Source organism: Sturnira hondurensis, unplaced genomic scaffold, assembly GCF_014824575.4.
Source record: "Sturnira hondurensis isolate 20B ecotype Veracruz unplaced genomic scaffold, ASM1482457v3 Scaffold0009935, whole genome shotgun sequence".
Taxonomy (NCBI): Eukaryota; Metazoa; Chordata; class Mammalia; order Chiroptera; family Phyllostomidae; genus Sturnira; species Sturnira hondurensis.
In genome coordinates, this window is record NW_028082566.1 from 2024024 (window position 1) to 2433970 (window position 409947).

General features: G+C 36.6%; 2 protein-coding genes and 1 non-coding gene across 5 annotated transcripts; all 3 read right to left on the bottom strand.

The window, feature by feature from the left end:
- Positions 1-496: 496 nt before the first annotated feature.
- CNTN1 (contactin 1) lies at positions 497-309878 on the bottom strand. Of its 3 annotated transcripts, XM_037058154.1 has the most exons (26): positions 248458-248469; positions 239313-239316; positions 233375-233419; positions 137993-138126; positions 136630-136662; positions 131621-131753; positions 127832-128004; positions 125772-125867; positions 119017-119223; positions 113424-113523; positions 112754-112935; positions 109338-109462; positions 108556-108673; positions 105256-105406; positions 100043-100170; positions 99593-99768; positions 81316-81436; positions 63767-63925; positions 56340-56489; positions 47826-47896; positions 44029-44263; positions 41371-41474; positions 37941-38127; positions 35200-35312; positions 34302-34458; positions 497-2778 (listed from the first exon to the last, which is right to left on the bottom strand). In XM_037058154.1, the coding sequence occupies exons 4-26, from the start codon at positions 138051-138053 to the stop codon at positions 2702-2704; spliced, it is 3057 nt and encodes a 1018-aa protein (XP_036914049.1). In that variant the 5' UTR covers positions 138054-138126; positions 233375-233419; positions 239313-239316; positions 248458-248469; the 3' UTR covers positions 497-2701. The 3 variants fall into 3 exon arrangements, with proteins under 3 accessions (XP_036914049.1, XP_036914048.1, XP_036914050.1); XM_037058153.1 differs by lacking the exons at positions 239313-239316; positions 248458-248469 and adding an exon at positions 309722-309878; XM_037058155.1 differs by lacking the exons at positions 497-2778; positions 34302-34458; positions 35200-35312; ... (6 more) ...; positions 239313-239316; positions 248458-248469 and adding exons at positions 69738-71547; positions 309722-309878.
- On the bottom strand, positions 112441-112610 carry LOC118995226 (U1 spliceosomal RNA). The gene has a single exon (XR_005068230.1). It is a non-coding gene; the product is annotated as a U1 spliceosomal RNA (small nuclear RNA).
- Positions 309879-389203: 79325 nt separating the features above from the next.
- Positions 389204-409578, bottom strand: LOC118995218 (submaxillary mucin-like protein). Its single transcript, XM_037058178.1, has 22 exons — positions 409494-409578; positions 409324-409368; positions 404986-405039; positions 404793-404849; positions 403817-403867; positions 402925-402978; positions 402755-402799; positions 402436-402489; positions 402243-402299; positions 401303-401356; positions 401112-401165; positions 400942-400989; positions 400153-400206; positions 398508-398555; positions 396726-396755; positions 394921-394952; positions 394670-394832; positions 394277-394314; positions 392120-392230; positions 390648-390687; positions 390178-390286; positions 389204-389554 (listed from the first exon to the last, which is right to left on the bottom strand). The coding sequence occupies exons 1-22, from the start codon at positions 409576-409578 to the stop codon at positions 389365-389367; spliced, it is 1473 nt and encodes a 490-aa protein (XP_036914073.1). The 3' UTR covers positions 389204-389364.
- Between the last annotated feature and the right edge of the window lie 369 nt (positions 409579-409947).

Sequence of the window (409947 nt, forward strand, 5' to 3'; positions counted from 1 at the left end):
TGTAAGGCAAAACACAGGAAGCCCTGTGATTCAGAATTTGGGGTTCAGTCTGTTCAGGACTCAGAGAAGGCTTTACTTGTATCAGACTCCTGACTGCAGAGTCATGCTTTTATGCCGATTCCTCTATTAGAGTATCAGCTTAAGCTCCTGGGTGTCTTTGTGTCTTTTTTTTTTTTTTTTTGTAGAACCCTTCAAACATTAAACTATTCCTTAACAAGCAACATTTCTTCCATGCTATTAGACTCGAAATGGAACCTTTTAAAAATCAATTTTCAACCTCAGGTAAATTAAAAGAACAATTCTTATTTCTTGGATAACAGTAAGACATTTATTTCTTTATAATTTGTTTTCATTCATAAAAAGGACAAAGCACAGTCCTATACTACTCCATTGGAAAAATGATAAAAAATAACTAAAAAAATCAATTTGATATTTATCAGTATCAAATAAAACTACTATCACCTTTTCTGAAATACAAAGAAACAACAGATGTGTCTAGATCTATATAAACTTTAATTAAGAATCTTGCGCCTTAAAGCAGATGATATATTAGTTTGACAACAGTTTTAAAACTGATGGTCCCAGTCGGATTTGTACAGCTGTGTCAGGAAATGAAATGCATGAGTTGTCAGTGTATGAGAGATTGTAATCTACCTAATCTCGGTCACAAATTTAAAATCAAACAAATAACTTCCAAAGTTTGTTTTCTTCGTACCTTTCAGAACCATTTCATGCAAAATCTAATCAGTGTCGCTCTTTATTACCATACGTTAGAAAATAAAAGGCAAGCATGCATTTGGCAAAAGGTTTAGTTGTTGATTATATAAAAATGCCCAACATGGGTCATACTGCAAAAGAAAAACCCCAATGTAAAATAACAAAAACACCAACATTTGTACAGAGGCTTAGAGAGTATTCATTTCCCTAAAGTATGAAGAGATTTTGTTTCTTTTTCAAATAATTAAATATTTTATGAAATCTGGTGATGCTCTGAAGACTGTTGACATACTTCCACTGAGAAATCATCCATTGTAACTATTTTTAAAAAGTTTCACTTTATAACAAAGAGTTAAATGTAAACTAATGAAATAGTGATACCTTCATAATGAAAGCTCTAAACATTTACACATAGATATATGGTACAAAAATTATACAAATTAAAGAAAGGGGGATAAAGTAGTAATAGATCTGTTTTGCTTCCTGTAAATATTTTTTTATGAACCTATAAGGTATCCTTTCTAAAAAGATAAACTCTATCTCTCATTAGCTCACAAGGTTGTGCTAATAAAATAGGATTATACCTCTTGAAGCATCTGACACTGCACTATTTCATGAGCCAGCTAATGCTTGTTACCCAATTTCTTTCACGTCTACATTCAAACACATTTCCGTGCACACCATGAAGAATGAAGAAATGTGCATCTTCCTTTTCACGACATATAAAAACCTAAAGCAACAACACTTGGGAGACGTCATAGGATGAACACAGGATTTGTCTCCTCCTGGCCTTTCACTTTTGCATACTCGTCCAGGTACCACTAGCAACATATTGATTTGGTATTTTTAGCTAGTTTTCGGTATTGCATTGAAATGGGAAGGGAGCTGAAAACTCAATTTAAAGAAATAAGAAATACTGTAGTTTTTCCAACCTACAGGTGATTTCTTGATACCATACCTTCAATAAAGATAGGATTTTACTTAAAAATGAAGCACAAAAACCAAGATATTAGAATATCATTATGTAATTCTGATATTTACTTAACTGTCATTTATCCCTACCTGTACAAAGACAGTCATATTCTGATTAAAAAATGGAAGCACTCTACTTTTCAAAATTCATCATTCCATGTATGAATGAATACAGCAATATGATACCACTCTAGATAAGAGCTGTGATTTTTCAAAGTTTCAAACTGATGATAAGAAAAGCATAAAATAATTTCAGAGTACAATACAAAAGTAAAAAAAAACTTCATATGGTATGTTAACTCTACTATTAAAAAAACTAACTTAAAAGTATTGCTGATTCTGAAAATCAAATATTTATAAAATTACTTTCAAAATTAGAATACTGATAGTAAGTTCTAGAATTTGGTTTTTAACATTCACAATCTTTTAACTCATTCAGTAAAGTGATTTGGTAACGGAATTTATAGTAAGTTGTTTCAGTTACACACTACTGTTTTTGAAGGAAACTAAAAATGTCATGAATGATAGGGGCCATTCAAAAGATATGCAGGACCCAAAACAGAGGGGATAGTACAAGAGACTGTATTACTCTTACACTTACCACATACAATCAACATTTCAACCTCTATTAGATTTCACAACTTGTTATTAAATTTAAAGCACCTGTGTATGGTGATTTTACTTTCACTCTACAGCCTATGGAATCGAACACTGTAACTTGTCCCATTGGATTAATTCATGCAACTGTCACAGAATCAGGTTAAGTGGTTTATAAGGCATATTGGAACGAGTTAAAAATCACTTTATAGCCATTTAAAAGTTTATTCTTTTGGATGAAGGGGTTCCTGAATGCCTCAGTCGTAATATGTGTTGTAAATTACTTGGATAGTTTGTTAAAGAATCATTTATTTGGCTTAGGATGGAGCCGCAGGAATTGGAAGAAACTGTCGTCACTGCAGGGAGGAAGGGTGTCCTGTGAGCTGGGTCAGGGACAGCAGCTGTCACACCACATTCAGAATTCCAAGTGGACAAGGGTGCCCAAGGCAGGCAGCAGTAAGCCGAGAAGACTTGGTAATAGGGTGGATGAACCTGCAATGTAAACCAAAAATGGGTATAATAATTCATTGATAACAGTTATCATTGTTCGTTTTCCCAGCTTTGGGAAAGCCAGATTACATAGGCCTGAAAACCAAGTGGTTCCTTAAAAACAAAACAAACAAATAAAAAAGCCTCTCTATTCTTAGATCACTAAAGAAAAACAGAAATATTTGATGAAGGATTTTGGGTGAGCACATGTGATCTGTTTATACAATATGCCCATATAAAGATGATAAGATCACTAATGTTTATGTTTTTCCTATGACCTAGCAGTCCCAAATTCCTAACGGAAGGTGACAGATCAAGAAACAAATATAACTAAGTAAAAAAAACCCTATGTGACATGGTAAAAAATAAGATAAAGAGATGACAGCATAGATACTAATAATGTTATCTGGGATAGTTATAACTGTTACAAAGAGATCATGTCTAACTTCATATCCCAATGGTTTTTAAGATATTTAGATGCATATACTCAATGATTTCAGGAAAATATTTTGGATTATTATAAGTCATCTACTCAAATTTAAGGAGTAATTTACTTGAGATATTATGCTGTGAATTAAAAACAAAAATGATGTGCCCTGGTCAGTGTGGCTCAGGTGGTTGGAACATTGTCCCATAAACCAAAAGTTTGGGGGTTTGATTACTGGTCAGGGCACATACCTAGGTTGTGGGTTCAGTCCCCAGTCAGGGCTCATACAAGAGGCGACCAAACAATGGATGTTGCCCTCTCACATCTGAAATATCGAAGTTTTGCTTTCTCTCTCTTTCTCCCCCCCCTTCCCTTCTCTCCAAAGTCTATGAGCATGTCCTTGGGTGAAGGTAAAAAAAATAGAAATGATGTAATAGGCTCTGGACTTGTTACATCTTTGGCTAATAATTACATCGAGAAGGGTTCTTCCCGTGGTCAAGCAATGGGCACAGGACCTACCCACACTGGAATGCTCGAGAAAGGGATGAACAGTGGGGCCAAGCAGGCCTACTATTTCTTTCCACCCTCCATGCTCACTAGGCACCAACTTCAATGAACACACTGCTGGAATAGGGTTGGGCTAAAAACTATAGTCAATAGCTTGTAAATATAACCAATTTGTGCCAAACTTTGGAAGTTTAATAATAGGTTAAATCTTTATTATTTTCCATGTTCACAGTGGCCTAATGCACCTTTTGGGGGGAATATTCCTCTTATATTCAGAAGCTTAGGGGTATTTGTCTTTAATCTCTGGTCATTAGAAGCACATTCATGTTTCCCATATGGCAGAAGATGATTGTGTCTGTCTATCCACACTCATGGATTCCACTATTGCCCTCTTAGGAGTGTTTCGTGCTACATGGACATCAGCATCAGGCACAGACAAAGGGGTTCTTTAATGCAGATGCTGCACTAACAGGACCAATAACAATGACACTAGCTGGCTGGGTAGCTCAGTTGGTTAGAGCACCTTCCTGATACGCCAAGGTTGGGGGTTCAATCCCTGGTCAGGGCACATATAAGAATCAACCAATGAATTGCATAAATAAGTGGAACAGCACATTGATGCCTCTCTCTTACTCTCTCTCAAAAAAAAAATCAAATAAAACAATGACACTAGTAATGACTATGAGAGCCCATAATTACTGTTCTACAGCCACGAGGCAGACATTGCACTGGCCTTTATGTGTGTTTTGACAGTAATACCCCAGCCTAGAATGGTGGGTCTTATTGTCCCAATTTTATAGATCACGTAACTTGGAATTTAGGTAAAATGATTGGTTCATGGCCAAGGCCCATCAGAGGTAGGACTAGATCTCAGGTTGGCCAGGCTCCAACAGCCATACCCTTGTACCTCTCTGCCACTTGCTGCAGAGAGCTGTGGAAAGCACCAGTTCTAGAAAGGTGCAGAGATGCGACACCCTGTACTTAATGTGTCAGGGCAAAGGCATGGAAGGAAAATAAATGGCACCAGGGAAGGCGCAGCACCTACACTGTTTCAAAGAGGCTTTGTTTTGTGGTAGTATTTTCTATCCTACTATTTTTCTACATAGATACATTAAAAATTTGCCACACTCTACACAGTATTTTATTCTGATAGATAATGAATAATAAACCTCAATCACTTGCAAAAATAAAAGAAAAAAATCACTTTTTCAATTTTTGACCTAATACAAATGATCCGACCTGAAAACCTTCGTCTTAGAGTGACTGCAGGGTCTCGGCAATGCTCTGTCCTTTGACGACAAATGACATCGGCTATGCACACCCATTCTTGTACTTGCCTGAATGTACGGGCTGTCTCAGTACAAACAGAATGTGGCTGCCAAAAATGGTTCAGTGAATTGTGAATACCACTCTGAAGTTTTGGTGTCAGTATGAAAACCAAACACAATTTCGTAGTTTGTGGCTTCAACATCAGGGTATTTGATTTATTCTAAATAAACTCTTCATGTTTATGTGTGTTATATTTAATCTCTCTAATGGCTCAAGCTTATGTAATTGTGGTCTTCATCTTCAGTTCTCTTCCACATTCCAAATACAAATTAGAGACCTAACTGAATTACTATTTAAAGTCATTTTATATGTAAGATCCCTATTTTCTTGAGGGATTTTATATATATACATATATATGCTTTATATCTATAGTTTAAAATGCATATAAGAAAATGCATATCACAACACTATTAGAAACAATTTCTGTACTCACATGGTAGGTAGTAAATACATATTTTACTTTTCACATACTTACTGAATGTCAAACATGAAAAAAATCATCAATCCGGTGAATTGTTTTTCCCTGTAGGGACAACTGTAAAGCCAATTTAGAATATTATATTTCTTCCACTGGATTGTCTTGATTTTTTAAAACTGCCCAGGCTTATTTCCTTCAGGAAAGATGCCTCATACCGGGAGATACATATTGAGAAGCAAAACTTCAATTAAATTTTGGCAGTGTTTAACAATCTCTGTGTTTTATGATAAGTTGAAAACTGCTCTAGGTAGTTTTGTAAAATAAATATCTTTTTTGAGGCTTAAATTTGGACACCATGGTCCATCCCAAATTCCTAGTTTTTTGCTGTTGCTGATGATGCCATTACACTTCTAGTTTTATTCTTGTCGTGATACCTTTTGTGTTCATATGTATTAAAATCTCTAGACTGTGAACAACTTCAAGGAATACATCCAAATCGTAGTTTTAGCTGTGCTGACTAAATTCAGCATGTAGTGAGTGCTCAATTCATAATATTATAATATGAACAATTCTTCCAACTGTAAGCTCTGAACCTTTTCTAATCATAGAGCACAAGGTGGGAAGGAAAGCTAAGGGGTGGAACAAGAGGATTAGGAAGAAGGTGAAGGAAACCACTGTGACCTGCAGTGAAAACTTGATATTTTTTAAATATTTTATACTCTCTCCATCGCATAATCTAACTTTCAGGGACCTGGGGCAAGGGATGAGTTATCCATTCTCATTCATGTTCTCCCTCAGGAAATAGCAGTTGTCCCCTCACCCAGCAGAGAGATAATATTTAAAATCCATAACATCAGAAAGACATTTATTTTACTGTTCAGCTCAGGGATCTTCCACCTTGTCGTGCTAAGATGTTACTTTGGATTCTTTCAAAGTGTATAACTGGCCCTGGGTGGAGGGAAGACAGTGTCTCAGGGTAATGATTGAGTCCCTGCTGCCCAGAGGCATGCTTACTACATATTAGGTATAGCAGGTACGTATCAGGGGCTGGTTGTTGTTGAAAATGCTTGAGTACAATAAAACTCCTGATGGGAGAGCATCAAGTTCAGGGAAGTGAAAGAGTAAAATTCTGTCTGGAGCTGAAAGTAAAAGTCAGCTTAGATGGAAAAAGAACAGAGCTGCCTGTTTTTGGTCAGTTTAGTATGACAGACATGGATAAAGCCAACTTCACCAGAAACGCTTCCAGGGTACCATGGCAGGTGGACGATGCTCTACTGACCCCTTCACTGAGTGGCTAGTGCTGTTACCACCTGCGATGCCCTGGGCCTTCTCTACTCTTCCATCTATGGCCAGGAGTACTCAATCGTCAACTGCCCTAGCCTGCTCATGACCCCTAGCCCGAGTTAATCCCTGCTTCTCCTACCCCCACCTCCGAAACAGAACCGATCGCTTCTTCCCTTAGACACTCCTCTGAATTCTTCAGCAGGGCCTCAGGAAGATGCTTTCCCTTTCCACTTGAGCAGTGTTTCGTGAGTGCTCTGGAGTGTATTTCCTTCCTGCATCCAGTCAATTATAAGTTTTCTGAAGACCTGTCAGACTACAGGGGTGCCCTTGGACCTCGGCTGCTTAGATTTCAACTGAACAAATGGGAAAATACGAGGATCAGTAGGCAGGCCACTGTCATAGCAGGAGTGTAAGGGTTAACTGGGGATAATACCATGTGGCTCTGGGCCCAGACAAAGAAAATAAAGTTCAAGTCCTGCCTCTGCCTTCTATTGCTTAGGTAATCTTGAGCATACTTTTATGCTTTAGTTCCTTCAACTCTAAAATGGAGATAATGAGTATATCCCATAGCTTTACAGTGAGAATTGAGAAGCTGTCCATTGGTGGTTCTTATATATGTTTTGGCAGTAGAACATTTCCTCAGAAGCAACAGTACGTGGAAGCCAATGACTGAACTAGGAGGGAGAGGGAATGCTTTATTCAAATATGGGTCTGTGGCAGGAAGCCACCAGGCTTTTGCTTCATGGGGGTACCAGTACTTCCCCAAAGCCCATCATCCATGCAACATGTAGGGCTCTACTTGTCCAGTTTTAAAAAATAGATGTTTCATGTAGGTCACTTCAGTAAATGCATGACTAGGAGAAAACTCCCATAAGTGTAGAAATTCATAATGCATTTGAAGTTTATCTCCTGTTATAGACCTTGTTTTTTATCCAACGATTCTTTGAAAAGTAGTTGGATAAAAATCAAAGCAAAAACAATAACCAAATCAGATGTTCCCTGTACATATATTACATCAGAGACACATATCTATTTACTGTTTCCCAATCACACATTATGTCCTCTTAGATTACAAACATTCCCAAATGTCCTTTCACCTAGCAATGCTGGGCACAGGGAACTTTTCTGTAGTAGTTTAGCTCAAGTGTTACAATCTCCTCTGCGGCATCCTAGTTGAGATCTTTGCTTTCAGCGACAGGAATCCAACTGAAGCAAGAGCTGATGTTGTGCCACTTTGGGACAACCAGAGAAAGTTAATGAACACCTGTGTCTTCCATGTATCTGTCTTTCATCTCTTTTTCCTTTGCATATTGCTTCATACTCGCAGACTAACTTCTCCAGATACACAAGAGTACCAAGCTTACAATCATATATTCTCAAGATCAAAGAGATGGTATCTTTTAACCTAACTCTAGTGGGAAAATTATCAAGGAAAGATTCTGATTTGTAAATTCTGGGTCACAACCCACCCACAGGCCAATCACTATGGCTGAATTAATGAGTTTCTATGATGGAACCAGCTTGGAAAAGTTTCCTATAGCTCCACCAATTCCTGTGGCCAAGGAGGTGGGGTCACTTAAAGATATGTCAGTTTTCATTCTGATCTCAGGTACTTTCTACAGTATTATCCATAATCAAAGGTCTGTGTAGATTAAGGAGCAAAGAGGGATTCTGGGAAAAAAGAGAGAGTACATTTTAATTAAAAAGTCCAGATGCACACTGGGAGTCACAAAAAGCAAGATATTAATCCTAGTCTCCCAAATTTGTTGACCATAGCAAGCTTTCCGCCAAGAGGCATGTCATAAGAACACGCTGTTCCATCTACAACTTCGGAAAATGTTTTTTGTGATAATTAGAAAAGTGCTTCATGCAATTACTCACCTGCATTATTCACAACCTCTCTAACTTATTTTCCTCAGTTGCTTGAGGCTAATCAAGATAAGAAAAGCAATCGATCTATTTAGCTACTGAAGACTTGAAGAACATTTCTGCAAATTTCTCAAAGTACAGGATCCATTTTTATGAGTGATCACTGAGAACTACTCATGATAGATGCAGCATTAGAATGTGTAAGACTAGAAACTAACTTTTGGGGGGTAGAATATACAAATATGTAAGTTTGTATTTACTTTAAGATCTGGAATTTAAGCAGATATGATTATTACATAAAGAAAAACAAGCTAAGAAATGCAATCAAGTACTGTGGCTTGATCTTACAAGATTGGTATTTCTGACTGTAGTTGTAGAGGAAGGTCTATTTAGAATTTGTCATTTTACAAATTGATTCAGCCGTAAGAATTTAGACTGAAAAAATAATAAAGTAGAGGTTAAAAGCTTTGTTTTTGGACTTAGCCTAATCAATTGGGAATTCCGAGTAAATGTTATAAAAGTATACCTTCAGCAAATTATTTAATTGTATGTGTTTCCTGACTCAATTGTTGAGGATGAGGTGAGAAAATGGTACTTATTTTCATCCATTTGTGACAGAAATGCATGAAAACAAAGGTTAAAGGAGAGAGTACACTTTCTTCCTTTGACATACTGAAACAATGCATGGATGAATTTTCAGACAAAGATAGTTTAAAAAATTCATGCACTCCAATTTTCACACAGAAAACACTTGCTTGAAAACAGGAAGCCATTGAGACAAAACGAATATTAAAATTTTTACTGGTTAATTAATTTTGAGAATTTTCATCTTGTAGTGTTTCTTCTTACTTTAATATTTTTTCTTGTATGATTCCTCCCCAAATTCCACCTCATTTTTAATCTGTCCACACTTTATCCACTGATATTACAGAATAGAGTCAAGGTATAAAATATACAGACTTATAAAATAGAAAAGCTTTACTTTCTTGGAAATTGGCATAGAATATGTAATAAAACGCCTGCAATTCAGTATGGTTAATGTTAAACTTTCCTTTAGGTCATATAACCAAATTATTTTCATGAGTTGTCTAATGCTATGAAAAATTAAAAGAGATGTCTTTTCAGAAAGTTAGTTGGGTTTGCTTCAAATAGGTCTCTTGGGAAGAATTCTGAAACAGTTTCAACTTTATATCAGTTATTACAAGTATTAACTAACTACCTGCCTTTGACAAAATGAAGTCATGGTTATTTACTCCAACTGATTTTAAGAATTTCTGGGAAAGAAAACAAAGGAAAAATCAGAGGATAAAAATCAATTTGACCTTTGAGGTATAACAGCTTTTCATAAAGAAAAAATCTACCAAAAAAACCTATAGTGAAAACTGTTCAATTACAGGATTCATAGTATTCATAAAATAATCCCAAAGAAGTTGTTTAGAGAAGCGCATATATTTGAACACTGAGCACTGGGAAGGGGGTGGAGTGGTATGGAGTGGATAACTTCCTCAACAAGTTTATAAAGGATACAAAAGCAAATTCCTTCTAGGGGTCAGTTCAAGTATTCACCAAGGCATTTCAAAATTATAATCATGCCTAAGGGTAATTTGGTGAAAGCAGTTCAGGAGCCAGCAATATATCTTATATGAATCTGATGGTCTACCTTGACTTAAGAACAACCTAAGATAGAAACAGCGTATAATCAGCCTGGGATTAATGGCTGCTGGGGTTGGGTAATGTGTACAAGGAGGTACACTTTATTACTCTGTCTATTCTTGTCTACTCTTAAGTGTGTTTGAAATTCTCTATAATAAAATTTTAAACAAGTTAAAAACAGAAGTTCTTTATATATATAAAATCAATGGACCCTTAGAGACATTTCAGTGGTTTAATAACCCTCCTGAAATTATGTACAGAATACTGCATGTATGAATATATGTTCATTTTTTTTTCCTGTGGAGGAGGTCTAAGATTCTGACTAGATGCTTAGGACTCAATTTTGCTAAAATAAGAGCAATTGGAATAAGCAGCTTTCCTAACTTTTAGCCAACCCTTCATGAGGACTATTTCTTGCCTCTGATGTTTGTAACAGAAATTGGGAAATAGGGGTTTTAAGACTATGGTCTGTTACATAGACCCGGAAGTATGAATGAGAATTTCCAAACCATGAAGTTCTTGAAATCACTTCGATAGAAGAATTTGTGATTGAAGAACCTAAGTCTTATGAGAAAACAGTGTTGGGGGAATTAAACAGATGAATTAAACATTGAAAGCTGTTACACAGCAGCTTAAAATTTTTTCATTTTTGTTTTTGCTTTTGGATACCTATTTTATCATATTGTCTGTATATGTACCAGTTTATTTTGATTTTGATTTTTTTCTCCGTATGCCTCTTTGAGAGCAAAATGCTAAGTTATATCGAGAATTAAGAAGAAAAAAACAGCTGAAGTCCTACTTCCAATTCCAATAGCTAGTTGCATAACTTTGGGCAAAAGAGAATATTTGGACTCGAGATGTGACTCTGAAGCTGGTGTGATCTTTGGCCATTTCACTCGTCACGGATGTGGATTTTCCTTCTGTAAAATGATAGGGTTCAATGTCCTAAATCTTAGGTTCCTACTATGGACATGACTCTACTTCGAAGCAAACCATATGTATTTAAGAATATCAAGTGTTGAGCCATAAAAGTTGCAAACATTTGTTATATTCCCCTTATTTAGGATAATCAAAGTTGATATTACTTTATAAATACATATTGAAAGCTTGATCATGTAAGTGATAGTGGCTTTGATGGGCTTTTCAATCTAGTGAAACCCACTAATCTTGTTGCTCCTATTTGTTTGGCAATTGTGAGCCCATATGCCAAATAAAATAGATTTCTTTTTTGGCCAGGGGTTAATGGTTTGCTGGCAGCTTATCCCAGCAGTTGTATTCATTCCTGACTGTTGACTCTGGCCTTTTCCCTCTCACAAAATGCTAGATTGCAAGAATGCATTCCTCTTTGAAAACGGAGAAAGCATTTCCAATAGAGTAAAGACCAATTATTTGCAGGAAAATGTAAAAGTAACTTCTAACTGCCTATTGGCCAACAAGCACATGCTCACACATGCTCAAATAACATTATTTGGGGGCAAGATGAGGCTATAACTATAGGGACTTTTATAATTGGCTCACCTACTTCTTTGGAAATGCAAAGCAATGCTTCACAAGAGCATGAGATTTGAGGTTAGAAATAATTTTATTTGGATTCTATTGCCCTCACAGGAGTGTGTGACCTCTCGCAAGATACTTAACCTTTTAGAACCTTCATTGCTTTATCTGTAAAATGAAGAACATAATGCTTACATAGCAGGGTACATGTAAGAATTGAATTTAAATGCTTAAAATACATAGTTAAAAGCTATCGAATAATTGTGACTTTGAAATACAAAATTTAGTTTGTTCGTTTTAAAAATACCTTTTTAGTGAATATTTAGTAAGACTATACTGGGCCTGGGGGTTGGGGGCTGAGGGCAGGGAACAGAAGGAACCCAGGCCTCAGAATTTGGATCCTGTTCTATAAAATGGTCAGCATACATTTAGTGGGTTTCGTGGGCTTATTTTTTTTCTCTTTAACAAATAACATGCCAGTTCTTTACTTGTGATTAATTCACAAACAACCAGAGCCAACTAGTTCATCTTTGCATTGGCTTTGGATATAGCTGCTTGACAGACCATTCTTACATGGATAGCCTCAGCTTTGTGGAATACATCACATTGCCGCCAGAACCAGTTTCTTTCAACTCTGAGTGAAGTCACAGAGAGGGGACTTCAAATGCCCATTCTAAGTGGCCATACTAGAAAAACAAACAAACAAAAAACAAGTACAGTATTAAATTATTTCCCTCACTGCCCTCACTTTGCTTTCCCCCAGTTTTTGAGGCAAAAAGATGACAATTAGAGACAGAGAAAGTTTAAGAGTGTGTGTATGTCTCATGCTAAGGCAAATGGTCCTCTTTAGTCCCGGGCTTGAGGGACCAGTTGAGTACATCTGTGACTAAGACTTTCTGGACATTTTTAGGAGCTACAGATACATGGTTCCCTGGCTGTACTTAGAAATGAAAAAGGACTGTGACTGTCATCTTGCCCATCTCCCACGCAGACACACTCGCTTCTTTCATAGCCTTGCCTCTGTATGCTTGTGGGGAGACCAGCTGGTATTTTGGAATATTGCCAATAAAAGGTAAGAGTAAATCTAATTGGTTGTGACAGTCAGTTTTCCTTATACTTATTATATCTAATCAAAAGAAATTCAAATTAAGGGAAGCAAGCAGATATATCTTCTCACCAAGCCCACTGGGTTCTTCTCTGTTCTTTTACATACATTTGAATAATTAATCTTTTTCTGATTTTAATACCCATGTTCAAGGCTGTGGTGGGGCCAAATGTTTATTTCTAAGTAAAACATGAAATCTAAAAGACCTACCCTATCATGTGACTGGATGTCATAAACATTCATGGAGGGCCTTTCTGCATGGGCATCCGTAAAATTATAGAAAAGATGACATATTTTTAGAAGGTGTACATTTGCATGCCTCTTTTTAGTGCCAATATTTGTGAGAGAAATCATTTCCTAGTCCTAGGAAAGGATAGGTATATTGCTTTTTAATTTTCCTTAGAATGGCAGGCCCTTTAAGAAGATGGGAACGATGGGGATGACACCAAAAAACCTCTGTCAATTGGTACAATGAGCCCCAAATGGAAAGTTGTATTCAGTTCATGTGCCTCCTTGTGGGAATCTAGTTAGTGGCAGCCATTCAAGGGGCCGGCCTGACTGAGGATGCCTTCCACGTCAGATGCTGCTTTTATCAAAGTACACATGCAGAGCACTTGCAATTTAGAATTTATCTCTGATTCTCTTTTTTAATAAAATCTTCATCTTCACCTAACCATGAGGAAAATTGAAAAATTTAAATATAAATAGTGATGCTATTAGAATAATAAAAAGGAGATAGTTTTTAAGTACTTAATTCACTTCTAAGTTTTCTGTACAGTTTGGCCCATACCACGTCATCCACAAATATCTGTTTAAGGATTTTTTTAAAGTTTTATCATTTATCAGGTGCCCACTTTGTCCAGGAAAGTTTGCAACATATTAGTTTGCTTAATTCTTATCATATACAGTTGGAGCATGTATTGTTGTCCTCATTTATGGACGAGGGTCCTGCAGCTCAAATTTTCCCACCTAGTATGAAGCAAAATTGAGAATTAGATTCAAGCCTGATTATAAGCCCAGTGCTATTTTCTCTGCCCTGGTGCTTCATAAATATCTCTTAATATGGTTAGAGAACACAGTAATCCAATCTTCCTTAATATGACCAGTTGAGAGTTGGAAGTTACCACCAGTAGCTAAATACCTCCGGAACTACCAAAGCTAAGGATCCATCCTAGCCCCTCTCTGGTTTCACGTGGTAATTCAGAGACACAACTAACTCGGAAGATTTCCTGGGGTAAAAATGGGGGGAAACTTTTATTTGATCTTTCTTGATTCATCTTTGCTTCGGGGATATAACAAATGAGTGACTCACCTGTTTCAGGCAATGTTTTGGTATTTAAGATTTTTCTTCCTACTGTGTTCCTGAACTCATTTGTTCAGACCTCAGGGGCTTACTGCAGGGTTCAGTGTCACCCATCTGTCAACAAGGATTAATTGGTCCCTCACTGTGTTTCCACATGCACACAAAGTTCTTAAAAGACACTCTGAATTCCTGGAATCTCAGCAGCTATTAAGAAGACCATAACCCAATGAATCTCTTCTTTTTTACTTCCACAGGAGAAACTACTCCTCAGCTCTTTGAACAGTAGTTGGGAGTGTGTAAGGAGTGACTGACTGGAACACAACACTGATCTTTCTGAAGAACTTCTAAGAGTTTGTGCTTGTTCAGGTTCACATTCAGAAGATAGAAAAATGACTCCAACCACTTGGAAAGGGTTTGCATGAAATTTCCTTGGCTCTGTTTATATATTTTTCAGAATTTATTTTCTTACCTAAAGGCTCATTCCTAATCTTATTTTTATGGTGCTAAATCCTGAAATTTTAAGTTCCTTCCAAATTCTTCTTGGGCTCAAACAAGTGGAAAAAAATTGGCTTTCATCACTTCTGCAAGAAGTTTATTTTTAAAAAAATCAAGAGAGTAGTTACTGCTTGCTAACTACCAGGAATTCTGAGAAATTCTATAAAAAATCATTTTATTTATACTGAACAAGGCTAATTTCCAAAAAGTGAATGAAAACTAAACTTCTTCTTTCAACATCTGTATCTCTACCAGTACCATCAGACTTCTAGTCACTCCCTGATGAAATATTGGGAATCATGCCCTCTTCTTTTCTCAGAACTTGTGTCTTGTGCCTTTGTGTCTCTTGACAACATATTTTGTACAGAGGGACTTTTAGATGTTACTTGATAATGACATGCTAGTATGTTTGAAATAACATAAACATTGAGAGAAATATTATAAAATTTAGAAAGAAATTTAGAGCAATGCTTCATTTTCAACATATTATGCCTCACTTGGACCATATTATGCCTTACTGTGTCTACCTGTTGTTTACCTTACCTGGGTTTTCTAGGTTGGAGTCCTTCAGATTTTATCACAAGATGCTTTCTCTCTCCCTCTGCCGGCCAGGTTTCCATAACTGTTTTTAATAACATTTGCCCATGCTTCTACATTAGTTAACTCAGTTAATGATGTCACTTTGCACTTAATTATTCACAACAGAAAATCCAAAGTCAGACGAGCTCAGGCACGTTCAGGGTGGGAGAGGGGAGAGAATTTCAGGGGAAATAGGGGAGGGATTTAGAGGAACATATATAAAGGACACATGGACAACAACTGAGAAGGGTAGAAATGGGAGGGAGGGGGGAGTACGGGGGCGGGATAGGATGGGAGTAATAGGCAGAAAACTGTACTTGAAAAATAATTAAATATTTTTTTTTAAAAAAGAAAGAAAAAAAAGAAAATGCAAAGTCATTTTAAAAATGCATTTACTCTCTTCCACCAAGATGGAGGCATAGGTGGAAACACTGTGCCTTCTCCCACAACCAAGTTTGAACACAACAAAGGTTTGGAGAACTAGGACACACCCAAAGACCAGAAAACGGAATTATACGGAAGTCCGACAACTACGAACCGTTCAAGGGGGACGGTAAGAGAGGCGGAGCCAGCAGCGGAGCTGGGTCAGGCAGGACAGATCCCCTGACCTAGGTGCGAAGGCAGCCCGGAACCAGTCAAGGGTGTGGGACAGACTGACTGTGGTCGCACATTCGCGCACAGTGAGACGGACCACGCAGGCCCCAGGGGGCGAACCCAGTGGTGGAGGGCTGACAGCGGTGGCACACTCACGTGCAGTGGAACAACGTGGGCCTGGTGACGGTGGTGGCTGCGGTGAGGGTGGGGGTCGCGGCAGCAGGCGGCAGAGGGAAGCCATTGTCCCTCTTTGACCCCACCCCCTCATACAACATCACAACCCAGCGACTGAGTTGCCCTGCTCTAGTGAACACCTAGGGCTCCGATCCTGCTACAGAACAGGCATGAACAGCCCAAAAAATGGAGCAAGAATAACTCAAAGTCCCAGAGCCAATAACTCTAAGCGACCAACAGATTGCCAGCCTCTCAGAAGCACAATTCAAGACACTATTTATCAGGATGCTCACAGAACTGGTAGATTACAGTCACAAATTAGAGGAACATATGAAGGCTAAACTAATTGAAATGAAGGGAGATGTCCAGGAAACCAATAGCGATGGAAAGGAAACTGGGACTCAAATCAATAGAATGGACCAGAAGGAAGAACGAAACATCTGACCAGAAAGGAATGAAGAAATGACAATTCAAAAAATGAAGAGAGGCTTAGGAACCTCCAGGACATCTTTAAACGTTCCAACATCCAGATTATAGGGGTACCAGAAGTGGGAAAGAAACAGCCACCAGTGGAAAACTTATTTGAACAAATAATAAAGGAGAGCTTCCCCAGTCTGGCAAAGGAAATAGACTTCCAGGAAATCCAGGAAGCTCAGACAGTCCCAAAGAAGTTGGACCCAAGAAGGAACACACCAAGGCACATCATAATTACATTAGCCAAGACTAAAATGAAGGAGAGAATCCTAGAAGCAGCAAGAGATAAGGGGACAGTCACCTACAAAGGAGTACCCATCAGACTGTCAGCGGATTTCTCAAAAGAGACCTTACAGGCAAGAAGGGGCTGGAAAGAAGTATTCCAAGTCATGAAATCCAAAGACCTACAGCCAAGATTGCTTTATCCAGCAAAACTTTCATTTAGAATGGAAGGACAGATAAAGTGCTTCTCAGATAAGGTCAAGTTCAAGGAGTTCATCATCACCAAGCCCTTATTATATGAAATGCTAAAGGGACTTATATAAGAAAAAGAAGATGAAAAATATTAACAGTGAAAGGACAGCAAACACACAGTTATTAACAACCACACCTAAAACAAAAGCAAACCAAGAGGACAGCTAGATCAGGAGTGGAACCATAGAAATGAAGAACACATGGAGGGTTAGAAACAGGGGGTGGGAGGAGGAGAAGGGGGGAGAAAGTACAGAAAATAGCATAGACGGTAGGTAGAAAATAGATAGGGGGGAGGGCGAGAATAGTGGGGAAAATATAGAATCTAAAGAAATTGAGACACGTAGTCATAAACTAAGGGGGGGAGAATAGTGGGGGAGGGAGTGTGCGGGTGGAGGGGAATGAAGGGGGGGGAATAGAACAACTGTAATGGTATAATCAATAAAATATATTTTAAAAAGAGGGAAGAAAAAAATATACTATGATTTCACAGTTCACAATGATGGATAAAAGGATTATTCTTTTTATCGTAAACAGGTGTACCATAACTATGATTTATCATTAGTTAATAATGATAAATTATTTATCCTTATTTATTTAACAATGGTAAATAAAGGGATAGTCCTTTTATCCATTATAATTAGTGAAGTTATTAAAAAGTTGGTAATATTAACTGTATGAGGACAGTATTCTATTTCAAGAGTTTATTTCAAAATAAAAGAATTAAAGACAAAAAAATAAAAATGCATTTACTCTCTCGAATGCAATATACCAACTGGGTCACCAAGTACAATGGACTCGATCTCCAATATGAATCCAGAATCCCTCTGCTCCACTCTCATTACTACTGAATAGTAGATAGTTAAAAACATAACATAATTTCAAATAATCACTTAATGAAGAGCATCCATTATTTTCTATTTTCAATCTCTGTCTCTTAACATAATTTGCAGTATGTTGGTTTCTTCTTAGGTTATAAACTCTTTGGAATCAGAATTTCATATGCCAGCTCTCCATGTGCCATGAAAATTATTCTACTAAATATATAATCACTTTTTAATTGTGTCAATGTTAATTAATTTTAAACACTTTCTTTTTAGATGTTATTGGCTCTCACATTTTAGAATACATTTTAATGGCTTTACATATTTAAATTTTTCTTTTTAGTTTATATTTTAATCATAAAGCATATATTGGAAATCTGATATGTGTGTCTTATAGTTCTTAAGGGTCAATACAGGTTCTTAAGATATTTATGATCTAAGTCTTTGAGACATTTAATACATCAGTATTTTTTTAAATAATTTTTTTGCTAGTTTAAAAAATAAATATTGAGCCAGGATGCTTTGCTAGGTTCTTTGGAGAATAAACTCTAAATATTTATTTGTGTAAGTAAATAGTTATGTGCTACCTCATTCTAAAAAGGCTTTGAGACAGTTTGCGAAGATACATAAATTATAAGAGTAGAAAAAAAGAAGAAAATAAAGCAGAAGAAAAATAAGTTTAGGAAAATTGAGACAAAACTAAAAGATAATTATACTCAAACAGTAACATCATCAGCCAATGCTACAACCAATATCACTAATATTTATCAAGTGTCTATGATGTTCCAGGCACATTTAAAAAGCACTTTACCTATATAACATTATTCTTAATTAAATATATATAATGGTCTATACATTTGGTTAGAGGTATGTTGACATATAGCTCTGGCCAGGCAATGCAAATAGATCAGTCATTAAGTACACTATCCAAAAGATAACAACAAGTAATGTGCTTAAGGAAAGCCCATCTCCTTCTGTCCGGTCCTGAGACCATCCAGCTGGGCAGGTAGCTGAAATAGCAATCCCTAATGGATGCTAACACAGTACTGGACGTTCAACCAATCAGAAAAGCAAATTTACCAGAGGGGTTGTTTTTCTTCTCCCCTTCCTCCAACTCAGATTCTTTTAAAGGAAAGCACTCAATTAAAGGAAGATATTGATAACCTAGTTAGAGCGTGTATGTATGAAGAATAAAGTCCCTATTGAGGATGCTCCTGTAAGTAATATCTAAGCTGCGTACAGAGAGAATGCCTTGATGTAACTATATGTATTTGGTTTTCCTGAGTATGTGTGTGCGTGTGTGTTGGGTGGTGGTGGTGTTGAGATGAATGTTTCTAGAATTTAAACAGAGTGGTCCTCCTGCTTGTCCTTCCACTACCAAGATCTCCACTAAACAGTGTACAGGAATTTCAAGAATATAAATTTAATATAAATATTAAAATATTTTATTTAAATATTTATTCATTAATGTGGCTTAGGGGTCAGCCCTCCTTGAGAGGGTTTTCAGTCATCATTCTTTAAAGGGAGAGTGCTATGTAGTATAGTGAAACTCATCCTAAACAATCATGGAATAATGTGATGGTAGGTTTTGTATAATTGCTTTTTTTTTGTTTTTGTACTTAAAAAAAATAATGCTCCTCAGTACAAGCCAATATCATGACACCAAACTACAACTTCATAAACATTAATTCTATGAGGTGTAAAACAATGTCTTTTAAGAATACAGCTCACTGAAGTGTTAGATCAATCAATTCATGAAATTGATTGTATCTCCTGGAAACGGATGGAAGGGGGTATACCCATAGAGCACACACTCTTCACAGGGGCAATAGGACCCCCAAAGAGGTGAAAATTTGTTTTTATGGGGTAATATTATAATATTTTTGTATCTCCAAAAGGTTACATCTCCAACAGAACACGAACAGATATGCAGTATATACGTGGTATTAAAATTTCATGGGTGGCAGCAGGTGCTAGGGGAAAAATATGTAAAAAAGCTTTTTAGGGAGACAATAATGAAAAATATTAAAAAACACTGACAGAGAGTACTAGCTCTTGCAATCACACTTTCATTTGGAGTTGGGTGGCAACATTTAAGGTACAGGTTTTAATTTATGTGTGTATTACAGTAATGGTAAGAACTTACTCATTATTTACTACTCACAAAAATAGGTCATAATTTATTCATCATATATTACATAAAAGGTAAACACTATTATTCTGATTTTACATGTAAAGAATAGAATATACTTATGCTAAATATTCAGGCATGTAAATAATCAAATATATACAAATATATAGGAATATTATAGGCATCTTAATTAGAGAAATCCAATTTTGCAGGACACTGGAAAATCAATAGGATCAGATCAATGGTAGGTCTAGGTGGGAGAGGGTGGAAATAAAGTTTGAGTTAGGAGGAGATTTGAAGGAATAAATGGGAAAGGTAAGAGTTAGTGGTCTGAAAATAGAATCTTAAAATGAAAATTTTAATTTTTTCAATTTATTAGTGATATAAAGATTTGCAAGGATTCTTACTCTCTGTGTATTATAATGCCTTGGTTGTCTGTGAATCTCTGAGAATACTGAAAATAATGCTTTCACAGCATAAAATACAATGTATGGAATAAAAAGGAAATCAATTATATTGACACACATTTATATAAATAGCAACAAAGCAAAAATATGCTTATTAGTCCATAAAATTGTGTGCTTATTAGCAATTAAATAATTAAGTTTAGATTTAATAAATATCATATTTTTGAAGAAGTGATATTAAAACAGCTGACATTATATGAGAATATCTGATTATAATTAGTGATGGCAATTTGTTGCTTAAATTTACATTTGAGGAATATAATCTATTTCAGTTAAAAATTAGAAAAATTACAGTGTCTTTTTTTATCTCATTGAAATTTTAGGGATCTCTCAAGTTCCAGTTTACACTAAAGTCTGTGACCCTCTGTCTAGATTGTGATCACGGGTGGGTGGTGAGGCAGGGCAGGGGACAAGGTCATTAGGAAAGAGGAATTAAGAGGCCAGGGCAGCCCTGGTTGGTGTGGCTCAGTGGACTGAGTGAGGGTCTTCAAACCAAGGGGTCACCAGTTCGATTCCCAGTTGGGACACATACCTGGGTTGCGGACCAGGTCCGCAGTGAGGGATGCATAAGAGGCAACCACACATTCATGTCTCTCTCTCCCTCTCTTTCTCCTTCCCTTTCTCCCTCCCTTCCCTTCTCTCTAAAAATAAATAAATAAAATCTTTAAAAAAAGAGGCCAGGGCATTGGTAGGATCATCGACACAGATGTTGACATCCAAAGAATTCCAGCTTCCAGGTACATCTGTACTTTGAGGCATCTCCTATAGGCCAAGGGTCCTACTGAGCAGGTCCTCTGTGATTTATAACACCCTTCTTTCTTCCTGCTTAATGGCCATGTGACCAAGGCTGGTGATTTGCTTTACAGATGAAAGTCAATTGTAAATTGTACAAGACTTGAAGTGGTAGGTTATAGCAGACTACTGGCTAGAGAAAGTCATACTCTTGGCATATGTTGTAAATGATTTATTTTCTATTGGTCTGGCTCATTTTGCAGAAGGTGTCTGTAAAAAGTGCCTCTGGAATGTCCTTTGGTCCACTGCATTGCTTTCATACTGTGAATAACCTACCAAGGAGCCTGGCTTCCAGCCTTACCCAACTATGGGAAGTATTTTGAGACCTAAACATTCCTTCATAAATCACTAATGTTGGTCCCTAATGTAGTATCAAATGGACCATTTTAATATGTTGATATATCACTTTCCAGTTTAAGTGTTTTATATTCTCTCTTATTATAACATTAAAGGTTTCCAGATCTACTTGTGAGAAACTCCCAGGGTTTGATTTTTTAACAATAACAAAATCATTTTCTTTTCTAAATGGTTTCAAATTTATGTTACAGTGGGTAAGTGTCAAACCTCAGGAGGGAAAATTTAAAACCCAACTCTCTCAGCACAAACAACTGTCTGAGAGGGTTACAAATTTTAATATAGCCTGTATTATCTCAAAGGAAAATTAATTTTGAAGTGATGTTTTGATGGTTGATGCATATAATAATTCAAGATAATATAATTATTTTAATTCACTTATTTGTTGCTCTTATTTCAGGAGAGAATATAAAGTAATATCTTATAATTTGAAGGAAGGTACATCTATCTTAATATTCCTTCCTTAGGATCATAGAATATTTAAAATCCCTTTGAATATACAAATAGATGTCTTTATATAATTTTATGCCACTAATTTACTAACATTCATAAAAATGCACAATTGAACCTACTAATAATTAAAATTATGCAAATAAGTTATACCATTATACAAAATTATTCATTTTCTTATGACAAATTCATTAATGCAAAATATTATGAGCCCTCAAAATTTGTTCAAATTGTATGATGACATTCTACAAAGCTTGGTATTATACAAACAAGATAAAATAAACAGATTACTATCTAATAAAACTAGAATTTTGCTGTTACCCAAAATTCAGAAAAATGAAACCCATATTTGAATCAAGATATTTCTCTTAGGACCATTTTTTCATCTTCAGAAACTTCTTCAATATAATTACATTCTTTACAAATGATAAAGTCCTTTATTTACAACCTCCTTTTCCAAAGCACTTATTATATCTGGGAATTCTTTCTCATACTAGGTTCTAATTTCAGTTCTATCAGCAACATTCTCTCCATTTTCTACTCTGTTAGTACAACTTTCTAAATTTAAAAAAGACCACCAAATGTAGTCTTGGAGGGGACAGGAATATCTCATAAATTTGAATATTATGGAGTATCCAATCTTAAATATAAAACAAAGTAAAACACTTACAATTTTCTTACAGGAGTAATGACTTAAACTGTTCCTTAAACATTTCTATTTTCTACTTAAATATTCCTTCACAGCAGTAGTGTCAAATACATTGTTAAAGAGTGAACATGTGTTTAGTGACTTTGAATCTGAGTTCTCTCTATTTAATTTACTGACATAACCCTTGGTAACTTGTTCACTGTCATAAAACCCTGTTTTAATACCAGGATCCATATTGATAACCGTCTCTTGTTACTGCAATAAAATATAATCCTGCCTAAATTTTACACTTTGAAGCTGAATTTGTATCTCTCCTATAAATTTGCATCTTTCCTATAAATTTGCATCCCTCTCCTTACGCATTTTAATGCTGTTCCTTGACCTAGTTTCTTCTTATTCCCTTTCCTACATCCATGTTTATTTACCTCATCATTTAACTTTGAATATTAAGAAGAAACCTTTTTATTTCTGTTTCCTCGCCAATACATTCTTCACTTTTTGTTCAGATGTTCACTTCTCAACCAAGGCTTTCTCATCCCCGGACCAGCAGTAAATCATGATTACTGTGAGCAACCACGGAAATGCCATTTTAGTATTTCAAGGATAGACTTGTGACCTGATTCTGGGGAATATGGGAAAGCTTTTTTCAGAGGCTTCTGGGAAAAACTCCTCATTTTAAAATAGAACTTCAAAGTCACAGGCCCCTTCTTCCTTGGACAGTACTGGGGCTGCATGCAATAATTCCCAGCACTGCTGCAGCTGTCTTGCAACCACAGAAATGGGGAGCTTAAGAATGAAGCTAGGCATGAGCCCCCTCAAATGAATAAAGACAGGGGGAAACACTGGTCCTTGATTATATTTTGAGATGTTGATTTTATTAAGGCCTAAACCCACCTATCTCTCAAGCAATTTTGAACTGAGGGTTTGTTACTGACAGCTGAAAAATACTCTCATACATACCAACTCTCTGTGCACATATTTAAATTGTTCTATAACTAGAAGTAATGAATCCTTGCGTCCCTTGATCTCCTACTCTATTGGCCATGTAATTTGCCACTCTGGGCAACACCAACAACCACCTGCCATCTCTGTTTGTGCACTCAGGCCGGTATGTGCTGTTGATAGTTAAATAACTCTGCCCAACGGTTCTCTGACAAGTTTATCTCATCTCAGCTGGTTTCTCAGTTTTGCTAGATGATTAGAAAAAAATCTGTCTCCACCTGGCTGCCATTTGGACAGACATAGCATAAACCAGTATGTTAAAATTTTAACTCCTTACCTTTCTAATCATCTATTTTTTAGTAGATTATTCTCTTAAAGTAGATAATTCTACTGTTATCTAACAGAATTAAACATTTTAGTAAATGATTCTGTCAGTCAAACTGAATTCCTAGAGTTATGTCAAGTACTTTTCCACACCCCTTATCAAATTATCAGAAAATATTATTGGGCCATCTTCCAAATAAATCCTAACTATAACCACTTCTTACTTTTTTTTTTTACTGTGACCACCTTAGTCAAAGCTGCTGCTATGACTTTTCGACTTTTAACTACCCGCCCTGTTTCCAGAGATTCACAGAGGTTTTTCCCACCATTCATGAGATGGCTACTTCCTTTTAAAGAATAACTATGATAAGATTTGTAAAATATAAACCTGACCATGTCTCCTTTCTACTTTAAAGTGCTTCTCTGAATGGCGTCTCAACACAATTAAAGAAAACTTCAAAGTCCCTAGCCAGGACCTGAAAACCTTGTTGTGCAGGTCCCATCTGACCTCTCCAGTCTCCTGTGTCCACTCTCCCCATGGCTTGCTCAGCCTCAGGTGCACTGATCTCCTGCTGTTTCTTGAACCTTTAACTATATTCCTAGTGCAGGCCATGTGTTCTAGGAGGAGTATTTTTCAAGATAAACAACATGGATTATTCTCTCACTTCAGTGAATTCTGTTTCCCATGGTTCTCTCACTGGGGCAGGCTTTTCCTGCTGCTCTGATTGATAACGTAGGCTCTAGGTAGGCTTGTTCTCCACCCCACACACCTTCCTCTGCTTTTTCTTCAGTTATTCTCAGATGCCATTATCAGACACTATCACATATTGGTTAACAAACTTGACCTCTCCTTTTTAGAATTTAAGCTCTATGAGGTTTGCTTAAAGAAACAAGACTTTGACCTACACTGTTTTATGGAAGTTTTTGTCTTTAAATTACCAAGGACTTTGACATGGGCTGAATTTTCTCCCCTCAAAAATTTGTGTGTTGAAGCCCTAACCACCAATACATTAGAATGAGTGTATTTAGAGATTGTCTTTAGTCAAGATGAGCTCATTGAAGTGGGCTTAATCCAACATGACTGGTGGTCTAACAGGAGGTAAGTGTTAGCACATAGACAGAAATGGAAGAAAGACGATGTGAAGACACCTGGAGAAGGTGGCCAGCTACAAGACAAAGAGAGACAGGCCTCAGAAAAAGCCAAACCTGAGACGACTTGATACTCAGACTTCCAGTATTCAGAATTGTAAGAAAATAGATTTCAGTCACTCAAACCATCCAGGCTGCAGTCTTTTGTTATGGTGACCCGAGCAAACTAATACAGGCCCCTAAAATGCCAAATTCAATACCTTTCTTTAGTCCTTAACTTTTTCAACCCCATTTTAATTTTTACATTTTTGATATAAAGGATGCAAATTAGCATATTTAAAAGATATAATTAAACAACAACAACAACCCACCTGTACACTTACCAGTTGTTACCACCCTGTATGCTTCTTCCCAGTTGCCCTCTTCCCCCTCCCTGCACTAAGGAAACACTGTACTGAATTTTGTGTGGATCAGTTTTGGGGGGAGAAGTCCTACTTATGCCATATATGTACCTCTTTAAGCATTGCTCCATTTTTTTCTGCATCTGAGCTTCATATAAATGGATTTATGCTGTATCTATTATTCTGACTTCTTGCTTATGTGCACTATTTGGAAATTTTTATTATATGAACTCACTATGGTGTACAAGCATAAACCACATTGACCTAGCATCGATAACATCTAAATGCAAACTTGAAAAACTGTTTGCTATAAATGTGGCATGAAATTATTTAAATCTTATTTTATAAATTGATCATAAAGTTTTAAAGGAAGTTAATATTAAACAAAAAACATAAACAGAACTTCATAGAAATGGAACTATATGTAGCTTCAAACATATTAATACTGTCATTTGAATAGTAATAAGTAAAAGTTATCAGATAGTATTTTTGCTTAATTAAAAAAGATTTTATGAATAGCAAAATATTATATGAAAATCTGTTCAATGATAATACATGGGCATTGCTGTTTGGGTAGCAATTTGGCAATTGCTGAGTATTTGCCAAGTCTTTTAAATGTACTTTCTCTTTAATCCAGTAATTCTGCTTCTAGGGATCTTTACTTAAAAAAATTTGGTATCCAGAAAATAAGGTCTATGAAGGGTTACCCAAAACAACTCAGAATTTGTTTATAAAAAAGTGTGTATTTATTCTTACATGTTTAAACTTTTGTTACCTTAAAAGTACTCTGTATTTGATGCAATACATCTAATGAGACAGTTTTCCCACTATTTGAAAGAGTTTTTAAATTTGTTAATTTTGAAGCCTTTTAGTGCTTCTGTCATTTTTTGTTTCACTTCTTCCCCATCAGCAAAATGTTTCCTTTTGAGGACTTTTTTCATCCAAGGGAACCAAAAAGAAAAGTCACTTGGGGCAAGATCAGGTGAATAGGGAGGGTGGGGCATGGGGGTCATGCCATTTTGTGTCAAAAGCTGCTGAACACTCAGGATGCTGTGGGCAGGTGTGCTCATAAGTCATCCATCATGAAATGGGCAAATGTGTAGAAAGAATCTTCAAAAGATTTTCACTGAAGCTGAACACAGCCTCTCACAACAACACCCATAGGCACACTGCTACAGATGGGTTCCTAGAGCACTTATTTAGCAGGGAAGCCTGTATTACAAGGGGCTCACCCTCCAGAAGATAATTCTGTTTTTTCTGGATCTCCCCTTGTAATGATGTCTGTTTTGATGTTGTAACACTGAAAAAATAATATGGGGAGTAACTAAAAATAGTAGACGGGTTGTTATATGTGAGTCTTGGGGATCAGGTGATATTGATCATTATTTTCAATATGTCAGGTACATTTCCCTTTTAGATATTTTCATCACATATCTTCAATATAGGTTTCTTGTCCTATAATTAAACGATGTTTCTAATAATGTGAATTTCTATGTCATGAAATCAATTTAGAAATTAAGCCAATTAATTTTGTTTCTCTTATTTCATTTAGTGTCTCCTAAAGAATCCATGTTTGTCTGGGTCCTTCTTGTTAGTTTCAATGGTTGTCATGCAAATTTTTGGAGACGTGCTGCATTTTCTTTTGGAATTTCAGCATCATTCCTCCTAGTCTCTGTACTTTCCTATGTATCTCTGGGGTAAAAATGTGAATGCCACATTTCCTAGACTCTCTTGCCACTGAGAAGCACTAGGGGGAGATTGGAAGGTCATAGAAAAGCAGAAGCCACCACTGTCAACAGGTGTCAAAGGTAACGTGATGGCACTGCCCCTGGGGACCCCCCACCAGGACGAGGCAGGCAGATGGACCAGAACTGCATGTCCTTTCGACCACAATTGTTTTGTTTTTCTCAATACTAGCAGACATTCGCTCTCTTAGCTCTTGTGAAACATTTAGTTTTTTAAGACACTAATTCAATACTTGATTAAAATATCCAGAGATGTTTCATCTTTTCTAAAAGATGTATCATCTTTCACTGATAAGAGAAAGGAAGGGGTGTTGAGCAATCTACGGACTGGTCCTGTGATCTTGATTTCATTGAAAACTAGTTCAATCACTGCAGAATTGATTGAAGATTAATTTAATCAATTCTGTGATCTGCTGATTACAGCAATTGGCAAGCTGCTTGCAAGTGGTGCATTCCTCCTCATTACAGGCAGTATTGAAACTGTAGCTCAGAGAACGTAAGCCATGGACGTCCTGTGGGGGCATCAAGCCTTGCAAAGGCGTTGCATGTAATGATGGAGACAATGTTCTCCAGCAAGCTTATGAATCTTTTGTTTTCCAATATTTTTATCATGCACATTCATGGTTTTCACTTTTATAAGTAATATTCTAAAATGTTCATTTTTCCCCTGAAATGTACGTAATGCCTCCATATACATCTTTTAATAATTTATCATGGAAAAGGTCTTGCAATTTCCTTTGCATTTCAGAACAATAAAACCCTTAAATTATCCTATATATTGATGCTTTCTGAAAGAAGATCTACTTGTTCTGATCAGTCCTCAGACTTGCTCACTTCTCACCAGCTCCATGGACTCCCCCATTGTTCTACCTAATGTATTTTTTCCACTACAGCAAAAATGATCTTAAATCAGATTGTATCACTCGTCTTCTCCTGAAAGCACACCAGTGTTTTCCCACTGGACACAGGATAAAGTACAAACTTCTGACAAAAGCCTGCAAGGGAGGGGTGAGGGAGGGAGTTAGAAAGAGAGCAGAACGATGGGAATCTGAGATGTAATTGAGCCCAGGCCTTTGGCCCTGTTCATCTCTGTACCTCATCCTTCACCACTACTAAAAGCGCTGACCTCCTTTCAGCTTTGTGAACATGGCAAGCTCTTTCCTACCACTGCCTGTACGTGGGACTCTTATCTCCACTACTGTTGTATGACTAGCTCCTTTCCTTTAAATTTCAGGCTAATAATCACCTAAGTAGAGAAGCTTGACCCAATCACCCTATTCAAATTAGTTCTACCACTTTTATTTTGTATAGTAGCCAATTATTTATTCTTACAAGTCTTAATAAACCTATATATAAATAAATTTTATTATTTGGTGCTAGTCCTTTGTTTTCCTGATATCCACAAGAATGCAAGCTTCAGGGAGGGCTGGCCAATTATTGTAAACAATAGCCTAGCAGAATACCTGTCATCTTGTTAGTAGTCAGTTATTGTTTATTGTTTATTAATCAACTTCTTAGAGAACAAAAGTGTTATGCAAATATGTAATTTTTAAAAGTAAGTTTTATTCATCAGAGGAAAGTATTTACACATTATAATATTAAGGTATAATTCCAGAGACTAAGACTGTATTTCACAAACCAAAATTAAGTAAATCTAGGAAGATGATTTTAAATAATCCTTTCTATTCTTATAATCTACCCACTGAGAAATTTTCCAAACAAATTATTTCTTTTTATAAGTAAATGAACACAAAATAATATGCTAAGACTGTGGTGTTTCTTTCACTGGTAGCTAAAAGAAACTCTGAAGAAGACTCAGAAAAATCCAAGTTAGTTTAGATGCAGAGGTGGTGTATATGGCCTGACAAAGTAGTAAACTCCGCTTCCAGCGCGAGGGTGCAAAGCTACTAAAAGATAAGTAAGACTCTGGGAATTCTCTGTATGCTCAACTCTTGGAGCAAACCTGAGTCATTTAGAGTCACATTAACAATAATGAGGGCAATGATTCACTGCTCAAAGTCAAATTCAGAGATGCCCCAAATGCTACTTTGTTCATATGATGTTGGTCTGGAAAAAAAGTCCAACCATTATTAATATAATGAGAATGGTTTGCATGGCATCGATGTAATCTGGGAGCCAAGGAGAGTGGGCTGGAATGCACATGCATGAACAATGACGACTTCACTGTGCTTGTCAGTAGGGGCAGTAGATACTATTGAGTGAGTATGTGGACTGTGTGGCTGTCACATTCAAAATGACTGAGCAAGTAAGGCAACAAATCTGCATCAAATTTTGCATTACACTTGAAAATTCCCCTGTGGAAACTATTTGGATGATTCAGAAGATTGCAGCTATGGGCAACTGGTGATTGGCAGCTTAATAACAACAACAAGCTTACTCATGCATCACATCTCATAAAAAGTTTTTGGGCAAAATATAAAATCACCTGGGTGACTCAGTCCTCCTACATCCCAGATTTGGTGCCCTGTGACTTCTGGTTTTCCCCAAACTAAAATCACCTTTGAAAGGGAAGAGATTTCAGACCATTGATGAGATTCAGGAAAATACAACAGGGTAGCTGGTGGTGACTGGGAGAACTGTGTAAGGTCCCAAGGTGCCTACTTTGAAGAGGAGTGAGGTGTTATTTTCCTATGTACAACGTTTATTGTATCTTGTGTCTTCAATAAATATTTCCATTTTTCATTATTGCATGGCTGGATACCTTCTGGATAGATCTCATATTCTTTCACTAAATAAATATTTTAGCAAAGTTCCATGCAAAAGTGAAAGGGAAGAAGACTCAATATTGTCAAGATGTCAATTCTTTCCAACTTGATCAATTCAACAAAATACCAATCAAAATCCCAGCAAATGTTTTACATTATTTTGCACAATGATTCTAAAATTTGCATGGGGAGGCAAAAGACTCAGAATTGTCAACATAGCTTTGAAGGGGAATAACGAAGTCAGAGGACTGACACCACCTGACTTCAAGACTTACCATACGGAATAGTCGTCAAGGCGGTATGGTGTTGGTGAAAGAAGAGACAGATCAATGGAAGAGAATAGAGAGCTCAGAAATACACCCACATAAATATGGTCAACTGATCTTTGACAAAGGAACAAAGGCAATACATTGGAACAGAAATAATCTAAAAGGACATCCACATGAAAAAAGTGAATCTAAACAGAGACTCTATGTTCTTTATAAAAATATCTCAAAATGGATCACAGACCTAAATATGAAATGCAAAATTATAAATCTCCTGGAAGATAACATAGGAGAAAACCTAGGTGACATTGGATGAGGTGATGACTTCTTGGATACAACACCAAGGCACAGTACATGGAGGGAATATTGATAAGTTGGACTTCACTAAAATTTTAAAAACTCCTGACCCAGAAATGACAATCTCAGAGAAAGGGTTTTGAGTGAAAGTTACAATTAAGTGTTAACGAAAGGACTATGTATATAGGGCCATGCAAAAGTAGGTTTACAGCTGTTCATATAGAATATAATAATTAATAAAAATAATACAAGAAGAACTCTTATGTTTTGTGTTTTTACAACTGTAACCCTACTTTGCTCACCTTGTATGTTAGAGTTAACTTTAAATGTAAGCTACTTGTTGGCCTAGAAATACACAGGATGGATTAATCCACTTGAACCTAGAACTGATCTCACAGAAAATGTAGTAAAGGAAAATAAACTATTTGGTTATTTCAAAATGGTTAGAGAGACAGCATTTCTCTAGGGATATGTCATAATAACAAAGATAACATTTTAAATTTATGATGGTGGACTTATAAAATTGCCTTCATCTGTTATATAATATACCATTTCAAATATTTATGTTTAGTTAATTTATTCATGGTAATCAATTTCTTCACAAATGATAAAGGCCATTTACAAAGTTAGAGATGTCAGATCATTGAATTATACAGCATCCTATCATTAAAGAAGGCTAAGACTACCTACATAAAAATCATGAATGTTACCTAAGACTACACACGTATATATACACACACATACATACACATATATGAAGCTCCAAGCAATTTTGGTTTTTAAAAATGCTTACAGAGGAAATATTTGCAAAATTGATGGTACTAATATTGCAATTTAATCCAATAACACATGAATTAATTCTAAGCATCTCAACTATCTTCTTGTTCCTTTTTACTAGGCATCTTAGGCACCGGTAAGAGGACATGTGAGTAATGGAGTTAGACATCTAAAGGTTCCACCTAAAAAATGGTTTTCTTGCCCTTCCTCTTCAGCTAGTGGATTGAAGACGACAAAGTGGAAACACAAAATGTGTTTTTCATTAGTGTTTAAGTCAGTGGCTTTGGTTATATCATTTAACTTAATAGCTTGGAGTTACCAAAAATAGTAAGTTAAATGTTTAAATTGCATCATCTGTGGTAACATCAGGATAAATTACAGATTTATTAGAAGACATAAAGTCTACAAAATGAATACATAGGGACTTTACATCAAATGGAAAAGATGTCTTGTTCTTGTAGAACCTGCCCTAGACTTTACCGCTACCCCCTGTCCAAGCCAGACCATCCTCATTTTTAATCATTCTCTGATAATAACCCTGCAATTCATCTCCTTGCATCTTTCTCCCCTACATCGATATTTTCCACAGTCACTGAAGTGACCTTTGAGTGTAAATATCTGATCATGTTATTTTTACCTTGAAGGTTTCTAATGACTACTTCTTGTTCTTCAGAGGAAGTCCAGACTTTAAAATGTCCTTAAAATGCACTTACTTGACTAAAATATCTATACTCTGTTTAAAACTAAAAAGAAATATAAAAGCTCAAGAAATGCACATTCATACATAAATAATAAAATACATGCTTCTTTGTGGATATTTATTTATGACCAAGGACCACTGTCAATCTCTATTCTAAAATTTGTAGTGAACATGTGACAAGTCAAATTTGCTTAAAAATAATTTTCAAAAAACTGTAGCTATCTTTACATTATTCTTACTTTAGCTCACAATGATGTATAAGCACAAAAGATTCTTAAGAGAAAATATAGAATTTATTACAAATAGCATATATGTGATGAACCATTCGCAGTTGTACATTTGCCTTGATGTGAACCATAAACATTTGATAGGGAATAATTTACTAAGCCAGCAGATAGCAGTGCTCAGGCCAGAGAGTTGCAGTTACAGATTGTCATGTCTAGTACACTTTCTATAGTGTCTCCAACATGAAGTCTGAATCTTTGTAAGAATGACCTTGGGAATTAGCCTATGACATAATACACATCATGAGCCTACTGGGAAGTATATCCACATTCTAGACATCCAAACTATAATTTAAATTGCCCAAATTATTTTAACTAAATTTTACTCTATAAAAATCACGAATGTATTCAATAATTATTTGTCTCCTGTCCTGTGCCAGACATATACCCTAAATGCTGGGGATATGAAGGCTGAAAAAAGGAAAAAAACCAAACAAACAAAACCTTACTCTTATGTCTCACGGAACTTACTTTCAGGTAATAATGTTTTACATGCAAGACAATCACCAAAATAAAGTAATGAATACGACCAATTTAAATAGTTATAAATATTAAAAAGAAAATAAAGCGGCAATATGATATGACAAAAAAATGAGAGTAGGGGGCACTCTGACATGGAAGGCCACATAGTTCTTCCCTAAGGAGATGACATCTCAACACCAACAACAGTGACAAGAACGAACCTGCCATGCCAAGATGCGGAGATTCTAGACAGCAGCCAGAGCAAGTGCAGATGCTTCAAGATAGGAGTAATGTTGACGTGTTCGAGGAGGGAAAGTTAATGGAGCAAGGGAGAAATCACTTATTGAGGTGGGGGAGTATGACAGGGCCAGGACATAGGACACTCTAGGCCACAGTAAGAAAAGTAAATTTTGTTCTATAGGATGTCTTTCTAAGAGGAGAGTTATATGATTTGACTCCCTCTGGCTGCTGCATTGAGAATGGACTAAAGGAAGTCAAAATCGAAAGCCCAGAAATGTATTTGAATTGCAGTAGAGCCCGCAGAGATGATTGCCAGCTGGGCTCGAAGGGGTGTGGGAATATGTAACCGGCAGCACACGTAGGTGTGTGGACTGTGCCTGAGTTCTGTAGGCAACTAATGAATATTTCTTAAATGAATGAAGGAACAGCATAACTCAAAATGAACATTGACCTAGTAATATATTATATTCCTGGCTACACCATTTAGGCATGAAAACTGAAACAAGAAAAAATTAGAACTCTTTTAAATGTCCTAGAAAACGCAAATTTTCCATTTGTGTTTACTGCTTCTCTCACTATAAACAATTTGCAAATAAATTCAAATTTAAATTTCAAAAGTATAGAATGGTACTAATTCCCAAATAGCTGACATTTCCTACCATTAATTCCATAGTTTCTTTATGCAGTTATGGTCAGACTAAAAGTTATGGCATTCATTAAAAGATATTTTATTAATTTAATATACAAATATCCATTCTTTAGGTATAAATAGCTAACTTCTTTCTAAGGCAATTATTCCCATCTCTGATTTAGTATCTTCTAGTATTTCAGTCTATCATAAAATTTTCAAATTAACATCTATTTTAATTTTGTATAATTAAACTAACTATATTATCTATCCAGGCAGAGAAAAAAAAAACAAATAATAGAGTTCTATAAACCCCCCAAAAGGAAGAAATTTCTGCCTCAAACTATCCAAAGCTGTGAGAAAGAATTAGATTTTGCAGAGAAAGAACAGACACACTGAGATAGAGTGGGAGGTGGTAGAGGAATCATCATTTGCTGTCTTTATATTCCACTACTATAGTAATATGTGTAAGACAAAGAAAGGTGGGTTAGAAGAATATCAATAATAGTCCAGTGAATTTCCTTTTGATAAAGAAAAGTATGGATATTATTATCTAATGATCTGGTATTATGTCGCATTTTATTGCACTATGGTATTTTAATCATACTTTGACATCCAGAAAATAACCAGCAAGTGTATGGTACGTGGCCAGTTCTCATTTGTGACTCCTAGAGGAAGAAATGTCAAGCTCCGGGGCATTGATATCAGTGTGACCATCAGTCCTACCTTTAGTCTTAGGAATCCATAGGGCCTAGACCCTTACAAGTACCCAACTGGAATGTGTCTTAAATGACTGGCTTACCTGAAATTTTGACTTGAGATACCACTCCATCTCCTCCATCACTGTGCGCGCGAACTTCTACGACATACTCTCCATCCCTGGGGATCGGGACCTCTATGGAATGTTTGTGAGTTGAATACAGTTTGCCATCGTGCTGGCCGTCAGGTCTATAGAGCACCTTGAAAAATCCCAACAGGTGTATACTTAATACAGTGGTGAGAGTGAGCCAGTACCCGCCACTAAAATGGAAACATTCCTATACTTTCATTAATAATGTAAGCCCTAGGGTTGCTATGTGTCATAATTGCTGGAAAATTGTTATTCATCATTCATAAAAAATAAATTTCACCTATATTTTAAGATTGTGTGAGAGGATGTGCCTTAAGCATCTGAATTTTATCTTTTTGATATGACTTAAAATAGAGGGGAAAATGTATTTAAAAAAATAAATAGTAGAAGATGAGGGCTCTTTCAATATATTGAAGTAATCTAAAAATTGCCTCATCATTACAATTTTTCCACATTGTTCCTAAAATTTAGCACACATGGGAAAATGTGATAAGATGCATATTCATCAATACTTCAAAGAGTTTGCTGTGTGCTAGGCAACTCTTATGTCCATTATGGTCAAACAGAAATGGATTCTTTGTTTCTGTTCTTCAGGAAATGATTATCCTAACAACTCTGTGCTTTAAAGCAGTTATTCTATCTTGCTCACTTGACATAGAATTTTCTTAGACTTCACTGGAGGTCTTTCTCATTTCAAAATTTATCATGGCACGGCGTCATCTGATTTCGTTCTATGGCTAGAATAAGAACACCAAATGGGTTTTGCTAAAATAGCAAAAAGTCCAAACATCAATTACTCTTTGTAAGAGTGAAGCTTCTATATAAAACACTCCTAGAATCTTCTATCTACCTTATATCCCGTCACTGTCGATTCATTTGATAGTGCGACCACGTGATCCCAGGTAATGATGTACCGTGAACCAGACCTTATGGAACTGATGATCCTCGGCGGCTGGCTCGGAGCTGTGAAAAGTAATAACGTGTGACTGACCATCCCCACATCCAGCTTCAGGTCTGCAAGCTGCACTGAATCGGGAACCATAATGCTGGTGATAATGAGGTGGCCACAGCAGCTCATTCTGATGAGTACTTATATATGCCAGGCACTATGCTAAGCCCTTTACCTCCATGGGTGCATTTCATGCACCCCACAGTCCTGTGAGGTATGTAACACAACTTTTATTAACCTCTCATCATCCTTCACTTGGGTTTCTTTCTGAACAGGTCATGAAACTGCTGTTTCCAAGGTTCTCAATTACTTCTACTTGGCTCAATCAAAGTCCCATTTTTATTCTTTTTAAATTTAACATTTTTGAAGCCTTTCACAGAATTGACCTCTTAATTCCTTTTTGAATCCCATTCTTTTTTTTTTAATTTATTTAACTTTTGTTCAAGTACAGTTTTCTTTCGGGATCCCATTCTTTTTTTCAATTCATGATGTTTTAATACCTGTTTCTGCCTCTTAACCTCTCTGGCTGCTTGTTCTCATTACCGTGCTTTGCTGTCTCCATGTTTTCTGCTCAATTTTTACCTGTTGGAATGAATGGCTTAGGACTTGATCCTGAGCACCCTTCTCTCCTCTGTGAATCTTCCCTACATCTTACATCTGGGCCCACAGCTTTAAGTGCTGATAGTTGTATCTCAACCTCTAATCTTTTTCATAACCTCTAAACATACGTGTGTAACTGCCAATCTCTACTTGAATGTCTAAGAGCCTTTTCAAATGTAATAAAATCAAGATGGGACATTTGTAATGTCCCCCAAATGTGCCTATGAGACTTTCGCAATCAAACCTCCAGTGTCTCAAACAAAAATCTAGTACTCAGTTTTTCATTTTGTGCATTGCCAGCATCCAAATAGCAGCAGGTTGTCAATGCTGCCTGCAGAAAATCCTCCACTTCTCTCCACTAACGCCACCATTTCTTTCTCCAACCACTAAAACAGCCTCCTAATTCGCTATTCTGCTTACACTCTTATTCACTACTACCCACTGTCAATCTAGAATCCAGAATGTTTATTTTTAAACCTAAATTAGGCATTACTCTCTGCCTTAAAATCTTCCAAAGGCTTCTTACACTTAAGAAGAGCTCAAAGTCCTTATTATGACCTCCAAGGCCATTCATAGTTTGATGCCAGTACATTTCCCCTCCTCATCTCAGAACCTATATCCTGGCCCCCTGGCCTTTCCACACTTAAAACAGCAATGTCTTCCCACCTAAATGCTCCGCATTAGTTATTTTCTCTTCCTGAAACAACCTCTCCTTTCCCCCACCCTCAGTTGTCACATATGGGTCCTTCTTATTACTCATATTCTAGCATAAATAGCATCTTCTCACAGAAATCATTCCTGACCACCCAAATAGAATTTGGCTCTTGCCAAAGTCACTCTCAATTTTATTGTCTCTTTATTCATTTGCTGTCCTGTTATCTGATATATCCATATTTATTTGTCAGGGATTTAGTTATATTTTTTATTGCTTTGTTTCATTTATCTCTCCTTCCATTAGGTTGTAATCCATGACAATAGGATATCAGGCTAGTTTGATGTCTTTTGTATCCTCAACACCTTTAACAGTGCTGGGCACTTAGCATAGTTTTGATACATGAATAAATGGGTAAAGTACAAAGAAATAAATGCTTCTTTCACAAATGAGGGAACTGAGGTTTAAAGATGTGAAGCAATTTGTCTATTGTTACACAATTCTTCAAGTAGCAGAAATAGATCTGAAATTCATGTACAACATCAAAGTCTGGCTCTTACCACCGTGTTTTGTTAGAAGTTTCTTTTTTCCCAAGTAAATTGCATAATTTTTTAACCCTAATTCAACTTGGTTCAAGAAAGAGATATCAAAGTAAAGCCTGAGAGAAGAGAATGCACAGAAATTGGAGCAGGCGAGTGGTCTTCTTATTTGAACAATGAGAGCATGTGGTGATCAGGGAGTGATATAGTGCTATAACATTTGCACTGTGCAACGATGGATGTGTGTAAATCAAAGCACAGAAAAATTAAGCAGCCTTGGCTAGTTTGGCTCAGTTGATTGAGTGCCAACCTTCAAACCAAAGGGTCGCCAGTTCAATTCTCAGTCAGAGCAAATGGCTGCATTGCAGGCCAGGTCCCTAGTAGGGGGCACCTGAGAGGCAACCAAACATTGATTTTTCTCTCCTCATTCTCCCTCCCTCCCTTACTCTCTAAAAATAAATAAATAAAATGTTTAAAAGAAAAGAAAAATTAAGCAGAAGTTGAATTTTCTCGTGCTATCAATGTATTCTTATAAAAACAAAGTTTAAATAATAAGAGAGTGAATACAAATTGATTATAAAATGGTATAAAATTTTGAGGAGAGTCTTTACAAAGAGAGGTTCCATAGTTTTATTTTCATTGAGCACTATTATATAAAGGCATTCTCCACATTTTTCATTATCTACATTAACTAACAGTTTTTTAAAGTTTCCGTGTGATTGCAGTGGAAAACATTAAAAACCAAATGTGCTAAGATTGCTAGGTAGTACATGTCTCTCAAAGGCACCTTCATCATGACTGAATCAAGTACTTGTTTTTGACAATGTTAAAAGGTAAACGCTGAGACTCACGTGCTTTCCTGGTGAAGGTCTCAATCATCTCGCTGGGAGGTCCACACCCCGCACTGTTGCAGGCTCTGACTTCCACAAAGTACTGTGTGTCAGGCAGAAGGTTCTCCAGCCTGGCCGAGTACTCTTGGCTGTGGACTTGAACTCTGTGTGCAGCTGCTTCCTTGTCATGGGCAGACCAGTACCGAATCTGCAAACAGTCAAGTGGAGTAATATTTTGTCATGGTTCAGACACGTGAGTTGTGAAGTTATTTTCAGCTGTCTGTGTCACCACTGATGTTGACTGAGTATTATAGTCTCAAATATTTCTTAACATCACTAACATTTCTTTCAGTCTTAGACTATAGCAGGGCGAACAACACACATGTGATTAAAGTTGACCAGGACAAATCAAAGGCTCATGTGACTGCTGGAAAGAATACTTACACTGACAAAGGAAAAAAGAAATAAAAACAAAAACCCTCCATAAGATTTACTTTGAAAACATAAACTGTTCTCCAGAAGTATTTGCAGCAATAATTTTTAACACCTATTCCCTGCTTTATTTCTGTTTACATAATTTCAACTTTGTTATGAACCATTGATAAAGCAGCCTGACCAGAATACAACCTTGATTAACAAAAAAATAGTCATCGTATAGCCAGTGAAATAACTTTCTGTTGTCTCATTTCAGAAGAATGTATATATTATCTACCTTAAACCTATATAGGGGCCAGATATGAAAGAAATATTATACTTAATACCTTCATTAATTGTAGAAATTATACACCTTTTAAAATAATTTTAAAAAATTTATCCATGTTGTGATTTAAGATGATTACTTTTATCAACCAAAATATCAATGTCAACCTTTATTGTTTCTCAAAATTTAAGTAAAAGCTATGAACGATAATTTTCACTCTTCAAATAATGTTTCCTTGTTCAGAAATTTATCATTATATCTAAGTTTATAAGTAAAAGGAAGGAAGTATTTATAAGTATACTGGTATTTTATAGATTTTAAATGCCCTGTCTATAAAATAATGGGATTTTAATTTCACAATTAATCAAAATGACTTAAAAATAATATCTATTATTTATATTATCCTGAACTTTCATTTATATAAAATGCACATAAAGCCACTATAAAATGGAACTGGATGACTCAGATACACTTGGTAACAAAGTGAGATTTATAGGTTGAATGAGCACATTTCAGAACAAGGGTTAGTTACTAATTGCTTTTTGGTTTCCTTTGCAATGTTTTTATTTTGTTTACTTGCACTCATTTTTCTGATAACAGTATTTCCTTATGGTTTTGATAGAATCTTTTTGGAACACCTATCACCTGACCAGACGGATGGCCTCGGAGACGAGGAACTGAAATTCCACCCAGTGGCTCCAAAGGCTGAACTCAGCAGAGAAAAGACTTTCTAAGAACAGCACCCTCCTCAAGAAGGTGGGAGTTTCCTGGTGCCAGAAGTGATCAGGACGCAACTACAGTCATTTGAGAAGGAGAAAGATGGCCTATACTGCAGTGGGCATTTGAACTAGTTGATATAAAAGGCCTCTTCACAGCTTGACAAAGAGACATAAAATGAACATTTATATTTCTAAGAAAATGCCAGGCACCACAGAGGACCATTCACAGAAATCATCTCAACAAACCTGGAATTCACTCTGATTTCTAGCAAACAAAACTGAAATCCATGGGGTTCATGCATTCTTACATGCATGCTTGTTGACTGAATGTATACCACATTTTGAAATCTGTATTCTACTATAGCAACTTTTTTATCCAGTTTAAGAGGAGAAACTTTTAAACAAGGTTAATATAACAAAAGCTAGTTCTAAAAACTATGCACTAAAATGAGTAATAAAATTTTTCTGCTATCTCACCCAAAATTCCGCGAGGGATTTTGGCAATGCAAAAGGAAAGAGCAAAGCTTTCATTCATTTAGTCTTTGCACCTGTATCCTATGACTTCACTCATCTGACATTGACTAGGATCTGTCACAGAGCCTCCATGAAAATTCACAATAAATTAAAGCACTGACTTAGCTATGTTCGGCTATGTTACTAGGGAGCAGAAAGAGTTATTGACTGTGCCGATTGTCCCTGACTTCCCTATTTAAGAACATAAGAGTTGTATGACATTTTCATAGTCTGTGCAACCTTTGCAAATAGAAGTGTCTTATTCAAATTGACTTGACTGAATACTCAGTCTCTCCTTAATTTAGGACATATGTTTACACATAACTTACAATATTTTAGAGAATCCTAAAACAAATAGTAGAGGGATATATGTAAAATATAACAACATCTTTTTTATCTGAACTAGCTACTGGCCATACTCTCAGAGTTAATTTCCACGCAGTTGATAACTTTGCGCTATTGGTTGCCATTGAGTTTCTTATTGCGGTGAAGCAGCAACATTAATTTGTGAGAAAATTGCTTGGAGTGAATGTATACCTGCTACCTGTAGTCGTGTAGCAGAGTGAATGTATTGCTTTTGATTAATCAGTGGGGAGACCAAAAGGGGACCTGGATAAATTAGTGGAAATGGAGTACCACCACAAAAACAAACAAACAAACAAACAATTGAACGAATAAAAACAAAAGCCCACTTTATAGATAGTAAATCATAAACTAATTTTATATGTTAGAGCCCTATACAGTGTGTTTACTCCTATGTAATGCTGTGATATTTTATAACTTTAACTTTTACCCTACATGTTCCTGGCTAATTCTAATTGGTCCTTTAAGATCAGTTTAACTCTGGCTAGTGTGGCTCAGTGGATTGAGCGCAGGCCTGTGAACCACACAATCGCAGTTCAACTCCCAGTCAGGGCACATGCCTGGTTGCAGGCCAGTTCCCAGCGGGGGGCTCACGAGAGGCAATGGTACATTGATATTTTCTTCTTCTCCCCTTCCCTTCCTCTCTAAAGATAAACAAATGAAATCTTTTAAAAAAATCAGTTTAAGGGATGTTTTCTTTGGGACATTCTGAATGTCACCCATTTTCTGAATCCGAAGGTGACATTATGAAATACACAGTTGGTATTTTGTAATTGTTTCCTTTAGGAGTGGAACTACTGAGCCAAATAGTATGGACAATTTAAGGATGCTTTTGATAAATTATTAAAGTGTTTTCCAAAACACTTAAAATTTACTTTTCTGAGAATTTTTGTCTCAAAAGATCTTGCTTAACCATAAGCACTATTACCTGAGTTTTGATTTTGGCCTATAGTTCCTCAACCTGTAGGACTCTACATCTCTCCTGGGTAAGCCAGTCAGGGATCTCTGCTTTACTCTTAAAAAATGCTTATAAATGCCCCACAGGATGTATCGTGTTGGCTGCCATATACGTCAGAGGGAGACAAAACATGGAAGGATGCAACATGCTAATACATTTACCAACAGATAGATTTAACTTAATAAAAACTGAACTTACTTGATAGCTTTCCACTATTTTTTCCACAACGTGTTCCCAGTGAACAGATATCTCAGAAGATGATAACACTTTCACACCTACTCCTGTTGGGGCTTCACTGGGAGCTGAAATTCGATGAACACATAATATTCATATATAAGATGCCTAGAACATGAACTTCAAACACCACCATTTTTGGTATGGATGAATTGAAATTATATTTAAATATTCGAAATAATTTTGATATTTAAAAAATAAGTCCAATAATTTTAGTACCTTTTTCTCTATTTTTTAATATTTATTTTATGATGATTGGTGATATGTACACACATATTCATACATGTGAATCTTAATATACACATGCACACACGGAATAGAAAATGAAAAGCTTCATGGATCTCTCTGATACATGTGCGCAAGAACACTATTTGTTCATTTCTTCCAACCAATCTACCTAAGAAAGCCTGTGGATGCAAAAAAAATTTATTATATTAGCTTATCAACTCTACATGATCAAAAATAGGAAATTTGGTGTTTATAATAGAAAATTATTCATTAAATGTAATTTTCAATTTTCTCCTACTTTCTTTTTATGAGCTAAAGACACATAGCAACACTGCCCACTTTTTCGTTTACGTTCAGGCTAAAACTGTTTTATTTTATTTTTAAGAACCTTTGAAACAGGTTTGACAGCCACCACTTCTTGGACTCAGGAAAACTTTTATAAGTCTAATCTGTTATCTGGGCATCAAGTCAAATATGTATCAAAACGGCCTCTGTTCCATGGAAAAAAGTAATCTACATCACTTATGAAACTTACACAAAGAAACTAAGAAATTTAAGCAGGGGTGATCAATTTTTATTGTTTTTTATTAACAAACCATAATTCTCTTTCATGTTAAAAATGTCCTGCGGAGGAACACTGTTGCCTTTCCAAATGAGGGTAAACATGCAGCAGTATGATTGGTTTCTTGTAGTAAAAGAAAGGATGAACACACAGGCTTTGGCACATTTGGGTTTTATAAGACTCATGGAACATTTAGGAAATAAATATATTTTAATATAAAAGGCCATGACTGCAGGAATTAAAAGTTGGGTTGTTGCCTGATTAACAACAAATAAAGCAACAAAAAATTTGCTGTTCGGTGAGAAGATAACTTTAAATTATTAACACTGAGCCATTATAATTCTGCTGAATCAGAATAAGCATAGAGAAAGTTCAGTTATTATTTGGGACTAAAAAGTCCTGAATTGGCCCTGGCTGGTGTAGCTCAGTAGATTGAGTGTGGACCTGTGAACCACAGGGGTCAGTCATGGTTTTGATTCCCAGTCAGGGCACATGCCTGGGTGGCAGGTCTGGTCCCCAGTTGGGGGCATGCGAGTGCAACTACACATTGATATTTCTCTCCCTCTCTCCTTCCCTTCCCCTCACTCTAAAAATACATAAATAAAATCTTTTTAAAAAAATTCCTTAATTGATTATAAACTTAAATAATGTCTGCTTTTCTGTTTTTTTCTGTCTTTAGTTAACTAACTTATATACACATACATGCACATGGAAGGTTGCCTTTTATGTTTGTGTTGAAAGTAAAGATCATGAGATGATTTGAGTAGATATTAATTTTTAACAAACATGATAGCTCATAACTCTGACTGAAGAGCACATGTGAGTTCTAGGGATAGCAAAATGATTATTTTGGAGTAAAAATAATGCTCAGTAAACTAATAGATAAATATGTTTCCTCTAAGAGATCAGAAGCACAGATCCCCTCATTTTAAGTTTTCAAACTCTTCCATCTGTACCCCTCACAGATGAGCACAGAGAATCTTGGCCAAGGACAGTATTAGGTCAGAAGGCAATGACATCTCTGTTTGCTTTTCTAGCCATTAATTATTTACATGGTGCATGAGTGCAGAGATAAAATAAGAATGTACAGAGATAATAGAAAAACAAATAATATTTAAAAACATTGTAGCTTATATAAAAACCATAGGGATCAATGTAATTATATTTAATTTAAAACTATGTATTATTTATATAGAGGTATAAAGTCTTCTAAGGGCAAACTCAGTTCTAGTAAAGTTTCTAAAACACATTTAGAGCCAAAATTTGTATTTTTTTCCCTTCATAGCTTTCTAAATTTTTCCCTACTTAAGAAAAAATTTAATGGGGTCTCTGACTCTTTTAATATAGAATTACGCCTAGATTCGCTTTAATAAAACTCCAACACTGTGTTGTAATGACAAAAATTTACATAAATGTTACAATAATACAAATTAGGTTAAAAGGGGGAAGTTTTACCAAAAATCGTTAAGAAATTTCTCAGTAGGAAATTCATGGACACACAGACATACTGAAGTTCCAATCAAGTATGAAGAATTCCTGATTACGAAATTAGAATCAAGGGCCAGGAACAGAGGTCCAAACTGACTATCTCAGTAGAGACATCCCACATACCATGGATATGATTTTCAAAGGAAAAGTCCCTGGCATCATTCTTATCATTGAGGGAGAGATTGCTATTTTAATCTGCCTCAAAATAATACTAATTTATTAAATGCAAATTATTATGAAAAGATCTTAGTAAGTAAGGCCCCAAATTGACAGCAATGAAATGCCTACCAGAGAACTAGGTTTTTCCTCCCTCGTCATGACAGTAAGGTCTTCTTGTTACCTACCGTCTTCTGCGGAAGTAATGACCGCGACGAGGCTGTATGGCCCATCGCCTTTGTTGTTGAACGCCTTCACTTTGACTTGGAATGCAGTAGAAGGTCGCATGCTCTCATCTTTGTGGACATATCGACCAATATCTGGATTAGTGACTGTGACTTTTTTCCACTCGTCCCCATCAAATGGTTTAAATGCTACTATGTAACCAAAATTGTTGCCGTAGTGGTATTCTCTTGACAAAGGCTAAATAGAAATGAAATATAAAATAAGGTTTAAGCAATGCATTTAACAGGAGGAAAAATCTTGTGCCAATAATAATAATAATGACAATACGCATGGAAGCATGTTCTCTGTAAAAATATACAGTTAGTTGACACTGGTGTTGCCGGAAAATTGCAGGGAAAACATGCTCGGACATGTGATGACCTTTCTTATCCCATCTGCTCTTCAGGAAACATCACTTGGTCGGGATGGGGGAATCCCACTCTGGGCCTTTGTACTTCCAGTTCCTCCTGCTTTTACCTAGGACACTCTCACATGCATCAGAAGGCCCCCTCCCTCGCTTTCTGGAGGTGAAATCACCTCCTGGATGTTTCCCCTGGCCACAGCATCAGCCATTTCCACACTTTCTGAAATACTACATATCCTACCTATTGGCTCAATTTTTTTCTCTTTAACTCTATCATCATATACACTATCTATTTTACTTATTTCTTTGTTTTCTCTCTTAACTACTAGGGTATAAGGTTCTTTTTTTTTTTACAACTTATATAAACTTTGTAACTGTTGTTCAATTACAGTGGTCCTCATCCCCGCCACTCTACTCTCCCCTTCCCCCCCACTCCCACCTCCCACATTTGATCCTCCCTCCAGCCCCTCCCTATGCTGTCTTTGTCCCTGGGCCCTTGGTACAAGTTCCGTGACAACCCTTCCCCTTCTTTGCCCCATTATGCTCCTTCCCCCTGCCCTCTGGTTGCTGTCTGTTTCTTCTTTAGTTTCATGTCTCTGGTTCTATGTTGCTCACTTGTTAGTTTTATGGTTTAGGTTCCACTGATAGGTGAGATCACACAGTATTTGAAATATAAGTTTCAAGAGGGCAGAATTTTTGTCCATTTTGATTACCCCTTCTCTACTGTACCTAGAACAAGGCCTCAAGTAATATCTATTCAATGAATGAATAAATGAATTTTAGAGTTGAAAGATGATGATGAGTGTTATTCAGGAGTCTAGAATATCTTTCTTGTAATCAAATACTAGAAACTGGTCTGGGGAATGAAAGACGGAAGCAAAAGGAGGAAGGGCTAGCACTGTGGTCGTCTGTAGGAGGCTGGCTTTGGGGCTCTGTCTGACTCCAACACTGACACAAGTGTCCTGTTTTGCATTATTCTCTCAGAGTTTCCTATTATAACATATGTCAATTGCCCAATAAAGAAGTCAGTGGTAGCCCTGACAATTCATTTTTTAAAGATTTTATTTATTTTTAGATGAGGAAAGGAGGGAGAGAGTTAGAGAAACATCAATGTGTGGTTGCCTCTCACGTGGCCCCCACTGGGCACCTGGCCTGCAATCCAGGCATGTGCCCTGACTGGGAATCAAACTGGCCACCCTTTGGTTTGCAGCCTGGGCTCAATCCACTGAGCTACACCAGCTAGGGCTGGCAATTCATTATTTATACACTATGTGATGCTAGTTCTAGAGAATACTAATCACTTGGACATCTTTAACCAATCAAGTAAATGTGCACATTATATATTACACTTTTTCACCAGAAAATCCAACTTGATGCATCTCAAGGAAATATATTAAATACAACACAGTTGCTTCAATAGACATACAGGAATATATTAAATTGTATAAAGTTCAAAGGGTAGAAGGAGTTGTGCTTGGTTGTACAGTATACAGTTGACCCTTGAACAAATGGGGGTTTGGGGCGCTGAACTACTGGTTCAGTCAAAAACCTACATGTAACTTTTGATTTCCCCCAAACTTAACAATTAATAGTCTACTGTTGATGGGAAGTTTTACAAAGAAGAAACTTTTGATTAATACATATTTTATGTTTTTATTGTATTCTCATAATAAAGTAAGCTAGGGAAAATAAATGTTATTAAGATCATCATAGGAAGGAAAAAATAATTTACTGTATTTATTCAGAAGATGTGCGTGTAAACGGGCCTGAGCGTTCCAAGCCACGTTGTTCGTGTTAGCAGTAGAGATCCTGGAGTATGCTCACAAGCACGTACACAAATGTGATTTTAAGTTATTAGAGGGGATAGCCTAACCTTTCTGCAGTAGTTTAACAGGTTTTTTTTTTCTGATTGGTAGTTCTCCATTTACTTTTGCAATCAGAAGTACATCAGATCAGCTATGGAGCTTTAAAAAATTAATGATTCTTGGGCTCTATTCCCAGAGACTTTATTTCAAATTTTTAGAACAATTCAGAATTTAATTCTGAATTTTTTGGACAAACTTTCCATATTATCATGAAGCTAATATGCACAGAGTTTAAGAAAATCAAGCCTTGTCAAAAACAGTAAGGTGTTTTACTTTTCCTATTACCTTCATTTTGTATATTACATGGAAACTAAAATTTACATATAAATAAGTTGAGATTTGGACAAATGAAAGTCATTTTTTCCCTAAATCTTACTTAAAAACACGATTTAAGTGCCAAGTATAAAATATGATTACTCCACAGAGTGAAGTTAATTTTTGCTGAATATCTACTATTATATAAACCAATTTGATTTATGTAAAGAATAAAATCTGCCAATTTTTGTGCAATCTTGGAATTTCTTTAGAGCTTACATTGTGTTCTTTGACTATCTGTAGTGATTAAACACCGAAAATACTTAAAGAATACCTGGAGCTACATACAATGTGTTAGCTAGATAAACGTCACGTGTCTAAGTCTCTCAAGTTTGTGCTGTCACAGGCTTCCCATCCCCGGCACCTCTTTCCACTTCAAAATTCCAGTGAAGATGCATTTTTACCAGGCGTTGTAATCTCTGATGTGGAACTCCCCTTTGGACCATAAAAATGTAATGCAATGCTTTGTATTCCTCTGTAACAACACCCTTGGGTGACTGCTGTCTGACCTGTCAGGATTGATTACATTTAGTAATCAAAAGAAGTCTCAAGTGAGAAACAATCTCTAATTAAAAATACATGCTGATATAAAAGCTTTTTAACCAAATCTTTGGAGTTTGGAATGTCCAGTTAAAATGTTATGAATTACAGTTGGGTTACTAGGTCATGATGAATTAAAAAAAAATCTCTGTAGTTGAAAATTTATTTAATCTTTTTGGCCAACAGATCCCCCAGTATTAAGGAACTGGTTTTGCACACTGAGCCATAGTAAGCCAGTAAAATCTGACAGGCATTTGAGAGAAAAAAAATCTTTTAGTAATTTATTCTTGCTTGTGCTTTGGGAATTATCTTTTTTAAATTTAATTTTGTTATTGTTCAGTTGTATTTGCCCCCATTTTTCCCCACCACTGTCCCCCTGCCCCATCCGCCGCTACCTCCCACACCCAATCCTCTCCACTCCCCCTTTGTCCCTGTGTCCTTTACACATGTTCCTTGATGACCCTTCCCCTACTTTCCCCCATTATCCTCTTTCCCCCTCCCCTCTGGTTACTGTCAGTTTGTTCTTTATTTCAGTGTCTCTCGTTCTATTTTGCCTGCTTGTTTGTTTTATTGATTAGGTTACACTTTTATTTCAGTTTCTGTCAGGAAACAAAACAGCTTTGAGATTAAGTATAGGTAAAGCAGCCTGTTACAGATACAACTTGTCCAGACTCACCGCCCATGTTATGGTCAGCTCTCTGTTGCTTCCTCCTCCGCCTCCTACATCTGAAGGAGCCACATTAGGTGCTGAAACAAACAAACAAACAACAAAATATAGAGGCTATGTGATTTTTCTCCTGATGTTCAATTTCTTATTCATCACCGAAACAGTAATTTTTTTTCTTTCACTGAGGAAGACAAACTGCACAGGAGAGCCACTCAATTATAATAACAATGCCTCTCGGTGGCTATAATAATCCATTTGACTGTCAAGATAAAGACTGATTCGGAGCCATAGGAAATGTGCCAGCTTATTTCAGTAAAAGACAGCAAAGAAAATGTACCTTTTTACACATCTTAAAAAAATTTTGTGTCCTTTCATTTAATATGATTTTGAAGGATTAGATGTAGAATACTTTGTTGGAAATTATCTCAGACTTCTTACCTTTGAATGCTGGGACCATCTAACAACTAACCCTTGTGTTAGCTTTCTGCTTCAATCTACAAATACAGGTTGAGATACAGTGCATGTGCAGTAATAAAATGATGTACTCCCAGATATCTGGAAATATTAAAAATGTACTATTGTTCCTCATGCTCCCACTTCCAATCCCAAAATCTCTCCTGGGACCTGGTGCCCTCAGTGATGCCAACTCTCCTCAATTCCACCGTCTTCTTCAACAACCCCCCCCCCCCAGGTTTCAGTCCCCCTGCCGTAGACTCTTTGCAGTCTCTTCATCCACAGAAGGCATACTGTTCTCTCCTCAGTCTCTAAGCCCTCACACCCTCTCCCGTCACAGAACTGCAAAGAACAGATATATGACTGCTTTTTGTACTTCACTCCATAATCACTTTTTAACAACCCATGACCCCTTTTCCACTTCATATCACTGAAATCAGTCTCCCCCAAATCACAAAATTACTTTTAACTGCAAAATGGAATGGCCTCTCCTTTGTTTTTCCTCCAAGTTATTCTTTCTCCTTGAAAGTCCTCAGAGTAGGTGCTATAATATTGAGTTTGGGCATTGTATCTTACTGTACACTGTTTTATTGGATTTCCATCTAATCGGCGATATACAGATAATAAGCTCAGTCTGTCCCTGAATTTGAGGTATTGGGAGACTGCTACCCAGAGATATGGATGATGTCTGTGTTTTGACAGAAGACATACATCCCCCCTCCCCAAAATCATGTGGCTCCTGTCTGAGACATCATTCTCAGGTCCACTAACATTTTAAGAAGAAATGCAACGCAGTTCTCTTTTGAGTGTTCGAATCGCTCCCAAATTGTAAATAGTCACACCTTCCTTAAAGTGCTCGAACCAAGCCTTCTGTTTACTAAATTGCAGGTCCTAACAAATAATTGTGATTCAAAGATGACACTTTAAAACTTCTCCTAATATTAGCCATGCAAATTCTCTGGTGACAGATACACATTAATTGCACACAAATAAACAAAATGTGTCTTTTTCTTTATACTTATAAAACTCTAATCATGAGTTCCTTTTCTGATGGACAAATTCATCTAAAGTTGGAGAGAGTTTATTTTAACATGTAACGGTCACCACATGAATGGGAGAAATGAAATGAAATTCACAGAGATGTTAAAAGATAATTTACTTGTAGCACTTTAGATAAAATGCATATTGAAGTCTGGGATATTAAAATAACTCCTGGAAAACTCTTTGAACCCCATAATTCATATTCTGAAGTTAAAACTCCCCATGCTTTAGAGAAACAAAGAACATGCTGTGTTATATCATCAATGAATAAATCAAATTTTGTGTTTCACTGTGTTTACAAGTACGGTGGTCCTAGGCAAATTATCTCAAAAATAACTCTAGAAAAATTTATTATACTGTAATTTGTTGAATAAAATCTTTTTTACCAGGACAAGTTATTATTTTCCAATCATTTCACTACAATCTTTTTCATTATAACTAATAATAACCTTTTTATTTAGAGGAGAGCTAAACAAAGGAGTATAATGACATTAGACAAAATATATTTTCCATTTTAAAATGTCTACTTTGGGCTCTTTTAACATGCTTCAGATAAATAATTCAAGATTGATTTTTTTCTCTTCAAAAATTATCCATTGAGCTCATGATGCTTAAAGCAAGATAGGCAAAAGCACAGAAATACAGGTAACTCTATCCCCTAATAGAATGTTTTTATATCTTCCTTGGATTAATTGTTAATTCCCTGCATTTAGTTTTCAACGTTCAGTTGTAGTCATGGCAGCTAAGGGACATTGTCTCAAAGGTGGAACCGACACGTAATCTGCAAATCTGACGTGCATCGGAGAGAGCGCGGCTGGGTGCTCTGCATTTGCTTCCAGCCCTGCAGGAACTGGAGGTCTGGGCCCCAGAGCGACTCCTTCCAGGGAAGTAAATCACCCCAGGCACAAAGAGGCTTATTTAACTTTAGGCTCCAGGGCGTTTAGCGGTGAGCAAACTAGACTTTCTCTTAACAATAAATCATTAAGAAAGAATTTAAAATAATATTTAGGAAAAATACAGAATTACTGAATTAATCGTGAATAAACAATATTTATAACTTTACTGTGAAAGGTTAAAAATAGTGATGTTTTTTAACTTGTCCTTTGTTATGATTCCCTGATGTTGTTTCTAAGCTGGCTTCTATATTTCACTCATAGCTCTAAAGAATATTTTAAAAGAAAATCAAGCCTGCGCCCTGGCTTTTCTTTTCTATAAAAAGGAACTAATGTTGCCAATTTTACTTTTAGATTTGAATGCTTCAATAATTTGACTATAAGTACAATAATAGTCTCTCATTATCCATTCACTTTCCTCTTTTCAGTTACCCATGGCTCTCTGAGGTGTGCTAATATTACATGGATAATTCCAGAAATACACAATTTATGTTTTTTTTAATTATTGTTTGTGCTGTTACAGCTCTCCCAACTTTCCCCCTTCTCCCCCCTCCCCTCTCCCTACCCCCTGAGTTTCAGACTTCCTCCTGTTCTGAGTGGTGTGATGAAACCTCTTGCTGTCCTGCTTGGGTGTGAAGCATCCCTCTGTGCAGTGGAGCCACATGGCACACACTGCCCGCTGTCAGTCACTTAGTCCCCGTCTCGGTCATCAGATTGACTGTGGTGGTAGGGCCGAGCTTGCATTCCTGGAAGCCCTTATTTTTGTAGAGATTCAAAACTGTTGTGTAAATAATGCTCTAGAGTCTAGAAAACCAACAGCAAGAAAGTCTTACATCACTTTTTTTCCCCATTTTTCTTGTATGTTCTTTCTGAAGGGGTGTCAATAAATCAAATATATTATATAATATTTGTATATTCAAGTACAAATAATTATTTTTAACTCTTAAGTTCTCCTGGTCGGATGGTGAGCAGACTGCTAACACTCCAAAGTCATCTACCATATTCTTCTCCACAGTATGTAATGATATAGACAGAAAGAGAGGGCAAGATAGTTTGCAATAATATTATTGACTTAAGAACGTTTTAGGCTGAAATTGTAGGATGTTTATTTATCTAGGCTTTATTCTCAAGCAAGAAATTAAAAAAATAATAATTTCATATCTATTTTTCTTTCTTCTTAACATTTTATTTATTTTAATAGTTTTTCTTTTTAAATTACAGTTCACATTGCATATTATTCTGTATTGGTTTTAGGTGTGCAGCACAGTGGTCGGACACTCATGTGCTTTGCAGTGTTCCCCCCCGATAGTTCCAGTGCCCACCTGGCCCCACACGTAGCTATTACCATATGATTGACTATGTTCCCTAAACTGTTGTTTATGTGACTATTCTATAACCACCAACTTGTACTCCTAAACTCCTTCAAACAGGAACTTTAAATGTGTAGAGCAAGTTTATTCACTGCTCAATGAAATGGTCATCTAAAAATAGGTCATAGGGAGAAATGTTTGCATAGACAAGAAAGAATGTTACAATCTGAAATAATCATAATGCATAATAAAATCACTGTGAGGAACTCACACTAATTACAGATTGTTTAAATTAACTAAAAGGACAACTTCTACATTAATCCTCTCAGCGTATTAAAAACACAAACATCTAATGCAGATGTTAACCTTCTTTCAAACAAAGCAAACCATATTTGGTCATGAATTCTTCTAAAGCGTCACAAGCAAACAGCACTGTTGCTTCGGTTGCTGCTTCTCGTTTCACCTTCTGCTAACTTTCAACGGCCCGAATTGTCACCTCACCCTTCTTGTTCCTTTTTCCTTTTACAAATAATTTTCAGAACCAATTATGAACACTGTGCTGTGTTCAGCACTAACGATAATAATATGAATGAAATCTGATTCCAGTCCTGAAGATGTTCTCTTTAATTTAGTAGAAATTATGTAGGTAGGACAAACTTAAATTCAACATCAGATATTCCTAATTTGTGAAAGTCTGCTCACTGAATGAAGCTGAACTTAATAAGAGGCTCATTTAGAACTTGGAGATTATTTTTACATACCACACCTAATTGGATGCTTGTATCAACAGTTTCAGATACATATGGTTGACTCTTGAACAACATGGGTTTGAGCTGAGCAGGTACATTTAAATGCACAGTCTTTTTATCTTGTAAACAGACAACATGAGTTTATGGTATTGGTTGGTAACTACAGTGCAGTACTGTAATTGTATTTTCTCATATTTTTCTTAACAACATTTTGTTTTCTGTACCTTACTTTATTGTAAGGGTGCGGTATGCGATGCATACCATATACAAAATATGTGTTAATCAACTGTTTATGTTATCAGTAAAGTAAGGCTTCCAGTTGGTAAGAGGCTATTAGTAATAAATTTGTGGGAAGTCAAATTTCACATGCAGATTTTCACACAGCTGTGAGTTTACATCCAGTGTTGTTTAAGGGTCAATTGTATGAAGAGAAGTCGCATTGTCCCCTTTTAACAGGAAAGGCAAAACAAATGATTTCACCCGCCTAAGCCACAGTGCTTACATGTAGAGAAGCTGCACATTTAACTCAGCCTCCTCCTGGCCTAAAAAGGAGAAGGGGAAGAGTCATCAAGAAAGATGTGTAAAGGACCCAAAGACAAAGCCAAAGAGGTGAAGGGTCGAGGGTGGGAGGTAGGGGTGGGTCGGGCAGGGAAAGTGGTGGTGGGAAAATGGAGACAACTGTACTTGAACAACAATGTAAAAAAAAAGAAAATGTTACCCGCCCAAAATAAAATTATAAATAAAAATAAAAAGTCTATACTCTCCTTCTTTTAATCTACTTTTTACTAATAATAGTAACTAACATATATATAATATATATAATATATATACCTTACTAATTATAAAATGCTATCACTATTCCTCTCCTGTATCAAATATATATTAAAAATCAAAAATGAAATGAAATGAAGCCCTGGCTGGTGTAGCTCAGTGGATTGAGCGCGGGCCTGCGAACCAGAGGATCGCGGTTCGATTCCCAGCCAGGGCACATGCCTGGGTTACAGGCTGGTTCCCTGCAGGCCAACTCCCAGCAGGGGACACATGAAAGGCAACCATACATTGATATTTCTCTCCCTCTCTCCTTCCTCTCTGAAGATAAATAAATAAAATCTTTAATAAAAAAAATGAAATGAAATGAAATAGCAAGATAGCTTCACTAAACATGAAATTAAAGCTCTATCATTAGTATGAAAATGTCGATTCTGGTGTTGTATTATTTCGCTCGTTTCCTTCTTAGGTTGATTGGGTAAATAAACAACAAAGCTGTCAAATCACACATGGATGCATCGTTCTGGGATATCAATTCACCAACTATACCTGAGATCTGTTAGTTATGAAGGTATGACTTATGATGACACATTACTTTGAAGGAAGCTTCTGCTATCTCTTTCACACAGTCAAAATTAAATGGGTTTTAATGAATCACAAATGCATCTTTGAATTCTTCATTTGGGACCATCCATTTTATAATGCACTTGTCTGAATCCAAAGAATATACCCAACTATGCACTGTGGTCTTAACATTTAGTAATTGGATGGATAAGGGCATGTGCTGTGTTAGATAATGTCATGTCTTTCAATCAGCATAATGAGGCAGGAGCAACCTTTCCATCAAACAACAACCAGGTGACATATGCTGGCATCTCTTAGAGAGTTGTTACAATGGTACATGACAAGACAAACATCCCCTTGTCTTAGAAAGCATTTTTGTTTTCTTGCAAGGCTGAAAAATGCAAGGGTCTAATTTTATGCACATCCAATCTTTTGAAAGCAGGAAAAAAATAAAGAGAAAGTTAATTAAATTTTATTATATTAAATATATAAGATGATTTGAAATGACATGAAATTATATGATCCTCTGTAATGCTTATAAAAATAAAAGTATATTGCCAAATGTGTTGATTAATTACAGAGTACACAATATTTTATAAGGGTATTAAAGTATAGAATAAGCATTAACAGGAAAACAAATAATTTTTAAGAAAAATTATATACTAGGCAGTAATAACTGCTTTGCTTACAATGTTTTAATTATAAAATACACTTAAAGATAATTTCCATTTAGAGATGAGAAAGCTGAGACACAGAGAAGTTAAATAGTGTGCCTCTCTCTAATCGGAGCTTCTAAATAAAGGCACCAGGATTGTACCAAAGGACCAGTGTCCTGGAGCTTTGTTCGATACTGCACACTGCCTTCCCAGAACATGGTTCCACAGTAAAGTTTTTAGAATTAGAAAGCCGTGGGTGTGAATCCCAGCTCTGCTGGGTATACATTAGCTGGGTGTAATATAAACAGATTCTGTGAGCTGGGGAAAAAGAGCACGTGTGTTTATTTCTCCCCATGGTTGTGCTAAAACAACAACCACCACCAAATAGTATGTAAGTCATATTCAGTGTCACAGTTAAGGAGGGAATCTAAGCTCCTGCTAGAAGTTTAATAAAGGCTCATAAATGCAGGCATTTTTATGAGTTTTGCTTAAAGAACTGCCTTTAAAGGGAAAGCTCAGTGAATGAGAAGTGCCACACCTGCCAGAGTTGAATTCTGAATCTTGTATTAGTAATGTTAAGCCAGGTAAACCAGGTGGTGCATCTGAGTCTACTGTTCTTCGATGAGCATCAGAGAGTCATACCTTGTTCAAAACATTATGAGGATTAACTGAAATGTGTTTGAAAACACTCAGGGCAAATCAGTCTTTTTTTCCTTTATTACAGAGTCATCATTTTTAAAAATCTGGTAAAAATCATATGAAATTAGATAACATTTTAAGAGATAGTTTATTGATTGAAGTCTTGTGAATAATTTGGTTTTAAAAACAAAGACATTAGAGTAGTTTAGAAGTTAGGTGAAGGAATTGGGGTAGCAAGAAATGTGGGTAAGTGATAGTAAGATATCCGAAAAGAATTTTAATGGCAGTCTATCATTTATTTAAAACCATCTCCCCATATAAACACTGAAAATAAAACTTTGGCAAGGCATAGTAAAATAAACTCAGAGAACCTACAAAATATTCTATTTTTCATAGACATGAAATAATAAAAAAACTTATTATTAAGAATCAGAACAATATTTTTGCCTAAAAATGATGGGAAAAGAAAATAGAGTGAAGTTCTTGTACTGAAGGCCATTTAAATGGAGCTCATATTTAAAAAACACTTGAAAAAAAGTGAACCTAAATTGAAAGAATGGCCAAAGTAGAGCTGTGATATTTAGAGTGACTCCCAATACCACAGGAGCACAGTGGAGCTGTTTCTCATGTGTTCCTGTGTTCTCGCTCTGACTCCCTGTGTTCTTGCCATGACTCCCTGTGTTGTTGCTGTGACTCCCTATGTTCTTGCCGTGACTCCCTGTGCTCTTGCTGTGACTCCCTGATGGTGCAGATCTGAGACATCCTCGCCACATTCTCCTCACTCACCCTACCCTCCCAGTCCACACCGTCCATCCATGTGCCCATTTAATTATAAATGGGCCTGAGAGGTGCACAAAACTATAACACACAAAACTGTGAACCTTCTGCATCATTCTTAATCAAGAGTCTGCTGGGTTAAGATTCACAATGTACATTAAAGTTTATATTCTAAATACCAATTTCATTTAAGAGGTCACTAGTAGAATATGCAGTAGTTTCAATTTACCTCTTCCTCTACATTGATTACATAAAAATATTTTTAAACTTCATGTTTCCTTTTATTGTTTTTGACTGTCTTTACTTAAAATACACATACCATATTTTTTGGACAGTAAGATGCACTTCCCCCCATCAAATTTGGGAGGAATAATGGTTGTTAACACTGCTGTTGAGTTCTGTTTACATTGACATTGGTGAAATATTATGTTATTTATGTTATTAAATATTTGACCACATTTTTCCTTCAAAAACTTTTTTCCTATTTTTTCCTCTAAAACCTAGGGGTGTCTTATGGTCTGAAAAATACAGTACCTGTGCCAAAGACACACACAGTGTTGAGATGAATCACTTACCTCAGACCATTATTTATTTCCAAACATCTTCAGCTACATATTAAAGTAGCATTGTGTTTATAGGCCTTGTAAATTTTTAAAAAGTTCCTTCTACGTACCAGCACCATCTGTTCTAATTTTGTTTGATGGTATACTGGGCTCTCCTATACCCAACGTGTTGGTTGCTACCACACGAAACTCATATTCCATCCACGGGATTAAATCCACTGCTTTTGCCGCCTCCATATTTCCTTCAATAATTGGGGGATCTAGACAAAATGAACATTAAATAGAGATTATTTGAATGGCATCCCTTTTATAAAACCCCATTTTTAATGTACTATTTTGAGAAGATGGCACATAGTCCATTGGGTTGAAGTAAAAATAAAGAGTAGGAATGACAAACTGTTAAGTTCAAAGAAGAGGAGAGGTCACTAATACATAATAAACTAGACAGAGTAATAGACATATGAATCATTTGTTTACTAAGTCTCGAGTGGGAGATCCGACAAGCTCCCAGGTCATGCCTGTGCTCCTCGGGCTACACCTAGGACAGCAAGGAGCTCCACCATCAGAGCAGAATCCAGAGAAGTTTCTGAGACCAGGGTAAACTGAGGCAGCTACAGTTTGTGTGGACTACCACTGATGTAGTGGATAGGCAGTGAATGATGTATCACTAGGGCACCTATATGAGCATGTCGATTAGTTGTTTCTTTTTTAGATTTATACCCAGATCACTTGGGAAAGTGATAACATATGTTATAATAGTTCATTAAAATTTATCAAGTACTTCTTAGACTTCATGCTGCTAGATGTTAGATATCAATGGGAAGATTATAAATTATGAGTAGGATATAATCTGAGATTGCTCATTTAATTGAGATATGATAAACACATACAACCAGTGCCAGATTATTTTAAGCTCTTTTAAAATATCCCCACATGTGGTTTTAGTACTTTACTTACACATCCATAGGCATGTAAATACCTGTACACCATTTATGTGGAAGATTTGTTTCTTTAGACTTGCATATGACTCATTATCCTATTAGGGAATTTTTATCTGCAACACAGACCATGAATATGCAGCTTTTTAAAACATTTTACCCATCTCCACAATAAGTGCTAAGCAACTCAGTGTCCAATTTCTACTTTTGGACAAATTTCTGTGTGGCCCAGACTATCCCATGTCTCATCCTGCCACAGTTTTAACCCTCTTGGACACTAATTTTGTCATCTATTCTCTTCTGTTATGAACTCATCCTGTATATTTGACATATATTTTTGACTTCCTGGTGAAAAGTTTGGCTTTGCGTTGCCTTCTGTTTTGATTCTGCCTTTTTATCTCCTCCACCTTTCCTCATACCACCTCAGAATTTGCTTGTCTTCACTCTTACACATAGACACTCTTTTTGGGTAATTGGAAGAGGGAAGGTGAAGTTTTGATCTATGAAGGGCTTTTCATGGAGAAAAAGGAAAAATCGAGCTGGTTGTTATGACCCCGGGTATGGTAGCCTCCTTCCTTTCCAGATACCTTCCAATGACTTTGAACTTCCAGTAAATGGAGGCTCTAGTGAGTTGAATGGTAGCCACCAAAAAGACATGTCTACATTCCAATAATCAGAACCTATCACTGTGGTCTTATTTGAAAAAAAGTGTCTCCGTGGACTGTTTTAAGACTGGAATAAAGTAAGACTCTTGGGATAAGATCCTCTGGGAATATTTAGATGGGCTCTAACCCTGAAGACAAGTGTCTTTATAGGAGAAACACAGAGGAAGGAAACATGAAAGAGGAGGACACTCTGTGACGTGGTCGCAGGCCAAGGAGCCACCAGGAGCTGGAAGAGCCCAGGGGTAGCTTGTTCCTTAGGATGCTTGGAGAGGATACAGCCCTGCAAACACTCTGATTTTGGACTTCTGGCCTGCAGAACTGTGAGAGGGTAAAAATCTGTTGTTTTCAGTCACCAAGATTGTGGTTATTTGTTATGGCAGCCCTAGGAGACTAACACGGAGGTTGAGAGGTGGAAGCTGATGGAACTCTCTGAGATTTTGTGATTCCATGAGCTCGGGGAGTCCAAGTAAAGAAGTATGGTAGAAATCTCAAGGAGGCAGCCCGATCCTCTGCCCTGGCAGCTATGCTGCAAAACCCAAGCACCATTTAAATGCCCGGAGAATGGAAATGTTGGTACGATTCCAAAGGGTCTCTTTTGGCAAGGGCATGGTGTTCTCATTATAGGAAAGGCTACACTGGGACTTTTCCAAGCAACTGGCAGTCAACAAGTATGGGCAGGAGGAGGCTGGGTCCGAACGGGAAGAACCAGGTGGATGTGCAGTGGAGGGTGCAGCTGATAGACTGTAATGAGCACATGTGAAGATCCAATATGAAAATACGCCCAAACAATCGAAAGGTCGGGGGTACGTTCAAAGATTAGAAAGTCATACTTGACCACAGAAAATATTTAGAGGAATGGTGGGGGACAAAGTAGTAAAAGTCAACTGGAGTCATTTTGTGGTAGGCTTTGGATTCCATATGAGAAGTAGGGATTGTGACTTTAAAGACGAAGAGAGGAAGAAGAAGAAACAAAAAGCCTTGGAGTTACTACCATGAGAAGACAGACTCCAGTGGGAAACCCTCAACACAGTGATGCAGATAACTCTTTCAAGGGGGGAAACACGAGTGGCTGTTAGGAAGAATGTACCTGCTGAATGACTGAAAAAGAACAACATTCCTGCCCTGACTGGTGTGACTCAGTGGGTTGAGGGGTGCCCCACAAATCAAAAGACCACCAGTTTGATCCCCTGTGAAGACACATGTCTGGGGTGTGGACCATGTCCCCAGATGGGGCACACATGAGAGGCAACCCATCACTCTTTCTTTCCCACATTGATGCTTCTCTTTCTCCCTTCCTTCCCCTTTTTCTAAAAATAAATAAATAAAGTCTTTTAGAAAAAGAATAATATTCCCTACTAGGATGTCTAACAAGGCATGAAAACTGCTCTTTTTTAGAACAAAACCAATTACAGTAATTTTTTATTAATATACATTAACTTCAGTACTTATGAAAATATAAATAGTTGAAACAAACATGCTTTAGTACATATGTATAATAGTTTCCCAATAAAATGACCTATGAAAGAAATAGGGATAAGAGCAGAAAAATGACTAACATTCATCATCTAAAAAATGTGTCTAGACTTTAGAGTGTCTCTCTTCCACTGGCCTGCTTTCCATCCTCCAGACTGGGCCGGACTTCTGCCCCACACCACATTAAGGGAACCGGATTTTGAAGTTTGCTTTCTAACTCAGTGATTTTCAACCTTTCATCTCATGGCACACAAATTAATGACTGAAATTCTGCAGCACACAAAAAATGTATTTCTTGCCAATCTGACAAAAAAATAGATATAATTTTGATTCATTCACACAATAGAGCTGTTGTGTTGGCTGTTTTCATTTTTTTATTTGACAGTCTAAGAGAAAAGGGGTCAGTGCCCCTGACTGAATAGTCAGGTATTACAAGTTTTAAAAATTCTTGGGGCACACAGTAAGCTCTAGTCTTGAGGTAGGTGGCCCATATAATCAGTAAGGTTGTAATCTCAAAACTGGTGATATCTATAAAAGGCTTACACATAAAATATTTCTTCTGCTTCCTCCTCAATCATTTGAGGATATATACATGTTTTGCCTCTGGTATACATTTTCATTTGTATTATTCTGAGCCCTAAATATCCGTAAAAATGAATGTGTACCTAATTCACTCTTTTCCCACTCCTCCAGCCCTGGCAGGAGCAATTGGACACATTTTCTTTCCCCAGTGCCACCCACACAGACGGGATGGGAGCAGAGGTTAGGTTTGTATTGGAAGCAGATTCATGACTCAAACCAAATGCCGGAGAAAAACAGTCAGGAGCAGAGAAACTCTGTGTCCTCTCCCTTCAGCCAAATCCCTCCCAACCTGTTTGCTATTCCTGGAGTCAGGGAGAGAGGACGGTACTTTGCACAACAAAGGGAAGTACCAGGTATCAGAAATGGAGTCTTAATCTCCAGATTTGTTACAGTGTCAGGTCTGAGGGAGGCCACTTTTTATAGATAATTTCAGTATTTTAAAAAAATCAGACCTTAATGGTATAATGCCTCTCAGAGGCTTCTCTCCGTAAAAAAAAAAAAAAAAAATGTTTTTTATTAACTTGATAGCTATTTAAATCTTGGTCTTACTCCTGAATGTAAATTTCAAGCAGGAGATATAGAGCAGAAGACACACGCCTTATTTTAATACTCAGGTCAACACCCCCCCTTGAGTATGTGTTATTCTAGCAATTAGGCATGAGCAGAAATCCACAGATCTGTTTGCAAATACCTTGAGTCTATAACATTCAGAGTAAAAATTTCCTGACTATTCTTTGGAGGAAAAAAGAAGCAAGCTTCATGGGTATGTTAAAGCCAAAAATTCACAGTGTTTTGGTTGCCTGACAACCAAGCTGTGGTGTTCTGCCTTCAGGCCACACCAACTAGTTGACTGAGGAGCTTCTGAAATGTCAGAATGACTTCAGGTCTGAAAAGCGGCAATGTAATCCCACCTGTTCTAGGTTCTTGCAAGTGGCCAAGAATTTACAAAGTTCTTGTAAATTCTGGTTACTTCCTTAGGATGGCAAAACCTTCCAAACCTTTAGGATCTGCCATCTCAATTCAAAACTCAAGCACTTGAGACTGCAGAGAAAGAATTACCCTCTCAGATGTTCTAACTGAAAAAGCCAGTCCATGAGAACGGAAACAGGCTTTTCATTGGCTCTGACACAAGACCATGCTATTATGTTGCAGGCTGCAGACCCACCCCACAGACCAGCTGGCAGGACTCGAGAGGGAGTCGTGATGCAGCAAAGAACTCTGCAGTGACAGGAAAGCAAGGTGTGCTCTGGCTCCCCAGAAGGTATGATTCATTGATCCTCCTCCAAGAAAAATTTGAATACAGCCTCTTAAAAACCCATACATTTATATTTGAAATAACAACAAAAAGTGAAGCTACAGAAGGGAGAAAATGTAAATTCTAAAAAGTAAATATTCTACAATGAGCCTACTGCTTTTTGCATTTTTAACTTATCAATTTAGCAAAGATTTTAAAAGAAAACACTAAATACTAACTTAAGATACTGTGGAGCAGATATACTGGTGGTGGAAATAAGAACCGGTTCTACCTTTGCACAGAGCAATGTAGTAGTGTAGTTTATGGGCTTAAGCATGTTTATGCTCAGTAACTCAATTTATAAATGTCTATTATAAGAAGATAATCTAACCTAAAAAAAGAAAGTAATCTAAAATACAGAGATTATAATGTGTGCAGATGTTAATTGCACAAAATTTGGAACAACTCTGGTCTCCCACATGCAGGAATTTAAATATAAACACATAATTTTTCTCCTTTTTTAGAAAACATATCCCAGGCTCTCTCAATTGTTTCTGATAGTATGGTTTCAAGGCTTCTTTATGCTCTGGCTAACACAGCCCACCTTACACACACAGAGATTAAATGCTGAAAGTGACAGCAGAGAATCAAACAGCATTCTAAATGTGACCTAAGCGTCTTGCATCCAATTCTGGTTGTCCATCCCTTAAAAAGGATGAAAGAAGTAATACTTATAGTAGATTGCTTGAAAGATTTATGGTCTCTCTTTTTTTAAAATATTTTATTTATTTATTTATCTTTAGAGGGGAAGGGAAAGAGAGAGGGATAGAAATATCAATGTATGGTTGCCTCTCGTGAGTCCCCTCCTGGGAACTGGCCTGCAACCCAGGCATGTGTCCTGACTGGGAATCGAACCTCAATCGTGTGGTTCGCAGGCCTACGCTCAACCACTGAGCTACACCAGCCAGGGCAATGGTCTATCCTTTTATCTCATTATTCTAATTTCATCTTTGGACTGCTGAAAGGAGATGTCTTCAAAATATAGTTATTGAACACCTTTAATAATAACTTTCATAAAACTGAGTTTAATCTTATACCTCCTTTTTTAGTAGGTACCACTATAAATATAAGCCGCATGATTTTTATTTTTATTTTATTACAAGAAGTATTTTTCACTTCCACTCAGGATACAGTCACAAGAGAATTTTACTTACACAACTCAGAAAAGAACATACAAGATACTGTACAAAATAATCGTTTTTCGGAGCCCATCAAAAAGCCGAGTTTGTAAAGAAATCTAATGAACTAAAGTCATCATTGGCAGAGCATAGGGAGAAGCCACAGGTGTTCATAAGAAGAAAACAGTTCGACATTTCACATGTTTGAAAGCAGTGTGCTGGCATGGCTGTTTGGAATCCCTGGGAGCTCTGCATCGGGGAGAGTCTGCACCCACTGGCTAATTCTTTTTGTAGACCTTTGCCAAGTACGCTCCAGAGAACTTGGAAGCAAGACAACAGAGCCAAGAGAGGCCTCCTTCCGAGGCTCAGAAACCTCAGATCTGCTTAAGTCTAAGACCAGAGCAGGAAAACTGGAGACCCCACATGCACTCTGGACCTTACACTGAATGTGTAAGTGGCCATCTGTGGCTAGGTGAGTGGTGGGAGAGCTGAGAGAGATCTGTCTCTTCTGTGAGGGGCCAAGTGTTTGGTGTGCTAGGGTCTGAGAAGAGCGTGGGAGAACTGAGAACCCCACCCCGAGCCCCGTGCGCACTGGGCTTTAGCCTGATGATCACACGACAGCTGTCTGGGCAGATGCAGGGAAGCCGGAAGAACTGTCTCTGAGATCCAAGTTGGAAGAGCCAGCTAAAGGCCGAGGCTGAGGTTAAAAACCTCCAGACCCTCAGGAGGGAAGCTTCTGATCCTACACTCCAACTGCAAAAGCCTGCATTAACCTAAATTTAACAGCAAAGCCCAGATCGTGTCAAAAGAGATTAGACTGACTCAACCCCTGAAAAAATTATGTATATTTTCCTGGGCATAAATAATACATGCTGTGGCCTCTACTGTTACTTCACACCAATGCTTGGAAATCAGTAAAAAATTATCAGGCACATGAGAAAATAAAGAAATGTGATCCATTATGAAGAAAAGAACAAAAACCAAAAGAGGCAGACTTAATGATGGTCCAGATACTGAACGGTCAGGCAGGGACTTTAGAATAATTGTTATAAACATGTAAAAGCATAAAGTTGGAAAGATGGACAATGCATATAAAGAAATATGAAAGTTGCCCTGGCTGGTGGCTCAGCGGATTGAGTGCCAGCCTGCCAAGAACTATGAAACTTCCACTCAGCACTGTATGAACAATGTTAAAAAGAAGCCAACTGAAAACCAGGGGGCCTCTCTCTATTTTCCTACCATAGATTTAGACATACAGCTGCTTCTTCCCCAATAGCTTTCAAATGTTGAAGTGCCTTGTGCTTTGTTTCACTATCAGAGCACTGGGATACTTAAAATAAAAGTTTAAATATAAAAAAGGGTATTTCTGGGTAGATCATAAAATTCTTAAAGTGTCCAAGTTTTGTTTTTTTATATAAAAGAATTCATTTATAATATGCACAGATTAATTAGACAAATAAAACTCACCAGTCTTTGCATCCTTCCAGTCATCTGAAAGACTAGTCTTGGTCTGGATAGTGTATTTAGATATGGGACTGTGATTGTCGGAACCGCGGCTCCAAGTAAGTGCCACAGAAGTGGCTCTGATGTCCTCTATTCGTAGACCACCTGGAGGGCCTGGAGGGCCTGAAATAAAAACGTGGGTAATGACTCAATAAATATGAACTGCTGAGTTAAGCATGCACTCAAATATGAACATGTCCTTCTTGCAATTAATCTAAAAATATGTAAGTGATGTAATAAGGGCTGCCACATTCCTTTGAAACACAAACCAGAAGAACTGTTATTTATGGTTTTCACTAAAAAATTTCATTTTTTTCTTTTTAAGGAAAGAAAGAAATGCTGCCATTTAAAAGTGGCATTGAATATGGGAGATGGGGATGGGCAGGGCAGCCGAGAGCAATAGGGGAAAAATGAGGACAACCGCAATTGGACAATAGCAAAAATTTTTTTAAAAATGGCATTATTATTTAGGATACATATAATCCTGTTTGATCATAAAATGCAGTTGGCATCAATGACACCTAATGTACATAGTGAGAATGAGTGTGCACTCGCTCCGCGCATGAATCAGAGACAGTAGCGCGATTCGGTCCAGAAATGAGAACAGCTAATCAGATGTTTCATTTCGTTTCCCCAAAATGAAATGAATGCTTTTTTATAACCCTAAATATTATAGGTAGTTTATTTTATGTGGAGTAGAAATGTCTGGGAATGATGTTATGTATGAGCATAATATTTTGGGTAATATATTTCTTGGTAGTTTTAGTAATGGGAATAAAGAATATTAAAAGAAATATTGCTAATTTTAAAAAATATAGAAAACAATTGTAAACTCAGAACTATACCAGGATTGCTCTGAAAACATCAAGTTATATAATGAAGCATTTTAGGACAGAATTATTACTGCAGAACATAAGGCAACGTTTCAAAACAGATTTTTATAGATAATTCATAACTAAGTGCAAATATTATTCATTTATTTTCTAAACTGAGTCACTGCACGGGGTGATAGAAATGAAAAGATAAATAAGACGTAACTCGAAGGCTTCCAGTAACTCCTTAGCTTGAAAAGGCTGAAACAAATTGGCAAACAAGTAACTATAACAGAAAGTAGTAAATGCCATGATGATGCTATATATGCCAAATCCTTATACTTTGCCTCAGAATTCGTTTTTAAAATCGAGACCAGTGCCCCGTAAGGGGTACAGTGATGTCCATCACTTACAACGCCACGGGTGGCTCTCGGTTGGGAGAGAGCTCCCGGAATAGAAACCTCAGAAAAGGGCCTTGCTGGTGTTCTTTGCACCAGGAAGGAGGCCGTCACAGCAGAATTGGACATAGAATATAATAATCAACCATTTGGTCAAGTGACACCTTTAGTTTTTCATATTGAATAGATTACTAAATGAGACATGCTTTTATCTTTTAGCTAAAAGTAGATGCCTTGCTACTTCTATATCAGATTAGACGCTTAGCTCACATAGCTGGCTTTGATTTTCTCCCCATGTGGACTTTGGTCTTTGCAAAGGTGCAGACAATACGCCAAACCTCCACCCATCTCTGTGCGGCTGGTCTCAAGCAGAAGGGTGTGTGTTTAGATCCACACAAATGCATTTCTATCAATTTTAAAATAACACAAGACACACCCTGTTGATAGTAATAAATTTTATTATTTGGAAACAAATATAATAAAGGGGAACTTTTGTAAATAATGTCATTTTTAATAGTGGATTTATACTTCTTAACATTAACTAAAAGTAACAATAATACACCATCTAAAATAAAGGAAAATCAACACACAAATGGTATGGAACACATCTGGAATTTTGAAAGAACACAGTACATTTTTATGTGTAGAAGCTGCATGGACATACAATGCACATTCTTGATCAGAACCAAGAAATTCATTATTTTACATAAAGCCTATCCCAAGTCAATTGATGAATAGAATATTTTAGAGCATTAAAATTAAAAATTGAAAATAAAAGAGTGAATTTTTAAAGGAAGAGAAAGTCATGCATTCAGACACCTTTTCAGAGCATAAGGGTACGGCATTCAGAAAATGTTCAAAGGAGTTTAAGACAAAATTGTGGTGAGTCAGTGGACAACCATTAAAGTGCAAATCACTTCCCTGATGTTATTCTCTGAATCTTGGAGTGGCAAATAAATGATATTTTAAAAGTTTAGATTAAAGTCACATTTAGTGTATTTGTTGGGACACTATATGTATAACTTTATTCAGTCATCCATTCACTAAAGAGCAATGTTGTTAAGCAAATGCTGTAATTAAATTGGCCATTTGTTTTCTCTGATATATGCCTAGCCTACAGTGGGTTCTTAATAAATACTTGGTGAATATATGAATGAGTTTATCACAGTTGGTCTTCAGACAGTTCTATAAGCACAATGGTCATCTATAATATGATCTCCATTCTTCTGTTTGCCTTGAAATACTAATCATAAAAAGGTGAAAATGAGAGAAGAAATTGAAAGGTTCATATCCTTAAAACCTTGGTGTGGCACTAGTACTTGGTTTATCTGATGAAGTACACTTTTCCACCCAGTAATTGACAACAACTTTCAGAAAACATCTGAGAGGAAATATGTAATTAAAGAACAAGGATTTTAAGCTAAAATTGGCTTGAGTTTAAATTCTATGCCCTAAATTATCTAGAAATTTTTCTTAAATTTACCAAGGTGTCATTTTCTCATCTATAAAACAGGACTGATAAAAATTGACCATATAAAATTATTGTTAAGACTGAAATAATATCTTTAAAGAATGTAGTACTAGGCTTAATACATAGAAAGCCCTCTGTAAACTTTAGCTATTAATTATATTATCATTATTCCTACAAAGCTGTCCGGGCATCTGAGTTACCTGGCAGAAAAAAATTATTAGTATTTATTAATAATTGGCAGGGACCTGTCTAGCAGTGCTCATTCACCAACTGTCTTTACTTAAAAGTGAAGTACTGTGTGGTGAATTTGATGGAGGTGATGAAGGCCCCCATACATCCTAAGGAATCAATGCAGCAGAGGCAGAGGAGTGAGTGGTTCCATAGAGACAAGCTAGTTCATTGCGAGTTCAACCAGGGCCAGCCTTGCACTGTCTCCCAGAAGCGTTTTCAGATCAGTGTGGCTTATATTACTTGTTCTGTTTTTCTGTTCAGAATTAAGAGAAAAGTGTTGTGGTGAAAGAAAATAACAATAATGCAGTCACTTGTTGCTCAGTGCAAAGGAAAGTGTTTAGGAACTGGCCATTATCTGATTTCTTTATCAATGGAAATATATATATGATTCTAATAACTAGTCTCTCACTCTCTCCCCGCCTCTCTCTCTCTCTCTCTGTCTCTCTCTCATTTCCCATCACTGAGCAAGCACTCTCAAGACATCTTTAAGGAAAGAACCAAAGCCAGAAAACATGTAAGCAAGTGGACTGACCATTCCATGCAGATTATTTCATTATTATTCTACTAACACCTCTTTCCAGTTTCCTAGGTGGTCCTCACAGCTAATAATGTCTAAAAATGTGATCTATGCCAAATTTAAGTTATAGTGAAACAGAAAAATTGGTCAGATGGGAAGAAGCTTTAGAATCTGACCTGCATTTTAAATGCCTAAGTACTATAGGTGAAAGATGATTTTTATCTTTCATTTTGTTCTTTCTTTTGTTTTTATCACTATAAATTTTTTGTGGGAAAGAGACAGACCTTGGATATTTCTATGAATAGTTCTGGTGAAGGCGTTTCATCAATTCTTCTCCCTACCATAAAACAGTTAGGGAGTTAGAAGATAATGAGAAAAAGATAAAAAGAGATATGGGGGAAAGACTGAAGAGTTACTTAAAGCACACTTTTTGTTTTTAGTTTTTATGAATACAGTTTAATCTACCTCATTTCCTTGTCAACACCTCTCAGAGACTGTTGATTGAGAAATCTCCATAAAATCTTACCCATGAGAAACACTTAATGGTCTATCAAGGTCATGGTTAGTGCCGTGTTTCTATCTTACAGTTCTTCAAAGTCAGGCAACAGGAGTCTACCATTACGGAAACATGCTTTGGCTACTTTCTTATCTAGTGAAGGATTGTGGAAAAGCCAGAATGGTTCCATGTCATCTGAGGTTCAATGCAAAGTCTCACTTGCCATATCTATATTCTCTTTCCTTAAATTCCCTTCAGTCCTCAATGTTTTTATTATTAAATCATTGACTACAGGCAAATAATGAAAGTATTTCAATATGCAGTGTAGATCACACACACTTTTGAGTTCACTTAGGCCAATATATGTACGTTACAGAGAATACTGAAGACAAGAAGGGTATTGCCAGAATCAAACAGTAAGTCTGTGACAGCATGCAGTCAGAAGAGACTATGTTTCCTGGCAAGCTAATCCAAAATGAGAAAAAGCCTATTTGAAATTCAGATTTTGCAGCCAAATATACCTGTCTGCCAAAGATGTGCAAAGAACCTCCTGAATGCTGACATGTTTATACTGTTGTTCTCTTGGATTTGTCTGTATTTTTAAAATTAGTATGAATTTATAACATAAAATTTACATGATGCAAAATGTTAGTGAATCAAAAAAAGAAATTTATATTGTACATTTCAATAAAAGGATATATTTTATCATTATTATATTGGAGTCATTGCTGAATCTTGTATACTTCTTATCAATATCTCTATGATGTAAGCTCTATTCTTTTCCCTATTTTACAGATGAGTGAACAGAGACAGGGATAGATTAAGTAAAATGACCACAGTTGCTCAGCAAGTAAATGGAAAGGCTAGGATTTAAACCCAATTTACTATGAAACCAACTTTTCTTTTTTTAAAATACTTTTTAAAAAAGATTTTGTTTGTTTTTAGACAGAGGGGAAAGGAGGGAGAAAGAGAGTGAGAGAAACATCAGTGTGTGGTTGCCTCTCATACGCCCTGCACTAGGGAACCTGGCCTGCAACCCAGGCGTGTGCCCTGACTGGGAATCGAACTAGAGACCCTTTGGTTCTTGGGCTGGCACTCAGTCCACTGAGCCACACCAGCCAGGGCCCAAATTTTCAACAACTATACCCAAAATAATAATTTAAAAACAAAGAAGTAAAGATAACATCACCCATCTATAAATTCATATACAACACACCTGAGGTTTTCCTGATGACTGGAAGATATTTGTTAATCTTTCCTGAGTTTTACTAGTATTTTTAGTAATACCTACTTATGAACAAAATGCAAATGTGATTTCCACCCAGTTTTTATTCATATGTAGCTAGAAGTTAAAATAAGCAGAAATATAATTATTTATCAACTTGTTATTTCCTCTTTAAGGAACATAGGAACATTCAAAGAAGAAGAGTTTAGACACTTGAGGAAAAGCAGCCAGAAAAAAACATTGTTCAAAATGAGTATTCATACCATGTACACTAGCTGACCAGATGATTTCAATCAGTAATGGAGGCTCATTTTCTGATAAAGGGGATAGATTTGAAAAAGGGACCCTCTAGAATTAAATAGGGGGCATAGTAGTTGTGACCAGCCCCCCATCATTACCTGAGTTGGTACCAACACTTAGGCAGTGCTTACTCCCTCTTAAGCTCTGACTGGATTTCTAAACAACCAGAGTTGGAACTGGACACAAAAATGTACTGGTCTTATTCAGACTTCACTCCACATACCACACACTATTAAATTAAACTTTGATATTAAGCCTCAAGGACATGTTGGTGTTGCCATTTTTCCACATGCAATTCCTCAATATATAATTCAAAGCAAAGAACTACATACAAATATACTGTGGCTTATTTTTTTTATTTTTACTTTGGCAAATTTTAATGAAAAGTTTGAATGTTAAGGAAACAAAAAACTTTTCAGAACAAATTATCCTCCCTTTTAAAATAAAGTAATCTTAAAATAATAATATAAAAGAACATTAGTTATGTTAGGAAAGTGGACTTCTTCATTTCCAAAGTATGTCAATTAATGTCCCTGTATTATAGCAGGTTCATTCCTGCCTTAAAAATTATTATGGCAATGGTTGAATTATAAGGTTATGAAACACAAATCCAAGTGGTGTGGTCTCATCACTGTTCAAGGCTGTGCTAAGATAAAGTTGAATATTAAATATCTTTAACATTTAATAAGACCATGTTAATTTTTAAACCTCTAAGATTGATTAAAGTGAACTTTGATCCCAAATAGAAATAAGAAAGAGGTTAATCGAGATAAATGAATCTCTATGATTCCAGTTGATATTGGTGCAGTTTATCTAAACAAGAAGATTCATCCTTTTTTTGGAACCAGTCACACTTGTTATGTGGTTTTCTTCATAATATTTATTTATTTCCAAACTCTATCACCATCTGCTCTTGGTTGTATTCTTTCAATGCTAAGAAAATGTCCACAGTGGAGTTCATGCACCCCACCTCCATGACGATGTTTACAGACACAAGACCCTCAAATTAATTTTAAATAACATGAAAATGCAGTTGATCTGGATCTCTAGTCTAAAGTCTAAGATAATTCCTTCTGTGACAACAATTGAAACTGGAAAATAAAAAAAAACAAAAAAAGATGGAAGTAATATCTTGAGATATTTATTACTTTAAGATAACTAATACATTATTTTAAAATATTCACATCATATGGATATATATGTCGTATCCATATTCCTCAGAGCTTTCCTAAGAGCTCTTTCAACCACAGATGAGAATGTCAGAGTTAATACATGAAAAATCCATATAACACACCTAAACATAAACGCATTTAAAAACAGAAAAATTATTACTTGTGAAGAAGCAAGAATTTTAAGCATATCTTTTTGACCAAAGGGGAAAAATGAGAGTATTTTCAAACAATGATATTTAAGCAGAAAGAATTGTATCTACTTCCATTTTAATCCTTCACTTCTGCTCAAGCCCTGCTGAGTGTCAAACCTTACTCAACACTCAACATGAGAAGTTCTAAGGAGGCTGATGGGAGGAGTCAGTCAAGTTATATACGAATTCATGCTGTTAATGGCTTAGTCTTCACTTAAATCTTGCTTTTGAGATAATTTTCTCCACATGCTGTGTATTTTCACTTCCCAACCCCAAGAATTGCTCAAAAAAACCTTACAGAGCCACAAACAGTCTTCAGGTGTTCACGGCTATTTTTTATCCTTTCTTGCCAAAGAATATGTATGGTACCCAGATACCAAAGGCCACTGGAGTTAATACCCCTTATTGGATGTCCTAATTAAGATGACTCATTAGTCAATCTGACAACATTGCTCATTACCTGCTTAGGTAAATCAAACAGTCCATTCACTGGGAGTACTCCTGTATTATAATTCACCAGTTTCTTCATTTTTTTTCAAATAATGAACTAATTTCTGAGATATGTCATTTCAAAGAAAAACAGGACAGGAAAACACACAAATTTTACTTGGCTATTAGCTGATGCACTGGGTTAGTTCACTAGGAATGGTTCACTATTAGTGAAGCTGCATAACTGTGTTTTTCAATATCTTTTTGCATAAAGTATGTCCAGAAGTTTCAAAAGGAAAAATATCCTCTAAGAACTAGATCAGGGGGTGGGGAAACTGCAGAAGCTACAAGACTGAGTTATTAGTAAAATCTAGTATAATATGTTAAAAAAAAGATTTTCACACAAATGGTGAGTGTCAACGATCACCAGGTTGGAGGCAGGCTTGCACAGACGGGGAGAAAATGATCCATCATGTTTTTCTCTCCATCTTTTCTGTTTTTACCTGCAAGAGGAAAGACCAAGGCTGAAGGGCGAGTGTGGATGCCCAGTTGGGGCAGGAAGCCATGTACTTTGGGGATTTGTCATGTTTCCTTGATGGGTAAGTTGAAATAATCGAACAAGGAAAAATATCTCCCAGACACTGGAGATGCAAGTTCAAAAGGGAGAAGGCTGAATGTGACAAGCTTTGGCCTAATCAAACCTGTCTCCTTCAGAAACAGTGACTGACTTTCTAAAGAATAAGAGTCCCTCTCACCACCCCAAAACCCAAAACTCCTAGACCCTTTGTAATTTCACTCCACATAGTACAAGTCTACTTATTAAAACATTTCTGTATCACTTGAAGGGGCTGACTAGGCAAAAAATACTGAGGATGAACTTAATCAATGAATGTAAAAATTCATTGGTTGATAAACTCAACCAATGAATTTTTAGTGGTTGGGGCTGGATGCCAAGGAAACTTGTTTCTTAAATAGTATTATATTTATTTTTATATCTCTATATAAATATATTACTAGCTAAAAGGAAAGAAGTAAGGGAACATATTTATAAAAACATGCCATGGACAATGTGGGAACTGTAGTTATCATCATTCTCGTTCATAAACATGGAACGTAAAGCCTGCAGTCCACAGGTCTAAATTCACAGGTTAGTCAGTGGATGAAGGGGTTTCTAATCTATGTCTGTCTCTTGCTAAAAGCCATACCTGTTGCACTGCACCACGCAGATCTTTTTTGACTGCGTGAACGTACTCACGGGTGTTCAAATGCACTTTCACCTGAGGGGGTTGGGGCCTCTAGTGATGCTCTGGGAAAGTCAGGGGACCACAGTCTCCGCCCTTGCCTCCTGTGGTGTCCACAGAGTGACCATGGCTGATGGCCAGCACTGGGCAATTAGAAATTAAGATGAAGCTTTACTTTTTCAAAATAGAAGGTTTAGGAATTATGGCCAAATATGCATTCAGGTAAGCATTCTAATGTCAAAAAGCTGTGGCAGAGTAAAAGATTGAGAACTCTGCTGGGCTGATGTAATAAGATGTCCTCAGTCATATTTGGGTAACATATGGCCTGCTTTCTCACCATCACTGGTGAGAGCCCCGTATAGGATCCCAGTGCCACCTTCCGGGAGGAAGTGGGGAGGGCGCCAACCACGAAACTGCTGGCTTTGCAGGATACGAGGGGAGCGTCTACAGTCGGCTGTAGAATCCTTCCGCTATTTCTTTTTTCCTCTCTGAGTATGTCTTAATTCCAGGGAAGATGGTGGTTGGAGGAGCTGTATGACAAGAATTCAAAAGGACTAAAATTCCCTCTCTGTAACTCCTTATATAGACCATGGGTTTAGAGGGTAATCGTTTTTCTAAGTTTCTTTCATTTTTGTTTGCTTAGGGATAAAAAATGTTGTGACCTAATCAATTTCCCGGGGACTGAGTTCATGGGGTTGGCTGGTAGCAGGGAGGTGTGGTCACTGTACATTCCTGAGACTTCAAATGGCAAACACCACAAAAATCATGCCTAAGAAAAGTAGTTCACTTGAAAGCGATTTTACATTATTAAGTCTTTTCTTGGTAATCTTTTTGGTACTAAAGCTAAAGTGTTTTGCTTTCTTTTGTTCAATAAAATGAACCTAAATAAATTTTAAAAAATAAATCATATACCCATAGTGAAGCAAATATACAATAAAAACTATATAATCTGATTTTTATATTTGGGGTAATTAAATTTAAGGAGCAGAAGCAAGGAAAAGTAGCTTATATAGTGAATTTGGATCACTACTATCTAGTCATACTTGGCTTTATAATGTAAGTGATAAAAAGGATATATTTTTCCTTTTTGTTTTTAAAAATTCCTTTGCCTATGAGTAGGGATTACCAGTCCTTCCAGGACTACCTGTAAGGATGACATGATAAAATATATATAAATGGTTTGTAGACATATCTATTATAACTTGAGACATTTAACCATTCTGAATGGATTATTTTTAAGGCCAGAGAACACACTATAGAATCAAGCTTTAAAATAATCTATTATAATTTATTTACTGTTTTTGCTATTGTAATTATAATTGTATAATGTTGACTAGTATAAAAAATATTTTCAAAATTACTACAGCTTCCCCTTATTGTGAGACCAGCCATAAATATATCAAAGGCAAAAATAAGCTTGCAAAATCTCCATCAGTGACTCTATAGAATGAATATATCCTACCCCCCACAAAGGCCTACATTTTAATTTTTCCATATAGATTATTTTATCTAATTAAATATATCTGAATTAGTCTTTGGTTATACTACATTACAGCAATAAGCTGGGTGTGGTATCTGAAGTCAGGCCTCCTGAATGTAAGTCTTGCTTTTCTACTTGGTGGCTCTGTGACCTTGGGTAATAACTTAACTTCTTTGAGACTCAATTTCCTCAGGTGTAAAATAAAGATAATAATGGTAGCTATCTCTTCAAATAGTGCCTGATAATTAATAAGCCTCTAATCAATATTGCACATTCTTATATACAGAGCAGGGCAAAAGTAGGGTAACAATTGTATGTGAAACAGAGTTTATACTTGTATTATTATTTATTAATTATTGTATTATTTTATATAAGACAACCATAAACTTTTGCCATATCCTGTAATACAAGCATAATAAATATGATAAATAGTATAGTTTTTATATTAATATGAACTATATCATTATATTTTATTGCCATAGGTTATATATTGAATTACATAATTATATTTATTTTATAGTCATAACATCTTTTCACAGCATAAAGATTGGAGTTGCAAACATATTTTGCTGACATAAATTGAAATTATTTTAAAAATATGAACTAACTGCCATTTATTCAGGCTCCTAAAGGCTTTTGGAAATAAGGCTTTTTCGCTGGTTTTCTGTACTGCTCTTGTCATTTGATGTAATTAGCATAATTGTCAGCTCGATGGGGTACATTTGTCGGGTCAATGCACACTGGTGTGTGGGAAGCCTGTGAAATGGGGCTTCTGAAAGCAGGCCTGTCTACTGGGTCCTGAGAAGCTTGCGGGCTTTCTCTCCTGGAACTGGAGTGGGAAGGGCAAGTCTGCTGCTTAGTTTTTAAGTGAGCCATGGATACGGACCAAGTATGCAACGAGGAACAGATTCCGGTTTGTCAAGAGCTGGCCAGTTTGATTACTAGACCAAGACTCAGGAGCAATTCATGGACGAGGGCACGGAACCCTCTAAGGAAACTTCTCTCACTGTAATCCAGTGAGGAGAACAAAGAGGAATCTAAATGCATATTGCTGTATGTTTCCTAGTGTCCTCTACAGGTTTATAACCCTCAGGCTGTTGTTTTAATGTTTGAGTTTATTAAATGGAGTGTTAACCTAGGTTGTTTTCGAGACCCATCTTAAAGCTTAAATAAGCGTGATTCATTCTGAATGAATTACACACTTTGTTGATATAGTTGAAAATTTCCTCAAATTTATATCAATTTATATTGAACTTAGACTGAGAAAAAGAATTTCAAATTATTGGTGTACTTTTTAACCTCAGTAGAAATTGGGGAAGCTGTGATATCTACTAAAGCTTTCAAAAGTAAAACTATTAATAGATTTTAACTCTGAAATAATCAAGTTACCCTCTAACTTCTGCATTTATTATAAACACACACATTTCAGCTACTATTTCAGCTTTTGTGTGTAACAGTTATGGAGAAATGGCCTCTAGAAGTTTGAATTTGTTGATTTTCAATGGAAAGGAGAATGCTCAGTGTCTGGGCAGGCTTCGTTATTGACGGATGCACCGCTGGGGCTCAGTGCCAGCTGGGGCCTGATGGTGCCCGGCCGTCATTGTTCCAGCCAGTGTGGGCAGCAAGGGCCGTCTTCCCACAAGCCTGATGAGATGGAATCTTTCACTGTCTCTGTGGCAAACTTTCTTGGCCAAAGCAAGTGGAAAGCAGAGGCAATTATCCAAGTATCTGAGGTAAATGTGTGTTTTTCTGACCTAAATACTTGAAAAACTACCTCAACTATTCTTTTTGATTTGACTGTGATGATCTGGACACATCTTTCTGCCTGTACAGGGTCTCTTTTTCTGGACCTCTTTACATGAGTGTGAGTGTGAGTGTGAGTGTGTGTGTGTGTAGCAGGGGGTGGCTAAGTGTTTGTGTACTTGTATGTCTGCCTACCCAAAACCTTTTTGTCTGTTCTTCCAAATCTTATAATGATTAAACTAATTTAAAACTCATTTTGGATGAATTTATACATGCCATGCTTTAATAATAATTTTGGATATAGACACACATCTGATTGTTTAATAATAATTTCAATATACACAGAAATTCTTGAACACAGTGTGAATATTTAAGCCAGATGCCACAGAAATCTAAGTCCTGATTTAGTACCAAGAGTTTTGCAAACTTTTAACCTGATGGCAGACTCTGGGTCCTGTTGCTTTCACCTTGAATTACCCATACAAACAGAACATTAAATAGTCCAAAAGTTAGAAATTTAGGCCCTGGCTGGCGTAGCTCAGTGGATTGAGCGCAGGCCTGCGAACCACATGATCGCGGTTCGATTCCCAGTCAGGGCCCATGCCTGGGTTGCAGGCCAGTTCCCTGCAGGGGATGCATGAGAGGCAACCATACTTTGATGTTTCTCTCCTTCTCTCCTTCCTTTCCCCTCTGAAGATAAATAAATAAAATCTTTTAAAAAAGGAAAAACACAACTTTAAACCCAATACTCATTAAAAAAATATACAATTTTAATATACATTTTGCCTTATCATTTACCATAATGTTGTAATAAATTAAACTCTATTTATGAGCATGTGCCAGACAATGCAAAGGAGAAGGGAAAGAGCAGAAGTTACCACCAGTGACTTTTGCTACTCAGTAGCAATTCTAAGGTAGACTTGGTAATATTTCTGGACCATACCAAATTAACTATAGAAAGTTTTAAGTTTTAAAGTATTAGCTATAGAAGTTTTAGCTAATACTTAACTACAGATTTCACTTATTCATACTATCTGGAAGAAGCCTATCACAATGAGAAAACTATTATAGTTTCGGGTTCCAAGATAATTGTCACAAAGTAGATGGATACTACAAGGCAAGTCTCTTAAGTCTCCTAGAGTTCAAATTTTGTAAAATAAAAGGAAGAGAATTGTTTAGATGATTTCTAGGACCAATTTATATTTAAAATTACATATTCAAATTTGAATGTAACTGCAGAGATTTTTATATAGCCAGTCTAAGGAAGTTGGAAGGGAAAAGATGTAATTAATGCATGCTTTGCCAATAACAGAATCATTGGAACCTTTCTATCTTAGACAAATAATGTTTATTTTATGCTTTTTTAAAGAAAGAGTATTAATTAATCTGAAACATCTCCAAATAAGTGATTCAAAAATGTTTTTGCCTGGACAGTGCAGGGAGTTGACTGGGACATGAACTCTGCTAATATGGAACAGCTGGGGGTAATATGTCCTCAAGAGAATTTTCTGTATGAAAAACCATTAGCCAACCATTACGGTGATTAAAACAGCAATGTTATTTAGAGTAAAATATATATTGACAGCTTCCGTTAGGTTACTTATTTGGCTATGTTACCTTAATTTCTCCAATACAGGATTGAAAAGTGGGTTAGTCATCAACTAAAATGCCTCCTTGAGAAAGACTATGGTAACCATGTTATTAGGCCAAGTAATAAAAAGTTCAGTGGATTAGATCAAATAAAGATGATATCTAACTTATATTCATTTTCACTCTGTAACTGTATTTTGGCTTTCGAAATAAAGTGGAAAGTTTTACAGAAACACAATGTTCCCATTTAAGTAAAAATCTGCATAAAATAGTATAACTTTCTAATATAACAATATAAATATATAAACTTGATTTGGAGACATAACGATTCATACAATTTTTATATTATCCACTTTAACTCCAGTTATTTTAAAAACACTTCCCGATTTTATGTAGCATATATTAGCATATATATTGATGTAGCATATATTGAGACTGAGACCAAATGTTTTAGATAGTGCAAGTCTTTTCTTCTGTTTTTAAATTTCAGCCTTGCATTATACAGTGCTGTTTACTAGGATGTATATAGATATATATGAGATGTGAAAGTGGGATCTGAACATTATAATCATGATTGCATTTGCTGTTTTGGCAATTTCAATGGCAAACATTATGCTCAGCCACTATCAGGAAGATCTTCCTAAAAGCCGACAGCATTGCCAAGGATATTTATAATATAGCAGAGATGCCATGGGAAAATGTAAAATATGAAGGGCAATGCCTAATTTCTTGCTTTTGTGGCCTAATTTTATGGTCCATTTTTGAATGCTGTCCAAAAGTGCACTCATGAGAGAGAATTTAGATTTGGCACGTTGCATACATGTTCCCACAATGCTGCTGAATAAACCTTGAAAAACCTCTCCCACTAAAAGACACTTCTCTAGCTGAAGAGCTTTAAGTCTCCAGAAAGAGCTTTTGCTAAAGAACATTCATACAGAGCTGTTCACATGCATCAAATGGACTTAACAGTGTGAAATACACTTTTATGGGACCTAAGAAGTAAAACATTCGTTAAAATGCCAAGAAAATTTATATCAATCTTCTTAAGTTGGATTCTTACATAAGAAGTTCCAAATTATTTGAAGTCCTATAGCTGGTTCTTTTTTGAAAACTAAGAAGAGTTTTGAATCATGAAGGTTATTTAAATATTAAGCAATTAATAGTTGTTTGACTTATATATTCCTTTGACTATATTATATACACATATGTTATAAAAGCTTGATTCTGGAATTACCTCTTTCACTGATACAATATTATTTTAAATTGATGTCACAACATGGTTGTGACCAGTGCTATGAAAATCCAATGAAATTTATAATACTCTTCCTAAGAAAATGCACATACACTTGAGATTTTATATACAATTTCAGAAAGTCCATGAGCCCCTTGATGTTTGTCCACGGACTGTGAGTTATAATATCCTGGGTGAGATTAAAAGGCATGTAATTAAGTGGATAAATGGACCAATAATACTCTTACTTAAAGTGGTAGGTCTCCTGTATATTGCTCAGCACTATTACAAATAATAAACTAACTTTATATCCCATGATTTAAATATATAGAGCGTATTTGAAGGTATAGCTTATGAACATTTTAACACAAATTATGCAGAAATAAGTTTTATTATTTTAATTGCAAATGTCTCTTGATATGAAATGAACATGTTTTATATTACTAGAAATCAAGTTTTTAGAAAAATTATGACTCTGCTGCCTTTTCAAGTGCTGAGCATGGAGTACTCTTCTGGTTGCTACATGGAATGCCGCCCAATCCATGAATGCTTAATAAAGCCAATTAGATCTCAAAACATTAAAATTAAAATTAAATTAAATGCTAAGTAATTATTTTTCCTCTACTCATATAGTTTTATTGACATGATGCTATAGAACAAAGACTTAAAATGCTGTATCATATTCCTGTTGAATGCACTTGCCAGGTTCCACTACTTTCATGTATTTTTCCTGAGACTAAAGACTTTAGAGAAAGAGAAAAATTGATATTCTTGTTTAATACCAGCTATAGCTTCATCTTATTGAATTTATAATACACATTATGTTGCATCAAATATACATTATGATGATTATCTAATTGTAGATTATATCTGTACAAACCCTTCTGAGGATTGGGAATTTACTATTAATGTAATTACTGTGTGGAGACACTGAGGTACATGTATTCTAAAATAGCCACTATTGTAATATTATGCAAATTCATTTAATACAGGGAGAGGCAAGAGGTGGTTTTCAGTTTCTCATATAAAAATAATACAATAATTAATAAATAATAATACAAGAATAAACTATGTGTTTTGCATACTCACAACTATAAACCTACTATTGCCCCACGCTGTATGCAAGCAATTGCAATGAAATATACACATGAGCTATTGCTGGAAATAGCTAACAGTGAAGTGGTTTGACTAGAAAGAACAGTAAACTAGTTCCTCTCCTTAATAACTCTTGAAGACAACAGATGCCCCAGATAACAAAATGCTCTTGATAGAAATCTTAAACCTAAATAAACTTTCTTTGATTTAGTATTTTGTAGCCTTGGAGTTTTATTAGTATTCAAGTAAGTGGCACACGAAATGAATGTTTAAGTTTATTTGGATAAAGAAATTTCAGCCTGACTTCCTATCATTCTATTGGAGAACATATTTAACTAGAATAAAAGACTTTTCAGCATTTTCCCAGTTTGTGTCATGGGGATTCCATATTATCACTGCTCCAGAGCAGGGGTGTCAAACTCATTTTCACAGGGGCCACATCAGCTTTGCAGTTACCTTCAAAGGGCGGAAATAATTTTAGGACTGTACAAATGTAACTACTCCTTAACAGTTAAGTGAGAGCTTGGCGCTGCTGCCAGGTAGAAACAAGGTGCCGGACCAGAGAAAAACAAGGTGGAGGGCTGGATGCCGCCCTCAGGCCCTGTGTTTACCACCCGTGCTCTAGAGGGAAGTGCAGGAGGCACGTGAGATTGAGTGAAATTATATCGATCTATACTTGGAAGGGAAAATACAACAAAGAAACCAAAGTTGTCATTTTACTTGTTGGTGCAAAAAATGGATTGAAACATGCAGCTAAACAATGTCCAATAAATATTTCTATTAGGTGAAATGCAAAAAATAGAATTTTTTTTCTAATCGAAAAATAGGCAGAGAGCATAAAGGAGAGCTATGAAACAATGCAACGGATTCTGCAGCTCACTAAATATTAATGAAAATGCACATGTGAATTACACAACTTATTAGAGAAGATAACTTACACAGACTGATGAAAAACACTACAGAAGTACTCATTGCTGTGATGGTTTAGAAGGGAGGGGCTATATTTGGGACATTCAGAAAGAACTCATGAATTTGTTCATACTTGCATCGAACCTTGAAGGACAGATAAGATTTGAACAATGAGCAGTGGAAACAGGACCTGGAATGAATGCTGTGCGGCGGGGAACAGAGGCAGAAATGCTAGGCTATGTTCGTGGGGTATTTTCGTGGACTAGTTGGACAGGGGAGTTGGTTATGAGGAGTAGTGAGAGATTAAGGCTATGGCTGAGGTCAACCCATGGAACTTCTTGGGTGCTTAGTCAAAAGGCACAGTCTCCATTCTGCAGGTAGTGAGTGAAGAGCCACAGAATGATTTTTGAGAAGATAAAGTGTGTTGTGAGGTGACCCACATCCATACGGCAGTCAGTAGCAAAAGGGCTGTACGGGTTGTCTTGTCAACAAGCATGTGTCCAGCACATTCTCAATGATTTTTAAGAACAAAAGCACAAGCCTGAACACAAGGACAAAATAGAAACGTGACACATGTGTAAATTCACTTTTTGTTCTGTGACAGTAATTAGTATGTAATATTTGGCACCAGTATAGTTTTACCACAGAAAACAAAGAAAGAAGCAAGACTTACACTTAACACAGAAAAAGTGGTAGCAGGAACTGAGAAATTCCGGTAAGTACTAAGTTTACAAGCACAAACATTTAGTAGGAGGTTGTGGTATAAATGTCTAGAAGATACATAGTTAGAAAAATCAACAAAATCAGTGTTGTTTACTACTTGTCTGGCATAAATTATTCTTAGACGTGAGTGAAAAACTCTCCTCAAGGATCAAGACTCAAAATATGTGAGAATTGGGGCCAGAGTTACCAGAAGACTACACATATTTATGCAAGGGAAATAACTTTGGTTTTTAACCTTTCAGAATGCTGGAACTCTTACCTCGCACGACCAGGTCAGCCGAAGCTGAGGAATTGTCCACAATGGTCTGCGCGGTGCACGTGTACCTGCCGGCATGCTTCAGCTGGGCATTTCGGATGAGCAGCTCCCCATTGGCATCCAGCTGTGAACGGGAGCAGCAGCCATTCAAATCAACAGGGCTTCACCAATTACACGGCACCGAGGACCCAAGAAGCACATTTTCCCCCTAACGAAATGAACACCATGCTAAGGCGTCCGCTGTAGATATGCTCACCACATGTCTTTCCTTAGGTGACCTAAGCATGGGGCTTTCTCAAGTGAAAAACGAAGGGAGTGAACCTCTAAAGGTGCATTCTAGCCCTCCTATCTTTAACATGTTACTATTTTTACTAGCAGAGGGTCATACTGAACAATGGAAGGTGAAGGAGCTGGTTGTATATCACAAGGTAGAGCAAATCACACCAAGTATTATCATCCACACCACGGTTCTATTCCTAAAAATTCCTCCTGATTATATTTTCAGAGGGATTTCTCAGTGGCCTTTACCTCTCCCAGTGCTCTGCCTTCCTGCTGGTGCCCACTCCACGCTCACTCCCATCTCTTACTTCTCTGTTTTTCTCTTCTGCCCCCTGGACAAAGAATTATTCTTATTTCCTCGTGTTAAGCTGCTTGACTCTTCGATGATTGCCTAGATTCTGACATTACTTATTTCAAAACCTTGCTTTCTCCTTTTAGCTTTTTCCATTTCTTTACCTCTTATTCCTCAATCCGTTTTTGATCTGGTTCCCATTTCTTCAACTCATTTTACTTGACTTCTAATAACATTTGACCTTCCTTCCCCAAACAGTCAGCTTTTCTGGACACCTACGACAACTCACTTTCCACAAACTTTGAGGTCATTCTCCACCCTGTCTCTTCTTCAACTTCCTTAGATTCCTGCATAAATACTGGAATTTATCTATTTCTTTTCATCACTATTGCCTCAGCCCTTCACAAAGCTACCAACCTCTCTCCTTGAAGTACTATATCCTATTTTGTCGTGATTTCTACCCCTGTCCAATTCTCTTCTTTTTTCCACTTGTCACTCACAGTGACCTTTTAAAAAGGCCATAATGACCAGTCACCCTGCTCTGTAAAAAACAACCACCCCAAACCTCTAAAACATGTCCCCTTTCTAGAATAAGTGTTATAATGAGTAACCTGGCTCCATTCTGTATATTCTGTCCAATATTCAAGCTCACCTAATCCCACCATTTCACCGGCACTGTTTTCTAGAAGAACATTCCCTTATAGGATTTAAATGTGTCTGGGTCTCTTGATCTCTGGTTCTCCACGGTGTTTCCTCCTCTGAACTGCAATCCCCTGGCACCCCATTCTCTTACCACCACCTTCTAAATAACACCCTCTCCCCACAAATACAAGTAAAGTCATTTTTCAAGCAAGGCTTTCTATTTTCTCTTATTATATTTTATTATAACATCTTTTACCTTATGTCATATTATGTCTCAATTGCAATGAAATCTGTGTACAGTTACATGACTACATGACTTAGTCTGTCTCTGTGGAGGGCTGTAAATCTATTGGAGGGAGAAACATGCCTGTTTTGTGCAGCACTGTATTCCTGTGTTACATACGTGTACAGCTGTATACATTGTTTGAATGAAGTAGTCAATTTGCTTATCAAGTACTCTGATATCTGCTTTTTTTAAATAAATGTATTGGGGGTATTTTGGTTAATAAAATTATATAATGTTCAGGTGTACAATTCAATAATAATTCAATAATACACCATCTGTATATTGTATTGTGTGCTCACCACCCTAAGTCAAGTCTCCTTCCATCTCCATTTATCCCTCCTTTACCCTTCACCTCCCCTACCCCAGTTTCCCTCTTATAACCACCAAACTGTTAGCTGTGTCTAAGAGTCTTTTCTTATCCCTTCACTTTTTTCATCAGCTCTCAACACCCTTTCCCTCTGACAGCTGTCAGTCTGTCCTCTGAATCTATGAGTCTGTTTTTATTTTGTTTCTTAGTTTATTTTGTTCATTATATTCCACATAGGAGTGAAATCATATAGTGCTTGTCTTTCTCTGACTTGCTTATTCAATTAGCATAATAATCTCCAGATCCATTAATGCTGTCACAAAAGGGAAGATTTCCTTCTTTTTATAGGTGAGTAGTATTCCATTGTGTAAAGGTTCCATAGCTTTTTTATTCACCGACCTACTGAAGGGCACTTGGGCTGCTTCCAAATCCTGGCTATTGTAAATAATGCTGCAATGAACATAGAAGTGCATATATTCCCTCAAATTAGTATTTTGAAGGTTTCTTTGGATATATTCCCAGAAGTGGAATCACTAGGTCATAAGGCAGTTCCATTTTTAATTTTTTGAGGTAACTCCATATTTACCAATACATTTGATAAGATCTTACTATCCAAATTTATAAGGAATTTATAGAAATCAACACCATAAAAGCAAACAATTGAGTTAAGAAAAGGCAAAGGACCTGAATAGACATAGACACTTCTTCAAAAAGGACATACAGATGGCCAATAGCTATATGAAAAGAAGCTCAACATCACTAATCATCAGAGAGATATAAATTAAAATCACAATGAGGTACCACCACACACCTGGCAGAATCACCATCATCAATAAATCAACCAACAAGTGTTGGCATGGCTGACATCTGCTCTTAAGATAACATATGTTCACTCCATCTACAAGCAGAATTAACTTAGCAAGTTCATATAGCCTGTAACAATTACATTTCATAAGCACATAATGAGACTTATGTTGGTGTCAGCATGAGGTATACACTCTTGCTACCTCCTCTGATTATCTTTTCATCAAACTCCTATGCCTTAGCCTTTGTGGACAATTTAGACTTTATTTATTCTCTTTCCTGCAGACCTTTGCACATCTCACTTGCATTGCCTGGACTCCTGTGTCTTCCGCTTCTATCACTTAGCTAACTGCAAGTCACGGTGTAGATGCCCTTTTCTTCTCTGGAATCCAAAGTATGGGTTGGCCCTCTATACATTTTCATTGCAACTATACTTTGTACTATAATTGTTTAGTTGTTCATTTTTTTGATTAGACTGTAATTTATTGAGGGAGGGACTAGATCTTATTATTATATTCAAATAACTTATTAAAATATATAATATACAGGAGGAATTCAACAAATAAATATTGCATAAATTAATTAATAAGTACCTATTACTTAAAATTTTTTCATTAAGTTCTTTTAGTAATCTCATAAGATTTTTTCCAGGTAAGATGATAATGTTATTCATTAAAGTAGCCAAATTGAGAACAATTATTGCTATTCATATACATGAGATCAATGACCCATTAATACCATATTTCAAATTATTTATACACTAAATCTACAAAGAAATATAAATGCTTTAGGAATAATGTGCAAATTTATGGAGAGAAGAATGCAGTTAACATATTTAAAAAATGGAAACCCATTTGTCCGACCTGTATGTTTTATAAAGAAGTTAGCTTTTCCAAAAACAGGCCTGCTCTTCGTCCTCAGCTACCGAAAGGTACTCTATCTTTTTCTTTGCCTGAGTGTCTTGTGTCTAACAATGTGATTTAGGTTAGGATTTAGTCACAGCTGTATAGTTTTACACCGTAGGAGCTGCTATGCCAGAGAGACCAACATTGGAACTCCGAATAGGGGTTTTGGGTCATGGGATATCAGTCAACCTAGAGAATGAGATTAACCATTTAGGCAATCAATCAACTATGCTTATGTGATTAGCCCCCATAAAAATCTGTGGAAACCAAAGCTCAGGTAAGCTTTGGCAATACTCTGTGTTTATTGCTACATACCGAAGCTGAGAGAGTAATGCATCTTGACTCTATGAGGAGAGAACAATGAAAGTTCTGTGTCCGATACTTTTCCAGGACTCTGCCTTGGGCACTTCCTCTCTAGGCTGATTCCAATTTGTATGCCTTTCCTGGAGAATACTGTAACTATAAGTAATACTTTCAGGGAGTTCTGTGAGTTTCTTCCAGCAAATCAAACCTGAGACTGGTTTTGGCAACTCCCAGAGCTTGTAGTTGGTTTCAGAAGTAAAGATGATCTTGGGGACTGTGCCCAGTTTTGTACTTGGCCTGAGTCCTCATGCCATACTAAACAGAATTCTAATAGAATAGCCCGAAAATATATATATTTTATTATTTGTAATTCTTATTTTAAAATATTTGAGAAAAAGAGAAAAATTGTGAGGAAGACAATTTTTCTGAAGACTAGTTGGTACATTTCTGTGTAATTTTTGGTTGAAAAATATCATGATAAAATTAAATAGTTTAAACACTATATATTTGTACAGTAGACTGCTTTAATGTGCTTTGACATCCTTAATAGACTGTACTTTGACACTAAATATTCATTAAGAAAGAATACTAAATAAAAGCTTTTAAAATGATTATATTATATGATAATAGTTATATTTGGGAAAGCATGTTTGCATAAAAATAAAAGCACTTAGTTCTATTATATGCTTCCATTATGTGAACTTACTACTTTGTTTGCTTCATCTGAAAGAAAGATAATCCCACTGTTAAACTACTCTTTCAATGAGTCATGTGATTAGATTGGAATTTTAAAAATAAAACACTTTCAAAATTAAAAATATTTTTATTTAATTTTAAAATAAAGAAATTTAAGCCCTGGCTGGTGTAGCTCAGTGAATTGAGCACGGGCCTGTGAAGCAAAAGGTCTCCAGTTCGATTCCCAGTCAGGGCACATGCCTGGGTTGCAGGCCAGTTCCCCAGTTGAGGATGTGTGAGAGGCAGCCACACATTTGATGTTTCTCTCCCTCTTTCTCTTTCCCTTCCCCTCTCTCTAAAAATAAATAAATAAAATATTAAAAAATAAATAAATTTAGAGCAGAAAAATATAATTTTTTAAAAAAATTATGGCACTGTAAGTACCCTTTGTAAAATTTTGAGTACTGTATACCTAATATTCTTTTTTTAAATCATGAAATTGGTCTTTTTTTCCCTCAGACTCTCAGTTTGAAACATATTAGTCTTTAGTTATTTTATTCTGAGATAAATAATGGGGTCATTCTTTTCATACTTTTCACATGTAATTAAAAACACAGTTTTGCATCTGAATATTATATTGAATTTATACTTATTGAAGCTTCAGAATACATTTTCTAGAACTCTTAATTAAACTATTCTAAAAGTTTAATATTCAGATAATTTCAAAAGTCAGCTCTTTTTTTTTTAAACATTGAGACTTAGGTCTATGATTATATAAAGTGTTAATAAGCAACATTAACATTTATTCTGATTTGCTCTATATTTGGTGAAGGTGGCACTGAAATTCCTCAGAAGGAAAGCGAAGGACAAGCATACCGTATCACTTCCAATAGAGTAGTGTATATATAAAAGCTTTCCTGAAGTTTTTATAAATGGTACTAGCACTTTCATACCTCAGGAGAAGTTGAAGTTCTCAGTGGTCAACAGAAAGCTTACAAAGCAAGTAAAGAACATGGACCTCAGCACATTCTAGCCACAAATTAGATACGAATGCTCTCTATATTTTTCACTAAAAACCGCAGCTTGGCTGAATCACAAAATGTTTCCCTTCATGTGAGGATAGTTGAATCACATCCTGGAAATTGTGATAGCGCCGCTCAGGAATATTCCAAAGTGTATATGTGGCTTACCGCTTAGAAATTTCCCAAATTTAAATAAAAAGATTTCCAAAATATAAGTGCCCATGTCTTCCCTCCCTCCTCTGCCATGAACTACCTCTGCAAAATCATTCCTGCGGTATGAATGAATCTGAATTGCTAAACTGAATTAACAACTGAATTAATCACAATGAACAGAAGATGTGGTGCAGATGAGGTACACATGTGGGCTCGCAGAGCAGGAGCCCATGCTGGCTCCACGGCAACGAAAACATCTCCTTTGTTCTGTCAAAGTTTGGAAAGAAGGCGTAGATGCAGAAGGTTGGAGAAGAGCATGTCATTTCAAGAGAACAGTCTAGAAACTTATAAGCATATGCATTATATATGTGTAATCCATGCTGCATTCATGAAAAATAAATTTTTTTCTTTTTTACTTTTGGATTGGCAGGTTAAGAAAAAATAACTGTAGTGAATACATCATATGCAACTGCACACTTGAACACCACTATAACTAACATGACTGATACCAAATACTTAGTAAAGGATTTCTAGGTGCCAGGCACCATTATAAATGCTTTACATGTGCAACTGCACTTGCTCTTGACAGCCCTTTGTGATGCGTACTATGTTTCACCATATTTTAGAGACGAGGATGGAATGCTACTGTACCGGTAACCATTACGACCACTACTGCTGTTGCCGTCATAGGATAGCACTGCTGCTACTAATGTGTTTTATGAACCATTGAGCCGGCTGTGACTCCTGGGGACCCTGTGAATGAGTGATGTCCACAATGTGCCATCCTGCTCGAATCCTCTGGACTAATGCCTACGGTTTCTTTTACGAAGCCAAACCATCGCACACTTGGTTTTCCTCTTTCCCTGCTGCCTTCTATTTTCCCCAGCACCATTGTCTGTTCCAAAGAACCTGCCTCAAAGTACTGGGAAAAGAAGCTCACCAGGGATAGATGGGATACCAAGAGGATTATTTAGAGCCACAGACACTTAATCTATCAAAATCCTAACATGAATGTGTCAACAAGAATGGAAAACAAAACAACTGCTGCAGAGTGGAAGCACTGAATACGCATCCCAGTCTTCGAGAACAGGGATGCCAGGGAGTGCAGTAGCTGTGGGGCCATGGCTCTTATTTCCCATGCAAGGAAAGGGAGCTCAAGGGGGTGCAACAGGCCCCCACGTATAGGCAGCAAGAAATGACTGGCAGGTGTGCCAGCTGCTGCAGATACTGTTGTTAAAACTGCTGCTACTCCTTCTACGATTGCCACCCTCACAGCCACCAGTACTCCCAATTTATTAAGTAAGACACTGTCTTATTTAATTCATAATTATTGGGGAGAGACTCTCATCACTTCTATTTTAGAGAGAAGAAGTTTGAGGTTTTGAGTTAAGCTGCTGGTGGAAGGCTCAATCAGGAACATGTGTTCCTGGTTTCCACCAGGTCAAGCTGTTGCCAAGCTAGCTCTTTATGAATTGAATAATGGGATTTAAGTCCATAGCTTGGTAAGTAAGAGTGGATACTTTCTCATAGCAGGAAGAATACAATATGTGATTATTTCATTTATGGGATCAAACGTAAGAAAATACAATAGGACAATGGCTACTTGTATACCAACCGATTAGTTTCAATAATTGTAAACTTGCCATGTTTGCTTTATCTAACTAGCTAACTAGCTAGTTCTATCCTGGTTTTTCTCTATCTACTATCTACCTCTTGCTGAACCCTTTAAAGACAAATTACTGGTACCATCATACTTCACTCCTCAGAGCATTACAATGCGTGTCCAAAAAAAGTAAGGCCATTCTCTTACATAATCACAAAACCATTTTCAAACATTATTAACACTAATTTCCTAATATTATCTAACATTCAAGTTAGTGTTATTTTCAGTAATACATCAGCATTAAGATTAAAAGTAAACATTTTAAAAGTATATGACAAAAACTTATTAAAGTAAAGTAGTGTTACTGAAAATATAAAAATTTACATAAGTAAGGGAAGTGGTTGAGAAAAATTACTAAGAAGCTACCCAGTAATTACAGAACCAGGGCAAATGTTGAACATCTTTAAGTATGGCTGATTTGGTGGCTGAAGAGTCTAATTTTAATAAATTGGCTCATGTTAAAACTAACAATTTTTTTTTTCTTGAAGTCTCTGTGAAACATTTTGAATGATGGACAAAAACATCAAAGCTTTGGACTTAGAACCTATGTTTTTAGAGTTGAAAGAGAACTTGGATGTTATTTAATTCAAATGGTTTTCAGATTGGCTCCTGTTAGCCTCAGGGTCCTACAGATCTTCATGGGCTGCTGGTTGGAAGGGAGGGATGAGAGGAGTGAGGGGGGTTTTTGGTAGGAAAGACTACGAAGCCCTGCGATTAGTACTTTCGACGATGCAGTCTCCTACTTATCACACATACATGCACACAGCTTTCCTTAATCAGAGCATCCTTACATCCATCCTTCTTATTTATTGGGGTTCTGATTAAAGTTTTCTTTGCAGAAAGGATTCTGCTGCTAAAAACTCTCTGTTGCTGTTTTTCAAAACTTCTGAGGTAGCCCAGCTTCCTCATGTGACAGAAGAGAAGCTTGAGGCTCAGAGAACTGTTTTGCCCAAGATCACGTAACTCCTCAATGGCAAAACTAGAACAAAAACCCAGATGTTTAGATAGTGTTCTGCTCTTGAAAACAAACTGAAAAATTTTTCTGAATACAACAGCTAATGAGAAATAGTATAGTATACTATTGAGAAATAGTATATTTCTCATTACTAATCAAGGCCTACTTTATAAAAATTATGCCCTAGGTGGGCAATACTCCTTAGAAACAACTAATAAAATATATGATATATAAGCATACATTTAAAACTTGGGAAGATAACCAGTATCTCGAGGTACGAGAAGCCAAACTTCAGGAGACAGATATGGCCAACAGAACTAAAAGGAGCTAGACTGCCTAATGTGATAACAGAAATTTAAAAAATCAAAGCCCACTACATAAAATATTAAAATTACCAAAACACCAACATTTACATGCTTATTTCCAATATTTTTATTTTAAATACCTACTGTATTTTGCAAGCATAAAAGCCAGAATAATTACTGCAGCAATGCCTAAGTACGCAAGGAGTTCTATGTACAACAAATGGGTCTTCAATTTTTGATGCATTTTTGGAGATTCTGCCAAGCCAATATATGTCTGCAGAAAAAAGACCAGCTTCTGCATGTGCTTTATTCCATTCACTTTGCATTACCACCAACAAATGCTTACTCAAATCTAGACTATGCAATGCTATGCTAGAGTAACTTTAGCTCACATGGTCTCCCCACTAAAAGCAGAAGCTAAGCCAAGTAAAGACACATCCTGTGAACTTAGACACCTACCTTGTTTACCAATGGAGAGAGCAAATAAAAGACAATAGTTAGGTGTAAGTAAAGGTTATTATGGTAGTAAAAGGAAGATCAGAAACTATCTTCTGACACACATGCAAAAACAGAGAGGTATGCCAGAAATCTCTGCTTCTTTTCCAATTAATTAGTGATAAGAGCAGAGAGTAGATTTGGCCACAGGCAGAACGCCTTTGTGAGTTTTGTGTGGATCACAGAGCTGAGTCAGGGGACTACTCACATTTTACATCAATTCTTTTCTCTTCCTCTCCTCATCAAAACATATGATCTTAAATTCACAGAACACATGAACTCTATCCTCTACTTCATACTATTTTGGAAAATGTTTGATTTAGCCTCTTATAATTTTTTTTCATCCTCAGCACTCTCATCTGCTCAGGATAATAGAGCTTCTCTGTTTCTAATACATCAGGCTTACAGCCTTTCCGTGGCCAATCCATTTATTATTCCCAAGTCTCTCTTTTTTGTTGTTATTAAATCTTCCTGTTGAGCAGCGTTTCTCAGCCTTGGCACTTTGGACCATTTGGACCAGATAATTCTCTGTCTCGGGGACTGTCCTGGGCATTACAGGACGTTTTGCAGCACATGTGTGAAACAGATGTTTGTAACACACAGCCCTCCTCCAACCACCCTGCCAGTTGTGATGGCTGTGAGTGTCTCCACATATGGCCAACAGCGCCCTGGGAGAAAAATTGCTCCTGGTTTAAAAGTGTCACTTTGGGGCTTACGTCGTCTCACTGTGCCTGCTTGGCCTCCTGTTCTGCTTTCTTCGGCTCCAGTCTGCCCCTTGCCTGCTTTCAGGATTACTACCCCACCCTCCTTTTCTCTTCCAGCCTGTTACTCCACAAACTCTGGACAATCTTCACTTTGTTCAACAGAGCAGAGAAACTGTAAAATTGAAAAACATAAAATAACTTCTGTTGTATTGTTTCTCTCTGTCTTTCTCTTTTTGCTTGACTTGCAGAAGCAAAATGTTTGTTCAAGTTTGTAACATGCTCTAGTATGAAATACATATGTCTCACTTATTTAATGTAATTTTTTGTGAAAAGTTCAGCATAATTAATATTGTCTTGAAAAACATAGCTTAAGGATAAGAAATCTGTACTCTTTTGCAATGAACACTGTTGTCACTATAGTAAAAATGAACGCATGTCCACATACATGCCAACACACATATACACCTGCCTAAAAGAGATCATTAAGAATTGCCTAGAAGGTCATTGTTAGACCACTTGAGACTCTACAGAGTTGATTTACAATGTATTGCAAAGTTAGCTAATAGTATAGGCAAAATGAAGTAATTTGGGTAACCCTGAGTGAGCCTGAAAGGCTCACTAAACAGGATCATGGAATCAATTATGAGTTGCACATTGTCTTACAGTGTTTCACATGATGGGAGGGTTGTTACCTAAATGGACGTAGGTATGAACTTGAACCAGTGGATTAAAAACTGAAGTGACAGAGAGCACAGGGACTGCAGTCACACAGCCAGCCGTCAGATCCCCCCTCTGCTGCTAGCAAGGTGTATGATTACCTCGGGCAAGTTACTTACCCTCTCTAATCCTCAGTTTCCTCATCTTGAAAATTGAGAAATCACTCTGATATGTGTGTTCCGTAGAGGACTCTGGTGAAGATCAACTGAGAAATGCATGGAAGACATTTAACCCAATGCTGGCCAATAAGGAGCACTCCACAAATGTGGACTATTTATGATCTCTTTACTGCCCTCAGCAAAGAAATACAGAGAATTTTTGTCTTGGACCAAGTGTCCCATACAGCAAACAGTGCAAGAATCAAATGATGAAAAATGAGATCTATAATAAGAAAAACAACTGTCTGGCAAAAGCCTTCGAAATTTTCAATGAAGAACAATTGCTCTGTTATAGAGTACTCACAATAATCACTTACAAATGACTGGGTCTTATGCCAAGAACTTTATAGGCATTTTCTCATTGAAACCTCACAAAAATATTATGAAGTAACTGGTTTTGCAAACCCAATGAAGTAGCCTGAGTGAAGTGAATTATTAATAACCTTTACAGAGGAGGAAATCTGAGGCTTAGAGAGGCTTAATCACAGGCTTGGTCACAGAATAAGTGACAAACGGAGCCCGGAGCCCAGGGTCTACTGTGGCACAGCTTCCGAAGCATTCGTGTGGCATTTATGAACTTAAAGCAGCCATGCAATAACTTCTTACTGAAGTGCAATTTGATCACTCATTTGCAATGAAAGAATCAGAAAAAAGATACATATTGGCAATAGCCAGAACTGTAAAGCTTAAGAAGCTAATGGGGTTAATAAAGATTATTGTCAGATTGTTGAAAGAAAATGACACAAAGCTGATGTCTAAAGATAGACAGCTATTAAAAAAATAACTTCTGCAGTTTGGGCGTCACTATGGGAGAAGTGTAAGTGATAAATTTTTCTTATCACTTAGAATAAGAGAATGCCAGATAAACTGGTTTAATAGTGTATTGTATTACAGCCTCAAATTAATTCATTTATGATCCTGTATATTCTAAACATCCTTCTAAGCTGGGTTCAAGTTTAAAAGAAACATTTACTGACCCAGATCAAATAACAATTAAACATTCAGTGAACAATTACTGAACAAATAAAGAAATAAATGACATGACAAGTAAATTAGATATTTAATCTTCGTGTTACTCTATAATCAATATTAAATGTTTATTTATGTTAAAAATTAATTCCAAAGAGCTTTACAAAAGTAGGATTATTAAATGGAATGGCAATGTTATTTTTACTTTTTTGGTGCTCGCTATAAATTACTTAATATGTTTATTTATACATCTCATATAAAATACTATAATTTAGTGTCTGTATGCATTATAGTGTATTCACCATCAAAAATCTAGTTTTCTGCTCACTATATATTCTTTAAAAAATGCATATTTTCCAAAATGTATAGTTACTTTATTTATGATAATTATATAAATGCAATTAGAAAAGGTATAAAGAAGAAATTTTAAAATCACCTATAATCACAAATCTTAGACAAAACTATATGGGAGAATGTATTTGTTTAATTTCATAATTACTCCAGACTGAAATTTGAAACCTTATGTAAGGCTGCCACATGGTGGTCAAAATCAGGAACAGCAAGTTAAAATTAAAGCATGCTTGATTTCTGAATAAAATTTCTTATTAAAATTAAGTTGGAAAATAAAAACGTAGGTTCATGAAATAAAAAGCTTAAATTTTAAACTCTATACTCTATTAATCAGAGCTTCTAGTATTAATTTTCATAATTAAAATTATTAAAACAATATGATGATATTGTTTTGATAACCATGATAGCTACAAAAACATTTACATCTAAATTTTAAACTCACAGAGTAGCTCTGATTTATTTTGGATCAATGCCCGTGTTTGCACCTTTCAGTCTTGTTTGCTCTAGTGCCTATAAGTTCTCTGACCTGTGGTGTGTGCTCAATACAATATTTTTAACTGAACAAATACTTCTCAATTATTAAATGTTACCACAATTAAATGAAAATAAAAATAATATTTAAGAAATCCAAAAAATTATGTACTGATATTTTCAACTATGCAACTTGAATAATAGACATTGCAATCAGCAATATTCCTTGCTTTTCATTTGCTCTCCCCAAAACCTGCTACTCTATTATGTTTCATTCACTCAGCTTTAGATAGGAAGAGCTGCTCCTTAGGACAATGGTCTATTAAGGAGCCCAGAAGCAATTACTAGCCATTAGGACTGTCTCCAAAAGGATGAAACACATATGGTGTTTTCACTCGAATTTTGTGCTATGCATTTAGCAGTGAGGTCTGACTTTGAAGTTTGCATTAAAAGAGAAGGAAGACATGAGCGAAAGCTTTAGAAGTTTCTTAATTTCAAAAGACAGAATTAAGTAAAATAATTCATTTTAAAATAAAAAGTTGCAAATTAGAACCACAATGAGATAGCACTCACACCAGTCAGAATGGCTATCATTAGTAAGTCAACAAACAACAAGTGCTTTGTGAGGTTGTGGAGAAAAGGGAACCATAGTGCACTGTTATAGAAATGCAGACTGGTGCAGCCACTGTGGAAAACAGTACAACATTTCCTCAGACAACTAAAAATAGAACTGTCTTTTGACCCAGCAGCCCCATTGCTGGGATTATACCCTAAGAATCCTGAAACACCAATTCAAAAGAACCTATGCACTCCAATATTTATTGTAGCATTGTTTACAACAGCCAAGTGCTGGAAACAGCCTAAGTGCCCATCAGTAAATGAGTGGGTCAAAAAACAGTGGCACATTTACACAATGGATACTACACAGCAGAAAGAAAGAAGGAGCTCCTACCCTCTGTGACAGCATGGATGGAACTGGAGAGCATGGATGGAACTGGAGAGCATCATGCTAAGTGAAATAAGCCAGGTGGTGAGAGACAAATACCATACGATCTCACCTGTAAGTGAAACCTAATCAACAAAACAAGCAAGCGAGCAAAATGGAACCAGAGACATGGAAATAAAGAACAAACTGACAGCGACCAGAGGCAGAAGTGGGGGGTAACAGGTGAAAAGGGGGAAGAGGCAAGACAAGGAAAATGAGCCACAGAGCATTCATGGGCATGGACAATGGGGGGAATTGACTGTGAGAGTGGAGGGGAGGGGAAGGGGTGAACAATGGGGAAAAATGTGGGATGACTGTAAGAGAACAACAACTGTAAGAAAACAATGAAATACTCATCTTTTTTTCATTTTTGAGTGTTCAGAGAATTGAATCATGACTGTCCATCTACAAAGTGTTAATATGTGCCTGTGGTATTTTCACTCAATTAAGTTGCATATTTAGTCAGTGGGCATGTTTTCCACCACTCGCAGACTGCTATTTGGTGGACTGAGCTGAAACCAGAGTTAGCCAGTCCAGAGCATGCATGGACCTGCCGTGCAGTTTCTCCTCTGAACCAGCCCAGGGGCAACTACCTGAACCTCTGTGCTGCCTGCTGCAGAGGGAGGGACTATAGCTCCTGATGGTCAAAGTCTGTTACCTCTTTATGATCCCCTTTATTGTTTATTTCTTAACAAGTGTTCCAGTTCCTTCTTTATTTTCCACGGCAAGGGACTGATTTCTTCTTCTATCTCCCACTCTCTCTTTCTTAGTTCCTTTTTTTGAAATGTTTGTTGTACCGACTAACGCAATGTAACTATTACGTTAAAGAATAGCAAGAAGCTCCACCCCCACAAGTAGTTTCAGCTTAATTTAGGGCAATTTACATCCCAAAATCTGTTTATATAGATGTTGCAGCAGCCATTAACTACCTGTGTAAATTATGGCTGCTATACTTTTAGAAGTTTTCAATTTATAAAACCAAGGAATCGAGCAAATTCAAGAAGTCTATTTTTTTTAAATGAGATCTCTGTTTAGCTCACTTTATTTTTTCTTAAATTGAGAACAAGCCGAGTGGCATTGGCTTTTCTTGCAAAACAAAACCCAATTTGGGAAATTATTAAAGATATTGGTGTCCATTTTACTAATGTTGGGCGTGGTTATGATTAAGTATATCAACACAGTTTTAGACATGTAAGAAAAAATAATAAATCATGTGGTGTAATGTTAAAACAGTTCTCTGCTAATTCCTAGTTGTTACTTTTTAAAGTTTGTAAGTTCAGTTTAGCGACAAAGACAATTGGTGGATTTACTGTAGACTTACAGTTATAGCTTAATCTATTAGCTTAAAAAGAAAGAAAAGTGAATTACATTTAACATATGAAAGGCATTAACATCGATGGTACACCAATAGTTATTCTTTGAATTTATTTAATAAAATTTAAGAGGAAATGTATCCAACTAGTTAAAATCAATGTTAACCTGGTTGAAAACTTATTTGGGGTTTTTTAAATGGAAAGTTCTAGAGTAATTTTTTTAAAAAGCTACACTATTTGAAAGTGTAATATTTATATATATATATATATTTATTTCAATCTTCCAATCTTTGTGTATATATATATGTATATATATTCCAATCTGTAGATTTCATGAGATCTTAAATATTTGATAACAGAATTAACTCAAACTCAAATTTCATTTTTATATTCATAATTGACTTCTAAAACTAAAGTTTTCTTAACTAAGCCTGTGTCCTACACAGGCCTTTAGGCTCCTAAACAGTCACCTATCTAGAAAGCAAATTGGCAGGAGTGGTGCTCACTTTGCTTTTTAAATACATAGTAAACTAGACAGCCCTACCAATGCTCAAATGATGCTTTCAACCAGGTTGTTATTCCTACATCACTTCCCAGTCTTTTCCCTCTACCTATTTCCTTTATTTCTGTACAAAGACATACTCATGTTTAATTAGAGGACTTATATCATGTATACATCCTGCACATAAAATAAAATAGCCACTTAACCCTTTTCAAATCACACAGATTTGTTCCCCAAACATCGCAACATATGTATATGTATATATTTATATATGTGTGTATATATGCATGTATATATGTATACAAGGTCTGTTCAGAAGGTATTTAGCCATGTAATGTGCAAAAATAGGGGCCTTCATTGAAAAATATACAAGACAAAAGAAACATTGTACATAGGACAATGATGCCTCAGGTTCCTTCAAAATAGGCACCTTGGGACCTCACACAGATCTCCCAGTTGCCATCAGCTGCCCTGTTGTATTTTCCTGAATCTCATTGACAAATCTTAAATCTCTTCCCTTTCAAAGGTGATGTTAGTTCTGGGAAAAGCCAGAAGTCTCAGGACCCCAAATCTGGGCTGTAGGGGGGCTGAGTCACCTGGGTGATTTGATGTTTTGCCAAAAATATCTGCAGGAGAGGTGATACATCATTGGGTGCTTTGTCATGATGAAGCTCCAATCACCATTTGCACATAGCTGTGGCCTTCTGAATCATCTGAATAGTTTCCACAAGGAATGTTCAAGCTTAATGCAATGTTTGAGGCAGATTTGTTGCTCTACTCACTTGGTCATTTTGAATGTGGTAGCCACATAGTACACATGCTCACTCAACGGCATCTACTGCCCCCACTGACTAGTACAGTGAAGTCATCATTGTTCACACATGCAAATTCCAGTCCATTCTCCTTGGTTGCCAGGTTTCATCAATGTCATACAAACTGTTCTCATTATGTTAACAACCGCTGGGCTTTTAATGGACAGTCCTGTATATATCTCTATCTCTATCTCTATCTCTATCTCTATCTCTATCTCTATCTCTATCTCTATCTCATCTGACACAAATAACACCCCTTTTTATTACAAAATCATAAGCATGTAATTCTGGAACATAATGTCATATTCAAGCATACCATATGACATTTTAAGTGAAATGTTCAAATTAAAACTATAGATTATTATACCCATATTATTACCCTACCAATCACATGCAAGCAGGCCTTACTTCTGCCAGACACTATATATAATCTCTTTCTTACCCTCAAAGAATAAAGCAAATGCCTTAAAGTACTCATTTTAACAAAAGATAAGTTATATGCTCTTACCTAATTTAAAGTTAATTTTTAAAGTTACTGTGAGGGGTATAGTACCTCAGTAGAAAAATTATTCTAACTAAGGACAAAATGGACCTAAAGCACAAAGAATATTTATTGGTTAATATTCCTCCCACAATGCTCAGGGCTAGCCATTTTTCAGAAAGGTTCAGAGCTACTCTGATTAACCTAAGGAGACCCATGAAATGCTATTTTCACCTGTTTCTCAGTCTCATGTAAATGATTATAGCCCTGGCTGGTGTAGCTCAATGGATTGAGTGAGGGCCTGCGAACCGAAGGATTGTAGTTCAATTCCCAGTCAGGGCACATGCCTGGGTTGCAGGCCAGTTCCCAGCGGGGGATACACGAGAGGCAGGAATACATTGATATTTCTCTCCTTCTCTCTTTCCCTTCCCCTCTAAAAATAGGTAAATAAAATCTTTAAAAAATGATTATAGTAACAGAGTTGTAGTGCAGACACATGGGGTCACAGGGATATTAATAAGACAAAACTTAAAACATGTACCATAAAGTTCCGCTGGTAATGTATGTTCTCTTTGTTAAAATCGATCACATAGCCATTGAAGGACCAAACGAATGTGAGGTCCAGGGCAGGGTCAAAGGAAGCAGCGCACTGCATGGTGGCGTTTTCTCCTACAGTGACGTCAGCGTTGATGGGGGCCAATATAATCCGCGTGGGATCTGTGTGTTTTAAACAAAGGAAGTAAAGGGGTAAAGCGCAATTCAAGATAATATCATCGGCTACATGTAAAGAATAAAAATCAATATATTTTTATTTCTCCAGGCAAACAAATATGATGTTTTCAAATTCAAATTCCAGGCAGAGATTTTTTAAAAAATAGAAACATATCCATACGTTGACTGTCTTAGAAGCTTAGTGCTGAACCACAGCTTGTGGAGCATTAGAAATGCATCCACGCCAAACTAAACAAACTTAACTGAATGCTCCCTTACCTGTGATAACAAGAGTCCCAGTGCTGTTAGCCTTCCCTCTGTTATTTTCAGCAAAGCATGTATAGATGCCACCATCATTCCTCGTTATGTTGTTGATTTCCAAGCTTCCATCTTCCCAAATGAGTGTTCTGTACAAATGCAAAAAGAACCTAAGTCATAAAATGAATTTTATGAAATACTTCATTATTCTTCTTAGATGACAGACACTAATATCCTTTGATTAGTACATTCTACACAAATTAGTTGACAGTGAGATTTTTAAAGAGGAAACATCGTAGCCTTTGTTTAGAATATTCTGTCAGCATTGGCAGTTGTTTTAGAAGGCTGCCTTCACCTTTTTCTTGGGTTATTGCAGTGGCCTCTAATGGGCTTGCTGTTCTTACCCTCGTCTCCCCATATCTTTTCCCCAAGGTAGCCAGACATTAAGACATAAATGACATAAGTCATATCATGTCACATGTCTGCTCAAATGATGTTTGGTAGCTCAAAATGGTATGGTGACTTTGCCTCTCACACATGGTAAAAACCACAGTCTGCTGATTGCCCTTTTAGGCCCTGGACAATTTCACAATTTGTAGCCCCCCTCCTTCAGGNTACATTGATATTTCTCTCCTTCTCTCTTTCCCTTCCCCTCTAAAAATAGGTAAATAAAATCTTTAAAAAATGATTATAGTAACAGAGTTGTAGTGCAGACACATGGGGTCACAGGGATATTAATAAGACAAAACTTAAAACATGTACCATAAAGTTCCGCTGGTAATGTATGTTCTCTTTGTTAAAATCGATCACATAGCCATTGAAGGACCAAACGAATGTGAGGTCCAGGGCAGGGTCAAAGGAAGCAGCGCACTGCATGGTGGCGTTTTCTCCTACAGTGACGTCAGCGTTGATGGGGGCCAATATAATCCGCGTGGGATCTGTGTGTTTTAAACAAAGGAAGTAAAGGGGTAAAGCGCAATTCAAGATAATATCATCGGCTACATGTAAAGAATAAAAATCAATATATTTTTATTTCTCCAGGCAAACAAATATGATGTTTTCAAATTCAAATTCCAGGCAGAGATTTTTTTAAAAAATAGAAACATATCCATACGTTGACTGTCTTAGAAGCTTAGTGCTGAACCACAGCTTGTGGAGCATTAGAAATGCGTCCACGCCAAACTAAACAAACTTAACTGAATGCTCTCTTACCTGTGATAACAAGAGTCCCAGTGCTGTTAGCCTTCCCTCTGTTATTTTCGGCAAAGCATGTATAGATGCCACCGTCATTCCTCGTTATGTTGTTGATTTCCAAGCTTCCATCTTCCCAAATGAGTGTTCTGTACAAATGCAAAAAGAACTTAAGTCATAAAATGAATTTCATGAAATACTTCATTATTCTTCTTAGATGACAGACACTAATATCCTTTGATTAGTACATTCTACACAAATTGGTTGACAGTGAGATTTTTAAAGAGGAAACATCGTAGCTTTTGTTTAGAATATTCTGTCAGCATTGGCAGTTGTTTTAGAAGGCTGCCTTCACCTTTTTCTCGGGTTATTGCAGTCACCTCTAATGGGCTTGCTGTTCTTACCCTTGTCTCCCCATATCTTTTCCCCAAGGTAGCCAGACATTAAGACATAAGTCATATTGTGTCACATGTCTGCTCAAAAGATGTTTAGGTAGCTCAGAATGGTATGGTGACTTTGCCTCTCACACATGGTAAAAACCACAGTCCGCTGATTGCCCTTTTAGGCCCTGGACAATTTCACAATCTGTAGCTCCCCTCCTTCAGGATTTTGCACCTTCAGAAAGCCTGGCCTGATCAATGTAGTTAGGACTGCACATACGCACACGTGTACACACAAGGCACTGCTGCACACACGCATGAGCACACAAGGCACTGTTGTGCACATACAAGGCACAGTTGTACACACGTGCACACAAAGCACTGTTGTGCACACAAGGCATTGTTACTCACACACACGCACACAAGGCACTGTTGTACACACAAGGCACTGTTGTCTTGTCATTCCCCATTCTATCCCTCTTCCCAGATTTCTTTTCCTAATATATATTTCATCTGACATAATTTAGTTTTACTCATTAACCCCTCTTTCAATTAGGTGATAACAGCTTTATGTCCAGAATGTGCATTTGCTTTGTGTGGGGCAATGTCTCCAAAAGTAATATATCCACAAACAAAAACAAAAACAACTTCTGTGTGTGCCACGAATGCATTAAATAGTGAGACACTGACCACTGAGTACTCCTTCAATCAACCTTTCTTTTTGAGTAAATGAACTACATAAAATTTAATTAAAGCAAGAGGTTTTCCACATGCCACCAGAACATGACTTTTAAACCTCTGTGGGGCGGGATCAAACCAGTCATGGTCCGCAAAGAAATGAACCCAGGTCTTCCAGAAATGTAGCTCAAAACTTCAGTTCAGACTTTTATTCAGGACAGACTCACACTTGCATGGCTTTAGAGAACTACAAACATTTTATTTTTAGAATCTTTTAAAGAAAGATATTCTAAAACATGCCTTAGTAAATGGCTTCTACAACAGAAAAATATTTAGGAAATTCTTCTTTGAACAGAACCTAAATCTATTCCCCCTGCCTGTCTGTCTCTTTGTTAGGGGCTAGAGACTGAACACTCATTACATGTAACTTATATGTATGTATATATACATATATATAAACATAGTTATCATATAGTGCCTTGCACTTGGATTCAATATTGAATTAACAGTTACTGGATAATTAATTTTTTTCAGTCCTCCCCCTCCATTGTCCTTGTCCATGGGTCCTTTCCCCTTCTTTACCCCGTTAGACCCACCACCCCATTACTGTCAGTGTGTTCTTTATTTCCATCTTTGATTCTATTTTGCTCGCATGTGTGTTGAATATTTAATTTTTTAAATGTATAATTTGCAAAAACTTAATTCATTTATGAAGCTTTACAGAACACATGTCAACAATTCTTCATATATTTCATTTTAAGGGCCATGCCTGATAAAGGAAAAAATACTACATATCTACCTTACTAATAAAAGTCTCCATAAAAGATTTTCCAGCAATAATATACTCCAGGATTTTCTTTCTTTTCTGTAACTATCCAATTCCAACTTAAGTTCATGACACAGTACTTTCTGCTTCGTGAAGAAGAAATGTAGCAACAAACTCACGTAAATGTAACGTGATTATTTGATGCCGTGGAAGCTTTGACAATGCGCCTCTAAGGCTTTCCAACTGTGAAGAGCATCATTGACCCACTGCCCCAGACGCTGCCCTCAGGAACCCTCACTGTGTTTGAGCCAAGGCCACACTTTGCACAGGCGGCTCTCGGGCAATGACTGAACCCTGGAGGCGTGTTAAGGCCGGCCAGGCCTGTTGCTGAAAGGTACCAGATGCCTTGGATGGGCACGTTTAGCTACAGGACTCTCCAGTGGCCTTAACATACTCTCTTAGATCTGTACCGCAGCCCAAGCCATTTCCTTCCCGCTTTCCTTCCGTCTCTCTCTGCTTCATCTGGAGTAAGACCTGCACCTTGGTTGGATGGCTGTCCCGCCATCCACCTGCTGTCTTCTCTGTTTTCTCCCTATGCATTGCAGTTAATAAATCTCTTTCATGGCTAATCCTATATTGTCAATCTGGTTTTTGTATTTCCATATTAACACAGTATAAATATTAACATGAGACACTTCTTGTCTCACCATGCTCTAGTATAAGTCCTTAGTCAAATTTTTTACCCCAGTTCCATTTTATTATTTTGCAATTAAAGCAATGAAAATTATAGTCCAGTCACAGTGGAAATAACAGTAATGATTATTCTTTCTAGACTCCACACTAATTTCTTAGTTTTCTTACTTATATTAGCTCTCAATTGATCTTTATCATCTTTAAAAGGTATACTTCCTTGTATCACTGATTTCACCTATACCTTCAGAAAGCTATTTCATGGCATCAAAATTAATTTTTAGGAAGAATATCTAGGGAGCTTGATTTTTTTTGGTAATAATGGTTCTTATTCTTAATTTAATGTAGATTAAACTCCCAGTATCTTATTCTCGTTTTCAGATCCTATTACACAGATAATATGAATCAGACAAACAAGCGACTATCTGGTTTTTAATAAATCACTCATTTATTGTTGCCAAAATTACTACAGGATAATCTCCATCTTATTTAGGATTGGTAAAGCATATCAGCTCTGGAGTGAAAAGAAATCTTCGAGATTCTCTCCCATAATGGCTCAGATGAAGTTTACATTACAGCTAATAGCAGTCCATGAGCTATCAATGAACAACTACGAAGAAATTCTGTTGGAGAATGCGTGTAACTTTAGCCCAAAATAAAATTATACAACTGAGAACTTAATTATAAGTTATCCAGGTTTCTGTCTCCTCTCTACTGATTGCAAATATTGCATAAACCATTGCACAAACCACTAACCAGGAACAGAAATAACCTTGTAAAGTGAAACCACTTTCTTATAACTACATTGATCAGGATGGAATTATAGTTAAGCATAAGCTTAAAGACAATTATTCAGTTAGTCTTTGAATGTTATTTTTCCATAGAAATATTTTATTTCTCTAAAAATAATTTATTAGTTTAACTTTTCATGGTACATACTATTTTATAACAATTTAAGCTCATATTTACATGAAATACTATATCAATTATAAAGTGGTACTGAAATAACCTAGATCATTATAGATCCTTTCCTGAAAAAGTAATAAAATTCAATTTGAAGACTTTAACACTATTATGACAGGGCTAAAATAGTAAAATTTTAGGGAGTAGATTTTCTTTTCTTTTTTTTTTTAATGCGGTATTTAAGAAAACTGAGTCCATGAAACATGGCTCAGACAAATCCCTGGTTTGAGAGGCTAAAGATATTGGTCCTCATTAGAAATGAAGAATAATATTTATTAAGGGCTGAGAGCCAATGCGGGGTGGTGAGGGTCGAGCAATGGTCAATGCTATACCATAGGTTGTTTTCCGACTGAGTACCTGAAACTGGGACCGACTGCCCTTCCATCAGCCTCTGCACTGCTCACTGTCACACTATTCATGTTTCAGCAGCACATTGAAGAACTTGGCTCTTCCTTTAACATTGATTCTTCTAGCATTGTGTTATTAAATCCATAACTCTTGGTCAGACATATTAACTGTAAGTCGATGTGTTCGGGGAAGCAGCAACTGTTCCCGGACAATTGCTCCCTCCCACCCCGCCTCTGTCCCAAACGCTGCCATCCTTCTGATCATCCTGACAGAACGGTGTTAACATGTGTTCACTCATGTCAACGGGACACAGATTTCAGTTTTCCGATTTGGAGACTATCTATATATTTTCAGAAGGTCACTTTAACCTTTCCAGGCTTTCGATACATCAAAATAGAGATGATAATTCCCACGGTACCCACTTTACTGAATTATTGTGAAGTAGATCTATCTTATACAATTGGTCACAATACTCTTTTAAAAAGCAAAACCTTTCTTCCTTCCTTATTTAAGCCTTTAGGAAGATTTCCAGAACTCATAGGAAAGCCCAAGCCCCTTAGCATAGAAAACATTGTTATTGATGACCTGTCTTACTATCTCTCATCTCTTCAAATTCTTTTCCATGTTCCTCCAAAGACAAGCCATACTGACTTTAGTTTCTGCGTTCCTTGCACATCTGTCCTCTCTGCCTTGTGGCCTCTGCACATGCTATTCTCCCTGCCTGGATGCTTCCTGCTTCCCCAGCTTCACATCTCATTCTTCCTATTTCAGATCTCGACTGTCTCCTCTCTAAACTTTAGTACCAAAATAACCATAGCTTCTTCTAGGAAACTGACAGTCAGCATTTAGTGTGGCTTTTACATAAATAATCTATGTAGGTCACGTGCTTTTTGTTTTGTCCTCAGGCCACCAAAACATTGGTAGAGGACCTACTTGTTCAGAAGACAAGAAGTTCACATTCACTTAAGAAGATGGGAAGAGGTGAAATGTACTTTAATGTCATCTTTTTATTTTATTACTGAAATACTTAATAGACTAATTGTATTAAATTAAAGTAACTATGAATGAATATAGATGTCCTTATTTAGGCTAAAACTAAGCTAAAGAAATCTTATTTTGTTTCTTATTGTTCATTATTTCTGTGGCCTTGAGCAATTTACCAAGACTCTCTGAGTTTCAGTTTTCTAAAATCCTTATAAATTATAGAAACCTAAACAATAAAAATTCTGGTTGGCATAGATACTGAGAGTGTGGGGTAGGATTTTCTGTTCTTTTTAGAACTAGGGTATGTTCTGTGGAGAAAAGCTGGAACGAACAATATTTACATTATTGATATGAAAACAAGTCCTCTGTAAGGTAAACTCTCCCGAAGAGTGAATTCCAACTGGACCCCCAGTTTTTGAACTGACCTGCTGCCATTGACCAGCCACTCCGTCCCTTTGCTCCAGGAAAATTTTGGTTTCGGTGCAGCTTTAGGTTTGCACTCAATTATAACCCTCCCACCTTTCGCAGCCAGGATCTTTTTCTTCATAGGATTCATTTCAAAAGTTGGAGCCAAAGCTAAAAGAAAATAAATTATTATTTATATCTTTTGCTAAGATGAAAAAATTCTTCTATGCATCTTTTATTCCTTTTTGATTGCTGGTCAACCGAAAAGATTAATTTCACCAAATATTATCAGCTATGACCAAAAGATGCTTCATACCTAATACTAACACCTTTTTCTTTTATCAGTAACTTTATGGAGGTATATTTAATTTATTATAAAATCTACCAATTTTGAACGTATAATTCCTGGTGATATGGGATTATCATAAGATTTAGTCATAATCAAATACTGTATACATATTTATCTTGAGGGTAACATCTAATTTAATTGTTTTGACTGAACTGCACAAATAAGTGAAAGCCTGGAGGAAACAGAGCACCATCTTTGATGTTGACATATGGCCATAATCAACACTATCAACCACACTATAAATGAACTGTCTTTAGTTTACAAATGAGAGAAATTATATCTATTAAAATTATATAGTTTGTCAAAAGGCGGTAAGTATCAGGTAGGATTCTCGTTCTACTCCAGTTCCTTGTGATTAGCAAACATGCCTTTTTCATTAAGCAATATGACTCCTCCTTCATTTAACAAACATACACTGAACACCGACTGTGCGCAGATACTGCGAGATGCCAAAGTAACCAGAGAGAGCTCTGCCTTCTGGAGAATAATGGATCCGATTAATTGAGGAGGGCATGATTCACCTGTAGTTCATCCTTACCTCTATGTACAGAAAAGTAATTATGGAAACAGGATATAGAGTCTCACAAAAGATTACCCTATTGAGGGCATGCTCTAATTTTCTTTAGGGTCCCCACATCTAGCTCATTTCTCAATCTCTTTGTCTATTAGCAGATTCCAGGGTGCTTTCGTCCATTGATTTCTACACATTCTAATCCTCTGTAACTGTGTCCTTTCTGAAGCCTCTTTTAGGTCTAAGTATACCTTGATCCAGGTCTTGACTCTTCATCTTCTAGTCCTGCGATTCTCAAATTCTGTCTGTGCACCAAGATCATCTGAAGACCTTGACAAAATACAGACTCAGTAGGTAGGTGTGGGGTGGGCCTGAGATTCGGCACTTCTAACAAGCTCAGGGGTTGTTGCTGCTCGGGCTGCTTTTGTAGCAAGGATCTAGGATAATGTGTTTTACAGCAAGGGTTTAGGAAAACATTTTTACAGCAGGGACTTAGTGTACCCATTGTTTCTTTAGTCTAAGTTTTGATAGCTGAAAGGTAAAAAAGTAACCAACCAACATGTGTTGTACAGCTCAGTGTGTAGTATTCTGTATAGGTGGAATAAATATTGTGCAGCGACATAATGCTGGTAAAATATGAGACAAAATTTAATAGGAGTATATTTAACATCTGAAGTTATCTATCTAGAAAACGATAATTTTTCTTGAATAAGTTCAGTTTTAATGAAATAGTTTATTTGGTATGGTTATTTAAATAACTTCATACTCATTTAATATTTGAACTTCAAGGGACAGAATCTAGAGTATATTCCTATTTATTTATTTATTTATTTATATTCATTTAATCGACAGAGATGCATTTGTTGCATTATGCATTTATTGGTTGCTTCTTGTCTGTGTCCTGACTAGAGATCAAACCCACGACCTTGGCGTATTGTTATGACACTCGATTCAACTGAGCTAACTGGCCAGGGCCCATATATTTTAATAGTGGAAAAAATAAGGGAACATTTTTCACCCAACTGAGAACAAAACATGCATTTTTGTGGGGTTTTCATTTTTTACTGGGCCTATTAAAATAGTATCTGATATAGAGTAAATACTCAAAAAATATTTGGTAGATGAATAAATGAATTAACTGGACAACTAAGGGAAGGAGAGAGGGGTTCCCAAAGGCAATAAACAAATATAGATTGAGTCTAATAGAAAGATGCCCAGAAACACTGCTCAGAGCCTAGAAATGCTCAATTTGCCTAATTGTTATATTAGTAGTCATTAAATGATTTAAAGATTTCAGGCTTGAATATAGAGACATTTTCAGCCCAAGCTATTAAATATTCATATTCTTTTCTAAAGCATTATGATAAACAAGAAATTTCAACAAAAAATATAAAGCTTCTATTTTGAAAAGATTCAAATTCACCACATATCTTCTCTAAGAGTCCAAAGGTTTTTACTGCACTCCATACCCAAGTAATATGGTATAAAGCCTAAGCCTGAACTTTTGCTTAATACCCAAATATACTAGATTAAATATATTACCAAAAAATTTTGACTTTGGGAGGAAGAAATGGAGTATGATCCTCAGCACTATAAGAAGTGGCAGGAAATTTTAAAATTAAGAGTATCTTAATTCTTTTAAAGCTCGTTTTCTTTAATACTTTCTTACACTTACCTGTTTTCCATTTGTATTCTTTTAGTGCCACTAAATTTGTAGTGGTAGCAATGTTTTAACACATTTCCCTTTGGTGTCCCAGGAATAAAGTATCAGGATAAATACAAAGGAATGAATATAGGGCAAAGGAAAAGGAATTATTTTTGGAAAGGAGAAGACAGAATTATCTTCCTCTGGATGAAGAGATAAAAGGTCAAGTATAGTTTTGACCTTTGGACCAAAGATTTATATAGTTTTCAGTGAGGGATGGGAAGTTAAAATAATCTATTACCAAGGGTTTCGGTTTTCTCAGAGAAGTAAAAGGCAATACGAAAAGTAGAAGTCATCATGGGGTAAGGAGCTTGAAGGACATCCTGAAGGTTTTACATGCAACTGTAGGGCATCAGACTCTGGGACTAATACAGGTAGCAAGTTCAAAGACTCCTCCTCTGAGGCTGGGTCACATGCAATGTGAAAGCATTCACCTTCACTATGTGATTCAGTCAACTGTTTAGCTACCCAGATGTAAAAGGGAACAAGATTTGTCAAAATTAGCATATATGAAGTTTTTTACCATCTCAAATTTTTATAACTATTATATCCTGTGTTACCTTATATTTATTTATTGTTCCTCAGTGAAAGGAAGAAAAAAACAATATTCTAGTCCAAAACACATTTTAGAAGTTTTTCATTTTAATAATTCCAGAACATAACATGAATGAAATATGATCTATATATTCCCTATGATCATTTTTAATGTGCTTCTTTCTTGCTGAATGTTACCAGAAACCAGAAATGATACTGACCTAAGATTTTCAATTCCGCATTTGCATAAATAGCTCCATATGTGTTCTCAGCTATGCACTGGTACATGCCAGCATTTTCAAAAGTCACGTCGTAGAGTCTCAATTCTCCTTTATGATACTGAAAAGAACACAAAGGAAAATACACTTCCTCGATAAACCTCGACAGAAACGCTTTCATTTAGGTACGGGCTTGGTTGTCTTTTCATTTAAATACCGTACTCTTCCCCCACTGCTAACCAAGTGCAAGTCCAGTGAAGTGGGATGTTCGTGGCATGGGGAAGTAAAACCCACATACCATGCCCAGTGGCTCCTGTTCTACTCATGCTACAGAACTCAGAGTCCACCTTCCTCCCTCTTGGCCCAGCTGGGAGATTACAGTGGGAAGGTGGAGAAGGGCCCCACTGCTGCTACTTGTCCCCAGGGCTAAAGTAAGGTGACCTTCACTCTTACCTCTGTTTCTGTGGGGTCAGGAAAACAGTGGCAAGAAAGAGGACAATAGCAGGTAGGAGAGATGGGTGAGTAAGAAGAGGGGTAGAAATGAAACAAAGCGGGGAAATAAGAAGAGAGGGAAAGAGAAGGAGACATAAGATTGCAGAAAGTTGTTTAAGCTGAAAGAAGATAATTCATGTTCAATTTCTTCTTTGCTTTTTTAAGGAAACTTTTTAATTTCAGGACTCCGATCCTTTCACTCTATTGGCTCTCCTGCTATATTTATCCCAGGCCCACCCAGAAATGTTGCCCGAACGTGGACACAAGGACCAAGAGCACTTGAACATACATACCGCATATCCATTTTTCAGCCATCGGATGGTAGGGATGGGCTTCCCTGTGGCCACACAAGGCCAATAGAGATCACTGCCTATATCCACCTCTGTGTCATTGATATGTTCTACCCATTCAGGAAATGCTAAAAAGTAAAGAATATCGCAAATGTCAAGTGTAATTCTCAACATTCATCACAATCTTGAGTACGAATACTACCCTTAGCTGACCTTTATTACATCATCTATTGTGTGTGCCATAAAATCAGTGTGAGAGCCATGGACAGTGAGTTTCCACAGGTCTGCAGGTAAATTTTATCCTGTATGAGTAAACGTATAATTCAATTTATAATTATTTTTTATTTGTGAACCATGTTACGTTAGAAAGCTAATGCATGAATAGCAGTACAATAATAACATAACATAAATCTTTCAAAATGACGGAATTTTAAAGAATAATGTCTTAATTGATTATGACACTATCTCTTCCCTTTTGGGATAAAGACTCATTTTCCCTCCACTCCTTTAGGTAAATACGATTTGTCTTTTGATGTAACTTTGGTTAGTATCCACTGTAACATGACTTGGGCACTTAAATGCACTTTGGACATTAGAAACTGCATAATATATACAGTAGCTATAAGTGGTGAAATCTATGCTTGAGAGAAATTGATCACAGTCTTGCAGGCAGATCTGCCCTACTGAGAGCTTTAAAAAATGCTAGAAATTTCCCAAAAGAAAATAATATATATTTCTAGAGAGCAAACAAATAAACAACCTAATAATCTTTTTAGTACTTAAAAGTTATTTAAGTAGTCCAAACAGATGTAGGTAAAGAAATTAATGTAAAATAAAGGAGTAGACAGGAGACAATTGTAAGTAGAAAATAGTATTTAATTTCTTTGAAAATAACTTTATATTTATTGTATAACCAACCTGATAAACATATCTTGTATAAAGCATTTAATGTGTATAAATAACAAAGGACATAAAGCATTTTTATGATCTCCCTCACTGAACTCTCTCGTCATTATGTGTGCATGCATGTGTATGTGTACGTACTTTCTACAGATGTATTTTTATGGTACATATAATAGAAGTTACTATATTTTTCACCTATCATTCCGTTTTGTCTGTAACGTAAGAAGATACTTTTTAAAATGAATATTGATAATGTTATATCAATTGATAGACATTTTATTCTATATACATTATTGGCAATATATTAAACAGGAATATCAGCACCATGCCTGCCTTGGCCTCACACAGGTGACNTCACTGGACTCCCTCATCATTATGTGTGCGCGCATGTGTATGTGTATGTATTTTCTACAGATGTATTTTTATGGTACATATAATAGAAGTTACTATATTTTTCACTTATCATTCCGTTTTGTCTGTAACATAAGAAGATACTTTTTAAAATGAATATTGATAATGTTATATCAATTGATAGACATTTTATTCTATATACATTATTGGCAATATATTAAACAGGAATATCAGCACCATGCCTGCCTTGGCCTCACACAGGTGACATAGAGATGTCACAGTAAAAGTAAAAATAAGAAGAATTAATAACTGCATCAGTGTGACACATCCTATATGTGATTTGATTATGGAATGTTCTACTAGTCCGATTAGACCAAAAGATAAAACTTACCATGCCTCATTAGTAAAAGAGAAATGGTAGCTCCTTTATATTACCTCATATAAATATCTGCTCTGTCACCTTGGTTCTTCTAAGGAATTACATATTAGACAGTTACTGACTAAACTCTGCTTCGAACCTGGAGGGTAGATTTCTTAATGTGTTCAATTAAAACCAACCTCCAAGCTCGATAAACCAGAGAGTGACAGCTATATTTCTTTAAAAAGTAAGAATTCTAAGCAGAATTTTTCTCCCTTCAGGAGGCCACCCATGTACACTTGATACGTATCCAGTGAATTTTGTTAGGGAACTAGATATACATGTCTGGAGGGCAGAAAAAATGTCTGGGTCAGAGTTCAGTGACTGTAATAAAGAAAGAGGTTCAAAGACTAAACCCTGATTGCTCCAAGGTTAGAAGTTCATGAAGTTAGGAGGAGAATGAGAGTGGTGCAGGAGGGCATAACAAAGTGTGGATTCCATATGGGAAGCACAGAGGGAATCATGGGAAGGGGAGGAATCAACTGTGGGAACAGCTGTCGATGGATCAGGAAAAATACAACTGAGAATTGAGCAACAGCTTTAGCAAATGGACATAGTTAGTAACCATAAAAACAAAGGTTTCAGTGGAAAAGTGGGGATACGGATCAAAACAGATTGTATTTAAGAGAGAAAAAAATGGAGACACCATTTTTTAGAGCGTATAGACAAACTTATCAAGACTTTTATTACTTGTTTTAGGGGGGACAAAAAGAAGAAAATGGAGCAGTTGGCAAAGATTTTAAAGGGAGAAATAGGCACTATACACTGACAGAAATGACCTAGTGAAGAGAAAACATCGGTTACGGTGTAAGGAGCGGGCACTTCTGGGACAATAGCACTAAGTAAGGAAAAGGGCAGAATCTAGTACACAGATGGAGGAGTTGGCCTTGGGGAGCAACTGAACTTATAGTAACGAGATATGGGTAGAGATGCAGGTATCAGGTATAGGTGGGGTGGGAGAGGTGAAGGTTCTAATAATATTACTTCCATTTTTCCTGTAAAGTAGAAAACCAAGTTATCAGCTGAGAGCAAGGTTGGAGAAGGAGGTGTTACAGGTGGGAAGGAAGTCATGAAAGCGAGAAGTGTTCACCTGAAAGAGTGGGAGAGTAAGTAGACCTGGAAAAATGCTGGGTAACCCCCAAAATTCAGTAAAAGTCAATGGTGAATTACTTAAAATGAATTAATCAGCATGGCAGTGTTTATCTCAGATCATATTCAAGTTCCTGGGTTTGGGCAGTGAGAAGCAGAGAGCTAGGTTTTTCCAGGGTTAAAAGCAGTAAGACAAAGTGGGGAGACGAGTGAGCTGAGGGGCCTTAGAGGGGATGACGATAATGATTGGTCACAGATATACGGAACTCACTCATATGTGTGACTTAATCGAACATATGACAAATATTTCACGGTTTCCTTCTTTCTTTCTTTTTTATTTTTTGGTAGGGGAGAACATGAATGCAGCCCCCCACTACCACTAATCATGCAGCTGAGTGGTCCACTCAGTCATGCAGTTTGAGTGGAAATCTTGGGGTCAGCACAACTGGAGTGCAGTGGATAAGCCCAGGGGAAACCACCTTCATGATCATGGTATTGCCTGGCCAGGTAAGTATGCAATATTTCATGGTTTTCATAAGGTAATGTATCTATCACTGTTGTTAAATTATTCATTTCTATATCCTAGTTTTTCAAGTATGGAAATGGCTATAAATAGAATACTGATAAAATTTACTAAAAATGAAGGCAATATGTCTACCTTGAACATAAATTCTTGCCTGGTGTCTATCCTTCCCTCTGATGTTCTCAGCCTCACACTCGTATGTGCCTTCATCTTCTAGCTGGATGTTGAAGATCTTGAGCACGGCCCCAGAGGAGCTGACCTCGGCAGTGCTCGGCATCGGTTCCAGGACCTTCCTCCACCGGATATCAGGAACGGGACTTCAAATAGAAGACACAGAGGTAAGGGTCCACAGTGCTTAGGAGGCCATCTCATGTTTATGGCTAAACATTTACCGTATTTTTTCCATGTATAATGTGCTTCCATGTACAATGAGCACCCATGTTTTCGGCCCAAACTTTCAGGAAAAAAATCTTTCATTTTAATGCTTTAATTCAATAATTTATTCATTTATATTTAGAAACAAAGCCAGTTATCATGTTACAGGGTATTAGTTTGCATACAGTTATCATTTATTGCTTTCTATAGTTACAGTGTTAACACATGCACATAAATAAAAAGAATTCAAAACATTTACATGGGTATGGAATTAGTACTACCCATGGATAACGTGCATCCTTATTTTTCCCTAAAAAATTTGGGCAAGAAAGCCCTCATTATGCAAGGCAAGTATAGTACATCATTTATTTCCAAAAGCAGTAAAAAAAATTAATGCATTTCTACATACTTTAATGAAACAGGTACTTACCTGCCAAGAGCAAAACACTCTAAAGTAACATTTTGGCCCATCAATGCATATATGTCCTTGAACTGAACTACAATATCAGCAGGATATGGTTTCATTGTTCCTAATATTAATAAAAAGGAAAACATCAATGAATTAATAAGCAGAACCTTTTTAATACTGTGCTTTTTAAAATATGACTAGAATTCGTTCAATATACATGGCTTTTCCCTGCACAGGTCTTGAATGTATAGGTCACAATGTATAGGTTTACTTGTTTATGTATATTACATATAAAAAATATACATTTTATCAAGAATTTTTAATCACACTCCATTTTTAGAGCTGCATAAATAGATCTGATTCAACTCACTAAAAATTTTCAGTAACTCTTGAGGGAGCATCAATATATAAAACATTGTGCCAGATGCTATATGGGTCTTAGGAAGAAAAGGAAGGAGGAAAGAAAATGAAGAAGAAGAGAAAAGAAGAAGAAAAGAAAGAAGAAAGGAGAGAAAAAGAAGAAAAAAATGTCCATGGAGAATAAGGCAAGGGGGAAATAATTTGAAAATAGGGGAAGAAAGAGCAAAAAAAATGTTCTTATTTAGACGTAACTTGTGTTCATTGGTATAGTTACTTTACTTAATTTATATAACATCAAAGATGTTATTCTAGAAGATGTATTATTCCCTCACTAAGGAAGAAATAGGTGCAGAAAGGCTGAGTACACAGTTCAGCCTCACACGTAACTGTGTGCTTTACACTGCATGATGCCAAGGAGACAGAGATACACAACGACCTAAAATACAAGCCAAAATAAAAATAAATGATCTGGAAAAGGTAAAAGCCAAGAAAGACGATTGGAAGCATGGTAAGTGGCTATGGGAATTTCAGGTAAGAAAGGCATTTGAACTGGACTAGTCTGGATTGAGGAAATAACATATTATTTCAAAGTTTCAGACATATGTAGGAAGTTTTTTTAAAAAATATATTTTATTGATTATACCATTACAGTTGTTCTATTCCCCCCACTTCATTCCCCTCCACCCGCACACTCCCTCCCCAACCATTCTCCCCCTCTTAGTTTATAACCACATGTCTCAAGTTCTTTAGATTCTATATTTCCCCCACTATTCTTGCCCTCCCCCCATCTATTTTCTACCTACCATCTATGCTATTTTCTGTGCCTCCTCCCCCCTTCTCCTCCTCACACTCCCCTGTTGCTAACCCTCCATGTGTTCTTCATTTCTATGGTTCCACTCCTGATCTAGCTGTCCTCTTGGTTTGCTTTTGTTTTAGGTGTGGTTGTTAATAACTGTGAGTTTGCTGTCCTTTCACTGTTAATATTTTTCATCTTCTTTTTCTTATATAAGTCCCTTTAGCATTTCATATAATAAGGGCTTGGTGATGATGAACTCCTTGAAGTTGACCTTATCTGAGAAGCACTTTATCTGTCCTTCCATTCTAAATGAAAGTTTTGCTGGATAAAGCAATCTTGGCTGTAGGTCTTTGGATTTCATGACTTGGAATACTTCCTTCCAGCTCCTTCTTGCCTGTAAGGTCCCTTTTGAGAAATCCGCTGACAGTCTGATGGGTACTCCTTTGTAGGTGACTGTCCCCTTATGTCTTGCTGCCTCTAGGATTTTCTCCTGCATTTTAGTCTTGGCGAATGTAATGATGATGTGCCTTGTTGTATTCCTTCTTGGGTCCAACTTCTTTGGCACTCTCTGAGCTTCCTGGATTTCCTGGAAGTCTATTTCCTTTGCCAGACTGGGGAAGTTCTCCTTTATTATTTGTTCAAATACATTTTCCACTTGTGGCTGTTTCTTTCCCCCTTCTGGTACCCCTATAATCTGGATGTTGGAACGTTTAAAGATGTCTTGGACGTTCCTAAGCCTCTCCTCATTTTTTTAATTCTCATTTCTTCATTCCTTTCTGGTTGGATGTGTTGTTCTTCCTTCTGGTCCATTCCATTGATTTGAGTCCCAGTTTCCTTTCTATCACTATTGGTTTCCTGGACATCTCCCTTCATTTCAATTAGTTTAGCCTTCATATGTTCCTCTAATTTGTGACTATAATCTACCAGTTCTGTGAGCATCCTGATAAACAGTGTCTTGAATTGTGCTTCTGAGAGGCTGGCAATTTCTCGGTCGCTGAGAGTTATCGGCTCTGGAACTTTGAGTTCTTCCTGCTCCATCTTTTGGGCTGTTCATGCCTGTTATGTAGCAGGATTGGAGCCCTAGGTGTTCACTAGAGCAGGGCAACTAAGTCGCTGGGTTGTGACATTGTATGTGGGGGCAGGGTCAACGAGGAGCAATGGCGTCCCATCTGCCGCCTCCCGCCACAGCTGCCACCATCACCGGGGCCCACGTGTTTTGCCCCACTGCACGCGAGTGTGCCACTGCCATCAGCCCTCGCCTCCTGGGGCCTGCGTGGTCCGTCTCACTGTGCGTGAATGTGCGACCATGGTCAGTCTGCCCCACACCCTGACTGGGTCTGGGCCACTTGCACGCCTAGGTCAGGGGATCTGTACTGCCCGACCCTGTTCCACTGCTGGCTCCGCCCCTCTTACAGTCCCGTTGCACAGTTAGATGTAGTCAGACTTCCGTATAATTCAATTTTCTGGTCTTTGGCTGTGTCTTTGTTCTCCAAACCTTTGTTGTATTCAAACTTGGTTGTGGGAGAAGGCACAGTGTTTCCACCTATATCTCCATCTTGGCAGAAGTTCGGGGAAGGAAGTTTTTTTTTTTTAAGTCCAGCAATTCATATGATGTTGAAGTACACAGAGTTGAAGATAAGCTTCAATCTACAAACTCAAAGGCTTGTAACTGTGATATTAAATATTTTAAAAGTAATTTTCCCAGTGGTAACTACCAATGGGTTTTGGTAAGATTAGTGGTATGAATCTTACCTTTGGTTTAGGTAGAGACCTTGCTGGCAGTTTTAAAGGATGGATCATGGAGAAGAGAAACACAGAGGAGAGTCAGAGGTCTAGGGGAGGTTGTTTCATAAAGTCAGAAAAAAGCGGATGAGGGTCTGAGTCAGGGCAGTGACAAGGGGGGCGGAACGGGTAGAACAGATCCAAATGAAGTTTTGGAGGCAGAACCAAGAGGACTGCCCTTTGGATCAATGTTTTCTCAAGGTGTAGATCACATTTCCAGTTCATGAGAATCATCTTGGACGCTGGCAGACCCTGCAGATTCCTAGGTCACAGCCCAGGCCATGGGATCAGCATCTCTGGGTCCCACATTTCCTCAAAATTCCCAAGTGTTTATGTACTAATCGAGAACCACTGAGTTCACTGTCCTCCAGATGAGGGGAGAGAAGGAGTTGATTAAAAATGTTACTGTGAGGTAGTGGAAATACAGTGAGGTTGCTAAATGAGATAAGAACACCAGAAGAAGTTTCAAGGGAACAGAGGTGTGTTTGGAACATTTTTTGCTGATTGTCTTTGAGAAGCTTCTGTGTGAAAAATCCAGGACGATAGGAATTAAAGACTCTAAGCACAGGAGAAAGTTTTGGAGATGTGAATTGGGAGCCATCTGCACAGGGCTACTGTTGAAAGATGTAAATGAGAAAAAATGTCTAGAAAAAAAGATCAGGCTGAAACACACGAAAGAGGAAGATCTGGTGAGATACTGCATAGAATTTGTCAGGGAGGCACGTGAGAGGTGAAGAAAGAGAGGAAGGAGTCAGGGAAATTAGGCAAAGGGAGAGTTTGAGAGAGGCTGATGTGACTGACGGTGTCATAGTTCATACAGAATCAGACTGAAAAGCTGCCTTTGGATTTAGCAAATAAAGAGCTGTTTTGATTACTCAAGATTGTTTGCAATAAATACAAAAGAATACATAAGTGAGGGGAAAGAATGGAGGAAGGTTTGAAGATTCAGAGAATAAATTAAGTGATGTAGTGAAATCCCTAAAGTCAAATGGGATATGAATGAGGGCAACTGGAGGGATTAGTTTAAACAGGAGGAGAAATACTTCTCCCACCAAGTTAAAAAGTAAGAAGTAAATAGAAGCCAAATTTCTGAGGAAGAGTAGGAATGAAAATTAAAGGAGTTTGTAATTAATGGCCCTTTTTAACTCTGTGAAGCAGTGTGTGAGAATATCTAGTATGGAAGGGGAAAGGGGGTTCTATAGAATATAACTTCATAGGGTGATCTGACCACAGATTCCTAACTGGGCAGGTCATGGCGGATGGTCAAGCCTCAGGCCTAAAACTTCTTTAGTGAGGGGTTTTTAAGCCAGCCCCATCCATCATTCTTGGGTATCTACGTTAACAAATCTTTGAGACATCAGAATACCCCTGGAAGGCTTAACCACTCTTAAGAAAGCAGATAACCTCTTTATCCTGTAATCCAGTCTCTGTCTGGCTTCCTCCCATCTTCCTGTAATCTTCTTTATGGTCTCTCCTTAATCTCAAATGCAAAAAAGAAACTTCAAAACTGTTATTTTCTGGAGCATTTGAAATCTTGTCCTCAGCATATGTAGTCACTCTGGCTCAAATAAACTGTTAAAAATTCTCTAAAGGTTTGTATATTTCTTATATTAATACTACTATGATTAAATACCAACCACATGACCGCTATCTTGAGGAGAGTAATAAAAATGGAATCACAGAGACATGATGACAATTTCTCCACTATTGTACTCTATTTCAGGGTAGAGGCAGAAAACAAACCTAAATCTGTGAACAAAGAACCCAGTAACTCTTCAGAAACTTGAACTCTGTGATATGTGTATAGCAGCATGACAGATAAAAACAATGTGAAGTGAGTAAATACATCGCAATCTGATCTTCTCAAGAGGTGAGGAGATATTTAAACAAGGAAAGTAGTTTAATTGGAGCCTAGGAAAAAGTCAAGTATGCCAGTGGTTATTGTTTATGGTACCACAGCAGAAATTCATATGCTAATTATTTATATCAGGAGAGCAATCCATATATTGATTTGCTTCATGTAAATAGTTCCTTAAAAACATCAAATTGATCCAACTGCCTTTTCCCCTAATTCTGTAACATAGTTTTTAATCTAATTATTTGTTCTCTTTCATGAACTTAATAATAAGAAGAGGGAATGGCCATGAAAATAAGCAGATGCCAATGACTCCCTTTGTAATTAATTAATTCCCCTTGCAACTCGTTAATTCTTTCTGGGTCTCCTGATGAGTGGCAAAACTGATGAGTACTGAACAATGAAACATGTTCTCTTGAGGGGGCATCGTGACTCATACACATTCCAGCACATGCTACAAGTCCCAAGCAAGTGCTGAAACATTTTTTCTCCTCAAAATGGGATGAGCGCAGTGTTTGATGAGTTCCGAATCCAAGGAGTACCAAGGTATGACTGTGTTGGTATTTGACTAATAAACCAGTCTTTTGCATACCTTGAACTAGAGGCAACCAGTCCAAGCTCTGCCATCTAAGGGCACTTTTACGATGTAAATCACCTCCATTGAAAAAGCAAGGAAAGATGCGTACTGAAAAAGAGCGCATCCTCTGTTTGCCCTTACTGTGCAGAGAGTTCATCTCCCCACAGGGCATTCATTTCCATTACTGCAAGGATTCCATAAGCGGAAAACCTTGCAAAAACAATATAACAAATAAAATACTTACGTTCGGGTAGTGGAATGAGTGGGATAAATTTGCTGAATACACTCTTTGTAATAGAAGGACTGGATACAAAACAGGAATAATTGCCTCTGTCTGACGCTTCAACATTGGCAATGTAGAGATTGCCATTCGTCTGAGACACAAATCTCCGTTTATCCATTGTGATAAATACAGGGAATTCATTTAGAAGCCAGCGGTAGCTAAGATCATCTAGAAAGAAAAAAAAAACATTGTCTACTAAATATTAAGCTCCTCTCCAAAAACAAAGACTTTGTTTTTTAGTAATAAGCTAGACCATCATCTAATCTAGGCTACCATAGAGCCTATGTTGGAAGTAGGCCAAGACAAACAGTGCCAGTTTTCTAAAAGCTACTATTGTTTGAGTGAGTATAAGCATGATGCTAAGCGGTTATACCTCTCTCAAGTATTTCATGAAGTACTAATAGTCTTCTATTCCACTGATGAACTAAATGAAACTCAGAGACATTAAATGTCTTGCTTAGAATTGCACACCTATTAAAGAGAACTGGGATTTTGGAATCCAGGTCTGATCATTCAAAGCCCATGACCCATTTTTCTTACTGCATTTTAAAAATAAAATTAATATCACTGACCATACTGTCATTTTATATATATTTTTTGTACTCCTATTCTAAATTATAGATTTAGACATGAGTTTATATAACCTATTCTGGCCACATTAAAAGTAAAAAAAAAAAAAAAAACACAGAGAAATACATGCTACTGGTTTTCTTAAATATTAGGAACTCTGACATATGGTAACTGAACCACAGAAAATTCCGTTGGCTGAACATACTGGCNACTGGGATTTTGGAATCCAGGTCTGATCATTCAAAGCCCATGACCCATTTTTCTTACTGCATTTTAAAAATAAAATTAATATCACTGACCATACTGTCATTTTATATATATTTTTTGTACTCCTATTCTAAATTATAGATTTAGACATGAGTTTATATAACCTATTCTGGCCACATTAAAAGTAAAAAAAAAAAACACAGAGAAATACATGCTACTGGTTTTCTTAAATATTAGGAACTCTGACATATGGTAACTGAACCACAGAAAATTCCATTGGCTGAACATACTGGCTGGTGTGGCCAAAATTTGAATTTCCTCATTAATCTGCTGCTTTGCATACAGCTTTCTATTCCTATCGCCCTTTCCCACTTTTCGGATTACTCCCCAGGAGTCATGCACAGTTGTAATGCACAGGAGGGAACTATGGGCATTGCGCGCTTCTCAGTCACAAAACTTGGTTTCCTAAGACACCGTGACCATGTGAGGCCACCTGCCACTAGGAAGATTGTAAGAGGGGATCTCTTGTGTCAAGTTGGATAGGTCTTTGCATGTGAAATGGTGGAAGGTCAAGATCTTTAAAAAATAAAATAATTATGCCTCACTATCCCTTTGCTTTAGGGAGTTCAGGTGACAGGTAGAGCTGTCAAAGGAAAGAGCTATGAAATACTAGAATGATTTCTTGAGAATAATAATCCAGGGTAGTCTTTTTAGATTAGCTTTGTGATTTTCTCCAACTAATTTACAATATCAGGGAAGTAAATGAAGATGATTACATTATTCTTATTTTAATCTTAATTTTTAATGCTAAAAGCAGTATACTTGTATTATCAAAATAAAAAATACAGAGAAAGTTAAAAGAGAAAGAATATTAAATTCTCATAATTTTCTAATTTAGGGTTACTGTTAGCGTATATCTTTTTGGACATTTATATCTGTTAATGATTCTATTATTTTAATGGTTATCCTTATGCTGATTTATGTCAGTATCAACCTAAGTCTTAGACTGTAGAATAATTTGTCTGGCTGATTGAATGCTCTATATGGGCTCTCCACTTTACTTCTTTAATACACACTGAGGACCTTCTATGTGCTACTAAACAAGGCAGATGAGGTCTTTGTCCCTGTGGGGCTTGTACCATCAATACATGCAAATTCACCTCAGAAAACTTAGCCTGCTCACAAGCCATTCACCTGGACAAAATAATCACTGCAATACATTAGAAGCTATCATTCCTCATGAAAACAAAGGTAGGAATTGCTGTTGCCATTTTTAAACAGGGCCACTGGGGTTTAGCCAGGTTGACTGACTAGCCCAAGGCCACACAGCTATAGGGAGAGAGGCAGAAGTGATTTTGTAACCTCCCTCTCCAGCACACCACTCCCCAAACCACTGCAAGGTTGGTGTGATAGCTGCCCTGCCTCTCTCCAACCTAAGCACAAGGCTTATTTTTGGCAGTCAAGAGCTAGGTTCTGAATGAGTTCTCACAGGGACTCAATGGACTATCTTTTTATCCACCTTCCCCTGACCCATGCTGGTAAAATGAACCATCTCTGAAAAAGTCAACACATGTTTTATTCTTAGCGCTATTGAATGGCTTAAATAATAAATTACTATAAAATTATTTGTTTAGGAAGAGTAAGTGTGAGCATCTGTTTTAGAAATGTTGCTTTCTTTTTTTTAATCAATGTCTGAGATTCCTTTCCTTTGCTTCCAGAGAGTGAGGACTATATTACAGGAGAGATTTGTCTGGGTCAACTATAGGGCGCTTGGCTAGTGTGAGTGCATTATTTTTCAATATGTCACTTAACTAACCTTGCCAAATAATGCATGCTTCTCCTTGAAATACATCTGAAGTTTAGTAAATTATTCCTTGGAGGAATAATTTACAACCTTTCTGGAAGAAGTTTGTGCTTTCTTTTTTAATTAAACTCAATAGAACAGAATTTACCTATGCCAATAAAATCACTATAGCTTCCAATCAGTGCTTTGATACCAATAGTACACTATACATTAAACTCGTTTAGAAAGAAATGTATACCAACTTATACTGTGGCTTGTACAGTCTCTACTGTGCTCTCCCATTCCTGTCTGCTGAACTTTTTATTCTACTGGCTTCTTTTAATTAATGTTCAACATGCCAGAAATTATTTTTTCAAGGGTATTCTTTCTTATTCATTTAAAAATTCATACCTATGTCTATTATCAGGTATTCTGTATTTTGTCAATAGTATCCACCCTCTGAATGATGAACATTTTTCTGTACTCTCTCTCAATATACATATAAGTGATTTATACTTTGTGAGATGTGTTAACTCAATTTATGATGGTAATAGTGAAAGATAATCAGTCAGAAATAAAGCATTACATTTTCATTTTTCTAAGATTGAGGTTGAACACATTCATGAATTATTGATTGCTATAATAAAACACAATCTTAACAGGTAAATATACCTTCTAGTGAAATTATAAATACTATATACCCATCAATTAATGAACACATTTATTTATTTTTTCACTCCCTCATTTTTAAAATATTTGTTGAGCATTTACTCTCTTCTAGGTACAAGGTAATCAGTTGTATATCAAATGTTTTAAAATTAAATATATAACTGCAATGATATGCTTATGTATAATTATCCTTAATAAATGACTAAACTAGACCAAATCAGAGTTTTCCTCTTTGCAAGAAACAGTAAGTAGGACACCCAAATACATAGAAAAATATAATGGTTGTGAAAGTTAAGACTTTGCACCTGGATCTTTTTCCTATGTCTAAATGACAGAGACAACATTTATATATTGTGAATAAATAATCTTTAGTGTAGTAATAATATTTAATAATAAAAGATTCAAATATTAAATGTACTAAACACATTTTATTTACTTTAATATTAATCCAGTAGAAATTATATATGTACTTTACCACTTTAGAACACTTTATCAACATTGAAATTCATAACAAGCTCCATGAAATAGGTGGCGTGGGAATTATCACCAAATTTCAAATGAGGAAACTGAGATGTAGGTGTACCTATGTTGACTTGATATAGTGAGAATTAAAACCAGGTTAGCAGATTACCAACTAGAGCAACAGAACTTGACAACTATGAATAGTTGCATAATACATTCTTTGAAGTTCAGAACCAAAATTCAGGTTCCTTTCCACTTTCGATCCTGTCAAGTTCTAAATGACAAAGTGCAAGACCTTAATGTAACTGCATTTAGGAAGTTCTTATGCCATGGAGACAGTAAAATAGTACACACACACACACAATGGTTAAAATTGAGTATTTCTTATGTTTAAAAAGATCACAATCTCCTTATAACATAACCCCAGAGAAGAAGACAAAGAGCTATTTACATTCTAATCTGCCTAATTTTATTTCTTGGATTTATTTAAAAGACCAACTTAGTTCCTGGCCCCTTCACCCATTCACCCTCACCTGATACCTATGCATGTAAATAAATGTATGTATCTTTATCAGGATAAAGAGGTCATTAACTCATTTGGCTTAAGTATTTGAATCTCCTACAAACCTTGTTTTTGTCCAGGAAATTCTTTATTCAGTATGGTAGTTAAAAATGCCACAGAAACTGAAAGCAAGACTTATCTCAGGAAAATATCAAAGCCTGTTCCTTGGACCTTTTCTTCCCCTTTTCTATCTATACTACCATATTTTTAGGACTATAAGACACACTTATTCACCACATTTCTTGCTTCAAAATTTTTTTCCTACTTTCCTCCTCTAAAACCTAGGTGCGTCTATTTTTCAGACCAAGTTTTAAAAGAGGAAAATAGGGGGAAATTTTTGAAGCAAAACATGTGGTGAAAAGGTGCATCTTATGGTCTGAAAAATATGGTAATCCCTTAGGTAACCACAGGCAGTCCTGTGGTCTTGAAAACAATGCATATGATAGTGAATCAGAAAGTGATACTCCCAGCTCAAACAATGCCACTAGGCACCACACTCATAAAGAACTCCTAACTTTTGGCAGCTCCATTTGAAAGTTTACCAGGCATCTCACACTTAACATGTCCACACCCATTTCTCCATGTAATGGAGACTCCATTCTCTTTGGAGCTCATGACAAGAATTTTGGTGCCCACCTTGACTCCTGCGTTTCTCTTATATCCTACACAAAGTGTACCAGACAGTCCTCTTGGCTTTTCTTTCAAAGTCTACCTTTAATTTTAACCACTTCTTCCCACCTTCACTACTACTGCCATATGTTGCCCTCCAACACAAAAGTCAAAATAAAAGTCAAGGTAATTGCTATGAATTATAGGGTCCTATGTGAAATAGCTCTTGTATCTCTCTGATTTCATTTCTTACTACCCATTATCTTAATCACTCTATTTCAGCCATCCTGGCTTATTTGTTCTTCCTCCACAGTTCCATTTCAGGCTTTTGTCCTTGCTGTGGTATATGCCTGGCATGTTCATCCCCCAGATACCTGCAATGCTAACCTTACATTCAAAGTTACCTTCTCAGTGATAGCCTTTACATAAATTTGGTCATCCCCTCAATATGTTCTCTCCAACATTCCCTGCATAATTTTTCTCCCTAGAGATTATTTATTAATATCTAACATGCTATATCTTTTAACTATTTATCTTATCTATGTTTGTCTCTTCTTGTAGAAGCTCTCAGAGTGGGGAACTTTTCCTGTTTTGTCCACGGAGGTATTCCTGTTGCATAAACAGTGCCTAATACCAAACAAGTGCTCACAAGAGATTGTTGAGTGAATAATTGATTGAATGAAGCCCATTCTTCCAGTGCTGATTATGGTCATTGGCTATTTATGGTCATTTACTTTGTACAAAATACTATAAAGATGAGGAAACTTTTTTCATGGTTTCCACAGTTCTTCAAAGAAAAAAACTGTTTTCTCATTGAAAGTTGTTACATTTTGAACCTATATATTCCCCCTATATTTATTAATTAGTCTTTTCTTATAGTTATTAGAAAGACAATTACCAATATTTGATATAAATAAATAATTGAAATTTATGCATAATTGGAATAGAGCATATATACCAGTTTAAGATATTCCATACAAAATGATTTATAACAGCCTATTATGATTAATTCTCTATGAAAATATTTATGGCATAAATGAACATTTAAAAAGTTAAATTTATGGCATAATAATAGAACTATAAAAATACAAAACACACAAACAGTTTTCCAGTGTAAAAAAGTAGTATTTATATTTTATTTCAAGAGATATTTAATAAATATAAGAAGTGACAATTATTGAAAATACATGAAGTATTCATTCATTTTTTAATTAGCACTTTTACAGCTTTTATTTCAGCCATATCAAACTGCTGAAAATATGTATTCAAATATTGAATCTTATAACAGATGACACTTAATTTATCACCGTTCTAAATTGGATAGAGATTGGTGATTTTAATGAGATTAATTTTATCATGTATTTATCTCTTTCTTGTGTTTAATTATAGTTCACAGTATATTGTAGATGTTAAATTATTAATAAAATGATTGATTATATATCATTCATCAGTACCATTCTAATTCAGGAATAATGTGAAGAAAATATACCATATTTTCTCCAGTGTAACAGAAATACTAGTGGAAACATTATCCAAAATACCTATTGTTTATAAACTAAAATGATCATAGATACATACTGTGTGATATATCTATGCCAGTGTGATACTGCAGCCTGTCTGAAGGACTGACTCTGTTTCTTAGCTTTTCTAGCTGGACACCTATCCTCTTTGGAATTAGGGCCAAATGACTAAAGAGCCAAAGGAGAATGTACCTGTAACTACTAGTATGTGGTATATTAGGTTAAGCAAACATTGAGTCTAATTTAACTACAAGTGTACCATTATTGTTAAGAAAACAAAAATTTCCCGATGTCACCCTACAGAGGCTTATAGTCATAGAGGGACTATGGTTACCTGGAAAATGGTATGGAGGGTCACAGAGAAGCACCATTCCTTTCCCTTCTTTCACTCTGACCTCAGGACGTTCTTCAGGTGGGAAAGGGTCAAGATCTAATTATGAAACAAGAGGAAAACATTCACTATCTGGTCCAGAGAAAGAGATATTCATTAAAGCTTACCTTTCAGCTACTAATTCACTTAGAATATGATTCTTCTCAGGTAGTTTGATAGAACCTGTCAAAGTCAATTCCCAATTTTTATGTTCTGGATTTACATATGTGACACAAGAATTCTGTGGTGAACTTAAGCTTTTGGATATTGGTAGCAGCCCACATAACTCCTCTGACAACCCTGAAGATTACAGATATGGTAAACTTTTGCTTCACACTTAGGAATAATCTCAGTAAGGATATTTGAAATTACAAGGGGCACAGACAAAGCCAGGGATTGACCAAAGAAAGTAAGTAAAGAGAAATAATAAAGACATGGGCTCATTTGTATTTTCCTTCTTGAGGGAAGAATTGGGCAAAAGGTAGATCCTAGTTGAGGAACATGAAGGTCACTAATCTTGTGTTCCTTTACAAATTCTGCACTTTCCTCAATTCTCATTTCCTTTATTCCTTCCTCTGTATCTTGAACTTCCATTTTGCTTGGTTTTTCAACATTTTATTGGATTCTTCCTTTGTTTTACTGGGGCTCATCTTTTCTCTTCTGCCTCATCTCCTGTTTGTTACCTGTCATCAGTACCCAACTTATAAAATCTAATTGTTATTTCTCTCAATGTATTTATATCATGAAAGTCATCATCCAATCAGTCCTTTTTTTCCAGAGAACACTGAATGTCTACATTTCTAGACCTAATGCTTCACCTGAATGCCATTCCTGTCCTCGAATACTTGGCCGACATTTCAACATGGATAACTTATGTTACCTTAACCTCTGAATGTGAAGCAACCAACCTTAAATGCTTTAAGTGCTTCCAACCAACCTTGAAATTGATTTTATTTCCTCCCATCCCATTTTTCAGGAGCACAGAATATTTCTGCCCTTTAACTAGACTTTCAAAGAACATATATGTACACACCATGGGTACAGACCACAGTGTGGTGATGGCCAGAGGAAAGGGGGAGAGGAGGCTTGAAGGAGGAAGGCAAAGGGGGGAAGATGGGGATATCTGTAACAGAGTCAACAATAAATACAAAGAAAAATATATTTAGTTAAGGTCTTTTGTTCAGTGCAATGCAACCTGTCAATTAATGCTTCAAGGATTGTTCACTACTGATGGTGCTGCTATCACACTGGTTTAACCTGATTCTGCCTCCTGACCCTGTTCGCTGCCTCCTGGGAATCACTAACACCTGGGTCCTCTCAAATGTCATTGCCGCCCTATAACCAATTTTGCGAAAAGACTTACCTGCTGACTTATAAAATCACATACTGCAGAACATCTAGTCCAAGTCCTCTCCCAATGCACACTTCAGATCAACCTCTAAAAGTAAGACTTTTAGTTTGGCACAGTGTTTCTCAAAATATTTTTCATTACTGTCTCCGAAAGAAGGCATTGCATTTAATTTAAACTTTAAATTAAAAAAATAATTAAATTATATTTAATTTATTCCTAGTAAAAAAGTTAAATATTAAGGGATGAGATTTCTTTCAAGCAGGGTTGAGTTGGGGAGAGTCACCAACCATTATGCTGTAATATGGAGAATGGTTTCTCCCCTGGCCAAGAACCAGCTTTCATTCCGCTCAGAATGATATCACACCAATGAGAATGAATTTGCATCAGTGCTAATTTTTAAAAACTCATTCAAGATCTTTCAATATGTGGCCTTAGTTCATTTTCCAATATTATCTTTCCCTGTTTCAAGTTCATTTACAATGCCTCTCATGATGCTTTCCTGCCCTGACATTTTTTTCTTCTCTACACAATTAAGGCCCCACTAATCATGTAAGACCCAGCCCATCATGGAGGTTCCTTTCCTCCTTGTTTCTCTTCTTGCTGAACTCCTATGATAGATAACCTCTAAGTTTCAAAAAGCACACTTGTGCTTTTTAAAGTTACAGTTACTCACATCCAAAGCTCAGGGTTGCTTCAGTGCTTCTGACCATCCCATAGTTATTTGATGCTAAGCAGTAGTACACTCCAGCATCTTTCTGTTTGTCAGGGTTGTTGATAACTAGGTTTCCTCCTACCATACTGTACCGGTCACTTGTCAGATCAACATCCCCATTATTCATTCTCCACCTATGAGAAAAAGAAGTAAATGTCATTCAAAGGTCATCGTGACCTTCGTACTTGTCGAATGTCATTCTAAAATAATATGGAAGCAGCTCATTGCGAATTCAGACAATTAAATAGATGACTCGGTGTGGTATTTCTTCCCACCCTTTAATTGCATATTTGGGGCTCATGATTTATAATTCAGTTCAGGCACAGAAAGGTTCAAGTGCATGAAATATTTCTTTTTTGTTGTTTCAGGAAGTATCCCAAAGAACAAATATTTTCTTGAACTTTCTAGATAAATTTGTTTCTTAGCTTCTGTACATGGTTTATAAATGATACCCATCTATGCACTAGTTCAACACATATACGCACAGGCATGGTATTTAAAATATGAAAAGCATTACTCTGACAGAAATTAAATATAAAATAATAAATGTGCCAATATATGATTTTAATATCAAAATAAATTTCAATATAACAAAATAACTGAAATCAGGGTTTTCTCAGCAAATGGCATATCCCAACCGTAGAGGTCAACCACACAATTTGAAAATGATAACAGTCAATTGAGTTTTGGTGTCCAAGCCACAAATACAATACTGCAAATATAAGATGTGTTTCTAAGGATTGTGTTATAAATAAACTGACTGGAAACCAGAATCCAACTTTCTCAGTGAGATGATAGGAAGAATGCATGTGGAAAGTAGTTTTCAATTAAGCCGACCACCTACTTAATTTTATAATCACCTGCATCAGGGTATACCCTTAAGGTCCCAGGTCTTCACAGGTTATGAGACCATAGCCACGGTCAGATGATGGTGGGCTGTGGTGGCGGTGCCTGTTGCCCGGCACATTTCTGATTAGGGTCAGAGTCTTGCCAAAAAGGCCTAATGCTTTTAGAATATCTCTGAGTAAATCGAATGCTTGGAACATTTTTAGTTTTAATTTTTTCACTGTACGAGACGATTTCAAAGCAAACACACGGAACCTTGCTTTGTATTTTGAAACACTACCAATTGCAATCCAGTGAAAACCTCCCCCTCTACCTAGCCGGTGCCACTCCTGTCCCTGTTTAGACCACCCATTGTCAACCTGCTTAGCATTAGCCAAGGCAATGGGTTTCCCTGTTGGTAAGTTCCAGTTGTTATGTTTTCCCCCCACAAATATGTTGACTCTAAATTTTTGTTTGTTGCCTTAACTTCTTCCCAGTGGCTCTGACGCTGCCTTTAATGTCACATAATGATTAAATTTTGCTGTTTGGGTAAGCTCGTCGGTCTATCTCATTTTCAGAAACACCCACGATATTCCTTTCACAAGTGTTAAGTGCAATTTTCCTGGGGTCCTTGTTATTTTGGGGGGACAAGGAAAGATAACAAAAGCCTTAAGGCTGAGAAGTGGAAGGTAAAGTTCCTGTTGTTTCTTTTAGGATGTTGCCATGAATAACAAACTAGTATAGCACATGCCATAAATATAAAACTACTGTGTGAGTGACAAATTGCATGATTACCAAAGTGAGTGTGGCCTGCCCTGAATATTAAGTAAAATTTTCAAGCTTCAAGTTTCCATCAACAAACTGAATTCTTAGCTATTTTTTTCCTTATTTGCTGTCAGTGGCAGACAGCCTTCATGACAAAGTGAAACACCTGCTTCTCCCTTCCAGCTCTCTAGATGTGCGGGTGGGCCGCACTGGTCCCGGCAACTTCTCTGCTGCGCAACCCGTGAGAGGGAGCTGGAGATGCATTTGCCCATTGACGTTTGGCTTCTTATTTTTATGTTTTAAGTTTTGGTAAGAAAACTTCATAGGATTGGAGGGAGGAGGAAATAGGGAGCTGCTAAACAATGTGTAGAAAATTGTAGATGTGCAAACTTTTGCTTCTTGGTGCCTTTGTTGAGGGAGAGGGGAGGCAAAAGGGGGGTGGCAAGGGGAAGCGTGTTTTTCTAGAAACTGTCTGTGACAGTTCTTCTGCTTTGTTGCCTCCTCTCCAGCCTGGAGGCTGATTTGCTAAGGTTCCACATATGAATGTCAAGGACAGAATGTCACAGAACAAGCATCGTGGATATAGCTTTTGAGAGACTATCAACCTATCTAGAAAGATGCATACTAGAAAATCACATGTTTCTCTGAGAGCCCTAAGCCGTGTATTTCAGTCCTGGGTCAGTGATTCCCTCACTCTGAAGAAAATCTATTTACTTATTCAGAGCTCAGCTTCCTTTTCTGTAAAATTGCATGCTTAGATCAGATCTCCTCTAGAGCCCCTACTGGTTAGGATAAGCCATGCCCATAAACTCGCTGTGCATCGCTTAAGGGTAAAAATAAGTCTACCCCATCAAATACATTCAAACCAAATGTGTTATTTATAACTTATAAAATATCTATTTATATTGCACTCCCATGCATGAAATTGAAACAATAAAAATAATTTCAAAGGGGTAGTGATGTTTCTAAATTTGTATTTTAAGAATAATTTTTGTAATTATAGCCAGAGGCAAGATAAAATGAGTTCAATTAGAATGAAATGGGAGAAAATGGTATTCTCTTTGATAACAACTTTTTATAATAATAGAAAATCATTTTTATATCCAGAAAAAATCCACTATAAAACTCAGCCTTCTTTAATTACAACCTTCAGTTCAATCAGATGACATTAACCTATTAGACCCCCAATTTCTCCATCAGTCACTTGCTTTGTCTTCATGGAACCATTTTATAGGTGAAATTCAAATCTATTGGTAACTGGTTAATTTTTTAATCTTATTCTTTGCATCAGACTAGAAACGATTAACAAACTTTTCAGAACCATCTAAAGCAAAAAAAAAAAAAACACCCACTGTTACATTTAAAAAAATTATTTTGATATCATTAATAGTACTTCCCCCCAAGTAAAATAATGTTTATATAGGTTGTCCAGTAGGTATGACATTTAAGCAATTTGCTGTGTTGTTTGAAATACAGATTTGAGGTTATTGAAAACCATGTTGCTTTCTAGACATACTTACACAAGCACTTTATTTTTTTATAACTTTATTTTTTTAAAGATTTTATTTATTTATGTTTAGAGGGGAAAGGAAGGAGAGAGAGAGAAATATCAATGTATGGTTGCCTCTGGTGTGTCCCCTGCCGGGAAGTGGCCTGCAACCCAGGCATGTGCCCTGACTGGGAATCGAACCGCGATCGTGTGGTTCGCAGGCCCGCATTCAATCCACTGAGCTACACCAGCCAGGGCACACAAGCACTTTAAATGCACTTAATATGGAAATATTATCCATTGTCTGTAGGTATAAGTTATCTAGGCCAACACATGCAAGAACATTTTATCCTCAGATGTGCGGGATGTTCACATAGTGTTTTGCATGCTTAGCATGACCTCCATTACACAACTTCCAAATTGATAATGTCAAATGGCACTGGCATTGTCTTTGCAGGAAATAGTAAGTGATTTATTTTCATATATTTAAGAAAAGTACTGCTTATTTGTGCAACTTTAAAAATAACTTGTAAGCCAATGTTTCTGCTATGCTCCTGGACTTTGTAGAAAGCATTACATTATAGCTTTCGCTGCCAGTGCAGCGTCATAAATGCTGATCACTAGTCTTTAGTTCACCACTCCATTCTGAGAGAAGAAGTGAAGTACATTACTTGTAAACTGGGAAGGGGCTGGCTCGTGCCCTACAGTTCAGGGAAACTTTCCCTTCTGGCGATTCCTCTGGATAAATGGTATTAATTGGTTGCTCTTCAAAAATGGGTCCAAATCCTTTGTCTTCCTCAGAAACTATAAGAAAAATAAAAATATTTTACATTGTGCTAGTTTATAAGTAAAAAAAACACTCGAAACATTAAGAAGTTTTTTGAAAAAAATCTATGACACTGAATCACCATTATATTCAAAAGAAATATTATTTGCTTCCATAATCCTGAGGAAAACATTTTGTTTTTTATTCAAATTCTTCTCTACTCACCCCTCATTTTTCTCCCAAAGCACTCAGTGTTGCCATATTTAACTTAAACAAAGCATATTTTTATTCTCCTGAGCCTTTGCTCATGGTTTTTTTCTTTCTAGAACCACCATCTCACTTTCCTGCTCCTATCAACATTTATACAGCCCTTTGAGACTTAACTTCAGAGTTAGTTCCTTCAGGAAGCCACATCTCACCCATCCCAGATTCAGCTGGTCCCCACCTGTGTTCTATTAAGCTTATAGCACTTAACACACCCATTGTGTGATTCCTCATACAACTTTCTGTTCCACTATTGCAAATGCTTGAGGACTGGTGATGTTGTCCATAATCTCGGTATAATACTCTCCTTAGCCCTCTGTTTAGCAGTTTGCAACAAAATAGGTGCTTAACAATTTACGAAAAGCAGAATGACTGAATTTCTAGATGCTTCAGGGAAATGTTTCTTTCCTGGGTCAGTTCTTACTTCTTTGTTTGTTTGTTTTTTCTAAACATGTGACCAGCACTAGTACTTAGCAACATCTAGAACCATCAGTAAATTTACATGAATATGGGAACTAGCCAACTGGTTTAAAATCTGTCACAAAACTATACACAATGGAAAGCAGTTGTTCTTGACAGTATGTCCTTCTGGACAGGAAGAGGGCCACCTCACAGTCAGATGGGAAGAGAATCACTCCGTGTCTTTCAGGTGGCACCATTTACAGAGCCCTATGTCCCAAATGAATTAATCTGATGTGGATGGCTAGGGATGTTCTTGCACAGGATCCCTGTAGTGTCTTTGCTAGACCAAAGCTGTGGTTCACTTCTCCAATTTATTTTTAATAGAAAGTTTAAGGCAAATGTCGCAGAGACTTTTTATCTGCGCTAACATCAACCTTGAGGATGAGAGCTTTGCTCTAGTTTCCCTGAACAAGAAGTTTAATATGCCATTTAAATCTTGCTCAGTCGTGTTTAACAGTGCCTCTCCAACCTCAGCATTACTCCTCATAAAATGGGGATCATAACAAAATTTACTCATTAGATTACTGTGACAATTATTTTGAGACAATGTGTGTAAGACAGTAGTATACCTGCCTTATAGTTAGCAATTAATTCTATTTTTCTTTTCAATGACAAGTGCTTTTCACAAGTTCTATGTATATTTCTTAATATTCCACTTCCAACTGTACTTTGTAGGAACAGGGAATTAAACATTTAGGGGATAAAAATATAAAGCAAATTTCCAATACAATAGTAATTTTTCATGTTCGTAAAATATTACATTTAAGATATTTTCCTTTCTCCTTTTTCTACACCAAAAAGCAGAGCAGGATGTATTTTGTATTACATTAGTGGTTCTGGTGAGCATTATTTTATAAACATATGTCCCTTGTTTTTCTAAAATCTTCATGCCTGATAAAAATAAAATGTTCTATTAAGTGGTTTAGCAATTACTTTAAATACTTTACTTTGAGAACATGTCTAGGCCCTTGAAAGATAAATTTCTCATTCAAAAGAAGCTTTTGAGTCTCATTGGCATGCTCAGGGTAAACCTCTGAACATGAACTCCATAACTTCCCAAAGGGTGTCTGAGGTCACCACTTCGCTAGCTCAACGAGGGTGCCGAGATGAAGGGAAAAACTGTCTGGGAGAGCGCAACACAAGGCTCAGCGAAGGATCCATTAATGCGAGTGTGTCCTCCCCCAACAAAAAATGTGGTCACTTAATGATTTTTTCCAAGAGTCGTGAAAAAATTAGATGACAAACTATAATGCTTTGGAAGCATGAGGGGGTTCAGGGACCCATGAAATGAAAAAAACAAATATGTATCATATTTTAAACATGTGTTATCTTAAAAATAAAAGCCCTTTTTCTTCGTGGATAAATTCTTCTGAATAGAAAAAAGATTCTAAATGGCTTTTCTCAAGCTAATTGAAGATGACACCTAAAATCACACTTTCTTTTTAACTGCTCTTAATGTGGATTTATTTCTTTTCTTCAAAATGGCTGTAATCTACCGCAGAAGTAAGTCCATTTCTTACATCTGAACAAAAAGGTTCACAAGAAAGAAAGGAATCACATACGAATACCTGCTGTCAAACTTACAAATGGGAAGGGGCTGCAAAAGCTGTGGCTCTCCCCGGCCGTTTTCTGTTTCACAAGTATTATAATCACTCATTCGTAGGATCTAAAATGCGACTAGTGCACTTTACCTACGTAGAAATGGTTCGCTATCATCTTGTTATTTTGTATTTTTTCTTTGGAAAGTATAATTATGCTTGAGAGTTTTTTAATTCATTGTATATCCATTTTGAAAAGAAATTTATTTCTCATTCTGTAATGTTACCTCAATCTGTGAGTCATCAAACACAACTTTACATAAGTATATTACAAGCAGAGTCTCAATAACAGTCTCTTAGGGAAAAAAGCAATGGTGACTAAATTTGAACAGAGTCTAATATTGGAGTTTTTACAGTATTTATAATGCTTCAAAGTGGCCAGGCCTGGGCAGTGTTACAAGCTCTCTAGAAATGCAGTAAATATATAAACTGTCTCAAGGCATACTTCTTCCAGACAGCGTAGCCTCTCAGCTGCACTGTCAGCTTCCCCCACTGAGGAGAGAATAAGGAAGGGAATTTAGGGCTTGGGCTTTAAATAGCCCAGCACCCCAACCCTTTAGGAGTCTCAAGAACACGCAGCAGTCAGTTATTAGAACAAAAACTAGGGGCAGGTTATGACCTAACAGCAGAAATGTTAAGTCCACTAAATTTCCTGTTGCATGGCTCTACCTGCCTAAGAAGAGCCTATTGCATTTCTTGAGAGTAACGCTGTGTTTTGCATCACTGCCTGGGTATCTTCTGCACAAGCTAAGGAATGTCTGAGGGTACAGAAGCTGGAAGGGGCAAGGAAGGGCCTTCCCATACAGGTATCAGAGGGAGCATGACCATGATAACACTTTGGTTTTGAACTCCCTGCCTCCAGAGCTGTGAGGCCGTTTTGTTTTGTTTTTCCCCCAAGCCACCCAGTTGGTGGGTAGCAGGTCTAGGAAACGAATACGTGTACTATACTTGTTATAGAGGTAGTATAAATATTATTGAAAATTAATAACACACTGTTCAACTTTAATAAACTAGCCTTTCCCAAATTAATTTAACGATTATATCTTTTCTAGTCTAATTCCTTTAACATCCTGCAGAACAACTGTTTTTTAAAATACTGTCCTAACACAGCCCATATTTTCCCACCTCTGTACTTAACATTCGTGCCACTGTCTCTCAGATTAGCTCCATTTCTCACATTTGAAATACTTAACTACTAGCTTAATCATTAAATGTCCCTCAATTCCTCAAAGTAGTTCTGAGTGCTTATTATATTTTATTTTCACATTGGTTACTTAACTTTTCTTATTCCCTGTTATATGGTGAGGTTTTTAAGTCAAGTAACATATCTTACTGATCTTTATAGAGCCCAGAGGTAGTGATGCCCAACTCACAAGGTGGAAATGAAAATAACTTTGGCGAAATTCAGGCTAAGACTTTTCTTCTGTGAATCCTCTGGCCCACTCTGGCATGAATGGCCTGCGGGCATCATACAAGTGTTCGCAGCAGCTGCTCAGGGATCCTTCCAGAGTGTTAACTCTTCTACGACTAAGCAATGGCTTTGATTAATTACCAGTTCAACTATATTCACTGAGCACTTACTATGCTGTCACTATGCTAAAAGCTATTGTCATGTTCTTTCTTTTTTGCTTTTAAGTTCTTACAAGAATCCTGTGACTTTTACATATTGGAAAGTTGAGGTGCACAGAAATTAAACAGTTCGCACAAGACTGCACAGTGAGCCAATGGCAGGTTGCAAATGCAGATCCAGGCTGGTCTTACTCCAGGCTCTATTTTTTCCCACTGTATTTTACTGTCTCTATGTCTGGCAAGAACTGTTCAGCGGTGGAAGTAGAGCCTAAACAGGGTTGCTAATTTTAGTCAATAATAACAAACAATAATTTTTGCAATACCTTTGGACTCCTAGTTAAGCTGGATCTAAGGTTCCAAGTTCATTACCTTTAGTTCTCCCTCTTACAGCAAACCAGAGGCTTTCAAAAACAAGTTAGGGTTTTATGAGATTTAAAATATTGTCTCAAAATTTAGTAACACAGGATTATTACAAAGACTGCAGAAAAAAAGGTCACACTGAATATTTTCCACCTGCTGCCAACCTCTAATATTTTTAACAGGTATGCCTTGGTACATTGGTGTGCCACAGGGATTTTTAAAACATGCAATACCTGACGATTTAGTCAGGGACACTGACATCTTTTCCCTTAGATTGTCAAATAATAATGATGACAGCCAACACAATAATAGCCACCCAATGTGAGTGAATAAAATTATGCCTATATTTTGTCAGATCAGTAAAAAATAAATTTGTTTGGTCTGCTGCAGAATTTTAGTAATCAGTTTATGTATGCCATGGGATGAAAAGGTTGGACATGGCTGCTGTGATCACGCATTTGTGTACATTGTATGCATTCCTCCATGTGGGTGATCAAACATGGAGCCTTATGACTCCAGATAACCCATCTCGCCAAATGTCCAAGTGATCTAACATTAGCCATTTGCCTTTAAGTTTATAAAGCTAGTACCTTAAAGCAAAGATTAAATATGATCTGTTCAAGGAAAGTAATTTTTAAAAGATACCCTTTCAACAACTTACCTCCATGACCATACCTTCTGTGCCATGTAAACTCTAAAAATAAAAGGGAAAAAATTTAATATCAAAGCAGCTTTTCAGGCTGTGGCTTCAAACATCACTCAAATACTGAGATACTAGTAAATGAAATGAGATTACTGGCTCTTTAACTTACTGGCTCTCAGTAAGTTAAAGTATCATTATATACTTGTAGATATCTGTCTTTGCATTTTATAGTTGCAGTACTAAAATTTATGGTCAACAAAATTAGTATATACATTTAGTAATAGTAAGATTATTTTTGTTTAATTCATAAAAATAATACTTAGCCATATAACCCTACCACAAAAATTTCTTTATTATATTTGTAAAATATATATGCATGTAATTATAGTTATGTGTATAATTTCTGTAGTTATATCCATGTCATTAAAATTCTTAAGTACTGATGAAATTACTATCTTTTTTGATTTTTAAGTCATCATAATAATTAATTCCCCAAATAAAGAAATATTTTATTTTATTAATAATAAATAAGATACAATAAGATATCCATCAGTTCATCATCAAGCAATCAATGAGGGTTGTTAATGATAAGAGCCATCTATAGCTTAAATTAATAGAAACTCAATAAGTACTGAGTTAAGAAAATTGAGATGAAAGAATTAGAAAAATTGACTGGTAGAAAACATGCTGCTTCGGAGAGAAATATGATGTACCTCTCCTTTTACATGCTGTCTTTACAAGATAGAAATACAGTATTTGTTTACTGGAAACTACAGCATTCTTACCACTGCTTTGTTATCCTTAGTGTGCCTGTACATATTTGGTGACCATTTAAAAATTGTTTTTATAAGACCGATCAGCCAGCAATAAAAATTAAATTATATTAACTTAATAAATAGCAACCATAACAAAACCTTAAAATCAAGTACCAATTATTTTATCACTTTTTGATTTTATTTATGCTAATGAGAAAATGTAAGTTTATTGTAATGATACAGTGAAAACACTATATGATGGTGAGTTGTTAACGGTCTTTTTAAAACCACATTAAATGATTTCAAGTTGCAATTGGCTATAGTAGGAATGTTAACACCCCAGGAATTGACAAATGCTACATAACAGGGATTTTTTTCCCCTCAGCAATCCAGACATTTACCAGCATGCCAGTACATACAATTGACTAAATATTGTGAAATTTTAATTGAAAGTAAATTTTAAAAATAGGTTTGTCCTTAATATATGTTAATCTACTTGATTGACCCCGATATCAACTGACTATACCAATATTAATTCTAATTTTCTAGGTCAGATTTAATGAGGTGAATACACACATTGGTTATTTTGACATCATTTACGGAGAATATGCGAAGAAATTTCTTACCTGATAGACAGGTTGTAAAAGATACTATCACAAGGTGACTAACCAGCAGCCACATTTTCATCTTGTGCTTAGAAGAGGTTAGGTTCAATTTTCAAAAAAGCGTTAGCTTATGGCAGTTGGGTAATGTTAAATACCTGCATCAAGAAAAGGGAAGAAAGAAAAAAGGGAACAAAAAGAAGGAAAAAGGCTTGTTTATTGAGATAACCTCATTATCAATTTTATTTTGCACTCTTTGTCTGTAGAATGTGTTTTAGTTCATTGAAACGCATTTGTGAGCCCTGTGTAATAATGGAAAGAGTGGGGTCAGTGCCCTGACTCCAGCTGCCTCCTCATACTCACTCCATGTAACCAAGAGCAGACTAGTCAATTGGTACATTTTATTTTCTAGCAGCTAAACAATTGAGTCTAATATTATCTTTTTTATAAAATGCACAGTTGGAAATATTTTAACATCATCTTTTTTAATCAAAAGATTAAAAATTAAATTTATCTGAAGGGCTGGTCGTTAAAAGATTCAATCAAAGATTTGTTTGTAAAAGAGTTTTGTACACATTCAGACATTATATGCTATATTAGCATTACTTGCTGATGATTTGTGAAATTTTTTTGACAGAAATGATAACTTTAAGTGTTAAAATATATTAATCAATAATATAGTTGTCACCCTGCACTTCCTCCATTTATTAATTCCGCAAAAAGTAAATGATTGTTCATTTATCATCAAGGGAGGATCAGGGATTTGTGAGGCCAGATCATTACAGGTTGGAGAGCTGTCTTTAAGGACAAGAGGAGAAAACTGCCATTGGGCTGGCCAAAGAGTCCATTTAGCTTTGTCCATAAAATAAAAGACACGTTTTTCATTTTCACCAATAACTTTATTGATTTTGACAGTTTGAGTATGTTAGCTATCTCCCGCTATCGGCTTCTAGTGGGTAGAGGCCAAGGGTGCTGCTAAACATCTTCCAATGCATAACACAGCCTCACAGCAAAGAATTATTTGCCCAAAATGTCAATAGAAGCAAGAAACTTCACAAACCACTTTTAACACATTCAATCAGTCACAGCACCTTCTCCGTATACTGCATAAATCTTTTTTTGAATTATAGTTGTATTTTTACCCTTCTTGAAATAATAAAGCATAATCTGCTGAAAATATTTTGTTTCTTCTTCCATGTTCACTATTAAAATGCCTGCACAAAAGTTTATGAATTTTGATAAGTTTTTTAATGCACGCTGATATGACAGCTGTCAAAATACAATCTTAACAAAATTGTTTCAGATGAAGATAAAAACAACTCAGCACTGCTACAGCTATCATATGGAAAAAACTAAAACCTTTTAGTCAACTTAATAATACAAACTGAGCTACAAAATTATGTTGCATTCTAATTAAAATATTTTGCTTTTATCAAATTCCCCAAAACCTATGACCACATGATTGGTCAGGTTTCACCCAGGGCCTTGGAATAGTGTCACATAAGTAAGGGGCTCCACAGCTTAACCTTCATCACCTTTGTGGTGAATCCACCTCTGTGAACAAGCACATAGGCAGAGGACCCGAGAAGAAAGACAGTTTGTTTCCCTTTAAGAAGTTCACAGGCAAACAACCCAATTAAAAATGGGTAAAGGGCCTGAACAGACACTTCTCCCAGGAGGACATCCAGAGGGCCCAGAGACACATGAAAGGATGCTCAGCATCACTAGCCATCAGAGAGATGCAAATTAAAACCCCAATGAAAGACCACTTCACACTGGTCGTCAAACCAATCAACAAACAAGTGCTGGCGAGGCTGTGGAGAACAAGGAACCCTAGTGCACTGTTGGGAGGAACGCAGACTGGTGCAGCCACTGTGGAAAACAGTATGGAACTTCCTCAAAAAACTAAAAATGGAACTGCCTTTTGACCTGTCAATTCCACTTCTGGGCATTCATATAAAGAAACCTGAACTACTAATTCAAAAGAATATGTGCACAAAATATGGAATGAATGCCTCTTTCACAAGATTATAGTAAGGGTTGCATGAGATTATACATGTTAAATGTTTACCATGAAAGTATTTAAGAAATATTAAATTAGTATTCTACTAGGCCATAGGTCCATCAGTCTAGGGACATGTCTCTTATTTATGGTTTTATCTGCACTGCCGTGCACAAAGAAGTCATTGGATGTAGAACAACTGAATAAATGAAGGAATGAATGTACCATTTCATAACTGTATTTTCAATCACTTGCCCCAAACAAACTGAATTTAACCTTAATTACTTAAAATAAGAATAACCTGGTGACAATAGATGATGAGAAATGTGTCGTCTTGGGGTTTTGGTCTTTATTAGTGATTATTGCTCGTGTAAATGTACTCTAGAAGATAATATTCTAAGAAGCAATATTTTAAAGCATTTTAATATTACTTTATCACGTATTGTTTGAAGTCTCTGTATTTCAACTTGAATATTTTTACTTTAGAAAAAGGAAAAATATTATTCTGAGCCTTTCTGTACCATATTATGCTATCTTCCTTCCTTCTCTCCAAATACTGTCTATTTCAGTCGGACGATGCGCCCTCATCCTGACAGCATGCAATCCATTTCATTTAACGGGTGTCTTGCTGTTCAACTATACAAGCATCTTCCACATCGTGTTCACACATTTGTTTTCTGCTGGTGATTCGTTCTGTTGTATCACCAGCCATCCCATCGTTTGGGACTCCCTGATCACATCCCCTGAGCAGTGCAGTGCAGGAGAGAGGCCGAACCCATTGCTGCCTGTGCAGAAGAGACTGCTCTTCTCAGTTCTAGCTCCCTAACCCCCATGGGCCTGAAACCATAGGAGGCAAAGGAAGTAGCAGAGGAAGAAAACAAACAATGCTGACAATGATGTGCCAGTTACAGGAACAGAGACTTTTCTTCTCAATAACCAAAATGACAGACTATGACCAGAGCAGTATCTGGGGATGCATTTCTGTTCCCAGGGCTGTGCTCTGCTGGCCAGCTCCCTGAACACGCTGGCCTTGGAGCCCTGTGTCTTCTCATTTTCTCAGCCTAGGCCTCAGACCAGGGACTGTAGATGCTGCACCCTCCAGCCCTACGTGTCTAGTGACTGGTGTCCCTGGTGTGTACTGGCACTACATTAATTTCTAAGAGAATTCAATCTCATATCTCCAGCATCCTTTATTCATTTTCTTACTCAGACATTAAAATAACAACAAAAACACAGTAAGTTAACATAGTAGAACACATTCTTTTCCTTCATTCTCCTTCTTCCTTTCCTTCCACACATGTCTTCTTCCCCATTTTTCTCTCTTTAATTTAGACAAAGCTAGGGTTCTCCTTCGAGAAATTGAGACCGTATCTAGATATGCATTTTTCTGCTGGACAGATACCAGCCAGCTCTTCTGTTTTTTTTTTTTCTATCACAGATAACCCAAATAAGTTACTCAAAAAAGCCTCAACAATACATTAGTAAGCATGTTGCCATAACAATCATTTGCAAAGTATTTCATACTGCTATATACTGAAGGGGCTTTCCATCAACACCAGTAAAACTATTTCTTTAGCCCTGGCTGGTGTAGCTCAGTGGATTGAGCTCGGGCCTGGGAACCACACGACCGAGGTTCGATTCCCAGTCAGGGCACATGCCTGGGTTGCAGGCAGGTTCCCAGCAGGGGACTCATGAGAGGCAACCATACACTGAAATTTCTCTCCTTCTCTTCCTCTCTAAAGATAAATAAATAAAATCTTTAAAAAAACTATTTTTTAAATGGATGATTATCCAATCACTTACATTGAGAGAGAAAAGACCCTAGAAATATTGATAAATATGTGTAGAAAATATATAAATTTTTACACTGAAAAAGTAAAAAATTATATATATATATATACTAGAAAATACATATTTTATTCAGAAAGAAAATAAAGATTTTGGGGTACATCAGAAATCTATCTTTTTTAAAAAATATTTTTTTATTTATTTTTAGAGAGAGGAGAAGGGAGGGAGAAGGAGAGGAACATCAATGTGTGTGAGATATGTGGATTGGTTGCCTCTTACATACCCCCAGCTGGCGACCTGGCCTATGACACAGGCATGTGCCCTGACTGGAATCGAACTGGTAACCCTTGGGTTTATTGGCCAGCACTCAATCCACTGAGCTACATGAGCCATGGCAGAAATCTGTCTGGATCTGTCCTCAACATAGCTCATTAAAAGCCAACTTAAAAAGGAAATTTAACCTAAAATTTTACTTATTGTGCTCATCACTCTGCTTTGGTTCTGAAGAACATTTGCTATCAAGTTCTATTTCTAGGAAACAGAGGAAGCTTGTTGGAGTTAAGCACAGATTAGTCTAGATGAAAAGACACCATTGTCCCCTGCTCTGCACTGTAAAACTGGGGGACATTTTTTCCTCAGATCTACCCCAAAATTCTGCCTCTGCTGCACAAGTTACTTATTCTTCCTGAGGTGTCAGTCACCCAGTCTGTACAATAGAAAATTCACATACAAAGGACCCACAGCCATATGAAAAAATGCTCAATATCACTAATGATCAGAGAAATGGAATAAAAAATCTCAATGAGATATCACCTCAAGCCTGTCAGAAGAGCTATCATTAATAAACTAACAAACAACAAGTGCTGGCGAGGATGTGGAGAAAGGGAACCCTTTTGCATTATTGGTGGGAGTGCAGACTGGTGCAGCCACTGTGGAAAACAGGATGGAGACACCTCAGAAAATTAAAAATGGAACTGCCTTTTGACCCAGTAATCCCACTTCTGGGAATTTTTCTGAAGAAAATCAAAAGAATGTGTGCACCCCAATGTTCATTGAAGTGTTATTTATAACAGCCAAGCTCTGGAAACAGCCTAAGTGCCCATCAGTAGATGAATGGGTAAAAGAGCTGTCATGCATTTACACAATGGAATACTACTCGGCAGTAAGAAAGAAGAAACTCTTATCTTTTGCAACAGCATGAATGACTTAATTCACTTCACATAATTCACTTAGTTTAATTCACTTAACAAAGAGTATGCTAAGTGAATTAAGCCATTTGGCAAAAGACAAATACCACACGATCTTACTTGTATGTGGAATCTAATGAACACAAAAAACTAACAAACAAAATAGTAACAGAAGGTCAGATACATAAAACAGACTGCCAGCTGCCAGCAAGGAGTGGGCAGGGACAGATGAAAGATGGTAAAGGAATTAACCAAAGAACATTTAGGCACAAACTGTGGAAAACCTGTGGGTTGGGCTGAGGGAGGGGTGAGAGGGTGGGGTTGGGCTGTGGTGGGAAAGGGAGAGAAAGTGGGAAGGACTATAATAGAATAAACAGTAAAAATAAATACCCTAATAAAAAAAATGAAGTGCTTTCTTCAGACGAGCATTATGAGGACTAAGTCATGTATGTTATGGATATGTATGTACATGTATATGTGTAGAAAAAGCACACAGGAAATCAAAAGGTAAGGTGAAATCCATGAAATTCTCCAGAGATAAAATTAGTTTTGAGTTTTAAAAACACTAATCCTTTAGAGAGGGGGTACTATATACTCTCTCCAAATTAAGCACTTCCATATTAATATTATCTTTCCAATTAATTTTTAGGTTAGTAAGTATAATGTAAACAGAGGTGACGCAACTCTGTAGGAGACCATTCTACATGGTGTGGGCCCAGCCCCTAATGACAAACATTTACTGCAAAATAACTTCCTAAAATCCATGCTAAACCTCCAAGGACGAGTGTAACCGGTTCCACCACGTCTGCCCTTTTCATTTGCAAATATCCCTCTTCTGTGATGTGATTAGCAGCATCGGCTCCTTTGTTTTCTGTAAAAGGTAACCACCTAAAGCAACCTGTGCATAGTAAATGAGGACCATAATGTAATGTGCTGAGAAACCTAATAAAGGCAGGTCATGGTGGAGGCTGCTGGCTTTTGCTCCCCTTGAGAGAAAAGCCATGCTGTCCCTTTTCCTCCACTGGACTCCGTAGTCCGTGTGAATGTCTCCTTTCACCCACAATGACACAGACACTGCAGGTCGGTGTCTGCATCAGCTCAACTCTAGAGGAATAAATGCATACTTTGGGTGGTCTTATTCTCCCACTTCACACTGGCTTCTGTAATCTCTCTCATCAATTACTATTCTCTAGGTTTACCAGCTTTTCTACAAAGTTACTAACAATGTTTTGGCAACCACATACTGCTATGGTCAAGTATATGTAGTAAAAATTCCTGAAGGAATGTGCTGTTCTAAGCCAGGAACAACCATACACATACTGAAGGAAAATATCCACTTTCTGAAAATGATTAATAATAGTATCCTTCTGTTCTAGAATAAAGTCACATCCTCCCCAGTTAACAGGTAGAGTGAAATGGTTGACTCAACTGCTTTATCCCTGGAAGGCACTTCCACTTGATTGTGTGTGAAGTGTGTATAAAGAGAATTTCAAAACATTTCCATAAATATAACATCAGAGTATGAAATGTAATGACTTGGCGGCTGCTCGGGGAAATGAAATCTGAAGGTTTTTGAAGATGTGAATATTAATTGAGCGCTGGCAGCACAGCTTGCCTTTTATAAACAACTGACAGCTCACATTTTTGGATAATTGGATTCACAATTAAATTAATCACTCATTTACTTTTAAGTGACATAATGCATAAGAGGAACTTAAAAATAGTGGAACCCCGTGTGTGATATTTATAGCATATGTTTGTCACAGGCTAATTTAAGCCCATGATGGCATACAGGGCTATAATTGATGCGGCCATGCTTATTCATTGGGGTAGTTAACAGGGATGCCTCACTTCTAGGTGGCACAATAAATAGAGTCCTACATCTATTTTGTCCCACAGTGTGGGAGTGTGTGTATAGCGCGGTGAGGCATCTCTTGAAATTTTAGGAAATACAGAAAGGCCCTGCCGGCTCCAAACTCTTTCCCTTATGGAAACGACAACGTGCCCATCCTACACAATTATTTCGCTTGAAATTAAGATGTTAATGGAAAATGAAGATAGTAATAATAAAGCAAACCAGACAATTGGATTTCTTGACCATTTTCAAATCCAAGAATTACTGTTCCAGCCAATGAGNGTGATATTTATAGCATATGTTTGTCACAGGCTAATTTAAGCCCATGATGGCATACAGGGCTATAATTGATGCGGCCATGCTTATTCATTGGGGTAGTTAACAGGGATGCCTCACTTCTAGGTGGCACAATAAATAGAGTCCTACATCTATTTTGTCCCACAGTGTGGGAGTGTGTGTATAGCGCGGTGAGGCATCTCTTGAAATTTTAGGAAATACAGAAAGGCCCTGCTGGCTCCAAACTCTTTCCCTTATGGAAACGACAAGGTGCCCATCCTACACAATTATTTTGCTTGAAATTAAGATGTTAATGGAAAATGAAGATAGTAATAATAAAGCAAACCAGACAAATGGATTTCTTGACCATTTTCAAATCCAAGAATTACTGTTCCAGCCAATGAGTGAGAGAGCAGCAGTTTTGTCACATAAGATTTAAAACCAAATGTACTGGGATTCTACTCAAACTCTTTCCCTTCTGCATTTTAATAAGCTTGTTGTTCAAGGGTAATTCCATATTTTTCACTACTATGAATAGCAAAACCTAGTGCTAGATTTGGAAGAAAACTGCTGCACCAAAAATCAGAGAAATAGTAAAGAAGAAAAACATTGCAGGTGAGTTTTAGTAGAAGTGGGGGAAGGTAATACGGAGTAGAACTCATCACCCTTCCATTGTCAATCATTCACATAAAGGATAGGGATGAAGGGAGTAAATGGAACCAGATGATAGATGGAAGGACCAAGGGTAACAAGGTGACCTCAGATACATGGGAATGGTAGAGAGTTAATAACATGAAGAGTGCTAAAGTTTTTTTACAAATTAACTAATCTATATAATACATCTTTGAGCCTGTCCAAACTCTGAGAATTTTAGAGATAAACTGAGTTATGAGGATCATTTGGGGATCCCAAAGGCACACAGCTACTAACGGGGCTAGCGTTTGTCCTTCTGCTTCAGACAGATTTAAATACTACATTTTTATTATTTGATTTAAAAAAATACAATCTGTTCTTGCTCTAGAGTATAAGAAGAATATTTCATAAATTCAATGATTGAAACACTATTCAATATGTGAAGTCAGTTTCTCAAAATATTGTGCAGGGACCACCCACATTAGCAGTATTTGGTTATCCTTGTTAATATTGATACGGTAGATTTCACAGCAATTCCGAAGAATGATTCGTCTCTGGAGAAATAGCCCAGGTATCTGCACTTTAATCAGGCTTCCCAGGTAATTTGCAGGCACATTGAAGTTAAAGAACTACTGTATTAAGTATGTTAAGTAAAGGTTGGAATATTTTCACCACTCAGAGAGAACATGCAAATGTGTTATGAATTAAATAGGCCACATCTTTCACCACTGAACTCTAAATATCAGGAGATATGTAACATTTAATAACCTGCCTCTTAAAATTATGCCTACACTGTACTCAGTTGTGGCATTTTGTCTAGGTGAGAATTAAATTTTGCCTATGTCTACATCTGATTTACTCGACCATATCATAATGAACAAGGTGTTTTGATATAATGTTTTGACTAATATCTGGAAGGTTTGCTACTTTTAAATGAGACTCTCTTGTTGGATTATAATGACATGACTGAATATGATCTTAACTTCCCTCATTGCCCCACTGATGTTCACAATGATCTGAGATAACAGGGCCACTACAAAGAGATGTGCTCTGTGGTTCCTTCCCTGTGAATCGTATCTAAAAATCCAAAGCAGGATTTAATAAGTCTTTCACAGCAGAAAACAATCCCCACACCAGCAAGACTTTCACATATCTTTCCCTTTTGCCACTCTCCCCCACCCCCACTACCCTGATACACAAAAGAACAAGACCTGGGAAGAAGTGGTACCAGAGTTTGAAACTCTCACTAAATTTATACTGGGTGTGTTAAAGAGCACCCAGGCCATAATTTTCCCTTTGAAGGGCTCTAGTCCTCTGTGAAGGTGGCCATGTCTAGAAAAAACATGATCAAGACTGCATGTCTGCCTGCTTTCTGAGTCTCCCCTCTGAGCCACGCCCACTAATGACCGAGGATATGAGCTGCGGTTCCTTTGCCCACGGTACTGGTACATCCTGCAGGTATAAGATGAGGTATTCATTCTACCCTGCCAATCTAAAAGTACACAGAATTTCTCACTGTATCTTTTCAAGAGACCCACCCAGGAAGGGTGAACGAAGCTGGTGATCTTATAACTTCTATTAGCTGCTGCTCAGATTAAGAGATACCAAAGAGAAAGCACATTTCTCCTGAAAGAGTATGATGTAACCCTTGATGTTCTATTTTTTAAGTAACATGGAAGACTGAGTCATTCATTGTACTGATACAATGGCCCCATTGTATCAGTACAATGACTGCATGCTAATGTATTAGTAGTTAACTGATTAATGATTTCTACTCAAATAATTTAGGCTTTATTCATAGAAACAGCATAAAAATTATTTTTCATTAACTTCAATTCAATTAAAACAATTCAAAAATTTAGTTATTTTTGAAACATATATAACAGGATATCATTGAATATTTGTGCAATTTGATCAGATGTAAGATTGCATTGCATGTTGTTCAAACACCAAAAAATGTGTTTCATTTCCTTTGAAGAATATAAAGTAAAACTATCATATAAAAGGAGATGGCTGGTAATTTTTAATTATTTATTCATTATTCTTTACATATATGAGGCCTATCCAAAAAGTATCCAGAAATGTACTATGAAAAGTAGAAATATTTATTGAAGATACAGTATACAAGAAACATCGTACAACGATGCCTCAGTCCCCTTCAAACTAGGCACCTTGGGACCCCAGACAGTTCTCCCAGTCACCATCAGCTGCTCTGCCATATTTTTCTGAATCTCATCACAATCTGTTATCTCTTTCTTTTCAGAGGTGATGTTAGTTTTGGGAAAAGCCAGAAATCACAGGGCACCAAATGTGGGCTGTAGGGAGGCTGAATCATCTGGGTGCTTTGATGTTTTGCCAAAAACTCTGCAGGAGATGTGATGCATGAGAGCAGGTGTTATTGTGATGAAGCTGCCAAGCACCAGTTGCCCATAGCTGTGGCCTTCTGAGTCATCAGAACGGTTTCCAAGGACGGATGTTCAAGCTTAACACAAAATCTGATGCAGATTCATTGCTCTACTCCCTCAGTTATGTTGGATATGACAGCTACACAGTATACATGCTCCACTCAATAGTGTCTACTGCCCCCACTGACTAGTACTGTGAAGTCATCACTGTCCACGCATTTGCATTCCAGTCCACTCTCCTTGGCTGTCAGATTGCACCAATGCCGCACAAGTCATGATATTAACAATGGCTGCAATTTTCCCAGATAGACCCGGTATTTGAAGCATCTACCAACTCAAGACATATTTTAGCAGCAGTGTAAGTACATACTCGTAAAACAAAGGTATATATTCAATGAGGAACTTTCTAATGTATGAGCTCCTCAACAGCAGATTGCCACATTCATGTCTCTACACCCCATATTGCCAAACATCATGCCTTACACATGAAAGATACTCAGCATCTGTGGAATAGATGCATTGAGCAATTGCTAAAGCAAATCACTGCTCTATATTTCACAGACAGATCCACACATGCAGGAGGAAGTGGCAAAAGTTAAAAGCATAGAGTGAGAAAGTGAATGTCAATTCAGAGAACCCTGAAGAGTTTAACATGGCCCGGGCCTACACTAAAAGGAGCATTTGAGAGAGATTAGTGGAGATAAAAGTATAGTCAAATTACGGGACCTCAAATGCCAAGCATTGAACTTTTGGTTTCTTCTAGAGGCAGTAAGTTAGTTTCATACTAAACTGTTACATAAGAAAATATCACTACAGTAGTAATGGTAAGTGCCTGGGTTGATAAACATTCTATTCTAGCTCTTTTGAATACTTCATTACAAGAGCAGGTATCAGGAAACTCCTTAACTCCTTCCTGCATCCTCATGTCCTCACAGCAGCATTGAGGTTTCAGATTTATAGTGACAACATAGTTTCATGCTGTACAGAAAGCTTTGTCCCTGTGTTTGTTTAAATGTGTTCAGATATTAATTAAATTTTCAATAGGGCAAGTGTGGATATATCCCTTCGTTTATATAAAATTACAGGTCAAAGGTATAAATTATTCAAAAAAGGTAGACAGAATCTAAAAGAAAGGGATTCTATAGCTTCTGCTAATAATTTTATTTCCTCTTAATGTAATTCTTCTTTGTATCAAACCCAAGTCTTATCAACCAGCAAGTACTTATTAACTAATAACTTCGTGGAAGACCACACAAGCCCCAATTGGTAATAAAGGAAGCAAAGTCTCATAGTTTAGAAGCTTAGAGTCTAGTCAGACACAAGCATCAGGACAGTATCAATAGATTCACCTTCGATCCTTGCTACCAAGAGGAATCTTGGTCTCTGCATTTATTATTTTAGTAAGCATGCAGCCAAATATATGAAGCTTAGTGAATAACACAAAATTCAATTTTGTCTTTAGAAAATTTAACTCTCTTGTTATCGCTGCCTCAGAATTTATCAGTGATACACCATCATTTCATAATTCATTCAACCAATATGTATTAAGCATCTATTTTACGTTAGACCTTATCCCAGCTATAGAAATAAAAAGATAAATTTAAGGTCCTTAGTTTAGTAATTATTGTAAGATGCTCACACTTCATCATCTTTCAATTTGCAAACCAGGTTCTGTGTGGAAGCTTAACTATTAACACGGTAATCTTCATATGAACCAATGATGTAGTTACTATTATTAACCACCGTTCATGAGAAAACAAAATTATTGCTATATTTTAAGATCTAGATCAAGCTTTATCTTTATAAAAATGTTACCCTCTAACAATCTCCTCCCATGAGGCCTTCTCCCTTGTCTAAAAGCTTAAGCAGTTGTTGGACACATTTATTAATTCCTTATTAAAATGTTCTTTCTTACCTTCTAAATGAAAGGCCTGCCCTGGCTGGTGTAGCTCAGTGGATTGAGCGCGGGCCTGCGAACCACACGATCACGGTTCGATTCCCAGTCAGGGCACATGCCTGGGTTGCAGGCCAGGTCCCAGCAGGGGACTCACAAGAAGCAACCATACATTGATATTTCTCTCCTTCCCTTTCCCCTCTAAAGATAAATAAATAAAATCTTTAAAAAAATAAATAAATGGAAGGCCACACCCAACTAAAGGGACACTTTATTAGAAAACATATTTAAAGACAATTTCAGAAGTTGAGAAATGGTATTTTGGAGTAATGGTTTCTTTGTTAAATTTTGGTATTTTTATAGGTCTTGATGGCTTATGAGGATAATAAGTAGAACAGAATATTTAATTTTGAAACCATCCTGAATATATAGTAAGAACATTTTAGAATTGTGTGTTATTAAAAGGTAACACAAGTGTGGGTAAAATAAGATGTCATTTATATGGTGCATTCATTTTAGACATGTTATTTCAGCATTTGTGGAAAAATAATATTTAATTGTGAGAATTTTAAAAAAATGTACACAAGGCATCTGTATGAGTTTTTCTTCACCACTAACAAGATTAGAATTTACTAAGGAAAAAGAACATGCCTTGTACCTAATTTCATATTCTACTATAGCTTAAATACTTTGCACAGGGTGTATAATCAACAAATATATGTGTGCACGTGTGTATGTGTTCAATGCCACAGAAGGTTTAGATGCCAAAGAAGAAAAGTGAAAATTAAAATAAAAAGCACTACACCTTTGAATGGCTCTGCAACTGTCTCCATTTAGAACTCTTGAAGCATAAGTATCATTCTAAATAGTTAACATTGGTTTGAGGATAATTCCATGCATTTCTACAACTAGGAGGAATGGTATGAAACTATCTTTCTTATAAGATCTAATGAGCTTTCTAATGCAGTGTGGTTGCAAATACAGTTTACAATGCAGATATATAAAATCAATAACTTTTAAAATTGTATTTTATTGTTTATGTGATTACAGTTGTACCAAATTTCCCTCTTCATCCCCCTCACCCAGCACTCCCACTCCCTCAGGCAATCCCCACAACATTGTCCATATCCGTGGGTCCTGCATATATGTTCTTTAGCTACTCTATTCTCTGAGCTGTACATTATAGCCCCATGACTACTCTGTAACTACCAATTTGTACTTCTTAATCCCTTCTCCTTTTTCAGCCATCTCACTCCCATCTGGCAACCATCAAAGCATACTCTGTATCTGTGATTCTGTTTCTCTTCAACCTATGTTTTTTTTCTTCTTTAGATTCAATTGTTGATGGATGTATATTTATTGCCCTTCTTTAAGAAGATGAATAAAAAGGTATTTTTGAACTCTTTGTTGATCTCCTTAAAGGAGACCCTTTAACATATTATGTAATAATGGTTTGGTGATGATGAACTCCTTTAGCTTTTTCTTGTCTTAGAAGCTGTTTATTTGTCCCTCAATTCTAAGGGATAGTTTTGCAGGGCAGAGTAATCTTGGTTGTATGTCTTTGCTTTTCATCACTTGAATATTTCTTTCCAAACTCTTCTAGCCTGTAAAATTCCCTCTGAAATATCATCTGACAGCCTTATGGGGTGGGGGGCTCCCTTGTAGGTAATTAACTGCTTTTCCCTTGCTGCTTTTAAGATTCTCTCTTTGTATTTAACATTTGACATATTAATTATGACGTGTCTTGCCCTGGCTGGTGTAGCTCAGTGGATTGAGTGTGGGCCTGCGACTCAGACGATCACGGTTCGATTCTCAGTCAGGGCACATGCCTGGGTTTCAGGCCAGTTCCCTGCAGGCCATCTCCCAGCAGGGGATGCACGAAAGGCAACCATACATTGATGTTTCTCTCCTTCTCTCCTTCCCTTCCCCTCTAAAGATAAATAAATAAAATCTTTAAAAAAATTATGATGTGTCTTGGAGTAGGCCTCTTTGGGTCTATCTTGTTGGGGATGCTCTATGCTTCCTGGACTTGTATGTCTATTTCCTTCATCAAGTTAGGATGCTTTTCTTTCATTATTTTTTCAAATAGTTTTCCAATTGCTTGCTCTTTCTCTTATCTTACCAGCACCCTTATGATGCACATGTTGGTGAGCTTGAAGTTGTCCCAGAGGCTCCTTACACTATCCTCATTTATTTTGGATTCTTTTTCCTTCTTGCTTTTCTGATTGGTTGGTTTTTGCTTCCTTATGTTCCAAATCACTAATTTGATTTTTGGCTTTATCCACTCTATTGTTGATTCTCTGTAAATTGTTCTTTATTTCAATTAGTGTATTCGTTTTTTACTGTATCTTTTTTCTGCTCTTGAGGTCTTCGCTAGTTCCTTGAACATCCTATATCCAGTGTTTCAAACTCTGCATCTGATAGATTGCTTTTCTCCATTTTGTTTAAATCATTTTCCAGAGTTTTGTTCTGTTATTTGAGTGATGTTTCTTTGTCTCCTTATTTTGGCAGCCTCCCTGTGTTTATTTTATTTTTTTTTATGTAGCACATGGAGCTGCTTTGTCTCCCAGGCTTGATAGAGCAGCTTAATATAGTAGGTGTCTTGTAGGGTACAGTGGCACAGCCTCACCTATTATGCAAGCTGGGTACTTTAGGTATGACTACTGTGTGAGCTGTGTAGACTCTCCTCTTATAGTTGAGCCTTGGTTGCTGTTAGCATGCCCAAGGTCAGCCACTGTCTGTGATCTGTCTGGGGTCTCACAGCATTAGCTACAAAGTTGTCTGTAAATGGCTGCTACTCATCCTGGACTTGTAGATGCCCAGGGGAGGCAAATCTGTAAACCAAGGCCAGCTGCTGCTAGTACCAGGCCTAGAATAACTTAGCAAGAGGTACAGACTCACTTAAGCTAGATGTTGCTTGTTTGAGAGAATTTAGGAAAATCCAAAGCATGGACCAAGACAAGATATTCATACGGAAAAGCCACTGGAAACAATTTCAGTGGGACTAGAAAGTTGGGTGGGGCAGGGACTCAGGGAATCACCAACGTGGGGCAAACAGTTTGAGATAGGTTAATGGAGTCTCTCACATGGCTCCTGCCTGCTGGCTCTGTCAGAGAAGGGCTCAGAAAAGGAACAAGGGCCCCTACCAGCACTTCTGTCAGGGAGAAAGCTGCACCCCCCACTCAGCTCTCGCCCTGATACTGGACAATTCAGTTCCTCCCCATATGTTTCTGATGCCTTTCAAACTGCTGCCCTGCTACTAAAGCTCAGAGGGAGTGAGTCCAAGTATATCTGTACATGGGCCCTTTAAGAGAAAATTCCTGAAATTCCATAATTTCTGTCTCCTATAGTGTCAATCCCACTGGTTTTCACAACCAGAAGTTATGAAGACTTACCTTCTTAGCACTGAAACTTTGGGGTCCTAGTGTGGGAGTGGGACCACTCACTCCTGAGATATCCCTCCAAATTTTTATCTGCCAAGTGTGGGTGTGGGACCAGCCCATTCTGCATCTCCACCCCTCCTACCAGTCTCACCCCTCCTTTAATTCCATACTTGTAGGACTTCCATTCATATCAATTTCTGATGGTTGTCCTATGGTTTTGTGGTAATTTTCATGTGGTTGTACAAGAAAGTGAGCCATGTTTACCTATGATGCCACCTTGACCAGAAGTAAACCAGTTAAGAATTTAGTTATGAATGTATTAAATTTGAGTTTCCAATTAGACATCTACGTGAAGATAACAAGTATGTATTTGAATAAATAAGACCAGCATTTGGAGGCAAGATATGAGCTGAGAATAGGTATTTGAAAGTAATGTGTGTAAAGATAATATTTGAAGCACAGTAATAAATAGAACCATCTGGCCAATTTGTTTTCTGAAATGGAGAAATGAATGGAAGATAAAAGGAAGAGCAGAAATATAAACCTGAAAAAATTTCCCCCTCATCATGTCCTTCTTCAAGTAACTAAAAAATAAAATAAGAGCAGAAAGCAGTAACAGCTATATCTCTTGGCAGGAACTCTCCTGCCTGAATTATTTACTGTGTTTATGAGTTTAGAAGGAGTACAGTTGGCTTTTACTCAAAAGTTCTTGCTAACATAAAAATTTTTTATAGGTTGCTTCTGATGTTTTAAAGAACTTAGAAATAACACAACTAGAGTTTCCATTTCTTAGAATAAATATCACAGAAACTTATAAGTTTTAGAGTGGAAAAATTTGTACTCACTTAAGGTTTATTCTCTCACAATATTTACTATGGCTATAAAAATTTTTGTTTTACTCCATAAAGTATCAGTGTGGAGTTTAATGTGTCCACATTTCTGTTCCCAAGTTTTAAATTATCATTGACATTTTAGGTAATTTTTACCCAGCTTGAGAATTAAACTCCTTAAATTACTATGCAAAATGATACAATGATCTTCACAGTGACCGTAAAAGGGAAGGTTTTGCACTTAACCAGCAAACGCTAGACAAAAGAAAATATTTTTACTTGAATTATCTGTGACAATTCATTCTTTATTTATATATGATCTATATGTGATGTCTTTAATATTGATAACCAGAATATTCCTGCTTAGCAACTTTGGTACCTTAATAAGTAATTTTTTTCTATCAGTACATATATTATGTCTCCAAACCCATCATGTTGTTATTTTTTACCTTCTGTTGTATTCTCTCTCTCTCATTTTTTTTTTTGAATTCCATTGGTGTGATTAGTGTGTGATTAAATTTCTGGAAAGGAGAATTTGCAGTTATTTATATTCAGTTGACCCAGACTTCTTTGACTGTCAGTATTCCAGCAGAAACAAAGAGCACCATGTGTTTTCCTCCACATTTCTTTTAAAATACTTTGTATAATGAAAAGTTGGCAAATTGCCTCACAGCTGGGTCTTCTAAAAATGAAATATTTCAGGTTGCATATTTCTTGCCCTTCCAGTGAAGGGCAAGTACAAGTACAAGTGAAGTTCTATTTAAGAAACTAAGAGTATACAGATTTGAATAAGTTAAGTCCTGGAAAACGATTAGCAGTTCTGTCAAAAAACAATATCTTAACTAAGTGGTATTATTCCTAGTATATGCATAAAAGGTTTGTCGATTATTATAGGTAATAATCCTCAGGTCTGCCTCAAATATGCCAATAGTATTGATTATTTAGTCATGGCTCTGTCACTTCCTGTTGTTGTGTCTCTATATTTGGGAATTATTCCATTTTGTTTTCTGCAATTAATATTTTATTTTTAAATTAGATTTGATACCTAATACAGCCTTTCACGGAACAATTATACCTTGGTTGGCATACAATGTTTGGTGTTGGTGAAAGAAAAGACAGATTGATGGAAGAGAATAGAGCGCTCAGAAATACACCCACATAAACATGGTCAACTGATCTTTGACAAAGGAACAAAGGCAATACATTGGAACAAAAATAGTCTAAAAGGACATCCACATGAAAAAAGTGAATCTAAACAGAGACTCTATGTTCTTGACAAAAAATACCTCAAAATGGATCACAGACCTAAATATGAAATGCAAAATTATAAATCTCCTGGAAGATAACATAGGAGAAAACCTAGGTGACATTGGAAGAGGTGATGACTTTTGGAATACAATGCCAAAGCACAGTACATGAGGGAATAATGGATAAGGTGGAATTCATTAAAATTTTAAAAACTCCTCATCCAGAAAAGATAATCTGAGAGAATTAGAAGACAAGTCTAAGGCCAGGAAAATTATTTTGAAAAGATATACATGATAAAGAACTGGTACCCAAATAATACAAATAACTCATAAAACCCCACAGCAAGAAAATTACTCAATTTAAAAATAGGTAAGATATCTAAACAGACATCTGACCAAAGAAGATATAAAAATGGCAAATATGCATTTGAGAAGATGATTAATGTTCATGTCATTAGGGAACTAAAAATTAAAACAAAAAGAAAATTCCACTATACACTTATTAGAATGACCCAAATCCAGACCACTGACAATACCAAATGCTGGTGAGGATGTAGAGCAACAAGAATTCTCATCCACTGCTGGTGAGAAGACAAAATGGAAGGGAGTTTGGCAGTTTCTTACAAAACGAATCATGAAATTATCTTCCCATATGATCCAGCAATCTCACACTTTGGCATTTACCCTGAAGAGTTAGAAATGTATGTCCACTAAAAGCCTGCACATGAATGTTTACTGCAGCCTTTTCCATAATTGTCAAAATTGAGAAGCAACCATGATGCTGTTCAGTAGGTAAAAGGATAAACTATGGTCCATCCAGACAATGAAGTATTATTCAGTACTAAAAAGAAATGAGCTATGAAACAACTAAAAGATGGAGAAATCTTAAATACATACTACTACGTGAAAGAAGCCATTCTGGAAAGGGTACCCAGTATATGATTCCAACTATATGACATTCTTCAAAAAGCAAAACTGTAGAGGCAATAAAAAAGCTCAATGTTTGCCAAGGAAGGAGTTGGACGAAAGATGAAAGAGAAGAACATGGAAAAAATTCAGGGAAATGAAAATAGACTGTATGTATGATATCATAATGTTGAATATGTTATTATACATTTGTCCAATCCCATATACAGAACCCATATATAAACTCATACATAAAATATACAATACCATATACAGAACCCATATACAAATCCATATACAGAATATACAGCACCAAAAGTAAATCCAAAAGTAAATTACAGACTTTGGGTCATTATGGTGTGTTAATGTAGGTTCATCTTTGGTTAAAAAAAACAAAGATGTACCATTCTGATGAGAGATGTTGATAGTGGAAGCAGTTATGCTGAGGGGCAGGTGGTATATGGGGAATCTGTCTATTTTCTTCTCAATTTTTGTTGTGAACCTAAAACTGCTCTAAAAACTGAAGTCTTTAAAAAAAGATATGGAGAAGCCTTAAATGAATAATAATAGGAAAAGAAGGCAGTCTAAAAGGCTGTGTGATCCCACCACATGGCATTTTGGGAACGGCAAAACTACAGCGATGCTAAAAAGATCCGCGGTTTCCAAAAGTTGGAATGAGAAGGACGAATAAATAAGCAGAGAATTTTTAGGGCAGTGAAACTATTCTCTGTGATACCATAATGGTCAGTGTAGGTCACTGTTTACATCCACAGAGTGTACAAACAAGAGTGAACCGAACATAAACCATGGACCCTGGGTGATAATGATGTGTCATGGCAGGCTGACCTACTGTAACAAATGTACCACCCTGGTGTGCAATGTTCATCTTGGAAGAGTTCAGACATGTGTGGAGGCAGTAGGTACATGAGAATGCGCTGAACTTTCCGCTTACTTTTGCTGTGAACTAAAGACTGCTCAGTAAAGGGCTACTAAGATTCTAATAACAGAGATAAAGAGGAATAAAACGCAATGAGAGGTCACAGGAGAAACTATCATTCTTACTTTGCTTACAAGTGGCCTTAGGGATAGTTTAGTATCTTTATTAGTCTCAGAATTTACCACTGATATCTTTGTATTTGATATTTACTAATAATTTTGTATAGCTTTAGGAATTAATATCCTATGGGTAACAGTGCAGTTAAAAACTACATATTTGTTGAATACCTACTATGTTTCTGATACTGGGCAGGTTTTTACTTGTATCTTTCATCCCCACAAAAATTGTATCTTCACAATAATTAGGTATCTGTTATTAACCTAATTAACAAAACAAGAAGATAAGGTCGAGAGCACCTAAACAACCTGACATTGAAAATAATGACGGCATCTGCATCCTGTATCATTAGTAGCATAGTGCTCATTTCCATTCTTTCACCACTGGAATATATATATATATATATATATATATAAAATAGCTCAACTCTACCAGGATGTCTGTCAAATGTTTTATGTGAATTATCACTTTTAACCCTATGTCACTGAACTAGATAATATGATTATCTCCATTTTATGTGAGGACACATATTAAGAGAGTTTGAGTAGATTTTCTTTTTTACTGTGATAAAATATACTCAATGAAACAAGGACCATTTTAACAGTACATTCCAGACTAGGGCGGTGAAAACTACACTCACATTGATGTGTAAACATCACCCCTATCCATCTCCAGAACTTTTTCATAGTCTCAAACTGAAACTAGGGTGTTTTTTAACATTGGAAATATAATTGTGGCCCTCCTCCTTTAATTATGGCCCACTAAATTAAAAAAATGTATATAGTAAACTCATGAACTTTGGCAACAGGATCCTGCCTAATGTACTTTCTTCTTGCCTATCACATGCTTTTCCTGTCTGACTCATGCATTTCTTAGGTTGCAACCTAATGTGCTTTCTATAGAGGGGCTTTCTCTGGAAGCCCAGCTGAAATCAGGTCTGCCTGTTGCACTTTCAGTGCCTGGTGCCTTTCCTTCATGGCAACTATTGCACTTCATGACTCTAAATTATGAAGGCCTAACTTTTCCACTAGTCTATCAGCTTCAAAGGGAAAGCCCCAGAAGCTGCTATAATGCCCATTACACAGGAAATGCTTAATAAACCTTTTTTAAGTCCCTGAATGTATCAGCTAACTATCCTGAGTGTTAAATTATTTCACTGCCTTAAAAAACATAATTACCTAATATCTACACAACACATGCAGGGTTAAATTAAAGAAGCTGAAAAGAGAACTAATGAGATATCAGTTGGCCTTTTCCTCTTTTTCAGTCACACTTTAACCGTACCATTGCGTTTAATTGTCCTAGTAATTTTGCTTTGTTTTAAAATGCTCAGAGCATCTACTGCCTTTGTCTTTTCCTCTTCCTAAAATTCACTTAGTGAAAGACAGTGATTCTAATTGCAGTCCCAGCTACTTCTCACCAGCCCTTTAAAGAATCTTCCTCCTATTATACAGACATTAAGTGGACAGATTTAAAGTGAAGTTCCTAAGATTACAGTGTGAACCCTTACAAAGAGTATCTTAAGGAATTTTTCAATGCTTAACTTTTTACAGCTCCAGTCGAAATACTTTCAAGGGAATGACTGGCCCCATGGAGCAAAGATATGGTGGCTTGGGCCTGCACCCTGACTGGCATGACATTGTGGGGCGAACTGACCTGCAGTTGGGGAGCTGAGATGGACCCTTTGTCCACTCAGGGGCCCCTCCTGTGCATGTTTTTCCCTAGCTGCTGAGTACAGAAAGGTGATCTCTTCCCCAGGCGGCTTCTCTCGCATTGCTCACCCTTGTTCTGTGTCTTCAGAGCCACCCAGGTAGTTAGACAGACAATTACTCTTCTGCCTGAACCGATAAAGTGCTCCAGTCACCGCTCCACCAAACCCTGAGACGCTTCTGCTCTGTTCCCAATCAGGCCAATTTTTTAAAGAAAATTCTCTCTCTCATCTTTCTCTTGTCAGCAATAGAAATTGCTGACAAGAGAAAAAACACACACAAAAAACTCTGTTTGTTGGCTTTTTATTTGTTAATAACATTTCTTTAAAATTCTAATCTAGAATATAGAACCACAAACTTAGGTCTGTGATTACAGACTTGAATTATGGCTTTAATATTGTCATTTCAAACTCAAAATACTGTTTTGTTAATTTAAACAAATGTATGTGTAATGAGTTCTTTTTTAATGTGTAGGTGATTTTATATTTCTATGGAAAATTCATCACTGAGTTTAGAGAACGTGGACATATTTAAAAATATATATAATATGAGGAAACTGATAGCATTGTCACAGTTGTTTTAACATTTAAAAGGCTATAGTAGAGAACAAGAACATTTAAATCATCACAAATTAAAATTAATTAGGGTATAAACAAGGCTACAACTTATTGTTACAAATAGAATTAATGGTTCTTAACCTTTTATGGTCGAAAAATCTGCTCATCTAAATAACGTAAACCCACACCATAGCATGTGATAGACTGATACTATGTTAGGACCAAGGGATTAGAGAGATTATTTCACTGTATTTTTTCCATTATCATTTACCCCGCTACTCCTCTTTCCCCCACCCCTATCACCACACTGCTGTCCATGTCTATGAGTCTTTTGCCTTTTTGCTCAATCCCTCCACTCCCTCACCACCACCACCCCCAGGATAGCTGCCATCCTGCTCTCTATCTATGACTCTGTCTCTGTTTTGCTTGTTAGTTCAGTTTGTTCACTAGATTACACATATGAGTGATATCATATGGTATTTGTCTTTCTCTGACTGGCTTATTTCACTTAGAATAATGTTCTCCAGGTCCATCCATACCATAACAAAGGGTGAGATGTTCTTCTTTTTCACAGCTAAGCAGCATTCCATTGTGTAAATGCCCCAGAGTTGTTTTATCCACTCATCTACTGATGGACACTTTGTTGCTTCCAAGTCTTGGCTATTGTAAATAGTGCTGCAAACCAAAGAAACCCAAAACACTAATTCAAAAGAACGTAAGCACCCCTGTGTTCAGGGGGTCGGATTTACAGCTCTGTGAGGACAGAGCGCATGGCTGTCCTTTCTGTTGGTTTACCCGAAGTGATTTCCACAGCAGTATCTGAAATACGGAAAACGCCCATGGATGGCTTCAATGGATTTAGTGCTGCTTTAGAGACTTAAGCAGATATAGTTCAAAATGAAGTGAAACAATTAGAAATATTTCAAACAATTAGAAAAAATGAAGCAAAACTACTATTTGCACTCAGTGTGATTATATTGGAGAAAAGCAAGGGAAAAGCATTTAAATGAAATACAACTGTAATAGTTCAGCAAAGCAATTAAGCAGAAGATAAATGTAAACCATTGCTTGGTTTTATTATATAGTAATATTAAGTAACTAGAAATAAGAAAACAAAAGCCCTAATTTATAACATTGCCAACACATAATTACCAAGTAACTCAATAGTATAAAAAAATGAAACACATTTTTAGTAATAGATCTAAAAGAAGCATTGAAAAATTAAAGACATATATCATTTCCCCTGATAAGAAAACTCAATATTATTAAATTTTTCCAAAATAATGTACTACCAATCAAAAACAAATGGGATCTCTGTGAACTTGATAGAATAAAACTCAATTTTAGAAAGTAAAAAAGAAAGAAAAGACTCTGGCTGGTGTAGCTCAGTGGATTGACTTCAGGCCTGCAAACCAAGGGGTCGCTGGTTCAATTCCCAGTCAGGGAACATGCCTGGGTTGCGGGCTTGGTCCCCAGTTGGGAGCATGTGAGAGCAACCACACATCGATGTTTCTCTCCCTCTCTTTTTCCTTCCCTTCCCCTTTCTCTAAAAATAAGTAAATAAGCTCTTTAAAAAAAAGAAGGAAAAGGACATTAAAAACATTTGAAATAAATAATAGTGAATGCTACCACCACACTCACCACTAACCACGTTAAATATATTTAATTTTCATTGGATCCTCATAGTAAATCTCTTTAGGTAAATGCTATAAATATCCCACTTTTGCAGATAAAGAAATTAAAATACAAAGATTTGAAGTAATTCACCCAAGGTCCCGCAGTCAATCAATGAACTTGGGTATTGAGATGCACACGCAGGCGGCCCAGCTCTGGAGTGCTCACGCTTCAGTGCTGTGCTGAACCACTTCCCAAGGCTGATCAAGTGAGCAGAGGCCCAGCAGACAGGAAATCATAACGAAAAGCTCCGTAAATAAAGTGTGATGCTCTTCTAAGGATAAAGAGAGTCAATAATGGGTAATATTTCCTGGGCATTTACAATATGTCAAGACCTCAGGTTATATTATGTCCCATACCTCTCACAATAACCCTGCGATATAGGCTTTTGTGTGTGTGTTTGTATGTTTATTTTTGAGATGACACAACGGAGGCACTTAGTTTAAGCAATTTGCCAAAAGTGGTGGTGCCAGTAATTAGTGTAACTGAGATTTGAACCCTGGCTTACCTTTATACTGCTCGCATTTTTCATTTTTAAAAGTGCTAACAGACCTCAAAAGGCACTGAGCCTACTGGATAGCTAGTTGGAAAAGTCAACAAATATTGTAATCTCACTTCACACATCAATATAAATTCAAATGAATTAAAGGCTGAAATATAAAATTCAAATCTACTTCAAAACTAATGTAAAAAGAAGTAAATATACCAACCCCTGAATAGAAGAAAACACAGAAAACTAATTTTTAAATTGCATACACTAAAATTTATGGACTAATTTAAAAGTAAAAATATAAATGGGGGAAAAGATTCAAAAAGATTACAGAAACAGCTATAAGGAGCTCACGGCAACAGATGTGAAAAAATGTTCAGGTCATGATAGATAAACAGATGAGGGACATAAGATACTTATATGACAGGATAAATATGAATGACTAATAAATGAATAAAAATACAAAATTTTATAACAGTATGTTTATATGATTACATTTATGCAGTATTAAAATTAATATTACTCAACACTGGTATGGATGCAATGATTGATATTTTTCTATATTGTTATAGCAAGTAGTAACTAAGAAAATCTTTGAAAAAATAATTTAGTAATATGTATATTTTAAGGGTTTTAAAAGAATTAAGATATTTTGGTATAGTGATTGCCCATACAGAAATCCATTCTAATAAAATAGTTTGTCTTAATTCCATTTCTAGTACTAGAACAGTATAATGAAGTATTAAGAAGGCTTTAAAATTATGCTTGCAAGTGCTTTATAATAAAATCAGCAGCAGAAAAAGCTTATACTATAAATTATGTAAAAAGTAGCACTAAACATTACAGAGCAAAAACTTAAAAAATCGAGGTATGGAAAAGACTCTCAGTCAAAAAGAAGGCAGTAAAAGAGAAAAAATGTGGGTCAAAAATATATAATAAGACTTTAGAAATGCATCAAGGTAAACAAAAAATTACAATAACTATAAAGGAATTGAAGTAATTATATGCTAAAAGGCAGGGAATGTACACACGCATACAAAAAACTCCTACAAAACCTTTTAAAAACCCCTAAATAACACGTACTAGGTATTTAGAAGAAATAAAATATGAAGAAATAACCAAAATATGGTCATTTCTATGTGGTGGAATACTGAGTAATCTTTATCTTCATTATATATATTTTTACATCCAAATTTTTCTGTGATGGATACATTACTTGACCAGTCAGAAAATTATTATTAAAACAAAAATTAAGATGACTTTATTTTTGTGTTTATCTGTATTTCTTTTAAAAGTGATTATTTTGACAATATATTATTATATGCTTACAATTTCTTCTTTACTCAAATAAAAAACAGAATACCTGGAAGTTTCAGTACAACATAAGTAAACTAAAACTATTTTCAATATGAATTATTTAAGTGAACCTACAACAAATTCCCACTGGATAGAGCTTTAACAGATGATGTTCCTGCTTTTAAAACCAGAACATGTTACCACTACACTTTTTTGTGCAGTGGGATGGAAAACAGCTCTGTAGGGGAGTTCATCTCCAAATCATGTTTCCTAGCAACACCTTTAAAGCCAGAGTGCTTTTTTTTTTTAATACCAATCACTCATATCTGTGGTGAATGGTCAAAAACATCTCTTTCATCCCGTGAATAAACAATGTGAACTAGCCTACAAGGCAGCTGCAACAGGAGAAAGGGAATATCAATTCTACATTCACTAGAATTCTCTTGATCACTTTGTAATACCATGACGCCTCGGTTTGAAGTTTGGGAGAATATATGTGCATTTTTTTCAGTCATAGTTATATGACTTCAGAAACACTTTTGTCAAGAATTTAAACTGAAAGATCACTGCCACCACAACCATACCATTATTATTTTCTCAAGACCAGAGATAGCAACTGATTCGAAGAATATATTTAACTTAAGAAATCAGCCTTCAATGAGATCAGTGATTCTCTGGGATACATGAATGAAAGATGATCCTCAGGCATATCTTAAATATACTAACTTATACACAGATTTGCTATAATGCGTCAAATGTCAAGTTCAAATTTTAAAACCATGAAGCACACAAAATGAAAAAGGAATCAGTGTTTCATATGTTAAAAACAAGTAAACATAGTTTTAAATGTCTGTATTTTACTGTAAACTATTTTACTTAATAGTAAACATAAACTATATTAAATGCAAAGAATTTCAAAAGGAGGTTATATTTACATTGGTGGTGATATTTGTATTACCTATAATATGTGGGCTTATTGAAGATGAATACTATTTTGAGCAACAGGAAAAAGAGGTTTGGATGAGCCCTGACTTGCGGGTTGTGTGTCAACCCATAAACCAAAAGGTCGCTGGTTTGATTCCCAGTCAGGACACATGCCTGGGTTGCAGGCCAGGTCTGAGGTTGGGGGTTGTGCAAGAGGCAAAGGATTAATGTTTCTCTTGCACATTAGTGTTTCTCTCCCCTTCTTCCTCTCTCCCTTTCCCTCTCTCTAAAAGTAAATATATTTTTTAAACTTTTAAAAAAGTTTAAGAAAGAAGTTCAGATAAAATTGTTTCCTTTGAAAAGAATAGTTCTTATTGTTGCCTTTTGAAGGATTAGTTCCTATTGAAACAACTAGTTTCTACAGAGAAGAGACACCGATTTAGAACAATGTTCACATCACTGTCTTCTGTGTTGCATATTTCAGTCTATACAGACTCTCTGAGAGAATGAATCAGAAACCAGAAAGCATCTGGGACATGCTATCATTTATTTCCACTCTTCACATCTTTAGATTTGTCTACTTTTATTTTTGTTAATGATATTTTTCTTCTTGCATGTAACAGTCTTTGAATCAAAATAAGAAGAGGCTTAAATACATTGATGAGATTTATTTAACTCATGTGTCTAAATGATCAGAATGAATCACCAAAAGAGTGTTAAAGTATTTCAAAATGCTTGTTAGTGCCACTTGTTCTGCAGATATCATTGCATCTGCCTATTGTCTTGATACTTACTTTGCAATTTTGTTGCCTGACCCAATTATAATTGACCCAAATTATCATAGATTATTCTTGCTCTACTTCTATGTATCTTTCTTGTCCCTACACCCCTTTCTCTCATCACCTGATGCTCACTGTAATGAGGCTTCATCCTTCTCTCCTTTATTGATCCCTTTCCCACAGAAAACCCTGTTCTCTGAACATTTATAGTAAATTATAAATTACATAAAAATCACTTCACATATTTAAAGATAAATTATACTTTGCAAAGCAGGCAAAAGGGTTTAGAATGAGTATACAGAAAGGAGGTGCATTTCTTCTCTAACAATAAATGCCTATATGTAAAATTAGTTTTATCAAATTTTACTTTCTGATCAGACTCCATTAACTAGAACTCAAACTGGGAAATAGTTGGGAAACATGGTATGTGTTAATTGCCTACTGAAAATCTACATGAGTAAGTACAATAGTCTTTTACACACAATGTTCCTGTGAAACTTTTATATTATCCATTTTTATTTCCTGATTTCTATTAGGAAGTGGTGACATATTTTTGTAAGTCAATGGCTATAGCTGTGATTCACAAAACAGAGGTCCCATAAAGTGTTTTAAGTTTTGGGAGTAAAACTCAACCACATTATATCTCAGACCCAAACACTTATCAAGTTGATCTCTGTAGTATTTATTTTGGCATAGTATTTCCATGTAAAATGACTGTGATTTAAGGGTGCTATAATTTTTAAAAAGTCTGGGAACCTCTGGGCCATAATATAAATATAAATCATGTCTACCTATAAAGATACCTACTACTGAAATTGCTAACAGGTCACCAAACACATGTCATCATCATTATCATCAGTATCTCACCCTCGTCACTGCTATCACCACCAACAACAGCTAGCCAATCAATCACCAAGTTCAACCAAGTCATACTCGAAAATTTTTCTCATTGCTATCACCCTCTCTGTTCCAATTTTTTCAGCTTGAGTTCATAGAATTTATAGCAATAGTACTTGGTCTTCCTGTATCTAGGCTTTTTTGTTCTTCCAATCTATTCTACATGCTGCTATCACACAATACTGTAAAGTAAACATTTGAGTTGATTCGGGCACTAAAAATAATCCATACTGCATTCTCTCTCTCTTTCCACCTTATAAAAATAAAATGGCCCCTGGGAAAAAGCCTTTCCTTAACTCTCCTTTATGTGGATGTGGGAGATGGTACATAAGTTCTATGCTCAATGAGTTTAATATTGAATTATTTTATTAACAGGAACTATGATTCAAGAACAGATTTTCAGTCTACTCTTAGGAAATCTATATAATTCCATAATTTTAGCCACAATGAATGTCTCAGAAATGAGTTTGTTACTCTAGAATTTTGAAGCATAAAATATAATAACTTTATTCAGGAGTTAACACATTCTCTCTCTTTTCTATTGAACTTAATCCTAGGAGAATGTAGCCCTAAAATTTAAGAAAAGTACCATAAGGAGACTGAGAATAAAAACAGATAAGGATAAAAACCAGTTTCTTATTAAAACACCCGAGCCCCCAGGATATTCCTGAAGCCCTATTTACCTCCAAACTCTTTAGTGATTTGTACCAGACAAACACCTTCCTTTTTCAGCCAGCTGTAGCTGGGTTGTCTGTCTTAAGTGATTCACAATCTTTCACTATGTTGTTTATTTGCTTAAGAGTAAAGTCTTCTGCCCATAGTACCAATTGCATGTATCCTGGCTAGTGATTAAAATCTGTCTTTTACAAAACTTGCATATTTCTAACATCTAAACACAAATCTAGTTGTATGTTGCATTGTAGCCAAAGCAAATGTACCAGTATTATACACTCAAAACTCAATGGCTTTGCTTTACTCAGTTAATGTATTTGCATCCATTTTTTTCAGAAAAGAATGCTCTCCTACTTCCTCTTTAAATCTACCTAACAAGAGTCCCAGCCAAGATGGAGGCATAGATAGATATGCTTCACCTCCTCACACAACCAAAAGAAGAATAACAACCAATTTATAAACAAAAAAATAACCAGAACTGCCAGAAAATCAAACAGTATGGAAGTCCAACAACCAAGGAGTTAAAAGAGAAACATTCATCCAGACTGGTAGAAGAGGAGGAGAAGGGAAGCCAGGGCTGAGAGGATGCGACAAGGTGCTGACTGCTGGACCAGGTAGTCCCACATTTGTGTGGATAAGGTGGGAGGAACAACTGGGGAGTGAGACAGACCGTGCAACCTAGGGTTGCAGTGTGAGAAAATAAAGCCTCAAAACCTATGGCTGTAAAAACCTGTGGGGGAGTGCAGTTGCAGGAGAAGCTCTCAATCTCACAGAAGAGTCCATTGGAGAGGCTCACAGGTCCTACACCTCACACAAATCCACCCACCTGGGAATCAGCACCTGAAAGGACACAATCCACTTGTGGGAAGTGAGGGAGGTGACAGAAAGTGGAGCAAGAGCTGAACAAGCTAGCAAATAACATTGTTCATTCTCTGACCCCTTCCCCACAGACAGCCCCATGAGGCAGCAGAGTGGGTTACCCAACCCTGGCAAATACGTAAGGCTCTGCCCCTTACAACATAACAGGTGCCCTGAGACAAAGATATATGGCCTGAATAAAAGAACAGATAAAAACTCTAGAAAAAGAACTAAGTAAAGAGGAGAGAACCAACCTATCAGATGCAGAGTACAAAACATGCTATTCAGGATGGTCACAGAAATGATTGAGGTTGGCCGCAAAATTAAGGAAGAAGTGAAGGCTTACAAAGTGAAATAAAGAAAAATATACAGGGAACCAACAGTGAAGGGAAGGAAACCAGAACTCAAATCAATGATTTAGAACAAAAGGAAGAAATAGCTGTCCATAATATGAAGTATGTCCTAATAGCTGTCCATACTTCCACACGTTCCACATTTCATTCTCTATGCAACATCCAATTGGAACAGAATGAAGAAACAAGAATTCAAAAAAATGAGGAGAGAGAGGCTTAGGAACATATGGGACAACTTAAAATGTTCCAACATCTGAATCATAGGGGTGCCAGAAGGAGAAAGGAAAAGCAAGAAATTGAAGGAAAACTTCCACAATCTGGCAAAGGAAATAGAGCTCCAGAAAGTCCAGGAGGCCCAGAGAGTCCCAAAGAAATTGGGCCCAAAAGAAACACACTAAAACACATTATAATTAAGTTACCCAAAATTAAAGATAAGGAGAGAATCTTAAAAGCAGCAAGAGGAAAGGAAACAGTTACCTATAAAGGAGTTTCCGTAAGACTATCAGCTGATTTCTCAAAAGAAACCTTATAGGCAAGAAGTGGGTGGGAAAAGTATTTACTAGTCATGAAAGGCAAAGATCTACACCCAAGATTACTCTATGCAGCAAAGCTGTCATTTAGAATGGAAGGGCAGATACCGTGCTCCCCAGATAAGGTAAAGTTCAAGGAGTTCATCATCACCAAACCCTTATAATATGAAATGTTAAAGGAACTTATCTAAGAAATAGAAGATAAAAAACTATGAATAATAAAATGACAACAAGCTCATAACAATCAACAACTTAACCTAAAAAAAAATAAAAACTAAGCAAACAACTAGAACAGGAACAGAACCACAGAAATGGAGATCACATGGAGGGTTATCAGTGGGGAGTGGGTGGGGGAGAATGGGGGAAAAGGTACAGGAATAAGAAACATAATCGGTGGGTACAAAATAGACAGGGGGAGGTTAAGAATAGTACAGGAAATGGAGGGGGGTAATAGGGGAGTACTTTCCCTTATAGTATAAGGGGAGGGGAATAATGGAGGGAAGAGGGGTGCAGGGCACAGAAGGATAAAGGGGAGGAAAAATGGGGCAACTATAATAGTATAATTAATAAAATATACTTTAAAGACACAATAAATATTAATCCGCCTAACCAAGGGAAAATAAAAAAACAAACCTTCAGCAAATGGGAATCCTCCTCATAAACAACTTCCTGAAACACAGAACTCAAAATGACCTTTCAACCTCTAAAATCTCCCTGATTCTAGATTTCCTGATACTCAACAAATACTTGCTGAATGAATGAACACACTTTTAGTGTATCAGCTGCATAATTTCCCTTTTCGTTATTGCTATCCTGTTTTACCTTTCTATTTCATAATATGTACTTATAAATATTTACAATGTTAACCTAAGTAAATTTGGTCTTCAGGAGAATACTGCATTATACTACCTTATATTCCTTACAGCAATCAACTGCTTACTCCCTTGATTACAGGTATTATTACAGATATTTTTATAATCTGTTTTCAGCTTACTTGATGATAATCTTATTTATTTTCATATAGTATAAAATTATCATTAACAATTTGCTTCTAAAGAGTTAATTATATTTTTTCCTCTTACAAATCACTAAGTGTCCCCAAATGAACAAACTACAAAATAAAGTTGCATTCAAAGTAAAAGTCACAATATACAAGGTCTGTCCAGACAAAGTTCAGCCATTATTCATATAACAAGAACGGTCTGTATAACATTGACGTAACCTGGCAGTCAAGGACAGTGGACCGGAATGCCCATGTGTGAACAGTGATGACTTGACTGTACTAGTCAGTGGGGGCAGTAGACACCATTGAGTGGGCATGTGTACTGTGTGGCCATCGCTCATTCAAAATGAGCGAGTAGAGCAATAAATCTGCATCAGATTTTGCATTGAGCTTTAACATTCCTCCACAGAAACTATCTGGATGATTCAGAAGGTCACAGCTATGGGAAACTGGTGGTTGGCAGCTCTATCATGACAATGGGCCCACTCATGCATCACCCCTTGTGCAGAGTTTTTTTAACTAAACATCAGATCACCCAGGTGACTCATCCCCTCTACAGCCCAGATTTGGCATCCTGTGACTTTTGTCATTTCCCCAAACTAAAATTATCTGTGAAAGAGAAGAAGTTTCAGACTATTGATGAGACACAGTGAAATACAATGGAGCCGTTGATGGCTATTAGGAGAATCATGTAAAGTCCCAAGGTGCCTACTTCGAAGCGGACTGAGGTGTCACTGTCCTATGTACAATGGTCCTTGTATCTTCTATCTTCATTAATAAATACCTTTAGTTTTCATATGTTGTGGCTGGATACATTCTGGACAGACCTCATAGATAAGATTGACTGTATGAAAAATTTATGCATCTCTATGACCCTCTTACCCTCTGTCATTCCAGGAGGCTGCATTTTCCCTCCGTACATAGGAAATCAAGAACAAGACTGAGAAGATTTCCTTATTCCAGCCTTCAGTTGATTTCTGTTTCCCTGCTTGCTTTCTGATATGTCTTGTTATTTTGTGGTAGTAACACTAGTCCCTTCCTAAATTCTACACTTCTAACTTCTTTCCTACATTCTTCCTCCTGTTTCTAATCTATGCCATTTTCACTCATTTTCCAGAATAGAAAGAGAAGGAAAAGAGAAGAGACCCCCTATGGGTGCAGTATAAAATCCTTACATTTATTTCTTTTTTGTGAATCCCATATCTGGTATTTTTCTGAACAGCAGAAAGAATCTTTGTTATTTTTCTTAAAATGTTTAATTATGTTAACAGTTTCCAGAGAACATTTATCATAGAAATGGATGTTATTTTATTGCAGTCAGGATATAGGAAAATCTTTTGGAGAAATAGTAAATACAATGCTGCTAGATGATTACTCTTCTAAAAAGAAATATTGATGAATGCTCTATAAGGAAAGACAAAAATATCCTTTGCATACCATTTGATAAACTGTATAATTATACAGTTAAGGTCATCACAATGCCTCTGCATCTCAGCCTGAAAAACCATGACATGTGCGGACAATACATGGCTCTCCCACCCCACTACCTGTGAGGAGGGTTGGCCAGGGGGCCCTGGCCAGAACGAATATGTATTGTTTTGGGAATGGATAGTAACTCCCTTTTTATCTCCTTTTAGGAGTGGCTTCTGTCCTGTGACTGCTTCTTGACCCTTCCCCTTCTGCATATACACACTGAGGTAATGTAGCTCTGGGCATACACAGGTTTGTGCCACCTGGACCCGCGCTGCGTTTGTCTGGGACCCCCTAGAAGGAGCCTTGGGCTGAGGAGGTGCGGTCTCTCTCTCTCTCTCCCACCAGCCTGCCACTGTCGGTGCACTCTCCTGCAATGTGAGTAATAAACAGCATGTCTACATCTGCTAGGGTGGTTGGGTGGTTTTTTTTTAAAGATTTATTTATTTATTTATCTTTCGAGGGGAAAGGAAGGAGAGAAGGAGAGAAACATCAATGTATGGTTGCCTCTCGTGATTCCCCCGCTGGGAACTAGCCTGCAACCCAGGCATGTGCCCCCATTGGGAATCTAACCGCGATCGCGTGGTTCGAAGGCCCCTGCTCAATCCACTGAGCTACACCAGCCAGGGTATGATTTTTTAAATTATTATCTTGAACACTTACGCAGCTCCTCGATTGGGAGCTCCCACGCTGCAGATATTAATCTAGTTCCGCACATGAACCAGCAACAAGACCCAGCTTAGGTGCTGACGAATCTCTGAATGAACTACGTCTGGTGGATCTGACCTCACCACCCTCCAGAATCCCCAGTCATGTTTATTTTATTTTCATTAATTAATTTTAGATGGAGTACAAAAACTTAATCCAAAATGTCTTATAGGAAGCTAAATAGTGTGAAAAAGCTCATTAACATTAAAAGTTCATTAAACATGGCAACCTCATAAAGACTAAGATTTATTCTTCTTTTAAATAGAAACATTTTAAATATGTTCAGGTTTCTCACTTTAATTCTTTCACAAAGAGAAAATTCTACGGTGGAAACCAATGTCCTATTAAAATTAATAATTTTTAAAAAATTATTGCAAGACATTGTGGTGAATTTGTGAATTATTCACTAGTCTATATGACTCAACACCCCATTTTGGGTATAAATCTAGAACAGTTACAAAGTGTACAGTACCAATAGCATGGATTAATACTGAGTAAACATGACCTTCTCTGATCCCAAAGTAAAAGAATTACATTTCACTGTTAGGCCTGCTATTCTAATGGCATACTGATAGACAGTGCAGGCTTTTGAAGGGAAAATATGTCAAGCTGTTCTCACAAGGTCACAAAACAATAGTGTTCACATTTGCAATTATTCTGGTAAAATTCAATTTTTGGAGCAACTCAGAACCAAGTGATTAATGCGGCAGAAAATAAAGATACCTTGAATTTTTAGGTTTTTAGAACATATATAGACAAATTGTTCAAATTTACCTAGGCCAAATTTCAGAGAAAAATAATGCACAGGGGCAAAAATATTAGACTTATCATTTTCTTCATAAAATGCACTGAACTCTAGAAAATGATACCATCACAAAGCCCTTCCATCAGACTTTTGTTAGAGCAGGAACCTCACATGCGTCCTATAAGTACATACAATGATGCCTCTGTCTTGAAGCAGAGAAATCTCTGGTTGCAACAGGTTGGAAAAAGAAAAGCTAATACCAGAAATATGTTCAGTACATATATATCACAGGAAATGTTTGGGTATAGAAGTATACATATTAAAATATTTTAATAACTGTAATGAATTTTAAAAATTTCTGTGACAATTATATCACCTTTGCTAAAACATTATGCTCTATTTTTGTTAGTTATAGTATTCTCAAAACAATGAGAATGAAGGTGGCCATATGTATGGCTCAGTCAAATTTCTAGTAAAGAAGACACGCAAAGGGATTAAGAAGTACAAACTGGTAGTTACAGAACAGTTTCTGGGAATGTAAAGCACAGTGTAGGGAATACAGTAAATGACATTATAATAACTATGCAAGTATCAGGTGGGTACTTGAAATATTGGAAAATCTTAACAGTAAGTTCCATTTTTTAAATTAAATAATATTGGTAATATTTATCTTGTGGCTATTTCATGTTTTCCAAGGTCACACTGTATGAAATAACATTCATGCTGAAAACGAAAAATAAAATATTTGTAATAAAAATTATTAGTAGAGTAAAGAGAAATAATTTTACCCTGAGATAGACACTGACTTTTACCTTCAAGGGTGAGCAAAGAGAAAGGTCAGCAAATTAATATAATTTCCTTAAAAATCAAGTGTAAGTTAAGATGTCTGCCTCCACTCCTTCTATGCAACATTATGCTTGAGTTTTGCGCTTAGTCCAAAAAATATACATAAAAGGAAAAAGAAAGCTGTTATTATACACAGGCAATGTGATTGTCTACATTGAAAATCTGAAACAAAAAAATAAAAAATTATAAATAATAGTATAGTGATTTTATTATATAATATTTGTTATAAAAATTAGTTGCAGTCCTTATTTATAACAGCCTGCATTTGGAAGCAGCCCAAATGTTTATCAGTAGACAAGTGCATAAAAAAGCTGTGGTACATTTACACAGCGGAATTCTACTTCAGCTGTAGAAAAGAAGGAAACCGTACCCTTTGTGAAGCATAGATGGACCTGGAGAACATTATGCTAAGTGAAATAAGCCAGTTGGAGAAAAATAATCACCATATGTTTTCACTCAGATGCGAAATCTATGAGCAAAATCAACCCACAAAATAGAAACAGACTCATAGAGAAGAGACTGATGGCTGTCACAGGGGAGGATGGTAGTGGGGCTAGATGAAAAAGGTGGAGGGATTAGTAAAAAAAAAATCATGATTACCAGAGGCAAAGAGAGATGAGGGGAGTTGAAGAGAGTATAAGGGGGCAAATGGTGACAGAAGGAGACTTGACTTGGGGTGATGAACACAAAATACAATGTACAGATGATGTATTATAGAATTGTATACCTTAAATGTATATAATTTTATTAACCAGTGTAACCCCAATAAATCCAATGAAAAGAAAAAAAGTAAAAATCACATTGGGAAGAAAGGTTTATACATATGGCTATATTTCAAAAAACAAACAAATGAACTCTTCTGCTCATCAAAAGACACTATAAACATTATAAAACAATAAGCCACAGCCCAGGGAAATTTATTTGCAACTTACGTAAATAACAAAAGTTTAGTGTCTGGAATATGTTGGAAAAAGCTACACTAATCAATAGAGAAAAGGACAAAGGGAACAAAATTAGAAAAATGGGAAGATACTTTGACCAGTCACCTTAGAAAAGATGAAAGCAGCAAAGCCTATAAACATACAGAAAGATGCTTAATCTCACTAGTAATTAGAGTGATGCCAAATAAAAGCATAAGAAAACTCACTAAACATTCATCAATTTAAAAACATTTTCAGATTTTGAAAATAACACCTGATGGTGAGGAAGAATCAACAGACTAACTTAGAGGAATATGAACGGTCATGTTCATTTTGGAAACCAATTTTGCCAAAATCGAATAACATTGAAAGCACATATGCCCTATGTCCCAGAAAAGCAACTCCCAGGTATAAACCCTAGCACAGTGGTACCCAGAACATGAGGAGCTTTAAAAACACTCAAATCAAGACCATTTGGAAGTTGAAAAATGAAACAAGCAACTACGAGAAGATTCCACAATTGAATTACTGGCCAAGCATACTAGAGAAATGCTAATGTATGTTTAAACAAAAACTTATAAATCAATGTTTATAGCAGTTTTATAGGTAATAGTCAACTGGAAATAGATGTGCTTCAACAGATGAATGGTTGAACAAATTGTGGTGCATCCATACCATGGAATATCATTCGCAATAAAAAGAAATAATTTGAGCCCTGGCTGGTGTAGCTCAGTGGATTGAGCGTGGGCCTGTGAACCAGACAATCACGGTTCGATTCCCAGTCAGGGCACATTCCTGGGTTGCAGGCCAGTTCCCTGCAGGGGCCAGTTCCCAGCAGGGGATGCACAAGAAGCAACCATACATTGATGTTTCTCTTCCTCTCTCCTTCCCTTCCCCTCTAAAGGTAAATGAATAAAATTTAAAAAAAGAAAAAATTAAAATAAAAAATAAAAAAAGAAATAATTTATTCATACATGCAACAACTTGGATGAACCTTCAGAGAAGTATGCTAAGTGAAAAAGTCAGTTCCAAAAGGCTAGATACTATATAATTCCATTTAAATAGTACTCTGGAAATGACAAAGTTACAGAAATAGGAGTGACAGGGAAATGGACGTGGCTATAAAAAGGAAGCAGGGGGAATCTTTGTGATGATGGGCATGTTCGGTATCTTGACTGAATTTAATGTTAATCTTGGTTGTGATATTGTATTATAGCTTTACAAGATTGTATCACTGGGTAAAAATGTTTAATTAAAAATAAGATTTACTTGTGCAAATTGTCACTTTAAAATATAAATCTTTTCTACTTGGGATATTTTAAATTCTCTTGAAGTATAAGTAGAAGGAGAAATGTAGCTTCTTTTCAATGACTATTATGCATTATAAATCAGGTAGTGCTTCAGACAATGTCCTATTCAGAAACTTTATCATTTCATTTGTATTTGAAAGCAATGACTGATAAAAATATCTTCTTTTTAAAGCAAAAAGAAGTTTCTTTAGCTCTGATTATTTCTTGCACATCTCTAGTCATAATATTGTCATATATTAAACTCACAACGTATATTAAATTCACTTTCAAAACAAACACTAGTTGTGTATGAGAAGGATGTCTTGGTTATGTGCAAGGAGCCACCTCACATGCACTGTTTTTCCTATTTGGAATGACAAGCAAGCTAACACTATTCTCTTTGATTGAAAAAAAGAAATCAATGTCGATACTACCAAGGTATAACCACAATCAATATTCAGACATTAAAAAAAACTGTAAGCTGGCATTGGAAGAAACACTACAGTAGAATTTTTTATAAATTTATTTTGTATTTAATTAAATACAGTACAAAGACTGGTGAAGTATAATTGTGTACACAAATCCTGTTACTAGAGGTACAGATTTCTTTTGTACTGTATCTTGAAACTTGTGAAATAAAGATTCCACCACTGTTTATCTTGTGTGCTATGATGTGCCAAAAAGGTACTTACCTTTTCCAGACTATGTTTTAAATATGAATGATTCTATTTTTAATGAAACTTTTTGGAATTTCAAAAAAATAAAATTTAAAACATTTTATTTACTTGGGACTCTATCCCAAGAGTTTGAGTTGGGGTTTGGGGAGAAGATAGGGCACAACCCATTATTTGTAATTGCCGAATGAGTCTAAGGTACAGAAAGGACTGAGAACCAGTCTTTGAACTGTTCTGACATGTGTTCTGAAAGAGACGTGGTTAAGAGAACTGACTCTTGAGCCTGATTAATTCATCTGATTTCTGGAAACAACATGTACTAGCTGTTAATCAGTTTCCCCATTTTTTATTACAATGTGTACAGTAATAGTATATATTATGAATTGTTGTGGGACTAAATATTCCATATATGTAAGTCACTTAGTGCTGGAAACATAAGCACTAGAAAAGTGTTTTATATAACACTTTTTATCACGTTATTATCACTGTAGAAATTTATGAAATATTAAAAAATGAAAACAAACCCAAATACACATTGATAAGAGAATGGGTGAAAAAACTAGTTCCAGTCATAACGCAGAATAATGAATAGCAGTAAAATTAAGGACCTAGAGCTTTGTATATCAATTATGATGACTTTTGAAAATAACATTTGTCATAAAAAGCAGGTTACAAAGCAAATTTGGACTCACTCATTTAAAAACTAAATGTTACTATATATTGTTTAATAACATATACATCTGTAGTAAATGAATAAAAGCATGCAAAAGAATAAATGTTGACATTTTTATTTTTTTAATATTTTATTTATTTATCTTTAGAGGGGAAGGGAAGGAGAGAAGGAGAGAAATATCAATGTACGGTTGCCTCTTGTGAGTCCCCTGCTGGGAACTGGCCTGCAACCCAGGCATGTGCCCCAACTGGGAATCGAACTGCGACCGTGTGGTTCTGCAGGCCTGCGCTCAATCCACTGAGCTACACCAGCCAGGGCAAATGTTGACATTTTTAAAGCTATATCTGCAGAGGATATTATAATGGATGTGTAAATGTGCATTTCAACTGTTTATAATACTTAATCTTTTCAGTTTTATTGTGAGTACTTTGACATTGACTATATTATCTTTCTAGCTTTGTATATCTGAGGTATTTTATAAACAATGACAGTCAATATTTAATTATTTACATATACTAGGCTCTGTACTGAGCTGTTAAAATAGATTCTTTGCATTATCCTCACTATAACCCAATGAGGTACTCTTACTACCCTATTAGTTTATACATGAGGAAGCTGAAGCTAGGACAGTTAAAGTGATGGGATCATGAACAAACACATAGTGAGGAAGTGGTAAAACTGAGATTTGGACTCAGATGGAGCAGTAGAGTGCCTGAACCATGGCAGACACTTACAAAATGGGGGATACAATTACTGGGAACCATCATTGCCTAGTGGAAGGAATTGAAATCAGAGAGACTCGGGTTCCGATTTCAGCTCCCTGAGCCACAGTTTTTTCTCTCTCTCCCTATACAGCAGAGGGATTGGGAGGATTAGAAGCCGTGTACATGCAGGGCTTGACACAGAAAGGTAAGTGCCATGTGATCTCCATATGTGTAGAATCTAATGAACAAAATGAACTAAGGAGTAAAATAGTGACAGACTCATAGACAGAGAGCAGGCTGACAGCTGTTGGGGATAGGAGCTAGGTGAGCAGGTGAAGGAATTGAATTAAAAAAACAACCTGATGGACAGGGACAACATGGCGATTGCCTCCACGACAGGGTGTGGAGGGAGGTGGAGCAGGTTATAGGGGGTAAATGGTGTTGGATGGAGGCTTGACGGGGGTGGTGTACACACAGTACAGTGCACAGAGGGTGTGTGATAGAATTGTGCATCTGAAACCAGTAAAATTTTGTTTACCAGTGTCACCCCAATCAATTCAATAAAGAGGGAAAAATCTCTAAATAGGGAGTAACTCTCCTCAAGATCTACAACTCAAGCTAACCAGTAAATTTTGTGGAGTTGCATTCACTTGACAACTTTTTAAAAAAGTATTCTGGAAGAGTACCAGTAGCTGGAGACTTGTAGGTATTACAACTGCTGGTAAAAGAAAACACAGCTGCTCTCCATCCAGGTGGAATTTGCAGTCGACCGACCTGTGCTGACATGTAAGTGACAAGGACAGTGTTCAGGCTGCACAGAGTAAAACACAGCAGCAGGGACCATCGGCAGCATAGTGACAGAGAGAAGCATATGTCAAAGCAAGAGGAGCAACATGTGTCATGTTTAGCATGTGGAAAGTAGTTCCAGGAGGCGGTGGCACAGTGCAGGAGTGGTAGGGCTTAGACACAAAGAATAGAGGGCAGCACAGCAGGGACCGGTGCTGGTTTTGAGCACCCTCATGCTACCCCTTCTGGAGCCTTTACAGAAGTTGTTCTGGTTATTGTGCCTCAGAGAGGCCATGCTTTTATTTTAATTCTTCAACATATAGCTACCCATTCAACCCAAACTTCTGTTCCCACCTCCCATGGTATTGTCTAAATGTACAGTGATTTTCAACCTGTAGGATGTGGCCATGACAGTACCAGGGCTAATTGTAATAGATCCAAGAATTAACATGAAAACCAGGATTTACAATGGACTAAGTAAATATAAGAAAGACTTCTATCATAGAGGGTTTTCAACTTTTCTTCATACTGTTGAAGAATTTATGTCACCATATTTCTCTTCCCTGTGTACTTGCTTCTAATGAAAATATAATAACATATGTTCCACTCACCAGAACTTTGTGGGGATAATGGTCATTAATTACACCAAACTCATCTGTGATGAGTTATGGTAACAGACCGGGATGGTTTCAATGCCCCCTATTTCTGACTGGCATCTTAAGACTGAACAGTTTTTCAGGAGAAAATTAGTTAACTGGGACCACTGGCCCAAGGGTATACAATTGGATATAATGGAAAATGTTTGGGAGGCATGAGAACCTAAAATTAAAACTCTTTTAAGTAAATAACTACCTCTCTGCTTTGCCAAGGGCTCCTAAACATTTTAAAGTCAGATGTGGTTATCTTCACGTGGGTTAGACCCCATAGTACCTAGTGCATTCCACAAAGATCTTACAAAATAAAGCAACAGGACAAATTATAAACAGCTAATGATATAATTCAATTTAGATCATTCCTTTATGATTCACTTAATAAATATTAATAATTCACTGTTAATAATAAAAAGTACTCACTGTGATCCAAGCTTTTCATAACTTTTTTAATCATTAACAGCAAATGAAGGAGAAAGTGAGTGTTTTTAGAAAATATTGTGCTTTGGATGGAAGGTGTAACAAACAAAAAAAAATTTAATTCAGCAGAATGTTACAAATAATACAAACCAGAAAAAAATCTAAAATTTTTAGCAGTAAAATTACATGAATATACTTATCATTCCATTGACATTTCTGAATTTTTTTAAAAAATTCTATTTAAAGTAATTACATGTTCCATGCGGTTACACAATCCTCAGATTTTCTAGTTTTCATTTAAACAACATTCACATTCTCTGAATTATGCCCTGATATATTTAGGAATTGGATTTAAATTATCATTTTTTAATGCAAGTGAATTTTGGACTACTTGTACACTGTCTGGACTATTAATCTGGTGAATTGAAATTACAGATTTCACGTCTAAGTACTGTCACACTGGGAATCACATTTCATTGCATGAATTTTGGGATGACACAAACACTCAGGTGTAGCAGATGACCTGTCACACTTCAGCAGGGGATGGAAAGGTTTAGAAATGGTATCCTGAATTCTTCAACATAACTTACAGTAACAAAAGAAATACAATTTCCTATTTAATCTTTTCATGTTTCACCATGTCAATGACAGTTGCCAAAACCTGTGATCTCATAATAGTATTGTTAAAGAACATTTAACTTAGTTTAAGTATGGCTGCATGATCAGGGGGTTCTAAGTAAAATTTTACTTTGACAGAAACAATACTTTAGGGTAGATAACTTTTAAAGTTCTTTCAAATGACAGATAATAATAATAAGGTAAACTCTGTAACCCTGTTTAACAAACTGATTCATAAGATCTGTTTTAAAACTTTCCTTACAAATTATAAATCTCTTTTCCAAATAAAATCTTAATGGCTTCTGGTAGGTAGGGCAAGGGAGAATAATGGGGGAAAATGGGGACAACTGTAACTGAACAACTATAAAAATTTTAAAAATCTTAATGGCTTCTATATAAGGAATAGTTAGCATTCAAATGGTAACCTAGTTCTAATAAATAAAAACTCTTTATGGGGATAATTATTTTGATTTATAGCAGTAAAGATCTTAGGTACTTGGAGAAAGAAATTATATTAAAAATAAAAAAGGAGAACCCACTGTCTTAAGAAAAAAGAGAACCTAAAAAAATTTAAGGTGTGACTTTTGGTTAATAAAATGTTTAATTTCTCAAAGTAAATACATTTTCAATAGTTTTTAATAAGGGCAACACCACAAATTTCAACAGGTCCCATTAGTGATGTGGGAAGTAAAGATGCAATGCAATGGTGTTTCTCCATCCATATAAAAGCCAATGCAAAAGTTCCACACAAACTAATTTTGAAGTAGTCTGTGATTAATTAAATAGGTATATTGCAAACTCTAGGGCAAACAACATAAAACAGGTTGAAATAATTTTAAAAATCACATTAAATTCTTCAAAAATTGGTATATATATATATATATATAAATTGATAGATATAAAATGGATACATATAGATTCACTAACTTGAGAACAATCTTCATGATCCTCAAGTTATTGAATTTCACTTCCATAATAAAACAGTGGAATAGGGGGCTGTCGGGCCAGTAATTTAAAGACTAAGTACATTCCTAAATAATCTCTGAATATGAGAAAAAGTCGGGGAAAAGAAAATAATAGGAATTACTGACACTATTTTTTTAATTTATGTATCAAGATAGGAAGATTTAAAATGCTTCACTGAGTAGGTGAAAGAGATTTCTGACTTTTATAAAAAGTCCAGCTTAATCACAAATAAGTATTTTTTGTGAATAGAAAATTTTTAACCATAGCATCCCTCAAGCATCAGTACTGGAAGCAGTTTTAGTTTTATTTAGTGTTTTAGAAATGAGCTAAGAAACATAGTGTCAAAACACTCAAGTCTGCAGGAGAGGAAATCCTTAATGGGGGCATGCCAACTCATGTGGGGCAAATTTCAGGAAAAGCTCCTAAATTTGTTAAATTGGCAGATTAAGTATTCAAACATAATTCAAATGATAATATATATATACAATGATAATTTCTGAGATGTTATTACTCTGGAAGGCACCTAGGTGGAACTTAAAAAGGTACCCTAGTATGTTATGAGAAAATTTGTAAGCTACTTGAGAACAGAACAATCTCTTTTCAGGTTTATATCCTGATAGGTGACCAGCTAGTATAATTTATATAAATATGAATTCTTTCCTTTTAAAAAAATTACATTTTCCATTACAATTTAACTCGGTTATACTCCCCTCCCCACTCTAGTTGGACCTCAAAGTCAGATTTATGAGCAATATTATGTGGGGAATTAGAAAAAAAATAATGTACAATATTACAGGAGTATTGCATGCCCAGCACTAAAATCTGCTATGTAAGATTGTGGATGATCTAATTCAAGAAAAATATAAAAAGTTTCGGAGAGGAGCAATTAAACTGATAATGATATTAATAGATTTTTCAGTGTCATAGGCTATAAAAAGCAGTTTTGAATGTTGAAAGTAGAAAGTAGTGAGATGGTGAATTATTTAAAAAATTAAAACACTAGCAATGGTAAAATCTTATTAAAACTTGAATCAGGTAGTTTTATGATAAAGTGACAGGATAAGAATAAGTTCATTAGCCCTGGCTGATGTAGCTCAGTGGATTGAGCATGGGCCTGCAAACCAGAGTATCGTGGTTCGATTCCAACCCAGTCGGGGCACAGGCCTGGGTTGCAGGTCAGTTCCCAGCAGGGGACCCACGAGAGGCAACCATACATTGATATTTCTCTCCCTGTCTCCTTCCCTTCCCCTCTAAAGATAAATAAATAAAATCCTTTAAAAAAAAGTCTACGCAATGTAGTAATACAAATATATTTTTAAAAGTTAATTAGATATCATATATCTGTAGCCTTCATTCTTGTGGTACATGAAATTTTAAAATTGCCTGAAGATTTTTGCTCCCTGGTGTAAATTTCCTGGATATTACTTCCGTGAAGCGTGGGTGTCAGCTGTGAAAATATGGGATGTAACTCTTATTAATAGATGACCTTATATGGTAAAGGTGAAAAGATACTGCAAATCTAATGAAAGTCCTGAACCAATTGGTTTTGAGTTAATTAAAAGAGAAACTATCTTTCATGGGATTCTTTTAATCAGGTGACAATCCCTAAAAGAGGGACTGGGCCCTTCCTACGAGAAAAATTCTCCTGCTACCCTTGAAGATGTCAGCTGCCTTGTGAAGATGGCCAGCAACAGCCCTATGAGAGGGGTGAGTGGCTTTTAGAAGCTGACAGCCAGCAAGAAAATGGGCGCATTAGTCCTGCAAATACAAAGAACTAAATTCTACCAACAACCAAAAGAGAACCCCAAGCTCTAGAAAGGAACAGCACTAGCTGAACTTGACTTATAACCTCATGAGACTCAGTTAAGCTGTGCCCATAACTCTTGATTCACAAAATAAAATGAGTTTTTAGATGCTATATTTGTGGCAATTTGTATGCAGAATAAAAATGTAGTAATATCCCACAACCACAAGACAGCAAAAACAGAACAATAATAACATCGAACAAACCAAAAAAAACCCCAGGAGGTAACTGTCAGACAGATCCAAGGATTTGGGCACCCAGCCCGACATTTATGGTTTTGAGCTATCTCAGGAACTGAAAAGAACTGTATCTGCAGAGCTCAGCCTTCTGTTCCCAAAACTCAACAGGGATTGACATTGAGATTTTCTGACTAAATGCATGAGAATTTACTCATTTGGAATAATCTTATTCAACAACTTTGTATTATTTTGCATTCAGGTTTCAGAGCTCTGCCTTGATGTTTTCTACAGTAAGCAACTTCATTTTTCTGTTGAAACAATACCATAGTCTGCCTAGCTTCTAAAACCACCTGCGTTCAGGTCTTGAATTTTTGGTGACTGATTTAAAGTTATAAATAATTCTACCTCCAGGCTTGTTTCTTCACCGACTCTCCCTAAGGACTCACAGGGCGCTTCTGTGAACAAACCTTTCTAAGAAGAGGGTGACAAAAGTTAACATATCAAGTTACTTTCCACTAAAATGGATATTGCTTCCCCACATTTCCTTCATTATTTTCTACAGCCCAACCAATCTTTTAGAATGAGGCACTGGGTGAACATGTTTGGGATACTGGCGGTTTTTAAATTCTTTGGAAAAGTTATGTACTTTAATCATTAATGTTTGTCTCTCAAACTAACACCACCATACGTCACCAATGATACAATACGATATGTCATCTAGCACCTAGATTTAACATAATCCTCTCTAAACCTCTGGCCTTGGTCCTTGAGAGCCTTCAAAGTTTTTGCCTTTAACTTCCTTAACACAATTTTGAAAAACCTTATATAGCACAATTCATAACGTAAGTTGATATATAAACTTTTATCAAGATATGTGGAAATATTTTGAAAGAATACGATTTTCAGTATATTAGGTATTATATAGTTGCTTTAAACATATACTTTTAAAACTTTGGAGATAAAGTTTAGATTCTCGATGTCTTTGTCTCCTGAATCAAATAAAGTGGCATTTTGATGATTTCCTAAGGTTACTTTCTTTGTCTTGATCTCAAGGGACTTTTTCTCAGAACTTACATATTCTCAAATTACCTTTGGATGTATATTGCCTTCAGGTCACCCTAGCAGGGCTGTCTCCTGCCTTTGGGCCCTTTCTCAAGCTATTTTCCTTTCCTGATATATTCTGGCAAGCCTTCCTATCCAACGTGTGTATTCCTCCTTTCTGAGTACTCCTTTACTTTATCTTTTCTAGAGAAACTCAGTGAGCTACTTTTCCATTCTGTCACCTCTATCCTTCAAAACAAAACAAAAATAGAGGTTTTTTTCCTCCTATATATAAAAATCCTGGGTAGATATTTAGCCAACGGCACAGAGTTCTCAGCCAGAAATCTTCCAGAGCCTGCCTTCTCCAGAATCTGGTTATCATCTGCTTCCAGCTGTCAGAATACATAAGTATGTAGAAGAGCACCTTTTGATGGCTTTTAATAGGACAGGCCTGGAATCTGTGTACATTTGTTCTGCTTACATTTGGCAGGGGAGAGCACAGGCATGTGGTTATACTCACTCGAAGGTGGCTGAGAAATGTAGTGTGTATGTAGTGTAGGTGTCTGGCCAATAAAAACAAAGACAATTTTGGTTAACTACGTTTCCACCAAAATATTCAGTTACTTAACTAATTTGTCCTTCAGTATATGTCACAAGAACCTCAAATTAACCTATATAGAACTCTGGATTCCCACACATTATACCCACCAAATCTTTCATTCATGCAATGACTCCATAATCTATCCAGTTGTATAAAGCAGATACTGAGAAGCTATCCTGGATTTGTTTCTTATTCTCGCATCCCACATCTAATCCTTTAGGATGTCCTGGCAATTCTACCTCTAAAACACATTTGAAATCTATACACTCTCTTTATTCTTACTGCTATCTCTTTATTTCAATGATCACTAATAATCTCTCATCTGGATTATTCCAATAGCCTCCTAATAGCTGTCCATACTTCCACACTTTCCACATTTCATTCTCTATGCTGCAGAGTCATCTTTTAAAACTAATGTGAATGCATCACCCTTCAGTTTAACTCTGCCCCCAATGGCTTAGAAAAAAATCAATAAAATCCAAAACCCTTATCATGACCCCTAAAGCCATATAGGACATAGACTCTGCCCACCACTCCAACCTCTTCCTTTATCACCTTACATGATTCTCCAGTTACAACCATTTTTGCTGCTTCTTGAATACATTTAGCTTATTTCCACCTTAGCATATGCATTTTCTGCTCTTTGGACACCTTCCTCACATCCAATTATTTTACCTCAGTGCCTCGTTTATTTATTTTTACCATCTACATGTTCTTTGTTTCTCTCTGTTTACTGCCTGCTTCTTTTTTCTGAAAGAATGGTCCGTGACCAGGGGCTGTGCCTTGTACCTTGTTCCCACAGTTTCCCAGAGTCTAGTATCCCCAGCACACAGTGGTGCTCAGTAAATAATTGTGTGAAGGAACCATCAAAAGGTGATCAGAGAAAAGCTCCTACAAGGTTCTTTGAGAGGTTATTGGTGTAGTGTAAGGAGTACAAATCTGGCTTCCAATGCAGACTGGACCACTTCCCAACTGTGAGCACACAAGTTCAGTTCTCTGAATGTCAGTTTCCTAGTCTGAGGCTCCTAGGAGATGGGATGCACCTCACAGCTTCAAATGCCTGCTTGGTAAAGAAGAAAGGAACAAATGAAGGAAAAGGTTATCCTGGGAGGTTAAAAGTTCAGCTCTGTAAATAGAGCTATTATTGCTATTGTTCTGCACAACTCAGCTCCCAAAGGACCAGCCCCACCTAGGGACTCAGTTTCCTTTCTCTGGAGGGGTGGGGTGCCTCCTACTCTCCTTTTTGCAGGTATTTCTGGCATCAGAAATCTCCACAGAAGCCTTACTCTAGCTTAGTAGTCTTCGAACTGGAGTACACATACTCTTCAAAGTGCAAAGAGCATCTCCAAGGTGTACCGGGAAAGAGATTTAAGGACTAACTGAAGACACATCTATGACAGACTGCAAATTCTACTTTCAAACTACCTCTTTCCCCCTTACTGTCCTCTTATTTTACAAAACAAAAGCATACTTCTTACACATCCAGAATTTTGTGTGCAGTGACCCAGCATGCAAACCCTCTGGAGGTACCAAACAAAGGACAATTGACATAAATATTGAGAAATACTGATGCTACTGTTGGGAAAGTGACCTGCAAAGAAATTATTTTGTAAATCAGGTAATTGCCAATTCTTTGCACTCTACAAAATTAATAGATTACTAAAAATAAATTTTGATGAGATTGCTGTGTGATATTTTACATATGGTCTGAAGGAGTTCAAGTAATTGAATGACATTATTATAACTCAATATTTCATCTAGAAGTTTACATCTATAAAAGTGAAGTCAAAATAAAATCAGTACTAAACCTAGTCTTGTTTTGGCAATATGTATCATTTATGTAACATTGTCCCAAAGGTAGAGAAATTAATTAAAGAAGAATCCCATCTGTCATATTTGGCAATGCATTTCCAATAAAGTTGTATTTTTGTCACAAAAACTTTTCAAAATTTGAAATACAGTGATATAATTTTGGTCAATTGTACATAATATTGTATTGATAATACAGTCTAGAAGAAAAAAGCAACATTAAGGTTTACAGTTATAAGAAAATAAAGTAAATTGTAAATATTTCTATAATTCAAAATTATGATAGGTTAATGAATTAAATACTTTTGAGAATAAAATATGTAATAACAAAATAATTTCCATGGGAGTGGAAATATGAATTCAAAAGAAAAGAAGAAGGAAGATGGCAGAGAGATAGGTGGGAGCAGAGTCCACTTCCCCCTGCCTATGTGTGAAACGCCCAGCCAATCTTCTGAGGATGGAGCAACAGCCAACAGTACCCCAGCATGAATGAAGATTGGAGACCAAAAGTTGTACAGGACATTGAAAACTCAGACGGGCAGGTGGAAGCTGTGAACACCAGGACACCTGCTGGAAGAGGAAACCCACCAACAAAGGAACCAACAACAGAGAACAACAGAAGAAGGTGAAGGAAGAGTGGAAGCCACACTAACTCAACCCAGGACCTGTCTGGAAATACAGCTAAATGGTGCGGAAATTATTCAGAACAAACAACTGAACAAGAGCAAGAGAGTGTCCTCAAAACCTTGTACACATGGAAGAACCAGCTTCAACACAACCTGCCCACACCTGAACAACAGAATACAAGAGGTGGTAGATGGAATGACCCTCAGCTAACCAGCTGGAGGGACCCACCAAAGAAAGACCCAACACCAATCAAAACCCCAAGACATACAGATGTAGTTTACGTAGACATAAACTACAGCCCAAGACCAGTGAGCTCAGGAGATCAAGGAGACTGCACCACTGAACCTCACAGGTCTTCTACCATAGAAGTTCACACCACAAATCCAGGGAGCCAGGACAGATCAATTCAAGAAGCAGAGGCTAACAAGAAGAGTCTCACAAACAACGGGAAGACAAAGAAACAACCCTCAAATGAAAGGAAAGGAAGAAGCCTCAGAAAGAATGCTAAATGAAATAGAGGTAAGTCAACTATCAGATATTGAGTTCAAAGCAATAGTTATCAGGAAGCTCAATGAGCTCACAGCAAATTACCAGAAACTACAGGGAATCTACAATGAACTTGCTGTAAACTGTATCAACATGGAAAAAGAAACAGAAGCTATCAACAAGGGCCAGGAGGAAATGAACAATAGAATTTCTGAACTGAAAAACACAGTAGAAGGAATAGCAGGCTCAATGAAGCAGAGGATCAGATCAGTGAGCTGGAGGACAAGGTAGGAAAAAACACCCAGAAAGAGCAAGAAAAGGAAAAGAGGCTCAGAACGAATGAAGAGGGGTAAAGGGAAAGGCAGGGCAACATGAAACATAATAATATCTGTATAACAGGGGTACCTGAAGGAGAAGAAGAAAAGCAAGGGATAGAAAACCTTTTTGAAAAAGTAATGATGGAAAACTTCCCTAATTTGAATTCAGAAGAAAAGAAAACCACATAAAGTTCTACAAGAGCTATTCCAAATATTTTTAAATGGATAATGATGAGCATGTGATATCAATATTATTCAGACAGCAATGTATATATTTAAAAGTGATAAGTTTATTTTAGTATATGTGCTGACGAACCGAGCACTAAAACAGCTTTATTTCAAAATGTCAATATTTATAGTATGCTGGAAATAACATCTCTCACAACTATTTAAAATTATGATGAATTTGTATAATCATTCATAAGTATATGAGAGGATATATCAATTTTTAAGGAAAAAATTTTTCACTAGTCTAGATCTTTATTATTGCTCCCCAAGTTTACTGCAATACCTTGTAGTTTTCTTCCTACTTAACATCCATGCCCCATTCAAATGTTTTCAAAACTGCAGCCAGAACGACCTTTCTTAAGTGCACACATCAATCAAGTCACTTCTCTACTCAGTACCATGCACGGGTTTCTCTTTATGCTGTTTGCCTGTCCAGTGACACGCTGCCATTACAGCCCTTTCCCACCACCCCATGGACACGGAACTACAAGGCTTCCCAACCTCCTGCCTCTGGGCTCTTTCTCAAGTGTGTCTCCCTTCCTGACTCATCCCCACTCCCTCCCTCTACTTCTCCTTTCACCATCTGCCCCTTTTCTAATGAGCTCCTAATCATCACTCAGTTTTTAATTCTGGAATCAATTGTTTAACAAAATATTTTTGACCCTTCGATTATGAGTTAGAAATCCCTTTAATATGTTGTCATAGCATATAACTTCTGATTCCAAAACAAATCATAATGGAAGCTGAAAGCTTTCAACTGCTTTGGCTCCTAAATCCTAAATTATTTTTAAAACTATTTTTTTTATTTATTTTTAGAGAGAGGGGAAGGAAGGGAGAAAGAGAGGAAGAGAAACATAAATGTGTGGTTACTTCTTGCAGGCCTCCCCCCTACTGGGTACCTGGCTTGAAACTCAGGCATGTGCCCTGACTGGGAATCAAAGTGACCCTTTGGTTCACAAGCTGGCACTCAGTCCACTTAGTCACACTGGCCAGGGTTAAATCCTCATATTTTAAATGATTAGATGTTAGGATGATAATCTTTTATTTAATTATTTCTCCAGCTAATTTATGGTTCATGTTTATTGACATATAAACTTATAGTAATTCACATCTTCAAAAAAAAAGACAAAATTTGTGAATTAAAAAATATAACAGGATAGGTTGAAGATAACTCCTAAATGACAAGCTCTATAGCAAAAAATATTGTATACTATCACTCACCATCAAAGCTCTAATGTCTAGCATAGTATCTTACATAGTGGGTATTCAATGAATAGATGACGAATGAATGGGAAATCAGACCAAGACAATGAAAATAGGAGCTGTCTCTGTCTCATTATTTGTTGGGATTAGTTTTGATATCATAGGTCTACTATACTATGTGCCTTGTATTGAGCCTTCAATTGGTTTTTTAACTAACCTCTACCACAAGGCTAGGTCCTTTCAACAAGGACCCAGCCTTGATTCCCTGTTCTACACTTTAATTTGCCACCCCAAAATGGAACCATTGTTTCACTTTAAATAAACACAGTCCTTTGGAATGCTATTTACAGTCACGTGCAGCAAACTGATGTTTCAGTGAACAATGGATCGCATATACCTTGATGGGCCAGTAAGATTATAATGGAACTGAACAATTCCTAGTGCCCAGTGACACTGTAGCCACTGAAATGTGCCAACACAATACATTATCCATACGTTCGTGGTGATACTGGTGAAAACAAACCTACCGTGCTGCTATTCACATAGAAGTATAGCACATACAACTTATAATAGTAGGCTAGACCATCTAGGCTTGAGTTCGGTGGTTAGGTGTTGTCAATTAATAACAACAAAATCTCTTGAGGACGCATATCTCAGAGGGATCCCCACTGTTAAGATGCACATGACTGTATCTCTGCCTTTCCCCTAAGTCTTCGGGACAGTTGTTCAGACAATTTAGTTTTTGTCAATCCTGGTTTTCACTCTGCTCCAGTCCTGTCATCTAGGAAAACAAAACCTGAACGAGTGAAGGCAAAGATAAAAAAGTTCAGCAAGATATTCTAAAACTCAATTTTTACGTATATTTCCCCCATTAAGTCACAAGAGTACTGGGCATCATCATGAAACATTGGTTCGTTTGAAGGCAGGGTGATGCTCATATTGACACGTGGAGAAAAGGCAATCAAGTAAATCAAGCTGTTTATTAAGAATCTCAGGAACTATAAGTGAGACGAATGAAAATCGGATAAATATTAAATCAAATTCTCTGAGAAAAAACTACAATGAGGTCTATATTCTTAGGAGGAAGCTGAGTGACTTCAAAACAATAAATTTAGAAGATGATGAACATCAATAATTGTAATAGANATGCTCATATTGACACATGGAGAAAAGGCAATCAAGTAAATCAAGCTGTTTATTAAGAATCTCAGGAACTATAAGTGAGACGAATGAAAATCGGATAAATATTAAATCAAATTCTCTGAGAAAAAACTACAATGAGGTCTATATTCTTAGGAGGAAGCTGAGTGACTTCAAAACAATAAATTTAGAAGATGATGAACATCAATAATGGAAGATTTGCCAGTGGTTTATAGGAATCGTAATAGAGATAATGAGACAGTATTTGAATATTTATCTAAATTTCTCATATGAAAATAAAGACATTTATTTTCAGGAGGGGGGAATTCAAAGACATATATTTATAAAAAATAAGTTATCTAAACATGGGGATAGATCAGAAAAAAGCTGTGACTTCTCAGTTATGTTATATCTTTTATTTTATCAATTTCAGATTTTACAAAAATGTCACTGTGACATTAGTTTTTGTGCCATCTTAATTTAAATAACATTAAAATGGGGGGAAACGTGCCATTTAGAATTGAAAAAAAATAAAATGCTAAAACAGGCACATGTGATTTATAAAATATTAACAAACATTTTAAAATGAAATCTAAGAAACCTGGTAAAAAGCTTGAAAACCTAGCAACAATTATACCGTATACTAGAAAAAGCAATGGTCCCAGACAGAGTTGGCCTATTGAAAACAATTAGTAACATTTAGCTCAGCCTAGTAACATTTATGAAGCCAACATCTCTGAGTGTGTTACCTCATCTATAAAATGGTTATAAAATGCCCTTCATGTCAACCTTAGAAATAGCTAAGGAATTATTATGGGGTGTAAGATATGTATAATGATTTTGCAAATAAAAGCTTGGTTTAACCAAAATGAAAATGTAGGCTTGTTGCAGGACTAACCCTGGGGACCTTGGCAGTGAATGATTGAAGTTAGATCCTAGGGGCCTCCCAAAATATCTATATAACTTCCTTTTTGACTGTATATTTTACATGAGGTATTTACTCTTTTGTAAATTATTATTTAAAGCCATATACATGCATGCAGATGCATTCATATATATTGTGTAATTATATATACATATGTATATATATATTATTTATTTATATATAAATTTATGTATTATATATAGCTACATACAATTATACAGAGGGTGGGACAAAAATAGGCTTAAAGTTGTTCATATGAAAAATGCTATAATAATTAATACATAATTATACAAGAATAAAGTATTTTACATACAATTGTAAATTTACTTTTGCCCCACCCTGTATATATACACGTATGTGTGTATATAGAGATAGATAGATAATTATATATAATTTTTTTGAGCTAGGATTTTCATTCCTAATGCATTGGAATAAGCAAAAAGAATAAAAAATACAGAAGTATAAAGAATATATATATATGCAAACTAATGACAGAAAGCCATCACAATGTCTAAGCTCTGTTTTTATCAATGTTTTGATACTCCAGGAACATGGAAATTTTGCCAATATCTTTGACTAAGAGACTGATTGATCCAGAGTCCCATTTCCACCCCTACTTCATGTCTACTCACAGGCTCTGAAGAAGACTTTTTGCAGCCAATCAAGGGTTCACTGCCTGGCAAACACAATCCCAGGGAATCTCCGTAGGAACATGCCCATTTCTGAAAGTGGCCTAGGTGAATCATGTCTAGATGCATGATCTAGATGTCCTTGTTGAAGACAATTCGATGAACAGAATATTTTATCATTTTATGCCAAAAAACCCTGGTATTTTAAACCTCACAATGCCAAAAAATGGAGACTGGATAATTATTAATGGATTTAGAGTTTGTGCAGTGATAATGCGAAAATGAGTAAAAGCGCTTCATCCACATCTCACATTAACGAAAAAATAGTTTCAAATCCATTGGTACATATCTGCACCAGCTGTAATTCCACTGATGCTGAAGAATACAAAAACTCTCTATACTTTTCATCCAGACATTCAATTTACTCAAGGCTAGCTCATATTTTAATGTCATCACTTTGGATGTTTTCAATTACATTACTGAAATAGAACAATACTATATTTAGACAGTGTTTGTATCTTCTGAAAGCTTTTAAAAGAAAGACCAAGAAAGAGGTTGGAAGCTTTAACAATTCTATTTTGTTTTACAACAGAAAGGAACAGAGAACTTTTAGTAACTATTCACTCTTTTTACCACTCTTCTGGTAGCCCGGCAGGACATTGTTTAGACTGTACCTAATAGAACAGATGAGAACTTTTATTGAATCAATTCAGGCTCCTGTTAGAAAAATAAAATAACAGAAAAAATAATTCCAGCCCAGTCCTTAGAAACTTCAAGCTAACTCCAAGCTGGCAATTTTTAGAAAAACATGAAATGAACAAAGGTAGATTTATTTTGAGTTGATTTCAAATTGAACAATAATGTTTGCAAGGTATATCCAAGGTCATAGAGAGCACAAATAATTAGTAAATGGTTGCATATCTTTGTATATAACACAATATAATTTAAATAGAAATCTGTAGCAGCACTTACAGTGCTAAAGGTGTAAGCATTAATAAACATACCACTTTAATATCATTATCTAAAAAGTTGATTGGTAGATTCACTGATTCTTTACTAGGATCATATATTTCCCACTAGTATAGAATAATGTGTCTCATGGTTCATTTGGCATGGCTGAGAAATCATTTAAAAATCATTATTTTAATACAAATCATTATTAGATAATATAAAAGTATCTACAATGTTGTTAGCATTTTGTATTTCATGAAGACTCAGTCTCCCTAATATATATTCTTCAGATGATAGGAGAATAAATCAGAGCCTAGCGTAATATCTAGCACTAGTTAACAGTGTCTGCCCTGGTAAATCCCACCTGAAGATTATTACTGGTATTTGTGACACCAGAGGGTAAATGGGTACATTGGATTGACACATTCTTGTGAGTCAGTTTTGTAGGAAATGGTTCAGGGGTTATGACTTCCTGTCTACAGCATGCTTGGTTTGGGGTCCATCCTTTGTGTCAATTTTGCATCTGGTCATGTTTTACTTTCTCTGAATAATTTACCTTGCATATATATTAATTATACAAAATAAACCTTTTAAATTAAGAATATAGGTTTATTATTGCGATTAATGGTAAGTTTAGGTTTTTGGTGTTTATATTTTTTTCTTTTAGAGCTGTGGAAGTTATTAACAATTGCATGGACCTATTATTTGCACTTCACAAACAGATGGACAATTGGTGAGACCACATATTACTAATCTTCATTTGAAAGATGACTGACTTGATCAGAGGCTTTAAGCCAATATTCTAAAATCTCAAGGACATAAATGCAGGTTTTCTGATTCTTAGTCCAGTAGTTTTATGGTACTACCACAATAATATTTAACATTCTGTCTAACTGTGCAGAGCTACTTTCCTTGGATATTTCATAATATTACTTAGTAATATAAATCTATCACAAACTCAATCACAATACCATAATGCACTTGAATGTTTTGTCTGAAAAGGCAATTCATGGAGAAAGAAGTGATTTTTCTCCCTTATAACCTGTCCCTACTGCCTATTTTTTTTTCAGTAAGAAGAGCTAAGGCTCTAGATCTCATTTTTACTACAAAGCCGTAATATATAATTCAATACAGTACAATCTTGGTAGGAGTTTCATTTTTGAGAAGACCTAAGATAAAGTACCCTTTTCAGTTGCCAGACATATGACACACATCTTTGAAAGGCCTGGAATACAATAACAATGTAATAGGAAAGCCTCTTTGAAATACCCTCTCCTTACTTTGTTATATCTGTATCTCTTTTAGAGAGAACCGAAAGTGGTCAGATTAGTCTTCATCAGAAATTCCAAAATAGCATTTGAATCTCTTGACTGATTCAAAACCAGTAAGGGTCTCTAGCTGCTAACTCATAAATTTTTCACATACTTAGTTGTTCATTGTACACATATATGCACGCATACTTCCAAAGGAATTTGTGACAGCTTACATAGTCAGTATGACTTTTAAGACAGTAATAAAAGAACGAGACCCCAGTATGAGAGGAATCAATTAACCTAGCCTAGTGTACATTGCCTATACTTGAACAAAAAATTTAGCCATAAGCTCTCTAGCTGCCAATGAAAGTAGAGGCAGGAAGGAAAAGGCAATCAGTTATATAGCTCATATGTAATAAAAGTAGTCATAATACATTTCAATAAAATTTAAAAAATTTTGCCCTGGCTGGTGTAGCTCAGTGGATTGAGTGTGGGCCTGCAAATCCAAGTGTTGCCAGTTCAATTCCCAGTCAGGGCATGTGCCTGGATTGAGGGCCAAGTCCCCAGTAGGGGGCATTCGAGAGGTAATCACACATTGATGTTTCCTTCCCTCTCTTTCTCATTCCCTTCTCCTCTCTCAATAAATAAATAAAATCTTTTTAAAAATCCTAATTGAACACTGAGAGGAATTTCAACTTCACAGAACTATCACTGGGGGGAATAATTTAAAATACAATTGTAAAAGAGTGTCAGATGCATTCTTTATATACAAACATTCTATTAATTCTTGTGTCAAACTGCAGCCCCAAGAATCCATTCAATCTAGGTTTAAAGCTTCCCTGACTATTCCTATGGCAACATGTGTGTAGAGTTGAGAAGCTCTAGAGAAACAAGTCTCTCTTTAATACTTTAAGTCTACTACCTTCTATTTGGGGATGTGCCTCTGGCATGACTAGTAAGATATAATTGTAATTGCTATCTACATTATAAATTCACTCTTTTTAAACTTTTCCCTAAAGATCTTTGAAAGTAATAAAATTCAAATGATGTTCAGTTCACATTTTAATTGGCATAAATTAGGCCACACAGTGTTTGAAAGTGACACAAATAGAAAGCACTAGCCATTAGTGAATTCAGGGTTTTTTTCCCCCACTTTGAAAAAAAATAAGTTAAAAAACAAAAGTTTCGGCTGATTTGAATTACTTTGCTAAAGGCACTAAAAATTTAAAAAAAAAACTGCTTTATGGGTTGATAGTACAGAGGAAGAAGGGAAACAAATACCTAGGTCTGCAGGGGCCTTCATGGAAACACTGGACTTCTCAATGCCCTCACCCCCAATCCCTGCCGTCTACTTTGTACTGGTAGATATGCCTGTTGTTTTCATATCAGTTGTCCACATGAGTTTACTATTTTTCTAACATCCAATGCAATGCTATTAATAAACCAATTCCTTCTATCACCTATAAACTGAATATTCCCCACAGATTTGTTGCTGAATTCATTTTATTTTTTTAAATTATTTTATTGCTGTTCAATTGCAGTTGTCTACATTTACCCCCTGCCACACCTTGGCTTTGTCCATGTGTTATTTATAGTTGTTCCTGAAAACCCTTCCCCCGATCACTCCCTCCCACCTCCCCTCTGGTTACTCTCAGATTGTTCTTAACCATATCAATTCATTTTAGATCAATCTCAGATTATCACATCATTGTTTCCCCAATTAATTTAATCTGTGCTAATCATTTTTACTGCCTATGTGAAATATTTAATTTCCATTCTACTGATGCATTTTTCATGCTTCTTTATACTCCAAAATTATATTCTATTTTTAATAAAATAATAAGTATATAGGGGGTTATATTTCTATGAAATTTGTCTCATGCTATTATGTAATGGTCTATAAAGACGAAAAGCTAAATTATTTTTAACTAACTAATCACATGTAGTTGACACATTTATGCCAAAAATTATTTACCAAACAAAATGAAAACATTGGATTTTATTAACACATTTAAAAATATTTATTGCTACTCCACTGACAGCACTTAAATAAATATTAAAAACACTTTATCATACTGCCTAGTACAAAAATAAGTGTTGGTGTAGATATTTCTTCCTTTAAATAATGCTTTATTTCTGTCAATAAAACATACATTGCTGTGAAACATGTGATGACATCTATAGGCAAATTAAGTTGTGTCCTTTTTTAAAATTTTCTCCAATTGCTAGGCAATAGGATCTTCAGAGTTTTTCTTAATATTTTTTCTTTTTTATTGAATTTATTGGGGTGACATTGGCTCACAAAACCATACAGGTTTCAAGTGCACAACTCAACAAAACATCTGCATACAGCACCATGCACCCATCACCCTAAGCACCATACACCCATCACCCTAAGCACCATGCACCCATCACCCTAAGCAAAGTCTCTTTCCATCCCCATTACCCTTCCTTTGTCCACCTTCACCACCCCCCACCTCTCTTTTCCTCTCACTATCACTACATTATTGTCTACATCTATGTGTTATATATGTTTTACTTATTCTCTTTATGTTCTTTCATCCAGCCTCTAAACCCACTTCCTCTCTGACAGCTGTCAGTGTGTTCCATGTGTCCATGCCTCCGTTTCTATTTTGTTTGTCAGTTTATTTTGTTCATTAGATTCCACATATAAGTGAGATCATACAGTATTTGTCTCTCTCTAACAGGCTTACTTCATTTAGCATAATAATCTCCAGGTCTATCCATGTTGTTGCAAAACATAAGATATCCTTTTTTTAGGCGCCGAGTAGTATTCCATTGCATAAATGTACACAGTTTTTCTATATACTCATCTACTGATGGGCAACATGATGCTTGTCAGAATGGCTATCATCAATAAATCAACAAACAAGTGCTGGAGAGGATGCATTTAATATTTTTGACATAACTACACTTTGTTGGACTACTTTAATCCTAATCAAGTCTTCTATACATATAGAAATGGGGAGTCACACAGTCTCCATTTCAACTTGAACTTGTTACTTTTGTTTCTTCCTAAATTATAAGCCACAGAAATTTCTGTTTTCAATAACATAATCAAAACATTTCTTTTTAATACATCAATTGACACATAACTAGCTATTTTAAAGAAGAATTAAGATTCTATTGATGCTGAGCATGCTTATACTGGTGCCTACTTCCTAATCAATGCTCATGAATGATTTTTCCTAAAATTATATTTCTGTGGTTAAGATCTAAGAATTCTATGTGTTTTGACTCACAGAGAAATAATTTTCTTTCATTGAAATTTCCTTTATTACAAAACTTTTTCAAAATAGATAATTTAGAAAAGCAAAGCAATTTATTAAAGGACATTTTCCCTTAAACTAAGAAGTTAATTATATGAAGAATATTAAATCTGAATCAACAATTATACAGTTAAGGAAAATTACTAGAACTTTACAGTATTACTAATTTTTAACCACATGTGCATTACAAGCTAATTTTTTATGCATTTTGTATTTAAGTGCTTAGTAAGGTCTCAATCATACACAACACACATTACATGTATAAAATTCCACATGTAATTTTTACATGTGGAAACTAAAAATTCAGCCTCCATATGTAAAAATTAAGGAATTTTCATATGGCCCCTTCCAAATGTAAGATTTTTATTTCTTCTTAATGAGCAACTTGAGAGACAATTCTAAATAATCTCCCTCTAAGATTACCAGAAATATTTCCTTCAAGACTGCATGAACCTGGCTGGTGTAGCTCAGTGGATTGAGCGCGGGCCTGCGAACCAGAGGATCGCGGTTCGATTCCCAGTCAGGGCACGTGCCTGGGTTGTAGTCCAGTTCCCTGCAGGCCAACTCCCAGCAGGGGACGCACAAAAGGCAACCATACATTGATGTTTCTCTCCTTCTCTCCTTCCCCTCTAAAGATAAATAAATAAAAATTTTTCAAAAAAAGACTTAAAAAAAAGACTGCATGAAGTATGTACTTAAATTCAATGTAAATAAAATGTGGCCTTCAAGGGGGTCTTTGACAAAAGGCACTAATACTTCCACCAGTGAGGGCTAATCCTCCAGCAGTAAGGAACATAGTGAGAAGATAACCATGTGTGATTTTTCTTAGCATTTAATAACTTCAGAACAATCACTGTGACAAATAATTTTCTTTTCTCCTAAAAATAGGATTAGAATGTCATTTGTTAAAAAACAAACAATATTTAGCATGTGTGATCTCCCGTAATGGTCTCATGCAAGTGTATCTACATAAACATTTGGCCATGGTCTCTCCTAGACGAGTGTGCTGGCACAAACAAACACGTCTCTCAATAGTTTTATTATTATTTCTACTCAATACTACTCCTCTCAAAAATTGCTTGCATATTGAACAGCTTCTAAAAAAAGTACTATTTCAAGCCATTTTATTTTATTTTGTTTTTTATTCTATTTTATTTTTCATTTTTTATTCCAGACCCAAAAAATCACATTCTTTTTGACCTAGATCTCTGCTTATCTTACAGGTCATTTATTTCTAGCAATTTGTTTTTATATAATTTGTCTTTTAGCTATGAGTAGGTAACATTATGGAATATATTCACTGGTTTTTTAAAATATTTTTTAACATTCCTATTGTCCCATTGTAGTCCATTTCATTATAACTGCTATGAATTAATTATATTAGTAAAAATATTATTAGTACATTAGTGACCAATATTTACCACATATTTACAATATATCAGGCAATATGCTAAATGCACAGGTTTTGGCCATAGCAGAACAGTAATTGTTCCCATGAAGTCTAAAACAGGTTGAATGGTCTGTAAAATAATTTCAAATATATTAACTATTTTTATTCCTTCTATTTATATAATTTATATAATTTATTCCTTCTATTTATATAATTTCACCATAAGGCATAATTTCTCCTTTATTAAAATATCCACAGTACTTTTGCTGGGTAGAATATCTGTTCAATTTTAAAATCACCAAATGTTTTTACATTTATTCTAATCAATATGTCAACAAAAACTGATGCTAACTCACTCCAACCACTTGAACTTGCCATTTATAACACAAGCCTTGTAAAAACTATCACAAAATGTACTCATTGGTGGTAGTGGGAGGGAGGGTACTGGGAGATACAACAACACCTAAATCTTGGTGGCCTGGCGTGTTCCTTGGGCAGAGTCTTCACTGAGATCAAAGCCCACATTCATGGAGAAGCTGACTTGTTAATATGGCATTCACATCTTCAGTTACATGTATACTTTAGGTCCAGCTAAAACCCATCTTCATCTTTCTCAATATTTGCTTGTACAGCCTTCTATCACATGAAACTTCATCCTTCGAGTAAACCCTCCCTCTGCTTAAGCTAATTTGATATAGATTCTTGTCACTTAAAAGATATCTTAATACTTATGGGATCTATGTTACATTTGATGTGCACATTTAGCATAATGAACATTCTATTTGATGGTGTGACAAAAAATAGTGTCTTAGAATTATTAAACAAACAAAAAAAAGAATTATTAAAATGTGGTAACATTAATTCATGTGATCATTCACTCAACACATATTTATTAAACATCTACTGTATTCATGGCAAAGATCAGACACTGAGAACACAGAAATGAACAAGAGCAATGTGATATCCTTTCTATTCTTTATGCAGGAGACTTCCCCAGTTAGTATCACTGTTTCTCCTGAAGGAATTGATAAGGAGAAAAAAAGCTCTTAAAAGAATTTCAAAAAATATTCTTATCACTAATTCCAGACAAACCCATAATTAATAAATGTAAATTTATTGCAGACCTATTATTTATCAATGTACTCAGTGATATTTAAGTTGGGTATATGTATTGGCTATCTTGTAAAATGTATGTGTTTTTCTCAAATGGCATTTTTGTTCCTTATTTGTTAGTCAAATTTTCCACTCATGAGCAAAGTGATCTTTTATTTTAAAACTTAGATTATGTTATGAATTTCCCCCAAATTATATTTGACTTTCTCCTAATTGGAAACATATTATACAAAATTATTTGCATCTTTGCACTGGCTTCTTATGTCCAGTATAATTAAAATTAAAGAAAGATAAATGTCTGAATCTAGGGGTCCAAAATGTCATTGAATATATCTATCTATCTATCTATCTATCTATATATCTATATCCATATCTATATATACACATACACATTCATATACACACACACACATTGATATCTGAACGTTCCCACAAAGTGGCAAAGAAATTTAGCAAAATTATGGGAATATAGAGAAAACATCAATCTCTTTTTTTTCTTTTTTTGAGAAAACATCAATCTCTTAATCCTGACCCTAGAGTTTCAGTAATAGTGTAACCTCCTGATCAGTTCTCCTATCTTTAAAGTGTCAATCTTGCCCTAGCTGGTGTAGCTCAGTGGATTGAGTGCGGGCCTGCGAACCACATGATCGCGGTTCAATTCCCAGTCAGGGCACATGCCTGGGTTGCAGGCCAGTTCCCAGTTCCTGGCAGGGGATGCACAAGAGGCAACCATACATTGATATTTCTCTCTCTCTCTCCTTCCCTTCCCCTCTAAGATAAATAAATAAAATCTTTTAAAAAATAAATAAATAAAGTGTCAATCTTGCACTCCTCTGAAGAGGATTAAATGAGATAATGTATTAAAATAAGGTAATGCAGGGTTAAAATTAATAAAAAATAAAATAAGATAAGACAATGCAGTATACAAGTGTTTTACAGCTATTCAAAGTGTCCTTTAATTGATTCATTTTGAAAGTTATCCTTGATGTCCTCCCCTAATTTTGGCTAGAACCCAATTTACATTCACTAATTATAGTGAATTATATAGTGAACTAATTATATAGTGAACTAATTATAGTTTACACCTTTAGAAGAGCTATCTTTGTCCAGTTAACTTTCTGTTTTGCTTCTCTCTTCTTCACTAGACTATTTTGTTCATAGCAACAGAGAAAATATGCTTCCTCTAGCATAGCCACTGCACATAGAAAAGGCTTAATTAACATTTGCTGAATTAATAAATTACTGTGTTCCCTGACCACAAGAGACTCTGATTAACAGAGGGTGATTTACATCTACTATATATGGACATAACATCCTTTCATGTATTAAAGCACATCATGGTATCTGGAATATATAAGTCTGCTCATTGCACTGGAATATAAACTCTGATGGGAAGGTTTCATGTTTTATTCATCCTTGTATCCACAAAGCCTGATGTAGCAGATGGCATACATATAGGATTTTCCAAATACGGTTCCTTAGCTTAAGAGAATTGCTCCAGCAAATGTATATATAAAATGGACACTTAGAACCTGGGGAGACAGTGCTACTAGCCTGCACTTAAAGTTTAATTCAAAAGAATACGGCAGCAACAAAAAGCATCGCTTGAAAAGAGTAGTCACATAGCCCAGACAAGCCTTGATAAATGACCCTTCCTTCTCTGTGTGGAATTAATTGGAAGGCGGGTATTTTAAAAAATGATGATATTGGTTAAAAACATCAAAGTTTCAGGTGTGATGGCATAAGGATTTGGCTAGCAAAAAAGAGAGTAATAGATTGACCTGAGAAATACAGTTGACAGTATCAGGAAAATAAGCTTGTGGGTTAGATGGGAGGCTAAAAAGAAAGTGGTGTTAATTCTGAATTTATATATGGCACACCGTAGTATCTCTTCCACTTAGAACCCATGATTCTTATCTGAAGGTCAATTAGAATAGCCACATCAAGTCAAGCTGCTCCTACAAATATTACTGTGCATGGGACGTTTGTATTAATCAATAATGTTAGCAGTCATTTAAAAAGTGCTTAACACATTTGATAATTTTACTAAGTGTTTGTAAACCTAATTGCCAGAGAATAAGGTGCTTTAAGAGTAGATAAGTCTGAAGACTGAAGAGAAACCAGGTGACTTGTGATCATCTTCCTTATGTTCAGACATTGCTGCTATCACTTAGTAGACAAAGACAACATAATTTTTTTTCTAACAATAAGATTATATTCAGATTTCTCTAGTCTGACATTTCAGTAGGTTTCAGTAAGGGTTAATGTTCTTACTCTTTGCCTTTATTTCTCTCAGTATTATATCCAGCCAACTCCTCATATATTAACCAAATCGAAGTGAGAGCTCAAATTACAGGAAACACAAAAGCAGGAAATAAAAAGTAAATTTTATACTTATAATAATTTTACAGGATAAATCTCCTCTGTGGTAAGCATCTCTGAATCTTCTACTAAAATTTTTCCTCTGTGAAAAACAATGTTTATCATGATTTCAAAACAGTTAAAATTATAATAAAAGTCACTTTCTACCCTGGCTGATGTGGCTCAGTGGATTGAGTGTGGGCCTGCAAACCAAAGGGTTCAGTTCCCAGTCAGGTTCAATGCCTGGGTTGCAGGCCAGGTGTCCAGTAGGGGGCGTTTGAGAGGCAACCACACGTTGTTTCTCTCCCTCTCTCTCTCCTTTCACCTCTGTCTATAAAATAAATCAAATCTTTTAAAAAAAGTTTAAAAACTCACTTTCATGGGTTCAAATAAAGAAAAAAATGTAGTTGTTTTCTATTTCTTCTTACCTAATTGTTTTTAAACTTGGGTGCCCTGATACTGACCTATTTAGTTTATTACTGGTTCATCCAATTAACCTCTTGGCCATCTACTCACCCAGTTCCTCAATAGATTCTCCTGTTTTTCACCCCGCTTCTCTTCTTGCCAAACAATATTTCATCTTCCATCTGTTGAAATTCCTATGTTCTTTCTGGCACAGCTCCGCCTCCAGACTCCCTCCCAGCCACCTAGCTTGCTGCCCTTCCATCTGCTAGCATGACTAGTATCTTTTCCAACCTATTTCTAATCTAAATCATCTCTAGTTTTTCATTTGAATTTCTTTATCAAAGTATATCTCTTAAAGAGCTGTTGTGATGGTAATAGTAACTTAAAATCACATAATCTTGAGTTACAAAGGGAAGTTAAAAGTCAGACAGTTTAAATATACATTTAATGTTTGAATTACTTTTTATAATTATTTTATTTTTTATCTCTTATTTTTTACTTTTTTATTGTTGTTTGAGTAGTTATCTCTACTCTTCCCCCACAACTCCCCCTCACTCAAGCCATCCCCACTTCCCACCCTTGATCTTACCCTCCTTCAGTTTTGTCTAAGTGTCCTTTATAAATGTTTCTGAAAACCCTTCCCCCTTCCCCCTCATATCCCTCTCACCTCCCCTCTGGTTACTGTCTTAATTTCAATGTCTCTGGTTAGTTTGTTCTTAATTTCAAAGTCTCTGGTTATATTTTGCTTGCTTGTTTCTTTTGTTGATGAGGTTCTACTTTTAGGTGAGATCATATGGTATTAGTTTTTCACCACCTGGCTTATTTCACTTAGCACAAGGCTCTCCAGTTTCATCCATGCTGTTGCAAAGGGTAGGAGCTCCTTCTTCCTTTCTGCTGCATAGTATTCCATTATGTAAATGTACCATAGTTTTTTTTATCCATTCATTTACTGATGGGCACTTGATCACCAACTTACACCACACACAAGAATAAATTCGAGGTGAGTAAAAGACTTAAATATAATGTTTGAATTTATATACCTTTCAAGGTCACTTAATGCTTCTCAACTTTTTTCAGTGATGATATTTTGAAATAATAGAGTGTACCACTAAAAGATACTGCTAAGGTCTTTTAGCATATAGTCTTCAGAGCACTAACTACTGTGTGGCCCAATTCTTGTTAGTCTTATGGTCCAACTGTTGAGTTCATTGTTGCCAAGTTTTGCATTGAGTCAGAGCAGCAACCACATTCTCAAGACCATTCTATTCAATTTTTAGGCTTCACATAGCAGAAGTACTTTTTAATTAGAATGTATGTTCTAGGTGCCTACTGGATATCAAAGTAATTATGTAATCAACAGTAGCACTTGATAATTACAGTCTTAGAATGATATTTAAGTAGCATAAAGGAGCCTTTTCCTTTAACATTGATTCAGTTGTTTGACAAGGTAAATGCTTGTTTTCATGTAGCATATATGAATTACTGCAAATTAAAGCAGTCTTGGGAAAATATTTGAAATTTTAGTTATGTAGCTTTTCATTAGACTAAAAACTTTTAATTGTTCATTTGTGTTTCTGAAGGATATACCCTCTATCTACCAACCAGAACACAGGAAAGAGTAAAAACATGTCTATGAGAAGTTCACTCAACATTTTACCATGACACTGAAAATAACACAGAAGTTTATTTAAAGGATAATGAAAATTTTTTTAAATCAATTTATTTTATAGTACTGGGAACATAACATTTCTATTGATGGTAATTGATGCTAAAGAAGATGTTAAGAAGCTTTGCATTTTGTGTGAAAAAGGTTTTATATGACTTAGATATGGTGAAGTCAACAGATCTGGGGAGGGCTGCCCCTGAAAAGACAGCTTCTTATGCTCACAGGTTCAAAGAGAAGGGTACATACCTTGCCATGGGAGGTGGTGTGGTTACACAAAGAATCATGGGGTTGGTCAGGAGGCAGAAGGAGAGGGTGAATTGTGGACAAGACTCTTTCTTGTGGTTTTTGGAGGAAGAAGGCAAGATAAAGGTGGATTTAGGATTGGATAGTTTGAATAATTTTCAAAAGTTCTGGGGCCCAGGTGTTGTCTCTAGTTTTCTGGTATGTGTCCCTGGGGTGATTAGGGCAGGAGGAAAGTGGCCCAGAGTAATTCATAACTTCCCCACAACCCTAGTTTATGGTTAATGTTGAATATAAAACATATAAAAGCCGATACAGATATATAGTTTTCTACATGGGTTTATTATAGTATATGTGCAAATATTCCTTATTAGTATAAGGATTCCCTACAAGAAAACTTAGAGTTTGCCATTTTAAAATATTCTTCCCAACTTATTTCTCATTCTATGTCACCTGGAAAATTTGATTTTAAATTATAAAACCTTATACTACTGAATCATAATATTTCATAATTCTTATAAATTGATTTTGAGACATGAATAACATACTATGAATTTAAGTACTTTTTCCCCAAATATCTTATAGTTGAGGTTTTACTACTATAGTTTTCATTCCATATTCCTCTTTTTCTTTTATTATATCTTTTTCATATCTTCAGTCTCTTTTCAACTATATCTAATGTGATTATGCTTTGCCAGAGTAATTACTAAATTCACTTCAGTTTTTCATCTCATATACTGTGGTTAATATGCAAATATTCTCATGAATTTCTTGTTAGCTTCTCCCAATTGATAACCTATAAATTCAGTTATAACTATTTTGGGAATTGGGAACAGAGCACATTCCAGCAAATATTCTTTATCTGATCATCAAGTATTTTCAATGAGGTAGATAATGGCTTTGCTTGAGACTAGGACCATGTGAGAGAGGTTCAAATAAGTACAAGTGCAGAGCTACATGGACCCCTTTGTTTATCCAATCTCCCCACGTTAGTCCATTCATTTTACTGCGATGATCTTGTCACCTAGCACAGGAGCCTTTCTCCTCCTCCTGTCACCTCAGCCAAATCCAACAAGTAGCACCGCCATCATACTCATTACTCAGAATTTAGTATGTTATTGGCAGTAAGTATCTTTAAATTTCTGTCCCTTCCGTTCTTTCCCAGTTTCATTTAGACTCCATTTTACTGTCTCTTAATGAGCCACCTCGTCCAGGAGGCATTTAAACAGAACTGAACAACAGGCTGGGCATCAGGACACCTCTAAGTTTTACAGGCAGTTACTCCTCCTTCCTAAGAAAATACTCCGCGTGTGATTTCCCTCCGGTTCTGAAACTAGATCAGCTTGGAAGGCTTAAACACACTGCACAATGCTGGGAGTCCTGTGCCGCTGTACCACCAGGCAGTTGACAGGAAACCCAAGGAACAGAGTGACACCACGGCAGAATTGAAACGCCCTGGGAAATGCTCAAACTGTGCTTTTCCTGTCCTCTTCTTATCATCCCTATATATTTTCCTCTTTTTTTCTAAGTCTCTTCCTCTTTTTTAAAAGAAAATAAATGATGCCTGATTTAAACATCATAGTTGGCCTTACCTATTACTGGGTCTTAACAGATTATTTAGCAAACATTAAAAAAACAGCATAATTAATATACTTGAGGAAGTAGATATACATACAGTTATATTGCATATGTTTTATAAATTATATATTGTAATGTATATGTGTGTACATATACATGAATGTACTACATTTCTGTGTGCATATATACATATATTAATAGTGTAAACTTACTGTTAAAAAACATCCTTAACGAATTTTACTATATCTAGATTTTCTTACTAAAAGTTTGTTCATGTTATTTTCTCACCCTAAAGGCATGTTCAGGAATTCATACCATACTACCTATTATTTGCATATTTATTAATTATTTGCTATGATGTTTGAGCAAGCAGCTTCAATTCATAAAGATTAGCAAATATAGTATAAAACTATATTTTTCAGTATTGCAGTTGTAAATTTTATTTGGCTTTTATATAGTGGATTCTATAAGTCTAATTTTTAAAAGGCTAACAAAGAAATATAACTTTCTTTTTGGTAAATTTCAAAATATGCCATCTACCCATGTGTTTCAAATCAAGGCATTCTACACAGAAGAAAATACAAAACACTACAGTATAAATCAAACTGTTTTGTTCCTGACAACGAGGTCTTCCTTCAAGGATAATTATTTTAATTCCATTTGTTCAATTCGTATGCAGCAGAGTATTCGAGTTTGACTCCCTCAGCACTTTTCTCTACTTCCGGGAGGACTGAGCATTTTGGGTGTGTACCGACCTCTTCTACCATAATTTGAAGACGTTGACAGTAAGGAAACAATCCGAGCCGAAGGACTTCCACAGCCCTGCCACAACTTCTCCACAAGGAGCTAACTATTTCATCGATCCAGCTGACTGTCAGGGCTGCCCCTCCCGAATTTGTAGGCTTCTATCTACCCAGGACCACACACCTGAGCTCCGGCACATTCTTGAAAAGTATTTGCATGCAAAATAAAATACCTTATGGCACCATAATATCAAAAATATAAAACAAAGCCAGCTTTCAGTTCGCTGAACAATTGAGAGCCCTGGAACTGCATCACAATCCCGAAGTCGGAATCGACCTTACTAACGCTGCATCATCATTATCCTAACTCAGCACATTCAGGTTTATAATGATCTAACCTAGAGAAAAACCTCGGACTTACCTCCTATGTTGAGCTATCGGTAGTACCGAGTACAATATTTATTGCAAATTATCCATCTGAATAAATGCAGCGACAGTTACACCGCGGGATACCTCTCTCCTGCAGCAGACAGCAAGTTAAAAGGACTTCAAGCTGTGACCTCAGAGGCAGGCAGAGCCGCTCCCATCTTTCAGCCAGCCTTCTGAGATGAGCAGGTTAGATGACAGCAAAGCTGGCTTTCTACATGGCAATACTTTCAAATAAAGCATTCTGTGCTCGGAGCTGGGGGATTTACAGCTTCCAAATTGGCCGGGACCGAGTCAATGCTGCTCTCTATACCTGAAAATATTAAGCATTTCACTGCAGTCACTTAATGCAAGAAACTATCTGAGGTGACTTCACAAATCCTGTCATTCTGTTCGGAAACTAAAGAATGAGCACCGCATGCATAATTCATGAGTTAAAATCTTCAATGCACTTCCTGTAGCCACTGTTCTATCCAGTAATGGGCTATTGATCACCTCATTGCTAAGGCAATTGGAGCTTCATGATTGGTTTATTTCAGCAAATAAAATTACAACCAAAATTACAGCAGAAGCCTCCAGCCCTGCAGCATCCACTCGGATAAAATATGCACACAGACGAAATGGCATTTGCATACTGCAGACTGTTTAAACTGAGCTGTCTTCTGCAAAAATGTTATATTATCTGTTTTCTTTTATTCAGAAGATATACTTTCTGCAGGTTTAGGCTTAATATTTTACCTTGTAAGTGAGATGTACAGAATTTGTGTCTTCTTTTCTACCATATCTGGAAAATTAATAAGACTAAACTTAAAATGTAAAAGAAAAAAAGAAAAGTGATGTATGGATACATCATAGATTTTTACCTGGGCTCATTTGAACAACTTTTCTTAGAAAAATCTAATTTAAAAATAATAAACTTCCCATTTCAATAATATGGAAGTTTTCCTTTAAAAAAATCATTTTAGTGGGTACACATGTTCCTCACTGTTAACTATTTCAGACTGTAAGCATCTTTAATCAGGGTGTGTCAGTAGTTCTGAGAGCACTTTCTCTCAGAATTTAAGGTCTTAAGAACACACCCTGGCTTCTATTACTATTTTTCACTGCCTCCAGAGAGCAGGCTTTAATGTTCACCAAGGGAAAACACAAGTAGCATTTTAAAATGTCATAACAGAAGTTGCAAAAATACTACAGTGAGAGATTTATATAAAATATAAAATGCATGTATATACAAAAATATTTTTCTCTTTTCCAAAGTATCTTCACAGTAATTAACCTTTAGTTTTTTCACCAAAAGAGGACGGAATATGATGTTTTTATGATTATTTAGAAGCCTAATGCCATGTCTTTTTAAAGTCTCTTTTTATACTCATACACACACAGGTGCAACATGCAAGTTTACAATATCATATTTCTATGCTAAGACCATTTGTTAAATAAAGAGTAAATCTTTCAAGTTCATGGTTTGGGGCTGGAGCACAGAATAACACTCCAAGTATAACTGAAGTTTCCCATCTAACAATTAGCCTGCAGGCACAATTCACCCTTGAAGAAGGCGTGTTCACAATGACTTTGAGTCAGTAAACCATTAACAACTGGTATCAGCCTGCAAAGGTTGAAGTAGTGTTCATGACAGTGGAAATTGAGTTAAGGGATGTTCACGGAGAAGGGTCTTCTTTCCAAGGGCCCACATATGTAAGAGCATAATTTCTGCTAAGACATAGAGAAGACAATGACACCTAACTGGTAAAAATTATGCTAAAATATTCTACATGACAGTATGAGAAATTATCATATAATAATTATGCATATTACATAATATTTTGTTCTGCATACATAGATTCAATTTGCATATTTATATATACTACCTTTAACCTAATAAAATTCAAGTAAACTACATAGTAGACTTTATTTCATTATATTTCTGAATATTATTTAGTCTTTAAAGAAAAGATTGAAAGACCTCAAATATTACAGAAGTTATAAGGATTAATATCCTATGATGAGTTTTACCAATTTAATCATTTATAGAAGCAATTTAGTATAAAAATAGTATCTTATTAAAAATAGTAGAAAATTTAACACCTTGGCATTTAATTTATCAGATATGAGGATACAGAGTATAATCACTTAAAAAATACAAATTGCTGACATAACCTAAAATAACTACAAATGTAAGCATTGGAAATTAAAGCTGTCTGAAATGACATGACTCAATGGTACATAAATAGGGGGACAGGGAACCATCAGCTCAGTCCACTCTCATGATGCAGGTGACAAGAAAGCCAGTATCTTTTCTAACAAAAATCCAAGACCTTGGGCAAAAATGAAGACAGCAACTTTGCAACCACTTGGTGAATTTTCAGTTCATCTGTTTTAAATGTAGGGAGAGACAAAGATGAGACACACACAAACACCTCATCAACCTCCCATAGAACGAGATTAGAAGCCAGCAAAGAAGAAACGGGTATGGCATAAGTAAAGCTGTGAAGTGAGTACATCCCAAAGAAATGAGAAGGAAAGAAGTATATAAGCCTGAAATGAAACAACTAAAGTAGTCAGTTGTACTCCCAGATGAAACAAAGCCCAAGGCTGTAATAAAGAACCAATTTCCACTTTCCAGAAGTCTGACTACGCCTGCAAAGCACACTTAACCGATTTTTCAAATGGATGGAAAACAGAGATCGCTATTTTAGGTAAATGCGATCTCTTTGCAGATCAAGAGGCTTTCCAATATTCTAAATTTATAATGAATGTAAAATATGGAGTGAACTCTAATGTATAATGAGGTCAATTAAATGAATCAAAACTTGTGAATACATCAAAGAATATTTAGTCTACTAAATTTGTAATATCAACTAAGATGTATAATTAGCTTGGCTGACTACTGTCATTTAAAATAATGCAAAAAAGAAAATATATTTTCTTACTAATTGTAAGAAAATATAATGTCATATAGCGTTAGAAAAATAATTCAGGCTACCAAAGTTTCTACATTCCTGAGCTCAGGTTTGTGGGCACAGATTGCATTTGTTCTCAAGACATTCTTTCTACTTCTCTCACCCTGTCCTGTCAATACCAAACCCACCCCCTGATCATAACACATTAACTTTATAAAATATGCATTGTGTACCTTCTACATACAAGTAATTGTGCCAGGTATTAGGAAAATAAATATTATAGGTCAGTGGATGATTCCAGTGTGTCTCTGTCCTTTAGTGAACAGGTAAACATATAGGTATAGAGCAATTAATATAATCACTACGATATACATTAGATATATAAATGAGATAATCACCAAAGCACATGAAACTGTGTTTGTATGCTAAATAACTTCTAAGTACACGCTGATTCTTATTTTTATTCCACTATCTGAGGCATTGCAGCATAAGAAATATTGGCATCACCAACATGCCTTTGGGGCATTAGGAAATGATGCCCGACAGGGTGGTGTTTAAAGAAGCTGGGTGGCATAATGGAACTAACATGGGTTTTAATGTTTGACAAATCTGAGATTATTTTCAGGGTTTGCTGAATTTGCATGACTTCGGGCATGCCACTCATACTCCGTAAGCAGGAGTTTTATTGTATAGAAACCAAGTTAAATATCCACCTTTTTAGATTTTAATGAAGATTCTAATAACTTCAAGTACAACAGTTAAAAATGCAGTTTGTATAATCAGGGGGTTGAGAGTTTAAAACCTGCCTCAGTTTTCCAGTCTTTAACAAGGGAGTTCATCAACATCAAAGAGTTATTAGGAAATTCAAATATTGCAGTATCTTTGCCACTTAACATAGTTTGGTTGCTGACACAGTAAGGACTTTAGAAACATTCATTCATTTCCTCCCAAAGCCAGGTCATGGGAGTAAAGGCTTGAGGGGGAAGTCGTTTCTGGGAAAGAGAAAACACGTGAATTTGCAGGGAGGCAAGACATCACGCAATACGCTTAAGAAACGGAAGTAGATACATTATGAGGATTTGGGAAATAAAAGACATTTTGTCAGGTGATAAGGCAAAATTATATAAAATCTGATTTTTCAGGGATACTTCTGGTTCTTTTTAATTCAATTATATATTTTTCATTACCATTCAAGCACCTTATATCCCCCCTCCTTACAGCAATACTTTTCTTAAACTCTGCTAAAAATCTTGATTATAAGAACATTCTTAACACTGTTTAAAAGTTTGAAGCTCTTCTGCAGAGAAAAGATATTTAACAATTTCACCATGAGAGTAAGATGACTAGGTCTCCTGGTGGGAAGATAGATTAGATGCAGTGACCAGAGGCAAAGACTACGTTTAGCAGAAAACCAGGTGTGGTCTACCAGAAGTGATAAGGACCCAAACAGAGACAGGGATATTACAATGGAAATATTCTAGAGATATTGAAACAGTAGTCAGTAGGATCAAGTGGGATGATGAGATTAGGAAGAATCATGGGAGATTTTTATGCTGTGACTTGGGTAATTCAAGTGTCCTTCTCCTTTCCCACTTCTATGCAAAAAAATAAATAACTACTGATATTATGAAAAGACAGTGAAATAATGAGGTCATAATATTAAATACAGCAAAGGTGAGGTAACCTAGGAAGCAAGATAAAGAGTTATTAGAAAATTGGATGCTCAGAGAATTTCTATTTGACACCTGAATAATGAGGCTATAGACTGCTAAATAGGTTGGGGAGTGACCAGAAATGTTAAGCTATAAAAGTCCAAGAACTAACTCAGGGTTGAAAGTATACAATAAAAATAAAGTAGAGGATGAAACCCAAATATAATAAAATGTACAAAAAAGCCTTATTATGTCAACTTAATATCTTTACAATATTAATAAATTAATTGCATAATAGGTAGGCACAAAATAGACAGGGGGGGTTAAGAATAGTGAAAGAAATGGAGGAGCCAAAGAACTTACATGAACAACCCATGGACATGAACCAAGTTGGGGGGTGGAATGCTGGAAGGTGAGGGGCCGCAGAGAGGAGGAGGATAAAGGGGAGAAAAAATTGGGACAACTATAGTAGCATAATCAATAAAAATACTTGAAAAAAGAAGCAACAAAAAATANAAGTAGAGGATGAAACCCAAATATAATAAAATGTACAAAAAAGCCTTATTATGTCAACTTAATATCTTTACAATATTAATAAATTAATTGCATAATAGGTAGGCACAAAATAGACAGGGGGGGTTAAGAATAGTGAAAGAAATGGAGGAGCCAAAGAACTTACATGTACAACCCATGGACATGAACCAAGTTGGGGGGTGGAATGCTGGAAGGTGAGGGGGCCGCAGAGAGGAGGAGGATAAAGGGGAGAAAAAATTGGGACAACTATAGTAGCATAATCAATAAAACATACTTGAAAAAAGAAGCAACAAAAAATAATTGCAAAAGGAAAAATTGTTAATGCATATTAAACATATATGATAAGGCAGGACCAATGCTTTGCATTTTAATAAGCTGATTTCATTTGATCATCATAAAGCCCTCTGTGAGCTAAGTAGCACTTATTTCCATTTATCTATGAGAAATCCCACTTTGAGTGTGATTTTGTGAAATTTGAGTGATTTGGCCAAGTCATGTGACCAATGAACAAGTGAGCTCAAATTCACATCCAGATTTGAGTTTGCAGCTGAGACCTCTTCTATGATATCAAACTGCTGCCCCACCTCACAGAACCATGATCATAATGGAATGTTTTCTCTTCATCTCTTTGCTTTTTCTATGACCCAGAAGGCCAACAAATCATCAGATTTGTGTTAAAGGCATATCTGGTAGTCAACACTAGTTTAAAAAATTAGAGAAATAATATATTAATATATGGAAAAGAAAAAATATTCTTTCAAACATATATTTCATATATTACATATTACCAAATCCGTATTATATTATTTTGCCTGAACTAATTTATAAAAAAGATATCCCATTCTATAGGGAAGGAAATACACTGAAATAGTTTAGTACTTCCTCAAAGGTACACAGATGTAAAGAATAAGACAAGATTTAAGTTTCAAATGACCACAGACTATGCTTATTTCACTATATTATACTTTACAATATTTAAAAAATTCACTTAGAAATAAAGTACAGAACACTAATAATAAACACCATAATTTAAATTATATAAAATTTTAAAATAATGAGAACAGTATGATAATATATATTTTCTAGAGATATACACAGAAAAATGATAATAATGCCTTAGAAGGATATAAACACAAAATATGCATTAGAGTTAGTTCTGAGGACAGGAAGGAATATATGATTGGGGAGAGTACATAGAGAGTTTTGTATGTTTGTACTTTTTTATTAAGCTGGTAGCAGGCATATTTTTTGCTTTCTTGTACTATCTAAATATTTGAATTATTAATAATAAATTTTTAAAGTTAGGAAAATAAAAATATATATAAGAAAAAAGAGCTTACAAATTTTAGAGGTAGATTCCCCTTTTCTTCAGTTTCTACTTTTCTTTTCAAAATGCAACCCAGAAAATACTCCTAATAATATCCAGCCCGATTTAAAACATCTCTTTAGTCATTAAAAATCAGTCNCTTTCTTGTACTATCTAAATATTTGAATTATTAATAATAAATTTTTAAAGTTAGGAAAATAAAAATATATATAAGAAAAAAGAGCTTACAAATTTTAGAGGTAGATTCCCCTTTTCTTCAGTTTCTACTTCTCTTTTCAAAATGCAACCCAGAAAATACTCCTAATAATATCCAGCCCGATTTAAAACATCTCTTTAGTCATTAAAAATCAGTCAAATAAAAAGAAGAAAATGACATAAGGAGTAGATACCCTACCATGTCTCAAAGTTTGAGAACTTGGGCATTATCCACGTGACATCCAAGGGGTCCTAGTTCCATTAAAATACCCAGAATTTTTTTTTAATTTATTTTTTTATTTTTAGAGAGAGGGCAAGGAAAGGAGAAAGACAAGGAAAGAAACATCAATGTGTGATTGCCCCTCATGTGACCCAACTGGGGACCTGGTTCCTAACCCAGGCATGTGATTGGGACTGGGAATTGAACTGACAACCTTTGCTTTGCAGGCTTGCACTCAACCCACTGAGCTATACCAGTCAGGGCAAAATACTAAAAATTTTCTTAATGTTTCAGTTAGCTTACAGGTATCAGTATACCAAATGATTTTCCAAGTTTCTTAAAAAATGACCCAATCGTATAGTTTAATCTCCATGTAAAATGAAGCTACTAAGCTTCCCACTATGGTTATAGATATAATTGAAGTCTTTTAAGTCTATGAAAGTATAGTAGCTCCCTATTTATTGCTAATAATCCTTATTTAATCATATTTACTTTTAGTTATTTTGAGAAAGGTTTGTTTGTTTTTTGTTTTTTTGAAGTGACCAAATGCTCTTGCAGGAAGGCATATAAACTCCAAGATATACAGGAAACCAACCAGTTCAACCCCATGAGATTCACGGAAAGAGGTCTGGGTGCATGCCAACCTATTTCCTCTAAATATTGTCCACATTAGGGGAGAATGTTAAAAATTACATCTTGCTTCTCCAGGAAAAATGTAAATATTTGCAAAAAGTTGTTTGGTCTAAATATACTTCTAGTTTCAAGACAATTATACCTACCTCCTTATGTCATGATATTTTTTAAGAACAAAAGTCTGTGCACTCTTAGATCTTTTAGAATTTTTTAGTTATCAGAAAAAATGACTTAACCTTTAACCAACTTCCTTTAAAAACTTTAATGGAAAAAGAGGTTTACTGCATGAACTTATGAATGAATATGTGGCTATAAAAATAGATGATGATGCCTTCACTACAATGTTTGATTAACATATTAAATATGCAGTCTCCTTCTATGGACTTTATACAGGTTTTAGCTTTGTTATTGCTAAAAAGGTACTTAAGTAAAAACTTCTGATAGAAATATTTTTAAATAACTACATCATGATTATGGTGTACAAGTACATATCATGTGCATACGTATAAAATTTTCAAACTTGCATGGAAGTATACCATATTTCACATTAGTAAAGCTATAAGTATACAACTTGTTGAATTTTCAGAGTGACACAGCTATGTCACTTGGTGCAACAAATAAACTATTACTAGCCAGATGCCCTGTGTTCTCTCTTCCATCCCCCACTGCCCCCAAAGACAGCCATTGTACCAATGCTAACATCTACAGTAGTTTCCCCCATTTTTTTACACAACCATTTTTAACTAAATTCTAGTGGTGTAGAATTCTCCAGTTACAGCACTACTTCCTAAATAAGTTTGAACAAAAGATTTGTGTTCATACTCTTCCTGTTCTTATTTAACTGCAGGTTCAAGAGGTCAAGTGTAACTGTTATACTTCATTTAATAAGGGAATTTGTATCAGTTCTTTTTGATATGAATATTTTGAAACATATTTAAAATTTTTTTTACCATGAAACTAGTCCCCCTAGCAGGATATTAATGTAACAGTAAGTTCTTTTGTAATAAATTTGGGTTTTTTGGAGTTATTGCATGACAATCAACTTTGCCTCAGCATTAGAAGTTTATCTTTAAACTAGCAACTGTAATTTCCTGGGAAAGATTGCATCATAGACATTTCTCCTATGAAATTAAAGACTCACTCAGAAAAGCACCTTAAAACTAGAACTAGTATTTTAGCTGTAGGCCATGGGTGTGTGGATGCTTTTGAACAAAGTGATATTTTCCAAAAATATTCATCCATGAGGATTTAAATTTAAAATAAATAATTGCTTTAAAGTAAGAATTAAAATCCCAAATTTATATAAGGATAACATATGATCTGGACAGCCTTCTTAGTGAAAAATTGTCAGATGCAGCCCTGGCCAGTGTGGCTCAGTTGGTTGGAGTGCTGTCCCATAAAATTGAAAGATTGTGGGTTAGATTCCCAGTCAGGACACTTGCCTAGGTTGTAGGTTCAGTCCTGGACCTGGGGAGCATGTGAGAGACAACCGATCAGCAACTGATGAATACATCTCTCTGACATCAGTGTTTGTCTCCATCTCTTTCTCCCTTCCTTCCCCTCTCTCTAAAATCAATAAGCATGTCCTCAGGTGAGGATAACCAAAGAAAAAGTGTGCCTGATGCAAAACTCTTGGCTAGTATATAATCCAGTACTCATTATGTTTGAAAACTAACCTGAATGAATGCTACAAAGAAAAAACAGGTTTATGGAAAGGTGGGGAAAGAAAAACTGGCTCAGAATGTGCAGTTGTGAAGACAAGGAACACCTGTCTTTCTTACAATCCGACTGATACTGACTTGAGCACTTTCTTTCAAAAGTATTCACTGATGCGGCTGGTGAGTGAAAATCTTCCTTGGTGCTGGGAATCTAATAGACCTTGTCCTCAAAGGCTGAGACTCAGCTGTCTGTTGGAGTCTTCCCACACTAGCTTGTTCGAGACTTTTAACTTTCAGGAATTTTGCAAGACGTTTGTTAAACACAGTCATGATTAATAATGAAGTGATACAATTTTATCTCACTCACTCATATAATTAAAAGGTAATGTCCAATAAGTTCAGACGCATATTTCCAACAATATGTCTTTTCTGAACTCCAGACCTATTGACCCACTTATGTAATTGATGTTTATATTTGCATATATCCCACAAGCACCTCAGCCTCAGGCGTTTCACAAGTGAACTCAACTGCCTCCCTCTAAATTTGGTTTTCCCTTTTCTACTCTATGCTGGGAAGTAGTAACACCATCCACCCACTATCTACTCATGCCAGAAACTGAGATATCATCTTTTATACTTGAAAGATCACGTATATGCTAATGAACTCAAACTTTGCCTCTGGGCAAGATATATTCTGTGAAGTTCATACACATCCAGTGCATATTTTCACTTGCCTTTCTCTCACTTTGAGTTAACTAAATCCTCAATATTGTCATTAAATCTGGTCTTCCACAGTCTTCCCTATCCCAGTAAACGGCACCACCCTATAGCATCCGCTCATGCCCAAAGCCTATGGCTCTAACCCTTTTCTCTACCTCATAACTATGTACTAAATCTATCTACTTTTTCCTGTTTTCATGGTCATTAACTAAGTTCAAGCTATCATCATCTCTTTCTTAGACGGTTGAAAGAGCCTTATAGGCAAGCTCTTAATATCCACTCTCTTCCAGTTAATCCATATGCCATATGAGATCACAGAACAGTGATCTTTTTCAAGTGCTGATGTCATCATATTAGTTTCTAGCATAAAAATGTTCGGCATCCTCCCACTACAGTTAAGATTATATGCAACATCTTCAGCACAGAATGTAATGTCTTGTTGGCCCCTGAGCAATCCTCCAGGTTCATCAAGTTCTCCTTTCACCTTCCTTCAGTATCTCCCAGCCAGTCTGGCCATCTCTCTGTTCCTCCTAGTTTTAAGGTATTAGACTCCCTCTGTCAGGAGTGACTTTATCTCCAATTAGTTGCTTGGTTACTGACTAATCTTTCAGGCTGTATCGTCTTTTCAAACCAGGATTTTTGTCCTGCAATTTATTCTCACAATGTTTGGTAACATTCCTTTATAGTTTATTAGAATTATAATTAAAGATACACTTTTGTAATCATTTATTTACTGCCTCACTTTTTCACTGTAATGCAATTTTTGCTACAGCAAAGAGCCTATTTGTTTTATTCGCTTCTCATTTATCACAGTCCGGTGTATATCACTGTGATAATCACATAGAGGGTATCAAATATTTGCTTAATGCATGGATGAATGAATCAATAACACAGTGTATGCTTGTAAGATCTTATAGGATCTAATTCTTTAAGTTTGAATTGTCAGTTACTGTTCTAAGATTGATTAGATAAAACAGAGCTTCCTGACTTTGAATGAATGGTTCATTTTCAACTTTAAATCTTTGGCTACAGATACTTATGCATTACACTTCTCTCTCAAAATTCACACTACTTGTCTCTGTCCCAGGATTTTGCTGCCTGAGATTGTGAAATGTGTACGAGTCAGGAGACTGACCTAATGTTTACCCATGCTGAACAATCTGCTCCAATTTTGTCTCCATACTCATTTATTCTTAAGTGGTGAAGTTTTCTTTTCTCCACAACTCTACCTATGTCTTGACCTGCATGAATTCTCTGTTGTCTTCAATTCCCACTCAGGTTCAGCCTCAGACAGAACACTGATTAACTGTGATTAATTCTAATAACTCTAGATGCTGTTTTTACTTTGCTTTCTCCAGGGAGATTGCCCTCAGCCCTTTGAGAATTTTCTTAGCTAGTTCCTAAATGCCTCATAGTTTTAAGGCTGATGTGTTTATATCTGGAGTGGAGATGGCCCCCCGAGATGCTGAAACACCCTTGTGGCTTTAACTTTCCTGACTTCTGACTTCCCAGGGTGTGATCTATTTCTGTTTGTTTTTTTTTTATGATTAAGCTAACACTTTCCTTCTTCAGAAGAACCCAGAAAAACTCAATTGCTAAATACACCTATTAATATTTTTTAAATTTAATAATTTTATAAATATTGTTTAACAATAGAAAATGTTATTAAAAATTAAAGGGTATTTTTCTCTTAACTTGTATTTCCCTCTTTCAAATATGTTTTCCTTACTCTCCCAATAAGCTGTAAAGAAAGACAGAGGTAGAGTACCTAATGACTGGAAGCATAATTTTTTTCTTACACTCTGGGTTTAGTATCATGTTTTACACTTACTGGTGGTTTGTCCATAGCCAAGTTACTTAAGCAACATAAACTTCAATTATTTATCAAATGAAAATACTAATAACAATCACGGTGCCTACATTATAGGAATACAGTGAGGGCTAATTAAATGAAAGAATGTGAAAAGAAATTACCTAGAGTACTACCTCAAAAGAGCCAGGGTAAAAACTGACTAGTTGTTGTTGCATAAACTCTGTAAGCCAGCACTGGGCCTCATGCTGCTGGGTCAAGGGATGTAGTGCAGACTACGCATAAAATAAGTTCACAATAAGTGCCTATTGACTGACTGATTGATTGATTGATAAATTCAGCCAAATTTCCAGTCTTTTTGTTTTGTCAGGTCTTAATGACTTCCTCCCACTAGGAGAGCCATTCACTTTCTACCAAAAATTATATAAACACAATATTAAAGCGTTTGCTGAATTTTATTTATTTTTAGATTAACTCCTTAATGCTAAGAGGAAAAACATCTTTTTATCATGGACTTAAAATAAATTAGATATTTAAAAAAATATGACCCTATCTCATATTTTGTCATGGTAAATAAAAGATAATCAGTGCAAATTCTAAGAAGTAATATATTTTATTATGTACACATTGTTAAGTAACTATTCAATAACAGTATTTATTGTGCCTACAAACAGCCATTTGTATAAAACACCCAATAATAGATTTGATTATAGGTAATAGATTTTATTTTATATACATAATCAAATAATTAGGGCTCACAAATATATAGATTTATTTGTTCCAGGCCCTTTCCTAAGTTTAAGTTTCCTAAATTAAGTTTGCATAATTTATCAAATCTGGTAATTCTGACAACAGACCATAAATGCTTTGTTTTCTTTCAACAATGCTCCAGTAACCTAAGAGGTTATATACATAGACTTTGCTTTAACTTAATGATGTCCATTTGTAAATATATAAACAGTTAAGAGATGAGTTAGCATGACAATGGGGTTTGTCATATTGTTTTCAGCTTCTGCCTAGAAAGTGTTGTGAATGGAACCTGGGTGTGATGATCTGGCCTGGACCGAACCACTCCAGGAAACCATCTGGCACTGTTTTCTCTCTGCCTGGGGGACTTCCTTTGCTGTTACTTATAGCACAGGTCTGAGGGCAAAGAGTTTGTTCAGCTTTTGTTTATCTAAAAAAATTTATTCAGTCTGAATTTTTTACATATAATTTATTTTTATTTTTTAAATATAGATTATTGATTATGCTATTACAGTTGTCTCATTTTCTCCCCTTTATTTCCCTCCTCCTTGCACTCCCCTCCACCTGCATTCCACCACCCCCTTAGTTCATGTCCATGGGTTGTACATGTAAGTTCTTTGGCTTCTCCATTTCCTATACTATTCTTAACCTCCCCCTATCTATTTTGTACCTACTATTTATGGCTCTTATTTATTTTCAGAGAGAGAAGACTGGAGTGAGCAAGAGAGTGAGAGGAACGTTGACATACGAGAGGAACATCAATCAGCTCTCTCTCACATGCCCCCACCTGGGGACCCAGACCAAAACCCAGATATGTGCCTGATGGGGAATGAAACTGCTGATGTTTTTGTTTGCAGGACGACACCCAACCCACTGAGCCACACCAAGCAGGGCTAGTCTGCTTTTCTGAGTGATGACTTTGCTAGGTGTAAAATTTGAAATTGATATGTTTTTCTTTCTTTCAGTGTTTTAAAGATGCTGAGTTTTTTAAAGATACATGTTTTATGTGTGGGTTTAGAGTGAAGATTTTTTTTCAAGGTGGGTGGCTTCAAAATAAATCAGTGGGCCCTAGCTGGTGTAGCTCAGTGGATTGAGTGCAGGCCTGCAAACCACAAGATCGCGGTTCAATTCCCAGTTAGGGCCCATGCCTGGGTTGCAGGCCAGTTCCCAACAGGGGACTCACGAGAGGCAACCATACATGGATATTTCTCTTCTTCTCTCCTTCCCTTCCTATCTAAAGATAAATAAATAAAATCTTTAAAAAAATTAAATCAATGGATGTGGGCACAAGTATTTGAGATTGATTAAGAAAATGTAGTAAATATAGGAATATAGAGAGTAGTAGATTAGTTCATCTCATTCACCTCATTCTTTTAACCCCTGGCTCTCTGTCACACATTTACTGAACCTTTAGTTGGACATCTCTTCAAGTGGTTTTTTTAGACACAAACTATTTTCTTTGCTTCTTGCTTCTCTGTCCATTATGTTTCAGGGTTTTGTTTTGTTTTTGCCAGTACCACACTTTTATTATTCTTTTTCACAGATTAAAAGAGAAGAAATCCCTTCTGACCTCATTTTCTCTTCTTAGGTATTTTTATCCATGCTAATAACAAGATGTGTCATGAATAATGAATCCAAACTTACATCTTCAGACAATTTTTTGAAGCTCCAGGCCCATCAATCCTCTCATACACTTTATAATTTTACACTTGGACAACTAACAGGCATCTCAAGCTCAGGCAGTCCACTGCTGAGCTCTTGACTTTTCTCCCAAAATTTAGTTCCTCCAATCTTTCTTATTCCAGTTATTTACCAGTCTCTACTCATCTGCTTATATTAGAAACCTAAATGTGATATTTTTTTTCTTCCTCTATGGCCACTAGCTCATTGGTTTGTATTTGGTAAATATACATATTAAATCTGTCTACTTCTTTCTCTCCTCCTGGCCATTAACCTACTCCGAATAATCATTACTTCACTTACTCACAGTATCACAATAACTTCCTAAAATTTTCCCTGTGTAATCCATGTAAAATACCCTATCACAGCACCTAGAATGATTATATATATATATATATATATATATATATATATATATTTAATGTAGGTATCATTATATTACTTATTGATTAAAATTACCCAGTGTTTTCCAACTGCAATTAGAATGTTACTCTAAGTCCTCAATAGAACATAGCAGCTCTATATCATCTTGTGGTACTCGCCCCTCATTTACTACATTCCAGTCACTCTGGCCATCAACCTGTTCTCTCCTAATGCTCACATTCTGCACAGTATCTCTTAGGCTAGAATGCTTCCCCACAGCTCTTTTCTTAACTTCGTCTCAGCTTAAAATTTACTTTATCTTGGAAATGTGCCTGATTATCCTCCTACCCTTTCCACCTTATAGGTTAGGTGTCTTGTGATTTATTATCACAATATATGTACTTTTTTCTAGGTAGTACTTATGGTAATGACAATTAAATGCTTATTTGTACAATTTTTAATTTAATGCCCAACTCTCCTGCTGGCAGAGATCAAATTCATCTCACCTACTTTTTCATCTCTATTATTTATCATGGTATTTGGCACATAGAGGATGCCAAGATTCTTTTTAATTCACAGATGAATGAATCAGTGGCACAATTTGTGATTCCATTAGCTACTAATAGGACTAATTCTTTGAATGCATAACGGACAGTCGTGGTAGGGCTGGCCTCATAGATCTGGGTTGCCTGCTTGCAAATAATTTATACTCAACTTCAAACCTTCGGCTCCGGAGTCAACATTTTTAGTCACTTTCTAAAATAGCTGCTCTTTCATCCAGGATTTTTGCCACTTTGGCTTACCACATCTGCCTTGATCTTTAATTCTGCATTGATCCTTGACACTCACCCTGACCTCTTTCGTGTGCACTGTGTAACCTGTTCTGACTTTGCGATCAAGCTAATCTTAACTTAAGTGAGAGAGTTTCACCTTCTCTATGACCCTACTTAATTCTTGTGCCTCCAAAATTTATTTTTGTCCCAGATTTCCAACTTGTGTCTCGGCCTAAGACAGAGCATTCTTCAACCATTATTAATTCTGGTTAGTTCCAGCTTGATTCCTTCATTCTGTTTTCATGGAAAGGCTCGCCTTGGTCTTGTGTGACTGCTGGTCCCTGGCGGTCTAGTGCAGTGCTTTCAAACTCTACATGACACACATGGAAACCTACTTTAAGTCACAGATTCCTAGGCCCTACTTTAAGAAATTCTTATATATAATATTTGGGGTAAAGCCTCCAAAGATGAATTTCTACCAAGATCTTGGGCCCTGATGATACTGATAATCATGGAGTTATATTTTAAATAGCATTATTCGAAGAGGTTGAGGCAAGTTTGTTAAGATCTGGTGTATGTTGACTGTCTGAGGATTTGAAAAGGCAGTTAATTATTTTAACTTTTCTTAGATCTGTTCATTACAATTGAGGCCACATCCTTTCTTTTTATTAAGTCATCAGCTTTTTTATACAAGCCATGAAGGGCTCCTCTGCTTAGCAACTCTTTTCTATAACAAACATGGCTGCCTATGCTTTCTTTTTATATATTTAAATGTATATAAATTCTGCTAATTGGTCATTGACCATAGTTAAATTGTTTTTCATTACAAGAAGATCTGCATTTTAGTAGTTAAATACATAATGTTTCATATACTGTATCATGGAGTTTGGTGTTGGGTCAGACATGCATTAGCTGTAAATTCAGTTTATTTATCTGTTAAATTACAAAGATAATATTTAAATCAATAGTAGCTGTGTCATTAACAATGGTACATTGATTGGTTTACTAAAATAATTTGGAAAAACCTTAACACATTGTCTACCACACAGAAGTGCTAAAACTGTTTACTATTATTGCAGGAAAAACACTAAAACTGGCCCTATATTTTATGCTCCTGTTTACTCCAGAGCATGTAGCATAAACCTGGCACAAACTAGTGATCAATGAAAGCTTAAAATTATGACTTAACGTCTGCCAGAATATTAATAAATGTAGTTGTTTAAAATTTTTAATAATACTTGATTCAGTCAGGGTTCTCCAGAAAAACAATAAAGCCAAAGAATACACACATATCTGTATATTGTATAGAAAATATATGTAAACTATATAGAATATATGTATAATATAGAGCAAACAGTGTATAATATATAGAGCATACATTTTTAGTCTACATAATTGAATGCATTTTTAGACTACGTATATTGAGTGTATATGCTTATATATTTAAAGAAATTTATTTTAAAGAACTGGAGAGTGAATGTGAAGCTGGCAAGTAAGAAATCCCTAAGGCAGGCCAGGGGCTGGAAAGGAGGCAGGTGTTGTGCTGCCAATTCAGACTTCAGGCAGAATTCCTTCTTCTCTGAGAAACTTCAGTGTTTTCCCTTAAGGCCTCCAAGTGATTGGATGAGGCCCTCCTACAACAGGGAGGTAACCTATGTTCCTTTAACCAAATTGATTTTAGACACTAACCACACCTTACCTTGATACAAATGGCTTTATAGTTAATATCTAGATTAGTGGTTGATTACATTATTGGGCACTATAGCCTAGCCAAGGCTATACATAAAATTAACCACCACAACTGCTTTAGGCCTACAAAACAGAAATCGAATTTTCTGTTGGTGTATTCTCCATTATTCAGTTCAATTTCTCTTTCGTAATTCTTCTCTCCACAAAAGTGAGTGAGACTCGTTTTTCAATTTTCATCGTTTTGCGAAGCCTTCACTTTCACGGGAAGTACTTCCCTCCCTGTGCTCTCGTAATCAGGGTGACTGCCCTGTCTCTGTCTTGTGCTACATTGGCTGTGCACATACTCATTTTTGTTGAGTCTGCTTTGATTGCAGGGGCTATTGTTCCTTTTTTCCTATCCCCTACACAAACTTTTCATCATGGCATTCAAGAGCCATTTAAATTTATTAAATCTACCAGCAAAAAGTTTTAAGTACTTGTTTTATTAATGATGTAACACACAGGTCAATTCATTTGAAGGAACAACATTTTTAAAGTGTAACATATTGGCAGATTGTCCATTCTTTGTTTTAAAAATGATATGATTCACTTAAAATTCAATATTTAACAAAAAAGATATTTTAAAATGTTAGCAATATAGCATGTGGATAAAATACCAGGGAGGGCACATTTTAATAACAATATTATGACTTGTTTTTTTATGTGTGTTGTCTTGTTAAATTTCTTCTTTTTATTTTTATATCATGGTTTTTCCATTACCATTTAACACACTTATGCTCCCCTCCCCCCGACGAGTTATTTTATTTAAATGATATATTTTCTCACCAGCCACTGACGAGAAAAAGCACACTTGTTCATTTTCAAATTCAAGGGGCAGGCTATAAAACAGCAGGAACTGAGGCTATTCAGCAATCCATCTATCTTGAGAGGAATAAAACACTATTCCACTCTGTACTGGCTGGCACAACTCTTCACCAACAGTCCACTATTTAGATAGAAAAACAAACTGGCCTTTGTGTTTTGTTCATGCTGTCACCCGGGCATTACTCTCAAAGCACTTCAGCAATACAAAAATAATGTTGCTCTAACAGGCATAGTTTTAAAATATTTATGAAAAGTGTTGCTCAAAGAGCATATTTATCTTACTTGGCTTTCCCATTGTGCAATAACAGGGATATTACACTAAACCTCTTATTTTGTCAAGATTTTCACTATTTTCTCATATACACCTTGGTAGAAATTCTAAATTGTGGAACATTTATTAAGTATGTATGAAGGAAACTGTTCAAATGTATTCCTAGGAGATTGTTCCTTATTCCACCCCCATCCGGGTTTTATGTTTCTCATCTAATAGGCACAGATGTGAACAACAGAAGCAATAATGTGTTATCGGTGAGATGATGAAAATAAGGACTTGATTAGAGAAAGTAACAAGGACTGAAAGGTATAATGTCCCTGAGAATGAAAGGAAGAAGGAGGTCAGAAAAGTTTTCATTAAATTGAATGTTGGAAGAGTAGATATTTTCCAGAAAAATAAGGTGGGGGACAAGGGAATTTTTCAGAAAGAGAAAGTCACATAAAAGAAGCACTTAGGAATGCCGGAGCTTGGCTTACTCTATTTAAAGCAGGGCCTTCACACTCATTTTCATGGGGTGGGGGGCGGGGCACCACAGCAGCCTCACTGTTGCCTTCAAAGGGCCAAATGTAATTTCAACTCCTTCACAGCTAAGGAGTAGTTACATTTATACAGTCCTAAAATTATCTTGGCCCTTTGAAAGTAACCGCGAGACTGATGTAGCCCTCGGTGCAAACGAGTTTGACACTCTTGATTAAAGAATTGTAGGTCTTCTAAACAGTGCAAAAACTGTTTAGTTTGACATAGTTCCATTTTTTTAAAAGACAATCTATTAAATAGAAGATATTTTCCAAATGACACACCTGATATCCAACCAATTGAGCCACATTGGTCAGGGCACAAATTTCTTTAAAAATATTAGTAAATTGAATCTAGGAGTATATAAAAAGGATAATATATCATAACCAAATAGAGTCTATTCAGAGAAATGAGAGGTTGATTAGCATTTCAAAGTCAATGTAATTTCCCATATTAAAAAATAAAGGAGAAAAAAATTCAAAATGTGAATATACAAAATTTAAAAAGAACTCAAACAAATCAACACCAAAACAAAAATCCAGTTTATCAATGAGCAGAGGACACAGACACTTCTCCAAAGAGGATATAAAGATGGCCAACAGACATGTGAAAAGATGCTCAACATCACTAATCACCAGAGAAATTCAATTTAAAACCAGAGATATTATCTCACACGAGTCAGAATGGCTATCATCAATAAATCAACAAGCAAGTGCTGGTGAGGATGTGGAGAAAAGAGAACCCTAGTGCACTGTTGGTGGGAATGCAGACTGGAGTGGCCACTGTGGAAAAGAGTGTGGTGTTACCTCAAAAATTAAAAATAGAACTGGCCTTTGGCCCAGTGATTCTACTTCTGGATATTTATCTAAGTTAACACAACATCAATTTAAAAGAATAAATGCACCCCTTCTTTCACCACAGCATTATTTACAATTGCCAAGATACGGAAGCAACCTGAGTGCCCATCAATAAAAGAGTGGGTAAAATATATTACAAAAATGAATGAATGGATAAAAAGATGGTAGTACACATACCATGGAAGGTTACTTAGCCATAAAAAAATAAAATCTTACCATTTGCAACAATATGTATGAACTTAGAAGGTATTAGGCTAAGTGAGTACCAGTCAGATTAAGAAAAATATCATATGATTTCATTTATATGTGGAATGTAAACAATATTAAACAAAAAAACAATACTGAACCAGACCCATAGATGGAGAAAACAGGCTGATAGAAGCCCAAGGGGTGGGGAGCTGGGGACTGGATGAAAAAGGCAAAGGGATTAAGGCGCTCAAATGAGTAGTTACCAGACAGACTCAGGGATGTAAAGTACACCATAGGAATTATAGTCAGCAATACTGTAATCACTATGTACTTGTATGGTGCCTCGTGGGTACTTGAAACGACAGAGAGAACACTTTACACAGTCTATGATTGCCTATTCACTAAGCTATACACATGAAAGTAATACAAAATAATATTGAATATAAACTGTAAGAAAAAAAAGAATGGTAGAGAATGAAGCCTCAGGAAGAGTGGAAGAGAAAGACAAGTCATTCTTTTCTTTTTTAAAATTTGTAAATTGTTTTATTACTTTTAATTGAAATCTTATTTTCAATTACAGTTTACATTTAACATTATTTTGTATAAGTTCACAATGCCTTATTTTTTATCCTGTAAATCTCAACATTTGGTATCCAAGTCCAATGCATTATGTGGTCTGGTTCCACATTTCCTGTACAACCTGAATTTATTCAGCAAGTTGGTGTTAAATATTTATTTAATGAACCCACAAATGAATAATAGTTCCTCAGTGTCTATATGCAAGGAACTTTACCAAGGTTTATGGAGTGTAAAAAACAACGAGCTAAATCTAAAAAAAAGGCAATCAAGACCTCATAGTTAAATAAGAAATATGACTGTTAATTGCAAATTAAGATAGAAAGTAATATAGAGGATGTCTTTGGAAACTAAGAATAGCTTTCTCCCACTTCTCGGCAGATAAGCCTGTGTCTTCAATATTCTCTGTGCCTACTCTGTTCATTCCTACTTACTGCTCTGGTTCACAGTATTTTCCCTGCCCTGTCTGTTAGTGCTTTCATTTCCTTCTTCTACACATCCCCATTTCACCTACGTCAAAGAGAGGAGAAGAAAGACAAATGACAGTGATTGGAGTTTCTGTTTTTACCAAGCATTCTAAGCATTTTACATAAAATCTTTTATTTAATTCTCACAACTTTTGAAGTGAGTAAACTAGGCATTGATCCCTTGTTTTACCATGATATCTATATCTGATTCAAAGAGGTTAATAATATTACAAGACAATACAAACAGGAAATGGAGGAGCTGAAAGCTGCGCCCAGTTCTGTCTCCTTTCTGCCCAAAGCCCAGCTCACGTGTGTTTTCTCTAGGTATCATTCTCTTAGCACGCCATCCTCAGCTATACACGCTCTGAGTGTCCGTGGTCAGCACCTCATAGCCTAACACTTCACTTGTTTCTAACATTTCTTCATGTTAATTTCATCCTCTTATGTGGATTATGTAATCTTTGATGGACACAACCACATTTTAGGTTGTTTCTCATCACCCTTCACTAACACAATCGTCTCTCCCAGTGATGAACCTTCAACTGTTGTTAGTGTGGACAGGTTATTTTAGGCTATGTAGCACATTGTCAGAGTCAATTCTTACACATCTTAAAGTGCTATCTGTATGTCATTCTTCTATGAGTACTCTGTTGACCTGCACCAACTACATACTTCACAGGCATCTGTGGAAGTTAAAAATCATAAGATATGGAAATGAATGTAACAGGCTTTAGAGTGACTAAATGTAGGTATATGATTATACTATCTAAAGAAATAATCTACTTGTATTTCTTAGTTCCTACCAAATTTATCCCTCAGCTAATATGATGACTAAATCAATGTCCCTTTCTCAAAAGAAAAAGTCACTGCCCATGTGCGGTTTAACAGATCTCGTAGGGAAAAGGGTGGAACTCCGGGCACCCTTCAAGAGCATCAGTTAGTTGAGCACTGGAAATTTCACACCCTAATACCAAATTCAGGATGTACCAAAAAGTAATTGAAGTGAGCCATGCCTCTGCCTATACTTACAGCTAGGACAAGGTGATAAACCATTTCTGGAGACAAAACAATAACATGGATTTAAGCAAAATCGAAGGTAACTATTGCCATTTTAAAAATGATCACCTTTTGTATGTCAATTATACCTCAATAGGAAAGATTTTAATGACCAACATTTCACTTGTTAAAATGTAAAAATGAAGCAGTTTACATACTGTATATATATCATATGTACCACATGTAAAAATAATTTTAAATTTGTCAACTATAGCATTTAAGAGATTAGAAAATGATGAATTCTGGCTATGATAAGTACTAAAATGATTTTAATAATATAAAATAAAAATTTGAGGAAAATGTTCTTTCCTTGCCTCAGCCATAGACTAGTGAGGGCCTCTTTTACACTCTGTGTCTAAAATAATAAAGGCAGGGAGTCATTCTTTGTACACGATCGTAGGCTGGCTGAGAATAACAGTCCAGTCCTTAATTGTTGCAAAGAAGCCTCCCTTAAGTTTGTATTTAGATCATTGTTAGGAAATAGGAAGAAATCTTTTTATGGGATCTTTTAACATAGAATAAATTTTAAAAGAAGCTTCAGAAAACATTAGTGAGAAGGATTTATGGAGAAAAAGAGATTCACTCCTTCTCCCGTCCCCTCTTCTGTTGGGTGGTGATAGCAGGAGGAGAGGTAGACAGAAAACCCTCCCTTGAGATCTGCAAGTGATTTTGAACTTGTAGTGCTGACTCCTTCCCTGCTTACAGGTTACTGAGCAGCAGATCTTTTCAGTGATGCCAGGGACTGGGGACTGGGGACTTTGGCATCTCAAATGGCCTGATGGACAGGGCCATTTGAGATGCCAAAAAGTACAGAGTGGGAGAAGAGAGCAAACTCTGTACTAGCTTCCCATGTGCCTTAGTGATGCGCAGAGAGAACTGTGAGTTTTCCACTGGTTTAGATACTCCACAGACTGTCATTGGAGGCTCTGGCCCAGGGATCAAAGTCTTGTGAGAGGTATCCTGGTAGAACGAAGTGATGCTATCACAGAAGTGGTAACAGCTCACTTGGGGTGAGAGGGGAACGTGGCTTCCTAACCATAGATTGCTCACTTCAGGAAGCTGTGGAGGAAACTCCCTGACTCCTGAAGTTCACCTCGTTACCCTTCAGAGGCAGCGAAGGACATCAGATGAATATGACAAATGCCAAAGACCAACAAGGGGGGAGGTAGGTCTTAAGAACAAGAGTCCTATATGTTGTACAAGTCTGTCATACTCTAGAATTTGTGCCTGTGAAAGAATCTCCGAAGCACAGTGAGAGAAATGTCACCCTTTTCCTGTTTAATGAATGCAATACAATCTGACACTAGCTTCATCCGCAGCTGGGACACCCTGGGGTACTTATAACATTTTTCTTCCTAAACATGTAATTATTTAATTTATAAGAATTGGCGTCAAGTCAGATCCCTATCATCTCACATTTCTACAATTATACTTTCAAGTTTAATAGAAGAATTTTGTATTTATCTCTAAAACATTTTATCTTGTTGGATTGAGCTCATTTTAATAATTGTTGCAATAGGTCTGGGTTTGGGTACCAATTCTGTCATTGAAAACATTAGCTACCGTATTACATAATGGCAACTTGTTCTCATATTTGACTTTAATTTCCCATATTTGCACTGTATTCTGTAGGATATGATTTAGGCTGCCATTTGCATTGTATAAACCTAGAACTACCACTCTGATGTCAAATCTAACAAAGAACATAAAGAAAAAAATATGGATGTGACCATAGGTGCTAAATAATAAATAGAATCTTAGCAAATCAAGTTCCAAAAGAATTCAAAGAGTACTCTTTGGGTGAAAGAGCAGTTGGATGTCAGGAAATCTACGAATTTATTGGAACAGTGTGCAGTAAAGAGAGATTTATGAGTAGTGTGGACATTGGAGGGGAGAGAACACAGAACCTGAGTGCTGAGGGGCCGCAGCCACCAGGCTCACTCAGTCATGCAGTGCAGGCTGTTAACAAGAGTCCTGGGTGGCACTCCAGGGGGAACTTTGGCAAAGTAATAGGTTTATACATCAGGGGTCTGAGGTGGTAGTTCAAGATTAGATGGATCAAGAAATGTTAAAGCAGCAAATATCCATATTCTAAATTTAAAAAGTAAAAATCTCACACATGTTCAGCGCATATTCTTAGCAAAATGTACATAAACTAAAATTCCACATTTTCTTGATAATACTTATGAGCAATCATGATCCACTCAAATAACTGCATACGGTGTTGGAAGGGTACTAGACTCACTGGGGTGGTTGTTTCACAAGTTATATTAGTTTCTAATCACTATGCTGTTCACCTTTAATAGCATATTGTACATTGATGATAACTGAAAGAAAAGTAAATCTGGATCCACTCCATCAGAAGAAGTAATCCCATTTTTGTGCTTCCACATTAAGGAATTATACTATGCTGTAATACTTTGTTTACACATTTTTTTTATTAGACTGGGAACATCTTGAAAAGATAAGTCATATCTACTAAAAGTATTGTGATAGGGCCAGAATTTGCCACTGGATTTACCTACTGGACAAGTATTTGAAAATTTACCCTGAGTAAAGATGTTTAGTAAAATGTAAGAAGGTTATAATTCTGTAGCATATATAATTTCATTCTTTATTTTTGTATTGGAAAAAAACCTGTTATGGCATCACAAAAACATTACAGTATTGTGGGCCAATATTCCTGAGAGAGACATCACTCCAAATGAAGTAACTTCTAGCCTAAGTAGAGTTTCCCTTCTTTCTTCCTCTCTGTTTATCATATTCCTGTTTCATTACACAGTAAATGAATGAGTGTTTTGATTCTAGAATAAAAGTAATTTTAAATTGTACTTTACCTGAAGTATTGTTGACAGGATAATGATAATACCCAACAGAAAAAATATGCTTACAGTAAGGGAAGTAACATCGTCAGTATTTAAAATAACTGTTTTCCATTTACTTACTTTTATAAATCAAAATTATATTGTCAAACAAAGATCCCAAACAAATAAAATGTCTGAGAATTTAGTTAGGCATAAAAGCAAAATTATTATACAGGTTTCATTATTTGACATATACTGTTCAGTCTTATATAGCCCTGACTGGGAACTGAACCGGTGACCTTTCATTTTGTGGAACAATGCCCCATGGGTCAGGGCACTACTCACTCTTTCATAGTAAACTACCCACTCTAAAGTCTTTAATAAATACAGTTAATAAAATTAGGACCCAATTATCACCTCTTTGTTTCATTTAACTTACTATGCCCTATAGGATACAGGAATGTTAAGTCCCCATCAATACTTCCAATGTGAAAGAGAGAAACCAATTGCATTCTACTCTCTAACAAAAAAGTTTGATTTTTTAACCTTTTTCCATAGGAGAAAACTTAAGGTCATCTCTGTTCTTCCTTTCCCTTATTTTTTCAGCCCACTGATCATAAAAAACTGTCATATTTGCTTCCTTTCACATTTCTGGCAATTGTACGCCTCCCTATTTCCACTGCTTCCAGCACCATCCGGCCATCACTTCACGCCTTGACAGGACCAGATACTTACCAACATCCCTCCTAATTCTAGTATTTTTATTGCTGTTGTTAATTTTTTAAAACTGATGCCCTGACAGGTTATTGATTCTTATATTCAACTACAACAGTAAAAATTTAACTTAGCACTTTGCTGGGAGAAGACATTGGCAATGAAACTAGAACAATCAATTTTATCCACCAAAATATACCTGTAACTTTTTAACCTCGGTCTGCTCTGGCTATATACTTTTTATTGTATTTTCCTCAAATTCTTTTCATTCCAACTTGTCACTCTAGGAGAGTGCATATCTGTTCATCATCTTTCGTGCTTTCATTATTGGTCTTCGTACAGCAGAGATTTCCCTTATTATCTCCTCAATCCAAACGTCACCAAGAGCTGCTTAACACTCATCTTTTCAAGGTAGTTTAACATAGCGGGAGGAAACCAAAACTTGGGTTTTAGATGGATTTCAGCTGGTAAGTATGCCACTTAGCAGCACTATAACCTTAGACAAGCCTCAGTTTTCTCATCCCATAATGCAATTAATAATAACAACAACAATAATATCTTCACTTTATAAAATTAGGATTCTATGACATAAAGTATATATAAAATGTTTAGGAGAATGTCCAGATGACATTAAGTCATTATGACATTAAGTAAATAGTATTGTTACTACCGTTGACATTATTATTATTGTTATTTTTGTTAATTTAATGAGATGTCCCCATCACACTATTTCACATTTGATAACTTCTTCGGCTAACTCAGCCATACTGAGCATTAAACTATTCAGTAATAGTTTGTCTTTAATTGCTCCGTGCATTTGCACAGTGATTTATTTGTACAGATATTTTCAGAGTGAATACTGACAGGTCATTTAACAAGTATTCATCAAACAGTCTATCACATGCTTTGGTATTTTTTATAATTGAAAAGTATTATGAAATGATAAAATGGAACCAATTTTGTTGAGTGTTTTTCATAGACCAGAAATATTCTAGGAGCTCAGTAACCAGAAATATGTTTGAATATTCTATTACATGCAATTGTGCCACATAATTTTATTTCTTGAAATCAAAATCCTCACACACACACACACACACAAATAAACAGCTTACCTTAATGTTCTGAATTCAGCTTCAGAAATGATGCAAAGTGGATATCTATAAATCAATAATGATAAAATTACAGTCAGCTTAAAGATAATTGGGTTTCTACTTTTGGCAATTATTTTTAATATTTTCTACAATAAATTAGTTATAGTTTAATCAACTAGAAGTTTATATTTGTAGTTTTGAATGTTACAGAAAATTTTGGCACATTTGTATAACACCTTTACGCAATCAATAAATTTATTTTTCTTAAAGATTTTACTTATTTATTTTTAGAGAGGGGAAGGGAGGGAGAAAGAGAGGGAGAGAAACATCAGTGTGTGGTTGCCTCCTGAGCGCCCCCTACTGGGGACCAGGTCCATAACCCAGACATGTGCCCTGACTGGGAATCAAACCAGCGACCCTTTGGCTCACAGGCCGGCACTCAGTCCACTGAGTCACACGAGCCAGGGTGCAATCAGTAAAACTTTTAAGATAAAGGAATTTGACATTTCTGTGGCTTGCAAAAACAATTGATGGTTTCTATCTATGAAATATCATCTTATTCAGCATTATTGAATTGTATTGAAAAATCTTAAGTAAATCCATAATAACACTGCTGAGATAGGCTCATTTTATAATAATGAACATGAGACTGGAATTTTAGAGGAGCCTGAATATATACCATATACACTATGTATATACTGTATAAACAAGGTCTGTCCATAAAAAGTTCTGCCATTATTAATATAATGAGAATGATTTGCCTGACATCAATGTAACCTGGCAACCAAAGCCAGTGGACTGAAATGCACATGCATGAACAATGATGACTTCACTGTACTAGTCAGTGGGGCAGTAGATACCATTGAATGGGCATGTGTACTGTGTGACTGTCACATTGAAAATGACTGAGCAAGTAGAGCAATAAATCTGCATCACATTTTTTGCATTAAGCTTGAACATTACTCTGGGGAAACTATTCATATGATTCAGAAGGCTGCAGCTATGGTGATTGGCAGCTCTATAATGACAATGCACGCACTCATACATCACATCCTGTGCAGAGTTTTTTGGCAAAACATCAAATCTCCCAGGTGACTCAGCCCCTACAGCACAGATTTGGTGCCCTGTGACTTCTGGCTTTTCCCAAAACTAAAATCACCTTTGAAAGGGAAGAGATTTCAGATTGTCAGTGAGATTCAGGAAAATACAATGGGGCAGCTCATGGTGACTGGAAGACTTGTGTGAGGTCCCAAGGTGCCTACTCTGAAGGGGACTGAGGTGTCATCATCCTATGTACAATGTTTCTTGTATCTTGTATTTTCTTCAATAAATGTCTCTATTTTCATATTACATGACTGCATATCTCTAGACATATCTCATATGTCTGTACACATATTAATAGATGGACAACATGGTACTATGTATTCTCACAGATGTACATTTAAGCAAAACAAACAGGTAGATCTGAGACATTTGGTAAAGAAAATAAAGTACTTGCGGGCAATCAAATGGATCAAATTCAACCTAACTTCAAGTGTTTAGATAAACTGATGTTTCAGTGATAGTAACAACAAAAAACAGCAACAAAAATTCTGTGTTGAGTTTTATAGTTCGTAGAAAACTTTACACATTCTTGCTCAGGTCCTCAGTAACCCTCTTGACCATAAATGTGTTCCCTTCCAAATACAAGCAGGGTAAACTTGGTCTGAATTGACACAGAGGTAGTTAAATAAGAAGCTTGTCCCATCAAATGCACTTTCTTATCATAGCATTTACAGTTCAAATACATAAACAAAGCACATTTATAAGATCTATTTTTCATACAGCTGAATATTGTCCCTCCCCCAGAATGATGGTAGATATTAATCAAATAATGACACATACTGGTACATAACTATACTATAGTAAATGTCATGATGAAGTTTCTTATAGTACTTTCAGTGTAGTGGAAATTCTGATTTAGTCTAAAGAGATCAGGAGAGACTCATAGGGCATAAAATTTTAGCTAAGGGTTATCAGACAAAGACAGAGCAGACAAGGGAGAGGGTGCCCATTTTAGGAGGACTGGCAGACACAGTGTGCTGAGGCATGAGGCAGTGTGGCGCCGGTAGGGAGCAGGAAGAAGGCCATCAGGGCTAAAACAGAAATGGAGGGATGAGTGGAGCATAAAGCTAGAGAGGTTAAGCAGGGCCATGGCAGGCTATGAAGTAGATTGGTTTTCATCTCCCATATTACAGGAAGCCAATGAAAGTATTTATGCAAAGGAGTGAGTTAATAAGATTTCTCTGAAGAGGGGATCTCTGTTGAAGGGAAGAGAAAGTAGAGAATTAGTGAATGTAGGAACCAAGTTCAAGAAAGAAAGATAGTAACATTGACTTGCATCTTTGCTAAAGAGATTGAGAAAATGGTTTGTTTTAATAGGTTTTGGGGAATAGAGTATAATCTATACCTCTTGCTTGAGTGTAAGTTCTATGAAAATTTGTATTTATTTCACACTGTTCCATCCTCTGCTTCAATGCTTTGCACATAGGAGATATTCAAAAAAGTTTTGAATGAATGAATGAATGGTAGAAAGGGCATAGAAAACTGGAAAACATTGGGGTTTCATGAAAGGGTGCTATTCACTGTGATAAAAATCATTAGAAAGGATCCAGTTTGCAAGTGAAATCATGAGTTTACATATAGAAAAACCACACTTGAATTGCTGTTACAGATTTAAGTGGAGATGTGAAGTGGGAAATGTTAAGTGTCTAAAGCTTGGAAAAGAGATATTGACTGGAGGTATAAATTTGGAAGCCATAGGAATATCTGTAACATTGAAGCAACAGGAGAGGATGCAATATCTATGGGGGGGGGGGAATAAATTAAAATGCCAACTGAATATTTGCAGGCTCTTACTCTGAATTAAGAATTCTTCTAGGGTTTTACATGTACCAACCCAATTAATCTTTATAATAATCCTATAAAGAATGTTCTATTTTTATCCCACTTTAAACCTAAGAAAAATCAAAGCACAGATAAATTATACAACTGGCCCAAATTCACACACCTAGGAAAAGGCAGAAGTAGGTGTAATAGGCAGAATTCTAAGATGGCGTCCAACATTCCCAACCTTTGGTGCACATACTCTGTACACTTTCCTATCCTTTGTGGATAGAACCCATGAATGTGATGGGATATAATTCCCAACATTCAGTTACTAATCAGCTGATCTTAAGTTAATCAAAATTAGCAAGAAAAACAATTGATCCTTCCTGATACCAGAGGTGAGCAGTGGGAGAGGCTCACATAAGAGGCTATATTGCAAAGGATCACAGGTAGCTTCTAAGAGCCCAGAGTAGCCCATGGCCAAAATAACAATATAGGGACCTCAATCCTACAACCACAGGAAATGGAATCCTGCCAACATGAATGAGCTTGGAAGAATATACCTCAGGCCCCAAATGAGCCCTTAGATGAAGCTGAAACTTTGTTATCAGCCTGTTAATACCCTGAGCAGAGGACCCAGCTGAACCCCACGCAGATTTTTGACCTACAGAACTGTGAGAAGCTAAATGAGTGTTGTTTTAAGACACAAAGTTTATGAAAACTTGTTAGACAGCTATTGAAAACTAAAGTACATAATTCAACCTGTAGTCAGTTTACACAGCCTGTGCTGTTAAAGACTTAGCTATACCATATATGGTAGAAGAGTTGGGAAAGCGAACCCTGAAGAATACAGACATTTAAAGAAGGAGCAGGAGAAAATGAACCAGCAAAGGAGACTGAAGAGAAATAAAGAAACACAGGAAAACCCAAGAAACTGTGGCATGACCAAAGTCAAAAAGGAGGAACTTCGGAAGGAGGGGCTGTGAGTGAGGAGGAATTTGGAATGCTGATGAGAGCAAATCAAAGGAGGAATGAAACATATTCACTGGATTCAATAAGACAGATGCTGATATTGGTTTCCTTCTGGTGCATTACAAAAAATGGAGTTTGTATTTTAGAAACCCTTTTTTTTTAATGAAAGGGAAAAATTATGTGATGGGTTGGGGGAAAGAAATTGTTTTCCAGACATATTTTTATTATTCAATATTTTCATACAAAAGAATTATAGAGCTTTCCTCAATAATTTGAGAAACTTTACAAATACAGCAGACTTAAAAAGTAAATCAATTGAAATATTGTTTTGTCACAAAATTGAACTTCAAGGATGAATGGTCTCTTATGTGACAGGGAAAATTATGTCCAAGTCATATTCTAAAGAATATTTAATCTTACAAGATGTCTAATGTAAAATAATAGAAAGATGAGAACAGAAAAGAGAGTCTTCGATTTTCAAATCTCAGTTACATTGATCATCCTCATTGCTACCAAGGGAAAAGCATTATTTTCTCCTGAAAACTAAGTAAATAAAATCAGATACGAAAACCAAAATATAAACAGGCATTAAATAAATCAGTAAGGATCCACTTTGACAAGTATAGAGTACAACTGAGAAAACAGAGTGCACAAAGATAATTAAACATAGGGCCTTTTGTGCTGCTAACTCATCTAATGAGGTTGCTTCGGGGGTTCTCTATTTCAGTACTTCACTATGGTGACTAATTTATGGAAGGCTGAAATAACAATGACCAGCTCTCCTTTCATCCCACATAAGATATTAAAATAACAGAATGTGCCCTGGCTGGTGTAGCTCAGTGGACTGAGCACAGGCCTGCGAACCAAAGGATTGCGGTTCAATTCCCGGTCAGGGCACATGCCTGGGTTGCAGGCCAGTTCCCAGCAGGGGCAGTTCCCAGCAGGGCATGCACGAGAGGCAACCATACATTGATATTTCTCTCCCTCTCTCCTTCCTTTCCCTTCTAAAGATAAATAAAAATTTAAAAAAATAATAAAAATAAAATAACAAAATGTATACTACATTTAAGTTGTTAGCATATGGAGGAGAGCTATTTGTTTCCAATGAAACCATTAGGAAAAGCAGAGCAAAGTTCCCTCAGAGATCTTCGACTCATTGTGCTCAAGATCTGATTGGACCATTTTCAACAGCTGAATCTGAAGAGATACTTATATTTTCTCTTTTCAATGATCAAGATGAGTGACCCATAGAATAGAGACCCACATGTGAGAATGCAGTGCTAGTGGGTCTTCTGATGACTCCATGTCTGGTCTCACCTTGTGGTCTCAACTAAGGACTTTTGTCTTACGTATAGTTGTGAATTCGTGTGCTCCCAGCACTTCATCTATCTGTTCAAAGATGGTGTAGGAGGTCAAGTACAGTACTTGCTTATATTTCAAGATCACCATTCCTTTTGCTGCTCACTCACATTTCAAGGATCTTTAATGTGTTTTACATCCAGTTTATTTTCATGGGTTTGGCTCCTACTTCAGCCATTTATGGATGAGACAGCTCTGGCTACTGGAGGTACCATTAATGAGCATGTGATTGTTCCCCTCTGTAAGACACAGCCTGGGTCATTAATTAGCAATACCATCTTCATAGAGAAAAGAGATTTCTGTCTTCCTTGCATCAAATATTTTAAAAAAGAAAAAACACCCTTTGGTGTGATCAGTTATTCCAAGAAACACATCACATTTTCCTACTCAATGAGCCCTGAACCTCTAACCCAAAACAGGAGGCTTCAGTTTAGTGTTTTGACTTCACTTAGATTTCTTTTGATTCATAGAATTTTCAAATGAAATTTACAGTGATACTTGGGGTTTTCTTTCAAGAAGGATACTCTATGAAAACATGAGATGAAAAAAGAAACATTTTCAAATTTTTTTATATTGGATATCCTAAAACCACATCATAGTTTCCCATATTATTGAGAACTAAGTAATTTGTTGTCTGACATTTCAAATCTTTCACCTCCAATATTCCAAGTCCTTGTGCCCTTAAATTTCAGATTATTTGTTATTGTTTTCCGATTGAGATGCACATGCAACAAGTCTGTCTACCATCTGTGTAGCACACCTGTCTTACACAAACTATGAGATGGGTGACTTGTTGTGCAGCCTTGGGAACTTCTTATAATGTTCTCCAAAATATGTTTTTGTGTTAAACTGCATTATGCATAAATATTTCATATCAGTCTCCAATTACTTCACATTCCAGTATAATTGAATATGCTGTTTTGTTTCGGTGAGTGGTGCACCTGGTGTAATAACAGTGCAGAGCACCTCTTCCACACCCCTGTATTCTATATTCCTTTATAAGCTATTGTCCCCCAAAAGGTAACTTTGAAGCTTTGCAAAACTTCAAAGCACCATGGCCTGGAATAGGGTATAAACTACTGTATAGAACACACTTTGGCTAAAGCCCTTTCAGGAGAAAGATACATGGTCTGTAATATCTTAAGACTCCATAGCAAATGCTAACCCCAAACTCCTTAGAATTGCTCCAGAACTACACCTACTCTGGGGAGAATTAACTTTCCAAACTAAACCAATTCCTCATAACAATGGCAGCAGGTGCAGAACCAGGCAGCTCTATTATTTAACCTTTCATAATCCAGCCGAAATGTGTCCCAGTGTACTTTGTTTGTACCTAGATTTTATATCAATAGAAAAGATATTTTCTATAATCAATTTCTTCTTTTAAAAGAGACTTAACTCCTGCTCCCATCTTCATTTAAGTTTGAGGACTTTCTATTTTGGATCCCAAAGTTTTTCTTTACTGAGTCACAGTTAGTAATAGGGAAACTTAACTTTCGTTACTTGATTCTTAGTAAAAGCAAACTTCTTGAAGGGTATACTTATAATTAAGGTCAAATCCCTGGCCATTGATATTTTGACCTTGGAAAGTTGAATGAAAACAAATATCTCTTAAAGCTTGCTATGTATTTTCCTGCTCCATAACTAATGACACCCTTAGATACAGTTGCACATCCGAAGGACACCAGACAACTAAAGTCTAAATGATAAGTTCCCTTGGTAGAAGTCTTCTAAGTGGCAGGTTAAAAAAAGGTGAGGAAGTTTAAATTCTTATTCATTTTAAAGAATGAGAAGTAACACAGAAGAAACTGTTAAATAATTCAAAACAAGTAGATAGAGAATTGAGTATTAAATAGACTTTTGAAGGATACACTGAATTCATTTGACATCTTTTACTTAATAAACATAATCTTTATAAGAAAAAAATAGTACTATAATTGAGAAACTTATTTACCAAGCTCTTAACAGATTTTATTATAAGAAAAAATCTTATAAAATATGAATTATTTCCCATGTAAAAAGTATGGTGTCAACTATTCTCTTTAATGAACAAATATGTACTCATAGAATTCCCTGAATTTTAATTAAAAAATTGTTTCCAACAGAGAACAAGTTAGTCACTGGGTCATCAAATGCATGAGGATCTTTTGAGTATTACATAGACTTTGCCCCCAGTATAGTTTTTTAATGTCAAAAAAAGAGTTAGTTTTCGAAAAGCTTATTTATTATAGGAAACATTTATTGCACTAGGTAATGCCAATAAAAATCTGGTGAAAAGAACAGGTTGCTCTACCTTAGGGTCTCTTGTTTCTATTGCTCTGTTTTTCGCAAACCCTAAGGAACTGTGCATGTTTAAGGCAGCACACTGCAGCCAGGTTTCATCACTCATCCATAAAAAATATTTTGGAAGGAAAACTATGATTCACCCTAGTCTAGTTAATATTGTCTGGGGTTTTTCCTACATGTAGAATAGAGCAAAAAGGAAATTCAAGTGAATTAATATTTTAAAAGGGAATAAAAAGTCAAGGACCAATGAACTTTTTATGTAAAGATTCAGATAATAAATATTTTGGGCTTGGTGGACCATAAAGTCCCTGCGACAATTACTCTACCATTGTAATGGTGAATTACACTATAATGTGTAAGCAATGTGGGAAACATTATTTACAAACAAATATTATTTATAAACACAGCACATGGGCTGGATCTGACCTGTAGTTAGCTCGTTCTGAAATAAGAGAATGTTATTATATGATCACAATGTAGAAATGATGAAGCCACAACACATCCTTTTAAGTCTGCCAAAAGCCTTCTCATCATTTTGTAAAAATAGGACTTTTCTTCTAGTTCTTTTGGAATGTTCTTAAACAAAATATCCTCAAAGACAATATTTTTAAAGCTTATAGTGAGGTACTGAAACCAACAGTACTTTCATCTTATTTTTACATTAGTAATAAGAAATTCCACAATCTGGCATCTTACAATGATTTGTGTTATTAAGTCAGTAGACCATTACATATAACACCATTGATGGAATAGATTTGAATATTTATTATAGAATTTTCCCACGGAGGGCAGTAATTTTTTTTTTTTTACAAAATCAGTATTGTGAATATTTTTTTAAATTAAAGGATATATGGCTTTGAAGAAATTTTTTCCAATTTATAACAATGTGCTCTACATGATGGTCCCAGTCCTGGCCTGACTCTAGAAGCCTTGCTTGTCTACATTAATACCAAACGCTGTGCCAGCTGGGCGGGCACCCAGGGTGTCACACAGGTAAGGACCTGAGGGAATCCTCCGTCCCTGAGCTGTACACAACATTAGCCTTTCCTGCCTGTAAGTCTTGGAAAGAGTTTCTCACTATGAAAACAAAGAAAGATTTTATGTAGATGAAAGAAATTGCAAGATAGATTGACAGGACTTGGTAACTGAAGGGAAATAGAGAGGGAATGAAAAGAGATAGAAATGAGAGAAACTCTGAACTTCCTCTCATGGTGGACTGGATGTCAGTACATCATCAATTAAGATTGGGAAAGAAGGAAGATGACTTTTGTTAAGGGTTAGTAAGAGATAATAAAGAAATCAAATAGAACAGAATGTTGAAATATGTACCTACATTTAAGAGCATGGTCAAAACTAGAATTTGAGATGTTTGCGTCATTTTCATAGAGGTGCGAGAACTAATACTAAGAGAACGAGAGGGCATAAGTGATAAGAAACTAAGACTAGGGAGGAGGGACCTAAAAGATGAGCCCCAAAAAAGAAATAATACTGTAAAAGTGCGATCAGAACAAGGATGCGGCAGTTAAAAACAGTAACTGAAGGCATAAACAAACAAAAAATGTGATAATGAAAAGAGGTTCTCAAGAATGTGTTCTATTTCAGGGAGTTTCAGGAAGATGAGAACCGTGCAGAAAGGACTCCAGCGAGCACTCAAAAGCAGTCAGCTCTGCAAAGTCAGTCTCAATCCACTAGTAAAGGAAGAGCCAGAATAAGGTGCGGGATAAAGATGTAGAAACAACGAGCACACTAATTTTTTAAATCTAAAACTTAGAAGAAGACAAAAGAGGAGGAAGAAGGAATAAAAGTTTTTACTTTGTTTTCTTTCATGTTTGTTTTCAAGAATGGAAGCTCATTGGACATTTTGAGGTTGGTAGGGTATACAGCAGGAAAGGAGCCATTTAAGATATGAAAATGGGGCCTGAATAATTGAAACCACTGCATTTCTCAGAAGACCCACTGCATTTCCCAAGAATCCCAAGTCACAAGTAGTGCCTGCAAGTGAAGGAAGCCTGTCTTGGGGTGTGTGTGTGTGTGTGTGTGTGTGTGTGTGTGTGTGTTTTAAGCAGCCTTCTTGAGATATAATAATGCAAAACATAAAACTGACTCATTTTAAGGTAAAAAAAATTTTACTATATTTACAGGTGCTTTACTTTTATATGTTCAGTAATTGAAATAACCATAAGAATTCATAGTCTTATCTTAAGATATTAGGAACTCTGAAGCCAGTCATGATAAGAGAAATATAAAACACAAGAATAATAGAGAAATATCAGTGCTGTGAGCTGCAATAACATTACAGCTAATGATGTAGAATGAGGCAAAAGCCCTAAATAATTGCTTTTGTAGCGTTTACAATAGATCATTAATGAGCTACACTGAAGGAATTAAGTAAACTTTTGTTTTGTAACAAATATTTGTCCAGCTCTGTAACTGACTCAGGCAGTAACAGTGCAGTGACATACTACTTACAGTATCTTTTTGCTTCATATTGACCTCTAAGGCTTGTTTTTCTTTATTCACTTATTAGTATTTGGCCACACTTCCCAGGGTAATTTTTTTTTTATCATTTCAAGTGTTTAACCTCATTCTTGGGTTGTGAACACTTGCTGGTGCCTGGCAAATAACAAAACACCATGTAACTCTTTTTGTAGTTTTTCATGAAATTCATAGTTAAATACTTGCACACTTTGGTATCTGAGCAGTGATTCCTAGACTTCCAGCATCATGCTTTACTTGAAATTGGAAGAAAAGGCTCTTCAAATAAACAGTACAAAACTTAAAATAAACTCTGGCCTATTCATAATACACATATACCTACATTTGTTACCCATTATTAGGCTATCAGGCTTAAAGAGATATAAGCAAAGATCTATACTTAGTTCATACTCAGAAATGTAATGAAGAAAAGAATTATAGAACCCTGGCTCGTGTAGCTCAGTGGACTGAGTACAGGCCTGTGAAACAAAGGATCGCAGTTCGATTCCCAGTCAGGGCACATGCCTGGGTTGCAGGCAGGCTGGTTCCCAGCAGGGGACACATGAGAGGCAACCATACATTGATATTTCTCTCCCTCTCTGCTTCCCTTCCCCTCTAAAGATAAATAAATAAAATCTTTTAAAAAAGAAAATTATCAAAAGAAAAAAAAAGAAAATAATTACAGAGATAAGGCTAAGCTTTCAAGCTTGTAGGTAAGTGTATTTCATATCTAAAAATTTCTCCAAATTAAGATCCTCGGAAGGAAATCTAAAGTAACATTCATTGTTTTTTTAAATTCATTTTATTGAACTTTTCTTTTGGATATGAGTTAGCTCTTCTTCAAATGCAATATGTGAAGTTACTAAAACAAATCTCTTCTCCCTATAGTAAATAGAGTAAAATGATCACTTTTCACTAAACACTAGAAAAAAATACTTAAGACTTACTTTAATTTCTTAAAGTTTTTAATAAACTTTTATTTTAAAAAAGCTAAAGAAAGGTAAAAAAGTTAAAAAGTAGGTGAATATAAATATAATTTAAATGTTATTTCTATTATACTGAAAGATTAAAAATAATGAAGTGATATCTTGCGAGTTAAATGTGTGATTTCTACAGGAGCTGGTGAAATTTGAGTGGGAAGAGGCAAAGTACTTTTTCAAAGCACAGACTTTATCACCTTGAATCTGTTTGTTTCTTACAATTCCAAGAAAAGCTGAAAACTTCCAGTAGTTTTTATTTCCCCCATGGAAGGAGGCTATCAGCAGCTCCAATGCATTTTCTATAATCATTATTCAGCTATAGGTTGTCTTGTGAGATCACAAATTTTCCTCCCCTGGATGTTAGAACTACCAGTAGATCCATTTCTTCCCTTACTCATCCAAAAATGAATCCCAGTCTCTGCAGTTCTCCTGACCCTGGGATCTTTACTGCCTTCTCAGAGTAGCATTCCCACCACCCAACGTCCGTAGGATGTGGGGATCTTCTCACAGCTCTCAGTGTGAGTTTCCTTCCACCAACAATTCTTACGTTTAATTCCTAATCATGAAAGAAAATATCCCATGTTCGATTTGTTTTTTCCATCTCTCATCACAGGTCAACTAAATCCACCTATATCAGGGAGCTGATTATCTTTCCTTATAACGCTCTTGGCTTGCAATTCCATGTTTTTGCTCATTATATTCTCCCTTCTCTCTGCACCACTATCAACTACTGATTTCAAAATACAGTTACATAATATTGAAACATCATGACTTTGAAAGTAAGCTACTAAAAAACTAAAATCTAGGAATCTTAAATAATGTTGAATATGAGTCAATACTGTAATGAGACGTAAAGAGGGAATTCACAATAAAATTGCATCAGTAACCACTAAATTAAGAATGTATCTTAAAAATAATAAACATCACTGACAAAATTTTTCTAAACTCATGCTGTGCACCACTCACTTCAGAGTATAGCAAATAAATGAGAACAAGGCAAACATATCTTTGCTGCCACTGAGCCTAAATTTTAGGGAAAAGGCATGCTAAATATACTAATAAAAATAAGTGCTATGAAGACTTCACTTGATCAGACCACATCTGAAGTCCCTTGTCCTATACATATGCACCTAATAATTATGTATAAAATACAAATCATATCAATTAGTATTTGCTGATATATATATATATAGGCCTGGAATTTTCCTGTATCTTAAGTGCACAATTTGCTTCTTAAGAACATGGATCACTTTTAACACTTGTCAACATGTACTTAGCATAGCAAAACCAGCAAAGCAGAGGTCAGAACAAACCCTTTTGATTTTTTTCTTTAGGTAAAGAGTGCTGAGCACCAATACAAGGCTAACAGCTTTTGTTTTATTTTCAACTTGTTTTTTAGTTTTGGTTTTTAAAACCCCTGTAGCTACCTACTATTCACAACAGCAAAAATTTGATATAAAAAGTCAACATTATACTATATTACATATAATAAAATCATTGCCTGAATTTATATATCTTTTATATTTTCAAAGATAAATATACCTCTTGAGTATTTCTGAAGGAATGGAAAAACGTCTAAATCCTCACTGTTGCAGAGGACGAATATAAAAATAAAAATCAAATGCACTTACCCATGCTATCATTTTCTCAAAAGGAAAGTGCCGAACCAGTAAGTAGAGAAAGGGGGCTATAAGCTTACACAGAATGTTTTATCAGCAGTTTATTTCATATAGCATGTCTGGAATTTAGTTTCCTTAAATCCAATTATTAATTTTCATAAAGTTAAAATGTATTCAAGGTGTTATTTTCTATAAACATTAATCTCAGAATCAGGAGATATGGTAGTTACATTGTATTTATCTTTAAAATGGTGATGTATCAACCAAGCTAATGTGTTTATGCACAGTTTCCTGTAGAAGAGCAATTACTGAAAACTTGTGCAAATACATGCAGATAGATACATAGATAGACAGATATAAAGCTTAATATATCAATATAGAACTTGTTTTGTTGTCAAATAGGTTTATCACCGCTCTTGAATTGCATATACATATTTAATATATTCTTAAGGAAAAAGAACCATTTAAAGCATAACGATATATTTTGGCACTTTTAAGTTTTTCATAAGCTACATAATTAATTTTGGTAAACTGACAGGAGTTCTTGTAGAACATTGTATCTTAGGTGGAGGCAGGACAAAATATTCCGGCCTGTTTTAAACAACAAGAGGATAAAGAAAGTGAGAAAACAAGGAAATGAAGGGCTATGGTAAAACTGAGATTTGTTCGCTTTTAGAAAATGAAAGAAAACAATGACATACGATCTCACCTATAAGTGGAACCTAATAAACAAAACTAATGGGCAAAATAGAACCAGAGACTTGAAAATAAACTGAAAGTGACCAGAGGGGAGGATTGAGCGGGGATCACAGGAAGGAAAGGGCCAAACCAAGAAACAAGAACAGAGGACTCACGGGCATGGACAATGGGGGAGGGGAGCGGAATTGACTCTGAGAGGGAAGGGCATAGGGTAGGGGTGAGCAGTGGGGGAAAAGGTGGAACAACTGTAACTGAACAACAATAAAAAAATGCAAAACATAAAAATAAAGAAATAACAAAAAAAGAAATTTTACTAGTAGATATTTTACTACTGTTCTTTAACAGGCGGCACCAGTAAACATTTTAATAACAAGGAGACAACAAAAAGAACCATGACACTACAATGCTTCTTCTGATTCCTATCCACAACTCTGAATAACAGAGTAAACCAAAAAAAAATACAAAGTGAATGTAACAGGGCGCAGCCAGGAAGGGGGCAGGTGGCAAAAAGAATTTGGAATGGGGTCCAGAGCTCAGGGTGTCCAGGAAATATTAAGATGTCCTTACCCCCCCAGGTGTCAGTTGGGGTAAGGGACAAACCGGAGCAGGGCCACTGAGAGTTGTTTTGCATAGCAACAGTTTGGCAGCCAACCTCTGGAATGGTCATTTAACATATCTATAACCTTTAACTGGTTTCATAGATATGTTGAATAGCTGTGGCCAAGTTTTGAGCCAGGGAGAAGGGAGTGACTTCTACCCAGGATGTAACTGGGGGCTGGTCCTCTGAGTTACAGCGCCTGTGTTGGAGCTTGGAGAGGATTGGCTCTAGGACATGGGGCCATACCTGCCCAGACTAACGATGGCAGACCAGTAAACTTGTAATAATACAGAAATACTGGCAGGTGTAACTGATTGTGGGAGGAGTCGGAAATAGGGGTACAGAGGAAGATGGGCGAGGGGATTTAAACCCAGACACAGCAGCCATTGGGAGAGAGCCACGCGGTTTCAGCAGAAATGAAACTCTGCTTGACCAGGTGAAAGGGAGAGCCACGTGGTTTTGGAAGAGTGCAGACCCCTGCAGCCAGGTAAAGAAGAAAGCCACCCTTCTGAGTCAGAGTGTGGACCCCTGCAGCTTTGGTAGAAGAGGCCCACATGGCTTTGGGGTGCTCCCTTTGGCTGCTTGGCCTGGGAAGCTGGAGAGGCTTTGCCTGGAAAAATGGGTACTGAGAACTCTTGCCAGTGGACCGTGAGAAGGTGCCACATGACTTTGGATTAACTGGAGATCCTGCCTGGACGGTGACAAAGCTCATGGTGCCAGTGACCTGAAACACAGATGTGTGCTTCTTTTCCTGAGATATGGTACCCTGAGTTAGGGCAGGGGGAGAAGGAAGCACTGTGGGCATCTGTGGTTATCCTAAAATACTTTGATATTTTTATGGGGACACTGAGTCACTACTTTAAGTGTGTACAGCTTTAAATAAACGTTTCGTTTCCTTTTCACAAATCTCTGGCATTGAGAGATGTCTTTCCAATTGGCGGCAGACAGAAGAACCCAATAGATATTAGTATACCGTCCTTGGGAGGGGCCCCTGTTTTCTGTAGCAGTTTTTGTCATTCCTCAGTGGGCCAAATATCAGCCTCCCCTTGGACCTCTGCTCAGTAACATTAGCACTTTGGACCCTGCCCCTTATCTACATTTAATCACTCCACACGATAGGAGTCATTATGAGAGGAAGCCTGGGATGTATAATACAACAAAATAAACCTCTAGACCTGTTTTATCACTCAACATACAGCTTCTGAAAAGAGGAACTTGAACTCACCTTCTATTTCAATCTTACATCACTCCCTGTCTCCTTTTCCATCCCACTTGCTGCCTCCAGGACATCACTTCCCACCCACTATAGGATGCAGATGGCTCCCTCCTCCATCCCTGACCAGAAAGGTCTCATCAGGGCCTATTGCTTAATTAAGTAATTCAAAAGATACATATGAGGGGGGACCCAAAAAATCCAAAATGTATTTTTAAAAACTTGTGTATTTATTTTTACATGTTTAAACTTCAGTCATCTTCAAAGCAGGCTCTATTTGATGTAATACACCTATAAAAATGTTTTCCCACTGCTTAGAACAGCTTCTGAACTTGTAGATTTTGATGCTTTTAGTGCTTCTGCCATTTTTGTTTGTTTGTTTCACGTATTCCGCATCAGTGAAATATTTCCCTTTGAGGACTTATTTCACCCTCGGGGCAGGGGGAGGAAGTCTTTGGGAGTGAGATTTGGGTGAGTAGGGAGGGTGGGACATAGGAGTCATGCTGGTTTTGATCAAGAACTGGTGAACATTCAGCATGGTTTGGGCAAGTGTGCCCATAAATCACCTGTCATGAAATGGGTGAATGTGTCTTCAAAAAAAAATTCACTGATGCTGAATGCAGCCTCTCACAACAATGCCAGCTGGTACACTGATACAGATGGGTTCCTAGAACACTCACAAACATTGGGGAAGCCTGTACTACAAGGGGCCTGTCCTCCAGAAGATAATTCCTTTTGTATGTGTGTGCCCTTTCTTATGTAACTTAGTTCTCATCCTATTTGACCTTTATGAGCTTTATCATTGTTTTCTGTTTGGAAAAACTTGCTTCATTCAGCAACATCACACTCTCCTTACTCTGTTCCCACTCATGGTTTCCTTTGTGAGCCCTTTGCCCACACTTTAGTATAGACATTCCTCAGAGACCCATCTTGGGTTTCATTTCCTTCCTATGTATATTTTGTGGGTTATTTTATTCACTTCCATGGTTTTAATAGTCCAATCTAGGCTGATAAATCTAAAATTTCAATGTTGCTAGTCCAATTCTCTTTTCTGATATCCAGACATAAATCCAACCACCTGCTGATCATCTTTACTAGAATCATCCATAGAAATATCAAATTTAACTAATCTCAACTGAGCCCATTGCCTACTCCCTCATTCAATCCTCCTCACGGGATTCCTGGTTTAATCTGGCACCATCTTTCATGCTATTATTGCTTAAACCAGAAATGAACACCATTCCAGCCCTTCCCTCAGTCTGACCTCATACTTCCAATAACCAAGTTCTGTTAAGTCTTCAGTTCAAACATCATTCAAATGCTTCTGTTTCTCTTTATTGGGGTCATTTCTTCCACAGCTCTCACTTCGCTTCCTCAATACTATGTACCATCAATTGCAGATCAAACCTTTTATCCTCATTGTAGCCAGAGTAACCTTTTAAAACGCTATCCTGACCATTTCACTCTTGTGCAAAACCCTTTAACGGTTCCCGTTCTTTCTTTCACGCATTCACTAAACTCATGGTTTTTTTAGAGTGTATATTATACTAGGCACTTTGCTAAGTGCCAGGGCTACAGTGACCACAAGATATTATCCAGCAGGACACTGTTTCTTTCCTGCAGCAAGATATTACTTCCATTAAACCCAGATTCCAGATTTACTGTGTCAGAACTCTCATTGGTCATTGGTCTTCACTTACCTTTTCTGAATCTTAGTGAGTGATCTTACCCAGAATTTCTCATTCCATAAATATTACTGGTGATTATTTCTCTGCTTTATTTCTGCGTTAACTCTCAGTCCTATCCACATTGAGCCAGGGCCTATTCTTTCTTAATTTACTAACAGAGGAAACAATTCGAATGCCTCTCAGTTTAGCTGCATTATCCCATGGAGCTTCCAAAAGTTCCCCAAATGGCATTTTTAGGGAGACCCTCCTCCCAAAAACACTCTTTGGGGTTAGATCAGCTATATTCAGTCTGGGTCTCTGAATTGCTGACTTTAATCACAAAGGGCCACAGATGTGTAGCTGTCTTTTGAAAATTTTGTATCACCAACTATTTTCTAATTTCAAAATATAAGACTTCTTAATTGGAAAACAATTAATTAAAATTGAAGCCCTAATAAGGAAGTTTCCACATCATTTGTTTCATAACACATTTGCTTCTGCTTATTTCACTGTCACTGGCAGAATTTAATTGTCTCATATTTCATTATTTGCACATATCATATGCTTTAGGTTATACAATATATCTCAATAATATAAAAAGCATTAATCAACTCAGGATCTTACACAGTCTCTAATCATCCCTTTTGATACATACATTTTGGTAATTTTGTGCATATCTTTTTGTTAATTATATGTCACTTCTCAAGCTCTCTGTACTCCTTTTGGTGGCATTTATCCTCAAAATTCCACTTTGAACTTTGCTTAATATGCAGATTGGTGAAGGCTATATACACACTCTTTAAAAATTATTTTCATGGCTTCAATATCTAAGGTTCTGAAGACACATACATATAATTAATAACATTTAATGTCAGTAATCAAAACTTTTTTAATTATAAAAATTTCTGATTTTATTTTTATACACATTTTTAAAAATTGTATTGTTGTTCAAGTGGAGTTGTTTGCTTTTTCCTCCCACACTCTCTACCATTTTTAGTACAAACTTAATTCTTCTATGACTAATTTTATTTCCAGTTCCAGATAATGTCACCCCTAAGTGGCTCTTTAGAATAGACTCAAAGGAATCTTAATTACTTCCTCTGAAAATTTTCTGAATGAAACACTGGGTCTGAGCATTATTCTTTTTCCAGATATCCAACCTGGTGAATCTCTCTGTCTAAAATAACGGGTTTCAAAGAGTGCTGATTAATCCCACAAGGGACCCTCTCTCACGTAACAATAGCACCCTTTGAAGTGCTAAAGTAATTTGATTACCTTATAAAGAAGAAGGATTTGGTGATATTTGTTGACATACAAAGCATTGTAGACCTAAGGTTACAGGGTTTCTCCAAACTTGATAGGGTTATAGTTTCAGTTTCATGACCCCTGAAAAGAACATCGTATCAGAGTGCAAAACAATCCCTCAGAATTCTCTTCTCATTTTTCTCCAGTATAGTTCTGAAGCCCTTGTATCTTCAGCCTTGTACGTTTTCTGTCTTTTTTCCCTGATATTATTGGATCAAAGAGGTATTTATTGAATATAACTAACTAGTTAAGATAATGGGCTAAGGATAAAGCTTACAGGTATCTGCCTACAAATATTACAACTTATTATTACCTTAAAAATATCTAAACACAGTCTGGAACCAGTACCATGGTAAGAACAAGACAGCTAATAGAAGGTACAAAATTTAAGGGAAACCCATAAAAATCAGTAATCAAAATAAGTAATATTTTAATGTCGTATTGTAAAATATCAACATTAATGCAAATATTTATTATAACATAATATTAAATTTAAATAAAGAAAACATCTTATATAGTATATCTGTGTAAAGAAGCCCTCACACTGGCCAGCTGTTTCCTCTTACATTGGCTAATTGTAGAATAAGTGCAGTTCAATTCATAAATGTTAGCATAACATCATTCAATGCTAAATCAATCATTCAATTGCTTTTCCTCCTCTATAGGTGAAATTTTACTTGTTTGTTATGGGCAAACATGATATGTACTTATATTCTGCTGCTGTTTCCAAAAGAATTGCAATTGGTTGTACTACTCAGCAGTATTAAACTCATGTTCACTAGGATGTCCAGTTTAATATAATGCTACTCTTCTCTTCTTATTTATAATAATCCAATTGTTTGTGTACTATTACAAATCTTCTGATGGAATTAGTCCATTTTTTAGGTCTTATTTTTTATTTTATTTTTTTAATTTAATTCTTATTCAAGTACAGTTTTCTGTCTTATATTCCCAGCCCATTTGTTTTAAATTTAAGTTTTTTTACGCATTTTGAATCCAGAAATGAAAATAATGTAATAAATTCTTTCTATTTCCACACAGACGCACTACAGTAAATGTGACTTCGTCATGTATAATAATAAAGCTAGAGGACCGGTACACCCTTTCACCTCCTTTTGATTCTGCTTTTGGAGGAGGCTCACACTGACGGCTCCAGCACACTGCTTGGAAAGACCACCAGAGCTTGAAGACTCACATAGAAATAACAGATACTTACCTACAACTAAATAAAAATAAATAGCCCTCCACTGCACATAAGCAAAGTTTCAAATATTTAAAATTTGAGAAAACGTGGACAGTGGGCACCACAGAGCAAACGTCTCGCTGACGCTCCACTTCCTGTCTAAGTTGCTCAGTTTGCATCGGAACCGAGGGAGAAGCCTCTGAACTGACCTCGGGAAAACAGGGCTGCGAAAAGGAGAGGCCAACCTGTGAGCAACGGCAGTTCGGCTAAAAAGAATGTTAATTCTTGGCTTCGGCACTTTTTTCCCCCCAGAAATTATTCAGGGCTTTCTGTGGCATGGAACACTGTGAGCAGCCAGGAGCTGTTACAGATGAGAATAACCTTTCTTTGTTATAAACCCCAAAATGTAGTACTTGTTCCAATCTCATAGGAGACCCTTGTACCTAGTTTTTTATTTTAAAAAGTGGGCGCAGAGGATAGACTCAGTCGTGTCTAGCATTTTCTGTAACATTTCCTAAATTTGTAAGTACTCACAGGGAATTTGTAGGAGCAGTATTAGGACGTGTTTTAACAAATACGTGTCATTTGTTAAAAATAGCTCAGGTATTATGGTCAAAGAACTCTGGACAGAGAGGAGGAGGAGCTGACCCGAGGGTCCTCTCTATCCCTACCAGCTGTCTGATGTTGACTTCTCATTTTTAGCATTCTTTTCTGTAAAACTGATCATTGACAATGCTGCTAGTTTTGGTAAGAATTAAATAACTACAAATAGTCTGTAAATTAAGGACTGTTATGCAAATGTCATGAAGAGATTTAAAAAAATAACAAAATAAGGATATAAAGTAAATTTGTAAAGGTAATCTCCATTTGAACTGAGAAGAAATTTTACTTTAAAATTATTGTGATCAGTCCATAGAAGTATAAGCTGCTAAATCAAAATAGTACAACAAATAATTTCTTACATTAAGATTTTTTCTAATTATTAGATCATGAATTCAGATATTAAAGAAATACTAATAACCCTTGTACTCTAAAGTTATTTTTACTTATAAAAAAAGGAAAAAGAAAAGTAAATGGAAAATTCTGTTTGACAGCTTTCCAATTAGTATTTAAGTAACATAAATAGAATGGACATTAAAAATTAGATGATTCCATTATAAAGAAATCATTAAAAATAAACATTTTATATCTATTTATATAATTTTATATTTATTTGTAAATATAAAATTTAGTATTACCAGAGTATTACCAGAGTAAATATTATATAGAATAAATTAGAAATTTCCATAGACTCTTATTGACTATATTAAAAATGTACAGTCCTTGAATGGCTACATGTGCTTTTCTTAAATTAAACATTATCTGTATAAAACATAGACATGAGTTATATAGATAGAATTTTGAATAAAGCATATAGTTATTAAATTTTATTTTTTATCCTAATTTCTCTTTTTATTCTAACTCTCTGGGAGAAATATTACCTACTCTGGGTTTTCATTACTATTAACATATAATTCTCAATTCTATTTCCATTCCTAATGTCTCTTCTGAAGTCCACATTCTTGTTTTCAACTACCTGTAGAACATCAATCATACTTGGGTATTTCCAACAGACCCCTTAGCCTTTTCTAAAACAGACTCAGCATCTTCCCCCTCTGACCTCTGCTTCTCTCCCTATATTGCTGTCCACAGAAAAGAACTGCTACTCACAGCGCCTCGTGTCTAAAGTGTAGCAGTCGCAGCCTTGCCTGACCTCAGACCCATAGCCACCAAATTAAATGGATTCTACTTCTGAAAGCTTTGTCACATTGAACTTTACCCCTACTCTCCAACTTCCCTCCTCATCCTCTGCCCTATGTGCCCTGCTCAACTACAGTTTGTCTCTGTTCAGAAACACCCTAATGAGGTTTACTGGGGAAGTCCTGCAGGAGAATCCACTCAAGGATGAAAGGAAATTTAATATCCCTGCCTCCCTATTAAGGGCTAGTGGCACTAGACAATCAGTGGTACCACCTACTTTCCCATCACGCACATTTCTAAATATCTCAGAGGGTGATGTTACAAGTCTCTAAATATCTCATTAAAAGTGTCCTGCCTCTGAGTCTTTACTCTTCAGTGCCTTTGGAATGTTGTTTCCTCCCATGTCTGCCCAGAGCCCTCCAGGCACTTCTGAAGCCTCTGTTTGTATGAACTTTTTTCTCTAAGAGCTTCCTTTAGCTAAACAGGCCATGCTCAACTCCATCTTCAATACCATTGAATACATGTTTGCAAAGGACTTGTAAATTTTTATTTAAATTTGTTTTTGCATGTCTGATTCTTTTCAAGTAGTGGGAGATTGATAAATGTGTGGATTCACTTGTCGTTTCATGATTAAGTAATGTTTTGGACTTTCTATTGGCAAAAATATGGATAAATATTATGTAAGGTTTCTCTAAGTGCTCTTGTCAAGGTTACCAAGCATCTCCAGTTTTCAAAAATCAATAGCCATTTTTCTGTTTTCATGTTACTTAACCTCTTAGAAGCATTTAACAAAGTTAACCACTTAACTCTGTCTGGAGATACATTTTATTTCCATAACTATTAACCAAACACAGCTTTCCTCTCACTCTTGCTAAACACTTCTTGCTCTCCTTTACTGGTTCTTCCCCTTCTGTTCTGTCTCTGAAGGGAATGCTTTAGGACTCTTCTACACACAAATCCTACCTAAAATCTCCAGGTGATTAAATCCATGCTTCTGAGTACCATCTGCATGACTCCCTAGCCTATACATCCATTTCAACCTCTTCCCCTAGCTCCAAACTCTTAACTTCCTACTGCTGAGTTGACATCTCCACTTGGATGTCAAGTAAGCATCTAAAGTGAGCCTGCCAAATTGACATATTCTTCCACATAGTCCCCTGCTGACTCCTCAGGAAATGTCATCATCATCCCCATTGTCCCTCAAGCCATAAAACAATAATCTAGAGTTTTCCTTTATTCCTTTATTCGCTTTATTCTCCCCATGTGCAATCCATTATCAAGTTTTGTGAGTAGTATCATCAATTGACTTAATATTCTAGTATATGTGATATAAATTATTACATAAACAGAATATGTGATATGTGTGTGTTATATGTTATACATGATTTAAAATATGTAATATGAAATACTGCATCCAATTACAGTAAATACACATTCCTTTTAAATGCTTAGAGAACATTTATAAATATTGTTCTTATGCTGGACCATAAAGCGAGACTTACAAATCAAATAGAGTGTGTTATCTAATCTCAATGGAAATTTAACTGGAAATCATTAACAAAAAGATAACCATAAAATCAGAAAATGTTGGAAAATTAAGCCAATATGATGCTATAAATAAACCTTGGCTCAAAAAAAATTAAACAATACCTGGAATGTGTCATTTCATAAGGCAAGGAATGTAAAGAATATTTCTTAGAAGCTTGACTATAAGTTTATTCTTCCTCTGCCCAACACAGCCTTAAAGGCAGTTTGATTCAATTTTAGACACATGTCTGCCTGACTGTAGGCCCCCAACCTTCTTTTTCTTAAAGCATTTACTTTAAAAACTTATGATTGTCAATTCTTTCTTTTCCCCATGGAAATGTAAATTTTCTTCCAACCAGGAAACTCTCAAGAACAGAGCCATGCTAAAATGCTCTTAGCTGCAGGAGCCTCTCCCTGCCCACCTCATTTATATTCAATAAAGTTACAGACTGGTACAACCACTATGGAAAACAGTATGGAATTTTCTAAGAAAACTAAAATTGGTCCTGCCTTTTGACCCAGCAATTCCACTGCTAGGATTATACCCTAAGAACGCTGAAACACCAATCCAAAAGAGCCTATGCACCCCAATGTTCATAGCAGCACAATTTACAATAGCCAAGTGCTGGAAGCGACCTAGGTGCCCATCAGTAAATGAATGGATCAAAAAATTATGGTACATATACACAATGGAATTCTGTGCAGCAGAAAGAAAGAAGGAGCTCCTACCCTTTGCAACACCATGGATGGAACTGGAAAGCATTATGCTAAGCGAAATAAGCCAGGTGGTGAAAGACAAATACCACATGATCTCACCTTTAACAGGGACCTAAACAACAAAACAATCGAACAAGCAAAATATAACCAAAGACACTGAAATAGAGAACAGACTGACAGTGTCCAAAGGGGAGAGGGGAGAGAATTTCAGGGGAAAAGGGGAAGGGTTTGCAGGAACAAGTATAAAGGACACATGGACAAAAACTAGGGGGGTAGAAATGAGGGGGGAGGCTAGGTGGGTGGGCTGGGAATAAAAGACAGAAAACTGTACTTGAACAACAATTAAAATAAAAACAATTGAAAACAGAAAAAAAAGTTCTACAAAACCTTCACATGTCAGGGAAGCATTTGCCAAGTGAAGATTCAAATTAGGCTTCTTATACACAAGTTTATTCCTTTTTTTCACTGTTACAACTTGCACAGTAGCTACCTTCATATATTACATAAGGAAGCTTACTTTTTTGCTTTGTTCTGCTTAATTTCGAATTCATGCTCAGTTTTTGCAACGATATAGATTACTTATCTTAGATTTCATGAATAATTTTTCTGCTAAGTAGAGTTGCTGGATAAATTCTGATCATTTCTCTAAATTTTCAAGATCATTTAAAATTCTAATCTGTCCTCCAAGGTGATGACCTCTGTGTGTTCACGGGCCAATTCTTTTCCCTCTCATCTTGACTATTACCTACCAAGTTAACGAGTGCACTTAGCAATTCACAACTGATGAATGTATGTCATAAAATGTCAAGAGTTTGCCCCAAATTTATTTTGTGGTAGTTTAAACCCATTTCCTCTTTTTTGAGAACTGCAAATGGCTGACTTAGAAGTAACCTTTTTGTATTTACAAAAGTGAAATCCATGCTGCACGTACTCAATATTCTTATCAAGGAAAATGAAGCCTTGTTTATATTAAATGAATGTTTAGTTATAGTAAGCCAAAGGTTAATACATTTGAGCCTGATTGTGAATTCAAGAGGGGGAGAAAAGCATACAGTCTGGAATACAAAGACCTGGTCATTTTTTTGTTAGTTAATATGCACTGTACGCTGATAACAAAATACAAATCAATGAGGTATCCCGAATTGCCATTCAGCTTAAATTGGAACTCTGGTGCTCATTTGAAAGTTTAAGTTAGAAATTTAGCCTATTCCAAACAATATTCTTATTTCTTTATTACCCTAGCCCCCTCAGTGATTATTCACTGAAAAAACAATGAGCTGCCAAAATCCAGATGAATAGAAAAAAGAAATTCTAGCTACAGAAAATGGTCAGTTTAAAACAACGATAACAAAATATGTACAAAATAAATAGGCTTTATCTGCAATTGCTACAAACCAGTAATTAAAAAACCCTACTGTTCAGAATATTTTAAACTCATCCACCCAAGAAATAAAATAAACTCAAAATATGTGCTAATGCCACATATTCAGTTCCAAGTTGACAGCCAGTAATCAAAATTGATGGGATGGTATATTTTAGAAACAGTTTACTAAAACTTTACAAGGGGGGAGGAAGGAAGGAAAGGGAGACCATCCACTGAAAAACAGCAGTACTCCAGTGAGTATAGAGAAAAGATCAGATAGCATAATTTCTTGAGTCAAAGATACTTTTAAAATACACCCTCTAAGATTTTATGAGAAAATAATGTATTGCATAAGTACCAGTGTTATAGTGCTAATTTATAGAATATATATTTTTAAGAATTGGTACAAATGGGAAACATTTAATATTAAATCTGTCTAGATCTCTGTTGACAGTTTCATGATAAATAAATGAAGACAATGCCTTCCAAATTGTATTTCACTTAGAGATGTTAATGCCTTTATTTGAAAAAGGCATTAAAGGCATTTTGGAAATATGTGTTTAGAAAGATATGTATGTGAAATGCTATCAATATAAATGCTCCTGCTCAAATATGTGTGTGAAATACACACACACACGTATATTCTTCTCCAAAGGAGAAGGTTACATGTCATCCTCTTTGAAGTTTATAATGCAGATTTCCAACAAACTTGTTTAATTAAACTAATCCAGATTTTTTCTAAACATATTTAGCAGAGTAATTATTTTCTAAGGAAACATTTCAGTATTTGGGGTCATATAGTTTGGGTAAAGTCGAATTCAGGGAGCCAGGTAATAGAGTATATCCTTAGCCTTCAGATTCGGTTTTTATTGGTTAGAACTGACTACACGTGGTAAAATTTATGTTAATGACTATTAATTGAGTAATATAAACTGTAGCTCATTTATATCCTTATAAAATAAAAGCAAATCATAGAACAAATCCCCAAAATTACAGTTCAAAACATTTCCTGTAAAAAAGGAAAAAGATTTGAAACAGTATTTAGAAGGACACACTGCATACCTTGAAAAATAACCCATCCCATACCAAAGCATATCCTAGTAAAGTTATTAGACTTTAAAGGAAAAAAAATATTTTGGGTATCCATATACAATAACCAAGAAACTTATCAGAGAGAAAAAATTTAGATTGTTATGTCAGTAGCTCCTCTTCACATATATATATTGATAAAATATGCTGCAATTCATCTACTAAAATTTATACAAGCATATGTATTTAAAAAAATAAGTATACACTATTTTTAAATAAATAATGGGATGTAAAGCATGCAAAGCACTGAACTATAAACTATATTCTTAAATGTAACTTTATGCAGTTTTTGTCATTGAACCATGTAAATATTTCAGATAATTATCAAAAATCTTAAACAAGGAGATTCCAAAATGAAAGCTAAAATGAAACCAATGAGTACAAGTGAGTCTCAGTTGGTGGTATAAGTCCACCAAGAGGAACAACTCCGAAGAAGGAAATGCCAATCCACACACATAATGTCTCAAATACGCAAGATAAATAAGTTCTAGAGTTCTGCTTAGGACATTATCCCTATAGTTAACAATAATGTATTGTATACATATAAACTTGTTGAGAAGGTAGCTCTTGTGTTTTTACTGCAAGAAAAAAAATCTGTAACATGCATACACAGTGATTTGACTGAAGACTCTTAGTCAGCTACTCTATGAGCAAAAGGAACTGTAAAGAAACAAAATCACTGGCATCACTAATATTAATGTTAGTGGTAATGTTGGTATTAGAGAAGCTGCTGTATATAAAATTTGGGGTGAAGTATACATGTGACTAATTTTCACAAGAGAATTTTATCATCCCTCATTTTCCTGACACAGGAATTCTTGGCACGGGAAAATAGAGATGCAGATATAAAATAGAAGAGCCTAAATGAATATCCTGAATTCTTAATTTCAATTGTAGAAATCAATGTGAACTGATAATGTGCATGATGTTCAAAATCAACAAAACATATTTTTTCTACCCTGTAATCTAAAACAACAAACCAACAATCCTCCCAGGAGCAATAAGATGCCCTAGCGCTAAAATTGAAGCCTTGAACTACTACAGAAACTGTGGAACTTACAGGTAATGACTGACACCAGAGCTGCTTCAAGTTATGCACAAGCGGGTGGGGTATAGGAAAAACCAGATTCACCTCGAGTTAATACCTGTTGATTGGGTCATGAAAAAATAAGGGTTCATTATAATTCTCTTTAGAGTTTTGTAGATAAAAAGGAAATTTTCATAACACAAATGAAAGAACCATATCTCATAGTCTGTTTGGATGCAAAATTTCACAATGTAGAGTGCTCATACATGTCATATTCTATAAAAACCACAATTTTGAGATAGCTATAAGAGGCTACTTTCATCTAAATAATAGTAACCTCTTGCAATCATAATCTATAGATGAGGTCATGAAGGTGAACCCCTCACAACTGGATTAGTGCCCTTGGAAGAAGACACACCAGAGAGCTTGCCCTCTTCCTGGCCCGACCATGTGAGGGCACAATGAGAAAGTGGCCACCAGCAAGGTAGGAAGAGTGCCTTCACCAGAACTAAACTGTGATCTTGGAATTGCCAGCCTACAGAACCATGACAAAATAAGTTTCTCTTGTTTACAAAACCCAGTTTACGATATTTTGTTATGGAAGCCCAAGCTGACTAATACAGGAACTGTCCATTGATAGGTGCTCTATAAATGGTAGTAAAATTTAAAGCAGTAGCAAGGTTTCTACTTAAGTTGCCTGGAAAATTCTCAAAACACCAAAAGAACGCTTTGTTTTGAGCTTGAGATATTCTAATTATACAAACTAAATCAACTACTGTGTAAAATATTCATAATACCAGAAGCCTTAAATGTAAATGATTATAAACATTAAATCACTGATGTGACTTTAGAACGACCTTTATAAAAATAGGACAGTGACAATTAGAATCATGCAACATAATTCAGAATCATGCAACATAAAGTTGTTATTCACTCATTTATTCAACAACTAATTACATTGATTGTTGCTTGGCTGTCTACTATGTGTTGGTAATCATTAAGTTGGGAAAATCAGCCACAGAAAAGGCAAGCAAAGTCACTGTTTCCAAATTACTTATATTTCGAGAGCCAGTGTATAAAACCAAGTAAATACACAAGATAGTTTCATTCACTTATAAATGCTATTAAAATATAAAACAAGTACAATACAAAATAGAGTGTAACTTGAGGGACTAATTTAGATTGAATGATGTGGCAAAGCCTCTTAAAAGAGGTGATATTTATCTAATTTAATCTAATTAGGCAAGTTTTCTGTATTATTTTTTCAAATAGATTTCTAATTTCTTACTCTTTCTCTTCTCTTTCTGGCAGCCCTATGATATGTGAATGTTGGAATGCTTGAAGTTGTCTCAGAGCCTGAGACAGGCTTTATCAAGCTTTATCAAGCCCTGGATAAGTAGAAGCCATCTCAGATTGCTTTATAGCTCATGCAGGGTAGCTCCAGAAAGAACACAAGTGGGGGCTGACCTTGACCCATACCACCTGGGAAACCCCAGAGCCTGTCCACCCAGTGGATACCTACAGACCACACTGGAGCACGACCACCATACCCCTGCACAGCTGATCCTCCAGAGTGCAGAGGTTGGTGGTCAGTGGTCTCAGATAGTTCTTGCAACTGACTGGCCTGGGTAAATCCCTCCCACTGATCTGCCAACAGCAACCAAGGCTCAACTGCAAGAGTAGAGTGTACTCAGCTCCCATGAAGGAAGCACCTTGAGTACCCAGCTTGGGTGTTAGGCAAAGTTGTGCCACTGGACCCTACAGGACACCTACTACATTAGGCCACACTACCAAGACAAGGAGTCATAGCAGCTCTACCTAATACATAGAAGCAAGCACAGGGAGGTTGCCAAAATGAGGAGATAAAGAAACATCACCCAAATAAAAGCACAGATGAAAACTACAAACAAAGAACTACACAAAATAGAGATAATCTGTCAAGAGTTCAAAAACCTGGTTATAAGGATGCTGAAGGAACTTAGTGAGGACTTCAATAGCACAAAAAAGATCCACCCAGAAACAAAAGATACACTAATTAAGATGAAGAACAATTTAGAAGGAAACAACTATAGAAGAGACGAAGCTGAGAATCAAATCAATGATTTGGAACATAAGGAAGCAAAATACAACCAAACACAACAACAAGAAGAAAAAGAATCACCCCCCAATTGAGAATAGTGTAAACAGCCTCTGAGACAACTTCAAGCATTCCAACATTCACATATCATAGGGCTGCCAGAAAGAGAAGAGAAAGAGTAAGAAATTAGAAATCTATTTGAAAAACTAATACAGAAAACTTTCCTAATTTGGTGAAGGAAATACACGTGCAAGTCCAGGTAGCCCAGAGAATCCCAAATAAGATGGATGTTAGAGGTCCACTCCAGACACGTCATAATTAAAATGTCAAAGGTTAAAGATAAAGAGAATCTTAAAAGCAGCAAGAAAAAAGCAGTTAGTTACCTATAGGGGAATCCCCAATAAGACTGTCAGCAGATTCCCCCCCAAAACCTTTACAGGCTAGAAGGGTTTGGCAAAAAATATTCAAAGTCATTAAAGCAGAGACCTGTAGCTAAGATTACTCTTCCCAGCAAAGATATTATTTAGAATGAAAGGACAGATAAAGAGCTTCCATCACAAGAAAAAACTAAAGGAGTTCATCATCACCAAACCATTGCTAGATGAAATGTTAAACGAACTTATTTTTTTAAGTGAAGAAAAAAACTAGGAACAATAAAATGGCAATAAATCCATGTCTATCAACAACTGAACCTAAAAAACTAAGCAAACAAGAAGAGACACAGAATCATGGATATGGAGAATGTTTTGATTGCTGTAAGAAGGGAGGGGAGAGTGTCGGGGAAAGGGTAAAGAGGTGAGGGGATTCAGAAGTGCAAATAAGTCATTGCAGAATAGCCATGGGGATGCAAAGTACAGCATAAGAAATGGAGCAGCAAAAGAACTTACGTGCATGACCGTGGACATGAACAATGGTGTGGGGTTGCCTGAGGAAATGGGAGGTGCTGGGTGGAGGGAGGAAAGGGGGGGGGAAACTGGGACAACTGTAATAGCATAATCTGTAAAACATAATTTAAAAGGGCAAAATAATAAAATAAAATAAATGGATTGAATGAGATATCATCTGTATCTTAGCACCTTAATTATTTATTTGTTTTGTTCAGTGATATAGAGAGAATAAGAGGGAACAGTATTATTGCTTTTATAAATCAGAGGCTTTGTATTTTAAAAAATATTGTAAAGCATTCTAGAGTTTAAAAGGTTTCACTTTAATTTTTTTGTCTTTAACTTTTGTGATACCATTTTATTTTTTTTTTGAGCTTACAGATTATTTTATGCTCACCGTTCACACGAAGCACACCTGCAGCCATTTTCTTTCACAGCTTGACAATGTAAGTGTTGTGATACCATTGTAAAATATTAAGCAATAACCTTCAAAATTATTGTAAACTCCCACTAATAGAGATTAGAATTATAAACAATTTAATGTTCTATGGGGTTGTTTTATTTGGAACTAAATAAAATAACACTAACAGCCCCCAGAGGGAGATGATTGGACAAACCCAGTCCCATACAGATAATATAGATTCCTATCAAAATTGTATCAGAAAAGCAAAGCTTCCACTATTTGAAATATTATAATGTCTTTATATATTTCCCATTTTAAAAGGAGTTTCTAGAGCCTATAAGGAAAGGAACTTAGAAATCCTAAGCTTATTGTCTCTGGACTCAAGCAAGAATGTTATTTTAGGGACAATGAATGTGCTACACACTTTGTAGCTCTGAAACAGTGAATTTAGGACAACTTCAATTGCCCCAAAGCATGGGCTAATAAACGTCAAACAGAGCAGTCATTGTAAGTTATTTCTCATCTATTATATCACGTGATCACACAGAGCATAATACAGTTGTTGTTCTTGTGTTAGTCCACAGTTGTCAAAGGAATTATATATTCTAAATTTACTTTCCTAGCTTCCTTATAAGATACTCAATCAAGAGTTTTATAAAGAGAACTATATTTACAAACATAAAATGTTAAAATACTACATAAAAATATGAAGTGTCACTCCAATCATGCTTACCATATATAAAAATTAATACTATAAAAATTGGATGTTAATTTAAGAGCCACAAAATATAGGTCAGAAAATTTTGCAGATGTGCCCTGCCTATAAAACCTCTGATTTATTAGGCTTTTCTAGAGGATGTATAATCTCATTGGACCAATGTAATAACCCTTTGTGAATAAACAGCACTGATTTACACATGAAGAAGCTGTGGCTCCACAAGGCTCCTTGCTTTGCTCATACAGCTAGTTAAGTGGGTATAGAGCCACAGTCGTTTTTTTTCCGTTGTTGTTCAAGTACAGTTTTCTGCCCTTTACCTCCATCCCAGCCCATCCCCCAGCCCTCTCCACCTCCCTTTCGTTCCCACGCCCCCCTTGTTACTGCCCATGTGTCCTTTATCCTAGTTCTTGCAAAGCCTTCCCCTTTACCCTGAAATTCCCTCCCCTCTCCCCTCTGGTCACTGTCAGCCTGTTCTCTATTTCAGTGTCTTTGGTTATATTTTGCTTGTTTGTTTGTTTTGTTGATTGGGTTCCTGTTAAAGGTGAGATTATATGGTATTTGTCTTTCACTGCCTGGCTTATTTCACTTAGCATAATGCTTTCCAGTAGAACCACAGTCTTCTAAAAACTATGATATTCATCTTTTCTCTGAACCATAGCATTTCAGTGCAAACTGATTGTTGGTGCGAATGCCAATAACTGAAAACGAAGATTGCCTGCGTTTGCATGTTATCATGGCTTCCTCTTGTGCGGTGGAGTGACCCAATGCACGCTGTGAACTCCCTCAGCTCTGTCACGCCTTTGAACCACCCCTTGTATTTCTTCCTCACCTCTGACTCTCCTGATATAAAATTTAAAAATTCTCAAATTTTCTTAGGCTAAAAGAGCAAACAAACCAACCAAAAAACCCCTAAACTAGAATGTAACAAATATATTTGAGGACTGAGCTTTTTGTTCACAATGTCTACTTTGTTCAAGGCTACCTGGAATAGTGTCTGGCACAGGGAGGATACTTAAAAAACATTTACTAAAATATGAAACTTAATTTGACTTCACCTTACTTTACAGCTATGAATCTCTCCTGATGTTTCCTCTCACTGTCATTGCTGAATATCTTGAAATTTCAGGCAACTGAAATTGAAACTTGAGACCCATAACTCTTTGGAAACAATTTCCAGTTAGACAATTACTAACTTCCTAATTTTCAAAATGTAATGAATGTCTTTTTTTAGTCTTCATCCAATTAGAGCTCATTTAAAAATTAAACACTCTCTCGTAAATTTTGGTCCAGTTACTGCTGTTGCTATTTCATCCTAGTTTTTCTTTACTCTCTTGTTTTCCTTCTCTTTAATTGGATCTCTTCCTTTAACAAACAAACAATGACATTTTTTAATATGCCGGTCATATTAAAAATGGCCGGCTCTCTTCACGTTGCTTGCTCTCCCTGGACGTATTTTTTACATCATGGTTTAAATTACCATATCTGTGCCACCAATTCCCAGATCTGTTTCTGGTCTTCATCTCCTGACTAAGCTGAAGAATTGTATGTCCTCTCTTCTTAAATGACCCACAGGACGAGGACCTCAAACATAACATCCTCATAATAACCATTTTTCTCTATAATCCTCTTTCACTGAACCATCTTCTCTTGAGTTCTCATACTCCCATTCCCTCACTAGCATTTTTCTCCATTTTGGATTCTCAGCTGATGTCTATATTATTTCTTTGAAAAAAATAGATGCAAGCAAAAAAAAAACTTCTAAATTCGCCAGGACCACATCCACCAACTTACTTTCATCTGTATCCATAAATTACATCTTTCCTCCTGTTAACATGCATGAGCTGCCCTACTTCTACCTAGAGCTAATCCCTCATTATATACTTGGAATGTTTTTAGCTACTTAAAACAATACTCCAGAATATTTCATCCTTTTTGCCCTGCCTCCTTGACTGTTTTTCTCTATTCAAAAGTTCTTCATCAAACTTGACTGTAAAATTTCTTTCACTTAAAAAATGACAACAAACCTCCTTTGATCCACATCCCCATAGAACCACTATTCTATTTCTCTCCTTTCCTTTGCAAAACTCCGAAGGTCTGTCAATACTATGTCCACTTCCTTTTCTCCTATTCTCTTGAACTCAGTTCAATCAGGCTCATATTGTTACCAATCCAAGCAATAGCTCTTGTCAAGTCCCCACCAAATTATTGGTCAATCCTCAGTTCTCTTTTTTGAGGAATTAGCAATAGCATTTGACAAAGTACAACATCCTTCCCTCTTGAGACAGATTCGAAACCTGCCTAACCGTGGATACAAAATAGTGAAAATCCTGTCTCCACATCCCAGGCCCCAGTGCTCTTCCTTCCTCCAACTCCTTCTCTCCGTTGGTCAGCTTTACCATAAAGTTCTTCACCTATTACTACCTGACATAAATTTATTTTTTGGAATATAAGCTCAGTAAGAGAAAGGGATTTGTATTTATACCAGTCTTTGGCCCTCATCACTACAGATCATTTATGTTTTTTACTTTTATTATTCAAACTATTATTGTAATTAACAAATTTATTTTAGACACAGAACTATATCATGTGACAACCAAATGAGTATTTTTATTTCAGTTTTTCCCCCTTAAATCTACTTCTCATGCTATTATCATTCCAACTCATAAATTAAATTATACAGTAAATAAATCTACAACAAAGTTAACATGCTAAGAAGAAGGATCAATAAATATAATATCGTGCATGACTTGATCAACATACAGGAGAACTCTTACTCTACTAATGATTCACATTTGCCAATACACATATCTTACAATTTCTACTTTAAAAAATATAATACTTAGAATCACTTTACAGCACTTGAGGTCATACATACATATTATAATAATTGTGGTTTTACCATTCCATGATTTGTTCATATTATTTAACCTCTTAGAACCTTATTTTTATTTTCCATGAAAGTGGGGTGATCATAATAGAAGCTGATTCCCAGGACTGTGGGATAAATAAACTAATGGGTGTAACTATTTCTAGTACTATAATTTAGACAGTTATTTATTTTCCTTGAGAACTCAGTGCTCATTAAGGACCTCTCATCTACCATTTTATTAATAAAGATACTTATTGAACTAACTTATAATATGGCTCCTAGCTGCCCCCCCCAAAGTTTTATTTCCTTTATTTGAAAGAACTCTCAGATAGTATTAACATACAACCACAATATTTATAAACACATGAATCAGAATAAGCATAATTATCAAAAGAAATACTTTTTCAGTCAAAAATATCACTGAGTTATGAAGGATAAAACTGAAAAGTGGACAGTGGAAATACAGCCTGTGTACTTTAAATAAACTAAGTATCTACTTTGCTACAATATCTGGGCCACTGGGAGAAATCAATGAATATTAATTTATGGTAATATACCTTAAAACTATAACAAGGAACAGCTCTATATAGTTGTTATATAGGTCAGTCCCTAAACTGCTCTACAAAAAGGAATAGAATATCAGATATACAAGGTCTGTCTAGAAAGAGTCCAGTCATTGTTAATATAATGAAAATGGTTTGCACATTAGTGTAATCTGGTAGCCAAGGAAAGTGGACTGGAATGCACACGCACAAACAACGATGACTTCACTGTACTAGCAAGTGAGGGCAGTAGATACTGTTGAGTGAGCACGGCTGTCACATTCAAAATGATTGAGAAAATAGAGCAACAAATCTGCACCAAGTTTTGCATTGAGCTTGAACATTCCTCCATGGAAACTATTTGGATGATTCAGAAGGCTTCTGGAGATGATGAAATGAGTGTGCCTCAAATAAAAGTGTAGCAACTGGTGATTGGCAGCTTCATCATGACAACATGCCTGCTCATGCATCACATCTTGTGCAGTTTTTTGGCAAAACATCAAATCACCCAGGTGACTCAATCTCCCTACAGCCCAGATTTGGTATCCTGCATCTTCTGGCTTCTCTCAAAACTAAAATCACCTTTGACAGGGAAGAGATTTCAAACTGCTGATGAGATTCAGAAAAATATGATGGGGAAGCTGATGGAGACTGGGAGGGAGAACTGTATGAGGTCCCAAGGTGCCTACTCTGAACGGGACAGAGGCATCATTGTCCTAGGTACAATGTTTCTTATATCTTCTTCAATAAATGTCTCTATTTTTCACATTACATGGCTAGATACCTTCTGGACAGAACCCGTATAATAAAGTTTTGGTGCTCTTTAGATAATACTAATTGATCAGAATACCAACTTAATCATTCTTATAACAACTAGAAGAACTAAACTGAAATAAAGCATTAATCAGAAACTAGTGGACTAACTTTTTAGGTCAAACACATTTTAATTTTAACATGTCAAGAAAACATAGATCAAAATATGTGTTGCACCTATAATTTTAAACTATTGCTTATTGTATAAGCATTTTCTCGTCTACAAAATTGTTTATTTAGCTTGATTCCTCTGGCTTTATCCCACTTTCTCTTATGCTTGGTGGTCTGTAGTTAGACTAATCTATAGGTAAAGAATTGATTAATTCAGCAAGATAACAGATACATTAAAATATCTAATATGTAAGATATTAAAAACAAATATAGCAATATCACTTTAATGAAATTTATTATGGTACATTGCCTAATAAAATTATATAAGTTCCAAGTATACAATTTTATGATATATCATTTATATATTACATTGTGCACCTGCCACCCAAAGTCAAATTTTCCATCATCATGTATTTGACACACTTTACCCTTTAATAACCCACCATCCAGAACTGCAAATCAAAACTGCAATGAGCGAGCACCTCACACCTGTTAGAATGGCTATTATCAACAATACAAGTCATAACGAGTGTTAAAGTGGTTTTGGAGAAAGGGGAACCCCCTTCACTGCAGATGGGACTCTAAACTGGTACAACCACTATGGAAAACAGTATGAAAGCTCCTCAGAAAATTTAGAATAGAATCACCATATGACCCAGCAATCCCTCCTCCAGATATCAACCTGAAAAATTTGAAAAGATTTATTTGCAAAGATATATGCACCCCTGGGTCCATTGCAGCATTACTCAGGGTGGCCAAGACATGGAGACAACAAAGTGCCCCTCATTAGGTGATTGAATAAGATGATGTGGTATATAAACACAGTGGAATACCACTCAGCCATAAGAAAAGATGAAGCACTGCCATTTGTGACAACATGGGTGGATCTGGAGAATATCATGGTAAGTGAAAAAAGTCAGACAGAAAAGTTAAGAATCATATTATTCCACTCATGTGTGGGATATAAAACTGAAAGCAACAAATGAATAGACAAAAACAAATACCAATATCATTTTATGATTAAATAAAAAATAGGAATAAAAGCCAAAGTTCTACCTAAACACAGTTGTACTTCTGTGTTTTACATATCTAGATTCCAATAGTAGTATTTATAAATGAGCACAACAGTTTTAAGTGCAACTATATTCCAACATAAAAATAATCATCTTGAGAATAAAAGTACAATATGCATGCACAATCAATCTTTAAAATGCTTAAACTATTTCTGAACATTGTGAGAACAGTGTTATACAATTTATTTGGGTTTCAAAATCCCATCTGATACTAGCTGTAAGAACTTACCAAGATACTACACAGCAAACACCTTGGGTTCTTCATCTGTAAAATGAGAATACTACCTACCTCACCAATGTCTTGCAGGAATTAAAGATGATATGTCTCTTTTACGGAAACTTGGAGTTACTTTTTATTACCCCTTCTCCTTCAACCTATTACAGGAAATCTTTCTTTACAGGGTCTGACACTTAACCATTAACACTACACCTGGCCTGTGCCCTCCTGCTCATTTTTGTCTTTTATTTGACTTCCTCTTAGGTCTTTTTGAGTCCAGTTTTAGTTCCTTGAAACCTACCACAAACCACCTCAGGCCAAATATCTGCAGTAGTACATTCCTCAGTCCCCTTCAAATTGTATATTCCATAGTCTTCTCAACTATTTCCACTTACCTTCCACTGCTTACAGAACAAAGTACAAACTTCCGAACCTGTATTTTATGCCCTTGATGATCTGGGTTTCTTGTCTACGAGGCTTTGTTGTCTAATATTCTCCAAGAACACTCCCATTTCACTTACTTGGGATACACATTGCCTAGAAAGAAATAACGAAAAGGCCCATCTTCTTTAACAAACCCATTTCTATTGCCTGTAATGGTCTCATCTTCTCTGTTTCTCAGCTTCCTATTAAGGAACATTTCTTTACCAGCAAATCATAGTCAAGTCCAATGACATTAAGTATGACTTATTTTTCTTATAACTCATTTGCATTGTTATGCATGCATTATTTTGGAGCAATAACCTGCTGATTAAACTCTACTTCTTTTCTCCTATGCAACTCATTATCCATACAGCAGCCACACTAATATTTTTAAAATGCAAATCATATCAGGTCACAGCATTGCTTAAAACTTTCTAGTGGATTTTGGGTTCCTACACTTTGAAGAAAACACAAAAGCCTCATGCATCACTCTGCAGCTGCCTGCCCTGCCTCTTAACTTCAGCTCTGGGATTTATCACTATGCTTGTGCTCGCTAGGCTCCTGGAACCCTTCATGTTTATTTGTCTTTGTTCATTTAATTCTCCCCCCACTTATTTTGTGGCTTACTCTTCTGATGAGATTTTCTGTGACCATCTTTTCTATAGTATTCACCAAAACACATACATACACACACAGATACTTGGACACACATAATCACTCTCTATACTTTTCCCTGCATTATGTTCTTAGAATTTATGATTATCTGAACTTATTAATTTCTGATGCTACCACACTCTCAACTCTTTAAATGAAATGTTAAATGCTGTAGAGTACTGATGGTCTTCTTTATAACTGTATCCCTAAGTCAGTATGTTGAAAATACTAGGTAAACAAATGCTCAATTAATAAGTTAATCCTACTGTTAAAAATACATACAATTTCTTTCTTTAATCAGAATAAAAATTCCTTAAGCAAAGTAATTTTTCTAAATGCTTTAAACTTTTTTTAAAATTTAATCGTCATTGTATTTTTCCATTACCATTTAGTCTCCTTATATCCCCCTCTCCCCAGCAATCAACACACCATTGTCCATGGGTCCTTTTTCCTTTTTGCTCCATCTCTCCACCCTGTAACCGCATGGGCACTAGCTATCAACTGCTCATCATCTCTGAGTCTGTCTCTGCTTTGCTTGTTAGTTCACTTTGTTCACTAGATTCCACATATGATTGAAATCATATTGTATTTATCTTTCTCTGACTGGCTTATTCCACTTAGCAAAGTGTTCTCCAGGTCCATCCATGCTGTCTCAAAGGGTGAAATCCATTTATCTGTTCTTGTAGGTTCTCGGCTGAATCTTTGGGGTCTTCTATGTACAATATCATGTCATCTGCAAATGAAAACAGTTTTACTTCTTTCTTTCCAATTTAGATGCCTTTTATTCTTCTTCTTGTCAGATTGCTCTGGCTAGGACTTCCAGTACTGCGTTGAATAAGCGATGTAAAAGCAGATATCCCTGTCTTGTTTCCGATCTTAAGGGGAACGCTTGTAGTTTTTGCCCATTGAATGTGATGCTGGCAGTGGGTTTGTCCTATCTGGCCTTTATGATGTTTAGGTATGTTCCCTCTATACCCACTTTGCTAGGAGTTTTGATCATAAATGAGTGCTGGATTTTATCAAAAGTTTTTTTCTGTATCTATTGATATGATCCTATGTTTTTTATCTTTCATTTTGTTTATGTGGTGAATCATCTCTTTGATTGCTGTTAATATTGTACCAACACTGCATTCCTGGAATAAATCCCACTTGATCATGGTGTATGATCTTTTTGATGTATTACTATATTTGGTTTACTAATAATTTGTTGAAGATTTTAGCATCTATGTTCATCAGGGATATTGGCCTATAATTTTCTTTCTTTGTAATGTCTTTATGTGGTTTTTAATTAGGATAATGCTGGCCTTGTAAAATGAATTTAGGAGCCTCCCCTCCTCCTGAATTTTATGAAATAGTTTGAGAAGGAAAGGTATCAGTTCTTCTCAGAACGTTTGGTAAAATTCACCTGTGAAGCCATCTGGTCCAGGGCTTTTGTTTTGGGGGAGTTTTTTTTTAAATTACTGGTACAATTTAACTAGGTGTAATCTGTCTATTCAGATTCTGTGACTCTTCTCAATTTATTTTGGGGAGATTGCATGTTTCTAGGAATTTACCCATTTTGTCCAGGTTGTCCAGTGTGTTGGCATATAACTGTTCATAATATTTTCTTATGACCTTTTGTATTTCTTTGGTGTCAGTTGTTATTTTTCCTCTTTCTTTTCTGATTTTATTTATTTGGGTCCTTTTTCTTTTTGTCTTAATGAGTCTGATTAAAAGTTTGTCACCCTGTTTATTTTTTCCAAGAAACAGCTCTTAGATTCACTGATCTTTTGTATCATTTTTAAGACTCTATTCCATTTATTTTTGCTGTGATCTTCATTATTTCCTTCCTACTACTCACTTTGAGCTTTAATTGTTGTTCTTTTTCAAGTTCCTCTAAGTGTGAAGTTAGATTGTTTATTTGGGTTTTTTCTTGTTGCATTTGTTTGGGTTTTTTTGAGATAGGCCTATAATGCTATGACTTTCCTCTTAGGACTGCTTTCCCTGGGTTGGCCCTTTAAGAGACTCTCTGCATCTCCAGCTGCCTGCAGCTGGCAGACAGAAACCCTGCTGCTTGTTACAGCTGGATATTATCTGGGTTTCCTCCCAGCTCCTGTGCTGGAAGCTAGGGAGCCCAGCTTGGGGTTTAGACCCCACACTTTCCAGGGGAAATGCCCTGGCCATTGAAATATTCCTCTGGAACTTCAGGTGCCACCCCTGGGAACTCAGCTTGCCCTCTCATGCCTCCTCTGTTTTCCCTACCAGGCAGGTTGTGGCGAAGTGGTTTCTTCCATTTGTTCATGGTTATAAGGTTTCTCTCCAGCTCGTGTTCAGTTAGATACTGTGGATGATTTCTCTACAATTTAGCTGTAATTCCAGATTGGTCCAGATTGGTTAGTGTAGCTTCCACTTGCTCCTTTACCATCTTGGATCAACCTTTAAGGTTTTTGAATTTGGTAGAGTGGCCTGACCATGTCAGGTGCTCAAATATTTAGTTCTTTTTTTTTATCAAGTAGAATCATAGGTTAAAATAAAATCGATGCTAAGAACTAAATAAAAACATAGATTTTCAAAGAGAAACAGAAAATGGAACATAAAAATATCTTTCTACTCATTTTATAGAATAGCTAGCTAGTTTCTCATTCATATGTCACCATAGAGTTTTATTCCTCAAGTCATCTGCAGAATTATTCTGTACAGGATTTTAGCTCTATTGAAATAAAATAAACCACAAAGTTTTCAAATATTAAGTATCAAATTTATCAATTCCTGGTCCCACAAAGTCCATAAGGGGATGTTTTGTCAGGTGCATAGTTCTAAATCTAAGACCATGACTTTTATTTTTCTAGTTCACCAAATTTCTCACTATGATAATATATATAGATGGTACAAATTACTAAAAAGACCAACTGCCTTAAAACTTCAAAAGAAACAAGAATAATTCCTACCAAAATATTTTCAAAATCTTCTAATAGCAAACTGTTTTGCCAAGCTCTCTTTTATCTTTCCTCTACTGAAACTGAGTGCTAAAATTTGCAGTGAAAAAGTTTTAAAAAGCTGGCGATGTTAAGTGAGTGAAATGCCTGGCACTGGTTATCATTCGATGTTATTTTTAAATGAACAAGTAAAGCACTTTAAAAGGCATTCAGTGAGGATCCTGATAAAATACTTTACCCCAGAATATTGTTATAATATGTACAAAATTCAACAGATTTGCAAAGTGAGGTAGAAATGTAATGCATGATAAGGTATTTGTAAAAGATGTACCAAGTGAGACATAAGGAAACATGATATTTTTAAGTAAATCACAAGTCATAAGAGATAGAATGGGTTTTTATATTTACCTATGTTATCAACTTTGTATTCTTAATTATGTATAATATTTTTGACCTATATTCATATACATTGGTGACTCATATAGTTAATTCCTTAATTAATAATGAATAAAGAACTAAGGTCTTTAATAAATGTAAAATATTCAAGAATATCTATAGTATTTTTAATACTTTAAAATGTTTTTACAATTAAATGTCATTTGGTAATAGTCAGCCAGGCCAACATTAGATGTTATGAAGTATTTGTTGCCAATATCCATATGTTATTTCAAAATGACTGTAATAATGAGAGGATTAAAAATGCTAATAACAATTAAGTTATATGAGTAATAATTGTTGGAAAGGTAAATATGTTCCTTTATTATAAATGTACATAACAATTCCATCGAATAGACATTTTGTGATCAGTGTCCAATCTCATAAATAAGACTCTCTAAGAAAAAAATGAGAAATTTAGAAAGCAGTATCAGGTTTGAAGATGTTCTCCAGAAAATAAATAAATAAATCAAATTGTATTATACCCTCTAAGAGGGAAATACTGAAATAAATGTGCTATAATTCAACATGAACTAGTTTACAGTGATTATGAATGAAGGTTATATGACAATATGGATCATATTAAATGTTATGTGAATGAAGCAGGTTATAAATTATTTAAATCTAATCACACGTATGTAAAGAAACATTTGCTTAGGAAACAAAATGTTAAACACGTAAAATAATAACCATGTTTGTAATAGGAAGAAGATATTCCCTCAAATTTTCTCTATAACAGTGATTTTATTTTTTCAAATACATAATGTTGTATATGTGTCACGCCTCCACACCAGAGTCCTCATACCCAGTATATCTATCTCCCTTTCCAGGTATCTGTGAATCTACCATCGGAACTTTCTCCTCTGCCCACCCTTCAAAATTAGGTTAGCACAGGAATTCTTTCTACCTGGTATTCCACACATTCAACCTGCATGCTGTCCAGCAAACATCTTTTATTGCACTGACTCCCAAGTCTGCCTCTCCCAAACACTACCTTTACTCTAAGTTCCACTCCTTGGCAACCTAAGAGAAATAGAATATTCCGGAGTTTTCTAGAAAATATTTGTACAAAATGTTAACAAATAATTCCTTCAATCGCTTTTGGCCTCTTGAAGGGTTTCTTGTTATAATACCTGTTTCTGAAGCTGGATACCTTAATAGCAAACTTTACATCTTTCTCTACCTCTTTCATCAAAAATAACCATTCACCAAATACAAGCTTTTCCACTCCAGAAATCTCCTGAATTTGATGCATCTTCTCCACTCCCACTCCATTAATGCATTCATCTCTGGTGTTCTTTGATTTTTTTTTCCAAACACGCTTTCTAAATACTAAGTATATATTATCCCTTTTGAAACTTTACATCATTCACATGCATTAACACTATTTTATACCTACCATTCATGCTTCTTATTCCCTGTACCTTTTCCCCCATTATCCCCCCTCCACTTCCCCATTGATAACCCTCCATGTGATCTCCATTTCTGTGAATCTGTTCCTGCTCTAGTTGTTATGGGAAGTGGATAAGCCAAAGAACTTATATGTATGACTCATGGACATGAACTAAGGTGGGGAATGATTAATGGGAGGGGCAGTACAGAATGGAGGGGAAAAAGGGGCAAAAAAAATGGAACAACTGTAATAGCATAATCAATAAAATACATTTTTAAAAATAAAAAACACCATTTTACAGACTAATAGATGCACAAAAAGGGTAAATAATTTGTTAACATAACTAGTAGGTTATGACATCTCCTAGTAGGAGCTGACATCTTTAATTATTGCTACAATTTCCCTGTCTCTGTCACTCCTTCTAATTAGTCTTAAAAAAATACAGTCCTCCCCCTACAGCCCACATGATAACAATTCAAACTCACTAGTATCTCAAAGCTCTTGAAAGTTTACAGCAAGTGTCCCAGCTTATGTTTTGATGCTCCTTACCCCACAGCCTGTGTCCCTGCCAAACTGAACAGAAAGACTTAGAACATGCTGGGTCTTTTTTCAGCCCTGTCACTTTGTTTCTGAATTTCCCTATTGTCTGCCCCATTCACCCTCCTGCAAAATACTTTATAACGAGGCTCAAATTTTCTTCTTTAGTGAAGCCTCCCCTCCCCCCCCCCCATCCTCAATCCTGCAGAGTATCTCATTCAGCTCTCCACATTTCCATAACAGTATATTCATGCATTTGACACATTATCTGCTGTAAAGTAATAGAACTTAATTATTGGCTAGTCTATCTTCCTCACTAAACTACAATCTTCTCAGGAGTAGGGCTTGGGACTTATTAATTATTTTGTCATTTTCCTCATCCAGTAATATTAGCTGCATATCCACTGCATGCCTAATAACTCAGGCCTGCTGCACTATAGACATTTGATAAATGCTTATGCAGAATATTATCAGAGCAGTACATCTTAAAAATCAGACTACAACTTTTTTTTAGTTAAAAAATATAAGCAATGTAAAAAAAAACCTCAAAAAGTTAGATTTTACCTTCTTGTTACTGACCTTATTGACCTCTTTGATTATTGGTTTTCTCATTTATTAAATAAAATCAATAATACTTTACCCTCCCCCAATAAATCAGATAGTTGTGGAAAGGATAATTCTTGTTAGACAGTTTTCAAGGTCAGGGAGATTTATATGAAAACTACTAGCAAAGCCTGAGAGATCTCTGGGGATAGAAGGGCAAAAGACATTAAAGAGAACGAGATATAGAAATGACAGAAGAGATGAAAAGAAGTGAAAACAAACTTTAGTCTCTTGAAAATATTGTTATTTCTGAAATATTAAGTAATCAAACGCAAGTTCATTTGGATCAGATTCTGTGCAACAAAGAGAAGGCATTTTTCTCTTTCTCTCTTTGTATAAACTCTTGGTTCAGCTACGGCCTGATGGAGCGACTATGGTAAAATACCACTCTGTCAAATGCTTTTAGTTTTAGCCCATTTAAGCTATTGTAAAACTCAACTTGGCAGTCACCTTGCTGCACAGTGAAAGAGCGAGATAAATGAAACTTCCCTGAAGTTCCTTTTTATCGTCAAACAGTAGGAGAACATTATTGGCTCCCTCCAGTTGTGGCTAGGTTACATGGGTTATATTTTAACATTTTAAGCCAAACTCCCACCGTAATGTGATATTATTGGGCCAGTCTGTCTAACTTGAGAGAAAGCTCCATTATAGGTAGAGAAGTATTTTGTTTCATTTCTTGAGACTATACATAAAACTCTAGGAAATATTAGAAATCTAGATGTTGTTCTCCCTAGAATAAATAGGAGACAAAAGAAAAGTCTGCCTCTCAAAGCAAATGAAAAACATAATAATGTTTAAATATATTTAATTAATAATATATTATGAATTCATTTGCTCCTTCTTTGCTCCTTCTTCCTTCCTGCTTCCTTTTTTGTTTGTTTGTTTAAACCACTTTCACCATGCTTTCTTTTTCTTGCAGCCAAAATTAATTTTCACTGAAAGCATGGCTGTAACACCCCACCCGGGTCACCTTTGCTGGTCAGTGCACACGGTCCCAGCTTATAGTTGTATTCTTCCCTGGAAAACTTTAAACTTTAAACTTTAAACTAGAATCTTTAAACTTTTTTTGTTAAAATTCAACTCATCTAACAATAGATATTTATAAATGTCTATCATAAAAGTATAAATAGAATTATACTTGAAATCAAGAAAAATAAGACCAAAGTAAAATGAATTAGTCTACTTTTGCTTCTCTTGAGATTTGTCATTTGCTGTTGGTTACATTGAATAATTCACTTAATGACTCAATGTCACATTTTCTTATTTGTGAAATTAAAATAATGTGTAATGTACAGGTTATTTTAAATATTCAGTTGATATTTATAATAGCTGGTACAAATAGGTCATTGGTAGATACCATTTAAGAGAAAAATTCAATATGCTAATGTATCAAATCCAGTCTTCACTGAGGTAATGGTTCAATGGTCCTTAATTAAAGCTAAAGTGTCAGATTATTTTGGATTAAATTTTTTGTTTTAGTTCTTCCTGCCTACATTTCATTACGGTAAAGTATGTGATGGTTTTAGAGAACACATAGAAAGTAAAATGGGTGGACAGTGATAAAGTGAGAACTTTGTTTCTTAGAGGTTTACACGGAAACACATTAAAAAACAGATAAATGTCCATTGTGACTTATTTTATTTATTTATAAGTTTAATTGAAGTAAGAAATGTACTTACTTGTACACTATGTACACTATGTTGGGAACAGAGGGCTAAAGAGAAATGAAATCCTCTCAAGGAATGCACTGAGTAGTGAAGAAGGTGGGTATCCAATTCAATGGATGGGGTATCCAATCTTATGGCCAGATTCACTCATGAGTTGTGAAACAGAGACAGAGATGCATCCACACCACTGAGGAGGGGCAGGTATGTTAGCTGTGTTAATTTTTCAGGATGAATAGAAGTTGGCCAGGTCAAGGAAGGGGAAAGGAAGTTCCCCTTTTTAGCAAGCTTAATATTTTTAGCAAGCTTAATACATTATTATATTATAATAATTTGTGTACTTGACCTTTCCCTTAGTGAAAAATTATAACATTAATAGTTAGAATTATAATATGTTATAATTATTCAGCATCTACTAAATTTCACTCAATGTCTCGAATAGTGTGGCTCAGTGGATTGAGTGCTTGCCTGTGAACTCAAAAGTTGATGGTTTGATTCCTAGTCAGGGCACATGCCTGGGTTATGGGCCAGGTCCCCAGTTGGAGGTGTATGAGAGACAACCAATCAATGTATCTCTCTCGCACACTAGTGTTTCTCTCCCTCTCTTTCTCCCTCCCTTCCTCATTCTCTAAAAATAAATAAATAAACAAATAATAAAAATTTCATTCAATGGGTTAAGGTCATTATTTGTTTTAACCCTCAATATAAACATATATGATATGTAAAATTACTTTCTTCTATTTTCCTAATGAGAAAGCATAGGTAGAATGAAGTTAAATAGTTCTTCCAAAATTACATGATCAGCATAAGGCCAGTATTTGAACAGGTCTGACTGCAAAGACAGCATTCTTAACCACAATGCCCTGTAGTGCCACAGAAGTTCTATTGCCTTCATGGGGTCTTGCTCAGAAACTTTCACATGGTATTTTTCACTAGGATATTTATTGTTGGAATCTCACCATCTAACACCTACCATCAGTTTGATCTCATTTAGGTTGTTTATATATAACTAATATAGAAATCTCAGGTCAACATTTGTGAATGTTTCCATTTCCTCATTATGCTTCAGAATTTTAATCAGAATATGTTTCCAGCTAAAGAACATGGCCGAATCACTAGTTCGTATGCCTCCTCCTTCCTTTTAGTGGATTCCAATGGTTTTGCAGACCTGAATTGACAGCCATTACATAAAGCAGCCAAGGGATGATCAGCTTGGAAAGCTAAATTTTGTCAAGTTAATTATCAGTGGTACACACTGACTTTGATTCATGAATATGGCTTTTAGCAAGGCTCTTAAAGCAAAATGTTAATCAGTCAACACTGATTTTTTACAGTTTAATGGAAATGTCAAAAGGAGAATTGCTGAAAAAGCCCAGAAAAGAGGGACCCTGGTGTGCACTGAAAGAAACACCAAATATAAAAGCAGCACTCACTTTACAGTGTTTTGAGGCTACTTCATCACGAAATGAACACTCCACTAACTGCTGGAGCTTCAATCAAATCAAGTATCAGTGCTCTCGACAAACCCAGAGATCAACTGAGAGGTTGTACTCTGTCTTTCAGGTATAAATGGAGTTGTATGGCACTAGGAGTAAACGCAAAATGTTAGGACAAAGAAGAAAATGTATTCTTGTTACATGTAAAATATTTAAAATTTATTACACAGTATTTGATCAAATTGGAAATGTCCTATACTCTCTTACTAGTTCAATGTTGAAAAATGCTATCAGGCCTTTAGCCAGACAGTTCAGCTAGTGGGAGCACTGTCTCGTATCCCAAAAGGTTGCAGGTTTCATTCCCAGTCCGGGCACATACCTAGGTTGGAAGCTCAATCCCAGGTCATGGCACACAGAGGAGGCAACCAGTCAATGTTTCTTTCTCTCTCTCCCCCTCTTTCCTCTCTCTTTATATAATTAATAAACATATCCTAGGGTGAGTATAAAAAATGCTCCTGAGAATAAAGACTGTCTTACAGTCAACCTAAGCTCTTCATGCTGTTTTTTAAGCTTCTTGGCTTTCCTGGCCTCATAGTCAAAAAAAGTCTCTTGCACTTCTTTCTCTTGTAAAAAAGATCTCTTTACCTGAACACTTTTGAAAGTGACAGCATAATAGGAAAATGCAAGCCTTCTGTTTTGCTGGTAAATTTTGCTACTAAATATATTTTAATTTCTGAGGGAAAAAATCTGACTTTTATAGCATGTGAGGAATCAAAGTTTTGACTGTATATTTCAACCTTTATTTTAAGCGATTTTTTATAACCAAGAAAAAAACAACACCAGAAAAGTAAATGGAGCCTCATTTGGGTTGATAACCTCTTGTTACTAGGCAACACTGTACTTTAATATCACTGTATTTTGTCTTTGTTACCAGGCAACACTGTACTTTAATATCAGTGTATTTTGACTTGCCTAGTTTTGTCTAAACTAGTCAAGTATGACACCAACCACAAAATATTATGACCAAATGCATCTGCTTACAATACTCATAAATATCCTCTCTTGATCCACCTGTCTCTACTCAAGTCCAAGTTTATACCCAGGAATAAACTTACCTCTCTTTTATAAACAGAATATGAAGACTATGGCTTCTGATCTCTCTACAGGTTGCCTCATCCATGATTTGGAGACTAAATCTCCAAGTAAAAATAACAAGGCAGTTGTAATTCGTATGTCTAATTAAATATATATACTAACTCTATGAGTGAGTACAGAGAATGAAAACAAAACTGCTTCATTTATTAATATTACATAGACAAAATTTAGCATTTTGACATATAAGAGTACTATCAAAGAATGGTACGAGAATAGGAGTTTTACATCTGTTAAGTAATTTGGGGAAAAAAGGGTTTTTATGGAATTAACTCATGTCACCATATCCAAATATTTAGACAAAAAAATGTAAGCAAATCATTAACACTTCAGTGTTCTGCATTTTCCTAAAGAGAAGCACTAATAGGATTTCTGGGAAAATGTGGATTTCAATCTTCTTTGCCACTAAATACTATCACAGTCAGCATTTTCTTGTACTCTCTTTATAGTAGAGAAGAAAATAACTCAGTGATGAAATTCAGTTTTCCCAGCACACCATGAGCCTGGTCTATAAAACTATGTGACATCTTCCAAGACTCTATTTTTGAAATTTGAAAACTTAGATAATGAGTCAATAAAATGCATTTGATGTAATTTCATATACCACTATGATAGATTAAAACACTTTGTTACCATTCTATCCTGAACTAGCGGGCAGAAGTTTTTGTACTGAGATTGTATACTGTCATGTAACATTGTTGTTTTTGCCATTCCCCACATCAGGTTTATGAAATTTAATTGGATGTAAAGTTATATAACATCTTATAATAACATCTTATCAGATACTACAATGACTGAATACATTAAGGAAAAATAATTGTCTAAATGGAACATGATAGGTTTACAAGGGCTTTAACCCTTCCATGTTATGAGGCAAATAATCTAATGACCAATTTTCTTACCTCTCCTTATTTGCAAAAAAAATGTTCTATTTTATAGTACAAATATATTTTTTCAATCATTGATTCAATAAATATTTGCAGAGCTTCTCTGCACCTGTAATGCAATGACTACCAAAACCAAAAGACTATTCCCCAAGTGTATATTTCCTGGAATATTACAAACCAATGCCATACCATGCATGCCATGTGCTCATTGTGTTCATTTGTTAGAATTACTTAGACAATTGCCCTGGCTGGTGTGGCTCAGTGGATTGAGCATCATCAACCTGTGAACCAAAGGGTTGCAGGTTTGATTCTCACTCAGGGCACATGCCTGGGTTGCAGATGAGGTCCCGGTGCCAGGCATGTGAGAGACAACTACACACTGATGTTTCTCTCCCTCTCTTTCTCCTTCTCTTCCCCTCTCTCTAAAAATAAAGAAATAAATCATTTTTAAAAAAGAATTACTTAGGCAATTACAATAGTTAATAATCCCCTCACTCAGAGATAACCACAGTGAAAATATTGGAATAAGTACACGTTTGGGTGTACATATTGAGTTGAAATCATTGTTTTTGCAGGTTAGACATGGTCAATAGCAGCAATGTCATACAATTCAATCAAGTCTACATCACCAGGTATATAAACCATTATCCTCTATAATTGGAGATTCAGTTTTGATTTTTTATATACTATGTAGTGATGATAAATGACACTATATTGCTTGTCCAGTCACATAATCTTTATACAACATATATATACATAATTATATATATATATATATATATATATATTTCTCCCCTGAAGAAAAATTTCTGTAAGCACACATCTAATGTAGAAAATATATATTTTTTAATTTTAAAATTTATTTTTGAATTGTACTGAGAATATTTTGCTCAATTGTTGGTTTCTTTTCCACTTAATTCATGTTCTGAAACTAAATGAATTTTATCCATTTTCCCATGGTTTTCTATTATCTATTGAATCAATTTTATTCACTTGGTTTTACTAGAACATTCACTTTATCCACATTTTGCCCTTTCTTAACATAGAATTATCATAGTATTTTCTTTATATTAAAGAGAAAAACACCCAAAATGTGTTGTTATAACCCCTTCATCATTCCTAATGTATTATATTGCCTTTCTCTTTCGTTTTCTTGTAAGTCTGGTCAAGGAGTGTCTGTTTTATTGACCTTGTCAAAGAACAAATATTATATTAAGTTAACAATATCATTTTCTCCCTAAATTTTAATGTTCATCTTTTGGTTTCAGTGATTTTTTTCTTCTTTATTTTCCTTAGGTATATATTTCTTATTGTTCTTCTAATTTTTGCTTAGTTCAATAAAAATTTACTAATTTTCAGCATGTAAAATAATTTTCTTCTGAGTATGACTTAGCTTGTTACATAATTTAATATGTACTTTTTTCTTTGTTATTTTCTAAGCATGATGTAATTGTAGAAGTGAATCTCTAATGTCCTAAGAGTCAATTAAGAAAGTCATTTATAAAAATTGTGAAATTGTTTGGTTTGGCAAATGCTGTGCTTAGAGTCATCCCAAATCCCTCTTCTCATCTGAGCTCTTTTTCTATATAAGGTGAATATATAAAATTTTTAATAAGTTCTTGCAACTGAGGATGAATGTGTGGTTTAGCTCTAACTGATGACATATTCACAGAAGTCTCTGGGTAGTACTACCAGAAAAGCTCTCTAAGAGGTTTTATAGAGCTCACTGTACTGGTTGGCCTGTCCCTTTGGTCCTCTCCCCACTCCTCCTGTTCCCCCTCCAAGGCTTTACAGCCCCCTGAACAAGAGGGTGAAACCACATGGTTAGGATACTAAAGCAGGAAGGAAGAAGGAGCAAAGATACTTAAGGATGGCCTGAAACTGACGCACAGGTATAAACTTCCTACCTCTGGACTTTTTGACTCATGTAAAAAATAAAGCCTTTTTTGTTTGTTTGTTTAAACCACTTTCACCATGCTTTCTTTTTCTTGCAGCCAAAATTAATTTTCACTGAAAGCACGGCTGTAACACCCCACCCAGGTCACCTTTGCTGGTCAGTGCACACGGTCCCAGCTTATAGTTGTATTCTTCCCTGGAAAACTGTCCTGGATTGAGAACTGCCTCACCCCACACATGACCCACACACGGTCAATTGTTGAGCCACAAGGCAGTGCAAAAGCCAATCCTTCTTGTCAGCAACGCACTTGTTTGACAGCTTAGCATAAGAAGAGACCTTCAGCTTTGGGGTAGAGGAAGAAGTGAGATTGTGGAAGATGAAATTAAACATACATAAGGACTATAACAATGTTTCCAAGTTTGGTAGGTTTCCAGAAACCTTTCTGGGTACTTTGTGAACATACAGACTCCACTATGGACTTTGAAATCAGAATTCCCATAGGAAGATATTTAGGAACAGGACTTTCTAGATGATTCTGATGCTTTGCCAGATTTAAGAACCAGTGGTTTACCTGCTTGGCAAACAAGGAGGCTTTATAAAGATTCAGACCAACTCAGAAGTAACTAATGTCTTAGAATGTGTCTGGTGTTATTTCCTGTTCTACCATTAAAATTGAAGCCTTAAAAAAAATTCTATCATCCACAATGACCACTTTGCTTTACTATCATAATTTTATTTCTTTGAATGGGCAACTTTGGTTTCAAAAGCTATTGATTTATAGATCCTATTTTCTCCTTTTCTCATTTGTGGATTTTAATCTGGGCATCTTTTGTTGACATGTACAATCTTGGGAGTTATAGAGGCCTGTTTTGCATCTCTGGTGGGAGGATCATTTCTGCCTTGTATAGTAGACAAATTGCCTTGTATAGTAGACAAATTGGATACTTTTGGTGAAAATCTCAAGTAAAGAGTAGAAGGTATATTTTAGCCAGCAAAATCATCTGAAGTAAACAAATCAACAATAAATCACAAACTCCAGATTTTTGTTTCAAGGGGAAGAGACCAGGCAGTGATTTACAACTGAACCAGGCCAGGACTTGCCATTAGAAAAAAAAAAGCCTGCAGACCTAAATTCCAACATTATTTGTTAAAGTAAATTAGCATGAAGTTGGTGAAAATTAAAGAAGAACAAAAGATGGTTTTAATAATTTTGTTCTTTAGCTTTTAGCTTAAAAATCTATCCTGCATTTCATTCTGTGAGGTATGTCTTTCCTGGATTACCCTCAACCTGAATTCCATTCCTCTCTACNCAGATTTTTGTTTCAAGGGGAAGAGACCAGGCAGTGATTTACAACTGAACCAGGCCAGGACTTGCCATTAGAAAAAAAAAAGCCTGCAGACCTAAATTCCAACATTATTTGTTAAAGTAAACTAGCACGAAGTTGGTGAAAATTAAAGAAGAACAAAAGATGGTTTTAATAATTTTGTTCTCTAGCTTTTAGCTTAAAAATCTATCCTGCATTTCATTCTGTGAGGTATGTCTTTCCTGGATTACCCTCAACCTGAATTCCATTCCTCTCTACATAAAGACAGCAATAGTTATAGTAGATTTATAACTGGTTTTCATGGAGTAAGGGGGCTCACAAAGGTAGAAGGGCCCAGGGTCTATGAAAATCATAATGTGACCTTACTTACATTTTTAGATGAGTCTTTTTAACACAGACAGAAATTTTCGACCACATTAGTAGTTCCTTTACTCTGGTGTGACTTTGCTATATATAGTAGAAATATGACTGAGTTTCTAATTGTGAATATCATCCATTGCCATGGTTCTTTACAGTTTTGATATCTTGTTGCTAATTTCAGTGATATTCTTAGAGAGTGAAAGGGTGTGATCACCTTATAATTATATTTAATGATGTAGCTATGAAACTTGAAGTCACCAGAAGTAATTCCATAAATAATACATCAAGTGGTTCATAAGATAAAACACTGCAGTTCCAATTTCCTCTACTCCATGAAAAAAATACAGAAGTTAAATCAAGAAGTCTCATGGGAGTCATCTGAGAAACTTCCAGTAATAAATGTGAAGGCCTCAGGCCTCCGAAGATGGCTTCTTCACCAGATAACTACTTTGGTTATTAGACATGAAATCTTTAAAAATTGTGGAACAATTTATCCTAGCAAAGGAAAATCTAATATGCAATGAAAATAACTCCCTTGAATAGCTAAGAACATTATGTAGAATTCCATGGCCTAAGAATGTCTTTATCCACAGAGTCTGGATGAGAACAGCTTCATAATAAGCAGCATTGACTGTGCTCGTCCTATATTCCAGGCATAGGAACCTCCTATGTCACATGGGCTGCCTAATGTAATTCTCTAGCAACTCTAGGTGGTAGCTGCTTTTATGATTAATAGTTTACAGATAGTAAATCAGGCGTAGAGGTTTAAATAACTTGTCTAAAGTGAAAGTCTACAACATTTTATTTGGTTCTTTAAACCTGTTACACTGATCTCTCCTCAAAACACCTCTGTTTATAAGAAAAGAAAAAATACTTGATATAGAGTTTATCAAACTTTCACTGCCTTATTTGCTTTTTCTTCTGGTATACATACAGAGGTGCCCTTTGTAATTGTCGCTTTGCTTTACTTTATTAAGAAACAAATTTAAAGTTCCTTAAGAAAAGTTTTAATTCTCTTTGAAAGCTTTTCTATCACTAGACTTATTCTAAAAGCATACTTCCTTCCTATATATACTATAAAATTAACATTATACATATTACATAAAGTACTTTTATATTATATAGAATATATATATATGAGAGAGAATGCTACATAATTAATTCTTAGCTATATAGGTAAACATGTTTGTATCCACCAACTGGCTGACACCCAGTAACTACATGTTGACTACCTGTTTGAGGTCAGCATTTCCTGCCACACACCTCAATGATCTACAAGCTCCTTGAGGGCAAGGACAACATCTAATAGAGACCTACCCTTCCCAAATCCCACAGGGCAAGATATGCTTTGGATTAGATATGTTTTGTTTTTTTTTTTGGAGTTTTGGAAAGGTATATACCTGACTGGAATAACAACATGTAACTAAACATCATTACTTTTTTGGCAAAAATTGTGAATATTCAATATCCATCCTGGAGAGAATAAAGTATAAGTAACTTCAAATCAGTTCGGAAGAGGTCTTGCTGCCAAGTGAGTTCAGGTCACAGTCAGGTTTTGTCGCCAAACGAGTCCCCAGGACGGCGTGTCTGAGCTCTGTTGCAGCCCAGGACTGTGACACGGGAAGTGCCGGCTTGCACTTGATGAAATTGCAAATTCTCACCAAATGGAAAACCAGGGAACAGAAATGCAGGAAACAGTCCATTCAGACACACAGTGGAGCCTGGGAAAACTTTGAAGCAGGGATGTCAAACGCATTTTCACCAGGGGCCACATCAGTCTCGAGGTTGCCTTCAAAGGGCTGAATGTAATTTGAGGACTGTATACATGTAACTACTCCTTCACAGTCAAGCAAGAGCTCGGTGCTGCTGCTGGTAGAAACAAGGTGCTGGGCCGGATAAACCAAGGTGGAGGGCTGGATTCGGCTCGAGGGCCTTGTGTTTGCCACCCATGCTTTAAAGGATAGGTACAAAGTTTATCAATCTGCGTTCACCCACCAGCCTACAGTTTATGACTAAATATGTAACCTCCCTTGGCCTCAGTTTCTTCATCTGCATAGAAGAAATAATAATCGCTGCCTCCCAGTGCCACATGGGTACTCTATTCGATTCCACTGTTCCATCATGCTGGGCTTCAGCTGTTGTCCAATAGGCCTCTTTTTTTTGCCCAATGGGACAAAAAACAGACTACTAACTCCACAGTCATGACTAAATGCACTGAGTCCAACTCAGTGCTGACTGGAAGCCTCCCAGGCTTTTTGTCACAGAAGGCATTATAAAACTTTTGTAACTCTCAGGAGCATCTTTAAAACTTTTCAGCAGGTCATTGGTTTCAAATGAGAACACACATGGCTTTAAAAAGAGATGTCCATCAGATGGAACAATAAACACAATTCCACAAGAAAACAAATCAAATACTGAGATAAAATTAAAACTTAATCTACTGAACCTATGTCAGTCAATTAAAAATTCAGAATCTGCCCTGGCTGATGTAGCTCAGTGGATTGAGCACAGGCCTGCGAAACACACAACCGCAGTTCGATTCCCAGTCAGGGCACATGCCTGGGTTGCAGGCCAGTTCCCAGCAGGGGACTCATGAAAGGCAACCATACATTGATATTTCTCTCTCCCTCTCTCCTTGCCTTCCCTTCTAAAAATAAATAAATAAACTCTTAAAAAAATAAATAACTGTATTGACTTGGACATTTTGAGTAGGTAAGCTATCTCCTGCATGGTTGATTGTTCTCAATTAATGTCTTAATGTGACAGCTATCAACCTCAGCTGGTCTCCCCGACCATGGAGCATAATTGTTCAGTGACAAATCTCCAGCACAAAACTTTGCAAACCACTTTTGACATGTTTGATCAGTTACAGTACCTTCTCCATACACTGCAGAAATTTTTTTTGCATTTCCATTATGTTCTCATCTTTCTTGAAATAATAAAGCATAGAATGCCAAAAATGTTGCATGTTTTCTTTCATCTTCAATATTAAAATGACTACACAAAAATTCACCAATTTTGATAAGTTTTTTTAAATGCACACTGATATGACAGCTGTCACAATACAGTCTAACAAAATTGTTTCAAATGAAGTGAAAGACAGCTAAGCACTACCAGAGCCCTCTTATGGAGAAAACCAAAGGATCTTTTTGGCCAACCTAATATTTTTTAGTCTCGTGAACATTGTTTAGTCTCATGAAGAGATCACAGTTTTTAACTATAATTACAGCAATAATTGTTACCTAATTTTGTATCTACACTAGCTACCTATCTTCCTATGCTCCTTACACAACAGAATATGCTGTGAGGTACAGCTATGCTTGGGAAATGCAGCTAATATTCCTATTTAGACATTTATATTGGCTCATATTCAAAGAATGCTCCTCATATGGTACAGCAGTCTTTCAACATTTGCCAGAGCTTGTCTCTTATTCCAAAATATTTAGATTTGTAGAGAAACAAAGAAGGAAGGAAAGAAGAAGGGGAGTAAAGAAGAACAGAGGAGAGGAGGGAGTAAAGAAGGGGAGGGGAGGGGAGGGGAGGGGAGGGGAGAAATACAAGAAGAAAGTGCCTAGTCCTGCTGCAAAGAGATGGAGAAGGATGGACACCACAATCGCCCTGACCTGGGTTCTCATGGCTAGTCCCCTGTATACTAAACGGCCTCTTCTAATGTCGAACATTGTATCTGTTTATTCATCTCTGTCCTTAGATTTTAATAAAAGGCTCTTGATTAACAGTTACCTTTTAACTTTATCTGAGGTTTAAGACACCAATATCTAGAACCATCTAATGTAGTACCTGACATATGAAAATGAGATACCAAGAAATGGTTATTGGCTTCTTCTCTTCAGTTCCTTTCTTAATCATTCTCCTTTATCCATTTTCCTATATCAAGACTGGACCCAAATCAATTAAATCCAAATGTCTGAATGGTGGGACCCAGGACTCAGTATTGCTAAAGTTATCTAGGTGGTTTAATACTTACCTAAGGTTTTAATATATTATATCCCCCTGATTTTGAAAATATTAGAACTATCTTTGGAATTCAACCCTTAACCTTAAGTTTATCTCCACTATTTATTTGTCATGGCAAACTGCAGCATATTCTTTTAACTGCTAGACTCGGAGGCTTGAAATCACTTGTTAATGAGAAAACATTGGGGTATCCCACTTGCTCTCCACAGAGCAAGTTTGTTACTTGACTGTAACAAAAAATTAAAAACCTACCACATTCATTTCTTACAAAGAGGAATGGCAATATTTTCTCTAACACAAGGGTAATCAAATTAGGGCCTGGAAGATTACTCATGCCACGTTTGGTAGTAAGGAAAAATGATTCAGTCATGTTAAATCAAGAAAAAAAATCCTGCTAATACAGCTCCATGTATACAATGACTAAGCTGCTTAGTTATTTTCTTCCATTAGTTACGTCTAGTTCCTTTTTTTCCAGGAGTTAATACTCTTGGTTTTGTTGCCATTTTCTGAAGGTAAGCGTTACCAATGAACAATGAAGGGCTGGTACCAGGGTGAGTCACGGCTGTACCACCCACAGGGTGGCTGTCAAAAGGCAGCAGCAGCATCACCTGAGAGCTCCTTAAAACGAAAATTACCAAGCCCCACTTCGGGTGACTGAATCGGAATCACTGACAGCATCTGCTGTAACAAGCTACTCCAGCGATACTTAATGCATATTCATACTTGAGAATCACAGGCTGAGGGGATTTCTAAAGCAAATGAGACTTGGTTGGTAATACGTGGTGTTTTATAGTCTCATTCCTTTCCACATCCATTTTCCCCTTGATCCACAAAAAATGCTTACAAGATCACTTTTATGCAGAGGAAATTTCTTCAATCAGCTGCAGAATAACCATGAGAACTTCATGAGGTTTTGATCTGAATGGACCAATATTTACCTTTTTTGTAAGAAATGAAACCCTGGCAGTCCATTTTTACATAAGTGGATCACATGCAGCACATGGAGTTTAATATCAAAGTCACATTCTGTTTCAGCAGGTTCTGAAGAAATCCGATTCTCCCAGGACCTGTGTTACAGAGTTCAAAAGTGGTACACGCTGCAGAATGTTAACACAGTACACTCAACTTTTAGCTCCTCGAGTTTTGGTTGCTTTATAATAAATGCCTATATATTTGTTTATAAAATAATGTATACTGAATAGAGTTCTTGACAATTCTTACATCTTATAAGGTAATGAGTTCAGAATGAAATAAATAAAAGACTGTAGGAGAACTAATTCAAAGTGTGATTTCTTAAAACACATGTATGTAACATCTACACATCTATTTCTGAGTTGAGCACCCCAATGATAAAGGTTAGCAATTACAGATGTTATTGTATTTTTTCACTTCCTAATAAAGAAGGATAATATCACTTCATTAATGATAAACATTTTAATCATGGAGAGATGAAGGAATTCTATAATTCAGTAACATGTGATCCTTTCTATAAGATTTTACAATTGCTACTCCCAACCTATTAATTCCAGAAATGCTTCATAGTATGATTCCAGGAAGTCTGCTTCATCTTTTTTCTCACAAATTCTCAAATTGTATGAATTTCATTGGCTTACAAATGTTTAACATGAACATCTAGTTCTTGAAATTCTAAGAATGTTAATGTGTTTAATGGTGAAGAATTTTCAAACAGACAAGATGCTTAAGTTAACTCTCATTTTTATAATTAAAGAAGGCCTATTAGATGGATAATCCCCCCAAAAAGAACCCCAGTTAATTTAAAATATTTTATATTAACTTCAGACTACATATTTATATTCACATGTGGTCAAGCCTGATTTTCTTTTAGTTAGTATCCCAATTCTAACAATAGAATGAACCCATGATTAACCATTCTCATCTCTTGGGTAGTCAAGGAGCAGGAGATTTTTGGAATAATCACAAAAATCCCAGTTACTACCCAGGGAGGTCACCTGATCTTATCTTGCTTCTCTTAGTGAGAAATAGAGCAGAGTGTAATTTGAAAATACCAGGTGGAGGGTAGTTATGATTCTGCTACTTAATCACAGATTAACTCAAAGCACTAAACCTGAAAAAGACATATAATTTCACTTCCCAGTGGCCCTCAGGGTAACAAAGTACAATAGAGGGTTTTTAGTTGGGCATTGTAATCATAATTTCACTTATTTTATTACAAACATAGAGAGATCCTCAGTATCCTCCCCGAATACAGATTTTCTTCTCCTATGCCTTCACAGCACATTTTTCTAATATAATGGGACCTTAGTCCTAACTAGTGTGGCCGAGTGGGCTGGGTGTCATCCCACAGACCAAGAGGTAACAGATTGAATGGTTCCCTGGGTTGCTGGCCAGGTCCCTGGTTGGGGATATGCGAGAGGTAACTGATGGATATTTCTCTCACACATCACTGTTTCTCTCCCTCTCTTTCTCAGTCCCTTCCTCTCTCTCTAAAACTAAATAAATTAAAATAAAAATACATAATAGGACCTGAAAGACACAGTCCTTAAGCATGGCATTTCTATTATTTCCATTATCAACTGCTTCCTCTGTGAGAAACTACATTTAACAGTTTATATGTGTTATGCCATTTCATAAATAGAAAAGTCAACTTATAAAAATGTCAAATTGTCAAAAGACTATTAGCATATAAAAATAGAAATCACTGAGTAATTAGTCTACCTATTTTTTCACATACTTTATTTAGTATCATATAAGCAAGAGTGATAAACACTTTGATAAGTAAACTTTTTGAGATTGCAGGTTTGATTTTGTCTAACTTAAAGTTTATTTAAACTTCTCCTCAATAAATAAGTCGATTCCCATAATTACTTCCATGAATTATATGAATCCATGATTTGAGGGAGAGAAATATTTCTCTGGATGCTATATAATCAGAGTAATATTTCCGAGAGGGTAATAAAAGAAAAAGCAAAGAGGGCATAGGTGGAAACACTGTGCCCCCTCCCACAACTAAATTTAAAGACAGCGAAGTTTTAGTAACAAAAACGCAGCCATAGAGTGAAAATTGAACTGTACGGAAGTCCGACAACAACAAACCACTCAGCCAGACCGAGTCACAACCCAGCGACTGGGTCTCCTGGCCCTGGTGAACACCTAAGGCTCCGCCCCTCATACATGACAGGTGCGAACAGACCAAACATTATGACTCAAGAACAGCTCAAAGCCCCAGAGCCTATAATTCTAAGTGACCAAGAAATAGCCAACCTTTCAGACACACAGTTCAAAACACTGGTGATCAGGATGCTCACAGAATTGGTTGATTTTAGCCACAAATTAGAGGAATATTTGAAAGCTAAACTAGTTGAAATGAAGGGAAATGCACAGAGAATTAATAGTGATGTAAAGGAAACTGGGACTCAAATCAAGGGAGTAGACTAGAAGGAAGAAAGAAACAACCAAACAGAAAAGAATGAAGAAACAAGAATTCAAAAAAATGAGGAGAGGCTTAGGAACCTCCAGAACATCTTTAAACATTACAACATCCAAATTACAGGGGTACCAGAAGGGGAAGAGGAAGAGCAACCAGTGGAAAAATTATTTGAACAAATAATAAAGGAGAACTTCCCCAGTCTGGCAAAAGAAATAGACTTCCAGGAAATCCAAGAAGCTCAGAGAGTCCCAAGGAAGTTGGACCCAAGAAGGAACACACCAAGGTACATCATAATTACATTAGCCAAGATTAAAATGAAGGAGAGAATTTTAGAAGCAGCAAGAGAAAAGGAGACAGTCACCTACAAAGGAGTTCCCATCAGACTGTCAGCAGATTTCTCAAAAGAGACCTTACATGCAAGAAGGGGCTGGAAAGAAGTATTCCAAGTCATGAAATCCAAAGACCTACAAAATTGTTCTATCCAGCAAAGCTTTCATTTAGAATGGAAGGACAGATAAAGTGCTTCTCAGATAAGCTCAAATTCAAGGAGTTCATCATCACCAAGACCTTATTATATGAAATGTTAAAGGGACCTATCTAAGAAAAAGAAAATAAAAAATATGAACAGTGAAAGGGCAGCAAACTCATAGTTATTAACAACCACACCTAAAACAAAAGCAAACTAAGAGGACATCTAGATCGGGAGGGGAACCACAGAAATGGAGATCACATGGAGGATTAGCAACAGGGGAGGGGGAGGAGGAGAAGGGGGAGAAGGTACAGAGAATAAGTAGCATAGGCAGTGGATAGAAAATAGACAGGGGGGAGGGCAGGAATACTATGGGAAAAACAATCTAAAGAACTTGTGACACATGGACATGAACGAAAGGGGGGAATGGTGGGGAAGGGGTGTGCAGGGTGGAGGGGAGTGAAGGGGGAATGGGACAAGTATAATGGCATAATCAATAAAATATAATATATTTTTAAAAAGCAAAGATATGGGTTAAAAATAAAAACTCAGTTTATTAAATAGCTCTTCAGTAAAATATACTTGGTGCTGAAAACAAAAATAGGCTGACCACACAGTTTTTGTGCTCAAGAAAGCTTAAAAAGTTGGAATATGAAACTGCTAAGTGATATGGAAAAATTATATTTTAATAATATTTTACTTGCATAACTCCAACTAAATTAAAAATGCCTGTGGAGTAGATACTATTTATATGGTGTGAAAGCTTCCATATGATTAAGGTCCGTGCTTTGCAGGTAATTTGCCATGAATCTTAGTTGATCTGTTTGAAAAACAAAATACTGTAAGAAATTAACCAGTGTTATTGTAAATGATCTGAGAATCTTTTACAAGAAGTTTTAAGCTTTAAATTAAGGGCTTCAGAGAAGGGGAGGATCTGGATAATGCAGAAACATTTCTTTCTTTATCCCCTGTTTCTTTCTAAATGTAGTCTGAGGGGCAAAAAAGATGCTGTTAGAATTGCAGATTTCTGGATCATATTCAAGACCTACGGAACCAGAATCTGTGATGATGGAGGTCAGAAGTACTCGTTTTTAACAAATAATCCCAGGCGATTCCTATGAATTATAACATCAGAGACCCACTGCCCTGTAGTACCTCAGGTGTAGAACAGTAGTAAGGTTGTAACTGTACCCAGAAACGTGGAGAAAGCAGTGTGTGCATCTACTAAGTTCACGGTTTCCTCCTGGCATCCTCAGAATACGGACAATTATTACAGAAGAACCTTTTCAAAATATTTTGCTTATTGCAAAAAATATATGTGAAGTATTGACTACCCCTAAGTGTGAGGCAGTGTTCTAGGCACTGAAGATTTATAAAAATGTTAAGACATTTACCATATAGAAAAGAAAGGCAGACATATATAAGTAGGATAATGAGGGGGTTGTGCAGAAGATTGTAAAGGAGTCCATTGGGGACACACACGAGACAGGGAAAAGTCAGGCCAGGGGAAACTTCCTGAAGAGGGTGGCAAAGCACAAATTTGGAAGATGCCTGCCAGATATACAATGCAGACACAAGCAAAACTTTCTATCTCATTAAAGCATCACGGATTCTTACAAAAATAGGTATTGCTTTTACTTAGAATTCTGCCTAAGAGTCCATTAGTAAAGAAATATTGAAGAAGGCTGTGACCTGGTATCAAGGAAGCCGTTCTCCATCACTACCCATTATCCACAGCACGTGCCCAGCTCAGACATATTCAGGACACATGAAGAGATAAGCATAAGCAAGCTGAGCCGTGGGTCATGGCAATAATGAAGCAGAAATTATGAGTCAAGATTCAAATGGTAGTTTCAAGTCAAAGGATATTGCAAGCAAGTGTGAAGGAAAATATTCTCTTGGTGAAAGAAACTCTTCTTGGGGAAAGGCTGACTTTAATTTTAATTCTCTGATAAATCTAATGGGCAATAATTAGATTTGAAAAGGACAAATTTTTGGACATTCAAGAAATAACTAGCATCATCTATATACCTCAGCACAATACTTCCCTGAACAATGATGGCGTTTCAAGGAGAAAGTGAAGAAACAAAGAAGATATCATGCCACTCACTACATATCAGTTATTTTTTGTGACTCCTTAATGCATAATTTCAGGAGAATATAACAAAGTGGGAATTTTTATTGCAAGTGTTCTTTTATATACTAAGATGTGATTTGTTGAGCACATTTTACTTTGCCTAATAAAATCACTTTGGATAGTGGTGTTGACAATTTTTCCTCTTTAAAACTAGTAACTTTACCACAGTAAAAATAAGTAAAGAAATAATTATCAGTCTGGTGACGGCAGACACAGGAAGCTCCAAGGAAGAGTATTTTATACAATCCTTCTGTTTGCAGGATCTCTTAATATCCCAGTACCACTGGCCATCTTTGTTTGAGTGACTTAGTCATGTTGTAAATGACTCCTTCATACATACTCCTGTTACAAATATGATTGTATACAAACACAAAACCATATGTGTGTATAAAAATAAGCAGGTATTCTCAGCCATAGCAGGGGATAGAATCCTAAATCTAGGACATCTGTAAATTTCTGTGGCTTTTAAAAAGATGTAAATGGTGATAGAAGGAGATTTGACTTGGAGCAGTGAACACACAACACAATATACAGATGATGTATAATAGAACTGTACACCTGAAACCTATACACTTTATAAGCCAATGCCACCCAATAAATTCAACACAAAAAAGTATAAAAAATTAAACATTAAAATTAAAAAGTTAAAAAAAGATATGTATGTCTTAGCAGAAATCTGGCTCTCAGAGAAGCAGTGAAAATGATTAAAATGAAAATATATGACTCAGTACATTTATTTAATTTTCTTTCCTTAATTACTCACAGGGAGTTTTTATAACAAGCTAATAGCAAAATGAAGTCAAAAACAAAATTATATTAGAGCTTATTAAAAGAGATGGCTTGGAGAGTAGAGGCCTGCCAATTTTGTAGCAAGATTTCTAATCAAGAATTATGTGCATATGCTGTTTCAAATCTAGAGTTCATTTTCTTAACATTTAAATTACAAAGCTTTTTCATACCTAATATCTTTTATTAAGTCCTCCTAAGTCATTTTAAGAAATATAATTAAATCACTGCCTTACTTGGAAGCATTGCTCCAGGATAAAATGCAAACCCTTTAACACCTTAAAAGAGCTTTCTTGATCTGGTCTTTGCTCCTCTTCAGCCACATGTCTTTCCACTTTATAATTTATACTCTATCCTATATTAGATTTATTTCAATGATTGAAGCCATTCATATGCTCCTAAATATCTTTGGCAAAGAACATTCACCTAACATGTGGACTCTCCTTGCATTAAGGCATTCATTACATAGTTTGGGGTTATTTTTCATCTATTCTTTCCACTTAGATTAGAAGCCTCCTAGAGGCAGGGAAGAGTCTGGCTTTTTCATTATTACGATCTCATGAGGTCCCGATACAATGCCAATAACACAGCAGACCTGTGCTTCTGCACATGCTCCCTCTCTCCCCCTCTACCTCTATGTCTGTCTGCCTCTCTGTCTCTCTCTCTTTCTCTCCACCTACAAATACTATATATTCAATACAGTAAATGAAGAAAAGAAAGTATTTACATTATTTCTTTCTATGTTTAGCCAAAGAGCCAACTTGGTAGATTAGTTATGAGAGACAGGCTTTTGTTCATATCTGGAAACTCACAAACAAGTACCTTTAAGGAGGTCACCAATATGCAAGTAAGTTAGAAGAGGCACCTGTCTAACTAGCATAAGCACCTAAATTAAATCTGAAAAACAATCAGATGACAGACTATACAGCAAACTTGGTAAAACTAGGTTAATTGATTTTAGGGAGAGAGGAAGGGAGAAAGAGAGAGAAAGAAACATGAATGTGAGAGAGAAACAAGAAACATTGCTTCCCATACACCACTGGGTCAGGGATCAAACCACAGCCTAGGTGTGTGCCCTAGGGATAGACCCCCAACCTTCTGGTGGTGTACAGGATGACACTCCACCCACCTGAGCCACCCAGCCATCGCCACACTTACTTTCTCATCTATTTCCCCAAGTTTAGAAAGTGAAGTCAATGAGAATAATAGGAGTTGAATATTTTCCCCCAGGAACACACATCTACTGAGTCTCAGAACATATACTTAAATCTGTGCCTGTTGAACAGCTAGTATTACAATGTTTCCTGTACCAGCAAACATAATTATACATAATACCAAAGTCTCTGATACTAACATAAAAAGCAATGGAAGCAAGAGGTTTTTATCACTTGAAATTTATTAATAAACAACTTAGGGTCCATTTTAACTAAAATGTTTTACGATCTCAATAAAATTGAAATACTGTACATATAAAATAAAACAATACAGGAAAATACCAAATGTTGGGTTTTATGGTGTCATCAGTAGACAAGTATGTTTCATTTATATTATTTCTTTAGTAATAGTTTTATTGGAAAGACAAAATCTTCTAAATGGGTTTGAAAGACTGATACTACTTAGTACTGGGAAAGATATACAAAAGCAAATACTCTGATTCATCTAGTAGGATTATAAACTAATAAAATCTCTTTGAAGGACAATTAGGAAATATTGATAATCTGTGGAGATGTACCTTTTTGCTAGCAATTTCACTTTAGAAATGCATCTTAAATAAATATTCCTGGGAATGTACAAAATCACATGTAGAATAATGTTCTTGTTGCACTATTTTTTAAAAAAACTGTGAAAATAACCCAAAGATGGTACATAAATTATGTTCTATGCAAAGGGATATTATGCAAATGCTAAAAAGAATGTGTTACTCTATAATGCGTGGAAATAATGGTTGCCAAGGATAAAAACAGAAGTGAGAGAACATTGCATATGATATAATGCTATTTTGAAAGTAGTAATAATAATATACTTAAAACTATTTTTATGCATAAAATATTTTAAATATATATACACCTTGTCAACAATTGTCAGCTCCGTGGGTATATTTAAACAAAAAGGTCATCATTAAGATTTTATGGCTATTAATATGATGATATGTAATTATTTTTAGAGACAATGTCAAATATATTTAAAAATTTAGATGAACCAAATTCCCAGAAAAAGATAACTTACCAAAAATAAGTAAAATAACAATTAGAAAATATAAATGAACTTATAAAAGAAATACGCTTTTAACTTAAAGTGCTATGATACACAAAAACTCCAGGGCCCTGGCTTCACCAGTGGTCTCTGCAAAACGTTTTAAAAAGAAGGAATATGAATCATACACCGACTCTTACTATTAAACAGAGGGGAAGAATGAGTGTATTCCAACTCCTGTTATGAGTCCATCCAACACAAGCTTTACACCAAAAGCTGACCAAAAGATTGAAAAATAGAACTGAAACAAAGTCTATGTAAAACATTATCAAACTGAATCCAGTAATGTACATGATGGATAATTTATACCTAGTACATACATGTTAAACTTATTCCAAGAATTCTGGCTTCTTGAAAACCAATCAATATAATTCACTGCATTAACCTAATACAAGAGAACATCAGATGGCCATGTCAATAAATTTATTTTTTTTTATTTTAAATTTAAAAAATGAGGACAACTGTAATTGAATAATAAAAAAGGGCAAACAAAAAAAATGAAATAAATAACATTCAGTAGTCCTGGCCAGGTAGCTTGGTTGGCAGAAGCACTGACCTGATACACCGAAGGTACAGGCTCAATCCCAGTCAGGGCACATACAAGAATCAACCAATGAATTCAAAAATAAGTGGAATAGAAAAGAATTTTTTAAAATAAGCACAAAAAATCTCTCTGTCTCTCTCTCAAAATCAATAAATTAGATTTAAACATTTAAAAATTAAAAATTTTAAACCAAAATAGGAAGAAACTTTTTTAGTTTGATAAATATTAGCTATAAAAAACTAATACTTAATGGTGATATCTTATGATAATCAGAAATGAGAATCAGATGTCAATTATCACTTCTGTGACACATTACACTGAGGATCTAAGCCAGGGCAACAAGGCAAGACTCTAAGAAGTTGTAAGAAATGGCTAAGGAGAAATAAACTCATTGTTCTTGATAACTGAGTATCTACAAATTTAAAAAATCAACAAATAAATTATTAACATTGATAAGTTTGTTTTGCAAGTTTAAAAAGATCAACATACAAGTTCAACTCTATTTGTATTTACTACGGACAAAATTATAAAATAAAATTTAGAAATTATAGTACTTACTTATAGCACAAAAAGTCAAAAGCCTAGGAATAAATCTAACAAAAGTTGTTCAAGGTTTTCACACTGAAAACTTTAATCATTTAGAAAAAAATTAAAAGATATAAAGTGATATATAGGCAATCATAAATTGAAAAACTCATTTTTACCATCTCAATTATCCTCAAATTGACTGGTAGATTAATGCCATCTTTATCAAATTCCAACAAGAATTTATAAAAACAAACAAAGTGACTTTAAAAGTTATACTGAAAGGCAAAGAGCCAATTTATCGTCCCTGACTGGTGTAGCTCAATGGGCTGAGCATCATCCTGCAAACTGGAAGAGCCAATTTATTTGAGCTCTTATTCAAGAACTCAAAAACATAGCTAAACTAAAGGACCTACTCTAGTAAACATTAAGGCTTGTCTTAAATCTTCAATAAAAGGTGAGCATGTTTCAATTTGAAAGGTGGTGATTGGTGGAAGTGTTGGCACAGCTATGGAACAACTTGGAACTTCACACACTGCTGGTTGAATGGGAAATTGTCTCAACCACTTTGAAAAAACTAGGAATTTCGGCTAAGCAATAGCCTATGATGCTGCAATTTTAATCTTAGTTACATCTTTACAAAAAATGCATACACATACCTGGGCTATAAGGGAAATATACAGTCATGAATGCTCATAAGAGAATTATTAGTAATAAAACAAAACTGGAAACATCCCAGATGTCCAGCAAGTAGAACAGATGTGTACATTTTGAAATAGTCATACAATAAAACTCTATAGAGCAATAAAAATTAGCTACATTTTACATGCAAATTCATTGTTACAAGCAAAAACATGAACACAGGGTGTGGTATAAGTAGGTTTGCAATTGTCTGTATGGAAAATAATACAATAATTATAAATCATAATACAAGAATAAACTCTGCGTTTTGCATACTTACAACTGTAAACCTACTTTTTTCCCCACCTTGTATATCTCACCAAAAAGTTTGAGAAAGAAACCCGATGCCAAAAGGTACATACTCTATAATTCCATTTATATAAATTTCAAAATGGCCAAAACTGTTCTATGAAGTTTTAGTGTCAGAATAGTGGCTACATTTGCAGACCAGCAAGGTGGTAGTAATTGGGAAAATTTGGAAGAGGAAATTTCAGGTGTTGGCAAGGTTCTTTATCCTGAAGTGAGTTTTAATTTTATGAGTGTAAATTCTTTGTTATAATTCATTGAGCTGACCCTTTTCTGTGAGTTTTACTGTATTTCTGTTATTCTTACTCAAAAAGATTTTTTAAAAAGCAATACAATACTTTATTGAAAGTAAACATCTTAGTTTCATCACCATTCAATTGTGCATAAATCAGAATTTTAAAATACCTTATTTTAGAAGTATTGAGTTAATTTTAGTACCAAAAGTTATCTCTCTAAAATAATGTAAGCAAACCAAAAGAAAAATGTAGTACATCAATCCAGCATGCATTTTACAAGACTTTCATTAAAAGTATATTGCTTTAATGAATAAAATAATATGTAATAAAAAATTTTATGTAATATAATAGTCTATTATATTAATGTGAGTCTCAAAAATACATAAATTTTTTTTATAATATCCTCAGCAATCTTGCCTGATATATCTAGCAAATCTGTATTTTCAGTAACCATGACAATTAAGCACTCTCAGATTAGATGTCTTAGGATAGAATTGCTGTTTATGGTTTGTGATGCTCGGAAGCAAAATTAAGGCAGAAAGACATAAAAACTTCTGATATTTAGTTCAAAATTAAAGTAATATATTTTCAAATGGCACATTGTAATTGCTTCATTTGTGTTTGTGAAACTGCCCGTGTAAATCATTGAAGTGAAAGACCATTTTGATTCTGAGATATCAATAAAAGATATATGTTTACATAATTTAATCTCTTGTTTTTATACTAAGTGTATTTAGGAGTCTAAGGATAAATACTGATCAACTAAAACAGAGAAAATGTAAATAGTAACTCACAAAATACTAAAAACAGATATCACAAGAGGCAGAATGACCCAATGTTTATTAACTTAGGCTCAGGAGTCAGATAACCTGAATGTGAATTCCATCTTCTCTAATTATTAACTTTTTAATTTCTCTAATTTTTCTAATTTTTCAAATGGTAACAATAAATAAAATCCACTTCACTACATTTGGTTAGTTATGGGATAATGCACACAACACATTTATAGAGAAGAAATCATTTGCACAAATCAAATAAGAAAATCAGCCTATACCTCAGAATTTTCAACTTTCAAACTAGGCTACATCACTGCTCTAGGTAAGTAGCCAACTATTTTTCATAAATTTCTTTTCAACAATTTCAGTATTTTTGAAAAACATATTTAATTCATCTGATTCTCTAAGATTGCATAGAAGCTAAGCCAAACTGAAAAGTTGAACACTGTCTACTTAATTCAGAGTATCTAGAAAAAGTATTTTAATAGTCTAGTTTTAAAATATCAGAAAAGAACATTGTAATTGTCACCAAAAATAAAAAGAAATACACTTTGAAGTTTAAAAAAAAGGGTGTAATATGGGTGTGTGTGTATAGTCTAACTAACCAGTCAAGTAAATAAGTAAAAGATTTTAAAATAGGTTTAAACCCCAAACTGTAGTCAATGGGTTTCTTCTCAGATCATTAAAAACCCGAGTGAAAACTATAAATAGGTATTGTTACAGTGTATTCTCACTGGATTGCTCAGGACTCTCGATGGATTGTTAATATCCACACCAGTATCTTTGGCTGGAAAAAAATGGTGGCAGATGGCCAGGATCTCAAATGTTTTGGCTAAACACAACAGACCAAACATGCAACTATTTGTTTCATGCCAAGCCACTCTTATATGATCTTAGGCAAATGACTTACCTCTCTGAGCTTGTTTCTTTAACTGTTAAGTGTACCTAATCATGTATTTCAATCTTTCAGAATTGTTGTGAAGGATCAAATGAGTTTATGCATGTAATCACAATTATAAACTACTGGACATCACATCATGAAAGACCTTTTTATTAAATAAAGAGAAGGGGTATAAATTTTGCCAATATTTAGCTCCACCACTGCTTAATTTAAATATAATATATTTATATTATCCATGTAACTGTATATTTCTTCTTCCTTCTAAAACAGAATCATATAAAAGACTTTCCCACTGATTTAAGATTTGGGAATTCCGCAGTGTCATAAGTATGATTTTTCTTTATAAAATCGCATATTAAAAGACTCTTTTTTCTTTTTTTCTTCTTCTGCTTATTATTTGTCTCTCTCTTTTTAAATTTATTTAATTATTTTTCAAGTACAGTTTTCTGTCTATTACTCCCATCCCAACCCACCCCCCCATGTTCCCCCCCTCCCATTTCCACCCTTCTTAGTTGTTGTCCATGTGTCCTTTATATTTCTTCCTCTAAATCCCTCCCCTATTTTCCCTGAAATTCCCTCCCCTCTCCCCTCTGGTCACTGTCCCCCTGTTCTCTATTTCAGTGTCTTTGATTATATTTTGCTTGCTTGTTTGTTTTGTTGTTTAGCTTCCTGTTGAAGGTGAGATCATATGGTATTTGTCTTTCACCGCCTGCCTTATTTCACTCAGCATAATGCTTTCCAGTTACATCCATTCTGTTGCAAAAGGTAGGAGCTCCTTCTTTCTTTCTGCTGCATAGAATTCCATTGTGTATATGTACCATAATTTTTTGATTCATTCATTTACTGACGAGCACCTAGGTTGCTTCCAACTCTTGGCTATTGTAAATTGTGCCGTTTTGAAGATTGGGGTGCATATGTTCTTTGGGATTGGTGTTTTAGGGTTCTTAGGATACAATCCCAGCAGTGGAATTGCTGGGTCAAAAGGCAGGACCAATTTTAGTTTTCTTAGAAAATTCCATACTGTTTTCCATAATGGTTGTACCAGTCTGCAATCCCACCAACAGTGAACTAGAGGACTCTCCTTTTTCTATTTTGTTGTATAAATCAATAAAACCAGGAAGCTAATCCCTGAAAAATTGTGAAGGTTGACACAGCTTCTAGTTTTCATTCATTCATTCATTCATTCATTCATCCCAGGGTAGAGGTATAAATCCTTAATTTGTTGAAATCTTTAAATAAGTTTCATCTTAACTTTCTGTTATACATTTCTTCAGAAAACATTAATTGAGCATCAACTATATGTCAGTCCTTCATTCAACACAGAAAGGAATAAGGCATGGCCACTATCCTCAGGGGTTTATGAGTATAGGTAATAGACAAGTAAACAATTGGTTACACTATAGTAAGGGCTGTAGCTGAGGTATCCACAGGTCCTTATGGAAGCACTGATAAGTGCCCAAAACTCAGCCTGTGAGTTTAAGGAAGTCCCCCAGAGAAGGTAACAGCTGAGCTGAGCCTTGAAAACCTTAGCAGTCAATTTCAAGGCAGACAAGGAGGTTAATTTTAGCAAAGACTAGCCTATAAGGAAAGAGTAAAGTTTGGGTTGGGGGAGGGAAAAAACGTGATGCATTAAAAGAAGTGTGAACAGTTCAGTGTGACTGGCATTGTGAGAGACCGGAGATGGAAGAGATTGGGACAATGAGAAAACAGATTTAAAGAAGTAAAGAGGAACCATGTAATAAAGGACTTGAGGTGCAATGCAAAGGACTTCAGACAACTTATTAAAAGGGGGATATCAAAAGATTTTCCAGCAGAGGAAGAATCTGGTGAGATTGGTTTCAGAAGGATAACTGCGTTTATGGTATGAAAAATATGTTTGAAAAAAAGACTACAAAGAGGGAGATTAAAGTAGGAACTCTGAACTTTGGGGGTTTTCTCCACATTTTTTACTGTTGCTCAAGAATAGTTGCCTCCATTTTCCTCCCACCAATTCCCGAGACCCCAGCCATCCCCACTTCTCATCCTTGATCCTACCCTCTTTTGGTTTTGTCCATGTATCCTTTAAACATGTTCCTGAAAACCCTTTACACAATGAACTTTGAATATCATCTTTTCTACACAGGAAACAGACATACAGAGATTAAATAACTTACCCCAAATCACACACATTGTAACCGGCTAAACAGGGTTTCATCCAAAGTTCTACATAACTCTTGTGTGCTTTTAACACCAGGGAAATTGCCTCTTATAAAAGAAACATGCAACTAACCTAGCATGTAGAGAACAGTAACAAAACAGTGCAGGAAAAGCAATAGCATGGTCAGGTGTACATCAAAAAAATCAAGTAAGGGGTGAGCAATTATCTAGTGTATTAAGGACCATCTGGATAATCCTGGCAAAAGCAGATTTAGTGCCTGAGTCATTCAGATAATTGTGCAAACAATGTGCCTGCCTTGGCTGAGTAACCTGGGCATTAATGCCTCCCATAGTACATTTTGCCCTGTGGCACTTTTGAAATGGACAGTGATAGCTCAGAAAGAATTAAGGTACTATTCACTTCCTGGGAGAGCTGCCTAAATAATAATGGGATTTTAATAGACTGAGAATGCATTTTTCTATGTCCTCAGCAGCCATTTCATCACACAGAGACATACTTATATACATGATATACATAAACCAAACCCCACTTCAAAGAAGGCAAGAAGTTCAACAATAGTATCTTCATATGTATGTTCTACAGTCAGTTAATTATCAGGTAAGAGAAAGTTTTCTGAGCTTTAAAGCAATGAGAGATACTACTGCAAACATATAGGTTAGACTACAATAAAAATTCAAATTTCTGTATGTTCAAAACATAAAATACAAAAGGCAAAAAAAAGGATGAGGAAAATGTTCACAATATATAGATTTTGTATTAAACAAAGAAAACATGAACACCCCAATAAAGTCATAGTCAAATGAAATTCACAAATTAAAAAATATGAAGAGCCTATTATAAACACATTTCTTGAAAGCATCCAAAATTATAGAGGCACAACTTAAAAGAATAACTAAATACATTTTTTACTATAAAAATAGTCACATTTTGTAATGACAACACCAAGTGCTAATAAGAATATTGCCATATTGGTTTATACTGAGTTTCAACTTGTGTATAAAGTTTTTGATGGGGCAATTTATCATAAGCATTAGGTGTCTGAATATATTTATATATTTGACATCTAAGAAGTTATTGTAAAGAAATCGTCAGAACTACAAAGATTAAACTATATTTATGTTCATTTTCAGAAGTGTGAAAAACCAGAAACAATCTAAAGGCTCTATATAAAAGAATATTTGGCAGCCATAAAAATATGATTATTGAGAATATTAAATGAAATTAATGTTTGTGTTATGATGTCAAGTGGGATAAAGGCTAAATTCAAAAATAAATATTGATTCTAATTCCAAATTGGTAAATTTTAAATATCAATGCATAGTTATAAAAATAAACCTGAGAGGATAAGAGTGGATCTCTCTGCATACAATTTTCTTTTATTTCAAATTTTTCCTGAATGATTCTGCATTTCCTTATAATCATGAAAATGTTATTTTAAAAGTAATAGTAAAAGGATATACTTCTGGACACAATTTTACAAAATAGGGCATTCATACGACCATAGTGAAATGTCCCATTCAGTAGCTATATTTTCCAGGGCACACGATTGCTAAGCCTGATTCTTAGAATTCAGACCCAAGTATTCTTGCTCCAAAGACAGTACTTTTTAAGATAGGAAGTGAAACACAATGAAAGTTTCAAAGCAGAGTACAATTAATAAAATAAATTAAAAATACATTACACCAATAGTAATGTGCAAGACCTTAGATCAAAGCAGAGGGATTTATTCATTTGATAAATTGCCTACTGCACAAATCCAGGGAGGAAATGAATGACAGATGAAACTGGTATTGGGAAATCAGAGAAAGATATAAATTGTGAGTAAAACTGAAGAACTTAGGTACTGAAGTTACTGAGTTAGTGGGTACATGGCAGTCAAGGGGGAAAAAAGGCCTAAAGATAACTAATCACAAACTTTTGCTAAAAACCAGTTTAAGGGTGATGGCTATTGATGGGGAACAAGCAAAAATTTGTTTTCACTATGTACATCATTGTCGCTGTAAACAGTACTTTTACTACTTGAAGCTGTTATTGGTAAGTCATTTCTATGGGCCAAGCCCTATTTTAAATGTGTTATATGCATTCTCTCACTTACGATGGAAATGAATACACAGAAACTGAGGTAACTGTTATTGCAATCCCCAGTTCACTTACTGACATTCACTTATCTGCATAATAATACATAAATAGTTACACGTATAGGTTTCCTTCCAAAGCCTGTGCTCTTAGCCACTAGGATAGCATTTGGAAATGGCTAATGAAGAAGAGATTAGAAGCAGAAATGTAAATGGAGAACTTTATTTCCAATAAAATAAATCATTACCAATTTGGGGGAATTTGTCAGAAAGCTAGAAACAGGAAGAGAAAGGAGGGGGCACAAAGAAAGAAGCCTTAGAAAAAGCAGGAGAAAATGATGACATCCGATCATTGTGGTAACAAGTAACATTTTAAGAAGATAAACAATATGGAAAATAGCATATCATAAGGGAAGAAAAATCAATATAGCAATAAAATACAAACATTTGACACAATGAAGTAGAGCTTAAAGATGACTTAGAGAGGATAGGGTCTGTGGTGTAATACAGAACATGGCCAATTTACATGTAAAAATGCATGAGAATGGAAGATGGAAATGAATGGACATTGCTGATTATTTAAAAGGCAATTACATGGAATATTTTTCCTAAAGAAATCTGAGTTTTCTATCTTTCATCTTGGTGTCCTATTAGTCTCAAAGGGCACAAGATATAAGGGAAAATACAGAATAACCTGTACAAAGTCATAACCCATACTGGAAAATTGAACCATTTTGTGGAAGGATATAGAAACACTCATGTCATCCATTACTCCTTATGAAAGGAATAATGAAGACAAAGGCAGCTTCCAAAAGTAGTTCCCACACATAGCCTTCCATCAGCCAACACATCACGCCCAAGTCATTGCTGCATCCATCTAAACAATTCCTTGCATTGATGCTTCTCAATAAGAACCTCTCAGCCCACCTAGGACTGTGTTCAATGATAACAGTCTTTTCCTCCAACTTATTTCCTGTCTGATTAAAAGGACAAATCAGACTACAATAAGGGTTAAGCAACAAATACAACTGTGTCTGAATCACTGAATAATAGTGGCCTATATTATCACTGGTGTCAATCTTGAGATTTTGTTACCAGGATCAAAAAACATGGGAAGCTGAACTATTCTATTTGAGGGGAAAGTACTATGTACATGTATAATTCCCAGTAGGTCATTGGAACATCGGGGTTGAAAGAGCGGATTTTTGAAGACTTTAAGCAAATTACTTGTGTCCTTTACATTTTCCTTTTCTCATCTAAGAAAATGGAAATGCTATTATCAGAATTAAATAAGTCCAGGCATTGGGAAGAATAAATGCACATACATCTATACAAGAAAGTCCATGCAGTACAAATAGATATGATACGAAACAGCAGCACAAGTTTAAGTGTCAGGTCCACAGTAAAACTGATACAAAGAAATATACCAAAACTACTCCAAAGGTTCTAAGGGTCCCTTAGTTCTACATCCTGTGAAGAGGATGCGTCCGGAAATTTCCCCCCAGATCCCCAAATGCTGCTAGCTATAAGTTTCCACACCCCCAAATTTACTACCAAACAACCAAGGTACAGGCATAAGCCAACCATTATGCTCTAGTGAGTTTCATAAGATATCCCAGCTATGATATGTATTTACTTCATAGGTGTGTTACATCTCAAGCCAGTAAGGTTCCTAGGCACACCATGAAGCTGAAAAAATGCAGGAACATAGATGCATATCAAATAGCACTCCAAGGATGTATTCAAAATAATATTTGGAATTATTGATCTTTAAGTGCATTACAGAAACACTATTTCCTGCAGGATTTCCTCAGTCTGAGCTAATCTTCTCTGGCTTTTCCCCCAATGAAGAATTTGATTCCCTTTTGCCCCTCCCACTCAGTGCCTCCAGATTGCTTCAGAAGGCCAAGGCAGCCTGCTCAGCAGCAGGCAAACGGGGCTGGCTGGGTGTGCAGGAGCTATATATAGCTCCACCTTGGAGATGCGCACACACAAGCACACGTACAGATGCCCATGCTGGATTTGGCATGAATAAATGAGAAAAGGTTGCAGCTTTCTACTCTCCCTCTCCTATCACCCCAATTTTCAGCAGTTTTCAAAGCAGGGTGTCATCAACCCCTGAAAGTGATACAGCAGCGTATAATTTCTCTGCATTTCTGCCTACTGCTTCCAGCAGTCTGACTCCGGCAGGAACCGGCACTGGGCCAACACCTACTTCCCAGATGCGGTCACCCAGGGAGGCCGCCTCGTCGCTGCGAACCCACCAGGGCACAATTACTTGACTCTCTGGGAATCCCCGTGGATAAACTCATCTTTTAGAAACTACACGAGAAGGTGGTTCCCAAGAGACAACGTCAGGAGACAAGAGGCAAAGCCTTCGCTGTCTCTCCCCTGGCTCAGACTGCCGCAGAGATGGGAGAAGGGCCCCTGTCGTCTCCATAGAGGCATAATTAATCCGAACATACCCGTCGAAGTGCGGGGTATCCGCCCCCCTACCCCCCGCTGCTGCACACCCTGTTGAAGGGAGCCGGCTTTTAGCAGAGGGAGAAGTCCCTTCTTCCCCTCCGGGCAGTCATTCCCAGTTTTCCCTGGGATGTGCTAGAGTCTAGACGCAAGGTAGGAGAGGGAGAACGAAAGGTGCGGACAAGCGTTGGGAGCAGGAGAAGCTCTTCCAGACCGAGGGAGACCCCGGGTTCCTGGGGGCCGACACGTCTGCTCCCCCAGACCCTTCCCAGACGGGCGACATAGCACCCCGGGGGCGCATCACGGGCGGTGGGAGCGGAAGCCTGAAAGTTGAGGAGACGCAGCTGGGGCTCAGTCCCCGCCTCTCGGGCACTGCCGCCGTGCTCCTCCGGCGACCCCGGGCTGCAGCATCCTGTGCACCTCCCTCCCAGCACCAGACCCCCTGCACCTCAGCCCTTCACGACGAGAGCAGCGACGACCTCCTGAGATTTTGGGGTGACGAGGGCGGGGCAGGATTGGGGGAAGGGGGAAAGCAACAGTAGCGTGAAATTGCGCATTCTTCACCCTCTCTGCAAAGAAGGAAAAGTCCTGCCTCCTACCTGTTCCCTGCTCCTGCTCGTCCTGGCGCGGCACAGCTGGACCATCACCTACAGGTTTCCCACTTCCGCTGCAAACACCTGGGAGCGCATCTTCCCAGCCGGCGCCCCTCCTCGTCTCGGTTGAGCCCACCCGAGCTACTTGACAGCAGAAGCCCGGCCTTTTAGAGCGGTTATTGGCACGGACGGGAAAGAGGGGCAGGCACCCAAGAGAAATTTGCGTCTCTGATTGGACAGATCGGATGTCACTCTCACCTTAGGACCAGGGTTTGCTGCGGACCGGGTAGCTGCTAAAACCAGCTGCAAAGGGTCTCTGCAGTGCTTGGAACCAAAACCTGCTGCTACTGGATCAAGGATCCTCAAGAGGATGGAAGCTGGTTTGATAACTTGTCATATGAGACCCCAAAAGGGAAGGAGAGGCCAGGCATAAGCAGACACCCAACACTTCCCAGAGCTTCCCCGAAGGACCATCTGCTCTGAGATTTGACAGGCAAAAACACCACGGGCAATGCTTCCATAGAGAAGCAAGAAGCTCGATTAAAAATGGAGCAAAATAGAAAAATGCATATGCTTATGTAAAAAAAAAAAACACGAGAAAAAACTGAGGGTTTTGTTTATTTGTTTCAAATTCCCATTTTTTCCCCCAAATGCAATATGGCAGTTTTTCGTGGAGAGAAAAGGTTAAACTGCTTATTCTATAGTGCAGAGAGACTCCCAAATATCTCCCGGTAAATACAGTGTTTCAAATGGGAAAACCTGCGTAATAACCTTTAAATAAAGAGTAAAGGAAGGAAATTAAGGCCAAACTGCATAAGGGACTTGCCTTGGGCAGCTCATTTGGTAGCAAAATAGACTGACCACCAGTCTGTTCCCTTTCTACTGATATGAGCTCATCATTCCTTTTGTGCTTAAATCTTGAGTCTGGTCAAGCCAACACAAACCTCAGTGATCCCAAGCCTGCCTTTTAGTTTCAGGGGCACAAAGCAAAACAACTTTGCACCCATCTGCCATCCTTGACATTGGTCCAGGTGAAATCAGGAAGCAGTGGGATTCAAGGAACTTCTTAAGTGGGAAAAGATGATAGAAAAATCACAGGTAGAGTTAGGGGTAAGAAAGTGTCTTATTTTACTGCTATATAAAAAAAAATCTCCTTCACAGGGTGCATTCTGTCTGTAAAATAGCCAAATTCTTCATTACCTAAATTAAGTAGCTATTTTAACTAACTCCTAGCATAAGACACAGCTGTCACTCTCAAACAGGTTCTGATAGACTTGGGTTCCTAGACAGTTATTAGGGAAGATAACATTGTTATTAAATGCTAAATTACTGTAGGCTCAGTAGGAATCTCAGCAAGAGCGCAGCTTTCCACAGCCTGTATTCCTTTTTCTTTTACCTCTTCCCCACCCACAATTTCCTCACCTCAAATTTCCCCAGGAGAACAGTTGCTAACACAGCCTGATATAGCAAAGAAAGGGGAAGAAAAAAAGGGTGCTTTCCCATCGAGATTTCAAGCTAAAGAAAGATTTCAAGCTAAATACAGCAGAAAGACCAGGAAGGCTCTGCCCACTGGTTTGAAAAGAGTCACATTAGGCCAGTGCAGCATCTCAGAGATCACATCACCCAACTGACCTAAGCGTTTACTGAGCCAAATGGAAACATATGCAAAGAGCTGTACACGTTACACATGCTCACACACCCCTGTCAGTACCACAGGGCAGGAAGAAGAGTTTTCAAACACTGAATTCTGGAAATATGGTCAGCAGCAGTGGCCACTGGTTACTCACTCACTCACTCACTCACTCAGAGCTACTGCAATCTTTTTGGAGATTAAGAAGAGATTAGAATGCCTTCTGTGTTGTGAGTGACTGCTGTATGACAAAAAAGCAGAAAAAGCACATGCCAATATTGCAAATCTATCTTCATACAGACTCTATCATTTTACAACAGAGTCCACTTTTCTCTTTAATATTTGATATATAATATAACAAAAGAGCATGTTAGTCTTTACTTCCTAGCCTATGTTCTCCAAATTCTTAAAACTCATACAGAGAGACCAACACTCAATTGTTATGAAGCTTTGGTCTCTGTTACTCATGGAGAATAGGCAGTCAGATATTACCACGGACTCCCACTGTCAACCTTAATCAAGATATCCTTTCTCTTCTTTCCTAACTGTAATTACAAATACTGAAAATTCTGTTTTCTTCAGTATGTCCTTGAAATGGTGGATAGCTTCAGCCTGTGGAGTGGAGAAGACAGATTTCTGGATAATGACAGAAGAAAGAAAATGAGACACGGAAATCCTGAAAAGGAGAAATCCAGAACGAGAGAGTTCTGAAGTCAGAGTATACACTCTACACAAATCCTAAAGTGACTCCCAAATGACCTATGTGCATCCCATACTCCAACAACCCAGACAAAGCTAGAAGAAGTAAGGTAGGCTGAGTGATGGCCCCTTATCCTCTTGAATGTATGAATGTTACCTTATATGGAAAAGTCTTTGCAGAAGTGATTAAGGATCTTAATACGGGGAGATTATGCTAGATTATCCACTGGGTCCTAAATGCAATCACATGGATTCTTATAAAAGAGGCAGGGTGAGATTTTACTATATGCAGAACATAAGGTGGTATGAAGACAGAATGAAGAGAAATTTGAGGATGCTGGCCTTGAAAATTGACATAGTGCAGCCATATGCCAAAGAATCCCCAGAGCCATCAGAATTTGGAAGAAGGAAGGAGTGTGAATTCTCCCTAATGCCTCTGGGCATAGGGTGGCCAGGCTGACACCTTGGTTCTTGGCCCAGTGATACTGTTGTGGACACCCTAGATTCCAGAAGTGTGAAAGAATATATTTTTATCGTTTTAAGACATTTTGTTGATTTAACTAAGAACAAATGTTTTTGTTTTGTTGTGTATGGGAATAATTTATCATAGTGGCCATCAGAAACTAGTACAATAACTTAGCAGAAATTTCAACTGCTGCCAGCCAAAAGTGAGAAAGAGTTTAGAACTTGAATGAAGCCAACTTAACTGCTTTCTAAAACTGAGCAAAATAAACATATTAATACTCTTCAAACACACAACAGAATCCAGTATATCTGCAATGTATCATCAGAATGCCCAGCATGTAATTTAAAATCACTAGACATACCTGCTTTTTCCTGCTACCCTCCTGAACAAAAAGAAGAAAAAAAAAAACAAAAAAATGTTACTCATGCTTAAAAGTGAAGGCAGATACTGGAATTAGCAGACAAGGATTTTTTAAATTTGCTATTATAGTTATGTTCAAGAGCAAAATGAAAAGAAACAGTCTTTAATGGATATTTTCCCCAATAAATTTTCTGTTCACAAATATTTATCTTAGAATTCTCTCCTGGGTAGCCCAACACAATGTAATTAATCATACATGCTCATTATAAAAGGTATAAAAAGCTAGAAGACATAACAGTTGGAGTAAAATTGGCCAATTATTATTTAATGTTTATTAGGCTTTTGTATCTACAATTTTCCCCTGAATTTTTATGGACATTCAAGTTGAAAGGCACAACCCAAAATATTGTTTTTCCAATTGTTTTCCCTTCCCTTCCCTTCCCTTCCCTTCCCATATAATTATAGGGGTGACTTTCCTCTCAAGTCCCCCCAGTTGCCATGGATGAGAGTAATCATGACAGAGATATGATGTGATCTGCTTGGAGAAGAGAAGTGGCCATTTTCCCAGAGGAAAAAGGCCTTGAACAGTGGCCAGTTCCTCAGGGGGGAAAGGCTTTGAGCCCCTTCCTCCGAGGACTTTTATTAGGTTGTCCTAATAGGAATACAGGGCAGCAAGGATCAAACAGCAGATAACATTTCAAAGAAATCTGAGGGCTTAGTATGAGTCCAAGTCTGTCAGGAACAGAGTTTTAGGGTTTCCTGCTCTAACCCTTAACATATGAATGAAAGCACTCTTAGCAGAGCAGATTTCACAGGTTTATCACGAAGTCTTTGTGATGCCAGATTTTTCCCCAGGACACCCTCTAGCAAGGCAAGGAGCTGCACCTCTCCCCATCAGGTGTTCAGGCTTAAGGGGATTAGAGCCAGGAAGTGCTTCTCCCAGAGGACATGGGGACTCGGGCTATGTCAAAGCCAGGGGCAGGGCACAAGAGTCCATTGCTCCCTCTTTGTCACAGTCTCCCCAAGTCCTTCCATGATGGCCTCCCAAGTGGTCATGTCTGGCCTAGGTTGCCCCTCCTCTGAGGGGTCTTACTCTACAAGGACTTCCGATCATGCTTTGGGGGCAGGGAAGAAACTGAGGCAGCATTTGCTACCAGAGATAAGCTTTGTCTCCTGCCGCTGGCATTCCAGAGGTCACTGACTCCTTCTTAGCCACAGGGGGTAGAGTTACAATTCCTAGAACCAGGCAGAGCAGTCCACAACATATAATTATAGTAAGCTAGAAGCTGCTAACTTACCTTCCCAGTATTGCCTCGAAATTTTTTCTATGTTACTATTGCTCTTTACAATTCTATTAGACACTCTATGTTTTAAATAGGTAGCTCTTATACTATCAAGAATTCCTTTGTTGACTAACAGATGTCTAGTATGAGCTCAAAGAATAGAACATAGGTCAGGTCAGTTAGAAAAGGAAAAAGAGACGGCAGTGCTTCATTTGAATTGTAGACTTGAAAATCATAGGAGAGACTAGAATATTCCACGTGTTTCACAGTTCTTTGTAAAGAATGTTTGGCAGAGGTCAACAGAATTTATGGGCAGTGCAGGGTTCTTGGAGCTCATGTTACTCCACCTACGATTCCCTCTCACTCTGAGTGTCCACTCGTCTCTATGTCCTCTCCCATTTTAAATTCTCTAACCCCTTGCATTACAGTTTGTATATCCAATTCTTTTCCATTACAAATGATGGTCTGGCTCCTTCCTACATCTCTGACCTGATCTCCAATCACTCAGCTCTTTGTTTAGTATCTACTGGCCACATTGGCCTTGATTCTCTACCTCAAATGTGTCAAACTCAGTGGTTGTTCATTTTTTCCAGAAGGGTCTTCTGCTGGATATTTATATGATTGAATTCCTGCAATTTTTTCGAATCTAATCTTAAATGTCACCCCTCAGAGAAGACTTTATGATGACACGACTGGACAGAGGTGCACAGGCCGCTGCATGTTGCAGTGCAAACAACTGTGCTTAGACCACCAACTGACACCCTGGTGACCCTATTAACACTAAAGAATTAGGCTGTAAGTTTTGACCAGATGCAACAAAGAAATGAAAACTACTTACTAGTCTTCTTTTTAGCTCTTTCTCATTTCTCCTTGCTCTCTTCGAGATCACACTAATGTATATTAGCAACAACTTCTGCAACATTAAATGCAATCAGTCGGATTATTTTCCCAACGTTCAATTAGATGCTCAAGTCCAATATCTAGAAGTCATTCTCCATTCTTCCCTTTTTCTCAAATACCTATCTACTCCATTAATAATTACTCTTAATCATTCCTCCAGATTATATAATGAATGTATCATAGGGCTATTTCTCTGATCAAAGCTACCATTAACTTTTCATAAGCCTTGAACAATAACCTAAAAATAGGTCTCCCTCCTCTCACTCTCAGCTATATGCTAAATCATCCAGAGTGATCATTTAGAAGCAGGAATCAGTTTAGATCATTTGCCCATTAAATACTCTCTAATGGATTTGTATTACAGATTGAATGTCCAGCTCTTTCCATTACAAATAATCTGGCTACTGTGCTCCTCCCTGACCTCTTCTCAAACCACTCAGGGTTTTGCTGGCTTTGATTCTGTTTCTCCTATATGCCAAACTCAGTCCCTGTTCCTTTTTTCTAAAAGGCTCTTTCTTTTCCGTTTTTTTTTTTTTTTTTTTTTGTGACTGGCTTCTGTGAGTTCCCAAGTCCCATTTTCAGTGCCATCTCTCAGTGAAGACTTCTGTGACAACACTCCTGAAACACAACCCCAACATCAGATTCTCTATTATCAGGAGGGACCCAAGGGAACAGAATTTATTTATTAAAAATGTGTATTTGTTCTTATGTTTAAACTTCAGCCACCTTCAAAGTATCTGAACATTCAGCACAGTGTGGAGAGGGATGTGGGTAAATCACCCATCATGAAATGGGCAAACATGCTGAACGAGTCTTCAAAAAAAATTCATTGAAGCTAACTGCAGCCTCTCACAGCAACACCAGCTGGTGCACTGCTACAGATGGGTTCCTAGAACACTCACTTAGTGGAGGAAGGCTGTACTACAAGGGGCTCTCCCTCCAGAAGATAATTCTATGATTTTTTTGAGGGGAGTCCCCCTTCATATATCACAATGTACACTTCTCTTCATAGCACTTTACTATAGGGAATAATATCTGCTACTTAAATGTTACATGTCTTATTTGTCTTCCTATTGAACGTATGCTACATGAGTACAAAGACCTGGTCTGATTCACTGCTGTCTCCCAAGTACTAGAACAGTGCATAGCACATGGTACCTGCTCAACAAATATTTCAGAATCAATAAATAATTATGACACATGTCTACTTTTTAAAAATATGCATGGCAGGCAGTAGAATAATCAATGAACACTGTGGGTGAACACGCAGCAGTCACAGACTGATGACTCCCTCTGGGTGTACTGTCCTGTAGAGCTGTCCATCTGGACTCCCCAGAGCAGGCTGCTTGGATTTGCTCCTTAGGCAGTTGGTGGGCTCAAGAGAGTTAACTCTCCATTGATGCAGACAGCCCAACCTCAGAAAAGCTTTCCGACAGGCACATACATGCACATGCACACACACACACATATATATACCTGGTGTTTTTTTCACTGATAGTGGTAATTTACTAATTCCTTTAAATAACAACCCCATAATTTTTGTTTATGTACCAAAACTTTCATACCCCTCACACATTAAATGTCTCTAAATTTAGGGTAAGCATAACATTTCCTTTGGGGGAGGGAAGAAGAAGGAGCTAAAGAGCCACTCAATTTAAGCATGACTTGACCAGATTGAGCAGCAGGATCACAGGATTCAGTCCAGAGATACTAACTCTAATTTATTTCCATTTTACATTTACAAGAAGAATTTCTTGAGACACACTAATTTATTCATAGAAAGATCATGTCCTAGGAAATAAATAGTACTGCTCTACTACAAAGACATGGATATTTTTAGAAGAATATAAACTTGCAGACCGAGAGACTTATCTTCCCAGGACAGTGGATATGGAATATTTGCCATGTATTTTCTTTTATTTATTTTTTTAATTTATTTAATTATTTTTCAAGTACAGTTTTCTGTCTTTTACTTCCATCCCATCCCACCTCCCCGTGCTCCCCCCTCCCTCCCATTTCCACCCTTCTTAGTTGTTGTCCATGTATCCTTTATATTTGTTCCTCTAAATCCTTCCCTGATTTCCCCTGAAATTCCCTCCCCTCTCCCCTCTGGTCGCTGTCCCCCCGTTCTCTATTTCAGTGTCTTTGGTTATATCTTGCTTGCTTGTTTGTTTTGTTGTTTAGCTTCCTATTAAAGGTGAGATCATATGGTATTTGTCCTTCAACACCCAGCTTATTTCACTCAGCATGATGCTTTCCAGTTCCATCCATGCTGTTGCAAAAGGTAGGAGTTCCTTCTTCCTTCCTGCTGCATAGAATTCCACTGTGTATATGTACCAAAGTTTTTTGATCCATTCATTTACTGACGGGCACCTAGGTTGCTTCCAACTCTTGGCTACTGTAAATTGTGCTGCTATGAACATTGGGGTGCATAGGTTCTTTGGGATGGGTAGACAGACACTGTCTACCCATTAAGCAATAACTCCCCATCCCTGCTGCGCCCTGCAGCCAGCAACCACCATTCTACTTTCTGTCTCTGAGTTTGACTACTCTAGTACCTCACACACTCACACAGCATTTGGCTTCTTTTTCTGAGCATAACAATGTCAAGTTTCATCCATGTTGGAACATGAGACAGAATTCCCTTTTTTAAAATTTATTTTCAATTACAGTTGACATACAATAGTATATTAGTTTCAGGTGTACAACATAGTGATTAGACATCCATATACCTCATGGAGTGATCACCCTGATAAGTCTAGTATCCATCTGGCACCATACATAATTATCACAAGAGTAATGACTCTTTCCCTGTGCTGTATTTTATAACCCCATAACTATTTTCATAACTGGCAATTTGTACTTCTTAATTCCTTTTACCGTTTTAACCCTTCTCTCCAACTCCTCTTCTATCTGGGTCCATCTCCAAGTAACTCTGAAACAGAATATTTCAATATTAACCATCTAGTGGGAAAAATATCAAGTCAAATCTTAAAGACATTTTTAGTATGTTTTGCAACGGTATCAATTCTGATTCTGTACTACATGCATTGTGAAACTGAACAAATAAAAGCACTGACAATATTGTTGGGAGTTAGGGCTCATAATGTGAAAGAAGGAAATGCAAATATGGAATGTCAAAAAGGCAAAGAATAACCTTGTGGTAGAGAATTGAAATTAGAAGTATCATTGTAAATTTATGATTCTCTCTGTTGATCCTAGAAGCAACGACATCCCTGCAGCGATCTAGGGTGAGATGTGGCATACACAAACAAGGATTCGAACATGGGAGAGAAATAAAGGAGACTTCAAGGTCAGTCAAAAAAAGGGTGAGGAAGCCTGCTGTGCACTGTGCTGAGGTAGTACTAAGTCCTGCTCTAAGTGAGGCAACAGGGGATTCCAGAAAGAATACCTTCCCCCCAAAGATATCATATACATATAACAAAAATATATTTTATAAACATAATATATTTTACAGATATATCAAAAATATAAAGTATTTATCCATCGCTGGTGTTGCTCAGTGGATTGAGTGCCAGCCTGTGAACCAAAGAGTCACCAGTTTGATTCCCAGTCAGGGCACATGCTGGGATTGCAGGCCAGGTCCCCAGTAGGGGGTGTGTGAGAGGCAACCACACATTGATGTTTCTCTCCCTCTCTTTCTCCCTCCTTTCCCTTCTCTCTAAAAATAAATAAACAAAATCTTTTAAAAAGTAAAAATAAATTATTTACTGAAGGAGAAAACACATTATTCAGCTAAGGGAATAGCATGACAGAACACAAGCTTACGCTTTGTGATAATTTTGGATTTATGGTTTTACAAGAGGGGAAGAGTATAGGAAGAAACTAATAGAATTTGATCTTCATCTTTTGATCTTAGAAGGTTTTGAAAATAACACCAAGACAGTAAGTGATTTGTAGAATAAGCATGCAATTTATGATTGTGGGGGTAAACCCCAGAAAAAGTTATCAAAAGAGTTAAAAGTGACTCAAGGAAAAATGTTTCGGGAGTGAGAAAAGAGTGAAGCAGGGAACAGTTGCTTATGGTTTGTAATATAACTTTTTGGAAGATTGCATTCCCATTAACACATTGTTTCTGAAATGGTGAAATGTTTCGGGGGTAAGTTAAAGACTATCACAGAATAATGTTATGGCCTCATTTTAGAAGTATTTTCGTGGGCTGAGACTCTAGGTGTCTCCTTTGTCCTTTTCTGCCACGCCTGAGTTTTTTTCTGCAGCCCACTTCCTTTGCTATGACATAACCACTACGGATCAAAATACTTGGTCCACTCTCTTCTTAAGAAGAGGAAGACATGCACAGCCCTGGAGATTTGTTGGAGATATTTAGTACCAATAACTACAATGTAACAGATATAAAAAGTCATAGCATAATCTGCTTTTGCATTTATTTTCATGGACAAAAGAAATATAATTTTAGAAATCTGGGTCTCATAAAGTGTACCACTTATGTATCCCTCCATGGAGTAAAAATGACAAAGATGTGCATCCAGTGCTCAAAAAATAGATTAATATAAAGAATCAAGAACAGAGAAATCAAGTGTCAAATACTGATTTCAGGTGGGAGGGAGAGGTAGGGGGATTGAATGTATCACCTATTGTTTTGCAACCTCCCACCCCTTGTCATGAGGCGACTTCTGGAGCTTCCCAGGTGAAATCTGAGACTGGCGCTCCACACACGGAGGGCAAGAAAAGATGGAGGAAAGAAGCAGCCCATTCCAGAGTGGCAGGTGGGAGTTTTACTAAGCAAGGAAATTTATATGCAAAGCTTATTGGGCAACAACAGGATGAGTAGATCTCGGTCTCCTCTTGCCATAATCTTAAAAATTTATATAAAGGCCTAATTGAGTTCAGTCACATGGCCTCAATAACACATTACTCTCTCAAAGCCGTGTCTTTGAAACCCAGATCATTACTGTGGGGACAGTGGACTGAAGGTACATTGCCAGGGCAGGGGTGGGGATCAGGAGCCTCCGAAAGGTCCCCTGGCAGTCACACCTTCTCAGTGAACGCCTCCAGCCTCATCTCAGAAGCACGATGTTAGAAACTCTAGAATGTATAAGCGTCAAAGTGTAATTATAATTCGAAAGGACATCTTCCATTTTATGATTGTTTTTATTTGTTTTTAATCATACTATTCCACTTATTTTGAAAAAAATAATTAAACATTTTATGCTCTTCAAAAGTGTATCTGGGTGATAATTTTTTAAGCTGGAAAAAACTGTTACAAAATACCCAACAGTGAGCAACAAAAAGTATTCGGATCAGAAGCATCACATAACAACAAAAGTAGCAGAACTCAGCAGCTTTAAACATTGAGAATTATCTAAAATTGGCTGAAAGACAGTGTCAGTGTGTAGGCAACCACCAAAAGAATAAAATAAGATGTATACTGTCCAAATCTTTAGCAGAGCCTTACAGAAAAAGACTGAAAAAAAATAACTTCATAGCTCATTCAGTATTCTTCCATTTACGCTTGTCTTGTCTTGTCTGGGACTCACTTGGAGGCTTCGTCAAATAGTTAAGCTAAAACTTTCTGGGATCATAAAATATAGCAAAGCCAAGCAGCTTGACAGAGAGGAACAATGAGTGCTCAGATTCAACCAGTCTTTGTGGACCAGCCTCTACCTGCCAGGTTCCTTTTAAAGCAGGATCTCATCAAGAATCTTTAAGATGGGCATCATTGTCCTCACTTTTGCAAATGAGGAGACTGAAACTCAGAGAAAGCAAATAGCTTGCCCAAGGTCAAAAATCTAATGAGTGTCAGGCTTGTGATTCAAATCCAGATATTTGGGCTCCAGTTCCACCATTCTCTCAATTACTTCATGTGGCTTTCCTATGGCTTACCTAAGTTCAGCATGCTCAAGTTCAGCAAGTCAACAATCACTCTTCTTCCTTTGCTGGGATGACTTTTCTGCTCTTGCCTTATTTGCAAATAATCAGATCAACACAATAACATGTGCACTGTGCCTTGTATTGATAAATAGGATGTCCCCACTTAGAAGATGACGCAGCACAAATTTGCATTCTACCAAGCCTCAGGCATCAATATCAATAAAAAGTGAAAAAGGAGGGCAACTCCGGCTGCCTCTAAATTTCTCTTACATTCCGGCAGCAGCAGTGCCAAATGAAATTTTGCAGCTTAAACTAAAAGAAAATGGGAGAAAAAAAACTGCCCGTTGAATCTAGTAAGTAAGCACACACTCACAAACTTTTTTATCATTTTTGACTATTCCCAATGGTAGCTAAGGAATTTGCCATTTTACTCTAAAAATCCCAGTTACATAAATTTTGTATTGTTTCTCAAACTACAAGAACATAAGCTAGATCACCACTTGCCTCTCAAAAGGTGAAGAAAACTGTTGAATTGTCAGTACACAGGAGCGTCTCTAGGTAAACTCCAGGTTTCTGTGCAGCCGTTGGTTGTGATGGGACAGAAGAACGGTATTGATGTAATAGACTCACCCATTCTCCCTGCCGTTCATAAAATGACCATCCTAAATGGAAGGTTAGGATATTTGGACAGAGCAGGTGCTTGAAGAATTGCACTCGAGTTTTTCTTTTGAGAACATTAATTCTCAATTCTACTGAGGCATTTTGATTTTTAAAAGACTGTACTTGTATACCATACACTTATTATGTTGGAAAATTCAAAACCCCCAAATTCACCACAGCCTAAGAGGAAAGGAATATTGACTTGAAGCCAAGTAATTCTAAAGGAATATTGACTCATGCCAATTAATTCTATATAATATCTAGGAAAGATGGTAGTGAGGTAGTCTTGTTTTATTAATGGTCTTCCACTTTCATGCTAAAGTGTTTACATTTTCAGAAAATGTATGCATCTCTCAAGTCACACATGTATTCACTCAAAGGTATGGCTAGTGTAGATTGGTCTTTGTGTGTTTGCACCAGGAAAAGATTACAGATGAAGATAACCATGTGAACACATGTAAAAACCATGCATTATGACTTCACCCATTTTTGTAACTTCTCTAGTGTTGAGGAGTTGATTTTATCTCTTTTCCTAAGAAAAAGAGGCAAAGAAGCTACACTGATAATTAACAACACTTCTCAGCCTTATTGCAAAATGCTGACTAACTAATACAATAGCGTTCTCCTTCAAGTTTTCCTCTGTGCTTATAATTACCAAATAAGAGAGGCTATAATATAATAATTTCAGAGACCAAATCTAAGTTTTATGAAATAAAAGATACTATCATAACAAGTTCTTTGTGAGAAATATATTTTAAAACACAATCCATCCTATCTAAACATTTCTTACCACCCCTGGAACTAACTACCACCTCACTGCATACTATAGTCAATTCTGGCTTGATAATTATACCTGGCTTCCTGCCTCATCTTGGCCCTCTGCTCTCATTTTGCCACTCAGCAGAAAAAAGAATGATATTTTTATATTGTAAATAGATCATGTCATCACTATGTGTAAAAATCTCCTAATAACTTTCCCACTCTATAAAGAAAGAATAAACTTTTTCCCACATCCTAAAAGACCCCAGGTTACCTGGCCCAGCCTATGTCTAGGTGAATTCAAGAAGAGATACACACAATCAGTCATAGGGGGTAAGGCAATGACATGTTCTCAGCAAAGAGTCCTGGGAAGGAAATCAGGGTTGTAATTTCAACAGTAAATTTCATTCTCCAAGACTAAAAAGAAAAAGGGACATTTGTAGTTTCAAAATATAAAAGAAAGACAAGTAAGAAGAAAGGGTATATTTCTAAGCATAGATAAAAAATTTTTGTATCCATATAACTGAAATTAAGACATATTGTGTGTTCATTAAAGAAAACCTGACTGTTTTATTTAAAAATGTCTTATCTAAAATATACCTTCAGGGATCATTTCTAAAGTTCATTAAAAATGCCTTATCTTTACATAATTTCAATATGAACATTTTTGCCCATGCTAAGCTGAAAGAGAAAATATTAATTATTCACCTGGCTTTCATGGAAAGAATTGGGAAGAGTGCTGGTATCTCTTTTTCACTTATATTTTCTGTGGACTTGGTTTTTAATAAAAGTTTATTGCAAATAAATAAGTAAATATTTTAAAAGTAAAGGAAAATACTCCACAAAGCTATATACCAAAATACAAAAAGTAAAATATTAGTTGAACAATTTTGGAAATTTAAATATATTTTGAAAGTCCACAATGGTCCAACTAGTACAAGACAAACTTCTTCACAGCATAGAAATTATATTCTATAACTGCTTTGAACACATTTAACTAATTTCTAGTTGAAAATTTCCAGTGATAAGGGAGTTTTCCTCTTAAGATTTCTTTTATTACAATTGCAATGAATAGAAAAGTCCTTATATAGAGTCAAATACCTCATACTAATTTTTACTAACTGATTCTAAATTTGTCTTTTTGAATAATATAAAGTAAATTTAATTTCTCTTCTACCAAACATTACTCTATATATTTAAACACAGCTGGCATTTCTGTTGCATATTCTCTCTTCTACAGTCTAAACATTCCTAGGCTTTTCAATGCTTCCTCACATTAGATGACGACCATTCCTTTACCATATCACCTTAATTTCCTTGGTGATACCATTATTTGCAGATGTTTCTATGAAAATATTACATCACTTCCTAAACATAATAATACTCCAGATGTACTATGGCTTCTGAAGATTGAAAATGAAATAAGCCAGGCGGTGAAAGACAAATACCATATGATCTCACCTATAAGTGAGAACCTAATAAGTGGAACCTAATCAACAAAACAAACAAGTGAGCAAGTTATAACCAGAGACATGGAAAGAAAGAACAAACCTACAAAAACTAGAGGGGAGAGGGGAGGATATAATGGGAAAGAAGGGGAAGGGTTGTCAAGGAACATATATAAAGGATCCATGGACAAAGACAGTGGGGGGGATTGAATGTGGGAGGTGGGAGTGGGTAGGGCAGGGGAGAGTGATGGGGGGAAATGGGGACAACTGTAAGTGAACAACAATAAATAAATAAATAAATACATAAATAAATAAATAAGATGATTTTATCTTGCCTTCCTCAGTGTGCAGAATAGCTTTAATGGTCATGAGATACTTGTAACAATCTCTGGTCAACTTCCAGACTTCTTTTTCACATCAACTTCTCTGAAGCCAACTACCTCCCATTCTATACTCTCTTTTCTTTAATTAAACATTGTTTATTCTTATTCAAATGCAAAATGGTAAACTTCCTTAAATATAACACTGTTAGTTGCAGCCTTTTGGACTGTTGAGCTCTGGGAGAGTTCTCTGGAATCTGGAGCGTATTATCAACTATTTGCATGACCCTCCCTTCCCAGTTCTGTTTGATTAGGAGATTTGACAAGATAGCTTGTCCACTCTGTTTTGGGTATAGTGTTAAAGAAGAAGACCACTTAAGGTGTATCTTACTAGAAGATATTTGAAAAAATTATTCACCTACTTTTAGAAATCTTGTATCTGTATTTTCATTTAATATGCATTAATCTGGGGATACTTGTCAACCATACCTTAAAACATTTACATAAATGTTTTATGCAAATGATATACATGTAAACAATGTCCATGACTTAGAGTAAATTATTTAAACCCAACCCCTTTAAAAGAGCATAATTTAGGTTAATTTATACTTGAGAATCCACTTTCTTGGTAAATAACAGTTTCAGTTCTAAGTTTTCACAAACCAATTGTCATTAATTTTCTATTCTTTCTCTGGATGTCTTGATCCAGGCCAATTCTATTATTAGCTAAAAACAGCCCCTGTGTGTGTGGGCGCACGCCTGTGTAGGTAACAGACTTGTTTAAATCTATTCACACCATTTTAAACACTGTGATTCAATCCCGAAAGCTTGAGTGTTCCTTCTGGTTTAAGAACTACTTCAAAATCAATAGTATAATTGAACCTACATTTCTGTGTGTAAAAAGATAGATAAAAAGACACTACAACGTTCTTTTGGGAGCCTGGACTGATGAAGTAGAAACTGAATGGCTCTATGGAGTAAACAATCTCATAGCAAGCTTTTGACATCACACACACCAATAAAAAAATCATCACTAAGGAGAATCCATGTAACAACTTTCACAGAGAATTATGTGAAGTTTTTAGCCGTTTTCAAAGTTTTAGTTTTCTATAGGAAACAATATGATTTAAACTATAATAAAGATATTTTTAGACAAGGAAATTCTTCATTCTATTGACATCATCTAATCTCACCTTTAGTATACAGTTTAAACAAAAGAAGAGGAATATTTTTTTCTTCCCTAGAAAGTAGCAGCTTGGCAATGATAGATAGGTTCAGACTGCTTAGAAATACACCCTTTCAGATGCTTCTAAATTATACTTGACCTGATCACTGCTTAGCATTTTGTTTAAAATTGAACTCAGTGACACTAGCCCCCACCAGGCAACAGGAGCAACATCCTTACACAGAAGGAGTTGCCTGCACCTACAGAAGAGTAGGCCCCTAAAGAGCCCGCCGCCCTGCACAGGGACCAACTGGCCTAGAAGAGTGGGGTCCACACTGGGCCCAGGGACCCTGAAGCAACCGCCAGAAGAGCAGTGAGCCCTGTACACAGGTGACAGCCATTGGGTTGGTGCCAGCCCTTCTGGTGATCCTCTTGCCTCGCACCACATCCCTCTCCAGCAAGCTTTACAGGTGGAGGTGGGAAGAGCCACTGCAGTCTCCACAGATTCCGAAGTCGATTATGTGACCCTAGCTCCAGACTCAGAAGCCTAAGCCAAACTCCCAGAGTAAAACCTCCACAAGCAGGATTTTTTGTCCTTTTTTGGTCCCTGCTGTCTCCATAGCTGACCGGAATGCCTGGCACAGAGGATGTGCCAATAAGTATTTATTGAATGTATCCACCAGGATAGGTTCATGAGGAGTTAACAAGTGAATAATCCTATTTCACATTTATGAGCTTCTGTATTTTTCCTACTCTAAGTTTTTGTTTTCAAAACTAAATCATATTATTAAATTCATATTTGAGATTTGTTGAGTGCTAGGTGCCAAATTCTGTTCCAAGCATTTCTAATGAATTAACTCATTTGTTTAAGCAAATGAAGTAAATGTTCTCAGCTCTCCTTCCATTGCATATTTTCCAATCTAAATTTCACTCTCAGATGTTGCTGTTTTGACCACAAAATGTCTTCTACTGCAAAGAAGTTCAGTTTGCCCATGTACCTAACCCTTGTGGCAGAACAGACACCTCCCAGCTCCAGCAACTGTCTTCGTTAACCGTGCCAATAATGAGTGAGTCATACAAATTCCAAAGGGAAGGTCAACCAGAACAGATTTTGTTTGGAAGTATGTTGTTTACACATTTCAGGTTTTGAGTATATGACATGGCAATCCAAAAGAATCACACTTGCTACAGGGCAAATTCTAAACTTTTCAATGACTTGTGCAAGTCTGGTCTCTGTCTTTTCATCAGCCTCATTCCCTAGCACCTCCCACTCCTGCAAACACCATGCTGTTTTGCATTCCCACGCTCCTTTTGCTGTCGTGCTGTTAATTGTCCCCTAAACTGGAGTCCTGGACATTTTCCTCAGACCCTCACTTTGCGTGCTCATGCGTGCATGGGACTCATAAACCTTCATTAGATAAATGAGGGAATAAGAAGGTGCCTTGTGGGATAAGGATGAACGTTCTCTTTGACTCTTGTTGGCAGATAGAGTGTAATAAAACAAATCAAAACAAAACAGAACACCTCCTTCAGCCCCAACATTGTTTTTTTAAATAAAAATTCTGCCAAGGTACCTTTCAATTCCATTTCCCTGACACTCAACTCTCTGAAGGCTAGATCAGTCAAAAGGTTCCACATGAAATAGGTTTGGAAAGAAAGGAGATAATAGCAAATGTGTTCCCGAGAACCCTCTGTGAACACCTCCTGTCTCTGCCACAGCATGAGTGCAGCCCACTCTGTGCTTTGCAGTAATCCTATGGACACCTTGCTCCAGTCACCCCCCATGTGTATGTACGGCACAACAGAGTGGGAAAGGGAAGGTTTCTCTCTCCCACTTCTAAGCATTTAAGTCATTACTTCATTGTATTTGCAAATACAAGGAATCTCAGAAAGAAACTCTAGTAAACACTGAAACATCTGGGATATTTCTGGATTAATAACTTACACAAGCCTGATTCAATATTCTTAAAGGTCAGTCTATTCTTAAAGGTGAAACTATTCTTCCTCATGCAAAATACATGAATAACATCTATTTGGGAAATTTCAAGAACCAGATGTTACTCCATCAAATTTTAGCCAGACTCTCCATTTTCTCCCTCTATCCTAACTTAACCTTCTCCCCACCACCAAACAGACTGACTTTCATATCACCGCTCTGATCATGTCATTTCCTGACTCAAAAGCTTTTAGTAGAACATCATCATTAGGAAATAATATACAAGTATATTCATGGGGTATTCAAGGCCTCTGAAGTTCAAGTCAACTTATCTTCCCTATCTTATACCCACCTTTCATTTATACTTAGTCTGTTTTTCTAGACAAATTATTCCCCTTGCTATCCTAATTTTGTCTTTATCCTACAATGGCTGTCCTCTAAACTGCCTAGTCATTGATAATTTTGCTTTATTGTATGTAGTATGTTAGTGTATTTAACAGAGCCCTATGTGCATTCATGAATATATATGTGCATATAATGTTGATAAAGTGTTAGCTGAAACTGTTAGCTTTTTGCAGGCATGGTTTCTTGTTTATATCTTCCACAAGTCAGAACATTACAAAAAGTAAGAACTCAATAAATGTGCATTGAGTAAAATAGTCAATGACTGTATTTCCTAATAGAACCAACCACCACTCTGATTAGGCATGAAAAATTTTCAGTCTCAATGTTATCCTCCAAACATCAGCTGTCTTACACAAAGTAGTATGGTGATTACCAGAGGGAAAGGAGGTTGGGGGAGGTGGAGAAGGATATGGCGGCGGGGATAAACGGAGATTAAAGGAGGCGTGACTGGATGGTTAACATGTGATACAATACACAGATGGTGTGTTATAGATTGTACATCTGACACCTATGTAATTTCATTAACTAAGGTCACTCCAATAAATTCAATGAACAAAATCAGCTGTCTTTCCACTGGTGGCTTGTTATCTACCAGTCAGATTGTGGAAACCTGCTTGACAAAAGAATATCCTCCCTCTTGGAGAGTAGCGCCATCTTCTGACGTTGCATCCTGCCCTGGCTGTTTTTTTCAACTGGGCGTGGATATTCAAACCCTCGGAAGGGGGAATATTATTTTCACATATTTTCATAATGATATCAGTATGAAACGATTATGAACTGAGCCAACAGTTTTAAAACATAGACTCTGGTAATTCACTTTCTACTCCAGAAACATCCAAATCACAGCAATTTTAGAAATGGCCCACAGAATGGACTCCACTATGGCAGTCATTTTCTCCCTAAGGTCACAGCATTACATTTGCATATTTGAAAGTCAAGTTCATTCTTAGAGACAAACAAAGGAGTATTCATGAAAATGAGAGCGTACATTCCACTCTCTTAAATCCCTGGAGAGGCTGAAGTCTTATACTTTCATTTCCAAAACACAATTCATTACCTTAAAATACGTTTACTGACTTCTCCTCTTAAATAGTATTGCCAGGACAACCTACCATTTTGCCTGTTGCTTTTGATCTTTTCATGAAGATAGTGTGTGTGTGTCGTATATATAATTGCAATTGGGTCTGGATGGGAAAACTCTTTAAAGGGGCCTTATAGATATGCAAATGTAAAGACAATTCTATCCCAGAAAGGAGAATTTCTGTGTACGGACGCACTAAATGCTCTGCATAGTATCCCTTGAGTTTCTGTGTCTTGACTCTGAGTGGGGGGCGGTCCGAATAGGAAGGAACACAACCAGGTGGCAAGTCGGGGCTTAGGACCATGACGACAGATCCCCGGAGGAGAGGTACAGGACAGAGATTCTAGAAACCCTTATGTCCGCAATCTGGGGAAAGGGGTGATGGTGAGATTTCCATGTCTCTCTTCCCTAGTCTACACTGTAACTTGTTCTGTTTTCAGGGCCTTTTAGTAAACTTCTGAAAAGCAGCAAACCTTCAGGAATTATTGGATGGATGCGTTCTCACAGTTAGGAGAGCTCCAGGGCTCTGGCGGAGTAATATTGACCTGGCGAGCAGGGATCTACGTTGAAGTCTGAGAAGGAGCCTGGATTGAAGATGCCAAGAGACATGCAGGAGGCCTTTGCAGAATAAGAAAACATTCCTGAAAGTCACCAAGAAATATTTGGGGAGAGAAACTTGGTAAAGGACGCTATTTCCTGTAAATCAACCAAGGAAGGAAAATATAAACTAATGCTATTTAGGTTCTAAAGAGAGAGGTAACAAAGAAGGCTATCGCACTTAAGGACATCAAATTCTTGGAAGAGTCAGATATTAGCACAGTGATTCACAAGTGTATGAATTCATGGTCAGTAATATTTTATTTTATTTTTTAAAGATTTTATTTATTTATCTTTAAAGGGGAAGGGAAGGAGAGAGGGAGAGAAATATCAATGTATGGTTGCCTCTCATGTACCCACCTCTGGGAACTGGCCTGCAACCAGGCATGTGCCCTGACTGGGAATCGAACCGCAATTTTTGGTTCACAGGCTCACGCTCAATCCACTGAGCTACACCAGCCAGGGCAGTAATATTTTATTAACAATGTTTATTTTCAGGAGTTTCTCATTTTTCAGAGAAATTCAGTTGGCTTCCAGTTCCAAACCATAGATATTGATACTGTATCCACTATGTTTTTTTCACTCCTGTTTGACAGAAGCAGCGGTTCAATGGAAAGCACACCTGATCAGTCAACGACTCCAAAACTGATCTCTAAACATCTTCTCTAAAGATGTTTGGCTTCCTGAAAAAGAAACACCCCTTAATTAACTGTAAAAGGCAATATGAAAAGTAGAAGTACAAAGAGTCAAATAGAAAAAGTAAAAAAAAATAGAAATGATCAAAGGTCATGTAGATTATAATGAATTCTATAGAAAATATGTACAGATCACTCCAAAATATAACTTTAAAATAGGACCATAGGTAAATAGAAATCATTTTTAATAATAGAACACATTTATGTTTTATTTTTATATTTAAGTAATTAAATACTTTACATATTTACTAACTTTACTGAGGAATCATAACTGACTTTTTTAACATCTTAAGGTTAATTATCTTTAAATTAATATTCCATTTTGGGGAGCACATTTTTACCTGTCACTCATCTTCAAGGAAAAAATATACAGTGATGCACATCCCATCCTTTATCTTTTAGTTTGATGTTATTCAATTGTTGCTTTTTACTGAAATATAATCTGGGGGGAAATGAATGTTACAATGACATCCTGTCCCATTCCTCACTGGTATCTTCACCATGTCTGGGAATCCCTTACACATATAAGAAATTCTATTTTTCCCCCCTGGCTGCTGTGGCTCAGTGGGTTGAGCACCAGCCTGCGAACCAAAGGATCGCCAATTTGATCCCCGGTCAGGGCACATGCCTGGGTTGTGGGCCAGGTCCTTAGCGTGTGAGAAGCAACCCACTGATGTTTCTCTCCTTCCTTTCCCCCTCTCTCTAAAAATAAATAAATAAGCAAAATATACTTAAGTTTAAAAAATTCTATTTTTCCCACACATTGAGAAGTTTCCCTTATATCAAACACCTGACTGTCTTACTGAATTTTTATCGTCTATATAGTAGACATATATCACTTTTACTTAAGCAACTTTCCCTCCTTCTCATTCTGTAACAGAATTCCTCTTTCCTTTGGGGAATTAACTCTATGTAGTCATGTCAATCTTGTAACTCTCCATGAAACACGGAGAAGGGAATATGATCCAGGCTTGGCCAAAGTTCCTTCATGTTCTTGGACACTGTGAGTGGCTCAGGAACAGGACTGAAGCCAGGCCAAGCAGAATCTTCCCTGGAACATTTCATCTGGTGCTAGAAGAAAAGGCCTACCCTCTCAGAGCTGATAGGCTGGTGGGATAGGAAGTGGGGCTGTGGCAAGCCATCTGACCTACTGTGGAGCTTGAGCCTGTTCAGTAGGTGAAGAGCGAGACAAAGCGCTAATATCCTCATTTAAGCCCCTGGGTCTAGCTGTGACCAGAACAGCTAGATGTCTATGTTCTCAGACATCTTGGTACGTAAATCAATATATTCTCTTTTGTGAGAAAGGTAATTTGATTTGAGTTTCTGTCATTTACACTGAAAGGACTCCTGATTAATAAACTGATCTAAGCTTCATCTATGGGTCAGGAGACCCTGTTACTTTATTTTAATATCCCCATCCCTGCAAGACTTGCTTACGTGGGTTACCTACTATTGACTCTTGTCTCATGCTACGTTCTCCTTGTTTGACCTACACTTGATAGCTGCTTGATTTCATGGGCTAGTCTGTCTCCAGAGCCTGGCTCTGGCCCACACTGGTTAATAATAGATCATGAACAACTCCAGCTGTGTCTGCAAAGACAACAGTGTTCCTCACAGAACAAAATAACAGAAACAAATCTCACTGAATTTCTGTTGACTCCTAGATAAATAAACAAAGTTTTATATTGTACCAATCTTCAGCAAGTTACCAGGACACCTTAGGTTTTATTTTTTTCCTTTGCCAAAGATGTTTAATATTTATAGCTTATTGTTCATTCTAAAAAATACCTCCTCACCAAACAAGTCAGATTAGTTAATCATTTTAGGATGCCTATTTATTCATTCAACAATATTTCTTGAAATTTAATCTAAGTCAAGTATTATTCTAGGCAGCAAGGACACATCAAAGAACAGGACAAGCTTCTTGCTTTCATGGAGTTTGCAGTCTAGGGAGAAGTGGTAGCTAATAATAAAAAAAATAAAGAATGATATGGCAAGGCAGGGAGTAATCTGAATAGTTGCTTTTCTGATGCAGGACATAGGAGTGTACTGACCTAAAAAAAGCGAGAAGGGAAGCTTTGAGACTGTGGGGAAGGGTGTTTCATTTGAAAGAAACTCTATGAGCAAGACTCTTAAAGCTGCCTTTTCTCTGAATAGCAACCAAGCTGATGTGCCTGAAGCAGAATAAACAATGAGGGGGAAGTAGAAAGAGACAGGTTAATAGCCTAAGAGGAGGGAGGCCTTTGCAGCCACTAGGGGAACTTTGGTTGTTACTCTCTGTGAGTTGAGAAGCCATTGGACGGTGTTGGTCAGAAATGCAACAGGACCTGACCTTACATTTTTTAAAACCCATTCCAGCTGCTCTATAGTAAGTAGACTGGATACTGAAACAAGTGCAGAAGTAGAAAGGCTAGTGAACAGTTTAGTGCTATCATGCAAATGAGATTATAATGGCTTGGACAGAAATGTTGGTGGTAGAGTTGATGAGAAGTAGGGAGATTCTAGATATATTTTGAACATAGATCAAGTAAGATTAATTAATGCATTGGATATAGTGGAAGAGGAAAGGAATGGTAATGCTTTCCCCTGAACAATGGAATAATGAAATTTCCATTTACTGAGATGGGATGGCCTGCAAGGGGAGAGGGTTGAGACGAGGATATGGGAAATTCATATTTGGATTGGACATATTACACTCGAGATGCCTATTAGACATTCAACTGGAAATGTCAAGTAGACGTAAGTAAAGGAATCGGGACTCAGCATAGGCTCCTGGGTTGGAGGTATAAATTTGAAACTGACAACATGTTGAAAGCCAGGAGTCTGGCTGAGATCACCTAGGGAGTGATGAAAAACATCTGAGTACTGAGTCATGGAGGCTTCTAATTTAGAGTTAGGAGAGATCAAGTGGAAACAGCTAAGGGGAATGTCAGAAAGTAGCTAATAAGGAAGGAGGGTACTAAGGAGGGGGGGACTAAGGGGACAGAGAAAGAGAGAGAGAGTTTGAAAGGCATATGAAAAAAGTGAGAATGAGGAAATGTCCAACTCTTTTAAATATTTCATGAGAACAGAGAACTGACCATTGTACTTGGCAATGAAACTGGTCACTGGAGACCTTGACAAAAGCTGTTTCAGTGAATTAAGAGCCTGATTGGCATGAATTCAGGAAGAGATTAGAAGAGAGGCATTGAGATAGCAAACATAGACAACATTTTCAAAAATCTTTTACTGGAAAGGGGATTGAGAAAACAGACAGCAGCAAGAGAGGTACAGGTCAGAGATATTGTGCCACACCGGTATAATTTGGAAAAGACCCAGTGAGAGGGGGAAAATGGTTATCCCATAAAGAGAAGGCAGTGGCTGGATTAATGTATTTGAAGTGGCAGGAAGGATTGGGATCCAGTGTTCTAATGAAGAGATCAGCTTCAGATAAGATGATTCATATGTCATCCACAGTGATGGGGGAGAGGCAAATTTACCAGTGGGTTTGTAGGGATGATGCAAGGAGCATGTGGGACTTTCCCATCTGGTTTATTCTATTTTCTATGGAGGAAGGAAGGCCAGCCAATGGGATCTGAGAAGAAGGAGGTACTCCTGGCTGGAGGAGGCAAATGAAGGTATAAAACTGACATCTATGAGAGTGGAAAAGTACATGTGCATACTAAGGAAACATGGTGGAGATACTGGGTAACACTGAGGGCCCACTTGAGAATTAACTCAGAATAGTGGAAGGAAAGGGAGCAAGAGGTTGCAAGAAAATGGTTAAATCAATATATTCTAGTCACTAGGTTGGTATTGTCCACACTGTTCCAACTCTAGAGGCACCCCAGAGATTTAGCATGGATGCAGGAAGGAAGAATCACATAGGCTTTACCCTGGTCTGAAAGTATTTGGAGTGGGGGCAGTGTGACCCCCAAACCAGAAAAGACAACTGGGCGTAAGGTAAAAATGGGGCAAGAGTCAAGTGCAGCTAAGTAGCCTAGGAGGAATGGATGTTAGGAAGATGAAAAAGACAGAGCAATGGTCTCAGATGAAAGAGTGTGAAACAGAAAGTCTGGTTAAAAACTAGGCATGGAGCTTGTAAGAAATACAACTGGGCATAGGGAACAAAATCACAGAGAGAGAGTAAGATAGGAAATGACGGAAATTCTAAGGTAAAAAGCCAGTTATATTTGGTCCGGGAATCTAGAGGTTAATTACAAAAGAGAGTATTTCTCTACACTGACCTACCCTCTCAGAAGCTACACTACTCTGTATCTTAAAGGAAATTTCTATCCCTCACTCAAGATAGAGCAGTCACCACTAGATGGTCACTCCATCGGTGCATTCTGCTGGATGGATGTCGAAGACTGCTTGGATCGCCTCCCGTGATTCCCGCATCAGAGATTCCACAGTTAAACACCCTGTGCATGGTTTAGAGCCAAAACATTAAGGTCCCTTTGGAGACTCAAGCTTTGAATGGGAAATGAATGTCTCTAGGACTTAAATTCACTTCACTGAACAATGATTAGTCATTTAAATGCAAGAAGATTAATCTTTATGACTTTCCAAAGGATGAATTATGAGAGCATGGAAAATGGATGAGCTTAACAGTCAAAATGAACCTGAGTTAGGCTTCAATTTTCTCTAATTTTTCACAGGTCTCAGTTTCTTCATCTATATAAACAAGGTGATAATATTTATCTAGAAAATTATTTTAAAGACTAAATTAGGTGACATATGAAAACACCCATCACAATGCCTAAAATATAGTTAGTCCTCAAAACCATTTTTTCTTTGCTTCCTTCTTTCCTTTCCTGTTTGTTCACTCCTTTTCAAAAAATTCCTTCCCCATTTCCTCCTTTTCTTGTCTTTCTTTTGCAGGCACTAAATCTCATTGCTAAGTGGTGCTAACTAGGAACACTTTATTTAAATATATTATTATTTCCTGTCTCTCCATCTGTTAATAGGTAGTATGATAAAGGTCTAAATTCAGGTACTTAGAGAAAACATAACTCTGCTATTTGTAACAGAATTTCATGGCTTTAATACTGACTTGCATTTGAAATTTATTATTTACATTTATTTTATCATATTTCTGCCCTGAAATTTAGTATGACCTCCCAGAAAGTTCCCTATTGACCTTGTTTTTGTGAGTGTTCTTTTGGTTTGCATAAAGTGAGAATGCATTTTCTACCATCTATCAGGCACTTTCTTTTAAGGTAACGGAAGCTTTTTAGGTGGGTATTGTTATTTTACACTGGTATATTGCTTTATAAATGTAAGGTCTTAGGTATCTCAAAATATCTGAAGTCTGGAAAAAATGTTGCCCTTAAGCAACTACCATTAAAGTACATTAAACATCTTCTTCCTGTCTACATGACACACATTTTTCTTGGACAGAAAAATTCTTGAACTCTTACCAGCCACATCAGCTTTCTCATCCTCTTGGCCTTCCATCGCCTCAGAAACATGGCAAAGTTGTGAAATTACCTCTGGCAGCGTGATGGTTCATGACCTTTGCTGTTGATTCTGGTCTAAATTGTCAAATTCTCTTCGTTGAAAATCTCTCAATAGTCTGTACTTAGCTTTATTCAAATAATTATATTCAAGATTATGAACCACCTCAGGCTTAGTGAAATATTTTATAATGTTCTTCTCCGTGGTGTAGGCAGTTTAGTTACCTTCATTAAAAATGTAAAATGAAATATTCTAGATGATTTGTGTCTTCTTCTGGGCAAGAGTAAAATATGACTTTGCCCTTGCACCAGCATTCCTAAAAATGAGGCATTGCTATTTAACAGAACAAAAAATAAATTGTATATAAAACATAACATTTTATTAAGATTGTTATTTTAAATGATTTTTCCACCAAGAGTTGGTTTTTATAGCCATATTGCCAAGGCATGCTAATATTGAGAAAATATGAAAGTAGACATGTTGGGCGGGGGGTGGGGTGGGGGCAGGGATGAGCCGTTAATGCTTGATGGATATAATGTTTCAGTTATGCAAGGTGACTGTGTGTTAGAGATCTGTCTGCTGTACAACATAGCACCCAGAGTTAACAGTATGATATCGTGCATTTTAAAATACTCTGAGGATAAATTTCATGTTAATTTCTCTTGCCACAAACACACACAAAACACAAATAAATTTTTGGAGGTGATAGATACATGTGGTACCTTCCTTGTGCTGATGACATCACAGGTGTATGCATAAGTCCAAACTCATCAAAATGTATAAATTAAATGTGTGCAAAATTCCTGTATACTGGTTTTTTAAAAAGAAGATAGACATTGAAAAGTCAAAGATCTGTACTCAGGTTTATGAGAAACCATCAATTATTCAAGTACATTATGAAGTAACACAGAGGAAGGTAAAATACAACATCCAATAATGATAAATGAGCCTTTATAATAGTTCTAAATATCTGTAGGTAATGCAAACTATGATGGGAAAAAAGAAATTAAACTTTATTATAGGGAATATGCTTTTAAGATCAAATCAGAATTAGCACTAGAGAATATGAGGTTCAAAACTAGAGATTTTCAAAACAAGAATCAAGTAGAGAGAATCTCTGTCATCTTCCTAGACATCTCTGTTTGGGGGTGGCAGGGGTCTGTTGTTGAAGGGAAGAAAAAGAAGGTGGTTGGAAAAAGGCATGGAACAAAAGGCCAGAAGAAAATGTCCCCTACCTTCTTTTGTGACCAAGGTGGGAATGGTTTGTAAGCTAGTAATGATGTGTCGTTCCAAGAGCATAGACCTGCTCCTTCAGGCAAACTGCCCTCCTATAGCAGCCATACATCTGGCTTTAGATTTTGAGTGTGTGCAAGACACATTAGCTTTGTCCAGAGTACAGTCTTAATGCCAGTCTTTTTAGAAGTTCCTCTTAGTTTTTCTCTGAACTGAAGTTTAAACTAGCTAGTCATTCTTGGAATGATTAAAATATGTTTTCTACAAAAAACATTGTTTTACCTTTGGTAAAGACAAAATTAAATTAAAATTCCTTCTATAAATTTGAAAGCTCTCGCCTGCTAAGAAATATCGCCATTACCTCCAGAAACACCAAAAGATCTTGTATGCCATGCTGCCTCTAATTTAAATCAACCACATTAAAAGTTGAAAGTTTATGCCAATTTATTTTATCTTAGAGGGTATTTTTAAAAATAACTTTGGGCAAGTAAGAATAGTTGTAGAATTTTACAAAAGGTTTTGACATTCTACGCCCTGAGAGGCAAAACTTGCCCCAAAGCCAAAGTTATTAAATTTGTTGAAGGCACATAAAATATTCATTTTTTATGCCAACACAGTGTGGGTTTGTTTATCCAGCCAATCCATCAGGGAACTAAAGTCGAGATGAAGCCTGGTGGGGGAGAGGGCTGACATCAGGAAGCCTGTCAGTGTTCATTCTCTGGAAGTCAGAGGAGAGAGCTTGGCAAGAGGGTTTCTCTGGCCCATGAGCTCCGATTGCCTTGTCTCCTTGGCTCTGCAGTCGATCGCTCAGACGCGGAAGTGAGTTCACCACCGGATTCGGTGGTCCATTTACTTTGGAGAGATAGGTGATTTATTCAGACCTTGGTATGGGATCTTAAAATATTTGTAAATTATAATGACACTTGGCTTCTTTTGCATGTTCTCTGAAACCCAGGATTGAAAACTTAGGGTTTTTTTTGGAACCTTTTCCAACATAACCTTATTACACGTTCAGTGATTTCTTAAATATGATTACATATCTGGGATAAGTTTTATTTTTCAGCAAAAGATTCGCAAGACCAAATACATGCATGGTCAGCAACTAGCCATTTCTTTGTACATTTTTTTTTGCCTTTAAATTTATTGTAATGATACTATGATTAAGTCCAACCTCAGTTTGAATTCCAAAAGATTTTAAAGTTCTTCATTGATTGTAAATTGCCTTTTATAATCTATGGTAGTTCAGTTCCCAGATTTAGTAGTGGTTGGTAGGATAATTTGGGTTAGATATTGCCATTATGAAATCCTACCACCTAATGAGGCATACAGGATTCTTCTCAGCCAAAAAAAAATTGTATTTTTTGTTCCCTGTCCCTAGTACCTCTTTTTACTTTTCATTTTATTTCATTAAATATATTTTATTAAATGTTACCACTTTTTAGTAATTTCATGGGCAGGAAACTAGTGCTTCAGAATGCAAGTCTGGTATAGCTATCTCCTTTACTGGCCACTGGTAATCTTAAATATTTTTCTTTTGTGGTCAGACCTAAATAGATGCAAGTATTAAAGGATATTTTTAACCTGTTGCTTGCTAGTATAGACAACACCCTACATACATCACACACACATACTCAGATACACCTCTCTCCATACAGAACCAGTATCTACGATTAGTGTCTATCCCTGCCTTTATGTCCTTGAGAGGTTTTGTGAGAATGAGGTTTACTCTAACAAAGAGAAGGATTGGGATAGAAATTAGAACATGAAAATTATGAGTGGGATAGTGAGAACTGTTTTCTTTCCCAGGTATATGAGATGTGTTTTCTGCTCATGGAGAGATAAGATCAAAGATTACGCCCCGACTCAAAGGGAAGTTGTGAGGCTGAGCACGAAGACCGCTGCCTTGGGAGCCNTCCTTTACTGGCCACTGGTAATCTTAAATATTTTTCTTTTGTGGTCAGACCTAAATAGATGCAAGTATTAAAGGATATTTTTAACCTGTTGCTTGCTAGTATAGACAACACCCTACATACATCACATACTCAGATACACCTCTCTCCATACAGAACCAGTATCTACAATTAGTGTCTATGCCTGCCTTTATGTGCTTGAGAGGTTTAGTAAGAATGAGGTTTACTGTAACAAAGAGAAGGATTGGGATAGAAATTAGAACATGAAAATTATGAGTGGGATAGTGAGAACTGTTTTCTTTCCCAGGTATATAAGATGTGTTTTCTGCTCATGGAGAGATAAGATCAAAGATTACGCCCCGACTCAAAGGGAAGTTGTGAGGCTCTGAGCACGAAGACCGCTGCCTTGGGAGCCTAGGTGGAGAGTGAGGCCCCAAATGGCATTAGGATGGCCCTTCCCATGCCGAGTGCTTGTGTCTCTGCAGAGAGCATGGCACTGTTCAGATATCTGGATGCCGAACGCTGAGGTAGCAGGCAGAGTCAGCATTCTTGGCACCGATGTTGGTGGAGTTATAATGGACAGCCCTGGCACACTGAGGCTTTTACAAAGGATTTTGAACTGTCGACATTCTGGAGCAGAGGTTGGCTACCTTTTCCTGTCAAAGACCAGATGGTAAATATTGCTGCTTTTTCATACCACATGCCAACTCTGTCACATCCTCTCCTCTTTCTACCACCATCCTTCACCCCTCTCCTCCTCCTCTTCCTTTTTCTTTTTAAGTAAACCCTTAAAAAATTGTAAGCACATTTTTAGATTGCAGGCTATAAAAAAGCAGGCCATGACTGCATTTAACCAAGAGTCTGCAGTTTCCCACCTCCTGTCCTAAAGGGTAAGCAGAGAATGAATAAAGGATCTGAAATGCAGGCACTATTATTTGTTAAAATGCTTTAACTCTTGTTACAAACAACTCCCAAATCCCATGACTTAACACAACAATAAACTCCTCTGAGTCCCATCCAGGTCCAGTGGGGACATTGGCTGCGGTGAGCCAGGGGTCAGGGTATTGCACACTGTCCCACATAATCCTGCAGTCACTCTTTTATCAAATACCTGTCACCTAGGCTCCCAAGTCTTCCACTGAATGCTTTGCCTCTGGCTAACAGAGAAGGAAAGAGCAAGAGAAGGGGGGTCTTAAAGGAGATTTTAGGGACTAGGCTTGTAAATATTGCACATTGATGAACCCAGTCTCATTGCCATACCTGCAAAAGGGGCTAGAAGATGCAACGTAGCAGTGTTGGTGGGACGCAGAGGTGAACATGCATGTTAGAAACCACCAGCAAACTTTGAGAAGCAGTGCCAAGTGGGCTGATAACAGTATTATGCAAGGCTCTGAAGGTTTGGAAGGTGAGAGTGAGGAGGAAAGGGAGGAAAAGTACGGAAAGGTCTGGTATGAGGATAAATCACTCAAGAGCAATCTTTGGAGCTGGCTCTGTTTCTATGTCATATGCAAGGATGATAGCTAGCTAGATAGATGATAGATTGATAGTCAAATTAGATGTACACTGGAGTCAAAAGTTAGAAAGTAACATTTTCCAACCTGACAGTTTCCATCAGCAATCTTTTCAATGCAGAATGGGAGTTAGGGTGAGGCTGGAATAAACAATGTCTAATATTATTTTATTTTGTTCAGGGTATTAATGAAAGTTTAATTATTTTTCTACTATTTAAAGCATATTGTTTCTTCCATTAATCACCCTCTCCAGTACCTAGGATATTTGTTTACAAACCTTGTTTTTATGTCATTCCTGCATGCGTATTTTAATTTCATCTCATCTTCTAATCAAGAGGAAATGACTTTCGCTTGACATTGCTTATTTTGTGGAAAAGTGTACTTAAGTAACTTTCATTAATATCACTGTGGGAAGGTCAGTAACTATAGTAGAAATTTACAAATGTAAAATATAGTTAAAGCGGAAAATTTTATGTGAGCATTTGTTACTAGTAGCAGCTCATAAATCAGTATAATTTTCTAGAATGCCACTGGTCCCAGGTTCTTTTGAAGAATATATATACACATATCAGGCAACACTTTCGCCACATTATTTATTATCTTTATTCTGTATAATACATCTTACTGCTTTTCATTTTCAAGTGCCCCAGATATCTGTCTAAGCTAGAAAAACAATCTCAGTAAGTTCAAAAGATACCTTAAAATTAGTCCTTGTTTTCTATAAGCCATTGTAACCATTTCAATTACAGATCTATCAAAAGAATCATCACTGTTGTATTTGTAAGAGGACCAATAATGTAAAATTTTCCTAAATTGATTTGTAGATCAAGTTTAATTGAATTAAATTCTCAGTTTTGTGTAGGTGTCTATGAGGAAGTTGACAAATTGATTCTAAAATGTATATGAAGTGCAAAAAAAGTTAAAAAAAAACAAGACAACCTTGAAGAATATAAAGAGGATTTGCAAATCCAGATATCATTTACCAAAAAATTACACAGTAAGGACCAATGAAATGGAATAGAAAATCCAGAGGCAGACATATAAAGATAACGATCAATCTAATATAGGACAAAAATGTCCCTGAAAATCAGTAGTGAAATGATTTTTTTCAACAACCAGGGTGAGTCAAGTGGATATCCAAGTGAAAAGACAATATTAACTCCCATTTTACATAATACACAATAATTAATCCAAACACCTAATTGTGACACATAAATTAAAATTTTTAGTAGATCAATAATTTTATGACCTGAGGTACACAGAGATTTCTAAACAGAACCTAAAACTTAAACCAAAAAAGAAAGGATAAATAAATAGTCCTTCATTAAGTTAGGAAATTCTGTCATTAAAAGATACTATAAGAGAGTGAAGAGTGAAGGAATGTATTGGAAGAAGATATCCAAATCACCTACTGCTGCAGCCTCTCCGGTGGGAGCTGAGGCTGCAGTCCACAGGCAGAATTTCTTCCTCCAGGAAACTCAGTTTTGAAAGGCTGTTAAGGACTTTTAAAGAACGGATGAGGCTCACCCAGATTTTGGTGGGTAATCTTCTTTACTTAAAGTCAACCGATTGTAAATGTTAGAGATTTCTACAAAATACATTCACAGCAACACCTAAACTAGTATTTGGTTTAAAAGGTTAGAGAAGTTGAAACATGAGGCTAATCATCACGGAAGAGGAGCCTGCTACCTGGAAAACTGTTTGACAGTATGTGCACAAGTCGATCATACCTATGTTCTGTGATGCAGCAATCCCTTTCATTGGAAAGTAGCCAATGGATACAAGTACTTATAGCCACTAAAAGTACACACTAGAATGTCTAAAACAACTTAATTAGCCAAAACCTAGTCACCAAAACCTAGAAACATCTCAAATGCCCATCAGTCATATCAAGCTAATTAACTACTATATTCATTTAATTGTATATTATACAAAAAAGAAAAAGAACAAACTATATACTACTATATATAACATATAGTCTGAATGAATTTTTCATATACAATTGTGGGGGTGACTTTGCCCGCATTTCCCCCCGTCTGCCACGGATGAAAGTAACACTACCAAGACATGATCTGCTTGGGGAGAAGAGGTAACCAATTTCTCAGAGGAAAAAGGCAAGGAGCCCCTTCCTCAATGGCTTTTATTGGGTCATAATACACAGGAATACAGGTGGCAAGGATCAAACAGTAGATAACATTTCGAAGAAATCTGAGGGCTTAGTCTGAGTCAGTGTCTGTCAGGAAAGGAGGTTGTAGAAACTTTGGGAGACATACTCATTTCCTGCTCGGACCCTTAACATATGAATGAAAGCACTCTTAGCAAAGCAGTCTTCACAGGACTTTCAGGAACTCTTTCTTATACCTGATCACCCCAGATCCTGCTCTAGCTGGCAAGGGGCTGCACTGCCTTCCCCATCACAGGTTTAAGTGGATTAGAGCCAGGAAGCACTTCTCCCAAAGGACAAGGGGACTCGGGCTATGTCAGAATAGCCAGGGGGCAAGGGTCCATCACTCCCTCTTTGTTGCAGCTCCCCAAGTCCTTCCATGATGACCTCCCAATTGACCATGTCTGGCTTAGGTTGCCCCTCCTCTCAGGAATCTTACCCGTCATGGACTATCCAACCATGCTTTAGGCGCAGAGGGGTGAAGCAGAGGCAGTGTTGCTACGAGAGACAACCGTCATCTCCTTGTGGCTCGCATTCTGGGGGTTGCTCACTCAGCCTTTGCATGGTGGGTAGTTACAACTCCTGAAACCAGGCAGAGCAGTTCCCAACATATAATATTGATAGAAAGGTCAAAAATAGCAAAAATAATGATAATTCATAAAATTGGTGACTTTGAGGGGTCCCTATTGACCATGTGGGAGCATAAAGGAGTCATTGAAGATGCTGATAATATTCTACATCTTGATATGGTTGATGGATTCACAGATGTATACATATTTACATTAAGGTATAAACTTAAAATTTTTGTACTGCAGTGTACATAAATTTAAGCTGACTACAAAGGAAAATAATAGGTTTTGCATCTAATTTTATAACTTTATTTAGAGTAGTTATATTTAAATCCCTATATCAAATCTTGATTTTAATTTATCCCTTGTTTATTGGGAGCACTTTCAAGTGGTGTCTTGGTAGGCTTATGTTCTTAGCAAAATATGTTCTGATATGTTGCAGTTAAAATACATTTCTTGAATTCACACAGACATGAAAACAGAGTTAATCTATCCAGCAGTACTTACCAGTAAGGCCATTCCAGGTTGGCACCAATATCCATCACGTTGACCAATTTCTATGTCTGATTAGATATTAAATAAATTATTTTGTTTGTTTTGTTTTCCAGATTCCACACCTAGGGGAAATCATACTATTATTTGTTTTTCTCTGTCCTTTCTCTATGTTTACCCATGTCGTCCAAATGGCAACACTTCACATTTTTTATAGCTGAGTACATTCCATTGTATTATCTGTATGTACTACCTCTTCTTTATTCATTCATCTATCGATGAATGAATTGCAGCGTTGTTTACGATAGCCAAGGTACGAAAGCAACCTAAATACATTAGTTTAAATCACTTCTTAAGGTGGCTTTTTATTTTTTTCTTTTGAACTGTACATTTTGATAGGTGTTTTTTTGTTTGTTTTTTACATTACTGTTGCCTGGAAATTAGTGAGCACATTCATGCTAACAAATGTAGATTCTCCTTTGGCTGAGAAAAATTTCTTTTGAAGTAATTGCTAATTATGTCCAGTGTCCTTTGGAATGTGTGTATTTCTTAGTTTGGATGTCTGTTTCTCTCTTCTCCTCTGATGTCATTTTTCCTGAATTTTCAAGTATGTCTCATTCCTCTGTGTTATAAAGAAATACATATCATTGACTTGATATTTGCAAGGTTACCATGATCTCTTCTTCTTCAGTATTGATTTTTCTTTTTTGATTTCTCTTGGTATTTCTCTAGATATTGTTTTTACTGCTGCCATTTCTTTTCGCATCCTTGCCTTCACTTTTCATCTGTAAAATTCTACTATTTCATATCTGCTGCAATTGATGTCTTCTGACAACTTTGCATGTTCCACTTAAAATGGAAAGACACATGTGCACCTGTATTTACCTCTTAGTCACCAGTATGTATAACGTGTTTATGAATTATTTTGCCTTTACTAATTTGGAATAGGCAAGTATCAACCTAGGCCTATCATTTGCTGAAAGACAAGGTGGAATATCTTTGTATCGTAAACTCTCTACATGGTTGCTGGTAGCTTTTCTGTCCAAATGGAAAGAAAGCTTCATGGGTTCAATTTGTGATATCTAACCATAATCCAGTGTAGTTGTGTTGAGTCTAAGGTCATATCGTATACTTTGCCTGCCAAGATTTCAAACTAATTATCAGCATGCACCATTCACAGTGTTATTCCCGCTTTTAGGGGGGTGGGGAAAGGAGGCATTTCTTAAGGCAACCAAAAATCTCAGAATACATTAAGCCTTTGTTCCTCTTTCCTGGCATGGGGTCTGTGGGGAGTTATGGTCCCTGAATGATATATAAAGATAAACTGGGATCAAATTTTCAGTTGCAGGAAACATAACCCAATCTAGATATATTTTTTAAAAGCATTGCTTTAAAATGTAGGAAATTGGGTGCTTACAAAAGTCACTGAAGGAATGGGAAACGGGCTTTTGGGCATGACTCCCAGATCAATAAGTACCACTGAACTGATCCGGAAGGGTACTACAATCTTTCCTGTCAATAAGAAGATGGACAAACAAGGAAGCCATCTCAGAAGCTGTGACCCAAAGAACAGCTGTGATCGAATAGGTAAGAAGCCAGCCCCTCTGCAACTATCTCCTGACAGCCCATGAGGTTAGTGAGCAGACAATAAAATGGTAAGTTGGATCACCAGTGCTCCTTGCAGCTGCCTCCCTGAACCATGCTCTAGAAAAAGAGCTCAGCAATTCGTGTTTCCCAGGCAAAATCCAGTCGGCAAACACAGCCATACTCCTCTCCTTACGTTTTGTCTGGGACTGCTTCCGCTACAACAGCAGAGCTGAGTAGTTTTGACAGAGCTTATCTGTGACCCTTTAATCACAAAATGCAACATGTATGCTATCTCATCCTTCACAGAAAAAGTAATGTCATCCTCTACTCCAGAAGGCTGTGGTTGAAATGTTGCTTTAGAAAAAGCCAGCAAGTATAAAATGGTTCCGGCCAGAAACAACACCCAAACAAACAGGAAGACTTCTGCCTGTCATAGCACAGTTTTCCTCGAATACTCAGAACCCAACTGTCATCCTCAACCTCAGCTTCAAGAGAGTTTTAAAATTAGATTTTTATACTTGCCAACATCTGCAGTATAGGAAGCCACATTAAGATAATGCGAGTGCTATTTCACTATGTCCAGTGAATCCAATCTTTTTGATAAGCAACGTTTATACATATATTTGCCCTTAAACTTCCAACAACAAAAATGGCCAACGAAAATAGCCACTGTCATACAGACATACATGCATTCACCCTCTCCCCGAGAGGAGAGAACCAAAGTCTCATCAGTCTCCATGTTCACCTTTGGCTGATACGCGTTCCTTGTCTGTTCAGCCAAAATGCCACCTCAGACATATTGCCCAGCTTTGTTCACTTCTCTTTCATGCAGACTGAAAAATGGACACAGAGTTGCCTATTTTGGCATGAGGGGCAGGGACAGCCTTCCAGGAATGGGAGACTGGAAGACGATGAAAGAGCTCTTAACCCTGGCAATGACTCAAACTACTATCCAGCCAGAGACCACAACCTAGGCGAGTACATGGAGAAATAAACTTTTAAGTCACTCTATTTTGAACTCACTACAGTAGTTTAGATTGTTCTCATTTGTATAAGCCTATAAACTCAATTAGAAATTAAGCATCCATGATACACCCTACCTAAAAGAATAAAAGAGAAAAGAAGAAAAATAATTAATGCATACACATGTATACATAACATAGGCAGAAAATATGTATTTCCCTAAGTAGTCATTTCCACAAGTAGTCTGAGACCTATGCCTTATCCTCTTGCTCTTAACTCAGCTGGCTAGTTTTGTCCCTTGTTTAGTTTGATGACTTACTTGTTTGGCCTGTAGGTTGATCCAAGTCTTTACCCTGAGGTGCCCGGCTCATTCGTGGTCTTGCTGAGTGTCACTCGGACAATACAATCTAATAACCTCTACCACTAGATAAGCCAGGTTAGGAGCCGCCTCAGGGGTCCCTTGACTCCAGACAGGTCCCCCTTTGTTGCCACGTGAAGCACCAGTGCAGTTTCCCTTTAGTAATTAGATACATTACAGGAAAACATTGCTATTCTATTCCCACCCTATTTGATGTTGCTTTGTTTTGCTTTGTTTTGCTTTTACAAGAAAGGCCTCAATACAATCACAATGAGGAAGCATTCCTCCCTTCAAAGACTGGAAGGAAGTACTGCCCCAAACCACCTTTGCTGTGTATTTTACAACCTCCTTCTGAAGGAAGGAAAAAGCATTTCTAATCAAATTGCTTGGGCAACATTGCATACTTGCCTAATAAACTTTTAATACGCCTAAGATCTGTTCCGGAAAATTAGCCACTTTTGAAAATTAGCCACTCAACATTTAACTCTCAGCTGACGGTCCATCCGAAGTCTAGTAATCACTAATCAGAAAGCCTTTTCTTGATTATTTAACAACTCTTTTCTCTCTATATGTCACCAGCAAGAGATAAACCTCTGAACTGACCCATTTTGGTCCCTTTCCTTGAACAACCTTGATATAAAATTTTGACAAGTCCACATAATTAAGTTGTCAGAACAGGTTTTTAAAAAAATTGTCAGGGGTTTTTCAAAGGTGACCTTGGTACTGTAGGTGGGAGCATCACTTGGATCTCTCCTCATGGTTCCTTAACTTTTATATTAACAATAAAAAAGTACCATTTTTCCTGTTTTAAGTCTTTTTGTTTTGTTTTGCTTTGGGTTTTTTTTGTTTTGTTCTTGTGCCTCTGACATTAGCCTGCTTCTTACAATAATTGAAAGTCATAGTTCACTAGACCATAGCCTTTTTCCCCCTTCTGAACAGTACTTAAAATAACAGCGCTTCTTACAATCAAGGTGAATTAGAACATGAATCACTGCTTGAAATCATACAGTGCCTCTGTCTTTGATACATTGTTTCATGATTCCATAAGGATATTTTCTTTGGGGTCACGGGAGACATAGTACAACCAGGGAATTCCTCAGGCCTCAGTGTATTTTCCTTGTAGAAAATCAGTCCATTGCTGAGAAACAATATTATGAGGAATCCTGAAGTTGTGAATGAGATATTCAGTAAGTCTATGGATAAGTGTCAGTTCCAGGGAGAATAAATCCCTATGATGTGGTTCAAAGTAATTAGCCTGCCCGCGGATGTTTTCTGGCGCCTCTGTGTCATGCCTGTATGTTACGAGCAACATTAGTCTTTGTTTTGGCAAGCGGGGCATTTATCAGCTATTAGCCTGATTAGCCATGGTGAAGGGAAGTCTGGACATAACATAGCCCATGGCCCTTTTGTTCCTCGGCCCCTTGAGGAAACACTGGACAGGAGGAGGGAGGCTGGCATGCACGCACATGAATCTTGTCCATGTGCTTTTTAAAAAGCCGTCACAGTTGTGATTTTATTAAATCTGTTGCTTTACAGAACATTTCACACATCACAATTATAATAAAACCATTTTACCAATCTGTAGTTAATTGGTACATTTACTGAGCATGTTTTGTAGAAGAGAAATGCAAAATCTCTTAGGAGACAAAGGAAATTCTGGTTCTCAGACAGAGGAAGCAGGCTAATGAAACAGGGAAAAATATCTCTTTACAAGCTTAGGAGCTGCTCCAGTAGAAAAATCCTAGTAAATACAAACTGGTCTGGTTATAGTGAGGCTGTCAAGGTATTTTACAAGTTGTAATGCTCTGGTTTTGAGTTTCAAAGTCGGAGAGCTGGGTCTTTACATTTGTAACTCTCAAAGGCAAACCTTTCAGCCTCAGCATCTTCACTCTGAAATTAAGTCTACTTCACAATTTCTTTTGAAAATTTGAACATACTACTTACTTTAAGCCAACCATAGCACACACCACAGGCCTTATTGCAAATCGTTTTGTTTTTCTAGCAAGTTACAAAATAGTTTGGGAGGCATGGTTAAGGCTGTGTTGCTCAGTGGTACTGATAAATGCTATACAACGTGTTGATGCCTAAGAACTTGCTTCCCATTTGGTGACTCTGCTACTCTGTAATAAATAGCAATTATAACAACATTATTATTAGGATTTCTCTTATATGATTTAGTAAGAACCTCTTTAGCTAATTTTAAGTCTGTGGCATTAGGATCTGAGTAATTTTCATTGCATTAGTAACTAATTATCAAGGGGTTAAAAACCAACACTTTTTGGGTAGCATTTGGAGTAACTGAAAAGAAAACAAGTGCTGCTACTTGTTGAAGGAATTATAGCCAATAAGAAACAGACATGAGAAGACGTCCCAAGAGCTAATCGATATTCTCCATCATAATCACTATGGTCTGGGATGACCCCTCATGGAGTGTCGGGGCCTAAAGATAGCGGATGCAATCTATCAAGATCGCACCAGGAGGGCTTGGCTGAGGCAACCCAAACAGGATATTGCAGCCAAGCCCGGTGGCCCCACCCTTGGGGGCATCCCTGGATCACGAGTACTACCAATCAAGATGCTGATCACGCGCCCACCTACCAATCGTCGCCAGGAGCATGCAGTGAGCATGCACAGGACAACCTATCAGGACCACTTCCCCTCTTCCCCGCCCTCTATATAACAGCCCCGCCTAAAATAAAATTCACAGCTTGATCAGAATCCTTTGTCTTGCTGCCTTTCTCCGCACCTCTTGTTCCCATCCCTATACATCCGTTTCAGGTAGACTCGGGACCCCAGTTGACTGTTCCGAGGGACGGAACAATGGAGGCCATACCGCCACTTCCCAGGACCATTCATTTCTTCTTTTTGAATTTGCTTTACTTCTGTTGTTTCTGCTTTTGCTGCATATCACTCACAACAAATTTCTTGTCTTTTTCAGGCTGTCACTGTCCAATGAAATTCATGTATCTTAAATAAATGCCTTCCCCCCAAAAAAACACTGCATAAAAAGTAGTTTTTCATATCCTTTGACTGTATCACCTAGTAATGTCCCTAACTTTATGGTCACTTTATGACATCTATTCCATGAATTTTGTTAGTAGTGCAAAAATTATATTTCCTATTTCAATTTGCAGGAATTTCTTTTGCTTAATAACAACTTTTTTGAGATATAATTCATATAACATATAATTCACTCTTAAAATGTAAAATTCATGATTTTAGTATATGCATTATCTCCATTAAAGTAGCCATGTTATCCCCTACACCTTGTCTTCAGCAAGACACTTCATCTCAGAACAAAAGTGATAATTTCAGGATTATCTTTGTCACTACCTGCCACGTGTTACCAGTGCCCCACCCACCGATGGTGAGTGGTTTCTTCCCACATTTACACTGAACTTGATCAGATAGTCAATCCTAGATTTCCAGCCATGATTCTCCATTGACTATAATAACTGTCTCCATACCGTGCTGCACGTGCTATTACTCAGAATTCAGTCAGGAGAAACAAGAACCTCTACACTCTAGGTATATTAGCATAAAGGGATGAAATAGCTAAGAGGAATTAGGTAGGCACTTACACAATCACTTGATCTCTTTTATTGGAATGAGAAGGTGAGTCAGAATTCTTATCTTCAGTTTGCCCTCAGTGATCACTTCTGTTGCAATTATGCTGATATCTGCCTAGACAATAATTTCAGTTCTTTGATTGGTTTTCTGCTCCCTATTCTCTACATCTTTAATCTCCTAGACTGTTATTTTAGCTCCTTGTTTTTTCCCTTGTCTTCAGGGAGTGCTATTCAAATTTATCCTCAGTATTTTCTTCAGGGTCAATTTACCACCTTAGCTCCTTGCAAAATATATTTTAATTCATTGATGGCAGTCTGTGTTATGTGTGTCTTTGTTGATGTTGTTGCTTTGCGACTGCCCTTTGTGTTTTTATACATTAGTTCATCTCCAGGAATCAATTTATTCCATTGTGGCTGTGTGTTCCTTTATGGTGTCAGAATGCCAGAATGTTGCCATGTAACCATTCATTTCCCAGTGTCTGTCTTTCTTTACTCTTTAGGGTAATGCTTGTTTTCCTAGTGCTGCAGCATTTTCCCAAAAATCATAGCGAAGGCCTTTTTTCTATTGTGCTTTTCAACAATACATGAGGCTAAAGTTACAGAGATACATTGCGCACCAGATACAGAATATATGGGTCAATTCTGGCCAAGAACATCATTTATCGGAGTAATATAATAACCCTTTTTCAGAAAGTAAGCTACACACCCAATGTTATGTATCTGACATCTAGGGAATTTTCAGAATCAATAAACTCAGATGTGCAAAAATTAAACTTTCTTACAAATTCTCATTAACTGAAACAAACTAAACCTCCAAGCCTCCATTTTGTTTTTATTGAAGACAGAAATCTTAAACTAACCAGTTGTCATCAAACTCAGTCTGTACAGCTTTTAAAGAAATTTTTAATTCTGTTAATTCAAGAATATTCTCTCCCCCAGGGGAGAAGGTACTTACATATGATTGAGGCTGTAAAGAAAAGCTGATATTTATTCATGGCCATTTTCTTTCCTAGTTAACCTTCACCATTTACAGCCTTTAATGATCGAACGCTTCTCTCTGCCACCTGCTGCTGGTACGCACAGTAGTGCCTTGCTCCCTAATTGCCAGGATGATAGCTCACCTCGCATATCCTTCACCCCAACTCCAAGGCCTATCGCCTTTTATCATTTTCAAGGGCACAGAAGTGGTTCAGATGCTCATCTACATGGCTGTGGACTCCTGAAGAGCAGGCAGAACAGAGAACACCCTCTCTCCCTAGAGCTTCCCTGCATCCCTTCTCACTGTATTACAACTGGGATGCTCTGCAGGAACTTTTCTTCCTAAAATCTGGATGAGAGGGAAGGCACAGGATATCCCTGCTCTCCAGTTATGAAAGTAGTTAGGAAAACTACTGAAAGTTTTCTAACAGGCCCAACTCGGACTTTGACCTTGAAAAAGACAAAAGCAAGATATCTTTCCCAGATGCCCACATGGGAATATTCTTGCTCTCTCTTCCAAAAGTTCAACGTCTTTTCCACAGACCAGAAAAGGTTTTTATTGTCTATCTTCTATGCCATTAAAGGGGAATATGTGTATAGTGTAGAGAATCAGAAGTCGACTCCTCATGAACTCATTTTGTATTCAATATCACATTTTCTTCCTTTGAGTTGTATCTCAAGAGAGTCAAGTCTTTTATTTTTATGTTTATGTAGTTACCTAGAAAATCAAATTCTTTTTCATATATTTTGATACCATTTTCCTAGTACATTTTTCTTATGAATTCACCCTAAATTTATATTTTTCCTAAAATTATAGTACCTGTCTTTTTCAGAGGCAATTGAGAGGTATTCAAGACAATAAAACCACTATTTTCAGATAGGTGGATAGGTGGTAGGTGAATGTATAGAACACTAGTGTGAAAATTCAGGAGAAATAGCTCCAAATTTTATACCAATCTCCAAATATTCCTCTCATGGATTTTTTTATGAGACAAAAATATCTTTCTTCATCCCTGCTTGGTATTCTAATAGAAATTAATGTGGTACATGTAGTTAAAATCTCCTTCTGGATTCCTTAGGGCTCCTGTCTACCCCAAGCTAACCTGCCCAACTTTACTTGAGTGCTGAGAATGCGTAGAAAATTTTGAAAAAACAGCTGCTGACCACTTCAAAATCAAGATGAGCATAGCAAAAGAATGATTTTCTTTTTTTCTAGTTGACAAAGAAACTGAGCCACTAATGAATAGGTGAACAGCAGGGGGGAAATGAAAGATCTTACAACTTTTGTTCATATGGTTGGGTTTCTTATTTCACTCACAAGATGGTAACCACTATATTTCCCTCACTGCAACCACATCAAAATAAAAAATAATGGACGTCTCTAAAGTTCCTGGAAACAGATGATCTATTAGGCAATAGATTGTGTGCTGGTCTTAACCTGAATCTTCTCAGGATGCTAAGTAGGAAGTGTGGGTCTAAGGAGGCTGCATTAAACACTGCTTATTATTTTTAGCTCTATAAATATTTAATAGCAAGTTTACTGGGAGTAAATTGTTTGTTGATAAAGTTAAAATTCTGGTAACAAAACAATAGTTCATCCAGTCTAAAATAGCCCTACTGAAGTAAGCTTTTTTGGGGGGCAAGGGGTTTTAACTCAAATGGTTCCTTTTGTACTCTCTAAATGTTAATCCTCTAACCCTGTCTCTGCACCTGGGAGTAAGAGAATTCAGCTTTTTTGTGAGGGAGAATGCTTGCCATGACCCAGTTCTCATCCTCCACTGCATCACTTTCTCTTCTGAAAGCCCTGATTGAATTCAAAAAGAATACGGCTGCTGAGAGATCATCTGCGATGTGGAGAGAATTAGAATTGCACCCAGAGGTACAAGGGTAACGGGTGCTAAAAATAGCTCACATTTTAGAAAGTTGATTAACACAAAGAAAGAAAGTTATTAAAATGTTTGATTAGAATCTCTGCAGCTTGGAGACGCTCTTCTTAATTTTTAAGGTATTATATATGCAAGATGCAGAAGGGTGTAAACCTTACTAGGAACAGGGAAATAAAGAGGGGGAGCCACGAATGACTTCTCTTAGAAGCAGCCACAGGAAGAGCCTGACAGGAGCAAGAAGTACCATTACTGCAGATGACCCGGTCCTGCATGTCCATTCATTGTCATAACAATAAGTTCTACAGCTCCTGTTCCTTTGCAATCTCAGAAACTCTTTTTGATAAAAAATTTCAAAACTCCATTTCCTACACTTAAAGTATCATTATGTTCTCTCTTGTTATATATTTCTCGACCACAGTAAAACAGAGTATTGGCCCTGGCTGGGGTAGCTCAATGGATTGAGCATTGGGTCTGCAAACTAAAGGGTCTCTAGTTCGATTCCCAGTCAGGACACATGCCTGGGTTGTGGCATGTGTCCTGCTCAGGTCCCCAGAGCAGGGCATGTGAGAGGCAACCACACATTGATGTTTCTCTCCTTCTTTCTTCCTCCCTTTCTCTCTCTCTAAAAATAAATAAATAAAATTTTAAAAAGAAAGACTATCAATATAACTCTAAATATCAATTGGTGATAAAATCTATTTACCTCTAGAATAGCACAATCATCTATCCAGCTACTCACTGTAGTAACTTTAGAGCCTCACATTGATTCCTTGTTCTCTATCGCTCCTTGAGTTCAATCACCGAGTCCTGTCCATTCTGCCTCTTAAATCACATTCAAATCACCCCATTTCTCTCCTTCTTCATGATTACAGCCCTAGTTCAATCTGCCAAAATATCTTGCTAGACTATTACAATAACCTCTCTACAATTTCCAAAAACTATTGTGTTCTCCAACTAACTAGACCACCTTCTTACATCACACACACACACAAAAATTAAAAATGGATTAAAGACTTATATATTACACCTAAAACCATAAAAATCCTAGAAGAAAACATAGGTAGCAAAATCTCAGACATTTCTTGTAGCAATATTTTACTTGATACATCACCCCAAACAAGGGAAACAAAAGAAAAATAAACAAATGGGACTACATCAAACTAAAATATTTTTACCTAGCAAAGGAGACTATCAACAAAATAAAAAAAACAGTCCACAGAATGGGAGAACATGTTCACTAATACATTCTGATAAGGGGATAATATCCAAAATTTATAAAGAACTTCCAAAATTCAACACCAAAAAAACAAACAATCCAATTAAAAAACGGGCAAAGAACCTGAATAGACAATTTTCCAATGAGGACATACCGATTGACCATAGACATATGAAAAGACGCTCAATGTAGCTAATCATTAGAAGAATGAAAATTAAAACTACAATAAGACATCATCTCCCACCTGTCAGAATGGCTATCATCAATGAACCAATATGCAACAAGTGCTGGCAAGGATGTGGCAAAATGGGACCCCTTTTGCATGGTTAGTGGGAATGCAGATCAGAGATACCTCAAAAAATTAAAAATGGATATACTTTTTGACCCCACTATCCCACTTCTGGAAATATATCTGAAGAAATCCCAATCACTAATTTGAATAATCATTTTATTTTTCTTCTTAAAAGTTGTTGGTGATTATTTCTTACTGTTGGTTCAAGTCCAGTATTCTCAATAGGCTTTAAGGAACCTTCAGAGACTGCACCCTGTTCAACTGTTCACCTCATCTGAATGTTGTTCTTCCCCTTACTCTCTGCTCTAGGATGCTGGGCTTCTTGTGGTTCTTAAACAAATATACACCTTCTAACTGATCTTCTAACCAAGGAGATTTGACTATGCCCTTTCCTCTGCACGAAATACTTCTTTGTCTCTTTGTCCTGCTAACTTCTACTCATTCTTGGATTCATTCTTTAGGAAAGCTTCTATTAACATGTAAAAGTCATGTTTTTCTGTATGTCTTCATAGCCTTCATCATGCTATTAATCGTTCATCTAATGTCTCCTTACTTTGCTAGAATGTATGACAACAGAGACATGATCACTTTATTTCTTGGCACTCAGTATAGTGCAGAGCTAATTAAATAATAATTATTTAATAGGTGATGCTTGATTGAGGGTATACATAGTCTGTCTGGAAAAAGTCCAACCATTGTTAATATAACAAGAATGATTTCCACAACATCGATGTAACCTGGCAGCCAAGGAGAGTGGACTGGAATGCTTATGCATGAACAATGATGACTTCACTGAACTAGTCAGTGGGGGTGGTAGATGCCATTCAGTAAGTGTGTGTACTGTGTGGCCATTGCATTCAAAATAACTGAATGAGTAGAGCAACGAATCTGCATCAAATTTAGCATTAAACTTGAACATTCCTCCTTGGAAACTATTCAAATGATGCAGAAAGCCACAGCTATAAGCAACTAGTGATTCATAGCTTGGTGATTCAGTCCCCCTAAAACTCAGATTTGACACCCTTCAACTTCTTGAGTTGACTTCTTTGACTTTTCCCCAAAGTAAAATTAGATTTGAATGGGGAAAGATTTCAGACTATGGATAAGATTCAGGAAAATATGACAGGGCAGCTGATGGCGATTAGGAAAACTGTGTGAGGTCCCAAGGAGCCTACTTTGAAGGGGAGTGAGGCATCATTGTCTTATGTACAATGTTCCTTGTATCTTCTTCAATAAGTGCCTCTATTTTTCGTAAGATATGGCTGGATACTTTCTGGACAGAACTTGTGTGCATATGTGTGCACCTGCGCGCGTACACTTGTGGTCTTTTAGGGTGAAAGGAAGAAAAGTTTTCCAAAGGAGTTATATTTGAGACACATCTTGAAAAATAAGTAGAACTTGTCAGGTAGAAAGAGCTGGTAAGTTAGGCCCAGAACTGGGACCATCACGAGCAAAAACACTTACGTGAATGACGTGTTTAGGGAATGGTGAGTTTTCTACTACTAGAATAGGTGATGAAGAAGAAAATGTTTACAGCTACCGTTTATAAAACTAATTCAAATTCAGATGTTAAAAGGATTTTGTGGTACCCTATGTAGTTCAATTTTAACTGGGGAGCAAAAAAATCATAGTGATTAATAAAATTAACAAGTGTTAGTGCACTACTATTGAGAATGCCTGATGCAACAATACATACCTACTCTTTTATTTTCTGAGTCAAATTGGTGCTAAATGAACTAATTCATCTTCAAATAAAATTGTTTATATAACAATATTCATATTACATATATTCTATGTTTATTCGAATAACTTTCTAGAAAAGGAAAACCTATCACCTTTAATTCAATAAATGTTCAACTTCAAGGTATGTTTTCTAATGATATTTCTTTATGCAGTACAATTTTCCCACTGATTCTACTAATTGGCAGGGTTGGAAATAAACTGCTATAATTATCAAATGGAAAATCCATTAATACTTTAAATATATCTCACTCTTTTGAAACAAGGCAAAACCAACAAGGAATCATGAAGATACCTATTTCTGAATGGTGTCAACCCAAAACTCCTTGGAAACTGCTCCTAACCAGAGGAACCTCTCTTGGTCCACCTTCTCAAATGGTTCCTTTGNAGTCAGGGCACATGCCTGGGTTGCAGGCCAGTTTCCCTGCAGGCCAACTCCCAGCAGGGAACCCTCGAAAGGCAACCATACATTGATGTTTCTCTCCCTCTCTCCTTCCCTTCCCCTCTAAAGATAAATAAATAAAATCTTTAAAAATATATATATATCTCACTCTTTTGAAACAAGGCAAAACCAACAAGGAATCATGACGATACCTATTTCTGAATGGTGTCAACCCAGAACTCCTTGGAAACTGCTCCTAACCAGAGGAACCTCTCTTGGTCCACCTTCTCAAATGGTTCCTTTGGACAAACAAACTAGGCTTTTTGACTATTGACCAATTTGTTTATTTAATCAATGGTTGAGATACTTTACTAAATAAAGAAGACATGGAGCTTACATGGTAGTCAAAGTGACAGAAAAAAAACAGAAAATTAATTATTGCAAATTGTAATAAAAGTTTGGAGGAAACAAGGGGACAAGGGTGCAACAGAATGTCAGATGAGAACCTACAGTGGGAAAGGTGATCAGAGAAGACCTCACGAGGATGTGGCATTGAGGCTGAGACCTGAGGACTGAGCTAATCATGCAAAAATTTGGGAAAGTGCATTTCAGACATAGGGAATAACATGTGTTAAAGCATGAGATAGGACACAACTTGGAACATTGGATATCTGGAGGATGTCAGACGTGCATGGTGGCATGGGGAGAATGGCGAAAGATGAAGTTAGGCCTGTATAGGGTCTTTAGGCCATTGGATGAATTTTATATTTCATTTAGAGGTCAGTGAAAAAACACTGGGAAGCTTTAAGCAAATAATAATAACTATTATTATATGGTGTAATTTATATTTTAAGAGTGCTCACTGCTGGCTAGCAAGGTATTTTAAGAGAACAGGCACGAGAGTGAGAAAAGTAGGAGGTTAATACTGTGATCTAGATAGTAAGTGATAGTATCTTGTACTTTGTGGTGGCAATAGGCTTTCAGGGAAATGAGTATATTCAAGAAATCTTTTGGAAATAAAATCAGTTTGCTTACCCAGGTTAGTAAAGAAAAGGGAAGATGATTTCACATTATCAATTGGCAAGAGAGAGATGTTGCCATGCACTGAAATGAAGAAGACTAGAGGAGATCAATGATTTGGGAAAAAGTGCAGGATCTCTATTTGGGAGACTACAACTTTTAGACCTCCTAGGTAAATAGCATGTGGGCAGTGTGTGAAATTGCTGCTCAGAAGGAATGTCTGAGCTTGAAATATAAATTCAGAGGTAACTAGTATAAAGATGTTATATTAATCCATGGTAATATTAAAATGTCATCTAGGAAATATAGAGAACAAAAGAAGACAAAACACGTTTATGGGAGTCATGTCTTGTTATATGGTTTTAACACTTGATTTCTTTCTGAAGTCAGTAGAGTGTCATATTCAGTCTCTTTCTGAAGTCTCTAGCTCTATACTGAACTGTAATCTCTGTTCCATCTTCCAGGTTCAACCTCTAGCTTTCTTCTAAGAATTGATCAGTAGCCAATTCAGGTGAGTTGGATATTTCATCAGCAGCCTTTTGCAGCCAGAGTCTTGAATCTGAGCAATTGTCCACTCTGGCCTCTGACAGATATCAATAAAACTCAAGTCTGCTCCAGTAGATTGGGTGACCTAAGAACTTCGATTATGAACTTGTATTATGTCAGTATATGTTTATATAACTACTCTCTGAAAATTAATATCTTGATTATTCGGTAAGCAAATTCAATTTCTACATCTTAAAACTAGAATGACTTGAAAAGAAATAGAAAGAAAGCTTTGTGTTCTAAAGTCCACCTAGAAAACAATATTTTTTGGGTACACAATTTGCTACAGAAAATGACTTCTCAAATCAATACTCTAAGAGTTCTTAAAACATTCATTTGGCATTTTCAACTGGGTAATCAATACTGTAAATTGTAAAGATATTTTCTTGCTCTTGTCCTCCAAGAAGTTCTGGTTCAATCAGCAATAGAGATGAAAGGGTCAAGTTCAAATGCACATCGAGTTTTCTTCCTGGAGAGTTTTATAGATTGTGACTTTAAACAAAAGAGCTGTTCTTTTCTGGAACCTTTTGTTCCCTAGCGGGAAAGGAGGTACATCCTGCCCGAGCCTTCTCTCTTTTCCGACAGAGCCTTATCCTTTGAAATGGTCCAACAATTTCAACTAGATGACAATTTTTCCTTTTAAATCCTTTTGCCCAAATGAATTCCGACAACTTGTTTTCAAATGAGTAAATAAATCTTTGCAACTGAGAAGGAGTTGAAACTCAAAATGACTACCATGCGAAGAGAAAACTAACTCAGAGAAGTCTAGCAAGGATTTTCTTTCTGGCTTTGGAACATGCTGGAATTCAAACTTTTGTTTGCTTTAATAAAATTCAAAGCTTGCTTATCATTCTGAGGAGGAACTTACAAATAATAAATAACAGAATACCTACTAACTTCCTTTAACCACAGTATAAATGAATGGCATAGAAATGGGAAGCAGGACATAGAAAGGTGATATAAAGTCAGAGAAAGCAGTTGTGCACGGAAGTTATGCTGCCAATGCAGGTTTGGATCCAAGATGCACTTCTGCGCATCTGTGGGCATCTCAATTAATCTCTCTAATGCTAGGGATGCATCTGTTAAGTGGGAAAATAAAACTTCCATGCAGTTCTTCTGAGTATTCAAGATAATGAGTATAAAACATCTGGCATGTAATAGATGTTCCCTAAATGGTTATAGACTGATGATTTCCTGGTCAGCATATGTAGGTAAAATGAGCTGAAGATTATTCCAAAGATGTGGGTTTTTTTCTGCCTTTCAAATGCGGTCTTTTCATGATTGTATTTTGCGCTACAACATAGGAAAGATTTACTACCAACTTACTTTGAACCAGTAGGATATGACCCAATTTCCTAAAGCCAGATGGCAAAACCACTTCCGGTGGGGCAGATGGGCCTATTGAGTTTCAGTCTCTTGAAAGCATCAAGCTTGGAAGATACCCTGGGATTCAGCTAATGAACCAGGGAGATAGAGGAATGCCTTAGACATTGGCCTGGGTATCAGGGAAACAAAAACTATCAGAAAGACATGTGTGGTTTTAGACACTCACACAGTATTTAAGGCATGAAATGGAGTATTCAAAGGAAGCCAAGTTGCTTTCATTGGCACTTGGGATATTCAAGAAGCATCATCAACTAACCCTTTTTGTGGGAGATTGCAACAGTGCTGCTGAGTACCAGATGTGCTTGCCCTGAAAGGAAATGAAAAAACTGGATGCATTCATATTCACTAGTTAGGTTATATCAAGGTTAATTTATAAAGGCTATTTGCTGGAGACACACTGGTAACAAACATTGAAGAGAAATATTACAGCAATGGAAAACATGTCAGAAAATATGTCAGCTATAAAATAGAGGACAGATTTCAGCAAGTAAAGACCTTTCCAACAGTCAGATATCTCTATAAACAGAATTAATTCCTTAAAAGTATGAGTGTACCATTGCTGGGACTCAAACATGTCTAACACAATATAAAGGAAATTAGAATAAGCACCCTATAAATGGCTAGACTATATGACCTTGTTGGTTAGTGCAACCCTTGAATTGTCTCTCTTTACATAGGTCACATTTCATAGCTTTTTAAAAAAAGTTTATAACCAAAATAGATAGATGATAAATAGATGATAGATAGATAGATAGATATTATTGTCACTCTTTTTAGAATAGCAAATGAGATGTATAGAAATGGGATTAGAATCCAGGACTGAATCCAACCATGCTTTTCCCATTGCATCATAACTGTATATTCTCATTTATCATCGCAAACTAACTTAAAACCATTAAGATAATAGACCTATTTGTAAATCAGTGTTTTAGGTAAACGACAGCTGAGAAACCCTTAAATGAGAAGTTCAGTATATGGTACATCTATAGTAGACACTGCCATTTGCCTATCCACTGTAGGGCATCTTTTCCTGGAGCATCTTATTTACTATATAAACCTGAATTATATTTAGGGCAGAAATAACTACATCTCTGTGCTCCTTGACAGTTAGGAGTGACAAGGCCAACCTTCCAGCCCAAATTTCTATAAATGGAAGTATATTTTGTTAGGATTTGGGAAAAGCTAATTTTCTCCTATAAAATAACTTTTATTTTATATTTGCATTGTGAAAACAGTGCATACTAACTATAGAAAAGAGAGATATAGAAAAATAAAATTAAATACATCTATAGTTTCAATATATACAAGTAATCTGTTAGTATCTCTACAAACATGTATACAGTCTTCTAAAATAATTTTATAAAACTAAAGGTGCAAAGTGTATATACTTCTGTTAATTGCCTTTTTCATTTAATATATTTGCTATGGTCTGAAAGTTTGTGTTTCCCCAAATTCAAATGTTGAAATTCAAACTTTCAGTGTGATGGTATTAGAAAGTGGGGCCTTTGGGAGGTACTTAAATTTTGTTCTATTTCAGGAATTTCTTGTTATTCCATATAAATTTTAGGACTGGCTTGTAAATTTTAGCAAAAGGAGTTGGTTGGGATTTTAATAGGCATTATACCATGTTACAGATCAATGTGGGGGAATTGATCCAGGAATATGAACTATCTCTTCATTTATTTAAATATTCTTTAATAAGTTTCAACAGTGTGTTCTAGTTTGTTTCAGCAATATTTTGTAGTTCAATTATGTTATGTTTATAAAAGCTGTGTCAGGTCCTCCAGGAAATTTAATAAAATTTAATTAGTAAGTCAGACTGCTCGTTTAAGGGAATTTATTGTATTCAATTTAAATTAATCCAACACTGATCCCAGAAAAGCTGAAGGAACATATTCTCATTTTACTAGATTTATAAATACCATAATGGGATTTTTGAGTAGAACTTAAAGGGAGAAGAAATAGTAGGCAATTTTATTTTTAACTTTAATATATTGAAAATTATTTAAATCCTGATAACAGGAAATAGTTCTTTCTATGAACAAAACCACTGTTTGGATTGTTTTTTTTTAATCACATTAATCCCTTAAAATATTTGCTTTGTAGACTTGCCTTTTAATAGTTTAACATCTCTGTGTGTATTACACCATCTGTTGGTATATGAAAGGACTTTAGTCATATACATCCACATAGAAATATTAAGATGGAGACAACATTAACAAAGAGAAATTATAAGACTAAACAACAAATGGAAAATTGTACCCTGCGTGACTCTATCAGAGTCTCCGTTCTATCATAACTCCTTTTTTCCCCCCAAAGGTTCACAATGAATTGAGAAGCATTTATTGATCAAAATCTATGGGAATTCACTAAGAACAGTGTGAGGCCATGGCATCTGAGCCTGGGACTCCACCCACCCAGCAACAACTCTGCCGTGAGAGCTGTTTCAGCAGGCCAGTCTAGCAGTCATGTAGCAGTCCTCATCTCCCCGGGGCAGAACTGTACTGGCGATTTCAGCAGCCAGTGAACATTAGTACGTCCCAATTTCCTATAGTTCTACGCTACCTGTTCTGCTACATCATCTCCTGCTATTTAGAATGGAATCGGTCAGAAGTGCTGATGGAGAGTGCTGTCCTCCTTTCTTGCACAGCTAAGCTGCCCCTATGGCCGTGGCAGTCAAGTGGAAGCTCCCAGCTCCCCCAGCTTCCCAGGACAGAGAACCTGTGGCAGCTGGTGAATATCAGCAGTTTCCCCCTCCTCAGCGTTGAGTTGCAAAAGATCCATACAGGGTAGTGGCAACAGGCAGAGTCACCAGTTTTTGCCTTTTTCTACTAGGTCCTGTCTCCATGAGGAGGACCCAGTTAAGACAGCAAGGGAACAGTGAGTTCTCTGTCCTCCAATCAGCTCCTGATAAGATAGAGGTCCTTACCAAGAAAGGGTCACAACAAGCTCAAAGACGGAACAGTTCATGCCTTCCAGCACTGCAGTGAATCAAGGAAGTGTAGGAGGCCACTAGGACACAATGCAGAGCACCTGAAGTAGCTTCCATGTGGTCAGGGGAGATTCCCATTGGGAGCAAAGCACAAAGCAAGACCATGAACAGAGGAAAAAGGCAAGGTCCTAGAATTTCAGTCCTTGTGGCTAATACAGTCACCTTTGATGAACCTTTTAACTTTTCTTGGACTAAGTTTCTTTATAAATTTATCTTGCAGTTCTGGAGGTCAGATGTCTGAAGCAGATCTCCCTGGACTTAAATCGAGATGTTGTCAGGGTTCCATTCCTTCTGGAAGCCCCAGGAAGAATCCATTTCCTTTCCTCTTCTAGCTCGCAGAAACTGCCTGCATTTCCCGGCTTGTAGCCACTTCTGTCTTCAAAGCCAGCAGTGACTGGCTCAGTCTTCCTCACATGGCATTACCCTAAAACCCCTGTCATGACTCCTTAGTCATGTCTTGATGTTAACAGTATTCCCAGGGAGAGACTTCTCCGAGAGAACCATTCCTTTCATACTAGAAATGGTTGTGGAAAAACTATTTTATCAATTTAATGTCTGTGGAGATGATATGCTGTTCTTGGTATGCTTAGGATGAGGCAGATGAGGATCAGATATTAAGAAAGGGTAATAAGGTGCTCAGAAAGAAGCAATTATGTTAAATATAATGTGGGATTATAGGAAATTCTAAGCTATTGTTTTACCCTTAGAAGTGTGCATTCAGTTTGAATTTTAAAATAGGGTGTACTAAGGGAATATGCAGATAAAAAATTTTGAATATCAGACTATTTAGGGAAATGTAATGTATACCAGATGCTTGTACTATTTAAGGCACCTGATCAAATTTGTACTCCTTTTGTGGATTAAAATAGTGCATTACACCAGCTCTCACTGCTGCCACAAGTCCTCCAGAAATCCTGGAGATAAACTTGAGTGATGATTATCTCCATTTCACCATTACCCTGCTGACCTTCCCCAGCTATGAAGTCCATAATTATCTTCAAAACCCCAAGTTAAAATAAATCATTTAAATTAATTATTGGGCTTTCTCATCTATTCAGTATTTCCTTTCCTGGATAGTTCAGTGATAACAAATTATAAACTTCAGGGAAAATAGGGGTATGTTTATGATTATTTGCTTAGGACACAAAGCTCAGATATGAGTACTCAATAGTTAGAATTAAAGAAATAAAATATCTTACAATTTAACTTTAATAAGCTTAATAAATTTAACAACTTTAATGAATATAGACATATATTCATATATATTCTATACCTTCTATATAAACTTAATGGAAAATCTTTCTAGAATGATTACACTTGACAAATTTGACAAAGCACTTTGCCAACTACAACTATGACTTTTCCAGACTTTAATTTGGAAGTATAATTGTAAGTGTCATTTTCAAGCAAAAATTGCTTATTTTAACCACAGTACATTCCTTTTCCTGACTCAGAACAGAAGGAAGCAGTGGTATGGGGGATGCGTGGTGATAGGGCCGGGGGTGGAGACTCTGCTCTCATAGAAATAATCAAGCTTCACCACAATTTTTTACTTCCTTTTCCTCCCACACAACCAGTCCTGGTACACTATTCATCTTTGAATTTCTGCCACACAGCAGATAATCGGCATATACAGTATCCTCTCCATAACTGTAGAATAAAAATAAGATGAAATCCTAGTGCTTTCTCCACCATAAAAAAAAAATTGTGTGGCTTTGGGTAAATCATGTAATCTTTCCTTACCTGTAAATTATCAGAAAATTTGACAATATTGTTCCCTAAGGCCCCTTTCAGCCTAAGAATTCTATAAATATGAGTTTATATGTACTCAAATGGCATGCCCTACCACAGATATTTTCATGGTGTTTTATTGTTTCACAAAGATTTTAACTTTTTTTTTATCAGATTATGCCAGGGAAAACAGATTAGATCAGCAGTCTAGCTCTGAAACTAATTTGCTTTGTAATATCAGCAAGACCATTATATGTCCATGTCTCTGGAGTGATCATTTGTGTGACAGGGTTGGTAATGCCTGCCACTTTCTTTGATGTAATAACATATCATTGAAAAGCTCTTTGATGGCTAGCAAAGAACACTATTATGGGCTGCTGAATATTTTGTAGTATAAAAGATCTTAGCGAGTTCTCTAAAATACTTGTGGCTGAATAGTCAACATGGTTTTGAAATAAAAACAGAACATAAAAGAAACATAAAAACAAGCTTTATTTGATGTTTTGATATGAGCAATTTTAGTGAAATCATTGCTGCTAACATACTGTTGGGCTATCTAGAGTAACTCACAATTACATAAAGCTATATTTAATTCATAATAAAAACTCTCTTAGTGATTTTAAAGTTTAAAAATTGCTGAATTAAGTCACATATTACTACTCATAAAAATATTCCCAAATCTATAGAAATTTGGTCTAGTCAGGCTATCCCTAATCAGGTACCCACCCCCTTCTTAATTCCCCTCTTTTTCTACATAAAACAGGTTTCTTAAATGCAAGTTCTGGGTACTGCTCACAGAGACCAGGGTGTCATCACCACAACTCAGTGGAAATCCAATCCGTGACTGTGTTGGACTCATGCCCACGGCTGAGTTCAGGCAGCCCTAGTTGTTGAAGGAGTTACATGTTTAAGGATCACTAGAGTAAATGACCAGTTATTAATTAAAAACAAGATATATCTTTGCTCACATTTCTGTACTGTACTCTTTTAAAAGTTACCAATAAGATAAACAAAAACAAAGAAGTAAAGAAATAATTTATGTATAATGCCGGTTGCAAGAGTGGCTCTGAAATGAAACATTGAAATCCCGTTCTGCCACTTCCCCTCCAAAGGACCTTAAGTAAGCTACTTAGTATCACTTTCTCTCAGTTTTCCCATCTGTAAAACGGAAGCAATACAGTATTCACCTCATAGAATTCTGAAGAGGATTATGTGAGCTAATAGGTATATCCTTAGAACAGTGTTTGGTTCAGAGTAAGAGTTAAAATGAAAGTTATTGTTATTGGCATTATTGTTGGTTAAAAAGAAACTGCCATGAACTGAATGTGTGTGTCCCATCAATACTCATATACTGAAGCCCTAATTCCAATGGGATAGTATTTGAGGGCGGGGCCTTTGGGAAGTAATTAGGTTTAAATGAAATCATGAGAGTGGAACCCCCACGTTGGAATGAGTGTTTATAAGAGGAAGACACTAGAGGGCTCTCTCCACCCTGTGAAGATTGGTAGCTGTCTGCAAACAAGGAAATGTCCTCAACTGGACACCCAATCTGCCAGCACCTTGCTATTGGACTTCCTAGCCTCCAGAACTGTGAGAAATAAATGTCTGTCGTTAAAGCCACCCAGTCTATGATATTTGGTTACAAATTTCCTAAGTAAGACAGACATTACTGAAAGTAGAAACAGGAAATAACATGAAATTTTAAAATTAATAAGGATAAAAAACGAATTAGATGTGACTGTCTCGAGCATATGTTCATGATACATTCTTTCCTATAAGTCAGCTGGGCAACTGCTTGGCTTGCTGCCTGATGAGCAGGCCAACACCAAAGAAAAGACAGGAGTCACACAGAGTAACTATGCTATTCATTCAGGTTTTATTGAAGGCAGGTTCGACCAAAGTAGAACATCATCTTACATTAATGTCCTATTCATACTCTAACAATGCAAGAGAAACATAACACATACACACATAGCAATCAATGGGGGAAAATGGACCTGAGTGTCAAAGTCTCAGGCTGCAGGTCTGGGAAACAGCACAGTGGGCAAGGGAGTGGTCAGTGTCTTTCAAGGAAGGATCTCTGGAGCCAGGTGGGCAGCAGGGCACACAAAGTCCTCAGTCCAGCAGGGCAGAGCCTCTGGCAGCTGATGCCAAGGGAGACCAGTGTGGCGTGGAGCCGCACTGTGGTCTGTGGGGCTCGGCTGTCTCTGCAGTGGTCTGGAGCCTGCCTCAGTTATACCTTGAAAGTGGTGTACTCTACCCTCTGGGCCTTTTTGATAAAATCTTGGCACCTCTGATGGCAAGTGGGGAATTTGCCCAGGAGCCTGTCTATGGGTGGTTCCTCTCTGCAGACATGGCTATTCTGATCTCTTGTGCAGATATCTTCAGTGTGTCTCTTTGCCAGATGTGTCCAGTGTGACTTAGGTAGTTTTCCTCTTGCACCAAAGTGTCATGGCTGACTGGCAGCCATCTTGGTTGACACGAGAGACTCCATGTTGTTTTATGTACTTTATGCTATCTTGATAGAACCAATGCCATTTTATTGTTCTGGTTCTCCACAGAGACTCAAAGGGTTAGCACAATTGAACCTGGTGAAAATTGCTAATATAAAAAATAGATATTTCTACTTTGGAGGCACATGTGTAAACCAGATTTTGGGTCTTCTACAGTAATAGATCTTTTAACAAAGCAAATTAATTCTAATGATATTCCAATGTCTGACATTTTGTTTCCAAAAGAAGAAATAGAATAGTAGCAGAGAGTTCAACCCAGGATAACAAAAATGGTGTGAGAATTATAGTTTTCAGAAGAAAGCATTTTTTCATTGTCATGGAAATTTAAAAACTTATATCTGTAATGCTGAGTTTTAAAATTATTCTAGAGAAATATAGATTCATAATGGAAAATTGTATGTTCACATATATTGCAATAATTTGTAAACTATCTATTGTTTAATTAGGAAAGTTGTCCAACTCTTTACAATCCAACTCCACTATAGATAATTGCTATACCTGGAGACCAGCAGCTTACTTTGAGGTTACATGACTGAAAAACAAAGCATCCACCTAAAATCACCCACAGGGAACAGACCCAATCTAGTGTTGCTTCACAACTCCTTGAATGACTTGGCAGTGCAATTCAGAGATCCTAATTTGCTACTGTATGCTCGGCAAGCTACTTTTTAGACAGCACAGCTTTTTCCATTGGCAAGAAGCAGTCAGCTATTACCAAGAAGCCACCACACCAAAAGCTACAATAGGACACATCATGATAGTCTTTAAGTTTTAAGCAACTCATTAAGCTCATTTGCTCTGAAAAGAGAAATAAGGAGAATTAAAGAGGAGGATGAAAGTGTTAAAAAGTTATCATATTTAATATTTCTATCACCCTGTGTTCTGGTATTTCTCTGGGGATACTTTTCTCAGATTAGGTGATTTTTAATAAAGCAAGTGACATCTTGTCAGGAAAAGTAATATTTTTATTAATATTTATATAATTTCCTGTGGAATCCTTTGTTTAATTTTGGAGATTTAATGGCCCTTATGACTAATTCATTCCTTTCTCAGAGACTTCCTTTTAGGAAATAAATCATTTTTTTCTAGTGGACTGAATTAAATTTATTTTTTAATCTCTTCAAGGGGATTTGGCAAAATTACACATTTAAAAAAAGAATTATCCTCAATATTAGTATACATTTAACCTTTTAATATTTCTTTCAGCTTTTGCTGTATTTTAAATGTTTGCTTCTGATAATAGGTCTTTAAACCAAATCTGTTAACTCTGTTGGAAATTTCAAAGACTGAACAAAGGTAAAAGAATTTTAAAGAGTAATCAAAAAGTCAAATAAAATTGAGATTATCCACAACTGAGCTATGAACTTTTTGAATAATCTGAGTCAACTTTAGAATTTCTCACCATTCTGAGTTGCTTACAGATTATCAATTATAATATAATACCAGACATCACACATATGTATGTAGGGGGCGAGGCCAAAGTAGGTTTACAGTTGCTTGTATTGGAAATAATACAATAACTAATAAATAACAATACAAAAAATAAACTTTATTTTGTGTACTCACAACTGTAAACCTACTTTGTGCACATTCTATGTTATATGTTAACTGCCTGGCACTATGTCTGCATGACTCTCCAAATTAATCATAAGTCTGTTTGATTTCAGAATCAAACAAATCAAATATCTGTATTTGATATGTTTAATCCTGACTAAGTGAGGATTATACATACTTAATATGTAAAAAGATTTTTGGTAGTTTTTAAAATTTTATATTTAATATTCTGGGGCAAGTATATATCTGAATGAGTCATATTCATTATACAAAGTCTCTCCAGAAAAAGTCCAATCTTTGTTAATAGAACGAGAACTGTTTGTGTGGCAATGGTGTAACCTGTCAGTCCAGGAGAGTGGACTGGAATGTGCATGCATGAACAATGACAACCTCAGTGTATCAGTCAGTGGGGGCAGTAGATGCTATTGAGTGAGCATGTGTACTGTGTGGCTGTCACATTCAAAATGACTGAGTGAGCAGAGCAACAAATCTGCATCAACTTTTGCATTAAGTTTGAACATTTCTCCACAGAAACTATCTGGACGATTCAGAAGGCCACAGCTACGGGCGACTGGTGATTGGCAGCTCTGTCACAACAACGTGCCTTCTCATGCATCATCTTTTGTGCAGAGTCTTTTTGTGAAACATCAAATCACCCAGGTGACTCAGCCCCCCTAAAGCCCAAATTTGATGCCTTGCCACTTCTGCATTTTCCCAAAACTAAAATCTAAAATCACCTTTGAATGAGAAGAGATTTCAAACCATCACTGAGATTTAGGAAAATATGATGATGGCAATTGGGAGAACTGTGTGAGGTCCCAAGGTGCCTACTTTGAAGGGAACCGAGGTATCATTATCCTACGTATGATGTTTCTTGTATCTTGTATCTTCTTCAGTAAATGCCTCTATTTTTTGTATTGTATGGCTGGATACTTTCTGATCAGACCTTGTGTGTTTTATGTTATTCTGTGAAGAGGGAAATGGGAAAATTGATATCTCCAAGTGTTTTTCATTACCAATATTGTATTAATAACTATTGTCATAAATATTAGTTTTTAATGTAATGTTTAGAGAAATGGTGACCATCTCATTCAGTGTTTAGATTAGCATAGACATTTAGGATGTATGGTGTAAAGACATATGGTGAGACTCAGAGTTCCCTCCTTTTTCACAAGCCACTTCTTTTTCTTCTTTCTCTGCTTGTTGGGGTACCCTCCAGGGACGCAACCTCAATACGTTTCACGCTACACTCAATCTGTAAGTGATCTTGTCCAGTACCATGGTTCCAAACACTATCTGTAGTTCACAATGACTCCCTAATGTGCATTTCAAGTAGAAACTATCCTAAACTTCAGGCTCAGATACCTAACTCTCACTAAGGCATTTCTACTTGGTTGATAAATAGGCATCTTATAGTTAGCATAGGCAAAACTCTTCCTGCCAAATTCCTCCTCTCCCAGTATTTTCTCACCTCAGAAGCCAGGCATCATCCAATTATTTAGAATCAAAATTTTATTGTGTTTTCTCTGTCGTATTATTGCCACTTCTTACCTTCTAACTGTCACAACCCCAGCCAACATTATCTTTTACCTACTTCACTGAAAAATTCAAATGATCAGCCACCTTACTTTCTCTACTGCAGTCCTCCCAGTATAATCAGCAATAGGATTACTAGTAATCCTCTTAAATCTGGTCACAAAAATCTCCTGCCCTTAACCCTCCTTTAGTTTTCTGTAGCACTTAGAAAAAATTCCATTGTCCCCAAATTCCGTTGTCTCCCTATTTTCTCCCCAAAGTCCTGCATGATCTGATTTGCTCTCACTCACACCTTTTGGTACTTTCACCACTTTGGAAAATACGGTTAAAATGCAAGAGTCAAAAGCACTCCTATATACCAGCAACAAATAAGTGGAACTTGAAATTCAAATCACAATACCATTTATATTAGCACCCCCCAAATAAAATGCTTAGGTATAAATCTAACCAAATATATGCACAAGATCTCTATGAGAATAACTATAAAATTCTCATAAAAATTCAAAGAATTATCAAATGAATGGAGAGATACTTCATTTTCATGGAAAGGAATTTTCATTTGTCAAGATGTCAGTTCTTCCCAACTAGTTCTATAAATTCAATGCAAGTCAATATCTCATAGTTATTTCGTGGATACAAGCAAACTTATTCTGAAGTCCTCCGACAAAGTTGGAGGACTGAATAAAACTCAACCTCAAGAATTATAATAAAGCTACAGTAACCAAGGCAGTGTGATAGTAGTGAAAGAATAGGTCAATAGATCAGTGGAACAGAATAGAGAACCCAGAAACAGATCCACCAAAAAAATAATAGTCACCTGAGCTATGACAAAGGCACGAGGGCGATGTAATAGAGAATAGTCTTTTCAACAAATAGTGCTGGAGTAACTGGACCTTACACCCCTTATAAAAGTTAAATCAAGATAGATGATAGGCCTAAATGTATAATGTGAACTGTAAAACTCCTATAAGATAACAACACAGAAGAAAATGTAGATGACTTTGATTGTGGAGATAATTTTTTAGATATAACACCAAAGGCACAATCTATGAAAAAAACTGGTAACCTGGACTTCACTGTGATTAAAAACTCGTGTTCTATGTAAGATAATGTCTAGAAAATGAAAAGACAAGCCACAAACTGACAGAAATAAGTGCAAAAGACGCATTCAGTATTCTTACCCCAAATATACAAAGAACTCTATAAAGTCAACAAGAAAATAAACAACCCAATTTTAAAAAATGAGCAAAAGATCTGAAGAGACACCTCATCAAGAACATACACAGATGGGTCCAGACCCAGAGTGACCTAAAGGCATCCTTCTCTTCTATCCTGGGAGCATTCTGAGAGCCCCACCACAACGGCCACTGACTCAGCCTCCCACTCACTGCCCTAGCTGCCAATCTCTGGATGCTCCAAGGCTCAACAGCCTCTACCTTAGCCAGCACTCTATGCCCCCACTTGCGAGAAGACTTGGCCTTGGTGCCTGTTGCAGCTGCACCGCCAGCCGTAAGGACCCTGCAACCCTCGTAAAGGCACCAGAGCTACTACCCCTACTGCAAGGCCTCCATCAACAACCAGATCAACCTGGAGCTCTAGCCTGCTCTGTGTACCTGTTTATGGTCTCCTGTTTTGACTGTGACAACTTGGCCTTGAAGCATATGTGCCAGTTCTTCCTGTGCCAGTCGAACAAGGAGAGGGAGCATGAGGCTGATGCGTCTGCAAAACCAGCACAGAGGTCTCATGTGCCTGCGTGAGACCAGCAGATCTGACCTCCACTACTGGGAAAATGCTTAAGGGCCATGCAGTCTGCCTTGCACCTGGAGATGAACATGAAACAGAGCCTGTTGTGTCTGCACCAGCTGGCCACCAAGAAAAAGGATGTGCACCTGCGCCTCTTCCTGCATAAGCAGATGAAATTCAATGAGGAGTTAAAGGACCATATCACAAGCCTGAGCAATATGGGAGCCCCTGAATCCGACATGGCAGAGTGCCTCCTTGACAAGCTTTCCCAGGGCCATAGCAACAAGAAGAAATGAGCTTGGGCTGCCTCCCCCATAGACATGGTGTGACTTCTCCTGGCCACCATGCTGAGCATGCATGTTGCAATATTGCCCTTGAAAAACATTCACTTAAGGTTTTCTTCAAGTTTTGCCATTTCTTCCAATGAAGTTATTGATTCCTAAATTTAAATATATATATACATGACAAATAAGCATATGAAAAGATGCTCTATATCATATGTCATCGGGGAAATGCAAGTTAATACAAAGAGATACCATTGCATTCCTATTAGAGTGGCTAATATCAGAACACTGACAATACCAAACGCTGACGAAGATGTGAATCAACAGGAACTCTCGTTCATTTTTCGTGGTACTTACTGCAAAATGATGTTTGGAAGACAGTTTGGCAGTATTTAGCTTAACTAATCAAGCCCTGACCATCAAATCCAGCTTGGTATTTACACAAAGGAGTTGAAAACATGTCCACAAAAATACTTGCACACTGATGTTTATAGTATAGCCTTATTGATAATTACTAAAACTTGTAAGCAACCAAGATGCCCATAAGTAGGTGAATGAATAAATAAACTGTGGTACATCTAGACAACAGATGTTATCCAGTGCTAAAAAGAAATAAGCTATGAAGGCGTGAAAACATATTGCGGGACCTTAAATGCATATTACTAAGAAGCCATACTTACAAGGTTACATAGTGTATAACTCCAACTACATGACATTCTGGGAGTGGAAAAACCAGCCAGACAGTAAAAAGATTAGTAGTCGCCAGAGGGTAGTGGGGAGGGAGGGATGAGTAGGTGGAACATAGAGAAATTTGAGGGTGATGAAACTATTCCGTATATATTAAATACAGGATATATGTCATTATGTATGTTTCCAAATTTATAGAATGTACAATACCAAAAGTCAGCCTAATATAAAAATGGACTTTAGGTAATAATGATGTATATATCAATGTAGGTTATAATCCACTTAACAAATGTAGCACTCTGGTGCACCATGTTGATAGTGGGGAAAGCTAGGGGGAGGAAGGACAGGGAAGGCCTGTGTTGGAATGCCCCGTTCTTTCTGCTCAATTTTTTTGTGAAACTATACCCACTCTAAAATATAAAGTCCATATAAAATGAGAGAAAATGAACGATTTTCCTGATATTTACAAATTGCTGTTTTAAAACATAGCCTCATCCCTGGTTAATTCCTTACTAATCAGATGCAACTCTTTCCTTGGTAATTACTTCCTACACATATGTTCTATCTTACATGACAGTGTAGTTTCTTCTTTGGTCTTTGAGGATCTTATTTAGTTTGACATACCCCAATATCCATATCTGGCTTCAGCAGTATTTTTTGATAAATAGCAAGAAAAGTTACTAAAATTAAAAATGTTTGTTTCAATTCTGCATGTCTTCCTGTATTCATATTTGTTTTTTTCTCCTACAAAGCATACATTTCTTCTCACCCCTCTAGTTTGACCTTGGTTATGTAATCTATTTTGGTGAGGGAGTTAGCAGACTGGATGCAGCTTATGTGCGTAGGTGGTTGGGGAGGCCATCACCATGCTTCTGCTCAGCACCCTGAGAGGGTGCTGAGAGACACAGAACGAGGACACCCGTCTGCCCTGAAATGCGAAGCTAAACTACTCCAGCTACTCTGCGACATTATGAGCTTGAAAGAACATTCATTGATGTTTGCTACGGAAATTTTGAGTTTCTGTGCAGCAGTAGCTGACCATTCCACAGGCCAAGCGCTGACTCCTCTGCCTTCTTAACAACTTTTCATGCCCATCTATACATATAATTTTTAAAATATTCATTCAATTAATTCTTTTTTTCTCTTACATGTTTTTAATTCTTATTGTGTTTCTTCTACTCTGTGCTCATCACTGCATGATTCAGATATTGGTTAAAATGCACATAAACGTGCATATAAACCACATATATGGATGCATATCTTACAAATATATGTGATATGTGTGTATGTGTACAAATTTTATGATAAATACATGTATGTACATATTATTTTCTTGTTGATACTTGTAAAATCTACAATGAAGAGTGGCTTATAACAAAATAAGTTAGTGATCTTACAGTTCCGGAGGTCAAAAGTCCAAAATGTGTCTCACGGGGCTAAAATCAGTCTCAATAGGACTGTATTTCTTTCTGGAGCCTCTAGGAGAGAATCTGTGTTCTTGCATTTTCTATTTTCTAGTGGCTTCTTCCTTTTCTTGGCTCATGGCCTTCTTCTTCCATCTCCAAAGTCAGAAATTTTGAGCTAAGTCCTTCTCACTCCGCTGTCTCTCTGGTTCTCTCTTTTCTACGCGTGTTCTACTTCTAAGGACCTGTCTGATTACATGGTCTTACTTAGATAATCCAAGAAAATCTATCCCTCAAGACCAGCTGATTAACAACCTTAATCCATCTTCTACCTTAAGTCCCTGCACAGGTCCTTGGAATTAAGGTGTGGATACCCTTGGTCAGGTGGGGCTTTACTTTGCCTACCACAATTCACAAGGACATAATAAATCTTCACATGTTGTCATATTTTCTCTGAGCTCTGAAAATAAGAATAACACTTTAAAACATTTAGAAAAAGTACATCAAACTGAATATTCAATTCTGAGGACCAGATGTATTTTGGAATTCAGAATTTAGGGATTTAAAAGGTAATTACAAAGATTATATTCTCAGGGGTGTCTGTGGCATTATCCCATATTCAAATGTATTAATCTTTCTGCGGGAAGTGTATAAATATTCCTTCCAAGAGGGATAGATAAAGACTATAAATAACTTCATGTCAGTGGAGGTCAGGTAACTGAGCTCATTTGCCGCTAAATGAGTTCAGCTGAGGTCAGAATTTTATTGTCGCTATGCTATAGAAAAGAATTGTTTTTTTTAACTTTTGGGATTATAAAAGTACAGATAGTGTGTCTGTGCATAAAATAGAATAACAAATATGCAAAAATATTAATAGTTGATTTCAGCTTCTTTAATATGTTCTGTACATTTTAAATTTTCTATAGAGAGTATTTTTATTTTCTTTAATATATTTTTAGTTCTCTAGAATTTATAAAATATACACTGCATAGAAAAATATATAATGTATTAATTTTCATAAGATGAGTGCATTGTGTAACCAATATCCAGATCAAGTAAAAAATCATTCCTGGAAGTCTAGAAGCTTCTGCCTTGTCCTAGTTATTCCTCTAACATTCCTAGAGTAATTACTCTCTGCTTTCACCATTGATAATTTGGGCTTGTTTTTGGACTTTTTAAAAATAGGATTATAAAGAATATACTCTTTTGCATCTGGTTCATTTGTCTGGCTCATTTATTATTTTGTATAAACCTTGTTTGCAGTTGTAGGTATTTTTCATTCTCATTGCCTTATGTAGAATTCCATTATGAATATACATTGTTTATCCATTTTAGTGTTGAAGGACATTTGAGTTCTTTCCATTCTGGGTCAATTAAAATTGGTGCTATTATGAACATTATTGGTAAATATATCTATACATTTCTACTGAGTATATTCCTAGAAGTGGACTTTGGACCAGAGCATTGCAGATACTCAGTTTTAGTGGATACTGCCAAGAAACTTTCCAAAATTGTCATATTCATGTATTATTTGTATAATCAGGAAAATAACAAATAATAATATAAAATGTTAAAAAATATATTTGTTCCCTAGAAAAAACATTTGATGCTACCACCCATGACTTATGTTTTAGGACTGGCTTTACCACCAACAAACAGTGAATTTCAGCGACTCACCCATTCTCTCAGACTGAGTTTCCTTATCTTTAAACTAGAAGCTTCGAGTAGATGACTGCCTTAGTTCTATCCAAACTCTGAGTCTATGAAAAACAGTGGGATAGAAGGGTCTGCAAGGTCAGCGTGATACCATTCCAACTTCCACATCACCATGAAACCTCCCCTTCCATGACCTGAGATGGAAACATACTATCGCTCAAGCTATTTTTTTGTGGTGTCTTTTTAAAAAATGTTCTTTTGCTTTGTTGAACCAATATTTAGGCTTTGAGTAACATCTATTTGAAATTCAAGAAGAAAAGCCAAAGGTCAAAACTAAAGGATATTCAGAAAGCCAGGATGAGTGTGACTGTAGAACAACCTCCAAGACCACTGGAACAAGGGAAGCCTTACATGGATAGAAGTAACAGAGGCAGCTGCTGAAAGTAACACTGGCAGATGAGAATTAGAGAGGGTTTGTGGAATTTGGGCATTTGAAGTTCTTTGCTCTCAGACAAAATGTTTTTTCTACAGCAGACAGAGTCTGAAGTCATATTTGAAACCATGGGTCTTCAAAGTATGAATGTGCAGCCCCTATCACAGTCCCACTAAATTTGCATTTTTGCCAGTCTCATTATTATAACACCAAACAAGAACCTATTCATGGACTGGAATATGGAAAACATCGGTACAATCTAGAACTTCAAGAAGGGAAAAAGAGAACAACAAAAAGATAACTGCCCTGGCTTGGTGACTCAGTTGATTGTCGTGTCATATGATACCCCCAAAGGTTGTGGGCCCGGCCAGGGCACATATGTAGGTTGTGGGTTTAGTCCCCAGTCGGGGCATATACAAGAGGCAACTGATGTCTCTCTCTCTCTCTCTCAAATTAATAAACATATCCTTGGGTAAGAATTTTTAAAAAGGAAGATAACTTCAAGGAAATATACAGTTGGAATTTTTATTTTATTATATTTATTCATATTATATTTACTATTTCATTTTATAATAAAATAAAAATTCACTCTTTTGCTTATTTATTTCACAAATATTTATTAAACAATTATGTGTTTTGCACAGTGCTAGGTGCCAGAGATACAATCCTTCCCCTCCCCCCATATAAAACACAACCAGGATCCAACTCTTAAGAAGCTTACCATCTAACATGGGAGAGACAGACAGACAGCAGTACATCCAGCAGAGGCTTATGGGTGTTGTGAAAGAAGTTTGTACAGGACATAAGAGGTACTTTCTGAGGAAGAAAAGGAAGAGAGTGTTCTTTTTTTTTTAAAGATTTTATTTATTTATCTTTAGAGGGGAAGGAGAGGGGGAGAGAAATATCAATGTATGGTTGCCTTTTGTGTGTCTCCTGCTGGGAAATGGCCTGCAGGGAACTGGCCTGCAACCCAGGCATGTGCCCTGACTGGGAATCAAACCGAGATCCTCTGGTTCGCAGGCTTGTGCTCAATCCACTGAGCTACACCAGCCAGGGCAGGAAGAGAGTGTTCTTGACAGAGATGTGGCTGTGGATCTACCAGGGTAGAATTGAGGTAACGATAGAAAGATAGTATTTTAATCACAACTAATCAATGGGCATAGTTTCAGTTAAGCAAGATAAGTCCTAGAGATCAGCTGTACAATATTGTGTCTATAGTCAACAATGCTATAGTGTTCACTTAAAAAATTTGTTAAGAGGGTAACCTATTGGTGTTATTACCACAAAAAATTAAAATGATCCATTCATTTACTGTAAGTGAATGAATAAAAAAACTATGGTACATTTACATAATGGAATTCTATGCAGCTGAAAGGAAAAAGGAGCTCCTATCCTTTGTGACAGCATGGATGGAACTAGAGAACATTATGCTAAGCAAAGTAAGCCAGGTGGTGAAAGACAAATACCATATGATCTCACTTTTAATGGAACCCAATCAACAAAACAAACAAGTAAAATATAACCAAAGACACTGAAATTGAGAACAGGCTGACAGTGACCAGAGGGGAAAGGGGAGGGAGTTTCAGGGGAAAAGGGGAAGGGTTTACAGGAACAAGTATAAAGGACACATAGACAAAAACTAGTGGGGGGTGGAAATGGGAGGGAGGTGGGGAGGGCTGGGAGCTGGGCTTGGATGGGAGTAAAAGACAGAATTAAAAAACAATTAAAATAAAAATTAAAAAATATTAATGTGAAAACAACTTTTGGTTAAGAAGTGCAGAAACCCACTCCAAGTAGCTTAAATTGAAAAGGAAGTCAGTAAAAAAATATGGAAGAAAATCAATCTGTCTCTCTCTCTCTCTCTGCAGGGGAAAAAACAACAAGCTTGTCCTCTTAACAATGGCCCATTTATGTATTTGTTCTCTCTTTGACTCTCCGACTCTTTCTCTAGAACAATAAGTTTCTCAATTTTGCTTCTTCGAAGCCTTCTTGATACTGAACCCAGGTTCAGCTGTCCACCACCCAAGAGCCAATAACCTAGAGACAGGGGCTGATGGAAGGAAAAATTGTTTTAAGAGCTGGGAGCCTGAGAAGCTGGGGGGCTCTCATCACAAAGACCATCTCAATGACTAAACATGGGCAACGGTTTTTGTAAGAGGAAGGAAGAAAAACAGAACAAAGGAATTAAAAGAAGGGAGTTGAGAGTTCTCCATTGAGGGTTCTCCGTGCAAGCTAACACAGTCTTCCAATAACTGCTTGGAGGTCAACAAATCTTCCAGAGCTGGAATGGGTACAGATTGGAGTCTGGTTCTTTTGAAGTTAGTTCCTAGAATTCTTAAGCAAAACAGGCTACTTCTCTGCAGTCATATGTTAGTTAACAGGTTATCATTTACAGGAACAATGGTAAAAGATTGGTGAAGTGGGTTACAGAAGATGTGAGTTACTCTTCTTCAAGACTCTTAGCTTCACTCTGCCATTATTTCAGTTTTCATGTGACTGGCTTGCTGGTGCCAACTACATTAACTTTCATATGACCTTTCAATTGCCACAACCACCCCAAATTTTGCCCCCTTTGGTATCTGTTTTTGCACTAAGTCTGATTTGGACAATCTCTCAATAAACCAAATGAAAATTTTTGAGAAAGGGAATCCAATCATTGCTACTTGTTTTCATCTCCAATCCTGATACAGTCATGTCTGTCCAGATGGATCAAGCTCTTGGATCTAGAGAACTTTTCTTATCCAGGAGTTATGCATTGTTATAGGAAGGGGCTGTGATCAGTCAGGCAGTGGTAGGTGAGCTGTTTTTTCTCACATGGACAAAGTAGAAAACAAAAATAAATAAATGATGATGACACAGAGATAACATAGAAGGGCGTGTTCAAGAAAACGTAGGCACTTCAGTACAATTATTTCCAGCAGAGTGCTTAAATATTTATGGTAACTGAAAAGAAAGTAGAGAAAGACTAAAGAAGAAAGTTCTTGGCTAAGCCCTCACATATTGTGAATAGAGAAGAATATCTAGCAGACAGTAACTCTTCATGAAAGGGCAAACACCAGAAGAATTATATCAATAAATGTGCACTAAGAAAGAATAGAAGATGGTGTGAAAATTAACATTGAAAGAAAAAATTATTAACATGCTCTCTATTAATTCTTCAGTTATTTGCATGTGGCTTATGAGATCTAACTACTAATTCTGCTCTTAAAATTCCAAATGTGGTGTTCAGAATGCCCTTTTCTGTCTATACAACACTGTGGCTAAATCTGACTCAATACCGGTGGTATAAATTACTACCTGTGCTTGCTAATTTTGCTATTAGGGTCCAAGTCTCCTTAGTTTTTAATTAAACACAATAGGTTGCTGCTTACAAGAGAGAAGACCTCTGCAGAAATACACATCAGCTATTTCAGAGAATGTTGGGAAAGTTCTGAAGGTTCAAACCGCAGGGGAATTCCTCTTCGCCCTGCTATGACAACCGACAAAGGTTTCAGTAACATTGCGTACATTAGTTTCTGGGTCAATGTGGAATACATTAACCTGCTGCACTCTAGCTCTAGAGAATTTTTTTAGCTTGTCCACATGTAGATAGAACACTTTTAAAGTCCTTCAAATGTGCATTTGTTGGTCTTCTGTCTTTTCATAAAACCAAATGTCATAAAGAAAGGACTCCATTTCCTATATTTTAAGTCTTTTAAATGTCTCTATTTGAAGACCCCAAAATATATATATCTAAGTAAAAGCCCTGGGAAGTATAAACTCTGACAAATGAAGTATTATTTTGACAAATGAATGAATTCCTCCGGTCATGTTCTAATTGTCCATATCACAGAGTTTGGTTACTAATCATTCAAAGTTGGGGTGTGGAATGGACTGGGACCCTACCTCACACTACAATCTAGGTAATAAACTTGATATGTTCACTCAGCCCTTGAAACCTAGCCTCCTTAGCAAAATGTTTCCGAGCTTCCATTATTTTAATTGTTTTTATAATGCAAATATTTTCTCTCTTTCCAAATTAGTCTTAGAAAATAAATTCTTAGTCCAATCTTCAATGTAAGATAGGAAACTATCTTGTCAGTATGTTTGCGTTATAATTGGCTCTGGTCAGACCATAAAATAGCTCATACCAATATAGAACTAGGGAAATCTGAAGTATTTTGTCTTTATAGACATTTACAGTTTTCCTCAGGGAGAGGCTGTCAGGCTTTACGCCCCACTGCCCTCATCCTGCTTTCCTCTGTGGCGGTGATCATGGCAAGGTCATGCTGGTCGTGTCTGGGTGAATTATGACCAATTTATCCATTGCATTGCTGGCTTGAAAATGAATAAATGCAAAATGAGAGTTTAGAGAAGACGAACACATTCAGGTATTTTGGACTTTACACATTTATAAGCAAGCAACCATAATTCAGTTGTAATTTGAATTCAGGAACACTTTATTGAGTCATGATTTGAAAGACACATCTGTAAACCAAAGGCTATAACTGCCATAATTTACCTTCCTGTAAAATATATAAATTACATAATATATAAATATTAAATTTAACATTTAAGTGTTTCTTCTCTTGCCCTTTTTTAAATTCTCTGTTGGAATATTGAGATAAATTCTCCACATAGCAGCCAGGCTTAAATAATTAAGTAAGTAAGTAAGTAAATAAATAAATAAATAAATAAATAAGAGTACAATTAGAAAGCTACAAAAGTTATTCCTTGACTTATAAGGCCTTGCACATTTGGGACCTGCCTGCTCTCCGGTCTCATCCCAGGACACATTCTGCCTCAGTAAATTCAGCAACATAAGCTACTTTGCTTTTGGAAGGTACCAGGTGTATCTCATGTTGTTTCTCCTGCCTATAACATTCTCCTGGCGATGCTTGGTGCAGCCAGCACTTCCTCCTCTGTCAAGTCGCATCTCAACTCCCATCTCAGGGAGGCCTCCTGGGGGTGGGGGGGCATGTTTAAAGTGTCTTTTTTATTTTCTTTGTGATCACATCTTATAACCATTCTTGAGCTCAAGAACATTTTCATGGTGCATTTACAGAGCAGAGCACATAGTAGATCCTTGGATAAAATTTACTGAATAAACAAATGAAAGAATAAATGGTAATTATGATGAAGCATGAACAAAATGAGCATTCCTTGCCTTTCTTGAGATGCATTTATTCCTACTAGACATCAGCATAACATACTTTTAAACAAGTACAGTTTTTGTCCATAATTTCCTTCATAATATTTGCTTTTCTCCACACCTATTTATTTTCAAAAGATTTAAAAAGAATGCTAATAATATTGTGAAAACATTGTCCCATAGTTTAGAGCTATGACAAAGTGTGTCTTCTTATGTCCTATACAATTTCATATAGGATGATTAGAGCTATACAATTTACTCTTTTCTTTTGGTGAGACAGCCAAGTAGCTCAGATGTGAACTCTGGTATAAGTTTTCTCTGCTTCACTTCTTTCCTCTTTTATATTTTGATTATTTGGTGCTACAGTAGGCTCTACACCTAAGATTGTGGTAGCCAATTACAATGTGTGGAGCTGTTTTTCCCCCACAGCACCAAGCAATTCTGACACTAGCCAGCTGTCCCACCACTCAACTCATTTCTCATGCTATACACCTGGACATAGGCTCTGACCCTAAGAGTTAAAGGCTTAGTCCCACAAGACTGCCTCCCCCTCCTGCCCATCTCCTGTGCTTCTGACCAACCAGCTGTAGATTGGAGGTCCCTACAATCTCCTCTTTTGGCTCAATTAATTTGCTAGAGCAGCTCACAGAACTCAAAAACATTTTACATATTAGATTACCAATTTATAATAAAAGAACATAACTCAGGAAAAGTCAGAAGGAAGAGATCACAGAGGGCAGGGTGTCAGGGGAAGGGCATGAAACTTTCAAGTCCTCTCCTGGCAAGCCATGCTCTTCACATCCCCACAGGTTCACCAACCCAGAAGTTCTCTGAATCTGTTCTTTTGTATCTTTATGGGGGCTTCATTACATTGGCAGAATGGATTAAACCATCAGCCATTGATTTAACTGAACTTGACCTCCCCCTCCTTTTCCCTGGGGGTTGGGTCAGTGGGGTTGTGGTGGGACCAGAAGTTCCATCTCTCAGCACAAGGTCGTTTATCTTATTAACCAGTTCTACCCTTCAATGTTTTCCAAGTAACTTCATTATCATAACCAAAAATACCTTTATCTTTCTCATCACTTAGGGAATTCCAAGGCTCTTAGTAGGTCTGGGCCAGAAAAGGAGTCTAAAACCAAATATGTATTTCTTCTTATAGATCACAATACACACCAGACCCTGACCACAGCTTTTCTCTGCTTTTAACAGTAAGTAGTTTTTTATTTCTTAGTCCCCTAAACATTCCATGGTAATCCATGGCTTTTCTCTTCTTTGTCTATGCAAAAAAAAATTGATTACAGTTTACACTTAATATTATTTTGTATCAGTTTCATGTAAGGCTGTGGATGAGTGGAGTAGAAGTCTTGACCTCCTGCACTGTAACTCTGGCTCCCAACTGGCCTCTGTTGCGGTTAGACCTCAGTGCCTCCCTCGGTGCTCTCCACCCACGCCAACCAGCATGAGCTGGAAGCCCGTGCAAGGGGAATTTGGCTCCATCCCCTCCCCTCCCTTTCTCACGTCTCTACCAGGGGGAATCTGTCCAAACCACAACAGAAGATGTTTATTGTTTTATTGGAAGCTTTAGTAAATAATTTTATTGTGAGAACATGGAGATAAAATTAAAGTAAAAATAAAAAGAATTGTCACTAAAGCCTTGATGTGCACAACGGTAATTTCTGCTTCTCTCCAAGAAATTCTAAAGCAGCCGAAAAAGAAGTCTCTTCAGTGCAAAGGTGTAAATATCAAATGGAACCATATGGAATTATAGTTATTGGACCATGTTGACCAGCAAAACTAGTAATTCGGTGTGATTAAACCAGACTCAATCACTTCTTCAACATAAAGTGCACACACAACTATTTTGTAGTACCACTGAACATTAACTTCCAGAGCATAAGAAGATTAAAAGAAATATCAATAGATTCCAAAGGAATTATTTGAGTTTCCACCAGGTTGTATGCCTCATTTCTCTGTGATAGTTTGGTGAAGAAGGAAATCAACTAGATATATAACTAGCTCTATTGTTGTAAACATCAACCAAAACAGATACAATGATCTAACCATGGGTTGCTCATATTGTATGCTTTAAATCCTATGGGCAGACTGTATATTTTTGCTCTATATACATTCATGGAATATGCATATTATCATAGCAATGTCAGAGAGTGAAACTTTCAAGCTGGCAACCAAAATAAATCTCATTTTTACTAAAATATGCAAGAACTTTTGAAATGTGAATGTATAAGAGGGCATGATCAGGGCCATAGCCACAGCGTATAGTGTTGAAGGGTGGTCTGGGGAACGGTGTGATGAGCAGATGCCTCACGCACACTGAGCAGTGGTCACATGGAGCGAGCGCGTGTTCTGCAGCGCTTGTTCACTGGTTTCATGTCACACTGGGTCTTCCCAACCCTTCCAGTTTGCAGATAGCAATTGTAATATGTGAAAGTGTGAAATGAATGTTGAGAACCTAGTATAACTTTTCTACAAAAGGAAGAATGCCATACTCTGGGCATTCCTCTGAAATAAAAATGAATTTTAGTTCAAATTTTGTGTAGTCAAAACTAGACATTATCCCCTTTGTACAGTATTGTCTCTAGAGAATCTCTTTTGCCAAACTCCATCTTTCATGTGACATAGGAAACACCCAAGAGTAGCAATGCATTTTTTCTGGGGATTTTAAAGCAAATAAGAGACATTATATCACTGCACCAATAATACTTGAATACGTATATCTAACAGAGAAAAATTTAAAAAAGGAAAGTACAAGCATAATACCATCATCGCAACCAATGAAATTAATGTCAATTTTTTGATATTACTTACTACACAGTCTTTGTTGCTTTCCCTCTCTCAAAAATGTCTTCATAAGGTTGATTTGTCCTGGTAAGAACCCACACTACATTCATGAGTTGTATGTAATTCATATGATTCTTAAGTCTCTCCAGTATAATTATTTTCTCCTCCTTTATAATTCTATTTGCTGAATAAACTGGGTCATTTTTCTTGTTTGACTGCCTATCTTCACAGTATTATTTCATATATTCCTATCATAAGATAGATGCTAGATTGGATTCAGGCTTAATACTGTTAAAATTCAATATCAAATGGAGGCCTCACTTGAAAATTTCCTAGCAGACAAAACCATTTAAGCCATGTAAGTAAAAAAAATCTAGCTTATACCATGAACATAAGTAAAATTTAACTTCCACTATTTCTTGTGTCTCTGAAAATCATAAAAGAAACAAGCCATCTTCCTAAAAATGGTTGAGATAATCACTTTCAACCGACCGCCTGCTATTTGGAAACCTCCATTGTAATAACCAATCATTGCAAAGGTTAAAAACTCCTTAATTCACACTTTATAAGCCATCCTGTAACATCATGCCCTGAACTTCACATCAGTTTTAAAACTAAAAGCTCTCAGTTCACAAACTGCTCTGAAATGCATAATAAACACTTACTAAATACTATTTGTTGAATTGGTGGTTTTAATTTTGCTATTTCTAGATTTTTGATAATACACCAAGAAGAGTTTATAATTAGTACTCTCCCTGACTATTGAATCAGTAAGTATAATGGTTACTTTATTCACTCTTAGTAACATTAATATTATAAGGAAATGGGCCAAGAGGTTTCAGCCTTTGTAAAATCATCCATAATCTTTTACGTAATGGCTCAAGGAAGCACTGGTTATGGCTGCCTGTCATTAGTGGCTATCTTTGAATTTTATTATTTCTCCTATATGTATCACTTTGCATAAAAATTTTTTTTCTCATTACCCACTTGGTTATCTTACATATACATACAGCAGCGGCTGGATAAATGCTTGATTATTTCCCTTTACCAATTTTTTTAGAAAAAAAAATTTGATATCTAGCAACTATCCTAAAATAGCTAGAGAGGTTTTTTTCTTTTTAGTATCATTATAAACACATGGATTTTAATATATATATTTGATATTTTTCAATGAATTTAAATAATTGTTATTTTAATGCTCACGTGTATGTTTAGCCAGTGTGAGCACTTTTAAAGTGGCTTCTGTGTCTTTTGTACAGAGAGACAAAAAGACCTCAAGAGACTTTTATAGTTTCCTTGCTTTCAGAGATGACAAGATATCTCAGATTTACAGCCCAGCTGACAAATCAGCCATTTGTCTAAGGAGACCTGGTTTCTTTCAGTGGAAAATGTTTGATAATGAATATCTGTACACAATGGTTATATGTTTCTACTGGTTGTTATTTCTTCTAGACAAGTGAGTAAAGTTACCAAATATACATATTTTTAGAGTGAGAAAAATAAATTCTGGCTTCATACTGATTTTTCCAATTAAAGTGAATAAAAATATAGAGGTTTTGTCTCATTATTCGATTTTATATTTATGTCACATATTTTGTAACCACTTCTATCTTAATTCTGCTATGAGATATATGGTTTTCATTGAAAACATGATAATACAAAAGGGTAAATATTGTGTAAATTCAGAATATTTCACACTGTTGGTATTGTGGGTAATTCTGGTAAATGGTCTACCCCTTACTTATTAATGACTTACTCATCTTAATAAATGATACTGAAACCTAATCGCTATCTTTTATTCCTTCATTCTCTTACTCTGTTTTTAAACTGTTAACAGATGCTATAATTTTACTTCAAAAAATATTCTAAATTTATTCGCTTTTTCCCCATTGTTGTTTACTACTACTTCTGCTACCTGCCAGCCATTAGTTAACTTCTAATGCATTGAAAACACCCCAAAACTTAGTTGTCTCAAACACCAAGCATTTATTATTTTTCATAATTATGTGTATCACATGGGCGATTCTTCTGATGTGAACTGACAGAGCTAAGACTGGATGATTTTAAATGATCTTATTTCCATATTTGAGGTTGTCCATGAGGTGGCTGGGATGGTTGGGATGACTGGAACCTCTGTCCTCATGGACCTTCATCTGCAGTGATGCTAGTCTGGGACTTGGTTCACATGACAGTAAAGAATGTCCAGGGTCAGAAGAGCAAAACTCCAATAGGTCAGTTGTTTTTTTTCCCCCAAGCTTCTGTTGTGTCACCAAACCAAGTCACCAGGCCAAACCCAGATTCAAGGACGGAGAAATAGACTCTACTTCTTGATGGGAAGAAAAGTAAATACATTTGGCAAGATTGTGCATAAAGGGATGAGAGGAATTTGTGGCCATTTTGCAAACTACCGCACCACACAAGGTAAAACCACTGCTACTTCTCACATGAGTACTTGCAATCAATACCGTTTCCACTTCTGCCTTCAGGCAGGTGTCTATATACCAGTCTGTCTGTTCTTTAAATATATACATCCAAATATGGCATTTCTTTTTCTAAACACCTTCAAAGACTTCTTATCCTATTTATGATAATACCAAACTAGTTGTGCTTTGTGCTTTGTGTGATCAGTCCCCTGATTTCCTCTTTGACACAATCTCATGCCATTCTTCCCTTAGTGCACTGGCCTTATTTCTGTCCCTACTTTAGGACCCTTGCTCCACCTGTCTCTTCTGCCTAAAATGTTTCTCTTGGTTAGCTGGCTTTTTTGTTTCAGATCTCAGAGAGGCCATTCCAGGTGTAGTAAGCATCACTAGTACAACCTCTCTTTGCAGGACACATAGAAGTTTGTAGTTCCAAATTCTATTGCATTGTGGTAAGGATATTTAACTTGTTCTGGTTAGTGGACCACAAGCAAAATAAAACGTGTCATTTCTAGGTGGAGTCAGTGGGATGCCCTGCTCAATATGTGAACCTCCCTTTTCCCCTTACCATTATAATCAAAAATGTCTCATGGTGAAAAGGCAACCACAGGATTACAGTAGTTTGGATTGCTGAGTCACTATGTGAAGGATCACTGACTTGGAGAGCTTGCAAACCCAAGGTAGACTTTGCATACTGAGAAATAACCTTTTGTTATTATAAGGCACCACATTTGTGGAGTTGATTTGTTACTACAGCATATCCTAGCCTATCCTAACTCATACACTAATAACAGTGTTAAGTAGCTTCTTCCTACTGCTCTCCTCCATCCTAACAATGTTTCACTCTCCCCATAGCTTCTAAAAATATTTTTATTTGCTGTTATACTCTCACTCAACTAGAAATAAACTCTATATAATCTACTTACACATTTCTGTATTGCCAGCACCTAAAATAGCAGCTGTTCAGTAAATATTTCCTGAAGGAATCAATAGGATGTGCATTACATCGCAAATGCTGGTGTACCAGATTGGATTATACAGCTGAATATGATTTGAGAAGCAAAATGCAACAGGTGAATTCTCAGCCTCGTGAGCATTATGAGACCTTAATAGCAACCTACAGTGTATCTTTGATACTTTTCCATTACAGAAGTTTGTGAAGGTGACAAACTAAAAGGCTCATTTTATTGTTAGAACCAGGTGGTTACACAGACACAGAGAAAGACTTGGGAGAAGAGCTATACAAATATACTAGTAGTGCTTCCATTTATTTATTTTCTTTTCTGAGACAGCCATACTCTAACTGACCAAAGAGTTGGCATTAAGACCACTGAATCAACTCAGAAAGGAGAGATTTGAGAAGACCTGAAAACTCTGCCTCCATACCTGACCTCTGCTCTCATTCGAAGAGGAGGGTCTATTTCACATAGGCCCCCAGGCCAACTCTGACTCACAGCATAAAGGCAGTTTATGTTCCTTCTCAATCTTTCTCAAGCATGTAGCTCTCTCATAAGCTGTGTGAAAAGTAGTGGCTGAAGCTTTGTGAGGATCCTGGCATTGTTGCGAGCTCAATCTGTAATCTAATTGAATGTAATGCATGGAAGACAGGTCTGTTTATGACTAAAGTCCTTATGGAAGGCCCATGTTCTTTGTCAGAAGACTACTGAGCCCATGGGAATCAAGGAACGTGGGTGGACAACTCTTTAATGTCCATGAATAATATAGAACAGCTAAGAATTTCCTGAACATTCTCTGACAGGGGACCAGAGCCCAACCCGCAGTCTGCGGACTGTATATGGCCCAGGATGGCTATGAAAGTGGCCCAACCATGAAATACTAAATTTACTTAAGACATTATGAGATTTTTTTGTTTTCATTAGTGTTTGTGTCTTTAATATGTGGCAAAGACAACTCTTCTTCTTCCAGTGTGGCCCAGAGATGCCAAATGTTTGGACAACTCTGCTACAATAACTGAAATACTTTCGGGGGCCAGTGTTACCTAAGCCCCATATTACTTTAACAAAATTACCTAACTGAGCCAAAATGTGTTTGAAATGCAATGCAGACAATGGATAGAAGAGGAAAACTTTGTGAATAAGTAGCAGAATTTCCGAGAGAGAGAGGGAGAGGGAGATGCTTCTCTAGCTGCTTTTAAGATTCTCTCCTCTTAACTTTGGACACTTGAATTATCAATTATATTAATTACAAATTGTCAAATAGGGGTCTCTTTGAATTCCTCTTATTTGGGTATCTCTGGCTTGCTGAACCTGGGTCTCTGTTTCTCTCCCCCATGTTAGGGATGGATCTCCCCATGTTAGCGAACATTTCAGCCATTATTTCTTTGAGTAAACTTTCTCCTCTTTTCCCTCTTTTCTCTGTCTAGACCCGTATAGTGTGTCCATTGGTTCTCTTGACATTGTTACCTAAGTCCCTTAAGCTACTTTCACTCTTATTCATTCTTATTTCTTTCACTTCTCTGATAGGCTGCTCCTCCTCACTTCTCCTCCCCTCAAGTTGTATCAATGTCTGTAATTCAGAGAAGAGGCTGGGACTGGACGTGTAGATTAGAAATTCTCAGTGTATAAACACATTCGCTGGTGTTGATGGAATCATCTAAGAAACATGAGTAAAACGAGAAGAGGAACAGGATGCACCTTCGGAGAAATGAAAGTTTAAGGACTGGCAAAAGGGAAGCTGTCCACAAAAGGTAGGAGCATTAGTCAAAAATGATATAACAGAAACAGCAAGTAAAATGATTCAAGAAAGGAAGGGTGGAAATGATACCAGACCCTATAGAAAGAATTATAAGGAGGCCACTGATGTCCTAAGCAGAGAGAGTTGTAGTAGAATGAAAGGGGTGATGCAACTGACATAAAGAAGTAAGAAAAGAGAACAAAGACTCTGTTTTTTGGTAAGTTTAACTGTGAAGGGAAGGAACATAATGGGAGAATGGCCTCACAAGGCCCCTGAGAGTAGAATAAGGGTATACTAGAGAGCCATGATACCACACTCCACTTCTCCTTGACTTGCAGAATTCTTATTGCTATAAAATAAATACATGTACTCACTAACTGCTTGCAAAATTGTGTTTATTTTTCCATATTGGGTCAACAACAAAAAAATGCATTAGAATGAGAATTCACCTTTTGATTGAGATACAGATCTTTAGTTATTCTCACAAGTGGGTAATTAGTTTTGTTCACTTATAAAATAGATGCCTGCAAGTTACAACCAGAAAGGCAATGTTAACATTAAGTGGGATCTCAGACTCACTTAATTCTAGATGAAGATGAAGACGTATAATAGCACTTGTCTAAGCAAGAACACTTCGTGATGTGCCTGTATCTGTAACGTAACTTACTGCCATTGGGGCAGTCAAGAACAATTTCTCTGAACTCGTATGTTTCATCTCGACAGCAAAGGCAGGAATTTTCCAACTGAAAGATATCGTAGTTGTACCTAAAAAAATTTCAGAAATAAATATTTTTGGAATGTCTTTTGAAATCAACTGACATCAACGCTCAACTTCTAAATCATCTAAGTGATTGACCAAGCCTCCTAACCAATCTATTTTTACCTACACCTATATTACAGTTTTCTGATGTGGTAGGTAAAATCAAAAGAAAAAGGAAAAAATTCAAAATGGAGATTTATAATATCATAATCAGAGCATTATGGTACAAAAAACAGATGTTTAAATATACAACTAAAACCAAATTATTATTCTCCATACATTAATTAATATATGAAAGTGTACATAGAGGGAAAAAAGTAAAATGTTATATCTAAAGTGCATGTGACAATTTAAAAATGCACTTTTAGCAAGAGTATTTGCTTAAGTATTCTGTATGCACTGTATGAAAATACATTTGCCTAAATGTACTATGTTTGATATATATAGAAAGCTACTTCAAAATGAATCATTGTTTTTGAAAATGTTTGTATTTCAGATCTTAATATTTTACATATTAAGGTCCTGATCATTAGCTGTCATATAAAAAATTTTCCATGTAATGTTTCGAAAGCTTTATTGCCCCCACAATGTTACAAAATTAACACACAGTATACACTCAAAAACTCACCTGATGGTCTTTTTGCATTCCCCTACGCATCTTGCCATCTCAAGTCTTTTCTTGCAACCATTGTACGTAACAGTGACATTCACGAGTGAAGACCTGCAGTTAGTATTACCTAAAACAAAGCAGATCAGAGAGTCAGAAATGTTCAACATGAACAATTGCTAAGCCTCAGTGTTCTTAATTAAATTAGAGAATAGTAAAAACTATCTCACAATATTATTTCACAATATTATTCCTTTTTGTAAACATCACTGGTCTTTTACTAGGGGGAATGTTTCAACCAACATAAATCAGTATCTAGTACATTAGGTGCAAATACCCATTGTTAGTTTATGGATATATTAAATAGATTAGAATACCTGAAGTGTTACTAACACAGTATACCTTCTCTTAATAATCTGATGGTTTGTTTTAAAGAAGCCATTTTTCAACAGTTTACATTTTCCTTACATGTGGAGCTTAATTTTACTTACACGTATAGCAACATTTTTTTGAATCATAGACTCGGTCTACCTATACGGGTGGGAGAGAAAGAAAAAAGACTGAATTTTTTTTTGTATTTTTCTATAAATAATATAACATTTGTTAACTTACTGAAACAGTATCACACAGGGGGCAAATGGGTCACATGAACACAATGATCTCAGATCAGCAAGCATGAATGGGCCCATCAGTAAATTAATGGATCAAACAACTATAGTGCATTTACACAATGGAATTCTATGCAGCAGAAAGAAAGAAGGAGCTCCTACTCTTTGCAACACCATGGATGGAACTGGAAAGCATTATGCTAAGTGAAATAAGACAGACAGTGAAAGACAAATACCATATGACCTCACCTTTAATAGGAATCTAATCAACAAAATAAACAAACAAGCAAAATATAACCAAAGACACTGAAATTGAGAATAAGCTGACAGTGACCAGAAGGGAGAGGGAGGGAATTTCAGGGGCAAAGGGGAAGGGTTTGTAGGAACAAGTATAAAGGACACATGGACAAAGACAAGGGGGGCCTGGAAATAGGAGGGAGGTGGGAAGGCCTGGGGGGTGGGCTGGGATGGAGGTAAAAGGCAGAAAACTGTACTTGAACAACAACTAAAATATAAAAAATGTAAATGATAAGTAAGCACGAATGGGAGGGAGTAGAAATAAAAATGAGACTGAGTATTTACACTAACTTTTGCAACAGTGGGTCAAATGGGAAAAACAATATTTCAACCAACTTTTTCTCTAAAATAAAATACAAAGAAATAAAAAAAATATCCGTTACTCATTTTAATTGAAAAATACTTTAATAATGACATCACCACTAGACACTGTGAGTGTCTGACAGGCAAGACTTTTTACCTTATGGATTATTGCACTCTTAAACTTATCAATGTATGAGAGTAAAAAATGCAAGAAATGTTTAAATCCAACACTGGAGTGCTAAAATAAATCTGTAAAACATATTATCAATTATATCTTCAGAAAGAAAAATAAGTTGAGCTTAAACCTTCCTTAATAACTTAAATTTAAGCATTCATTAATACGAAGCCTTCACCAGACATTGGGGGACAAAAATGAAGACTGTAGAACAAAGAACAATCTGAATAGTACACATACGTGGGATTCCATGAAAATTTTGTACCTTTATAGAAAATTATTAACCTAACTCCATAAGCCTTGAAAACAAACTAGGGTTTTTGTTAAAAATAGCAATATGCTTTCTACAGTAATTTATTTCTTCTAGAATAGCACTATATTAAGTTTTATAGAGCCTGAACATGTATCTTTGACATGAAAAATATACTTGACAATAAAAGGTAGATAAGATATCTAGAATGAAATCTATCAGGTCTATTGGCCAGGCAGAAACTTTACCAAATAAGGAAGAAGACAGGTTGTGCTTGCACTGAATATGAGAAGTTAATCTTGCTGTTGATTACTTGAGAAGATGACTTACTTCTGCACACCAGGTCTGCCTAGGGCAGTCTTGAACCACTGCGACCAAACCAGTCTTACTGCAGGAGTAGGAGACACAGGGGTTCTTGGGGTCCTCAAATGAAGCACCAATCTGGGAGATAGGGAGGGGGAGAGAACAAGGTAATTATTCACCTTCATTCCTATTTGAAGTTCATAATAAAACCTGTTAAAAATTCAAATTCATGATGTTTAGTGAATTTCCAGGGGCACTCTTAGCCACTAGGTTAATATTTAAGAAGGGGTGGACTGAAAGCCTTCCATTTCCCAATTATAAATCCAACTTTCTTATTGAAAGCAGAAAATGAGTCAAGATTTTCAAATTAAAATTCACATACTGTTACTCTATTATACTTTTTCAGTATTTTGAAGAAACATTATTTTATTTGGATTGACTGGTTGTTATAAGTTTAAGGGAAAACAAATTCAAATGGGAAAAATGTCATAAAGTAGGCTTATCAAAAATAGCAAGTCAACAAATAACAAATGTTGGAGAGGTTGTGGGGAAAAGGGACCCTAGTTCACTGTTGGTGGGATTGTGGATTGGTACAACTATTATGAAGAACAGTATGGAATTTTCTCAGAAAACTAAAAATGGACCTGCCTTTTGACCCAGCAATTCCACTATTAGGAGTATATCCTAAGAACCCTGAAACACCAATCCAAAAGAACATATGCACCCCAGTGTTCATAGCAGCACCATTTACAGGAGCCAAGAGCTGGAAGCAACCTAGGTGCCCATCAGTATATGAATGGATCAAAAAATTATGGTACATATACAGAATGGAATTCTATGCAGCAGAAAGAAGAAGGAGCTCCTACCCTTTGCAACAGCATGGATGGAACTGGGAAGCATTATGCTGAGTGAAATAAGCCAGGTGTTGAAAGATAGATACCATATGATCTCACCTTTAACAGGAAGCTAAACAACAAAACAAACAAGCAAGCAAAATAAAAACAAAGACACTGAAATAGAGAACAGGGGGACAGCGACCAGAGGAGAGAGGGGAGGGAATTTCAGGGGGGAAAGGGGAAGGATTTACAGGAACCAGTATAAAGGACACATGGACAACAACTAAGGGGGGTGGAAATGGGAGGGAGGTAGGGAGCACAGGGGCGGGGCTGGGATGGGAGTAAAAGACAGAAAACTGTACTTGAAAAATAATTAAATTTTAAAAATGGGGAAAAAATAACAAGTCACATTGTACTTCTGTCTTTGCTTGTGTTTCCATACATTTAAAGTTCTCTAGATTGCTTTATAATTCATTTATGTTCAAAATTCAAACACCTGTTTTGGAAATTGTATTTTTTAGGGTCTCAAACCACAAAATAAATTTTCTGCTTAATTAGAATTTTATTTCAATTATTTTCCATATAAACAATTAGAGGTACAAGATTTTCTTTGTTCACTAAACATCAAAATATTTTAATGTTTTAAAATTGTCATTAATTCTCAAGTCAGGTCACCTTTGGATGCTAAAATTTTTTTTACAAAACTAAAAATTGGGTGTCATAAATGAGTTACCAAATTAAAAACTCTCTGACTTTGTTTTTATGTCTTCCCTAACATACCACACATATGAGTGCTTTATTTCAGATTTTTTAATGTTTGGTACCACCAATTTCAATGTATCAAAGTCAATTTGAGAATCAACTGGTTTTTGTGGCTTCCTGATAGTTTTTCTAAAAAGTTAAATTACTTTCCAAAATGCCAAATCAGTTGTCAAAACCCACCCTTGAATATACTGTATTGCTACATTCACATAATGAGATTCTAGTCTTTGGGGTTTTCTTATTTGATCTCTGACAGTTTGACCATCTGATCTTTCTGGCTATAATTACAGTTTAACTCTGTTCATTGATTTGGATGTTACAAAGTGTGTCTTCTCCATCTGGTGAGACCCATGGGAAATATTATTCAGAAGCTCCATTGCTAGGTAGTTAATGATCAAGTATATTTTCTCCCTTTGAAGTGAGCCATGCTGAGTGCAACATTTGACATTCCTTTTGAAATTGAATATAGGAAAAAATGAATTCTGTCTCACCATTACTTATGAAAATTTCATGTCATAAACTGAAATGGCCTGCACGTATTCATAATTACATTAATAAAAATAGAGAAAGTAGAAACAATCTTTACCTCATAGTTGGTATTGTTAAATAAACATGTTCTTGGTTCTGAAAAACAAATATGTTATTTTATACTAAAATAAACATTATAATTCTTTTTTATTTATAAAACAGAAATTGCATTGTGCCTATCAGCAAATGACAATGTATATATCAGCCAATTACTATGTTTTTCCCATGACACCATCATACCCCTTTAGTCTACTGATTATATTTATAACTGTTCACTCTGGTTCCCCCACACCAAAGACAGTAAATTTTAAGAGGGCAAGTACCAATTCTCTTTTATTTATCACCTCTTTCTAGCATAGTGTTTGACACACTAGTATTTCAATAAATATCTCTGGAATGTATGAGTATGGAAACAACTATTCAACTCAATCAACGTATTATGAATACACACCACAGTATCCGATTTCACAGCAGGTATCATTATCTTTGAACTTTACAAGCCTCTCTGCAGTCTTGCACGTGGGTGGAGAAGGGCACTCCTTGGGCTTACACTTTACAGCATTTGCATTAGTACAGGTGCATTTGTGGCAATTAGCAGTCCAGATGTCTCCAGGCTTCAGAAACAAACCAAGGTTAGACTTCTATTCAAATACAGGAATGACAGCCAATTTGAATTAAGACAGAGAAAAATTATGTACATACAGATTTCTCTTCTCCCAGTGGGCCATGGCAAACTGTTAACATGAAATGATAAATGCTGATTAAATTTGGCAAAATATAACCATCTGTTATTTGTAGATAACCACCAGGTGGACAATACTGTAATTAGCACTAGGATTTCAGAGAGACAGAATTATGGAGTACTGTATGATACTTTAAGGTAGAAAAATCATATCCACCCACTTTGCTCAAACTTTCTCTGGCAAGCTCTCACATATTTTCTGTTTTTATAAGCCCCTCCAAAGGAGAATTCTTAATTTCTCCAGGCAGTAGTCCATAAATCTTATGGCTACTGTTTTATTTACTATTTTACAGTCTGACTTCTGCTTCTGTAATCCTACAAGTCACCAAGAATTTATAATGACCAGTCTCAAGGGCCTTCTTGGTTTTTCAAGACCCCTAGAATAGCTGACACTTGTCACTCTCAGCTTGAAAATGTTCTTCCTTCGGATTCAACACTCTGAACTTTTCCTCTTATTAGCTCTTCCTCCTTCTTCTCATTTTGTCTCTAGTCATTCCTCTGGTACTTCCTGTCACCACAATGTCAAGTGCCCACTGTGATTATCGAGTAGACAGCTGTCCAACTTCTGGCTCCAGTCCAGACATCTCGAGGGAGGCAGACCCAGACCTTACTCAGCCTAATAAGCAGCATGCTGGCCAGTTTATAAAAACATCAAACTCGATGTGCAAAAAAAGGTTGCATCCTCTTGCCTCTAAAATCAGTTTCTCATATAAACTGGCTTTTTCCTGTTAAGAATCAAACTATCCTTTCAATCACTTAAGCTTCAAATTTAGGAGTCATTTTGATTCCTTCCTTTCTATCACTTGATATCTAATCTATTGTAGTCCTGTATCTTCATCCTCACTTGAATGCCTTCCTTTTCCTGGTTCTACTTATTATATAATAATCTAGGCTCTTATTATCAATGATGGAGCATACTCTGGTTTTTTCAGGGGTTACTCTTGTTCAGATCTCTTCTTGATCCAGTCAACTTTCTATACCGCAGTTAGGATAATTCTCCTAAAGCCTAATTTTCATCTCATACTTTCTTTGAGTAAAAACTTCTAACATCCCTTTAATAGCTTTATAAAATATTATTTATTTTAGCATTCTAGCTTCTCGGGTTTGCCCTAATGTGGCTCCAATCTACCTTCTCAACCTTGTCTTACTCCTTCATGTATATATACCCTGGACTAGTCTGTATATTGTTCTCAAATTACAATTCTATTATGTATTTCATGTTTTTACTGTGAAATTTATTCTCAGTTTTATATATATAAATCACCCATGTTTCTTTGAAAACCTCCCATCTCCCACAATATTCTACAGTCAAAGATGAAATTTTTCCCTCATTTTTGCCACTTTCTACAAAGCTTATCCCTTTGACTTGAGAATAGGAGGAACTCAAAACCCTCTAAAATTATTGAACTTTGTTGAAGTTTAATTTTTCTCACTACAATTTAGCTCTCAGAACAGCTGAAATTATCTAATTCAAAAGATGCTCCCAAGTGATGGTATTTTGATCAAGATGCATAATTACACAAGACACTTTATTTAGTTAGTACACTATTTTGACTGATAACATTTATTTGGTTTGGCTTCATCAGTTTGTGTGGGAGAAAACAGACTACTATTCACTATTTGGTGAATAAAAACAAAATTCATCTACTTTAAGTTTTTCTGTTCTATAACATTTTCATGGTGACTTTCTTTAGCATGACCTGTGAAACTGATTGATAGGCATCACTGATGCAGAATGACTGGCCTTCCGTGCAGGTGTTCTTACCTGGAGGCGGTGGGAGCTGTGCTGGACATCCTGCGTAAAACAGACAGCTCAGGTTAGTCCCTAAAGTTATTAGAATAGTTTTCAGGCCATCATAGTTACCTCATTCCTGAAAATAATTAGCTACATTGCTAGTCTTAAAAACAGACATATTCCCGTCTCTCTTTTCTTTCTGCTCCTTGTGGCATTTGAAATTCCATGACCAGTGAGTGTTCCCTCTGAATCACAAATTTTAATGGGTGGGATATATGTGAATCTGAAGGAGAAATGAGAAAGCATCAAGGTAAACTTCTCTAACTTGGAGATTTCCTTGGAAGACAGTTCTGATAAATAGGATAAGAAAATATATCATCGAAGCAGGAAAAGAATGTCAGATACAGGACACGTATGAGTATGTTTAGTTACCTACTTATTTAACACACTAAGAACTCGTATCTTTTAGTCTTCTTGAACTATTTCAATCTGGCTCTATCTCTACCCCCAGCAAATGCTTTAAACAGGTCACGTGTTTCTTTTTGAAGCTTTACGCCTCACATATTTTGGTCAAACCAATAATTTACTGATACATTTCAAATTCTGTGTTCAAGCAGCTAAACATCAGATCAATACTTTTATTCTACATACCATGTAAATACTCTGGCCTAGAAGCAACAGAATATTTGAAAACAACATAAATTTCTACATTTTAGGTAGAGAGATGCCCATAAATAACAAGTACAGAAAAACAGAAAGGAAATTAAAGATGTGGGAGTTGGCAGGATCAAGCATCTCTCTTTACTGAGGGAGGCTAGGCTATTCCCCAATTAAGAAAGTTCAACAGGTTAGCAGAAACCAGCAGTAAGAGAGAGAAATCGTCTATTAGGCATTAATATAGTAGGAAAATTTTTCCTGAAGCAGAATTCTAAGAGTTCATTGAAGATATTTGTAAGAGGAATCATAAAGGACAATCTCCTGCCCTGGCTGGTGTGGCTTAGTGGATGGAGCACAGGCCTGAGACCCAAAGGGTCACCAGTTTGATTCCCAGTCAGGGTACAGGCCTGGGTTGCTGCCCAGGCCCCCAGTAGGGGGCACGTGAGAGGCAACCACACATTGATGTTTCTCTCCCTCTCTTTCTCCTTTCCTTCCTCCCTGTCTAAAAATAAAATGAACAATTTTTTTTAAAAAAAGGAACAATCTCCTAATCTCCCCCTTGTTATCAGAATAATTTCTCCCAAACACCTATCTGATCATATTGTTTTCTTGACAGAATTCGTTTAGGAATCCCATTTGGTGTAAGGACTAAAGTATTGTTTGAGCTTGGCTATAAGGTTCATGAACTTTCTTCTACTTACCTTTCCAATCTCATTTCTTCCCTGAACCTCATAGAGTCACTATCTGGTTGATTCCTGAATTCACTCATGCTGTCTCACATCTCTGTCTTTTCAAGGGCCATTTAGTAGAATTCCCTTCTCGCCACAGCCCTTATTAAACTCAATCACATCCTTCCTGTTCCCTTCACTCAATAATACCAACTAATGGGGGAAATTAATATTCTCCACTCACTGCACCCTTGAGACCATAATTGCTGCACATGTTTATGGGTTAATGTTAAATACACTGTAAAGACAGTTTCAATGCCCATAATAATCCACACCACTCTCCCACACACAAAGTAATAAAATGACAAGGACTGTGTTTTATTGATGTTCTTGGCTATTAGTGTCTGCTGCAGAGTCTAACACATGCAAGGTATCAAAGAAACGTTAGTTGAATAGGTAACAAAAAAATCAGGTTTCCCATACCGACCTGTTTTATTTTCAGGTTCTCGATTTCCTGTTGTTACTACAGTGGTTTCTGAGGAGAAATGAAAGGATGGCATTGTCATTTTATTTATTGGAATGACACATATGCATATCAAGTTTCTGCATATGTCAGTGTACCAATAACCACACAAATTCATCCTCAAGGAAAGCTTTATGCGGATTAGACCATTCATTCCAGTACATTCACTTTGGGGATTATTTTTATTCCATTTGACACTGAGGAGAAGCCTCTAAAATCAAATATTAAAAAATTCAGGAATAGTATATTTCATAGTCTCATACTCAGAGATTTGGTTTTTTTCCACCATTCCCCTCCCTCTTTGCGATGTTAATCTTCCTCCTGCCTCTGGCCAGGATGGAAAAGAAACAGGATATAACCCAGGATGTCTTTTTCAAAGACCTGGTAGCCACTCCTTTAAAAAGTAATCATCAAGGATACACTTATATGCAGAATCTAATGAGCTAATAAACAAAATAGAAACAGACTCATAGGTACACAGAACAGACTGACAGCCGTTAGAAGGAATGGGGTTTGCAGGGCTGAGGAAAAGGGAAAGAAACAAAGCTGGCAGGACCTCAGAGACACAGGCAATGGCATGGTGATTAAGAGAGGGAAAGGGGGGCGGGGGAAGTAGAAAAGGTCATACGGGGAGATACATGGTGATGGAAGGAGACTTAACTTTGGGTGGTGAACACACAGTACAAACCAGATGATGCATTATAGAATTGTACAACTGAAACCTGTATAATTTTATTAACCAATAAAATTATATTGGTTACCCAATATAAATTGGGTAACCAATGTAATTTGGGTAACCAAATATAAGTCACCCCGATAAATTTAATAAAACTTAAAAAGGAAAAAAAGACTATATAACCCATCACAAAATTATGGGAGTATATTAGATTATTGTTAACACATTTAACTTAATTTTATGAAATATTTGTTCTAGTTCTGTGAAATATGACATTGGAAACCTGATGGGAATTGTGTTGAATCTATAGACTGCTTTGGGTAGTATGGACATTTTAATGAGGTCAATTCTTCCTATCCATGAATGTGTTGTGTGCTTCAACTTATTTATATCTTTTTCAATTTCTTTCTTCAGTGTCTCACAATTTTTTGGACTAGAGATCTTTTACATCCTTGGTTAGATTTATTATTAAGTATTTTTGAGGCAATTGTAAATGATATTATTTTCTTAATTTCCCTTCCTGTTAGTTTCCTTTCTGTTAGTTGCGTATTAAAATGCAATTGATTTCTGGATATTAACTTTGTATCCTGCTACTTCTCTGCATTGATTTATCAGTTCCAGCAGTTTCTTGGAGGCATACTTGGGGTTCCCTATGTACGGCATCATATCATCTGCAAATACTCATAGATGGAAAGCAAGATGATAGCTATGATGGGGGAGTTAGGGAGTGGGGAGACTGAGCAGAAAGGAAAAAGGACTGCTAGACATGGACATCAGTGTGGTGATTATGGAGGGGATGGGGATATAAGGGGCCTAAATGATAATGGGAAAAACACAATACGAATTTAAATTTTACAAAAAGGTATCATATGCTATTGCTCCAGAGCTAGCCCTAAGACAGAAATTGTAGCACCAGTTTCCTCACTGACTTACCTGTGTTGGAACTTCCAGGTGAGGTGGTCCTGCCAGGGGCCGGTCCAGTAGAGCCTGAAAGCAAAATTGAAAGGCAACATTATGTAATTTCATTCCCATAATAAGAGTATATTCTAGAATAGGCCAAGGAAAATACAGAACTTTTTATTATGTAAAGAGATCATTTTCAGGAATAGCTTGTTCCAGAATTGTTTTTATGCATTTCCTAATGTAACGGTTCATTCTGAATATAAATTTGTCAGGGTGCAATGAAGGGGGGGGGGGCTGTGGGGACTCGCAAAGATAACACTCTTTTCTCTGGGGTCCATGCTGGAGAGACAAAGGCATTTTTCTTTTCTTACTTGTTTGAATGCCAGTGACTAGGCTACTAGATTCTCCTAGAAAAAGAAATAAAGCAGGATTGACTGTCTGTTAAATTTTTTGTTTGGGTAATGTATTGATGCTGTAGAAATTTTAATGTTCTAGAAAAGTTCAGACATGCAATAAAGAAATCTGGTGATACTGGATAATGTTAGCATAGCATCATAATTAAGAGGATAGACTTTGGAGCCAGACCCCCCTGAGTTGAAATCTGCTGTTTATTTGCTGTGTCACTTTGGGAAAGTTAGTTAATATCTCTGAACCACAGATTTTCTCATCTGTAAAAAAGAAATAGTACTTACCTCATAGTTTGGAGTGAGGAATAAAAGAAATAATAATGAGAAGACTGTATGTAGAACAGTCAGCGCTCTAAAGATTTAGTTATGATATCATCAGAAAGCAGAGAGGTAAAGAAGTCCACCAACTCACTAGTACTGATTCCTGTGGCTCCACTGCCTCTAGAGGGCGATGTAGCTTCTAAGAGAGAGGAAAGGTAGAAAAATGTGAGCTGAAGACCAATGAACATTCTGAGGAAAGTTAAGGGTGTACTCTTCTTAATGGAAGCACCATGGAAGATTCTCTCCAGCTAGCTGGCTCACCTGTGTTTGAACTCCCGGGTTCAAGTGCAGTGCGAGAAGCTACTGTAGTGGTGCCTGCAACAAGATGGTAAAGTCTGGTAATTGGAACTACTGGGAAGAGATACCAGGTTACTATTTTACTACAGCAGACTTAAAAAATAGACCATGACATCTGAAGTTAAGTAAGGGGAATTTCCTTCTTGTTAACCTACCTGTGTTAAAACCTCCAGACGTAATTGTAGTCCCAGAAGACTCTTCAGTGGTACCTAAAATGCAAAAAGTACAGTTTAACTGTAACTGTATTACAGTTAAATATACTGTAATACAAAATAATACAAAAGAGGCCATGTAATTTGTAGGAGAACATGAAATTCTGCATCAACTGCTTCACTCACTGAAGTCAGACATCCAAGTGGCACCAGTAGTGCCAAGGGTGAATGCAATGGTACCTGAAACACAAACGGTCTGACACCTTCAGTGTGTTTCCTGTTTGTCTCCTAAAATCGGGCCACCACAAGGACTCCAGGTGTATCTGTGCTATATTGAAGGGCCCTGTCCCTGCTTCCTAAAGACCTGAGAAACTCCTTCTTTCCTATGACCAATACCAATAGAAAATCTCCAAAAGCAGTAATATTCTCAACATGACCAACTGTCCCAGAGAACCCACTTTTTCCAAATATGATTAAACACATGGCTTTAGCCTACATTCACCGCTTACACTAACAATGTAATGACGATTGGGGAAAGCCAAAAAAAAAAAAGAATTAAGGGTCTGAGAAACATATTGCGATAATCATTGCCCTTTTGGACAAGAAAACCTTTGCAGAGGATATGCCTGTTTACAGGTCACATTGCTTTCTTCTCTTCCCAGAGACATAGTATGTCATCCTCCCCTGGCATCCTAGTGAGGTATAGGCCACTACAGGCAGGAGATGTCAAATTGGTTTGACTAGTGGCCCTTCCTTACAAAGTAGCCTCTAGTGATGAGAATAGAGGCCAGGATTGAGGGTTTCCCAAAGTCTGTTAAATCTGGGAAAACTGGGGTGAAAGTACATAGCACGCAGCTCCAAAGCACACCTCGCGGCAAGCGAGGCTAAGAAGACTCATCTTGAATGGAGCACCCCAACCCAAACTGCAGGAACTCTTTCTCACCAGGTCTGGATCCACTGCCAGAAGTGCCGCCGCTGCCTTCTGTCAATGTTGTGGCCTCTGAAGGCAGAAGATGGTGAGGGGTGAGGTGGGAGGATTTCACATCAGAGGGAAGAATTATATTCACCTTGTATCACTGCAGGACTACTAACTATACTCAGAGTTAAAGTACTGACATTTCCTCCTGTTCACCTACCAGTGTGGGAACTCCCGGGTATAATGGTCGTCCTAGGCTTTTCCCCTGTGGCACCTATCAATGAGAAAAATGAAGATATCAGCACAGCATGCTGTCCCCTTTCAAATTGAAGGAACAATATGGCCTTGAGCTACCAAAAGAAATTCATGGGACCTCTCTTTCTACAAGAAATCAACTGCCAATTCCTTTGCACACTTTCCTTCCCTGACCCACCCTTTCATCATTGTTGATACTGGAGTCCTCCCCCCCACCATGCCACCTCCTCACACCCCATGTCCTCTGCCACTGAAAGTAAAAGGTGACCTTATGCCACCCTCACCTGTTTCACTTCCTGTCCCTGGACTCCCTGGGGAAGCAGAGGTGCCTAAAAGAGAGAAGAGGCAGATGATGAGTTTATCTTTCTAACTGTCATTCCTCAATTACTTGGGACACTGTGATATTCGGATGTTTAAGATGGGACTGTGGGACTCATATCCTCTCAGAACCTACCTGGCTTGGAATTCGCTGAGCTGCTGCTGGCTCCAGGAGGAGGCCCGGTGGTGCCTGGGAACAAACCAGAGGGAAAAGTCAATATAAGAATGTGTTTTAGAGCTCCGCTGGAATTTGTTCAGCAAATCCTCGAGGCAATGTTGTTTTAGGCCTTCACATGTAGCACTGAGCACAATATTCAAAGTTGCTTCCCCTAACGTGGCTGCATCCTAGTTGGTGAAGACCAGCGATGAGCAGTACACACCACAAAGAAGTCAAAGGCTGTACTTTGCTATGTATAATGTGCACACAGGTACCTGGCCCAAACATCCAAGGAAAAATTACATTGAATTTTCACTTCAATTATATATTTACTTATATTCAGATACTTCTTTTCTGTATCACAAAAATATCTAGCACTTATTTTTCCTCATCTGACAGTAAAGGAGATTGTAGGTAACCAACAATCACAAAACACCAGAGCAGACCCAAGGTACTTCAGGTATGAACCATGTATGACACACATCCCTATTTTTCCCTCAAACATTTATGCACAAAACTGCACACCGTATATGGCAAAATGCAGTCATGGATATTAGTCACAGTTATGGAACAAATGTTCAAAACACAAAATAAGACAGGGGCTCTCACAGGCAGGGGTAGGACCACAGTGGGCCTCATACCTGCCCTCAGAGAAGGAGCTCTGAGGCCTGGGCCTGGCACATCTGGATGAGGGAGTGTGAGAACACTCGTTGTCTGGGCTGACCCAGCTTGCCAGCTCTCAGGCATGCTGTGCTCCCTGAGCAAATGCAGGCCCCTTTCCCTTACCCACGGTCCCATTCACGGGCCCACACTAGCCGTACAAACAGAAATCTGACAAAAACCCCAGACACTCAGTTCAGAAACAACTCACCTCCTGGAAGTCCTGCTTGGGTGCCCCTTTCTCCTATGGATGTTGTGGCCTCTGAGAGAGAGAAGAAGGGGAGGAGTAAAGGCTGGGTGGTTGGGGAGGGCACACTGCACTGCTGTCACCCAGGTATCCCTCCAGCTGGCAGTGTGCAGCTTTCCCAATCAGATGCTGGAGGCATCTGATTTTACAGATGACAGAAAAAAAATCTATGTCACCCTGGTGACAACCCTGTGTTGGAAGTGCCAGGGCCAAGAGTTGTGCCTGCGGCTACCCCAGCCATACTTGAAACACTAAGGGTCTGACATCTTCAATGTATTTCCTATTTGTCTCCTGAAACCTGGCCTCCTCAAGGACTCCAGGTGTATGTGTATCATAACGAAGGGCCCTAGCCCTGCTTCCCAATGACCTGAGAATATCAGACTTTCCTATGACCAATAGCAATAGGAAATCTCCAAAACCACCAATATGCCCAACATGAGCACTGTCCCAAAGATCCCACTTTGGTCAAGTATGGTGAAAAATATGGCTTTAGCCTAGATTCACTGCTTACACTCACAAGGTACTGACCACTCGGGAAATCCAGAAAAAGATTTCAGTGTCCAGAAGACAATTGCTATCATCATGGCCCTTTTGGACAAGAAAACCTTTGCAGAGGCTATGCCTGTTTATGGGTTCACATTGCTTTTTTTCTTGCCAGAGATACACTATTTCTCATCCTCCCCTGGGGTGTTAGTGACATATATGCCATCACAGGGGCGAGCTCTCATACTGCTTTCAGCAGCAGTCCTTCTTTACAAAGTAGCCTCTGGTGATGAGACTGGAGGCCAGTATTGAGGGTTTCCCAAATTCTATTCAATTTGGGAAAAGCTCAGCCCAAGTGCAGACCACTGTGCTACAAAGTACACCTCCTGGCAGACCAGGCTAAGAGGACTCATCTTGAATGGAGCACCCCACCCAAACTGCAGGAACTCTTTCTCACCAGGTCTGGATCCACTGCCAGAAGTGCCGCCGCTGCCTTCTGTCAATGTCGTGGCCTCTGAAAGCAGAAGATGGTGAGGGGTGAGGTGGGAGGATTTAACATCAGAGGGAAGAATTACATTCACCTTGTATCACTGCAGGCCATCTAACTATACTGGGAGTTAACGTATTGAGATTTCTTCCTGTTCACCTACCAGTGTGGGATCTCCTGGGTATAATGGTTGTCCTGGGGTATTCCCTTGTGGCACCTATCAATGAGAAAAATGAATTTATCAGCACAGCATGCTGTCCCCTTTCAAACTGAAGTAACCATTTGGCTTCGAGCAATGAAAAAAACAGTTCCTGGGACCACTCTTTCTATAAGAAATCAACTGCCAATTCCTTTGCACACTTACCTTCCCTGACCCACCCTTTCATCATTGTTGCTACTGGAGTTCTTCCCCCCACCCCACTAGACCCACCACTTTTCCCCTGCCACTGAAAGTGAAAGGTGACCTTATGCCACCCTCACCTGTTTCACTTCCTGTCCCTGGACTCCCTGGGGAAGCAGAAGTGCCTAAAAGAGAGAAGAGGCAGATGATGAGTTTATCTTTCTAAGTGTCATTCCTCAATTACTTGGGGCATTGTGATTTCCTGATGTTTAAGGTGGGACTGTGGGACTCTCATCCTCTCAGAACCTACCTGGCTTGGAATTTGGTGAGGCGCTGCTGGCTCCAGGAGGAGGCCCGGTGGTGCCTGGGAACAAACCAGAGGGAAAAGTCAATATAAGAATGTGTTTTAGAGCTCCGCTGGAATTTGTTCAGCAAATCCTCGAGGCAATGTTGTTTTAGGCCTTCACATGTAGCACTGAGCACAATATTCAAAGTTGCTTCCCCTAACGTGGCTGCATCCTAGTTGGTGAAGACCAGCGATGAGCAGTACACACCACAAAGAAGTCAAAGGCTGTACTTTGCTATGTATAATGTGCACACAGGTACCTGGCCCAAACATCCAAGGAAAAATTACATTGAATTTTCACTTCAATTATATATTTACTTATATTCAGATACTTCTTTTCTGTATCACAAAAATATCTAGCATTTATTTTTCCTCATGTGACAGTAAAAGAGATTGTAGGTAACCAACAATCACAAAACATCAGAGCAGACCCAAGGTACTTCAGGTACAAACCATGTATGACACACATCCCTATTTTTCCCTCAAACATTTATGCACAAAACTGCACACCGTATATGGCAAAATGCAGTCATGGATATTAGTCACAGCTATGGAACAAATGTTCAAAACACAAAATAAGACAGGGGCTGTCACAGGCAGGGGTAGGACCACAGTGGGCCTCATACCTGCCCTCAGAGAAGGAGCTCTGAGGCCTGGGCCTGGCACATCTGGATGAGGGAGTGTGAGAACACTCGTTGTCTGGGCTGACCCAGCTTGCCAGCTCTCAGGCATGCTGTGCTCCCTGAGCAAATGCAGGCCCCTTTCCCTTACCCACGGTCCCATTCACGGGCCCACACTAGCCGTACAAACAGAAATCTGACAAAAACCCCAGACACTCAGTTCAGAAACAACTCACCTCCTGGAAGTCCTGCTTGGGTGCCCCTTTCTCCTATGGATGTTGTGGCCTCTGAGAGAGAGAAGAAGGGGAGGAGTAAAGGCTGGGTGGTGGGGGAGGGCACACTGCACTGCTGTCACCCAGGTAGCACTCCAGCTGGCAGTGTGCGGCTTTCCCACACACGTTCAGACTTGCCTCGGACAGAACTTCCAGGTGGCAAAGCTTTGGTAGAGAGTATACCAGTCATGCCTACAGGCAAGGGTCAGGGCTTCCTAACTCAATGTGTGCGTGTTGCGTGATCGAAGAAGAAACCTGAGGTCTCCATGTAGCACACAGCGAAAGCCCTGTGAGTTTTAGTACTGAGCAGCTCTCTATGTGTGTCCCATGTAACATCTATTCCTAAAACCATTTTATTGAGTGTTCTCAACCATCCCATCTCTTTACTGGGGGGGAAATGGAACTTTCTATACTACTATTCACCCGTCATTTGTTTGAATTTGTGACAGGCTAGTGAAGACTCTTAAGATTCGAGACAGTGAGGAGTCAATGGAAAGATGGGCTTGCGTTTTTCAGTCTGCATTTGCTCAATTGTGTACACATTATGCTCAATAGTCTACACATACATCAGTAGTGCAGAAATATTTTTGAAGGCTCTTTTTTCTTCTAATTATATTTTGTTGATTATGCCCTTATACTTGTTCCACTTCCCCCTCCAATCATTTCCCTTACTCCTGCACCCCCCTCCCATCCACCTTCTCCCCCTCAGTTCATGGCCACGGGCCATACATACAACTTCTTCAGTTTCTACACATCCTTTACTATTCTCAGCCCCCGTCCCATCTATAGTGTGCCTGCAATTTATGCTACTGACTCCATATAGCTTTTCCCCCACTTCCTCCCGCTCCTTCCCCACTGAAAATGCTCCATGTGATCTCCATTTCTGGGGTTCTGTTCCTATTCAAGTTGTTTGCTGAATTTGTTGGGAGATTTTTGTTTGTTTGTTTGTTTTGTTTTGTTTTGTTTTCTTCCATTCCGTTGTGCATGATTGTGAGTTTGTTGTCATTTTACTGTTCATATGTTTGATCATCTTCATTTTCTTATTAATTCCCTCTAACTTGTCATATCTTAGGGGCTTGGTGAGGATGAACTCCTTTAACTTGACCTTATCTGAGAAGCACTCTATTGCCCTTCCATTCTAAATGATAGCTTTGCTGGATCCAGTAATCTAGGATGTACATCCTTGCCTTTCATGAATTTGAACACTTCTTTCCATGGCCCTCTTGCCTGTAAGTTTCCTTCTGAGAAGTCAGCTGACAGACTTATGGGAACTCCCTTGTAAGTAAGTGTCTCCTTTTCTCTTGAGGCTTCAAGAATTCTCCTTTTCTCATTAATCTTGAGTAATGTAACTATGATGAAGTTTGGTGTGTGCCTACGAGTTTCAGATCTCTGAAAGTGGCTATTCCGAAGTATAGGTATGAACTAGTAGCCCTCACCAGTAACTGTTCTCATGTGGGTTTTCCCACTTTCCCTGAGGAGTGGTTGTGGCCCTGAGGGAGAGAATGTGGAGAGGAGTGAATTGGACAATGTGTCAGGATCACGGTAATATCTGGTGGTATCTCATCTTCTATATGGTGGTAGGTTAAGAAAACAGTCACATGGGAGGCATCTGATTTTACAGAGGACAGGAAAAAAATCTATGTCACCCTGGTGACAACCCTGTGTTGGAAGTGCCAGGGCCAAGAGTTGTGCCTGAGGCTACCCCAGCCATACTTGAAACACTAAGGGTCTGACGTCTTCAATGAATTTCCTGTTTGTCTCCTGAAACCTGGCCTCCTCAAGGACTCCAGGTGTATCTGTGTTATAATGAAGAGCCCTGTCCCTGCTTCCCAATGAACTGAGAATATCAGTCTTTCCTATGACCAATAGCAATAGGAAATCTCCAAAACCACCGACATTCTCAACATGAGCACTGTCCCAAAGATCCCACTTTGGTCAAGTATGGTGAAAAATATGGCTTTAGCCTAGATTCATTGCTTACACTCACAAGGTACTGACCACTCGGAAAATCCAGAAAAAGATTTCAGTGTCCAGAAGACAATTAATATCATCATTGCCCTTTTGGACAAGAAAACCTTTGCAGAGGATATGCCTGTTTACAGGTTCACATTGCTTTCTTCTCTTCCCAGAGACATACTATGTCTCATCCTCCCCTGGGGTGTTAGTGACATATATGCCATGACAGGGGCGAGCTATCATACTGCTTTCAACAGTGACCCTTCTTTACAAAGTAGCCTCTGGTGATGAGACAAGAGGCCAGTATTGAGAGTTTCCCAAAGTCTGTTTAATCTGGGTAAAACCCAGCTCAAGTGCAGACCACTCTGCTGCAAAGCACACCTCCCCACAGGAGAGGCTAAGAAGACGCATCATATGTGGAGCACCCCACCCAAACTGCAGGAACTCTTTCTCACCAGGTCTGGATCCACTGCCAGAAGTGCCGCCGCTGCCTTCTGTCAATGTTGTGGCCTCTGAAGGCGGAAGATGGTGAGGGGTGAGGTGGGAGGATTTAACATCAGAGGGAAGAATTACATTCTCTCACCTTGTATCACAGCAGGCCTACTAACTATACTGGGAGTGAAAGTATTGAGATTTCCTCCTGTTCACCTACCAGTGTGGGAACTCCCGGGTATAATGGTCGTCCTAGGGTATTCCCTTGTGGTACGTATCAATGAGAAAAATGAACGTATCAGCATATCCTGCTCCCTCTTTCAAACTGAAATAATCATATGGCCTCAAGCAACCAAAAAAAAATTCCTGGGACCTCTCTTTCTATAAGAAATCAACTGTCAATTCCATTGCACATTTTCCTTCCCTTACTCATCCATTCATTATTGTTGCTACAGGAGTCCTTTCCCCCACCCCAGTAGCCCCACCCCCTGTCCCCTGCATCTGAATCCAAAAGGTGACCTCAACCCAGCCTCACCTGTTTCACTTCCTGTCCCTGGACTCCCTGGGGAAGCAGAGGTGCCTAAAAGAGAGAAGAGGCAGATGATGAGTTTATCTTTCTAAGTGTCATTCCTCAATTACTTGGGGCATTGTGATTTCCTGATGTTTAAGGTGGGACTGTGGGACTCTCATCCTCTCAGAACCTACCTGGCTTGGAATTCGGTGAGCTGCTGCTGGCTCCAGGAGGAGGCCCGGTGGTGCCTGGGAACAAACCAGAGGGAAACGTCAACATAAGAATGTGTTTCAGACCTCCGCTGGAATTTGTTCAGCAAATCTTCGATGCAATGTTGTTTTAGGCCTTCGATTGTAGTAGTGAGCACAATATTAAAAGGTGTTTTCACTAATCCATCTACATTGCAGCTGGTGTAGAACAGGGATGAGCAGTACACACGACAAAGGAGTAAAAGGTGTATTTTATCATGGATAATGCGCACCCAAGTACCTGGCCCAAACTTCCAGGGGAAAATTGCGTTAAATTTCAACCTCAATTATCTATTTATTTATATTCAGACACTTCTTTTCTGCATCAAAAGAATTTTCAGTTTTCATTTTTCAATATGTTACAGTACACGAGATTGTAAGTAAACAGCAATTACAAAAC

Excerpts from the sequence above, each read along its gene's own strand:
- CNTN1 (XM_037058153.1), bottom strand. The coding sequence starts at position 138,053 with ATGAAAATGTGGCTGCTGGTTAGTCACCTTGTGATAGTATCTTTTACA. Across the intron at positions 136,663-137,992 it reads TTTTACAACCTGTCTATCAG|AGTTTACATGGCACAGAAGG; the intron begins GTAAGAAATTTC and ends TTTTATTTTTAG. Across the intron at positions 131,754-136,629 it reads CAGAAGGTATGGTCATGGAG|TTTCTGAGGAAGACAAAGGA; the intron begins GTAAGTTGTTGA and ends TTTTTCTTATAG.
- LOC118995218 (XM_037058178.1), bottom strand. The coding sequence starts at position 409,578 with ATGTTGACGTTTCCCTCTGGTTTGTTCCCAGGCACCACCGGGCCTCCT. Across the intron at positions 402,979-403,816 it reads CCAAGCAGGACTTCCAGGAG|GCACCACCGGGCCTCCTCCT; the intron begins GTGAGTTGTTTC and ends GTTTGTTCCCAG. Across the intron at positions 392,231-394,276 it reads TTAACAATACCAACTATGAG|ATTGGTGCTTCATTTGAGGA; the intron begins GTAAAGATTGTT and ends CCTATCTCCCAG.